The following is a 465,521-nucleotide window of genomic DNA, read 5'->3' on the forward strand; positions in this document are numbered from 1 at the left end:
TGTTTATTTGTTTTGCCGTTTTGGATTATTTCCTATAAATATAGTCAACTGGCTGTGTGGTTTTAAAGTCCAGCATTGTCTAAGAACCTTAGAAGTAATTTCAAATTTAAACAAACGAAGAAGGACTCGGATGGTAACTTTATTCAGGTCATCAGCTTGACATGCCCATCCTAGCAGGACTCCTTTGAGCTCGTACATACATACATACATATATGTAGGGGCAATCGTTCATAGGAACGAAAGCCAAACACAAGCCATCAATCCCTCAGCACATGCTTGTCACCCCTTTTTTATCATGCAGCAGAAACTGCTGCACCTCAAAGAGAGCTTCAATTAGCATAATCCATCCACAATGGATGACACCAAAAAGCTGACAAGAGTCGTACATGGAATGGGAGCTGTCATACTGAACAGCTGGCAAAAGGACTTCAAAGGCGCAGCAACCTTTTACCAGGGCCTCTTAAAGTCCTAAAAGAAATTATTATTAGCAAGATGAAAAGTTAATTATTCGATGGATTATGCTAATGTTAAACAAGGGGAGTTCCAAATAATAATTTAAAATTATTCCAAGCAATTTCTATTCCAAGAGCAGAACATTCATAATTCCCAAAGGATTTCCTTTAGGAATTCCACGCAGCTAAATGCTGTAAACAGAGCTGTTAATAGGCTGGTGTCAAAGAATTTCAGGACAGTACTATGCCCTACTATGCCATAATCAACTCAAAGCCAACTGCGGTACACACTCTAACAGAATTTGTTAGTATTATTCACGCCCTGGGCCTTTCCGCAGTCAGTGCTTTATACATGTCAAATCGCATTCGAAATTTTCCAACAGCACTAAAACAATTTTAGAATAGGAGGAGCCCCTAAACGGAGAGGACTTGGGCCAGCCAGCTGGACTGAGCTGGACTTTGGAGCTGGGACTGGGCACTGTGTGGAGTGAACATGTGGCCGAACAACCGAGCAAACGGGCAGAGGAACAGCGACAGGCACGACATGGAACTCGACGCACAAAACGAAAAAGTACTGGGGATGGGGAACGGGGAACGGAATGGGTAAAGGCGAAAAGCCTGCAACAAGCAACGGACCAAATGCTGTCCTGGTTATGGTTCTGGTTCTGGATCTGCCTACGTTGCGGCTGCTGTGGTTGCAGTTCATGGCAGCCAGCCCCACAGAAGGGCGGGAGGGGAGCTGCCATGGATCAGGCATAGGCCGAACAGACCCAAAAATGTTCTGCAATATGCGTCGAGTTGGAAAATTCATCATAAATTCCATGCGACAACATGGGAGCCAAACTTTTCATATGCTCCTCAAAATGCCGCAACGGTCTGTCCCCCAGTCCCAAGCATCCATCCAACCATCCATCCAGCCATCCAACCATCCATCCCGTCCAACAGCTGCTGGCGATTTTTATTTATACATACGCATGGGGCATGTACGTACGGACATACAGACTGTTGCAACATCTCGACACGCCCACCCGATGGCCCGCTGTCAGAGAGTGTGTGGCAGAGGATGGAAGTGTGTTAAATGCATATTTGTGGAGCTTAAATTCCATTTGCCAACTGATGACAATCGGTAACAGCTTGGCCAGTAAATTTCATACTTACCCTTTTTGCCATAGTTAACCCGAATTCGGATTTGCATAAATACGAGGGATAAGTTCCCTAAGCTGTCAACCCGATCCATCTCTGGTTTATCTTTTGTGGCCTGTCATTTTTTATCGACTTGAAGTTTAACAACTTCCACTCTGCAATTATAACTATGAGCATCACAACCCTTCCTCACCCTACCCCACCGAGTGGCATTCATTACCGAGATGGGGATGACACAGAGTTCGGGGTTTACGACTGCCAAGGATGCCAAAGCGTTTTTATGACAATTCCAGAAGCTCTAATGCTTTATCATTATGTAGGTCTTATCCTTACGTGCCTTTAAAGCTGGCAATTGCCATCGTTCGTGTCCTCGATTGAAATTGCTTGGCGTCAGCTGAAGTTCTCATTACGCGCTGACGTTTTCAATATACATCACACGGCAGCACACAACACACTGAAAAAATAGTTTTTAAAATATAAAAAATGTATTTATTCCCAGTCAAACATGTGTCTTGGCTCCCGCTTAACCTACAAAGAAGAAACGAGTTTCTTGATAGCTTTTATTCTCAGTGCAGGCATACTGATGAACGCACAAAAGTTTGTCAATCTGCCAGCAAATGACATGCATCGACGCCGGCGATGAGTGGGGCGCTTAAGAGCATGCAACACTTGGCGCCGCCATGCACGCTGCTGACGTGCCAATGTCACAATTATTTAGAGAACGAACCCCATGGCATCATCAAAGCGGAGCCCTCCAAAACGGCAGCAGCAAAGGCGATGATGGGGTGGGGTGTTGGGCGCCCAAAAACGATGTCGTATCCGTTGCAACTGCTGCCAACTTCCACCAAAGAGAGAGAGAGAGAGAGATATGGAGGTGAAAACTTGACGGAAATCACTAGAGCAACTTTTTTAATGGAATCAAATCAAATTGTTCGGAAGCTGTAAAAAGCGATTGCACGGAAGCATTTTGAGTTGTTGACATCGGGGCGGCGCCACACGGTTGACATCGACAGCAGCCAACAGTCATCGAGGTGTGAAAAAGGCGGCAGTAGCAGCCCCAAGCCAGCACAGAACTTTGCCAAAAGAAACACACACTGAAAATCTCTAAAAATAGGAGAAGGAATCATAAGTACACACTTGAGAGGGAGCTTGGCAGCATCGTCAATACGGCGTCAAGTGTGCGCTTGTCCACGCCCATTTGAGGCTCATCCGCCAGAAGAAACCCAGGAAACATCAGAAAGAAGCCAACGAAGCCACCATGTAATTGGCCAAATGACAATGTGCACAAGGTGCAAAAAGTTGCCAGCTGGTGGTGGAGCAAAAAAGAGTAGAGAGCCATGCTGCTATGGTATGCCGGGGCGAAAGTTCAAAGTGCAATCGTTTGCTTTTGGGTTATATGGCGCATAAGTTTGAGGCGCTGCATTTGCACTTGCAAAGTTGCAGAGGGCCATAAAAATCGACCATAAAGCGTCAAGCTGGCTTGCCACAAGCTGCTCGTAAATCAACTTAACACGCAGCAGGCCCACTGCGGATCCGACAGACACCCACCCGGACAGGCCACACTGTCACCATCATCCCAGTCCCTTCCACTCCCTCGCATTGGGCCAAACAGCTAATAATTCTTGTTGACACCAGCTAAGTTATGCACAATGAACTTGAGCGGGAGAGCTGGTGCAAATTAAGATAATCAATTCATTAGTTTGGTGGCCATCGTGCCACAGAGTCAACCTGCTCTCCCAGTGCCGGCCTAAAGTTTACTTCGAAATGCACGAACAGAATTGCAATGGCAGTCAGGCAGAGGGAACAAATGTTCGCTCCACATTACATTTGTCTCTGCTGGCTCCCAGATTAATTGCCAATGAGTGTGTACAAGTTCGAGATGAAAGTTTTTCAGAACTCTTCCCCTTGGCCTCCATTCTCCCACATCTGTCTCTGCTCCATTGCGTCTCCGTTTCGCTTCGTGTGGCATCCAAACTGGGGGCCACGTACATTTTATCTGCTGCTCCTGCCTCTCCCGCCTCTCTGCTGCTCCTACTGCTCCCCCTCCGCTCAACACAATTCGAGGTTTTTGAGGTGAAACAAATTTCCGGTGACATAAACTTAATTAGCTTTTGTTCGGGCTTTTGTTTTATGGTTTTGTGGGTGCAAGTGCCTGTGGGTTGGGCGGTGAGGCTGTTGGGTGGCGACTGGTGGGACACTCTGGGCGGATTGGCGCAGGCTGGGGGCTGTCTCTGCTTTGTCTGTTGGTTTTTATAAATGGCTTTGGCATGTTGAAAGGCGGCATTTAGTTTTGATTTAATTGCTCGCCCACTTAACAGATTTATCTCCAAGATACTTTTGCTTCTTTTTCCATATTTAATTAATGGCACGCACACGCACACACACAGCAAACCAAACCAAACCAACACTCAACAATGCAAAGCCAAACAAAAATAAAACCAAAAAGTAAACTTATCTCCTGTAGCCGACACATTGCATACCCTCGTTGCTGCTTCTTGAGGCAGACAAGACTGAGTCCCGTATTATCGCAAAAAATTTAAATATTTAATGTTCATTTGGCTCAAAGTCACGTGTCCCTAGAAAGGGTATTTGCAATTAAAGCCGATGCAAGACAAAGTGTATGAGTATTAGCCATCAGTGTCATCAGAGACGACAAAACTTTTTGCCCAACCACTTTTGGCAGTTCGGCTTACGACTTCGGTGGCCCCCTCTGGCCCCCGCTCAAGTTTAATAAAATGGGAAAATATTTACTGATAATATCACAAAATAATACATAACTGTTTACCGCAAACAAAGGCAGACCAGAGAACAACAAGACCAACAAGGAGCAGAACCAGCATGGGCAAAAATAATGAAATTGAAAACGGAGCTTATGCCGAACGTGGATGAATAGGTGAGGGAGAACACTCAAATGAAAGGCAAGCAAAAGTCTGGTCTGGTCCTGGTTCTGTTCCTGGGACTGCGATTGCCCCCTGAGATTGTAGGAGGTAAACTGCGTGCAAGTAAAATAGTTGTGGAATCACAAACGGCACGAACCCGTAGGATTTGAAAGGAGCCAACGCAATGAGTGCAGAGAGTCTATAAGGACTTTTCAAAATAACTAATACGAATGGATATGGATGTGTGTGTGTATGTGCATATTTGAGTGTGTGGAGGTGCATATTTACAGCATCAGGCGACCAAACTGGCAATGTTTTCCTATCTGAAACAGGCATTCGATGAAGGACTCTCTGCTCTAATATTTTCAGCATTACATTTTTCCATTCATTAGCTCCAATAATACCATTAGTGAATTAAAAAAATATATAATATAAAACTTAGCAATATTTGTATGGATTTTACACATTTATCTTATATCCAACTCTTGCAGAAGTTTTATTTTCCAAGGTTTTTAACATAATTTTCTCGTTAACTCAAAGCCACATTTATTAGTTCTTATAAAGCACAATGAAAAGTATAATTTACTATAGATTCTGATTAAATGGAATCACTATATTTTCTCAATTTTACTATCAATTTCAATTGCTTACCTTTTGTCGCCTGTACACTCCTGAGGCGGGAAGGTGTAGCCAGAAACACCATGTGTGTGGACTCATAAATACTTCATCAGGCGCAGAGGACTAAGAAGTCTAAAGGTAAGAAAACTTTTCACTGAGGCTAAACTGACGATATAATGATCTCCCCAGGGTGTCGAACAGCACACACACACGTGTGTACACACACCACACACTCTCTACCTCCCAGAGAAGGAGAGACACACCCACCCACAAACCGACACGCAGACAGAGCTGATTAGGTCCTGAATTGAGATTCCTACAGCATTGCCTGGCATCTCACCTTAATCGGCTGCCAAAGTTACTTATGCTTGCCATTGCCTGCTGCTTGTGGATGGATGCTGCCCCCCATTCCACATCTCTCTTGCCACAGATCCTCCTCCGGCTGCTTCATTCCGGACAATATTAACAGGAAGTGAAATCAAAAGGTTGGCTTTTACTTGATTTTCTCAATTCAGAGGCAGCTCGAAGAACCCTCTTGGCCAGCCTCCATTGTTCGTGTGGCTTGTAGTTTAACTTTATCATCTTCACTTGGCGGTCGGGGAAGTTCCTTAGCAGTGTTTCCCCCTCCCCACTCCCTGGGGGCCAAGTTGTCTGCCAGCTCTCATCTCATCTCCGTTTCCGTTCGCTTTATTCTCCTCTGCATTGGTTTGTCCGGGTCTGGAGTCCGGAGCGTGCTTCGTGGCAGTTGCCGTTGCCGATGCCGTTGCTGTTGCTGCTGTTATTGTATAAGCAGCTCATCTGCGGCTGAGCGCATTTTATTTGCTTCAAATTGAGTTATGCCTAATGAAAATCAAATAAGCCGCAATCGAGCCGGAAATGTTGCTAGAGTCGTGTCCTTGGCCGCACTCGCTCTCCGCTCCCCGCTCACCGCTCACCGCCTGCCACTTCTCGTTTGGCAGTTTGTGACTTTACATTAGCTTCATTGGAAGACTATTGACGCCCTTTGTTGGTGTGCCCTGCCCGCCCCGTGCACATCAAAATAACTCTGGCAAATTGGCAAATGGCAAACACATCGGAGGCGAATCAATTAAATGGATTCAAAAAGAGCCACAAAGCACAACACCGAAGGCGTTGGTCGTAAGCCTTCTCAGTCAGCCTTTTTGGCCCACTTAGCAGGCTGAGTGGATGCCAGAGTTGAGTGCGAATATACTTTGTATATTCATATCATCATATTTAGATGTCAGACTGCGGCAAGCTCTGAATGCAAAAGGGAAATGCAGGCAAAAGCTCACACAGAATTTTGTTTGTACATCAAATTGCCTTACCACTCATTACACCCACACATGAGTATCTGTTTGTGTGTGTTTGTGTTTGTGTTTGGGATAGTCTCAGCAGCGGGCAGACCTCGCTCCTCCTCCCCCAACTAGCCTTAAGTGCAAGTGTGGAAAATTATTTAATGACTTTTCTGAATTTGAAACGGAATTCGTGAGTGCGTTGCGGCAGAGTGCGAAGTGTCCCGGGGAGAAGGCCAAATATTTGCATACGCAGACAGGGGGACGGGCACAGTGCAGGAGTGAGCCAGGGGGGAGCCAGGGAGGTGCACAAAGACGGAGTCGAGCCATTAAAGCGGTCGAGGGCAAACCTTTGCAACTGCCAAGTGGCAAGTAATTTGACCCCAAGGCCCTTCACTAAGCAACTTTTTTTCACCTACAATCTTATTAATTATTAATGCGTCTTTGAAGTGCAACGCGTTGGCCACTTGGCCAGGCTTCACCGTCACCGGCATCATCATCATCATCATCAACATTCTCTTCATCAGCATCAACGCCTAACGAAGCCGCACTCGAGCAGTCTCCAGAAGCAACGACGGTGTCAACATTAATTTGTGTTCAGGCGACACTCGCAAGACAGCTGACAGCTCGGAAGGAACCATAGAAGCCGCCATAGCTGAAGAAGTAGATGGAGATGGAGATGGCGATGGAGATGGAGATGGAAATGAAGATGAGGCCGGAGGTGTAGCTGAAACAGTGGCAGCATATAATTTGTAATTAATGACCAGTTAAAGAGAGAGCAACCTTTGGACAGAAGAGGAGCTGAGCTGGCTGGGGCTTTGTCGGGCTGCGATTTACACTGGCAAAATGGGGTGACAGCCAAACGCTGATTTATTGCCAAAGACCGCAAAATTTATATGCCATCTCACTGACTCGGTGAGCCCCTGCCGCCGACTGTCCCTGCAGGTTCTGTGTCTGTGCCTCTGCCCGCCTGCTTGCCTCCGCATTCTTGCCACATTGCGCCTGCTTTTCTTTGCAATCCATATTCCGTTTTTGTTTCACTTTCCAAAAGAGTCCATTAGATAGTAAATGGCAGTTGACCAGCGAATGGCATGCAGTAGGGAGCTGAAAAGAAACCATTATAATTATTGTTATATTTACTCAAATTCGAACCACATGAAAACGAAACGAATGCATAAAAAATTCATAACAATTATGATTAAATTAAACATTGAACATTTTGTAAGAGTAAAAAAATGTCGATCCTTTCTATCCCTTTCGTTTCCAGCAACATTTGAATGTGAAACGTCAGCAGCATTTCGACACGGCTTGCCCTTATGCTCATCTCTGGTTCTCTTTCAAATTTGTCTTCTCTCTTCTGCTATTCCACCTTCCACGGACCCCTTTTTTTTGGCGTAGAAAAAACTGGTGCGCCTATTGTGAGGACAGGAGTTGGAGTAGCCTTAGACCCTGTTCCATTTTGAAGCCATAGATCCCCGGCAAAGTGCAATTTATCTTGTGTGCCAGGCAGATGATTCCGATAGTCAATGGCCTGAGCCCACTTACAATTCTGTTATTACTCCTGCAGACTGAGCTCCGGCTCCAGCTCCATCCAGATGGGAATCTGTGGACACATTCGTTTCATTCTTCCATCTTCTGCATGTTTTGACTTTGTCTGCGGCTGTTGTCACTCGTCTGACTGGGCCCCTTTCTGTGGATGCCAGGCGTAAGCCAGAGACAGAACCTGCCATTCAAAGTGTAATTCCTCAATTACACAAGTGTCTATATCTACAGCTGGCCCATGATTTCCGCACCTATCCACCCCCGCACCCACTCAATCTCGCTCAATCTATGCCCCAACTGACGACGTTTTCAAGCGCATCCGTAAGCCAGCGCCTGGCTTCCAGCTGCTTGATTAATGGATCCGCCCCCGATTCGATGTTTTGGCAACCCAGAAATGCATCTAAGTGAAACAACACGGGAGATAACAGTTTAAGCCGCTCTGCAACTGTATTTATTTGCTGGCCAACTTTTTAGCTAAGTGCAAAACAATTTACCCAAATTCGCACACGCACACACACACACGCACTAAGCCACACAAACACAAGCGTACATATGTTTGTATGTGTGTATATTGTTCATACATGTTTGCTTAATTGTTCCCCCGACTATTGCCTCTTTTTGAGGCGACTCCCCCGCCACACGTACACTTTTTTGTTTGTGGCTTTTGTTGCCGCTGCTGCTGCAATGTACTTTCCCCTCCCTGCAACGCAAAGCCTGCCACAGCAGCTCTGCACTTTTGCGGGTCTCGCTTTTGATGTTTGAAAATACCCTGGAGGAGACTTGTGGGGTACACCCTATAAACTGGTCTTGGAATTGGTGGAATAAATTTAATTCAGATTTGCTACAAACGAATAGAAGAAAAAAATGATAATTTAGCAGGATATTTCCACATTAAATGCTTTTATTTACATATATTTTATTTGTGCATTTATGGCTTAAAATGAATCAAATCAATTGATGCGAATTTCATAATTCCACATTAAACTTCAATATATTTTTTATATTTTTTATTACAATGTTTATTCATGAGTTTAAGAGTTTATTGTAATATTAATAAATTGTTTCAAAATTATACGATTTTTCTGTGTTTTCTGTTCTACAGGGTATTTCCGTTGTTGAATCAAAAAAGTGCAATCCTTGACTGAAACTTTCCCCTCGGTTGTTTTATTATGCTAATGCAGCGCAGAGCTGGGGCAACGGCAACACCCGCCGCGTAGTCAAGTGTGTTGATTGGCGCCCTCTCCTCTGCTCACACACACACCCAAACGCAGGGCGGGAGAAGGAAGTCCCAGCTTAGAGGGGGTTGTAGAACAATAACGACTTGCAACATGTGAAAACTGTGCCAGCGTCGAGGCGGGGTAAGGGAGTGAGCTTGCATTTGTGTAATGCCTTTTAAGCAGCATTAGACTAAGCCAAAAACTTTGATGGAGAAGCCAATACCAAACACCTCATAAAATATGAAAGAGCCACTCGATATGGGGGCGGCGTCGGCCCACCAACAAACAAAAGCAAAAAACGAGCACAAGAACAAGAACAAACAAATGGCGCAAATTTAAAGGGACGTCAAAGACACGCCGCGAACGGAGCGGGTGTCGGGCAGGTCGTTTGCCTGAGAACTTCAGCAGACTGTAAAATGAAATAATTATGAGCGATAAATTTGCCGTCGTCTTAGGCAAAAAAAATTGTCGCTAAAGATGGTGAGGATAGGCAGCTAGGGTAGGGGCTAGGAGCTGATCAGGGGAAGGGAGAAGCAGCGGCTACGACGGCTGCCTAGATAATGAGGCAGAGAAATAGACGCCGCTGATGCCGCCGTTGTTGAGGCAACCTTAGCGTCAGACAGCGACAAAACACAGGCAATTATGCAAAGCAAAAAATACCGATTTCGTAATTGGATCGATTCGAATTCCATGGCTCATGCCCAAGCGATTTTCAAAGGATGCGACCATTAAAAATTCATAGGACTCGTCGCTTTGCAGTTGCTAATTCAATTTAAAGGCCTCGGCCTCAGCCTCAGCCTCTGGCCCCAGCTGGAACAGGCAAATCCACTTGCATGGCCTCTCCTAGCCCCAAGCCCCGTGCCCCCCAAAACTTCTCTTCGAGCTCATATTTTATCGGTGCTGTCGTCTGGCTGCAGTTGCACGTGCCAATCTACCCGAAAGCTCCTTCTCTCCCCGCCCCAGTCCTCCTCTCGGTTGGACAGGACTTTTATCAGAGCGCGTAAATTTTCAACGGGGACGACAACGCCTCGCACAGATTTATTTTATTTACAGCAAACTCCTTTCCCCGGTGCTGCCAACGCCACTGCCACTGCCACTGCCGCCGCCTTTTATATAATTTCAATTATCGCCTGTTGGCTGTGGGCCATAAATTAAGTTAAAATCTGAGACGTTGCAGGTTGCGTTGATTGCATGTGAAAAATATTCCATTTTCCCAGTCATTTAATTAAGTGCAAATGCAAAAGTTATGAACTCCAGAAAGTAGCGGCGGGGAAGGGCATTTGGGGTCGCCTTTTTAAGTCGGGTATTTGGCAAAGGGGATTTTCGAGCAAGTTTATTGAACCCTTTGACAAAGATAAGAGCTCGCTCTCTCTCTCTCTCTCTCTTCGGGGGCCAATCCCCGGTTAAAACTTTTGCAGAGCCCAACAAAAAAACTGTCATATAGCTGTCGGGTCCCGGAGGGGCAGCAGTCGTGTACAACTTTCCTGCAGAAACAACATCAGCCCGTGAAGCGGGCTAACAAACGGAAACAAACAGCTGCATTAGCAGCCACAAATCAGCAACAATCACAGCAGCGGCAGCAGCGGCAACAGCAACAGACAAAGTTGAGCGCACTCACTTAAAAATTCCAAACACAGAACGGAAATATGCAAAATCTGGTGGAATGGACCAACAAACAAAACAACAAAAAACCCCAGAAAGGAAAGCAATTATTAAAGGGCGAATGTGGAATACTCTTCTGAGTCTTCGACAGTTTGGTTGAGGATTTGTATACCAAAATAACAATATTTCATTGTATTATTTTTCACGTTTAAGTTGAAATTTTGAATGTTTGAATTATGGTAAATGTAATTCCAACAAATTTAATTTTACATTTTTATTTTCGAATGTTTTATGTGAAGATAACATTTTTAATTGTGCTAAAAAGTAATTTGAATACATTTTAATATTTTTGGTAATTTTCCTTTGTGGTTCTTGTGTTGCCAACTTCTTGTGACAGTCGCGATACCCTCTGCGCGGCAATCTAAGGCGAGAGTGCGAGAGCAACGACAACGGAAATGACACAGCCGCCATGTTGGCCAAACTTGTTGTTGCCGTTGTCTCCGAATGTAGCTGCATGTAGTTGTAGTTGCTGTTTGTTTCTTGGTTTGTTTGTTTATTTGTTTGTTTGTCGCTTTGAAACGAGGTGTTAACGAGCGAAGCCGGTGGTGTATGCAGGTGAGATTTACGTAGACTAGCAGGCGAGATTCCAAGAGGAGGAGCAGAGTCTGGAGAGATTTGAGTAGCAGCAAAAGCAGAAGGAATTTGCAGGATGAGTGGAGTAGACTCTGCTAAAGACTCCGCTTTCAAACTGCACTTAGAGTGGCCCACACCATGTGATGTGTGAGTGGATGCGGCCCGTCCCGTCCCGTCCAAAGTTGCGGCAAATTAGTGATAATGAATAATTTCCCCCAGCGATAATTAAGAGCATCATTAAAAATGTTGCCGGGAATGAAATTGAGTTCGTCTGGGACTAAACGCTTTTCCAATTACCACGACACACACACTCACACCGGGTAAAAGTCATTTTCCGCTTGCATTTCCACAGCGCCATCCCACACCCACTCTCCCACACTCTTATCCTTTCGCAAAATGCTGCCCAAAAACGCCTGCCCAGTTCTTGCCACATGTCCGTGGCAAGTGCAGCCGATAGTGCTCGAAAATCCAGACCGAATACTCACGGAGATGAGCTCACTTTTCACTTGGCCATTCGGCCGTGACGCTCAACCCATGCCCGGCCAACAATGCCGGCGGTCGATTTCGATTCCCTGCTGGCACTCGGCTGTCATATTTTTGCCATTGGAACTGCTTCCACGGCGGCCCCTTCGCATGAGCCGGGATTTTGTGGCTTTTGCGTGCGATTTTGATGTTTGCTGTGACACGTGCTCATGGTCGTCGTTCAGGATGAAATGCGGCGCCCAGCAGGGCGGGGGGTGGACTAATGCAGACTAAGCTGAATTGCAGCAACGATCACATAAATGGGTAAATTATTTGATTTTCTTTAGCCCACAGATGGCAGTCTCCACCAACAGGGCGCTGAACGCAAAGGTGAAGCCAAAGGCCAGCACGAATAGAGCCCCAGAGATGTTGGAAACATTTAGGGGCTTGGGTGCACCTTTGGCCTTGTGCCCATTGACCATATCCAGCAGAATTTCCTGCACCTTCTTGTCCATATATTTGACCACAAACTGTGAATAAATGGGAGATTAGTCAGAGTGCAATAATCCCTCATTGGATGGTTACCTCCAGTTCCCAGTGAACATACAGACCCGTCTCCTGACAGATGAGAATATGCTTGTCCAGTTCCGGCATCAAAGTCCAGCCACGTATGGACACAGCTCGGGTCCAGTCAAAGTACAGATCATCATGCAGCACCTAAGACAACATTTTATGGATAAAATAAAACTATGACATGTGAGAAATTGCCTCATACAATGCGGTTTTCCAACGCTTCCGCGGGCACATAATTCCCAACCGAAAGAGAGCCCGAGGCCAGACGCTCGATGCCCAGTCCATAGTTGGGACTAAAGCTGGCATTGGCCAAGAAGCTGTAATCGCGCACCTCAAAGTTGCGGGCCAATATCTGCTCGGTGGCCAGATCGGAGCTCTCCACGGTGTGCACCCAAATAATGGAAGGTGCTGCCCATTTCCAGCCAGCCTGTGCCCACTTCTCGATGGTGTCCACCGGAGCACTGTAGAAGGGCACTGTCAACAGGGACTTGAGCTGTCCGCTGTAGATATTCTCTAGCGTGATGGTGGCACACAGGAGCGTGGCCAGAAAAAAGCGTGTGGCAAAGCGATCAAAGCTGCAAAGGATACATTGAGGTCAAAACCTACTCGAACCCACTCGAAAATACACACCTGAGCGGAGCCGACGGCTGTTGGATGAACAGCGCAAAGGTGTCCAGCAGGGAGTGCTCCAGTTTCCGCACATGATGAAATGTTGGCTCATATCTACCAAAGCCCAGCCGATAGCTGGCCAACTTCATCACGTACAGAAAGACTGCACAGATCAGAATAGTTGAGATGAGCAGCAGCCATGTGGGACCGTTGAAGGGCAGAATGTTGGTGCGCCAACTGGGCAAGGGTCTAAAAAGATGAAATCTTTAATTGCAAATACAAAACTCAAGTTTAAAGTTGTTCCTTTACGCTGGTGCTGGTCCTAGTATGGTTACAGAAGAGCGGGCAATGTGATGCGAGGTCTCCGTGATGCCATCGTACCAGTTGTAGATGCAGCCAATGGCCAGCTCCACCCGCTGGTCATAAATGTCCCCCAGCATGCCGTCGCTCGTCTCATTCTCATAAATGCTGCCCCAGTTGTCGGCGCCGTCTGGAACAGTCACAAAAACCCCTAAGATTTGAGCAGCAGTCAGTTGATTGCTAAACTTACACGCCTCCACACGCAGATGACAATTGTGCACCTGACAGAAGGTCTTCATCACATTGGCCTCGGCGCCATGGTAAGCAATCGAACGGCTAGCCCCATGCGGGTTAATGGGATCTTCATTGCCCTCACCAGCTGGCTGCATGAGGACACAATCGGGTAAGACGATCAAGGGGAACACTGCTTAACGGTTAACTATTGCTGGCCAATCAAGCGTCTGGGCTAATTTCGTTAATGGCCTTGTTATGGCCACGCCTCCACCCCACACACAGACACACAAACTGTTCTGGAAAGGGCATTCAAATGGACATCGACACTTGCCTCATCGGGTGGCAATTAAATGGAAACACGTAATTTAAATCAATGTTGAAGCCAGAGCCAAAGCTAAGCCCCAAACAAAACCACATGCACATGCTTGTGGCTCTTTTCTCTCTCCCTCTACCTCTGTCTGCCTTTCTCTCTCTTTCGTGTGTGTTTGAATGTGAGCTACTATTTGTGTAAGTGTTTGTATGGGCGTGACCGTGTTTGTGTGTGTCCGTGTGTGCTTACAAATGTGCAAATGTCCTTAAGGCAAACAATTGAGTGCGAACAAAACTTTTGCCAAATGACAACAAAAGAACTTTATTTTTTGCAACCATTTTGACTGGCACAGTGGGCAAATGTACAACAAAAAGTTTGTTTTGGAGAGGAAGGGAGAATAAGAATGGGTTTCCCATAGGATACTTTGATGCCTTTTGTAATCTGAGTGAATCGAGACACTGTGGCTGTGCCTGGGGCATGCATAACACATTTTGGCTAAACGTTGATGTTACTTTGATTGTCATGAATGATAAGAAAATATACCTATGACATGGATAGACTACAAACCTAACAACAGAAAGGCTGATTAAATAATAAAAATAAAACATGGAATAGATAATATAATTCTGTTGCAAAAAATATAAGAATATTCTTCCATATTTTGCAGATCAATATTTTACTTCCAGTCCCTAATTTGTAGCATAGTGTAACCAGACAAATCATACAGACACCTCCTGACAACTGCTCTGGCATCTGGGAACCTCCTAGGCAACCATAGACACAGGACCACAGAACAACATGTGCTTACATTTAAGTTCACCCAAAATCGTTGCCCACAACGACAACAAAGGCAAATAACTAAGCACCGCTCACACACACACACACCCACAAACAAACACACACCCACAAGCACCCACGCACACACAATGAGGCAACCACTGGACATTTATTCATGATGAGTCCACACACACTGAGCCCCCCGACTAATGCAAAGACAACGATGTGAATGGGAGAGCAGGCCAGAGATGAAGATGAGGGCCACAACGGACAGGATATGAGTGTGAGGAGCCAACCAATTGGCTTTGCTTAATGTTGGCGTGCAAATCTCTGGCATTTGTGGCTCAGTCTGCTCCCAGGGGCATGCCAGCAGAGGGAACACTGCCGCAGGGGGTGGCACTAGCAACAACAAACGATAAATATAAACTTAACCGGCAATTACTTACCACATAATTAGTAATTGTATATGGGACATAAGTAATGGAGCCCATGCGCAGGGTGCGACGCTGCAGATCGAGCAGCTTGTTGGGATAAAGTTCGACCCGGCTGGCAAAAGTTTCGTTCGGCAAGAATGCGTCCAGGCGCACGGCATCCAAATTACCAAAGGCTCCGACAAACTTTTGTGTCCACAGCTCGAAATTGATGTCGCGGTACGGTAAAGTGGCTGCTCCTCCTCCCACTCCTGCTCCCGCTCCTCCATCTCGCACATTCCCATTCACATCTCTGGGTATCCCCTCCCTCGAGCTTTCCGTGTTTACCGTTGTGCCTTGTCCCTCTTTATGCCTGGCGGCTGGCACTGGTCCCGTTACTGGTCCCGTTACGGCTCTTGTTCCTGGCCGCACCATCAGATGGTGTGGGTAGACTAAAGCGCATTACAACGATTTCCCGTTGTTGGACAAGCAGAAACAACAAACAAGCGGGAGACACAAAAACACACCGCACAAAAAAATAAAGATGACATTAATTTTGCGAAGATCGACCAGAGATATATCCTATGTTATGAGAACTTTTGAGGATTAAACAGATTAACTAATACTTTGCAAATAAGGAATAAACCCAAGAAACATTTTAATATTTTAGCTAAAGTGGTAAATAATACACAAATAATATTTAGGTACTTCTCTTAAATTTCTGGCGAATTATCTAGGGTATTATATGGAAGAAACAAAGTAAAGGCAAAAACAATACTTCACATCCAGCTCGTGGTCAAATTGACTACGAAATTCAGTTACGATTATCTATCTAAAAAGCTGCCCGACAATATTGCAAATTCTCTTTCACAGTCCATTCGCTTCCTACACCATTTGGTCTGCCTTGCGCCTCACTCTCACACATTGTCAAGTCAACTTCTACAGGGTATGTGAAAAGAAAAAAGAAGCAAAATTAAGTCGCAGCAAGCAAAACAGAGAGCAGGAACAGAGAAAACAAAGCCAACAAATAAAGAAAAAGTGGAAAAGGCCAAGCAGAAAAAAGAAGCCAAAGTTTACAATTGAACAAGACGCCGTCGAGCGTTGAAATTATTGGCAAGTGCTAAAGTTTGATCAACTGGCCACGAATGTCCTGCGGTGGTTTGCACCGTTCCCATTCCCTGTTTATGTTGCACGGTGTCAGAGCATGGAAAAGTATAGCAGTCTGACTTGTTCCGACATGTCCCCCCAGGCGGGGGTGGCAAGAAGTCACCGCTTTAGCTAATAAATTGATGTTTTTGGGCAATGGCAATGCGAAATGTGAGATCTCTCTGCTCATCATCATTGAACTCCACTTTACTTACACTGCAGTATGTCCATGGCCAGCAGCTCCTGGGGAAGTTCATCCTCACACAAGAACAGGTAGCGCTTGTCCTTGAGGCGCACATTGGCATTGCGTGTGGCATAATATCGGGCATGTAGAAACAGATTCGTTTGCGACAGAATGGTAATGAAACCCTTGAGGAGAAAAGTGTTATGTTAGTTGATAAAGAAAGGAATCCTTCGATTCTGTTGACCCACCTCTGTGCTGCTGCTATTGACGGCAGCCATCACCTGCCACTCAAGATCTTCCTCCACATCACTCAATTGTCCCACATTGATCCACTGCAGGAGCACCGATTGAGGTAACTCTTGAAGCACAAGCTCCAGAGATCGTAGGTACTCGAGTTGCAGCAGAGTTGTGCTGCTGGTGTGGTTATGCACGATCAGAATGGACGAAAAGGATGCAAAATATTGTCCAACTGCAACAAACAGGCGGGAGATTAGGCACGAAAAGCGATCAACAAACGAGTTTCTTACTTATAATGCGAAGCAATGGGCTCAGCTGCATCACGAGTGGCTGCAGCAACATCTTGTCGGAGCTCTATTGGTCTCAATTTCAGGAAAATTCAACCTTTATAAGAGAACTGTGACTTAATGACCCTGCAACGATTGAGGCACAAATTGATTTGAACTCGAACTGTAATTGAAAACCCCTTCGGTCTGGTCTGCTCTGTTCCGGCTATCATTACAAAACTTCCAATGGGCATTGTTTGCCCAGACATTATCCTAATGAAACGCACACAAGACATTACAATATTTGCATAATTCACTAAACAATTCTGGACAGGTCGGGGGGTAAGCATACTGAGCTGGGTGGGGACTTTGTCAAGTGGAACCACTCCACTGGCACTCAAGGAAGACCCATCGAAGTGAGGTGACTGCAACAGTCGATGCCTTAATCAACCCTGAAGCGACTTCCCTCTGGCTTTGGGCCAATTAGCGAGGCCACAAATTAGCGACAACAATGCAGCCAAAAGACTGGCTGACTTTCATTATGAATGCGAACAAAGCGCCGACTACCAACCGAGCCGACTACCAACAGTGCAGCCGGCGGATAGTGGACACAGAACTGAGCCCAGACCAGACCGGACCAGGCCAGGCCAAGTGTCAATTGAAACAATTCAATTGGTCTTGCCAGGAATTGGGGGGAAACAAACGCAGTCGTGGCCAATGTGAGAACATAAACCGACACACCAGAACAGACTCTTTCTCTTTTCCTCTCTCTCTATCTGTCTCTTTGTCTCTTTGGGAATGTGTGAGTGTTGAGAGTGCTTAACCATTGGGTTATTTGAAATTGAAAGACAGATTAAAGGATTTGCTCCTGGCAAGGCAGACCGGAAACCAGCTGGAGACACAGAAAGCGAACGACGGGAGTCAGAGACTCCGTCTCTGGTCATTCGAGGGCCCAGCAGGCGGCGATTTTATTGCCTCGACAACCTGCTCGGAAACATCCACCCAAAAAAGCCACAAAAAAAAATGCCAACACACCCTCACATGGCTGTAACTATGGCAACATCCACTCGGAGCCCCCAAGGGCAATTAAACACTCAATTGGAGGCGTGAGAGTTGGTCTGCGATCCCCCCGATTCCGGGGCTATGCGAAAGTCAATGGCATTACAAATCCATGAAACGGTTTTTATCTTCACCGAAATGATTCATTGGCTGACAGTCAGGGGCTTCAGATAAAGAGTTTACACAATGAAGAGCGGAATGACGCTGAGGTAAAATGTGAAATCGCTTTGAATAATATTAAATTAATTGTCTTTCAATCAACAATTCTGTGTGTAGTAAAGGATGAGTTTGACAGTGCCTTGAGTCTATGAAACACCACTAATCAAGATGCACAGGCACAGACCAGTTAGTAAGCATTTTGTTTGGTCTTTTTCTGGTTTCATGTCTGTCCGTCCGCAGCAATGGCATTTACTCACCTCGCACACGCAACTATCGGGGCAGCATTCCAGGAGCCAGGAGCCAGCAGCCAGTTGCCGTAGTCAGGCCTGGAGCCGCAACACCGCAGGCTGGCTGGCCAACAAACCGACCACAATGTGGCCCACAAGCACCAGTGGCCAACAGCAACATATGGCCAAAAGAGAGAGAGAGAGAGATTGAGTGTTGCTGTGCGTGGCGCATTTCTAGCTAAAGTTTTTTTAAATTCTTTGCCGTTGAGTGGCGAAGGGGGAATGCAATTTGCTAGCCCGAATTGCACTTGAATTGCTAATGAAAAGTAGTTGCCGCATAAGAAACTAGGCGCATTAAATAACTTTAAATTGCCATCACTTTTAAGGCCAAATTGCAATTCACATTGCCCCGCTCCCCCCGCTCTATTATGTATATGTGAATAATCACGGTCACGACAGCAAGTGTGCAGCAGGGCCCGTTGATTGCCGTCTGAGCTGCATTAATGAATACTAAACAAAGCCAAAGTCCTTGAAAGTCCCTGCCAACTAGGGCTAAACAATGGCAACATGAAGGACTCGGCGCAAATCATGCCACTTCATAATATGTGCCAGCAGCCAGCAGCGGGAACACGAACCATGGAAATGAGTTTTCCCTTTTCATCACTTTCACTTGCTCATTTTCAGCGGGGCTATGACAATCAGGCTGTTGGCTCATCAATGCGGAATAATAAGCACAATGCAGAATATGGAAGGGGTTTCGATGCAAAAGAGAATATTCCACAATAGATTTTACTTTCAGTTTCCAACACTTTCTCAGAGTGTAAGAGTGTAAGATCTTTAATCAAATTATGTGACCTGAATCGGTCACCTCACCTGTGCATGTTTGAGTGATTGCAAGCCAGAAACAATTACGCACAGCTCATCAAATGCCCAGCACAGCACACACACATCGCCCATCCACCCTCTTGAATCACTTGATGATGGGCGCTGTGACATCTGAATGCTGACAGGCTACGACAGGCGGCATGTGTTCGAGTGGAGAGCCTCGAGCGGAGAGAGATTCTTCCATCAATTCAGGAATATAATGTGTAAATATTTGCATGGTAATTAGCTGCGACATCCATGCCACTAAGAGTATGTATCCGTGAGGCAGCTCCTGTCACTGCTGCTGTCCTTGGAATTCTCATTTGCCAGCCAAGTGCGTGAGGTGGAAAATACATATTTCCTCCCAGCACAATTTTGTTGCTGCACAATTATGCAGATTGGCATTGCCGAGTGGGGTCTGGTTGAACGGGGGGTTGAGAACTTCGAGTATTGCAGCAAATATTTGCCATTTGGCCGAGCACTGGACTGCCTGGACTTCTGGCAGTTTCCTGATATTTGTACTTGCCATTTGAGTTTTCCTTTTTTTCGGAGTGTATTGAATATTGCAATTTTTGCACATGCTTTGTAAACAAACTTGAGTTGAAACTGTTGATTTTAATGCCCTTTCAGAGGGTATTGAAGTTAAGGAAAGAAAATAAATGTTCCTCGAACTGTGTAGGTGAAAATCCTTACCTTTGCTTTACGTTTAGAACTATTTGAGTAAGTGTAGAATCATTATATTTATTGACATTTTTCTGTGGTTAAATCTTTTTCATTTTGCACATAATCCAATGAGCTTTTAGTTATAATTGCATCATTATAGCATCCATTCTGTAAGGGCATCTAAAGTCCGATTCCCCCCTTGCATAACTTCCTCTTTCTCGCTCTTTTCTCTATTTTTTTGTTGTTTCTTGTGGGTTCTTTTCATTCAAGTTTGAGGCAAACACTCGAGCGTGTAAATGCACACACACAAAAAATAAAAGAAAATGGCGAAACTAAAATAGAAACACATTTCATTTCCGTAAGATCTGCCAGAGTGGAAACGGAAAATGTGCAGTACTCTAGATGTATGTATGGGAGTGAGGAGAGCCGTGTAGTGGTGCGGGGAGAGGGGCAGAACAACGAGGCAAACAACAAGAAAGTGGAAATAAACTTGGCGATAAACCAACGAAATCGATTGGAAATATTTTAACGAAATTGCAGCTTAAAGTGTCAAGGCAGCATGTTGCATGGTTGCTGCCAAACAGCGGAGTGGGTGGTGGGGATAGCAATCATTTGCACTGACGTTAAGATGAGTGCTCGTTCCGTTGATTCGGCTGTCGTTGATTATGAGGCAGCTGCAGATCCAGCTGCAACGAAATGTCTCTCTGTTGGGCATTTAGATAATGCCTGGGCTCTACCCTGCACTACACTCGGAGAAAGTTTTGGGCATGCCAAAACGAAACTGAAAGCTGAATACCAATGCTTATGGAACCCCAGGGAAACCGTTCTTGGAGTAAACAGTAAAAATGTATGATTTTGGAACCAACATTTCCAACTTATACTTTTTAGAGTCATTCCTGGTATCCTGTTGGGCTCGGTGCCATCGCTCACTCTTCTGGTGTGTATATCTGTGTCTCGAGTGTGCAATCCAAGTGAAGCGCAACGGCAAAGAAACAGTTTAAATGCTAACAATGCAACGGTTTCGGGTCAAGTATTTCCATTTCTTGCCCTGTTCCCCCCTCCTTTCTCTATATATTTGGGCATATCTCCGTCTCTTTCGACTGCGGAAGCGAAGTGTAATGAAAGCGTGTAAAGTGCAAATCGAAAAGGCAATACAAGTAACGAGTACAAAATACTTACAGCCCTCCGTTGCCTCCGTTGCCCCCTTTGCACCATGCACATTTTCTCTAAATTACCAATGTCGGACAGGGCCAGGACGATAAGGAGGTAGGAAAGTTGCTAAGGTGTTCCGAGCACATCCTGTACAGGTGAGAGAGAACAGGCTGAGGAAATGTATCGCAAAATGCAGTTTCTTTCACGCTCTAAATGGGTTTTCCTTGTGCGCTTTCTCTCTGTTTCGTTTCGCAGCTAAATTAGAACTTTAATTAAATGAATTTAATGTCGAGCATTTGCCTCCAAGGACCTGACTTATCCCCCGGACGACAGTGGAGTGTAGCAAATTGTTTCTGTGTGTGTTGGCCAGGCACTTAACTATTTATCTAAACAGATTTCCACATTTCATTAGCATTTGTCGACCACAAAAACCGCCAACGAATTAAATATTGATAATTGTTTTTCCAAATCGATGCCACAGGCAGCTGCAGTCGCCTTCTCAGCGTGCCATAACTTTATGTTACTTTATCTATACACAAATATATCCATCTATGTATCTGTCTATGCAATTACATAATCCACTTTGTTGTCGAGCCGCAGAGTAATATTGCTGTTGTTTTTGTTCGACAATTTATTGCATTCTGAATTCCGGCGGGAATTGGCCACGCTGGCCCCCAGGGCTTAGAGCCAAAACCATTCAAAATGAATTTAAAGCCGTCGCAGGCAAACGAGGCAAATGAAAAATTTCAATTAACCACAAAAACCGGACACAACAAAACGCAAAACGAACAAAACAAAAACCAAAACCCGACAAAAAGAAAAAAACAAAACCATTTTGGCTAAATCATTTTCCCATCTCCTCCCACTACGACTGTGACCAGTATTGCTCTCTATATTTTGGAGGAGTTTTTGCTGCTGGTGGGTGCAGTGACAGCAGTCGAGGACAAAGCTAAAATCCTTTTGTTGGAGTGCGCGGGTCCTGTGCCACAATTAAATGCACTCGATGATGCACCTGACGGACCCCAGAATACAGCACGGCACAGCCCACACACAGCCCACCCATCTGCAATGTTCATTTATTCATTGAAGATTGGCTTTGCCCAATCAATTGACCAACCATGCACCGTGTACCCCATTGACGCTGGTTTTTCCTGGTCCAAATCAATGCAGCATGCGGTCGGTATGGGCTCCGGCTCTACTACTGTCAGTGGACAGCAAAACCAGCTAAATCAATGCGAATTATTTGGTTTGCCAATTCGTTACACACATCCTCTAATGACAAAGCCCTACAGCTGCTTTTTTTGCTGTTGTTTATTGATGGGTTTTCATATCGTTTATAAGAATTATGCTATGAGCGATCTTGTGAATAATTATGTAGGCATTCTGTTCTGCTCTGGTAAGTGTCCATCATTACTATGTGCACTGAAACAGATTTATATTTGCTGATGAATGAATAGATATTTTCATCATATTTTGATGATTTTGCTTCACTTCTTGTTCCGCTGTGTAGCTTGAAGCCGCAGTGGAAATGTACTATATTTTATGCATGCCACCACAGCTCATTTGGAGCCACGAAAACCGCCAATTTGGCTGTGTGTGTGAGGCAGAAGCTGCCAGGCAGGCAGGGGGGCATCATTTCAAATCGCACTTTAATTCTGTTGCAGAGTGTGTGGGTGTGGCACACTCAATCGTTTTTGGAGCATTGTGTTGACAAAGACGTAAATAAAAATTTATGCGCCCAAAAGTAGCTATACAACATGCACATAAAATGATTATGACGATTATGCTGGGGCTGGGAATGGGTGTGGGGATGGATATTATGCGCAAAAAGAACATTGGGCACACACACACATGCAATACCCCCACACACACTGTCGCAACATTTATTGACACAAATTGCTTTTTCTGAACAGCATTTGGCAGCCGTCGCCAGAGAGCTTTGGGCTCCTTTTGGTTTTCTTTTTTATTAAAGCCATAATAAAATATTCATAAAGATTCCGTTTATGCTACGATAACAATGCATATTTTAGAATAAACGCCCATCAAAGATGTTTTTGGGGGTAGCCGACAACCCACACAATCAATGAAGATCTCTTCGATTTGCTTTATTAGGGACCGCTTGAGTTATTTGTGGTTTTCGGGTGGGGTCATGGCCCGGCATTTTCGATGCTTTTAAACTCTATGCGTTGGTGTGTGTGTGTGTGTGTGTGTGTGGGTCGCAATCAATTCGATAGCAAGCTGTGCGCTGTGCTGCTCCTCCACGCAATCATGTCAAGAATTCAATATCAGAGCGCGAGCACAGCTGTCGGTGATGACACCGAGGAATGTCCCTGCAAGGAATACTCGTCTTTTGTTTCAATGCCACTGATGAACAGGCTCTGCGGAGGATTAGATGAAGACGGGGCGGGTGTTGGCATCATTTTGATTACAAATATGAAACATGTTCACATAAATATGGCCCCAACCAATCCCCCCTCTGGCATCATCAAGTGCGTGTGTATGGAGTGCACTTAATGGCGTTCCACATTGGTTCGGGTTGGATTGTAGAGCAGAGAAGAGCAGACGAGAGACGAGAGCAAGTCAAGTCAAGCTAATATTGGGGGTAACTTGAGTCAATTTTGAGTGTATGTGGCAATGGAGGGGATACGGACAGACAGCCAAACACTCTGGAAAATTGCACATAGACAAGTTCTTGGGGCCATTAGCTTTAATTGCCCCAAGTTCTGGGGCAACTGCAACAAATTGCGAGGCCATCAATATTTCCGTTGCTGCATCTGATTTCCTGGTGTGCAGCTATGTACCTCCGGCATCCACCCTGCCAGCGATTAACAATATCTGTTTGCTGGTTTCTCTTCCCCCATTCCCCCCTTGGGCAGGAGGTTAGCCGCTGTACTGGTTCGGTGTCCTGGGTTTTAATTAGTGCAGCCCGTACGTATTTTCTATTGGCCAATTCACCGCAGAAGCTTCATTACCAGCAAACCGTACTACGACTCCTCGTATGAGTACGTTCTGCATGGCAGATCCCTCTCTCTCTCCTCTCTCCTCTCTCTGTGTGTTTATCTGTGGGACAGATTGTGAGTCATTAAGTTGGTGCAGCAGAGGATGCAGCTGCCCCACATAAACACACTGTTAGGATGCCACATCCAACGCCCACAACGGCGGTTGACGACGTTGGAGTGGGCGCGGCAGCGGTAACAGAATCAGCAGCAGGATCAGAGCCAGCAAAATGCTGCAAAACACAGAAACGGCAACAGCAACAGCAACACAACCATGTCCGAGATTTAACCTTTGTTGGCGGTTTCTGCTTTTTGTGCGCCGGAAACGGCAGAGCAACTCAATCAGTTTTTGCGGTTTTCGGTGGCACAGCTAAAAGGGACCTCGGCCATGGCCCTCCACAGCATCCCCCCTCAGCATCTACTACAGGCCAGCACAGCAAAGGCTAACGCTAATGGCTCACAAATGGCACTTGAATAATTGAAAGCCGGAAACGAGCAAGAACGAAATGAAATGAAACGCACGGGATTTACGTGCACAGCCATGATGATGGGCATTCCTTTGTCCGTTTATACATGTCCTGTTCCTATGCAATTTCCATAGAATTTGCACTGTAAACCAAAATTAACTAGTGCCCGCCGTACGCTCATCGTGGGAGGTTTTTGCTTCTGTTGTGCAGCCCAGAACTATTGCCAGTTACAGGAGGAAGGCCACAGCCATTGTTTGAATCACGCTTGAATCAGTCCCAGTAATTCCACGCTCGATGCACATTCCTTTGTCCGTTTATACATGTCTCATGTACACAAATTGCACTCTTAGCCAAACTTAACTATACATACATTTATTTATCTAAGCACTTCTTTAAACCCATCTACTAATGGGTGCTACTGGAGGCGGCGGCTGCCTTATCTTTCTTTGACGTCTTCTTCACAGCCGATTTCGGCTTGGCCAAAAGTTTCAGCTCAGTGGACATGAGCTCCTGCAGTTCCTCCTCCCAGCCCAGATTTTTGGCCAACTCCAGCACACCAGCGTCGCAGTCGCCTAGGTAGGCCACATCGCGCGTGTTGTTGGGTCTATTGTAGAGCAGAGAATCGTCATTTTTGTCATCCATCCAGGTGGTAAACTTGGAACGACCCACGGCATCGCGATTGATTAAGAGGCGCACACAGCGCGGTCCAGGGTACTGCGCAAGCGCTGCGAAAGGATGCACTTCCAGCGATGTGCCCATGATGATCAGCAAGTCGCAGTCCTTGAAGTCTCCATCCAAACTTTGGTGAAACTTTTCGGGCAAATCTTCCCCAAAGAAAACAATGTCAGGCTTCACTATTTTCGTGCATGCCGTGCACTTGGGCAGCCGATCAGCGAATATCTCCTCCTTCATCCAGGCCATGTCGTACTCCTTCTTGCACTGAATGCAATGGTTGGAGTGGAAGCTGCCATGAGCCTCGACCAACTTGTCTTCCGGCACGCCCGCCAGCCGATCCAGCGTGTCAATATTCTGCGTGTAGTGGCGCACCAGCAGACCCTTCTCATGGAGAAGGCGTATGAAATAGTGAGCCGCAGTGGGCTTAAACGAGCCGGGGTAGAGCTCCTTGGCCAGCGCGAAGAAGGGGGCTGGTTTCCTTTTGAAGTAGGACAACTCAAATATAGCCGCGGGGTACGGTAGCTTATATTTGGCCAGGTTGTCGTACAGTCCCGAGCCGGGAGATCGAAAGTCCGGTATGCCAGCGGCTGAAAAAGCGAAACCAAATGTCAAAGACCTGGACAGCGGTCCACTCAGTTGACTTACATGTGGATATGCCAGCACCAACCATGGTGATAATCTTCTTGAATCCATTCTTACTCCAGTGGTCAGCGAGGCCCTTAAGTGTCAGGTCGGGTATGACCTGGAATAAATCAAAAATGCATCAGCATTCAATCGGAAGTTCTGCGGCCCATCCATACCTTCTCCTTGGTCACTGAGGTACTGGGACCCATACTCAAAGTATTTGCGAGCAACATACTAATTCCATCAATTGTTAGACTGCCTGGAATTTTCAACACAAATTACAGAAACCAAATGACAGCAGGGCTGACACTGACAGACCTCCACTGCTTTCATTATCGGGGGAATCCGCCTCCTTCGATCTGATCTCCACAGCCGCAGGATCATTCTGCTCGTTGTCGCTCATAGTAAAGCAGGATTTAAGCCTTTGATAGTAAATATATCGAAGGCTTGGAAGTCTTTGCAGAATACCTGCCGTTGGTTTTTTTATTTTTTTAACAAGAAGCAAAATCAAAACACGCTATCAGTGTGACCGTGAATTTATCAATAAAATATACCTCAGAAATATACCAAAATATACCTTTTCATTTAAAAAATATACCGTCAATATACCGTGTATCCTAAAACATTTTTCTCGATTTTGATATTCTGCTTGATATTAGCAGCTAGTTAGAATTCTCAGCGCTAAAACTATAATTTTATCCTATTAATGAATCAATTAGGCATACGATTGGCTTGTTGCCATAGCTTCCTTTTATTGAATTGCTTGCAAAATAAGTGCTTATTGGTAAAATAATGTTACGTAATTTGACAATTTGTTGCTGGACAACCAGTAGTATGTGTCTGGGTATACCCTATTTCCATTAATTAATATAAAAGGTTAGATTCCAAGTTGTTCCTAAACATTAAAAATGACTGTCTAGACTGTTAAACGTTTAATCTTTGCAAGTGTTTTTTTACATCGATCTATATAAATTCTCGGTATCCATAACCTTGAGATGGATCTCTAGCACATATTGGCTTTTTTTCTGCAGAGCCTGAGATTTTTTCATTTTCCTCAATTCGAGGATATTCTTACCACTAATGGTACTAGAATGTTGCTCATCCAAGTTGCGGATCAGTGCTGATCACTTTACGAATATTCAATATTTTCTCTGCGATAGTTGCTATCGACAATGTGTCCGATATGTGCAGTGCAGTGCGTTTTTTTTTTTGCACATTTTGCTACGCAAGCCCTGGTACGACTATTCGATATGCACTATCGTTGGGCGAGCGACCACCACCGATGCAGCTCTGCTCGTGCCGAGGCCCTGGAAAACCACGCCAGTCATTTTTGTTTTGATAAGGATACGGATACAAAAAGAGCGTGGCCTGAAAATTTTGCATAAAGCATATAGAAAGCAACTTTACGATTCGCGAAAACTGTGCAAACTGTGTGGCATGTTGTGCAGGACAAAGTGCTTACCAAATTGCTTGCGATAACGCATACGTGGAAGCGACGTGCCAGGTGCCAGGGCAGGTCGCGGCAGCAGTAGCAGCAGCAGCAGCAGACAGCTAAAATAACAAACCCGACGACAGAGTGTGGTGGGGCTCTGGTGGCAAATGGCTGCGGGGTTTCCATTTAATTGTATAACGCGCCCACTCGCATCCTTCATGTGCAGACAATAAGCGACCGAAAGTCACTAGCTGGAGCTGAAGATTTTTCGAATACCTCAGGTCGGTGAGGCAAACCCCATAACTATGCATCTGAATCATGCAACTGCTGCGACAGCTGCCATGGCCAACTATCAGCACTATGCGCCCGCCCAGCTGGCAACGCACGGTGGTGGTGGCGGTGGCGGAGGGGGCGGTGGTGGAGGCGGTGGCGCTGGAAACGCCTTGCAACAGTCGACCACCCTGGCCAGCCTGCAACAGAGTCCGTTCGCGTTGCACCAACTGACCGCTGTGCAGGCCATTCAGCATCCCACCCACCAGACGATGCTCCATCCGCAACATCCACTGGTCCACCTGCTAGATATATCGACGACCACAACGAATAGCGGTGGCAATCACACGCCCATACCGCCCATGAAACAGGAGGTGGTGCAGACATTCATCAAGGAGGAGGAGACGGTGGTGGACGATCCGCGCAAAAAGAAGCAATGCCACGTGTGTAAGAACAAATTCCGGCAGCTGACGACGTTACGCAACCACATGAAAATACACACCGATGAACGGCCCTACAAGTGCAAGCACTGCGACAAGGCATTCCGCCAGATCTCCACGCTGACCAACCACGTGAAGATCCACACTGGCGAGAAGCCCTTCACCTGCAACATCTGCGCCAAGGACTTCCGGCAACAGAGCACACTGATCAATCACATCAAGACGCATAAGGGTAAGTGACACAGGGTTCGACCTAAACCTGTACAGAGAACACTCCTCTACAACTAAACGCATGTCCCATTTCGTACACTTGCTCCACACAGCGGCAGAGTCGAGCACGCCAACGTCACTACTCAACTATCAGCCACAGCCGCAGTCGAGTGGAAAGATGAGGAAGTCGCAGGCGAATCAGATGCACAACGCCTACCAGCAGCAGCAGCAGCAGCATATGCCGCGCGTACAAATCTCAAAGACTCTATACTCCGGCAGCTACAGCTCGCCGGCGGCCGAGGAGCTGGTGAAACCGTACCAGTGTAGCGTGTGCAAGCGGCGATTTCCGCAGCTGAGCACGCTGCACAATCACGAGCGGACGCACATCGATCCCAAGCCGTACAAGTGTGAGACGTGCGACAAGTCCTTCAGCCAGCTGGCCACGCTGGCCAATCACAAAAAGATCCATACGGGAGACAAACCATACACGTGTTCCTACTGCCACATGCAGTTCCGACAACAGAGCACCCTCACCAATCACATGAAGACGCACACGCATCTGGCGTCCCAGCAGCAGCAACAGCAGCCGGGAGGCGGCACAGTCACAGCCACAGGTGAGCCGCTTGTGTGTTCGCCCTACAACTGAGCCGCTTTCTGTTATCACTGTGTGCATTGACCATTAACGCTCTTCCCTAACGAAGCTTTTATTTAAATTTTGTACGCATGCCAACCGCTCCAATCCGTTACGACCATCAATCGAACATCTGCAAACGCAACAACCCCACAACCGAACCAACCCGCAACCCTCAACCCGAATTGCAGTGGATCACTCGATGCCGTTGCCTCTGGCGCCGGGAACGCAGCAACTGACGAGCGGACTGCTGCCCAACAATCTGCACGGTGCAACGCCCAACATCATCCAGCTGGAGCATCATCCGCTACTGCATTTCCTGGACAGCGGCACCACGGTCAGCTCTGTGGTAGCTAGTAATGTGGCTGCTGTGGCAGCCAAATCTGAGCACTTCCAGACCAACACCAAGTCTGAACACTTCCAGGCCGCGTCGCCGCCCGGTCGCATCACCATGGTGGGCAACATCAACATGCTGAAGGGCGAGAATCCGGATCGCCCGTTTGGATGCAGCGTCTGCCAGCGCTTCTTCTCACAGCAGAGCACCCTGGTCAATCACATCAAGACGCATACGGGTGAGAAGCCATACAAGTGCAAGATCTGTGAGGTTAACTTCCGACAGGTGGCCACGCTCAACAACCACATGAAGATCCATACTGGTGAAAAGCCCTACAACTGTTCCTACTGCCCCAAGCAGTTCCGGCAGAAGAGCACACTGCAGAATCATCTGAGGGTGCACACATGCTAGGCTACAGTCTCCAGCCATCCAGTCCGCAGCCAGCCAGCGAGCCAGTCAACCAGCCATTGAGGAATAGTGCAATATGCATGCCACACACATACATACATACAGTTATACCGCATACAGTTATGCAGTTATACATGAAAACTATATTTGAATGATATACTCAAAAGTGTTATTTACCTGCTGTGCAGAGCGCAATTGTATGTAACTATATAGTAGAAGAGCTGATCCACATGCGTGTCCAATTGTAAATTAAGGCTAGCCGTACATCGTGCATACACACACACATACAATACAGGGTGTTTAAGGCCGAAAACTCTATATCTACTATACCTACCCACTACTACTACAACTAATACTACTATTAGCCTCATAACTGTTGTCACCCAAGCCCCTGCCCGTTTCTCAGTTCAGCCGCAGGCTGCCTGCACCTGCCCCTGCCCCCGCCCCCGCCACCGAGTTAAGTCTAGCTTCTCTCCAGCTTTTCTCGTCGTGTTTAATGTTAAGCCCCGAAAAAGCAAAGTAAAGTAAATAAAATAATGATAAAACTAGTTATTGCTATACTGTGTGTAACCCCCCGCCCGCTCTAAACGTATACAAACATAAGTTGTCATCGCAAAAGGAAAAAACAAAAGAAAAGCCCGCAACTATTTATATAAGTGTACTCTTAGCGGATATTTAGCAGCATCTTTTACTCAAATGACTACAAGCGGAGCAGCATAAATAATCCAATAATAATAATACCAACTATTCATGAAGGAAAAGAAAAGAGAACCGGGTTGCTTATACGAGTACTAGAACAAAATACTTAGAAAACGGAGAGACGAGACGCCAGAGTCCCTATATTAAGCGATACGAGTGGAGAAACAAGTAAAACCAGCTTTTACTGCATAGACACACAGAGAATCGAGCGTAAATGTTGTAGAGAATATATATATAGTATATATATTAAAAAATATACATATAAACTATTTGTAAATGTAAGCGAAGCGTATAGCTAAAAACAACAACAATAAAACCATGGAAAAACAAGTAAAACAGATTTCATATTTAACATACACTAATTGTGCAATCGAACCTCTCAGAGCTTATCGAAAACCAGTCCCACAGATGTTTTCACACGCGAATCGAGTATAAAGTGATAGTGATCCATTATATTTTTCAATCTTTCAACGATTTAGTTAGATTTTTATTTAGATCTAGATTTAGCGAGCGATTATGGAGCGCATTCCAAGATTACAATTATTCTGTTGTTTTATTTTAAGCTGAATCGATTCAAGTTTAAACATTAATCATCCATTAGAATGTTTTACTATATAAATACTTGAACAGACCGTTTTGTTTCCTTATTCGAAATCTTCTGGTAATTGTCTTTCCAAGTTCAATGAGGAATGTTCCCAGTCATTGAAGGTGAAACCATTCCAATTCCAATAAGAAACGACTGAGAGATACAGCGGAAGTTTTCTTTGAGTTTCGTGAAAGTTTTAGAAGAATATTAAATATTCCAATATAAAAATATAGAAAAGAAAAAGTTATTAAAACGTAATCCATTTTAAATGTTAATTGCAGTGGATGTAGAAAGAATTCGATGAAGCCAATAAGCAAAGGATTTTCCATGCCATTTTTGGTATCATCTCAAACATCAGTTTCAAGAGAATGTGTACAACGCTGTACTATAAATTCCTGGTGGAGTCCCCAATTAATAGAATTGATTTGATTTAAAAAAAAGATAGTTTATTAAATATGCATTTCAAGTGAAATGCTTACAGGTCTTGTGGGTCGGGGCAGGAATACAGGGAAAAACAGGTCATGTATATAAGACATAAGACTAAAATTAGATACATATTATAAGCACTTTTCGCATTTAAATCTCTAGGGTGGTGCGGGTAGCGTCGAGCAGTTGGTAGCCTCTCGAGCATTGTTCGTTTCTCGTTACTCACTCTAAATGGTAGTCGTGGTGGGGGGCTATAAAGGTTACAATATATCCGTATACTTACTTAAAGAAGGAGACAACAACAACAACAAAAACGGAAAAAAGCGAACTAGCCAAAATAGTTGTATCGAAGATATTGGAATTTTTACGAATTCTGGTGCAACTATACTAGATATATTTATATATATGTGTGTGTAGATATATTCTATATAGATACTTATTTATTCGCTAGCCTAGCCTACCCAAAAGGGTTTCAGAGGAGGAGCTTCAGAAGGGATGGTACAGGGCAAACACTTATGACTTAGTTCGTGATTGGATTCTCGCGCAAATGTAGCTTCTAGCTGCACAACTCTGGCAGCGGGGCAAAGGCAATACAATACAATACAATACAATAGAGTTGCGTACAGTATGGATCAGTATTATAGTGGGGTGTATTATAAGTTATCTAAACTTTGACCAAAATCTTTTCTTAATTCTAAGCAAATTGCGTCCGCGACTACTGCTGCCCTACTTGAACAGCCAGCGCAAAATGAGGCTGAAAGTTAGCCCAATGAGAGCGTAGATCAGCGACTTGATCACCGTCGACAGGGCCACACCGCCGCCCAGCATGTTCTGTGAGCCCGGTCGCAGGTGCGGCGGGGGTGCGTACTGCATGCGCTCCAGTCGCTGGCTAATATCGTTCAGCTGCTTCGAGTGCACCTCCAGCACGCGGTTCACCTGATCGAGGGCCAAGTTGATTCTGAAAAGAGACAGGCAGAAATGTTTATACGTTCCATGAGAAGACTTCCACTTGACTTACTGCTTAATGGAGCTGGAGGAGCTGCGCTTGACCACACCCTGGGGCGACTGGCTGGAGTCCGAGTTGGTGTCTCGTGGCGCCAGCACCAGACTCTTGTTCTTGGCCTTGGGCGCCTTCGAGGAGGCTGCACCCGATTGCCTGTGCGAGCGGGCCACCGGCTCGAGGGAGCTCCGCAGGGGATGCATCAGCTCGGCCCCATGCACAATGGGCACCGACTTGTGGCGCGTCTGTGTCAGCACCTTGTACTGGCACTCATACTGCCGCACATCGTTCCGGACATCCCAGGGCCGGAGGTCTGCGTACTTGTATATCCACTGGCCGTAGCTGTCCAGCTCGAAGAGGTTGGGCACATAAGGTGCATCGATGGTGGCACGTTCCTTGGCCTCGCCCCGCTGCTTCTCCTCCAGTATGGTCTTCTCTTCGGTGGCGGCCACCTGATCCTCGCGTGCAATGGCCTCAGAGACACGCTCCCACAGGCGTTGCGACTCGTTCGGCTCCTGCGACTCGATGGGCACCAGGTAACGGGGCAGACGCTTGGCCCGCAGATCGCTATCCACCTTAAACAGAAGGGTTTCCTCGCCCGTTTTGCTGTCCTTGATGCGGCACTCCTTGTCCCAGTGCCCGTTGATGGTGGCCAGCGTCTCCTTGCCCAGCTTTATTTTGCCCACAACGACGTTGGTGGACTCGGAGCCGCCGAGGAATGGCTTCAGCTTGAACTCTAGCTCCGTCCTGTAACCGGTGTTCTCGCACTCGATGTTTATCTTGCCGCCCAGCTCCATGGACAGCGTACCCATCAGTATACCCTTGCAGTGGGCGTAGGGCGTGGACGCAATGTAGCATTCACCGCGCGGCAATAGCGTCATCGTGGCCGCCCCCTCAAGGACGGCGGAGGTGCTATTGCCGTAGAACTTCGATTTCGCCAAGATGGAGCAGGTGATGCTGAAGCCATCCTCGCGATTCGTGACATAAAATGCCGACACCGGCGGATGATGCGACACCTGTTCGGCAATGTAGAATGTTCGACTGCCGCCCGGGTGCTGCCAAAAGCAGCGGAAAGTCTCACCCAATATGGGATTGTAGGGCTTCTTCAGGCCCTTGGGCTTCTTGTAGAAGCTGGACAGGTACCATTGCACGATGATCTTCATGCGCGTGAATGCATCGTCCTCCTGCACGGCCCTGCGACACAAACAGAGAGAGTTAGAAAGGAAACCGAAACTAATCGAAGGGTTGACCTACTTGGAGAGCAAATCTGCATGGTAATACGAGTCCGAAAGTTTGTCCAGAAACGAGCGCGGCTCCAGGATGAACGTGGGCAGCACCACCTTGCTCAGATCCATGCCAGGTCGCACCTGCTTGACAATGCACCAAATGAGGCTCTTGTTCTCATCGGCCAACTCCTCCACCTGTTCCCCTTGCTGGAAAATAAATGGCAGAATGTCAGAGAGGTGGTGGGAAAGAGTCATGGTTTTAGTTACCTCTCCAAACTCCTCTTCGGTGAAGGGCGCATAGGTGGTCTCCACACAGGGGGCTTGCTCTAGAGTATCCTCCTGTTGTGGCTCGCCCGCATCCGACTCCGATTCTGACTCCGGGCCCGACATGGCCGCATTGGGCGCCTCATTCTGACTGTCCGCGTCCAGATCTGAAACGATTTGCAACACATTGAAGTAAGACCAAGCACCAGCTAGATACAATTTGATAGCATAATGCCAAAGACGTTTCGCTAGCTGTTGCTGCAGACTCTTAAGGACCAAGCTCTCGATTGCAAAGCACGTGGCAGATCTACAGCTAACCATAGATGGCAGGCAATAACTAATGATTGAGGAATGACAGACTCTGACAGTGTCAGAGAGAGGTTGCCCCTTGCCGGCACATACTCTATAATTTTGAACGATGATTGCGAAGTCTACGCTGGTCCTGATCCTAGCCAGATGAAGCAATGAAACTACAATGATGACAACATGTTCTCGGCATCACCCTTCACATTGAGGCGGAATCGGGGCGGCACCAGGCAGTCGGGCGGAGCGCTCACTGGCCGCGGGCCTGGTGGGGCCTGGCTAAGAACGCTTCTGGTGTCATAGTCATCCTCGTTCTCTTCGCTGGAGCTGCTGCCGCCCATTGGCCCTGATCCGCCCAGGGACAGGGACTTGCTGACGGGGCTCAGAAGGCGCCGCTTGCGCTGGGTGCCCAAAGCGTAATCGCAGCTGGACGAGGCATCGCTGCAGGAGCTCTTTCGCTGCTCCGAGTGCCGCCGAAAGTGTGGCAGCCGCTTGGTGCGCTCCCAATTGCTGACGGCGCTGCTGTACAGCTGCTGCAGCAGCGGAGTCTGTGCCCGCGAGGGCAGCTGGCTGCTGTCGGACCGCGAGGTGGATTCCGTGTCGGGCGGCAGCGTCAGAAACTGACCGAACTTACCATGGTCATTGAAGTGCTTCTCGTAGTCCGCCTCCGACCATTGCGTCTCGTGGGAGACGGGCAGCAGCGGCTCTCCCACGTAAGTGCTGGACGGCGCTGTGCTGCTGTTGGAGCGCAGCAACAGCGCGGAGCAGCGCAGGGACAGCTCCAGGGCATCCATCCAGCATTTACCAGCCGCCTGGCTGGGCGCTCGAAAGATCAGGTAGGCGGTTGGTAATGGCTGGACAACGGCACCTGCATAAATAATTCATTAGAAATCGCACGACAGATACTTCTTTGCGCGTCACTCACCGATTGTCTCCTTGTCGGGTCCGCGTGGCGCCCAAATGGACTGCTCCAGGGGATGGAAGAGCTTAAAGCAGAAGCCATCCTTCTTGCTGGGCCGCTCGATCACCTGGCATGAGGTGAGCATCACGGTGCCCACCCAATGACTGCTCTTGGTCTTCTGGCTCTTGTAGATCAGCAGCAGTCCCGGCTTGAGCACACACCACAGCTTTGTCCAGGACTTGAGTGTGCCTCGGACCTAAAATTATTGAAATTTCAATGTAGTATTCCTGCGGATGGAGTGTGTGGTCTCACCTTTAGCCAGTCGGCTAGCACAATGACGGCTGGATCCTGCAGGGAATTCATCAGCTCGCTGGCCACTCGTTTCTTCTCTTTTCTGTAGTTCTTCCGCTGGGCCTTGTACGACTCTTTTCGATTGAGTTTGGCGGCATCAGCAGCTGACTATAGAAATGATAAGAAAACAGATCCAATAAGATATAAACATATGGCAATTGTAAGTCTGAAAAAACCTTTCTTCTAAAGCAGCAATGGAATATTTTGTGGAATATTTTCATGGCCCTGACGGCTAGTGTCTAAAGCAAATTACTCGCGGCGGAGCGCAGGAAGCCCAAAACTGAATTGTTAATCTAATTAACATTTATAATTCCAATGAGAGTGGAAGAAAAACACAAATGTGTCGTATCCATTTCATGTTGCACGTGGCATGTTAACGTCCATCGATTATATTAAATATCAGACCACAGACCCGCTCTTATCGCAACTTCTTTGCCACATAGATAATGACTTCCCCCATTTTAGTTTTGTACATTTGTTGGTAACTAACTTTTGATAAACCTTTTGGAGCATTATACAATAATTATTTATTCGGGAATTACTTGCCTTATCTGCCACATTGCCGTCACGATTGTCGGAGGCCCAATTGGCGATTCCTGTAAAACGGAAAATTATGATTGTTTTTTTCTAAAAGCAACTCTGATGTGGATTTTTGTGTGAGTGTGTGAGAGTTTTGTTGATGATTTATCGATCCAAAAATTAACACAAGCTACAGATGTGGAGACTTTTTACGATCAACAAAAGAAAAAACTAACAAAATGCGGCCCAGAGGCCAGACCCGGTCAAAACAATATCTAAAGGTGTGCAAGTCGAGGAAATATAAAAAGAGGCTGCGACTGGGGGGCATGGGTCGCGGATGGGCAGACGTTTTATTTATTTTCCGAATATGTTTTAATTTATTTCGCAAGATACACAACACATCTACTATTTATGTACATCTCACACAGTGAGCAGAGAGTCTTAGGGGCCGGGGTCTCTTTGCTTTCGCTTTGGGGCGCGCATTGTCAAGTGTCGTCGTACTTGCACTTTACGGCACTGCCCTCGCGCTTATTCCACATTATTATTAATTTCGTTTATTGCTTGTCTAAAAATAAAATACCCAAAAAGAGGATACACACACACACACAAACACCACACATGACAGTTCTTGTTGATCATTTGTGTTGGATTAATAATTGTTGCCACTTGCTTTGTAGAAGATTCATGACCAATTAATGGGCATAACTCTGTCTTCGGGTATTGAGGCGCGCTCTCAACTGCGTTCCAATATGTTTGTACAATGTTTACGAGTCGAGTTGTATCTTTGCATATTTATTTTGATTATTTTTTTGCTCATTCACACGTTTTACAAGGCGGCACGGCACGGCACTACATGGCGTATGCTTGATGCGAGAGAACACCGTTTCGAAGACGCCGACGACTGCGTGCTGAATGTGTTTTTTTTTTAGTTCGGTTTCTTTCTAATTTCTTCTTCTTTTTTCTAGCTTTCTGTCGCTCCGCCTGCCCCCGGCCGCTCTTGCCGACTGATTGAGATATATGAACTGACTCTCTGCCCGAAGCGAAACGCTCGCCCAAAGCGCAAGCAGCGGCGGCGGCAGCACCAGCAAATGACAACAGAAAGCAGCGGCAGCAGCAGCGCAGAGACCAGAGCTGCGGCCCAGCGGCGATGACGACAACGTCGAAGGCCCCACAGTCCGTCGGTCGTCCCACAACAGCCACAACAATTGTCTGCTCTGCTCTGGCCGCTGGCCGCTAGCCGCTGGCTGCGGGCTAGTTCTGTTTATGCACTCGGAGCACGCTCGTCATCATTTTTGAGAGCGCAAATATATAAAAACCGAAGGCTTCAATACCTTTACACAGCGATCATTCCAATGTCCAATATTGGATATAAAATACATAAAGAAGTTGGCAAAAAATGAACCCATTTTAAACTGCAATTATCTAACTATATTTTGGATGATCTTTAATAAGTAAAGATATAGTTTCTATATACGAATAATAGTGCTGTGTTTTATGCAAAAATGTTCAATAATACTTGGAAAAATCTAGAGCCTAAACTACACAATAGTAAGTGATAATTTAATTTTAAGTGCATCAGAGTTGATAAGAGCAGAGTCGAGCAGGAGGAATTTTTTATTCACAGATAATCTCTTTTGTCGCATTCTCTTGTGCGTTTCGAGTCGAGCATCAATGTGCCGCATTATGTGAGATCTGTAGTAGAGATGTGAGCAGTTGGGTTCGAGAATCTAAAGCTATTTCCGAACTTAATGCAGACAGAAACTAATTTAAAGCTTGAATCAAGAATAATGATATCCCGTACTCCTATTAATCCTATTGCACTAGGGCACACATTCAGTCACCATCGTTGAATGATTTGAATTACGTTGTTTTCACTGTACAAAATATTCCATAAGCGAACGGGCACATACATATATTTCGAACCGACACGTGGGCACATATCTCCACGAGCGGGAGCTTGTAGAGTGTGCTGCTGGCATTATCAAAATACCCACAGAAAGTGTAAATTAGTTTGGCAATTTTGCTAGAGAGGATCGCCTCTGCCAAGTGCCGCTGCTGATGCCAGCGCCAGCAGACAGTTCGAATGCGTAAATAGTGTGCTCTTTTTTTTTGCTCAGATAACGATAACAGCGCTGACCTCGCTGCTGCTCTGCCGCGCTCTCCCTCACTCGGGGGGTCCCTGCCACAGACCTTTTGGGAGGCGTTATCGATGGGGCTATTAGCGGGCCGAACAGAGACGCTTCTATACCTCTGACCGAGCGGCGTGTGTGCTGAAATTATATATTGAATAACGGCAGCGCACACGCCCATTCTGTTGTGGGAGAATTATTGCTTTGGCGGGTTGTGACTCAGGTGGGATCTCCTTAGCCCTAACCTATCCCAAGTAGAAGATTAGAGACAGACTAGGGATCGTTATCTGTGCACACGTAAGGTTGCACTGGGCTTAGGTTTATTTTTAATAAATAATACAGCACTGAATCTTGCGGTAAAAGCTGTCTGGGACTATAAATTTGTTGGCTTAAATCTAAGCCATTTTAAACATGAGAAGAATAAACATGTAGAAATAGTTAAGCCTGTAGATTGAAGCTTCTTTCTTGGCACATTTATTGAATCATAGCCATAGCTTTCTGTTCTTCTATCAAATGTGTCATTCATCGTTTATCTGCCAGCCAAAGTCCATGATAAATGTGAAGGAACACCTGTGAAAACACAGATAAAATCCCCCCGTAATTAACCACTTGCCAAATATCCGATCTAAGACCATGCCCCTCCACTGATCATTTTTATGTGGGTCATGGGTAAAAGACCTGTCAACGAACAGGTGTGCTACGGCGATTACTCATCACATAAATCAGAACATGTTACCCTTATCAGCAATAGAGATAAAGGAAATGCTTTTACCATTCGTCAATGGATGATTCACCTGTTCAGTGGACCCTTTGGGGGGAAATCCTAGGCCATAGCATTACCAGCTAATCATAAAAGTCGTAGTCCATATATTTTACACATAGATTTGCCAACTAATTTGGGTTCTTATCGCAGTTTAGCAACTTTTTTAAGGTTGTACAATTCAAATCAAAACCATAACCACCACCACAAAGATAACGATAAGATATGAGCAAAGCAGACCCCGGGACATGCATTTATCCAGGTTTCTGCCCAAAAGGAACAACAGCACTCGAGCATTTATTAATAATTCTCGCTCAACACTCGACACAATCACAAAATCTTTTGATGATAAAGCCCCGACAGTCGATCCAAAAAGCTCGGCAAAAACTCTACACAGAAATGGCAAAATGGCAGAATGGCAATCGAAATGCGTCACAGAAAATGGAATGCTTGGCTGACTTCTGGATGGAGCAGCGGGGTTTTGGCAGGGGTTTGGGTTAGCGTTGGGTGGGGCGTAAATACTGGCAGATGGGAAATGCATACAAATGCGCTCCCAAGTAGCTTTTGGTCAGCAGAATCAGGTGATCCGATGATCATTATAATGAAAGATGTTGAACAAAACAAAACATAAGTTCGAATAACTAGAAAAGAGTCTTTAGAAACGTTTCTCTCTGTCAAGTATGATGATCCTCGATGATCCGTAAAGCCAAAAGCAAACAAAAAAAATACCAGAAATGAGGCTGTGCCTATCATAAAGTGCTAGGCATGATCGCTAATCGCTAATAAAATGTAATCTAATGTGATTTCATGGGTGATTGATTGATTGATTGATTGATTGATTCGAAATAGTGCTGAAATTTTGTTTGTGGTTTTTTGTTTGAGAAGGAACTTCACCTGGCGATGATGGCGCCGGACTGTTGCTCAAACTGTCTGTGGATGGCAGTTTCGTTAAGAGCACTTTTAGCGATGGTCGCCGTTTGAATTTGAAATCGAATACTGAGGTAGAGCAGCACACACATATACGGGGGGGAGAAAGAGAAAGCGAGCAATATGTATATAGATATAGATTTATTTATATATATAGAGATATATAGATAAAAAGAGTCACTGGTACAGACAGCTTTACGACACATAAACATCGACACATTTTACAAGTAGTTACAAAATAAAGTTCATACTAAGACGAGAACAAAAGGATAGGCACACACACAACACACACACACATCGATAAATCTATAAACACAACACACAAGTACAGTTATCTACAGTTTAGAGTGGTGGAAGGATGAGGAGAGAAGCTTGGAGATCCAATCGGGCCATAAGGAGCACCATCCTTAACCATCCATTACCATTACGGGCTTAATTATGTGAGCTCATCAATTGTCTCCGTATCGGACATGGCAGCTCAGCACGCAGTCCGACAGTGCCAGTGGCCCGCCCTCCCTTTTAAGATGGTCTCGTTGGGCGCCAAGGAGGCGCCTGCCTTCCTGGCTGCCAGTAATTAAGATATGCGATAGGATGGATAGTACCAGAAGATGGAATACAATGGCCTGATTGATTTTAAATAAAGAGCCCCAGCGCCTGCCGGGCAGGCAATCAATTTACGCAATTATAACACGCCCCAAAGACTATTCCACTGGCATAGTTCAAAGTTCAGACTAAATTCTCAGCTGGCATGCGGTCATGCAGCGAGAGTTATGGCCAAGCCACACACACTCTCCCTTTTGGCAATTACCCAACCAGATCCTCTCAAAGGGATACCAGGGCCAGGGATGATGCAAGCGACTCGAAAGTGCACTCTGCACTCTGCACTTCCCACCCCCAACGACCCTCGCCAGTGACGTCACATGGCGCCGCTTCAAAAGTGACCCTCACTTTCGACCCCCACTGGGTCCGCGTTTTGCTGCTTCTTTTTTTGATGTAATCCAATTACAATTTTAGTTTGGGGGCCAATCAAGAGTAACAAGAGTGAACGCCAGGTGGTGTTTGCATCAATGCGAGCATTACTGTTATTCCCTCTCTCTCCCCCACACACATTCTCTCCATGTTTTATATATTTTACGGTAATTTACCCAAAAGCATGCTATAAAATATTCATCGAAACGCACACACAGAGAGAGTGAGAGAGAGAGAGAGAGTGGAGAGAGGACAGGAAAGGAGGAAACTCGTTCAGTATGCAAATGCACATACAAATCGGTATTAGCCTAGAGACTGTAACAAAAGCAACGCCAGCCCCAACCCCATGCTCCTGTCCCACGCCCTCTCTCACTGTTGACCTTTTTGCGAAAGAGAGGCATCTTTTAGCCGAAAAAAAACTAAAAATAGAGCTCATCAGCATGAGAGCAGGGTGGGTGGTCCATAGTCCATAGTCTATCTGTGACCAGTTGACCCACTCTCCTCTCCACACACCACCGTCCCTCCTGCTGGCTGCCACTTTACGCGACAAGCTCCACTTAAAATGTTCGGGTTCGCTGAAAGCAGTACGAATAAAAATGAGTGCAGGCATATACGAGCTTTGCATGCTCTTCTTTTTAGGAGATAAAGATCATGGAAACCCTTTTCGATTCTCTTTTGCAGCATTCGCTTGTGCATGTCGAGCATTAATGCACCTCATCATATGGGAGGCTAGACATTATCAACCTTTAGAATACTTAAAAACATCCACAATTTACATCATTTTTCAAGAGCTTTCAATCAAATCGATTCTATATGCAAATATATATTTATTTTTTGTGTGTTTCCAACAACCCCAATTGGAAGAAATGCCACATGAGGCACTGCCGCAATACATCGATTTTTTTCGTATTTATTTTTTACGCATTTTGCACTACCCTTTTTGTCCGAAAAGGGTGTGTGGTGGGGGGAGGGTGTCTCTCTTTGACAGGTGTACAATTTTCCAACAATTTGTGACTTGCAGTTTGCACACAACATTCATGCAGGAGTGGGGCGAGGTCTATTCACGCCCACTGTGCCCAGCGGGGACAGCAAAAAGAAAAATGAAGCAAAGACAAGACGAAGCGAGGCAGGGCGGAGGCGACTACTACAATGCCAATTATAAAGTCGCATTTGCCCTGGAGTGTGAGTGCTTGTGTCAGCTAATTACGTATACATACATACTATATACATATACATATGTACGAGTATCATATATATGCCATGGAATGTCTATCTGAACAATAAAAAGAATACAACATGCGAAATAAAAAATTTAACGACAACAGCACACAATAAAGCAAACAATAATCAACAACAACAGAAACAACAGCAAGAGCAAACATTTTTTTGGACTTGGGGTCAAATGGTGCGCGTGCAAAATCCCTTTTTGTTCCACCGCCCCACCACGGCATTGATTGGTGTTGTTGTCCTGGTTACCCACCTGTCCCCCGGGTTTGGGTAGACAGCAGAAAGCAAAAGTCATATGCAAATCGATAAACAGCACAAAAGGAGCAAAATGGAATGGCAAAACAATCAGAAAAAAAAAGAATGGAATAAGGAATGTGAGCTGTGGCAAAGTGGGAACAAGGACATGTGTGTGTCGATGGTATGACATATTCGTAGACCCACGGAAATGACCAGCCTAAAACTTAAGCGGGCAAGGGTGCAAATCAAAAGTAAGGTGAGAAATGAGAATGAAAATGATTCCGATAATGGATAACATTGTGTGGATATTGGCTTGAGAAAATGTACTTCCTCACAAACAGATAAATGTTAACAAAGAGCTTGCTTCAACTTTTAAATGCGGGAAACAATCTGGGAAATCTTTTACTAGGGTTTTCTGAGCTATCTTGGCTGGGTGTAAAATGCTAAACAGACTTTGCTTACTTTGAGAATTTTGCACATGAAAAGCGCTGAATAATCTGATATGCACTGAACCATGAGAAGTACCCCTAACTACGTAATTCTTCCCATGAGGTTTTCCATAAGCTTTAATATTTTAACTAATCCATTTAGGCAGTAGATCTTTCCCAGGCTCAGTGTAATCGCATGATGCGGGGATAACTCACTTAAATACCGAGAAAACCTACATACAGAATCTGAGCATTGTATCCTAGTAACACTAAGCAGCAGCCACTGATGCCCATGGCAACGCTGTGTAAACACACCTTGGGCAGGCTGGGGCTGCTTTACACCCCGCCACACATGTCTAAATGTTATGATATGACAATCGAAACTTGTGGACTGCCGTGAGCATAGCAACTAGTTGGACTATCAGCCACGACTACTTAGTATGTAAATCAATTAACACCAGCGACTGACTCAAACTACAACGACAAAAATCAAAAGAAGGAACAACAGACATTGACATGGATGAATGGATCCGACAGAGCGGAAGTGTGCTAAATGCCGAACAAAGCAAAGTGTTAAGCGATAACGTGGCCACAGGGAGAACCTGCTGAGCGGGGGGGAGATGGAGTGTGTGTGTTTATGATGTGTATATACATATGTATGTATGTGCATGTATGTAAATATGTACATTCGTAGAGACCGGCATTCAACGGATGAATGGAATGAATGGTTGGGCTTTGGATGAATTTATTAAATGCGAGAAGCCACACAACAGCAAATCATAACTAAAACTGAAACTGATATCAAAAACTGAGTTTACGAAACAATCTAATTGTGTATGTGTGTGTGTCACCCGTACAATGTTGATCGTTTTTAGTACTTTCGATTGTGAATGATCGAATCGAATCAAAAGCAACAACAACAACACTGAGAGAACATAACGGAACGAAAGAGAACACAGGAGAGAGGAGAGAGTGTTGGGGAGTGCATATGTATGTACATATGTGTATGTGGTCTGCTGACATTGAACTTAATTGAAAAGGAAAACGTAAGAGGAGAAGGAGGAGGAGGCGAGGAGATAGAGAATACGAAATGAAAGGCAAACGCAAAACGACATCAAAAAGCAATTGGGGCCAGGCCAGGCCAGGCCATCTAGCAGGGACGGGGAGGTACTCACCTGTCGTCTGACGGAGGCCAGCACTGTTCGGTGGCGTAATGCTGATGCCACCAACACTGCTGGCAGCACCGACGCTCACGCCCAGCGATTGATTCGAGGCACCCATCGAGAGGCCGGATGGCGTCACGGCGCCACCAGTGACGCTCGGAGTCTGCAACTGCAAATGGCTGCCCGTTGGCACACTGCTGGACTGTTGCGGTGTGCCCGGCATCGAGTGGGAGGTTGACGCACCCGACCCACTGACGCCAGCAAGTCCCAGCGAGGGCAGCAGGGAATCTCCGCCACCAGAGTGCTTGGCGCTGTTGATCCTGATGGGGGTGCTGGTGCTGGCAGCTGCAGTGCCTGCGCCCGTGACGGAGGAGGAGCTGGACGTGGGATTGACGGGCGTATGAGCGCCGCTGCCACTAGGCTGTGCTGTCGGCGCTGACTGCATGGTTACTCTCGACTTGGATACACTCTTTTGGTTGCACTTAAAACGTTGTTTCTTGTTCGGGGCTGATCAATCAGCAGGGCATTGCTCCAGTTGTCCAGCAGCAGGCACAATCTCTCACCCAAATACACACTTACAGAGAGAGGGACACACTTACACACTGACACACACAAACACACGGGCACGGGGCCAATTATTGATTTTGTTGTTGCCGCGAGAGAGAGAGAGAGTTTACCTTCCTTTTTTTTGCACTTAGAATTTGTTCTGTTTTGTTTTGGAATTTTGATTCTTCTATCGATTGCTTACAAGCAAAGCGTTGCCGAAAAAAAACCGAAAACTAAAAGTGTGTGCGAACGAGCGAGATGCTACGTTTTCTCCAGCTCAGCTGTTGTCAGTGTGCCGCGGCCGATTGTTAATTAATCCAGATTAATGCCGCGTTATGGCCACGTAACATCAAAAACCACCAATTAGTAGCAACGGGCAAAAGAAAAACGCTGCTGCTGCTGCGGCTAGTAAAATTCTACGCACACACACACACACACACAGAGGCACACTTATGCGGGCTTTGTCACACGCTTTTCGTATCTGTATCGTTGGGGCCGTCGTGGGCGTCCGTTGTCGTTCATCCGGCGTCGTTCGCGATTCACGTTCGAATGAAGCTGCCCCACCGTCCAGCCATCATCATTCCAAAAAGCTAAACTTGTTTCTTTTCGTTTTCGTATATGAGCTCATCCACCACCGCCATTCCATTCCACGCCGCACCGCACCACAATTCCGACCAGGCATGGGCAGACGCAGACCTTCCCCCAAATCCCCCCTTCCATCGTTGAACATACGTCTGGTATTATTTTATGACGCGGCAAAGACGCTGGAAGTGCAAAGCAAAAGCGTCTCGCTGTAAAAGTTAAACAAGCTTTTTACTGTTGTTCGGGACGACTTACAAGCAGCTGATGCACTCGTTGTATGCAACCCTGCTCGGACAGGGTCGCAACACAGCTCAGCCAGGGCGGCACTAGCAGCGCACATTTTGAATGTATTTTTAACAGATTTTTTATTTTTACGCACGTCACTTGTTGGAAAAGATTGGATATACATATATACAGTTGTGTGGAGGTTAGAGCTTGATTTTGTCGCCGCCACTGAGCAAAACTAACTGCACGCGACCCGGCATCGACTCGTATAGTTGTTCGATCTTGTCCACCATCTCCTGGTCGCTGTGCCACGCATCGTAGAGCACGGCGCGGAACTCGTGGACATTCTTTGGAGCCTGCGCCTGTATTTTCGGCTGGATTATGGCCATCAGCTGCTCGCGGAGACTCAGGTCATTGCAATTGCTACCCTCTGGACCCACCAGGGTATCCACGAAAATCTGCTTAGGCGGCGATCCATCTACAAACTTCTGATCATCCATATTGAAGACATTGCGCCAGTCGCACACTGTCCAGTCCTGGTGTGCCAGGGCCCAGTCCACGCGGCGATTCCTGGCGTCCACACTCAGACCCACGTTCTTCGCTGGGACAGCCTTCGACTTGATATCGCTCACGCGACGCTGCAGGGTGCGACGGTTCATCTCGATGCCGTGCTGGGACACCAGCTCCCGCTGCACATCCAGCGAAGTGTACGACGGATGAGCTCTCAGAATCTGCTCCACCACATTATCCGCCACTTTGTGCGGACGACGCACTGTCGCTGGCTTCGTCGGTAGTTTAAATGTGGCGGTGTTTCCCTCGACCAGTTGGCACTCCTTGATGCAGCTGACGACACTCTCCACGTCGCACTCCATGATCTGGGCTATCTCCTCGAAGGTGTTTGAGCGCATCAGAGCCTGCACTATGCCGCGCGCAGCAGGTACGAGTACCATTTTGGGAGCGGTTGTTCTATTTTTTGCTGATGAATAAAATTTAAACGAAGGAATTATGCGGGGCAGACAATCTAAATAAAATTGTAAATTTGCGAATAGGCGTCCCTTTTTCACGTTTGACAGCTGCTTCCGTTATTCGCCAAGTCAATCGCATGCAGCCCTGAGCTGTGCGCGCCAAGTTCAAATAATCGAGTCGCTGCTTTTATTTCTTTGAGATTATGCAATTTAATAGTTTTCCTTTCTGATGCTTTATAGAATTACAAAAATAAATATAAAAAACTTGTACATATGTGTTAGTTACCACTACATTAGGAAATGCATTACATCTCTGTCAAATTGTTAAAAATATATATATGCCAGATGATTTTTGTTTGTCTTTTTTTGTGTGTTTGTTTGTGTTTTCTTTTCACCATTTAGGAGCGAGCTTTGAGTATATAGATTATATAATGCTCACCATCTGAAGTGGTTGAAAAGATTGTAAAAGAAAGTACTAAAGGATTTACATAATCGTGCGTGATTCGTGCAGGCTTTATAAACTTCATTTCATAGGGTGTAGAATTAAGATTAGGTTACTTTTAAGCTCGCTAGAGTGTGGGGCTGGGGGTAAAAGGCAACCGAATACTTCTAATGAATGTGCAGAGTGAGTGGAGAGGGGCAGGGTAGGGCAGGGCAGCAGACTGTTCGTAAACACGTAATATTAAATAAATAACTTCTAAAAAGTATGCCTAATTGGTTTAGATCCATGTGCTAGGTTTTGATTTGTGTTTCGTTTGCTTGTTTCTTTTCTTTCCGATTTGTTTCAGGCGCCAAGCAACTGCTAGGTTACTGTGGTGAGTACGTGTGGGTTTTTTCTGTGTGTGTGGGGCTGGGACTTTTGTTTGGGCTTAAGGTTACGGAATGGGTGGCTGCAGTTAGTCATCCAGCTCGATGTCAGAGTCATCGGAATCGTAGCCGCCACGTATTGTCTTTTGGGGGCGGTTCATGTACGGCTTGCGCTTCACATCTGGCGGCTGCATCAGATCGCCCTTGTAGTCAATCACGGCCGAGTGGGCGATGCGCCACTCGAGCATCTCCGTGGAGAAATCATCGCAGTTGCCCAGGTCGCTGAAGCCCACAATAAAGTCCTTCGTCTTGCTGTCCTTCACCAGGGCAATGGTGGGTATCACCTTGATGCGCAGGCGCTGCGTCAGGAATGGGCTCTTCTCGGCGTTCACCTTGCAGAACTTGGCCTCCACATGCTTGGCCGCCAGGGTCTTCAGGTGCATGTCCACGATGCGGCAGCGCTCGGTGCTGTCTCTGTAGAAGTGGCACACGATATTGGGTGACTTTTTCGACACCTCGAAGAACTCTTTCTCATCGGCCAGCTCCGTGTAGGTGCCATGCCCCTGCGAAAAGCGCAAGAGAGAAATCAGTTAGACTCTAGACGGTGGCAGGGGGTAGCATTACTCACATTTCTGAGCCACTCTTGCTTCTTGTTGTTCAGCTCTTTTAATTCGCGTAGGCGCTGCTCGCGCAACACCTTCAAGTCGTCAGAGTCCAGGTTGTCCAAGCGGTCGAGCTGCTGGTCCAGCTGCTGCTCGATCGTCTTCGCCGCATTGAACAATTGATTTTCCAATAGGTGTGCCATAATTGCTTTATGCTAACAAAGCTGCGATGCTGATTTTTCACTGTTTTAGCTCGGGTTTGGTCTCGGTGTCGTCGTCTCTGGCTGTACGCACTGCGTGTGGTACGGCAAGTTGAGGTTGGGTTCCGGCACAAATGAAAGGTGGAGCCGCAGATGCGTCATGTTTGGTGGAAAATTCAGTTAAGTAGGCCATGTTAGTGAAAGTTTGGAATGGGTTGCTCTATACCCAAAGACAAATGAACTATTTAGATGGTACTTACATGGGTGGTTCGACTATTTCATTGATTTTAATGATTTTAAATTTTATTTTAGCGTAGGGTTGTTGACTAAATACCAGTGTGACTGACTTTTCGAAATATACTGAAATATACCAAAAATGTATCATGGAAAATGACGAACTTAACCTGCTTAGCCCCCTACTTGTGAAACAGGTGAACAACTTTAGTTAACAAGGTGAAACTAATACATGTTTGTAAATTCTCCAGGGAGCCCTAGAAGAAACTCTTACCTTACAAAAACCACCATCATATTTACACTGAAGTGAATTTCAATTCGGAAAGTTTCATAACTTTATTGGGTCTACAATGTGTTTATCGGTTTCTGTTCAAAGTCGCAAATTCGTTTTAATATTTCTTTTTTGTTTTGCGCCCTATTTTTCAAACATTTTTAATGCCATCAGTTAACATACATGTGGTTCTACATGTTACATACATTTACATGCTGACGAAAAAGCTCCCTTGCTTCCAGAAGGGTTGAATTGAATGAAAAAACCCAATGGAGATTTGTAATATATAAGGTCATAAGGTATGCAATCCAATAAAATGAGTATTTATAATAAGCCAAATTGATTCTTCAAACGGATTAAATTATTGTTTCAGTGTTGAAAGTCTTTGCAAGCTAGTAATATTAAATAGAACTTCAAAATCGAGGAATCTGATTTAAGAATACTGTACATTTGCGGTATATTTTTAAAATAAAAAGTTACATTTTGGTATATTTTTGAGGGCCCTGTCGTTTTATTCCATCTATTCCTCCGTCACACTGCAAATCACCCAAAATTTTTCTACTGAGCGGTTGCTGCGCGCGTCGGTGGCTTAAGGCGAACAATTCAAAAGTAACTGAAAAGCATAAGAAAATCTAATTTGCGAATTGTGTAGAAGATAGAGAAGGCCAAACCAAACGTTAAGGTGTTTGTTCAAAGTTGAGTGTGCAAGCGTGTGCGTTATTAATCCGTTTTGACATTTTCTCAAAAGTGTGCAAAGAAGGGAAGAGAAGAAGGACGAGTGAAGAAGCAGCGAAAACGAAAGAAGCGAAAAATTGTTCGTGACTCGGCGGCTGTTCTGTGCTGTTCGCTTCTCCCTCCCTCCAGTTCGCCGCTCTCTCTGTGTGTGTGTTTGTGTGGTGCGGCGTGTATGTGAGAGGGCAAAAGGAGAATTTGCAAGAAGCAAAAAAAGCAAAGCAAGAAATAAACGTCTGAAAAAGAAGCGAGAAGAGAAATAAAACGCAGTGGCGTGTGAATCACGAGAGCAAGCTGAATCATTATTATAATTTTTTTTGGCAAGCCCAAGAGCCAAAAGAAATTGTTTATTGCTGAAAGAGCGAACACAGATATCCCCCAGAGAGAGAAATACAGAGATACAGCAAAATGGAACACGAGGACAACGCTCAGTTTGACTATTTGAACCGCTTTGCGGATAATATGCAGCAAATTGCTGGCGGTGCCGGCAATGCTGCCGATGTTGCCGGCGAGCTGGTGCCCAACATCGCTGCTGCCTCCGTCAAGTCGGGTGAGCACGAAGACGATGAGGAGTGGAAGTACAGACATGAAGTGCAGCAGAGCGAAAAGCAGCAGCAGCAGCATCTTGGCAGCTTCGGCGAGGAGGAGGATTTCGGCGCTAACGTGGCAGGAAATGGCAACGGCAATGGCTTTGGCCACCACGAGGCAGAGCTGCTGATCGGCAACGGGCTGGGCAATGGCGGTGGAGCTGCCGCTGGCTTTAGCCTGGCCTATGAAGACGAAGACGTGGAAGTGATCAAGAACGATGGTGACTTCTCGACAAACTCAAACACCACAACGTCGACCGGTGAGGTGGCCGGCTTGGAGCGGCAGGATCAGCAGCAGCTGCTGCTGGAGCCACAGCAAGATCTTCTGCAGCAGCAGCAGCAGCAGGAGCTACTCCATCAGCAGGAGGACGAGGATGAGGCCAGCTCGGTGGCCACCACATATGGCACCAGCAGCCTCAGCGAGAACAATCCCACGCCCCTCGATCATGAGGTTGTGGGTGGCCAGCAGCAGGAGGAGCAGACACACGACCTGCTCGAAGCCTTTGACAACAAGGAGAACAACGATCCTGTTGTCGACACCGAAGAATCTCACTCGCAGCTCAATCCCAATGCCGTTGCATTTGTGCCTAACTTTGGCTCCCAGCCATCATCACCATTGCCCAGGGAGGAGGGTGAGCCTATCCTTGGCCTGAATGCACGCCAGCTGATCGGTGGTCCCCTTGATGATATGGTAGCGGAGAGTCCCCGCAAGGGCTCGGCCAGAGACAACATGGACGCCATTGCCGTGCCCGACGAGATTGAGTTCGACATTGAAGCGGACAAGCGCCCACATGAGCTGGAGCAGGACAACGATGTCTTCTCTGAGGGCAACCTGGAGCAGCAGCTCTTGAATGGCGCCGGCTCTGGCATTATCTTGGGCGGTGCCCCGGTGCTCGAAGATGTTCTCGATCACGGCCCAGAGACCAGCGTCGACTTGGACCTGCCCATGGACCACATCAGCGCCAGCAATGACGACATCATGAAGCAGTCTATCTATGGCGAGCACAATGCATCCATCGAGGACATACTCAACTCGGTGCAGCCGCTGCCAACTCAGTCCAGCGAGGATTTCGCCGAGAAGGAGCTGCTCAATGTTGAGGAGAAGGAACATGTCTCGCAGTCACCCTCCACGGAGGAGCTGCAGTACCAGGCCAACGACGACCAGGACCAGATTCAGGCCCAGCATCAGCAGCAGTTGTTTGGTTCTGCTCCTGAGGACCCAATGCAGGCCTCATTCTATCTGGAGCACACTTCCAGCGATGCCCATCAGCAGCAGCAGCAGCACCAAGAGGAGGATGTTGAGCAGCTGCCCGCCGACTCTTCCGATCCCTTTGCCCAGAATGTCAACGACCAGAGCCTCTTGCTGGACACCAGTGCCCCATTGTTCAGCCCTGAGGAAATTGCACCCGAGTCCAAGCTGGACGCCAATGCCCCGATATTCAGCCCTGAGGAAAATGCGCCCGTGGCCAAGCTGGAGCTGGAGCCGCAGCAAGCCGATATTGTGGACATTACACCGTCGCCGCTCTCCTCCACCGAGGAGAAGCATCTCGTTGAGGACACCAAGGAGACATTCGAGCAGGAGACTCTATTGTTTGAGCCCGTTGTCGACGCCGGAGCTCCCCCACAGGTAAGCGTCCAAGCACCTGGCCATACAGGATGACTCATTAAAAGTGCCAAAAGTCATCGTTATGCACTCGCTCGTCATTTGTTTTCTCAACCCTGTGTGCGTGTGTGAGTGTGTGTGGAGCAGTATGTGTGTTAATTTTTCCTGTCTTGTTTCCGTTCCGTTTCTCTTGTCCTTGCGCCCTCACCTGGCCTGCCTAAAAGAGAAATCATTAAAATTGTTGGTATACTCCTTTGTCTCTCCACACAGTTCCTGGCAGTGCATGTGCCGTGACCCCTCCTTGCTCTCCTTTTGCACTCTCACTACCTCTGTTCGTTCTTTGTCTAGTTGTACAGTGAAACAGCCGCAGACTGGTGGGGGGACAAAGTAAGAATTGGAAAAGGGATTCTATCAAATGTTTGTTTAAAACTAAATTTATTTAGGCAAAGACACACCCCCACAATAACATGTAGGGAAGGTTCCATTTATTGTGCGTTTACTGTGTTATTGCACTTCTATGAGCCTGTGCCTGGGCAGGGCCTGGGGTGTGTTCCGTTAACTCGCTCACGCGTCGTACAACGTCTCCTTCTCTCTCTCACATGCAATACTTCCGGCGCTGCCTTTGCCTCGGTCATGTCCTCGCCCTCGTTCTGGTTCTCATTCTCCTTGACTCGCTCTCCTGCTCTCTCAGTAGTGTAGTGGTTGCAGTCGTGCCGCTGGGTCGGGTCCAGGTCTCGACTGCCACTCAATTTTTACACTCAACAGGACACGCAAGTGTTTTTTCCCCTCTCCCTCGCTGGCATGAGTACATATTTGGTGGTGTTAAGGTTAGAGCCGTGCTCTTGGGTGGGGTTTTCCCTTTGTCTTAGTGTGCGCACGAGTGTGTGTGTGAATGTGTGTTTTAATACTTTAAATTCGGATTTGAAATAATTAAAGGGTGGCCCCAAGGGGGTTGTTGGCCATTTGCCTTTTGGCATAATCCTCTCTTTATTGCCTTTGTTTTGTGTAGCACTTAAAGCTGTTGACCCGGCTCGAATAAGCACTTAAATATTGTTGTCACCATTTTTTGGGGCTGCTACCTTTTTGCTGTCTCTCTTTTGTTGTGATTTGCTGTCTCCGATTGGATTTCCGTTCCAATTGGAATATTTTGGTCAATGCATTCTTGTATGTACTCTACTGCACTCCACTGTGGCTCTCTCGCTCTCTCTCTTTCGGTGCTCTGCTTGCTCTCTCTGCTCTTTGCTCTCAGCTGGCTGAAATCTGCATGACCAGCAGCAGCAACAACAACAAACCGTAACAGTAAATGGCGTTGCCAACTGCTGCAAGAGTTGGCAACCTTTTCGCTTCGTTGCAAATTCCAGCTCCAATGCACACACAGACACATGCACGCTTTCATAATTACAACAACACTAAAAACAGCTGCACACAGACAATCGGACAGAGATAGAGCTAGACAGTGAGAGGGAGAGAGAGAGACAGAGAGAACTGGAGTGAGAAAGAGACGAGCTTTGGGTTCACTTAATTGGGTCATATACGGTTTTCGCTTGCATGTGTAGGTATACAATTTTTATGATTCTCTTTTTTTTTTGTTTTATGTGTGTTTTCTTCTTTGTCTTGCTTTGGGCATTGTTGTTGTTGTTGCTTTTGCTGTTGCTGCTATCGGCCACTTCCTGTGGGAGTTTTGCTTTGGGTGTAGCTTACGCCTGCAAACAAAACGATTGAAGAAAGCGGCGGCGTCCCTATGCATGGTTTTTCGCCCCCCTCCTTCTTCCATACTTCTTATGTTCCTTCTGCATGCTTTTCATTGTTTGCATATTACTATATTTATCAAACTGATTTGTGTCGTTTGTCTCTTTTGTTATTTATTATCATTCTGCTTTGCAGCACGCCAACTCTTCTGCTTCCCTGTCTCCCAGTCTTCCCTATAGGGTATTTCTGCACAACTTCGCACCCTTCGTCAGCCCTCTGCCAATTTTGTTTATTATAACTCTACTTTGGCGCACGCCACGTCTCATCTTTCTCCTTCCTTCGTTCCGTTTCGTGTCGCATGCCAATTATAACTGTTTATTTATCGACAATCACATATAACAACAACATTAGCGTAACAGACAGCTTGTCACCAAAATCTTGTAAACAAAGCAAAAACCAGCAGCCATTTAGCCGCTGGGGCATTTTTATCAACGAAAAATGAGACCCTACAAAGTTTTCAAGTGTCTTTCTATGTGTGTGTGGCCCATTGGTCATTAAGTTGTTTTGTGAATGGGTTCTTTGATTGATTTATTGCCAGATAACATGATGATTGTCTGTTAATTGGCAGCAAGAGGTGCTCTCTGTTGTTAACAGCCAAGGGGCATTCGTGTTAATCTAACATTAGATGGGTGTGGGCTTCTTTTAGATTTTGTGTTAACATTATGAAGAATATATTTACATAATTTTAAGCTAAGCCATACAAAATATTTTAATTATTTAATAAGAATAATGATTGGTACGATTACAGTGACAGAGAATCCAGAAAAATTCAAACCGCTTTCGGGCTGCTGTAAGAGACGTTTGTTAGATATTACTGGAACACCAGCCTACAAGCATCTGCGGCACATCTAAATCAACATTCATTGCACTTTGTTCTCCTGCTGTTCCTCCAATCACGCAAATCTATTTATAAAGCCAAAGCTTAAGTAAGGCGCCAGCCCATAATCAGATGACAAAACATATAGTACATATACGGAATACGAACACCTCTATAGAGAAAAAGAGCGAGCGGGAGAGAGGATGCACTTAAAAATAAGACAAACAAACTGATAAATGCGCAAAATTGTTCACGCGTCTGGCTTATGACTCAGCTTGAAAAAAGGTCTACCCACCCCGTTGTCTATCGTCCGTGTCTACGATTCCCACAATAGGAGAGAAAAAAAAACAATTACAGACGAATAGAATTACAATTACAAATTACAAAATACAATTTGTATTGTTTGAGGAGAAACTTTCCCCACAGCTTTGCTTCTGCTGCTGATCGTCGTCGTCGTCGTTGCAGTTCACACAATTCGCATGACATTTGGCTCTGGAACAGAAACTTTTTTCGGCTTTAGGTTCAATTAAAATTTATACAATTTACATATATTTGCATTTGCATTATCATTGTGTGTTAGACTGAAACTTTGAATGACAACTGGTCTGGTCAGGTCTGGTCAGCCCACCACACAGTGTTATTATTATTATTTCTGACTGTAATTGAGCGCACTCGTAATTTAAAACAGAGCAACAAAATATATTGTGTTTGTGTGCGGTGACCCTCCAAAAGTAAATTTATATAAAAATGTCTAAAAATGTAGCAAGGGGAGGGCTTTTTATATTGGAGGTACTCCTCGCGCTGCTTTTGGTTGGATTTTAAAACCATTCTTAATAAAAGAACACCCTCCACAAATGTACGCAGATCACATCGTATGCACATGCGGGAATACCACTAATATTTGAGTTGTGTGCAATTTGTATTTTTGCGCAGTTTAAAGCCTGACCCCAGCAGCACGTGGCTGGTTAAGGGGCTCTCCACTCTAAGAGGACTAACAGCAATTTATGGCCGAGAGAGGCTTACAAAACGCTTTTCGGCATGGCAGTCCAGGGCAGCCCCAGAGCTTGGGCTACAATTAAATTCGAAAAATCCATTAAGATTATTAACTCAATTAAAATTGCAGCTCTCGCTTCTTTCTACACTCTCTTTCGGTCTATAGTTTTTTTCGTTTGCAGTAATTTAGTTCACACAGACACGCTGAGACACACTCATGCATTGTGGCTAGTGCTGGGCGCCACTCCATGACTATGGGAATGCGATTTGCAATTGACTGACGCTTGACGGTGGTTGGTCTGATTTTTTTCTGTCTCTTAGTTTTGAAACCTACGCAAAGAAGGAGCGCGATGCCTCCTCTCTGGTGGAACGGAACGGGGAACCCAACCTTGTCTGCCCACACAGGACAAGTGCTTAGAGATACAGATAGATAGACGACTCCATTGCTGCCCACCACCTATGGGCCAGCATCGACAGACGCCCAAAAGAAAAACGACAAACGCTTAAGTGACAGCCAGTAAGAGCGAGAGAAAGAGTAAATAATGTACATACAGATGTACATATGTGTGTATGTATGTATGTACATATGTACAAACTCCACATGTCTGCGATGGTTGGTGTGGTATCTGTATCTGTGCGAAACTCGTTTCTTTTTTGCAAAGAGAAGGCCCCAAAAAGCCAAAAAGCAGAACAATTGCAAGACCAAGACAAGACAAGAAATCTCGTGCTGCAATATGATTGCTGCTGCTTGTGCTGCTGGTGCGACTGCCACTGCCACTGCTGTGTGGGTTGACTGTGTGGAGTTGATTGCCAAAAAGCAGGCACACAACACGGCTGAAGGAGCACTTGACGACGCTGCCAATCCTCAGACACAGACCGAGACCGAGTTGGCCCAGGCCAACTCAGGCAGACGGAGACGACTTGACGATTAATTGCAGCATTTTACATTTCGAGTTCAAAAGAAAATGCTTGAAGCAGCATCATCAGCATCAGACCCGAGCCAAAGCCTTTGCTTGTATCTGGCAGATACAGTATCGCATGCGGCCTTTTTGCCGCTATCTAAATTTACATTTTCCCCTTGCACATATATCTTTTATATGCACACACATATGTAACCGTTTGTACATGCATATATCTGTACTTTTGTCAGACTATGGAGAGAGGCGACACTTATGAGCGCCCTGCACTTTCGCTGGCTGCATCTTTTAAGATAGAACTGAGTGCCAGTGCTTCCTGCTGTTGCTGGTACTGCTGCTGCTGCCCCTTCCTCCTCTGGTCAGTGTATTTATAAAAATGCAAAAATCCTCTGCCAAGTGCCAAGTTCAATAGCTTTTCATACACCCCACCAGAGAGCTCATGGGTGAAGCGGGGAGGCAGGGGGAGCTGCGGAATACTTACACGAAAAAATCATTATTCAAAACGGGAGACAAAATGTCGCTGGGTGCATGTTTCTGTTCTGTTCTGTTCGGATCTTTTCCTGGTTTTTTTTTTTGGCCCCTGCAGCGATGGATGGATGGACGGATGGATGGATGGGATGCTGGCAAGGATGATACTGGTGCTGCTGCAGCTGCCCCAACTCCAGAGGTCTCCCCTCGGAACAAAAATAGAATTTAATCGCTTCGGGGCAGAAGCAGTGGGCTGGGATTGGGATCCAGTGGGGTGTGTCATCCATCCAGTTGCAAAAAGCAACAAAAAAGGAAAGAGTGTGTGTGCTGTTAATTGAAAGACATTCCAGAAGGAGGCCATCCAACGATCCACTCACTGCAGTCATCTATCTTCCTCCCCTGTATCTTTTCGGTGAGCCAAACTATCCACAAGATTGATGTTTTCATGCCGAAGCTGTGTTGCCCGCCTTAAACTGAACCTATTTGTCTTCTAAGTGCTGCCCATCCGCTCTCGAATGGTGATTTAATGCATGTCTAACAAGACATAACAGTTTCTCTCGGTGACAATAACAGCTTGATGGAGCGGACACGAAAAAAGAGAGAGGGAGCAAGGCGATAGTAAACCTGGGAACCGAGTCTGGACAGCAGCCATTAAACTGGTTAAATTTAGTTGGAAATTAAAATAATTTTGTCACATTTAGTGCTATAAAAAAAACCTGAAACCATGGAAAGGCAGCTAACAGAGAGATCTTAAAGATCAAATGTGGTTTTAAGACATTCATTTGCTTGATTTAGATATGGCTAGGATCTATCATAAGTTGTTTTTTATTTATGTTTTAGGAATGCTTAGAGGGGAAAGATCCCACCGCTGCTCTATTATTAGATCATGCATAAAAAACTAGAGGACACAATATCTGATATTATTATTTTTTTTTTCATTATTTTTAATGGGAATTGTTTTATTTAATACAAACTATTATTGTACCCATCTGCTTTAGCTGTGTCTCTCTCTTTAACAGAGTAGCTTAGCAGCGCTCTCTCTCTCCCTTTAACAGAGTAGCTTAACAGTAATGGTTTCCCCCTGCTGTTCCCGCTTTTTCAGAGAGTTTCTTAATATTTAACAATAAAATATTTGGTCATCTGCTAACTATGTTTAGATATCGCTTTGATTCCTTTCCCTTTGCCGCTGTGCAGGCACTCATTTTTATCGCTGAACACTTGGCCCGCAATTAATCACACTTCAAATCCCATAAACATTCCTTGATAATAACTTCTTATGATTATGGCCAACGCGTGAAGGAAAGGCAAACTTCTATTTATAGTTCGCGTTATCTGCCTGGATTCCATTTCTAATGCCACACAAGTCGTGCAGGGAGAGCGGGGAAATATGTGGATAAATGGATCATAAATAAAAGTAAATGTGAAGTTGTAGCCCTGGAGTCATGATCGTGTTTGTCATAAAAGAAAATTGTGCAAATAAATTCCAAGAATGGAGGAAAAGGTAGGACCGGTCCATGTACGTCTCAACCTGCAGGTCAATTTACTTTAATTAATCATAAAAAGAAAAAAACAAAAGCAGAGACAGAAAAAGCAGAGCCAAAGACACAAAACAAACGTCAAATTTAATAACAGAAAAGACTTCCATTTGCTTTGGGGGGCCATCGCCAACATCTATCTATAGAAATTGACAGAACAGAACGGAAAGGAACGGAACGGTCTGGAAATGGATGGGAGGGAGAGTCTCTGACTGCTTCTATGGATAGTTTAGTGGAGCTCCAACTTTCAAATTGTCCAGAGATGATTGCACTTCCCCCCTGTCTTGTTCGCCATGTGACTGGCCTGGGGAGAGTGTGAAGCCAAAGCCAAGGCATTGGCCATTAGCCACAAGGCTTTTTACTGCCTCGCCTTGCCTTTGTCTAGAGCTTCGGGGGCCCCCCAATGCTAAAGAACTCATAAAATAAAAAGTGGCAGAAGTACGACCAAGTATCTATGGCAGAAGAGCGCTTGGCTCTTAGCTGCTGCTGCTGCCAATTGCCAAACAACCAATGTTCGTGCTGGCCAGGCAAACTTGGCCAGGTGTTTTATTACCATTTGTGCTATTAACAATTTCTTTTGGCCCCATGTTTCATGCTCTTTTTTTTTGTTGTATCTCATATTTTGCACTATTATGAATTTGCCAGATTCCCGCACTCCCTCCACCTCTGCAGACCGTCTTGATTGGTTGGCTGGTTGGTTGGTTGGTTGGTGGTGGAGCGTTTTCGGTTTATGGAGGTCCAACTGTTGGCCAACAAAGCCAGTCAATTTCATGGCTGCTGCTGCGGCGGCGGCGGCTCCATTCTAATGTATCTATCGGATGAATGCAATGTGGTTTCTTTCTTTATTTCTTTTCTTTCCCATTTGTAATTGTATCTTTTCGGTTCATTCTTGGCCGAGTCTATCCGTTGAATACTTTCACAAAAGAACCAAAAATGAAAAAAAAAAAAGTAACAACAAGAAATAGCCGCAGTTAAATCTGTTTCATGTCCGGCGCTTTTCCACATTGCATTTTCTTGTCGTTTTTCTTTCCTCCTCTTTGTTTCGTACTGGCAAATGTAGCTGTATCTTTTGCTGTGCATCTTTATCACATTACCAGATGGATTTATAGAGGGGAGTGTGCACTGGCTCTGGGGCAAACCAATCTGACCAATCCCACAGCCTTTCACTTGGTCAAGAACCCATTACCAATACCATTCTCATTCCCATACCGAATCCCATTCCATTTGGAGGGAGAACCAGATTTATCATCGAACATCACAGAAAATTAATTGAAATAATAAAATGCACTTGGATATTTTCTGATGGATACAAAAGATACATCAAAACGTGGAGGGGATTGGCTTTATAAGTGTAGAAATGTTTCCCAGACGAGAAGCTTCGCTTTTGATCCACTGCGGAATTGTAAAGAAACCTCTAAATAATCTCTAGTTTCTGCCCTAAACTTTATGTTCTGTTTCTAGTGAATGAAACTTTTTGCTTCTTCAAAGTTTACATTATCTTGTGTCTGTGTACATATTTCTTCCACATTTTTTCCCCGTCTAATCCAATGTCTAGTCTCGAAACTTTCTGCATAAATCCAAAGGAGAAAAAAAGAAAAGTTCCATCTAATAAATTTCTGCATGAACATTTTTTTTAGTTTTGTGGTTTCCTAAACAAATTACAAACAAAATGGGGAAACAAAAATTGGAAGATTTTCTCATATTTATTTTGGACAAGCCTTTCACAAAATTTTCCTCCCATGTCAAAACCGAGCAAAAATGCCATCGGCAACAGAGCAGCGGCAGATCCCAAACAACCGCAGAGGAGGAGAACATGCCCCATGCCCCAACATCATCATCATCATCATAATCCTCCTCTTGGCGGCATCGCGTTGGGCTTTTCTTTTGGAACTTGGGAACTCTCCAAAGTACAGCAAAAATTATAAAACATAATTAACTTTCTATTCTTTTGGATATGATTCGTTTTTGTTTCTTTTTCGCTTGCCACAAGACACTTCAGACAGCTCCAGCTAGACCCGACCTCTTCATCATCATCATCACCATCAGCATGTTGGTTAAACCTCATTATTATGTGGCAACGTGGTTTCGCAAATTTTCGTTGGTTGCTGTCTTGCCGTTCCCCCTCTCTACGTATCCGTATCTGTGTCTGTGTCCAACTCTTGCCAGTTTGTGCCCTGCTTTATTTCTTTTCTTGAGATCTTTTGCCTCTTTTTTTTCGTCTGGCTTGCGAAAATGTTGCCATGGTCGTCGCTTGCCGGTTTTCCTACACAATTTGCGCTGTATCTAGTTCTCTTTTTTATGTTTTTTGCTTTATTGTAGTTTATTAATTTTTTTTATTATTATTTATGCCATAGCGCCATAATTCATTGAGTCCGAGCGGCTGGGGCTGGGCCCCCGAGGCTTGGATGAGTTGGCGTTGAGTCGGTGTATCGTTAATTGTCGAAATTATATTTAGAGAATGATGGACAGAAGCACTCCACCGGCGGGGGACCACGCCCTACAAGGCCGTCGACTCATTGACATTTTTCGAGCGAGTGGCTGACTAAGCCGAAACCGATTTGATTACGGGGTCCAGAATGAACCGTGAACTGAAACAGCAGAAGCAAAGCAGAACAGCAGAGAGTCACAACAGAGAGAAAAATACATAAAGAGAAACTGTCGCACTGCACTTTCCTGACCTAAGTCATTTCCGCTTCGATATGAATGCGATGCAGTAGGAGAGAAGAAGGAGGGGAAGCAAGAGTGGAATAAGAAATTGGAGACTCCAAATACCCTGTGACTTTCCATACACACAGCTCTTATCAGCAAATAAACACTTTCCTCTGCGTTGCAAACTTTAGTTGAGAATTACAATACCCTATGCCAGGGTACACAAATAATGGTAGAAAAAAAACTTAATTAAAATGCACAAAAGGTGGATTTGCTTCATGCCTCAGCGCAACTGCAGCGGCAGCGGTAACTCTGTGTGTAAGAATGATGAAAATATAACATTTTCCATTAATCACCATTGGGAGATTAATGATGTGCAGCAGCCGAGGCTGCATTTACCAAAAAAAAAATAGAAGAAAGAAAGATAAAAAAGAGGTAGAAACAATAGAATATATGCTCATGCGCCCAACCTGACTGCATGTTGCGTGTTCCTCTCCGGTTGCATGTGGCATACTGCATGTTGCCTGCCTGCCTGCCTGTTGTCGGCTTGCCTCACAGTTTCAACATTTATTGCTCATCATAATTGCCGCGGCACAGTTAACCATGCAGGATAGATAGAGAAAGAGAGGGAGGGCAAAATGAAGAGAGAAGAGCGAGAGAGTGAACGCAGTTTGCATACAAACTGCGGTACAGGGCATCGAGCGAGGCATATTGGGCATGTCCCTCTCTCTAGCAAAAGAGAAAAAAAACCAATTGAGAAGATTTGGCAATATGTGGATGCGTCACAGCTTACAGGTCATCGGTGAGTCGCTGCTGACCGAACTGTTGATGTTCTCCTCCTTTTCCTTTTGATTTGTCAACATTTTTTTTTCGCTTATTTAAAAATAGAAATTACATAGCCGCGCAGCCAGCCCCAACAGCAGCCACACTTCATTACGCACGTACACACAGCCATACACAAGGGAATACATGCACAGTCAAATAAAAATGCAAAGAGAAGGAGACTTTTTCGCTTTATTTGGCATTATATTTGGAAAGTTGTTCCTCTCTTTCTCTCCTACTGCGTTTATGAGAGTGCGTGTGTGCCTCTGTTCTACCCCGCATGCCCTGCTCAGATCATCAAAAGTCTCCATAAAACATCATGGATCATCAGACAGGCGGCGAATGCGAATTGTGCGTATAAATTGGGAACGGCGCAAGACAGTGGAACATTTAGCTATTTTATTGTTGTTGATTATTATAATTATTTTGTGCATATTTGTGGTTGTGGTTAGTGAATGAGTGTGTGTGCGTGTGTGCATGTCCAAAAACGGTTGACAGTTTGGACCGATAGAGACCCTGCGCAGCGACTGTCAATTGCATTCCATTTTTGTACAAACCTAATGGCCACTGTGGTCTATTGCGGCTCGACTCTTTCCACCTTAGAGAGTGTGTGTGTGTCTGTGTGTCTGTCTTTCCTCTCATTTTCACCTCCTCCCCCCCCTTCTGAGTGTGCCCACTTTTGGCTGTCTATCGAGCCATGTGTGGCAGCAAACGGCAAAGTTGGATCGGCCGTCGCATTGAATGTCGAATGTCGCATAGCAGCAGCGCAACAGTAGCAGGGGGAGTGAAGGGACGGGGAGGAAAATCGGCAAAGACATGGACGACTCAATACCAAGTGATTTGTTGTATTTGCGCACAAATTTGCGACTCTATAAATTGTCTTGTATTGTATGTTTGTGTGCGATTCTCTGTATAAAATTGTAGTCAGGCCATTTGCTCATATGTACAACAACAACCGTACAGTCAGCTCCTCTCCTGCTTATACGATCATTCTCCCCCTTCTCCTTCTGCTCTTTCAAATCTGCATACATACATATGTATGTACATACATACAATACAACGCCATCTGTTGAACTTGATTTTTGTGTTTAATTATTTTTCGTGCTCTCTTTTACCTGCCTCCCAGTCGCACTCTCACTCATCTGACCTATCCCCTTCTACTCTACTCCTTCCTTAAAACACTCTCTCTCTCTCTCTCTGAATCACACAAGTTGACGTCAACTTTCGTGCAATTTCTTCATTTGCTGCGCACTTTTTTAAATTATCCAAAGCCAAAATTCACATGAGAGCCGCCGCAGCAACTAGAAATTGTTGATGTCATCGTTGCGTTCATTGTTGGGTTTTGGCAAGCGGCAAAAGACACAAACAAACACACACCAACACAACCACCCACCCAACCAAGAGCGGCAGAGCCGGTGACGGCGACCGTTGACGCCTTGTTAAGCAAATCAATGAGTGTGTGAGAGGTCCATTGTTATACTCGTTCAGAGAGAGTATTCTGATTTTGACTGAATATATTTTGTACAGGGAAGAACTCTTAGAGCTTATATACAAACATATGTACATGTATTCTTGATAAGCATCAACCGTACATAGCTTAGCCAAATTTGTCTTTAATCGGATATCATACATATACGGGCATAGCTGTCAAAGAAAAGCAGGGTATCAAAAGATTCGCCCCCAAAGGTGTTTCTGTATATGTATGAATGTATTTTTGTTGCCGGCTTCTTCAAGTGCCAAACTGATTTGTAAATAGACAGAGAGAGAGCGAGAGGTAGAGAGAGTCAGTTAAATTTTTGCGGTACACTAACGCACAGTGAAATCTCATTCATGACCCGATTGTGTGGACCACAAATATAGTGTGCAAATTGTTATATATTGTGTGTGCCCACTGTACACATTTGTGTGCAAAAGTATATGTTGGCCAAATAGATTATTTGTGCAAAAATAAAAAGCAAAACACTCAATTAACACACTGGGTGGACGGGCCGGCCGGCAATCTCGACCAGAGAGCGCTGCCAACTTGTATCAACTTCCACACTGATAAAATACCAAGCAATTATCGCGGCGATTAAAATGCACACAGCACAGCAGCGAAAGAAAGTTGAAAGGGAGAGGGAAATGGCTTGCAAAGTTATTTTAAAATGCGTATTATTACATCATTTCTAGTCATGATTGATTAGCCAATGTTTGTTTGCCCTGCCCCAGCCGGCGATGAGTCATGGAGCAAGGAACTAAGTCTCGAGAGAGCTCTGACTAAGCTGGGGTTTGTCTTTCATGCTTCTTTTTTTGGACTTATTCGCTTCAGCTCACTTTTAACCCCATTACGCTTGAGCAACAGTCCAAGCAGAGTAAAGCAGTGGAGAGGAGAGTTGGGCTACAAAAGAAAGTCCAACCAGCCAGCAATTGCGCGAGTGGGCTAAAAGTGGGCAACCGAACTGGCGGCGGCAACGGAATACAGGCAGCGGAGAGGGCAACCGAACTGGGAACTGGGAAACCTGGCAGCCCGGGCACCTGGCAAAACGAACGGGGCCCTGGCTGGTGGCATTTACTGGTCAATGACATTTTAGAGTTTCAGATGGCTCTGCTCTCTGTGGTGCTATGTGCTGCGATGTGCCGCGGTGTGGGTCGATGTGGTGCGGTGTGGCTCGCTATTTGCGTGCCATAGAAGAAAAATGCCGGAAAAAATGTTAACGCTACATTTTCCCCTGCGCCAAAACTAACGCCGAGTCACACTACTAAGTCACTGACACGATTCCTGTCATCCGACTTTTTTTCTCCTTTTCTTTCTCTATCTTTAGTTTTCTTTTGTGTATGTACATATGCCCTGGCCATGTCATCGCTGGTTTTGCTCTGTGCCTTGGTAATGCTTATAGTGGGCCAGAATGCTGTCCAGCAACTGTCATGACATTGTCGCTATCTGTCTCCCCTTTCTCGCGGGGGCTGTTCCTGTTGCTTACTTGTGCTGCTGTTGCTGCTCTTGTGGCTGCTTTCTCACTTTCACAAGTTCTCTCTGGCTGATGTCATCATTATCATAATTTGTATGCATTAGTAATGTGTCTGCGTGTCAACCCTGTAACCCTGGACCCTGGCAGACATCTGAGTGCCAGGGGGAGGACAGGCAGCAGACACTCCCTATAGTTTACTCCGAAATTTACAGTTACGTTACTCTCGCGAGGGTGAGTGCATTGGCCGCTCTCCTTGGTCTGAAAGGGGACTGCCAACTTTCTGCGAATAGTTTCTAACACATTTCGAGATTACTTTTACAGTTACCCAGGATATGGATGGGTGCAAAATTCATGTCACGCAAGATTGTTCAATAAAACATGCACCCAGCATTAAAAGGCACTTTAGTTGATTTCTTTTCGTCAAAAAATGCCACCTAAAAAAACTACTAATATTCCTGCTTTGGGGTGCGGTCGCTTTAGGCTCTTGCGGTTATAAAAATATGTTCCATCCACTTACATTTATATATGTAGGGCAGGCATACATACACACAGATGATATTCATTCTTTTTCCCCTATTTATTTAGCTGGAAATTTGTCTGTCTGTCTTCGTGGTGTGATTTATTTTACTCTCCCCCATCCCCCGAACAGCCTCCAAAAACATGAAGCACAAAATACTTTGGCTGCTGCATCTGCCAGATATTTTTACGAGGCATGAGCAATAATACCATAAGTAACGCACAGAGGGAAAAGTGCTTGCCACCATTTTCTGTGTGCCCCCAACACCCAAACGGAGACGGCAACGAAGATGTCTTCCAATGGGCGATGGCTCATTGCATTTATCGATTTAACAGCAAAGTAAAGACGGGGGATTTCCAGTCTGCTCGGGGGATTGGAGAGACAGCCAGACACTTCCCAAATGCTGCTTCTTTTTGTTGTCTTTCGGCGATGATGATGATGTTGTTGATAATTGTATTTCGGTTTAGTCATCTTCAGGGTGTGGTGCTTGCATTTCCAATTCCCCCAATACCCGCGCTCGAATCTCTTCCACGTCACTTAATAATCTTTTCTACCCACTTGTATTTGTTTTCCTTTTCCTCGCAGGTGGAGGAGTACGCTGCCTTCAATGCAGCTTCCGGCTATGAGGCTCAAAGCGCTCAGGAGGAAGAGGAGGAGGACTTTGCCCCGTCACCGGGAATCAATCCATTTGCTGCGCCATTCACGCCCGCACACTTGGCCGAGGAAGTCATCGTGGCCCAAGAGCAGCAGCCGTCTATTGAGCAACCGGAAATACAGGAAAACTTCAACGAGTTGCAATTGCAGGAGGAACAAATCGAGGAGGAGTACAAGATTAGCCCTGAGCCAGAGGCTGAGGCTGCCACCCCGTCAGCGCGTTCACCGACTTTGCTGCTGCTGCTGCTGCTCCGGCTCCAGCTGAGGTTGAGGCTGCTGCACCCTTTTTCAATGGCTTCGAGAGCAATGCGAACCCAGAGCCAGCTACCCTGGAGGTGGAGATTAAGGAGCCATCGATGCTGCTCTACTCGGAACCAGCTGTGGAGACACCAGCCCTTCCAGAGCCCGAGCTGCCCGTCTCTGAAGTAGTTGCCGATGCAGTAAAAACCGTGTCTTATGCATTTGACCTGGACCTCGATAAGCCAGTGGCTGTGGAGGAGCCTATCCCTGTGGCTGCCAGCGAGCCCGTCGCAGAGGAGCCTCTTCCCACTGCCGAAACGCTGCCTGAGACTCAGCCCGAGCCCGTGGTCGCTGCTGTTGCTGTGGTTGCTGCCGCTGCAGCTGCTGTCGCCGGCACAGCTGTTGCCGCAGCCAAGGCCAAGGGGAAACCAAGTCCCACTGATGCCAAGAAGCCGGCTGCCAAATCTGGAACAACTGCGGCCGCTGCCAAGCCCAAGCCAGCAGCTCCAGCTGCTATCAAGAAGACCACAACGAGCAGCTCCACAACAGCAGCAGCAGCAGCACCCAAGACGGCTGCCGCACGCCCTCGCACGGCACCAGTGGCCGCCAGGCCCACAACAGCATCGACAGCTACCAAGCCGGCGACAACTGCCCGCAAGCCGCTGACCAGCTCGGTGGGAGCTGCTGCTGGTGCTGCTGCCAAGCCGGCACCCAGGACCACTACAGCCAGTGCACGTCCAGCGACAGCTCCGGCCACCCGCAAGCCCCTGAGCAGCACCCTGACCAAGACAACGACCAGCACAACGACAGCCGCACGCAGCGCTCCCGCCGCTGGTCTGGCGGCACGCAAGCCGGCCACGACCAATGGAACTGGTGCCAGCAGCGCTGGCCTGGCCAAGGCACGTGCGGCGCCTGCTACTACTGTGGCTGCACCCAAGCCGAAGGTGCCGTCGCCTCGCAGCGCCGCCCCAACAACTGTCGCCAGCACAGCCCGCAAGACGGCCGGTGCTACTTCCACAACGAGTGCATCCTCGCTGAGCGCTGCTCGTAGTCCCACAAAGCCGACGACCAATGGACTGGGCAGGAGCAGCGCTGCTACCACCACCACCACCACTCGCGTCAAGTCAGCCACAGCGGGCAATGGCAGCACGGGCGGCACCACAACTACTACCACATCGACCACCAAGACTTTCACAGCACGCCCGGCACCCAAGTTCACGCACTCGACTGCCAGCGGCACCACCAGCAGCAGCAGCACCACCACCACCACGCGACGCTCCCTGTTGGCCTCGAGCTCGACCACGACTGCAGCCCAGCGCAAGTCCTCGCCGTTGAAGCCCAGCAACAACACGCTCAGGGCATCGCCCCTGAAGTCAACCGGAAGCGCCACCACCACACCGCTGAAACCGAAAGCCAAAGAAACTGCAGCCGCTTCCAAAGCCTCTCCGGCCGCTATAAAGGCGCGCAAGGTGCCCACCCCGATGAAGGGTGTAAACCCTGGGGCCCCGATCAGGAAGCCAGTACCGGCTGAGCCGGCTCCAGCCACCAATGGAGAGGAGCAGCAGCAGCAGCCAATTACCCAGAATGGCAACGGATTGCACGAGCCAGAGGTCGTACCAGAGGCGTTCCCAGTGTCCCAGCATCAGGAGCAGGCACCGGTTGCAGCTGCAGCTCCGCCCGCTGAGGTCTCCCTGCTGGATTTCTAGGGGAGCAGTGGCAATGGGAGAGAAAACGAGAACTACTTTACTAATATTATAAACATATTAAGCGAAAGTATTTTGTGCGAGCGGAAAAGCAGAAACGAGAAGAAGAAACGGCAAAAACTTTGAGAGAGACAGAGAAAAATCGAGAAAACCGAAATTGGCCCGAGGCCGATGCTCCAATCGATCCGATCTATTTATGTGTATCGACTACGATTTCGATTTCTTTATAGATATTTATATATATTAAATGTATGTTATTAAAACGAAAAACCCAGAGCGAAAGTAAAGTTTTGTGCTATTTTGTGAAGGTTTTTTTATACTATTTACACTACTGTGGCAAATGATTATATGGTGTGCTCTGTTTTTTCTCGCTCATTTATTTAAGTTTTTTTAGTAATTGTTCCTCACACGCTCTGTTATTTTTATATTTTGCTCATGTGCTAAGCGAAATTTTTGTATTGCTCCGAACGGCACCCAAGCGCATCGCTAAAAACCACACAAATAATTGTCATCTTTTTCAACATTTTAAAAGCGAAAAGAAAACCCAATTACGGAAGAAACAAAAACCCACAAAAAAATGATTAAACATTGTCAAAAACGGGGAAAAAAATCACATAAAACTATGAAAAAATGTCGTGTAGGAAGAACAAGAAAAAAAGAATGAAAATCCAAGCATAACTGTAGCTATTAGTCGGCGTTCTAACAAGTTAATAGGAGAAAAAAACCATAAATAAAACAAAAATAAATACAATCCAAACTAATCGAACAAGAAAGAGAAGCAAACAAAATTTGCGCAGCTGAAATGTTAGACTGCTAACCATTAAAAAAAAAACGATAAGAGAAAATAACTTATAATATTACTAAAAGAATCCAATAATTTATGTGTTTTACGTGTCCTCCAAGCACATAAATTTAATTGATTTCAAAATGTTTTGTATACGTTCCTCCAAGTTTACTTAAACCACTCCCAAAAAAAACAAAAAAAAAAACAATTAGAGCATCAATTTGAATGTTCTTTCTGGATGTGCAAGAAACAAATCTTAACCCAGTGTATTTAAAGAAAAGAAAAAAATCTGCAAAAGTTTTCTGTTTTAACATATTTTAAAAGCAGTTTTTGTTTGCATTGCTACCAAGAAAGTGGCTGAGTTGTATTATTATTTTTTAATTTGTTAAATTGAAACATCAGCAAACAATTAGCAGAACGAACATTTAATGTAACTCTAAAGCACCAGTACTCCCCACTTTAAAAGCACATAAACACACACACACACAGACACTCTCTCTATACATATATACTATATGTTTAAAACGATATTACCAATTAAAAATTAAACAAAAACGAACAAAAAAAATACTTAAAAAGGAAAAATTACAACTTTTGATTTGTTTTATTTTTTTACATTTCTTTTTTAGTTTATTCTTTATATGATACATATATAGATGATGTATGTGGAATGAGAGATACCAAAGCGTCAACGACTCGAATTTATTGTATTGAGAAAACCAATTTTGCCTGCTTTTGTGAAAGTAAATACCCCTCGCCCCATGCCGAGTAACTCCCAAGGGAAATGGATCAGTTTCTTAGATATTAAGTTGCTAGAGTTGAATGTGTTTTGCCTCTATAATATATACATAAATCAAATATACAATTACATAAGCATTAGATAAACCCCATGTGTGCGTATCTATCGATCTAACCAAACTCGTATTCGTAGTTGTTTAGAGATAGATAAAGAGAGAGAGAGTTGGTTGATTTTGCGCTATTTGGTTTGCCCAGCCCCGCCCCCAGTGCCCTTCACTTTCATTTGCCTTATTACTAGTAATTTGCTAACTAAAGCATAAGCTAAATTATGATAATTATTATACGTATTGAAAGAGTTAAGAGTCGAAAGCAGCATTGAGACATAGGAGACTTTGCCCCCGTGCAGCCCTGATATCCAGCCCCAGTCAAAGACCTTCACGGCTGCAATTAGTTGTGCTTGAATTAGCCAGACGTGCCCAGCCCCCAAAAGACCACTCAGACCCAACAACCCAGCAACCATTATCGTCTAGTTCGAAGTGAGACTGATTAAGTGATTCATAACCAATACTGCCCGTGGGGCTCGGAACGGTGCGAATCTGGGGCCCCGCTGCTCATCTTGCTGGCTGGAATTTAATTTCCGTTGCATTTAGGCCTTGGCCCTCGGACCAGGGAACATTTCCTTTTTTTATAAACATATATTTACACATATATTATACATGCATGGAAGAACTCTAAACAAAATATAATTAAATACAAAAATATATTTAAAGCGAAAGGCAGCAGAGATACTAAAACTAAACAGCTAAACAAACTAAATGAGAACAGAAAACTAATACATATAATTTATCAAGTAACATATACAACAAAAGGAAGTATACAAGAAACCCAGAAAAACATAAATAAATACTCCATATACCGATATACATCTATCTATACCGTACATATATCAGTCAACAAGAACATATTTGTGTGTAGTGACAAAGCAGAACAAACCAAAACTGACATCAACAAAATATTACAGAAAATACAGAAAATTTATTACTAATAAATGTTAAATATACAAAAAAAAAAACAGCTAATATTTAATAATTATTTACCATTCATTCATAGTCCTTGAGTCACAGGACACACCCACCTCGGAATCCTCCAAAGATGCATCATTATGGCCAGTGACCGACCTAGCCAAGCCCTCACTTCAGTAATGCAACTGACCCCTGGGCCTGGGGGCCCCCACCGCCTCTGCTCATTTGCATTGTGGCCAAGAAGACATGAACAAAGACGAGACTTACGAGTGGACGGCCCGGCCATGGGGAGCGCCACTGCAGCAGGGCCATCAAAATGTTTGCGTGTTAAGTGCGCTGGCTGGCTGGCTGGCTTGCATGAATCACTCGACCGGCGACATCGTGTGCAAAGTGTAATGAATCATTTGTCGCGACGGGGGGCAAGGAGGAGACACCCCGTACACCCAAACGCGGAGTATATGTACGTGCTGGTAATTTGCAATTTGCTCTCGCACCAAGTTTTACAATTCTTCGGGAAATTGGCCCACAGCCTTTATGGGCAGACGACAAAAGACGTTTGCTTTGCATTTACTCGACACTCTTTTATTTAGCTTTTGGCTCGGTGGTGTGAATGGCAGCCCTTACATCGGGCAAAATACAAAAAATATTTTATGGTGGTGGTTGGGGGCTCTTGACTTAATGACTAAATTCAATGCTCTATTTCGCATTGGCTTATAAGAAGGAGGGGGATTTTGCCGTGTATATGGTTTAACCTAAGACTAAGTCTAAAATAAGTTTAGACCTCCTTCTTGATCTTCTTCCATGCTGGCTTTGCACCATTGTCCTGTGCTGGCCGCTTGTTGAAGGGCTTCTTGCCGAACTTGTTGAATTTTGGTGGCCCGTCAGCACGTGGAAATGGGGGGCGATTGCCGTTGCGATTTAGGGTCGACGACTTCTTCTTGAGCAGCTTGTGCTTCAGCATCGAGTTGGGTTCCAGGAATATGGGCTGGTTCTTCAAGACTCGCTCATTGCACAGGAAGGACTTGCAGAAGCCATCGTTGGTGGCGAACTTGACCAGGGCCTTGTGTGACAGCAAGGTGACGGTGTCAACCTTACCGCTCTCGCTGAACAATTCCTTCAGGTCGCTCTCAGTGACATCTGCGCAAGCAAAGACAAGGAATTAGCATGCTGCGAATATGCACAAAAATATAAAAGAAAACCCACCTGCTGTGAGATTTGTCACCAGCACGGTACGTGGCGAGGTATTGAATGTGTATTGCTCCAAGTTGAGCTCCAGATCGCTGACAGTCTTGCCATTGAGCTGTTGCAGCGCCTTTTCGGCCTGCTTGGCCTCCTTGAATGTGACAAAAGCCAGCACATAATTGGTGCACACAACATCAATGTCCTCGACTTCACCGAACTTCTTGAAGATCTTCTCGATGACATCGGACTTGAACGACTCGTGCTTGGCACCATTCTGAACGATCAGAGTGCGTTCGGGCGACTTCTTCGAGTTGAGCTTGTAGGAGGGCTCGCGAACGCTGATGAAGCGAGAGTTCAACTCACTGCCGTGCAGCTTGAGAGCCTCGGGCATTGGATCGGTGGTCTTAAAGCGCACGAAGGCCGTTGGGTTGCTGCGGTTGTTCGATAGGTTGACCGCCTCAACTTCACCGACCTTGGCAAAGTGTGCCGACAACTGTTCTTTGGTGGTCTTGGGGCCAATGAGTCCCACGGCGACAGTGCGATTGTTCAGGTCATCCCTATTGAATGGCCGCGCAACAGCCAAAACATTGCCATAGAAAGTCAAGGCTTTCTCCTTTGCCTCCAAAGCGGCCTTAGCCGCTGCGGATGTCTCGAAGGCAATGAACACGGTGTTGCCGTCAGTCTTTCCCTTGATGCGATTCACAGCAGAGAGGGGACCGAATTTGGTGAACAGAGCAACCAAATCAAGATGTTTGTATTCTGCAACAAAAGTATAAAAAGAAATTTTACATTTAAAATGAAACAACCAGAAAAAACTATGAACTGAGAAGCTTAAGTTGATAATTAACGTACCATTGGGTATGTTGGACACATGAATAATCTGATCCTTGGGAGTTTCCACAGGAATCTTGCCCACGGTGATGCTTGGAATGCCGCCCTTTTTGGGTGACGCCGCAGCTGCTGCTGGAGCAGCTACCTTGCCTTTCTTGGCTATGGGCGCCTCAGCAGGGGCCTCGTCTTCGGAATCGGTCAGTTGTTTTCCCGAATTTGACACCTGTCCAGGTTCATCATCATCCTCTTCCTCATCATCGTCACTCTCTTCCTCTTCATCGTCTTCCTCAGCTTCATCATCAATCAAATCTGAAACTTTTTCTTCCTACAAAGAAAAAAAAAACACAAAACACGCGGTTTTTCTTACGGCTCTTAGGGAAGCGGCGCGCTTTCTTTGGCACTTACCTCGGAATCGCTGCCATCCTCAAATTTGACGGCACTCTGCTCCTCCTCGGAATCGGACTCATCCTCGCTTTGCTCCACTTGCTGCTCTAGCTTCTTTTTGGACTGCCTTGTCTGCGTTTGGGTGGCCAAAACCTCCTCGTCGACCTGAGCAGCCTTTCCCTTTGGACCACGCTTGTTGCCGGCTGGCTTCTTTACACCATTCTCGGACTTCTTTACCGGAGCTGCAGCGCGTTTCTTTTGTGCCATTTTGCTAGTTAAAAGGTTTATTGTCAGTCAGGAGAATTAAAATTTATTACTTTCAGCAAATTTGTCGCCGAAAATGTGCACAACGCGTGGTTTTAATTTTAAGTGAAAAAAAACGCACGTGGTAATAGTCAGTGTGACCTGACCGCGTAGTTATCGATAAAATATACCGTGAGGGCCTCGAAAATATACCGAAATATACTTTTTCATTTTCAAAATATACCGCAAAATATACCGTGAATCTAAAATCATTTTCCTCGATTTTGATGTTCAGTTTAATATTACCAGCTAGTTGGGTTACTCAGCTTTAAAAATATAATTTTACTCAAATCATCATTTAATTCTCCGCAGAATTTGTTGATTTTATGACACACCTTTCCTGAATTGATTGCATAATAAAGTTAAAACTAAAAAGGACAACCAAAAATATATATTTGCCATAGTTAATATTATAAATCCATTTAATCAACTGCTTTTAATAATTAAACTTTTCATATGTTTTGTATGTACTATATACCGATATGGATACTTTCTCGGTCGGTGGATTGAGATTGTGACTGTTTCGAAGGATACCACTACTCCATCATCTTTCCTTTCCTACCGAATTTCTGTCTCTAAAACTTTTATTTATTTGCAACGCTCTTGATCTCGAATCGTAAGCAATTGCACTTGAGAAGAACATAATTCGCTTAGATAATTGCCATTAATATTCTGAGATTTATTTTCAAAGTCTCTATTAATAGTTTGAAATTCCTTTCCTTTCTTCTCCTTACATTATAAAACATTACTTTCCTTTGTAATCACACTTTAAATCTTTTGGATTCTTTTGGAAAAGCAATTCCTTTTCATGTTCACAATAGAGTCAACGAATTACAACGAATTTCATATTCAAATGTAAATTGATGTGGCAACGTCGCAACACGTTCCAGAATTTCCAACCCTAGATGCCGCCATAAATTAGAATCGATCGATAGTACTTACTTTGCGATGATTTCATCTGTACTTTATTTAGAGATAAGCTCCAAGGACAGGTCACCGCCTCTGGCTATTATTTATTGGTTAAATTGAAAGGGCATTGAAATAAAAAGTGCGTTGCGAGAGCTTATCAGCACAGAATTGCCAAATGCGAATGGTGATATTTTAGGAGTCTCGTGACCAGTAACAGATACGCACATATCGCACATCCCTATTAATTTCGTACACTGCTTATCGATAAGCGATAAAGTATACACATAAAAAATTAAATTGCAGCACCAGCACCAACGCACATATTTATTGTTCCAAGTGCGAGGAGTGCTAAAAACAAAGAGCGAAGAGCGTGTGTGCGAGTAAACATTTTGGGGCAGATACAGACAGAGCGACCGGAACCAGAGCCAGCCACGGGCCGCTACAACAAGGCACAGGGCAAGGAACTGAGAAGCAGCAGCAGGCAGAACAACGTCGACGACTACAACAATGAACACACTGAGCCCCAGCACAAACGGAGCAGCCAGCGGTGGCTCCACAACGGCCATATCCACGACAGGCAATGGTAACGGGAACGGTTCCAGCACAAACGTAGCAGCGGCCGGCACTGCGAACGATGGTGGCGGGGGCGGTGGCCTCGACGAGGCTGGCGGCGATGCCAGCTCACGGCGGCAGGCCACTCGTGTTTTCAAGAAGAGTTCGTCCAATGGCAAAATCACCGTGTATCTTGGCAAGCGGGACTTTGTAGACCATGTGTCGCACGTCGATCCCATTGATGGGGTGGTCTTCATTGATCCCGAATATGTCAAGGATCGCAAGGTGTTTGGCCAGGTGCTGGCCGCCTTTCGCTATGGTCGCGAGGACCTGGACGTCCTGGGGCTGACATTCCGCAAGGACCTGTATTTAGCGCATGAGCAAATCTACCCGCCCATGCAACTGGAACGCCCGATGACCCGTCTTCAGGAGCGGCTGATTAAAAAGCTGGGCCCCAATGCACATCCGTTCTACTTCGAAGTGCCACCCTACTGCCCCGCCTCGGTGTCCTTGCAGCCGGCCCCCGGAGATGTGGGCAAGTCTTGCGGTGTGGATTACGAGCTGAAAGCATTTGTGGGTGAGTCTTTGGCATATGGCTGACTGGCAGGCAGGCAGGCGAGGGCTTGTTGCGTTCATTATTAATGTACTATGTGCGTGTGTGCGTGTATGTTTGATTTTGTGTGTGTGTGTGTGGTGCTCCGGTCAGGCAAAGTCAAAATCATTGATGAGCAGCGACTGCAACAGCGGCAGAAGGCATTGTCAATACATGCATAAATATGTACATTTCCACATTCCACAGTGTGTTTGTATGTGTATATGTGGAGTAGTATACATGTATAATGTGGCGCATGTGTCACGCGGACACGCGGGGTTAATTAATCCAGCTACGTCTACATGGAGCGGCAGCGGGGACTGCGCAAAAATGTCATTGGAGGTTTGATGACGCAGCGTCCCACCTAATTGGAATTCGACGCTTCTAATTGGAATCCGACTCTACACAGTTAAGACCGTGTGGGGTTGTATCACAGTTGAGATATTGTTGTTGGCTTTAATTAGGCGCCGCTACTGCCACTGCCGCTCCCGTTGACTTTGCTGACGTTTTCCACAATGCTCCTCCCAACACACACACACAAAAATACTCAATTGATTCTTGGAAGAGTGGAACGGGCTGGCAGGGGGACGGTGGGTTTTTGTTTTCTACTTGCAAAAGCTTAAAACGTAGAGCGGTTCTCTCCCCCTTTCCTTATTTGTAATAATAAGTTAACAACAATATACGATTGCCGCTTGTTCAGCGAAAAAATTAGCTGCGATTTATGGAAGTTACGCGCGCATATTTGCGTTTCGCACGCGCACTGGGCAATCGCACCACATACACACACAAACACACCTCTCCGCCCAAGTGCCATCCTGGACGGGGCAGGCCATCTCGCTTGCACTTGGCACACATTGCTATCTGTTTTTGCCTTTTGTCCGTTAATTTTGGGCTGCCTGCTGGCGCTCATTCTTATCTGGTTGCGACGGCGCTGCCAATTTGTGTGCGGCCATAAAGAGATTAATGAAAGAGCGGGGCGTCGGCGATCCCAATTGGCATTTGGGTGGGCCTTGGCATAAGTATGTATGCACAAATGTACATATAGAATAGAATAGAATGGAATAGATACGGCTAGGCTAGGCCACCGTTGCAATGCACTAAATGTGAGATTTTCGTAAAAATTATTCACAGAAGCGTTCGAGAGAGCGTCACACCCACTGTGGATCTCTGTCAGCATTTATGCCCAAGTGTGAGCATTTCCTGCTCTATAATGTAAACAAATATATTGCTGATCGGCATTAATTATCAGATTGAATACTAGCTTTCGTCTCTAAGCTTTGCACCCAAACCCTTAGATTTGCTGGCAGCAGCACCCTAGCCGCTAGGGTATCCAATGTTTCGGCATCTCAAACGCCAGACAGCCGTTTCATTTTTCTTATTTACTTGGCGTTTGTTGATTTGTTTATTTAATGTGCTTTGCGTCCATGTTTTTGGCATAAACAATTAACTCTGCCCCTCTTGACGCGGCACGATTTACGATCTTCAATTTGGAAAGCATTTCGTTCAATTGGGGGGAACAGAAAAAAGCAAACCGAGCAGTCTTGGCATTGAGCTGTCTGTATCTGGGCTCTAAAGCATCTCTTGCCGCTATGCCCTTGTATGTACATTCCCGGAATTTGTGGGGATCTTTGTACAACTGATTCATCTGGCTACAATGCCCGTTGGCCTGCCTACCATTCATCGCATCTATGACGCACATAACTAAGCATATTCATTCAGTCCGACAAACACAAGCGCGCACACACGCATTAGGCATAGTAGATACAAGTGACACACCTCCAAGCCAAATATGCATACGTCACATGATATTATTCCAGTCAAGTGGATAGAGAGGCCTTTACTAATTATGTGTATCCTACATTAGGTGAGCACGTCGAGGACAAGCCCCACAAACGGAACTCGGTGCGCCTAACCATACGGAAGGTCATGTATGCCCCATCGAAGGCCGGCGAGCAGCCATCGATTGAGGTGAGCAAGGAGTTCATGATGAAGCCGAATAAAATCCACCTGGAGGCCAGCCTGGACAAGGAACTGTACCATCATGGCGAGAAGATATCGATCAATGTCCATGTGGCCAACAATTCCAATCGAACGGTCAAGAAGATCAAGGTCTGTGTGCGGCAATTCGCCGACATTTGCCTCTTCTCGACGGCTCAGTACAAGTCGGTGGTGGCCGAGATCGAATCGGAGGATGGATGCCAGGTGGCGCCGGGCTTCACTCTGTCCAAGGTCTTTGAGCTGTGCCCCATGCTGGCCAACAACAAGGACAAATGGGGCCTGGCCCTGGACGGACAGTTAAAGCACGAGGACACAAATTTGGCGTCCAGCACTCTGATCACCAACCCCGCCCAGCGCGAGAGTCTCGGCATAATGGTACACTACAAGGTGAAGGTTAAGCTGCTAATCAGCTCGCCGCTGCTGAATGGCGACTTGGTTGCCGAGCTGCCGTTCACGCTAATGCACCCCAAGCCCGAGGAGGAGGAGCCACCGCTGCTGGGCGAGCGATCGCCGCGGGCCAGCTTGGCGGCGCCCCTGCTCAGCTTGGGCGAAATGGAAGTAGACGGCGCATCAGGGTCCGGTGGCGACCAGGGACAACAGGATGTGCCCACCACCACCAATCTGATCCAGCTGGACGATGAGGAGGCGCAGGATGATGACATTATATTTGAGGACTTTGCCCGCTTGCGTCTGAAGGGCGCCGAAACGGAGGCCTAGATCGCTGCTGGCTGGTGCCCCGTCCCCCTAGAACTTTCGATTCCACTGTAGTCGAGCCTAGAGCTCGCTGCTGACGTGCTCGATCGGTTTTAGGACACGCGTGCACAACAGAACAAGAACAGAACTTTGAATGTCCAACTTATTGAATTCGTCATATTTCGGCATTTTGTATCATATATGAGAAATTCGCGCAGCCGCAGCCTAATGTAAAGTTTTATACAGTAGCCAATAGCCACGGTAAATAGTTTTTTGGTGTAAGCTATTTGATATGTGTAGGCCATACGTTCTAGTATCAATAGAGTTAAGCTGAAAGTGTACGAATTTTAAAAATGTGAAATTGTTTAACAAATACACAAACTATACACGAACACAAATACACACATACGCATACACATGCCCCCCACAACACTCACACAGATACGCCATGTAATTTACCACACACACACCCACGCCTGCAACAGTTGAAAGAATGCACAAAAATTATATTTATTTATCTACGAAACACAAAATCTGTTCATTTATGTTATGCCCATCCTTAGCGATTGAAATATGCGCACACAAACCCCCAAGTTTGACATTAAGCTGAGATTTATGGGGCTAGCACAGGGGACAATGTTTGATTTGTCGTTGTGGTGTGGCTTGCCCTATCGGAGCAGCCAATTCGGATTATGTATTATACAGCAGAAGCAGAGTGAAAAGCCTAAGCCTTATACCATCTTGTATGGAAAGAATAATTAATGTAATTGGAAAGGAATAAAATGCAAGGAAACTTAACGTTAAAAACTACCAAAAGATTCTGTATGATTGTGGAAATATGCGAAATATGTAATTCAAAATAACTCACATGATCCACATAGTCGATATCAGCACGCTTCCACGAATCATTTTGGGTTGCTTTAATGATTTCTAACCAATTCCTGTGGCTTTACTTCTGCTCCCAATTGGCCAAGTTCGGAATCGAAATTAAAGAAACGAAAACGAAACGCACATTACTTTAGAAACACACAAATGGGAATTGGTTCCACTATATCTATATATTTTTATGACAGCCTTTTCAATGAAAAGTAAAAAAAAGAGTATACATTTGATTCCTTTCATTTATGGGCGGCGCCTGCTACGAATGACTTATATGATATATAAAAATACTTGAAAAAATTCTAGATACGCTTAGGACAACTAAAATTGATAAAAACTATGAAAATAATCTAAAATAAGGCTTTTAATGCGAACATTAGCTCGAATTTGTTTTTAGTGCCCTCCCCCCACCAGCAGAAACAACAGAAATGATGTGTAAATATAATGTGAACATATTTTAAAGTGCATTTTTATAAGGCGTGTGCCAGTACGCTCACACCGAGCGTATGGGTTTGTTAGAATGTTTTTTAGAATGTGACGGAATGATTGATTGAAACTGGAACAAGCAAAAACCAATAAAGAAAACCCCGATGAAGGTAATTAACATGAATTGTGCATTGCAGAATGGTTAAAATGGATACAATATGACAAGAATTAAATGAATAAATATATATAGAGCAATTTAAATGTATGTGTAGACGGAATACTAAATAATATTGATACATATGTGAATATATAAAGTAAATGTACATCAGAGCGAGTGTAAAGCATTTAAGCCATAGCCTCAGCATGTGCCCATGAATAATATCCCTCAGAATTGCTTAAGAAATTAGTCTCGGACAAATATAAATCAAATTTTCAACATTATTTGTAAAGTTTTTATAATACCTTTTTATATATTTCGTACATACACATGTAAGTCGGAGGAGAACCTACGAAGAGGAATCCTTTTGTAGCCTGCACAAATGAAAGCAAAAACGATGAGAAAATTGAATTAATTTTATTTTTTAAAGTACATTTTTTATCTAGTACCAAAATGCATTCAATTTGATAAATGTTTAATGTGTAATAATTATTTACACAGATATAGGTGTATAAGATACAGATACAGATATATATATGTAGTTATTTATATATAATTACCGAGCATTATGTGCTGTTTGCCTAGCCCACGCACAGAGAAGGAACAACCCACGATAGTTGAAATGCTACAAGATATGAGATATGAAATGTATGTATTACAAGTACCTACCAGAACTAACATAGTATATGCTATACACCGATATAAAAATATATATATATGTACATATATATGTAGAATATGTGAAATCGAAATCGAACATTGATTGATAATCTTCTAACCACCCTAGCCCACGCGCAAAGCGAATCGAATGGAATACGATATCCATGACTACCTACCTACCTACAGAACCTACTCGTATGACTAATCGAACCCAGACAAAACGAACCCCTAAAACAGAAAGATTGAATGTTGTTTGTTTAAATGTTATAAAGTACCGATAAACGAAAGCATAAATATTAGACGAATTGTGGGAGTGGCACGTTGGAGTTGTGCGTGTGTGGATGTGGGAGAGATGTGTGTGTGTTTTGGGTGAATGTCCCTGAAAGACAATGTCCGAAAAGCTTTAAACAAATACATAGATATTTATATATATAATCCTTGGAAGGTGCAAGAAGATCCATTTACCATATTTGAGTTTGTTTTATCCCGTTCCCTGCTATGTCTCCATATCATCCAACGTGTCCAGCAAATAATTAATGTTCTATGTACTTCACGCAAACAAACGAAACAAAAAAATGTGCATTAAAAAAACACAATCTATTAAATAAAAAACTTGAAAGGCAAAAAAAAATACCACATTTTTTTTGCATACTTGATTTAAATTATTATTATTGTTGCACCATTTAGAGAATAATTAATTAATGAATTATGAAATATTTTTGATTGAAGCATGGATGATTGAGGAGCACACACAAAAAATGGGAAAATTATATGCTTTATGTTTGCATGAACAAACAACATTTTAATAATGTAAACTCCTGAATAAATTATGCAATAAAATGATAGAAATTCCATGGAACTCAGTGGAATAATACGGACTATGTCTGTAATCAGATTCAGAGCATGGCCAATCGATGAGGGTAATTAAAATGCACAAATGGAAACTGTTGTCATACATTTGCTAAAGGCTTTTCTTCATTTTTAAACCATTAGCCAGAAGTGTACTTACATTTTACATTAATGGATTGCAATCTCCGCATTAAGCTGCTCTCATTAAGCTGCTGAAACACTGAACTGACCTAAAATCGGTGGGCAAAATGGACTGCCGCTGGCTGGAGTCTGATGGTGGGATCATCAGAACTTCTTGGGATTAAAATTTATACATTTTGCACAAACTGAATAATTGATAATGGCACAATGGACTTGGTAGCGCCGCTGCGGCTTAGAGAGTCTGTGGAACGGATGTAGAGACAGATGTCGGGCGCTGGCTCTGGCTGCTGGCTCTGGCTGCTGGCCAACGAACCCGAGCAATGAGCGGAAAACCGCAATGTGAAAAAGCCATTTACTGTTTGGCCTTCCCATTGCCAAAATTTCCACACATACATACAAGCCACCCAACATTACGAGCGCACTTAAAACAGGCCAGGAGCCAGAAGTCAGGTCATAGAGCAGAAGGCTAAAACATTTTTGGGCAGGGGCTGGGCCATGGCCACTCAGTGCGGCTGTGTCTTGGGTATGTGTCAGTCAACCTGTGACGACCACCACCGAATCTGTCGCTGCGAGTCGAGCAGCAATTCTTCATTTCCGGTGCAGCTTAAGAGCCATGATTCCTTCCCGACTCCTTCCTTCCTGGTTACCCTCTCTCTCTCTTCCACCCTCTCCCTCTGTGTGTGTGTGTGTGTGTGTGTGTGAGGAAAGCCTTTCTTTTTGTGCGCTGCGGAAAAAGCGAGCAACGGCAGCGGAAGTTGCTTGCCTGACCCAGACCCCAGCTCCACACAAACCAAAACTCGTTCCGGGTTTCAGTCGCCTTCAGTCTTCTACGTGTTCCTTACCTTGTCCTGCCCTGCCTTTCCCTGCCCTGCCCTCCCCTCTCGCGCTTTGTACTGTATGGTTTTCATTTCCGGTTTCCGCTGCTGTTCGAGTTACTTAAGCGGATTACAAGAGCAACAGCGAATGACGAAGTCAGTTGGAGAAGGAGCTGCAAATGATGAAGTAGACGACCGATTCCAGTCCTGTTCCTGTTTTGATTTACCAAATGTGTTGAATATTAATTGAGATTTATGGCCACTGCAGCCATGCCCATGCCTCGCCACTGGCCCCTCCACTAACACATTGTTTGTGCAGGCCCAAACATGGCCAGCTGCAGTTCCATTTCGGTAATTATGCCAAAATGACATATAGAATTTCGGTTGAACCAACATAGATGGACCTCATTAAAACGTGAAATTCAGTTGAAATGCTTCTTTGCTATCATTTATATTTAATTAATTAAATGCACCTAAGCCTGGCACTGGGCATTCTCCCAGAGCTGTGCCTGCGACTGGTAGAAGTTGACCAGTTCCTCCATGCTGACGTTGGCGAGCAACTCATTGATCTTCGGCACGACATAGTTCTGGTACAAAAAGTCGGTGATCATGGGCTGGATCTCCTCAAGGCCAAGGGAAATGAAGATCCTGCTATAGCGGTTCCAGAAGTTGTTGGTGGAGATGTTCCACAGCGAGTTCCAGTTGTCCATGAGAACGTCGGCCAGATAGATGGATTGCTTGAAGTCGACGATGCGCAGACCCGAGGAATTGGTCAGACTGTTGGCAAAAGTGTAGCTGCCCACAAAGCGCAGATCCACCAAGGCCTCATTGATCACATCTCGCTGACGAATGGGCAAACGGAAGCCGCCAATATTGACGAAGCCCTCGACCTCGGCAGCTCCCAGAATCTGAATCTTGGGGAAGATCACGTCGTAGGCTGCCTGGCCGGTCTTGCCGTAGTCGCTGGCACTCAGGATCTTGAAGTTGTTCAGGCCCTCGATACGCATGTTGCTCACATTGCCCTTCAGGCTGTAGTCGTCGGTGGAGATGTCGTAGGCGTAGAAGGGAGTGACGATAGGAGCAAGCACGGGGATACCCTCTGGGGCGTAGCCGCAGGGCATAATGCTCCTGAAGGCCTGCAGGTAGCGAGTCATTGCCGAGGTGAAGTTGGCACTACCAGCCTGCTGGGGCACTGGAGTGGCGCTCACTAGAGCAATGCCCAAGAGGGCCACAAGGAAGAGTTGGGAAGCCATTTCGATTGCTGACTCTGTTGGTGGGTGAACTGTGAATGGTTTATGATCGGGTTGGGTTCCTTTTATAGCTAGAATTCTTATCTACTCTGTTGATGTTTCCATGTTTAATGGGAACTTTCAAGTCTTATGATGGATTGCATATCAATGGAATAGCTTATTGTGTGGCCTTATCGCCACTGAGGCCTATTAGTTTTCTGCAGCCCTCACACATGACTCACGGGCTCGTGTAGCTGTTTGGGGGTTTCTCTGACAGCTGGCCACTTGGCACGCGTTTTCCCCAAACGATCCATTGACTGCTTACTGTCTGCCAAATATCGAGAGCCGTGTATGTTTGGTTCACATTTCGGAATGAGTTCTTGGAATATTCTTATTGATGAGTTCTTTAATCCCCTACCATAGGCAATCGACTAGCAGCTTAAATACAAACTTTAAATTCAGTTGAATTCTCCCACCACTCTAAGGGAACTTCCTTTAGTGGCGGAATTGATACATATATTTTTAATACCCCGCTAAGAAAAGATTATGGATAGGTAAATATTAATTGCGATAAAACCGATAAAATAATGCTAAAATTATAAAAGCGAAATGGAGATAAACGGAGTGCCAGAATTAGCATGAGAAATTGTAATTGGTAATAGAACTGGCGTTAGTGGAGACGTTTCTCCCATTTTTCATGGCAGGTGCGAGAAAAATTGGTCATTTGTGGACCAACCCATGGAGTAGTCATTATGAGGTCCCAAACTGACATAAATAGAAATCAAACTGACTTTGGGCATTACCTTGACCCCAGGGTACTGCTTTATGGGCTCAAGTAGCCGCTATGGTGCAGACCACAGCTGCGTTGTTGTCAGGGAAAAGACGATAGCCTATCAAAATATAATTTAATTAAATAAAATTACTTATTCACAAAGTTTTGATCTTAATAATAGTTACGTTAGTTGCATGGATAGAGAAATTAGAGAAAAAGATTTGGAGATGAAGAACAAAGTAATGCCTTGTCGGGCGGGACGAGAAATGTATGCTAATAAGTCTAATGAGGGCAGTGAAAATCAACCTCACCAGAGAAGAGTGTGTGGAGAAAGAGAATCCCGTGAAGGGATTGGAGATTGGAGAACCAAAGGAGAAATCACTTATCCAAAAGAAGGCGATGATTAACTGAGTCAAAAACGTGACACTGTCTTACGGAGGTGGAGAACTCGAGGTTAGAAGAAATTGAGCGACGTTTCACAAATCTATGATGAGATACGGCAAACAGGGCACTACAAAAGTGTTGTAGCTGTAAAGCTATCATTTATTCAAAGAGCCTAGGAATGGCAGGTAAATTCCTATTGAGGCGAATTATGGAAGACTCTTTCTGCCACTTTGTATCGATTTCTGTGTTAGCCCATTAACGTTGCTGTATTCTCTGCTATGTAAAAAAATATCTGTTTAAGATTTAAGAATTTTCATGGGCAACTATCGTAGCACAAACTTTACTTCATTAAAAGGTGAAACACATTTAGATTGCTGCTTTGCTATTATTATTATTATTTAAAAATTGAAACAATGGGGCGTATCTAGGCCTGGCAGTGGGCATTCTCCCAGAGCTGGGCCTGCGACTGGTAGAAGTTGACCAGTTCCTCCATGCTGACGTTGGCGAGCAACTCATTGATCTTCGGCACGACATAGTTCTGGTACAAGAAGTCGGTGATCTTGGGCTGGATCTCCTCAAGGCCAAGGGAAATGAAGATCCTGCTATAGCGGTTCCAGAAGTTGTTGGTGGAGATGTTCCACAGCGAGTTCCAGTTGTCCATGAGAACATCAGCCAGATAGATGGATTGCTTGAAGTCGACGATGCGCAGACCCGAGGAATTGGTCAGACTGTTGGCAAAAGTGTAGCTGCCCACAAAGCGCAGATCCACCAAGGCCTCATTGATCACATCTCGCTGACGAATGGGCAAACGGAAGCCGCCAATATTGACGAAGCCCTCGACCTCGGCAGCTCCCAGAATCTGAATCTTGGGGAAGATCACGTCGTAGGCTGCCTGGCCGGTCTTGCCGTAGTCGCTGGCACTCAGGATCTTGAAGTTGTTCAGGCCCTCGATACGCATGTTGCTCACATTGCCCTTCAGGCTGTAGTCGTCGGTGGAGATGTCGTAGGCGTAGAAGGGAGTGACGATAGGAGCAAGCACGGGGATACCCTCTGGGGCGTAGCCGCAGGGCATAATGCTCCTGAAGGCCTGCAGGTAGCGAGTCATTGCCGAGGTGAAGTTGGAACTGCCAGCCTGCTGGGGCACTGGAGTGGCGCTCACTAGAGCAACGCCCAAGAGGGCCACAAGGAAGAGTTGGGAAGCCATTTCGATTGCTGACTCTGTTGGTGGGTGAACGGTGAATGGTTAATGATCGCGTTGGGTTCCTTTTATAGCTGGAATTGCTATCTACATATATATTAATTTCATATACGTTGAGAGCTTCTGGGCCTTATGATTGATTGCATATCGATGGAATCGCTTATTGCGTAGCCTTATCGCCACTAAGCCGCATGCAGCCCTTACGTGATTCACAGGTTCATGTGGCTGGCCTGGGGGGTTTCTCTGACAGCTGGGCACGCGTTTTTCCCCAACGATCCATCGTCTGCTTAGTGTCTGCTTAATGCCAATAGAATAGCAGCGTAAAGTTGCTTCCGATATCGGACAGAGTTCCCGGAATAAATGTTCTTATTGATGTTGCGCTTAGTTCCAGTGGCCTGATCTGAAAAATGTGACTTCTGAAGAATTCTTGCTTATGTCGGGGGAAACCCTTCACAAAACAAAGATGGTAGTGTGCTAAGTAAAGGGAACGTTAGCCAACAGCAACCACCTAAAATGCATCCTCACTTTTCAGCGCGCGATATTTGTGCATTTTGCATTTCTGGGAATTATGTTGTTATTTGCTGCAGGTCTGATGGCTCCATTAGGCTCTACTTTTGTGTGCTGTGAGTGCTTTTTGAATGCGTGCGCGCCATGCTCGTTGGGAGGGTATTAGCGGTTGCTGCGTGGCCATAGACTTAATCTGGCTTATGTATCTCCTCCTCTTCCAGCTCCTGCTGCTCGCTGCTGTCTTAAATATGAGCAAATGCGTTTGCCTTCTGTGAAGGTTGCTCCATTCATTCATTCGGTTTTGGTTTTACTAGATATTTCGGTTCTGCGATTATTTGCAGCATGCGAAGTAGACGGCGAATCATTGATCCCACCTCTGGCATTGTCAACAGATGAAGCAGCAGCAGCCGAAGTGCCACATGGAATTTTCCTGATATTTCGTGGTGTCACCCCATTAACAATATCATTGTAATTCCTCTCCAAGGCGCAAATGCGAATCTCTTGGGCCACGACGATCGTCTCGAGTCTGTGTATTTTGTCGCAAGTTTTGGCAGCAATCTGCTCCGGAGAAAGCGGTGTCCTCCGACGATTGGCTGCATCGTTAGGCTCGTAGCACATGCTATTCCGATTCGCAAGAGATGTACAAATTGTGGAGTCGCTGTTGCTGGCATCTGCTGAATAGTGGGCTTCTGTACTGGAGCTGCGACCCTCACGATAGCCTGCGAATGTGGTCCTCTTTGGTTGTCGACGAGTCATCTTGGGGCTGGCGCTCCTCGCTGAGGTGCAATCCGGACGAGGAGCGGGACTGGCACTGTTTCGTTTCTTCATGGGTGTTGGGACTAAAATTTGGAACGATGTTATGACAAACAAATAAGGGAAGAAACAAGCAAGGCTCACCAGATATAAAATAACCGAAGAGAGCAGACGAGACTCTTTTCAGAGTGATTTGACTCCAGCTATGGCAAACAAATGAAGCTTCAATTTGAAAAAGATTCCAACAAGTTCATTCCCTTGGTATTTTGGGTAGTTCGACTCCTAGTTTTTTCGTGCGTATTACATGGGAATGCCTTTGTTTCAACATTTTGATTTGGTTTGGCAGGGTTCAGCGCTCAGGGAGATGGAAATGGCTCTGACGCTGGTGCTGGCTCTAGCTGTTGTTTTGGGGATGATGCCTGGTGGGACCATTGAAGCTTTGTCGGAGCGATTTCACTTGAAATGCAAAAGTTCAATTTACTGCAGGCGCCAGTTTGCTTTCTTTTCTCGTGTTGTGTTGTGTTGCACTGCGTGCCGTGCCGGAAACAAGCTACGCTTGCCTCGGACCACTCCCATCCACCTATCCAACATCCGCTCCCACATGGACACGCCCACGTACGTATGTATGTACATACATATGTACGAGAGTGCTCCCTGCCTGAGCCTGGACAAACGGGATGGTGAAAACAAAGCAAATGCGAGCTGAGTAGCCTCTGCATTGGACAGTTGTTACCGCTGGGCAAAGATGTCCGCAGCAGCGACCCAGGGAAAGGGACTCGGGGGCTCGGTTTTAGGTTCTGCTACTCCGGCTTTGCTTCCACGTAGCATCTAGCATCCTTTGATTCTGCCACCCCGAGCGGCGATACGGAGAGGATGTGTGTGTGTGTGTGATTGAATGGACTTTGAGTGTAGTACAACACTCGGAGCTGACGATGACCATGGCCATGTTGCCGTTTTACCATGCAAATGCCGGTGAAAACATTTTTTGGACACAGATCCACCGTGGGCCATGCTTGGCCTGTGTCGGGCATGGGTCCAAAACTGGACCGAACAGCTGCCGTCTGCCGCTTGCCGCTGCTTCAGTCTGCCCTGCAGCCATTGATGATGAGCGCAATGTTCATAACCTGCCCCGCCTCCCACAGTTGCCGGGTGGATGGGCTGCTTGTATGCTAATTCCCTCCAGGTGCACATGTGCGGATAGCCAGGTCGAGCCCGAGACGGAGTGTGCCCGGCGGCTGAACAAGATCTGCATTCCATTTCTGTTATATATACACACAAGATTGGTACACATTATTTTTCCCTGTTTCGAACAGATCAAAGTGACAACTGACCGCATTACATTACGGCTCAAGGTATGCTGAATATCCGCCAAAATTCATCCGATGATGGGGCTCCACTTCATTTGTGGCACACGACAACGACGGCCAACACTGTCGGCCACAACAAAGCATGGCCCACAGCCAATTTGGTTGGACACACGGCGAATTGGACCAAAGTGCGTGTGCCATCCTCCGCCTACTACTATCCTCCTCCTTCGCTTCCTCCTGCTGTTGCTCGCTGATGGTGTGCCTTGGGTGGGGTGGTTGTGGCGTTGTACGTACGAGTGTGCCATGTCTGTGTTTCGGGGGGATGGAGTAAGAGTGTTCTTGATTATACTTCCGCTTGCTTAATAGGAATTGCGCCACAAAAACCACATTATGCCGGCGCGTTGTCGCCCTCAAGTTCTTCTAACCTACCTGAGGTGAGCCCCGGCCGACCCCAGAGCATCAGCCCGATCCGGAGCTCAGCTGCGCTGCCGTTGCCTTTGCTTTGGCCTCTTTTAGGTTTCGGGCGGTTGGGCAGCCACAAAACTTTTACCGTTTGTTTTGGTTTGGCCCCCGCCCGGTCTGTGTGCCCGGATCCCCCTGCACCCACATGTATTGACTAAATTAATATTCTCAATTGAAAACTTTTCAACAATAGTTGCTGCTGCAAAGTTTTTCAGAGCCATTACACGGCGAGAAATCCAATTCACTAAATAAAACACAATAAAATGTATACAATTGTTGTGATCTCTAAAAAACAAGTTGGCAGCTCTGCAGCCTGTCCGACTACATTTATCGATATTTGCCTAAATTGCAATTGTTTGTTTATGTTTTGGCAACATTTGCATAATTTGTGGAGAAGGCTAATAATATAAAAAATAAAGTTAGTGATCAGAGTTAGTTAGTTAACAGTGAAAGTGAAACCGAAGGGGATTACCTGCCCAAGCCAAAACTGCTTGCGTTCCCTGCGGCCACAAGTTTCTGGTACATGCAAGCATACACATGCATACGTACATATGTATGTATGTATATACATACACATGTTAGTAATGCATTTATCTGTGTATGCTTTCAGTGTTAATAAATACGAATAATTATTCTTCGCAATCAATCATTGGCCTCAATAACTGTCTCAACTTAAGATATCAGGTACACCGTACGTACACACATACACATACAAATGTTTGCTTGTTAAGTAATGTTTGTAATACACTTGAAATCATTTGCAATTTCATTCTTTCCTAGGTATTTTAATTGTGCAATGAGTCATTTCGAAGCCTTCGGACCCCCTCGAATGAGTCACTGGTAGCCATCGAGCATTGCCCTCTGAATCCGCTTGGCTATAAACCATTTTGCTCAGTGCAGCCTAGGCGGACACACCGCAAAACTTTTGCGTGTGGTTTTGTGTATTCCATTCTAATAAGTCGCTAGCTATCTAACAATTCAAATCTAAGAAAATTTCAAAATTCAATTTGCACTGCGGCGTTGTGTCGCTGCTGCTGGGGGAGTGAACAACAAAAGCCCACCTCATCTGGAAACTCCCTCGGTGGGGTCCCTTTGCATTTCTACAACCACACCACGCCACTCGATGCGACGGCAAAGTGAACAAACATTTCTGAAAACTTACTTGAATAGATTATTAGGAATTATCAAAACTTAATTTAGCTTAAGAGCGCTCAGCATAAGCGGGGGCCAGGCGGGACGTGGCATGCGGGCAGCTAATGAATGCGGCCCGGGTTCAGGAACAGGTGACAAACAATCAGTGAGTGCAGCACTTGAAAGGCGGCTTTTGAAGTGGTTGCCATTGAGAGAAACTTTTGATTTCAACTTGCAGGAAGGAGGAGACGACCTGGCCATTGATCTTGTCATGCCTTTGTTGTGGACGCTGGTAAATCCCCGACTAAGCGGCTTAGGGAGCGCCTCTGTGCTCGTGCAACTTAAAAGTTTAGCACATGCGATTTAAGCGCTAGAGGAAATTACATCAACTGCTGGGTTGTCATCACAGCGGGACTACGTTTATTAACTGGACTCGGAGATGGACGAGGCAACAGACACAGGACACAGACACAGCCACGGACACGAATCGATCTAATGAGGCTGCCAGCTGGCGGCAGTGTCTGGGATTGGCCGGGTCTGCCATATCCAGCTGTGTAATCGGCTTCAATTAAATCAAGCCAAACGACACCGGCAATTTGAACGTTCGCTTTTGTGCTCCCCACGAGCACGGACAAGGAGCTTGCAGCTAAATAGAATCCAGTCAATGTCGGAGTCGAAGTCGTAGTTGGAGTTGGAGTCATGGCGACCTTTTAGCAGCGCTTCCTGGCGAGGCCCGGCTTGGCCTCCTGCCCAGCCATTCACTCAATCTGGCGTTAATAACGTGGCACAAAATTTACAAGGGAAGTGCAGATGGAAAGAAATACTTGAGTTACCTTTACCTTGCCCTTGCCCTTATTCCGAGTCGATAATCGCAAAGGAAAACGGATGTCCAATTAGTTGTGTGCCAGCTTCCGGCTCCCAGCTCCCAGCTCTTCCTGTGCCCATCCAGCTCATCTTCGCCCGCTCTGAGCCTGTCAATTGCAGCCAGCATCCATTCCATTTCAGTCGAGTCGATTGCCAGTTGGAGGCCAAGCGACGCCGCCCGTCATTGTTGCCAGTTTGGACGCCAATGGCATAATTTTGATATTTGCTTGCCAGTCAATTGCCAACAATTTGCATAGGTTAATGTATGTTGGTATGTATGTATGTGTGTATGCTGTAGCTGATGTATATGTAATTCTCTCACTCTACTTTCAGATATGGCTTATGCTGGTCCCTAATCAATGCCTATTTACGTTTAAAATCCGTTTGGATTTGCCAGTGACGCGCTTATCGCGCTGCATGCTCGTCGGGCTAAAAATTGAATAAAGGATTTAAGGCCTTAAATTGGGAGGCACAGCAGCGTCGCCGACTTGCCACGTCAAATGCCTGCCAGTGTCTCAGAGTGTGCGTTGGCGTGTGCCCTTTCCTCCAAGAATCTGCGTGTGTGTGTGACAGGAAGCCAAACAAAAGCAACATGTGTAACTTGTATGGCATGGCAGCGTCAAAAGGCGAGAGGCTGGAAAAATCTATTAGAACGTGTCTTGCCTGCCAACCCGATACTTCTTTACCCATTCGCACAGCCGCTGCTCCATTTTTCCCGCTTATATTTCACCCGAGGGCATAATAAGCTTGCCTGCCGCCCCCTTTGCATCTCCTGCTTTCCTTTTTCTCTGTTTTTTTGTTGTATTTTTATTTATTTCCACGTGCGTGCGTGTGTGTGTGCCTGAGATATTTACTTATGATTGAGTTGCGTGGCGGCAGAAGAGGAAACATCGTGGGCACGGCACCCTCGAAACAATTTGGTAAGAGATTGCGGTTGCTTTACTGATTTTCTCACCCATTTTGTGTGCGCTTTCGCCCTCACCTCTCTACCATTTTCCACGACCGTTCGTTTCCTCCCTCTTCCGCCTGCCAGCCTGCCTGCCAGGAACTGTGGTGTGTGTGTGTGTGAGAGATGAAAATTTAAATTGATTTTGCATTGTTTGACTGTCATTGTTGTTGCCCTCATCGCCGGCCTGTTGGTTGTTGTTTCTGTTTATTTATCTTTTTGTATGTGGTGGTTCTCGATAAACCCGAAGCTCTGGTTATACATGGCTCGAACATTATTATAAATTTCAATTTGTGCTCGATAAACGTAGCCCCCGAATGGGTTTCGCTTTACTCTTACCCTTTTCTCTTTATAGGTGAGATGACTGGACTGGACTGTTCGCTTTTTGGGTTGATATTTCATACCGGGAGATGGTGTTATACATCAGCGCATACCAGGAGCTACTAATGCAGTTATAAGACTAAGCTTATATAAGGGATACATTTTTACAGATTTGGATATTCGTTGGGTATTGTCTGACATTCTACGAGCGTCTATGGATGGTGCTTTAACTATTAACAGTGCATTTTATGGATTTACAAATTCAAGGTAAAGGGATTTACAATATGATTACCTGCCACCTTTCAAGACTTTAATATGTTGTTCTTTTACTTCTCAGGCCTAGACACTAGGATATTACTGGACATTTCTAAGTATTAGCTGCTTTAGCTTGGCATATTCTTTTCTTACATTCTCGCAGCCTAACGAAGATCCCAAGTAAAGATATCACTATCCACGCAATTCCATGAAAGGATTAACGTATTATTTCTCCCTTTCAGGTTGTGCCAGACGTTCCCCAAAGCTTTGATCTGGCTCGGCATTGTTGTGCCCTCTTCCTACGATATGGCTTGGCATAACTCACCCCAGCATTGTGATGCGCTTTGTTTATGTGCGACCCAAGAATCATTTGTTTTTATATGAAATTGTTTTACGCTGCGGCAGCGATCAACCCTGGGCCTTCCGTCCGCCCCGCACTCTGAGTACAACTACAAAACTGATTCTTTGGTTTCCTTTGGGCCGGGCTGTTTGCTTTCTGCTTTCTTTGGCTGTTCATACAAATGTTTATCGACTTGTGCGTTGATTTTCCGCTTGCTTTGGTTTTACAGCAGCCCCAGTGCCAGTCCCATTTTCATCCTTCGAGGATTTTTCGGCATATCCATGTCAGAACGGAGCCTTAGCACGTGCACGGTAGGGTTAAGCGTTGCTGCCCCATTCCATCATTGACGTGTCTGCAGAGTGTGTATGTGTGTGTGTGGTACAGAGTGGGGTCCACATTTGGGGCTATGGATTGGTAATTGAATTTATTGTTTGACATTCAAAGTACCGTTGAGTCAATTACGCTGGAAAATTGGTATCAAAATATTTACGAGCTGTTTATTGCATTACGCAAACTTGATGCCATCATGCCAACCCTCCAGCCAAACCAATTCGATCCCCAACCCAACACACAAAAATGAGAAAAGGTAATGCAATTTACATGCTGATGCCAGCACCCCAGATACGACTGGGTGTCGGGGTTGTGTACGAGTACGAGTACCAGTATATTCTCAAGACAAATTACATGGAGGTGGAATCAAAAAAAAAAGGGGCAAACTTGTCGAGGTGTAAACTGGCCGTGTGCGTCAGTTAAATGAGTAAATGGGTTGGCCCATGTCCACTGCAAGAGATAAAGAATGAGCTGCTTGAAATCAGTGGAACATCCCATTCCAATACTTACTATTAATGGGTTTAATGGCCACCTTCCGATTGAGCTCCCGCAGGTCGGCCTCGACGGTGTCATAAGCGAGAGCATTTTTCTGGCAAAAGAAGCCATTGCGCAGCTGCATTGGCAAATGCAGCTGGATCATCTCGAGGCTGTGGGGATAGTCGGCCAGACGCGTGTAGATGCACAGCACATGCTTCAGGATACGAGGATCCGGCTCCAGTGTCTGCTGATGGACGATGCGACCCAGAGTGTGCACCAGATGGGTACGACGGGACAGACGACGGTTGAAAAACCTCAGACCCACCTCATTGTCCAGGATGCGGTACAAAATATACGAAGAGAGTATTTTGCACGTACGCGAGCCGTACTCCAGCTGGCTCAGCAGCTGAGGAATCAGCTCTGCTGCTATTGTGTAGCAGATGCTCTCCGTCGTGTTCAGTTGCAGCAGAACACAGACGATGGTCAGCAAGGAGAGGCGCAACTGTTCGATGGGACGCGTTTTCTGGGTGAGCTTCAGCAGCGGGGCCAGAAAGAACAGGAACTGGGTGCGCATCAGCTCCACTCCAGTGCTCGGATGCTTGGCGATGGACAAGAAGAGGCCAAGTGCTGCAAATATGCGCTGCGACTGCTCCTCATCCAGATTGTTGACTGACACCGCCGGAAAGATGTCAATCACCTCCTGCAACATCCCGGACACAGCACCACACGCTTGCCACAACATGGGGCCGAGCTTTCCGATTTTACTGCGACGCTCACAAAGCTCTAGCATGGCCTTAGGACGCGCCTCCTTGCTGCACAGATCCGAAATCCAACCACAGATGCGTTCGGCCTCGGCAAACTCTGCCATATTAATTTCCAAACCGCTCATTCTGTTTTCACGAATATCAATGCAAATGTCTGCTTGCTGTCAGCTTTTTATGCGCCGCAATGCAATTTGCCGACCACGTTGTTTGGGCTACAAGCCGATACCGGAATCTTTGCAACTATTAAGCCAAAAGTTTCTTGTAGCCGAGACAACAAGTCGAGCCTGAACTTGTTAACTTGAATATTGAGAATAAACGGATTACTTTAGCCAGATAAAATTGTGATAGCTTATAAAATGCGCTTTAAAAGATTTTTAATAATTTGACAATCTCACTTAAGTGTTGGAAAACGTAATTTATACTGACAATTAATTCGAATAGGGTAGCTATTTTATAAAGTTGTTTAACATCGCTAAAATCAGCTACATTAAATAATTAATTAGTAGATTTATACAGATTTATTTTGTAGTAATCATTTTGTTTGAGCGATAACCGCATTGACATGCATTCTCCCATCAATCTTAATATAGTCGCCCGTCCATAAAATTCTGCATTATTAACCAAACCAAAGTCTGTCCACACTGGCCAAGCATTTAGCTGAGAACTGAGACAGCAGCATAAACGGTACAAATACATATTCCATACATACATTCCATATGTATGTATGTATGTACATGCAGATATCTCGTTGGACGAACAGACAGGCCATTGGATAAATGAGCTGATGAGTTGCAGTTAATTAGAGCGAATTCATCACTCACTTGCAACACCCAACCCAAGCCAACCCGAGCCCACCCACATGCCCTGCTCCACACCCAAATGAATTATGCATAACAATGTGGGCAACAAGAACAACATGGAGCTAAACCATGCAATTAAATGCAAACAATTTTCCATAAATTATGTGCGGCAGCAACGTCACCCGAATACGTAGTTCCATGAAGCGACTAATGCAAAACGGAAGCGGAAATCTGTTTCGGTCTTCTGCATGCGTGGACGTTCCCGTGCCCCTTGTCACGTACTTCTGTGTGTGTCTATGTGTGTGTTGTGTGTGTTGGCGTGTTAATTGGCAACAACTCTATTATTAGAAGAAAAATTTGCTGACCCGTCAATGGCAGCAATTTGCCTTGCTAATTTTATGGCGGTCACACAAAAAAAAGACGACTGAAAGCCAGACAAATATAGTGGAGAGCGCGAAAATATTCAAACAGTGCAATCGGTGGGGGGACAGGGCAGCTGTGGCAATTCCCAAAAATATATTTGCATATGGCAGATCGATGTATATTAATGCAATTAAGTGATGCATTCCAAATTTTCAAATAAACAAATGCGCAAATAGCACTTTTGTCCTCCATCCCTATCGAGTTTGCATCTCATTTCCACGCTCGTTCCATTGTTACTTTTATATTTCGCGTGGGTGGCTGGGTCGAAAGGTATTAACTGCATTTTCTGGATAATTAGGCAGGTCAATTGCAGTCGGAATTTCCGGTTGCATTGCCCTTATTCAAATTATAAATTTCACGCTACACCAGACAAAACAACGACAAATAGTTATGCGGCCACACGACAAAAATATTACCCATTTTATCTGAATTAATGAGTGAATGGAATAAAGTTCATTTTTAATTTGAAGAGAAACCAATCCTCAGTGGAGTTGAAGCTCCCACAAGTCGCACAGAGTAGAGTGCACATCGTTATTAACTGCACTCCAAGCTAACCCATTCAGGCAAAATACCAAAATTGCATTGGGAGCCTGCTCAGCATGCCTTACCACACCACACCACACCACACCACGCCAGAAGGCACTGCAATGCGCACATCACCACATCAGAGGGCATACCTGGGGGCTATGGCATTTTGTCTAATTTAAATTAATATTATGCCAAGCAGCAGTAGCAGTGGCGGCAGTGCATGCCAGAGGCATTTTGGGCTTTATATCCTTTGGCCCTTTTTGGGGGCCCCAGACATAATGGCAGGACCATTCGAGCCCATTGGCCCATTGTTCGTTGTTGGCCACGGCAAATTGAAATTGAAACTGCAACCGGATGTAATTGGGCTTGCATACGTTCGTTTCGATTTGGTTTTGGCTCTGTTCCGCTTAGGTTTCTGCTCTACTCTTCCCAGTTCTGGATGTCTGTCTGTCTGTCTGTTGATAATATCATTGATAGCTTTTGCCACAATTTGTAACCGCAATAAGTTGTTGTTGGTCACAGTTGGAGCGGCAAAAAAGGACTGTCCATTACGTATGACTATGCACACGACTATTCCCCTCTACTCCCCCCATTGACTATGGGGCTGTACATCCATATGTCCACTCCCCCTTGACTCTGAGTGTGTGTGTTGTTGCTGTACTGAATAGCAACTGGAAATTGGAAATTTTAAGCTACCTTTATCTGTTGAATGGCTTGTTGATTATTACCCGAAGCTGGCGAATGGATTTGCAGTTGCTTCATTTGTGGAAATTAATGAACCAACACACACCCAACATAAGCTGCCTTCCCATTGTCTAAACCATTCTCTGTGGGTATCAAATACGTTTTGGAATTTGCCATTGTCTGTTTGACTCCGAGTTAGAGAGCGAGAGCTCCACAGGAAAGATATTTGGTTGCAGCTTTACTGCTTTGGATCTGCTTTCAATTTTTTAAATACTCTTTGAACTGCAGGAAGACACAGAGACAGTATGGATAAATCATTGGCATTGGCAAATTATTTTGAAACATTTAAATGGTACATTTTTTGCAGTGCTGGCACTTGCTCCCTGGGATAAAGTTTGTTTGATTAACTTTTTGCAACAGAATAAGCTACGGGGAAAACCCCAAAAAGGTAAGCCCCAAGCCCGCACAAAGTGTTCTTATTTATATTTGATAAGGTATTACAAGAACATGCCACACACAGACACAGACACAGCCACAGCAAACAGCACCACAGAAAACACGACACAGAGAAGCCCCAACCAGGGCCCCGGCGCCTGCGAGTTGGAAAACTAAAAAGTGTCGCAATTGTTGTGACTTGTAACTGTTTGCAATTGTTTAACTTTGGTCAATAATATCACCTGCGCCTGCCACAACCCACAACTACACTAAACTGCATTTAGCATCAGAAACAATGCGGCGTCTGCGGGTGGCAGGAGGGAAGAAGAGCTTAAAGGAGGAGCGGAGCTTGCCAGGCGCCAAGTGGCAAGTGGCAAGGGTACGTAATGCAACAAGTCCAAACACTGCACGTATTTACCATCTACTAAGTATTTTCTATGACTTTGTGCCATTGTTTTGCAGTAGCTTGCGTTTTATATTTTTATTTTTAATTTTGGGATACCCTTGCAGAGGGTTTTACGATTTTGAGCCAACAGTCCGTTAGTTTTCTTGCTAGTTCCTTAGCTCTTAGGATTTGTGATAGTCACCTTGCGCAAGTTCTGACTTGCATCTGCAAGTGTATCAAAAGCTTCGGCATGCCTGTTTGGTTTTCATTCTTTTAGAGGTTTACTCGAGCATTAAATAAGTCAAAACACTCACACAAATACGAAGAAGGAGGGCGATTGGGGAGAGGCCGGAGCCAGTGGCATGAGCAGCTGCTGGCCCGGTTAGATGGCTTGCTGGATGGCTCGCTGCCTGGGAACAATTGTCAACAGAGCGCATTGTTTTGTTTACAACATGGAAACTTTTGTGCTTAACTTTGGCATTTGCCAACAAGCATTAAAAATAATTTTCTTAGCCAGCTGAGCAATGTGAATGGTGGAGGGTATTTTGGCCAACAAGCCCAGCATTGTTTGTCCTTTCATTTCCATTAGATGAGGCGCCAAGCCAATGCCAGCTACCGTTACACTCGAGGACGAAAAAGATACCGCCATTGATTAGAGTAAATACAAAATGTAAGATGGATGGAGGGGGCTATGACGTTGAAAACTAAGCTACAGTGGGGGTACGCAAAGTGGAATATATTTGAGCTGTAGCATTTTTCTAGCTACATTTATTTAGTTCTACGACATTATCTAAGATACTTTTTACTATAGCTTTGATAGAGTTATATTTATAAAAGTATTTGCTAATATTTTCCGTTTATTTCACACAAAAACTTCATACAAATAAAATGATAAATAAAACAAACAAATAATGCTATGTGTTGATGGCAGTTTCCCCAAATAATTCCTTAACTGGTTGTGTGCGCTGCAAAAGTTGGACTGTATATTTTTGGGGGTGGGGGTGGGGCTGTGGTGACGGATCGGAAGTGAAGCCTTTCGTTACGCTTGGGAAAACTTTAATAAGTTTGTCATCAGCATAACTTTGCAATGTGCAGCAATCAAAATTAATGTAAAACGCGGCGAATCTGCAAACTTTAATTAAGTCATATACAGACATTATGCCTGCTAAACCTTGCGTAGCTTCACCCACCCACCACCCCAAAAAAAGAACAACAACAACGAAAAATGTTTATATACATATTCCGAAAACGATAACTGACAGCTGAGAGGGGGGTAGGGGTAATGTATGTTATTTTTGGCGGTGGGTGTGAGGGCGGCATGGGTTTGTCATTAAAATGCTTCCGCTGCCTGGCAGCAAAAACGGCATCCACGGCCATTGTCAGTCGCCGTTGCTAATCAGCGATGATGCCACAAGGTATTCATATGCAAAACAGAGCAACGCGCCACCGTTGACATTATTCATTGCAAATGGCAAACGGAAAGGATATTCAAACCTATACATATGCACATTGATGTGTGTCTGTGTGTGTGTGTGTCGGAGGAGAGCATATGGGGTGCATACCGAAACTTTAGCAGCGCTTAAGGTAAAATATAATCAAAAGCCGTGAAAACATTTTTACACGTCATTAAACTCAAATTCAACAAACCATGGCGGCAGCAGCAGCGCATGTTACGGCATCCATCGCACAGCACACACACACTCGGATCCACCCACCAAAGCCTGGGGCGGCACACAGCCAAAGAGGGATACTCCCAAAACGAAGGAGAAGGGTAGATGCTACTCACAAGCTTCCGCAAGATTGATGCCTCGCTGGCATAAATAAATTAAAGCTTCGTCTAAATACCAGAGAGAAGCCAGGCCAGGCCGTAGGTAGCCATGCTTCCATATCGGCATTCAACGGCTCAGACTCGGCTTTTGTTAGTTTCTGTTGAAAACTTCTAATTACCTTGTAATGATTGCAGTTAACATGTTTCGGGCTTGTTGATGATAGACACACGCCCTCGAATCAGAATCAGAATCAGAATTACAACCTGACTCAGCCGCTCCCCCCCCACACACTTCTCTGACACTTATGAATAATGACTTTGTCGTAAGTTTCGACAAAACGTCAAAGTTTTCAGGGCTGTTGGGCTGTTAGCCTGGATGCCTCCTCTACATCCGTGTGTGTGCTGGATCTTTGTACAAATTGAATTTAATTGAATGCAACAAACTAATTAAATTCATTTCCCAGAAATAGTCAGGAATTTCGACATTCAACTCAAGCACGAAAATCAATGAAATTTGATTTTCAGTTTAAAGGACAAAACCCCCAAGGGGCAAGCCGGTCAGCCCTTGGACCATAAACCTTTGAATTATTAATTTTTAAGCTTCCACCCACTCGGAGGAACAGAAAAAACGAGAGACCCCAGGGCCTTTGATTTGGCCTGTGGGTCAGTGAAGCACAAGTAATAGGGTGGACTGGGTGGACACACACAGTCTCCCACATATGTATATGCAGGCACGCCTGAGTGCGCATTATTAAATCTAAGTAGCTGGACGGACCGCTGGCTGTGCGTTTGGGCGTGGGGCCAGGCGTTATTAAAAAGTCCCGCATAAAATCCGGTGAGCAAAAAAAACCTCAGCAGAAGATAACAGAATATTGATTGCAAATCACATGCATTATGCATTAGCCTCCCTCCCACCACACGAACAATTTGCAACATGTCGGCCACAAGTCAGCGAGCTTTCAACGATTTCGATTACAAAATATCAAAAAATAACACTAAGCTGATTATATGCGTTACATGGACAGGCAATTTGTCCAGCTGCCAATAGCAGTAGTTGCCACAAAAACATAATGCAAAACACGAAAAGCCAACCAGAAAAATGAAAAGCCATGACAAAAAAATGTACATAGCAGATTTACAGCCTGAGGCTGACCGACAAACGGAATGAAATTGAGACTGCTAACTGACAGTTTGCCATTGCCATTGCCATGGACATTGGCATTGGCATTGCCATTGCATTGTTTTTGTTAACCATTTTCGGGTTAACCAATTTCCCTTTTGCAAGGGAATATTAGCGTTTCACCTGCACATGGGGAAGCGGAAAAGACTGCAGTCCATAAAGTTGTGATCTTAATTAACGACATTTCAATTTATTGCAGCTTAAGAACTGTGTCACCAACAGCTCTGCCAAGCCTGTTTGAATTTGTGCAAGAAACAAACCAAAATTCTGCATTGGTTATTCCATCGCTCAATGGAACTTTTAGAGCCACTGAAGGGTATCTGATTCGCTGTGACTTCCCCTCACGTTTTCTATTCACTCTTCGTGTAACACCAAATTACATTATCAGTTAAATTGAGTTTGGAAAGAGGCAGGACGGAAAGGCACGTCGTGCCGCCACTCGCCACTCGCCACTGTAAACATAATTGACTAAAATGTTTTCACAAATTAATTAGAGGCGGCGAAATTAATTTACATGCCAAAAATGTTTGATGCACAAGCCCCGGCCATACATTAGCTAATTGCAAATTGACTTTATCATTTTGGTTGCTGAATTGTTTGCGGCCGTGTCCACGTCCTTGGTAGCGGTTCCCTGCGGCTGTCCACATTGTATTTTTGTGTTCTTTTTTCTTTGTTTGTAGTACGAGTGTGTGCGTATGCTTTGGCGGTAACATTGCAACAAAGGCTCCAAAAATGTACCAACATTTGAATAGAAAATTAAATTATTTCGATGAGGGTGCTTCAAAAAGGCCACCGGGAAAAGCTATTCTTGTAGCGAAAATGGAATTCCCAATGAGCGTTGTAATATGCTAATGTTTTACCTTGGGCAGTTGCATTTATTTGATGAGTTCTAATAAGTACTACAAGTATAAGAATAAAAGACTTAGAAGCGAAGTTAATGGAGCTAAAATATATATCTTTGAAATATAACGAATATCAGCAGATAAACCCAACCTTTAACTCAAAATCTTTGGAACAAACAAACTCCTACAACTATATAAATCCTCTAATTGATCCAATCAAGCGCTTACACCAAAAATGATTTATCCATCCAAGCTAATTCAAATATTTACCAGCATTTATGACTATTTGCATGAATGCTAATTGAAAATCAAGTAACGTCATTCCCCCTTGGGTTTTCTTTCATTGTCTTCGACTGTAAATAAAACCCTAGCCAAGTCAATTTGATCCAGTCCAGCCACTGCACTGCACTGAGCTGAAGTGACCGCAAAACGATTTCAACAGCAATAGAAACCCAAAGATAAATACTTGGTCATTGCCAGGAAATTGCTGGACAGACTCCAGTGGGTCCGGTCCGTCCACTGGGCTTACAGCCACAGAAATTGTCTATGAAATTAATCACTTGACAAAGTTGTGCAATTTGCGTAGCCAAAAATTAACTTAAATGTTCGTTTTTTGCATGCACAATTGAGCATCCACACACTCGGACACACACACACGCACAAACTGGAACAATGCCGAGGAGTGGGTATTGAGAGTGCCATTGGTGATGGCTCGGTCTCCTCCTTCGTCTGCTCCTACTTCACTGCTGACCAGCAGTGGCCACAAAACAAGGCACAATTTGGATGGAGATGTGGGAAAGGTCCGGGCTCGGGTCCGTGTCCGGGTTGGGTACGTTTTGTCCCTGGCCTAAACCATTGAAAAACCGAAAATGTATGGCAATTAGAGTAGCTATTGTGTGTGTGCTGGATTGAATCACTGAGAAAAATTATCCATGGATTGAAAGCTGGATGTTTTGATTTCAAAACCAAATTCTGTAGCCAAATGGCTTGCTCTTCTCTTGTGTGCTCCTTGATTTTCGTGCAATTTTCTTCGAGTGCATCTGAATATGAAGTTACTGGTGGTAGAGGCATATGGCCGGGGCAAACTATTAGAGAGCAATCCCGTGCCGTGACTGTGTGCTGTTCATTTGGCCACATTTTGTGGCAGCCAGTGCAAATGGCTCTTTGCTGTTCTCACTGTGTGGAGTAATTTTTCAAAAAAACAAAAAAAAGAGCAACAGCAAAAACAGCACGAGAAGATGGGGACAAAAATGGGCTCCCTTCATTGTTATGCAGCCTTATTGTTATTGCATAAAAATGGCCCGGGCCCTATCGCACCATCAGGGGACACACCAACACACACCAACACATGCAACAGTTGCAACTGTGGCGCAATTAAGCGACGCAATTAACGTGGCGCAGTGTTTAACCTGTTACATTGTGGCCGGTTCGCTGCTGGACTTGGACGTGGCCCATTCACATGGTCGAACAGATGCCTGGAGAGGTCGGCAGGGGGATTTTCTAAATTTTAATGCCAGCCATTTGGCTCCCGGCACATGTCCGAGTGCAATTGGCCCCCATTTGTGTGCCCACAATTGTCCTCATGGCCATAGCCATAGCCATAGCATCACTGGTAATCCTTTTACCATTTAAGTATGAAGAGCCCTTCTGTACTCATACCACGTTGTACCCATTTAAGTATGACGATTTTTCACACACTCATTTGTTGTGCCACTTCATCTCCCCATCTCCGCAGCTCCCATCTCCAACACTCTGCTCTTCGTGGCATTTTGCAACGAGTTAAACGCATTATTTTTAACACCAATTGTGTAAATGGCCGAGAGCCGATAAATTGCCAACAAATGCGTGCAGTCTTGATTGCCTCAATTATATTAATTATCGTACGTGCTCGTCCAGCCCTTACTCCTTGGCGCACTCGGGCCATTTAATAATTTTCAAACGTAATGGCACAGAATAAAATCCAATAAAGTTGGAAAAAGCCTTGCATTAGAACTGTTTTTGCTGCCCATATGTTTCAGTTACTCTGGCTCCGGGTTTAGCATACTTTAGCTACCATTTTCTGGTTTGGAATGGGTGCAGCCAATGCTGACTTAACGAAGCCAATTTGTAGGATTTTGTGGAAATGCAATAGTCGGTCCCCTTCCCCAGGTGGCATTTGCAGAATTGTGTGCGGATATCAGATATCGTTTTTTGTTTAGTGTGGTTGGGGCCATGAGGGATGCTTCCATAATTATCCCAGGATTTCTAGTGCACTGCGCATGATTTAATTATAAATTTCGCGAAATACGAGCATAATCAAATATGCGTGAATTTTCTTTTTTTTTGTTTGGCAGTTGGAGCGGACACCGAACCCGCAGCTGGGGTACAGAGCGTACCATGGAATAGTTTTGCGGCAGCTCCTGCATAGTTTAATATAATGTTTGAGTGTGCTTAATTATGTGCAAATTACAAACAAAATAGATTAAATATTAATCGCATTATTGCTTGGCCCGTGGCCCGTGGCCCGTGGCCCGTGCTGTGCTCTCTGCAAACATTTGGGTTAGTAACTCTAATTTGGCATGCGAGATACCCGCACATAGTACATTTCCTTTTTTTTGTGTGTGTGCTTTTGGCCGTATAAAATATTCCATTATGGCGTTGTTCGTTGTTCCATCATAAAAATTCATAACCCACAAAGGTGCACGCTCCAGTGGAGCCTTCTCCCTTCCATAGAGATCACAATTGTATATATCAATTTCAATTACCTGGCACACTGGGGATAAAAAAAACACCAACAACAACAGCAACAAACAAAGAAAAAAAGACCAAGCCAATTCAATATCAATTGCAATTCATATAAAAATCAAATCGAGCGAAATCGTGCGTAAGAATTAATAATTTCCGTTTTATGTTGTAAATATGTATTTATGTACTGTATATATGTATGTACATATGTAAGTTGTTTATGTGCGGATAGTACGTATAGTTGGGCAGCAACAATCAAAGAATTTTGTGCCATATGAGCATACCGGAAATTAGAGAGAGACCAATTGATAAAACCCATGTCATATGCTTCAGTGAAATGGAATTTTAATGGCCCCAAAGCAAAATGAACCGTTGAGACTTGTCAGTTATTCACGAGCAGGACCCACAACGAAGTTATTATCTGTCCGCTAGTCACTTACTTACCATATGCTCATACAATGGTGGATGATTAACTTACGAGCGCAGGAGGTTCCTCGTTCCCCATTGGCCCAAGCAATTTGCAATTGCATGCCCGACTGATTCCGGCAGCCCCCTCCCCGCAGTGAGTGCTCCACCTGGCCTTCAGTTCATTTCTGCTCTGTCCCGCTGTGCCTTTGGCTTGCGATGGTGTAAAATAAATGGTATCCATGGACATATTGCATTTCCAGCGTGCGTCCAAGGTGACATTTCTTGCACCTCTGCCTCACCTCTTCGCGTGACTGTCAAGCAGATGCGTTTCTGGGGGTGCCTCGGATATTTTTTACAAGAGGCTCCAATGAGGACTGCGTTTCTGCTTTAAGACAGTCCTGTGTGACACCATCAAATATATATTTTCTTGCTTCTTGGTACACTAAGTAACATAACCATGATAGTTGCCATTTTGATTCATCTCATCTCTTATATCATCTTCTTTTAATCCGCAGAATACATTTTCTTTCATCAGCGTTATTGATGCTGTAGCACATATTTCGAGGAAAGTCAGTCTTTAGCGATGGATTCTTGGCACTCCTCCAAACATCACTTATTGTGTGTGTTCTTTTCCTGTCTCGCTTTTCTTTATTTTGTATTTCTTAGCGGGTATGCTGGAAAGTACCTATCCATTGGTTTATAATTTGTAGATTATCCTATTTTCTCCCCTCTTACCATTTACAAGGAACAAACAAAAAAACGCCAACAAAAACCGATTTCAAAATACATTTATGTCCTTAAAAAACGTTTATTCGTCACATTCATAACTTGTCAAAGGTATCCTTTATTTGTTACATCCGCTTGAAGCTCGCTTCCTCTTGGAATTCTGTGTGGTCTTTTGTGTGTGTGCAAATTGTTGGCTATTGGCTATTGACTCTTTGCGCCTTTTGTTGTTTTAAAATTGCTCATTTTATGCACATGAGTGACTGCACGTACCCCAATTACCCCCCTGCCACACACACATGAGGACCAGAAACCCTTTGAAGGCAAAGGACTCTTATATTTCTACCACTGGCATTTTTGTATTATTTTTTTATATTTTCTCCGAGTAAACGGCGGACAGTTGAGCGATTAGAAAATTGCTGCCATTGCTGGGCTACTTGGTTATGCAGGTGACGATACAATGGTGCCAAGTAAAGGCGAGGCGGGACAAGGCGAGTGGCAGTTACGTGCCATCGCAGGTGCATGAAATTGCACATCAAATTGAGTTATGACAGGGCTCTAATTTGACAGGCGTTGAGGCGTGCTGATTGCGTGAAAATGATCCCATCCAGTCAGCCGTCCAAACCTTCTCCAAAAATCTCAGCTGCAACAGGCTTTGATTAAGAACCTGAAAGTGCCAAAAAAGAAATGGAAAACTTTTATTTGAGCGTTTAATTAATGGCCACAATTTACTTTCTAATTAAGGGGTGAAGATGAAGGGCCAGCACCCGGGCGAAGGTTTCTCCTGCGATATTTGTGATTGATATGTCCGCCCAGGTTCAACGGGAAGTTTTTTCTTTTCTCCCCAAACCTTAAAACGGGCCACGAGCCACACCGCAACTCTTTTCGTGCTGAAAATTAATTCAAGTGCGTAAATTACTTCCACAGGCACCTCAGGTGATTGCCGCCTCGCCTTCCCTTTGCAGGCCACGGACAGGAAAAGGGACTGGGACTGGGACAGGGACCGACTTAATTGAAAGTTGGTGGCATAGGCTCGACCCCTCACACCCAGTGGTACTCGCATCACCCACAAACGAATCGGGATTGGTCCATCCTGATGGCCGAAAGTGCCTGGCGGTTGATTTGCGGCAATGGAAGAAAAGTGAAATGTTCTTCCCACGCCCTCGTGCCAAACGGCCTAGGCTGGTGGTTTTTACTCCATTTCGGAGCTGTTGCAGCTGTGTTTTTACAACCGAATTGCTGCCACTGAGCCGTGGGTGTTTTGCTTAGAAAACGAAGCGAGACAGAGAGGCAGGCAGGCACTGAAAAAGTGTGAAAGGCTGCCAATGAGCCGGGACTGAACGTAAGTCAGCCCAAAACAATTAAAATGCTTCGCACCAAGTGAAACAGAATGACAAATCAGTCCCAAGTAGACCGGCAATTAGACTTTGAAGGCGCCAAAGACATAACTAAAATATTCACGGAATACTGCATCAGAATTTGATACTTAAGTTCGGAAACACATCATGGAGGTTCCAGCCTTACTTTGGTTACAAATTCATATCCAAAAATTAAATAATTCACTTATAGTTATTAGCATTGGCAAATATTACGTATGATGTGTGGAATAGCGAACAATTTGCCAGACTAATCCATGACATTGCCAACGAAAAATCTCAATCAGGCCGCCAACCTCGGCCGACCTCCGGCAGCTGCATCCAATTAACTTCAACTTTACTCTGTGCAGCCTCCTCTGCTGTTGCTGGTGCTGGTCGTGCTCCGGGACCACGTCCTGGCGGTGGATTAAGTGAAGGCTTACACAAGTGAAGACAGCCAACATGTGTTGCAAGCTGATTTGGCTTTAAGGCGGACCAAAAGGTTATTTTATTTATAGCATTAGGTGGTGGCTGGGTTGCCAGTGACAGCAGCTGCGCATTGCCGGGACTGACTCGACTACTGCCATTGCACTTTTGGCCTTTGATCATAATGACGTTGACATGTTGGCCCTTTTCGACCCCCACTGGGCTGGCCTCTTGACCGAGGCGTGCTTTGAATCGACTGCATTGTCCACTTGAATGGACCCACATGTTGCGCACACACAGAGCAAAGTGGCAAGAACACAAGGCACAAACGAACAAAAAAAATGTCATTGTAGAAAATAAAGTCCCGACCGCACACACTGACAACACGGTTCGAGGATTCTGACAACAATTGAGCTCTTAACTACAGCCGGGATGCACTTTAATTAACAAAAGTTTGTCCGCAAATGATTGCGCTTTAAGGTACTGGTAACACTATTGAATTATTAATTGCATTGAAATGAAGGTAAATGACTATAAAATGTACTGCTCGAAATATAAAATTAAACAAAGGTGAAAATAAATATATTTGGCTGAAATTCCACCTCGATTATCTGAATTCTAGAAATCACAACGAATTGTACTTGTAGTTCGAATAGATGGTTAAATTTAGTATATGTACAATTTATTTGAACTCCATTTGCTACTGCTTTATTATTCCCATCCATTGCCATCCATATTCAAAATTCGAAACATATTTATTCGGTTTTTATTTCAATCCGCTTTCTCAGTAAACAATCGAACTTTTGTGTTGCTGCACTTTATTGAAATTTTGCTGTGCTCAAAAATTACCAATGCATGTACATACATACATATGTACATACATACATACATTTATGTAAATAAACATATGTTTGCATGAGCGGGCATACAAAATTGTATATGTTGGTTTTGGTTATTCTGTTATTACTTTCTATTGTTTGGCAATGTGTTTTTGCATATTTACAAATTCCGTTTGTGTGTTAAACGCAGCAATTAAAAATACAAGCATGAATTAAAGGGGCTTATAAAAAAGCCCTCTCGCAAAAGGCAACAGGGGTTGCTGAGGGGTGGGTGTTGAGGCGTTGGAGTTGGGTGCAAGGTCTCTGTTGTAAATACAAATACAAAGCGTTAGGCAGACACCAGCGCCAGCTACAGCCCCAGACCTAGTCCCTTTGCCTCAACCCTAAACCCATTCCCATTCCCAGCCGCAGTCCAAAAAACTCACTAGGGCGACGGCGTCGGACGAAGGAAGCGCAAATACAAACTGATTAAATATGCACTTTGCAGCTCGCAAAACGCGGAATAAATTAAAGTGTTAATTTAACATGACACATTAGTGCAGCCCCCACACTCACGCTGTCTCTCTCTCTCTCACTCACTCACTCTCTCGCTCACTTTTTCCACACGCACCCAAACACACAGCCAAACAGACACTACCTCAGTTACACTCAGCGCAAAATGTTAGAAGACAAGTGAGTTTCTGGTTCTTGAACTTGCACGCAAGGAGATTTGGCTTGATTTGATAGAAGAAATTTTGGAAAAGGGTTTCATTAATCAATTTAAAAGTAATTATAATTATGGAGCAATTTTTTTTTCAAGTGCATTATACACCTACAAAACATAGAAATGAGTTTGGCTTTGGCTTCTGGTCTGACTTTACTCTGTTGCCTGATTTTTGTGTGTGTGTGCCTGCGTGTCTGTTTTTTGGCTAACTCTTTCCAGCTCTGATGCTGCTCCTGCTCGTACTGTTGCTGGTACTGCTAATGAGTTGAAGGACTGGGCCCAAGCTGCAGGGATTAGGCGACCGACGCGTCGGTGTGCTGGCCCTGATGATGGTACAAACTCCCCCCCCGAAAACACCTGACATGCGGTAAGGTGTTTGAAGTAATTACGCTCACGCTGATGTATTAGCATTTTAAAGCGTAATTATTATTGCTGCTGCTGCCGCTGCCGCTGCTGGTTCTGTTCTCTTGCTGCATGTTAAGTGGAGGAATGCTGCCAGGCAGCAGCTGTACCACAAAAAGAAATCATGCCATACCCGCACATACATACATACATACATATAGCACCGAACTTTGCACAACTTTGAAGTGGCTTTAATTCAATTAGCGGTTTGTCTAGTGTGGATATGTGTGTGGTGGCTGATGGTATAATGCGTTCAGCTGAGTGCCACGAAGTGTTGGTCTAACTGAGTAATTGAAAAGGCTCTCATTCAAAAAATAAGGCCAGTTAATGAAGAGCCCAACGCTTCATTAGAGAGCAGGGCATGGCAGCTTATGGTACGTGTATCTGTATCCAAAAGGGAACGTAAAGTATTTACCTGACCATAAATCGCTGGCAAGTCCATGCCAGCTAGTTGTCCCCTAGTCAGGAATCAATCTACCGTAACTAACAGCTGCGATTAGAGTGTTGCTGGCTGCTCCCCCGTGCATAGGTGAGGGATTTACAAGCCCCAGAAACCCTGAACCAGAATCCATGGCCTGCAATTTATGCAGCTGTCAGCGATGGCAAACAAAAGCCAACCGGGGACTTACTTGCCTTGAGTTACTTCTCGTCTCTTTGCCATGTTTTTTGTGTTGTTCTTTTTTCTTTTGGAGCGATGTTTCGATGTGATTAAATGTTGGCGCTTACTTTTTACTGCAAAGGGGTGCGCATTCCCGTAAACATGGTCCCTGGGTCGCCATGGAGGGTAAGTAGCAGAGCCATTGGTCACGCTTAATCGCCTGCTCGATGGACAACAGTGGCCAGTGCCACTGGCAGTGACAGGAACAAAAGGAGGTGTAACAGGAGCAGAAAAAGCGACATCAAGCATACGCGTCGTGTACATAATTCTATGCTTCGGCAAGGACACTAAAATTGCTGGGCGTGCCAGGAGCTCAAAGGCGTGAAGGTAACCCAGACATACACAGGGATATATGTATGGGTATGGAGCATGGGCATGGGCATGTCCTGTGCGACAGTGCAATGAAAATAATGAAAAGCAAAAGCAAAAGCACCCTGGGAGTTTTATAACAATTGATCACCTGTTACATTCATTGGTAATTGCACCCAGAGCCATACTAAATACACACACACACACACACACTCGAACGAACACTCATGGGAACACAGTCACACACTCGGAGGAACACCCACAGGTAATACTCATCCAGGCCGCGTTGCTCGGTCGCATATCAGTGTGTGTGTGTGTGTTTGTGTGTATGCAAGGGAGCCCAACGTGCCGCATGATGTGTGCACTGCACTCTGCTGGCAATCTGGCACCCCCGAATACCACACCATGTGCACCAGCCCCAGTCTGGCACTGAATCCCAGCCATACCAGCGGCGGCGGTACCCGAATCCCCATCATAGTCGCAGCCGAACCTGAATCTCCCATATACCCCTGGCAGCACCAGAATTCACCAATAAACCCGCTGCAGGACCTCTATCCATGCCATCACAGCAGCATCAGCAGCAGCAGCAACCATGCCCAGTCCATTCCTCGTCGTGGTCTTTGCTTTCGATTGTCGTTGGCTTCGGATTTTGTGCATGAGGTCAGCTTTTGTGTGCTTGGCTACGGTCTCCCACCAACGAGCGGGGCATGGACTCTGCCCCAGTCCCAACCTACCAGCTACTCAATGCATTTGCCGTACCTCTTGCTCTCTCTCTCATTCTGCCTCTCACTACCTGCTGTAGAGTGAACTGGATGGCCCTGGGACATTTGTTACAGTTGAAATGCGCCCGTAAAATGTTTTTTGAATCGTTCTGCAGTAGCTTCTGCTTCAGTTCAAACTCTTGCAGCTTCTGATCCTGCTCCTGCTTCTGCTCCGGCTCCAGTTCCACTTGCAGGCGCCATCTCCCAGTTGAATGCCAACAAGTAAAACAAATTGTTGCATTTTAATGTGTTAGTCCCGTTGAATATTCCAGGTGCGTACTGCGTGTGTGTGTGTGTGTGTGTGTTTGGGTGGGCGAAAGCTGACCAGTATATACAGTCCAGTGCAGTACAGTCGCAGCGCTGGGGCCAAGCAGAAGGATTTATTGAATTTTAAATTTTAATTTGCAATTTTTCAGAGGGAAAAAAAGAAGCCGTAGAATGCGGCAAAGGTGAGGGGTGGAAAATTGCACCTGACGGAGCTGTTGTTGATTGAAAAATGTTGCTGTGGAATATGAACTCACTTCTCTTTAGGTGTTTATGAACAGAGCCCACTTCAGGAAAGAGATTAGCTCTTTTGCATGCCCTGATGATCTTGAGAAGTCCTTTAAAAATAACTTAGATCTGTGTTCTGTGTTAATTATTACCCATGGCTAAGACCTGATTGCATCTGCATTTTTCTCTAGCACAAATTGAGATATCGACAACAGATATTCCGGATATCAGTGAAGGCCACGCCCCATGGCACACACGCCCATGCCACATGGCCACAGCAACTGTCCGGCACAAGACAGCCTCCCTGCTGTGCTCTCCTGCTGTCACTTGTCAAACATGTTGCTCCGCTTTGTGGCCATCTGAAGCGTCAAAGGCTGTCATTGGGGCAACAATACAACAACAGTGGCCAGGGGGGAGAGATGACACAGGTAGAGAGAGCCAACAGAGAGGCGAGTGGATGTGTGTGTGTAGAAGAAGGGGGGAACTCGGGGCAGGCAGGCAGAGTGGCCAACAGGATTAGCATTTAGTTTAGTTGGCTTTGTTAGCCGCTGCTTGCCTTGGTTTCATTCGGTTTGATTTACCTTTGCATCTGCTTGCCTGACCTTTTGCTTGCCCCTCGGCACGCGTCCCGACACCTGCGGCAAATGTCAGTGCAGCTAAATGGCTTACGAATCAGCCCCTCTACCGGTGGCAGGCTCTGGCTCTGGCTCTGGCTACGGCTCCCAGCCTCACCCTCGCCCGGTTTCCGTTGCTAATTTCAGTTGCTGTCGCCTGAAAGCATTCTGCAGACGGTAAGAACTTTGATTGTTCGTGCAGCAGGGCAAACAATGCCGAGGCGAAACATAACTTTTAATGAAATTCAACGCATTTGCCTGTTAATATTAAAATGCGACGAGCAAGGACGAAAACGAGAACGACAACGACAAAGGCATGGAAATTATATTTATTATTTTATTATTATTGTTCTTTATTTTTTTTTTGTTTTTGCTGAGGAATTTTCCTTATTACACCTTTTGCCAGTTGCTGAATCTGGTTCAGGCTTGCCTGGGCAATTCCTTCAATTAAAATCCTTCGGGGCATCCAACTGCCTCTTGTCAGCTTTTGCAGCCCTTAGTTGGGCCACCCCCTGGTCCCGCATGCCCTGTATGACATCCAGCCCCCCCTTCGGCATCTTGTATTATTCTTTTATGCGTTTCTAATTTCATTTAGCGACATTCGACATCCAACCTTCCGTGCCTCACCTTGTCGTACTCCCTCTGGGAACTTTGATAAACATTTCTTTGGAGAGTCTCTTTGGCTCGTGGCTCGTGGCTCGTGCTTCGGCGTCGGCGTCGGCCTGCATTGTTGTGCTTTCTTCATTCTTTTGCTTATTTATGTATTAACATTTTTTTCCTCCATCTTTATACACTTCCCTTGGGGAGGGTATTAGGATTTTTCAGCAAATGCACGGCAAGAGAGGGAATTCTTAACTAAATAACAAAAAAATGTGAACAGAACATTGATACAAAACTCTTTCTGAAAAAATATGATTTCAATGTGCAAATAATCAACAGAAATGTCCCCTTTTGCTGTTTGTTTTAATACCAATTTACCTATCCAAATATTATAAACTGCGAATAATATTAATAAAGTGTACTTAAATCTTCGGCCCTAGAGGTTAGCTTTTATTTTTCGTTTCTCATTTTCTCTTCTTGCATTTGGCATGCTCTCTGGCTCAGAGTATTTTCTTTTAATTTTTTTGTGTTCCCCCTCAACTTTGAAATTAGATTAGAAATATTGCTACCAGCATTCTGCTGGCTTTTCTTTGCTTTCCCAGCTGCTCCGCCTACTCCCCGTACTCTTACTCCCACTCCATCACCCACTTCCACTCCTCCCCCTCTTGCTTTTCAATTCTTGGCTTTATTAATACGCATGTTCTTTATGTGTTTGTGTTCGTTTTCTGATTTGCATGGCACCAAACAAGACAAAATGGTCTTTATGTTTGTTTAATATTTTCAGATTTCCTTCCGTTCCACCACATTGGGGAGGCCTTGGCCGTGATGGCAGGAGCAGAGCTGTGCTGGCTTGCTGCGAATGTTTCAGTTTTCAAATTATATTTTAATTTAGTTGGCGTCGTTAACTTTTTATGTCGCTGCAGGCCAAATCCTTGACTCGAAAGAGCCGCCGCACAGCCGAACAAAAAAAGTTTCCCTTGTTCTGTTTAAGCTTCATGGATTGCAATTTGCTGGATATTATTATTTGATTAAATGTGTGCCCAATTAGCAGCCTGAATTTGGCATGACCTGCCATTAGTAATTTAAGCATTTTAATGGCTGTTATTTTGCCATGGAAATGCCACCGAAGTGAATATGGAAATGAGGCTTCCACCAAGAATCGGGACTAATGGTAGACAATAATCGTAGTGGCTTAAGTCGGTAATCCATAATCCATAAGTTCTCTTGATAGATGGAAGATGAATGGCGAAATCTTAATGAAATTAACATGGCCAAACAAATAATTCTGAATTGATTTTACATTAAGCTAATCTCATTCGAAACCCCATGACCTTTGAAGCTTCTCCACGCAAATTAGCAAATTGTTTTCTCCAGTCAGACATTGCCCCGTTATCTCCCGCCAATGCCATCGTTTGGCAACAATAGAAACCGCAGCAAATGTTTCAACTATTCTGCTCCCAATACCTGCTGCCACACCGACTTCTCCTCTGTTTGTCTCCAGTGACGTCTTCTCGATATTGGCAGCTACGGTGTGGCAACAGCGGTTGTGGCCATGTAATGAATATGCACTGCGGCCCTCAACATTTGCCATCAGTTTGAGCAGCTTCCCATTGATGTCATTATGTGTGTATTGTGGTAAAGGATCCCCACCCAATCCATTCCATTCCATCCGCTTTGTGGCTCTCTGGCTGCTATGCGAGTATTTACTCGGCGGATGTTAAGCTCTAATTAATCCGGATGGAGGGTGTTGTTGATTTGCTTTTGATTACATCTGAAACTTAAACTGATTGATGCGCTTCATTTTTCAGTTGCACAAAAGTATTTGAGTCGATTATCCGACGTGTGTGTGTGTGTATTTCTTCTGTATTTGTTACGCCTCGGGTTAGGCCATAATTTATTGTTAAAAGGGTTGAGCGGCCAGCCATTCTCCAAACAAATATCAGTTGTTTCTTTATTGATTATATTTATAGTCACAGCCCAGCAGCCATTAAAATGTATCTATTAATTTATTTAAATTAATTGCAAAACATACATCTAAAAAAAAAACAAAAGCAGGACCCATTCTCCCTCAAGTGTGAGATACAAGTTTATGCCTCAATTAATTTCCATCATAGAAATGGACGTAATTAATTTCGGTTCTACCTTCGGAACAATCCCCCGGAACACTCCCGGCTAACATGTGAAATTTTCAATTTCCAAAAGAAATCATTTTGCACACACACACACACGCACGCACATCCACATTCAGAGAAAAGGAAAAAAGGAACAAAGCTGAAAAGGAACGCAAATTGAATTTCGGGTCGGACCCCAGGATGTGAACCCTTTTTGTTGCGTTTATTTTTCTGTATTCTTTTTTGCCTCTCCTCAAGCTTTTTGCGTTACTGTTTCTGTTCCGTACGAATGAACAAAGTGCAGCTGAGGGGCGTGTGTCTTGAAAAGCTCCTCTCAGTCCTCTTACTCCTCCTACCACGCATCCCTCACCGAGATGGATGTGTATGTGTGAGCATTAATTAAAAATAAAATTATATAAGAATCCAGGCTTTTTTCATCATGCAAAGATCATAAATTATACAAAAAAAAAAAGATACCGAAAATGTAACCGGGCATTCCACACAATGTAACAGAATCAGCTTAAAGTCCCTCCCCCCTCCAACCCAATCCGCCGTTCCCGCTTTCTCCCGCACGACTCACCGTTTGGTTTGTGGCTGCCATTTGGCAAATTGAACTCATGTCCAAGTTTTAAGCAGATTACAGGCCATTAAGCATTTTTTCCATACATACAAGTGCGAGTGCGAGAGCGGTGGCTGGGAGGTGGCTCGGTTGGGTGGTTCGGTTGCTTCGGTGGCGGAGTGGAGTGGTCAGCCACTGATGGGTTCTGGGTGCTCTTTTCAAACAATTTCTGCGTTTAACATATGCGAAGTCATATAAATATTTTGATAAGGGTTTGTCGACCCAACCGACTGCGAACATATTTTGCTGCCGGCTCTCATGCGAGTGTGTGTATGGGAAGGGAAGGGAAGGGTTGGACGGCCGCTTAATACCCATCATGACTTTTAAGTTATCTCTCGCTCTCTCAGAGTCCCATCAGCTCAAATTAAAAATGCCCCAAATATATGTATGTACATATGCTGTGCTGTATATATGTATATGTATATGTATATGAATAAATATATTTATGTATGGCCTAGTAGGGGCTGGCTAAAAGATACAGCATCTGAAACTTCAAAGTAAATAGGTAGTTCTTGCTGTCCCCTTTTTGTATATATTTTTGTTGTTGTTGTCTTTTTTGTTAAATCCCAAAAGTGCCTGCTGAAACCTTGTCATTATTTTTGACAAATTAAATGGAGTAAATGGAAATGGGTGAGCCAGCCTGGAGCTGGGGATGAGGATGATGCAAAGTACCTGTCGTTCGCATTTTATGCTAATTCTGTTCATTAAAATACACAAAAATGGGACATGCATTTGTGCTCAGTCTTTGAGTTTCGCCTTTCAAGAGCTGACAAAAATTATTTCCATTTTGACATTTTAATTCATTTCATGTTATGAAAAAATAAAAGCTATGAATGTTTTAGCTGAGTTCTCGAGTTTCGGCCTTGAGATACCCGTTAAAGCAACTGAATGCATAATTTAAAGCTGAAGAGAACACTTAGAGGATGGCAAGAATGGCAGCAGAGTCGGACCGTACAGGATACGAATTCAAGCTAGTTCTATGAACCAATGCTAGAAGATATTTAATGTCGGTTGTTAGATGTATTTAAAAGTTAAGAATAATATTTTCATATCGTTTTCATGAGTTATCGCCAATATATCCGAGAAAAATCGGCAAGGCACAAAATTTAAAGAAGGAGTATAATTTGGACTTTGATTTTAGCCTTTCGATCCGTCTAGAATTTTTAAATAATTATACCAGGTATTCGAAGACTAAATAGGGTGTATTGCATTTGTGCACAAAGTGGATGTACATTTGTAACGCACAGAAGGAAACGTTACCGATCCCATAAAGTATATACATATGTACATACATATATTCTTGATCAGCATCAATAGCCGAGTCGATTGAGCCATGTCTGTCTGTCCGTCCGTCCGTCCGTCTTGTTGAGCGCCTGGATCTCAGAGACCATTCAAGCTAGAGCCACCAAATTTGGCATCCAGAGATCTGTATGCTCTCACTCCATCTTCCTCATCTCCCCCCTTTTTACTGACAATTAGTCAAATGTAATTGGAGCGAACAGTTTAGAATCTAAACTTTAGAATCTATAGATTTCAAAGCGCATGGAGAATGTACCAAAAATGTGAAATCACCCCACACTGATTTAGTCCGCTTGCACTGAATTACAGAGACGGATGGTAAAAGTGCTCGACACAATAAATGTGCATCCGATTTGCAAGTAGGAGAGCGAGTCATAAGCAACCAACACAAAGAATCCAATTGCCTTTCCTATTCACTCATACAAGGCAAGAAGAACGCCAGAGCCGAGTCTCGCATTGTTTCGCCGTTACTTTGCTCTCTCGCTCTCACACGAAAACCAGAGAGAACCATAAAGAAAGAGAAACCATAAAAAAAAAACGGCACATATTGATAGTTTATTTAAAATAAATCATAAATTTAACTCCCTTTTTATTATCCAATCGACTTTCCGATTACTTAGATTTTGATTCAAGCCTGCGCTCCACTCCACCTCTTCTCACCCCTTTTTACTGACAATTACACAGTCAAATGCAAAGAGAGTTCCAAAAATGTGAAATCACCCCACACTGATTTAGTCCGCTTTCACTGAATTACAGAGACGCATAGTAAAAGTGCTCGACACAATAAATGTGCATCCGATTTGCAAGTAGGAGAGCGAGTCATAATCCACCAACACCAATAATCCAATTGTCTTTCCTATTCACTCACACAAAAAAAGAAGAACGAGAGAGCCCAGTCTTCTGTTGTTTTTACAGTTACTTTGCTCTCTCACTCTCAAACGAAAGACAGAACCAAAAAAAGAAACGGCGCAATATGATGGAATCTTGATAATAAATATTAAATTTATTTTCCTTTACAATTTCAGAAATTTTCTAAGCATTTTCCGATCGAGATCACGTGAAAGAAATCTTTTCCGGGATTATTTATTTCATTTTGATTCAAGCCTGCACTCCAGCAGCGCATCTTCTTCTTCTCTCCCCTTTTTACTGACAATTAGTCAAAAGCAAAGAGAGTTTCGGCTTGTACCAAATTCCAGAGACGGAAGATCAAACTGCTCTATACAATAAATGTGCATTTGATTTTCAAGTAGGAGAGCGAGTCAAAAGCCACCAACAACAAGAATCCAATTGTCTTTCCTATTCACTCATACAAAGCAAAACGAACGGCAGAGCTCAGTCTCGCTTGTTTCGCCGTTACTTTGCTCTCTCGCTCTCACAAGAAAACCAGAGAGAACCATAAAGAAAAAAAAAAAAAAAAAAACGGCGCATATTGATAGTTTATTTAAAATAAATCATAATTTTAACTCCCTTTATATTTTGCAATCGATTTACTTATTACTTTGATTTGTATTCATGCCAGCACTCCAGCAGCTCAATATTTTCTTATTCTTTCTCCTCTTCACTTCCTCATTAGCTAAATGTAAAGAGAGCGCAACTCCCATGCAAAAACGTAGATTCACCCTACACTGATCTGGTCTGGTCGGCTAGCACAAAATCCCAGAGAGCAGTAGGCCCGAGTGCACGTCACAATGTATGTGCATTAGATTTTCGAGTAGGGGAGCGCGGCCTAAGCCACCAACACCTACGCAGTTTACTTCTTTTGCAGCTTCCTCATCCCCACTCAGTAGTTAAAAATTTGTCAGCGCGTTCGGTCCGGGACGGATTCGGTCCGCGAAAAATCGAAAAAATCGGGTAAAATCGGGAAAATAAGGGAAAATTCGGGAAACTAAACGGGAAAAAGTATCGTGCAGTATGTGCAGTGTACAACAACAAGTGTGTGTTAGTGAAATCAATAAAAAATCAAGATCATTTGCGGAGGAGCACAGCAGCGAGGCTAGAAGCAGATCGTCGATGGAAATATGCGGCAATATGTGAAAGTGAAGTGTGTGTTAGTGAAGTGAAATAAAATGTGGTGCAATGGTTGAACATTTTGTGGACAAAAAATGCGAGATCAAATGCGAAATATACGACAATATGTGAAAGTGAAGTCTGTGTTAGTGAAGTGCAGTGAAATATGGTGAAATGGTTGAACATTTTGTGGACAAAAAATGCGAGATCAATTGTGAAATATGTGAAAGTGAAGTGTGTGTTAGTGAAATATGGTGAAATGGTTGGGCATTTAATGGGCAAAAAATGCGAGATCAATATGGAAAATGGAAATATGCGGCAATATGTGAAAGTGAAGTGTTAAAAGTGTTTTTTTTTTCGTACAAATGTATGTATGTTCATACGTACATACGTAGCTAAAATGTTCTAAATTTGCACCAAGGGCTTGCAATGTGTGAGTGTGTAAATGTGCCAGAAAAGGCGCAAAGTTGTCCCCTCCCTTTACCCAATAATCATATAAAAGTGCAAGCAAAAAGAAGAGGCGCAAAAAGCAAAGAGAAGAGCGAGTGTCAGAGCTCTCATTTCAAGTGTCTGCTAATAGGGTGAGGCAACCCAAAACGTGCTCTCTCTCGTAGTCTGTGCGTGCGAACTTCCGTCCCAATGCCTCACCCTAAATTAATGTGCCCAATATCTGTGCTCTTATTAGAATCTCTCGCTCGATCCCGTTACATTTATTTCGTTTCGTTCGTTTCGTCGTATCGTCGCGCGGGTTACGTATGCATGTGTGTGAAGAGGACAATAAGTGCTTCACGGCACATGCGAAAAGAAGAAGCGCAATGACGGAAAGAAGAATGTAAAAGGCAAGTGAAAATTGATGTTTTATGTTTGCTTTACCGTTTATACTTTTTATTCGCAAATGATCGTATGTATATTTTTCTCAGTGACGATAATATTTTTCCTTTAGTTATTTTGTTTTTGTTTATTACCGTACCCTATGGCTTTACACTCTCGAAATTAACCAAAAACAATTCTCCTTACACTTGCACCTACTTGCACTCGATAAGTGAGTGTGGGTGCGCGCAAAGTCAGTTTTTAATTAACGTGATTAAATTGGCTTTCATCCTCCCATTCCCTTGCTCTGTTTGCATCATTTTTTTACACCGTACTCGAAGATTAAATACAGATGAATGTAAAATGTAAAATTTGACAAAAAAAACCGCTAAGGTACAGATGTAGTTCTGAGTACCGGGTAGCTGTTTACCTTATCGGATAGCCAATGAAAAATGCCATAGATATATAATTTTTGATCTCACGGTTTCAGTCACTCAATGGCCACTGCCACAATGACATTCCCTTAGCTCTTTGGGGTCACTGCCTTTTCTGCTGCACGAAAATCTCCATGAATACCAAATGCAGGCAGAGTGGCAATTGAAAGCGTTAAAAAGTGTGGTGTGCAGTAGATGCTACTCCTCCTCAGTTGTTGTATACAACTGACAGACAGATAGAGAGACAGACAAGGCTGGGTGGCAGTGGCAGCGGCAATGGCATTTCCCAGAACTGCCAAACAAATTGCATATGTCAATTACAAAACTGGCGGCCGCACAAATAAAGTTTTAAAACTTCATTTCTGTACATGCCATGGAAGAAAAGCGGAAAACTCGCTGGCAAATAAACAGAGGAAAGCATCTAGCTGGCAGCTCCCACTGCAAAGAGATCTCTCTGGGCGTTGGGGTCTCTCTGCGGTTGGCAAATCACTGTTGCAAAAACTGTTGAAAATTCCATTAAACTTCGCGTAAATAACCGAAGGCGTTCAATTCTAGTCGACGTCGTTTATATAATTTTGTTGTTTGCCCAAAACAAGAGTGGAACGCGGCAGGGGAGGGCGAGCATGGCCAAGGGCGGGGGCACAAAAAAGTTGTACGCAAAACTTAAAACAAGCTGGTGGAGGGTAAGGGATGGGCGAAAAAGGGGAAGAGCTGGCTAAAGTTTTGCATGCTTGATGTGTGGGAGAAAGGTCGCGAGTTGTTTTTATTTTTTTAAAGCCCGTGAAGCTATCTGTACATCCCTTCATCTGTAACGTAGCTAAAATCATAGCCATAATCAGTTATAAAGCCATCAAATCAGTACTGGCAATCGGCAGAATCGAAACATCTTATGATAAAGGAGCATTGCAATCAGCTAAGCATTTCTTTCTAGAGTTATTTTAGCACAATTTTGTGTGTATGAAATTAAAATAAACAATGCACCTGAAGAGTATCCAAAGCTTCGACCTTAAAGCTTGTCTATCCTCTCAGTTTTTTGTTGTCTTCTTTTTTCCGACATTTCTTTTGTACTTGAGCTGAGAGATGCAGCGAAATTAACTAAAGCATACTTAATATTAAGGATGGATGGAGAGCCAGGGATGAGGGCTTGCTGCTTATCTAGCCAGGACACGCACACGTGGCATTCGTATATGCATATGCAGCTGCTGCCTGCTGCCTGCCTTACATGTGTGGCTGCCTGCTGCTTCTTGTGTCTTGTGCTGCCCCAAGGCTTGCTGTGCGTGTGTGTGGCATGCATCAAATTATGTGCGGCGTATTGTTTCCAGCACACGCAACAAAAGCAAACAAGTAACAAAAAACTTGCAAAATTATTTTATATTATATTCTACTTAAATCTCAGAGGCGAGCCAGTTAACTTGGCCATCAACTTTAGTTCACTTTTGGCCAAAATAGTTGCTGGTCTCGATGGTTTTCCCTCCATCTCCATCTCTAGATCTGTTGCCTTTGTTTTCTTTCGTTTTTTTCTGCTCTGCTCTGCTGTGGCCAGGATTTATAATTCGATTTGAAGGCAAAAGTTTATGAATAGCTTATGGCCATAAGTAGGTCCGAGAGGCTTCTAATGCACATGGCTGCATTCCATTTGAATGAAAAACTTTTGTGCTTTCTGGCCATTATGCTGCATAAATGTTTTGTGCTTCGCAGAGAAGAAGCCTTTTCGACAGCGCTTAATTTAATGAAATGCAAAATGATAAAGACAAAGCAGAGAGCCAAGTGCTGAGAGCCGAAAGTTAAGAGCTGAGCACTAATTAGCTCACAAGTGTAGCTACACTTCGGGGATAAGCAACAAGGTTTGTTTCACTTAATTAAGTATTTCATAATTGTTGCTTTAACAGAAGAACATATTTCAGTTGAAGTTGAAGATGAAGATGTTGTTGAGGCGTGCAGTCAGTCGAGCAGCAAATCGATTCGGTGGATGGGTCAAAATCAGCTTAGAGCCTTTTGCATATTCCGACTGCAATATGCATAGATTAATTTCATTTCGGACCTCAAACCCCACCCCTGGAAAGATGATTTGTAAATCAGTGAGCAGTCTCTCTCTCTCTCTCTGTCTGTCTCTTCGTTTGCTGGCATCAAATCGATTCAATTTCGACTCCTAATTTAATTACAATTTATGCAGAATTCCGAGACTGAATCGAACAGCTGCTTAAGCCCAAAAGATTTTCTATTTGGAAACTCGATCTCGGGTCCTCTAGCTGATTGATGTACGAGTATGTACGAGTAGATGCTGATGGGGTAGATGATGATGATGCCTTTGCCCGTCTATGTCTGCGACTATTGCAGATTGTAATTTGCATCGAACATTAATTAATTGCATATTATGGACATGCATAATGGTTACTAATACGCCCAAAACCAATAATCAACACAACAATGGCCAAAAACACACAAAGGCCAGTCCTGTCCCTGTCCCTGTCCTGTCCTGTCGTTTTGAAGGGCAGAAATGTGTTTCAATTTACAAAAGCTGTCTCACATGTCCACTGTGTGTGTGTGTGCAGGACATTTGGTGAATCCAATCACAGCGCAACTTCAAAAACTAATGTAAATTAAGGAGAAGAAACAGCAGCTGCAACGGCAGCAGCCTCAGCAACTTTTTCAATTAACACAGACAATTATATTGGCATTGGAGTGTGCTTGAAACTTTTATCGCTCCATCCGCTCAAGATCCATCCTCTTGTGAAATTGTGGTAAATGATTGGGGCAATTTACCAAGTACAATCCACTCCACTCCACTCCGCTCCAAGCAGGTAGAGAGCCCTGATGAGTCCGCTCATTTAATTTAGTTTTTTTGTGCGCCATCTCTCTCTGAAGTATTTGTGATATTATTTCATCATTTCACGCTCGTCTGCGCTTCATCAAATGCTTAACTTTGTTCTCAGCCACGCTAATTGTCGTTATTCCCTTATTGTTTTTTCAGTGTGTCTCCTTCTTTAATTTTTAAACAGTTTCTTTGGGGGCTCTGCTCCATCTGCAACTCCATTTCCCCATCTCTCCATTACCATTTCCATCTTCAGCTTCAGCGAACCCGAGCAGCTGCTCCTGGCTCAGCCATGCCAGTTTCCAGTTTCCACTTTCTGCTCCGGTTGGACAATGAGCCCTGGGCCAGTGTACACTGCGTGTTTAGTTTCTGCTTCTCACTGCTCTGCCATTTGGGGTAATTGAAATAAAATGTTTTTAATCAAATATTATTCTAATTATGCACAAAGAAAATAATGGCAAAAACTTACTCGGTCTCCTTGCCAAGCGCCTTCGCATATGAAGAGCTTTCGAAAAAGCGACCAAAACCAAGCCCGAAACCAGACCAGAGTTAACTCCTTTCCCATGGCCACTCGACTGCTCTCCAAATGTGGTTTCCATCAGCATCATGCGAGTCAGCTCTGTGTAGTGGATGTTTGCCAAGAATGTTTCTGAGTCTACATCGTTTTGGTAGAGCTGCGGTCAATTGTGCAAGGAGAACTTGGCAGCAAGAATGCGAACTAAGAGAACAAAAGCCAGTTATTTATTTGAATATATTATGGGTTATATATTGGCTATAATCTCTCGCTCTTGATAAACTTGAATCAGTCTTCCATGGCTTCCATAACTTTAACTTTAGCAGCAACTGAGGACAAATCCCTGTGGATTTCATTGTAGGCTGAATTAGGCACCACAATACCCAAAATTTGCTGTCCCGCAGTAGTCTCTGCGCGTATCATCTGCATCTTGTGGCCGTTCTTCTCAATGATTTGCGTGATGCGGCTCCAAAAGTGCAGCACACGTCCCGAGAGCACATGGTAGGTGCGTAGCCGCTTGCCGTCCATGCAATCATTGGGAAAGTGACACGTGCGATTCCAGTAGATGTGGGAGCAGGTGTTCAGACACATTTCGTACTGCTCCTGCCAATATTTTTGGGCCGCGTTGGGCTTTGTGTAGACATAGCGTGAGGTAACGGACTCGAGGGTTTCGATGCGCACTTGAAGGCCGACATTGGGTCGGTAGATCTGCATGTAGATGTTCCGAGGATCTGTGGCATACCGGCCCGTTCTCGTCTTGTCCTCCACACATAAGATGACCATCTTTGTATCCCCTCGCTTCTCTTTCAGTTGGTAGAAGCCTTCGTGGAGCTTCTTTGTTTTGCTGTAGCTGCGAGGAATCGATCAGTTATCAGACTGGGACAAGGGATAAGAGAAAAACTTACATTGCATGAGCCTCCTCATAGGACATGCCACGTTCCACCTCCAACGTGTACAGCTGTGTGTACACCGCGATCTCTTCGACGGTTCTCTTGTATTTGATCTGCTTGCTGCACTTTACGCTGACTTGGTGGGTCTTTAGGTCGAGGATGCCCATGTTGTAGCGGCCCGAGCGCTTCATTTGCGCTATTCGCCCGTACATGTTGTCTATGAAGAACTGGAACATGGAACTCTGAATCTCCACGCTGCATCCACGCACTCTCTGTATGAATCTGTCCACATTGGAGGCGTTCTTGGGCACGCTATAGATCTCGACATCGTTCTTCCCGATCTCCACATTGAGCACGCCCACATGGCCCAGGGCCTCGGCGCAATCGGACCGAAAGTTGCCTATGTATGTGGCTGGGATCTCAGCAGGATCGATGGGTATTTTGCCAGCCAGATGTTGGATCACATGGTACAGGCTGCTGGATCCAGGAATATTGTTAATATTGACTTGAGCAAGATCTGGTTGATCGAGGAACGGGCGATTGTTCTTGATCTCAGCACCCAAACTCTTTAACCTTTCGGCCACGTTGTTGGCAGTGCGTCGTTCGCCTATTAGATCCGAAACAACAATTACGTATTCCGGCGGATGGAGCTGATTACAGCGATGGGTGCGGCCCAGTTGTTGGAGTGCTTGGTCCGCGTTCCACGGCAGCTCCAAGATGATGTGCACGCGCTGTCGCTGATTGGCCGCAGCCTTGTCGCTGTGCAGCGAGATGCCCGCGGAGCAGGCCTCCGAAATGATGGCCACCTGCTTGCGGTCCGCCATAAAACATTGCCGCTCCTGATCGTTGACCTCGCTGAGCAGTGCCTCGCCCTGGCAGCGTGGCATGTACTTGTAGACTCCATCGATGCACACGATTCCACCCCCTCGAGTCGTTATCTCCGCCACCTTTTTGTGGCCCCCGAGCTTTGCCTTAAGAATGTCCATCGTATTGACTGGCAGACGGCTATCAAAATGATCGATTTTCTTGAGCATCTGGTAGCGCATGTAGAGACAATGTGCCACATCGTGATCGGTGATGTCATCGGAAGTGTTTTCTTCCTTGTTTTGTTTGAGCAGTAGATATTCGTGCAAGTGCTTCAGGATGCTCTGCTGTATGTTTTTATCTACAACTTCCAACTTTACCATGTCTTTATTATCCCTCTCGTCGGAATGCCGCCGCGGCCTCCTGGCCTTATTAATGTCCGCCGTGTTGATCAGACTATGGAAATCATCCACATTGGGAGCCGGAAAGAATTTCTCCACAAACGTTCTTAAAATCACCTTCAAAGTGGACACTGGCTGCTGCAGCTGGCCCTTCTGGCTCTTCAAGTGTTCCAGCGTCCAAGACTCTTCGTTCGACTGAAGGCTAATCACGACCGCTTTGCCTTGCTCGATGGCATTCTGTGCCACATCCAGAGCATTCTCCACCTTGTGGGCGAGGCACAAGTACTGAAAGAATTGCTGATGCGCGGACCAGAACTCGTGCCAGATGATCTTCTGAAGGCATTGGGGCAGGCGCAGGAGGCGGCTGGCCGCTTGCCACTTCATATTGATCTCGGCCCACAGATTGGCGGCATAGTCGTACATGTCGAAGAATTTCCGTGTCATGACCACTTCATCGATGCGAACGCTGACACCCTTGAAGCTCAGCTGACGGGCCATGTAGCTGCCAGACAGCTTCATTTCCATGCACAACAGCCGCATGGGGACAGGGCTGTGGAGTTGCATCTCGGTGGCAAAGCTCTCGAATTTGGGGTGGACAGTGCCGACGCCCCACAGGCCCAGACGTGGCATAAAAGACAGACTGTTCGGATCGCTGAGCTCCGTGGCCGAGACGTAGACAACCCGAGCATTGGGCACTTGCTTCTGCAGCTTCAGCAGCAAGCTGACATTTTCGACACTGAGGCTCCTGGCGGCACTGTCGCACTCGTCGAAGACGATGACGCCGTCGAAGTTCTTGCCCAGCCAGTTGCACACCTGCTGGAAACGATTATCGTACTTGGCATCGGACGTCTGCGAGGATTCCAACAGCGAGGTGTACTTGCAGAAGACGATGCCCCTTTTGAATCTGTCGTTCTCCTCGGCGCTGATGCGCCAGTAGTTCAGCGTGTCCAGGACCACCACATTGATCTTCTCGCTGGCGCCAATGTCCTTCAGATCGCGCTCCACATCGCGCTTGAGAGTATTCGAGATGGAGACCCAAAGGGCACGCTTGCGACCCAGCATGAAATTGTTGTATATGATGGCGGCAAGGCTGCTGCCCTTTCCCATTCCGGGTCCGTCGCCCAGCAGGAAGCCAGCCCGCTCGCCACTGGCCCGCATCCGCTGATGGGTCTGGCAGGCATGGGCCACGGCCACCAGTTGCTGCTTAGACAGCCACTTCACCACGGGTTCGAGCAATTGCTGATTGTGTATAATGGCGGGCTGTGGGACAGCTGAAAGAATCGGATTCTCCAGAATTAATATGCCGGACTGTGACTCGCTAGGCTGCAGCTCCCTGGGCCGGCGGGCAATAAAAGCCGCGGCCACACGATTCTCCTCATAGTCAGCCTCCTCATCACGCAGGGCCTGCTCCGGCGCCAGAGCATCGTCGCTTTGGTGTTCCGAATGGATAGTGTGCATTGGAAAATAGGGCTTGTCACCTTCCCATATCGCTTGAATCTCCTCCAATGTGAAGTTCTTCCTCTCCTTTGCTCCTCTGGCAACCGCATCCACAGGGGCTGCTCTCTTATTGATTGCAAGAATTGTAAATTCCTTTATCAGGCCGTTTATGTCAGTGTTTACGGCGATTGGTGTCACCTTGCCATATCTATTCGGCACAGTGATAATCGTGGTCTCTGGTGAATTTCTGTGCTGCATTTCGTTATATCGTGAGTTGATTACATCCACAGGCAGCACGGAGATCTGTAAAAGGAAACAGTTTGAATCCGTTTTAGGTCCCACTTGATATTTGGTTGGGGTTTTACCTTTTGGTGATCGCGATTGAAAGAGTTCCAACCACCGCTCATTGGCGCACGTTTCTGCGGGTCTGCCCAGTTGCTCCCCATTGTTTTTGATGAATTTTCAGTTGAATTCTGAGCTCAATTAATTTATTTTTGACACGCCACTGCTTGCAATAAAAAACGCATCAATAATGCCCTAAAAATGCCAGCAAAAAGTGTTGGAAAATGCGTATAGTTTTTGGCAATTTCCAATACAACCAAAAGACAGTTCACTTATTTGAAAATTAATTCTGCTGTTAGCTACAGGGAAAGCAGCTACAACATTTGTGAGGCCAATAAAATGTTCCTTTTGCTAGCCAGTAATTCAAATTTGAATCGGTTTTTGCAGTTTCTTGGGTTTCCTTGCGTCTACTCTAATCGTTTCTCTGTCTGAAAGATTATGGGGCTTAACTTATAAGCCCTGAACTGGCTTCTCCTAGTGCTTCCATTTGATGCTCCCATTGAAACTTCGAAGAGTTTTGCTGGCTCACCGTCAACTGGTGGAAGCCAATGTGGCACAAAGAGAAATATGCGAATCTAAAATAAAATTGAATTTGCTCACACTTTACGGCACTTGCGACGACCTGCCACGCACTTCCAGCAAATTAACAAAACCAGACACACTCGTACGATTTTTTGTGTAAAAAAAACACGAACCAGAAGGAGGAGAAGACACACATGTGCGCCACGCCCACCGCAGAAGGCATTCGAAATATGCCATTAAATTTAATTCAATTACGAATTTCATATGGAGCGACAGCGGGCGGATGAAGGAGCGCGTCTCGAGGCGCTTTTCAATCGGGTTTCAATTTGCCATTAACCCATTATGGTTGAGCGGGCAATAAGAAGCGACGGCATCGCCAGTCGGCGGGGTTGTGCCTCTGGCAGTGTCTGCATTATAACGCAGAAATATGCAATAACACATAAAACCCGAATGTAGGTACAAGAGCAGTGCGAGTATGCCCCGTGCCAGGGCAAACTATTGAATGGAAAGCACTAATACACGGTCGCACGGCGCCGCACAAAGCGGTCCTTTGAGGTGGTGCCTCGATGAGCGGCGTTGTCAGGATGCCGCCGCTGGGGAAATTGCCAGAAAGGAGGAACACCAACAATGACAATCCTGAAAGGTGTGTGGCGTCCATTAAAAGCAACAAGGAAGGAGGTATGGCTGCTGGGCTGCAGAACGAAACGTGGAATACTCTTGGCAGCAGCACATGCTATGAATTTCGTAGAGTATTTGTTCCATTTTGAACTCGAATTCATATAGAAATCTAAAGAGCAAGCAAAACATATTGTAAAGCTATCCCAAAGCATAACAAACATCTAGTAAAATGCATAATACCCTGCTTCTAGGGCATCAAAAAGGAATGTTGAGGTGGGGAATACGCAATGAAAAGGGATGAGATGAGTGGGTTTTGTGGTGGGCCTGCTGGTCGTAAACACACGGGCATGTGGGGGAGTCGTTGGCTCTGCAGAATTTTTCAATTTTCCAGCTTTTGTGTGTCAATAAACGTTCAATTCACGAGCATCCGCAAAGTGCCTACAACTGCCAACACACACACAAGCACAAAAAACCAAAAGCATACACGAACCTGGATGCATGCATAGATGATGCCCTCCCTCCCCATTGATGTTGCTTTATAATCATTCCATCGTGCCACCACAGCCCCAGCAACAAGAGAGCAGCAACAGCAGCATCGTTAGTGGCCCATTCGCACATCCCACTTTCCACTTTCCATTTCCATGTTTTTCCATTTCTCTAGTGTGTGTGCAAAAGAGTTTTTCCTCTCTCTTCTCTTACTTTTTTTTGCAATAATCTTTCTTTGGCTGCTGCACTGCGTCATCCTTGCCCGGGTGCTGTCAACGGTGTCTTTGATGCTTGTAGGCGTTGCTGTTCATGCCAATAAGCCGATTTGAGCATCGAGCAACTAAAAACCTCAGCCACAATCCACCATTGTGACAACATTTTCCAGCGCTTTGCTGCGTCAGCACAACAGTCATAGTCAGCCTTCGACTCTGTTTCTGTTTCAATTTCCTCGTTGCTTTGTCAGAGACTTCAAAAGCGCGAGGAAAATTAATCAATTTCCACCTGGACACACGTCTGTGCTGGCTCGTTTTTTACGCCATCAACATTGAGTCTTCTACGGTGAAGAGCAGCGTTTTGGTGATAGATTTGACCACAGGTCCATTATTTTATTGAGAGTATTCAACTATTTTTATTTAGCTTAGCAATTATGTCAGCCAAAAGTTTTCTCAGATTTTTATTTTCAGCCAAAGGAAGTAAATTTCTTTTATAGTTTTAGGAAGACCAAACATTTAGCGAAGCGATAACCGATCCATTGAAGTAACAACTCTCTTGGCGAGAATTTCCCAACTAAAACTTGGTAGGCGAACTTCGATATGGTGTGGCCCCGCCCCCACACCGTGGAAGCGCCCCAAAGGACAACAAGTTCTGTGCAGTGCGGCACTCGACTTCCGCTTTGTGTAAAATATGATGGCAATATGTGGATAGTTCTTTTTTTTTGTCGTCCTCCTTTGCGCTCTCCATGTCCATATCCATTTCCATCTATTGCCGTTGAAAGGAACACTCAGCGGAACGGGAACGGGAGACAGGGACGACGACGAGGACGAGGACCAGGATGGCGTATCAATCAGGATTTAACAAGCAAATTTATGCACTTGAGATACACGAGCGGGCACTGGGCCCCCCGGCGGCATGGGCGGGGTGCTGTGCAGCTCTTCATTTTGCATTGTGTTTTGCATATTTGAATAGTTTTTATTTACTTGAACTCACAATTGCACTTTTGCCATTACTTTGGCTATTATACTGACGCTTTTAACATGTGAGCCGTCAACAGCAAACACTCCCAAGCACACAAACACACACACGTACTTATATGTACATCTGTATGTGTGCTTTCATTATTTATGCATAGGTGCTGTGTGTGCTGGCTCTCGACTGCTGCATGTTGGGTGTATCTCAGCTCCAGCTCAGAGACTCTCAGATGTGCTCTACTCCCGGCTCAACACTGTCTTATGGGTGCTCGCTCTCCCTTTGCTTTGCATATTTTAAGGGACAACACTGTGGCGCTGAGTGTGCTGCTGGGTGCTGGGTGCTGGGTGTGCTCTTACCTGTCTGAGTGGGTGTGTTAGTGCGTATTATCCTTGATGTCATTTATCCCTTTTTTTACATACTAAAACAAAGACAACTGCAGCCTCGAGAGCTTGAGAAATTTGAATATTTTGCATCCATTTTCGTTTTCTCATGTTTTAAATTGTGCAAAAAAGTATTGGAATGCAGCAACAAATATGAAATACTAAGCCTTTACTTCAGAGCAGAGAAGCTTAAGGTTGATCCACATCAGAAACAGTCGACTTGGATGGGTTTTGTTTTGTGGACTTCGACTTGGCTGTCGACTTCGTCCAGATCTCTGCCTTGCTGCCCATTTCCATCAGGTAGTCGCTCAGCTGCGCTGTCAACAAACCCACAGTAATGCCCATGGCCGATGGACCCGCTTCAGCGAGGCGAGCCGACAAATACTCCTTCTGTCGGGATGAAAGATAATGAATTGGTTCCACCGAAGAGCAGATCTTCACTTACGTCCTCGAACAGCGACTTCTCGTCGGGGGTGAGAGCCTGCCAGGCGGAGGAGGCTTCGCGGACTAATTCTTGAGCTGGAACGTCATCGCCTGCACAGGCCTTCCGGTACTCTCTTAGAAAGTTGAATTGGGCGCTTCGTGTGAACATGGTGTAGATCGAATTTCTTTGCTTATAGTCCACCCAATGCGTAGGTGTCGAAAATTAACGCCTTCAAAAATATTCTATACAAATCTGTTTATTTGTGCATTAATTTTTTAGGACTTGTGTTTTCTGTGTCTATTTGCTTTTGTTTATGAACATTCCATTTGATAGATGGCCCACTAGCTTGAGTAAACGAAGACAGATAATGCAAAGATGTCTCAAAATTTGTTAGTTACTTTAAAACCATTTCCAAAGACTGCGAAATATTTCGTAAATAATCCTGAAAAATCATGCAGTTATGCATTTAAGTATTATCCCCATCAGCGTACCTTTGTGGCTGTCAAATATTGTTAGAATTATAAATGTCCACACCGATGGGATCTATTAAAATTTAATATAAGCATTTACTTAAACCTCACACAGTGCTCATAACTCAGTAGAAGTCGCCGTGCGACGTCACCCGTGCCGTTCCCCCCGCTATTTGCATCCAGCTAGAACTTTTTTAATTAAAAGAAGCAGCAGTAGCTGCAACAACAGCAAGAGCCCCTGACAAACGCCTCGCTCAAGCGCCAACAAATCTTGGTTAATGTCGGCCAGCTCGGGCCCTGACTGCAGCCGAGAGACTGAGGCAGGAGCTGAGACTGAGGCTGAGGCCACAGACCGCCATGACAAATACACAAACCATTTTGCTTTACACTTTACATTTTCTAAGCAATTTATACGTACACGGATAGGGATGGGGATAGGGGATAGAGGATAGAGGATATATGTAAGGAAGGAAGGAAGGAGTGGGTGCTGCTGCACTTGACTGTTATCTTCCTTAATTGCGATTCTCGCCCGAGCCCAGGCGAAAAGGTGGAAAAAATTGTTTATTGTTGCAGCGAGCAATGGCAAAAAGTTAATTGAGTTTACTTTGGCCCCCAAGCAAAAACGTTGACAAAGTTGTAGAAAATACAGCCAGCCAGCCAGCCGGCCGACTGGTTGGAGCTGAAGCTGAGAGTTGGAGAGCAAAACTCGGTTCATTTATATGACAAAGCGATTAAGGCAAAAAAAAAATAAAAAAAATAAATAAAAGAGGAGGTCGTTCCTGTTCCGTACCGCTGCAATACAAATTGGTTGGGCACAGCCTAATGATATTGGAAATTACATTTGCCATCGATTGTTCGATACGGGTAAGGGCAGCTGCCAATTAATTCGATTGTTGCAATCCCAATCGGAGTCCCCTGCCCCGTTCCGCCGCTCTGCAAATTCGCGTAATACTTGACGTCTCGTTTGAGCAAACAAATTGCTTGCACTCTTTTCCCTTATCGCTCCCTAATTGGCAAATGTTCACTTTTATTCTGGGGTAATTTTGACTTTGACTGCATTTGTTGTTCCCCTTTTTGGGCAGGGCAATCAACAAGCGGAATGGGCCGAAACTATTCGTTTTGATTGAGGGTGGAAAGATAACTTTCGAGTGGGTAAAATGGGAACTAAAAGGTAAATTTAATGCCAATAACTCGATTTGATACGCAAAGTGCAATTCAGGCTTGCAGGTAAATTGGCAGAGGCTTTGATATAATTTTTCAAATATTTGTATGTAAATATTCCAGCTAATGGTAATGAAAATGTAATAAAAATAACCTGATAAACTCATTGCATTCCTATCCACCGGGTAGCCACATGAGGTGGGCAAACCACAACAAGTCAGAGCTGCCTTCGATAGGAGGCAATGTTGAAAAATGTATGGAAACGAAATTGATTGCAGTTTTCATCAGGTTATGGTATGCAGGCATCAGCATCAGTTAAAGGAATTTTGCCCAGAAAATATATGAAATATGCATTCTAATGAAGCTTCAGCCTGTACTGTCTGCCTGCAGGTGTCTACTGGCATAATGGAGTCAACTTGCTAAAAAGGCAGCACCCAGGATACCATTTTGTGGTGTCGGTGGATGGGGTTTCGGTTCTGAAACCCACGGGCGTTGATGTAGGCCAAGTGGGGGAGCCAGGGGAGCAATTGGGTGCATATGGTCAAATTGGTTTCGATTCAATCGATTCGGTCAATGAAACAGCTTGAGAAATTCAATTAGTTGTGCGCATCAATGGTCATGGCTATGACGTACGTTGGCGCCACCCCGCCGATTCTCTGCCCAGCCCCACCACGCTGAAGGGATCTACCATTATTTGTACAGCATGGAATAGTCCTTGGAGGAAGCTTATACAAATATATTACCCAGAGATACTTTATTTGGTTCTAGGATAGTTTACGGAAAGTGATCTCCCACACACAAGGAGAAACGGGATCATTATTGGGCTTCATTGTTGGCCGACGAGTGGTCTGTTGGCTTTTCTTTTGCTTCGCTGGCAACTGCCGCTTGACTGCATTGCGCTTTGGGCGCCTCGGCTTAGCCTTGGACTTGGCCTTCCCAAATATCTTCTCCCCTTGAGCTGTCAGCAAATCAACAGCAATACCCACGGACGATTTTCCAGTTTCAGCGAGACGCGCTGGCAAATAGTTATCCTGTGGGTATCAAAAATGATGAGTTGGAGCCAGTCAAAGGCAGCTCCTCCTGACTAACCTCCTCGAACACGGTCCTCTCCTCGGTACTGAGAGCCTGCCAGGCAGTGGAGGCCTCGTGGAATAACTGCTGAGCCTGGATGTCATGGCCGGCACAGGCCTTCCGGTACTCTCTCAGAAAATTGAAATGGGCGCTACAAGCCACGAACATGGGGCTATCGGGATCCAGTTTTTTAGGCATGGTTAACCGTATCAGAAAGGTGTCGGAAACAACCAAAATAATTATAAATAAAAGTGTTAAAATTACGTTAATTTTGCTTTATGCTGTGTAAGTTGTGTTTAATGTTTTAAGTAGTTTCAAGTGACTGAACGAATCGAATACAGCATTTGATGGCAGCCTACAGCCTACTTTTGTCGTTAAAGCAAGACAAGTAGAAACACTTTCACTGCTTTCCCAACTAAATGAAGTACATAAAAATATGGGTTAGTAGCGAAAGTTCATCAAAATCAGAGAGCGCAAACAAAAACCAGCAAACAACTTCGATGCCGATGTCTAGCAGAGCAACAGCTTTTGTCAAGTAAATCCGTAAAACCGCTAGCTATCTCTCTCTCTCTCTCTCTCTCTAGCCAAACTCCTGCAAGAGGTCCTTCTTCATCTTTACATTGTGTGTTTGTCTTGCTGCTAGTCCAACGCAACACCCACTCTATTTTCCAGCTAGATTGTTATTATTGTGGGTACTCGCACTTTTACTTTTTGGGGGCTTTGCCCGATGGGCGCTGCCCTGCAGCTTGTGCCGGCAAAAGGGAATTTCATTGTTTTTATATGCTCAATTTTATTGTTGTTGCCGTAACGGTATTGCTCAAGATGGCATGGAGTAATTTATGTAGCGAGAAGCACTACTGACACTTGGACGACACTCAGCTGAGATAAAGAGGATAACAAATTGCGCTCATGCAACAGATTTCCATGCAAAAAGGGGCCACCCACTGGCCCACACATACCACAGATGACAGCTGAGCACAAGGGAGAGAGCCTGAGGAGAATGAGATTGCGAAAGAGAGCGAGAGCTTGCGCAAGTTTTGGTCTTGAGTGAGTTAAGGCAGTGCCTACGTCAGCAGTGCCGGGATGAAAATATATCTAAGCAAATGCATATTGTGCGAAATCTTTACTGAGAAGATAATTATGCGCTTGAAACTACAATAATCATGGAATTTAGTCCATGTTTATTGGCATTTTTCCAACATTCACCGCTAACTATTTGAAATGCCGCCATTCCTTGAACAGCTGTGCGCAAGCTCTCCCCTAAAAAAGTGGACAAAACACACCACGCGCTGAGAGAGAGTGAAAGCAACGAGTGATTGTATCCTGGCCTGTTGGCCTGTTGGTGGCCCAGCGACTCTCTCTCTGCCGCTCTCGTGACAGCCAGCAGGCAGTGTGGTGAACTCTCAGCGTGTGTGTGTTGGGTTCAGTAGCGAATGGCCAAGGTGCGAACAAATCAACACGGTTTGCACACTCCATGCTCTGTGGCATCAAAATAAATCCTAAAAATTACCAAATCGCGCCTTAAATGTGTGAAATCTGGCCAAACAGCAGCCCCAGACTGTGGCCCAATCGTGGGAATTGAACAAAAGTCGAGAGTCCTTGAGAATACCGCGTGTTTGTGCATAGAAAATTACGGCATCAGGACATACGCCAAAATCGCGTCCTACGTTACGCTTTCACCTAGGTGTGTGTGCGTGTGCACATGAACGAACATCTGTGTCTGTGTGCCTGTGTGTGTGGTTGTGAGAGTTTTGAGTGAGAGCGAAGCGCGTGGCCGAGAGCTGTGTGAGCGAGATTTTTGTGTGGGTGCAATGTGCTCTGCTGGTGCTCCGGTGCTCTGTGGCGCGTAGCCAAATAAATTCAATTTTTATAGCCCACAAAAGAAAACAACCAAAGAAATCATAACAAATCGACTAGAACGTGAAGAGAAAGTAATCAGCGGAAATTCGTTGCATAAAAAGTAGATCAAAACTCACTCAAACTTAAACTCCAACTCAAAATCCGGCTCGGACTTTGGACTCGGACTGGAAATCGGAATCAACCGCCGCGGCCGCGCAGCTGTCAAAATGTTAGCATGTGGCGTCGACGCCGTCGTCGACGTTGACTAACGTCGTTTAGTAGCAGCTTCAACCACGTGACAGGCTTGTGCATGCATAATTTAGAGTCAACGTTTTAGTGGGACGCCCAGAAGCAGGCCATGAAATATGCCCAAGCAGGCCGACTTAATTACTCAACTTAATTTCGTGTAAACGTGGGCTAAAACTGTACCAACAACAAGCAAACCAAACAACAGAAACAACAACGAGGAGAGCGAAACTGGTCGAGTGGCTCCTCAATGGGTGGTCGTCATTCCCGCCGTTGTCGCTGTCTTGCATTGTTTCAAGGCTGTAACTGTGAACGCGTCGCGACCAGCAGGTTATCTCTTTCCCTTGCTGTGTGTGAAGCAAATGAATGCTAACAATCGTGGCAAGTGGCACTTGGCACTTGGCTGGCAGCGCGCACGTGCAACGCCACGTGGAAAGTGAAAACACTCGAAAGTGACTTTTCAGCACATCAAGCTTACTACTGAAGCGTTGGCAAAGGACTGTAACTACGACTGACTGCGATATCCATTGGCAGTGACTGCCCAAACGCACCCCCACCTGGCCACCCAACCACCCAACCCACCCACTCACTCACTCATCACCTACAAAGCACACAAGCCTCAAACAGAGCCAAGCCAACCAAACCACCAAACCAAACGTACGAGCACCCACCTGACCTAACCGCTAACTGGCACCTGCACACGTGCGGTGCGCCCCCGAACGCGCTACGAGTAGAATCTGTACCAAAAGTACCGAAGGAGCAGCAGCAGCAGGAGGAATGCGCACATAGCGGGACAAACAAAGAGGTGAGTCGAGACAATCAGCTGTTCACACAGAGACAGCCCGCCACCCAGCAAGCATATCAATACAGTTTGGCTGCAAAGTCTCCAGTTGCTTGTACAGCTAAAATCATGCTTAGCTTAAGAGCTACAGTGGGCTAGACAAGTTTATTGATACTCTAAATATTATAATGAACTAAGGAAGTGCTTGTCTGATCAAATTCCATTGAGTTCCTCAATAGACAAGAGTCTTGAATCGCTTTTAAATCATTAAATAATATCCTAAAAATTATGAAATATTGTCAGTTGGCAAATACATTAAATCCACATATGCTTCACCATAAAAAACACCCAGAGGAACAACAGAAATGCAAATGGTCCTTGCCTGGCCATGGTTTTAATGCAGCCACTGTGTTTACCCACAGACACACCGACAGAACAGAACAGAACAGACCGGACCGGAATTGCACGCTTTAAAATACCAAATATATGACATAGTCATATGGCACGATGGCATATTTTATGGCCAAGCCGCTGGGGAGTGGGACCGTGGGACCGTGTTACCGTGGGAATGGGAGCATGGGAACGAACCTCCCCAGTGCCATGCGGTCTGATGTGGGATGGCTGTGGCTTTGGGGTTGTGGCTTGTGGGTGTCCTGCTATTCATTTCCGTTTCCGAGTGCTACGTCCGCTTCCCATTGTTATGCTAGTCGTCGCCCAGACCCAGCGCCAGCGCCAGCTCCAGCGATAGCAACAGCATCAGCCACATTCTCTGTCCCTGTCCCAGTTGAGATCCATCTTCATTATATGAGCGGGCGCGGGCGCCATTTTTCCTCACTTTTTTTCTTTAGCGCCAACATCTGCAAGGATGGATGCTTGCGGTTGCCTGCACTTGCCAACGGCAGCAGAACGAGTCGAGTCGAGTCGGGTTGAGTTGAGCTGAGATGAGATGAGCTGAGACATCTGCGTCATCAGTTGGGGCATCCGTCGTGGATCCTGCCAGCACTCGTGGCATTTCTTCAGCTTCACTTCACTCGAGCTGCGTCTTGGGTGCTCTGACTGTTGGGCTAGCTAGGGATACCACACCGCACCGCACCGCACCACACAGCCAACCCGAAATGTCATGTCTTGCTGTCAAATCAAATCAACTGTCGTGGCTGTGGCTGTCTGCCTCGCTGGTTTGCCATTCAACGACCACTTGTTAGTCTGTAATTTTCGCTCATACCCAGACACACACACACACACACACAGCCATCTATACAATCCCCCACGCTACACACACACTGGTAGAGCCATATGTATGCGCGTCAAACACAGAATCAGCCACAGAGACAGAAAACGCTTACGCTTCTTGCTTGACTGGGCGGGCCCCTCCTCAGCATTTGAAGCTGTCCCTGAAGCAGCTTCTAACCTCGCTTGCCGCATTCCCTCTCCTCCCTTAGCAATGCTCCCCCCCACTGTACACCCCCTTCCTGCTGTCGAGGTTCTGTTGCTTGTCGTGGCTTTTGTCATTTGTTGAATCTTCGCGAACTTTGCCTTAGTCATTCAGGGCATTCGTTTTTGTACCCCGCAATCGTGTGGTCTTTAAGGGTATATTGTTTTTGTGCAGTTACATGTAACAGTTAAGAACTGTGACTTCAACGATCAACAGCCAAGGATCTCAGCTCGAATGGGACTCAAACTGGGAGCATTGATCTTCAGTCAACTTTCTTTTCCAGTTTGGGGTATCGTTTAGTCGGCATTTTACTCCATTTTTGAGCTATTTTTTTCTATGGTTCTATTTTTTGTCGAGTGCCGTATTCAGTCTCTTCTTTTTTCCCCGTGAATTTCTGTTTTTGGTTGGTTTTGTTTTCTCTGTGCTCTTTGCACGGTTTCAACGAGTTTTTCCCAAGCTCCAGCCGACTCATGGTTTCCTTTGTTTTGATGTGGATTCGCTCTCTTTCTCGTCCATGCTCAACATTTGCCTTTTACTTTCCCACCGTATCCGTATCCATGTCCTTGTGTGTGTGGGGGTGTGTGTGAGCCCTTTAGGAAACTCACCACAGTTCACAGCTGAAGCTCCGGCTCGACTCATCCTGTCTCTTGTCCTGTCAGTGTGCATGCATGGTAAATTGAATTCTGATTTCATGCTTAAGCATTTTGTGCTCTGTGCAATTTGATAATGTGACATGCAGCTGCTGACCCGGCTAATGTCCTTCCCCCTACCGATGCGAGATCCCTTTTTAGAGACGAGGCGAGTTGAGTGTGTCCTTTTTTTGCACTCGAACAGTGTGATTAGTGTGTCATTCGGTGCACGTGACTGGAATTCAATTTGCATTCTCTCCTCCCTCGACAGTTCTTACGTTTTTCTGCCAGCAGCAGAAGCAGCAGCAGCAGCAACTCATTTGCAAACAATTCCAATGACAGTTTTATGCATAAATTTTCATCATCATCTTCATCGTTGTTGTCGTCAGCAGCTCGGGAGAGCGACTCGAAATTTATGCCCCATGGCAGGCAGGGTTCAACAATTGATGACAGCGGCAAGAGCGAAGCAGAGCGGACGTATCGAATGAATGCATTCGTGCCTGCGGCGATACGAACGTGTGCGGGCGGGCTCCCAGTCGGCAGGCGGCAGTCGCCTGTCGCCAGTCAGCCGCCTTTTTGCGCCTACAAAAGGCTTACAAATATTGTCAGGCGCCTGGTATCTGCATTGTCTCTCGGCTATATCCACCCGACTGCCAACTGCCGCCCGCCACTGTGTGTGCGCCTCCTGTTGCGCGATGTTCCCCAGTATCCTTTGGGGTGCCTCCATCCAGAACTGCTGGCAGTTCAATGCAACAAGCGATGCATTGTTGTTCCCTCACCCACTCTCTCACAGTGCCTGCAGCGGGAGTTCGGTGTCGATTCGTTACGAATTGTATGTGGGTCACCTTCTGCTTCTTTCTTTTTCCTTTTTCCCTGCCATAGACCGAAAAAAGTTTTGCAGCGTTCGCCCAAAACCCACGCCGACATTTCAATTGCGGTTTCATATCAATTCGATTTTGATGGCACACACGCGAACAAACACACAGCCAAGACGATGTCTCCGCCACAATAGTGATGGTTCCATCCAGCCAGAAGCAGAACCCCAGCAATGACGCCAGCACCCGCACCCGCACCCACAGCAACAGCAACAGCAACAAAAAGAAAAGTAATAACAATATGCGGGTGTCGTTGGTAATATGGCTGCAATTTTCCCGGACTGCACTTGGTGGCAACAACGACGCCGCCGACATTGACGATGGCTTAACTATACCCTGGCAGAGGGTATAATGATTATTATCAAATGTTTGCGAAACTCCACAGAAGGAAGCGCTTTTCCTTTATCTTTGATCTCTTTTATGGCAGTTTGGCAGTACACACCCGACTCGCATATCTAAAGTTGATTTTTCAAGAGTATTTCAGACTTCGATCCCCAGAACTCTCTTTCGGTTCTTGCTTGTTGCAAATTGAGTTAAGTGCCAGGCCACATGCAATGGGGCTGGCAAATGGCCTGAGCCGAGCTTCATATTTGAGTTGCTGCCAGCCAGACTCCCCGTAAGTGGGTCATATTATTATTTTGCCGCTTTCTAGTTATTCTTTTTTTTTGGTTGCCGACGGCACTTGAGACTGGAGACTAGTAGGCCGACGGCGCAGACTGTCGCTCAAAATTGCCTGACAGCTGGGCCAATGGCACTTGATGGAAGCGATTTGCTCTGCAAATATTTTTACTCTGCCATGTACACATATCAATTGGAAACTTTTGCTGTAGACTAGACCCAATGCTGACGTCATTGCATGCTGTTAATTAACTCGAATTGAATGTGTGTGTGGCAAAAGTGTTGATAAATGGAACGAGCATACAGGCAACTACATACGTATGCATGCACATACACATAATCATTAATATACTTACCCGTATGTGCAAAGAGAACCATTTGCTGGGCGACATCACCTGCCAATGGGGGGGCGCCATTGGTAATGCAAACAGACAGCCACACAATGGGACACATAAATCTTTGATGGTTTAAAAAATGGACAAATGTGCAGCATTTCAACATTGATGAATGTCATGCAAACAGGAAATTGACTTTAATTAATAACGTATAATTTTTCGAGCACTGCTTGCGCTCGTATAAATTTATTGATCAAACAGAAGTGCTTAGGGAAAGGGGAACTCCAACTCTAAGTACGGTTAGCAACCCTAAGACGGTGACTTGTCTAAGATTGTTGGTTGTATTTCTTTAATAAAAGTATTTCCGCAATGTAACTAGCAATTTGTAGCGACTTTTTCGGTTTTAAAAATCTTCTTAAAGTCCTTTTTGAGCGACTAAAAGCTTTCCCATACATATTGATTGTGCAGTGCCTTAATCAACATACTCGTCATCTTTTGGACTATCTTATGCCGCTAGTTCATAAAGACTGTATAAATAAACTGCTCGAAAATTTACATTTTTATGCCATTCCTTTTGTGGCTCGCACCATTGTGCGGGGTCTCATAATGCGCTCCTCATGGCTACCCCCTTCTATCTCTGCCGCCGCCTCGCCTGCTGCCAATGACGAGGCGCCCGCTGCGTTTTAGCATTTTGGCGCAACTTTTTGTTGCCCAGCATCCATCCCATTCAGGCGCGTCCCAGTGGGGCAACAGCGACGGCGACGCCGTATCAGCCAACAACAGCCTTCGCAGCTCATTATACGGCGGCATGCTGCAGCTTCGTCTCGTTTGAGACTCCCTGAGAGGCAGAGGGAGAGAGGGAGGGAGGGAGAGAGTAGGGGAAAGCATTTCCCAGTTGCCAGTTGGGAGCTGGCAGCACAGCTTGCCGGCTCAGTGTGTTTTGTGAACCGATGCTGCAAAGTATGCAACAAATTTGGTTAACTTTTTACTAGTGTTAACTTTTTAAACGCTTCCGAGAGCCGCCTCCCTCACTGGGCTTGGCTTGGCTTCTCTCTTTCATCATCTGCCGAAAGTTGAACTTATGTTTTGCATAACAATTTGCCTTGGCGGTAAGTTTTCCATTGGCTGTGTGCGTTGCGTTTCGTGGCGTGGCGTGTCACTTGGATCAATCATCAGAAATGTTCAATTCCAAGCGCAACATCCACGATCAACTTGTGTGCGTGGCGTGGGACAGGCAGTGTGCTTGTTGTGGGACTTTGTGTAATGGACTCATCAAGCCCCGAGGCGCTACAAACAAACAAACAAGTCAAAGACTTCGTGGGTGGAGGGGACGCACGCAACGGCTCTTTCAACGCTAATCAGTTGCAGTGCGTGCGGCGGCGGTGGCTCATGACCCGTGACCCGGGACTACAGTTCCTGGACTAGACGCCTGTCAAAACATTCTAACCACGGGCTTGTCAATTTCGTTTTTCGGAAATTGTACGTGTTTCGAGGCACCGGCACCCGCGGGCATGGATTTCAAAAAGTTGCTCCTTTCGTCCGGCGCCTGCCCCTGCCCCACGATACACAGTCTGGGTGCCCGTCCCCGTTCCCCCTGTCCACGTCTCGGGTCCACGTTCGGGTCATTTCGCTTAACAATAGGATATTGCGAACAATTTCCGTTGCGCGGCCGGATGTAATGGTAATCAATTGATTGTTTTATTGTAAATTAATTGTGGGCATGCACATGAGCAACATTGTTCGGTGTTGTTGTTGTTGTTGTTGCTCTCTCCTCCCTCCCGTTGATATGGTTGCTATTATGGCTTCGTCCTTGTATTCATTGTTTATTGTTTTTACGCAATTGTTTGGCAGTTGGCCCGAACCATTGGCCTATGCCCTGTCCCCTTTCCACTTCCACTACGCCATCCCGTTCCCGTTTGGAGCTCCTGTTTTCTGCTGCTGTTGATTTAAAACAACCAAAATGCGAAATGAGTTTTGCGAACGGAAATTGTATTTTTGGTTAGCAGACGAAACGCTTTTGTTATTTGGTCTCGGTTTCGCTCGATTCAAGTTTTTTGTTTAGAGAGGTGGCCCCCAGCTAGATTACTTTTCTGTGAGTTTATCGGTGAATTGTACGGACACTGGGTGGGTGGGTGAACAGACCAACTGAAATCGCCGAGCGAGAGAGAGAGAAGCGCAAGCCGATGAATAGCTGAAGCAAAGTGAGTGAGGTAAAAGTTGCGAAAACAATTGAAAGTTACTCAAGGAAAAAGCATAAAGAAATGGCAAATAACTTCACTAAGATATGGCCATAATAGCCTGCTTTTAGCAAGAGGTTCCACTGTACATTTACGCTTGACTGGCCGGACAGAACTCGCCTCCTCCCATCACTCGCAGAAGTCTTGTCCATGCCACATTTATCATAATTATGAGCAAATCTTTGCCGGCCACTCCAGAAACCCTTTCTCCGCTCTACTCCCACTTCATGTGCGCTGATTAACCAGTGGCAAGGCCTTGGCCAAGTTAATGAGTGCACGAATTAGTGGGCTCATCTTTCAGGCAGTTAATAGGCCCAAATAAGAGAAAACTTATTGAAAAACTTTACGCTACTTGACTTAATTTTCGCCAGACACTCGTGCATGTGTGCGTGTGTTCGTTCATGACAAATGGCAGAGCCGTTGCCAAAAACTTTAGCCATAAAACAGACATTGAGCCGCTCTGCCCTGCCATGTCTGTCTGTTTGTCTGACTGCCACACGTTGCTGGTGACAATCTGCTTGGATTTTTTCTTGCTGCTGCTGTTGTTGTTATTTGTGCCACGGTTGGCGGCATCGCCTCATCATCATTAACTCATCAATGTCAAAGTTGATCAAAGAGGCTGCTGCGGCTGGGCTGAGACCAAACCAGATTTAGCGTAAAATTAACACAATCTAACGTGCGCTGATGGCAGCTCCTGCTGATTCTCCTTCCCGCTCTTCCTGCTCCTGCTTATTGGAAAATCAATTTTCTGCCTGCCAGTCATGGGTGTGCGCTGGCTGACTGACGACATTGATGCTGTGATATGAAGGCGTCGCTGTACCGTCCTGAGGGATTGTCCCAGACTGTGTCTGTGACTGTGTCTGAATCAATTATATGCCTGGTGGTTTCTCCCTCACCTCAACTCCAAACTCTGCCTATTTGCGGCCCCTGATTGTTAATTAAATGAAGCGATTTATTGCATTTTGTTTGCTTGCCTAATGCTGCATGCCATTGATAATTTTGCGATTACATTCGAAGCTTAGTGCCATTATTCGTTTAGCTACTTTTATGTGAGGCACTGTTTTGACAGCACACACAAACACACACCATGAACACACATCAGATATGTATGTTTATTCCAGAATTTGTTTTGTGTTTGCCGCAATTTTGCAGCTGCATTTACACGATTTATATACAGACACAATTCCAAACTAGCAACAGTGTGGCACAATAACAGCCATATCTATCTATATTTATAAATATTAACCAATTTATGTGCACAGTTCTACCCCTACAGTTTCTGTGCTCTCTGAGATTATCTTTGCATGCACCGACAACCCTTTTGTTTCCACTTACATTTTTGTCACGCACTGCCTATGGCCATATGGTATGTTTTTCCACGCATGCATAATATTTGCCATCGATTTTTAGCTTTATTGTTTTACTAGTCAGACAAAAAAGGCCACAGTAACAAATAGAACAAATGCTGCAACAACTCCACTTGCCATGCAGGCAGCGTTTTTGTGTGTTTGTGTTTTGTGTGGATCCCAGTATCGAGATCGGGTAATTCTGTGTGCATCTGGCTGTAACACGAAACACTTATTGCTCTTTGTCCTGAGTGTGTCCTCGCCTCGGATGTGTCAATATTTTGCCATTGTATTTAATTGGTATTGAAAATGGTCAATGGACAGGGGAATGGGAATTGCCTTAAGCCGAATTCAATATAAGCCAATTAACCAAAAGTGCCAATGCCAATGCCACTGCCATGTACAGCAAAAAAGGAACATTTTTAGCACCGATCTGCCTGTAAAATATATGAATATTTTTTATTATAATAATTAACTTGTCATTTGCTGCTGTTGAGCAAATAATTCGCATGTCTTTGAGGCATGAATAACATCGAAAGGGATTGCGGGAAGCCAGAATGCAAATGCAAATGCACAAAAGCAATCATTTTTGCATTCACATTTGCCCCAGTGACAAGTCAGTGGCTTTTTACATCAAGTGGGAATATTTAAAAAGAAAGTCATTCTAGCTTAAAACATGGCTTAAAGTATGAACAGTCTTACCACAGTTCAGAAACTGCAATCCTTTGAGATATTTGACATGCAGTAAATTATACAAATTTAAATGCAAGCAAAATAGTATTTCCTACAAAGGCTTTTTCTGTAATTATTGCTAAAAGTCCACCTCTTGGCAGTGTCTTCTTGGAGACAGGCTTTTTGTCGTCTTTCCCAATCGTAATTAATCCAAATGTTAAGCCGATCAAGTCTGGATTCGAATTGAATTACAAATGCAAATGCTACAATCAATTTTTAATTAAAAACTAAGCAGCCACACAAAATCTCCTTTAGCTAATTGCGGTTTGTATATACATTTTGTATGTGTGTGCGCTCTGTATTAGTTATGGATATCCGCTTAGCTGTTTCTATGTACAAAACGAACGTCATTAGCAGCTGCGGCCGAATATCATCCCCACATTGCCATCACGATGATGCTCAATAATATTCGTCATAATGAGTCCGAATATCGAGCTGCTTAAGAGCTATGGCTGCCGCAAATTGGTCGAGAGGACGCTGCCACAACAGCTGGCAACAAGTCTGCTGATTAGGGGACCCAGCAGTCCAGCAGTCATCAGCTGCCCCGGCAACGCTTCTGCTGGAGAAAATTGTTGGAGGCTGGTCGTTCCCCCCGTCCGCTTTTTGGCGCAATTGACGTCAGCTTTGTTTTAATGCTAATTAATTAAATTCATTCAAATTAACAGGGGGAATGGAATGGATGGGAACGCTCTCTCTCTCTCTCTCTCTCTCTCACTCTCTCTCATTAATTACCAATTTTTGTGCTTTGTTGTGTTTTGTGATTTGCGCTTTGGGCTCCCCGTTCTCTTATTCTACAGAAGAAGAAAAAAAAACGTGATTAACATTTGGCGTTCGAGTTGCTTAATGAGTGGCAACAGTTGGGGCAGAAGCGGCAACAGCGGAAGGGACTCATATTTCGCTGGTAATTCATTTAAATGAAATGCACTCAACCTGAAATGCAGCAGAAGTGAGTGCTGGTGGGGCAGTGGAAACCGATTAGCGGTTGAACTGAAATGCGTTCGTAATTGGTCAAAAAGGAGCTGCTGGTCGTGGAGGGCCCTGATGGGATTTTGTGGTCATTAAACTTTAGTTAAAGTTTAGCACTTTGGAGTGCTGCAGCAGCCCCTTGCCCCACCATTGAAGTTCACTCGGTTGTGTCCATCTGTTAGGTGGCAAAGTTAATGAGATTAGGATGCGCTGACTGCCTGGCCGACCGGCCGACTGGCTGGGTGGCTGACTGGCTGGAAGACCTGGCCGAGCGCCTCTCAACGGTTTTGATGTCTGTCTGGGACTGGCCACAGGCCCAAAGGAAGAGACGTTAGGGCAACCCCTTAATCATCATCAGTGCATAAATCAATTGTATTAATAAATTAACAGACGTTGCCTGTTTGGTTACAAGTAACGTGCAGTGAGGAGGCTCCTGCCACCATCCTCCTGCCTCAATGGCGCCGGCAACGTTTCGGTTGTAATATCTCAATTAATTATTTGTGTGCGGTCAATGTGTGTGTGTGTGTGTGTGTTCGCCAGTGTATTGGTATAGAAGCGGATGTGCGGCCATGCTGCCATAATGTTGCCTGCCACATTTTAATTACTCATTAATGTGTGCACACCGCTGCCAGCACTGCTCCAGCCCCAAAAAGTTGTACGAACTAACGTTTTGTTCTCTGCGGTTTTACAAATGTGATAACATCAACTGAAAACAAAAACAAACAACTAAAAATTAAAATACAACAAAATAACAAATTAAACGAATGCAAAAACCTGTGAAAAGTAGCCAAAATGCAGGGAAAACAAGTGAAACGAATTGCTGGCACCCTGCAAAAAATTGGAATATGGAATATAAATGCGGTTTATATTTTTACAGATTTTTTAAAAATGTTTTAAAGTATTTTTGGAAGTTTTTAAGAAACATTAAATAAATCAAATTAAATTAAGGAGTGAAGGAAGTAAAAGTCTATAACAAATCGAGACATTACCTATTAATATTTGTCATTAAAATTTAAACAATTTGAAACCTTTAGCAGGAAATACATTTGCTAAAACCAATGACCAAACATGGGCAAAGGCTAGTTCAAACCTTGCCGCAAATACCCGAGGGTATAATACTATTTAAATATGTTTTTAACTTTTACTGCCACTCTGGGGCCCCTAACAACAACAGGGGCAACAACAAGGTGGCGTTTTAACTGATGTTAAGCAAATGTACACCGAAAAGAAATTACAATAAATTAAATAATTAATGTAACTCGTTGTTGGAAATTGTAGGGGCTGAGCGGGGCCAGTGGCAGGTGCAGGGAGAGGTGTTATGCATGTGAACTGCATGTTAATTAATAGTGACGGTGGAACGCAACGACAACGACAACATCGACATGGAAACTAATTAAAATTAATACACCAATAAAGCAATTTTGATCAATAAAGACACCACAATGCCACACAGCACACAATGTGCACATATTTGTATCCTGTGGTTAGGACTATTCTCTCATGTTCTGCCACGCTCCACAATGGAATGTCGAATTCGCTAAGCTAATGCATAGAAAGCATTTCAAATATTTCAGCTCTGTGGCATTCAGAATTATGCAAGGCAAAACATTTTTGGGGCAGGAAATGGCAAGAGGAATTCCACATATCGTATACTCGATGTGAATGCATACGAGTACGAGCACACGTGCCAAGGATCTTCATTATTTTTTAACACAGTTTTTAATGATTTTTCATTCTCCGTTACGTGGGGCCAGACAAATAGTTTTGGGTCGGAGCAAAATGTATATTCCACTTTTTATAAATTTCCTCGTCTCTTTTTTTTTGTGTTAAGTTTCGAAGCCCGAACGCCCGAACCGCCACTGTTTGTTTGCATTGGTAATGAGTTTACTTTGGCTGTAAGTTGCGCAAACAGACCGCCGGCTCACCTCGGCCTGGCTCTGGGGCCGCACCCACATATGCAGAGGGAGAGGCATCGAGGGGGCAGGAGCCCCAAAAGCACCAAAAATGGCTATGGGCCACATGAACGGACTTTAGAGGAGCGGAAGCGGAACCAGGGGCCGGGTGGCACCACCACCAGAATGTGGAGGCATCCCAGAACATGTGCATTAAACTTTCGTTTTATTGTAAACTTCTGTCAACAAAAATCTTTTGCGCCCGCACAAATGCTCGTACTCGTACTTCACACACGCAAATGGGTGTACATATGTGTGTGTGTGAGTGTGTGTGAGAGTTTGCCTGCCACATGTGTTTTTAGTTATTTGGTTGTTCCTGCAAATTGCTTTGCGGTCTCGCTCACTCTCTAACTTTGATAAATATAAAAATTTTAATTAGTATTCAAAAATAAAAAGTCCAATGTACAAATATGAAGCACAACTCCTGCAGTGTCCTGTCCAGGAAAGTTCTCTGTAGGTTGTTACCCATCGATTGCAGGGGTATGCTGGACCAGACATTAGGCATCCAGAATGAAGACATAAAGTTCCTTTAAAGTTGTAAAACGAAAACAAAGTGTTTCTTCCATATCTTTGGAGCTTAATCGGTAGTGTTCTGGACTACTGAGTATCTTCCAGTCGAACTGTTTGCTTCTCCGGCTGAACACACGTACATTTCTCTTTCACATTTAATGACCGCTCGTGAGAGTCAGCGAAATTTTTGTTATGGCTCGCGGCCCTTTAAAGTGGGCTTTAAAAATGTAAAACAAAAGTGAAATGAAATGAAATAAATCAAGGCAGCAAGGCTGATGTTGTTTGGCTTATCAAAAAAGCAGAGCCGTACTCTCCTCGGTTGTGGTCTTTGGTTAAACATGGAACCCATAACACATCGTGATAAGCATGGTCAGGTGCAGGGACCCGGCTCCAGCCGTCGCGATAAGCATCAGGCGCCGGCACATAAATCACTTTACAAAGGAGCCGCGCCAATCTGCATCTATTTGATGCCTGAGACGGCCCTGATGCGGATATCAATTCATTAAATGATGTGAAACTCAATGAAATTAGCGAGTCAGAGTCGGTGTTGACAAGCCATCGTTAAGTAGACCATTACCAGGACACTCCAGCTCAAAAGGAACTTCAAACAGTGCTCGGCCATAATGCTGGCCCCATAGAGGAGGCACGGACATGGTGGCACGGGGGCAGGGGCGACTATGAAAACAAAATCCGCCACTAAGTAGCGGGTACTTATGACATAATAGCTTTCAGTCAAACAGTGGTTCAAAAGCAAAAGTTTCGTTTGAATGGCAACAATTCTCGTACTATAAATAACTTTGAATGGTTTTGTTCTTGGAAAAAGCAACTTTTTATTGAAAATTAAGTAGCATTAACAAGCGAAGGAACTGGCAAATTGGCAAGGGAAAATAATAATTATAGAAATAACATATGCTTTTCATGTGCATATTAAATTGTTTTTTAATTGGCCAGGCGGTCCATGGTAGAATAATAAAACTGTCAACAAAAGGTAACAAATAAACACATTATTTATTGCATCATTTAGAGCCAATAAATAATTATATTTTATTTAATTATTAAGTATTATGTATTATGTGGCAGTCAATAGATAGTCGGAATGGGCTTTAATATACATATATGTAAATGATTATCTACTAGGAGAAATCTATTAAATTGTAAAATAAAATATTTTTTGGTATTCCTAAAGTTTTTACTGTATATTAATTTCAAGAGATATCTGAAGAATTGACAGAGAGCCTAAGAAAATGTTAAAAGTAGCTTCCTTTGTGATCTATGGAATGTTGAAATATTCTATTAAATGGTGTTTGCCCACCACTGTGCCCATCAACACACGTTTCGCCTCTAAGTATGCCGGCCCCTGTCATTATTCACCTTACCTGTGCCGGCTTCCTGGTGTTGCTTTTCCTTTTAGACATATTAATGTAGAGCATGTGCTTCTGTGTATGAGTGTGTGTGTGTGTGTGGTTTTGGAACATTTTAGGTAAATTAAAAAATAACATTATTATTATTTTGATAGCAAAGTTTACGGGGGTCCGTCCACTTGTTTGTATATGTCAATCTCTGTCTGTTTACTTGGCCAAAACCCAGAATAATAACCTTAAACGATTCTTGTAAATTGTGCAATAATTTAGAGTCGCTAATTTGGATAAAAGCAAATGCGCTGCAAAGCAGGGAGATGGCAAAGTGTTTCATTTCAATAAGCCAAGAGGCCTCGCAGCCAACACTTGGACCCTGTTTGATCCGCATTAGCGTGTCCGAATGTGTCTGAATATTTCCAATCAGCGTCTGGTCATATATCATCATCAATTGTAGCCGCTTGAGAGGCTGGGCTGGGCAGGTTGGTGGTCTTGGTCATTGACTTTGATGCCCTTTAGCCGCCAGAATGCTGTTAACCCAGACTCAAACCCACAGCCAGACCCGAACCCCATCCGTAAATCCGGGGCGTTGAGCTGACAGTGACAAAGCAAATGTCAAATTAATTTGATGCCTTACTTAAGGCCCAGCACCACCTATCTCCACATCCGCCAGCTCTATCTATATCTATATCTTCATCTCCATCGGGGAATGCAGACAGGTGCCGCACTGGGGGGAAGCCTGCAACTTCAAAAGGCACAAAGTGTCAAGCTATTTAACACGAAGTCGGAGGAGAAGGAAACGTGGCTCACATCCGTCGTCAGAGGCAGTCGTCACACAGGCTGCTGGTCACCTGGAATGCTGACTGTCAATTTCATTTACGTTTTCAATCGATTTATTGTGCACGACCACAGTCCACCCAGCCCAGTGCACGCCCCCCACATACGCACACAGCCACACACAGACCCGACCCCGGCGCACAGACACTCAAAGGCAATATTGGTCAGATTTTTGACAGCTCAAATTGAATTTGCCTTTTGCTGCTGCCTTTTTGGCTGCGCCAGGACAACAAAAAAGAACCAAAGTGAAATGTTGTGTGCCTCCAACGCCTCCAACTGGCAGCGAGGGTGTGGCCCGGCTGTCAAGGTGTGAACACATTTGGCTTTTGTTTGCCGCCTGCCACACAACGCAGCAACGATTTGTCTCAATTTTTTGATCGATTGTTTATCTCCACCCTCGGGTCCTTGGGGTGGGCAGCAGTCCTGACAGTCAGCTGACCGCACACATATTTGTCATACTTTTATTGTGCCTCCTCGTTGGGGATTTGTTTGCTTCGCAGGAAATCTGAAAAATCAAGAAAAGCTTGACACGCACGAATGTCTTATGTGTCTTAGACGCTTTTCCTCTGGGACGGGTTTGATAGTTGTAGGGTGGAGCATTTTCCAGCGGGAAAAGTGAAGAATTTACCGCTGAAAATATCCCAATAGAAGTAATTTCCTCATTGCATTAATTGTATGCGGTTTTTCAATGTAAACAAAGCAAAACAGCTGCTTGAGCAGTGTAACCGTACGGCGTGCAGTGCACACCTTTGGTCACACTCTGACGCTAAAAACAATTGGAACTTTTTTTTGCTGCAAGTGCTGCTGGAGTTCTGTTTCTGCTGTGGCTCTCCCCTTGGTACCCCTGAGGGTAACCTGCTTCACCTCGACCGATGCTAAGGAGGTCACACCTGTTCACCACCCATATTATCGATAGTGCCAACAATGGCAACATTAACAACGAGAATTAAATCTTTATTTTAACACTACAACTGGCCATAGAAACCAACAACCATATTTGATATTTATGTATGGATTTAGCTCTGCTTAAATTCGATTATATTGTATGCCGCCGCTTACAGTTCATCTGATTCCGATGTCATCAGGCGCACTTGGGGAAAAATTCGACAGTGTGGCGCATGTAGGTGTCGGATAGCCAGGTGAACTCGGACCAGAAGTCGGGCTTGGTGTACGGCCGCTTGAAGCAGGAGACGAAGCGAGTCATTAGCTTGTTAGCCTGGCTCCTGATCACAATGGCGGCATTCGCATTCCCATTCCCGTTGTCAGTCTGCGGCTCCGGGGTCGGTGCAAAGCGGCAGAGCTGGCGTATGGAGTCGACGCCCTCAAAGTTGCGCACCAGCAGGAGCTGGCTAACGGGCATCTGGAGAAGCTGCTCGAAGGCGGCATGCGCCGCCTCGTAGTTCTTGTAGCCGATGGTCAGGCATCGGCGCAACGTGTTGATCTCGTTCACAAATTGGGTCTCCACACGCAAGGAGTTGCTCTGCTTGCGCACTTTATGCACGTAGGCCAAGTCGATTTGCTTCTGAGCGCAAACGGAAACGGGGACAGGGCTGATGTATGCTGGCTTTTTGGGCACATACACAGCGCCTGGATGCATCACCTGCCACACATAGTCGACAGCCTCATCGTCGCTGCATCCCTTTAAGCGCTCGCACATTAATATCGCCTCACAAAAATCCTCGTACTCCAGTGCCTCCTTGGTGACAATTAATTCCTTTTGCTTATGGTTGTAGGGCCACATCTTTTGGTAGCTAACTCTCATTTGATCATTTGTGCAAATATATTTAACCATTCCACCGTGTTCGAACTTCTCAAGCAGCGTGGCCGGCCATGGCATGTATCCGGGCTGCTCTGCAAACACGATATCGCCCACGTTGAATTTGTCTGCCAATATATCGAAATCTATCATTGTAAATGCCTCGTAAGTAAATGAACGAAAGCCAGCAAAAGGTTAAAAAATTGCTAAATCAAAGAGTGCAGCTTGTAGAAGGTACCAACAACTGTTAGAGCGAGATGACACTATTGCCTATTACTAGTGATGTGAAAGCATCGATGTTTACTTAACTCAATACTCATCGATGTTTGGAAAAAAGCCCAAATTTTATATATGCACATCTCTGACGGCGAATTGGACAAATTGAGCGGCAAACGTTGGTTTTTGAGACATTTAAAAAACCAAAAACAAACAATTCGGACTGCAGAAATACGGAAGTGTTGTCCGCCGCGAACGATTCAAACTCAGATATCAGTGAAAGTTGATAATATATAATAATGCGAATTTTGATTAGAACTTGTACAAATTTTTATATAAACTTCTGTCGCACGGGACAGTTCCTAGTTTCTTAACAGTGTAAAGTACACAGTTTAGCAAGAAGAGAACCATTTTTCTCGAATTTTTTAGATAGTTTAATATGTTAGAAAGACTTTGTAGAATTTTTTCATGAATTATCTTTCTTATAGGAAATAATAGTAATAGTAGAATAGTTTCAATTTCAAGAAAACATACCAAAAATATACCGAAAAGGTAAACTATTTCTTATAGAAATAGGTTTTCACAACAAAGTTAGCTAAATAATATGCCAGTAGGATAAATTAGGTAAATTTGGGTAAATTGTCATAGAAATCAGAAATCGCGTCAGGAAAGTCACAATAAGTAACGACACTGACTCGATAGTTTCCCATCACTGGTGACTCATGAATCTACAATGTAGATTCTACATTCATCCGGACATCGTCCAGCAAAAGAGCACAGCTATAGAAGCACAAGCTGTTCAGAGGGAGATGAAGCTAATGTCTAAAGGAATGTCAATTACAAATAAATATTCGCAAGCCTTTTCGCTTGTGCTTTTGCATTCAATGTAAAATAAGTAAATAGAAATATGCATTTATATGTACATATGTACATAAATATAAATGTTTTGGTTGCGATGGCTACGCCCCGGGGGATGCGTATCTTCTGAAGATACAGTTCGTGGCATCAGCCAGTCAACTAAATTTACTAATTGCACAAATAAGCCTTCATTTAGTGTGTGCTTGGAGATGGACATTGCAACTTGACCCGGCTCTCTGAGAGCAGAAGAGTTTTGGCATTAAGCAGAACTCTTTACCCATGAAGATTTGTTTCTTGTTTAATAGTTTTTTCAATTGGTTGCAGCTTGATAAAGTAAGCATCGATTTTTATAAATGAAGAATAAGAGAAAATAAAATGAGCAAGAAACGATTGCAATTTTACTTTCCTAAGCTTTTTAAGACAAAGTGGCAATAAAAAATACTTAAACAAAATGTGTTTTAAAAAGTTTACATAAACCAGAAGGTATACCAAAAATTGCCAACAAAAATAACCCATAATTCATTAAAAATGTAGTAAAAGTATTTTAGTGCTGATTTCCTCAAATTTCCCGCCACAAGACAAATCCATTAATACAAAAATTACTTTCTATTTGATTTCAGCTTAAAGACAACTTCCTTGAATGCTGATTTGGTAAGTTTCAACTCATTTGAATATCGTTTCAAGTTTTTTATGGCCTCAAGTACACACATTTCCCTCAAGATGATCACTTAATCTGGACTCGGTGTCCCCCCCGGAACATAAATCTGTACGTTTATGGAAAATTTTAAATGTCATTATTCCGTTGGAGGACAAGTGTTGGCGAGGGGGAAATGTCTTTTTAGTGGACTCTTTGTTTGGGCTATTAATGGCATCGTTTTAATGTGGTTGTCTGGCTCTGTCCTAGCTTCTGGCCACATAATGGGACACACACATTGGACAAATGGCCATGCAACATGTGGTGGCTGTGACTGCGTCTACTTGTGGCATCTTCTTGGGCCCGGTGCCCGCTTCTAATTTGATTTATATTTATAAAGTTGCAATCATTTACTTTCGATTGCCGGGGTAATAAGAAAGCGTCGTTACATTTAAATAATGACCAAGTTGGCGTCGGTTAATGGTTATGAAAATTCAATTATAACCCCAGACCGCACACAATGATGGTCGTCTCCTTAATTTGCCGCAGCTACTTGCCGCTCCCTGGCTCCCACTTTAGCCACTTGCCACTTGGCGACTCGACACTCGGCGACTGGCCGCCACTTGGCAGTCTTCCCCCGTGGCCTCACTCCACTCCAAGGAGGCACATAAAACACGTGGCAAGATTAATTGTAGCCGGCTGTCGTACATTACAATGCGTATACGCGGTGTTGTACATGTGTAAATAACGGACAAGAGGGACAACCACAATGCCACTGCCACTGCCTGTTGCCTCTCTCTCTCTCTCTCTCTGTGTGTCCTTGTGGCACTGGGCGACTGCTTTTTTGGTCATCATATTTAATTCAAGCATAAATTTTTGCACGCATATAAAAAAGGAGACCGGGACAGAAGGAAGTAAAAAAGAATTAATACGTTTCGGTTAATTTATGTGGCCAGGGGTGGGTGGCCGTGCACCGCGTAGTCGTTGCCTGCCAAGGGTAGGCATGAAAAATAACCCAAGCTGGACGCAAACCAATGAGCCACAAACGACCGTGACGGAACAGGCCAGTCCCGGGACTGTTGTTGCTCCTGCTGCCTGCACGACGAGGACGCTGGTTGGATGATGATGATGATGATGATGATGATAATGTTGATGATTTCCACGGCTTTTGTCTCGTCACCCTTTTTGGCCCTGGCACTCCCACTGGCACTGACGCTGGTCCTAGCCCTGTCTCCGGCTCGGACTCTGTCTCCACCTCTTGGTACTCGGACCGGGCCCTGTCTCTCCTGGCGCCATTTGGCTGCCTTTTGTTATGCTCCCCGTGCAGTGTTCGAGGTAATTACCAATGTATGCGCCTCGGAGGGGGGACAGGTGCAGCTTTGTTATGCGCGCAGCCTGGGTGCCGTTTTTAATTTGTCATAATTTTGCCATAGACTTCCCACCCTGCCCCAACTGCCCGCTAATTAGCTAGACCAGACCACGACAGCACCCACGAAAAACAGAGGCTATAAAACACTCACCAGCCCCAGCGACTTCCATGGCACAGCAGCGATCGAGACTTTGCGAGCAACTGAGTCGGACTTGGGGCTAGAGTTGCGACTGGAGCTGGGGCCTGGCGCTGCTGAATAACAATTCCTGCGAACAAATGCGTTTCTCAGTCTAAACAAACGCCAAGAGGAGGGGAGAATTTTGTTTATTTACGTTCGAATTTGCTACTTGGCTTCGGGTTTCTTTTGATTGAGTGCACAAGCTGCCGCTGGCCGCTCTGTCAGCACTCTCTTGTTTAATCATCACTACCGGAAGACCTAGACCATAATCTCGTGGATAAACTTCACACATAGCGAACAATCACTTGATTTTTTTAGCCAATAAACCCAAAAACCGACAGCCGACAACCGACAAACCAACAACTACAACACCAAAGGGAGTGCCGCTGAGCAACTCAGCAGAAATGGTGGAGCAGGGAGCTACTTACTTCCACATTCGCATCATCAACTGCAGCAAAACCCAACACCGAACACCCAACACCGAACTCTGAGCACCGAAACCACATAAATCAATGTCTGAGGGCAGAGTCCTGGCCAAAATATCTGTGTGCTGGCTGGCTGGCTGGAACCCAACTCTCTCTGGATTCCGACCCATTTCCTACTGCTGTGACAGAAATTGCAAAATATTTGATTTGTTCTTATTTAATTTGAAGCATTTTCGGGTGCCGCACGCACCGACGTTGCCAAAGGCGAGGCCCCAAAACCGCAGGCCACACAAAGCTAGATACATGGATACATGTGGAGACTCCTCCATTGATTGGCATAAGATTGCCAGCAGAGGACAGGCCAAAAGCAGAGACAGAGTCAGCGTCAGAGACTGAGCCAGAGCCAAAGTCCCCCCCTGAGTGCGTTTTCGAGAGATGTCAGCCTACCCTTTAGACGTCATCATTGATGCCTGATGAATTGAGTCAGCTCGGTGGGGGACAGGGGCACGTGCAGTGGGCAGGGCAGGGCAGGGCAGGGGCACTGCGGAGACGGTGATGAGAGTGAGGCTGAAGCTCTGGCCATGTTCATGTTCAATTAGTGCAACGGCACTGCACTTTGTCCATATAAAATGCCTGCGAGTCTAATTAATTACTACACGAGACAGATGCAGAAGCAGATATACAGATACAGATACAGCCACACATTGAGAAAGGGGGCAACTCGCATCTCTGTCGGTCGAAAACCGCAGCCTGCCATCCATCTGTCTATCCGTGTATCCTGTGACTGTGGAACCAGCAGCAGGGGCAGGAGCAGCAGCAGCTGCATTATTAGGCCATGTCCATGTCCGGCATTGGTTTCTCTCGCCCATCGGGGCCCCCAACTAATAGCGAAATAGCATCTAAAGGCGCCGCCCAAACCCAATCCCCCAACCACGAAAATGAAGCAGATCAAATTTGTATTTTGACTAGCGGCTAAATATTTGCCATTGAATTGCAGAGCATGTCGTTGGCTGCGATTATAATCAAGGGGCTGTTGCTCCATTGTTGGCTGCTGTTGAAAGGGAAATTCATACCCAACTATCACAGCAGCAGTGCTGCATCCATCATGTACCGCTCAGCAATCAATTTTAGTTGCAATTTTATATACGGAAAATGTGCGAAACTTTAGATACTCTCCCACAGATTGGCACTGGAATGTATGGCCAAAAGAGAGGCAGGGCTACCCTCTGGGAAGAAGGGTGGATAAAGTAGAAAATTGTTGCAGCCAATTTGCATATTGAATTACATTCATTGTTGATGCTTGCGTGCGTTTAATCCAGCAGTACCTCTGGCATCCCCAACAGCCCCACCCACTGCCCGCCTTTTATGTCAAACAAAAACCGCTGTCATATGTACCATGTGTGGCTGGAAGGCTGAAGCCGGGACTGCCGCTGGTACTGGGAGGCCTGCCAAAGAGTTGTCATTGTCCCACACGCAGCAGCTCCTTTAGTTATTTATTTTCACAACATATTCGCCCCTCTGCCCGCTGAGTCTTCTTTTTTTTTTGACGCTTTTGAGTGACGCTGACAATGCTGGCAATTGGCAGCCGCCACATGCCAAGTCAGCACAGGCTATAAAATATTCAGTTATGGCAACAAAGGGGCACAAAATGCGAGCATCACTCTCCAGCCCTCTGGTATATTCTTTTTTTTTTGGGCTGATGTCTGACTGATGTACTCTCCTTCCTATACAGAATGTTGCCTCTTCTACTTTTGGCCTCAATTTGGCATGCAAATAAATTGGCTGAAAATGCAAGTAACTATTGTCGAAGTAAGTTGAACGGGGGCGGGGAGTCTCCCCTGGGAATTTGCAATGTTTACTGCACTGAGTGGAATTAAATGAAAGTACAAGCAGAATGCACAATTAGGGGCCATACAAAACAAACCTTGAAAATATTGCCAAAAAATAGTCCATAGAAATTGGACGCCGAAATTGGGTCTTACAGCTGATGAGGATCATTATTTGTATTCTCGTTATTTGTGAAAAGTATTTTCGTTGGGAAAATACTCGTAGTTTGAGAATTGTTTGAGGAAGCTTAGGCTACATTTTGGCCTCAGGAAAAGCCATGACGAATTTTAGGTGCTTGCCTTGCATAACTTTACGGTTTAAAATAGTCAAGAAAAATTGTGAAAATGTTTGTAATGTGGAACAAAGAGCAACGCGTCGTTGTGTGTTTGCTATGCGAATAATTGATGGTGGTTCTCCATACGGTTTTCCGACAGAAACGGGAATTAAATAGCTTATTTATATTTATATTAGTATTTATTTATTTTGTATAATAAGTCAGGTTCCATTGTCGAGCATTTATCTAGAACATAAACATTTTCTTAGGGCCAATTTCTTCTGTTGAATTTATATTTTTAAAACCTTTTTTATAGAGCATAAACAAAGATGATAAAGCGCAAAAGTGGTGCATTAAAAAAATCTCTTGATTGCCTTTCCGGGATGTCTCTCGTATAGTTTACGCTCTCATTCTTTTCTTTTGACATCGCTGACTTCTTCATCGGTTTCTATTAAATTCTTTGGAAAGCGAAAGCTCTATAAATCTGGATAATTGCCTTAATTGCAGATAACCAAAGAAAACAACATTGACCATCAAATATTTGTATCCTTTTACTGAATTTATATATAATTTTATTATATATCAAATTGACTTTCCTTGAGGACCATTAAGACAGCCACATGAATCCTCCCAATCTCAGCCTTGCAGCCAGTTAACTGCATTACATAAAGTACTTAACTCATAAACATTTCTCCACACATCCATTAAAAATCGTAACTTTTGCAACACGAAGCGAAATCTTTCGACTGAAATGAAATTACTTCAAGTTGTTGCTGGGCCCGAACTTGGGTGCTTGGGTGATAATGAAGCCAATTTGCCAATGAGAGCAAAATGCTAAAACAATTAAGATTCAATTTGAAAGTTCTTCAAGCTGCACACTTCCTGGTGCTTCTCGGCCAGAGTGACAATTTGAGCTCGTGCCAAGAACGGGCCAGAGCTGGATCATCGGTGGCGTTCATGTTCATGTCCATGACCAGGCAGGGTCGGTTCTGTTCGGTTCGGGTTAAGACCATTTGGCCAAAAAGCATTACAAGGATTTAATTTAAAAGTTTGCAACACTTGGCTGACTGGCAACAGGGCTGGTGCTGGAGAGTGGGTGTTTTGTGTGGCAGATGGGGCAATTAAAGCACATGCAGCAAATGAAATTTTTTAACTTAATCTAGAAAACGATTCGGTGAATGAATTGCCTTTTTGGCCAGCCAACATATATAAATGGGGAATTTTTCTGTATTTTTGTAATTTGAGTTGCTCCAAAAAGGGTGAAAGCGAGAGGGAGAGGGAGAGGTGGAGAGAGAAGTGCAGCCTCTGTTGCTACTGCGAAAAGTTTCGGATATGAAGCACATTAATTAGAAGCTGCCACGCTCGGCAGACACGCGTCCAGGTGCCTAAAAAGTTATCCAACGTGCAACATGTTTCGGTGGAGGAGCCAAAAGTTTCTCGGTTCTCGGTTCTCGGTTTGTGTGTTGCATTTGAGTTTGACTTGAAGTTGAAAGTTGATTTTTCTCTCCATACTTATGCTACATATATGCACTTTTTGTTGCCGTGGAATTGCTTGAGAGAGTTGCTTTTAATTAAGACCGCCGTCATGCGCCATGCACTTAAGTCCTGTGCGAGGAGCTGCCTGCCTGCCAGCTGCAAGTAGCTGCCGCTGCACTCTGTCAGCCAGCATCATTAGCAGTCGCTGCCTGACTGCCTGAATGCCGACAAGGTGTTAACTTTTAAACGTAACATTTAATTTTCGCTAAAGGAGCAAAAATAAAACATATGCCCAGACAGCGCAGGGCAGTGGGGGAGTGGGCTGTGGGGAGTGAGAGCTATGCCGGGTTTTTGTCCTGTTATAAATAACGTAATCTTCACGCACGTAATTCAAATGTGGCGGATGGGCGTGTCTGGGCCGGGCGTTGCGTCTCATTTAGCGCACGTAACCAAATAATGACCCCAAATGATGCTCCTGCCTGATGACCCACGCCGCGTATACATAACGCCGCTCTAAAAGCGGCAGACAGAGAGGCACAAACTAGGTACGCAATGGCAGGCATTGCGACTAGCAGATACCCAGCAGACTATAGGTAATTTCTTCATTCTCTGACTGTGATAATGAGCAGAACGGAACTGTATTGTGCGATGTAAAAATCTAAAAGAAATTCACTAATTAGACTGCAGTTTTAAGTACTTAAAATTATAATTACTGGGGGGTTTCTTCTTGGTTTATGCTTCCACTCAGCTGTCCAGATTTCAGCTATTTTTTGTACGGCTGTCACATACCTTTCCGCGCACCCAACATACCCTTTTGAGCCGCTGCGCGTACCGTGTGGAAAAAGTAAACTGCGTGCGTATTGTAAATAAAATAAAATGTAACGAAACGAAGCGAAATGTTTTATCAACGTGCCGAAGCGCACTAAACAGGAGTGCCCCCCACCCTCCAGAGCTGTCCAACTGACAGATGGTGGCGCTGACCAAAGCGTGGGGGTTGCGGGCATCCCCCCCTCCGCTGTCACAGGCCTTTGTCTCCCTTTTGCTGATTATCGCTTCTCGTTCATGTGATATTTGTTGTTGTAATTGTTTTGGGAGGGGTGTGGAGTGGGGTGGGATGGGTGGGGAGAGAGAGGAACACAGCGCGTTAGATGCTCGGACAAGGGCGAAACAGGAAGATAGATTGCAATTGCCACAGGCCATTACCGAATGCGGTGTAGAGTGGGCTGTGGCCAGAGGAGCACACAAATTTCTTGTCATTAAATTAAAAATAAACGACAATATTTTATGCGCCTATAAATATGCAGCACACCGCACAGACACAGCACAGACACAGCGACAAAACGCCTGTCTCGTAACAGGGAAAGCGAGCAGCTGCTGGAATTTATTTATGCCATTTGTTGCTGTAGTAGTTACACTTTTAATGTCTTCCTTATGCAAGGATGAAGGAAGGGAAGGGCTCCAACTGCACACAGGTGTGGTTGTTCGAAGGAGTTTACAAGCTAGAAAGATGCCTAAGCCGTTTGTAAGAAGAATTTATATCTGCTAGATGCATGCTGGGGAGGCTGCTCTGCCCTGCTCTGCTGCTGCTGCTGGCGAGTCGTAAATTATGATTAGGCAATTGGCAGAAGGCTTAGCAAATTGACATTTTGCAATTGCATCGCAGAGAAACGCCTTCTAAATCGGTAATATGTTTTTTATGCACTTAAAACTGTTCGTTTTTGGCCCAGATACAGATTAAAATCTGCTATAAATATTTTTGTACTCGAAAGCAACTAATTTACATCTGAAATAAATTTCCTTAGACATTTTAAGCCTCACGCAGATACTTTCTAAATAGTATCTCTGCAAAACTGTAGATATATTTACAATTTCCATCGATAGATACTTTTACATCCAAGCAATTACATTCGTTTCTAACTGATTCATTTCTTTGTTTGAAATATTTTTCATGTCTTTGATTGCTGTAGAATATATTTACAGATTTTACACATTTTCTTGCAATTTTCCTCAACTCTTTTCGTATCTCACAGCTGCTCCTTTTCCGATAATCTCTCAAACATCTCCCAAACCCTTTCTCACATTTCAATTTGCAAAGACTTCTTGGCATTCGGCCCCTGAAATCCTACAGTTAACATGTCTCAGATGCTGCCATTTAGATTCGATTCTTCGACTCCCCCATTTTGATAGATATTTTTGCAAGACTTCTTTGCATCCGACAGATACGCAGATACATTCGTAGATACACACATTCGAGTGTGTCCATCTGAGCAGATACTTGTGCAGCTTCTGCAACGCCACCCATTGATACAAATTCAATAAATAAAGCTCAAAATGAAAATAAATCTTCTCATGGGTCTTTACAATGCAATCCTAATCCTACACCTTCGTCTGCTCCTGCTCCCGCTGCTGCTGCTCCTTGTATCTCCAGTCGGGCAGCCTTGAAGGGCTTCTGCTCCTCCTCCTCCTCGTCGTGCAGCTGCAGCTGCTGCTGCTCCGTCGGCTCGTTCCACGGCTGGGTCACGGCAGTGCCCCAAATCAAATAGATCACATTGCCAGCAAAGAGGACGACAGCCGCCAGGCTGAAGACCAGCTGCCACTCGCTGCGCTGTGTGGCATCCGTGACCAGCACGCCCACGACGAGGGGCGTGCAGAGGGCCACCAGGTTGGTGAAGGTGCTCAGGATGCCGGCGAGGATGCCGGCATGATTGGGCGACAGGTCAATCGTGTTGAGCTCGCTGCCAATTGTCGCCGCACTGCTCACGCCCACGCTCAGCGTGACCAGCAGCAGCGCCAGCGACTTTTGCTCCACGCCCACGAAGCCAACGGCCAGCATAATGGAGGCGGGCGCCCACAGGGCAATGCTGTTGTATGTCTTCCTCAGCGCCGTCAGACTGAGGCACTTGTACTGCAGCAGGGTGTCCGCCACGATCAAGTACACGTAGCACATGGCCCACATGAGCAGGAAGGGCAGTGCGGAGAACACCGCATTGCTGGTCATCTCCAGGCGCAGGACTCCGCTCAGATACGCCGGCAACTCCGCCTGCATGGTGGCCAGGCCCCAAGTGTCCGCACAGCGGGCACACAGCAGCGCATAGAACGGCGCCGAGGTGAAGATGCCACGCCAGGGTATGACCCGCCTGCGCTCTCGCTTCTTGGAGCTCAGCTGCATCTGCAGATCGCCCATGATGTACTCCTTCTCGGCGGCGCCAATGAAGCGAGCCTCGCTGGCCCGATTGGCGCCCAGCAGCAGCCACAGCAGGCACCAGCAGAGCGCCAGGCCCGAGGAGGCATAACTGATGCCCGGCCAGCCCAGCGGCGAACTGGCTATCGTCCCTGCCGCATACATGGCCAGCACATTGCCACAGTCGAAGCCCGTGTAGGCGAAGGCACCGAGACGCGTTCGCTCCGCCTCGGGCGCCCAGTTGGCCAAATGCTGGTGGATGCAGGGCCACGTCACCTGACACAGGCCCTGGAGCAGACGAATCAGGCAGAAGGCCTGCCAGCCCGCCGCATAGATGCTGTGCGGTGTCGCCGCACTGAGCAGCGCCGAGCCCAGGGTGCCCAAGAGCAGGACGGCCTTCGAGCCGAAGCGCTTGCACAGGTAGCCGGCGGGGAACTGGGCCAGTGTGGAGCCCCAATAGAAGCTGGACAGGATGTAGGACTTCTCAGACTCCGTCCAGTTGTAGTACTGCAATGGGGGGACAAGTGGTGGATGTGAGAGATGGTGTATACGGTGGCTGCTTCGCTTACCCACGGGCGTGTCCTCATTGATCGATGTGGCATTGGTCATGGCCACCACGGTCACGCCCACATTCAGCTGGAGAATTGTGTTGGCCGCCAGTCCAATAAACAGCAGCGCCGCCTGCAAGTGCCTCAGTCCAAGGCGTGGCACTGTCCGCGGGTTGGAAAGAGCGTTAATAAAGTGGATTCACATTCTGTGGACTCTCACTCACCCTTTTCGAGATCCTCCTCCATGTCAGTTGACTCGGGATTTAACGACTTAAATGTGATTCAGATTTTAGGATACTTTGGCAGTGCTTAAATTTGCATTTGGCTATCCCTTTGGCAGCTGGAAAAGGTATACAGTTTATGAGTTTGGGTTATTTATTTGAACTTTAGTTGGGTTCAAGAATTGTTGTGCATTTTATGGTACATTTTATATCCAACAAGATCTGGTTTTAGCTGGTGTTTGGCAACCTCAAAGGGGTGCAAACATTTCTTCAGTAAAAACTTCAATTCGAATCAACATTAAATGTCACAAGACACATCGAAGCGTCAATTGAAGTTGCCTTGATTGAAATCACGACCCATTTACAAAGTTTATCTGCAGATCACTTAAGAATCTTTGTCATCAATTTTGTTCAAAAAGTATACAACTTCTCCATTAAAAAAACTGCTGAAGTGGTGACAATTTTTACCCAGAATTCATGCCACATTCCGCGTGCAATAATAAACCCAAGATCTCGAGTCAAAAATGGGGTTTTATGTTTATAAAAAAGCTGCTACAATTTTTTGTTGATCTAATCATATTCTGTGGGAGAGGAGAGCATATTGTAGAGAGACACAAACACATGTGTGCTGAAGCGTAAAATTGTCGAAGGCTGCCGCATGCCAACGATAAAACTGAACTTTTGTTTTCAGTTTAGTCAAAGCGTTGAGGTCATTCCAAAAGGGCCTAAAAACTGAGACAAGCATAACTAATCAGATTGATGGAAGAGGTATCCATCCGTATTTGGGCACTGCAGCTCGAATATTTTTGCCTGTGCAGAATTGTTGGCCAAAAATTCAACTGCAGAACAGAGAGGGGATTTCGATGTTGCCTCTGTTGCACTTTGTCTGGACAAACAGAGCCAGCACACACACAAACACATAGCAAAAACACAGTGAGCCCTTCATCCGGATATTGCTGCCATGAAATTCTCTTGTTTGTTATTTTAGATATTTTTTGGGTTTGTTATTTCTCCCAATTTTTCATTGTGTTAGCTCCGATTCCCAGCAGGTTCTGGGCTCCGAATCTGAATCTGGATCTGACTCGGGCTTTGGGTTCCTCTTGTGCCAGCCAGAGTTCCAGACGCTCTCAGTTATAGTCGTGTGCAAATTTTCTCGATAATACGCAACGTAGTAGCAACAAAAACAACCAAGAAAACAAAAACAAAAAAAGATGTAAACTACAGATAGGGAAAAATAAACAAAACGGTGAGAGGAGAGAGAGAGGGTAAAAAAACTGAATTCAAATCTCAGCATTTACAATTGTATCTGTGCAGCTAACAAGATACTTTTCAGTGCCGTGCCACACACTCCCCCCTCACACACACGCGCACAGACACACTCTTTTTCAATTGTTCTAATAGTTGGCAACGTGTGGACGACTGCCAATCGGCACAGGCGCCCCAAAAAATGGGGGCGGTGGGAGGTGCGTTTGTCCACCTTTGATGCCGAATCCAACAAAAATAGTAACAGAAATGAGCGATGGCACTAGCAGATGCCCTGTAAACGAATTGATACTGTTACAACAACAAAATTAAGATACAACGGGAAGTAGCAGCACTTTCTTTTATTTCTAAGCCTAAATGGTTGCCAACTCATTTTATCGGCTTTTTTTCTAGCCAAAGACATAATCGTTTTTGCTTTAGTTTTGATGTGCTTTTTATCTTATCTCAGTGAAAATTGTTGAAAAGATAGACAGACTATACGTATATATGTATATATTTCTAAGTGTTTGAAATTTGTAGACTATAAATTGAATATTGTTGATGGTTTGGACTTGGAAAGAGACCTCTAAACGGAAGCCAATTTCTGTATAAAATCTGTGGTTGTAAAGAACTGACAACTCTTCTTCCTTAAAAATGGAATAAGACCCAGATTTTAAAAGAAGAAATGATGAAGAAACATTGGTTTGATATATGTATCTATAGCTACATTTAAAATCATTTGAAAGACCAAACATTTATGTGTTTACAGATAGTTTTCTTTACGAGTATTGTCGTTTTTCTGCATTAGATATTTTTTGTATTACTTAAATAATTAAATAAATATCATGCAATTTGGCAGACAAATGTTTGTACAAAATGTTTCTCTAAATATTCAAATTGGTGTTTTGATGGGTAAATGCGAATGACGAATACAGCACACCCTCCCACCTGTTGAATACCCTGTAGAGAAAACAATCAATGCAATGTGTTCTGTCTCTGTGTCCTTGGATTGTGAGTGTGTGGGAGGGTCTTTATGAGTAAAAGGCCTATCCTATTCTTTTTGGGACCATTGTGCACATATTTGCACAATCGAATGTTTTGTTTGCATTTTAGTTCACATTTTGCAAATTACTCTCAGCCCTCTTCCCCCCATACAAAAAGTCTTTCTTTGCCATAAAACTATTTGCTGCATTTGTCAGCAGTGGGAGGAGGTGTGGGTCCCCACCGATCTTTGAGGGCTCCTCGTTATTGTTGAACATTTTGTACGAATTTATTAAAAACAAATCGACAAAGCACGCACACGACGCACTCAGACACACAATGCCATTGAGATTGAGTTCGTTTTGTATTTTATATATTTTTGTTCCGTTTTAATTCAGAAAACAACCAAGCCAACGCATATATTCGTGGGAATTTCGGCACTCACAGACGCGCCTAAAACAGACACACATAGACCGACACTCCGACAACATTGTTGATTAGTTATAAATAAATTGGATTCAGATTCATTTTCACTTGTTTGCCATAGTTAACGACGAACCTTTCCTTCCTTCCTTCCTTGCATGCCACTACACGAGTATCCACTCTTTTATCAGTACACAATGTAGCTTTATTACAATGTTTTGGTGTGTTGTTCTTTTATTTTCTTTTTCTATTAATAACGATTTTTAATTTAGTTTTACTTTGCATGTGGCTCGCGCGCTGCTCGCGATCGTTCTGCTTGTGTGTGGCACGTTTCAGGCGAATGTGAATAGGCGAATGATTCAGCACTCAGTTCTACCATCCGTAATTTGCTACCGAATCAATTCGAGTCGAGTCGTGAGGCGCGTCACGCGTGAGGCCTTACAACAGCAAGATAGATAATAATGTTTGCTGTGGGCTTAAACGTTTTCTTTTTATCGCAATTACTGTCTTACGTTGGGTCGTTTTGGTTGTTTAACCTTTAAAGATGATAAACTTTTCACAGAGTGCGGTTTTTTCAATATTTCTCTTAGCTGTGTATGAAATTTAAATGGAAACAGCCCTACACAATGCAAACTGACACAAGCTCCTTGCTACAGCACAAACTAAACACATGATCACGAGCGCGTGAGAGTGTGATATTTAGCTCTTCCTCTCTCACTCCGGTAAAGCTCGTCAAATGCAACGAAAAACTGAGCTTAAACTCAAAGCACACTCAAATATATTAGTTTGTTTCTTATATGGAGAATACATATATGCATTTTATTATAATTTCATATCCAAGCAACGAAATTTATTAGTTCTCACTCCGTTCCTAACGTTTTAATTATTCAATTTATGTTTAAAGTCAATAATTGAAAGAGTAGGGTACACAATATTCTATATTCAATACCCTGCGGTCGGTTCCTAGCCAAAGAGAGCGAGAGCGAACAAAACTATCATATACTCAAACCTGACGCGCGATAATGAGCATCGATCGGGTAAAAAGAGAGCGTTTTGTGTCATGTGGCCAATCATGGTATGCCAAGAATTGGGGTGGATTTTAGCTGGCACGCGGGGAATTTTCTGATCTTCGTTGCCTGTTGTCCGTACCCTTTTTATCATTACTTTCTAGCCACAAGAGAAAATTTGCCTAACCGGCAAAACACAGGAGAGAATTTCCCTGACAATAAATTCCCCAACCACAAATTGCCGATTCACAATAAGACACACAATTCACAATGGGAGCCCAAGTCAGCGCGCGAAGCAAAATTTGAAAATAGTGATCGTGAAAAAAACAGCGGGCAATGGAACAACAAAGCAGTGTCGAATGTTATTCTGAATTCAGAAAAATCCGTTGAAATAAGCCACAAGTGATCGTGAACGAAACACTCGCGAAAAGTGTTCAATTGAAGTGAAACATCAGCCAAAGGGCAGAAATTACTTAGTATTTTAGAGAACGCGAAACGCAAAGCGCGTCAACAATTACAGTTAAACCAGAAGCGTCGTCGTCGATTCTCGCTGCCCCGCCGAAGACGCCAACAAAACGACGTCATTTTATCATACTCGTGTGAGTGCTTAAATTGTTTAAACAAATACACAAGCAACAAAAGCCGCTGGGCAATCATTTCGTGCGTGTTCAACTCTGAAATTGCAACAAATAGATATACACCACGGAAAAAGCAACAGCAACAAATTAAAAAAAGCTGTGCGTATGTGTGTGTGTAAGTGAAATAAGTGGAATAAGGAAACCATAGGAGGCAAGGATCGCAAAGAATAAGAAGGAAACGACAGAGAAAAGTGTACAAAAAACTAGTGCAAAGCAAGAGTGTAATGGGAAGCGTGATCGGTGAATTTTTAGCCTAAGGGTGTGCCAGAGAGGAAAGGAAGGAAGCCATAGAGCAGAGCGTAAAAGGAGGAAGTTAGAATGAACGGCACATAGGGAAGTAGAGAGAATAAAGCTGCGATCGATGAGCGTAAAAGGAGAGCATGGTGGGGAAAGATTCCCGAAAAATGTTTGAAGGGAACCAAAGAACGCAGTGAAAGAAAATAATTAAAAGTGCGTAGGACAGACAAATGTGTGCTTAAGGGAAGTGGAACAAGAAGAAGTGAGCGTCGAAAAAAGTTAAAGAATGCAGTGGCGCAGAAAACAAAGAACACCAACACTTTTTGCCGCCAAATGCAGGCCAGCAGCAGCCGAAAGTCATAAAAAATTCAATTTTAATTGGTTAACAGTTAAATTTACCTTACAGTCAGTGCAAAGAGTGTTCGCCCTACACAACGCCTCTGTGCTGTCTCTTGTTGGTCGATATTTTTGTTCTCCTAAATTCTCGGTATAGTCCGCTATTTTTCGAGGCGTATTGTCTCCGGTAAAAAGTTTTGTGCTGTGGAGTGACGTGCTGGTCACCTGTTCAGGATGTTCACCGTCCACCTTTTAGTGGAGCACGCGCTATCCATCCCATTGTCAAAAAAAAAAATGCAGGAAAATTGTCTGTCTGTGTGTCGCGTGTATGGGGGAGAAGTGGTTTTTTTTTTAGTTCTAATTGCAATACCCTCACATCGGAAGCATACCCTTAAATTAAATCATTCTCGATTCCCATCAAGCTTCCTACTCCGGCCGTATTTTAAGAAAAAACTGTGATATGTGAGAAATCCAAGGAAAGCCACTAGATGCATTACCTTTTGTGCCTTTCAATTATACAGAAATAAAATAATCTAAATAGCGGGGTATCAACAAGTGCCATGATCCCCCTGCGCATGTGTTTGTGTGTTCTAGTGTGTTCTAACAAAATCCATTTGTCCCATCTTTCAGTCCTCTTATTGTGAAGCGTCTTTTTATGAACGTGTCCCCGAAATACCAAAAGTGAATGAAATATCAAAGAAAACAAGGAAAAAACCCAAAAACCAATAAAACAACAGCTCTCGGATCTCTGTAACTGAACGGAGTACACGGATATAACCCACTCCCAATTACAATAATTTTGTAAGTTTTATATTTATGTTTTAATTTTATGTGCCTTTTTGTTTTTGAATACTCATTTTTATTTATCATAACTGCTCTTTTGCTTGCTTCCCTTTTTGGTTTCTGCTCGTTTACCTGTTGCCTGTACCCCCTCCCTTCCCATGACACACACACATCATCTTTCGCTCTCCCCGCTCTGTCACTGTCTCGCTCTCTATCTCTCTCTCTTTTGGTGAGCTCTGCAGCTCCTGCTCCCATTGTCGTACGGTTATTTCATGAATTTCGCTTTGTGTTGTTGTTTTAATATTTACTTTTTTCGGATACCTCAGCTACTCTTTTTCTTGTGTTTCGCTTCTGCTCTGTACACACACACACAATCATGGTATTTACATTATGTTGTTTTTGTTTCTTATTGTGCAATTCCACTTGGGATTTACCCTAGTCCCCTCCAGATCATCTTGAACCCAATGTGTATTTGTAGAGGGTGAGACATTTCCGCTCACTCGAGCTGTCCTATTATGTTTGCCAGGTAACCGGTGGAAGAGTGCACTCTAGGAGAGTCTCACCTTATAAAAATACACCGTGTTGTGGGCCTCTCCGACTCATGCTGCTCTCTTTCCTCCCTTTTACGCTGTTTTTCTTTTTCGTTTTCATTTGTTCCACTTTTATTGCCGTCGCTTCCTTTTTGCCTAATTTCGCTGACTCATTGGCATGCCCAGTGTAATTTTCATATTTTTTCGGTAACTGCGATCTCCTCTCCTATTCCCTTTCGCCCCCTCTCTGTCATTCAGTCAACTGCTTTGCTTTGGTTTTGTGGTTTCGACCACACACGCATTCACACACGTGCACACCAAACCACACACACCACACACACACACATACCTGACTTTGACTTTTTGTGGCTGTGCTTTTCCGTGTAGGTTTTTCATTTTGTTGACATTTTGCCTGTGGCTTTGGACCCCGGGGCTTGGGCTCCAGCACAGTCACGGCACTGCTCAGGCCTTTTCAGGGTCAACTGGGAGCTGGGCACGGAACACGGAGGAGACTCCGAGCCAAGCAAGAGAATTTTTTGTTTAATATTGTGTGTTGGTGGTTGCTAATGAGTGCACTGTGGGTGTTTGTGTGTAGTTCAATTAGGTAAATGTGGAGTGGAAATGTTGCAAGTGTTTTCCTCTCTTAAAGGGGATTGATTTACTTTGTAATATGTATACCTTAAATGTACCCTACTTTGTGCTGCAAGTCTTAACGGTTGCCAGCCAGTTTTTTCCCACTTATTTTTATTACCAAGCCCTGTTCCAGGAACCTTCCTCACCGTCTGCACATGCACACTGCCATACTCATTTGGAGGTCTCATTGTTCTGGTCTCGTGTTCAGTTTTCTTTATAATAAAAGTAACTAGATTTATGCACATGTGTGTATGTATCCCGTGTCGTACAACTAGCGCCGTTATTTAAGACTCCAAACGACTCATTTAGAGGGGTAAAGAGATGGCAGAGTTGAGAGAACAAAGCTATGGATGAGGTGGCGTTTTGCAGGGCGACTCGTTGTCGGGGCCAGACGTAATTTGCAAACAAAAGCCATTAAAATATCAAATTAGCGTCTGGCTTCAGGGGGCTCTCCGAATACGGATTTAGTTGAAGTCTCCAATTGTCGCTGCTCCGCGCCACGTTCCCATTCCCCCCACAGCCTCCCACAGGTCGGACTGCCGCCCCACCCCCCACCCGCCATTGTGCAAAATCGAAAGTAAATGAAATGTGGCACCCGCATGTGTGTGTCGATTCAGTCATCAATTTGTTGATTAACAGTTGTGAGTGTCCTATGTCTGGCCCTCTCGCTTCCACCAATCCATCAGCTGAGATTGTAATGAAAGTCGCGTGTGCGTGTGTATATCGTAGTTATCAGTGCGCTCTGCGTGGTTCCCGCTCCCATTCCCCGTTAGTTTCGCTTATCAGTCATTAAGTGAAATTGTTTCTGGTCGCGAGAAAAAGTTGCACACCCTGCAAAGTGAGGGAGTTATGGGTGTATTCTCTGATGTGTGATCGCCAGAAAACTGAAAACCATGAGGCATACACTAATATACAGAAATAAGTTTTTGCGTTGGTCTTCATCTGTCAATCACTGAAGAATAGAAAAATTTAATTTTTGCATATTTTTTAAGAATACATGTTGAAGAGATTCACTATTATAGGGCGTCTTCTAGTCGCTTCTATTGTTATCTTGTTTTTGATAACTGAATTTACATGCCACATATCATTCCATTTGTTTCACTGTCAAGGCTGTGTGCAATAAACTGAAATCTGAAACACGTTTTACCTGAAACAAACCAAAAACTGAGTCACTGGGTTGAAAGAACTTCGTCGTCGTTGATCTCTGCGGTTCCAGTTTGTTGGGGATGATGCGAGTACAAAATGGAAAAATGGTTACCCTGAATGCAAACGAGGCCCGGCAATCAAATCATTAAAAGCGAATTTATGACGGTCGTCGTAGCACACACAAAAAAACACACACGAAAACCCCTTGCAAACTGTTTTAAAAGCAGAGCTTGACTGCGGAATTATCGCGATCAATGGATCTTTTGGAGTAGCAGAACAGAACAGCGCGGCAGTCAGATAGAGACATAGAGAGAGATAGAAAGAGAGTGGAGACATCTGTTGCTCCATATTTGGATAGTCCCTCGGCTTTGTCTCTCTGTCTCTCTTTCTTATGCTAAAAGTTCTGGAGCCACGCTTGCGCATTTTGCTGTTGTTGCGTTGTTTGTCTGCTGTATTGTGTGGTGTACCCTTCCCTAGTTATACCCGCGAAACGCGTTTCATAAATTATCAAGTTGAATGCCCAGTTTCGAAATTTCAACCGGGGCCTGACCTTGAGCACACAATTTTTCGGTGCTTTTGTGGTGTGTATCTACAGATAAATATGTATGTACATATGAACATATGCATATACAGACATATGTACATAGTATACAGTCAAACGTCGCTAATTTGAATGAACAACTGTCACTAAACAAATTCGAAGAACTTTCAATAAATAATTTCACATTTACTTTTGTATGTTGAACTTTTTAGGAAGCTAGTTTTTGTATTTACTTGCTAAAAGGTAGAACAAAACACATCCAAAGTGCTCTCTATACGAATGAGAAAACTACAACTACTAGAAAATAATGAAAGTTGCGTTATTTTCAAAAGATTATATTAACACTAAAGAACATTTTTATTTCTAGTTCAAGTTTTGCGTTCCCATAAATGTTACAAAACATTTCCTTAACTTCTCCTTCAGTTCCGGCAATTTCCACTTCAATCGATCTTGAAATTAGTTCAATTCATCCCGTAACAGGTTTCACTGTACTTTGCCTGATGTTTGATTGCTTTAAGCTTCGTTTTGTTCTCTTGTGGTTTCTTCGTTTTTCCTTCCACTCTGTGCTTTGAGGCATGGCAACTATCAGCGGACAGACAGACGTCTCCCCTCTCTCTCCATGTCTCTCTCTTTGCACGCTGTTTCTCACATGGCCAATGCCAGTGGACGTAGGGGCTTCGCTTCCAAAAAAAGGCTTTTCGGACAAGTGCGCAAAGTCTTTTCGCTTTGGTTAATTAACGCAGCCACACAAATTAACTAACGCACATGCGTAACCCAACAACAGACAGCAATTTGGCTCTGGCGGAGATTGTACGCTTCCATAATGATTAATGATGATTCCCCGCAGCCCCCCTCGTGCTCCATTATGTCTTTACTCTTTGAACTTGGCTCTAACAAAAAGTGCGTGCCTGGTAAATGAAACCGGTTCGGGCCCTTGAATTTAGCAATCCAAAATAAATGGTGGAAAAATGTGCCTTCCTCTGCTGAAAAGAAAAAAAACCAAAAAGTTGGGAAGGGGAAGGTAAAGTTGATTAGGATTGATGGTTTACCTAACCAAAACTATCTGTAGCATGTGGGAAACGGTGTGGGAAAAATATCATATCTAGAAACTTGCTTTGGAATCCTCCTTTAACGAGCCCGAGAAGAAATTAATACACATTAAAATTGAAAGACAATTTCAGATAAATTTGTACATGCATATGTATGTACATAAGTACACATACAAACAAAAATATTCAAAATACATTTTCCCTTGCGTATTTCCCAGCAGCAACCTTTCAAATAAAAAAATTCCTTATTTCCAGCCAAAATATTTTCATTGATTTTTCGCTGCCGAAAATCGTAAAACATGAAAGCTAATCAATGTGCACGCACAGCTGGGAAAATGGAAAAAAATCATATCGAAACAGACCCATAGGGAGAAAGAGAAACCATCATCATCATAATCAGCCTCATTTGGTGGCTGGGGGTGGCTATGCCTGATTCACACAAATATTTATTGATATTCGGACATGATCGATCAGCTTTTGTTTGGGTTTAGTGTGTCTGCTCGCTTTTGTGGGAGAGTGTAAAATGAGGCAATTGGTTAAGGCGTTGATGTGCATGCAAATGAACTGCTGCCACATGACGATGATGATGATGATGCGGATGATGATTGGGCCCTGTCACATTATGAGGCATTGTCTGTGTGTGTGGCATGCCCCCACATGCCATAGAGAAGATTTGCCGCATAATAGACCGCTCAAATGGCCCACAAAATGATGGACACATCAATTGAGTCACAACCTCCCACCCCACCCTCGCTACGAGGCGATCGTTTTGTCGCCACTTCGCTGTCACCGAGGGGGTGGCGGGATTCACTCTTTAAATTGTATTTATTATTTTTATCAGACTGCACGTATATGTCAAACATAAGCTTTGACAACTTAAATACCACACGAGATACACACAAATACATTACGCGTGTGCGTATGTGCGTATGCGTGTGTGTGTGTTTGCCGTTTGATTGATAAGAAGTGAGGCAATGACAGCTGTGTGCCCCGGACATGCCTGCCTGCCGCACGGGAATGTTTCAACTTCTTCTCCTGGTCGCTAAACGAGTCAAGAAGAAGGGTTGAAATGTGTCGTCTGTTTGTGTGCGAAATTAGGGTTGCATTTGCCGGTTTAACCGGGCCATGGGACGGGTGTCAATGTCAAGGGGCGACTGCCATGGGTAGGAGAAGTGTCAAGAGAGCGTGTGAGATTGGGAGTACCTCTGGGAAATGGACTTTCATGTATTCAAACGCATCGAGGAATTTACTTAGTAAAAACTGTCTGGCTGGAGTTGCTTTTTTCTGCACATTAGTTGTTCTTTAGTTGTAGAAAATTTCCTATAAGCTAACGGATACATTTGTTTCAAATGAGTATACAACTTTAATCTCAATAATATATAGATTTTAATGTTTTATGTGACTATAGGTAGATAGACGGAGGCATATTATTCAGTGTAGACTTAACATCCAACATTTTGCCCTGTCATCAAGAAAAACCATAATGAAAGCTAATGGAAGTCGGAATTTGCAGTTATTGTTCGTTTTTTGATCGTAATTAAACTTCACGAGCCTAGCTCCTGAAATGTCTGAGCAGACTCTCGCTCTGATGACTCTCTCTTAGCTAATAAGGTCCAAGGAAAAACGGCCGGTGGGGGCTCTACCTTGCTGAGTATTTGATTTGCTCCTCAAATTAATATATTAACATATGTACATTTTGCCTTAACGACTACAGATGACGTTTACTCTATTTACATTTTTGCAATTACTTAAAATACAATCATAAAAGTGATGGCAAAGTATCTTTAAAGAATTTCATCTGAATATATGTAGAGCTCTGTGCAGCAATCAATTTTATTACACTCTCCCTGCCTCTAATCAACTCTTTTATGCACACAACAAACATATCCATCAATATAATAATAGTAAAAAAAACAAAAACAACTTTGGATAAACAAATGGAAATCATTCAATAAACAAACACTAAAATGCATTCTCTTACTCAAATACAATATTTCCCCACTATACATACAAATAATACATATCTACATATGTACATTTGTACATACAGACATACCATGTGTGTCTATGTTTTATAATATATTTATTCTATTTTATGCGCTTGCTGTTGTTGTGGCTGTGTGTGAACTATTTTGTTCTATATTTTTTGTTTCTCCTTTTTTTGGTTCGTTTATTATTTCATTTATTTAATTTCCTCACCCCCACGCACAAGCCATTCCCGCCATATAGTTTATATATTCGTTTCGTACTACTTTTGACTCTTATTGCCTTCTCTTTCTATTCCCCCCATACCTTGCTGTCTCTCTCTGTCTACTGCATATCTCTGTCTCTTTCTCTGTCTCCTCCTGTCTGTTGTTTTCGCAGCCTGTCTCTGGGCCGTCTGCCTGCCTGCGGCATTTCGAAATGTTTTCTAAACATTTATACAATAATTTTTAATGCCATTTTTCACAATCAAAAATATATTTTCTATAAATATATGCACTAAAACAACACACACCAGACTCTATAAATATCTTTGCTGCCGCTGCTGCTTGGATAAACTTTTATTTTATGGATTTTATTCCCACTTTCCATTTTGCCATTAAAGTGCATTTTCACCTAATTTTCCTGCGTCGGCATGGTGCCGCATGGCGTAAAGTTTTTTCCCTAAATCACGCACACACACAATTTCCCAAACAAAAAGTTTTCCATAACAAGTAAACGATTTTCTTTCCTCTCTTCCTGTGTCTGTCTATCTATTCCCTGTTTCTATCTCTCTCTTTATATCCGCTGTTTCTATCTCTATCTTCTGTCTCTCTGCAAGCTTTGCCACGCTCATGCCTGGCATTATCAATTTGTATATATATATTCTGTGTAAATGTATATATAACCCCAATCCATCCAGAAGATATATTGATATAAACAATAACCTGTTGTCTCATATCGGAATTGTTTTGTTCTCTTTCTCGACTCTTGCAGGCGCCCCAGCCCCACCAGCAGCCCAGCACAGCACCAACGCCGCTTACGTGGGTCGTGTGCAGTGTGAAAGAAAGTCTCTCTATTTAGTAGCCACTTCAACAGCGCGTAATATATATAGAAGATACATACATATATGCAGCTACATTTGTGTATATGTAGTCGTTATATTTGAGAAATAATCAAAAAGATATAAAGTCTTATTTGTTGACACCAGAAGTGACACCTGAGAGAAATCTTAATCCCTGAGCCTTTGGGCGAATGTCAAATGCAAATTTATTAGAGTGCAATCTCCTACTCGCACACTCTCACAATTAATATCTTTGTATGCTATAAATTTCCCGTAAATAACATCAAATCAAAAGGAAAACGGAAATCCACAATCCATCTATAAATAACCCATTGGACAAGAGCATTTTGCCATTTTAAGTTGTTTCTTAATTTCCATTTGTGTGTCTGTGTTTTTTTGTGCTTCGATTGTGCCGGTAGAGTAATAGTTTATCCCAATATTTAAAGTTGTGTTATCGAGCAAAAATCATTTATCGCGCTGCTCTCGTAATCGTTAAAGGCGCCAGCGGCAGCGCCAGCGCTGAAAGCGGCCCCACATGCGTGGGCTCCTCTAAATTGGGTGAGTAAATCATCAGCCTAAAGTTCCATCACATAAAATGCTATACAATAAATGTACGTTCATAGATACATATACATATCTGATTTTCCCTTTTATTTTAAGACCGTTCCAATGCGGCTGGGGGGCATAAATCGTCTTATGAATTCATTCATGCATTTCCTAGAGCTTCCTTCTGCCACTGCTTTGTGACAGTTATTACAAATATTTCCTGTGTGTGCATAGTACATACAGTGCGTTTCGACAGTGTAACACGGTAGATGGAGATGCATAAATTTTTAATTGAAAACTAGAAATTTTAAAGAATATTTATTATTTTTCAGTTTATTGTACAATTTTTGAAAATTCTTCTTAGTTAGCATTTTATATTTTGTATTATTTATATTTGATCGAGTTTTATTTTGGTTTCAAGTAATTTAATTTCATTTATAAATCATTGTCTACTAATTCCAGCCATGAAACGCACTGTATGACTAAAAAGTTTCGCCTTCTTCGGCCATGCAAAAGTGCGTTGACGTTCACTTGGCTTCCTATACTCTTCCCTTCTCTTTATATACTCGTATACGTTTTTTTCCATCTTATTTTACTTGATTCCTGTGCTGCATATCATTTATATGTACACACAGACGACAGACGGACCTCCCCTTCTTTGCATGCTAAGCAGAGTTGGTCCGTGGCTTCTTGCTGCTGCTGCTGCTGCTGCTGCTAGAATGCTAAGAGGTAGTTCAAGCTGCTTGCTTAGCGACACGCACATTGGGTATTACCACTCTCCAAGCCCTGTCCTTGTCTATGGCTCTGTCCCTGGCCCATGGAAGGGGGCAACAGCTGCTGCTGGCTGCACTTGAAGTTTGTCTTACAATTGCAATTTCAATTGCATTTCGGTGGTTGCGTGAGCTCTCTGTCAAAATGTGTTTGTAATTGACTTTGTGGGAAGGCAACTCTACGCTGCAACGAAAGGGAGTAAAAGTAAATGTAGATTCCTGTCCTAAAAAAGGGGGAGCATTTATTCCTAAGATTAAAGATAAAGTGCTGAAAAATCACCAAGGGAATCTAAACGGGAGAAACTTGTAAGAATTTTGAATAGGGAATATTTAGAGTGAATCTCAAGTAAACGGTAACTTTGCACTGAAGATTGCTTACTCGAAACAGTTCGCTTTTTTGCTTAGGATCGTGTTAAACTGTTTTCTGAGGAATATTCCCACTCATTTTCCTGTACGATTTCTTTGAATTCTTGAATCTCTTGAGACAGAAATGTATGGTTGAGTTTTCATCGTTGAGCTCCAAATAAAAGAAAAGCTGGTGCATAATTCTCTGACATAATCATAAATACAATCGTTCATAATATGTCATTAGCATTTCCAGATGCAGCCAACGTTTCGGATTACATTTCAGACGAAATTGAAACTGTAAACAGTTGTCCCATTAAACAACAAATTTGCATGTAGATCTGTGTGTGTATACTTTTATTTTTATTGTATATGCATGTATCTTGATTCCATTTTAATTTGTTGTATCACACTGCGACTGCAAATGCACTTCAAAACATTAAAACCAAAGCAAGCAAATACAAAAAATAAAATAACAAAAACCACAAGAATTTGTATCGCTCTGTCAACAGAGTTTTTGTTTTGCCACTGTGTTGATTTTTGTTTTGTTTTTGTTGCTACTTTTCTGGCTAAAAATCTGACGCGAAATTTATATATTTTTTTTGGAGCAGCAGAAAAACTCGAACAAATTTCCCGCTTTAGTCAAATAATTTGTAGCAGTTTTTGCAACAGCAGCATCTATGGGGGCTTTAAGGATCTTTGCTCCCACGCGGTTCCCATTTCGATAGCAATGAAAAAACTACTTGAAACTCCCCGAACGGCCCTCTCGGGCGGCCGGGGGACACTAGAACTATGAAATGTGACACACAAATATGCTGTGGAGCCGAGTCGAGAAGTTTTTGGGGGCTAAAACAATGAAATGTGAGACACAAATGGTGTGAGCGGAAGGGAGGGATAATTTTCAAGTATCTAAGGGCCCATTTTACATGGTGGCCAGCGGTTCTAAGTGCATTTAGGCATTAGCCCGAATCCGAGACTAAAATCTCTCTTTCCCTTTCTCTTTGTCGCTGCCTTTTGCTCTGCCTTTTCCTAGGCAATTCGCCTTAAAATTTATTTCAATTGCTCTTAAACGAAATAAAGTGTTGGACTCCACACATTGTGGGTGACAGCGTCGACAACGAGACGACATCATCACCTAGCAAAAGTCATTAGAAATGCTGCGGTTGCCCACGCACCAAGCCAGCAACCGAAAGCAATGAGGCAATTTGCCCCCAGAGTTTATATGAATATGAAATATTAACATGTGCATAATGTCAGAGGATCACAAAAGCGTGGCAGAGCCAACGCCATGTACCGAGTAAAACATTTACCTATTCATTTCAAATGGGATAAGGAAACATTTCAAGCATTTCAAGCACAAAATATAACATTGATTTATGATCTATGGAAAGGCAAAATGGTAACTAGTACCTAGTACCAACATCAACGTTGCATCCCACGTTCATTAGCAACAATAAAGAATTTATAGCACTACTTATGTAAGTGCCGCTCTGCCACTTGGCAGCTGCTGCTCCTAAAAACTATCCGCAATAAAATCAGTAAACTTTTATTCAACAAATTAGCAGAACAGCAGGCGTCCGTGTCCGTGTTCCTCTCCCTGTCCGTCCATGCAAAAAATTTGCCAAACTGTAGGGCCACAGCCACCTGTTGGGGGGCTCGTTGGCATCTCCTTGGTCCAACACTTGGCCTGTAAAGGATATCATTAAATTTCACTTAAGCCGTTCCTCAAGTAGGAGCCCCAAAGAGGGCACCAAAACTGCACAGACAACGACAACAGGGCGACGACAAGGAGCAGCAGCAGCAGGAGAAGCAGCATTATTTGGGGGCTGTGGGGCATCACAGGGAAGTGGCAACGAGGCAACGTCCAAGTTGCAAAATCTCCAGATAGAGCGTCGAGCAAGTGCCAAAAAAGTGGTTTGGTTTTCGTGTTTGTTTCGCTTTCGCCTGCACGCCGCCCCACCAAAACAATCTCCGGCAGAGGCAGAGGCAGAGGCAGAGGCGCGTGCAGCGTTGCATATTCCCGCACCCCAACTCCCTCCCCCATTCTCTCTCTTCATTTCCCGCTGTGTCTGAATTTGTCTGTGTCTGGTGCCTTCTTGCGCTGCGTGCGAGTTGTTGCACTTTGCGCTTTCGACCCACATTTGTCTTTGGTTTGCATTTTTGTCGAGGATTGGCATCCATCCGCCTGCCTCCGTCTGCTCGGTCTCTGTCTCCGTCACTGCCGCTGCCTTTGCCTCTTCCTCTTCCCCACCTTTATTTGCTTTTCTTTTTTTTACAGCTGTTTGTGTCTGTGTGTGTGTGTGTTTGGGCATTTCCTTGTACAATTTTTCTTGTTGTTATTGTTGTGGCATGGAATTTGGTTCTTTTATGCATTGCATTCAATCTTTGTGCTGCTGCTGCTGCTGCGGCTGCTGCGGGGCATAGTTCTAGCTGCTGCCTCTATATAGATTGTTGCATGTTGCTGTTGCTGTTGTTGCATCTCGAAGTTACTGCTGTTGCTGTTGTGCAGCTCCTTGAAGGGGTATATTACTGCTATTGCATGCTTGTGGAGGGATCTCCTTTCTGGCACAACTTTGAATATTTTTGTGGCTGCTCCTTTTTTTGCCCTTGCTGTTGCTCATGTGGCTGCTGCCTCATCTACTGCTCTGGCTGTTGCTCATGTGGCTGGCTGCCTGCCACAGCTATCCTGTGTGTGCCAGGACTCGACTCAGTGGCATTTTTAAATGAAGTTTAAGCTCTTCTTCTTTTGGGGCATAATATACTGCCTTTCGGTCAAGGAGTTCTGTGTGGGTGTGGGGGGAATAGTGTTGCCGGAAAATGCCAGACATTGCCACAAGCCAGGGGAGGTGTATTCCTGAGATGTCTATTCCAAAATCTTTTGGGTAAATTGCTGCATGCATTTTTCCCCTTCTCTAAGCCCTGGCTTCATGAACATTCCCTCGGCATTTGATATTTTCTACATTGATTTCACAAAAATGTGTTGCATTTCCTTGCATTTATTTGGTATTTAATTTCATTTTTTACATTTAATTAAATTTTCTTTTTTTTTTGTGTTGCAAATAAATGAAATTTCTTGCGCCGTGCAGGCATTTCTCTTCTTTTTATTTTTTTGAGAAGATCATTTCTTGGTCTGCTGACAAGATTTCAATTTGACTTATGGCCGACTGTCGCCCAACACGATGGAAACCACTCCCCTCCTCCCCGAATTTTCAGTGTTCGTCTGTCCGCCTGTCGTTTGGCTTCTGTCGTCGCATTTCTCTACATCTGCACAAGCGTACTTGGGCTCTGGCTTCCATATCTGACGGATTGCCTAGCATGCAGGCGGTGCCACAGCTAACACATGTTTTAGCTAAATAATTGAGATTGCTAGCATTGTACCCCAAGTATCTTGTGAGTAGTTGGCATTAGTCTCAGCCCCTTGATGTCATCCAAAAATTGGGCAGCATGCCAACCAGGCATAGGGCCCACTTGCTCAAGCAGGAAGACGGACTCCTGCTCTGTTGCTTCTCTTTGGAGTCTACAATTGTAGCCTAACTCTCTCTTGATTCTAGAGAGCTGTGGCAATACTTGGATATCAAATATGCAAAATTTGTTCAAATAGACAGCCAAATTCAGAGTATGATAAATATTTACCCACAGATGACTACTGTTGAAAGCGGCTTTCTGCTCGTTTATGTCTTAGGATACCCTTGCAGAGGGGAGACAGTGTTACTTAGAACCTAGGTTTGCAGTTCTTTCGACTAAAAGTGAGTTTCTAAATCCGAAATGTACTTAAAGAGAGCGGACCACCCCTCTATACCTGACTCTGATATAAATATAAAACTGCGAGGGAGGGTATATACCATTCTGCTTTCAAGAAGTATCTGGTACTTTGCTCTTCTGATGTTTCTAGTTGTGGGTTGAAGTTGTCCCTCTCTTTCTGACACTCTATCTATGCACTTAAGCAGCCAATGAACCTACTGCTAAGACCGATGATGATGACATCAACTGTCCGCTGGTCACCCACGTAACAAACATATGCTGCCTCTCTCTCTCTCTTTCCCTAGCTAGTGGCTTTCCCTGTCATACTCGTACTTTTTGCTCGCTTTTATCAATTTAATAAATTATGGTTCATGCAACTTTGTTGTCAAAATGGAAGTGTGCCCGAGCGCTGCTCATTAGGTCGTAAAAATCAATAAAATGTGAGACACACAGATTTTAAGTGTGCCATTGAGCAGTAAAAGATTGAAGGAGAGTGAAAAAGATAGAGCAAATGTTTTAGATAAAGATAGTTAAACTAGGTACACATGTATGCACATATGTACGTATTTATTTATGTGTGCCTGTGTTGCATGGTCTTTTTGTTTGCTGTTCGACCACAATAACCGGCTAGGCTAAGGTAAATAACAACAAATTAGATAAGCGATTTATTAGCCAAAGAGATACGAGATACACACACAGACACACGATTACAGAACCCACTGATACATTTGTGTGTGTGTTATGCAAATTACCTTTTCGCACACTATTAAACCGCTCGGTTTGCCGCCAGAGATTTTCTGTTTGCCAGAGTTTTGTAATTTACTGTAAAGAGTCGTGTGAATAAATTGTTGTTTGCTCGTTTGATTATGCTCTCGTGATTCATCTTATCGTACGGCGGACATGAATGGGGAATGTGAGTCTATTTTTGGTTGGAGATACTGCAGGTAAAGTAGATACTGACGAAAAAAAAGGGGGAGATTATAATTGGTGGGAATGGGTCACCACAAAATTTGACTGTCAAGGGCGAGGAATTTCCGTTGTGAAATAGAAACCTGAGGAATAAATTATATATTTAGTATAAATCAAATAATAACTTCAACACTTTCATCTAATCCCGAACATAATCTTAAATTGCTAATACAATTGTTCATAAAATCGAATTTAAATAAGTACCCAAAACAAATAAATTTGTATTTACTAATTTTCATTGTTAATCTTTCCAATGTACTCAAGTAAATAGACTTGCTATCCAATTTGCCTCCTTTCTTACGTACATATGTATTTACTTTGCGTTTATTTATTTAGCCTGCATTTTGTTGCTCAGTTTCTCTTTTATCACATTAATTTTTGTGTTTTTCTTTCGCTTAAAAAGAATCTTCCAGCCTCCCACTTTTTGTATATTTACACGTTTCGAATAACGAGAGCGAATCGAGTACAAAACCGAATGAATGACTGAACTGAACAAAGGAAAATAAACAGTACTTGTGTAAATAAGGTCAGAAATGTACAAAAAGTTTGCCAATTGCTGATGCTGCTGTTTCTGCTTGCTGCTGCTGCTGGAAGCGGAAGTATCTCGGATCTCTATCTGCCTCTATCTCTTGCCCAATGTCTGCCCCTTTCCCCTCTCTGCTTAACCCATAAATTAGTTTAATAAAATAGTTTAAGGATATCCTTAATTTGTGCCCGCATCCAACAAAAAAAACCCATCAAAAACATTGTTCTTTTTTGCTCTTCTTTCTTTTCGTTTTAGGCAAGTTTTGTTCTTGTTTTGAGGTTGCTCTAAGGCTAGGGCCACCGAGACACACTTGTTAGCATGAACATGAGTCAAGCTGTAAGTGCAAACAAATTCTCATATTTACTATAACTATTGTAGAACAAATACAAAATATTAAAAATACAAAATTTTTAAGATAAAGTCCAAAAATAAACGAACACAGTTTGGACCTGACACTAGCTGTGCGAAAATGCAGGCTTCCGTCTACTGTAGGTCTGCTTTTTATATTTTAGAATTTTTCAGTATTAGGGTAGAATAGTTGACAAATAAGATGGAAAGCAGTAAAGCAGACAGCTCGTGTTCACCGTGTCCTAAAGCCTCCTAAACAGTCTTGTCTTGTAATAATTGCTAATAGTCCCTACTGATACTCAGAATACCTACGTAAGTAATGATGTATGTATATTGAAGAGCCACCCATTCAGCCGTTTCAAATGCAACTCGAGTGTCAACGCAAACAATCCACAAACGCAGGAAAATGTACAAATAGTTTTGAAGCATTTGTTTGGCAGACAAAACACCAAAAAAAAGCGTGTATAAATGTTATTGGTTCCCGTCTGTGTCCGTCTGTTCGTTTTTCCCCAGAATGTCCGAATGATTTTCCTGGCAAAAGCCTCGTCAAATGCTGCTGCCTGGGAGAGAGAGATATGCTAGAGATATTTGTATTTTATTTCGTTTTTATTTCGATTCGATTTTGATTTTGCTTTCCCTGCTGTATAGTTTGATGCTGTCTGCTGATGCAGTTGTTGCTGCTGCTGCCTGCTGTTGCAATTGAATTGCAAATATTTGCGCTACAATTTCTCAGCGTGCCATAGATAAATAAATGAATTTTCGATTGTATTTTATTAAGAGTAAATAAAGTTTCAATTTCTCACACACTCGCACAGGAACCACACACACACACACACACACACCCATGCAATTGTGTGTTCATTAGATGAAATGCCCCATGCCTTCTCCCATCAATCCCAAGACATTCCTTGGATTCCCTGGCTATATCTTCTGTGCATTCCCCAAACTAAAGAAACCAAAGAATCTTGCCTTTGTCTTGGAAAGTTCTTTTGGCTAAAAATACTATTTACGATTTGATTTCATTTTCATGTTGCTCTTAGGACAACATTTTTGGGGCCCCAGTCTATGCGCTTTATGGTAGGGAACCCGAGCCCTAGCCCGGGCCCCTTGTCGGTCATAAGTCAATAGTTGGCGACGTTTTAATGGCTCGTTGGTCGTGTACATTTTCAGCGTTAATGAAAAATTATGAATGCTGCCTAGTTGCTGTACTGCTGTTTGTTCTCCCTCCCACTTTACATTCAAATAAAATAAAAATATATATAATTCATGTTGGGTTTACGACTTGGCCATATGCCTGCCTCCTACAAATAATTGCGGCAACGAACAGACATCAAATGCTGTTGCATTCGCACGTTTTATGACTTGGCAGCATTGCCTCCCTTTTTAATGTACAAACAACTTTTATGGTCGCGGGTCTGGGTAATGTTTTATTAATTGAATTTAGAAAGAGGGTGCCGGAATTCCGCATAGATTTATCACAAAATGTTGGAATGAAAGAAAGTTTTTCTCAAATGTGAATCATTCTATGAATGATGCCACCATATCGTGACATCAATCATGTGGCACGCGTCATGCCATCTCTGTTTCTGCTGTCTGTGTTTCTTTTTCCCCTCGTCTCCACTCCATGTGTTCTTCATCAAGTATGAAGCAAATAAATAGTGTGAGAAGAATGCAATTCCATTGAAAAGAGTAGAGTCATTCACTCGTGAGCTATACCACAGTTCAAGTAGCAGAACATAAATACATCATCTCCAATCTAACTTAAATATTTTCTTGTTTTAAGGGCAAATATGAAAGCAAATTCACACATCAATTTAATATGTATTAAACAATTAAATATTTTTAAATGCGACTCCATTTGGAGCCAATTTTGGCAAAGAAATAATAAAAATCTACTCAAAGAACCGGAAATAAAAGACGAATTCTGTAGATGTTGCTTTTTTGATGAAGATAAATGTTCGCCACTAAGATCTAAGATCACGAACGAAATAAATGTCATTTTGGGGCCATTATAAATTTGTCTGTTCATGAAAACTATTTTCCACCTACTTAAATAAATGTGAAGATGAACACGTGGTGCCTGAAAGGTGCCTGAAATTAGATTTTGATTTGGATTTTAATATGATTTTATTTTTGCAAATCACCGGAAACGGCACAGGAATTTATGGCTCTTCTTTTAGCTGTTGGTTGTGTTTTGTGTGGTGTGTGTAAACAATGCAACAACTTGTGTATTTTTAGTGGCATAATTATGGCCCAGATTTATGGCCAAGAGCCGAGCCGACAACCATAGACATGTATTTACACATACAATACTTGGAGGGGATGGAAAACCATAATATCTTGGCGAATCTGAACGGGATGGAAAGATTAATGCGGCTAACACAAAGTGGCTAATGTCTGGTTGCGTTTTTTCCGTTTTTTTTTTCGTTGAACAAATCAAAGAGGCGCCGCTTAAAATAAAAATAATTTGCCATATGATTTTTGAGAAGTTAAAAATTAGCATGCAGATGATGCAGTGCGGTTTATAATTTAAATCGTATGTGCAAAACGGTGCCTAATCGATCTATTTTAATTATAAGAAGTGAACGATAATGGAAGGGAATTATATCCATCGAGTGAGATAACAATTACTCTATAGAAAAGTAGTTTCTTAGCTAGTTTTTATCTCCCAAAGAAACTATGATATGACATTATTCACTCAAATGTCATAGTCTCTGTATAAATAAAAGAAAATAATCCATTCCTACCGCATAAAAGCTGTTGCCTGCGAAATTATCGCTTCGTACATGTGTAGCAGTATATTCGCATTTCTTCGAAACGCACTGTACAGATACAGATACAGAAACAGATACAAATACAGCTAGAGAAGATAGATTTACATAATTAAATATATTAAATATTTAATATTTTAGCTGTATGTTATATGTCCACTTGATCTCTCACACTTGTTGCTCATAAAAAATGCCTTTTTAAATGTCTCTCACGGATATCTAAACAATTCCATTCCCCATTCCCTATACCCCATTGGGGCAGGCTGGCTGGCTGGCAGCATTCTGTGTGTATTTTTTGTTTGTTCTTTTCTTGCGTGGGTTGAGTGTTGGGGCGGCGGGCGAACGGTTATGTTCTTCTGTTCGCTTCGGTTGGAGCGTGGCCAACTTATGCACTTCTTGACGCCAAAAAACCAAAAATAAGTCTCGCACCGTAAAAATGGACACAAAACAAACTACAAAAAATTAAGAATAGTCTGAAGATATCTCGGAGCAGCACACGTATAAGAAAAGGCTTAATTAATTTACGTTAAATTTTTGATGATGTATTAAATGGCGTGGAACCGTGTGGTTGGATGCATGTCTGGCTCATCAATTAGCCAATATTTCGCGAAGACCACAAGGCAGTTTCTGGCAGGGGGAGGAAGAGACTCTTTTGTGCAAGACTCTCTCTAGGTCTGGGGGCCTTTCAGTTAATGAACTTTTCGTTGGCACAAGCAGCGCATAATGAGCTATTTTGATGGCGAAGGCGGCTCTCTCTCTCTGCCCTCTCTATATGGAATTAAGCCATGTCCGTCTAGCATTTGAAAGGCTGACGTTTGACCCACTACAGTGGCAGAATTGTTGAAAGCCTCAACCACTCGCCTGCCCCCACGAGTCTGTGTGTGTGCGTGGCAATTGGTATGCAAGGCTTGTGTGTGCTTGCCTCCTTTTACTGCAGCACGTTGCAGCTTGCCAGGCTAAACGATTGCTGGCTCTCGGGTGCACTCTGTGGACCTGTTTAAAGAGAGGTTTGTAAATCTTGGAGAGGTCCACCCAGAGTGTGTCCTAGTTCTCCAGCTAATTGTGTTTGCAGCACCACCAATTAGCCCTCAACTGTATGCTACAGGCACACACACATACACACATATACAGAGAGGAAAAAATCGCCAAAAACTAATTTCCACGTCAATGCATTTTTAATCAAAAAAACTCTCAAGTTGCAAGTCCCACTCTCCACTCTGAGGAAGAGTTGCAAAATGAAAGTTTAATAATGCTCGCTCAACTCTCCGCTTCTCTCCCTCTCCGCCTCCCTTATGCCACAAGAATTACCAAGTTTTTGTGGGGCAAGAGAATCACGTGTAAATATTTTCGCACAACTGCAGCTGGAGCGTGTAATGTATTTAGCTGCTGTACGTGCCACAACTGCCACAAGTCGAGTTAGTTTTCGCCCCGCCACACAGCCAGCCAGCCAGCTAGCCAGCCCCCTACACAGCAATCGCAATTTGAAGTTATAATTTATTTAAGCATCCATTAAGGGGCCACATATTGATGATCCCCCACAGACGAGGATGGGGCGCGAGCACTCACTCCGTGAGTTGAAAGGTGAAAGCTGAGTGCAATTCGACAAAACGCCCGAGCAATTACTTTTGAGTTATTTGGCTTAATAGAAATTCAGCGAGCGTGCGGTGTTTGTCTTGTTCCAGCCATTACCGTTGGCCCCAGCCACATGCCCCACTCCTGCGACTGTATCTTCTCTTCAGGTATACGCCCTCACCCACTCCCAAGGCCTTCCATTCCCAGGACTCACTTTGATTTTCATAAGTAAATGTTGGACCCTGTGCCGCTTGCCTAGTCCTAAACTCTAACGAACTTGTCTCCAGAGCAATCTCTGAGATTTTGAGAGGGAAAGGGGCGGGCAAGAGACTCATAGAGACATGGAGGAAGCGTCAGGGGAATCGAAAGAATGAGCGACAGTCGCGGGGGGCTGTCACTGAGCGCCTTTGAGAATCGATTATGAATTATTTGAGTTGGCCAGAAACAGAAAATGACTTATGAGACACACGCACAAAAGGCAGCCTGGCCGGCCACAATGGCCAGGACACACGTTATCAATTGTTACACATGGGTTAAGGGTGCGGAGCATCCTGTGATAAATGCTCTCTCTCTCTCTCTCTCTGTCCTTCTCCCTTTGTTGGCCTTTTGACACTAATAAATTGAAGCCGCAGCACAAAGAGAGCGCCGCAAAAAATATCATGAAAATTAATATTGTTCACATTCCTTAGCCCTGATTTATTTGCACAATTTCTTGAACGTTTTCGTGATGTATTTTCAATTTAAAAAATCTCCATTCATAATTTATGTAAAAAAAATAAAACATATTTTAACCACTATTTTATATCTCTTTGCAGGTAAGTTTGCACTACGACGAAAAAGAAAACGTAAGTCCTTCATTTATTTATTAATTACCTCTCGGGTGGTTGAGTGGGATGGCTGGTAGCTTCCCGCCCCATTTCCTTGCGGAGGAAACCTTTTAAATAATTAATAAATTGGCAACGTAATCGATTTTCATATAAATTGAGATTTATTTACGAGAGCGAGCGAGTGAGCGAGAGAGGGAGGGAGATAAATTGCTAATTTATTTTATCCCCAGTTGCGCATTTTTATGCGAGTGCAATTATCACACGCCCCGACTCCAGCCCATACACGAGTAGAGTTTGGGGAGGGCACACACCATGCCACTCCACTTTCCCCTCTCAGAGGTCATGATGGGAATCTTATAAATTAGTTCAACACAAGAGCCGCACAGAGCTCCCTCTCTGCAGACCAAACTATTTAGACAGTTGATTAATCGACAAACGCCATTATGTTTCCTAATGTCTTTTCCTTAACAGGAGACCTTGCTCTTTGTTCATTGGAGTGTGTCTGAGTGTGTGTGTGGCTCCTTTTGTTGCGTTGTTTTTGTGCGAATGGGGAGGAGGGGCTAACCGATGCCCAATTAAGTCGTTGCTCAAAGTGTCATCAATAGGCCACACAAATTGGAAATTAATTGCCCCGCAAATTTCGAACCCGCCACAAAGGAGGAGATAAACGAAAGACGATCGATGGCCTATTGGATTTCAACTGCACTCCTTGAAGTCTCCTTCTTGAGCTATCTGCCACTAATTGTTTGCCTCTTTTTGGGCCAACTTCAAAGCGTTTTCCATTGTATGTGCCTGTCATAAATCTTTCTCTCTTGTGGCAAGAGACGGCAGCAGCGGAGGCAGCGGCAGCGGCTGGGTGTTGTGCTCAATCAACGCGTCACGGCGTCGCAACGATCATAGCAGGAGGAGACACTGTCTACCATATATATGATTGTTGATAATTTAAATGACACTTGCGAGGTTAGCTTGAAGAGTTCTTGCAAGTGCAGCAGTTGGCATAACACTAGGGATTTTCTTTAGATATCATTCGGGGATATTCATTCCTTTTAAAGTGAACTACGTTTAATCCCTTAAACCTTAGAAATGGAACAGTAAGGCAATCCACAGATATTTTCTTTCCTATTTTTGTTTGGATACTTCCCTGGCAACCCTCTTCAGCGGTGACACTCACCTCCCACCCTCTTCTTATCCCGCTATCCATTGCAGTGGCCTCGTCGCTTTTCCTTGTCACTTTTTTTCCGCTCTCTTATTCTGCGCTTCTCCTTCTTCTACTCAATTATGAAAAGAAATTATTAAGTGCGAGCTGCGCTAAATTAGCGCGCAATTGAGTGTGGCCAGGGTTGTCAGGGTGGTTGCAGTGAGGCAAGAGTGAGACGGGGGTAGGGTAGGGAAGGGTATACCCTAGGTAGTGGTGCACGGCTGATGCTGGTTTCTCGGTGGAAACGTGTGCATGGCAACGTCTTCTTTGTGGTCTGCCAGTGCTGCCAGCCTGTGGCCTGTTGCCTCATAATTTCTGCCACATTTCTAGGCAGCCTGCCTGCCACACGTACTACAAGCTATGACGTGGCATGCTTGGGGCTGGGGGGCATGTTATAAATGGCGCATATTTTGTGCATTTCATTTGCGTGATTTGCCAGCCCGAAATGTGTAGCATTTGTTGCATGCAAAAGAGCCCAGAGGGAGACATTCTACCTACACACAATGAAGGGCCTGACGTACCACTGCCAGACGGATGATGATGATAATTCCGGGTGGTGGCCACAACAGGTTGCATGGGAGGCCACATAGCTACTTAGATGGTGAATGCCGTATGCCATATGCCGTTTGCAGCCTGCTTGGACGAATGCCAAAATGCCTGCAACGTCATTGTTGCCTCTCTGCCTTTTGGGTTATCAGAGCGAGCCAAGATGGATGTTTAATTGACCGCAAATAGAAACTATAAATTATGGCAGCAGCACTCTCTCACTCACTCACTCACTGTTGCTGCCGCCGCCGCGTTGCTAATAAGAAAATTGCCTTAATGAGCTACGAGATTTTGAGGCTGCTCCGGCGAGTAGTTCGTGTGATCCGACAACGCCTTTGCGGGACTTATTAGTCACTCCTCCACGGCGTGGCACTCTCTGCATATATTTCTTTACGATTCTACCATTTGCCCTGAAAATCAACAGAACGAAACAATTTGTGTTCTTCTTTTTTGCGAAAGTCGCTGAGCAAATAAACAAAAGCCAGACGGAAATCCATCAGGCAGTCTGGGCCGGGCAGGGCAGGGCGGGGCGGACATCTATCCAGAGATCTCACGCGATGGCGATATGGTAAGGGGTCTGGTTCCGAGATCCTCTCTTGAATGCAAACATCAGCTAAATATTTATGCATGCAGCAAAAGATCAACGGCAGTGGCAACCACTGGCAAGATCATCCGATATTTAGATTCCTTAGAACTTGCACAGATCATCAGATTGTGTATATGGCATGTGTTTTTCTTTGCTTAAGATATTCTACTGTTGTTTTGGTGTGATTTGAATGTTGTTCTGTTCGGTGGAGACACCAAATTGAGATTGAGTTTTAATTTTTGGGGCCTCTCTCTTTCTCTTGTGCCGTTCCGTTGCTGAATTCATTAAGCGAATCAGCAGACCAAGTCATTAACAAATCTGAATGCGAGTACACATCATCATCCACACAGAACACAGAAAAAGTAAACTGGACTGTGGAACTGTGGAACTGTGGGGAGCAAATATAATTCGAAATCGATCAAATCAAAGAGAAGAGTGTCACGGGGACTTTTTTTCATCTTGCTAGCTAAGGGAATACAAATTTTGCTTTTGGCCTTAGTTCCATGAAAATTGCTCACTTTTCTTAGAAAGAGCAAAGATAAGTAGAATTTTCTGAGAATAAAAATGGTGCAATGCTAAGCTACTCTGGGAGAAAGAATAAGAGTAAAGAGTTGAGATGTTGAATTCAATTGGCAGACTTGCTAAATACTTTTAATTTAAACAAAAAACGTTCGAGTAGCACCGCGATCGTGGTGCAATTAGAATGGAACAATTAAAGCTAAACCTCTCCGATTTCTTTTCTTAAACGACATTGATCGTTATTATTTTATTTTTTGGTTTGCCACACACTTATTTTTGCGGTCTTCTTAGATGCGATGCCTCTACCCCCCGTGGATCGCGTGTTGCAAGCTCCACTAGTGCATGGAGTGTGTTGTCGCACTAACCCACAAAGGCAGTCACTCAGCCAGCAGTGACACGGATACGCGCTAAGTGCCTCCAATTGCTGTCGATCGTCGCCGCTCTGGAGTCCAATGATCTCAATTTATTGCCTTCGTCCGACAGTAGAATTTCCGCTGGATTTGCCCTTTTCGCGTGAATTGAATTATGACAAATTTTGTAGGATGTGTGTCCGTTCGTCCGTCCGGGGGGTGTGTGTAAGTTAATTACGTGCTGTGTCATATGCAGGCGGACAGGACAAGTTTAAAGCGTTTCAACCTGTGCTCCACAGATGCGGGATCTCTATCCTCAGCTTTCTGAACTTTCCTGCGTGGGGCTGGTACGTGTGTCGTGAGTTTTTCACATTGTTTGGCATTTTATGAGCGTGAAATTAAATTAATTAAAACTACACGACGTCTCGTCTGCACACACCATACACTCGTAGAGAGTGGCAGGATGAGCTGCTGATGCTGATGCTGCTGCTGCTGATGCTGTCGGAGGCGTGTCAGACGCTGCACACGCTGAGAGGTTGTTTGTGTTTGTGCCCCATGTCCTGATTTACCCCATTATTGTGTGTGTGTGAGTGCGTGAGAGGAATGGCAGGCGCCGCCATGATGATGGCCATGGCAGCATCGAGGCATTGCAGTATCCACTTACCTGGTGCTGCTGCCACTGCTGCTGCCGGACAGGTTAATAGCAGTTCATTTACTGCATTAGGCAAGTGCCTTTTGCTCTCTTTATTTCCCTCGAAAATGTGGATTTATATGGAATTCAATGGAATTGAATTTCGCAATCAATTCGCTCGCTGTTGCCATAAACTCATTTCCAACTAACCGAATCCCCACATTCACATTCACATTCTGTGAAGTGCAGCAGCAGCAGCAGCACCCACACCTTTAAATGCCAAAAAGCTGGCTTTATTCATGGATTCTCATATTTTCCCACATATATGTATGTATTCCACCATGCATCCCAGAACGCAGACAAGCGAAAGCGCTTTCAACTGCAAATGAACTGGATTAGATTTCGGCTTAAAAACAGAAAGAACAAAAATAAAATATACTGGTAAGAACTGTAGGGTCGGCTAGGTGATACCTATTACTAGGTGAGAGCAGGTGGAAACCCTTACTCCTCAGCTAAGTGAGAAATGTAGAACGAATTAATAAGGAGAATGGCAAGGAGCGCTCAAGTTTAGTAGATTCCATTAGTTGTACTTTTGTTGTTCCTATAATATCGGACTTTTTTGTGATAAGAATCCGTTCAATCCTCTAAACATTACGGATAAAAAAGGCGAAGTAATAATATAAACCATTTTTTTGTTTAATATCACAAACCCTGAAAGCTTGTGTTGATTCGCTTTCAGTTCGTGACATTATTTATATGCGAAAACGCGCGAATGTGGCAAGTGTGACAAGTAGATTTTTGAAGGTTAAATATACCCTGTTACCGAATGAAGTAACAGGGTATAAAAACATATATGGCCAGCCATTCAGCTAATTGCAGGCATCCCAAGTGCGAGTACGAGTGCGAATGATATCTGTGAGATCTGTGTGGATGTAAGGACTTAGCTGGTTGGCTTTTCGGGTCACAGCCAGACAGACCTTACACCTTACACCGCCCAAAACACACACTCACACACACACACATGGATGCATGCATGTCAAAGGTGCAACAGCTAAAACATTGACCATTCAACATGTCAGCAGCGGCTTAACTTGTTGCACGGAGCGAACATCAGACCGGAGAAGCAGCAGTAGCAGTAGCTAATCTCGTCTGTCTGTCTGCCTGTCTGTCTGTGGGATGCAACTGTTACGGGTAGCAAGCAGGCGGCACGGAACACACACCTGCATTTGACCATTTGACTTTGTGGCTTACGAGAGACCTTATGGCCAGGCGGCTGACACACAAAAAAAGGGCTGCTGGGCTGCTGTCTGATGTGACTGCTTAAAGCTTGCTCATAATTTATGTAGCACCTGAAAATGCAGCACGTTAAACACGTTTTCTGTCAATTTAATTTGTAATTAGTCACGGCTCTCATTTAAAAGCCCAGCAGCAGCAGTAGCGCCAGCAGAAGCAGCCTCACCTCTGGGGGGTTTTGCCCAAAAGAGAGTTTTGCTTCTTGGCCCCGTAATTGAAATTGGCAGCTGCTAAAACCCGCAAGACCCGACCCAGGAGAAGCTCCGGCGGCTACTTGCACGTGATTTCATTGCTAATTATTTTGTGTGCAAGTGTGTGTGTGTGACTGTGCGTGTGTGTGTAGCCCTGGAGGAGACCGACACCGACCGACCAACCGACCGAAAAGTGTCATCATCCATCTAGCCATGGCCCTGGTGGGACAACCCTACGTGCCACAAAATTCACTTAGTGCTGTCTCCGGGTCTTCGCCTTCTATTAATAGCCGCATGCTAATCAGACATTAAACATGATTCTCCCATCCAAACCCTGTGCCCATCCACATCCCCATCCTCCCTTCTACTAAAATTTGCATTTGACGCGACAGGTAAATGTACATTACCTTATTTGCTTACATCTTCTTCAGAAAGAGATTTACTATCGTCGATGAATCAAGTTTGAACCATGTCTACCACTCTCGCTCTCTGTATGGCAGGGCTTAAGCTTTGATTAATTATGGAAAAAATCCCGAGAAAAATAAAAGCGATAGAAGAGACATCATAATCACCATCAAGGTCGGCTTGTATGAGAACCTAAAATGAAAGTTATTCAGTTTATAGAATGGAGTTTCATTGAGAACTTCAAACTCAAACTATAGATATTTTTGGCTTTAATTATATTTAATCGTTTCTTTAGATAAAAGCGCAAGTAATATGCTCAGAGATCGATCATGGAAGCTGTCGTCGAATGTGATCTTGTGCCTCTTCTTGTCGGTTGTCTATATCTGTTCTGGTGTGTTGGAAGAGTGTTAAAAGGCAAATGTCTGCCCATAAATTGAGTTGTGTAAACAATTTGCCTTACGAAGAAGGCTAAACAGAAGCTTGGAACGGAAGTTCCAGCAAACGCTGGCTACCCTTCACATTTAATTTTTTACCAGGAAAACTTTTCATTTTGAGCTAAGTATCTCATGTTATATTAGTCATAGTTTGACCCTGCTAAAAGTCTCAAAGTTCCCATGATCCCAGAGCCCAGAGGGACATCAAATGAATGGGTTTCCCTCCAAAAGAAATGGGAACCATAAAAGCAAAAAACAGAACTGCTCAACAAAAGTACAAGTTTTGTTGGCGCTACAAAAAGCAGAAGCCCATAAACTTGCACATGTTTTTGAATGTGAACAAAATTCACATAAATCAAACAAAAGTCGACTGTAAACAACAAAGCAGCATCGTGCTGTTTGGATGTTATATAATTTCATTCAATCGTAGTGGTCCGTAGTGGCAGTAGTTTGAAGCAAGTTGCAAGTGTGTGTCTTTGTGTTGGGGTTTGCCGGCCGGCAGCCGACAGCCGGTTAAGTTGCCTGACAAGTTTTTCCACTCCGCCATTCAGGTATGAGCTCATCATTACCATCTGTAAGCCCTCCGATCAGCTGTGTGCCGTTGCCTTGGGTCTCCACTGAATCTCTACACAAACAGTTTTATGGCGGGAGACTCACGTTTCGTTTGTCGTTTGGGCTGGCCTGGTGGATGGGGTTTATGCGGTAAAAGGGGAACGAAAGCAACCAGTACTCAGTCAGTCAGTCCAACTGCCCAATGAGAGACGTTTTTGAAGTCATTAATTTGACGATGCTAAATGAGAATTTATGTGTCTACTGCAGGCTGCCAGGCCTGGCCTGGGCCAAGGCAATTTCTCATGCACAAACATTTTTCAGTGCCTGACAGACAGAGCCAAAACAGCAGACTGAAAGACGTAAAGAGTCTTTCCCCCCTCCTTGCACATGACCGAAACTCGTTCTTCTCTCTCTTTCTCCCTGGCACAGATGTCATTAACACTCGCTGCCCGGCATGACCAAAAAAACCACAAAAAATTAAACAAGAGAACCAAAAACAGAGGCAAATGCTGGGGGCCGAGCGACCCTCATTACGCAGGCTTAGCAAATTTATTAATAACCAAGTTTGTTGCTTGTCTACGTAAAAGGATTTGTGAAGCCCACCAAAAATGGTGTACTTTAAGAAAGACAGGCGAGTACAGTACGTTCTAGATTGATAGTTTAATAAGAAAAGTTATTGAAGAACATTTAATGGATGTGTGCAGGTATACAAATGATATTTAACGATCGATTTGCAAAGCAGAAACCGAAATGAAATCAAAGAATACATTCAGCAAATGCAATTTTGAGGAGAAATAACCAACTAAATAATATAACGAAAGATAACAAATATTCGCACAGCAGCCTTATAGTTTTGTTTCGCACTTTAGTTGCGTATTCCAGTGCGTACGATTTATGTGTGTGTCCCCATGCCTTAAACAGATTTCGTTATTAATTTCTAGAACAATTCGCTGCTGGATGCATCCCGATTTGGCAGCGTTTGAAGAACACTTGATCCGATCAGCCAACCAACCATCCCCTGCACCTCCCATCGAGTTGTGCTGTTGCCGAGGTTTTTGTGTTTTCCTTTGGCTGTTGTTCAATTTCACACCATAATGAAGCTCATTTATTGACAGTCAAGGCATGAACTAAAAGAACGAGAGAGAGATAGAGAGACAGAGAGAGGGAGAAAAACAACGACAACAAAAGTCTTCAGTTAAATTCTTTGGCTTTATTTGCGATTCTTGCTGGTGCGCCTTGGCTCTTGGATGCCTTTTGTTTTCTTTTTCTTTGGGACTTCGTCTTCGGCTGCGGCTTTTGCTTCGTCGTCGTCGCTGTCTTCGTTTTGTTTTTGCTTTTGCCTCTTGGGTTGACAGCTTCAATCTTCGGATTCGTCTTTAGTTTTGTTTTTTCTCTCTTTTTCTGTCTTTGTTTTTGTTGGTTTCTTTTGCCTTTTGGGTTGACAGCTCAATTGCTTTGCTCTGGTGCGCAATCGCAGCCGCAGTTCAAGGCCGCGCCGTACACTCTTCTCAGCATTTGAGGGGAGTGGGAGATGTGGGTCTCTTCTCTGAATAGGGAATGAAAATAGCATGGGAATGTGTACCAGAAGTGGAGGAACACGAGTCATCAGCAAACATGAGCAAAGAGTTGAATCTGAATGGAGAACGCGTGGTGGCCATTTGTTTCCCTTTTGTGCTTTTGTTTGCCATTTTTTTCTCGTTTCTTTTTTTTTGTAGTTGCACAATATTTATTCGTGTACCCTTGCAGTGAGGGCCGTACAATCAATTCGTGTTCCAATCTAGCTGCAAGGGTATTCAAAACTCTCGTTTCAGAAAGTCACTCCTCCTGTTTCGTGTTGTTTCACTCCGTCTGATAGAGGACATAAGGAAAAGGCAGCAAAGCACAGCTTTCCACACAAAAGTGGAGGAGGTTTGGAATCCATCAGGTGGGGCGGGGCGGTGCGGGGCAGGGCAGAGTCTTGTTGAAAGAAGAGTCGGAAGTTATTACTCCGAATATCATCAGGTGTTTTCATTTAATTTGCGAAAAATGTTTGTCTGCCAGTCAGTCGGTGAGATGAATGGCTGGGGCTGTGGGGCTGGACCCAGCAGCACCCAGCACGCAGAGTTTTTCTTGTGTGCCACATGTGGCAGATAAAAATGATTGAAAGTGCTGCACAGACTACAGCAGGAAGGAGAGCCAAAGTAGAGGCAGCTGTGGTGCAGAGGTGGAAACCATATCAAAAGGAAGAATAGTTTTTGCCCTTCGGTTATTACTCTGAGCCAAATTAAGAGACTTTTCCAGCTGGAAAACCTGCTCGTTGCGCATTCCAATTGAAGTTTTCCATTTGCAAGGTGCAACATGCAACATGCAAGGCTTCCATTGAATCTGCAACAATCTGATTGCATGGCCTAAGCGTCAAAATCGGCTGTACGTTGACATTTTTAATTACAAGTTCCCTTCCCCCTGATGGCTGTTCGCCTCCAAGCAGCTGCCACTCTGTCGGTAAATGATGAATGATGGCACCGCTGCTGCACCGCTTTTGCCTGACTTTGGTGACTGGCTGTCTGCATTGAATTTCGTATGCAGCATGCAGCAAGTTGCATGCAGCAGCCTCCTTTATGCCATTGCTTGGAGGAGGCTTATGCCCAAAGCTAGGCAAAAGTAGCAGCATTACACTCCCACTCCGCCTACTACACTCCACTCCACTCCTTCCATTCTGGCCAAATAAAGGGATGCGCTTGGATCAGAATGCAAAAAGGCGAAATCCGTCGAGAGGCAGCGCAGAGAGGGAGAGGGAGAACAGACAGCAACTGAGCCACAGAAAGGCAACACTGAGACACAGGCACAGAGAGAGAGGCTTTACTTCATCCACGGGTTCATCTTTTCCATACCCTACCCTGAGGGTAGCATGACTTAGGGAAGGACTTCCCATGGCCCATCCGAAAGAGCATTGTTAGATCCGTACTTTGCATGGGAATGGAAATCCTGTCTGGGCGGCTTTTGTGCTGCTTTCAACACTAATGCAATTTGATGCAGAACAAAACCGCACGCACACACACACACACACACACACAGAAGCAACAAAAAGCCGCTACCATGTTGGGGGGTGCGTCAACACCACATCCTCATGGGGTAAATCCTTAGCAGAAAAGGATTTTCCACACATTTACTCGGTGGTGCAGCATAGTTTTAGGCGTTGCAAGCAGGCGGGCAAACAGCAGGCAGGCAGCAGACACACAGGCAACGTGCAGTAAGCCGCACACGCCACTTGTGCCTCAGCTATTATTTTGTATCTGCCACTACGCCCCCCCACAAGCCCCACTGAGTGCTGCTGCCTTGGGTACACGGGGTCTGTTCTTATGATTCCTTATCATTCATCCGTTCAATAGAATCCCCCAAACGTTTGAGCAACGTCAACAAAAATTTATGCAAATGCCGCGCATTTTGCTTTCAATTTCGCTCGTCTTACAATTTCCATTTCTGTTGACACCTCCAGCATCGAGCAGCCAGCATCGAGCAACTATCCAAAGACACTCGTACTTCTGTGTGTTGCAACAAGTTCTGGCTGCCTGGCTGCCTGGCTGCCGGCCTGCCTCTGCAACTTCTTGGCGTGTTTTCCCAACGCATTAAGAGCCATTCGCTGGGAGTTTCTTTTTTGTGAGTGAAATATGGGCGTCATTCTTTGCATAAAGTACGCGACAGCCTCCTCCTGCTCCCACTCCTGCTCTATATTTACTTTCACTTGTCATGCACAAATCTGCACAATTTCTTGGCTAGATTTTGGTTTTGTTGCCACAGACATCCGCTGTGGGTGCCTCTGCCCCGCTTGCCATGCTTCTTAGTGTCACAAATCTAAACGATTTGAGCTTTTTAATGCGATTTGTGAGTGTGGTTGTGTGTGCGGGAGGGTCGTCTGATTGATGCAGTCTTCGTCCTCATTGGCGTCCTTTGAGTGCATACAAATACTTGATAAAAAAGCAGAAGGAAATGGCTGTTGGCTATCTGAAGTTTGTCTGTGGCAAATCGATTGATGGATGCCATGCTAAATCTGTTGACTGTGTGACTGTATAATGGGCTTACGAATTATGGCCATGCCATAGCTGCATTTGCGCAAATTTGAATTTTGATTGGGCAAATCAGTTGGAGAGAGAGCTGCAGTAACTGTAAGAGCTGGAGCAGCGCAGAAAAATCTGGGCAGACTTCTGTGATTTCACACTCAATTTAATGGGTTTGCAAATCTTTCACAGGCATTTTGCTTCAGTAAAATCTTAACAATCGAAATTCTGTGGCTCTTATGATATTGAAGAAACGAGAGAACAACAAATGCAGAATCATTATAAATACTTATGTACATATGTATGTTTATCTATTAGATGTGTGCAATCTGTGCAATGGATTCTGGGCTCTCCAAATTACAGTCAGTAAATGTCTCTGAATATTTAAACTGTTGCCAATCCCGAAAGCTTATCTCCTGTTGAAAAGTAAAATAAAACAAAAGTTTGCTTAATTAATCATTGAATTACAAAAGATTCAGAATGGATAAACGACTGAATGACTGATTTATTGTTTTGTGTCGTAACTGCCTTTTTGAAAATGCAAATTGATTGAATGATTGAATGATAATTGCACTCATGACCAGAGGTTCAATGCTCTGGGCCGCCAGCCGAATGCAAGCGAGTGAATCAGCAGCGGCAGCCACCTGCTCATTAACTTGCCACCTCATAGTATGTATCTCTGTGTTTGCTGTAGCTGTATCTGTAGCTGTAGCTGATGTATCTGTGATATCAGTGCCAGGGGCGCGTCAGTACACGGGAATATCGCCAGTGGATAAATGTTCGCTTGATTTGCAACACGATTGCCACAGCAGCTGTTGCAGTGGCAGCGGCAGTGGCAGTGCCTCCAGGTGTGTGCATGCCGCGCATGCCCAGTGAAGTGGAAAAAAGCGACGACAAATGCCATGAACTTGTTGCAGTTGTGGCACTGGCAGCAGCAACAGTGGAGCAACCCAACGGAACTTAACCGAATGATGCACGATGGCGGCTGCAACTACCTCATTAATCATTGCTTTTGTGTGTGTGTGAGTGGGAGGTGGGTGGTTGGTGTGGATGGGTCTACCCCTCAGGCCTAATTGTGCATGCAACAACAGCAGAGTGCGGCAGTGGCAGCAACAGTTTCGCTCTCTTTCGCTGCCCATCGTATTACATTTATTATCCTGCTCGGAATGCTGTGTGCTGCATGCCACAAAACTGGACAAATTAACGCGTGGGTGGGGGTGTGGGGCAGGAACAGAGGACAGAGAACAGGGGAGCTCAAGCGAGACGAGGTCATGCATCAATGTGGCAAGTGAAAGAGGGAGAGAGACGGGTCTGAGAGCTCGGACATTTATTACAAGTGTAGTTGCCAATGTTCATATGGCTGCCACATGTGTGTGTGGCACGGGTTTCGCCTTACTCTTTCTCCATTTCCAATCCGCGAGCCCCTCCCCGCCGCATTCGCCATTCCTTTTGGGCTGCGTGTCGCGTGTCAGCATAAAAACGCGGCAACATTGTTGAACGGTTGAAACGTCAGGGGGCAACGTCAATTTCCGTTTGTTGTCGTCATTAAAATGCAAGCCCCAGCGTCACGCTCCGCTGCTCTTTGCCGCTACTTTTGTGATAATGATGATGATGACGCCGAAGACGACGACGATGCTGGCGACAACTGGTTGCAGCAACGAGGAACGAGCGCAAGAATGAAAGAAATGAATAAGAAACTGCAGCTTATGGTTTACATACCCTTGAAAATCGATCGATGATAGGAAATATTTGAGATTTCATCACATTCATTTACATTTAAGGCGCTTTGATGAGACAAGTTTGTGCAGCAATCTGATTGCACAATTTGGTTTCTCTGGCTTTCAAAGTTCCTGACAACTAGGCGATCATCGGGTAGCACAGGCGGACAGACGGATGGACAGGGCCACATCGACTGGTAGCTGATCCTCTATGTGTTAAATACCTCGAACACAAAAATAAATAAATAAAATAAAAAGAAATATAATTAGAATCGTCCCCCAATCGAATGCCTGCACAAAGCGCCCTTTCTTTTGTCTTTTTGTTGTCTATTACTATTACAACAATTTTAATACCCTCTGTAAGTGTAAGACTGACATGACAACATCTAGAACATAACAAATGAGACGCACACAAAAACAACTGAAGAACGGAAAGGGAACATAATTCTTGAATGCGGTTTTCTATTAATTAGTTTGGCCGGTGCTTTGGCCCATGTAAATGACACTTTTGTAGCACTTAAAACAATTTTCATTTGCGTAAACAAACTGACAGATAGATATCTGACAGCAAGCAAGACAGAGGGAGCGAAAGAGCCTAGAGACAGAGAGAGAGAGAGGGAGTGAGAAAGGGAGGGCGCTGGGTCGACTGAAGTCGAACGAGAACGGACATAAATAGTTTAGTTATGATTTCGTTAAGAGGTGTTTGATGGTAATCGATGCCCGTCTGGGCATTGACAGGTGATTGGTGCCGCATGAGGCAGACCACCCAGTGAGACAGAGGGGGGTGTAGTTAGCATGTGGCAGGAGGCGTAATGCGATAGGAAATATTTTTGCTTTTTAAATGTTTTTAACAAATGGCAGAGAAAGAAAGACAGAGGGCGTGGAAGGGGTTTCCCTTGTGGGGCAAATCAAGGCCGGATATTGAAATATTGTTATGATGTGTGTGGCATGAAACTTGCTTTTATGACAGGCACTCGTCTCGTCTACCCCGCACCCTCTCCTTCAGTGCCACAATGTTGTGTGTAGTTTGTTGGGGTTCCTGTTTGGGTTCTCCACCCGCAATGCAATGCAAAAGTTTTGACAACATTTGCCACTTTGTCATGCTATTTTAATTTTCAACGTTTTCCGCTCTGTGTCTTCCTCTCTTTCCCTTTTTGTCTTTCTCTTTTTCTTCCCCTACTGCGCTTACTTTTCTATATGTCTTTCTTCTCTGATTTTCAGTTTCTACTTTGTATTTGTTGTTGCTCATCGAGCGCCTTCTCTTTATTCTCTTCATGTTTGAATTCGGTATTTGCAAAAGGAAGAGGGCATATTGTAATCATGGCATTGTAGGGTCAATATTTTATGAGCTAAATAAATCAGAAACAATTCTTATGATACACAGAAAAAATTAAGATTTGCCAATTTAATTAAAACTTTTTTAGTGTTCTCAAAAATGTTTGTTTCTAATTATATAAATATGTAATTAAATTAATAAAATAAATTATAGTTTGAAATAGATTTATCAACAACCAAAATATGAAAGTTCCTCTAGAAAATACAAAATTAGAAATAGGGTATCTTCCAGTCGGCGCCACATTGTCGCCTCACACCCTTTTGTGTTTTTTCTGTGTGCTGCTCGTATTATGACAAAGTCGAAAAGTTTTTATTGCTTGGGAGAAGCGCGAATGGCGAGGGAAATAGAAAGAGAAAGAGAGGATGTGCAGCGAGTGGACTGGGCGGAAGAGAGAGTCATAGTGAAGTGGTAGACAGAGTGTCGTCGGGAGGGGACTTGGGGCAGGGGCTGAGGGTATGGCTAGGCTATGATTTATTTGGCGTACCAAAACGAAACGAAACGAAATGCAGCGCGCAACGAAATGAAGCCATCAAAAACGTTGACATCGTTACGCAAAAGCGGAAATGACAATGATGATGGGCGCCAAATGAAACGATGGCCTTGCCACGCCTGGGCTCCATACCCAGCACTTCGACTCCTGCACTTCCTCTGCCTTCCTCTGCCTTCCCCATCCCTCGAACAGCACGAGCAAGGCATTTTGCTTCAATGAAATGCAATGCGGTCGTGATTTGTATGGAGGAAGGGTGCACGGGTCTGCCGCGAACCGGAGTGCACGGAGAGGAGCACGGATGTGCAGCCAAACGATTCCTGTGTTGGCTGCCATTAAAACGCGTGAAATTGAAAAGGCGAAAAATTGCAATGCCAACAGTAAAATGGACTGAGGGGAGGGTAGGAGAGTGAAAGCAGGGGGAAAATGTGGGCCAAATGTCAGTGCAGGTTGCATGGCAAATGGTGTGAAACCGTGGATAGGGTGGAGGATATCATCAGCTACAGCAACAGCAGCAGCAGCAGCAGCAGCAGCTGTTGCATTGATTTGGTTATCAGCAAGCGCGCCATCTTATTGTTGCAAGTCAGAAAAGAATGTTGCCCCAACGAAGGAGCGGAGCAAAGTGAAAAGTGAAAAGAATATAGAAAAGTCTCAAATGTGTGCGACGGCGCTTGCTTGAGCGGACATACATTGTTCACGGATTTATGTCCGATTAAAGGAGAATATTCCCTAAAGAGAACGTTAAAGTAGGCGACTGATGGATGGAATGCTCATTTCTGTCGCTCTTTCTATTGTTTTCTGCAGTGATCGTTCGGCCCAGTGAGAGATCTTCTCAGCTTGGCTTAATTGTTTTGTTTTGTTTGGGGTTGCGCTTATTCTTTTATCAGGTGTAAATGCTCTTTATTTATCTGGTTCGGATGTAATTCTCATGTTAAAATGTTAATTTGTGGCTTCTCTGCCTGTCTGTTTGTATAATTCTGCTTCCTTAATGCTTTTTCCTTTATAATCTTCTGCTCCTGTGCTCTCTTCTCCATGCTACTCTAATTCTTCTATTATAATCCATTTCCGTTATACACTATCCATTTGCCTAAACCAAACCCATCACATTCCTACGCTCTGTTCGATTAATTGAAATTACATTACATTTGTTCCACAAAGCACTTCTTTCTATCCAAATAAAACTAACTTCTATCTGCATTCTCTGTTTATCTATTCACACAGGTAGCGACCATGATGTCCTGCCCCCTTCCCATGCAATTACCGATACCGATTCCTTCACTACACAAAACAGAATTTGCATCGGTTCATATTGGAGTTAAGGTAAGTTTCTATCATTCCCACATGCTGCATGCCACATGCCACATGCCACATTACACCCCTTCCTCTATTCCATCTAATATTCCGCCTTTGATCCGTTATTTCAACTCGTTTTTCCTGTGACATTTCTGTTTGTCGTTGCTCGATTATTAAATAGTAAATTAAGCGAAAACAAATGCGAAAATCATGCAAATGGCAAAAAGTCAACAAGTGGGGTCGGGCGGGGTCACAAATGCCAAATGTAAATGTTGCCAGCAACAAACTGGGGCACAAACACACACATACACAATCCACAGATGGATGCTGTTGAGAAGGGGTTTTCGCCACATCCGTCCATTGTTGACATTATTGCAAAACATATACACACAGAGCAGACCCTTGCATAGACCCAGGGCAAGCCAGGGCAGATATTTACGTAAAATATTGTGTGCCACTAAATCAAATTGTTGCTGCTACAAGACGGTGGCACCGCCACTCCCCCTCATTTGACTACAACTTTAATGCGAAGTGATCACATTTTAATGATACCAAAATGCACTCTTCAGGAATAATGATGTCAAGATGGTCGTCGTCGGTTCGGAAAAGGGAAAAGGGAACAACGGAACACAAACATTTCCACATTGCCACGGATTGTGTCACGTTTTTTGATAAATGCTGCTGCATATATTTCATGATTTTCCTTCGTTTTTCTCCTCCCGTTTAAATGCCAGCACATAAATCTATTTTTGAATGAAAGCCACTCTCTCGCCGAAGGATGCGTGTTGTGGCGTGGCGTATGCGCAATATTTTCCGAGGGATATTTTTATACATTCATTCATTCGGGGACTGCTCTGTATTGTCCTGTTTGTTTGTTATCTGGGAAGGAAACTGTGCTTATTGTTTGCATAATGGACGCTCGTTAGCAGCGGTGTGTGTGTGTGTGTGTGCATCCTGAGAGGGTAGCTCCAATGCCGCGCAGGGAGGCAGCGCTTTTGCAATTGAATAAGGAAACAACCAACAAAAAAGAGAAAAGGGAGTACACAAGGCTTAACCAATATAAATGCGCTTTTAATTTGGGGCCTACTGTTTGTCCTGACTGCCGTTGTCTCCTGCTGCTCCTTTGTGTCACTTTGGCGCATTTAATAAATGATATCCTGCAGCCCTTTGGCTCTCGCTTTGTTCCAAGAATCCCCTGCAGAGGGGGGGCATCTGCTTTGATGGAAAATTAAATTTCTGGCGACTGCAACTTTGCTTTGTCTGACATGACGGGCGTAAACTTATTGCGTTCACTGTGTCACCACATTTCTGTGAAATGCCCTTCCCATCCCGCACCGAGAACAAAGAAAAGCTGTTGACATTTGTCGCACACAATTTGTGCAACATTTCAATAAAGCGTGCAAACAAATTCGCAAATAATTAAGGCCGGAATGCGGCCGCAAATTTTTCAACAAACAATTAATTACGCCTCATCGAACTGCAATTTATATGATTTGTGTGAGGGTTTTTTTTTTAAATTTTATTACCCATCAGTTGAAGGGTTAATGAGCAGCCAATAAATCGTGATTTATGTCGGGCAAAAATGACAGTGCCACTGTGAGAGCTGAGAGCTGAGAGCTTAAACGCTGACAGGCAGGCGCGTCTCACTCCTCCCCTGAACCCAACCCAAATCGGTTCTTGGGGGTTATTTCCGTGATCTGCCGACGCGACTAATTAAGGCAAATCACAGCACGCAAAGTAGTCCAGCGAGGGCGGGGGCGGCTCCTGCTGCTGCCGTGGAAAGTGAGAACCAGTTCATAAAAAGCAACAAAAAGGGGGAAAAAATAACTGTGAGCCAGAGAGAAAAGTATATTTAATAATGAAATGCCGGCGGACAACAAAAAATGGGCTGAAATTAAACGAGCTGCCAGGAAGGATCTCAGTCCCCCTCTGCCTGCTGTTAAACCCAATTTCCTGCCCCCAACTGTGGAACCCCTTACACTTGACCGCGCGGCATAAATCATGGAAGGCACTGGGCCCGGTCTGTGCGGAAAGGGATGCCAAGGGGGATGGGATGGGGCGTGTGTCCATCCGCCGGGACAGTGTCTTCTCAGGCCATAAAAAAACGGCGCTTAAAAATTGACCGTGTAAAGGTGAGCCGGCCAAATAATATTTAATAACAAAAGAAATGTAGAAGACAATGGACAACAACAGCAAACAACAAATCGACATTTTATGGCGGTAGTCAGGGGTTGTGGGTGGCTCCTGGAATTTTTAAGAATTTAATTTAGTTTAGACTTTGGTCGATAAATGTTTTACAGGTGTTTTAAACTGCGGAATAAACTGAAAATGGAGGAGAAAATATAGTAAGAGTCCCCGCAAATCTCATCAATTTGCTGGCAACAATTGTTTTGCCCACTCTTCAGTCTCCAATTTATCTGCTCAACCTACTTGTAAACAAATTGAAGATCTGTGGCACAAGTAAATAAGAATTTAGATTCCGATGGTAATCCGTCTCATTCCAAGGATTTTGCTATAGTTTACAGCGGTAAAAACAACGCTTGAGACGGACATGGACTTGGTTCAAAGGCCTTCGAGCTTAAGGACTTCCGCCATCCACCATCCAGCGCCGGTCCAGCAAGCCACTCAGCTGTGCTCTACTATTCCCTTTGCACGGATGGGAAGGGTGATGATGAGGTCACCTCCGTACCAATCCCCCTGGCAACGGCAGCAGCAGCAGCAGCAGCACTATCCCGTGCATTGCACCCCGCAGTCTGTGGCCAGGGACGGAGATGCTTCCGTTTCAGCCATCTTTGAGGACGATTCGTTGCCTTGGACTGTCCTTAGCCTGCTTGACTACCTTTTATCTTCTGGCTCTTCCTCAGCTCCTCCTGAGACTTTTTCCCATCTGAAGCTGCTCCGCATACACTCGCATTTGTTTTTCTTATGCTACTTATTAATAATTTAAGTTGCGCTGCTTCACTTCGGGGAAGACAGAGGACAGGACAACGCATTGTTTGCCCAGAAAGGTTTGTCTGTCTGAGGATGACTGGCTGCTGGCTGCTGGCTGCCTCACAAAGGATTGCGCTTCAGTTACATTCGGGCGTTTTTTCGGGCGTTGTGTTAAGCGTTCATTTCCACCTACCACCCACTGACCCCACACGCAGGTTGTTTTATTTTATATTTCCACTCAAATTGTTTTATTTGCAACACAAACACACACACAGACAGACACAGACACCCCCAGACGGCTTGGCTTTATTACGGTGATTTTTCTTGAACGCATTTCGTGCTCCGAAAAGAACTCGGGGTTTTTCCAGCTGCTCCTCATCCTGCTCCCCATCCTCCTCAGCTGCTACACCTTTTGTAATTTTTATGATTTTATTTCGCTGGCGCTCGTCGCCGTTACCTCAACTTTCGATATGCGTTCGTCTTTTCCTCCATTCTTTATTATTGTAATTCATATTAAAAGAGGGAAAAGCAAGCGAGAGGCAGGAACCAAGTAGTTCCACGTCTCGTGTTCGTCTCATTCCACTCAACATTTGTGTGCTTTGTGCAGAGAGAAACCTTTTCAAGGAATTAAAAGAAAAGCATAAGCAAGCCGAGCCGGATTGGATCCATGACCGAATATCCGTATATCCGTGGCGCCGCAATGCACATTAAGCACACAGCACCAGAGCGCACAGGAGTAAGCAAACGCCGCCAGCAAGGACATTCAGATACAGTGCCTGTGCCTTTTGTTGTGTGTGTGTCCCCTCTCGACTGATTTGATTCCTGGCTTTGTGCGTGGCGCCGTAACAAGCGTTAAAAATTATAGTTATTAAGTGGGATTGTGTGAGCACCAGTCGTGGCAATGTGAGACGTGCCAAAGGTGTATGGGTAATTTGCTCAAGGATACCAAAGGACTTTGGCCACACATTAGGCGCACGCATCTCCTCTTTTAAAATCAAAATTGCGTCGAGCCATTAGGAAGCAACAACAAAGGGCCAACAGAGGCTAATTATTCCCCCGTTTACGGCCGCCGGCGAGCACAAAACAATCGTTAAACGAGAAACATTATATGTATGTAGCACGCTTTTGTGCGTGTCCAAACTATTGTGGCACGCAACCCTCGCAAAGAAAGAAGAAACTTGCAATGAAACCAAATCCCAGACTGTGGCAGACCGATGCAACAGATACCCTCAGAATTATCCAAACTACAATGGAATGAACGGAATTATATGGTAATCCGCTCAGACTTGTATTCAGCGTGCATTAAAAGGGGGAAAGTTTGAAGGGGAAAAGCGAACCAAATTAGGGAATACTTTCACTCTCGACATTGCCCAAAATTAGCTCTCATTCAAAGTATCCACTTCAAGGGTACGAAGAGAAAGCAAACTGAAGGAGCGAAGCGGGCCAAGAGTGGGCCAAACACAAACAGTTAACAAGCTGCTTGTTGCTTCTTGGCATAAGTCAATTCTGGTTGGGGGGTTGGCGTGGAGAACATGGCAAGGACAACAACGGAAACTATCTACAACAGACAGACAGAGAGACAGACTTAACGGACAGACAGCGGAACAAGAGTCCTGTGTAGAAATCGAAAAGGGATACACATTAATTTCAATTAAGGCACTGCGGAACGCCCCAACGCTTCTTGAAGAAGCGCTGCGCTATCCCTTAGTATTTGTTGTCCTCCAGCGTCCTTGTTGCTTGTTTCTTGAATGCTTTTCATTTGGTTTACTATTTTTGTCATGAACGTGGGACGTACGATATGTGCGTTTGAGACACTGAGACGCAGAGACAGACCGGAGTGAAGTGGAGCGGCGCCGAGCATTATTTATTATAGTTGGGCACAAAAGGACAACAAGGATAACACAATGGGCTGGCTGGCTGTCGCTCTTCGTGTGTCGCCGACGCAAGAAATTACACGAAATGATGCAATTCCCAGGTGTCTCGTTAAAATTTCACAAGATGGAACATTTCACAAGATGAAAGAAAACGCAACGCAACGCACCGAAACCCCAGAGGAAACTGATTTGTGAGCAGCAAAAATAGCAACACCGTAGCGGGGGGGATGGAAACTACTTGGAAAATGTATCGCTTATGAAAGGAAAAGTCTTTCATTAATATTTGTGGGAACCTTTAGCGTATGTTTCTTCTAAAAATATCTGTGAAATCTCTTTGGGCTAGCCCTTGAGCAATCCCTTAAATTGCCTTTCCAATTAGATAGTTTTTCAAGCTGGCACAACTTCAGCAAAACTTTTATTGTGTATGACAATTTTTCTGCAACACAGAAATCTTAGAAGAAAAAAAAGAACAACTAAAGAAAAGTGGAAAACTTTTCGCTGATTAGTTGGGAACTTGGTTTGCTTTAGAAATTACAATTTAGATTTAAATATTTTCACCATTCAACTGTTGGGGAAATCCAACTTTAAGGAAGATTTCAGCTGCTTGAGAATTAACAAACAGGTACAAAAAATATATTCAAAACTAAATAAACATATTTTTTAAATATGTAATAAAGAAAATAATAAATTTAAAAAATATAAAATTAAAATGCGCTTTGGAAAAGGCAATACCGAACGATTATTATCCTGATTATTGATGCTAAAAGTAAACTTAAAGCCGCAGTGCAAACAAGCCAATTATTGTGGTCTTAAAAAGTAAGGAAAGTTGGAGTAAAATGGCGAGAGGGAGGAGCAGTCGGAGCGTCACAGCTGCGTGCAGAGGAGAGCAAATCGGCTTTAACCCTAACAACGGGGCCCCGAAGGTAGCGACCAAGATGGCAGCACACATCCTTTGGGGCAACAGAACATTTTGTTGTTGACTTTGGCTTTACAGTTCAATATTTATTCTCGCGATTTTCACGCCGTGTGCGGCAGAGAGATTGCTTTATGTTGCTCTCTTGGCCACCCTGGCAGCGACAAAGAAGGGAGAGAGCTTCCATGGTTTTGTCTACAGAGGACCCAGGACATGTGGACAGAGCAAACACAAACGGACACATGCATTAGTCGGACTTAAATGTTGTCAGTGGGGGGATACTCTCCAGATATCTGCCACTTTCTGTCTGTGTGCCTTCCTGCCTGCCTGCCTTTGCCATTGCCTTTTGTTGTCGCCAGGTGTGTGCGCGCACGCCAAAAAACGAAGGAAAACTTGTTGACCAAACTGGAAGATAAACACACAGACCTACAGACAGAAAGACAAACACACTGCGAGAGGGAGCTGAAACTTTTCGGCAAGCAAAAGTGTTGGGCCAGGACAACCACATTGGCCGTCTGTCCTTTGTCTGTCTGTCCGCCCGCTCCGACTGCCCAAATAAGCATTATGAAATTTGCAAAAACTTTCCAATTGAAAGCGAAACTAAAGGCAGGAAGGGAACGCCCCAGACAGACAGAGCGCTGAGTGGGAAAGTTTCTCAGTGAGTGGAGGAGGAGGAGGATGCACATGCCGGTGCTCCTCCCTGTCTCCCGGCCTTCCTGCCTCCACGAAGGTGTGTCCCACCTTGAGACAAAAAGCCCAATGCTGCTCAGGCTTTCTGCGCTGCGATTTATTTGCATGTGTGCCTATAAATTTGTAATAAAAACTGCAAACGACCGCAAGGGCTGCCATCCCTAATACAGTCATCAGCGCGAAGAAAGGGTGCCGCCAAAATCGACCCTTGTCCCTGGTCCCTGGCCCTCTTACCCTGTCCTGTCTTCGGCTGGCTTTTGTTGTAACTCATTTGACATTATTATGTGAACTTTTTATGGCCTCTAAGGCTCGACACGAGCTCGCCTTCAAGTGGTGTGTGGAGCCTTCCTAGGCATCAATAAATTTCCATGTGTTCCATGCTCTGCTCCCCCTGGCTGGAAGCGGGAGAATGAACAGACTGGCAGGGATGGAGGCAGGGCTGGGCGGCTGTTGGCTTTTCCTGTCAGGGAGCCGCACAAAGCTTTGGGTAATTATTATTTTGGTTTATGCTTTTCTCTGTATGGAGCGTCTTTAGAATTCTCTTTATTACGCATCAAAGGTGTCTGCCTGTCGGTCTGTCGCTCAGACATAAAATGTTTACTCGAGATACGTGCGCGCTGGCAGAGGATATCCCTCTGGTGGAGTGGCAGGCCTCGAAAGTAGGCCAAGGAATCATAATTTTTATGGCGCGTCGAATAGTTAATGCGCTTCTCATGTCTAAAGGCCTGCAGGACCACACTCTTGGTGTCTCTGCGGTTATGGCCATTGCCAGCCGCTGATTGGACTAGTTATCCTTACGACAGTCCCCTGCCGCTGGAGTAAGCCAGCCCGCAAACCTAATCTCGTGGCGAATAAAGGCTTAGAGAGCCAGCGAAGCAAGTCAGGCTGATGGGTAAATAACATCCAAGTGGTAGCCACCACAATAAAATGAATAGCGAAAGTAATAATGCAGCGGGAGCAAGGTGCAACAAGGAGGGTTTGACACAGTGGGTGTTTAAGATAAACTTCAATGTTGAGTTTCAGCAGGAAGAATATTTTAACTTATTTTTTCTTTGGCCAAAAAGGTAATTCCTCCAATGAGCATCATCCGCTTTGAAATTAAGAGCAAAATAACTGCACTAATTATGTCTCATCTTCCGGCATTTCATTCCACTGTGTTCTACCCAACCCCAAACCCTTTGGGCTTTTCACTCCGCGGTAATGGGAATACGAAACATAAAACTCAAAATCATAAAAAAGGAAATGCTCTAAAGCGAAAGCAACGACAATAAGAGTTGGCCCGTCCCAGGATTCGCATTCGCATAGAAAGCAAATACAAATATTGACATTGGATATGCGATTGGTTGCCCTTTGAGCTGCGCGTTTGGAGGGTGACAGGGTGGGGGCAGGTGCGCTCTCTCTGCGTGTGTGTGTGTTTGTGAATGCCGTAAATGTGTGTGTGTTTGTGCACTTAAGGAAGTTGGCGGCTGGCGGCAAAGGATTTTTGTACCTTTACGATGCCAATATAAATTTGTATTTACATTGCAATAATACTCGTAAAAACGAGGGGCACAAAGCAAAGCCTGCGTGGCGGCGGCGGCGGCTTCGGCTACTTGCAACAGCGGGTCACAATTTCTGATTTATGACACTAAAAGTGCACTCAAAGTAGCAGCAGCAGCAAAGGGAGGGGATAGGCAGCAGGCGGTAGCATCTCGTTCTGGCAGCAATATGTGCGACGTTTTTTAATTCCACAGATAACAAAGCACTTGTGGGGATAAAGCCTCCGCCTCCGCCTCCGCCCACGCCCTCCGGCCACGGCCACAGCCACAGCCAAGCCATCGAGAGCGACTAGCAAATGGAGCAATAAGCCAGGCACAGAGCCTCTCTAAGCACAAAGAGGCGCCACCCCCAGGGGCAGATAAAAATCAAAACTTAAGCGCCATGGATCGATGCAGCCACAGAGTGCAGCACGAGGCAGAAGGAGGAGCACCACGAGGAGGAGTGGGTGTTGGTGTGGCAGCAACAGGCGCTGCGATAACAATTTCTAATAAAACCGCATGACAGCCATTTGCTACGCTCCCACACACACACAAGCAAACAGACACACACACACACACACACACATCTGTACACACAGATGTGGCAAAGAGAGAGAGGGAGAGGATTATTGCAGCATTGAGAGTTTTGCCATTTGGCCATAAAGTGGCATTATGCATGGCTCTGGCGGCTTCTCGGCCTCCTTCTCCGTGGACCCCGAGTATAAATTGGTAATATTTACAGCCACACACCAGCCCACACACATGGCGCATACTTGATGTGGCGCAACGATTATTTAATTGCTTAATTACTCAAAACGCTTGTGAAAAAGTTTTGCCAGTGCGCGCCGCCACTCGAGTACTTCTGCAGCCGCAGAAAATTAACCATAATATTCAAAAGAAAATAACTTTGCCCTCGAGCAACTTTCGCCCGCTGTCTCTGACAGAAATTGGAACGGGCAAGGGAGAGGGTTTGGTGGTTTCTTTTTTTTCGCTTCTTAGTTGTGAAAAATCAGTGCCAGAAATCGGCGTGAAATACTTGACGGGCTCTCCAGAGGGCAAACGGCGGAAAAAAAATGGAGTTTTCTCCGGCAACCTTTCACGGCAGCCAGCAGACTGGCGAAGGAGGAGGGAGAGCGAAAATCTCTGTGGCATCATTCTTATTGCTTATTGTATATGAACTTTGTGAATGGCAATATGAAACGAGTGCAGGGGGAAAGGGTTTCCCCCTTGAGAGGCTCAAGTGAAGGGTGCACGTTTTTGCCTATTTCCAAGTCTTTGTCGCGGGCTCCCGTTTGCAATTTGTCTTAAGTGGCCACCCGCCACCAGCACCCGCCAAACCCAAACCCAAACATTGAAAAACCACCAAAACCACCCCCACTCTCCGGGCACCCAAGGCTCTGCTTAACCCACTCGCATTGCGTGTGCCTAAAAAAGTGTGAAAAAAGCGTAGGAAAATGCCATGAAGTATGCAAAGCATTTGCATTTAGCATTCAACAAGACAACACACAAAATGAAGTGCGAAGCGGCTGCGGCAGAGAGGCCCAAGCCGCGACAAATTTTCCAACTAACTGGGGGACAAAAAAAAAGTAGAAAGAAAGAAAAGAAAAGGAAAAACGAAGGGCAGAAAAAAAGAGGAAAAAAGGGTTGCTTTTTCGGGGCTGCGTTCCTCCGTTGGCTTTTGTGCTGACAAATTCAGGCGTGATAAGTTTTATGTGCGCTTATTTGACTGTTTTTAAATAGACCCAGGACGCGACAGGGAAGGAGGGACCAGGATCGGGGTGCCAAGGAGTTCGTGCTTAGGCCTCGACCAAAAGTTAAATAATTGATGTTGACAATCAACAAAGCAAATAAAGTAAAAAGTAGAAGGCGTCGGAGAGGCAGGCACAGGGACGCACCCTATTATCTTCGAGTGTCGCCACCGCCTCAATTCTTTGAGAATTAATAAAGGCATTTTCAAATTAAATTTAATTAAATTTATTTATGACAAGCATTTGCGAATCTCACTCAGAGTGCAGTGAGACGCAGAGAGCTAAATAAGTTTGATTCATTTATACAAAAATAATTGATTAAAATATTTAATATTTAAATTAAATATTGTCCGTGTTAGAAACATATTTTATAACTGAATTATTTTCCCATCAAAGTGATTTCCATTTAAATTTATTAAAGCTTCCATTTAAAAGCCAAATATCTGCTTTAAATATGGCTGTAGCTCTTTTTACTATGCGACTTTTTTTTTTCTCTGAGTGCACGGCCGCATAAATATTAAAATCTTATTAACCAGGCGGCCTTCCACGTAGCTGCAACAGGAGCAAAAGATACAAATACAAATCCAAAGTACGGGGGGAGAAAAATAAGATAAAAATGTGTCAATTGGGAAATCTATTTTGCGGATTTGGCCAGAGCCGCCGCACCACTCAATCAAAGGCTGGAGACACGGCCTGAAATCACACATGGTTGGTTTGGGGGGAGTGGGGGGAGAGGGTTGGTGGCGGAGGCACACCTGAGCAGATGCCAGAGCTGCCTGCCTGCTGCCTGCTCTCCACGCATATTTAAGTAAAAGTTTGCCGCCATCGTCGTCGTCGACGTCGTCGTTGTCCACATATAAATAAAACATTTGCGGCCTGCGGACCGAACCAAGAACCGAGGATGAAATGGGAGATGGATGACCCATTGGCGCAAGATGACAGGCGGCAGTCGGCAAAGAGTAAGCCAAGGGGCAGAAGCATCAGCAGAAGCATCAGCAGAAGCAGCAGGCCGGATGCAAGATACAGGAAAATCCCTTTACGAGCCTCCCGAACGGAAGTGCGTACAAAATGTTACAACGAACCATCCCATGCCAGCCCATCCCACCCCCAGAGACTCCTTGCAGACCTGAGGTGTGGGGTGGACTGGGCTATAGGTATTTTGGGGGGGGGGAAAGCGATGTCCTGCTCTCATCGCTGGCCTGCCTGCCTGCCTGTCTCAGCGTGTGCGCTTGGTCAAGCAGATATTCCACGGCATCGGCAGCGAACAGCAGCCACCGTTGAAATCTCCGCCTCAAACGCTTTTGAGACAACAGCCCAAGAAGCCAGTCGTCCAAGCCAGGCCAGGCCAGGCTAAAGCTAAAGCTATAGTTAAGGCTAAGACGGGAAGGGGCTGCCCTCCCCCCTCTTCGATGCTCCAAGGACATGGACTGGTTGGGCCGTGCAGCGGGCAAATTGAAATTGAAATTGGAAGAAGCGAAACGAAATGAATTCTGGTGGCGCTAACTGGCCATCCAGCTGATGGCTTCCTGCTGGGGCTCGAACCGAACCGAACTGAACCTGTGCGTCCTGTTCCCCTGGCGGGTGGACGGTGGACGGGGTGCTGGCTGGCTGCTGGACGGTGGAGTGTGTCCCGGACGAACGCATTTGCTGGTGGCATAATTGGCGCTTATTTCCTGGACAGATGACGACCTCGACGACGTTTCGTCAAATGTTCTCTTTTTTCTCCTCGTCTTTTTTGCTGTTGCGCCTGTCGTTTTTATTGGTCACTGGAGGATGAAAGACCTCCTCCCCCTCGCCCGCTCCAAAAGCCATAGATTGGAGGTGGGCTGGGCAGGGGTTTCGGTGCACTGTGATTGACAGCTGGCACAAAAGTTTGCTTTGCTCTGCGAACAGATTATGTATAAATCTCAATAAATTTCAATAAGCAACAAAAGTTGTACCGCTGCTGCCTTTGCCCGCTTTGGCTTTGAAAACTTTTTATTTTCGAAGAGAAATCTCCTTTGGCACCCCGGCCCTCTTGATATTTGTATACCCTTTCCAGTGTGGGGGCGAGCTTATGATTTTTAAAGGTGAATAATATGCTTTTGATTTAATAAAGTAGGAGACAGATTTATAGGTAAGGTGAGGTTATCTTCCGTTGCTTCTTGCGCGCGGAGCACAGGAAAACATGTAAAATGTATCTGTTTGATTGCAGAATCTATTGAAGATCGGATGATTACTATCGCTAGAATGAAAAAAACTGTCCTTTGGCTCTTCGAACACCTAGTTTTGTAATTGTTGTATTAATGCTGGAGAATTTTGTTCTTCAAGTGAATGTCGTTTGGCTCAAATCTCAGAGTGAATAATATCTTATTATGTTTTTACAATTTAGAATTAATAATAAACAGGGTATTGCAAGGCTCGTTTCTCAAAAGCTTTCAAAGGTTTTAGTTTATTTTATTTTTTTTTTATTCCACAAAGTTGTTCTTTCTCCTTTTAATTCCTCTATTGATGCACTCAGGTCCTAGCCCTGATTTCACTCTCTATGCTCTAGGGAGAGAGGTTTGGGTCTTTTTACTGCATCTCTCTTTCTCTCTCTCTCTCTCTCTCTCTCTCTCCGTCTCTGTGTGTGTGTAACTTTATCAAATGAAGCGTATTAGGGCTAAAACTTTTAATTGGTCAAATGGCTGACATATTGTGCGCTTAAGTGACTTACACACACACAGCCACACAAACTGCAGCTCCTTTTGAGTGTGTGTGTGTTTGGGGCCAAAGTTGACTTTTGACGAGTCAAACAAACTAGTTTTAAGCGGATTTTCGAGATGTTATGGCAGCAGCGCAGCAGCACCCTTCAGGCCAGGCCCCTAAAGTATGCAACGCCTTTTTAGGTAAAGGATTAAATTTTGCATTTCAAAGAAAACCTCAATCCACATAGATATCCATGTTTTACTTAAAGTTAAAGCAACAAATAATCACCATTTTCATGTCTTTTGGCCCCAAAGGACATTCCATTTAAAGTCAATCAAGCCGTCAAGTCAAGGGCCAAAAATTGGTGAAGGAATGTGACGACTTTTCCCATCCACAGAGCGTAAAATACATACAAATATGCGGGGACGAGTACGAGTGTTTCTTTTTATATTTTTTTTGATAAAATATGCTTAAAATTAGATAAGCAGCAGCAGCAGCATAAATCCCATTGGTGCCTACAGCACCAGCATCAGAGAGACAAATGCACGAACGCAGATGTATACGTACACACAGAGAGACACACACTCGCGTGGATAAACAAACATGAGGAGGATTGCCGGGATTCGTGTTGGTCCAGCATGCCAGGGATTCAATTTCTCAAAAGGAATTTTTAAGCAAGACAGCAGAGCCAGAGCCAGAGCTAGCGCCAGCGTCAGTGCCAGAGCACAATGTGGCAGACAACAGAACAGATTTGTCTGCAGGGGGACAACAAAAACAGACGCACAGATAGAGAGGCAGTGGCGAAGAGGCAAAAGCGAAAGCTCAAGTTGAAAGGCGGGGGGAGGAAAAGGTTGCTGGGAGCAAATGCAAGTAAATTACAATTTAAGTGAATTTTTCATGGTGTCGAAAGCAGAAGAGTTAGCCTCCCTTTTTCTCTGAGCCAAGTCGGAAAACCAAGAAGGAAAACAGAGTCAGTGGCAGAGTCAGATCCAGAGCCAGAACCAAAGGAAGATAAAGGCCAAAAACCAAGTTGAAACAGAGACGAGAAACCTCAATGAGAGCCAAAAGATTTGTTGGGTGCAAATTGAATGAAAGTGGCAGAAAAAATGTTGCTAAATTATGCAGCAGCAGCAGCATCAGCAGTGGCAGCATCGTGGCAGTGACAGTGGCACTGGCAGCAGCATCCTTGATGGATCAGATAAGTTAATTTGCTTACATAAAAGGCAAGGGATGGCGCAGGGCAACGCGTAGATGCGCTGTCAACTTTAAGCAGAAATGAGATAGTTTTCCACACAAACACCCACAAAGTTTTCCCTTACTTTTCGAGGATATGTGGCAGAGAATGTTCGTGTGTGCGTGGGTGTAGCATCAACGTTGTCTGTGCGCTTTAAAGCTAATAGCAGCCACTTCATTTGTGTCACTCGATGGCACTTCACACGTGACAACAACAGCAGCAGCCGAAGTACCAGCAGCGACAGACACTGCAGCAAAAAGACGCACGCACAAGCGCTGAAGTGGGATCGGATAACGTTCGGGAGAAGGATGTGTGTGTGTATGTGGATGAAGATGAGAGGTATGCCACATAGTGGGGTCGACAAGTTTACAAAAATCTCCGAAATAAATACACGACAGCGACAGGCAGGCAGGCAGCCAGTCAGCCACGTGGGATTTGCATTAGCAGCTCTTGTTGCTGCCGCTTCAGATGCTGCTGCTGTGGCGTCTCCTCCTAATGGCATCAACGTATGCAAAAAAGTAACAAATTATATGGCACATTTAACCTTCGTGCCGTTAGGGGACTGCCTGTACACCGACTGTAAATGCTTGGCTCTCTGGCTGGCTGGCAGTCACGCACACCATTCAGCCCTCTCTCTTGGCAGAGGCAGAGGCAGATGGAGCGGTTGTATGGCGAGCTGACAGTGTATTTGATCTAATCTCTGATGCACACGAGTAATTGAGCATGCTAAGCTCTCTGGGAGAGCAACTCTGTTAAGATTAAGGTAATTTTGATTGAAATTCTGACAAAGAAATGCTCTAAAGTGGGTGAAAATTGTTTGGAAAATAGAATAGAATCAATGGAGTGGATGAAGAAAACACATTTTGATGATTTTCTTAGGCCAAAAAGCTGCAAGCAAAGCCCACTTCCATGAGCAAAAATAGTTTAAAAATATATCAATAATTATTTGAAAATATTTGAGATGATTTTAAGGCTTAAAAATAATTTGAACAAGCCGAAATGCATAATTCGAAATATCCAAGTACCACAACTGACTCTTCAACCTTTCAATCTCAAGCCAACTCCTTCCCTCCCGAGTATTGATTCATGTTTATTTATTTAATTTGAATGCCATTCAACGCTTCGCTTTAGTTTGATTTATCCGGCAGTTATCTGCGCGTTAACCGTTAACCGATAATTGGCCAATCATTGTGCAAAACGTCTAGTCAAACGCCATTGAGCTGTCAATTACTCAAAGTATTTCGTTGGCAGGGCGATAATTTTGGATGACATTCGGAGCGAGGGATTTATGATGATGCCTGTGTGTGTGTGTGTCTCTGTGTGTGGTTGGGTGGCAAATGCAATTGTGTATTTTGCATATAAAAATCAATTGGTTGTTGCCATGCCACAGCGGGTGTCAGTCTGTAATTTGTTTTAACGAAATTCGCTTTAAATGCAACGCGCAAAAGTGTGACACAAAGGGGCAGGGCCCTGGGTGGGGTCGGCTTGGGGGCAGTGTCATGAAATTAACACTTCTCGACCTAATTTGATATTCATGCATTTCTCATGAGAGAGAAACCAAGAGAGAGATAGGGGGAGAGAGAGGGAGGGAGAGAGGGCGGGCGAGCGATGATGACGCTGTCGGATCGAGTCAAAAGAAAAACTTTATCCCTGGAAATGTGAAGGCAAGTTGTTGGCTTGCCTTCGCTGCTGTTGCTGCAACGAAAAGTGTGAAAATTCCCCAGTTCCCTTCGGTGTACCCGTCGCAACCCACTCCCACTCCGCCTCTCGGGTCCTGGGTCCTGGGCTGCTGCTGCTGTTAATTTTTTGTGTTCAAGTCTCTTTAATGATAAAAGCCAACAAAGGCCTGGCGCTACTGGGGCTTAGGGCTCGGTCCCTTTCGGGCCTGTAGCTGAGACGCAGTAGGCCTGCCTGCCTCGTATTCTGTTGTAAGCCTTTTCACGGCCTCGTTCAACATTTCCTTTGCATATAATTAAGAAGCCAGAAGTAAAAGTTGCTGCCAGCCGCCTGCCGCCTGCCAAAATTTGTTTCTTTTTTCTTTATTTTTGTATTTTGCGGCTCTCGGAAAAGTCTGTTGTAATTTCAGGCCACAACATATTACTGGGGAAGGGGGCCTTTAAGCTGTTTTAATGCCCATCATTGGCTCTTAGCCACCGCCGTAGAGCCAGAGTCAGATGCATTGCGTGTAAGCCCTTTAAGCTCGTTCTTTCTTGCCGTCTAAGCCTTTTCTCTCTCCCTCTCTTCCGCCATTGACCGTTTGAATTGTTTTTCAATAATTTATGCTCACAAATCTGCCGCTCTCCCACTCTCCGTTCTCCTTCAATTTTTATGGCATTTTCTCATGAGATTTTCCAATTTTATGGACAAATGAGTGGGGAGTATTTTCCACCCAAAACATCAGCCTTCAGGGCTATTAGTGGTAATTCTTTATGCATGTGTGTGTATGTGTGTGTATGTGTGTGCGTGTGTGTGTGTGTGTGTGTGTGTGTTGTGCTTTGTTCTACCCTCCTTTTGTGCTTCTTCATTTTAATTTGCATTCTCTGCAGTGAAAAAAGTGTGGGGTGGGGGCCAGGGATGAGAAGTTTGTCACGATTCAATCAGTGGGCTGTTTTTCCCCCGGTGTTGTTTCTTTTTCGTGCCTTTAATAAATAAATACAAGTACAAAATTACATTTGGTTCCCCCGAGGGGCCAGGGGCAGCGAGAAATCCACTCAATAAACCGACTCTCACCTTTCCAGCCCGACTCTGCCTCTGCCTCTGCCTCTCTCTCATCCGTAAATTGGCTTCACAGGGATGCAAGGATGCTCACACGAGTATGTGGCAAAGGGGGAACGGAACGGGACGGACACAAAAGAATGAGAGTCGAAAAATGTGATTTGAATTTTTGGTCCTGCAGTTCTCTCCGTTCCTGCTTGATCCTTCGAGGCTTCTGCTTTTCTCTTTATTTTTGGCCAATTTGCAAATTTGCACAAAGGGGTGGCAAAAGCCAGAGAGAGATGGCAAGAGAGTGGGAAAGCCTGACAAGCGGTAAAGCAAATAAACAGTTAATGCTTTTATGCAAATTTATGCCATTAACACAAATAAGCAGCAGCACCCAGCACCCGTCCCACTTCCACTGCCACTCCCAATTCGAAATTTGAAAACAATTTGTCACTCAAAAGTCACTTTTTGCGAGCCTCTCCCCCATCTTTTCCTCCGCACACACACGTGGCCATGTGTCCTGACAAACAAAAGAAGAAATCAAAGCCCAAAAAATTACAAGTGCAGAAGTAAAATAAAAAGTGAGACGGCGACACGAGAAGGAATATCACTAAAACCCCAATGATAATGAAGATGCCTAGTCAGAGAGGACAGAGACAGATGCCCTGAGGGGGTGGGATGGTGGCAGCAGCAACAGCAGCAGCACCAACAGCAACATTGCCAAAAATCAAAGTCACTGAAAATTAAAAGTAATTTGTTTGCTAAAACACCCAAGACATTAGGCTGCTGCAGGGGTGAGTGCGATGTTAGGAGATGGGCAGGAGGATGTGCTCTGCTTTGGGGTGGGGCGTGGGAGGATGTGAGTGCTGGGGTGGGGCAGTGAAAATTCAAATTGAAATGTGAAACTCATGCCAAGTGGCAAGTGGATAAGAGACAACGACGAATCAACTAAGTGTGGCAGTTATAAATAGAGACCGTTGCGTAGTGGCCTACAACAAAAATAAGTAAAAATAAAGTGAAATGAAATGAATGCTCAAACACAGTGTGAGTGCAGGTGGATAGATGCGATGGAGAGAATAGCCTCTTAAATATGAAAAATAAGAGACTGTTTTTCCTGTCTTTGAAAATAATCACAGAAATATTTTGGCAGCTTTGAGCTTTTTTTTAGATAAATATAGGATTATGAGAGTATTCTTAGCTGGAGTCCAGGAAGAAATAGTTTTGAAATTACTTATTTTTACCTACCAAAAGTTAATAATTGTTTTCCCAAAAATGTATACTTATTGGAGTCAAAAGATCGTCCATCTGTACAGACGTTTCTAAGAAAATGCCCATGACTGTGCCTACCGTAAATCACAGTGTCTTCTTCCCCTCTCTTTGCCTCTTTCTATCTTTTGTTTTTGCTTGTGTGCGTGCGTTCGTCTGTGTGTGTGTGTGTGTGTGTGAGAGTTGATTTCTTGCTGCCAGCCCGAAAGTATGCAATGAACAAAAACGCATTAATAATTGAGAAGCTTTGGGGTGCTGCCACTTGCCACTTGGCTGTTTGCTCTGCCACTTGCCCCCAACTTACTGGTTATGCCACAAATACATACACATACAAATATATATACGAAAATTACATTTAAATTGCATTTTGATCTTTTATTTAAATATGGTGATTAAATTTTGTTTGTTTTTCCATTTTATTTTCCAGGTGAGTTCTGCTTTTGGATATTTATACCTGTGTCCCCGATACTTGTAAGTACAATATAGATATATGTAGATATTTCTAGATGTTTGCTATAAATCAAAGCTGGAAATTATGATAAATTATTACTTACGATTATGAAGGCAGAAAAGAGAGAGTGAAATTCACAAAAATTGAAATGTGAAATCTATTTTCATTAGGTGGCGCCTGAGCGCGTCTTCCTGGCCAAAAATTTCACTTCCCTTTATTTATTTATTATGCTAAAAACTTTCCCTGATTTTCCACACAGCTTTCCTTTCGTGCAAAAGTTTTTTTGTTTTGTTTTTTGGTGGAGTATTTCGTGCAACTTTATTATTAGCATGTCAGAACATCAGAACCAAAGGCTGTGCTGATGATGATGACGATGATGATGGGTACGGTAAGGGTGCTCGGTTCCCGCACTCAATATTGCGATATGCGATGAAATTTGAATACTTCTGGAAAGATTCTTTGCTCAGCTCTTTTCTCCTTCGACTAAGAAGCATTTCAATTAAAATTCCCAAAATGGTAAATGCTGCAGAACCAGGAGGACGACATAAATTTCATATCGACCACAGAGAACGAACGAACAGAGTCCAAACAGAGTCCGAGACACAGACACCGGAGGACTTTTGCTTAAATGCTTTTGTGGCTGCCCCCAAAGAGTCAAGAGGCAAGAACTCAAAAATGCAGTCCCCAAACTGGTTTATATTGCAACCGCAATAGCAATAGCAGCAGCAGAAGCTTGTGGCAGGGGCAGCAGCATACCTTTCGGAATGGCAAAGACAGACCAGACCAGACCAGACCAAGCCAGGCCAGGCCTCCTCCGCCTCTCCTCCGCTGACTTGTTTCTGCCAGCGTCTCAGTCTGAACTTGGCCAAAAGCTGCCAACGTCTTGCGTCGGCGCAGCGCCTTAGACATTTGTTTTGTTGTTGTTGTTTTTTATTTATTTGCAAGGCCCTGCTGCATGGCTTATTGTTTGACTTTGAAATTTGAATGCGCCCCGCCGGAGCACACTGACCGTCGACTGTTTAGCCACACAGAATGTGCTGGCCTGGGAGAATGTGCTGAGTGCTGAGTACTGCTGGTGCTGCTGCTGCTGCTGCTTCTACTGCCGACTTCATTAGGGTCAATAAACCAACTGCAAATGCAGCTGCAAGAGCAGCAGCGGCAGCGCCGTCTATGTCTATGTCTACGACTCTGTGTGGCCATGATCGTGACGTTGATTTCCGCACAATGGCAGTCGTTTGCTGCATGCCCCAGCCCGGCGACGACTGCAAACGAGAATTTATTTATGATGATGAAAAGTTTCATGTGAGAGAATCAAATTACAATTTTACTGCCTCAACATGAAATATTAATTGAAAATTAAAGAGAGTCTCGAAACATTTTTCATGTTCTTTCGGTTCGAGGACGGATTTATTTTATTTCTGCTTCATTAAGTCGGGAACATTTCTGCGGTTAAATGTGTGCCACATCGTTGGTGCCACATTTCAATGAGAATCACTCCAAATCGCTCTTTTAAGTCTCTCTTTCTACAGTTGTGAATATGTTAAGAGCTTTCCAGATATTTTGTGGAATTTATTAAATATTTTTGCTCGGTTTCTAGAGGATTTTATAAGGATTTCCATTGCTGTTATTGCACTTCTATGTCTTAATATTGTCTGGAGCAGCATCTGAGAGAGTAAAATATGGCAAAAATTGTCCTGAAAATATTGAGAAATTAACTAAATCTCTTGGCCTTTGGCTTCCACAATAGAGAACATTTTTAAGGCTTATTTTCCATCCAAGCTCAATAAGTGAAAGCCGATGGCATTGGTAATTTTTTAAACTAGAAAACTCTATACTTTTTCCACGCAGTCACTTCCACTCCACCCAAAGAGCTGCGCCCAGCAGACACATCAGACGCCGTCGATGATGATGATGACGGCCGTCTAACCAGTAGTCCGTTCGTCCACTGCTCTGTGTGTCTTGCAGTGCTTTTTGTCTGACGATTTTTGTTACAAATTTAGTTGCAATTCATGAGAAATGTTACGCGACGTGCAAAGACAACGACGCGGACGACAAGTGTTGTAATTTCTTTCTCATGGCCAGCAGCAAAACGGATCAGTCATCAGACAGTGGCCAAAATGGTCAATGTACTCTCGCGCGAGTCTGGTTTGACTTGTCTAGCGACAAGAGGCACTCTCTTGGCCACATTTTCTTGGCTTGCCTCTTGCCTCTTGGCACCAGACGGAGCTGCGTTTTCCCAGCAGCGCCCGGTGTGTGCGTCTTGCATTAGAATCGGCATTCCTGTGAGGCCATTCAAATGCGGCAACCAGCCAGCAAGTCTGCGCATCAGTTGTTGGCTTCTTGTCTGCTGCGCTGATTTGCCGCCGGAAGTTCGTTGCGTTTTGCTGTGGCACCGCACCCCTCCACCCCAGTGGACACGACTCTTCTACGCCTCCTCCACTCTTCTACTGTTAACAGCAGTGGAGAAAAAGCTTTCCCGAGCTAACAGTGCCTGGCCAGCCTGCCCCTTCGATAGGGGACGGCATCCTTTTTCGAAGACTGTTGTGGCGGGAGCTTTTGTTCCCCCATGTTGTAGAACAGTTTTGTGGCCGTGTCTGTCGTGCTGCGTGTTTCCTAAAACCGGTTTCTTCTCGCACACACCAGTTGCGCATTTATTATGCATGGAGAGGAGCCGCCGCTCTGTGGCATGCCACCACTGGCTGCCTGCCTCTGTTGGCACGGCTCCTTCTTCCTGTTGCTTCTTTCGCAAGTCCCTCTCGCTCGCTCTCAGTCTCTCGGTGGCCGTGTGTGTTTGTGCCAAGTCGCTCTGCGGTCTCTTTCTGGCTTCGATTGCGATCAGTTTCTGTTTCTGTTTTTGTCTCTGGCTCTGGCTCTTGGCTCTGGCTGTTGTTGGCTCGTTAAACCTTGGCCTTGAGGCCCTTAAATGGTGCGCTATCATCGACAAAGCCAAGCAACAAACAAAAAAAGGAAGAGCAGATACACGAAACAACGAAGCAGGGAAAAATTATTGAAGTTGGCAGTGGCCAGAACAGGCTTTTGGCTTGGCTCTTTGGATGAGGCTCCTCATTATCTGTACTCTGCGCTTCTGGCATGAAATCAAAAATCTTGGCCTGGCCTTCGCTTTCATTGTCTGTGTCTGGCTTTTGCTTCTGTTGCTGCCACTTTTGGCTCGGCTCTCTTCTAGCTTCACTCGCTTTTGATTTCATTCAAATTCAGAAAAGTTTTGGGCTCTCCCCCCGAAACATTGCCGGCTCATTAGCCGTTAGTTTCGTTTTAAGCCAAACAAAAAGCAAAGCGTACAGCCCGTCGCTGTAAACTCAATCTGTGGTGATGGCGTTGGCGGTTTGGGGGGCATGTTGCAAGCACTATAAATCACAATTTAAGCAGTGCAACCGCAAGGAGGCCGCCAGCAGCCTCCGCCTCCGTCCGTCTGGGCCATATAATTCCTTCCAATCAGCCAGCAGGCAGTCGAGCAGAGGAGCAGCAGCAGCAGCAGCTACGCGAAGGTCGCCAAAGGTAAATCCCGGCTACAGAGCGTCTTATTATCTACTTCCATTGTTGCCGCGTTTTGCCTTTGTTGCATGCCCCTGCCCCAGCCCCCGACACCGCACTCCTGTTTGCAGTTACCAAAATTATATTCTACAACGACTTTGGAGTACATTTTTCGGGCTTCTTTTCTGGCTGGCTGGCGGGCTGGCGTGCTGGGATGTTGCTTCTTTTCAATTGAAATTAAAATTTGTAAAACCCCTTTTGGCCCCAAGGATTGTGTCCTCCTTTGTTCTAGGCAAGTAAGTCCGCCAGGAAGTTGCACTTTGCATTCGCCACAATTTGGGGCCAGCCACCACTAACCATTTGCTTTGATTATAAATGGTAATCGCGGGGGGCAGTTACACACAGAGAAAAAATACCTGAAATAATATTTACTTAATAGTTTTGAATTAACAATAAATACGAAAAGATTTGGAGGGTGGAACTTGAAAACAATTATATTTTTTACAGACATTTTGGCATTTATAAAGAAATATTTTATTTAAATAAGTTTTCTATTTAAATTCAATAATTTCGTATAGTTCCTACAAATATTATATATTTATTTTGTAACTGTTTTATATTTAGATTATCTGTGGACCGTATTTATTTCTAAATTCTATTTAATTTCCATATATTTATTTTTCAATTTAATTTGAAATTTGTGTGTCTTTCTTTGAGTGCAGTTTATATGAGAAAGTTCTTAGAAGATTCCCTGCCCAAACCCTAAACCACAAAAGAATTAAACGTAAGTTTTTGGGGACATTAAGCCCATATACTGGTGTCCCCGTATCAGTGACATCTGCTTGAAGGACATTACATCTCTTCAAAGGTTAATCCTCCTAAACGAAATGTGCTTAGGCATTCGACTCCATTCAAGCTGCGCTGGCACTCGCCTCTCTCCTGCTTTTCTGGCTCAAATTAGGCATATAACAAGTTTCCTTTTGATGGCCAGGCCTCTTGAAGAAGGACTTGCCCTCAAAAAAAGAAAAAAAGCCGCCCACGAAAATCCCTAAGAAGTGGAACGAACGAACGAACGGAGCCAAAAGAATGGAATGGCATGGAATACTTCTGTCAAGTGGCAAACATAATGCTTTCTGGCCAAATCACGCTAATGAAATGCTCAGGGCGACATCAATAGGTGGGTCAGAACATGGACTGGGACTGGGCCAGGAAGGACTCCTCGTAGCAGAAGAGTGGCGAGGTAAATAAACTTAAAAAGTGCCACTCGATAAGAGGGTTGGATGGGTCAGTCAGGGAGTCAGGGGAGTCATTCAGTCAGTCAGTCAGTCAGTGTGTCAGGCAGGCAGGCAGGCAGGATATGCCAAGTAGTTGTCGCCTGCCCGGAGTCGTCCTGCCTGCCGTCTTCCTGCTCCTTTTCAGGATTGCGTGCTGTGACCCAATCCGCTTAGCGAGCATTTCTGGTCATGGTTGTTGCTGCTGCTGCTGCTACTGTTGCTCCTTATTGGTTGTAAGTGGTTACAACGAGATTATGCTTCATTACGCGACAACGTCCAGGGTACGTCCTGTGACTCCTTGACTCGTTCTCTCTCTCTCCCTCCCTCTCGATACCCGTCTCGGCCTGGTGGCAATCATAACGAGCTTTATGCGCGCCATTAGCGTCGCGCTTGCCGGCGATAATAGCAAAAGCACTTCCACCTAATGGACGACGTGCCCTGCCCTGCCCAGCCGCGTCCGTCCTGTCGGCTGCCATTGCTTGATGCTTCGATTGATGCAATTGCAAAATATATTACCCTGCGTCCCCTACCCTCCCTCCACTCCTCACTGGCTGTATTTTTCTTTTATTCTGTTGCATATGGCCGCACCCACACACACACACACACACAGCTGCATGTACTCTTGGTGGCACGAAGCGAATTGATGGCGGAATCTCAAAAATGCAGCCCTCAGACTCTTGAAATTCTGAATCTCTGGCAGTGGCAGTGGCAGGCTGTGGCTCAGACGGTTGATGCTGTTGGCTGACTGGCTGCTGATGATGAAGCTGTTGTGGTCGCTGCAGTGCTTCATCTCCGGCTCCTGCTTCTGCTTCTGCTCCTGTCTGCCTCTGACTCTGCCTCTGACTCTGTCTTTCTCTCGCTCTCTTGATGCCACAAAATGCCTGTCGTTGGGCCAAAGTTGCCAAACTTGTTTCATTTGCGGTCCAAATATAATTGCGACGGCGTCGAGACTCCGATTCACGTTTTATTTTTTCCTGCCCCACCAGGCAGTCTCCCTGTCCCTCGCTCCCTTTTGCTCCCTTTTTGCGAGTGGATACTGAATGCTTGCTGGCTTGCTGCCCTTTTTGGTTGGAATTTCGTTATTGAAAATGTTTCATGAGAGGAGCGGAGCGAGCATTGCATTTGGCTTGCTGGGCTTGGTTTCGCTTCGCCTCGGTCCAGTTCGGTTCGGTTTCGGTTAGCAGGAAATGGAAATGGAAATCGAAATCTGAGCACCTGAAATGCAATGTACTGGGTCAAGGGTGGCATTGCTGGCGTTTGGTGGCAAGCAGCCAAATGAGGCAACAATGAGTGGCTGGAATTAATGCAGCCAACAAAAATGTCAAGTGTATGCCCCCAAGAAGACAAAAGGGCTGCCCACCGAAGAGAAGAATGTTCAGAGCCCGTGGGTTCACGGTCAACTGAATGTCGGCACTGAGCTGACTGTGGCTGTGTTGCATCTTCATGTTGCATGCTCCAGTGAACTGTAGCACAAGATTACAGCTCGACTCCTCTTTGCAATTATCTTGTTGAGGCTGCCATGACAAGATCGGAGATCGCAGAACGGGGCGCAGAATCTATGCAGATGGGAGGCAGATCGTTGCATGAACGATGTTCTCAAGGGAAAAGTGCATTTGCATTTGCATTTTTGCCTCCGCCCCATTCAGTGGGGCGGGGCAATAAATTCGAGTTAAAATAAACCAAAAGACAGGCCCCGGGACCCACTATAATTCTATTGCCATGTGTCTTGTGGGGTTGGGACTGGGACTGGGGGCCAAGGCGACACATTCCAGCGGCGACTTATGGCCAAGCAGCATCCGCCGCAGCAGCAGCAGGCGAAAGGAATGCCACAGAGAGCGGGAACGGAGGGGGGAGCCCAGTCAGCCAAGTTAAGCTCAAGACAAAGTCATGGCCCGAAGAAGAGCTGAAGATGGCAGAAGGCAACAACAGCACAGACCCTGGTCAGAGTCTTGCAACTTGCATCTATCTTTGTGTCTCTATTTGCTTGTGTGTGTGTGTCGGAGAGTTGTGTATCTGCAGCTGTGTGTGTGCGTGTGGAGTTGCATGCAATTTTGCCGTTTATGCCATTTGCAATAAGAACAGGCGACGCGGGAACCGACCAACAACCAAGAGAGGCAGATAAAAATAGCTCGAAAATAAGGCAAAAACTTCTACTACGAAGAAGGTTGCAGTGCAGATTATTTCGACTAAATGATACCCTTGGTGGATGCTGATCAATTGCTCTCTGTGTCTCTGTTCCAGTGTGGCTTAGCAGTAACCCTTTTTGTTATGTTTTCTGTTATAATTGCATTCATAATTATTATCCTTATTCCAGACACATTTTTGAAGGTTTTATAATTATTTATTTGAATATTTACTGATTTATTTGTGTGTCTATAAGTCCTTCAGTCTCTGCTTTCTATAATTTGTGGCAAACTTTACGTTCATTTGATACTACCCTCTACTTTCTGTTGCTGCTGCTGCTGCCGAAGAAATATTCGAGTGAATTAAAATGTGGCAAGTTGACTGTCTCGTGCTTTGTGTTGTTGGTTCGCTGGCTCCTCGCTCGCTCTCTCCCTCGTTTGGTTGGCTCCGCTCCCTGGTTCTTTCGTTCTTTCGTTGGTGGGTCGCCAGATTCGCTTGGCTTGGATTGGTTCTTGGCTCTGGACTTGGACTCGGACTCGCGACTAGTAAATGCTGTTACCGCATATTTCTCTCCTAAAAAACATTGCAAGTTGAAGTTGAATGTCGTCTGCGGCTCCATGGCGGGGTTTGCTTGTTGCACTTGAATTGCCAAAGTCAACGGCACTGAGGGAGCTGGAGGGAGGGCTTGGACAGGCACTGGCTCCGTGGCCTCCACTGTCTGAATGTTGTTGGGTTCCTCTTCTAGTGGGTCCAGGTCCAGAGCCAGCGACAACGTAGCCGAGATTGAGATTCATTGCCTGTTGCATGCCTGAGCCGTTCGACTAACTGCCGCTGTTGCTGCCCCACACTCTGCCTCACTTGGCCAGCAAAATTATGCGCACATGCACATAAAGATACACAAACTTATACAAAAACATACATCCAGATATATGTACTTATAGATACATACGTATGTACTATATTTATATACATAGGTACTACTCTCTGCCTGTGTCTGGAGTGGCATGAAAACTGCATTCTGTATGCCAGCCTTCCAGCCTGCCTGCTTGTGTGTGGGGCTGTACTTGGTCAACTTGTTGCTTGCAACATTGTTGCCATCCAGTATTTGAAACCCTTCCCCCCGTTCCCCTCTCTCGGTTTGGGAATTATCAGATTGTACAGCCAATTGAACCGAATTTTATATGTATGGCCATTTTTGGCCAACATTTTTTTTACAGCTTAATCAATATTTGTGCTTGAAATATCTCCTCTGCTTTGCCCTCCTCCCCTCCTGCGCTTTGTTTTTTATGCTCTCTGCAGGTAAGCTGCGTTTTACATTTCTTTTATGTTGCTGCTGTTGCTGTTGTTGTTTCAACTACCAAAAACAAAGCCATAGACAGCGCCAGAGAGCGAACAAACGGAAAATCATTTAACGAACCCGGCTTAGATTTTTGGCGGTGTGAGGGGGAGGGTGCCGCATATTGTTTTATATGCCCCACGAACCCTGCTGGGCCCCTCACGAGTACTGAACTGACTGAACCCCCCATGAAAAATGCCAACAAATTGCGCGTAAATCCCATAAACCGTTTACAACTACAACAGCTCGTCGCCGTCATCGATGACGATGCTATAGCTCTGAAGCTCTCCCGCTCTCCATGTCGATGCAACCATAACAAAGCGATTTTTATGCACAGACATTGGCTCGCTGTCTCTCTCGCTCCCACGATGGTTTTAATGCTACTAAAATAAGTGAATGGCGGAGCGAGGTGTGGGGGAGCCGACAAGGCTAAAACCATACCGTACCTTACGGTTTACGGACTAAACTTTGGGATAAAGGTTCTTAAAAACAAACACACAACAGCAGGAAAAACGGAAATTGCCGCTAAATGAAATTTATTTTTATTAGTGAAAACTCATAGCCCCTCGTATCCCCTCCCTCCGACTCCTTAACCGATTTGCATGGTGAAGTGCATTAAGGGATTTTCCTTTTTGTGAGTGAGTGGCTGTCATTCTTGATTGAGAGATTTAATTTTAAGTGGAGGATATCCTCAAACACAAATATTTATCAACTAACTTTGGGGCAAAACAATCTTAGATTTAGCTTATGAAGCAAAAGCTTTGGATTTTATCATAACAGATTATAGTAAAATGTAGTCGGATTCAAAGGCAAATTTCAACGAAAGCTGATGCAACATATTAATGACAATTTCTGATCATTTTGATCCATTGCTTTCCCTATGAAGTAGCTGTAATTTAACGACAATATGAGGAACTTTTCTCAAGAAAAATCTGTCTAATCGGAGATGATAAAACACAATAGTAAAACAGTATTACAAAACATTGAGAAAATAATAAAAGGTTAAGGAAATTATATGCCAATATAGTAAATTTACCTTTTACCTACTTCAATAAACGTTGTTCCTTTCCAAAAGAAAGCAAATAAGCGTACCATAAATCGGCAACCATTCATGTACCCCAGCTGTATGAAAATAAAAATCCAGCCTTGAGTAAGTCTCGGTATTAACTCAGCTAGCCGCAAGCAACCGTCAAAGTTTCATTAACATGTTTATTCCCATTTGATTAGTTCAATTAAAGCTTTGAGCGAACTTTGACGACACAAGTTCTGAGCACTCGATTCGTTCTGGGGGTCCTGAGAGTTTCTGGAGTTGATGATGGGGCTCATCAAGTTCTAGCGGAACAACAAGTTGATAATGTCTTAACTGTTGCTCGTTCCATGTCCTAGGGGGACTTAACAGAAAGCTCCCAGCGAAAGGAGCTTTCGCTTAACAGTCACAGTGTGCACTACCCCTCTTAGCATACGGAGAGAGAGAGAGAGAGAGAGGCCTATCCACCCCTTACAACAACAAATTCTGCTACAGCTGTTGAGTACAACCCCTCCGTGAGGGGTTAGTGGGTGGCCCACCCACTCGCTCGCACGCACACACACACAGACGATGGTCATTCGCATACCTACGCACAAATTTGCACCTTGGCGTCATGCGCGCTGCCCGCATTCGGAGTCTCGTGTGGTCGGCAACGACGACCATCGGCACTCGGCCCAGTGCCGTTCGTCAGCAGGCGGCCCGGCCCTCGTGCTCGCGGCTCGTGGCTCGTGCGTTTGCCGTGCTTCGGCATTTCGGTAGCGTGCTGCTGCCCTGCCTCTGCCGCTGCTGCGACCGCCTCTATATGGGGGTGGCGGTGGTGGTGGCATCAACGATGATGCTCACCTGAAAGCAGCCGACGAAGCTCGTTCCCTGTCGTGTGTTTCGTCTCTGGCTCTATGTGTGTGTGTGCCAGTACCACCCCATTTCCACCCTCCTGGCGGGCATTTCCGAAGCAGGTGTAACAATTATTATTTTCTCGTTGATTTTGCCATCGCTGCTGTCGCTGCCGCCTGCCGCCGTCGTCGTTTTGCCTTTTTTCGCTGTTCCACCACCCTGTGACCCCCACACCCCCCTTCCTTCTGCAGCCCCTTGCTACTTCCCCCCCATAGCTTTCGGTGTCGCTCTCTCTTTCACGCTCCCTCGCTCTCTCTCTTGCTCTTGTGCACCCTGAGCGGGCAGCGGACTCACTCGCACCTTTGCTGTTGTTTTGCGGCTGAGGGGAGCGCGCACGCATGGCGCATGCATTTGCTATCTCACATGGGGGGCGCCCTCACCTCAGTGTGTCCGAGTGAATCTCTATGTGTGTGTGTGCCAGTAATGTTACTGCAACAATAGCCATTACAACAGCAGTAACAGCGGCAGCAGCACAGGTTGTGTGTGTCCTCTCGTGTGATTTGGCACGAAGGTGAAAGCATCCACCCCACTCAGGCCACGATCCTCGATTGTCTTATACTCTTATACACATTTACTTATACTTAAACTTGTACTGGTGTGTGTGTGTGGTATAACAGCGCTTGAACACGAATCATCATCCATGAGAACATTATGAGAATAATGACCGAAAGGCAATTGATAATTGCGCGCACCTGAGGAAGAGCAAAGAGAGAGAGAGAGGGAGGGAGAGGGAGAGAGAGAGGAGCGGGCAAGCAAGATCAGGCCAGGCCTAAAACCAGAAAAGAATGTGCCCAAAGGGAAAGAGGCACTGAGACCGAGAGAAGAAGGAGAACCAAAGAAGAGGCAGCACAGAAATCAAAAACCGGCAGGTAACCAAACAACAGCTGAGAGCCATAGCGAGGAGTGAGTGAGAGAGGGAGAGGGAGTGAGCTGAGCTGAGCTGAGCGCTATAGGCAGGGGCAGTGTAATACGTGCTGCTGCTCCGAACAAAATTCCTCCGCTTTTCGGAGTCCGCTGCCCGCAGGAGAAATGCTGCCGATGCCGAAGTCGAAGCCGACGCCACTGCCGAGCATGCACCATCCACCGGGTGGGTTCGGGGCGTACGACGACGATGATGATTCGGTTTGGTCGGTTCTTCGGTCGGTGTCGATGTCGATGTCGGTCGGTCGTCCGGTTCTCTGGGCCTTTCCACTGTTGCTTTATTTTGGTTAACACGCGTCGCTGCCGCTGTTGCGCTGTTGCTGTCGCTGCCTCGGCTGACGTCGTCGTCGACGCAACAGATTCAATCTGACGGAGGCAGCGACGCCTGCTGCTGCTGCTGCTGTCGCTGTCGCGCCGTGGACGACTCCGAAACAAAAAGGTATATTACCTTAGAATGCCAGTCGTTCTTACTTCAGTCTTCGTACAGTCTTTGCTTTAACCCGTTCCAATTCTGTCCGCCGTTCGTTCGTTCGTACGTACGCTCTCGCTAGCATCAGGCCCGTTGTGCTCTCTCTCTATAGAAGTCACACACAAACACACACACACACACACAGACAATACTACAGTAGCAGCAGCAGCAGCGGTCGCTTCTTCGTCTGTGTTCCGCCACCACCGCCGCAGCACTCTACCATCATCATCATCATTATCATCATCAGCAGCAGGAGCAGCAGCAGCAGCCGGGAGTCGGAGTAGCCGTAACCGTGTCTCCTCCTCTGTCGCAGTCGCAGTCGTCGTAGTCGTCTCAGCCAGCGCATCACTACCACTACCACATTTACATTCATAACATCACAAACCAACCACCAACATCACCTTCTCCGCTACGCTACCGTTGCCGTTGCCATTGCCGTTTGCCGCCGCCGCCGCTGCCACCATCAACATCTCTACTACCACCGCCGACGACAAGAACAACAGTAACAGAAGCAGAGGCAGGAGCAGCAGCAGCAGAAGCAGAAGCAGCACCCACTCTCGCACACACACACAAACACACACTCGGGCCGCACACGGGAGTCTCCACTCACTCACGAAAATTTCAATATCCAAATCAAAGTCGAGTTCAAATCGAAAACAGCCGCAACACCAGCAACAACGTATATCGCAGAGCACACACAGCACACGCGGATAATGATAAAAAGAAAATAACCGAACGAACGACGACGCCGCCGCCACACGCCACACGCCAAATCCAAGTCCAAGTCCAAGACCCAGCAGCACCCAGTCGATATCCGGATCAGTCAGTAGTAGCATCCCCAACGAAATAGTCATCAAAGTTAACCCCCGGAAACGTAGCGCGTAACAAAAAGCAAAGAAAAATCAAACGCTAAATCACATGAATACAAATCCATCAATTTAAACAATTATTAAAACATAAAACAGTTCTCTTGCCGGTTCTTCAATCTCTCTTTATCGCTCTCTCCCGCTATCGCTGCGGAGTAGTTTTCACTTTTTTGCGCGTGTGATCCCAAATCCAAAATCAAAACTTTAAAACCAACAAAAACTCTGAAATCTTCAGTGTATATTCTCGCACCTTTCGCTCTACACTACACCACAACAACAACCAACAAATGTAAGCAAAATGAGTAAAAACAAAAAAAACATCAAAAAATATTAAATAAAGAAAAGAACAACAAGAAATATTTTGTGCTCATACTGAAATTAACAATAAAAGAAACACACACACACAGACGAAGAAGAAAAGTAAAAAGTAATAAACCAGAAAGAACAAAAAGCCAAAGCCAAAGCCAAAGAATTGCCAAGCAAAAGTTCGTTGCTCGAGACTCTCTCTCTCGATCCCCATTAATGATATTCTCATCATATTCTTATATGCCACAGCGCTCACTCTCCTCTCTCCTCTCACTCCCTCTTTTACTCTCTTTCGGTGTCGCACTGGCAATAGGCCCGAATGAGCATGTAGCCGGCAAAACACACACAGGCCCAGTGCCTGTGCCTGGCCGACAAAGAAACACGTTTTTGTGAACGAAAAGAACGTGAAGCAAAACACGAAACAGCGAAACAAGAACCCAAAAAAGAAACGAAAATATACAAAAAGCAGGCAAAAAAGAAACAACAACAAAAAAAGAGCAGACGTAGCCCGTCTCTTCCTTCAGAGCCCAGAGCCCAGTGCCCAGAGCCCGAACTCGACGCCATAAAACCTTATGGGCCCAACGTTCCAATAGGCCGCACATTCAGACAGAGTCGGAGTCAGAGCTGAGAGCCCAAAGCCACTGACTCTCTTGGCCACTTGTCGCTGGCTCTTTCGGCTTTGCCTCTTTCTAAGTACGCTTCCAAATAATTCCCGTAGTTTATTTTTATTGTTGTAATTACACGTTTCTCTCCACGGTCTTTGGTCGGTGGGGAAGGGCAAAGAGGAGAGTGCAAGAATTTTAGCCCACGCGGCATTTCTCGCACGGCGAAACTCTTCTTTCTGGCCGCTTGGCAACGCCTGCCATCCGGAGTTGCTTCTTTGTTGTTGTTTAATTTTTTTCGCCAACAAAAGTGTGACTCAAATACAACAGCCAACAGCAAGAGCAACAACAACAAAAATAGAAACCGGTAAAGGTAAAGAAATTTTGTGCGTGTGTTAATCAGAGAGAAAGAGGAGAGACAGAACGCTCTGCTGTCGGTCATTCAATTCTTACCCAAAAACAAAACGTGTTTTATTACTCAACAAAAAAAAATAATAATTATACAAAAAAAACACCCAAAAACACTTGAAGCACAGACACATGAAAACAAAAAACACGAAACCAAGAGCACAAAATATTCCAAAACGCGAAATATTCCAACTTTTTTTGTTTTGCTTTTGTTCCAGAGCCATAATTACAAGATCCGCCACAACAACAACAACAACAGCAAAACAATCTCCAATAACAGATAAACGAACAAAAAAAAAAAAAGTATACAAAAATTCGCAATACAAAAATCAACTAAATAAAATAAAACCTGCAACAAAAACTCTAAATCTCTGAACAGAAAAAAACCATCACTTCATCTCCTACTTGAACGACTCTCTGACTCGACACTCGATTGGTAATAAGAGCAAATTATTATTAAATATTCATGCCCATTGTGTCTCCCGTTTTGTGTTTTGTTTCTTATTTTGTGCATTTTATAATTGTTCGTTATTTAATTGTTTTGTTTTTTTCTGTCTTTTAATCGTGATTTGATAGTCATTTTTTTGCTTTCCAAGTTTGGGTTTTTTGAATTGGCAAAACTACAGGAAAGAACACTTGAAAATTCAGAGCATAAATGAAATGCATAAATACTCGGCATTTGTATCAAATTTATTTGGACAGCTTTTCATTTCGAAATGGAGTTTATTTGAATTATATTTTAAACATATTTCCTCGCATTAAATTTAATCACATTTTAACAATTTCTGTCATTTATTTGGCCAGAAACAGAAAAAGAAAACTGGTAAACAGCCAAATGAATTAAACCAGCAAATACAAACGAAAAGTAAAAGGCCCAAAAGCGAAAAGAATCCCTTGGTATTTTTCTAAAAACCTTAAGTCCCCTTCCCGACCCCACGACCCATCGCTACCCCACCATCAAAAGCATTACAGAACAGAACCGAAAAACGAAAGAAAAAATATAAAACAAATAAAGGCACAAAAAACAAGAAACAAAACGCAAGCAAAAAGTGGTAAATTGTTGCTAGTATCAGAAGAATTTCCCTTAAAAACAAGGCGCAGTATTTAAAAAGAAAATATATAAAAATTGAAGATTTGCAAAGAATATTTACAAGAAAGCCCAAACAAACAAAAATAATTGTGAATTTTATATAAATTTATATATCCATATATATATATATATATGTATACTTGTATGTTCGGTTGTTAATTTTGAGCGTAATTTGAAGGAGGAGAAGGGGGAAAATCAATTAGGAAAAGGTGATAAGCAGGTCAAAGGGTAAACAGAAGGAGAAGCCACCCCCCTGGAAAGGTTGTTGAATTGAAAATTAAGTATAGATGTATTTACAAGAAGCGAAATAGCGACATATCAGCATCAAAGAAAGGAAAAGAAAAGCAATCGGAAAGCAAAAGATGAGGAGAATCAAACAGAGGAATTAGGAATCAAAAGAAATAGCTAAATAAATATTGATATTACGAAAAAAACCAAAATAAATAGCACCCCACAACCCCAACACAGAATCCTTCCCAAAAATCAATCAAATATTTAATTGGTAAATAGGTGTCTATGGGATTAAGTGAATAAAGGATTCAAGACAGTCAATTTGTAAACGATAAGCAAGCAGCGTCAATCAGAGAGCTCCAACAGAGAGTAGCAACCAATCAATCAATCAAATCAAACGATTTTTGTCTCCTAGAACTCCTAGCATATTTAAGTGGGTTAAGAGGGGTTATTTTATAAGAAAGGAAGGGATCGCCGGGTCAAATCAAATGCCTCGATCGACAAGAGTACGCGTTTTGACAATCACACGAAATTAGCGTATTTCATATATACACATCAGATCAGATATATCGAATCAGATATATTATACATGATCTATATATATATACAAATATCTATATACATCTTCTACAACTGTATCTGTAGGATACCATATTTATAAAAAACTTTTATGCTAGCTTTAGCACAATCTAATCTAACGATCTAACCTCGTGCGAAACCTTTGAACTATTTACTACGACAATCTCTCTCCCTCAATCAATCAATCTGAACAATCAATCTAAACAATCTTCGAAAAACGGTTTTCAAAACTTTATAGATCTCTAAAAAATACTCTTAAAATAATCGAAACCTCCTCCAGTAGTGATATTATACGGATATAGGAAGACACACACTCAGACACAGACACACGCATTTTATAGATACAAAGATACAGATACTTACGCTTAAGATACGCTCAAAAATCCCAAAAACAATCAAAACAGTAGATGCATAGCAAAAGTTGTTAGGTGTATTTTTTTTTGTCCTGCGAGCCCTGTGTGGGATGCTTCTACTCTAATCATAGCAACAATTTGCGTAAGGCTTAAGGAAACCAATTGGCATACAAGAAAAATAAATATTATAAAGAATAAAACAACAAATATATATCTAATCATATCTAAACAGAAAACAAAGCAAAAAAAAAACAGAGCTCATATCCAATCCATACACACCAACCACCACACATCCTGTGCAAAGAGTCCTCCTGTCACACTACCCAAAAGCCTGCCCAAAAGCCTCAAGAAATTACCAAAAATCAAAAGAAACAAAACAATTACAAATAATCGACAAAACTTCAAACAACTAATCGCAACGGGCCAAGAAAATTATTGAAACAAACAACAACCAAAAAAGAAAAGTGCAAAAAAGGAACAAACCGTAAAACAAAAACAAAAACAAAAAACAGAAGCAGCAGCAGAAATATTTTAATCAACATTTGTTGCCAATAAAATCTGTCATCATTGCCGCGTTAACAGAAACCACGGCGTCAGCAGCGATTGCAGCGCTAAGTATCAGCAGCAGCTCTCAAGCATCGCTGGCCGTTAACGCCACCAATACCAATACCAACACACCTATAACCACCGGACCGCCGGTGGCACCTCCATCAGCGTCTGCGTCAGCGTCTCCAGCAGCAGTTGGAGTCGCCTCTGCATCTGCCACCATACCAGCAGCAGTAGCAGCAGTGTCGCCAGCAGCAGCAGCAGCAGTGTCGCCGCTAACGGTAAAGAGCGAAATCGCCACATCCGATTCAGCAGCCGAGTCCGAGTCCTCCCCTATACAAGATTTAATCATGGTAAGCGCCGTCCAAATCAAATCAATCAAAACAAATCCGAAAGACCACCGCAAAATTAATACAAAAACCAAAGAAAGAAAAATTGAAAGTGAAATTTTGATAACCGAATTCAAAAGCAGAATTCAATATAAAAACCGATTTGAAACTGCCTTCGAAAGCAATCTCTGAGAGACGCAAAACGTTTAAGTTTCTCCCTAAAGCCATATACCATGCCATACTGCCCCACCACCCTCAAACCTATTTACCACATGGAATTATTATTCAGTTTATGAATAACTAATATATAACCAACCATCCTCCATATTATAAAGATACTACTGCAAAATGCAAAAAGAATAATACCGAATTGTACAGTTTATGCAAAAAGCCAACTACTTACTACAATATATTCCTCTATACTTCAATTATTTGTTTTTTTTGGTTAAAAAACCTCTCTCTCGCTCTCGCTCTCTCTATCTCACTCTCTCTGCTGAAATCTTTACTATAATCTTTACTGCTACAAATAATGTCAATGGTGTGGACTTTAATTTTAAGTTGTAAATATTGTAAGATAATTTTAGCTTTGCTTTTGATTGGTTTTTGTGGTTCAAGAACTAGTTTTAGTTGCAACTTTTTTAATGATCTTTTTGCAAAACTTTCCATCTCTCCATTTCTAACCATTTTTTGCCATCTTTCCCTCTCTCTCTGTCTGTCTGTCTCTGTTTTGTGTAAATAGTTTACTTTTAAGTTTTGTTGCTAAGCCAAAGCCATTGACATTAAAATCTAATTAAACGATGCTGAAAGCTGGAAAGCCCATTCAACTTTCTCGACTTCTTTGACGCGTGTAAGAGGGCCACGAGGGTTCTCAGGAATTCCAACTCTATCTCTATCTGTCTCTCAATACTGTTCTACTACCGTTCCAATTGTAGAATTATCTATCCACTCGTAGCGCTCGCTAAACTCTTTATCCACTGCTCTATCTCCTCCAATGCCAAAACTCGAATCACTTCCTGTAGTCTCTCTCTCTCTCTCTCGCTCTACTCTCTCTCTCTCTCTCTCTCTCTCGTTACCCACCCAAAAAATACTTTATTATTTGAACAGAAATCTCAGGAAACCTTCAACCTCGTTCGCGCCACAAAAACCACAAAAAGAATACAGAGTAATATAAAATACTGACTGTAACATAAATATGAGGAACAAATATTTTTGGTTAATTTTTTGAGTTTTGTAGAAATGCAATTTTATTGTTTTCGAGTCCACAAATTATTGTGCTTTGCCAATTCAAAAACCCAACTGAAAAATCAGAGAAATGCCACAAACAAAACCAAACAAAAAATACCACAAATAATCTGAATAGAGCAAAAACCCTTCACACCACGCACAGCAAATGCAATTGTTGCACGCACCGCCGTCCACGCATCCGCATCCACATCCGCATCTGCAGCATCCGGCGGCAGCCGCGACTGCAGCCACCTATCAGGCCTACCCCTCGCCGGCCATGCAGACCAGCGTCGTTGCCGTCCACCAGCAGCATCAACAGCAGCAGCATCAGCAGCACCATCACCACCACCAACAGCAACAGCAGCAGCAGCAGCAGGCGGCCGTCTTCCATCAGCAGGTGGCAGTAGCCCAGGCACAGGCTCAGGCGCAGGCACAGGCACAGCATCAACAGCAGCTCCAGCAGCAGTTCCACTACCAAGCTCAGGCCCAAGCCCAAGCACAGGCTCAGGCCCAGGCGCAGGCCATGCTGCAGACGTATATGCAACTGCAGGTGAACAATGTGAGTGTGGCCGCTGCACCGGCCACGCCGACCAAGTACCACCAGGCGGGGGCCACGGCTGTGGGTCCGCCGGTTGCAGCGGCGGCGGCGGCAGCACCACAGTTCTTTGCCGCACCGAGCACACCGCTCACGATCATACCGGCTGGGGCGGCGGCGGTGGCCGCCTCGGCGATGTTTGCCACGGCCGCCACGCCCACATCCGCAGCAACCACACCGACCAACAATGTAAATAATACAGTTAATCTATCAGCCGTAACTAGAACTACTACCACTACTACTAAGCAGCCGTCTGCATCTGCGGCTGCTGGCATCTTGGGCGCCGGCCTTGGCCTTGGCCCCGGCTATGGCGGCGGCACACTGATGGTCCCCGGTGGTGCGCCCGTGCCCCTTCTCTCGTTGCTGGGGCCGGGACCACCACCGCCACTACTGCTGCAGAGAGCATCGCCATCGCCATCGCCATTGACATCGCCATCAGTGTCGCCGTCATCTGCGGGCGGGGCTGTGGGCCGTGCTGCCACGGGATGCAGCAGCGCCAGCAGCGGCTGCAGTTCTGCATCTTCTGATTGTTCTATGCCATCGCCAACTTCACTACACTTATCTTCTCCTAAAAAGGTTTGTGTGTTCACTAAAAAACGCTATTCCATACAAAAGAACTTACAAAAAAAAAAGAAAACAACTAAGAAAAAAAAGATCTCTTGCTCTCTCTTTGAGTTTTTCCCGCCAGTCATTTTCGTATCAAAAAAAGAAGTAGAATTACTCTCTCTCTCTTTACCTCACTCTCTCACTCTCTCTTTGTCTCTTTATCTTTCTATATCTTTTATCTTTCTGTCTCTGTAACTTAAGCTTTTGCCTGCCATTCATATATTTGTTGTAATTTATTTGCTGCTGCTGTAGAAACATTTCCTATAGAAATCTCTTCCATATCACGCCACCGTAGATACATGCTTCATTTGCTGTTGTAATTTGTGTTGTACATTGCTCTCTCTCGTAGTTTTATGTTGTTGTTATATTAAGTGATTAACGCCCCCCAAGCCTCCCCCATCTTTTGATTATTGGTAACTGAAAACTACACTTAAGTGAAGCGTCCTTTAAGCTAGTGTCTAAGTATGAGCATAGATATGCCATTTGCAAATAGATTTTATAATTATATATTGATCCCCCCATACACTCTTCACATTTAATTGCCACATACAGAGGAGCTAACTGTCGGTCTGTCTGTCTGTCTGCATACTTCGCTCTTCTTCCCTCGGAAAGGGAGGGCGGAGTCGATTAAATGCCAATTAAATGAAATTATATATGAATATTAGAATTCTTGGGTATCCATCCTTCTTCAAGTTGATTCCTTTCCTTCTGCCTCATTTTATAGAGCCCCACGTCCTGTGGGTTCAATTGCGCGTAATAAAATAATGTGCAACCTCCATGCCACTGGCATACCAATGAGAGGCTCTTCCTCTCTCGGAATCGGGTTTATATATTCCAAGGGAATTTATGGGTCTAAAAGTTGGAGTTTGTTGGGACGCCTGTATAAAATGTTGCACCAAAAAGAAGAAAAAAAGAAGGGAAAACGCTACTGGGTTGACTGGGTTTATTATTCTGTATTTTATCAGTCATAACTATCGGTGGCTCGTTCCAGGGGGGCGAGCATTAACCGCAATTGTTTGGCCAGCACTTGCGCTTTGTCCTGCCAGCCAGTCAGAGAAGTCTCCCACACTCCTGCTAATCCTCCCGCCGCTGCTGCTGCTGCCACCCCTTTTCTAGTTGGAGCCACATGTGTCGGACCATATTGATTAGTTGGCGTTGAAAATGTCACTGCAATTTGTTGGCCGTCGACCAGAGACCAGCGAGCAGCGACCAACGACCAGAGAGAAATGCAACGGCGCCACAAGGCGAGCAAAAAGTGTGGCAACTCCTGCGTTCGCGCTCCTTTAACGTGTTTTTTTCTGCCTGCCCCTTGTTTGCCAGGACACGGACTAGTTTTTAGTTGTATTTCCCCAGTTGTGTGGTCGCCAGTCAAACAAACAGCGGCGGCGGCACACCATGTGTGATGTATGCCCCTCCGTGTGTCCTGTGTTTTATGTGTCCTGCGTGTCTCTGTATGTGTGTGTGTTTCTGCTTTCTGTTTGTGGAACGGAATCGGACAGGCGGCCAGGTCAGTGTTCAGAGTCCTGCCACATTTATTATCGATTTATCCGCTGGCCCACCTTCTTGCCCCAGCAGCAGCAGCAAGCACCAAGAGTGTTAGACGCTGCAATTACCCCCACCACACACCCCAGCTGGTATTAATGTTTAAACTGTACTTAAATGACTCTATTATGGCCAATGGCCTGTGGCCCCTGGCCCCTGGCCCCTTGCTGCAACCTTTGGCACCCTTTGCCGTCCGTCCTTCCATTGACGTTAAATTATCTGTAATTGATTTTGTTTAACATACGCCCACAGCCCGGCACAGCCGCGCCCCCTCGCGCCATTTGGCAACCCTCCCATGACCATGGAACCGAGTGCTCCCTCCATTAGTCCGATTTACCGAGTAAAATGTTGATTTTTGCATTTATTTGTGTGCAATAATTTTGGCATCCATTAAATGCAGTCGGACATGAAAATACATTTCTGTGTGCGTGTAATTATAATTGTTATTGAGGTATTTGCTTGCACAAAATACCGCACCGCGCACACAAAAAGAATACATTGTAGTACAGAATCATATTTGAATTTATTTATAAATATTTAACACCAAACCAACATCAGAGGGGGGACTCGGTGCCTCCCTTTGCGGGCTCTTTCCGGAACATCATGTGCCTGGCAAATACACATATTTTTGTCAACAGGCAACTGCCTAAGCAAATACCGGATGAAATAGAGCCCCCGGATCTTGGGGGATGCAAACAACCGCCAAAGGTGCTAATAAAGCCCCATTCCTCCGCCCCACGAAGTAAAACCACAGATAAATAAGGATATTGACAGTGGCAGAGAGACATAAAAGATTCGTGCAGAGGGTAAATAGAAAATGTTTTCAAATTAGGAAAATCTGCGTGGAGGAAAAAGCAATTCAAATAAACATATTAGTGGGGCGGGGAGGCGAGGAAAAAACTTGGATGTGGGCAGCCTTTGAAGTGTCGTCTGTGGCAGCGAGTGGGAGTCGTCCGTCTCTGCACTTCTAATAAGCTGGGATTCTGCTCAGCTCTGCTCTGCTCTGTTCTGTTCTGGTCTCTCGGCCAACTTACAAACGCACAAATAAACTTTTTAAATTTAAAAAATTCATCAAACTTTCAAGCCAGCGTCCAAGTCAAACAAAAAAGCAAGTGGGCCCCGTCAGGGGTCAGAAAAACAAAAAAAAAATCAACAAAATAATAATATAAAAAATATTACATTAATCCGTAATCGAAAAACTTGAACACGGACATGGGAGAAACACGGCGGAAAAGTTTTCGCTTCGCGCCATGGAAATTTCTAACAATTTAATTTTTTATTTTTGTATATTGAGCGATTTACAAGCGGACACCGAAAAAAAGTGTTTTCTGTCTAGAAAATTTTCAATTATTTTCGGGGGGTCAGGCAATAAAACAATTTGAAATTTAAATGCAGCCGAGTCCTGCCAGAAACGAAAAGTATGTCAAGAAATAGGACAAGCAATATGTTGCCCCAAAAATAAGCAGGGCCGACGGCCATCAAATTGAGATGAGAAAATAAAATTCAATAAACTCTTGTTAAGCACGCAGCAGCAGAGCAGCAGCGGTACAGCCAGGGAGGTGGTTCCTGGCAGTGGAGAGCAGGAAAGCAGCAGCTGCTGCTGCCGCTTGTGGCACAGGACACAGCAAGGACAACGTTTTAAATATTGACAGCTCCCAAAAGGAGCTTCCACTCTGATGACGAGGCTGTCGAGTAAATAGATAAATCAACCCTAGAGACATGTACACCAAGCACACATTTTTGCATTGATCAAATGCTGCTGGGATGGGGGCAGAGCAGAGCAGAGTAGAGCAGGACCCGAGCCACAGCAGGAGCATTAGCAGAGTCGAGCAGATACAGAGAGCATTGTGTATTCTTGGCAGTGGGTATTGTTCATTTCTAGAGATGTTTTGTCTTATAAAAAATTGATTATGCCACACTAAGCACAGAACGCGTCTTTCGTTTCTGCATTCTCGGGCATTCTCTTTGACAAAAAATTTGACTGTTACAAAAATAAATCTCAAGGCAGTTGGCAGCATTGATGAACCTGCAAGTGTATCTAATGCTTCGTCTTTTGATGGTTTTCTAGGACTTCTTTTCCTTCCTTATTATGAGTTTCCTTCATCCTTTTCGCATCGATTTTGATAGCATACTTTTTGGGGCTACCAAAATCTGTCCCTTGGCCTGTGCTTGTGTCCGTCTGGGAGCTCTTACAATTGCGCTAATCAGACAGGAGTCCCCACTCTATGACTCACAGACTTGATATACATTTCTACCTTTTATGGGCATACTCTCTGCTGTGGCTTGGGCTTGGATTTGGATTTGGGGACTCTGCCGGTCGCTGCCTGTCGCTGACAAACAAATTAAAAAGTTATGACTAAAAACGTTTCTCGCGCGCTGCTCGGCAAATGAAATGAAATTTTGTGCACCCTCCGCTTGTGGACAGCCGTGGACACAGGGACACCACTCCGCCACTTCTCCGGCGCTTTTCCGCTCTCTGTTCTGTAGTCTGTGCTCGGGAAAATGCCTCTGGCTAAATTTAAATTGCTTTTGTTGCGCTTTTGTAGTTGGCTGCACTTGCGATGTTCCTTCAGATTCCTCCTACTGCTTCTCCTCCACCCCGCTTCCCGCTGATGATGATGATTTTCCTTTTTTTGCGCTCAAGTTTTCTTTGTTGTTTGCACAAATAGTTTTTGTCGCCCGCCCGCTGCTGCTGATGCTGCTGCTAGAACGGTTTTCCTTTTTGAATACCAGGCGGCGCGTGAAAAAAAGAGATTTTCCAAAACTAAATCACAGTCAAAAGAAGGAAAAGAAATGTACGGAGTACTCGTAAGTTTTTGCAGTTAAACGGGCCACGGCTAAGCGCATTAAATGTGAAAGTTCCGCAGTTTTTCCTGTTTTTTTTTTAATTCTGTTTTTCGCGGACAGAACTTTGGAAATCATTAAAAGCTTAAATGAGAGAGCGAGCGAGCCATAGGGCCCCGAGAGCGCCGAGAGCTCGGGTATATATGAATATGAATATTGAATGTGTGACTGACTGACGGACTGACGGACGAACGGACGGACTGGCAAGCCATTAAAACCAAACACGCTGGCTGTGTGGCGGTGGCCCCGTTCTTTCAACCCTAAGCCAACTTATGGGGTTGTAACTTTGGCTTTTACGGGCACACAAAATGTTTGCCCTCCAGTGCACTAATCCAGCATGAGCACATGAGCAGGAGTAGGGGGCAGGAGCACACGAGGAGCAGGAGGAATCCCAGACCAACTTGGGCCACTCACTCAAACTCAAACTAGAAGCGACAGAAACTAACTTATTAATATGCAATGCACACTTTGTTGCTGTATTAATTGCAATATTAAATTTCCACTAATACTCGCTTAGCAGAAGGCCAGGAGTCGAGTCGAGTCTCTGCTTCGTGCCACACACACAATCCACTGGCACTCCGCCACACTCTCACACTCCAACCCTAAAAAAAGTTGTGGCAAAAGTTTTGGCGGAGTAAAAGTGAGTTGAAAAACACCTAGAACCCAAGTAATTATTACATGTTTACGTGCGCCAGGGTCCGTGTCCTGTGTGCGGGTATGTGGGAGTGTGTGCCTGGACCTCCGGCTTCATTCGGCATGCGGCACGAGTGCGCTGAAAAGCGATACTAATGATAAGTTTTGCCTGCTGCCGCTGCTGCTGCCTGCCACGAAATGAACTCAATTTGCTACGTTTTGCATTACCATCTCCCTGCCACCATGACACTGCTGCCCCCTGCCCCCCACTGCCACAATCGTTGGCGCGCGGACATCATTTCCATATGCTACGCCAGATTCACGTGCAGCATTCGGTTGCCCGCAGCTTGATGTATGCGGCGTGGAGCAAAATGCTGCGTCTGGCAGCTGGAAATTGCACTGAACAAATGGAACGCCAGCCACCGCCAAAAAAACGAAATAAATAAATGTTTAAAAGGTGTGTGCATCAGAGCCACAGCAGCAAAGGAGAGTCAGAGTCAGGCAGAGTCAGTGCCTGCCATCGATGCCAGCCAGACATTATGCTGGCGCGAGTTTTGAAGTTAACCAAAAATTTGCACACACTCCCCACACACGCAGAGAAAAAAGGCTCAGAGTTTTGAATAGTTTCACTCTGATTTTTAAAGTTATAAGATTAGATTTATAGGAACATAATTGATTAAAAAATGCTTCACATTCCAAATGAATATATTTCCCATAAATTTAATATTTATTTAGAGGTGTTTTCTATTTAATTTATATTCAAATTAAAGTGAATCCCATTTAATTTAAATTTGTTTTCTTACATTAAATATTTGATTTAATTATGTGCGTATTTCAATGCCATTTTTCTCCGAGTGCACTCGCATTGGTGCACAGTGGAAAGCAATCTGGACGGAGTGGAGTGCAGGTGATTTCATTAACTAGAGTTTGAGCAAATTGGAAGCAGGAGGAGCAGGCATGCTTTTTTGCGCGGTTGGTAAAATTAATTTGTTGAAAATAAGTTTGTGGTGGGCGAAAAGTTTCCATCGCTCATGCGTTGGGCTGGCGGGAGGAAGGATGCTGTTGATGAGACTCCTTTGCCTTGAAGGCTGATTAATGTCGGCACAGACAGCAACGTCTGTCTATCCCTCGCTCTCTTGTCTAATTATTATTATAAGAGTCTGAAGGCTGAAGACTGAACACTGAAGACAGAATGTGTGTCGTGGTGCCTGAATTATGCAGAAAGTTTCATGCAGCAAGCACCTCGCTCCTCTCCTCCGAGAGGCATAGAATATTTTATGGCCAGCATAAACACATGCTAATCACTAATTTGTGGCAACTCTCTGATGAAGCAGGACTGCCTCTTGATTAAATGCAGTTAAGGCGCAGCAGGGCAGAACAATTGTCACCTTTTTGTCAACATCAACATGGAATTTAACGCTAAATGCAAATGCCAGCAGCCCCAGACTTTTGATGAGTTGTGCAATTTACAGCAAGAAAATAGAAAAGAAAAAAACTGTGACAAAAGCCATTGTCGCCTTTTTGCCTTTTAAGCGATTTTCCCCCCACATTTTCCTCTCCACAGAAAGCGGGAGAGAGGGAGAGGAAAAGCAAAGACTGCGCTTGATTGTCTGTGTAAATGCGGTGCCAATTTTTTATGCTCATAAATGCAGACATCAGGAGGCCGCAGAGGAGGACTTTCAAGTCAAGTTCATTGTATTTGCATGGACCTCGTGCCACACAGGACCTTGCAGGACCTGCCACTGCCCTGCCCCCGCCCCTGCCTTCTGGCATATTTTCTTGCTGTTTCATCATTTTCATCAGCAGACATTCGCCTCATACGTTCGTGCCACTTTCCGGTCGCTCCTTTATTCATTCGTTTCGTCAGTCAACAAAAAATAAAAAAAAGTCGAGTTCATATATATTTTTTGCTCTACTCCTGGCTCCACGCCACGGTGTGTCCTTTGTCCAAGTTCTCCAGCCTCAAAACGTTAACAGTATTTTCCAGCAGCATTTTTGAGACAGTTTGTCATAATTCCAGGGAATATCCTCCGAAGCTTTCCTCCTCTCCTTCTCCTTCGACTTTAGACCGTCGACGTTCTCTGACGTTTTATTGTGTCAACATGACAAATCGTCAAGTGTCAGCAGGGGGCCAGCCGAACGAAGGACTGGCCCAAGTACGGGACTTTCATTATTTAATTTCTTAGGACTTTAATGGGTTAAATGGCTATACCCTTGGCTCTCAATTTATGATGTGCACCTTTTTGGTTGTGTTTTTTTCTTCCTCCTTTAGCTGGAATTGTTTCAGTTTTGATCAGACTTGGCCATAAATTCTTTATTTATGCTTGGTTTTTTTTGTGCTGAGTCTATGGAAATTTATGAGCGTTTTCATTTGAATCAATTTACTTTGCTGCTGCCTACTACACGCACTTCCTTCCCACTGTCCATTTTCCATACATCAGATATGTGACTGGACTCTGAGGGACAAGGACTTGTATTTATGACCAGACAGAGAGCAAAAAGGAGAGCTTCGAAAAATTTATTCATTGAAGTTTTTACAGTCAACTAGACACACCTCCTCAATGCGGTTAGCCATCATCATCGTCATCATCCTCATCCCTCGGTGTCTCTCTGCTCCTTCCTTTTCCCTCTCTGTCTGTAATCATTCATACTTCATCAAGTTGAACCCTGGACCATGGTTTTCCATTCACCATTCACCATTCAGCTTTTCTCTCTGGCTCTGGCTTTGGCTCTGGTTTGCTCCCTGTGCCTTTGGCTTCATTGCTATGCAAACTGCTCCCAATGGCCACGTTTAATGGTCAAGTGTGTAAAATTGCATAGCAAATCGTTGCCCCTAGGAGGTGGGGGGGTCTGAGAGTCCTCGTACTCTTAGATAAACATCTTTGCCATCTGTGTGTGTTTTGTTTTTCTTTTTGCGTTACTTTCACTTTGCTCAGTTCCTCTGGATGATGCCGTTTCCGAGTGAGTTACATATTGATGTGATTTACCACTTATGAACGAGGGTACGGAGTTGTATCTTTTTCTGGGGGCTGCCCTATCCTCTCCTCTCCGGCTGTCGCACAGTTTACTGGCAAATTGTTTTTGGACTTCAGTCTTGAATTGGGCTGATGTACGATCTTTGGGCTGATTGAAATGTACTCACTCGCCTCTCGATCAAGGCCATAAATGATGAATATTGAGACCCTTGGACGTGACAGAAACAGAACGAGAACCAGAAACTGTGCCATCAATCAATTATACATGCCCCCCGGAAGGGAGTAGCAGGACGACTCTGCTCTCTGCCTCTCTGCTGTCTGCTCTTTGGCTCTGCTCGTCCTTATGGTTGATTTCATTATAATTTCGATTTGCATAACCGAATGTCTAAGCAACAATTTAACAATGCCCCCCGCAGCCCACCCCATCCCCAATGGGACCTAATGGTCGCTTGGGACTACTTGGCTCTGCCTCTGTCTCTGCATCTGGCTCTGCGGAGTGTATCAATTTTGGGAGCCCAAGACCAAAGACGCAACCTCCTCACATTTCATTAGCTTGTCAACATTTGTGTAGCTTCGAAGGATGGCCTGGCCATGTCTCTTTGACACTTCAGCCTGCGGCGTGTGCCCCCGAAATTGTAGTTGCCATAGATGCCATTCCTTACCATCCCGCCTCCCCCAAATCATCTCTCGTTGTTGGTTTTGTATGCCTTAAATAGTTAAACTGCTTAGCGAGGCAGCTTGACGCCCATGTCTTGCGATTTCGAACTCGGAATGGCTGAGTACGAGGGTAGTGCCGGGGAGTACGGGTGCGGATGCGAGTGGTTGCTATGCAAATCAATTCGCCTACTTTGTCAGTGTTCGTATTTGCTTTGTGCTCTCACTCTCTCTCTCACTCTCTCTCTCACTCTCTCTATGGGAAGCACAAGTTCATTAGGCGACTCATCAACAGCAAAACATCAGCGGCAGCAGCCAGGACACGACATCCACCCATCTATCCATTCAACCATCCATCCGTGGAAGGATATTTAGTTAACTTTATTTTAGGCCAAGCACAGAGGCTTTTTGAACTTTGAGACTGCCACTCTGCCACTCGCGCTGGAGAGATTTTCTAAAATGCTTTTGTTAATTTATTTTAATTGCCATAAACTGCTGCTGCTGCTGGCGCTGCTGCCTTCTGCCTTTGATTTTCATGTAAATTTTAAAGCGCTTAAAGCGCGCACACCCACAACAATCCCAGGTCGCAGGACGCAGGTCCCAGGTAACGGAGCGAGCTGCTCGAAATCCTTTTTTGTACAAAAGGAAAGAGAAAGGGAAATCATAAATTTTGTCCCCGGCAGCCATAAAAATGTAAAAACCCCAAAAGCAAATATGCAATACGTACGCTTTGCTATCGATATGGCCAAAATCTAAAGGCAAGGAGTCGCAGGAGCAGCAGCAGGAGCACGACAAGTCCTAGACAAAAGGAAAGTAAGCATAGAAGGCAGGCACGTAAGGAGCGAACACACACACACACAGACTGGGACATATATAGATTTATCAGCAAAATGTTATTAAGGGGACCCCGCCTGTAAGTATGCAACAGTTTTTTGTGTGTTCGTTCTTCTGGTTTCTTTTTCGTTGGTCTCCGCTGCCGCAGGGCAGACAGAAACACAACAGGCAGCCAATTAGGCAAACCAAAATCGGTGGACCCAAACCCACCACGTGCTCCCCTCCCCTTATCGGTTGTGGTGGGGAAACTGGTTAACTGTTGCTGCCACTTGGCTCCTTGGCAGCCAGCCAGACATGGCCTTTATTGCAGTTTAATAGGCAGCTGGCGCTGGCTGGCTGGTTGGTTGGCAGAAGGAGTGCTGCTCGCAGACAGGGGGGAGGCGGGTGTGCGGGGTGTGATAGATAGGCAAACGCATTAAGCAAATCGTAAATGTTCCAACTTTCTTCTTATTTTTTTCGGCGCATTGCCTTCTCGAACGCCACTTAACGCAAATGATGTTGATATAGCCAAGGATCGCTGCCTAGAGTGCAAGGAACTTTCTTTCTTTCTTTATTTCAAAACCCAAAAGGAAATGCTGGGGAACACCCACCCACACATAGACACACTTTTCCATAACTTGTTGTTTTTCTTTGGCCCCCGCTCCGTGCGCCAAAAAGTAGGCAACACAAAGTCGTTGAGCATTAAAAGCAAAACCCGAAAATGTTGTGCAACTTTTTGTGGCAGAGTGTGTACGTTCGTAACGCGTGTATGTGTGTGTTGTTAGAACAAGTTAATGTAAAAGTATTTTTATGCTTTGAAAAACATTTGCCAAGCCAAAAATTATAAAGAAAATAATGAAGGAGGAGGAAAAGCGAAGAGGAAAGGAAAACAAAAAGTAGAAAATAGGCAAAGAAAAAGCGAAGGAAAGGCATCGTGGAAATCTTGCGGTTGTTGTTATTGCATAAATAAAATCAAACAAAAAAAGCAACAGCAAAGAAAAAAAAACACAGAAAAATGAAGCAAGAACAAACCTCCATTGCTGTCTCTCTCCCCATCTATCTCTATCTTTCTTTGGCTCCCATGGTACACATCATCAATGTCAGCGAAATGCTGCGAGGGTTCGGGTTCTGGGTCGTCAGCGTCATCGTCATCATCGTCATGGATCAGGCCGCAGGTCTGCTGTAATTTTGTTATAGGCACCAACGGCACGTGTATATGTACATGTCGGTACATGTCTATGTGTGTGCTCTCTATGGGTGTGTGTGTGGGCCACAACCTGCGCTGTGTCGTTTCACAAGATAAATGTCTATTTAAATTGTCCCATGGCCGTGCCCTTTGTATCGTCGATGCCGATGCGGGGCCGGGTGGGAGAATGTCAATGGCAATGCTCTCCACTGCCACTTGACGGTCTATCCAGCCGAACCGCCCCCCAACCATGGGCCATGCCACAGACTCGGCTCTCTAGTTAAATCTTTATTGTTATCATAATTTGCTTTTATCCGTGCTCAAAGCTTGTCGCTTGGCAGGTTACCTAACCAAGGAACCCTCCTCCCTCCCACCCACAACACAGAACCAAACCGAACCACGAAAACGAAAACGGAGACCAGATCCCGACCCACACAGAGTTCACATTTTTATCGTAATTGTTTTCGTGAAATTTTTCTCTCTATCTCTGTCGCTGGAGCGAAGGAAAAGTGAAAAGCTGTGGAGAAAATGGAGCGTAAATAGCATCGAGAGCTGCTGAGGCTGAGGCTTGTTTACCATTTTTTCTTGCTTTGCTTTTCCCTGCTTTTCCGCTTGCTATGCAAATCAATAAAAGTTGATAATTGAGATTTCTTTAACAAGATTTCGGGTGTCACAATGACAGACAATAATGATGAAGGCGCTGGCTCCTGTTGCTGCGCCCTGTCCTTCCCATAGCTACTGGGGGGTGGATGGATGCTGTGGATACTGGGGCACTGGGGAATTATTATTAAAATTATAAGTATCGCGGCGCGTAGTCAGCAAGTGGGAGTCCCCGTGAAATCTAGTCCGCTGTGTGGCGGCGACATAAATTATAATTAGATTGGAAAGTGGAGTTCCAGACCTTGAAAAATGATACGCCACCCGCCATCCACGAGGGTGAAGGTAGGCAATTTCCTGCCCCCAAATAAATGCATCATTAAAAGATTGAAACGGGAAATCTATATCATAGAATAATTATATTGCTCATTAAATGATTTTCTGTTGTTGTTGTATTTTGTCTAGACTTTTGATTCTCTCTCTCTCTCTGTCTGTCGTTGTCTCCTTTGCATAATTTATTTTTATTTTTTTGGATCCCACTCTGTGTCTTTGTCTCACTCTCTAACTAGTAATTGTCGTATGAGATTTGATATTGTGTGCCTCTCTAGATAATCCCCCAGAGATTGTTGTACTTGTAATTCCATTGTCTATGTCCAAATGTCTAGAGATCTAAGCCTAAGTCTTCCCCCTACACCCCACCACGACTGCCGTGGCAGTGAAAACTCAATCAAATGACTAACCGACTTCTCCAATTTCTATTCTACTTGCAGGTAAGGATCGATGAACAATATATATATAAGCTGAACTATTTGGTAAGCGTTTTATGGCACAACAACAAAAATCCAATTCAATTTGTCACGAGAAGAACGTATCTCGCAGAACCTCTTTTTTTGCGAGTGGGTTCGGTTCGGTTCGGTTCATAAAAAATCTCACTTCATTTGGCATTTTGCGGCGGGCGGCAGTCGGGCAACAATTGTGTGCCATAATTGAATTTTAAATAAACCTTCTTGCCACACACTCACACAGAGGAGGGAGAGGAGAGGCACGCACACGTTCTCGTCGATGGCGGAGTCGTGTCTGGGTATCCTTTTCCTTTGCCACTTGTCTACGTTCGCTTTTTTTGTTGTATTTTTTAACTGTAAATAAATTTCATCGAATTTCAACGACAGCCGACAGCCGGCAGCCCCCAGACAGCAGGAGAGAGGAGTCCTTCTTGGCTATGCCACCTTCCGCCTCGACTGCCGCTTGTGTGTCCCGTAGTAGTGTTTGCCGCATCCTGCGCCATAAAGTATGCAATTTTATTTCAGTGCGACCGGCACTTACCTGGCTGACTGCTGCCTGACTGCTTGACTGCCATAAAATATTTAAGTTTACATTTCTTACACACACGAAACGGAGGAGTGGATGCTGTGGACGCTGCTCCCTGCACCTCCTAAGATGATCCTTTTGCCTGCAAATGGGAGTCTGCCGTTTTTATAACCGGATTTGAACAGTTCTCTCCTTGACCACACACAGAGCAGTCCTTGCAGTCCTTACATGTCTGGCTGGCTGTCTAATATTTGCTTTGCCATTGTCAGAGACCTCGGACTTGGTCCTGAACCTGGACTATTTGTCCAGCACTTGACTCTGCGAACCCACTCCAGGGCTCTGATTACCGGCAATTTCAATTTTTCCTTCCTCTCTATCAGCAAATATAATTAAGTCAACACACACACACACACACATCTATCTATCTATCTTTGTAGAAAGAAAGAGAGAAAGAGAGGGAGAGGGAGAGGGAGAGAGCGAGAGCCAGATGCATATGCATTTTATTTAAGAGTTCAATAAGCAAACCTGACAGCCATTAGGTAATTAATTTAACACTTGGCCACTAATTGGCTTCCAATTACCAATCGAATCAAATACAACAAAAAAGCACACACAGAGAGTGTCAGAGGAAGAGGGGCAGAGAGAGATAAAGATAAAGTGAGAGTCCGACAGATGGGAAAGGATAGCGAGAGTCAAAGAGTCATTAGAGCCATTTGTGGCACATTCAGTGGCAGCCATGGCAGTAGTTACAGGAGAGGAAACCTTCCATCAAAATCGCTTCAATGAACTGGTCAAATGTGGAAAAGGTTCCGACAGCAGGAGCAAGGAGAATGGCTCTGTGTGCTCTCAAAGCTCAGTGAAGCAGCTCGAAATTAATGTGCCACGTAAAAAGGGTAATTCCTGAGACCACGTCAAAGGTCCTGCCACCGAGAGCTTCAAGCTGACTTGTTGCGTGACTTCTTGACCCTTTCTTTACTCTGCTTTTGGCCCACTTTTCTACCACTTTTAGTCCTCCTTTACCACTTTGCCCCCTCCATAGTCAAAGTGAAGTCAAGTGCAAAGGAAAGTAAAATATTTTCATACAGAAAAAAGAAACTGACAAAAAAGTCTAGAAAACTAAGAAACTTGAAAGATGCCCTTGCCCCCTCATACATCTACGTATCTTGCGGGGTAGCCAATACCCTTCCCTGCGAAAGGGTATCCCAAAGAGACCTGAGAATAGACGGGAGAAACTTTTGTGATGTCGCCTCATTACGGGAGAGTATGGGAAGGCCGCGATGTCCTGGCCTCGGCTCGTCTATAAAGGATGGCTGGAGATGCGTTTGGCGCCCGCCTTTGGCATTAAACTCATTAACGGTAATTGCAACCTTTTCTTTTTCTTTTTTATAATTTTTTCCTCTACTTTTTCTTGCCCCCGCCGCATTGCCGCTCGCGATGCTTCTCGCGTCTCATTTTTAAAACGCAATTTTGTTAATTAATTTTCGCACATGCCGCCGTGCGCCGTTTGCCGTTCGCCGTACGGGGATGGCTGTCTGCCACCCAGAAAGGATGTCTCTTCTGAGGTGTGTGTCTCCCTCTCGTTAGCACTAGCATTAGTCGATGATTTGGCTTTTGAATATGTTGTCAATCAGCGTAGAGCAGCCAGCAACGAGCAACGCGCAACGAGCGAGTGTAAGAGAGCCTTGGCCTCATCTATCCCATCCATCTATCCGCCACTTGTAGCTGCGCGCCTTTCACTTTCGACTTTTCGGCGCTTTTCAATTACAGGAAAAGAAAAAAAAACGCCCCACAACGCCGAACATTAGATAGGGTAGGGTTGGGGGGATGGGAATGGGGTGCCGTTTTCTTTGGCTTTTTCAGAATCAAAAGGCAGCCCAGGAGCAGGCAGCAACCCGCCTCCTGTTGCTGACACTGATGATGATTGTCGCCGGGAGGGAACCACAGGGAGAGCGAAGCTCTAGCCGGAGCATAGCACTCTCTCTCCTCTCACATTACCCTCGACTGGCTGTGCGGGGGCGGGGGCTGAGGCACAATTTGTCTTGCGGCCAAATGTTCTATTATCAGTGGCAGCGAGAGTGCCCTGAAAAGCGAAAAATAATATCCTCACTTGCACGGGGAGCGCTCTCCAAAGATGTGCTTCCCCGATAGGGAGAAGTGAGCCAGCCCCTCGAGGCAGTTAACTGAATTTGAGTGAAAAACGAAAGGAAAAACTCTGTGTGTGTGTTTGGGTAAAGCTGTGCCAGCAGCTTAAGGAGCTTCTGTGATTTATAAGCATGTGCTCTCGGGCCAACCTTTCACGGCCACTGCCATGCGGCCACACCCCTTCGGCTTGGCTGGGCGCGGCCAGACCAGAGACCCAGCCAGACCCCTTTTCATGGGTCAGTGCAACAGAGGCAGCGGCACAAACAGAGAATGCTGTCACTGTTGTTGTAATCAAGTTAATTGCAGGGAAAAAAGAGAGCGAGAAAGGCGCGTAAAAAAAGAGAGAGAGAGCGAGTTATTATGAGTAATTGCTATTAATATAATAAAGCCAGGGCAAAAACCATGAGAGCTAGCCAGAGGACGACATATTCATAGAGCCCAAAGGCACGCAACGAAAATATTAAAAAAATACCCAAAAAAATAAGGAACAAGGGAAGTTGAAATTCGACTGAAAAATACCTCATTCCTAGGGAAATTATCTAAATCTAAATTATGTAAGGGGAAGCCAGAAATACCCTGTACCAAAAGTGCACTGAAAAGTTGGTTCCTCTATGATTGCCAGGTGTAAAGAGAGTTATTTTAGATTTCTGGCACCTTTAAGAATCTTATAGTTTCTGGCCAGAAGTTTGTTTTAGTTGTTAATTGCAACTACATTTTATTAGACACATTATACCCTTGTAGTTAAGCATTAACAGGTAAACAAAATACCAGAAAAAAATAGGGAAAAATTATTCACAGAACGGAACAGAATACATTTGATTATAATCTACGTCAACAGCAGCAGCAGCAGAAGCAACAACCGACAACAACGAGGGTTGTTAGCATAGACAAAGCTCGAAAATTGATATTAATTTTTCCGCTTCTCTCTCTGTTTTTGTTGTTGTTGTTTCGTGCCATGGAATGTCCATAAAAAAATGTACCTAGAACAAAAGAAAGGAAACGAAAAGAGGCACAAAATGTTATGAGCCATTTGAGCGCCTTCTTATCGGTGATACGCCTCCGCTCTCCCTAGTCCCTGCCACACAGAAACCGCAGCAGCAACATAGAGCCGCAGCCCACCTCATTTCGCGGAAAACGGGACGCAATGTGTTGCCTTGGCATTAATTTTTGCTATTTAACAGCAGCCCAAGAATAGAAGGAGAGGAGAAAAAATATCAAATTAATTAGTGAAGCTTTCTGTGGTGGGGCGCAGGCTCAGGCGCAGCCAATAGCTAGAGCCAACAATTTGGATAAATGAAAAACCTATTTTCGGACAGCTTAAAGCGACAGGCAAACAAGGGTCTAAAAAGGAATAAACGGAAAGGGAAGGGCATGGTAAGGGACTAAAACTAAATGGCCCATGACCAATTGGAGAGCAATTTGTTGGGTCTAAGCATGGAGAAAAGTGGTTTTGTGGGCTAACAAGGCAAGGGCAAGGGCAACTGCATTTCGATTTATGGTTTTTGGAGGATTTATACGAGTGGGTTTCCCCCTTTTCATTTATCCCAATCTCAGCCACATAATTATATGCAATAATTAAGCCGTATATCTACGGATATCTGCTCCATGTGTGTTTTTGTGGTGGCTAAACAGAAGCCATTTGTCAGTCTGACATTGATAAAGTCTTTTGGGCTAGATTTAGGGATACGTATGGCCCTGCTGCCTAGTCCTCGATGAAGCCATAATGAGTGAGAAATGCAAAATACAATAAATGTTGTGTCTTGTCTCTTTGCCAGCGGCAATTCTCTCAGACTCGATGCTTTGGATACCCTTTGGCAGAAGGTTGAGAGGGAAAATGGAGTTCCAAGTAGAATTGAATAGAATTTAGGCAATCAAACGACAGACAAAATTCCCTCAATAATTACCCACTCTTCCCTGCTCCTTTGTTGCAAACCACTGGCCAAATTCGCATTACCCTCTACGCAACAAAGGGCATAATGGCCCCGAGGACATGTTGCTTCGCACAAAACAAACTTCGTTTGTGGCCAGAACTCTGGCCAGGACTTTTGTCCTTGCTTGTGGCCCTTTCTCCGCTGCTACTGCTGCTGCTGTTGTTGCTTGACTTTTGCTTAAACGCTTCAATGACTTAATTATATTTTGCGTAATTGTCTCTAAATCACAATACAACAGTCGCTTGCTTGTCCTGCCACTTGCTGTGGCAGATATGCTCGTAATTAGATTGTGCCGCAGCGCACAAAAGTATGCAACACATTTATACGCTTTGTTACCGGGGGGGGGGGGCCTGTGCTTTTGTGTTGCCAGTGGACAAGGGGCCGGCCATGCTCTATAATATTTAACTGCTGCACGCGGCACGTTTATAAGCCAAAGGGAAAACTATTTCAGGGGGAAAACGCCGCAACAGGAACCCAAACCAAAACAAAACAAAAGGAAAAGGCAAAGACCAAAACGCAAACCAAAAACCGAAAAGAAAAGAAAACGAAAGAAATGAAGAGAAGAGAAAGTGCTGCAGTCAAAGTTTTAAGTGTTTATTTCAATTATTGTTTGGCTGTGTGCCTGCCTGCCCCATGCCCCGTGCCCCCTTGCCCCATGGCATGCTGCCTTGCACCCATGTTTTCTTTTTTGGCAGAGTCTCAGACAGACGGAGACATAGACAAAGAACGACAGAGAGCGAGAGGGAGAGAGAGAGAGTGCTCGCGGGGGCAATTTCGCATTTCGTGCTGAGCGCAGTAAGGGAAAACAATAACAAAAACTAGTTAAGAAAATGCAAAAGTTTTTAGCGTGAAAGTTCGCCAGTCTCGGTGCAACGCCCCTCAATCCGGATCCCTTGTTTCCCACCCCCTTGCTTGCCACTCGCACTGTTGCAGCGCTTGGCTTTGTTTTCATTTTCATTCACGTGCAGTTACTCAATTTTTGTGCTTAACGAGAAAGAGTAGCGGAAAAACAGTTGGAGAACAATGCGACTGGGAAAAGGCCAGGGAGGGTGGGACGTAGCTTGTCCTTTCTTCAATCTGGAGTCCTGGCAAGCCTCGCACTCCTCTCACTAGTTCAGGGGCACAGCTCCTAGAGGTGCTCTGCCATACCCTGTGCTGCTTTCGAGCACTCCTCTCACACATTGACGCCTTGCCATAATTTAATTTAACACCATTCCCTCCTGCACCTCCTGCCATTAAAGGGTGCCCGCGACTTGTGTTTGCAACTAAAAAAGTAAGCGAAGAGTTTATATAAAGACTAAAAGGTTCCCTCTACAGGAGGAGTATCTCAGGGAAATACTCTTTCAATGAGAGAAAGCTAAGATGATAACAAAAAGAAAACCTAGAGTACAGATAAAACCTGAGAAAAATCTCCTTAAAATGAATACTTACACTTGGACTTAAAATACACTTGAGATATAAATTTCCACAATAAATTGAAACCTCTAAGCTCCAGCTCCACCTCTTTTGTATCTCCTACAATTCCTATCTTCTAATATACCCCTGTTGGCCCCACAACTACAGGGTAACAAATACAACTAATGTTGAGGCGCGCTCGTGCGGGGCAGTTTCTGGCTCGTTGACATTTTTTGCTACTTTTGGCTGCTGCTGCCTCTGCTGTGGCAACATTGTTGCTGGCAACACGCTAAGAAAGCAGCAGCAAAAGTCTGTGCTCCACTTTGCCGCCTGCTGACTGGCGCCTGCCTCTGCCTCCGCCCCCTGCCGTATGTTTAGTGTTGCGTGTCGCCATATTGTTTGCTTTATGTCACACAGAAAATGCTCGTATACTCGGGATACTGTGGGACGAGGACACACACTCTGGTTTATTTGCCTCGTCCGTCCGTCCGACTGCCACATACACATGTACATATATATTTTACTCTCAGGTAATTGCGGTTTTTATTTCACAAAAATAATAATAGCTGCACCTTTGGGGGTGGCTCGGGGGAATGGCTGGCTGGCTCTCTGGCTAAGGGATGGATGCCTGCCTGGGTGGATGGACAGCCTGTCGGAAGTTGTCAGGCAAAGGCAAAGGCAGAAGCAGTGGCAGAGCGCGCACTAAAGTATGCTACAAGCAATTGTGCGGCCATCTTAAAGCCAAACACACACACTGACACATGTATCCCATAGCCACTTTAAAGCGCCACGTGAAGCATATGCTGCCTGAGTGGCAAGTGAACGCTAATAAGACACAGAGAGAGAGAGGTGGAGAGAGAGGCAAAAGCAAAGGCAGAGAGGAGTCAGACAGCAGCTACAGCCGCTTGCTGCTGATGTGTATCTGTGTTTCACTCTGTTCGTGGTTGTGTATGTGTGTGCAGCATAAACCCTGTTAACACACTTAACAACAAACAAAGCTACAAGCAACGCCTGAACGGACACACGCCCCAGACACGAGGCATGCGAGGCACTGGCATGAGGCACTGGCAGAGGCAGAGGCATGAGGGCATGCGAGTGCGAGGCATAACTTTAATGCTCATTGCTTGTCCCGACGACTGGCTTTTGCCGGGGAAAGACCTGGGCCTTCCTGGCTGCCTGCCCTGGCACTATGCCAAATTTAAATGAACTGGGTCGACGCCACCGCCAAGGACTTCACTCCCTCCCGACTCGGCAGAGTGCGGGGAGAGCCCCGCATGCGACTGGCTGCTGCCTGCTGCCTGCTGGCTGCTGGATGCTGTTGCCGTATCTGAGGCTTTGAGAATTTGCATGGATCCTTAATTACATAATATGCCCCGAAAATGAAGCAAGAAAATACAACAAATGCCCCCAGAGGAATGGCAGCCCTCCCCACTATCTGTTACCCGTTAGAGAAACAATAGTTCATTTGTGTCGGTAGTGTCTGTGTTTGTGCCCCAGGAGTAACCCGCATAATGTGCTTACGGGCAGGGGCACACGCCATCAATCGATTGACCGTTGTCTGTGGTCCTTGCACCATGAAGTCTGTGGCAAGAGCGTAGAGGACGTTGCACGAACGATCAACGTTTGGGCTGCGTCGTGCTGCTGCTAAAAATGTTAATACAAATACATTGGGGAAATCAAAAATGGCGGCACACCCCACTCCCACTCCCACACCCCCACTCCCTGCCCGACCAAGTGCAAGTGAAAATTGTGGCAAAGATTTTCATAGGCCAAAAGAAACCTTCCAGCTGCTGCCTGCTGCTGCTGCCGGGGCCGTGCAATTTGCAAGGGTTTCCCAAGTGGCATTCCCATCCTTTTCTCAACCTAGCAGCTCTCTCGCTCGCACTCTCTCCCTCTCTCTCTCTCTCTGTCGCTCTGTTTGTTGTCGAATTTGCAGAGCATCAGCTTCCAATTGCTGCAACAGAAACAGAAACAGAGGCAGCGGCAGCGGCAGCAAGAGCCAAGCCAAATCATTAGCATAAACGTGAAGCCGGCGAAAAGTAGCAAATCCATTAAGCACCCGAGACTCGGGACTCGGGGTTTCGGGGCCAAGGACCAGCAGGCCAACAGCAGCCCAACAGCAGCCCAGGACTCGGAGATGAGCCCCTCCTTTGCTTTTGGCAACTCTTTAAAGATTTATGAAGCGTCAAATATTTATTATGCTCGCTTTTGCAATATAAGGCGGACGAGCACGCAAGCCCTCAACATTTCTCTCACGGCACGAAAGAAAATAGTCCAAGGCAGGAGGAGGCATTCAACCCGGAGACGACTCCTGCCACTGCCCCTGCTCCTGCGAAGGATGCTCAGCTAAGCCTTTGCTCTTGTGGGCGAAGGGGGGAGGGCTCTGGCGAACACTTTTTGAAATTGCAAAGCGGCGCAAATAAATAAAAACACATAAAAAGTAGGCAAACGCAGAGCAGGCCCGGCCCCAAGAAACAGGGCCAAAAGCAGGCGCACACACAGACGCAGACAGCCAGGCAGCCAGCCAGCCAGAGACGAAGAGACACCCACACACACACACACACACACACGCACAGTCATAATAAAAATAAAATAAAAAGCGCAGGACCAGGAGATGTGAAATGAAATGAATGCTGGTGGGAGAGGCACAACAAATAGTCGACGGAAAAGCCGGGCCGGGATACAAAAAAAGGAGAGGAAAAAACAAAATCAATGCGAAAGCCAGCAGTAGCAGAGTCTTTCCCTCTCTCTCTCTCCATCACACCCTTACACATCTTGGCGCACTTTTACTTTCCTTGGCAGACCCCCATTTGGGGCAGGAGCGCACTTCAACCCTTTCAACAAGCAAGCGGTTGCAGCAGCGGCAGCGGCAGCCTCCTGTTGCCCCACTCTGAATGATATATGCGGCTTCAAATATGAAAAATCTTTGCCTCTGTTTATAGTAGAAGCCAGAAGGAGCACCTGTGTGTGCTTGTGTGTGTTTGCCTCGTCGTTTGTTAAAGTGTTGAAATATGTCAAACATCGGCGAAACCATTTAATTTGACTGGAGCGAACGGGCGAAGGCGACTGTCGCCGCGGTGGCCTTTGTGCGAATGCCAAATGCTTTGGAATATTTTTAGGCGCACACAACTCTGCTGACTAATGATGATGATCTGTGTGTGCGTGTGTGTGTGTGGGTGTGCTGCCATCCCTCGCTGTGGCAACTAATGAGGCGCATAAATTCTACACACAAAAATCTCTCCATTCCTCAGCTCGCTTCCAGCAACAAATGTTGCAAATTTTATGAGCTCCACAGCTAAAACAAGATGTCAGCAGAGTTACAGTCACAGTTACACCTAAAAGTAGACGCACACACATGGTAATGCCGCTCCCTTGGGGGGTGGTGGGACGGGGCCTTGTGTCTAAGCCATTCAAGCAGTTAGAGACAATTTAATTAACGCATTTTAGCTGCCTCTTGTGCGTCGCTCTTTGTGCTGTTTCTATGTCTCGTCACTGTCGTCTGTCGTCTGTTTGTCATTTGTCAACACAAACAGCTGAAGCTGAAGCTAAAGCTATAGCCAAAGCTCTCTACCACAGGACAAAGAACAAAGAACACATACAGATATTTAAAGATGGGATCCCGCGCAGAGATCTCTGCCAGACTTTAAGCTAGAAACAGGGACTAAAACCCCAAAAAGGAAGCCGAGATCAAGCGCATATCAAAGATGGATCTTTGGGGGGGAAAAAAAGGGAGTTACCAAAGGGAAACCACAGGAGTCCGGCGGAATCCAGGAAGCAGCAGCATCCAGTAAGAGAGAGAGGGAGAGATCTATCGCGCATCAAAGGTGGCCTGTCGAAATACAAGTCACGCTCCAATTTGCATGCAACGCCCCAGCCCCGACGCAGCAGGCAGAAGGCAGAAGGGAACCAGGAACCAGGCCACAGGAAAAGCAGAATGAATCAAAAAACAGAAAATAGAAAAACAGAAACTGGAAATTGTGCTGCTGCATGATGCCAGAGCCCGAGCCCGAGCCCGCGCCCGCACCTGCCTAACCGCAATTTGGTCATGTCCAACTCAATTTTCGTTACGAAAACTGCATCCATATGCCAGGAATGGAGCCAGCAGCAACCAGGAGCAGCAGGGCAGCAGCAGCAGCAGGCAGCACCTGCAGAGAGAGAGCCTCTTCCATTTGCTGTTAGACATAACTTTTTCGGTGGTGGGTGGCTTGGGTGGTCGCTTGGGTGCTCGCATGTACCCCAAAAAATGACCAGAAAATAATTCCCAGCCGAGCCTCGATGGCGGCTTCTCAGGCGCTTCAAATTTAATTAAACATGCACACGTGAGCAAATGCAAATAAATAAAAACTTTATGGCTTTTGGCCAGAGCCCGAAAGCAGAACGGAGGAGGCAGGAGGCAGCAGGAGTTGCTGCGGTGTGGCATGGGGCGTGGGGCATGTGGCATGCGTGTGTCTCAGCATTGAGCATTGAGCGTGGTGTTTTGGTGGTTGGGAATTGCATACAGATTGGTGGTGCAGGCGGAGGTGGAGGCCATGGCGTGCTTATAAGTTTTAAATTCTAGCAAAGGCCCAACGAGGGTGCCCCCGGCTCAGAGCCAAACAGAAATAAACACAGAGCCCACCCCAACCCCAGTCGGGCCGCTGGCCAAAAACAATTTTTGTGTTTTTTTCTTCCTGCGCTGATTTTTTGTTTTGTTTTGTCAGCGGCTTTTCGGTTAGTTTTGTGCTCCTGTCGGTGCAACACGTTTTAAATTGAACGGCTTTTCTCGCTTTCATTCCGCTATTTGTGTATGGTTTTTCCTGCTTTACTTTTTTTGTGTGCTCTGCGATGTGAAAGAATGATTTATGCAGTGGCAGATGTGCAGCAGCAGCATCGGTGGCGGCGGCAGTAACACATTTTAATTGAAATGCACTTAAGGACTTAGGACTGGATATGGGGACTCTCTCTCTCGCATTTGCTCTGTAAAACATTTTTAATTACTGGCACATCAAACGTAGCTTGGGTTGGGGACATTTTTGCACAAAAATTGCAACAGATTTGCATATGAAATGAAGTCGGGGAACATCATCAGCAGCAGCAGCAGCAGCAGCAGCAGCATCAGCAACATTTGTTTCTATTCCGATTATGCTGATCCCTAGGCTGATCCTTCCTGCTCCTGCCGCTGCTGCTGACAAATGTCGTTGCGAAATTTAACAAGTTCATCAAAATAAGAGCAGCAGAGAAGCAGCGAAATCATATGCAAGCCATGCAACATTCAAAATTTATGGCGAGCATAATAAAATAGAAACAAAAAACAATTTAACTTTTGGCTTGCACACACACAAAAGGGTCAACATGTCCTGACCAAGGGGCAGTCAGCCATGTAAATCCTGCTGCTGCCTGCTGCTGCTGCTGTGGGATTTTTGTTAAAAACTGCATAATTCATTTGCAGAATGGCTTTCCTCTGGAAGGAACGGAACGGAACAGGCGACAATCATATCCAAAGCCAGAGTCAGAGGCAGAGGCAGAGCCAGAGCCATCGCTCTTCTGTGGCTTTGGCTCCGGCTCTGACTCTCTGTCCTCTCGTATATTTCATTTAAAATTTACAAGTTAACAATATTAAATATTAACAGTTATTTATGCATTTTTCGGCACAAATCAGAAATTTACATATGCGACCAAAAGTTGTTGCAGCTTCAGCTTCGAGATGAATGCCATGATGGATGCCCCCACACATAAAATCCTCCATTCCGCTCCACATTTTTCCCCCATATGCACAGCCAGACATTGTGTTTGCACATACATAAATACATATGTAGTACATACATATTTGTGTGTATTTGCCACATTTTATTCGGGTTGCGAGCCACACAGCGAATGTTGATTTAAATAATTTGCTTTGGCTTTTGTGAGAGGGAAAACATTTTTGGCATATTATGTGTGTGCTTCGTCCGGATTTATGCCCCCTGCCTCTCCTATGTGCTGTGTGTTTTTGCATTGTTTAACTATGAATTTTTGTTTATTTGTTCCTTAAACAATATTCAAAGTGCCCCGTTCCCCCCTTGTGTGGTGGACGGGAGGCAAACAACAAATCAATTTAATTTATGCAAATTTATTGGCCACTGACTTGAGTTGACTTTTCTCCCAAGCGAAGCGGAAGCTGCTCTCGAGAATATTTTATAATTTTTCATACAAATATTTAAGATAATTTTTGGTTTTCTGGCCCTGACCTAAGACAACAATTTTGCTGCTTCGAGCAGAGGGCTGATTTGCCCCAGACTCCACTGACTGGCCCAGACGATGGGATGCCTCTAATAAGCCTTCAAATATTTTCTAATTTTTGGGCAGGGGGTTGGCGGGGTTGCTGCAAAAGTTTTAGACAAATTTTCAGTGTCTATAAAACAAAAACTTTTGCATTAGAGAAGGGAGCAGCCAGAGGAGCAGAAGCCACCGCTGCCACCGCTGCTGCCGCTGCTCAAATATGCAAATGAGTTGAGATCCACAAAACTTGCCCCTGCCTCTGCCCATGGCCCTGTAAAGTGCCTCCTGCCCGACTCTCAACCGACAAACAATGCCGACAACAAAAGCATTAGCCTAAAAAGTGCATGGAAGAGGCGCCACTCCGGGCACTGGCTCTGGCTCTGGCTCTGGTTGCGGCTGCGGCGGCAGAGAGTGCATTTTGAGGGGCACAAGCCCAAGCCTGAGCCTGAGCCTTGCGTGAAACATTTGTTTGCCCCGGCCCCCTCAATCCCAGTACCCTCCTCAGTCCAGCAGGAGTGAAGAATAAATGGAGTGTGTGACTGGCAAGTGGCTGGGCGCTGGGTCCTGGCCAAACATCAGGATTACATTTACACAGCGTCACAGAGGGGGGTGGTGCGGCGCTTGAGAGGGCTCTGGTCAGGGTCTAGATCTAGCTTTTGGTAATACGATGATGGTGCCTCTCCCAGTGGGTGTCCTTTCAGTCTGTTAGCCGCGAAAATGCCAACAAATCATTGCCAGGACAACCAGCAGCAGGCAGCAGGCAGCAGCCATGCCACAACGAGGCAACGTGGCCATCATACGGAGGCAAGTGGACCGACGGACCGACCGAACGACCGAACAACAACATCATCATTCAGTCCAGTCTGTGCCTAAGCCGCATTTTGTGGATTCAGATGTTGCACGGCCTCGGCCTCGGCCTCGGCCTGGGACCGGGGCAAACCTCAACACTAACACAAGCCAACGCGCCTGCAACGCCGGTGCGGCATGCAGCACGTCCACTCGTTCTCCCCAGCTACCTGCAACAAACGAGGCGGTTGCCTGCAAAGTGATTTCTGGTTTAATGTTTTTTAATGTTGCTCATGTTGCACCACCACCAGCCGCCATCCACCGAGAGGAGCTGCTGCCGCTCATCCAGGATGCACCTACTCCAGGGGCTACTCCAGCAGATGCTGCTGCTGCTGCGGCGACTGCTGTTGACGCTGATGATATTGTTGCTGTCGACAGCAGCGGTTACTTTGGTCAGAGGCGGAGGCTCCACTCTTCACCCGCTGTCCGTCCTGTCGTCAAGTCAAACAGGAGCCAGCAGACAGCCAGCTGTGGGTGGAGTGGGTTGGGTGGCGCTCGTGTCCGTTGCACCTCTGCAAAGACCATGGCTAATTTTTCGCTTTGTCTGTGTGTGTGGGTGTGGGTGGCCACTGGAGAGAGTCCATTAGCATTTGACAAAGTTGTCCAGTGGTTGCTGCTCCTCTCCTCCCCTCCCCTGCCCCATTTCCGCTCTGTGTGTTGCGGCTGTGTTGCCGAATTTGACACAACATTTGTCAAACCACAAAATGGCTGCCGCAATGTTACTTTCATTATGCACAAGGGGCCGTGGGGTCACAGGTCGCAACAGAGAGACAAAAACAATGGTCAGCCAGCAGTGTTCCGGCTGGAGGGATGCCTAACCTTTTAATGATATTTCGAGTGGGCTTAGAGATTGGTTGTGCAGGCCATGGGTCGCTCATTCATCAGCAGAGCGTGCAAAACATCATTCACATATTTCGCTGTTGGAAAATCATAAAATGTTTTCAGTCTCATTAGGAACATCTAGCATGCCGGAATGCATAGTTTCATGCACAAATGCTGATCTGATCCCATGGCGTAAACACGCGGCGTATGCGTAATGTCATTGCTTGCGGTTGACCAGCGACAAAAATTGTATTTGCCAAAAATGTTGGGTAAATGCAATTGTCACAGCAGTGATTTTCCACTGCGGCCCGCAGCCAGAAACCTAAACTGATGACAGCAAATGGGCAGAAGGGACAGACAGACAAACAGCAGGAAGACAGGCAGGACAGGGCAGACAGGTCGGACAGTCCGAACAGGAAGAGGAAATCAATTAGTGCGGCAACATATTTGGCAGGGCGCTAAAAGCCTTGACGGATGATGATCGATAAATTAGCGGGCGAGAACGAGCACGAGACAGGACGTAGCCCGTGGCCTACGGCTCTATGACCATTTATGAACTGAGGAAATTATTTATTTATAATGTTAACGCTTGACCGAACAGCGCCCAGCAGCTGCTGCCTCGCTCTCTGTCTGTGATAAATATTTAATGATTGTGTTGTTTTTTTGGCAACAATTAGCAGCTTACGTGTTTTTATTGATTTCCATATGCCATATGGATTAGTGAATGTTTTTACCCCTGCCCCCCTGCCACCCTTTTTTCTGCACTCTTTGTTTAAATATTTGCGCCATAAAGTAGGCAATATTTCTATGCAGATACGCGCTGTCTGGCAGTGTGTATGTGTGTGTGTGAGGTCATAATTAATAATTTAATTGCTTCTGTTTATCTCTTAATTAAAAGGGATTTATTTGACCATTACACAAACACAGAGAGAGGGAGAAGAGCGAGCGAGTTTTCATACAAATCGCAAGCACTTTGCTTTTTATCGCTTTTGCTAATTAAGTTCCATAATTAATGGCATTTAATGCGGTTTTGTCCATCAATATACAAACGATACAAACATATGTACTTGTCTCTCCCCGACTCTCCCTCTCCCCGCTCTCTCCTCTATCCATACATTGACAATCAATTGAGACATTGCCCTCTGCCCTCTGCCCTCCGCCCTCTCTGCCATCTGCTGCTGCATCTCTGGCTCTGTGGCTGACGACCACAGAAAGTGATTAGGGCATTGCTTAATTAGATTTGATTGCTCAAAAGATTGAGCGAGAACAAAACCAAAATTCCAATAAACCAAAACCCATGAAATTCCATGGAAATCCAAGATGCAACAATGCTAATCAAATTGTCTCTTTTGTTTTTCGATTTATTTACAGGTGAGTTATCCGCAAGATGATGATGATGTTGTTGTTGATGGCCAAATGCCGCTTCAATTAGTAAGTAGAAACTTCCACTTCAGAGACACACTCACACACACTTGGGCAATTGTGTCCTTAAGTTGGCAACACTAATTTAATTTCCATAGCATATTTCTGCAGTGCCTTGTCCTCGTTCCTCGGTCCTCCATCCTCCATCTTTTCTGCCTATTTGGCACAAAAACTTAATTAGCCGCGAAAACAATGGTCCCGGTCCGGGTCTGAGTCTGGGTCTCTGCACTCTCTCCGGGCTTCTTCTGCTCGGGCTAATTTTCATAATTGTTATTATAGAAATTCAGGCAGCCATAAACAAAAGGTTAGTTACTCGCCTAATGACTTGAAGTGCGCTCTGCCTACAGGACTACAGGACTGCCATCCATCCAGCCACTGCCGCTGATAAACATGTAAATGCGCTTATCATCCTTGGTGGAGCGTCGACTGGGGGAAGGGGCTAAAAGTTTTTCCCACCTCTCTATCAGTTGATTTCTCCAAGGCAGACGCAGAAACCGCGCGCCCCATTCATAACCCGAAAAACTCCACTCAAATGCGAAAATGATAGCCAAACGGAAAAGTTCACAACTTTTCAACTATTTGCTAGAGCAAAGGAGGGAGGGAGGGGGGTTAGGAAGTGGCGACCAACCCCCTAAATGGTGGGGCAAACAACCCAGCACTAATTATGCTGTGGCGTTGATTTTTATGTGCCAACCCCCCCGACTGCCCGACTGCCCCGACTGCCGACAACGAAAATTGAAACGGAAGAGCCAGAAACGCTAAACGCTTTTAAAGACACATCTTAAAGAGGCGGCGGCAACTTTTGCGATACAACAAGAGACCACCCCTGAATGTATATGTTTGGTGGATGGGCAGGGAGGTGGCATTTGTGGCAGTGGTGGCAACATCCTTCGGCCTACAAAGTTGCACGTTGAACTTTACAACTTTTGCAATACTTTGGCCGCGCGCCGTTTCAGTTGTTTGTTTGTTGGTCTGGTCTGGTCTGGTCTGGCCTGGTGGCACACAACTTTCTGGAGCCATGTCCTGTGTGTGATGACTCCAACCGGACGCCTTTCAATTATTAATGCCACTCTGCCGCTGCCACAAAGAGAGAGCACCTCTCTACTCCGCTCTGTCGCTGTCGCTGTCGCTGTCGCTGCTGCTGTAGTGTAGTTTAATTAATTAATTTGACAAAAGTTTTCAATTGAACTTGAGAGCAGGAGATCAGCACGGCCAGAAGTGCAGGCTTTAAGCAGAGCCTTTAAAGGCTTTAAATATCCAAACAGGAAATTTCCACGAGTCAAACAAAAGGCCACAAAAAACAAAAGGCAAATCATAAATTAATTGGTATTTAGGTGCTCGAAAATTCGAGTATTTTTGCTTCGCTTTCTAAGGCTTCTTTTTCTTTGGCCTTTTGTGGCATGTGGCAGGTGGCATGTAGCGTGTGTGCGTGTGTCTGGCATTTGTTTTGCTGCAGACTTATGAATATTTCAGCAATGAACATTTCATTAAGTGGTCTCTGCGGGCAGGTCTGCCGAGGATTCGCTTCGTTTTTGGTTCTTTGATCAAATCCACAAACTGCAAAACGTCAACTGCAGCACCCTGCACACACACAACACACACACACACACAACATGCGAGTGTAAATGAGAATTTGCTTGAATTTAAGGCCTCTCGTTGTAAACGCATTCCGGGTGGAAAAATTTCCTATGCTGATGTAAGATTAAAAATTTAATTAACAAACTGCCCAGAGACCTTTGGCTTTTCGCTTTCTTCTTATTGGGTTTTGGCTGCGGGTTCCCACCTTTTGCAAGTCCTCAGCCTAAATCGAAGTTGCAGGCAGCAAGAAAACAACAAAAGGGCCTGCCGCATGACCTCAAAAATGTGTTTATGCCACACTTCCGCTCGTTGATGTTGTTGCTGCCGCTGCTGTTGGTTGGTTGCTGCCTCTGTCCGCGCATGAGTTGGCTATAATTAAAAATGCTATTACTGCCAACTTCATATAAATTTTTAATTAGCAATTTTTGCTATTTTGCTACTTTGTTGTGCTTGCCGCCCCACACACCAAACCACACCCAACCAATGCCCATCCCTGCCATTGTTGTTGCTGCTGCTGCTGGGGAACTTTTTAAATTAGCACTTTGTTAAACACCCTGACGAGAAAGGTAGCAACATCCCACGTAAATTGTTTTTTAAAAGGATTTTGTCCATTGCCCCCAATCCCTTTGGTTGCTTTTTTGGTGGCAGAAACGCGTGCCACGGCAGCTGCTCTCACGCATTAGCCACAGCCACCAGCAGCAGCAGCATCTGTCATACAATTTGTAGATAACAACAACAAAGCAGCAGACAGGAGACTGAACATGCAACATGCGATTTTGTATATATAAAAAAAGAGAAGACTTTTATTCGCGCGATGAAGGAGCGACCAAAAGTTGATTAGCTGCGGCAACAGAGCCAGAGGGGTACGGATTGAGTGCTGCCTGCTGTAATTATTAGATTTTATGCATGGCCATCATCATCAGCAGCAGCAGCGGCGGGACTTGACTCCGTTGCACACACGCCACGTCCACTTGCGGCTGTTGTGTCAGAGAGCCATAAAGAAGGGCGCAAATATTGACAATTATGGCCTATAATTTTGACACCCAACGTGATGGTGGAGCAAGGACACACAGCAGCCAAAGGGTTAAACAATTAAAATTAAAATGTGTGCCACACACACACAACCACACACACACACGTGTGCCACACCGTATAGATACTTTTTGATTCAGCAGCTTTTGCTGTTTATTTGCACGCACTTTTCATGCATTTTAATTAAAATTAACTTCCACTTTTATTACGCATACGTTTACGAGGGGCAAGCGGCAAAGGGGGGAGCAGCCTAAGCAGGCGGGGGAGCTTTGGCTTTTTCCTACAATTTTTACAATTAAATAAAGATTTTATTATCATATGCCGTTGCTTGGCTTTTAATGTGGCCACATCTTTAGCATCTATGTGTGTGTGTGCGCTTCCTTGCCGGCATGTGTGTGTGTGTGTGCGTGTAAATATTTAAGCTGCAAGCAGATACAATTTACTGTAGGTGTCGCGTCGGCATATTTTAAAAGCTTTTTGTTACACGAACGCGTTTACTTAGCCACACAAGCAAAGCGGCAAAGGCAAAGAACAGAGACAAAGCGAGAGACAGAGACAGAGAGCGAGTTGTAGAGAGAGAGAGAGAGAGAGAGAGCATAGATAGACCCTTCATATACATATGCAAATTTATGTGACATTGCGGCAAGCACGCGCTCACACTGGCTCACTGGCTGTGCAGCTTAAGGCTCTCTCCTGCTCTCCCTTTCTCGCCCAAAGGAATTTCCGGTGGCTTTTGTTTTCTAGCTGACGCTGCAGCCCCTCAGCCTGTCGTCTCCCGGCTGTCGTCTGCCGTGGCCTGCCTCCAAAATGTATGCAAAGCTTTGTTTAAAGTGTCAGACATGTGTATATATACACACACTCACACCCACACACCCACTGTCACATGTGTGTGCGAGCTTGCTGGCAATTTAATGGCCCGCGACCTGCTCTGAGCTGTGGGCTGTGGGCTGTGCGCCTCCACCGTTTATGCATATTTAATAGTTGCTATTTTTGCTAAGTGCTTGAAATTATCATTGGGACAGCTGGCAGGAGCTGCCAGTAGCAAATCTGTTGCCTAAGCCTTATAAGAACACGGAGGAATTCCTAAGGATTCCGCCTGTCATTATTCCAAAAGATATCCATCCGAGAGTAGGGCGAACAGCCGAACTAATTAAATGTCTGCCATCCACACACACACACACCACACACACACAAGTTGCTCGACCTTTTGCTAGGTGTCAAGACAACCATCCTTTCCCCTGAAACGGAGGCCCTCTTTCTAGGCGTCAAAAGGATGTGGCGGCTGCTGACTGACTCCCTGACAAGTTACACAATTAGCAGGCAAAACCAGAAAGTTGCTCTCAAACATTTCAATGGTTGCTGCTGCTGCCCCCCAAAAATTGTGCCCACAAAAAGTTTTGTTGGCCAACAAAATGCTGCCGCTGCTGCTGCTGCTAATGCCTCTGCCACAATCCAGGAGCCTGGATCTCCTGGTGGATGGATGCTAATGAATTGCTGTAACTGACTGTTCGTTCGCCTAGATTTATGCCATGAAAATTCAAAGGTAAATAGCAATCCGCTCCCGCTGAAAAACCCCCTCACTGACAGCTCGTATAATAGAAGTCCTGACAGACGGCGGGGGAGTCAGGAAAACTTTAATCAAGCGATCCTTTTGTTTGCCGACTCCAGCAGGAGTCGCCTCCGTGCCATCCGCACCGAGAGTTTGAATCAAGTTTGCATCAATTTCAATATTCCCACTGTTTTCATTTAATTTCACCAACTTAAAACTTAATTGTGTGCTTCCTGGGCTGCCTGCCTGCCGCCTGCTGCCTTTTATCAGGTGGAGGCGGAGGAGCCCCGCCTCTGCGGCACTCTCTCTCTCTCTCTCTCTGGCTCCCCTCTTGCTCCGTTTAAATTTGCAAAAATTAAAGCAAGCAGCGCAACCCTCGCTCTGGCTCGCAACAGGTTGCCACACAATCTCATTTGGCGGAAGCGAGAGGCAGCGAGGGGTAAGCGAGAGGAGGAGCGAGGAGCGAGATTGGAATGCAGCTTGGCTGGATGCCACTGCCACGTCTGCCAGGGGTGCCGGGACCTTGTAATTTCCCGCACAGCGCAACGACAACGGCAATGATAGTTTCTACAGGCCCCAGACCCTGCCACAACTTCAGTTATGAATGGCCATTGGAGGAGGTGATGCTGCTGCTGCTGATGCTGCTGTTTGGAAAAACATGGCAGGCGGCGACCTACCCGCAGCTTCATCATTTAAAAGCGCATTAAAAACTTTTTAGATTAATTTCCACTGCTGCTGCTGCTGCGTTTTTATTTATTTTTCGCCTTCTACTTACTGTTCAGCTGTGTTTTCCCCTGTTGCAACTGCAGCAGCAACACCACAACTTCTGCTGCTGCTGCTGTGGCAAAAATTTAATCCAGCAATTGCAGAAATTTAAAACTAACCAGAAAAATCTCTCGAAAATATGCTTTGGCTCTCTCCTCGTTCATGCAACAATTGCCGCTCGGGTTACTAATACGTTTTTCGTGTACCCATTGTTGCTTCTAGCAGCAGCTGGCAGGATTGAGGTGGGTTAGGATTCGCCTCGGGCTGCTTCGTGCTCGCTTTCGGGCTGTGAGGAGGATTCCACATTTGGTTTATTTATGAGCTGACATGCAAAGTGTAGCCCCCAGATCCAGCACCAGCAACAGCTCCAGCTCCAGCTACAGCTGCTGCTGCACTGGCAATTCAATAGCTTTTACCTTTTCAATACACATTTTGACAAATCATCAATATTTTTTGCCAACCATTTCCATCGAAAATGCATGCATCTCCCAGGAGCAGGAGCAGGAGCAAAAGCAGCAGAATGAGAGATGATATACAAACAGCTCCCCCCAACGATGGACAGAATGGGTTTGAGGAGCACAATGTTTGCTCTGCTCCGTCTGCTCTGTCTGTCTGTCTGTCGCTTTCACAATCATTTTCAATAAATTTATCCGCAATTTTCAGAGCCTTTTGGCCTCTGGCTTGGCTTGGCAGGGCTCCACTCCGCTCCACGCCGCTCCTTGTTGTCGCTCAAATTCAATTCCGAGCAGATTTCTTCTTTATTCATAATTTTTCAAACCAGCGGCGGAAGCCCTTTACTTTTATGAATGCAGAGGGACGGCTGGTTGGTTGGTTGGTTGGTTGCCTGGTTCTAATCCCATCCACTGATATAATTCATTCACTGCCAATGCGTGTGTGCGTTCAAATGTGATTTGATTTAAGCTGCACCTCAATTGCTTTTCAAGGATTTCCCTCCCGAATCTCTCTCTTTGTAAAACGAAGAGGGAACTCTATTTGGTTGGGGTCTATTTATTCTTTATATTCATTTCCATGGTTATTTTTGGTCTATTTTCTTTGGTGCAACCTTCTCGATGGGCTTTTCCGACCTTTCTGGCCACAAATTATACGCAATTAAGCAAATTTGTCTAGCCCGAAAACAACAAAAATCAAAGCTTCATTTTCGGTTTCGGTCAATGATTAAGAACCGAACCGGTGGCCAGCAGCCGGCAGCCAGCGGAATCCTATGAAAACAAATTGCAAAGCAAAGGAAAAACATAAATAAAAATGAAAATCAAGAACAATAACAACAGGGGGAGGGAGGAGGGTCATGTAAATAAGTGCAAAGAAACGGAAAGACAACTAGGAAATGGCGCCGGAACGGACGCCTGCTTCTGGGGTTCTGCTTTTTGGGTTCTGCGGTTCTGCGGCCCAGACCCTGACTGTGGGTTCTTGTGGGTTCATTTAACTTACGGCGCGTTTCCGATTTACCGCAAATTTGGAAACCAACAAACAGCCAAAAATGCGCCCCAAAGGCAAAAGCCAAACAAGTAAATACGAATAAACGCAAAGAAACAACGAATAAACGTGGAAAAAACACTGTGAAAATGCGGGGAAATCCCAGGCACTGGATAAATTGTAAAATTCAATTTTCGACCCCTTTTTTTACGCTCCCGCTCTCTTGCCACTGGTTAACACTTTTAACTTTGATTTATGCATAAATTTCCACTTCACTTTGCACATGGCCAAAAGTTTTTGCCACCCTTTGGGTGCCTTGATTTGTTGATTTCTAACAAATATTTGTAAGCTTTTCCGATAAAAGCGAAGTGAAAATATGTAAGGGGTGGACAAGCGATGACTGTCATATCGACGGACGACCCATCTATCAATGAATCATTTGTTCAGTCTTGCTGCTGCTCTGCCACCTTTTCCTCTGTACAATATTTTGTTTTTGTTATTTTCCAACTGATTCTTTTATGCGCCACGCCAGATCCTTCGCTTGTGTCATCCGTCACTTTTTTCCCGCATATCCGTCACTCCCCTCCCTCTCTCCCCTCTCCCTCTCTCGGTGCAGCGTCCGACAAAAGTTATTGTCGAGTCGCACTCGTTAGTGTCCGCCCGGGAGCAGCAGCAGCACTTCCGGTGTTCCCCCACGAGGGGAAGCATCACATCAGCAACGGAGATGAAAGTTTTTTACACTTCGCCATTCGAAGGGCCATTCATCGCTTTAGTGAAGCGATTATCGCTCTCGATTTAATATCAATTTAATTTTTCATAAATTTCATCATCGAAATCAGGCACTGGGAATTATTCATGAAGCGTCTCTCAGCCTTTTATTAGCCACGTCAACAGGCATCATCGTCAATGGCAGTAGTGTTGCCGCTGCTCCTCGTATGTTTAATGCCCATTATAAATATTAAACAGTGCGAAAGGGGGTTGTGTTTTTCTAGCAAAATGATATGTGATATGTGACGAAAGAATCCTTCCCCCATTTCCTTTCAATAATTTAAATGCCAACGAAAAAAAGGAGCGCACGGATTTTCACTCTCTTTTTGCTTGGTTTTTGTGAGGGGACGCGCGGCTTAAAAACATTAATAAACCGGAAGCACACAGCACGAGCTCCAAAGCGGAAATGGGCCAACAAAAAAAAAGAAGAGAAGAGGAAAAAAATATCCACACACATCGTTCTCTGTGGCTGGGAGAGGATCCTGCTGCTGCCGGTGGTGCTGCTGCTGCCAGGTTGTCGGCAGTTGGGAGTCCCGTCCGGTGGTCCGGTCTGGCCCCATCATCAACAGCTTTCTGTATGTTTATCTGTGCGCGAAAATGCATTTTTGCATACAACATAACCGCAACAGATGCGGTCGCTTCAATATAAATGCAGTTACAAATGGCAGTACGGTACGGTGCATCTACTCCCTCTCTCCCTTTCCCCTTTCCCCTTTCTCTTTCTCTGTATGTGTGTGTGTGTGCGTGTGCTGCGGTCATTACAGCGAATTGCGTTCACAATTTCAGAGCTATCGCTCGCTCTCTCTCTCTCTTTCGGTAACCCCCACGTCTGTCTGTCTGTCTGTGTGTCTGGTTTGCAGTTTGGTTAGCTCTCGTTTTTTTTTTCGCCTCATCCCTTCCGCCTTTTTGGCCTGGTCATTTCCGTTTTTGTTTCTGTCGACCATTATGCGCCCTGTTGTCGCTCATCATCAGAGTGCGGGCCGGCAATTCTCTGCTGACTTTTGTTGCTCTTCTGGGGTTGACTAGCTGCATTTATAAATGCATATGACAGAAAGCCACCGCAAAGGGTTGAGGTGGGAGCACGCAGCAGGGAGCGTGGGGCGTGCACCGATGGGCAGCACACAAATAACGCTAATTATGGGACTTATGCTGGCGAGGCACCTTTAAAGCGGATTTCTTGTTAAATGCATTTCCCCCAACAACACACAAATTGAAAGCCTTTGCCCAAAAGCAGCTTTCCATCACACAGGGCACACACACACAGAGATAGAGAGGATCATGATGATGATGAGGAGCGGCAGGACAAACACAATCAAAGTGTTTCATCCAGGCTAATGAAGAGCAAATGCAAATGGTTCGCCCCTTTGCTGCAGCTGCTCTCTGTCGCTTCCTCTGTCTGTCTTTCTGTGGCTCATTAATGCGCATAATCAAAGCGGCAGTGCAGCAGCAGCAGCAGCCAGCCAGCAGCAGAAGGATGAAGGAGGACTTGCACAGAGGCTGTAGCATATTTGTCACATGATTACCGTATCAAATAACACACACACAGCCAGACTGGTCGCTGCCAGAATTACACGACACCGAGACATTTCTGGTTAAGCAGGGAACCAAACCCCGTCCTGCCATGGCGGAAAATCCGCGTTCCAGAACGGTAGTCTGTGGAAGCCACAAGAACCATAATTTGGCACTAGCCCACACACAGTCCGAGAGTCGGCAGAGGCACAGGCACAGGCATTGGCACTGCCCAAAAAGAAGCGTCCAACCATTCACTCATTCTATCCCTGCTGCATCCAGTCAGGGGCGGCACAGAGACAGAAGCAGAGGCAGGCAGGCAGTCCAGCAATCCGGCAGTGGCAGTGCCAGGACAAAGGCAGACCCGCAAGCGTGTGGCAATAGACAATGTCTATGCATATTTGTCATATGTGTACAGCACCGAGCTCGTTGCGGCTGCTCCTGCCTGCCTCATACTGTGCCAAAAACCGAAATTGAAACTGTTTAGTGCTGGATGTTGGATGCTGGATGCTGGATGCTCGATGCTGTCCTCGAATGGTCTTTGGCTCTGGCTCTCTGCCACTGGCAGATAATTTGCTAGAAAACCCATTTTCCGCTTGCTTTCCATAACGATACGAATGTCTCTCTCTCGATGTCTCTGTGTGTGTTTGCGTTTGTGTTATGGGGGCGGCACGAGTGTGTCTCAAAGAAAGTACGTGGCCCCTTCCAGCAGAGTATTGATAAGGCCAAGGCGTGTGCTGGGGTAGAGGCTCTTCTCCATTTGCTGTTTACAGTTATGACCGCCACAAAACTCACGTTTTAAGCTGTGCCGCACATGGTCTCTGTCTGTCTTTTCCTGGTGATTTCGCGCTTTCCAAAAACCTCTTAGGCCAAGTGCAGTTTTGTTGCTGCCACACATTTGTCGCAACAAGAACTGAGCCGGGAAACAGCTCAAGCAAGGCCCAAAATGTGGCCAGAAACAGAAGTGGCAGCCGAAAGTAGCAGCAGCAGTGGCTTCAATGGGAATACAGCACTTAACGGCATCGTTCCGACGGCTTAAGTAGTCGTAGTCGTAGTCCTAGTCAGAGAAAGAGACGGAGACGAAGAGAGAGAGAGAGGATTAGTGGCTATCCCAGAGGCACACACACAGAGATAGAGAGAGAGAGAGAGAACTCTAGTCACGGTCTACCGTCAGCCATTCCATATTCATAATTGCTAATGGAATATGCTGCGACAACCACGAGCCACGAGGAGCCAGGAGGAGCAGCAGCAGCAGCAGGAGAAGATGATGACTCTGAAGAAGAGTAGCTGTGAGAGAGAACGAGAGAGTCTTAGCATCATCATCATGATGATGGCGATTACGAGCTCTCACTACAAAGTGTTTTCTGCCCGAATCCAACGACTAACTGCACCCCTCCCGCCCCCCCTTTTCATCTCTAGCCTGGCAGGACTGTGGTCTGTGGACTGTGGGGCCATATTCCTGTGAGAAATTAATTTGCAACTTGCGAGACATTTGGCTCTGGCGTCTATTTACGTTGTATATATTACGTATACGTAGACGTCCGCCTTGGCGGTTGAGTTTTAGGCGGCCACACCTGCCACAGCAGCCCCAGCAGATGCCCCACTTCCAGTCCTGTACCTGGAGGAAAAAGTGGGCTAATTTCTAGTCACCCGTCACCTGCAGCAATTTTCACTTTACTTTTCTTTCTTTTTTGTGTTTGGTGTGTTTTTTGGTGGAGCTGCAAAGTTTTTGGTGTTGTCTGGCCAAGCGCGGGACAGGGAGAGGGACAGGGAGAGCGAGTGCTGGCTCTTTGTTAATTGGTTCAGTCACCTGTCTCTTGATCTGCCAGTCAAGCGCACACGACCCATAGGAAGAGTCACACCACACCACACCACACCATCAAACCGAAACGAACCGAACCCGAAGGTGCTCTCGCTCCTCCACCAAAACCACCATTCAGAGTGCCATCAGAACCGGACGGATGGCTGGTTGCCGGGCAGGAAGGAAGCCGAGCCGTGCCGTGCCATGCCATGCCATGCCGGGCCGTGCCCCTCGTGTCACCTGGGCTCTCCAAAAAATGCTCAATGAACGTTTTAGATTACAATAGGCCAGGCCGGGGAGACTCGGGGTGGTTCGGGGGAGACCTCACATTAGCCAGCACAGCCCGTCAATGGAGTGGGATGGGCACCGAGGGGAGGTTCGACCGCAAAGTTAGCGGGCGCACTGTTCAGCTCCGTCCGTCGTTAACTTAATTGGCCATCACCACCCACTTTGCGGGTTTTTATGACGACGCCGACGGCGCTGGCGACGGCTACGGCGACGCCGACGGTGACGGTGACCCGACCCCAACAGCACAAGAACGACTTTGCCTGTTGGCTGTTGCCTGTTGGCCCTGGCCCGTACTGTCCCGGTCCGTGCTGGCGGTGGTGGTGTTAGTGCTGGTCCTGTCGACGCGTTGGCTGTCACATTTTTTGACATTTTTATTCCATACTTTTTTTGTTGCTGTTGCTTTTTAGTTGGTTGTTTCGTGTGGTTGTTGTTGCTTCTTCTATTTTCTATTACGAGTTTTAGTTTTTTTTTGCTCCATGTTTTGTTTCGGTTGTCACCTGGCGGCCAGCCGCCACCTGTCCTCCCCCCTCAGTACCCCAGCCTATTGCCTACTTTTTAGCGCCGTCTCATCGTTTATGACCGCTCTGGGACTGGGACTTGGGCAGGGGCAGAGACTTGGTCTGTGACAGGGGAGAGGATTGTTGGAGAGGGGAAGTTGGCCTAGAGGAGCTGTCGTTTACGCTCGGTTTGGCTCGGCTTTCTATATTTTTTGTGTGATTAATAGGTGTGTTAATGGATGTCATTTTGATGTTTCCGCCAGACGCATATACCACAGAAAGCCTTAGCTCTAGCGCGCTCTTTCTCTCTCTCTTTCTCTCTCTCTCACTCTCTCTGTTTTGCTACTTTGTGGCAGCGTCTGTCTCTGTTGCTCTGGTGTACTTTTTATGTTTAATTTGAGCATTTCTTGCTAATTTTTAAGGCTCGTCATTAAATGTAGATAATTTTTTATGCTTCTCCTTTTTCGGGCGGGCAGTGTCCGTGTCCATTCCCATTCATTTACCATTTCTATGCCTAGGTTTATGGCGCTTCGTAGTCGTCCTTCGGCTCTTGTGGGGGTGGGCAGCAGCGGGTCGTAAAAGCGAGAATGTAACGAGCCAGCGTCACGGACGGACGGGGCAAGGGACGGCGGCACCATCGTGCTCTGGTCATCCGACAGCCAGCAGGCAGCGATAGCGACAGCGGCTGTTAAAGCCTTTTATTTGCTGTCGTAGACAAATCGTTTAGGTATTGCAGCGCGCTCCCCCGCTCTCCCTGCTCTCTTTCTTTACGCTTTTGTGTATTTCCTTTTTTAATTAGTCATTTTTAAAGTGCGCTTGAAGCGAGCAACAGCCAAAAGTGTGCACGAAATGGTTTAGAAATCAATGGAAAAAGAGTGGGAAGAGCAAAGAAATGATTACGACTCGAGGATACCCCGGAAATTGCTTGCTTTACTGCAGAATTCCCACACCTACAGCATGCCCCTTGTGGGAGTTCAAGGGTGCAAGGGGTGTACGAATAAAAGAAAGAGTTTTCCATCCTTAAACAAAAAATATGTTCGGCGTGTGTGTTTGAACATGGCATAAAATGCAACATGCTTCGCCATTGCCAGCTGCAACGCCCCCGAATGCTGTTTTTATTGCCACACAAGCCCAGGGAGGGAGGGTGTGGGCGGGGCATGTTGCAGCAGGCGCAGTAATCGATATGTAAACATGCGAGTTGGCGTTTCCCTCGCTGCCTCGATGAATGTTGAATGGAAAACGAAGTGCGGTAGGAGGGAGGTGCGGGGCGTGTATAAATTTAGAAGCAAACACGACGACAAACCAAAAAACAAAAACAGCAACAGCAACAACAACAGCAGCATCGAGAGGCAGCAACAAGCTGCAATCGTTGCGTTGTGGCATGCAACATGTTTTTATATATAAATCAATTACTTACCAAACATGACGCGCGCACCACGATGAATGGGGAGGAGGAGCATGGCATGCCATGGATTTATGGCCATGAAGAAGGCACACAACATATGTACATGTGTGTGTGTGTGTGTGTGTGTGAGTGTGTGCGGCAATGGCTTTCGGTATGTGCGTGGCGGGTCCATTAAAGTTATTCAAATTGTTTTGCAATTTGATTAAATCCCCAGATTGTGGCCGAGATAGAGCGAGAGTGCCGAGATTTCAGAGACATAACTAACTTCGTTATGGGATTGCGCCCTTGTGCTAGCCCTCCCCCCGCTACCCTTCGTCCTCGTAATCGAATTAAATATCTTTAAGCCCATATCCCAATCGATATACATGCAGCAGGAGGGGGGAGCGGCACAAATTTAACAACCAAAATCGAATTATCCCCGACGCAAATATTAATTGAGCTTTGCGCCAGAAATTAGAATCAACGAAACAGCAAACAAAAAATTGTGAAATTGATGCGTTGCGATGCGATTTAGGGAATCCCAGGGAAAATCCCCTGGAAAAACCCTCCGCCAGCCAGCGGCTTTCATGGCGTCAAATTTGTCAACGGAAAAATGGTTTTGGGCCTTGAATTGATATAAATGCCCAGCCCGGAGGGCCAGGGACCGGGACCCAGGCACAAATAATGCGCTAAATAAATTGCGAAAAATTACATAAAATATTTAAGCGCATTCAAGTGTAGCGCTATAAAAAATGGCGGGGCATTAAAATATTTTTTGTTGTTTGGCACAGAGAGAAAGCAAAGCGAGTGGAAAGTGGCTAGGGGAAGGGCCACACACACACACACAGCCAGAGGGGGCACGAACCGAGGTGGAGTGACGGCGTGTCAGACACGGCAATAGACAGCCTCCCCCCACGCGAGAATAGAACAAGGAGCAACAAATTATGTGTGTGTGTGTATAAGCAAATAGCTGCTGAATATTAGACATTTGAGAATTGGCATAGCAAATGCTGCTGTTGCTGCTGCTCTCTCATTGACTTGCAACCCCAACAACAGCGGCAACAATGCTGCTGCCCCACCTGCCTGCCAGGCTGCCTGCCACCTGCCATGCAAATGTGAGCCGCGTGTCTTGGGGAAAGTCAAAACGAAGTGGAACTGAAAGCATCTACTCCATTCGCCCCTTTTTAAAGTCCAATGGCAGACGAACAAAAAATAAACCGAAAATGTTTGTTTCGCCGCCTCTCAGACGCTTTTAATGCATTTTTTATTGGACTGCCGCACAAAACGACAAGCAAATAGAGAAGGCCATAAAAATAAATAAGGCACAACATGTAGCAAGTGGCGTGGGAGGTACTCGGGTTCCAGGTTCAGCCTGTGGATGGGGCTGGGGCTGGGGCTGGTCATATTAACACCAGCAAACGTATCCTCCGGCAAAGTCCCTGGCAAAGCGCGAGCGCAGCATATTTTTGCTATTGCCTGGGTGTCCAGCCGCCATAAATTTCAATGCTATTGAATTTTGTATGAACCCAAGACCAGAGGCAGTAGCCGGACCCCGGGTCACGCTGGTCCAAAGATCTATGCGGTCCGGCCTGGCCCTCACCCTCACACGTGCTGCTGTTGCTACTGCTGCTACTGCTTTAAAAAGGTATAATTTATTTTAAAAGACCCCCTCAACACCCTACAGCTCTGCCTTCAGCCTCTCCGGCTACCGGAATCAATATCCCGGCAAGATTTATGCCACCCGGTAATCGTTGCTAAGGTCAGGACCAGAATCTGACTTGGCTCATTAGAAATGCCAAACGGCAAATGCCTGTCATTTGCATATACACAGGCTCCTCCAGGATCGTCTACACTGCTGCCTCCACTCTCAGCCAGCAGTCGGGCAGGATGTGGAGTGGGGCGGCACGCACATGGCAGGGCCCCAACTCTTTTATATATTGCATATATATGATGTCGCATTACAGGCGAGTGAATATCTTAATAGAGAGACTCTTGACTCTGACTCCAGCTACGGCAAAGACTCCTGTTACGCCGCAAAGTCGCGTGGCACACACAGGCAGGCAGCAAATAAAAAATTGCCAAAACTTTCGGCCGTGCGGAAAGTGAGACGCACACACACACAGGGATGAGGTACTAGGGGAGGGTAGAAAGAATATCAATGAAATTGTCATACACAAGTAAATGCCTCGAGATAAAGAACGTAGCAAAAAGCAAGCGGTGGCAGACACTGACACTCCACACACCGGGCAAAAGTCAGAGAAGAAAAAGCCGTAGGATAAGGTACCCTTTCAGAACGGAATTTTGAATTTGGTATAGAAACTTGTAAGGAAAAATACTAAACAGAAATAATAAATCAATAGATCGTTTAAAAAAAAATGATTTCAATTTAAACGCAATTTATTAAAATCTTTCCTGGCGCACTAGGAAAAACGAATCAGTAAATTCAGTTCAGCGGCGACATATCTCATATTTCAATGAACATATTCAACGTGTGTATTTATCTATTTATAAAACTAAATATGTGCAGACTTGACAATGGATTTATGTTTAAATCAAAGTGGATTCTATTTTATTCCAGCATTTTTGCATATTTATTTAGATATCGATTCGATTAGATTCATATTAGTAAGATATCCAATCTAAAATGCTTTTGAGGTATGCTAATTGCTAGCAGAGCAACGCAAAAACTATTTCTGCTTCTGGTATCGAAAATGCTTATTGCAATTATTGTGTTGGTGCCCCAAGTGTATCAGCATACCCCATGGCAGGGTATGCATGCTGTGTGAAAACGTTTGCCTACCTTTGAGCTTGTGGCACTTTTTCTACTGCATTTGCTGCTCGAGAACGTGGCGGGAGCGAGCAGTCAGAGACAGACACAGATACAGATACTCGGGGAACACATGTTTTGAATAATTTATGCGGGCGGGCGAGCGAAATGTGCCCGCCAGGAGTTCTACTGCTGCTGCTGCTGCTCCACTCCCCCCCTCCACTCCTCATGCTACTAGGCCAGGCAAAGTTTTTTGCACTCAGAGGGTGAGGGTGAGGGTGTGTGTGTGAGTGGGGGAGAAAGAAGATGGAATAAAAAAAGAAAGAAAGGTGATAAATGCATAAGCAGGAAAAGTTTTGCGCCTCTTTGCGCCTTTGCCTTTGCCTTTCGATTTCGCTTTTGCACTGAGTGCCGTGCCGTGCCGTCTGTGCAGACAAGTGGTGAAGGGGCCGAGAGAGGAGAGGGAGGAGTACTAATAGCGAAATTGCTACAAATCGTTTTGGCCAAACTTGTGCAAGTTTGTCTTCCCCTGCCACACACACACACAGACACACAGGAGGAGTTGCACACACGCGCTGCAAAGAGGATGCCATTTTTTCTCGCCTTTCGACATTCTAATTTCGCCTCGCTTCAAATATTTATGCAAACAAATTGAAATAAAAAGAGTTTCTGACTCTCCCCCACTCCGTCTCTGTCTGTTCTTGGAAGCAATAAAAGCCAGAGCGTAAATATTTAGTGGTATATGAAATAAACTCTACCCTATGCACCCCTTCCATCCCCTCGAGAAGTGCTAGGAGGGAGTTCGCCTTTAGATACATTTCATATTAAACTTGAGCTGCTCCACCACTGGTTGACTCTTTCTTGTTGCTGTGGTTTCTCTGCCTGTTCCTAGATTGTGTGGCAGGAACCGCAGCTGTTACACTTTGGCGGCATTTTCATATAATTTATTGCCCTCAGCCAGGAGGCAGCAGCTAGCAGCCAGCAACCCGCACAGGTGGGTTAGCTTTGAGTAGGGTTTGAGTGGTTGCCTCTAACTCATGGCCATGTCTATGGCTGGTTGGTAACGCGGCCACAGCTACAAGTTGCGTTTATCAACTGACAACTAGCTAACAAATAGGAGTGGGGTCTCGGGCTGTTCCTGGGAAGGGCTCTAATTTGAGCTTTCTAATTAGAATTTATTGGATTTTCTAGGACTGTTCGCAACGCTTTAAAGAGCGTCGCACCTAAAGTAACCAACTTAAAGCCTTCATTGGTGGAAATATTCAGCTGCAGCTGCTGAAATAATTGTTATTTCAAAAGGGGTTGTGGATGGGGCAACCGGAGATTGCCGCTTTGTTATGGCTGCTGCAGTTTTCCGCTGTTGTTATTTTTACCTACATATGCAATTTTTTGCACCAAGGATGCCATCATGCCACAGAAGCGCCCCCATCGTCAGCAGCAGTCAGGCAGACAGGGAGGCAGGCTGGCAGGAGCATCGCATCATCATCAATGCTGGTGGAGAGGGGGTATTGATGCAAGTGGAACGAGAGAGGACTCATCGACAGTCGATAGTCGTCGTCGACATCAATGAACCGATCCGATCCGGTGCACCAGCGGAAATATTGAGGCTCGTATCTGTGTCGCGTGCTGTACACACACACACACACGCAGTGCAATGGGGAATCCGCACACACACACACACACACACACAGACAGAAAGAGACAAAACGAAAAGCCTTTAATCGACAGCAACATATTCGATTTTAATATTCATATGGCATCGTCATAAATTTCATGACAACGGCAAAGGCAAAGCGAGCAGAACAGAAAACAGAACAGAAAACAGAACAGAAAACAGAACAGAGAGCTGAACCGTGCAATATATGAGGGCATTGATACCGACTGCTCCTCCCTCTGGCTACCCCTTTCGGTAGAGTTATTATCAGCGTAGTTCGTGGCTGAATTAAAGCTGGAAAATCACAAGTCACGTGGCTAGCGAAGGGCTGTGGTCTCATTAGATGAGCGCTCGAATATGTGGCGTCTAATTTGGGTGTTTTTCCCAGCGAATTGTCCTTTTTTTAACCCCCACATATGGTGTGGCCTTGTGTCCAGGCAACTCTGAGCGCTCGCTGCTAAGCCTGTTCTGTGCTCTGTCCTTCTTTTTTTAATAATACCCAAAGCAAAGCCCTTTTTGACTTGATAATCACATGGGTGTGCATATCATTTGCCATGGCCACTGCTCCGCTCTGCTCTCTGCTCTGCTCTGCTCTGCTCTGTTTTCTCAATTACGCACATCTCTGTGGGTCTGCGCTGGGTGTCCTTTTAAAGCGTCTTCGAGGAGAAAATCGCATGTGCCACATGCGAGGAATTAAACAACAAACAACCCCAAAAGGGAGTACACGAAGAGTAGGACATTTGCCCAGGGATGGCTGGGCAGCAGCGACTACGCATTGCTCATTACAGCAGCAGCAACAACAATAAAGAACAAGCAGCAGTAGATGGAAGGGCCAGAACCGAACCAAATGGTAAAGGTTCTCCTGTGCTCTGCTCTCTCCATCTCTCTGTGTAGCTCGGATGACGCTGACACCCCTTTGCTTCCGTCTCCGGACTCTGTGTCCGGGGTCCGTCCCGTCTCCGTGGCGCACTTCAAAAACTTAACCGTTAGGCATATGCGTGATTATCTTTCCCACTGCCAGCAACAACAGCAGCGGCAGCAACCAGTGAATAAGAGGTAGAGTCAGTGGAAGCAGCAGCAGCAACCCCTAGAGTGGGCAGAGGCAGTGAGGGGGGCCCTTCAACAATTGCGCGCTGACCCAGTTACCCGGCAACAAAGGCGGAAGCAAAAGGAAACGTGCTGAAAGAGAGGCAAAGCGAGAGACAAGGCGACGGAGAGCAGGGTATGAAAAGGCACATGTCATCATAGAAATCAGTGAGTGCTGGCCAACAGCTCTCCCCTGCCCTGTCTCCTCCTCCGCTGTCTCCGCTGCGTGGCACTGGGCAAGCCCTCGGCTATGGAACGTTGCTTATGACAAACAAAAAAGAAGGAGAAGAGGGAAGGGGCAAGGCAGCAAAAATGGGCATATAGAGAACGGTACAGGCGGTGGGCAGTGAGCAGTGGGCAGTGGGCACAAGTACGCAAAGGGAGAGCAGTGGGAAAATTCATTAAAATGGCACACAGAGGCGAGACAACAATGAAACGGTCCACTTGGGTCCACAAACCGGCGGACAGCGGACAGCGGACAGTTGCCGTAGCCAGTGGCCCAGTGGCTTATCGGCCAGGCCATATGTGCCGCACACAGACACACTTTAAGAGGGAAACGGAAAGGGAGAGAGAGAGAGGGGGGAGAGATGGGTGCAGAATGGACCCCCAGAGTTAGTAATCAAATATTTAGCATACTTTTTAGAAAGCATATTAAAATAACATTTCCGGTCAGCTTGGCAAAAAAGGAAAGCAAAATCGTCGCAAAGTCCCACCAGCCTCACAGCCAACAGGCAGCTGGCAGGCAGTAGCGGAGGGCATTAGCCGGAGTCCATGAACCGTGTAATGCACACTCTCTCACACCCACACCCACACCCAAACACACATGAGTGTAGCGTGTCCCTGAGAGAGGCAGAGAGAGAGAGAGAGAGACGAAATCCCAGTAGCATGTGGAGCGCACGGCACTTGGGGAGCGTTAATGTGCCATAACGAATGCATTAGAGACTCGCACTAAGTAAGCGCAGTTAGTTAGTTCCACTGAAAGGGTTGCTCGAGCCTCATCGAGCATGAGACACGTTAAAGGGGGGTGTGGGCGCGGGGTATTTAAAATTTAATTACCCACTACAGTAATCCAGCCTCACTCCTCCTCCCACCTCCCACCACTCTGCGGCGTAAAACGAAATCCAATATGTTGTCCAGAAGAAGGCACAAAAAATTGCACCAAGCTCTGCGGAGGAAAACATATGTTGGCTTGGCTTGGCTTGGCGGCGGCTGTTGAACAACAATGAACAGCAGGCAGCTTCCCCTCCCCTCACCTGATATCATTACTCAGCGCCACCCACCACCAAACACACGCGAACAGACAGCAGGAGAGGCTTCCGCTTTTTGTGCTCTCTTACTGTTTGGCCTCTCTCTGGCTTCGTTGTTGTTGCTGGAATATTATCAAGTGAAGTGCTCTTGCGGTTGCCATGCATACGCTCGCTCTCTCTCTCACTCTTGGAGGGTATTATACATTTGCAAGGGAGGCAGAAAGACCTTGCCGAAACTTCAGACTCAATTTTATAGGTATTTGGGCAAGGAAATGTATGCAGTTGCATATAATTTTACATATTCAACTCTGAAGAATCGGAGTTATGTGAATCAAAATAACTTTAAGCAAAAACCAGCACTACTGGCAAATAAACCTCAACACATTCCAAGCACTTTTGCTTACTGGGAGGAGCAGAACGAAGTTTAAGAACGGCCAACGATCCTCTCTCAATCATAAACCAAAAACTTTCTTGTTCCCTTTTCCTTTCTGAAAATAAAAGCACAGCAGAAAGTGTCGAACAATAAGAAGAGCGGTTTGATAATTTGATAAATTAAATGTTGTCTTTATTTATTTAGCATTTATTTGTAATTTATTAGCTGAGGATTTATGTAAGCCACAAGATCGGTGGATCTACAAAGCCAAAGCTTCTGCCATGTCACTGCTGCTGCTGCTGCTTTTGCTGCCTTTGCCTATTGCACACCCACGCCTGCTGCTCATCTTTATCGCCCACTCTTTCAATCTCTCTGCCTCTCTCTCCCTTTGTACATTATATTTACGTGTGTGTGTGTGTGTGTGTGCGTTTTGGCTTTTCTTATTATTCCTATTACCACCACCACACCATGCCCTGCAATGCCCCGCAATGCCATCCCACATGTTGTTTTTGTATTTAAGCTAATTCTTTTATGTGTATGGATATGTGTGTCTGTCTGTGGTTGTGTGGCTCTGTGTGTTTGTACAGGGGAGCATATAAAACGTGCAGCCACATAAAAATAAAACCCAAACAACAAATAACAAAAGCAAAAAACAAAACAACAAAACAACAAAAAGCAGCAGCATAAAGCAGAAAAAGCTGAAAGCGCGCAACGGATGATAAGCCAAGTGGCAAGAATTCAAGCGTAGTCAGCATTGATACCTGATGGAGTGGAGGCTGTGGAACGGAGGGGGGGAGCTGGCATAAAGGTGCCTACTTCACACAAAATTACCCTTTTCAATTTGTGTGTGCGGTGTGCAGGAACAGGAGCAGGAGCAGGAGCAGGAATAGGAGGGGGAGCATTCCCCCTAGCCACATCTCGTTTATTGACTTTTTGTCATTGCCGCTAATGCATAGCAGAAGCAGCAGCAGCAGCAGGAACTGAACAAACAGACATATGTACGACCCACTCCCACGCACATACTGGCATATCCTGCTTAGTCCTGACAGAGGATAATACAGTCAGCATCAGCAGCAGCAGCAGCAGAAGTAGCTATGGATGGGAGCCATAGCTCGAGGGGGCTGTGCTGTGTAGCAGCTTTATTTTTATGGGGCGCATTACGTTTAATGTTTGGCTTAACTCGGTTACTCTCGATGCTCCTTCGCCCTCTCTCGCTTTCCCTCTCTGTGGCACTCTGATTGCGGCTGCCTCTGATTCCCAGACATTTCTATAGCTGCTGCTGCTGCTGCTGCTCCTGGCTGCTGGCTGCTTTCGGTGAGTGACGTAATTAAGTGTCACATGTAATTACAATACACTCATGTGCTTTGTAATTAGAGTTTAGCGCAGCAGCAAAAAAAAAACACGGAATAAGAGCCAACCAGAAGGACCACATTGCGCAACTTTCGAAGAGCTAATTCAAATGAATATAACCCTCCATTCCGTGGAGCTGTGCAATTATTTGCATTGTTTTTTTTTTGTGGTGGTTTCAAATTTGGGGACAAGCAGATTTAAGTTTGATGAATCCTGGGCCATGCCGAATGAGTGGATGGTCTGTAAATAGCAATGAAAATATTTGAACAGCCAAAACCAAAGCAAAAACCATGAAGCGGAACGATGCTGATGCTGATGATGGGTAGGGATAATAACTATAATTTACTCTGCCACTGTCTGTTGACTCTTGACCGAAGCCAGCCCCAAACCACAAGCCACAAGTCCCCCCTCGAAACGCTGAAGCAATGCAAATGCTACCCCGTGGACCCAGCCACTCCCCAGTCTAGATGGATGCGCTCTCTGTAATTTATTTAACTTGCGTAAATATTAAATATTTATATTGTTCTCTCTCTCTTATTTTTCTCTTTTTATGTACGTATATAATGTATACCTTCATCTACTACAACTACAACTACACAACCACTACCAAAATATATAAATAAAAACCATCTGTAACCAATCTTCAAATCTGTGCCTCTGCCTGTGCCTTTGCCTCTGACTTGTGCCTCTGCCTGTGCCACCTCGCTCTTGCCACACTGCATCTGCATCTGCATCTGCATCTGTATCTCTACTCTGTAAAACTGTATTTACCGAATGCGCAGCGCGGAAGCGACGAACTTTTGAGTCAAGCAGCAGTCATGGCGCCCGCTTCCGACAATAATAATCAGGACCTGGCCACAAAGAAGGCCAAGCTGGAACCGAGCACCGTGCTGGCCGGCGGAATTGGTAAGTCTCCTCTCTCTATCTTTCTCTCACACTATTTTTCTTTTCCTTCTACTCTATATTTTCCCTTTATCCTATCTATCATCTGTGCTGTGTATTGCTCTTTCTTCTTCTGGCTTAACCTGAGCAGCCATAGTTTGTTTTTTCTTAAGCACTGTGTCCGCCAATTAGCGGCCTTGCCTTGGCCTTAAACTTGGCCACAGAAGTCGCCCGCTCTGCTCTGCTCCACCAACTGGAGGCACTTTGTGGCCTATGGCCAATTAACCTACTAATTAGCATGGAAAACAAGTCAACACACGGACCAAAAACAAAACAAAAATGAACAACGTATAACCGCCCTTTTGTTAGCCAGCAAATTATTAAGGGAGCGAAAAAAAAGTGTATGGCTGCGTTTCACAGGACACCGACTGACCACGCACTGTGTCGGCACATTAATTAGCCGCACACACACACAAACACACACACATACGCAGTGGTGTAACAACCCCACTCTATGCATATTGCCATTTTGCCACCGCAAAGTAATAAAGCTAATCAAAAACCGCACACCAAAACCCAGCCAAAACCCAGCCAAAACCAAACCAAACCAAAACGCGAGCCAAAGCGAAAGCAAAACCAGTAGAATGAACCACACATTAGGCAAATATTTGACAGGTTCGCTCGCTGGCTGGCTGGTTGGATGGCTCTCTGGTTGCCTGTTTGGATGGCAGAACGGCAACGGGTAAAAATCCACTGAACCACAAAATGATTGCCAGTTCAAACAAATCAATGGGCAACAGTTTCCGGCTGAAATTCAAAAGTAATCGACTGCTCGTCGACCCACCCAATGCCCAGCACTGCCCTGCCCTGCCCTGCCATGCCTACCGCCTATCGATTCTTGTCTGTTGTTTTTTGTTGTTTGTTGCAGGCGAATTTAATTAACGCCATATGCAGTGCAGGAGCCCCTTTGGGCGGGGGATTTTGAAAATGCTTTTGTAAATTTCACTGTAATTAACGTTGGGGGCATGCCGCTGCCGCCAGTCATCGATGAGTGTTGAAACCACAAAGGGATCGGATCTACAAAAGGTTCATAGGGCGCGTAGAGCCTGAGAATTAGCCATTAGCTCTATGGCACTTCTGGTACTCCAACAGTCAAAGGTCACCCACAGGCACACACCCACACACACACACACACATGCAAAAGAGAAAAGTGAGTGAACGGAATGGAAAGGAAAGGAGTGAAAATGGCATTCGACACTCGGCGAGAGAGGATGGAAAATAAACGCAGAAAGCAGAAGCATAATATTTATTTATTACTTTACAAAGGACTTTTCTATTAATTAAAAAGCAACAAGCAGACAGTCCTTGTCCTCTCCCTCTCTCACGCACTCTCGCACACCCACAAACACACACATATACACAGAGCAAAGGAGAACAGTTTGTGTGTGTGGTTCACCTTTCACCCTTCTTCGCTTGTCCATTGTTCGATGTCCACAGACGAGGCGGCTGGCTGGCTGGCGCTGACCCAGCGGCATTTTGGTGGCCAGTTCATGCATACGCGACCGTCCAGACCGACCCAGCTGCCAGCTGCCCCCACCCGCCCCTCCTGCCTCCTGCCTGACACCTGCCACCTGCGGCCATTTTAATTTTCCACGCAAAGTTCTTGTGCAAACACACACCCACACAGAGAGCCACAGCAGTGAGCGATTTTCGTCCTGCTCCATTAAAGTCGCGGCCAGCTTAAAGAGTGTGCGGCAAGTGAGGGTGGAGAATGGGGCATAAAGGAGGTGGGAGAGTGTGGAGCGAGGACCTGAAATCCCAATGAATTCATTTATGTGGTCGCTGCCTGTATGGAAACCACTTAAAGCTCTCTCCGTGTCTGCCTCTCTCTTCGGTCTTCTTTCTTTCTCGCTTGTGCTGTGAAAGCGTTGCCCGATGCCCAAAAATAATAACAAAAGGAATTGCTAAATAAATGTGTAAGGACACTTTTATTGCACTGCAAGCGCGCCAATACATGTGGCAGGGGGAGGAGCAGGATTCAAAGGAAGCGGACAACAGTGGGACAAGAGGGATAACAACAAAAGCCAGACAAGTAAATAGCAAAAATCCAAAAAGCAACAATGAGCATTGTGTGTGCCCTCCTCTCCTTCTGTGGGCTTCGTCCTGTGCCTGCCTGGCCGAGGCCTTAGAAAAACACACGCACAAGGCGCACACGAGTTGGCCCAAAACTGTCATGCCCATCGACTCCTGTGCCTGTGTCCTGCCCTGCCCTGCTCGCCGCATATGGGCAGTGTCCTTTGGCATTGTCAATTGTATTTGTGTGTGCCACTAAAACCAATACATCGAGACACCACCAATGCCAGCGACGGGGCTAACTCTGGCTGCCAGGACATGCAACAAATTTTTCACGTAAATGTAATAAAAACACTTTGGCATGTGCAGCACAGGGCCAGCAGCCACGCCCAACCACTTCAAGTGTGGGCCGGGGCTCAAGCACACTTGTAGTAAGTGCGGGAAGGGGGGAGGGAGCAGGCCCAAATGCAAAAGTGTGCCCATTTGGTGCCGTGGGATTATCGCTGGGGGTTGGGAGGAGTTTGCTAATAAATAGTTTCGTTTGATTTATTTGATTTTTTATTATTTGGAATATTTTATGCAAGTTGTACGAGGCCCCAGGGAGTCGCAGCAGTAGCAGCAGCTAATTTGTGGAGCCCAAAGTCTAGACCGGAGCCCTAGACCCTAGGAATGAATGGCATGACCGGGTCGCGTGTCTGGTTTCTCGTGTCGTAGGTGAAAGCGTGGCCAGAGTCCGTCTATTTTGCCTTTGTTGTCGCCTCTCTCTCTCTCTCTCTCTCTGTGTGTGTGTGGTTTCAGTTGGTTGTTTATTGTTACAGCTCTCACACATGCATCGCCCCTCCCCCCACAACCCTCAGCCCACAGCCCAAACTCAAACATCACCTGCTGAAACACCGCGAGATCCGCTCGCTCATTCTGTTTGTATAGTCCACCAACATTTGTTTGTTTATTGACCGATTTTGGGGGCTTAACGGTCAACACACACACACACAGTAACACACACAGTTGAAGGTGTGGAAATCGGGTAGACAAAGGGATAGACGGGGGGTTGAGAAGTGAGAGTACAGCTGCAGCTGTTGCCTGTTCGTGCGTATGGAATGTATTTTTTCGGTTGATTTTAGCATTGCTAATTCCTGCGCTAGGCAGACAGACCCACAGACAGACAGGCAGACGGATAAACGGGAGGGCAAATATGTTGGAAAAATAACTAAAATTTACGCTTAGCCAGTTATCACTGGCTGCTACTCCCTTGAGCCCTTCAATCTGTAGCTTCAATCAATTTAAAGCTCCAAGCACTTCGGGCTCTCTGGCTGTCATCGAGGAAGTGGCGTGCAGTAGTAGCCAATCCCTTTGGACTGGTCAAACACTTAAACGCTTTTATTGCCATAACCAATAAGGCGACAGTTTGGCAGACATCGAAAGCGGTGTCCTGCGTGCCGTGCCGTGCCGTTCCATGCCGCCTTGTCTCGGATATCATTCGCACGTCTCTTCTCTGCTGCTATGCGTTGCGTGTAAATATTTTCCCAGTCAATAAAATAATATTGTCATAATTTTTTCTCCTTTTTTTGCTCTGCTGTTCGTGGAACGACGCGGTCTGTATCAATATTGAGACAGCATTGAAAGAAGGATAAAATCCGTACCAGACCCAAGCCCAGACCGGAGGCAAACAGCAATTGTCAACTGGTTTGGCCCCGGCACTCCGTTGCCCCACCCCCAATTGTGGCTAGCCGCTGTCCGTGCGCAGCTATTTATGGCTGGCACTGTACGTGTGTGCGGTTAGTTGAACAGCGTTGAGCGTTTCATCATCGATATATGTATGGCCCAGGCTTGACTTTCGACTTGACTCTGCGACCCATCTGTGTGTGTGCCGGGTACAGTGAATATTTGTGTGCAATTTAATTAAGCATACGCATCGTTGACGGCTCAGCAGCCTCTCTCTCTCTCTGTCCCTCTAGCTGAGTAATTATAATGCACAAATGGAGTGGAAAAGTTCTGCAAAGGCTAACAAACTGAAGCACTTGGCTCTGAGTCTCAACTCTCTCTCTGTGTGTGTGTGTGCTCATAATTTATACAATTGATGGAACATTTCACGGAGTTGCCAAGCAGAGAGTCTGAGTGAGTTCTAGTTACAACAGATTCCTGCCCCAGTTACTGCCACAGACTCCCAGACTGCCTCGCCGTCTGATGGCTGCTGCAGTCTGCAATCCGCTAAAAGGCAATGCAGCTGCCGAGTGTAGCCTGTGCAGAGTTTTTTTTGCTCTCCTATTTTTCGTAATTGAAATGCAATTAAAATTTGTAAGCGTCCCAGACTGCGTGCATTGACTCTTGGCAAGGTCTCCTCCGCTCAGCAGACCGCACCCACTCCCCAGCCCCAATTTTTCAGCCTAGAAACATTTTTAATGAATTACATTTCTTGCGGGTCTTAGGCTCGAGCTGCTAAAAGAAAATCGTTATTTTCAATTATGCCACAGGACCTGTCTGGGTCCAAGAAGCCAGAAAATAAAAAATAAAATTGCTAAAATGCAAAACGCAAACAAGGCCGCTGGCATTGAGTTTCATTTGCTGCCAAGGAGCAAAAAACCAAAAAGCGAGGAAGAAAATTTGTGCCATGATTGATTATGCGTGGATGGCAAATGTTGAAATTAAAGACAAGAAAGGCCCAGCCAAAAGCAAATATCATTAAGTCCTTATGCACACACAGACAGGGCGACAGCGAGGAGAACAGCTGGCAAATGGAGAGACACATGAGGTGGGAGAGTGACAGGATTGAGAGAACTTTGTTCAACAATTTAAAATTTATGATGTGTGAGGCCTGTAAAAATCTAATTTACTGTCGCATAATTAAAGACGCAGGGGGGTTTCCTTTTGTGTATTTATTCAAATTATATTTTCGACTGTTGACACACCCAAAAGGCAAAAGTTTTCTGTCGGGTAGGCGGGCGGTTGGGCACACGAGACAAGCATTCGCCCACTGCCTCTCACTCCCTCTCTCATTAAATCATTAAATGCCGCCGTGTAAGCATAAATTTAATTGTTATTAACAATCAGCACTTATTTTGACTCAACCACACAGGATGGGAGTGTGTCGGGCGGGGTGTGTGTGTGTGTGTGTGTGTGGGCATCCCCCGTTCGTTCTTTTTGGCCTGGCCTTTTGTTCAACTTTTGCTCTCTCCTGCCTCGCACTTTGCCAGCCGTTTTCCATTCATTTTCATTTACAAATTTTACGTTTCGGTGTTCTGTTTGCTTTATGAATTTAAATTGTCATTAATTAACTTTTGTGCGCATCGAATGTGGGGTCGGGGGTGGAATTATTACACATACGTCATGGTGGTCCGTGCCACTGACCATTCATTACGGGCCCAAGCATCGTCCTGCGAACTCAATTACAGTTTGCAAACTTTTCAATTAGCTATAAATAGTTTATTTATGTATATATTTTTTCCTGCAACTCATGCCACACTCATGGGTGTGTCCGCGTGTGTGTTTAATTGAAAAGTGCTGCCTCGAACGCTTTTCACGCTTTCACTCTCTCTCCCTTCATGTCAGTGCGTGCGAGTGCCTGTGTGTGCCTGTGTGTGCCTGTGTGTGTGTGCGTGGCTCATTAATACTGTTGAGCTTTGGCCTCCATGTCCTTGCAGCTCATTTCAACGCGCAGCAGAGCGAATGATTGCTATTCATATTCCGAACATACGATATCCAGGGGGGAGTACAGAACAGGATTGGCAGGACAGCCAAGCATCATTATCGCATGCAAATTTTTATCGCGCTGCACTCATTTTTTGTGTTCTTGCCCCTTTACCAGTTAATGTATCGCTCTTTTCGTGTTGATTTAGCATCACATGATAATTACTTTGATGTAAATTCATTGCCCAAGAAGCCCTTGCCCTTGTCCTTCATGCATTCCTCTCTCTGTCTCGCTCCTTCTGGCAGTTTCAGCAATTTTTAACTGCTGGTTTTATCCATTGTTTGCTGCACAAATATTTGTTGGAAAACAATATTTCAATAGTTAGCTTTTTTTCCCCTTTGTTTTGTTTGTTTTTTGTGTGTTTTTTTGTCTTTGGGTTATTTAACTCGATGTTAATTAAAAAGCGGCAAATTCGCCTGCAGGGCAATGCCGAAACAGAACCAGAATCCCGGACCGACCACCAAACCAAAAACAGAACCAGAAACAGAATGATTCAAATTGCAATTCTTTTTTTTTTTGCTTTTTTCCTTTTTTTTCTGTGTTAGACTGCAGCTTGCCACGGGTGGCAGGCAGTAGCTGTGCTCCGAGGGCTTGTTGGCTGTGTTTCCGGCCGTCGTCAACTCGTCGCCATCTTCCTTTTCAATTATGCCCCTGCCCCTGCCCCCGTCCGCTGTCCTCGTGTCTGCCTTTGTGGCAGTGCCCCGAAGGCAGCCACTGCGCTTTCTGTTCAGCAAACGGGTTCACTGCAGTTTGTTCGCAGTTCTCGGAGTTCTGTTCTCTGTTCTCAGTTCGCTTGTCGATTTGTGCTCATTGCACAGACCTTTTTCGTTTTCACACCATCAAGCAGCGTTTGTTGCGATTTGAAACAAATCTACCAATGCCGCAGCGGCAGCAGCAGCAGCAGAAAATCATAAAAAATATAAGAGCGAAAAAAGCTGCCAGAGCTGCAGAGTACTACCCAAAAACCAAATTGAGTTGTTGATGGGCGAACGTCAAAAAATCCACAAATTCTGGCAGTTTGTTATTTCTTTTTCTTTTTTTAGTCCTGGATTTCATGTCGTTCCAGTCGCTTCTGTCCCTTCTGTCGCTCTGTTCCGTTGCCGGCGACAACGTCATCATGCATGATAGATACTTTTACATATTTTCGCTGTCGATGGTTTTTCCGGCAACTGCCCCACGGCACTTGATTTGTTGTTTGTCTTCTGCAGAACATTTCCTGCCTGTCCCCCTGCCTGCCTGCCTGCCAGCCAGCCTCCGGGCTGTACACTGAACAGGTTTTATTTAGTTTCGATTTTCGCCACTCTTTTTTAGGAGGTCTGTTATTTATGGTGAGGCTTTCATCGTTTTTGCCCATTGATTTTTAATAAATTTTTGAGCTGCCGAAACGAGAGCTCAAACGAGACCAGACCGCACGGGGGACGCTGTCTGCGGAGCGGGACGGGCGGGTGGCCAGGGGGCCAGTTGCATAATTTCGTTTCAACTTCATTTCCGTTTCGAACTAATCAAAAAGTGTAATTTCCGATTAGTTGTATTCAGAGGCGCAAAGAGAGAGAGAGAGAGGGAGAGAGAGAGAGTGACCCGACCTGACCAGACCCGAGTCAGAGTGCAGCAGCAGCAGCGGCAGTGGCAGTTCCAGCCAGGTCGAGCCTCTCAAAGTTGGCACGACTTTTCCTTTAACCTGCCACAAGCAACAAAAAAAAACAGTAATGCCTGCAGGATGGTCCTTTTCAGTGGCTAACAGGCTTCTGCCTGTTGGCCCTGTTTTTCTTTCATTGTATAATAAATCGGAACATTGACCTGGCCACCGCCGACTCTGCCTCTGCCTCTGCGTCTGCCTCTGCCTCTGCGTCTGTGATTGAAAGTGGAAGGGAATTGGCCGGATAATGACCCTTTTACATTATGAGTTATGTTCGGGGTGCTCCGAGGGCAATAGGTCCCAGTGGAGGAGAAGCAGAGAGACCCTCAATTTATTTCAATCTTTGGCATTCCTAGCATACTTATGCGGGCAAACGAATCTCGTTCCACCACTCTCCGATTGTCGTGCCATTAAATTGGGGAATTACTTTCGGGGCCAGCCACCGCTTTCTGCTGCACGGACTATCTCCGGCCATCTCTCCATGTGTTTGGCTTGTTTAGCAAATATCCCGCAGAGAGAGAGAGAAGGAGAGAGGTGAGGTGAGGTGACTGCAGTTAATTTGCATATGAACACCGAAAAACGAGTCTCTCGTGTGTGTGCTGCAGGTGCAAGTGCAGGTGCCACACAACACAAACACACACATGCACACAAAATAAAAAGCGAATGAAACCAACACATTAACAGGTGTTGACTAAGCGCCGCACGAAACGAGACCCCGCCAGACAGCAGATTCCAGTCCGGTTTTGGTTCTGGTTCCGGTTCCTGTTGGGCGGTAGAGCGCGGGGTTGGGGGAGTGGTTTGCAGGTGGCTTATAAAGAGTGCCAAAATTTGTTTGCTTTTGTTTATAAAAATTTAAGGCACTTTTGGACAGGTGCTGCCGGGGAATGGATGCAGGGAAATCCCAGAAATGTTGCAGGGCCAAAGGTAGCTGCAGGAGCAGCAGCAGCAGCAGCAGCCTAAAATCCCATTTGTGCCCCCAGTCGGTGGCGCTTTATTTATGCAAAAATAACAAACAAGCAGCAAAAGAGAGCAGCAGGAGAGAGAGACAGAGAGACAGAGAGACAGACAGCCGACAGAATGGCCCAAATGGCGGGCGAGTGGCTAAAAGCCTCAAACGTTGTCTGTTGTCTGTTGTCTGTTGGCTGATGCTGTTGCTGTTGCTGCTGCCGGACATTGTCGCCGTGTTGCCTGCTGGATTATTCACAGCCGTTGAAAGTGTGCAATGAATGAATTTATGGGTTCGTTCTCCGCCCATTCCCCTCCCTCTGCAAGGGATTTAACAGTGCAAAATGTATACAAATGTGGCAGCGTTTGGGCATGTTATCAACATTTTTATTTTCGTCTGCTGTCTCTTTGTTGCCACTGCGATTTGGTTGCAAGTTGCAACAAACAAAAGCAGGAAATAAAACACCGAAAAAAGAGCAGACCCAACAACAAAAAATAAACAAATTAAGTGAAGCGCGGAAGCGGAAGTGCAGACAGCCATTAAGTGAAAGAGGGGAAGGAAGGGAAAGAGGTGCAGAGGCAGCTTTTGGCAGGGATTGTCAACTGTTTAATATTGCAATTGGTTAAACAATTTTCCCTTACCCCATGTTTCTCTTGTTCTCTTGTGTATTTGCAGCCAAGGCCTCGAAAGTCATCCACTTGCGGAACATTCCAAACGAGTCCGGTGAATCGGATGTGATTGCCCTGGGCGTACCATTTGGTCGCGTGACAAACGTCCTCGTGCTGAAGGGCAAGAACCAGGCGTTCATCGAAATGGCCGACGAGATGGCCGCCACATCGATGGTGTCCTGCTACACAGTGAATCCGCCACAAATGCGTGGACGCATGGTCTACGTACAGTTCTCCAATCATCGCGAACTCAAAACGGATCAGAGTCACAATGTGAGTACACAAAAAGTCTTTATATATATGTATGTATGCAGATATCTATGATTCTGTTTAAGTTTCGGTTCGCCCCAAGTGTTATTAATGTGGCAATTAAGTTTTGGGACTGAAGAATCTGCGATTTATATGCAAATGTTGGGACGGGCACGAGAACGCTGCCGGAATGTGATATGGTCGACCGAAACTCTCTGATTAATTACACTTTCTGGGCAACTTAATTCCCATTGAAAGAGGGAGCGAGAGGACAGAGAGAGAGTGAGAGGAATCCCATCATAAATGGCACACAGAAGTATCATTTCTGTGTCCCATTGTGTGTTTGTGTTTGTGGGGACATGGAGAAGGATTCTAAACCAATTTCTAATTTTAATTTCGTAAGCCACAAAGTCACTGACTGAAGTTTAAAAAGCTTTCAAATAAATACACATGGCCGCACACACACACACACACACACACCCATACACATGCCTGACAAAAGCAGTAAAATGCATAGTTTTTGGGGTTTTGTGGACACCCACACATGGAAGAGACACGCACACACACACACAGAGACACTGAGATATAGGATGCCGAATGGCAACCGCACGCATACCAAGAAGACTCAAACGAATGCAGAGAAGTCCAGGACTCATACGGAAGGACAGAGGGAGCGACGGACAGTTGTGGGATGCCAGCTGCTTAGTGCTCAAAGTCAAAAGCATATTTTGATTACTTAAATGAAAGTGGGGAGGGAAGAGGGTTCGGGCAATGGCAAGGAAAACCCCAAAGCGGCGTTGTCACCTCTTGGGTCGGGGGGTTTGGCTGTACAGCAGGTGGTGAACCCCCCTTGGTGGTGAGCCCCAAAGCAAACTACTTAAAAAGAGATCGTCAGGCGACAGCAGCCGAAAAAAAAGGTTAAGAGGCTGCAGCAGCAGCCTCGAGAGTGCCAGAGCCCTGTAGAGCCTTAGGAGTAGGTGACACAGCAGCAGCAGCAACGGCAGCAGCAACAATGGGGCAGCCACAAACAACAGCTAGACCAACACAATACAGTTACATTTCACTGATTACCTTTTGGCTGTGGCACGGCACCCCTCCTGTGTGTGTGTGTGTGTGCGTGTGTGCGTGGACAGATTTCTCTTGTTAACTACTAATCCAAGTAAAAGGCCTTGTTGCCCTGCCCAACCCCGCAGCCAGTCCAACTCCTCCCCGCCAGCACAGACAACGCCAGACAAGTCAGACGAGTGGGAAAAGTCAACGCCGCTTGCCATAGTTGTTGCTGTTGTTGCTGTTGCTGCTGGCTCTAGTGGAAAATCTCTTAAAATGCATGAGAGAGTGTAAGGAGCAGCTAGGACTAGGACTAGGACACACACACACACACACACACACAGAGGTTTAATCTTGTGTGGAAAGCCTGTCGCTGCCTGCCAACATATTTATACAATTTCTCATTTCATTCAGTTTTCCCTCTCCACACATTGTTGGAACATGTCCTAGGTCTTCTTCTGTCTTCTGTCTTGTGTCTTGTGTCTTGTGTGTGTTTTTTTCTCTCGTGTAACAGATTCTTCTTTTTGCTGTTTGGCCCTCGCATCTTAACAACTGTCTTCATTGGCTTTTGTGCTGCCACCTCCGCCGCACCGCCTGCCCGTCTTCTGGCTGTTGTGTGTGCCACCACCTGGTGGCAGGCAGCATTCGCCTGATTGTTTGGCGACTCTTGACTGTTCCTTTATTTTGCCGCTTGCGTCATATTTCGCTGCTTGTCATTCGCTTGCTGCTGCTGTGTGTCTCTCTGTCTGTCTTTCCGTTGCCGGTTGCAATGTGCAAGGCTTCAGATAAGATGCTTACCGAAAATGAGGAAAAACTTGCGACACAGAGTATTGGGAAAACATGGAAAAATCTTAGCAGAAGAGGCAACAAGAGTTTTCCCTGCCTGAGGGGCCAAGGCAACACTTTTTTTAATTCCCTCGTTAGTTGTAGATTCCCCGAAAAAAAAGAACTCAGTCAATTTCCTGATACCGCCCATGGCCACAAGGATTTTCTGCATTAAATTTATGTAGAAGAATAGCAGCAGCAGCACCAGCAGCAGAAGCAGCAAAAATGTTGTACATCACAGAGAAAGAGGGAAAGAGAGACAGAGAGTGGGAGAGAGAGAGAGACAAATCCATTGCATGGCCTTAAGGGATTTTAACCCCAGCACACAACAGCACACGGAGGGAACGAAACACGCACCTGAAGGCAAAGCTGCGACGACAGCAGCAACAGCAGCAGCAGCAGCAGCTACAGCAAATCAGCAATACAGGATTTCCAAATCATCTCCTTGCTTGCCACACGCACGCACATAAACATAGATACAGAGCTACACACACACACGGGAAAGGGCGGGGGGGAGAGGCACACACACATGTGAGATTTCAACGGCTGAGTGATTGCACGGCATAGAAAATAAAACAAATGGGGGGAATGGAATGGAATGGAAAACCAAGAAGCAACAGGAATGAAAAATCCTGTAGCATACTTTGCAGCGCCTTCGCCTCTGTCCTGCCCCCTCCTTACAGGCACACACAGCACACACACACACTGACATTTATGTTGGCAATTTGGCAGTCAACCGGCAATGCTACTGCCACTGTGGCAGCCACTTCTGCTGCTGCTACAGTTGCTGCTGCGTAACAGGATTCTAATATGTCATGTCGTTGGGATGTCCTTTCACCTTTTGCCACGACAGCCAGCTACATCTATGTAGCTCGGGCTCTTGCCTGTGACTATTTTCCTTGATGTCTTACTCTATCGCTCTCTCTCGCTCCCTCGCTCCCTCGCTAGCATCTTAGCCCGCCCTCGCTGCTGCTGCTGCTGCGGTGAACCTTGACTAAGATTCGTAGAAGCATGGCAGTGTGGCAGCTAGTCTGGGCACCCGAAATGAAGATAAATGCACTAAGAACGTTCACGCGGCTACGACCACAACGAGCTGCCCGCAAAAACCAGCAAGAGCTGCTCCAGCGCCCAACCCAATTCTCCACCCAAATCTCCAGTTCCGACCCCAAAGGTCCGCCCCAGCACAGCGTTTCCCTCTGTGTATTGTTTAGTGGGTTTCAAATTTGACATGTGATTGTTTTGTCCCTGTGTCTTCCTGTGCCACATGCCGCATCTGTTGCCGCTCTTCCACTGTCAAGGGGAGTTGCCTGTTGGGTAATTTTGATAAATTAATTTTTGAGCTGCTGGCCTCTCCCTTCAAGGGGGAAAAAAGGGTTGACAGGCACTTGGGAAATGGGTACAAAAAAAGAAACCAGAATTAGATTGATATATAATTTGGGGAAACAAAGCGACGGGCGCCCTGGAATGAATCTCCTGTGCAACATTTGGCATGCGCCTAAAAGGATTCATTAGGTTTACACACAATTGATTAATCGTCCGTCGGTTGTCCGTCCGCCCCTCCCCGGGCATCTCCGCTGAATGCATAACCAAGCGCTGAATGCCGAGAGGCGGCACAGAGAGCGCAGAGGCTCAGATAGCGGGGCGCGCGTTCAAGTGCGAGCAGTAAATGCAGGTAATCATCCTAATTGGCACTTGCTACAGTCCGGCCTTATGCCCCGCCACCAAACACAGTCCGGCGGGAGCCATCAGCAGCCTCCAAGTGCAGCAGCAGCAGAAGCAGCAACAGCAGCAGCCGCAGCTGATTGTAGCCGCAGCCGAGTCAAACGCACAATCTCCCAGAGAAGTGCATTTCCCCAAAGGTGTGTCCGTGTGTCTGTGTCTGTGTGTGTGTGTGCTGCGGCAGGTGCTCGTTTTCCCTTTGCTGATAGATAGGGTTACCTTGTAATTAAATTAAATTGCCAGTTACAGAGCCAGCAGCAAGGAGTCAGTGCAGCATTTTACTGAAATTCTAGTGTCCTGCCACACACATAAACAGACAGAAACAAACAGAAACAAACAGACAGCAAAACAAATGACAAATGAAAGGTGCAAAAAAATATCCATGGGAATAACGTGACGGACGGATGCGACAGCAATTGTCAATTAATGGACAGAATACAGGAAGGAGTACGCAAAATTAGGATGAAACACGAAGTGGGATTAATTTTCAGCACATTTGACAAGGCGAGGGCAGGGGCAGGGGCAGGGGCAGGTCGAAGCCCAACTAATACAAATGTCAACCGATTAAGCCACAAAAGGGATCAAACTGATTAGCAAAGGCTTATCACAGCCAAAGCGACAGCCACAGGGAGACCAAAATTAATGCTGTCTGCCGGCAGCACGGGAGATGGGACACATATTATTTAGTTGCAGGCGCCATTTGATTTGGTGTTAATAATATGAGCCCCAGTCCCTCCTTGGCTTAGGGCTCAGCGCAGACAGAGATCTCAATGTTTTATTTAATTTGCTGCCTGCCTGTCGACATGTCGTCCTGACAGCCTGTCGTCGATGCTGCAAGGAATGGCTGAAGCTGAAGCTGAAGCTAAAGCTGGAACCGGCTTATGAGGCCGTTTCCTTTTGGCACGCTATTTGTCTAACTCTCAGGCCTGTGCAGTTAAAGGATTTCGACGGTGCAAATAACTTCACATATGCCTCTCCCCCCTGTCTGTGTCTGTGTGTGCGCGTTGTTTATTTTTCTATGCGTGGCTGTTGTGTTTTTCTTTGCTGTTTTCCCATTTTATTTTCACGTTTACTTTTGCGCCTCCTTCCTGCCGCCGTCGCCGCCGCCACATTGCCAAAGGAGAAGTAAGCTAATCTTATTGTTTTGCCAACAACAGAAGGAGCGCAACACCATCGGCAACAGCATCAGCAGCATCGGCGACAGAGCAACCCGCGTATGTGCTCTGATCCTTTGAGTTATGCGGCTGCAGGATGGCGCGACGGCAAGGGAGAACTCCGTTCTGTTTGCTTATAGCTCGTAGCTGGCGAAAGCTTTTTGCCATTTTGATTGGTGACGTGTTGAAAATGGATTTAAATTACATTGTTTCACACACTCGCGTGTCGTGCCGTAGAGTGTCGTTGAGAGTACGTGGGCGGAGAGAGAGAGCAACAGGAGGATGACAACTGAATGTGTGGGAACAGACAGACAGCTGACATCTCTCTCTCTGTCTCCCTCTCTGTGTGTCTCTGCAGTGACTTTTGCTACAGCTACAATGTCAATGTTTTCATTGTATTGATTAGTTTTCTATTACGGTTTGCCCGAAAATACATGTTTGCCTTTTGCCTTTTGCCTTTTGCACAGACTTTTCCCTTTTTTGTTTTCCTATGACCGTGCAGTATATTTACTTTGTTTTTAGGCAAACGGCAGCGGATTTGCCTGCTTTGCGTATTTATTTATGGCCCTGGCCCTGGCTCTGGCTTTGGCTCTGACTCTCTCTCTTCAGCCAAAAGGCTTTTAACACATTTTACGTGGTTTTCTATTTTCGTTTGCCTTTTGCATAAATAAGACAAATATTGTTTTGTTTTCACTGTAACCGCTTCATGCACTTTGCACAAGTTCCATTCAAGCTGCTTCTGGCTTTGGCATTCTTCTCTTCTGACCATAAAAACCACGCAGCATCAGCAGCAGAACGGTTGAGCCGGAATGGCCTGGGGATAGGGGACAGGGGAGCTCCTCCCGGCAGCAGATAAACGAGTCGTCCTCTCTGTCGTCGGTGGGCAACCACAGCAAAGTAATACATAATCCAGGGCTCAGCTTTAAAACTTAACTGCAGGACAGAACCACCTCATAACTTGTTGTACGCGAAGTGAAGCTGTTGCCAAAAAAGTTTACACTTTTGCAGCTTTGCGCTCGTGGTTCAGCCACTCCATCAGCAGGAAAAGGCCAGCAGCCAGCAGCCAGCTCCTTGGCGAACTTGCCACGCATGCAGTGGCAGTGGCAGTGGTTGCAGTTCACAGTGGAAGCTGTGGCCAAGCAGCAGTAGCTGCTTTACTTCTTAACCTGGCCCACAGCACTTAAGCCCGGCCAAGTGCTCGCCTTGACTGTGGAGGGGCGACAGCGACGACACTTGTGCCCGTGTGCCTTGTGCCCTCGCCCCCAGAAAGCGCTTGCCGTGCAGTTTAAAGTGTGCCTCAGCCTTCTTCTCGGGAAGAGGCCAAGACGGTGCGGCGGCACTCAGTGTGACATTGCAATGAAAATAAACTTTCCGCCCAAAAAAAAGGTGTGGAAAAGGGAAAAGTAAAACGGTAAAATGGCAGGAAGAAATGGCAGCCTCACGGGAAAGAGCTGCGCGAAACAAAAATATTTATGCAAAACTTTAAGTGAAAGGCAGCGTCAATATTCTTTGGCGCCCCAGCTCCCTGCTCCCCTCCTCTAGCTTTATTTCTTATGCAAAAACAGCAAAAATAAAAGGGAGAAAATACGACAAAGTGTCACATCAGAATCATAGAACAATTGCTCGGATCCTCCCTTTCCTGTAGTGTTTTCACTTGCCTGTGAATATTTCAGCGAGTAGTTTTCGAAGCAGAAAATCTCAGCAGAGATTTCTAGATTTTTGTTTGCTTGCCACTCGGCGGATATTTCTGTGTAGTTTTTGGGGCCAGACATGTGTCTCCTTTGTGTAGATTTTCCCATCCAAAAAGCGTTTCGTTTCGTTTCGTTGCGATTCGCATCGATCGATAAATATGCTTATCAGCTTGGCCGTCACTAGCTGTTCCCTGATACTTTTAGCTTATCAAAGCATTTTGGTTTATCAAATGCCGCATTATCGCACGGAAGGATGGCGCGGCCACTCGGTCATATTAAATTATAACAATGTGGCGGTGTGTCTGTGTGTGTGCCGGGTTACTTGTGCACGAGTATTAGTTGGTGTTTGTACACATATCTAATCAATGCCACATTCCACACACACACACCACACACACACTACGACTACCGACAATGCGAAGCGGAAACACACAATTGACTCATTAACAGGCAAAACCGCGACAAGCAAAGGCCGATGCAAACACACAGATACATAATCATATTACACACACACACAGACACTCACACACTGATACTAGCATAATCATATTCCATACACCCACACACACTGGCAACGATTTGCTTTGTTTAATGATGTTGCTGGTTGTGGTTGCATGGCCACAGCCCCCAGTCCTCAGTCCCCTATCGCTGTCGCTGTCCCTGTTTTGGACTCCAGCCCCAAAGCTGTCAGATAATTAGAATGCCTTCGACCAATACTTCGTACACGCAGAGAAAAACAAAGGCCACGCAGTTACATAATTGAAAATTAATGCTACGCGCATGGAATTATTTATAGAAATTTAAAAATAAATAAATATTTGCCGCAAATTGAAGATATTATTTAATTGTATACCCAAAATATACTTTTAATTGTTGAAATTTAATATTTGTAACTGACCTTTCCCTATTTTTATTTGTACTAAATTTAAATCTCGCTGTGCTTCATTTTTCGCTGCCCTTTTTGTCTCTGAGTGTACCGAGTGGGCATGCAAGTTGGCCGCCCGAATATTTCAGTGTTGTTGGGTGTCTGGCTTGGACGGCGGTTATTATAAAGCCATAAATAGCTACAAACTGTCTGGAAGTTTGACCATTCTCCCACACACTCGATTCTGCCCATGCTCCATTGGTTGGGGTGCTGTGTGTGTCGCCAGTGGAAGGTTATGCACAATTATCAAAGTACTTAAACGCCTGGCAATTGCCCACTTGACAGCTAGTTAATGTTAACCAAGTTTAAACAGGGTCCAAAAGCAGAGCACACACAGAAACACACACGTAGAAGTGGGAGGCGAAAAGCAAAACAGTGGAGGCAGCAGAAAGCAGGAAATAGATGGGCAAAGCGCTTCTCAACAATTACATTACAATTTTTACACAATCAACGTCATCGTCATCATAATAATCAGGCAAAGTGAAGTATCAAATTACAGCAGCAGGGCCCCAGAACCCAGACCCCAGACCCCAGGACTGGCTGGCTGGTCTCCCACAGGCATCTCGAGGAGGCAAGGCAATCGAAGATGAAGAAGCCGCATCATCGTTGCCTCGTAGCTGTGGTGGCGTGGGGGGAGAGTGTGCTGCGGCAGTGCTATACGTTCCACATACGACGATACGGCGTGTCTAGCCACGCAGCAGCACTCTGGCAATTCTAATCAATTTTTATTATTTTTACAAACTTTGGCAGGCCCAAACACAGAACACAGCCAGAGGAGCTAGCTATAGCTAGCGCTCACGTCGTCCTTGTCTTTGTTTCGGTCGTTCAGAGGAATTTATCTAGGAGGCAGAAACAAATAGCACGCCTGGGGAGGATTGACGATGGCAATGGCGACTAGAGAGGTTTTCCCTTGCTTTCCTTCCGCTTTTTCTCCTGTTGCTGCTGCTGACAAACGCACAAAAAAAAAACGGAAACAGAAACGCGTCGCAAAGGAGGAGGGAAAATGGCTGTGTGTGGAGGGGGAGGGGATAGAAGGTGGGCAGGTGGGCAGGTGGGCGGTCGAATGTGTTTACGTTATGATTTTCGAAATCAAAATTCAGCACGAATAGGAATAAATTTACTTCCGAATGTCATTAAATTGTTTTCCGATAGAACGTGTATATTTCCACGCAAGAAGTTTTCGCTCTGCTTTTATTTCATTTTTTGTTGCTCACTAAGAGCCTCCTCCCTGGCATCCTCGTCAGTGGCAGACTCCCATCTCCAACCCCCCCTGTAAGAGTTTCCTTTTATTATTACGATACTTGATATTATTGATTTTGATTGAGATTTATGTTGCTGCTCCATGGGAGCTCCTTGCCTTGCCTTTCCGTGTGTTTCGCTCACTTCCTGCAAGCCCTCGTTTAGCATATTCCTGGCCGTGTCCTGTCTGTGTCCCTTCTGCAAGAAGTACAAGCAAGAAAAAATAACTTGTCGGCTGCTGCATAAATTTTGTGCATTGCCAGTTCGTTCGTTCTCGCTCTCCACCACTCGCCGTCCTTTGATTAATGCGCAAAAGTTTTGGCGCCTTTAACTAATAAAAGTTTCCGGTAGTAAATTGACTCGAACATCTTTATCAACTTTCTTTCCGCCTCTCTCTGTCTCTTGCAGAACTCTGTGGGGCAGAGCGACTACCGCATTCAGTCGCCGGCCGGCGGCTCTCCGCTGCCTCTGTGCGCGGCCAATGCCACCAGCAACAATGCCAACAACTCCGGCGACAGCAACAGCAGCGCCGTTGGCATCTTGCAGAACAACACCAGTGCGGTGAACAGTGCCGGCAACAACAGCAATGCCGCCGGCGGACCCAACACGGTGCTCCGGGTGATTGTCGAGTCGCTGATGTACCCGGTATCGCTGGACATATTGCATCAGATATTCCAGCGGTACGGCAAGGTGCTGAAGATTGTCACCTTCACCAAAAACAACTCATTCCAGGTAAGCAGACCCTACCCAAAGGAGTTGCCATATAACCTAAGGGATTTCCCTACCTCTTCCTTAGGCCCTCATCCAATATCCGGATGCCAATTCCGCCCAGCATGCCAAGTCCCTGCTGGACGGGCAGAACATCTACAATGGGTGCTGCACGCTGCGCATTGACAACAGCAAGCTGACGGCCCTGAATGTGAAGTACAACAACGACAAGTCGCGCGACTTTACGAATCCCGCGCTGCCACCGGGCGAGCCCGGCGTCGATCTGATGCCCACCGCCGGCGGACTGATGAACACCAACGATCTGCTATTGATTGCCGCCCGCCAGCGGCCCTCCCTAACAGGTGATAAAATAGGTAACACAAACGGAACATTTTCCCGATTTTTTCTATCATTTATGTTTTCCTAAGCTTCACACACACATCTACATATGTACACACACACACACACACACACCAAGATAAATATCTATGCTTTGTTTTAGTCTTTTTTCTGGCTTTACACTTGCTATCGATTCGTCTAGACACCTAGAGCTTAAGTTGCATGCAACACACATAGAAGCATACAGAACCCGGATATAGAACTCACATTGCTCGATCTTGATCTCTCTTTTAGTCAACGGATTGGGTGCTCCTGGTGTCCTGCCACCGTTCGCCCTGGGGCTGGGCACACAGCTCACCGGCGGCTACAGCAACGCCCTGCCCAATCTGGCGGCCTTCTCGCTGGCCAACAGCGGGGCCCTGCAGTCCACGGCACCGGCCATGCGCGGCTACTCGAATGTATTGCTCGTCTCGAATTTAAATGAGGAGGTAAGTTCAATCAGTCTTGGCTTATTTCCTAAAGATAGATCCACCCTTAAGTAGTCCCGATGCCAGGGTTTCTCGGGTTATCCCCCATTCGACCCGCCCCAGCCCTCACTCTCTCTTTCACACTAAATTATGATATAGTAAAATATTCGTAAAGTCTTTCAATTAGTTTGCCTTTCATGTTTGCGTATCAAGTATTCCTTTTATTTTTTAAATACATTTTTTCCGAATTTTGTTGCATATTTCATTTGTATTTAATTTTAAAATCCTTTGGCATTTTTTTCCACATCTTTTCTCGGTTAAGCAAATACCAAAGCAAATAGTGCGCGGCAGCGTGCGTTTATTTGTTTTATTGCATTTCAAACAGTTTTAATATTAACTATTAAAAAATACATAAGCAAAATATGTGTATATAAAAAATATATTAAAATGTATGGAAGCCTGCTCTGGGCTGGAGAGACTTTTTTCGCCTACAGTTTTTCGATCTCTTTGTCTCTCTCTGTCTGTCTGTCTGTCTGTCTGTCTGGTTTCTCTCTCTCTGGTCCAAGGCCAGTTCTTCATTCATCCTGTAATTGTCATTGATTTTTCTACTGTTTATTGTTTACTCTTGTGTTTATTTGTTTGTTTATTATTTAATTTGTAATACACCTAAAACGAATCTCTCGCTAACTGACGACAATACTCTATTTTCTCTTTTTTCTCTGTAGATGGTCACGCCTGATGCTCTCTTTACCCTCTTTGGTACGTCTGCACAAAAAAACAAAAACCAAAACAAAAAGAAAACCAAAACAAATACTTTATTAATTTTTATGTTTCCGTTTGTCTTGTGGCGCAAACCGCTGGCGCTGGGGGGCAGAGTACGGCGGTGAGAGATGGATACACTCGTAGAACTTGTTCCCAAAGTATCTCTTAGCTCTCTCTCTCACTCTCTCTCTCTCTCTCTTTTGTTCTCTGTAACTTCTCTGAGTCTGAATCTATCTCTAACCGTACGAATGCTTGCCCCGGCCAACACACACACATATATTTACACCTCTTGAACAATTTATAAGTAGTTTACTTGATTATTCATTGAATTTACACTGTACGTACCGAGTCGAGTGAAATGTCTGCCCAAAGGCCAAAAGAGAATCCACAGTAGCTGCTGCGCTCTCTCTCTCTCTCTCTCTCTCATCCCGTTCCCATTCCCCTTCTCTTTCTCTCTGTCTCTGTTTCCGCTTCCGTTTGGCATTTACGCCATTTACGTGCAATCAGCAAAAGTGCCATGAATTATTTATGTATGTGGAGGAGGAGGAGGGACAGGCGGACAGGGGTAACAAAGCAAAAGCTGACAAAAAAAAAACCGAAAAACTGAAAAGCGGCACAAAATGTTTAAAATATTGAAAAAGCCTTAAAAAACGTATCGGGTGCATGCAACGGTGGCACATAAAATGCATCCGCCATGTGGGAAATATAAAGCCGGAGCCAGTCCCTCAGCAGAACTACCGGTGGAGCTCAGCACAGAGAGCGATCGAAGCAATTTAGTAAAGGAAAACCCAAAAGCCAATAATCTACACACAGCAGTTGGGGGATTGTGCACCTCGATCAGGTCATAAAACCCATTCAAGTGGTGGGGAAGCATAAAAAGTGTATGCATTGGCAGTGGCACACTTGTGCCAGTATTTATTGTATTGCCAAATGGAAAGAGACCCGGCTAAAGCCAGCAACAAATGGCTTTCTAATAGCTTTTTGCCAGCTGCATGAATAGGAACTCGGAACCGGACCAGAGCCAGAGCCAGAGTCCCCGTTGGGTCCGGCAAATCCATCAGGCAGCTTGAAATTGAAATAGTTGTGGGAGACCAGTGTCCGTGTTCCTGCTGCCATTTATCCAGTCATAAGTTCTGCTTACAAATTGTAAAACAATGAAAATGAAAATGAAAATGCACTCCAACGTCGTGTACATATATTAAAAACGGAACAGGGCAGGGCATCATCCTCTTCCTGGCTCAAAAGGCAACAAGTGAAACCGCACTCGGGCGAGGACTAGGAGCGTTCCTTCTGCAGCACTTGGGCATCCGCTTGTTGCTTCAGCGTTGTCTTCTCTTCGCCCCTAAAAGAGAGTGTGTGTGTGCCTGTGTCTGTGTGAAATTACATGAATTAAGTGTGTGCTCTCGTCGTGGCTTGGGTACTCCGCTCCACGTTCGCCCCATTGTTGAGCTGCCGCCCAGGGGCATCCGGGGGCCAGAGTGTGTGGGGCTAAAATGCATGCACAAAACACATGCTTTAACATGTGCTCATCCTGCCCCACACACACACAGTGAGACACACACACACTTTCGCATTCTGGCAGCACAAAAGATTGAGTGCGGAAGTGCATAGCTATAAAAATGTCCATTTATTTAGTTATCATTGCGCTTGTTGCTGTCGCCATTGTAGCTCTGCCTCTGTCTCTCAGTGTCTCTCTCTCAGTGTGTGTGTGGTCTCCATTCTCCCTTTTACCACATACATATGTATGCATGTGTGTGTGTACTCCTTTTATTCCACTCACACACGAACACACAATCGTATTGTAGTTTTTGCTGGCTTTTACAATTGAAATAAAATTTACTTGTGACTTTTCGTAGTCGGTTTGGCTTGGGCTTGCGTTTGGTTTTGCCTCCTTGGATGGTACTGCGAGTGGGGAATATTCTGGTTGGGTTCTCCTGTCTCTTTGCTGCTTTTTGTCGTCGTCTGTTGTCTGTCGTCTGTTTGCCAAATGAATTTAACTAACTTTGTAAAGTTAATGGGGTTTGCTGTTTGAATTGCTCTGTGTCTCCCTCCTCTGTGGGTGGGTGGATGGGTGTGTCAGTGTGGCTTGTTATATTATTTTATGGGATTTCCACTTGACTTTTCACTTGCGCTGCACACAGAGACAGGTCTTGGCCAGCATTCGTCCATTATGTACTTGATTTAATTACCAAAATACATCGATTGTGCAAGTTTTTGTTGCATTTTGTTCTCGGGGTCTGCGGGGCTATCTCTCTGCTGCCGAGTGTGGCGCATAATTGCAGCATAATGGATTTTGTTGCCGCAACAGCAACAAGAATAACCCCCACCACAGTTCTCTCTGGTGTATTTTTCGAGTGTGTGTGTGTGTGTGTTGCAACAACAGCACTATGCCACAATGACTCTGAGGGGAGGGGAGAGACACTCGCATACGCAGCAGCAACAATGTTAAGGCTCTCACTGACTCCCTTTGTCTCTGGTGACACAAAACGGTTTGTTTGTGGCAACACACACACACACATGTAAGGGGGAGCACTGCATGTGTGTGTGTGTGCGCCCTTTGTTTGCATGCAAATGCATTTAATTTGAGTTTAAATACCCAAATATAACCTTTTGCCAAACAAACGCAACCACAACGAACAGGGTCCCAGGCAGGCAGGTCAGTGGGGAGCCGAACGGTCCGTTGGTTGGCCAGAGAACGGTCTGCAAGAGCGGACTGGGGTGCTGTAATCGGTCGTTGGTTTAAGCCGCTTGCTTTTGCCTTAACCTGGGACCCTCGTTGCTGCCTTTGATTTATATTTACGACGCACAAATTGCACTGCATTCTGTCAGCAGTTTGTGGGGCTTATCGCTCGGAGTAAGCAAAAATTTGCCAAACGTATTAATTGCTTAAAAATTGTCCGTTGTGTGTTGACACGGGAGGGGGGACTCAGGGATTTGGGGTCTGCCACAGACAGAGTGGACTAGCCAAACAGCCAACAGTCCTTGGGGTAGACTTAGGGCAACTGAGCCACAGGAAAGCCGATCAGCAGACTGCTTAGTCGAGTGCAGCAGCACGAGGAGCAGCAGGACGAGCTCTGGCATCCTCTGGCAGCTGCCAGGGCACTGCTAATAAAGCTTAGATTGCTGATTAAACGCTTCAAAGGAGAAGCTGCTGCACAGCAGCAACAGGAAAAAGAAGCAGCAAAAAAGTTAGATACATCATACGCACCGTTGCACAGCCAGAACGGGAACGACACCGAGCCCGATGGAGAGCCAGCAGGAGATGTCGATAAGTTGAACGTTAAGCGTATTATTATTGACCTTCTCTGAAGCTGCCAGGCTCCAGAGCCAGCGAAGTGCCAATAGATTGAGATAAACTTGGTCGCCAGCCAGCGTGTAATTGACGGCAGCAGCCAGGAGTCGGCCAGGAGTCGGCTAGGAGTCGGGCAATCAGCCAAATGGCAAGCTAACATTTTATGTAATAACCTTTGAATTTCCAAGTAGCTAAGCAGACACGGGACAGACAGTGGGACAGACACTTAAGAGGCGGGTTGTACGACAAACAAGGAACTGGCAAGTGGCAAGCGGCAGGCAGCAGGCAGCAAGTGGCTTAGCGGCAAATGGCAACTGGCAAACGGTTGCTTTTGTTATGTTAATGGCAACACGCAGGAGGGACACGTAACAACAATTTCTCCACACATGTGAGGCACGAGAGGTGGCAAATTTTGCACTTCAAACATCTGCCCCAAGCTCAAAGGGCGCTAAGCATTCTTGCAGGGGGCAGAGACCGGGTCCGGGGCCATTGTGCGGTTCGCTGCTTGTTCACCTGAAAGCTGTTTGCATGCCAAATAATAAGAGTGGCAAGCGGAGAGGCAGGGAGGCAGAGACAGCACCACGCACCGCCACATACAAACAACGGAACTTCAAACGGCAGCGCGTTTAGATTGATCTAGCCATCAGTGGCACACACACACAGAAAAAAACACAAAAAAATGGCACACTCCGGCAGGGAGGCAAAAGTTTTGGGCCCCAGCAAACCCTTTTCGGTGCCCAGGCGGCAGTCAGACATTTTATTAGTTTTGACAGCGCTTTGTTGCGCCTGAGTCGGAGAGCCAACAGAGCCTGAGCCTACACGAGGACGACTCAATCGAAAGGACCCAGGACCCATGGGCTCTCTGGGGCATGCTCTTTAGACACTTGACACATGCCGCTTATGCTGTCAAGCATTCAATAAAGTCCTTGCCTCACTCAAGCACCAAAGAAACCCAAACGCAAACGCAAACACTCACATGGATTGGCCACATCCAGCCAGGGGAGAGACTCTGCCCTCCGCTCGCTCGCTTTTGCATAACAATAAAAGAAAACTTAATCAGTCTGGCAAATCGTCTGGGAAACAAACAGGGGGAAATACAGATACAGAAACAGATATCGACATATGCTCCGCTTGTAATCCGCTTACGTAATTGTAATGGCGTGATAAAAATTGATATGATTGCCCCCGAAAATATTATTGAAACGTGTTTAATTGAATTTTTATGCGTTTAGCTTTTGCTCTCCTGCTCGCTGGCTCTCCTGCTCTCCTGCTCCTTGCTGCATGGTTTCCTGTGCACGCGAAATAATTTCATAAAATTTTATATGCGCTACATGTTGTGGCAGCAATGCAATTCGATAGAGTGTTGCACCCGGCATTCCCCTCCCTGCCACCAGCTTATGCACGGCACAAACTAAATGTCAATCCGGTAAATCGTTTTAGCTGCAAAATAATTTGAAAGGTGACAAACAGTTTGCATGATTAAATGGCGGAAACTGCATGGAATTTAAATGTTATCTCTGCCATTAGATGGCACACAACAGCTGGAGCTGTGAGGGTTAAAGTGGATCCACATCGATCTGGTGAGGGGCCAAAGAAAACTTTATAGACTCTCGGGCTAATGTGGCAGCGCCAGCCGCATATTTCTTCATCTAGAACATGCTCAAACAGACGACTAATGGGCCATCTGGGAATCGGCGTCGCTGTCTGCATACGTTAGTGTCGCGCAGCCCACAAAAAATATAAAAAAGGAAGGAATAAAGAACGGCACACAGAAGCGGCAGCTAAAACCTCGAGCAACATTTCTCCTCCATGCCTGCTCCTCCTGCAGTGTGGCGGTGGCAGTGCAAATATAGCCGATAATAAATTATTATCAAGTCTGTCGGTTGTCGGATGCCGTTGCTGCCGCCTTCCGCTGGGTGGTTTCGGTTCGAGGCACTTTGCATGGCCAAGCCGGCAAGCCGGCAACCGGCAGCTTCTCATACGCCCCGTTGGACGTCAAGTTATGCTGGTGACTGGTGCAGCAGCAGAACAGCCGAACAGCAGTGAGATGCAGAGAAGAACTGGCATTCAATACGCTCCACTGCCAATACCTGCATATACTTCCATCCGAGTCTGGCCCTCCCACTTTTTTCTTCCTTTTCTGCCTGCAATTGTTGCTATGAAATTTTCTGGCAAAACGAAATTTTTCGGTGTTTGGCATAAGTCAAGTTAGCAGTTTACGCTGCAGAGGATGCCAGGACTAGCGTGCCACAGCCGCAGGGAGCAGAAGCTCTAGCAGAAGCTGTAGCCAGTCAGTCAGTCAGGTAGCCAGTCATCTGTATAAAATGGATTTACTGCCAACTGTTGAACTGTGTGTCCTGCTCCCAGCTCCCTGCTACTCTGCTCTATTTACGAGTACTACTACCTGCCTGCATTTCCATTGCTACTTTTGTAACTTGTTAGCGCTCCGCTCGCTTCGCTACGCTTCGACTGACTGCCTGCCCCTCACTTTTATGGCCACATTGCTTGCCAAGTTTTAACTTCTTTTCTTACTCCGATTCTGCTGGTTTTTTTGTATTTTTCTGTGTGGATCGGACTACTGCGAGTAGTTGAAAATTTACTTTGCGCATTATTCGATTTGTTGTCTTGGGCGAACAGCAGCAGCAGCAGCAGATGGAGCGGTGTGGCACGGGCACGGGGCAGGGGCAGGGGCCAGTCCTGCACTTTACATTGTTTGCATTGGGGTTGCCCTTGCCTCGCGACCCCTGGCAACTATTTTTTTGTATGCTTGATGGCAATTTGCGCCCTGCTTCAAATTTGCCGCTGATTGGCTCCACATGGTTGAGGGGACTCCAGAGGGTTCCAGGCAGAGTCCAGTCCAGTCAGTCGCCCAAGCGTCCAAGGGCCAATGGACCGACCTTCGGGCAGCTGTCAAAGCAAAAGTCCAATGACCAATCCCAGCAATAACAAGGTGCAGTGTAGCTCCTGCTCGTGCTGCTGCTGCTGCTGCTACATCCCCAAATACTTAAATTCTTAAAGTACGTGTCCGACTCTTAATGGAGAGCACCGACTCGGTGCTCCGAGGGCCCCGCATATTGCACAGTTTTGTGGCGTAAGTAAGCTCGTAAAATACAATTCAATAACGCGTTGGACTGCGCCGAAAAGTTGCACCTTCTTCTTCTTCTCCTTTTTTGCCTGGCAGCGCTGTAAAATCTGTGGCATGCTGAGGCCTTAAAAAGGGATAAGGGCAGGGGCAGGGGCACGGACACGGACACGGTAGAAGATGAAGCCCAAGACGTTGAAACTGAAACTGAAACTGCAGCAGCTCGCTGGCTGGTATTGAGGCTCGTAAAAAAGAGCGGAGAGAACTTATTGAGCTAGTTATGAGTTTCTCGTACATGATACTAACGGCGTCGCCCACGGCAATAATGCGAGTGCTCCTCCTGCCAGCCGCAGGAACACAGAAACACAGACACCCGACACGGGTGGAGCTGAAGCCGGGGGATAGTGCTGCCAGTGGATATCTTCGCGTGTGTGTTATGGCTTTGTGGTGGCGTGTAAAACTTTACGAAAAATCCACTAGCAGCGATCTCCATGGACACTTGAATAATGTGCAGCCACAAAGACTTTGTCATTAGTTGTGGGCAGCAGCTACACTCTTCCATCTCTCCGCCTCTAGACTCTGTCTTGACATTCAAATACTTGCGACACTCGTTTAGTTTTAGTGGCAATGCAATGAAATTAGATTCGAGATACTTTTATTTGTGTTTGCATCCAACCAAAGCTAATAATAATCATCATTCCCCACCCATCTGCCCATTCACAGGTGTATACGGCGATGTGCAACGTGTAAAGATTTTGTACAACAAAAAGGACTCGGCACTCATACAGATGGCGGAGCCCCAGCAAGCATACTTAGGTAAGTCAAACAAATATACACACACACAGGCTATACACCCCCACAAAATACACACAACAAAACGAAACGAAATGAAAGTAATGAAAAATCTGAATCTGAATCTGAACCATCCTCGACCTGGGCAGCAGGCGAAGAGCATCCGACTGCGGAAAAAGAGCAACTGCAATTTGCAGCTTGTTTAAAATGAAAATTCCAGCAACATGAAATTCCAAACTGGGAGGGTGCATTCCTTTGGCAACCGTAACCTGCTGCTGCTGCTCCTGATGATGCTGCCACTGCAGACTGCAGCCTGCCACTGCAAATGCAGCAAACAAAATGTATTAATAATAAAAATTGTTAAAGCGGAAAAGAGCTGGCACAAGAGGATGCGATGCCCACAAAGAGCCGCAGCCAGAGCTGGAGATGGAGACTGGAGCTGAGGACGAGAGCGATGGCTGGCTGGGCGCATAAATGAAATTTTATAAGCGCTTTATTACCAGCGTGCGCCTGTACAGCAGCAGGCAACACCTGGTCCAGATCCAGACCCAGGACATCCACGGACCTCCACCTAGACCCCGAGACCGACGCCAACGCCAACACCGAACCCATGGCCAGACCCCAAGGCAACAAAGGATCTTCGCCTGTTCCGGGCTGCTCAGCGGGACATGCCAATCATTTTATTGCATTTATTTGTGTGCACTTTGCCATTGTGAGGCTGCTGCCAGGCTGGGCGAGCCACCCAGCTGGGCTATTTCTGTACGCATTAAGCGAAATGAAAGTCCTCTCGCATCGTATCGCATCGCGATGCGTTAAGAGCAACCAACCGACGTGCCAAATTCCACTTTATTACAAAAACAGGAGCAGCAGGAGCAATGCCTAGGGGCGGTGGCACTGGCACTGGCAGTGGCAGTGGCAAGGCGATTGAAAGAGCCGGTCGCCGGGACACCCGATGACAGCGACACCTTTCATTTTCAATTTCGATTTGGTTTTATTCCATTTAACACGCCAACTATATCCAGCGGCGCCCCAGTGCGCGCCCGCTCTGGTCTGCGTCTTTCCCGTTGTTCTTCTGTCAGTCTTTCGTTTGTTTGTTCATTTGTTTTCTTTATTCATTGGAAAAAATAACTCAAAAGCCGTCAAAGTGCCCGCTGCGGCCGCCCCATTGCGCTTTTCTCTCTCTCTTTTAATTGAAAAGAACCGAACCGAAGCCCAGAACCAGTTGGCCGGGACAACCATTGTACTTTATCCTGAGCGGCTTTACTGCCATTTCTGTTAAGCGTCAAAAATGCGCTAATTATGAACATTTAATAAGTTGGAACTGGGTCTGGGCTGGCCTGCAGTTATTAGCTGCTTATGCTCGAAGCTGATTTTGGGCCCACAAAAGTATGCTATGACAACCGACAGAAGGACGGAGAGGACAAGCTCCACGCACTGCCATTAATCGCTTGCACACGTGTAATTTATCAATGATATTTTCTGTCACGACTGCTGTGGCCGACAGTCGGCAGTCGGCAGCCGGCAGCGTCCTGCTGCTGTTAATAAAGTTTAAATAAATTTAATCTTCTCAATAAATGCAATGCGCCGCGCTGCCCGATCGCAGCAGCGGAAATTGCCAGCAAATTGCACGGCGAGAAAAACGTAAGCTACTGCATAATGAATGCCAACTGTTTATTGATTTAAATGGAAATAAAATAAGTGAGTGGTGGGCTGGAGTGGAAGGGCTGTCGTGGGATCGAAAAATCCCAGCAGCAGCATATGGACACCACCACACGGAGGCCCTTGGGGCGACATTCCACGACCCACGAGAACCGCAAACTATTTCGCCAGCTTGTCGCCAAACTGCTATGCCATTGCCCCGTCCCTTTGGGCATACGCAATGTTGCATTAAAAATATGCTTTGTGCTGTACTCAATTAAATTTTTAATTATCATTATGCAAACATGCATATCCGCCGCATTCTGTGTCCCCGTGTGCATCCTGTGTGTCGCATTCCTTGGCTCACAGCTCACAGCTATCAAACGCATTCCATTTCCCCCTTTGAGCTTTTCTTTCTTAATTATTTGTGCATGAATTTTCACTGCTATAAGAGGGGTCGCTGGCTAATCAGTTTTCGGCAGCACTCTTGCAAAATGCATTGCAAAATGCTGTCTATTTTTGCCTTTGCGTAATGTTAATTAAATTTGTGCCAAAAATTGACGGAATGCAGACCACAAAATGCCAGCGGCTGCAGCTGATAAAACTACGAGAACAGCCGCCAATACTAGTGCCACCGAAAATATTTATAGCACCCAAAACCAGACCAGAGCCAGTCAAATGTTTGGACCAAACAAGCAAATTATTGTACTAAACATGGAGGCAGTCCTAGACCAGCCACACCTCCCCAGGCTGAAGCACAAACACACACACTATAGAGAGAGACAGAGAGAAATGGAAGCCTCGGGGCATGGGAAAATATTAATGGGAGTGCGGCAGCATATAGACTACTAATGTGCCGCCAGGTCTGCCAAATGGCAAACACTTCCGCTGGCTCCTGGCTCCTGGCTCCTGGTGTCCAGGTAGCAGTCTGAAAGGCAATGAAGTAGCAAGAGAGAATGGCAGTAGGGGAGTGGGGATGGAGAGTGCGCACTTATGCACTCATAAAATATTAACAAATTCATTCGTTACTTTGCCCAAAACTCTCGCCAACTCCAACAAACAAAGACGATTACCGACAGCCCGGCAAAAGCGGAGCAGAGGGCAGGGAACTCGAGCCACGGACCATGAAGCAGGGGGGAACAGCAGCTGTCCAGGGTCACCCACACCCACACCCGCACCCACTCACGCCCACTCATGCATAGGAAAGTGTCTCGTAAGGTGCTGTGCGTTATGCCATTGAAGGTGTGGGCCCTGTCCTTGTCCCGAGTACGGGTCGTGTCCTGGTGTGGGTGTCGCAGTCAGTCCCCACAAAATACGGCTACAATTGCACACTCAGCATACGAATTACAGCGTAAAGGCGCAAACAACTTTTTGTAAGTGAAGTCAACAGCAAAATGGGAGACAACAGACAGGCTGGACAGGGGAGGACACGGCTACGGACACGGACACGGACACGGAGACAAAACTCGGCCGAAACAAAGTGCGACAGCAATCAGAAGGCAAAAGACAGAGGCAAAAATAGACTAAAACACACAATGAAAAAACAATAAGCATGGGGAAGGACCCCAGGACATCCCCCAACGTCCAGTCTGAGGTGTGTGTGTGTGTGTGTGCGAGTATTGTAATGGAGGAAAGCAGGAAATCGGAGCTGAAATGCGAGCAGCGTAGGCGGAGGCTGGGAATGGGGAGGACTCTGCTCTGGTGGAATTGGTTGCTGGGCGGGATTAAGTTTTTGCGCAACTTATTACAAAACTATGTACAGGAATAGACACAGAGTCGCCCACAAATTTATTGGCACACTCCCAGCAGCTGTCGTCCGCTGTATGCCTGCGTGATTCCACTGCCTGACTGCCTCCTGCCTGCATGCCTCCTGCCTGCTCTCTCTTTCTGCCACTCGTATTGGGGAATTTTGCGTAAATAAATTTGCAGCTTCTGTTATTCTGTACAAATTACTACCAAATATTTTGCATAAGCGTACGCATAAAGGCATTTACAATAAAAGCAAACAAACACGCGCACACACACACGCACACACACACACGTACAGACATATGTATGTTGGCAACATTCTATGGCAACATATATATTATGGTCCATTACGCATACGCCATGTGGAATCTCGTGTGTCTGGGTGTCTGGCTGCTGCCCTGGAAATACGAGTAGAGTTTTGTGAAAGTTTTCGGCACAACTCTGGGGCTGTGGGACGGCTCTACCCTCCCTGAACCCCACCCCCCTGCCTGTTTGACAATGCTAAGTGACTGTTTGAATGACTTGGCGCCTGGCACTCGGTCGGTCGTTTGGTCGGTGCTCACAATTAATTACGGTGAGGGGAAACGACTCCGAGAGGATGTTTTGCATAGTTTACGAGCCAGAGATAATAAAGTGTCGAGCTAGTGCAAGTGCAGAGCTATAGATCATAGTCAAGGCATTGCCGGACATTAATCGTTCAAATCATGAAACTTACAATTGAGTTCTCTCTCACAGAAACCTGGAACACACACAGTCACACAGCCCATTCCCCTGCCCACCGTAAAATCCTGCCTCACCTGAGCCGCGCCGCATTTTCCTCTGCTTCCGGAGCAGCAGCTCCGACTCCTCGGGGTTGTCCCAAGTGTATGGGCTGCTTAAAAGTCTTAAACCAAGAACTTCATGCATAAAACAGAGCCAGAGACAGAGCGAGAGATGGAGACAGAGACCCGTGCTCAGAGCACTCCATCCACGAGTCATTTCACTTACTTTTTGGGACCTGTGGCTCAGCTGTGCGTGTGCACTCCTTTTGCCTCCTTTTTGCTCCTTTTGTTTTTGCAAGTTAATAATGATTTGTTGTTGTTGCTGTTGCTGTTTCTGCTGCTGCTGGTCAGCCCAGTAATTAAAAGTTTAAGATACTTTTTGAGTTGGGGAACAGTTCCGGAACCAGAAACCCATCCAAAGCCAAAGCCAAAGCCAGGAGCAGCTGCAACACTTTGTGGCTCGTAGGCAAAGTTTCGGCGGCTCGTCTTTCCCCCTTCTTTCCCCCTTCTTTTGGGGCAAGTGTCTCGCCTGCACATTAATCTTTATTACAAGTGTTTGTCATACAACGACAACGACAAAAAACGACAACCAAAAGCAAAAAAAGTGTTTAGGCCGCATATGAGCACCGGGAGAGGCACAGCCCACAGCCTTTGTCACTGCTGCTGCTGCTGCTTCCTTCTCTTATTTTACAATTTATTATATTCCTGTGCCTTTTTTTTGCTTTTTTGTAAAATCATTTAATCCATTAGGCGAACAATAAACGGCTGAGTAAGCATATTACTTGACAATAAAACAGAGGAGACCCAGTCCCAGTCCCCACTCTGATTCCCTTTGCCATTTCCATTCCGAAACCAAATCGTGACAACTGCTCCTACAATGATAAAATGCCATATAATTTATTAATATAATGCACGGAAAATGAAATTGAGAAAAGGATATCGCCTTGGACAGTTGCGTGGACTAAGCCTTTGCATGATGCGGCACAAAGGGCACAGGGCACGGAAGTGGGGCAGGGTGCAGACTCAGGCAGAATGAACCGAAATTAAATAAAAAGAAAGTAATCGAAATTGAAATCGAAAACGAATACGAAAAAGGAATGGAAATGGAAATGGAACTGGAAATTGAACTGTATTTAAGTACGACTGCCTCTGGCGATGGCAAAGGCACTCCCAATGCACATGCAGTGTGCCGCAGGTGTTATGAGGAATAAGGCAACATCCAATTGGAGCTGCATGTGGGAAGAGCAGATAGGAGGCCAGGACTGCCAGTGGCGCTGCTCAAGCGAAGTTTTTGTTTGGTAATACTTTTACGGCCAAGCAAGCACATTACATTTCTGCTTGTATAAATCACCAAAGGCAGACGACATCGACATTGATAAAGTTGCAGTTACATTTCAGTTTTCACTACCAGCACGAGTACGGGTGGGGGACGAGCACAAGTATGTAAATATTTGCCAGCACTTATTGCTGACTTTGTTCAACTTCGACGAGTGGCGGCGTCTCCGTCGACTATCGGTGGGTGGCGCCAGAAAACAATTTTATGGCTTGTGGCACAGCATATAAATTGCATTTGCAGTTACAGATACACAGATACCAGCACACACATACGGGTACACCACCAATTTGAGCGGCATATGGCCAACAAACAAACAAAAAAGAATACACAAGAAAACAGAGTAAACTTTGCCCCTAAACTTGTGTGCCGTCATTTTAACGTGTTTGTTTTGTTTGTCTTGTTACAGCCATGTCTCACCTTGATAAATTACGTTTATGGGGCAAGCCGATACGTGTCATGGCCAGCAAACATCAGGCCGTGCAGCTGCCGAAGGAGGGACAGCCGGACGCGGGCCTGACACGTGACTACTCACAGAATCCGTTGCATCGCTTCAAGAAGCCCGGCAGCAAGAACTACCAGAACATCTATCCGCCATCGGCGACACTGCATTTAAGTAACATTCCGTAAGTATCCCAAACCGTTTAAAGATGCCCTGCCCCACAGCTGGAGGCTGCCCGTTCGTGCTTTTTTTGTTGGTGCTCTGCCCTGCGGCATCGTCAATGAGGCGTTTGCAGGCGCTCTATGGCGCGGCACGACACTGCCTGATAGGATAACGTGCAAACGCAGAGCACGGGGCACGACAAGGCAATTACAATTACCGCTAGGAGCAACAGCCTGGGATCCGTCTAGGGTTCGGGCTCGGGCTCGGGATGGCGCCCCGCAACGCCTTGTCTGCCAAATATGACAAAGCGCCCTGCCAGGCCATTGTGTGTGCCCCTCTGTTTGGGTTGGGGCAGCCTCCCTGCTCACCGCTCTCTGCTGCCTAAATTTATGAGGCAGCTGCAATGGGGGAAGCGCCTGCCGAGACGCTATCAATGAACGAGCCGGCACAGCAGGCACGGCGGGTGGTCATGGGTGGCGAAACGCTCGCACATAAATCGATATCAGTTAATTTTAAACCGAATCTAAGCAATGTATCATTTTTGCATTCCCCACACAGCTCATCCTGCTCCGAGGATGACATCAAAGAAGCCTTCACCTCAAACACTTTCGAAGTCAAAGCATTCAAATTTTTCCCGTAAGTAATTGGCATTCGCGCTCCTGGCGGACAGAGGCTAACCAAAGATTCTTCTCTTAACTTTGTGGTAGCAGCAAGGACCGGAAGATGGCGCTGCTGCAGCTGTCGTCGGTGGAGGAGGCCGTCCTGGCACTAATCAAAATGCACAACCACCAGCTGTCCGAGTCCAACCATTTGCGCGTGAGCTTCTCCAAGTCGAACATCTAGAATCCGATTCGAGGTCAGGTTTACTGAACCTGACTGGGTGCCGGCAGCAGCTATGTGCACCACCACCACCAGCTACAAGTCTATTGGCAGCAACAGATACAATCTATTATTCGTAGTACAAGAAGGAAGCACGCACACTTCAACTGAGGATTAAGCTCTCAGCACAGAACATAAAAACCAATCCAGAACCCATTCGAATAGCATCGCAATCCAATCCAATCCAATCCAACCCAACCGATCACCCAACCAGCGGCAACAATCGATGTATGAGCTATAACCACACAACAGGAAAACCAGATGAAACTCTAAGCTAGGATCTGTCCACGCTGTGTTCCGCAATCGTTACAATCGAAGGGAACAGAGGGGAGGACAAACACCGAGAGTAATCGTAACTAAAATCGAAATCAAAAGAAGAACCAGCAGCAGCAAGATGGCAAAATGCTAAGCGTTAAATAACTAAAGTATAAACTGAAATTATATATGAGGATTTAGCATTTCAAATTACGGCGCACGCAGACAAAGCAAACAACAAACAAACAACCCACTAAACAATCAGCAACATCGTATCTTAAGCTTAACTTTAAACTATAGTTATTAAGTAAATTGCATTGCATAACAAAAGGATATATAACAAAACAAAACAACAAACAAAACAAAACACAAAAAAAAGAGGTTTAACGAGAGAGTAGAGGAAAAGTAAATTTAAATGAATGAGACAGTTGATCGTAAATTAGAGATATTTTTAGTGCACTGTACTGTGTTTTGGTTTTAAAAAACGGCAGAAAGTCAGAACGAAAAGAAAGAACAAAACGAAGGAAAGAAAACAAAACAAAAGAGAGAGCAGAGAAGAGAAATTATGTTAAAAATGAATTAAGGCAAAACGTTTTATTATGTATATGATGCTGTTATTATATTTTAAATGAATGCAACTTAACATTAATTTTTTATAAATATGCAAGAAATCAATTGCAAGAATCGCATAGACGTAGCTCTTAAATGTTTTTCATTTTGTTAGACTTAGAGATGGATATGGAGATGGTCCCGAATTGCACACCGAGTCCTAGGCATTGAAGCAGTGAAGCGAACAGATGTGAAGAATATAGTGGAGTTTATGGTAAAACTGATAAAAATGTATTAAATTTGAATAAGTTGAAATAAATCGGCCACTTGGACAAAAGCGAAGAACCCCCAGATGTGTGTATATCCAAGAAGGCGCACTTAGCTCTCGTCTGTTTGTTTAGCATTAACTGATTACTGATTAGTGAATACTGATTACTGATTACGTGAGAATAATAATTTTAAACGGCAGTTAAATCAACGCGTACGTAAACCCTATGTGTGTGTATGTATATGTAAATGTTGTTAAGCTAGCGCAAATTATACACAAATCGATCAAACAAGTATATATACACATCTGTATAAGTATGTATTGAACTACAACAAAACCATGAAACAGGAAATTAAACAAATTTTAAGCTACGAAAAAAGTATAATCTCAAAATGAAACAACAACAAAACAAAAACAAGAAAGAAAAACAAAGCAAAAAACAAAAGAATGGAATGGAATGGTAATTATATTTAATCATAGGCATACTGGTAACGAAAGACATATACGTGTTTTAGCAAAAACAAAACTGAATGATTTTTTGATAATTTTACAAGAACCCCACAACATACACAACCAACACACACATGCAACACACACACACAACAAGCAGACACACCCACACAATACACACAAATCAGACAGATACACTCATATATGAAAGTTTATATATATTTAGGAAGTGAAATTATTTATACGTTGGCGCAAAAGAACAAAACAAAACAAAACAACAACAAAAAACAAATAAAAAGTATAAAAAAACAAAAACACAAAAAGGTTAAAGAATCAACTAATTGTAACTTAATTGATATGGATTTAGTTAGTAAGAATGAGTAGCAGTGATCGTAATTTAAAATTAACAAAAGCAAAAATAAAAGAAACAAAAATAAAACCGAGACAGAAACAGAAACAGAAACACGGGAGAAGCATACAAATCACAAAACAAATTAAAACAAAACAAAAAGGTAACAATTAAATGAATGAATAAATATATATATGTATATGAGTATATATGAAACGTGTACGAAAAGCAACAGTAAAATATTGTAAAATGTAAATCGTATGGGAATACTATATTTACAGTTGTCAGACAAGTCGCAAGCGGTGCAGAATGTGGTTGAAAGTGGCACAGAAAAAGAGAGCAATCAGAACGTGTGGGGGGAATGTCTCAAAGGAGCTCACGATAAGTAAGAATACAAATAGTTGAACAAGCCTCTACCTACATTTTCCACGCAGAACACAGAACAAGCTTACAGAAAAGAACAAGAAAAAGATAAAGAACGTTTTGAGCCACCAAACACTAGCGTTTCATATACAACATAATGCAACTTACTATCTAACTTAACTTTAACCTTATACCTATTTATCATACTACCTAAATACATATGCTCTATGTCTATGTCTACTACTTATATACCATATACACACTATATACATGTTTTGTTAGGCGCATCGATGCAAGGTAACACGATATGATATGCTATATTATACTATACATACCATACTCGTACTCGTACGTTTATATCAAAACCCACGACTGCTAGAATTTCAACTGAGAACTCTTGACAAATCAAAAATTTCATACAAGTATTTAACGAACTTAATCTACAACTTCATACCCCAGAAGCAACATCAATACAATACATACAACAAGTATATGGAAAACGAATGCACACACACACACACACACAGGAACACCTACATACACACACACTCATACAATCCAGAATGGATCTAGGGAGCAGGGGATCATGAGCAGCAGCAGCAGCAGCATAGCATCCTGGGGCTGTCCTTTGGTATGCATTCAAAGCGTTCAAAGCGTAATCAAATATTTAGCCCAACGATAATATAGAATCAATTTGCGCTTCAGCGTGTAAATGTTGATAGTGAACACTAAACACCGAGAAAGCAGCATGCGAATTAATAGAACTAATACAGAATCTAAACTACAGTTTAACGATCGGAATACGAATTATACACAGTAATGCAGAAATTAAACAACATTAAAAGTACATTAAAAGAAAAAATGCAAGTGAACGAAGGACGTGCAGAAGAGTGCAGCCAATTGAGAAAACAGTACACTAAAAAGTATTACTTTACCAAGTAGAGAAAACCACAACTAATAATTAATTTACAATTAAATTGAAGAGCCTAAAATTGCGAGCCTGCTATGGAGAGGAGTGAATATTAATCAACGTACATCCCATACAATTGTTGCATTTGTCAAAGTCAAAGTGATCTCGTTCGACTGACATTGCTGGCGACGATCAAGGGGGGGATCCGCGGGGGTCCCACAATTGCATTAGCCTAAAAGATCTAAACTAAAACGTTAAAACATAAAACAGAAGCCAACAGTTTTAAGTTGTACAGTACGACGAGCTGCAAGATGAGATTTTACCAAAATGCAAAGTGAAGCATAACAAATTGAAGACTAATCGTGGATTACATATTATACATATATACATATACATAACAGTATATGCGGCACAGGTTCATATGTTGTGAGGCATCTATCGGTGGACGAGTGCGACATACTGCATGCATACTTACACACGTGCTACTTTTACAGTTAGAGAAACCAGATATATATGTGTATGTACTATATGTAATTGTAGCTATAACTATATATATATATAAATGTATCGAGGAGGAGAGCAGCAAATGATTAGAAAGATTGCGATCAGTCAAATCGGAGTGCAGTCAGAGGGTGGAAACTATACACGAACCAAAAGGAAATCAAAGTAGGGGATGGGGGAAAACAGGAACCGTTTTTGTTTTACTGAAATCACATGCGCAACATATACAACATGAACAGAAACATATCAGCATTGTTTGACATATGAGTAGTTCATTTAAAACAATCTCCTTTTTTCTACCGCCACAATCCGCAGACAGCACCCGAAACCACAATTTCAGTTTAGCTTAAACCAGTTCAGTTTTGGTCCACGTCCACGCACACACGAGACACCACATCGACACCGACATTGAGCTCCTGGAAAGGACCGACACATTATTGCGTATATGAATACATTTACAAATCGTTAGTTTGGCAAAAGTCAGAAAAAGTAATACTTAAGGATTAGCGGAGTCGTAGAGGGTGGTCGTAGGGAATATGTTTGAAGTTTTGGCAGAGGACAAAACCAAGTGAAAATGCATATACTAAATTGTACAGTTATTCAATTTGTGTTGAATGTTTTTAGGAACGGAGATTCATGCGTTTTTTGTGCTCGGTGTCCAGTATCTTTAGTAGCTCAAATTTTTGTGGGTTTTTTTAGTGGATGATGAGAGGCGCCAATCAAAAAGTGTTGTTACGTTTATGGTTTTGTTCATTTTGGTTTGTACAATTAGACAAACGTATACAACTAATATACATACAATATATACAGACAAACGAATGAATATGTTTATAGTTAGCGAAATCTGGATGCGTTTTACGTGCTACTTTTACACAGAACTTGTTTTCGTTGCATTTGAATTGCGTTCCCGAGACACTCACAGGCACATACCAAACATAAATAGTACAGCAAACAGTTGACAACAGGCAGAAGTTCCTACTTTTAGTAAAACTGATAAAAGATTAAACATAACTAACCGAGATAAATTGCAGCAGTGAATTTAATATGTACACATAAAGTCAAATTTTAATTCGATTCGATTGCCGCTTTCCTTTAACACTCTACACTTTTCTGTTGAAGTTGGATTTCCTTGGTCTGTCTATCACTTGTGAATATCTGGTGCGGCTTTAACATTAGTCAGGCATTATTGCAAAATTTAAATAGGGTCCAAGTTTTAAATATTAAAAATACAACTCAGAAGGAGGGATAAACAAAGGATGAGATACATGTGAAGTGGCGAATGAACAGCCGTCTAATTGGTTCTAGTATTTGGTACCCAGTCTTCAGGAAGTCTTTTATGGAGTAAAATAATGTCAGTCACTTTCTCACCACAGCAACACCCACAGCCACAGCCACACCCACAGCCACACCCACACAGCCATCGGCTAACTATCGTTGTAACTGAGAAAGCTTAGCAATCTGCCCTAGATCTCGACTCTTAACTGCTTAACTAGCCCAACTGCGAATAGACACACGCGAAACAATCAAAGTTGAAAACATCTCTTGAATCAAATTTTTAATTATACACCAAGCAAACCACTTTGAAACTTTTGTGCTCTCTAATTGTACAACTTAAAGGTAATACGACAAGAATAATCATTTTACGCTCTAAACGAAAGAAAAGTAAACAAAACGAAACAAAACAAAACGGCGATGTTTATGTAATGCAAGATTTTTCTCACCAAATTTTACTACAAATCTCTTATGTGTATTGTATATAAAAGAAAAACAAAAACAAATACTAATGTGTATTGATATATTTAAATGTATTGCGATTGCAAGGAAGAAGCTGCAACTGCAACAGCAACTGCAAGAGCAGAATCAAACAAAACCAGCGCATGAAACGTCAAACAAAAACAAAATGAATTAACATCCAACAAACAGCAGCTACGCGACTCTTAATTAATTTTTAAACAAACGTAAGAAACATTTTCATAATGCGATTGAATTTGACGGCACAAAGCGAAATGTACGAACGAATTGAGCATTTTGCCGAGCTGAAGATACTTAGAACTAATGAGTAAACTGAAGACAGGAGGCAGGACGTAACTAAGGGATGTGTGAGCAGATCTGCAGGCTGCGGCGCTGGTATTGAGACATTCAACTGGGCGCAGCGTTGAGATTGCAATGATATGAAATGAATATTTGTTATGTTACAAGCATTAATTAATTAATTATTATAATATTAATTATTATTGAAAATATTTGAGAAATAAATATAAAATAAAAATGATTCAAATCATTAAAGAAACAGACTTTCCCTTCAATTTGGCTGCAGACAACAATCGGCTATTTTAGCTGCCGGATGGTATGGATTCAGACTGCCTATCGGCATCAAATTCTCGGCTATAAAAGGAACTATGACTTTTGGCATGAAACAAAATCACCCTGCGAATGGCGAAAACGAAACAAATTCGAGATCGTGGTAGCAGGCGAGCAGAATTGACGGGGAGCTTCGCTTTTTTCAATCCCAAAAGTATGCTATGATTTTCGTATCTTCTGAATTGTTTGTTGTTGTTACGATTTCTCTTTTTATACCCGGTACTCGAAGAGTAAATAGGGTATATTGTATTTGTGCGGATAAAGGTTGTATGTAACGCACAGAAGGAAACGTTTCCGACCCCATAAAGTATATATATTCTTGATCAGCATCAATAGCCGAGTCGATTGAGCCATGTCTGTCTGTCCGTCTGTCCGTCCGTCCGTCCGTCTGTCCGTCTTGTTTGTCGGCTAGTTCTCAGAGACTATAAGAGCTAGAGCCACCAAATTTTGGCACCAGACTGCTGGATGCTCACACTGAAACCAGTGTATTTCAAAAATGAGCCCCGCCCCCTTCCGCCCCCGCAAAAGGGCGAAAACCTCCCAAATCTACAATTTTGAAGATAACAGAAAACTAAAAACTCCATTCCGTAGGGAATGACCATATCTATCAGATCAAATTGGGAGCCGATTGGATCATTATTATAGCCACAATGATTACTGGTGATCTATGCGCGCTATTTTTCAAATTTTTCCATGTTATCACTTAATAAACATGTCTCTCTTAATAATTTACATACATTTACATACTGTAGACAAAGTCTCGCACTCGCTGTGCTCAAGGATAATGATCGCTACATTTACTATCTGGTGACGAAGCCACAAAGCTGGGGAAAACCAACATACGAGTCGCTGCAGTCATTTCTGGAGCAGATGCGCGAACACATGGTGAGTGGCTTGCGCTAACTTTTAGATCAATTCTTTGCTTAAGCATTTCGAACCTTTTCGCAGCGCAAGAACATCGTTAAGCAGCTGGCCATACCGCGCATCGGTTGGTGGCTTGGAATGGGACAAAGTCAGCGGCGTTCTGGAGTACGTGTTCGGGCAGGAGCAGCTGGAGATTGTCGTCTACAACTTTGTGCCTCCACCAAGCAATTAAGAATCAATAGTAGGCGAAGATATCAAATAAATGAAGTATACATATACATACATATACCTAACATCAATTGTATTTATTATGGGAATGGGAAATATTAATCCTTGATGTCCTTGAAGCGAGAGAGATTGAAAAGGATCGGGGAAGTTGTCCTGATTACGAAAAGGTGTGGCATATTCTGATCGGCCCACAAATACAGGAGAAAAGAAGAAAACAAAACTGTTCTGTCGTTGTTCTCAAAATTTGTTGTAAAAAAAAAAACTTGTACATCAAAAGATGTTTTTGTTATTGTTGTACAACAAACACTTTCTTGTGGTGAACCAACCACGTAGTTAGCACAGAGGCGCTTCCGCGATCACGACGGCCATTCTTAAACTAAAAATGCGTTCGCACAGTGGCGCCACCGTGATTATTACGGCCATTTATGGAACTAAAATATCGTAGTTCGAGAGTTGGCCGCTCTGTGTTGGGGCGCCACTGTGAAATTTTGAAATTGGTCCACTGAAATGGCCACAAACAGGAAAATTTTCAGACAAAGTACCAGGCGAACAGAAGTCAGCAGAAGGTAACTGGTTTCCATGTTTTTTCACTGTGTCAAAATCTGTATGCTATGAAACCGCAATTCATTTTTCAGTCGCCAAGTAACTAAAATTAATTGCGGTTTAATAGCATCCAGCTTTTGACACAGTGAAAAACATGGAAACCAGTTACCTTCTGCTGACTTCTGTTCGCCTGGTACTTGGTCTGAAAATTTTCCATTTTTCGGCCATTTCAGTGAAGCAATTTCAAAAGTTCACAGTGGCGTCCCAACACAGATCGGCCAATTCTGGAACTACGTTATTTTATTTCCAGAAATGACCGTCTACATCGCGTGGGCGCCACTGTGCAAAGAGGTGACTGTCAAAATTTGACAAAAATAACAGGAGAGATTTGTTTTGTTGTTTTCTCCTTTATTTGTAGTCCGTCCAGGATGTGCCACGCCCCCTCGTGATCGGCACAATGTCCTGGATCCTTTGCGACCAGTTCGGGTGCAAGGACATTAAGGATAATGCCATTTTCACGTTGTTTTTTCGTTTTAATCTCTACAAGGCTATAGCTCAGCTGTTTCCTGTCGAAAAAGGACATGTCACGCCTCCTCGGGATCGGGAAAATGTCCCGGATCACTTCGGGTGCTAGGACATTAAGGATAATGCCATTTGAATATTGTTTTTCTATAAAATCCCCTTCAACGCTATAACTCGGCTGTTTCCTGTCGGATCAGGACATGGCATGCCTCCTGGCGAAGGTACGAGTCTCCTGTATCGCTTGAGTCCATCAAGGACCACAAGGACTGCAGGATATGGCTGTCCTACGCTATTTTGTAATTGGGAACTTTTCAGCCTGAAAGTATGCTATACTTTTGAGAACAAAAGCAGCCCCCAAAAGATACTTCAGTTTATTGGCCTCTGCCCCTGACACGACTCTGCCGCTGCCTCTGCCGCGACTCTGCCCTGACTCTGCAGTGTGTGTTTCTAGGGGAGGGTGGCGAGGTAAAGGAGCGTGTTGGCGTGAGTAGTGTTGTTGATGTAGATGACAGATGAAGAAAAAATGTAAAATTTGACAAATAACCGCTAAGTTGCAGATGTAGTACTGAGTGCCGGGTATAAAAGTTGTGACGCGTAAGAAGCGTCTCACACGTCCCTTCTCGTTTTATTTGTGAGTGGGGATAAATAGTCCATAACGATCGGGATCACCGTGCCTTTGCCAGGCCCAATAAAACAAAAATAAGTGAAGAACAATCCAAGTTGGTTTTAATTTTATTGAAAGTCACACAAAGTACATTGAAAGAAATGGGGAAAAGGAAATTTAAATGTGTGGGAACGCCACATGATCCGGTGCGACGAAATCATCCCCCAGAAGATACCAGCACCTATGTACCCTACATACGTACTCTTGTCCAGCCATCAGGAGCCTACGTCTCTCGTGAACGTATTCGCGCGCAGGGACTGCCGACCACGACACACATACTCGTAGCCACATGCGAATAATCTAGTAAATATAACAGCACAAGCCCGCTCTTCACCAGCAGCTGGTGGGCGAGCCTGTCTCCATAGTCAGCAGGGACCAGCGATTCGCATTGCCAATCTTCTTTCAGGTCGATTCGCGGCAATCCTTGGCCCATTGCAGAAACTCCTCCAAAGCGCTAACGGCTAGATTGCGAGTCAGGGCCTTCACGCGCAAGTTGCGATCGGTGGTGATAAGCACCAACTCCGTTTGAATGAAGCACTTGCCATCTGCAGTAAGAAATCTGGTAAGAGTGGTACTGGGAACAATGCTAATCAAAACTTACCTTTACATTGTTCCGACTTGGTAGTCTTGGAAACAGCTACAGCCGTTGCCAGAATTTTGTCGTCATTGGACAAATATTCCTCCTCAACCAATCCAAATACCGAGGCATTTACAAAGGATCCCTTTGTAGTTGCACACCTGAAACGGAGTCCATCACAGTAGAGAAACTATCTTTAAATTAATTAAAATCAAATGGATATCTTACTTCACATTGCTTTTAGCTGACTTGATGAACTCCAGTGACTTTTTGGCGCGCGTCGACACCTCGTCAAAGTGATGGATCCGTTTTGTCTGTCGCGAGCTACGATAGGCGTCCAACTTGACGCCCTTGGAAAGTCCGTCCAGCTCCTTGACAACTGTCAGGGGTATTATGAGCGTGTAGCGTTTGTACTCCATGGACAACTTCTCAATGTCCTCCAGGCAATCAATGAAGCAGTTGGTGTCCGGCAACAGATAGCGCGGACGCACCTCTATGTATATTTTTGTGTCCACCAATTTGAGAATTTCCTCCAACTTGCTATTGCAAAACTTCTTCACTCTGGCCTTCTCCTCCAGCTCCTTCTTTAGCTTGCACAGCTGCGAGACATCAAAGTCAGTCGAAGGGCAGATGACTCCTTCCTTTTCCGATTTGGTCTGTTCCTCGGTTTTACCCGTTGAAGACGAATCCTCAGAAAGTCCACAACTTTCTGCCTCAAAGCTATTAAGAGCAACCTTCATATCATCATTGAGATCCTCAATGGTAAAGCTGGAGTCTTGTGGATGCTGCAGGACATCCTGATGCTGCAGAAAGCATTCCTGGAACTGTGCTATCTTCTGCATGCGCACAAGGAACTGGATGCGCTCAGACCCACGCTGGCCGTTGACTCTGCTTGTTGTATCCTTACCCAACGGACTAAATCCGCTCAGGGCAATGTCTTCGTCCAAAATGGTCTTGGAACATTTTTCAATGTCCTCCTTGTCGAGCTTGTGCTTGCCGAGCAACCATTCAATGTTTATGAAAAGGGTTGACAGCTCAGCCCAGCAATCGATGAATGAGTGTCTGTGGGGAGATCAAAAGATGATAAGTAAGGGTTATTGGATCAAACGGGCTGCAGTTGTACTTACTCCTCCGAGCGCACTGGCTCCCACACATCCACATTGATGCTCAACCAGTGGACGTGGACTTTCACAAACTGCAGATACGTGTTTACGGTTGTGTATCTAGAAAATGATAAAACCAAAGTTAACAAAAACAAGTTCTAAGGCCTCTGTTGCATTTGCATACTTGTCATCGGGAAGAGCCTGAACACTCGCAGATTCCTCAACAAAGTTGGCCAGCGTTTCGTTTGTTATTTTCAGCATAAGGCCAAACAATGAATTTGCAAAATTGAAGCTGTGATAACGCATCTCACGACGCGACACTACAAAAAGTACAGCGCATTAGTTTCAATTATGATTGAGCTTATCAGCCGCAATATACTCGTACCTTTACGCTTGTTGTGCTCCATGACGAACAGGTTAAGTGCCACCATTTTTAGCAGCTTGGAACGTGACAAGAGGTTCGTCTGCTTCAGAGCAACACTCAGCTGAATTTGAAGTTTTCGTAGCAGCTGGTACAATGAGTCCACACTAAGAACAAGGCACATAAGAGGGTAAATCTAGATGATTAACTATACTATAATATAACTTACTCAGTTCCATTGTAGAGTTTGCCAATCAAGTACAAGTAAAGGGAGACAACGCGTGGCAACAGATCCACTGGTGACATTTCGTCGTAGCGGTTAACCTCGGCCAGGGTCACCTTGTTCTTGCCCTTTTTCTTTAGATCAGATCGATGCAAGCAGCGTATACCATCCGGATAGATCCAAACTTCCTTTCGCATGTGCTTGGACTTCTCGTTGTCCTTCGTGATTGGCCCACAATTGAAGGGAGATTTTTTCATTTCTGTGTCCTCGTACTTTCGGCGAATCTCGTCAAACAGATCCAGCAAGCTCTCCTGGGCTGTTTGAATCGAGTTTGAAGTCAACAAGCTGCGCACATAATAGTAGACTGCATCGAAGCGCTTATGCTGCATAAATAGAGTAGAATATTTAGTAGTTACTCGAGGGAAGAATGCGCCTTTTTGCTTACATGAAAGATGGAAACGATAGCCAGCTGATTGTATGGCGTACCGTTTCCGGGCACCAGCTCCTGGGCTCGGTGGTAGTAGCGTGCAGCCTCCAGGTAGTCCGTGCCTTGTACGTAATTAACGCGGTAGCGAGACAGGTCACCCAGGCAGATTAGTAGTCGCTGGGCAACCACCTTGACGGCACTCTCGCAGCGCGAGGACGAGACATACTTTGTCATGAGTTGATCAAAGACAGTGTGGTAGAATTTGAGTGCTTGTTCGATCAGCAGCAAGGTGTGGGAGCGTGCCTGGTCGGTCTGCTGCCGCTTCAGATACTCGCGCACGTTGTAGAAGAGAAGCTTCCAGAAGAAGGCATCCACCTTGTGCTCGCAGACAAAACGCAGCTGCTCCAGCATCAGGGTTTTGAAGGCCTCCTGCAGCTGGTTCAGGATATAGCAAAAGTTCTTCCAGTTCTGCAATGAGAAATGCAAAATTTGTTGTCAAGCATTCGGCGGCAATCTGGATTAGTCGCAACTTACGACTAGGATAAGGTTTCTGTGCTGCAGCACCATTAGTTGGTCGTACAGCTGTACAATATCCTTTGCATTGGGCATATTCAGCAAGGGCTCGAACCACTCGGGATGCTCAGTCGTCAGGCGAGTGCGCTCCTGTGGCGAATGCGGTGTGTGAGCCTTATTCTTCTTGCCCTGAGTGCGCCCACGTCGGCGTCCATAATGACAAGTAGCACTAGCGTTATCAGACACGTTTGCCGTGACCCGCAGTATGCCTGGTATACATACATCCCTCAGTTGCTTGTTGCTCGACCCGCTGGTATCCAAAACGGGCATTTTATCATTACATTTTCCCTTTACTGATGAATTGCTCAAAATCGTGACTGTGAATATGTCAAAGTGAAAAAACATGATAATAAAAAAATACCCGTGACGTATCTGTTTAAACATACTTGGCCTTGGGCAAATCGTCTTGGTTGTTGTTGCTGTTGTCGTCGTAGCCATCGGGGGCTCCGCATTTTCAGCATCTTCCACTGCTGTTGCTGTTGCGTGGCTACAGCTTGCAGCAATCTTGTTTTGCAGTCGCTTCGGCAGCGTCCCAATGATCAACGATACCTCATTTTGTTCTTTCGTTACCTTTCGACTCATATTTCAAGCGATTCTTTTGCTGGTGCATTGATTTCACTTTCGTTCGAAATGCGCCTTTGTTGCTAAAAGTTTACAAAATTTACCTTTTTCGCGAGTTACTTCTAGAAACAGTGTGACCGCGGAATTGTCGATAACACACACCAACTGAACCTCAGAAATATACCATCTCTTTTTCAAAATATACCGCTAACATACCGAGGAAAATACCGATACGTGTCGCAGTGTGGCCAACCGTTCGACACATCATTACAATATCTAAAATTGCATTTTCTGGCTCAATTGTGTTTTGATAAAGTTGCTGTTTCAAAACTTGAGTGTTGAATTTCAGTGCAAACATACATACATATATAGATGAACACATTAAGCTTAATAAAACCAACAGACGGATAGACATGACAATGTTGACTCGCATACTTGTTATAAAAATGGTTATATAGACAAAATTACAGGTTAGTTTCAGCCTCTTCATCTGTATTTCCCAGCCAACACTCACGCTCAGGTTTCTCTCGTTCCTCCAAGGAGTCTGCTTCCCGCTACCAAATGTCAGGAACCGAGCAATTATTCATTGTACCCATAATTTTCACAAAAAACACCATGGCGCTGGTTTTGATTTTGATGGCAGATGCGCGCCAGTGCCTCCGTTTTCGATTTTATACAAAAATACTAGAATCAGTGCTGCCAAGTTTTTAGAAGATAAAATGTAGCATGTATAATTACTATAAAATATCTAATCTGGCAACTCTGCTTTGTAATCTGGAATCTGGTCACTCTAATTCATGAAAACAATTCCGTGGTTGCCAAATAACTTTGCCAATTGTTTTTACTTTACATCCACGGAAGTCTACTGTTAAATGGCGCAGGTGGCATTCCTCGATAACTTGCTGAGAGAATATCTCGTGTTTCGAGGCTTCTCCAGCACTTTAAAGGCGCTGGACCTGGAGCAGCGCACCGAGAAGGACCAACACTTTCGGGCCGAGCGCATCTTGGAGCAGTTTACCTATGCCGTGCAGACTTACGACCTGCACGGGCTACGTACCCTTTGGCTACACCTGGACAATAATCTGTTTACCAAGCTGGACCACACCTACGCCGTGGGTAAGCAATCCATTGCGACCCTCTATATGCATTTTTGTGTGATTCATTGTCTGCCCTCAGCCGTAAAGAAACTGGAGAACAGTCTGCTCAAATTCTATCTGGTGACGGCCTACAGCAACAACAAGTCGGACAAGATATCAGAGTTCTTCAACAAGATGGCAGGCGAGCTGCAGCAGCAGAGCGAGTGGAAGGATTGGTTCTGTGGGTTGATATGAATTTCATTTTATGACTCGATGTTTCATTGGTATTTGCTTGCAGATTTCCCGTTCTGCAAGAACGCAGAGGAGTCGCCCAGCTTTGCTCTTTACTTTACCAAGCAGTGGCAGGACACGTCGCTGTTGTCGCTTCGCAACTTCCTCACAACCGTCTATCAGTGCTTGCCACAGCCCACGTTTGTGCGCGCCGAGCAGGAAGCCGCCCATATGCAACGTCTCAACGAGGACAACACAGGTCTGCGCTCTCGCCTTCTACATGCCCAGCAAGAGCTGCAGCAGCAGGCGCAGCAGCAGCCAGTCAGCGGTAGCTCGCACAACCTGAGCGGTGACAGCAGCACGAGGCGTCGCAGCGTTTATCGGCATCAGCAGAGCCTAAACGACATCTTGCCCTTCGACATTAGTCCGCCAGGGCACATAGTCGACGACTTCTGCATCATTGCTTCCGAGGCGAACAGTGTGGGCCAGGCGAGTGACGCGCAGGCTCGCGGACTCAAGCTACTAATACGCAATATTGGATCTGGGAGCTCGCCAGTACTGGGACGCAAGGATCAGGCCTCCAGCTCGGTCGGCGACAAGTCGACCAAGCGCAGATCCGGCAGCGTGGGCCGCAGTTGGATATAGTGATAGTGATAGACGCATTCAAGCATACAGACCAGTGTGTATGTGTGTACTGCCTGTTCTCTGGGTGTTATTCAATGTATTTATTGATTAGCAATTCTCCTTAGCTCGTAGTAGACGTACAAAAGAAAGAGCAATGCGTGTAGCGTAATACATAATTGCAATAAATAATGTAAAATTACAAATAAATATAATATAATTGTATAGACGATTCGTATTCGTATTTGTATTTCGTATTCATAATCGTAATTCGTATTTCGTATTCGTGTATAAAATATCCGTTTATACAAGCAGCACAATTTTAAAAATACATTTTATTGTATAAAGGTGTTGTGTATATAGTTAATTGATATATGTATAAGTTGTTGCATAAAGTAGCATCGCTTTTGACTCGTTCCATTCCGTCAATAAATGCAGGTTCAGCGTGTGGCTAGTGGGTAAGTGTCGGTGAAGCCTAAGTGTTAGGATTGCTTGTCTCGATTATCCAATTGTTTCTTATGGAATATATTTATATGTATGTTATCTATCCCTATCTGCTAGTGCATCATACTTCTCCCTGCCTCCTGCGGCGACTGCAAACGCGGGTTAGACCCGCTTGCATCGCAAAAGTCTCTTAGAGCGCCGTCTCGAATGACGGCAGTGCAGCGGCCACTAGTGGAGCGTTCGCACATTTGTTACTCTCTACGCTGGCTCCAGCCGCTGCTCCTGCGGTACTGCCTCCTCTGCCCGCGAAGGTGTGCTTCAGCTCGCCGCGCATGAAGTTGTTCTGCTCGGTTTGCAAGAAGAAATTGCGCTTCAGATCGTAGCTGGAGGTGACCACGGGAGGGCTGGTTGGCGTCTCCGCTGCTGCTGTTTCGCCCGCCTCAGAGCTGGCTCGCGATCCTCCGCTCGTGTTGGAGTGATCCTCCTCGCTGTTGGCCTCTGGTATGGTGGTGGACATGATGTCCGTTCGTGGTGAGGCAGATGCAGCGGTCACCACATTAACAGGACCGCGGACTTTTGGCACGAAGGTCTTGGATGGCGACCCAAACTGGCCCTGACGCAGCATCCTGCGGTTGGCAAACGTCTTTGGCGAGCCGCTCAGATCGAGCAGCTTGAGACTGGAGTTAATTGTGGCTTTGGCTGCCCCAGGCGCCGCAGTGCCCGCTTTGGGAGCAGGTCCACTAGCCTTTGTCGCTGGCGCTGGGCCAGCAGCTTGGCCGGAGGACTTCTTCAGCAGTTCCACGGCTGACATTTTCCTCTGTACCGGACTCGTCTTGGCTGACTTGGCCAGCAGCAGCTTCTTGAAGTCCATCAGCGTCGTCTTGCTCTGACCGATGCGATCGGCGCAAGTGTTCAGCCGCTCCGGCGCATCATCGGTCCAGTTGCGCGAGGGCTGCTTCATGGGTGGCACTTGGACATTCTCTCCTGCCTTCTCTGCCTCACCGCGAGTGGGCGTGGAAGTGAGGAAGGCTCCGCCGCGAGTCCTTGGCACAATTGGCGATATATTGCTCTTGCCATCTGTACTGTCCGCGGCTGGGATAGCTCCTCCATTGGCAGCCGCTGCGCGTGCCAGTCGATCCGCTCGCCGTATGGGCGTGGCGTACAGATCGTCCCGGCAGGTAATGTTGCCACTGGGCTGCGGTTTCTGCTGGCTGCGTCGACTCTGCAGTGTCCAGTAGATGGGCGCGCTTCGCTGGAAGGGCGTGGTAGTGTCAGCTGTGGGCTGTGTGTTGGTGGTGGTAGTCTGTGCTGGCTGCACTTGCTCATAGATGTTAGAGAAACGTTGATACCCTGTGGAGAAAAGACAAGTTCGATGCGAATTAGTCACTGGAGACACCCGACTGCAGATTCCCTCATGGGTTTAGTAGGCAATTTCAAGTGCGGATGGTTAGGGTAATCGACTAAAGAGAGAGAAGCATTCAAAGCAAGCGGTTCCATACATACCTGAGCGTATTTCCCTCAGACTTTAATGCACGATTATTGTATATACATGGATCTGGTGGATCGGGTGTGCTTGGGTGCTATGATGTGGGGATGCTTTGGGTGCGTGAGTTGGGTTGGATGGATGGTGGTTTACCTTTACCTCAATCAGCCATGATAATGTCAATGATTTCAATGCCAAATTTTCGTTTCGTTTTGTTTTCTTTTCGATTTATTTTGTTGCAAAAACATTACTTACGATCGGTGGGTGGAGTTAGATGTGTTCTTTTTATGTGGAATGTGGTTTGGACTTAGGCAAGAACTTAAGGTTAAGGCCATGTGCTAATTTTTCAAACTACTACAGGCTCCTTAGGGGAGTATTGGATCGTTAGTTATTGGGGAAAAGCGTGCAAAAAACTACTACTACTACGGTAACATAGCCAAACACACAGTCATGCTGGAATAAATGATGCTATAGAAGTCTTTTGCACGCTTTCCATAATACATCAAACAACAAATCATAAACAATACAAGTAGTTGTACAAAAATTAGCATCATAGTCGTGGTGGAACATAAAAAATCTTAGATGTAAAACGTGAACGGTGCAAAAAACTTTACAAAATTTACAATAAACATGTGTTTGGTTTATGTTAAATTACAATTAGTTACACACAAATATATTTATATTATTGTTTAGGGATAAACGAACACAAATAACATTTATCTTAATAGTAAGGGTTAAAAAACACACACATAAAATTGGTTAAACGTGCGCAAAAATTGTGGAAATAATTTACAAAACATAATATCAGGTTGAAGGCTGCCCCGCTTGGAATAGTAGTATATCAAGTGTAGAAGGAGCACAGTACAGCAGCAGTGGCAGGGACATTGAACCCCAAGATTCAGGACTTGAGACTCGAGACTCCCACAGGCAATTGAACACGCACACGGGCCTAGTGCCTGGCAACTTTAATGAGTGACGCCACAATGTGAAGAAGCTTGCTGTGTGGTGTTTGCCGAGATTGTCAATTATTTTGCAGTGTTTGCTCAAGACGCTTACTTGAAGGAGGCCTGTGCCTGCCTGGCACATGAGTGAAAAGGGTTAGGCATTGACAAAAGGTCAAACTACAGGCATGCAGAGTCCCGTCCCTCTACCAGATCTCAGTCACCTCGAACTTTTGCAAAATGCGCTGACGACGCGCCCCGTTGTCGTCGTGTGGCAGAATAATTTTGAAAGGACGCAGCAGCACGCTATCCACAAAGGACTTGTGGTACTTGGGTACGGGCAAGGGCGTAGTCAGTGCCTCCACTTCGTCCTCCGACTCAGAGTCGGAGTCAGAGTTGGGAGCTGTGGCAGTGTCTGGCTTTTGTTCGCTTTCTTGGGACTCATTGGCCAGAGCCAAAAGGGCGGGTGAGTCATCGAAATTCTCCAGCGATTTGTTCTTCAAATATGAGGAATCATTGCCGGGCGTGAGGGACAGGGAGAACTCATCGACCAGACGCTCAAAGGATTTGGCTATCTTGCGCTCCCCGCTGGCAGGTGTGGCTGGCAGATTGCTGAGGTTGCGCAGCCTAAGCGAACTTGTTGCATGCTGCATGGGGGGCAATGTACCCGAATTCGGGCCTACTCTCTCGGCACCGAACGAGAGCTGAAGCTCCTGGTTGTTCTCCTTGTTCATTTCCAGCTTCAGCTCATCGTTGGCCAGCCTGTAGCTGTTGTTGCGCTTGAGAGCGGCGCGCGGCTTACCGGGATTTGCATTCGGATTCACATTCGGATTCGGATTCGGATTTGGTAGGGAGAAGTGCACTGCAATTGGGTCAATCGATATGGCAGGGACTGAAGTTGGAGTTGGAGTTGGGGCGGTTGCTGTTGTCGTGTTGTCATTTACTTTCGCCCTCGGCGGCAGTTGGGGTGGCAGCTGCTGCCGCTGCCGCTGCTGCTCCCCATCAACCCCATTTGCAGCCCCACGGGGGTTAGTTTCCATTTCAGCAACCCTCACTTTCGACTCGCAATCTTTGGGGTTCTGCTGCGGATGCTGCTGCTGCTCTACACTTGATATGTTCGTGCCCATTGATGCGGATTTCGACTTGCTTTTGACTCCGTAATTGTAGTGTTTGTTAATGTTTGTTGCTTTTGCTATTGCTGCTGTTGTTGTTGCTGTGGCAGTGTTGCAAAGTGGCGTGTTATTTACATTGGCAGAGGAGGAACAGGGCTTGGATTCAGTTTGGGTATTAGACTTAGGTGTAAGTGTGGGTGTAGTAGGTGTAGGTGTGGGTGGGCAAGCGTAATGGCAACTGGCTGCCGGCGGCTGGAACACTAGCTTACCTTCTTCGCCGGAGTGGGCCGACGCCGTGGAGGAGGACGAATTGGTGGCCGTGGAGCCAGTCGATGAATTGGATTTGCCCGAAGGCGAGGGCATCATGCTGCCGCCCGTTGCCGGGGTACCGGCGGTGGCAGCTGCTGCAATTGTCTCGTAGAAGGGATTCGTGTGATTGGCCAGCAGTTGCTTCTGCTCCTGGTAGCTGCTGCCGCCGCCTCCGACTGTCACGGACTGATACGCAGCCATGCTGCTGCTCTGTGGGATCTTGCTGAGTGGCGACTTGGCTACTATGGGACGCACATTGGCCACCTTGCGGTGGTTGCCAGCGTTACCGCCGCCGTTCAATAGCAATAGCTTGACGCTCTTTGTGGATGCTGCTTCCCCGGCTGCTGCTGCTGTTCCTGCTGCTGCTGATGTTGCACTTTCGCCCGTTGTGGCGTCTCGCGTTGCACTGAGCAGGGCACTTTCGGTTTCCTTCACGTAGGGCCCAGGTGCAAAGGTGGTGTGTGCACCCTTGCGTCGCTTCAAGCTATCGGAATCGTAAATGACTCTGCCCTCGGCCGTCGTGCGCACCCGACGCTGCTGCTGCTGTTGCTGCTGCTGCTGCTGAGCGGCGGCGAGCGATTTCTCCTCTCGCAGTTCGCTGATTTCCGCATACATCGGCACCCCGCAACCCTCACTCCGGGCGGGTTGCTGCTGCCTCTGCCGCTGCACATGGGGTGGCGGTGTGGCCTTGCCAGCTGCCGCCGTCTCACCGGGCAGCAGCAGCTGTGCGCAGGCCCCGCTCTCGCTCAGCGGCAGCGGCAGGGCAGAGCCAGAGGGAGAGCCATGGCTTGCATGCCGACGCAAATGCTGAGGCAGCTCGTTCAGCGACACGTACTCTGACGTAGCAGCAGCCGAACCCGAAGCTGAGGCTCCGCGACGAACTATGTCATTGGAATAGTAGATGCCGAGGCTGGAGCCAGCGCCCGAGGGCGCAATCTTTGCCCTCTGATTGTTGTTGTTGTTGCTGATGTCCGCTATGGTGACGTACTCGCCCGCCAGGTCGTAAAGCTCATCGTCATTGACGGCACTGGCGGAGGCGGGCTTGAGCTTTGGCTTAACCGGAGAGCTTTTGCCCGGCACAAGCTTCACCTTGAGCTTCTCGAACATTCCGCTCAAAGCTTTCGTGGGCGTCTGCTTAAGCTCGTTGAGGTTGTGGTCCTTGCTGCTGCCCCCACTCGCATTCGCATTGGTTGGCGTCCGCTGCTCCGCCTCTAAGGCATCCACATCCTGGTCCACATCCACTGAGAGATTCGTGAGCGTGCGATCCGCCTGCGACTGGTGCTCGTCATCGTCGCTCGTCGTGGGCGTGATGATGCACATGGAGGGTATCCGCTTCGAGGTGATGGCCGTCTTCTGCTTGATCCGCTCAATCCGCTCCACGCCCTCCAGATCGGAGCTCTCTGAGAACTCCAGCTCCGTCGCCCCACCCGGAAGGGGCATGGCCGAGCGCTGCAGCTGCTGCTGCTGCTGTTCCTCCTGCTGGCCAGCATCCTCCGCATTGGGAGCCATCTTCACGTTCCTCTTGATGGTGCCCGTCCGCTCCAGGGTGCTGCCGATGGTGCTGCTGCTGTAGCTGCGCTCCAGGGTGCTGCTGCTGGCGCTGTTACTGTTGCTCTGACTGTGGCTCTGGCTCTGGGAGGAGCTGTGCTTGCCCAGCGAGCTGGTCCGCTCCGGCACATCAGGCCCGGAGATGGCTCCGTTCAGCAGCGTGGTGCAGACGGTGCCCGCCGAGCTGGTGGTGGTGGAGGTGGAGCCCCGCCCGTACAGCTCGTACTCGTTCTCCGCATTGAGCACCGTCTGGTTGGACTGGCTGCCGAAGGAGTAGGAGCTGGTGTGCAGGCTCTGCTGCAGCGGGGTCATCGGGGGCTCCTCCTCCTTGAGCGTGCGCAGGCCGCTGTCCATGTGGAAGGAGGTGTAGTAGCCCTCGGTGTCGCAGCTGTACGCGGAGCTCGTCTCGTCGTCCAGGTGATTCGGGTAGGCGCCCGCCTCCGTCTGCAGCTCCGGCGTGGCCGTGCCCTCGCTGGTGACGCTGCTCGAGGCGGAGGTGTTCAGGAATCGCCGCCGACTCATCATGGAGGAGGGCGGTCCGCTGCTGTTGCACGGCTGGAAGCTGGACACGTTCAGCGAGGTGTTGGAGGCGCTCGACTTTGGCTGCATGGTGATCTCGCTGCCGATGGAGGCGCGTCCGGACTCTGAGCTGGCGCTCCAGTTGCCGCTGGAGGAGTGCGGCTGCTCATCCTTGCCGGCCAGGCCGTGCAGTCCGTTCCGCCGCTGCCTGTTCAGCGTGGCCGTCTCGCGCATCTTCACGTTGGCCGCCGCCGCCAGTGTGGAGGAGAGCTGCAGCTTGCCCCTCAGCTGGCCGCTGCTCGAGACGCTCATGCTCTTCTCCGAGGAGGAATACGAGGGTTTTCGTTCGTGCGAAAACCGAGATTCGCTCTTCTGGGCAATCAGATCGTGCACCACACACTCTTCGTCAATGTCGCGCTTTGGCTTCGACTTGCCACCACGCTCCACGCTGGAGGAGCCCAGACCCAGGCCCAGTCCGAGGCCCGGCGGTGATCCATGGCCGCTGCTGTCCGGCTTCTCGGCGGAACTGTTTTGGGAGCTGCATCCGCTGGTGTCCAGCTGGCTGCTCTCCCCAAGGCCATTCAGCTCGCCCGCCCGGTGCATGAACTTGAACCGGTTGCGGCCCCACTGCTTCAGGGAGTTGAGGCGGGTCAGGGTGCTCTTCCCCTTGTCGTAGGGCAAGGCAACAGATTCCTTTTTTAAGATGTCGCTGGACTTGCTGCGTCCGAACTTCTTCGATTTCTTGACGCCCTCCGGCGTGTCCGCACTGGCCGCAGCCGGTGCCGGCGATGTGGCATTCGATGAGGAGGCATGCTTCGACGAGGACTCTCCATTTCTGCTTGAGTGTTGAGGGAATTGTTTGTCGGGTTTTGCATAAATTGTGCAACAAAAAACACACATTTTGTTGTTTGGGTTAGGAGGGAACATAAAAGAGAAAATATATTTGTGGTATTTGGTTAGCATAATTGTAATGATTGATGGAAGATGTCGTATGGAAGATGGAAGATGGGAAATAGCCACAGAGAAATGGTATAGAGAGACAGTTTATAGCAGAGAGACAGAGAGAGAGAGAGATATTCCTATGTGATGTGATTATTGTGTGAAGTTTTTCAAGTCAAGATTTGCTGTTCTATTCGATTGCTGTTTCTAGTTAATGAGAGACACACAGAGACACAGATGCACACTCACAACAGAGGCATGGGAATAGCTTGGCTGGGAATCTATTGTTGAGTCTAGAATCTAAATTAATTAATGGCACAGTTCAGAGGTTAATTTTCCCGAATACATTTGTATTCTTTCGTTTTCTCATTTTTCATTTTCCATTTTCTCTCGTTGCTTTCTCGAGGCCTCATCTGTTGATTATTAGAGACGATTACAACATCTAAATTTTAGTTTCGAGTGGAGCAGATCATTCAAACCCCACCCCACTCTATGAGGCAGCTGTGTGGCATGCAAAGTGCTGGCAGAAGAGAGCGAGGGCGACAGAGAGGGGCAGAGGCAGGGCGATAAGCATTCGACTCATTCAGATTCTGGGGCAGAAACGGCTCGAATTAGGGGGCCCCAAAGTGCAGTCATTGCTAAAAGATTTCCATTGAATTTCAATGTATACTCGAATGAGCACAAACAAAATCAAATACGAACAAATACGAAAAATGTGCCAGCTTTTCGGCTGGTCGAAGTTTTAGATACTCTTTGCAGAAACGTATTAAGAGCAAAAACGCTTAGCGAAATTCAAGTATCAATGTAATGCAACATTTTTGTCAATTTTTGGGGATTCTCTTTACTATTCGCTTGTGCGTGTCGAGCATTAATGTGTCGTTTCTTGTGTAAGAAATTGGAAATTCTCTCATATTCTTATAAAGTTTAGTGTCTTCTGAAGGCATATTCTCTCAATTGAAAACGTTTCTGTTAAATAAATAACACTTATTTGTGTGTAAGGGTACTAAAAATGCACGAAATGAGTGCACTTACAGTTTGGCAAGCTCTGGCCATGGGGCGTTAACTTTTGCGCTTATTTCAGCATTTTTCGACTGCTGTTGCTGCCGTTGCTGATCGCACAGCATACAAATATTGAACAGCATTGACATAATGTGGCACACACACTTGCAGTGGAAGTCTATCTGTGTGTAGGGTCTCTGTCTCATGTTGCATATATGTAGAACGCAGTCAAATGGAATGACGCCGTCTCTGGGCTGTCGCTGGGACTTGGAGCCAGGCTCCATGGCTTTTGTGGGCAGACGCCCAACGAAACAAAATAAGATTTATGAAACTTTTAGCAAAAGGCGTCGCGTCGTGTCGTGTCGTTTCGTGTGTGCCGTGGCATTTGAAAAGCACAGGAAAGGCTGAAAGTCTGAAAGCCAAAAGTGGAAAGAAAAAACTAAAAACCACACACAAATTTCTGCTGGTACTCGTGGTACTTGTGCAAATCCTACAGAGGAGTTTTGTCTCTCGCATGATTTATGCTGATGATGCGGCGTACTGAGGAGAGCGAGGCTCGAAAGAGTGGGTCGACTGACTGACGACTGACTAGATCCCAGCTATGACTGCAGCTCTATGAAGGTCCAGAGAGGAGTGCAAATGTTGCGTGTGTGGGTGTTGGGGTTCCTGGCCTGCCGAAGAATGACGGGGGCGGAAAAAGGGCGAATGTCTGGTATGGATCATGAAATGTTCGTGTGATGTATGAATGTGTGTGACTGTTCGTATTTATGTGGGTATTTTCGGTGTCTGTATTCATGATATTTACTTTTCATTGAATTTGTTAGGCTGTTTTTATTTTTCATTGAATCAAAAAATGTATCCAAAATTGCATTGCATGTCGATAATATTTCCATTGTCGAATTTGGAAAAGATATGCGGCTGAAACTTAATTGAATTTGGAATGCAACAACAAGTATCTAATTACGTACATTAAGCTATAAAAAAACATAATTTATTTACAATTTTAATTTGTATTTTTCTTTGTACAACATTCAAATTTTAGTCAACAATTTTCGTAGTAATTTCATGCAGTTTGTGCGGCTAATTCGGCAAACAATATATATGGTATATGATAAGTAGTTATTGGCACTGTTTCTGTACAGTAATTAAAAAGAAAAATCAAGAGAAAACAAGAAGGAAAACTAAACAGCATAACAAATTGTTCAGCTAAAAATTTGTCTGTTCACAATAATCTCATAGGAAAATGCATTTGAGAATAAATGGGGGGAGAGCGAGGGCATACGATGTACGAGTATAGGATGTACGATCTGCTGAGACCTGCTCAGATATGTACACATTAACGATACGATGTTTAGTATGGGATGTATGTACAGTTCTGATAGGCAGTTTGAGAGTTCTAGGAACTGCTCAGCATTTGAAAGTGGGACATAAACAGAAGTAGTGGATGGATATCCAAGGATATCCATAGATAGATAGATGGCTAGGGATACATACCCATTGGCTGCATCCTGGATCTCCTTCTGGTCGATGCCGGCTATCGTGTTCCTCCGCTTGCCACGCACCTTGCGGGATCGCGATCTCCGGCTAACCGTCTGCACATTGTCGTCCAGATTGTTGGCCGCCTCCGTCTGCCCGTTCTCCGGACTGGCACTGCTCGAGGAGGCCGCGGGGGTGGTGCCACCGGCAAAGCATCCTGTCGTGGACTTGCGGGCCGCACACATCCGCTGGAAATTCTTTCCAGAAATGTTTACCGAAATCACTTCGGCGGGGTATCTGCAGGGAGAGAGAAGGAGAGTGGGGTCATGGCTTGTTCTTCGTTGGAGTTCGATTCCCTGCTGCTCGGGCACAGTTTTAAGTGCACTTTTTTGTGGTTGCCCAAACTGTAATTCGCTTAAGCGAACCACAGCAATTTAGTGGCCCCAATCAGCGGAGCATGAACATGGCTGCGTCTGGTGGCAGCGGCCGCGGCCGCGGCTGCTGCTCCACTTCGGAGCCTAACAAATGAGCCATGGCCGGAACGGGGCGTGGCCCAAAGGGAGGGGCAGGCGAGGGCGACACTTGCATAATTGTGCGGCCACCGCACTGTAAATATTCATACGTAATTCAATTAATTTATTTAAGCACATTTTTTTCCCCAGCCGATACGCGCGATGCGCTCTCTGAACAAATATTCGAATGTACACAGTCCAGGCGGGAAAAAACGCTGTGTAAAATGTTGAAAATGTGGTGGAAAAACAACAGTTTCTTTTTTGTGCCTGGCTGCCACAGGAAAAACAACATCAAACAATAGTGGCTGTGAAATTTGCATGAAAAACACATTAAAATTGTGTTTAAAATTTAAATAAATGAACAGTAGACACAGTAGATGCTCAACTGTAGCCATCTAACTGTGGATGTCAAACTGTTAGCTTAGCCCAATGGCTGACAAACTGTCATGAATTTATGTTTCGTTTTGAATGATATTCTTAATCGGTAGTTTATTTCCACCAGATACTCACTTTAAGGCAATCTGTTTGGTCTGCTCCTCGGGTGAAGGCAATCGATGATTCAAAGGCACATCTTTATTGATATCGTTCGGCAGCATTGCCTGATGATGATGGGATGGATGATGATTGGCGCTGCTGTCCGCCGCCTGGCTCAGGTTCTGGGCGTACAGGGAATCGACGGCATCGGCGGAGAGCACGGACGGAGAGAGGGCGGGCGTGTGGACGCCACTATCGCCGATGACCATGGAGGTGCTTATCGAGGTGTCCACATGGTGCATGCAATCGGGCGTGACGGTGACATCACCCAGCGCCTCGCTTGATGTCCACTTCCGCAGATCCTCGATGGCAGCGGGCTGAAAGGAAAAGCAAAAAGGAAAGGGTTGAAACATTTGGCCATTTTGCATGCAAATTATATTGTTTTATGTCCTGCCGGACAGCTCCCTAATTAGTTTCCGTAGGAGTCACGAATAGGCCCTGAAAAATGTGTCTGCCTCCTGGCATTTATGTTTGCGCAAACATTCTCTATGCTTTCCGCAAATTGGGGCGAGTCACGCTATTTTCAAATCCCCTCACACATCAAAAAAACAAAAAAAAGAGCAGCTAACACGCGTTCTATGCTTTCAAAGTGAAACTCAATCAGTCTAATTAAAAACCATAAAGGAACACGTGGGTCAGGGTTACCCTTCCAAGCTCTTCTCTTCGTTTTTCCCATGCTATCTACACACTCAGAGATAAAATTGAATATTAAAACAAAACACAGTCAGTAATCTTTTCTACATTCAGACATTAAGAAAAATAAATTGAATAAACTTTCATTTTAATAGAAAATTCTTTGAAAAGGGATTTCGAAAATGGCTCATATTTAATCTAAACATAAAACACTTGCAAATAATTATAAATTGTGTAGGAAATAAATTTTATTAGAGAAAATATGAAATATTTGCATGGTAATATCAAAATGTAAGTGAAAACATATCTACTCATAATTTCTACTCTCAAAACAATTCTCATATTTTAATTCAAGTGTAATTGTTGAAATTTGTCAGCTCTTTTCTCTGTGTGCATAGAAAACATTCCCCAGATTGGAATAGTTTTCAATTCCTAAGTGAATTACTCTCTTAAAGAAAAAGAAACGCAATCGTTTCATTTGATTTTCTGTTCGACTGCTCTCGGAATCAATTGTACGAGTAACAATTGAATAACATGTGCGGAGTGCGGAGTGCGTAGCGGGGACTGCTGTTTCGGGGAGAAGGGGAGACCCACACCCCCCAGAAAAAAATCTACATAAAAAGGCACTTGAGCTAGATTTCCAAATGGCCAAAGACAGCTCGGCGGCTCGGCTCTCTGACCATAAAGAAAAAGCCTTCTCTCCACGGCTGTATGCCACAGCGAAATCTCACATTTGGAGTCGAGTCTGCCAAAAACTCTTTTCGAGGTTAGAGGGGCTCCGTCTTCCATCTTTCTTGTCAATGGCTGGGCAACTTTTAACGATGAAATATTCGCACATAACTGTCGAGTGCCGTATATAATAATGCAATTTAAGTGCCGTCAAGTAAACAACAATAACAGCAACCTCCCCAGCCCATCCCATCCCATCCCATTCCAGATGCCTTTCCATGCCTTTGGTTGCCATCTTGAAGATAGTTGCTGCCGTAACCAATAAACCGCAGAGCGCTAATGGGTCTCTCCGAGTCTGGGCTCGGAGTTCTCTTTCTCTTTGGGTTATCTGCGGAGTAACCGGTGCCAGGCCAAGCGGAACGTTGCGGCCAACTAACGTCAAACGCAATGCGAAAAGGATTAAAAGTCATTTTATTAAGCAGCAGACGACAGAAACAGAATGAAGCTGCAGCTTCAGGGACGGGAAGACTGGTAGATGGGGGACTGGTAGACTGGGCGACCTGGGAGACTGGCGACAGTCGACTGGGATTGACAGCCGGCGCTGTTTTTGCCAAAAACAAGTTTGGCAACCTATCGAACAGCGATCCAAATTGTCGTCGTCGTCGTCGTCGTGGCTGAGTCTGAGTCTGTGGATGTCTTTGCCAATGGCATCGTCTATTGGCCATTGGCTGTTTGTCTTTTGGAGCTTATCTAATGGCTCTGGCCAACAGAAGATAAACAGGAGACGACACAAAGACGACGAAGACGACATCGAAGTGGGACAACTGCAAAAGCGCGTTAGCTCAAATTAACTGCAATTTTCTGATATGTTCTCAAAGAATTTGCGACAGCGAACAAAGGCGAAATAAATTGGTAAGGAAAAATGCACTTGAACATGAGACTTTGGATTTCCTTTTTGTATATCAATAAAGTGCTATCATGAAAAATCTCCAAATAGAAACAATTTCATAAGCAAAACAAAAGAGTTTCGCCAGATATTTCATGAACGGTGAATGAACAAAGGAACAATCAAATTGATGTGTAATAATATGTACATCTATTTTCTGGGGGTATAAATATTCTGTATTTAAAAGAAAAGATTTTTGGATTCAATTTAAGTTGAGAATTTCCAGTAGATACTTGGGATGCACATATGGAAATTGTCAAAAATCAATAATTAAGTTGAGAATCAAAAAGAATTTGCTAAATATTTGAACGATCTTTGAACAAAGCAATAGGAAAATACTTTTGGGATCAATAAAATTAAGATTTTCTGAGGAAAATACTCAAAGACAAAATAGAAATTATTAAAATAAGTCATCTTTATGGACTCTTTTTTTGCAATTGTTCATAAACAGCATCTGGTGGATATTTATTCAAGAATTATTGACAGCTACCATATCTGCTCAATCTAGAACTTCTCTTCCATAAAATTGACCATCAGAAACCTCCTCAAATCAAGTCCAATCATTCTATCAAACATCACGAAACTTAAACCACAAACAAAAGGAGGGAAATCCCTGTCTATATGTGTATCTGGTGACTCTTCTGCCCCACAGCACGGAAAAGCCATAATGGCGTGGGACGACACTTGAGCAATTAAAAGCGAGTCAACTAACTCGAATGATTTGATGGAGTCGAGTCTTGGCCTTCCTCCAACCCACCGCTGGAGCTGCAGCTCCTCCTCGTTAGACGTTTGACGTTGGCCATTAGGCGGAGCTGCAGCTGCAGCTGGAGCTGTGGCAAGTTGTGTGGTCTGTCTCCTCGTTCGATGTTTGCTGTACGACAAAGACTGCAATCTGCACGGGCTCTTCTCCGAGTGTGTGTGTGGGGGCTTTGGCTATGTGGAGCACATGGCTGGACGAGTCACAGAGAGAGAGGAGAGTATGGTCTATGGCTTTTAGAGGCGACACAGCTGGCAGAAAAGCAGGAAGCCACAGCCACAACATCAGCCACAGGGACCACACACATGAGGTCGTTATGAGGTTCGCTTTGCTTCGTTTTGGTTTTGGTTTTAGTTTGGTTTGGGGCTCCTGGACCTGGACATGGACATGGTCTCTGGTCTGTGCGTGCTCTCCGGCCACTGCTAAACATATTATTTATGCATGTGGCATTAAGTTTTGCAAGTTCCTGTACCTGTACATGAAAAACGGGCCATCACCTAACGGACTGGCCTGGGAAAACCCGTTAAAACTCACCAAACGTATCTCGATCTCGGCATCGATGCGCGTGCGCAGCTTGCGATTGGCATTGCCAAAGTCGGACACGCAGAGCAAGTAATCCTCGGACGACGCCTCCGCGGTGCCATTCATTAGGACATCGTGACCACTGTGGGCTCCCGTCGTTACGTCCCCATTGAAGGAAATGGAGCGCGGCGGTGAGGCTGTGGTGCCCGTGGCCGTGGCATTCGACTGGGCCAGAGCTGCGAGGGCACCTGCCGTGGCCGCGCCCACGGGCCGATCCTTGCCAGCCTCCGTGTACAGCTGGCGAACGCTAAGCGGCCGCGAGTCGCCGGTGAAGAGCTCCTGCTGGAATGACTTGTCCGTCTCGTAGTGCTCCTTGCGCTGTGCAAATGTGAGCAGGTCGCTTTCAGCTGTAAAAGAAAGGGAAAGGGTTGATATGAGATGCGTGGATCAAGGGAAAAACTTAGGGAAAAATGAACAAACAAAGAGATCCAGCATCAGATAAAAGCAAGCACTGCCCCGTCTATAAATAGTCTCTCTATGTATCATTATTATCGTGAGCAAATATTCAAAGTGCTTTATGTGTAATCTAATTGAAAGCGGCCTCCAGCACCGCCCAGCTGCGTGTCAGAGTGCCCCTCCCCCTGGCCTTCCTGTCTCACATTAATTGGCAGCTCCCATCGATCGCTTCTCCAGAGAGAGAGAGAGAGAGAGAGAGAGAGAGAGAGAGAGATCCGTAAACAATGGCAGACCGGCCGCAGAGGATGCCCGCAAATAAATCAATGCGAAAATTAATAGAGTGGAAAAATCGCCAGAGACCAAGGACACAGCATAAAGAAAAAAAATAATCAAAATAAACGAATGCCATGAAAAATTGTAATTAACTTTAATAACCCTGCCACATGCCACCGGGGGGGCTCCCCCAGCAGTTGCATATTTAATTCTCATAACAGTCTCGTGGAGGGACAGAAGGAAGGAGTGGAGTGGAGCAGTGGACAGGGGCTTTGGACTACGGCCGTTTGTCTTTCTGGCTGTCTGCACATTTTGCATTTAATAGGCCGGCCATGTGGACTTGGTCGGTAATGAAAACAAAGCCCGAGGAGTCCCAGCAACTACCAGGAAGCGGCACCAAGCACCAAGCAGCACAGCAGCTACAAACAAGATGGAGCAGAAGCAGCCACTCGTAGATTAACAAGCCCAGAGCAAAGACACTTGACACAGCAGCAGCTACAGCAGCAGCAGCCAGAGATGGAGACGCAGTCGCAGAGCTGGACCGCTGCCAGGCACTGCAACTGCAACAGAAGCAGCTCCCCAGACCAAATGAGGAGTGGCAGGCAGGCAGAGAACGAACCTAGCGCTAAATTCAGGCAATTTTATGGCACTCGGGCCACATTTTGACATTCAGTTGCGCCACTGGAAGATGCATGAGTCTGTGCCAGCAGCCACCAGATCCATTCCCACTTCCCCTCTACAGAAATTTCAAGTGCGCAGACATTGGCACACGCACTCCGGCTCCGGCACTGGCACCGGGACTGACCCCCAGAGCAAGACAAAAATACATTTCCATACCATTTTTCTGTCTTTTGGTTTTGGCCAAATGTGAAATTCAATTAGGCATCGCTCCCAGGTGCAAGGCTGCTCTTGCTGCTGCTGCTGCTGCTGCTGCTCAGTGGCAAACGGAAGCTGACTGCAGCAGGAAATGGCAAATTATCAAGGCAGAAATTCCCTAAATTTTCCCTAAAAATATTTATGGGGCGGGAAGAAGGTTGAAAGACCCTGCCAGGGGCAGGAGGGGCAGTGGAGGCGTCGTCACGTCTGGGTGACGGCCATGGGCACATAATTTATGACTCATGTCGCACAAGAATGTCCCCTTATAGTATATAATGTACTCTTTATGTACACACACAGAACTGCCGATGCCACATATTCAAATATACGACGAGTAAAGTCACAAATTGAGTTCGTTCTTGGTCTGCATTATTCGCTGAGATTGCTACAAATCGTGTCTGTCCTTGTGCCTGTCTGTAGCCGTTTGATTACGAGTGCGCTTCAGCATTGTCACAGACACAGGCGGCACCATATCCATAACAATATCCATATATATATATCCACATTCATGGCAACATTATGGGTGAAAACCTAATAAGGCTGTAATCCACTTTTATGGCTATTTAGCCGTTATCCAACGACAATTGTTCAGCCAGTAAAGGAGTGATATATTTATGTGTGCAAGGGGAAGGAAAAATATAGATAGAAATATTGGAAAATACTCTTTCTTTTGATGATTCAAATGATAGAAAAATAGTAAAGCGATGGCCACAGGCGATGCAAAGAATAACTTCAACTTTTACTGGATTTATTCTTTGGAAACGGGCTGGCCGAAGAGCCGAAATTATACACTTCTTCTATACAAATGACAGCCATCGATTTTGTGCAAATATTACAACTCTTTATGGCTTTAGTTGGGTTTCCTTTCTTGCAAAATATCTCATTTTCAGCACCGCAATCCGCCTAAACAAATTTGCATGCTAACAGATGGGAAAAGGCGATCTGCATTTGAGAGTTAGTATCCCAGTGGCCATAGGGTGAGGATGGGATGTAAGTTGGCGCCTGGCTTCTGTTGACATTTCTCGATTGTCATGTCAAAGGCGATGAAATTTATAGTGGGGAGCATCGCCTACAGCTACGAGACTGATGGCACGACAGATGGAAAACCATGGAAAACCAATAACCCCGGAGCCAATATATCAAAAGTGCATTTGGCACGCCAGTCAGTGGCACATTGACACGTATGTGGCAGCTACAAATACGAATACGAATGTGTGTGTGTGTGTGTGTCTGCAAAAGCCGCAAATAAATGAGATTTGCACAAGATGTTGGCCAACCGAGCGGACCGGCTCAAACACCGAATCCAAAACCGATTCCCCAGTTCGATGCAGACACTTTTTAGAATTTACTCGGGCCATAAATTGACACCACAATGCTAGGGGAAGGGAAGGGAAGGGAGCCGGTACGTACGTGCAACACGAAAGCTGTGCTGGCAGCAGCAGCATCGGCTGGGCTATGCTGTATCTAGCAGATACAATCTGTCATAGACTAACGCGTTCTGTAGCATAATTTGCAGGCAACCGAAACGAGTTTCCAGTGTGGTGGGAGGAGGCGGGCATAAAAGGTGTACAAGAAGACAGAGTAGATAGCCGTAGCATGCTACGTGCTACGTGCCACTCCATGGCGATAATGTCTTGGCAATAAATGATTTATAAGCAATCCATGGCGATGGCAGTTGCTGCCTTAATTACGCTGATTGCACCAGGTTAGGGGGCAATGCTCGCAAAACTCTCCAAAAAAAGAAGGAAACAAAAACATAATTGCAACGAGTGGCGGTGGCTTGGAGGAGGCTTCCCTTCAATCAGTAGAATGCCCACTTTAATTTAATTATTTAAAGCGAAAAACAATTGCAGGCCAAGCCAAAGTTAAAGACTGAAGAGAGACAGACAGGCAGACGGAGCGAGAGAGACACTGCCCTTGGCCCTCGGCCAGACTGTGGACATTTGCTGGGGTTTACTCCATCTAGTATCTGTATCTGTAACTGTGTCTGCTCGAGCCCTGCTGTGCGTAAGTGTCGTAATAGCATTTAAAGCAATTACGGGTCTCGTTTGGGTCTGGCTCGAGTTCTGCCTCCTCGCACTGGCCACGGGAAATGAAGGTCCTCTGACATCCGATGCGATAAAAATGAAAGCCAAGTGATAAATTAATTATGAAAAAAAGTAAATGCACAAGAAGTCAAACGGCAAACATTACTGAGTTAAAGTCGAAGTTGAAATACTCTTTCAGGGATTTTTCTAATATTTTTAAGCAATATTTGAAGTGAAAATATATTCCATAAAATGAGAAGCAACTAGAAACACATCGAAAACTTCAACCAAAAATCAAGGAAACAGTCGGATTTTCATCATCCCAAAATGAATTTATAACTTACTTTGAGCTTTCAGCATTAGCATTAAATCTTAAAAGTTTCTTTCTGCATTCTAAGCTACTGCCATAAATCTCAGAAGCATCTCCAACATTGTCCAGAGCCAACCATCAATCCAGGCTTTATCTTTTGGCACTGCTGAAACTGTGCACCTCTTCCTCTTCCGGCTTAGGCCACCTAAGACTGACAAACTTCTTGGCCAAGTTTACATGGCTCTCGGCTGTATGTACGTAGCATGGCTGTGATTACCATGCAAGAAGCACTTGTTATAAATGATGAGAGCCCAGAACCTGTCTCTGGTCGTGTAGCAGCTCTTATCACCGAACAATGTCTGCATTCAGCTCTCGGATGATTTATGGGCTGGGATTATGTAGGGGCACTCAGGGAGCGAGGTGTAAGCTTTAAGTGTCAAATGGTTGCACAAAAACTGCAAAATATAATCAAATACATGAGAATGCACACACAAATACACACTCTTCTGTACATGGAAATGGCAGCGTGGTAGTCACATGTGCTTTATGGGCAAAAGTTTTTGCTTTTTGTCTGGGTTTCGGGTTTGGGTTTGGGTTTGGTCGGGTCTGGTCTGGTCTGGTCCTGTGGGGCGGTTGCTATTTTAGCAAATTTTCGCCAAGCCAACAAAAGCGCCGCACCACATTTGGGGCGCCACAAGCGCATAAATTGTACAGCCAACAACAGCAGCAGCAAAACAGCAACAACAACAGCTAGACAAATTTATGCAATGCCATGGGGAGGCATGAAGCATGAACTCAGGGTTGGGGCAGCAGCAGCAGAGGCAGCAGCAGCCGCTGTCCCCCCAAACAATCAACGAGCAAATGTTGCACGTAATGCGACAGTAAAAATGTAGCCAAAACAAAAGCGCAAAAGAAATGTTGACAGCGGCTACCAAAACACAACAAAAAAACACACACAGAGAGGAGAGAGCGAGCTACAGAAATGGCAAATAAAATTGGTTTCGCTTTCTGCCCTTTAGGAGGCGAAAAATCTCATTAAAGAGCAGATCCCATATGCGTAGCCCCTGCATCCGGAGTCTCAGGAGTCACACAGTCCGTCAGGAGACAATCGAATCAACTGCTTTCCAGCTGCACTATTAAAACTGATTTATGCCTGCCTTCAGGGTACTGCTGCTGCTGCTCCTCCCTGTCCAAGACACACCCACGCGTTGGCAAGCGGCAAACGCATTGCCAATTCTCGTATAAATGGGCAAGTCACGTGATGGTCGGTAGTGATTCTGATTTGCCAAGCCCACAGGCCCATAAAAGGTCAATGTGATTGACGATTCCAGGGGTTTATAGGGGGTTCATAAAGGCAGAGGGAGGGGAAAGAGAGAGAGTGAGTAAGCCCATGGCAGCAGGCCTGGCCAGGACCTAATGAACTGAATTATGTGTTTTTCTTTTTTCTCAGAGCTCTTTTCATTAGGTCTCACGATGACAGATAATGCACGATTCATTGATTTGAAAAGAGGATTATAGTGAACAGAAATTAAGTTGAGGCATGCATCGAGTGTGCCCGAAAGACTATTTTACTTTCTACTTAAATTTCATTCGCTGAAAACCGTTCACTAATCTAATGAATAAAGAATGAACTAAAATATAATAGAGTAGAGTAATGTATGTCCATGTCTTTATGTACTTTATCTACTAATTAGTAAGAGCTTTAGGAATTTAATCAATCATTTCTGTTCATTACTAAACCCATTTCCAAGAAGGCAGTGGAAAACATATGTCAAAGCATATATCCCCCGATACGATACAATAAACAATTATTTGCCCTATAGATGCAGGATTTGCATATATAATTTGAATCTGTATGTACGATCTTCTGTTGGCTGTTTATACTCTTTTTCTACTTTGCCCTTTCTCCGTTACTTTGAGCACCGTTATAAGTGTCATTTGAACTTTACATTGCTGTATTCCTGTCTGTGAAGGGAGAGAGAGAGAGCGAGAGAGTACTTGCTGAGTGAGCGGAGCGCCGCTTAGAGAGCATCTTGTGAGCGAGGCAATTAAAGCTTTCGTTGAACTTATTACTGAGTGCAAGTGAGAGGCAAATGTCATTTGCCTATTCCTTTGCTGTTAGAAGAGTGATGCGAGAGTGCGTAAAGAGATAATCATAGGAGCGAGACGATAAGAGCTGTCATCGAACGTGGTACGGAGTGGAAGGAAGATGGAAGTCTCTGTAAACAATTGGCAAACAAAACGCTTTTACTCTTCGTTTACTTTTCATGGAAACCCCATCGATGACAAGCACTGCCAAGCCGCCCACAATTTTAATGAAGTTCGTTTTCTCTTAATTTTCTTTGGCTTGTGTTCCAATGATAGCCGTACGACAAGTTGGCTTTTATTTAAATTAATTGACCCCCAGGCACTTGTCGTGATAGCAATTAGCAACGTATTTTCCTTCCATCTCCAGCTCGGGTTTTTGCTTTAGCGCTCCAATTAATGGAACATTGAGTGGGGCTTTGGCTTTTTCGTTGATTAAGTAAGACTTCGACTTCCGCCATGTCTGAGTAATGGGATGGATGGATCATGGATCATGGCACGGATGACGGGTTTGAGCGCAGAGGGAGGGCCTTTTCATGACTCAACTGCCACATGTAAGCTAATTAAAAGAAAAACGTAAAATTTGCTGCTAAACATTTTAGTATCTATCCCTCTGAAAGACGCCCCCGCAGTCGTGCTTCTGTCTTTGGTTCTCGCTTCGCCGTTAAATTTCAATCATGAATCGATGCCGCTCCGTCTCTTTCAATCGATTTTACAGCCCCCAGACGTACATATCGTAAAATCAACTGAAAATTGAATGAAAAATTCATCTCACAAGAAGAACAGCAGCGGCAGGCAGCAGCAGGGCCCAGTGGCATGCAGCGGCAACTGCTGTTCGGCTGTTGGGTTTTCCATCGTGCAGTTGGGTTTTCCACTCCACTGTTGCTGCTGCTGTTGCGGCCAATAAATTTAAGTGACATGCATTTTTCAGCGAGTACCCGCGGGATAACTTTACTCTCAGCATTCCACCAGCAAGGCAGAGCTCTACGGGTTCTACGGAGAGCGAGAGACGAGGAGAGGCCCGGAGCTGGAAGATCACGCGAGACTGATATCATTAAAAGCGACATCCTCATCCTCACTTCCAGGGGTTTCCTTTCCACCCTCTGCGGAAGTGTTTTCTGTGTACTCTGCGGGGTAAAAATAACTCCAGCTTGCCAGCCAGCCAGCAGCAACAACAATTTTATTGAGTTTTGTGTCTAAAATTAAATTGAATGCCCCCGAAAAATTGTTTCGAGGTTCGACAATTTTTCACGTCCCTCTTGCCAGATGTGTGGCTGTGTGTGAGTTTGTTTGGTGAAGATTTACTCCAACCAGCAACCACTTTAGTCGATCCCCCTCATGCCCATTCCCTTCCTTTCCATTCTCTGCGACATTTTCCGGCTTTCCACCCGCTATTTCGGCATTAGGCTGCCTTTATTTTTAACAGCTCATTTGCCCCGGCACCTTTTGTGTGTGTGTTTTCCGATCAGAGTGGAGTGGTGTGTGGAGTTTTGCCCTTTGTGGTTTATTCAAATATGTATTATGGATGGACGCATAAAAAGTGAGGCAGCCGCAGCAGCAGCAGCACGAACAGCTGAGGCGTTGAGATTATGGCAAATGTTTGACTTGAACTTGAAAAGACTGGGAAAACAGACAGGAAAACTAAACGACAGTGGAGTGAGAGACGGAGAGATGCAGAGATGCAGAGGAAGTGAAAGCAGTTCGAGATATGTGCCATATCCGGCTCAGGGTATCCTGGACCTATCCCATTCCCATGAACCGTCGTCCGACCGTAAAGACTTTAAGTAAGTCGTTTTCTTTTTTTGTCTCTCGTTTTTTTTGTCTTTCCTTTTTTGGAGTCACTCGAATGCTGCCTGGGCTGTCTGCCTGCCACTCGGAGATCTACAAATTGCCCACCCACCCCAGAGCCATGAGCCATGAGAAGAGTCTCTTCAATTGGCCCTGCCTGGAAATGCTTGGGTTTGCCCTGGGCCCAAAGCGACCAATTGAGTTAGCATTGAATACAATTGAAAGACACTCTGGGTGTACTCGAAGTACTGGCTCTGAGACCCAAAACGGGTTTTGCACATTTCGTGGAAGAAACTCTCAAGACGCGAGTTGAGTGCCGACTCTTCTGCCCCATAAGTGCCCCCCCGTTGTGGCATATGTTGATGTTGATGTTGGGTTCGCATCGATCAGTGCTAGTGCTAGTCGATGGATGGATGGTTTGGTTTCTTATTTACTATTCATTGGAATTCATTCGAAGCGAAAGGGAGACACGAATGGGTATTGGTAAATGGCTGGCAACCTTGAACTATGGCTCTGAAGCCTGAGAAAATGGTTGTCATTCACTGTGGAAATTTACCTCCAAAGTTATGGCTCCAATCAGTGTTGGTTTATGTGCGTTTTGCACACTGTTTCCGCTGCAAAAGAGTGTTGCGAGCCACGTACTTGAGCGCTTTCATGGCTTCCATTTAATGTTTATTATCCATAAAGTCATGGCTAAGGGGAACCGCAGCTTCCTGGCTGCAAAAACCCACTCCAAAGAGTGCCTCAAGTGTCGCTAATTGGCAGCCAGGAATGGGCAGCAGTCGGGGACCGGGACCGAGACCGAGACCTGTCTGTCAAATCAAAGTCAAAGCAGGGCTTAGACTTGCAATTGAAACATAATTCGCATTTGCATTTGCATTTCTATTTGCATTTAAAGTTATGCAGGCTGCAGCTCTATAAATACTAATTAAATGCTTAGCCATCCACGACACGATGTTCTGCGTTTGTCTGGCACTGCAACGAGCACTTGGCCAGGAGTCTAGTGTGGAGCCAGGAGTGTCTGCCCCTTGTCTGGCACTGGGTACAGGGTTCAAGCAGCAGCCGTAATGCATTTTGCATTAACATTTTTTTATATTTTTTTCAGGCCAGGCGACAGGCCAGGCCGTGAAACAATGCCGCGAGTGGGCCTACAGGGACACTTTACACTCCACGCTCCACTCCACCCGTATGCAGGGAGTGCCAGCCAGTCTCGTCGACTTTAAAGGAAGGAGGCGGAGGGGCAGAGGTTTGAGTAGGGGCTGGGTATTAAATGTACTCGGGGGCTTCTTTTTCACAGTTTATTTTGTTCCAAAAAAGTTCACATTTTCTTGCCTTTGACACGTGCTAAAAGTTCAGAAAAGGAAGAAAACTTTTGCCGTGAAGTGGCGTAGACAACAGGAAATGCTGCAGCAACATTTGGCAACACTTTTGCCTGATGAGCTGGAGAAAGAGAGGAGAGAGGAGCAGGAACAGGAACAACATCACCGAAAGGGGATGTTTCTTGAGGGGCAAACAAACAAACAAAGAAGCAGCAGGGCAAGGAATTCCCCTAAAAAACAAAGCAGCCAAAAGACGGGAAATATTTCCCAGGCAGGTACACAGAAGAGGGAACAGGAACAGGCAGGGCAGGGCAGGGAAGCGGCACGAAGTCCTTTGGCTACCCCTAAACACAGTCGCAGTCCTCCCTCCCTGTCCCTGGGAACCGTGCATTCCTGTGAATGAAACTCAAGGCATTTGCACTTATCATTCATTTCTCATGTATGAGGCCGGCCTCCGCCACTCTGTCACTCTGCTACTCACTCATCGCCTGCCGATTTCTATGGTTTCCTGTGCCACAGGATCACAGGACCCCTTCAAGACGTTGCATTACGTTTAAGGAGCAGAGAAGCCCTTCGCCGGACCGATTGAATTACATTTTGCCCCTCAAAGTAGAGGCGCATCCTTACAGAGTCTTGCGTCAATGTCAACCCTTGAATGGAATTGATTAAATATTTGCATGCCTACTGCTTACCCGAGGCAGATACATGCCAGAGAAAAGATATCTTTCTGTATCTTTAGGTGATAATCATGGCCACTGTTGTGGCTAATTGGTAAGACAATCGACGTTGCTGTTGCCGCTGCACAAACACTTTTAGAAAGTCTCCATCTCGTTCCGTTTCTCCGTTGAACTTATGAACTCCGCTCTCTGCGGCTGGGCTAGATATGATTCGATTGCCTCCACCCCTCACCGTCCATATCCGATAACTGGCGGCCACTCAGGTGACAATTGGCAAGCGCTAAAACGCAGCTCCAATCTAAGCGAATGAGGTTGGTGCATCTAACGGGGAAACCGCAGAGGATCTAGTTACCATCTCCACCCCTTTAACCCCCTTCCCACCAACGTGTGCCACTTTATTTTCGTTCGGACTGGAGACGCCTGCAGCTGCTGCTCTTTCTGCCGCTGTTGCTGTTGCGGTTAATTAAAGCCAGAGACAATCAAACGAAACGAAACGAAACCAAATGAAACCAAAGCGCGACAACATCGACAACAATTTGTATGTTGGAAAGTTGCACATCCGCAGAGGTTGGGTTGGGGCAGGGGAAGAGTCTCGTGACTCCAAAGCAAAGGACACCAAAGTGCTGCGCTGCAATCGGATATAAAAAACTTGCTCAAGTCGAACACAACTTTGATCTGGGTTTATGGGTTCTTGATGCTAGTTTTATCGGTTGGATTCAATCGGAAAATTAACGACTAGCTCGTAGGAAACGAAGCTGGAGATGCTCTATACTCAATCTCTATAGATTAAGCTTTGATTTGCTTAATTTTGCTTTTCAATTAATATAAAATAAATAATTAAATTATACAAAATATTTTGAGCGAACTGGGAAATATATTTATTTTCAATAGGAAAATTATTCTTATTTTAATGTCCAATTTAATAGTTTTTATTAATATTATATTTGTATGGCTATTTTCTCTGACAGCTCAGCTCCTTATTTCTCTTACGGAAGTGATGCTACCTTCTCTTTCTTCCTTTTTAATCTTCTGTTCAAAATCTAGGCTATACGCTAAAAATCAATCAAGACTAATAAGAGTAATCCGTGCTATTAGCTACTTCTATCCGCAGTTTATACATTAAAACTTAATGAAGAGTATCAACATTTGCCAGCGCTTGTCCACAGTTTAATCTTTCGCTGAAATCACTATTTGACTTGCCTGTTAAATAATGGCAGCCAATTTTTAACATCAGTTGTTTGGGTAATCTAAACGCCAACATTCGAGGAGGAGGAAGAATTTCCGAAAGTTGTTTTTCCACAACTGCAGCGCAAAGGCTTTCCCATTTAGAATAATGTCAAGACTCCTCCGCCGATGTCCAGGCGACGATTAGCCATGCTGCATGCAGCAGCATGTGGCAAGGTGTTGGCTGCCTCTGGGTCTGGGGTCTGGGGGCCTGTGCCTCTGGCAGAGTGAAAGGCAAAAATGCTGCTGCACGGTTTTAGCCTCAAGAGCAAGTTGTGTTTTATTTTGTGGGGGTGAGGAGGGTTCAAATTGTGTCAACTTTCCCAAAAATGTTGTCGAGAATGCGGCATTTGATTTGCATGAAAGGCAAAGCCAGTCTACTGCCAGGGCCCTGCCACAAATGAAGTCTATCTTTAGCCATTAAACGCAGACGAAAATATTAAGATAATCAGCAGACAGCAGACACTGAAGAGATGCAGCAGCAGCCAGGAAGTCTTCGAAGTCTGCTCTCCCACAGACTGAGACGGAGACTGAGACGAAGACTCTTATCAAGTGCTAAGAAATCAGCAATTTCGAGGTGTCTGCTTAGGTGCGTTGACAGCCGAGAGATGCGAAAGATGGGGCCCTCCGTTTAGCGCTAATCTCTCCTTCTATCCAGCCGCCTGACTGCAGCACAAGTGCCGGGTCCTTGAGACAGCATCATCAACACTCTCGGAAACTGAAGATGCAAGACACAGAGGGACAGAGGCACAGAGACACAGAGTCTCTGGATGTGGCTGTGGCTCTGGCTGGTGTTGTGTGGCTCTGTGGCTTTGTCTTTGACGGAGCGCTATCTCAAACATAATTATTGCCTCATTATGCGACAATGATGGGGTGTTGTTAATGTCTTTGACAAACATCCCATCGAATGGGAAGGCAAACATTAAACAGCAAACAAACAGCGCACAAACCTTAATAATGAAATGGTAAATAAATTGTAAACGTTTTCTCGACGCTGCTGCTGCGCCCAAAAGTAAATATTTGTACGCCCCATTACACTGTATCTGTATCTCTCTCTCTCTGGCTGTATCTGTATCTGTGTGCATTTAATCTTTGGCTTTCCACAAAATATATTTTCAATTTTACGAGCATTTGTCAGTGTTTTTTGTCCCTTTGGCTGTCAACACTTTGACAATTTTTCCTTTTTTTCACAGCGCACTCAAGAGGACAGGAAACAAACAACCATCAACAGAGCCAGAGCCAGAGCCAGCAACTGATAAAAAACAACGCAAAACACTCACAGAAACCCGAATATTGGAAAAGTTTATGAAATTAAACCGAAAACACCATAATGGCTTTTCAAATACTAAAAAGAAATCAAATGATAAGACGAGTTTTTGATGACTGCATTAGACACGGTCTTGATGTTTATTGGATGATTTTGGTGGGGGGAGGGGATCGTAAAAACAGAGTGGCCGAGCGCCAAAACCCGATACCCGTTTAACACCCAAAACGAAACCGAAAACCAGTTAGTGGTTTCATCATTTTATTATCACCTGTTATCAGCAACAGACCACACACACACACGGACACATTCATTCATGTGCTGTCTGTAGGAGAGTTTACATATTTCGTAATCTAGAAAATATATTGCAGATTTCCCAAGCAAATACAAATCTCTCTCGCTCTCACCTCCTGCTTCAAATTGTACAAATTCCCCAAATGAAATGTTCTTTCAATAAAGAAATTCATTTTGATTTATTGTCTACCAGCATGGGTTATTATATGCGGAGGTAAATGAATAGTTTCCTCAATTTTCTTTGCCATACAAAGAACAGAAACGAAACGAAACAGTTGCATTTCCAGGGCCAACAATGCACCATGGGCAAAGATTCGTTTTAATGCTCAGGTTTTTAATTTGCTTTTCTTTTAATTCAGAATACTTAAGATAATCTTAGAAGTGATTACAAATTCATTAAAATTGCTGGTAAAAAAACTTTTAAAACTTTTAAAGACTACTTGTTTTAATTGTTATTTGTTAATAATTATAAATTCTTTAACATACAATTTTTTCGAAAAATATCATTAAAATTTAACTCTTTTGCTTATTAATAGTTGTGCATACTTTTCAATTATTATCTAAAAATAAAATGTTCCACGAAATCTAATTTGTGGCCCATAGTGCACTGCTTATGCTCACCACCCTTATGGGTTGTTCATTTCAATTAATTATTTGTTGCATTGCCTTTTCATTGGATATTATGACGTTTTTATGTCCCCACACAGAGGAGGAGTGGGAGGAGGCGTACGACTTATTGAAACATAAATTAGGGAACACATGTCCATAAAACATTTCGTAGTCACTTGTCATATCAGCGAAATGTTTCTGATTTACAATTTACGACTTCTATGGAAGAGACACTCTCTCTCCTTCCTTCTCACTCTCGACACTCTCTGTCACACATGGACAGGATGCGGATTGAAATGTGAGAGTGCGTCTGGACCATTCGAATGATAAGGATACTTCAGACTCCAGACTCTAGACTGTGTGGCCCTTAATGGCTTTTCGGCCCATGCCAAATCAATTTACCAGAGCATAAATCAGCCGAGATTGAGAAACCCCAGTGGAGTGGAGAGAGAAAAGCCACAATGAAAAGCGGCAGATAAAATTAACAATCTATTACGGGGAATCAATAAAAGAAACATTAGCAGAGTGGACCATAAATTGTTTGGGGACTGGAAACCCGAAAATAGAAAATGAAAATTAATACGATACGATAATTGAGAGAAATGAAAAGACTTTGGAGCCAATAACTGTCCAGCAGATCATAAGATATTTTATGTAGAGGTTAAAGAAAATCATTAGAAAGATCAATTAATGGTTGAGATTTTTTTACCATTAAAATTAAACAAACTTAACCATAAACCATACAGAACAGCTCAAAATATCATCAGTAAGTCAATAAAAATTATACTAAAGATGCATTTTTTGTTATTAAATGATTTAAACTAAGTTTGTAAATTTATGGAGTAAATATTTCTTATGTAGAACACATCACAAGGCACCTGCAGACAGACAGTTCTGCCACCCCATTATAGGCCCTAAAACTATTTAGAAAATCCCCAAAAATATCTTCCAGAGGTCACTGTGAAACACTATTTGGGTCAATTGCCAGCAATTATGTGCTTAAAAACTAAATCTGACCATTCGTTAAGTGTGGAAATTGCCCAAGTAATTCCCTCGACGGAGCGCAATCATAAGAAAAAGTCTCAAGTTTCTTGTCTTGTTCACACGTTGCTCGGTTGGAAATCTACCAAAATCCATCATTTACCATTGCGCGGCGGATGGATGGACGGGACGGGATGACGGACCATCAAAGCAAAGCAAAACACAACACACATTTTCCCAGGGCGTTAGATAACTCGAGAAACTAATTTTCAACATGTTTTTTGTGTGTGTTTCTCCACTCATTCTCCCATTTTTTCTTCACAATTTTTGCCGCCACATAAAAGCAAATCATGCAGCTCCAAGACGCTCGAGAGAGAGAGAGGGAGAACGAAAAGCCTTTGGCTCCCCTTTTGAAAATTTCGACTGTAAATCAATGGCAACGTATCTTGCAGATACTTGGCTGGCGGCTGGCTGCTGCTGCTGCTGCTGCTCCCCAAAAGTCCCCATAATAATTAAGAACAAATTCATTTACACTTTCAAATGCCGTCAATGGAGGATCGCCTCCAGATCGGTTGGACCCCCTTTCGTTGTTGCTTTGGACCTGACAATGTTTTGAGCGTTGGAATAATTTATTTATTCATTTGTTGTGAATGTGAAATGTGAAATGCATTTTGTATAAAAAACAAGCGACAAACAAGCAGGCGGAACCAGATTGCCGCGCTGTGAGGCGCAGCAACAGCTGCCTGGATGGGAGTATTTCAGATGAGTGGCAAGTTTATTGAACTCTGCTCCGTCCCAGCTGGAGCTGTCCCTCTTGGACTTTGGTCTGTCGCCCTGCTTAGCTCTGGCAATTGCAAAACAATGCAATACCCCCGTACGAATTGGGTCACTGTGCTCATTAAAATCTGAAGCCGTGAACTTTTTTGTTGCTGATCTTTGGGGCCCCCGCCCCTGCTGAACGTTTTATGATTTCATTAATGCAACGCACGCACAAAATGTGTGTGTGCCCCGCCCCACCACGCCTCGCCTTTGAGTTGCATATTTTCTCTTTTTCTCTAGCCCCTAAATGGAGGCTAAACTGCCTCATTAAAATGGCATTGTCCACGGTATGAATTGGAATTCAAACGCCAGGTTGCATTTCCGGTTGTATGACAGTTGCCCCAGCCGAAGCGCCACTCGTCATTCGCCGGATGTTTGAAAAGAAATCGTTGGGAGGGGAACAATATTCAATATTCAATACAGAACAACAGAATTAGAGCCCAAGCACTTGAGCCAGCGAGGGTTGTACTACATTCTAGGCTGATTATTTTGTGTGTGTTTTGTTGCATTGTTGAACAATTATGCGGCATTTCCTCCCGATGCGAATCCATTTGATGACACTTTAAGTACCGGTTGCAGCAGCAACCCACCCTTCCTGCCACCACCCAGAAAATAAAGGGCATAAACCACACAGCTACACAGCCGCACAGCTGTTCCCGTGACCCAGTGTTCGCTCGCAGCCAGAGGGAGAGGAAAGGAGAGCAATTGCAATGCTTTTTCGGTTTGTTTCCGCATTCGCATCCGCAGCCGCGTCACGTCTCATTGACTACTCCAGAAATTAAACAAAAGGCGAATCAGCATTTGACCCAATTGATGGATGGCAGGGGTTCCGGTTTGGGTTCCCCTTTAGGTTTCGATTTGGAGGTAAACAAAAAGAGAGCAACAGCTTCACATAGCCAGGCCAGCAGCCAGTCGTGGAGTACTTTGTTGTGCTTTGTTGTGGAGTAGAACTCTTTTTTTTTATTATTTCTAGATTTTATGGAATAAGCTACAAAGGAAGAGAGGGATTTGTGAATTATTTTAGGGAATTTTTCTGCCTGCGTTCTGCCTTCCAGCAAGCAAAAAGTGTGGCAAAGAAACCTTGGGAATTCAACAGAACAAAATACATTTCCTGGGCATGACTTGATGCTTAGTTTAAAGTGTTTGCTACGAATATCAATAGAAAGACAGAGATGTAAGCTTGAATATTTTCAGCTAACTATTAGCAGATAGCAAGATACATTCGATGTGCAAATTGTCTGTAATTATCCTGATAGCAGGGTATCTAAATGGTTGTAATATACCCCCAAAAAATATCCTTTCTTTTGTCTACACACTCGTACAGCCAAAATCTTTGACATGAACAATCTTTCACATTCCGAATGGTACTTTCTCCGCCTCTGAGGCCTCTGCCACCCCAGAGACTATCTCTCTGCGCCATATCCGTCGCCGGTTTGGGTTATAACATAATTTACGTCTCTTCCGCTTGGGCGGCATTGTAATCATGGCTTCCCCTACACTCCCCCAGCTACTCCTATTCCCAATGCTATCCGGAGTCTGGGCTTGGCTAAGCGTCACAAAAATGCGGCTAACCAACTCCTATCTGGCTCTGCGACTGTGTCTCTCTCCCTCTGTCGAACTCGAACTTGCCTCTGCCTCTGCCTCTGCTGTTGCCTGCCCCGTTTTCGATTTGCCCTAATGTCAGGGCATTGTAATTGCATTTCGTGCTGAACTTCTGGTCCTACACCGCAGACACAGAGTCAAGGCAGAGGCAGCGACAAAGGCAGAGGCAATGGCAGAGAGCATCCCAAAAAAACACGATTTCAACTCTGGAACTTTTTTTTTGCTGCGTGCTGGGATTGTATCTGTGGGCTCCACAATGTAGCCAATATCTGAGAGTCGGCATCTTTGGTGGCCCGACGCCATCATCGTTTTAGAGTCAGAGAGGGAGAGACAGAGACAGAGCGACAGAGCGACAGAGAGCCAGATCTCGTTTGGTTTGCTTTTTGCCATTTGCCTATAGATTTGAATCTGGCCGAGCTTTTGGGTTTTTAATCGCTTTGGGATTGGCTTCTCCTGAACTCTGTGGAACCTTGGAATTAGCCGGAATTGTGGCAGAAACCGCAACATTACACAAAACTCTATATCAAAAGAGATCTCTCAAAGTCTCGTTGCTCTCTCGCTTCGGGCACATCTGTCAGGCCTACATGCGAGCTGTGCCACGTGTGGAATGGTGTGGTACTCGGACAAAGTAACTCTGCCTGTTTTTATATCCGCATCTCTATCTGGTTTTCGGCTTAAGCGTATTAAAGCGACTCTAAAAACACATTCAGTTTCTACCCTTAATGGGCCGCACGCCCCTCAGCCCTAAAGTGAACCTCCAGCTGCTGCTGCTGCTCCTGCAACTGTTCTGTTTCTGTTTCTGTTTCCTTTTTCCATCTCAAGTGGCCGACTGGATTTTCGGGGCACAGACAATCTAATTACCGCTTTCAGTGTGCATTTAGCGTAAATGATAGCCCACATGGCCCTGCGGCATGCCCCGCACACATGTGCGTAATAAAATTGCTGCATTTGGGGTGGGGCACGGCACGGCTGAGCGCGTTCCACCAGCTTCCGTGGCCGAGCCCACACCTACACCCACATCCCGCGGCCACACATTCACCTGCAACGCGTCATTCCCGAGGCAAAAAGAAAACTCTTTCTCTTTTGGGGGCCCTTTTCCAGGTTTAAGTTTTATTTGGGGCCGAGCTTACTGCGTGGCCTCCCACTCCTGTCTGCGAATGGGGGGGGGGGGCAGCCATGACTTGGCAGCCCACGCACTCTGCCACGCATATGACTGGCTCCAGTTCCATGCAACGCTTAAGCCGATCAAATCCAACATCCATGGACTGTACTGAATGACTGAATGACTCTCTGGGTTGACTGACTGGTTGACGGCATGACGCGGCTTAATTGGCCATTACGAGTCGGTGGCGGTGGCTGCATAAGAGGCTCTTGTCTTGCGCAAGTTTCAGGCTTCCAACCGCGAGAGACTGGCAGAGAGATTCATTCTCTCTCCTCCACGGTTGTGTTTCAGGTTTTTCTTGGATAATGGAAAATGATTTTGGTACCGTTGCAGCTTTGTCTATATGCTAATCAAGTGAAAGCAGCCATTCACTGCCCTGGAGAGGCTTTAGAAGCAACAAGTTATCCACAAAAATATTCTATACCCAAAAATGGGTCAACAGGGGGCTCGAAATTCAATCTACACTCTCCTGGAATAAGTTTCTGGTAACTAAATTAGGGAAGTCCCCAAGTCTTGACCCCAAATCCAAAGATTTACGAAAGGATTTAGATTGCTTTTGTGCCTCATGTGTCGCATGTGCTACAGAGTTGTTCAACATCAAGAGATAAACATCCGAAATGATGTCAGTCAAGCTGCCTCTGCCTCTGTCTCGGTATCTCCTCTCCACGCAGTTTCTCTCCCCACTAAAAACAAAAACATGCTCATGTAACAACAACTGAAAACACTGAAAAGCCCAGGCAAAAGCAGAACAAAAAGAGTATCTGAAAAGAGCACAGACAAGGAGGGTAGGGAGGGGAGGGAGTGGCAATCAGAGCAACGTGTTTTGTATCTAATGAATTGCGGGGCGGGAACTGCTGCTGGAACTTCTGCTGAAACTGCTGCTTCTGTTGCATCGTTTAGTCGGGGTAAATGCCGCAAACTTCAGTTATAATTACAACCAACAATGAATAAAAGATACGAGTAATCGTGAGGAGATCACGCGATTGTTGGGCGCGTTTCGTCGCTCTGCTAAGGGACAGGAGAACCCGAAACGCTAGATGGATGCCAGGTGGTGCTGAAGGGTGGAGGGAAGGGTTTATGGATTGAGCAAAGGTGACAACATACAAGGAGTCAACCCCTAAGGGTTGGGTGTGTTTTAATAATGAAAGCAAATAGAACCGATTGCTGGTTATTATTTATTAATAACAATATTGATTTTGCCTTGATACAAGCTTCTTCATTGCTCACATTTCTTCGAGTTTTATTTTTCGTTGCACAAGCGAAGAGTGTCAAAGAGAATGCCGGAGAATGCTAGAGAGCATTAGAGAGTCACCCTGGGAGTGCTTCCCTATACGGAAAGCGTGCCCACAGCTGATTGTTAACATCTCCTTAAGTTGGAGGAATATATTATAAATCAAATCAAACTTTGAATTCATTCACAGCTCACCCCCAATACATACTAGTACCAGGTATTACCACACACTGTCAACACACCTTGGCCCACCATATCAGGAGGCCGGTGTAAACATGTGATAGGTGCTGCTCGTTCGATAAGATATCCAAGAACGAAAGCCTAGACCATTATATCATAAATAGTAGAGACGATAGAATCTAATGTTGGACTAGCTATTGACAAGGTTGCGCCTGTCGCTAAAGGCAGCTGCTGCTCCCGGTCTTTGAATCAATTCCCGGGATTAATTCCCATGCAATTACGGCGCTGCCACACCCCCTGGGACCGTAGGGTACAGTACCTGGCCCTTGTGATTAATTTGCATATGACATGAGCCACGATATGATCAGAGCGCATCAGCTGTGCCTCTGTGCCGCTACCCCTCCCTGACTCGCAGGGGGATAGCAATTTTTTGGTGAGGGAAAAACTTGTTTTTGAGCCACAAACAAAGCAATTTTCGCACTGACGCGTCCTCCATCCAGGTGAGAGCCGCAACCCGACAGAGAAGAATTATGAATGCAGCGCGCTAAGGGTGGTTGAACGGGTTGCATGGTTGCATGCAACATAGAGCGTACATTTTGGCAGCACCATTTACGGTGTCTCTCTTTTGCTGTCTCTCTGCGGTTTACAATGGACGGAACGAATGTTTTACCTGGCAGACGAGGCAGGAACAGGAACGGCGACAGGACTAGGGATAAGGGACAGGGTCAGAAGCGAGTCGAGTCGAGTTGAGTCTCTTGGCTCATCTGTCGCCCGGCATTGCGTGATGTTTGCCTGATGAATGAGAGTGAAAAATGAAACACAAGTTGCTGCTGTTGCAATCAGTCGTCCGGAAATCAGCACAGACGGGCAGCGAGACAGAGAGGAAAGGCAGGAAGGTACATAGGAAGAGCACTTCCAGGTGAGACAGTCAGACAGACAGAGAGACAGTCAGACAGTCAGACAGGAGGGACATTAAGACTGCATTATGAAACGCCGCAATGGGCGACAAAGTGTTTCCAATTTTGCCCTTCCCTGTGCCGTGCCTCGCCCCATGTGTGCCATGCGTTTATGTAATGCCTCTCCCTGTCCCTGGGCCCGGACTGGAGACCCTTAAAGCTTCCCCCAAAAACGAAGAACGAACGAGGAAAAAGCACTTGAAGTTCTGTCTCTCTGGGCAGCAGAGAGAATTCCCAGAAACAAGTTCGAGACGAAGATCTCGAGGCAGGAGGCTGAAAATTCTGTGAGAAATTCCAATGGTAATGCAAGGTAATGGTCGCTGGATTCCCAGGCTGCTGCCTCGATGCTGCTGCTGCTGCTGCTGCTGCTCCGCCCTGCCCCTGGGTTCACGTTGATTAGTGACGCTGTTTACCTGTGGCATGATGCTCGAATGCTCGGATGCTCTGAGGCTGTTTGTGTGTGTCTTTGTGTACGTGTGGTACAGGTTTGTGGAACGAATCTATAAACTGAAATCGCATGCTGCCACGGCCCGAGAGACAGATACGAGCGAGACCCTGCGTCTGTGTGTGTGTGTCCGTCTGTGTTTTATTATAGTTTTACCAATGGAAATTCCAACGCACAATTTTCGCAGCACTTTCCCCCTGTGCTCTGGCCGCGTGCTGTGTCCTAAACGCCCACGTTTATCCTGTCCTCTGCCCGTCGCCCTGCTATCGCCTGCCGTCCAGCTTTTCGGGTTATTCACAAAAACACGTTGCTTCGGCATTTAATTGAAATGCCATTAAATTTCCACTGATACTCGCATGGGGAATGGCGGCCCTGGGGGCACAGCACATTCTCTTTCTAGCTGCCACATTTCACATGCAAATAGAAGCGCTCGAAACAGATTAGAAAGTCCAGCGGGATGCCACAAGTGGCTGGCTGGGCTCTTAAATGCTTAATGCGGGTGCAGCAGTCGCCAAGAGGTGTTTACGACAGGCTTTTAGGCAGACTCGAGAGACCCTTCAATGGCCCCAAAGTGCCATTAATCAAGGCAGCACGAATCGGATCCCATGCGACACTATCAACTGCGGTTCTCCCCTCCCCAACTTATAAATGTTGCCTAACCAGAGAGTCAGCTTGAAAGGTAAACAGACAAAGCCAACGACAGACAGACAGATAGATGGACAGACAGACAGACACATCAATTTTAAAGTTCTTTCATTCTTGTATTCTTTGGTTTACAGAATGGAAAAGCGCAGCGCTTCAAATCCAAACGAAACAGCAGCTATCCGAATCGTTCGTCTTCGATCTTTCCAACCTATCGAGTGGGGCTGACGCTCTGTGAGTGGGGCTGTGGCTGGGTCTGGGGCTGGGGCTGTGGCAATGGGGAGTCGGGGAACACATAGCTTAAAGTTCATTGACTGAAAAGGTGCGTTCTTCTTCTGACTGCGGTTGTCGTTCTGTTCCTCTTGCTGCTGCTGCTGCAGCCGCTTTTGCGGTTGCCTAGAAATTCATCAAAGCTCCGGCAACAACTTGGACTCCATTTATATTGGCCATTTGGTTTTGGTTCTCTGCGCCCGGCTAGCGAAAACGTGCAAAAATGCAGCCTGTGCTGTGCAGCCCCGATCCCCGGCCACGATCGGCAATCAATCTGCAGATTCCAGTCAGTCGCGAGGAGAGGCACGCAACAAGTAATCTTTGCCTTTGCCTCTCTCCTGCTGCTGCCTCAGTGTGTTGGTTGCCGTTGAACTTGTGGCCTTAAGTGGATGCTGCTACACTTGCACCGAGTTGGGTAAACAGCCACACAGCAGAGGAACGAACAAAAAGCTGCCTCAAAAGTATTATCTAAAAGGCAAGAGATACACAGAGCAGAGAGCAGCAGAGAGTAAATATTATACAAGCCAGAGCCAAGTTTGACTGGGGAACTGAGGTTATGCAAGTATGTTCCCTAAGAACTAATATGCAGAGACTAGGAATTGGTCTCGGAACTAGTGCGTATAATACCCCGAAACCCAGAAAGGTTCAACGTTTTTAGATATTTAAGTAAAATTGTGTATCCGTTCGCTTATGGAAAATGTATACAATCATACCATCAACACTCGAGGATCGCCACATAGGAATATATCCTATTGGAAGTGGATTTTTTATTATATGTATATCAAAAAGTTAGTCTCATTCCCTTATTGCAAAATAAGAAACATCCTTATAGAGTTTCTTTAAGCCCTTCCTTCCTCTGCAGAAAACTCTCAGATTCAAAGCCGGCACTGGGACCTGGTCTCCGTGCTTCATCTTGTTTACGTGCAGACGATGACAGACGCGTCTATTTATCTGCATCTCTGTATCTGGCGGGTCTTTTGCTTGGTTGGTTTACATTTCGGTTTTGCGCTTCAAGTGAGAGAAAAATGTTGGGAAAATAAACAAAACAAACAAAAAAGAGCCAGCCACAATTCCAGCCAGAGGATGGAGCGCACCGATCCCATCCGAACGGAGATGAACTGAAGTGGATTGGCCCCAAAAAGAAAAACAAAACCTAAGAAAAAGGGGGGCCCCTGGGCAAACTTTGGGCTGCAACAATCAAATGCTCATCAGCGCACTTGAAAATAAATGCGTTTAAGACAAAAAGAGAGAGATACAGATACAGATACGAGCGGGCAGAAAGCAAACGCGCTACGAGTATCTGTATCTGTATTTTTTCCTTGTTTCTGTTTCGTTTTTTCGTATGTATCTTTCCTTTTTTTTTTGGCTGAGCATTTTCATTGCTGGTTTTATTTTTCGTTGGCTTGTTTGTTTAGTTTTGTGGCAGCACACACACACACACACACACACACACACAGAGATACTCGCAGCAGACAGAGACACGCAATGGCAGCTAAATGTTGCAGGTGGGAACAGGTTTTGCTGTGTTGTTCGGTGTTCGGTGTTCGCTGTTCGGTGCTCAGATGCGGGCCATATCTCTCTTCTGGTCTTTCGGTTTTGGGCTCTGTTGCCGCGCGCGCGTTATTTATGCCCCACTGTGGCTGTAATTACAAATTTTTGTTTCCTGCAAAGCCTTTTGGGCATGTGTGTTTTGCTGGATGATGCCCACGCTCGCTCGCATGTGGCAGATACAGACATGTAGTACTTCTGTGCTACTAAGTATTATTCTAAGTACTGAAAGAGAGAGGCGGCGAGAGTACAAAAAGCGCCCGCTGTGCATAAACATTTCTTTGCTGCTTGATCAGTCCGGTCACGTAGCATATAGTAGCATATAGCTGACACTGCAACATGTTGGCAGATCGATTGATGGCTAGTTAGGTAGAGTTTGAGGGCCAGAGCCAGGCAGGGGCAGAGGCAGAGGCAGCCAACGGTAACCGTTTTCTGCGGAAAGAATTGCAGGAGCCAGCGAGCGACCGGCTGTATCTCACGCATGGCTGCTCTTTGGCCACAGCTACAACCACTTCCAGCCCCCTTTTTCGGAACGGAACGGAGTGGCATGGTGGAGTGGAATGGTAGTTAACATTTGCCACAAATGGCGCGATGTAATGGCATTTCTAATATGGGCACATTAATGACTAGAGCAGACACACAGGTGAGATGAGGGGTTGCTGAAATTCCATTGCCATTTGCAAAATTAACAACCATTATTGCTCTTTGTGCTCTTGTTCTTTATCGAGCTTCAATACCTGAGCAATTAGTGCGACATTTTGTGGCACAAGCAGACGCTAAGGCAGAGTCAAACCCAGAAGCAGCTGTCCCTGTGCCTTGAGCAGCTGACAAGCTGCACGGCACGGCACCCAGAGAGCTATGTGGAGAGGGGGGAAGCAGTAAGTGAGTTCTTGCAAAATGACAGCTGACAATGGATGGGCCAACGCCACGTACTCCGCCTTCTGCTACTCCTCATGTAATCAAAAAACAAAACAAAAAACACAAAGGAAAAATGCTGCAGTCAGCGTCGAGCCAGTCAGGCGTCGAGATTTTCATGAAATTATTGAACGTTTTCAAGTGAAAAAATTTATTTGGATATGCTAGCGAAAAACGATAAAGTGCTGTGCACGCTGGAAAAATGCACACAATAATGGAGAACCGAAATTTGGGTTCAAATAGTTTTACAGTCACTGCATAACCTGTTGCCGTTGTGCCACACAAATCATTATGGCGGGGTGGGTGGGAGAGAGAGTGGGGCACATAAATGGCCATTCGTGTTAGCCACAATTTAACACAAGGTCGCGAAAAACAATAAGCCAAACGACTCGAGACTGCTTATCTCTGTACTGCTTTACTCGGTACTGCTTTGCTTCGTACTGCTTTGCTCTTTGTGTGCTCCGCTGTAATTGTAGTTGTTGGAGGTGCTCGAAGGAACTAATTGTGTGAACAGAGGCCATGGCGTGGGGCTCTGCCATCTCTAGCTACACCCACAAATGGGGAACAAAGCGGAGGAGGCGACAAAATAAACAAGGTGTTAATTTCTACATTTTCTCTGTGTTCCCGAGAGGCCTCTATTAAAAGATACCCTTTAAGTGTAAGGGGGTATATTCATATACGGTATGCCTGCGTAGAGAAGTGCTACCTTCAAATATACACTAAATTTAGGTTATTGAATTTGATATTGAAGAATGCAATTTAGCTATTGGAATTGTAGTTAAAGATTTAATTATTTTCATTGCTGTACTCCATGTCCCCATTACATTGTTTATCCTGTAGGGTAAATGTAGGGTATGTAAAGCTTCGCCCTAGTCTCATCTCAGGTTTTGGCTGTTTGTTTTTTCTGTTTTTCTTGCGTCCTCTTTGTGCCTGTGTGCAAATTGAATTTCCGACTGAGTTTTTGCGAAAGCAGATAAGATTTCAGCACGTTTCATGCTACCGCCGCCTGTCCGCGCCACCCACACACAGAAGCAGCAGCCCCGCCGCGCATACAGAGCAGTGCAAGAGGTGGGAGACGGACAGAGAAGAGAGAAGATGACAAAAGATAAGCACGCCTTTGATAACGCACTTGACTTTGCCATTCCCCCACTCATTCGCCTTTGCAATGAATGGTGAATGGGCATGTGGACAGTATTCATATTCATAATTGTATTCATTTAATTAAAGGGAACACTTTGAGGCTGGTGTAGAGCCTATTCAGAGATACTTACGAACTGTGACCATTTTCGGATCGTAGGCACACACGCGCCGCTCCACGGCTGCTATCTTGCGCTGGACTCGCCCGGCCCGCTCGCCTACCGACTGCAGGTCCCGCTGCAGGTCGTCGAAGATGTCGCTGGCGATGAGCACCAGGCTGGCCAGCTGCCGCAGGGCATTGCTCAGGGTGATGTTGCTGATGGAGTCAAACTCGTGGCCGGAGACGACCTTCGAGGAGCCGGCGGTGGGCGAATGGGGGGCGCTGGCATTCCGCGCCATTGCCGGACGCTGCTGGCTGGGGTGCCGCGAATTGGGCAGCGACTGGGAGGCACGCCCAGTCCCGTGCGTCGGCGAGGTTGAGAGGAATTCCACGTGCTGCTTCAGCTTCTTCATGGGCAGGGCCGCCGGTGGGTGGGGCTGGCCGGCTCCGTCCTCGCCATCCCCGTTCACGTGCACCAGCACTCGGGTGAGCGAGGGCGAGGTGGGGGAGGTGGCCCGGCAGTCGACGGCATCCGATCCCGCCTCTGGCGACTGCTTGTTGATGCAGTTGTTGTTTTTGCACTTGCCGGGCGCACAGTGGAAGCGTGTGGAGGCATGCCCAAGGCTGGCGGCAGTGGCCTGGGCCACATTCACGGGTTGCACCACGCGCTGTACGAATGGCATCTCTTGGCTGCGCTGCTGCTTCACTAGCTGGTGCTCCTTCTCCTCATTGACTTGGGGCACTGGTCACGTACGGATCGGGCACTAGATTCATACCACAAACACACACACACACTAGCGCTGCGTCTGCCTTTCAGCCAAAAAAACAAAAAGAGAGGCGCACTAACACACACACAGGCAGCGAGCACGGAAACTGGTCAAACAACTTCTGGGCTTGAATCCTCCGCAGCTTCTCCAGTGGTCTGCTCCTATACCTATTGTTGTCTGTTTTCGGCTCTCGGCCGCCGCATAAATTCCTTTGCTTTTGGCCGTTTTCTGTGTTTTGCTGCACACGCACACAAACTAGTTGGTCGCTTGGGGCGACGCTGCCGCTGACTGGCACTGGTTTAATTGAAAGCAAGCCGGGACCGGCGTTTGAGGCAACACTGTGAACTGGTTTATGCTCTGCACTTTACACCGCATTATGCATTAACGTGGTCTAAACTCAACTGAACTGAACCGACACGACCCGACAACAAAACCAACAACCAACCAATTTACACGCCGTACACGATTTTGTAATAATTACGCTTTAATGACTCTACTCTTTTTATTGCCGGTACGTACGCGTGTTCGCCCGCTCATTCGCAACTTTCAAAAGGTGTGGACGAAATCAAGACCGATAACAATCCGCGCGCACGTCTTGCTCGTTCGCCGGTCAAAATTTAGTGATGATGCCGGCTGGCGATAGAGCTGCACGATTCTCGATACTGCCAATTATCGACTGCCGATTTTATGCTCACTATCGAAACTGTCACTATCGATATAACTATTGTTATATCGATAACAAAATTTGACAGCCCTGACCAAATACGGGCACACTTGAAAAAATTACAAATAAATAAAGCGAAAATATAGAATTTTTGTATAAAATAGAATAAATTAAAGAAAAAGTTAGTTTTTAGATAAATCAGCAGCATGCCCAAGTACTATTGCGACTATTGTGACACCTACCTGACGCACGACTCGCCCTCGGTGAGAAAAACACACTGCACGGGCCGCAAGCATCGCGACAATGTGAAGTTTTACTACCAGAAGTGGATGGAGGAGCAGGCGCAGCATCTCATTGATGCCACCACGGCGGCATTTAAGGCAGGTAAAATAACGAACAATCCGTTTGCTGGCGGACCCTCATCGGCGCCGCCCAAGCCATCTGGTGTGTCCATACCACCGCCCAATATGGGTGCGCCGCCGCGTCCGGGCATGCCCGGCATGCCGTTTATGCCGCCCATGATGAATCCCATGATGACGGGCATGCGTCCACCGCCGATCATGAATCCGATGGCAATGATGGGGCCACCACCGCCGCTTGGCACCATCCCGGGTGTCCGTCCGCCCATCATGAATGGACCAAAGTGACAAAAACGCGACCCGCCAGAGAACAATCAAGATCATCGGCACTAATTAAGAGCTGTAGCATAAGTAAACTCAAATTCAATACATATTTAAATGTACTTTTATATACAAAGCAAACATAAATCGTGAAATTTAGCAACCAACCCAATTCGAAGAGTTTTCAATTAGACATTAATACGCAGACATTTACGTTTTTATTACAATTTTTGGACTTAGTTGCTACATTAAGAGGATTAGAATATAATGTGATTATAATTGTTAAAGTATCTACACCATAGGATTGAAGTGTTCCAGTAGCATAAGCTGATACATTTGCACTGCCTCCGATTGTGTGTGGCCCAGCGGGAATGAGAGCGCAACAACCTCGTCAATTACTACATCAAATTAGGTACTAGTGCTACAATTGTTTGCCGGAACAAATGTTATTAGTTATCTGGACATTCTTTGGCGTTTGCTGGGCGAGACCAGCACCTGCGACGGCTGATGCGTGCCTGAGATGGCATCGAATATGCTCGTCTCCGAGCGCTGGTACTCGCTGCCAATGTTGTCCAGATTCAAGTCGGCGTCCAGCACCAACACCTGAAACAAAACACCAAAAAAATTGTAAATTTAGGCATCTCTTGAAACGATCGAGCGACTCACCTTGCATGCCTGCGTTCTGCGGTGATGTATGAGCCAATCCTCGTGCAGTTCGTGCAGCTCCTGGAGATACTTCAGGGGCACACAGCTCTCCTCGGAGCGAGCGCGTTGCCTGATGCGTTCGTGCGCCACTTCCGGGGATGTTCGCAAGTAGATGATGAGATCCGCCTGCACGTGGATGGACTCTTCGATGAACTTGTACCACTCCTGCAGCGTGTTGTACATGCCCGCCTCCAGCGACCCATTGCGATGCATATTCTCCACAAAGCAGTACCTAAGCGAGAAGGTTCAAACCGGATCTGCAGCGTGGGGAGCGCGGGTGCGGGTGTGAAGACTTACCGGGAGCTAAAAATGGAGCGCTCCATTATTTTTAGCTTCTTGTCGGTGGGCGCTGTGTGCGCTTGAAGCATGGTCAGCGTGACATAAGACTGAAAGGGCATTGCCCACTTCTTGGGCTCCTTGTACATCAACTCCAGCAGATTGACGCCGTTAACGTTGCGCCACTTCTCCACGGGCTCCGTGAGCAGGCAGATATCGTCCTTGTACTTCTCAAAGTGGTTCAGATAAGTGGTCTTGCCGCTGCCGATGTTGCCCTCGATGAGGACCGTGAAGGGCTGCGTTCCCTCGGCGAACTTCTTGCCCAGCCTGGCGCTGGCTGCTGCTGTGGACATCATGGCAGATAGGCTGCGATCTACGCCAGAAAAACAGGAGGGGAGTGAGTTATCTATTGTGCTGCTGGTAATTTCTGTTGCGGTGGCAGTGGCCAGATCACGTTTCGCGTCAAGAAAGAGCACTGTACTGTATGGCTGCTCGGAAAAAACTAACCACCAACGATTGTCTTTTGCCGCCGAAATGCCAAAAGGGCGGGAAAATGGACATTTGATAATTTGTTTACCAAATTATGAACAGCTGGTGGCTTGGAGTGGAGTGAAGGTAAGAGTTGCTTCGGATCAAAGTCAAACTAAAGTGGAAACTAATTAAATGCACATTTTTAATGAATTACCAATAAATCGTATTATTCCCATTTATTTAAATGCGCACTTAAGAGGGAATCCCAATGAAGTACAGATGATCTCCCACATCCGATCAATGGATATAGAAGTATCTATATAATGCAGATACTTAAATGCAAACACTTTGAAGCCAGACTCGCGTTTTTCTTGAAGGAACACGGTTTTAATTTCACAATAAATGCATTTGTTCGCATTTTATAAGCAAACAGCTGATTGGTCGATAGACGCGTGCTAAGAACTATTGCATTCAAATACCGACTACTTACAGCTGTTGCCGGCAAGCCTATCGACGGCAATTGTCATCTCCAAGACGCATTTTTATCAATACTTTCAGAAAATTGTAAATAAAAGAAGCAAACCGATTTTAAACGGACTCCTTTCGTCTGACACTTCCCCAGCATGTCTATTGAAATCGAATCAGCCGAGTGAGTACATAAACATTGCCCCAGTATGTCCTGCATGTGTAATTTGCCTTCCCACCCACTCCACACAGCGTGATTCGGCTCATCCAGCAGTACCTGAAGGAGTCCAATCTTATGAAGACGCTGCAGACCCTGCAGGTGAGTCCAACTACCCACCTCAACCAATATTTTTGCTACAAAGTTTTGGTATGACAGGAGGAAACCGGGGTCTCCCTTAACACAGTGGACAGCGTGGATGGCTTCGTCCAGGACATATCCAACGGTCACTGGGACACGGTGCTGAAGGTGACGCAATCGCTGAAACTGCCCGACAAGAAACTGCTCAATCTATATGAGCAAATCGTGCTGGAGTTGATAGAACTGCGGGAGCTGGGCGCCGCCCGCTCCTTGTTGCGGCAAACGGATCCCATGAGCATGTTGAAGCAGCAAGAGCCCGAGCGGTACATTCATTTGGGTATTGTATTAAATTTTGTGTTGCTCGGAGAAACGTCTAAGTGCGGATCTTTTTCAGAAAACATGTTGCAGCGTGCATACTTCGATCCCCGTGAGGCGTATGCGGAAGGCAGCAGCAAGGAGAAGCGCCGCACGGCCATCTCCCAGGAGCTGAGCGGTGAGGTGCATGTGGTGCCATCGTCCAGGCTCCTGGCCTTGCTGGGCCAAGCCCTGAAATGGCAACAGCACCAGGGGCTCCTTCCACCCGGCACCACAATCGATTTGTTCCGCGGCAAGGCGGCCATGAAAGATCAGGAGGAGGAAATGTATCCCACACAGCTGTTCCGGCAGATCAAGTTCGGGCAAAAGTCGCACGTGGAGTGTGCGCAGTTCTCGCCCGATGGCCAGTACCTGATAACTGGCAGTGTGGACGGTTTCCTGGAGGTATGGAACTTTACCACCGGCAAAGTGCGAAAGGATTTGAAGTACCAGGCGCAGGATCAGTTCATGATGATGGAGCAGGCTGTTCTGGCTCTGAACTTCTCGCGCGACTCTGAAATGGTGGCCTCGGGTGCCCAGGATGGCCAGATCAAGGTGTGGCGCATCATCACCGGCCAATGTCTGCGGAAGTTCGAGAAGGCCCACACCAAGGGAATCACCTGCCTGCAGTTCTCTCGCGATAACAGCCAGGTGCTGAGTGCCTCCTTCGACTACACGGTGCGACTGCACGGCCTGAAGTCGGGCAAGATGCTCAAGGAGTTCAAGGGCCACTCATCCTTTGTGAACGAGGCCACGTTCACGCCCGACGGCCACAGCGTACTCAGCGCTTCCTCCGATGGCACCGTCAAGGTTTGGTCCCTCAAAACCACAGAGTGCGTCGCCACCTACAAGCCGCTGGGCAATGAGCTGGCTGTCAACACTGTCCTCATCCTGCCCAAGAACCCCGAGCACTTTATCGTCTGCAACAGATCCAACACGGTGGTCATCATGAACATGCAGGGCCAAATTGTGCGATCGTTCTCGTCAGGTAAGCGCGAGGGTGGCGCATTCATCTCGGCCACGCTTTCGCCGCGCGGCGAGTTCATCTACTGTGCTGGCGAGGATCAGGTGCTCTACTGTTTCTCCGTCTCATCCGGCAAACTGGAGCGTACGCTGAATGTGAGTTTTTGCTGCCATGACACTCGTTTCTGGTCTCTGGTAAATACTTTCTTTATTCTCTTCCAGGTTCACGAAAAAGATGTCATTGGCCTGTCGCATCATCCGCATCAGAATCTACTGGCCAGCTACAGCGAGGATGGACTGCTGAAGCTGTGGAAGCCATAGATCATCTAAGCCTTTGCCCTTCTTGACTTTCTTTCGTATCTAGTTTTAGTTCCAAAATACACCTACTGCCCCCGATTACGATTACTTGAATTTTCGAGGTGTTTTCTTGGATTTACTCTTGCCCCCACATCAATATCTTCAATCATGTCTCTATATGCAACAAATTGACTTTAATTAAGCATTATGCAAAGCGACAACGACCAGGGCCCTAATCCGCAGAGCACAGAGTTTGCCTCAATTGCTGGCTCAGCGCTTAAATTAGTCGAGCAGCCACACTCAAGGGGTTCACTTGCAGTCAGCATGAAGAGCGACCAGATCATTGATAAAATACGCAACAAGCTAAAGGAATCGGACCCTGGACGGCGTACTGTAGTGAACACATTTCAGTTTAATTTTACCGACGCCGACGGCAAGCTCATCAAGAGCATGGGTGAGTGAGTGCCGGGCCATTGGTCAGACCAACGTTGACCGTCTCACTGTAGTCTTTGATTTCAAAGCCCTGAACATCTATGAGGGCAGTGCGGACAGTGCCGATGGACAGGTGACCATATCCGATGAGGATTTCTATCTGGTTGGCACCAAACAGAAGACTTTCCAGGAGATTTTACAGCAGGACAAGGCCACAATCGAGGGCGATGAACAGGCGATCAACAAAATGTTGGAGAAATTTCGCATAAATTCGCAGAATTGATCGGCCCAGATGCCATCTAAAATCATGTATTTAATCGTATTTCTATTTACCAAAATAAACTTTTTCTAATGTGAATAATTAAGTGGATTTATTGCCATTCGGTGGAAAGCATTCTGGGAGCATTCGTCCCACGCTAAAATACTCATGAGAAATGATTGAAAAATTGCTTGAGCATTTTGAAATTCAATTGGTTTTATTATTCATTTATTTAATTACCTTTATTTATATTTAATGTTAACATGGAATTGTTTTTGTAGGTGTTTCCCTTTTAATTTGAAATTTTTGGTTTCTTTGGCGTATTATTATTATTTTCAACTATTTGTTTGTCATTTGGCAAGACGCAACATTTGGTGCCAATGGGTGCGCCTGAGATTCTGAATTTGATTTCTGACTGCTGTTTGTGGTCTCGTCTCGGATTCGGATTTGAATATTTGTTTTGGACTCGTCTGTGTGTTGCCTGCCTGTGGCTTACTTTTAGGTTTAATTGTAAATTTAACATTTGCTCTTTTTGGGGTGTTTTAATTTAACTTTTTGTGTTACTTTACTTTAGTAAACGTTTTTTTTTTAATTTTAAAACATCTTTTTCTTGGGGGTAGGGGTTTCTCTTGGGGCTTGCTTGCTCGAACATTTTATTTGGCATTTCATTAGTTTTCTGCTTTAGTACTATTTCCTTTTTAATTTATTTTTAATTTGTTAATTTTTATTGCTAAAACACAAATTCCGATTTTGTTTATTAACTAATTGAATTGTTGGTTTCCGGGGTTCATCCTCCTTTTTTCTTATATTTGGTTTTATGCAATACAACAACAAAATTTGTACACTTAAACTAAAGTTTTTTTTATATGAATTATTTCTTAGGATTTACTTGATCATTATGCTTTTTTTATGCAACAATTTAACAACGTTTTACTTCATCAAGGTAATTGTATTTACTTTCTGTTTTACTCATTAATTATTTATTTTTCATTTTTGTTTTATTTTATTAATTTAGCATTTGTAACACCTACATACGTTTTTTATAAATGGTTTTTACGTTAAACGGTTTTAAGTTTCCTTCGCTGATTTAAGCCATTTTCATTAATTTCGAAAGTTTTCTGTTTTCTGTTGCAAAACGTACGTGCGCTATGAAACCAATACTTATTCTTTTTACTTTACGAAACATTAGGGAATTTACTATCGATTGAGAGAGCTCCAAAACGGAGGAAACTGACTGAACAAAACCGTTAAAAATTTACATACACTGAAATAATTACAATACAATAAAATATAACATTACCATAGAATAATAATAATAGTTGATGTAAACGTTTGCCGAATCTTGATTTGGCACAAAAGGAAATTAAATTTGAAATTGATTCCTCGAGTTTGGATTTGTGTTTAGTTCATTTTTGTTTAGCTTCTTGTATAATTTATTTTATTATTATCGTTCCCTTTAGCGTATACATTTTTATAAATATTTTGTTCGCCTTAAATGTTTATAAAAATGTGCTTAAATAGACAAAAATCTTTTCCCGAATTTATCCCGTTTCTCCAACCCATTTCCATTCCGCTTCTCCGTTCGTTTCTCGCATCAATTTACCATTTTTTTGGGGCCGCTAATTAATGTTTTTATTTAATTTGCTTCGCTTATAAACTCCTCGATCTAGCTTTATTTAACTCTGCGCTTTTATTCTTTGCTGGAAGATACAGTTTTGATAGTCACTAATTCTTTTTTTATTTATGCATTTTTCGCTCGCCTCTCGCCACTGCGGTTTTTGTTTCTTTGTCTCATTGTTTTGTATGTTTGTTTGATTTGTGTGTAGCCTTCAAGTGTCGAAGCTTTGTTGTACGTACAAAATGTGTAAATAAGGAGTCATGTCATGCGCATATGTTTAGGTAGTTAATTATTATTGTTTTATGCCCTTTAGTGTGTGTTTTGCTGCTGCCTCTATTCTGTATTGGTTTATCTATCGGTTCGCGAGAATGTGTATTCATTTATTTTGCGCCTACGCTCCATCGTCTCGCATTTGTTGTATAATTAATTCAATTTATGCTTTACCTAAATATTACTCGTATCAAATATAAAAATCAACAACTTTATTTTTATTTATTTTTTGGTTTTTGTTTTGGTTTCCCCTTGTCTGCGGTCTCTTGTGGCTATGAAAATGATCGTACTTCCGGCACTTCCTCTGCTTCTCGCTTTTTACACTCCTGCTGTCCGTCTCCTCCGCTCTTTCACATTCTCCTGCCATACGTATTTCGCTATGTGTATGTATAATATAGTATATTTAAATGTAGCTATTATTTGTTTGTTACTTCCTGCCTTCGCATCCTTCGTTTTACTTTCTGCTATTGAAACGCGCCTGGCTAATCTCGTGTTAATCGCAACTACAACATGTTCGCCCTACTGTACTTATATAGCGTCCATCGTTTGTTTCTCTTCATCATCCTCTAATTCCTACTACTCCTTCGCGCTTGGCTTGTTCATTAAATTTATGTCTTAATCAATTCGCATTTTTGCATAATTTCTTGTCTTTTAGGTATTGTTAACTTTTGAATTACTGTTTCTGTTTCCGTTTATGTTTATGTTTTCTGTTCTCTGTTCTGTCCAGTTATCGTTTATCTTGTCCACGTGTCCGTGTGTACGTATGTTTCTCTGTGTATCTGTGTACCAGTGTATGCACTACATGTATGTAAAACTACTTCACTTGCTCTGCAAAGTTGCTCTTCTGTTCGCCATTTACCTAGTTAGCCTTAGTCTAAATGCGTCTTAAAACCGAAACTGAAAGTCACGATAAAAATGCCTAAAAATGCTCTAAACCATCGTTAAACGTTCGCCATTTGGTTGACATGATCAATGTTGTCCTCATCGAAATGCACATCGTTGATGAATATGTCCGCAACCAGATCGTCCTCGTCCAAGTCCATATCATCATCGTCGTCATCCTCCCCGTTGGACATCAGGCCGTGTCCCATGTCCACACCGGCAATGCATATGTGTGGCGGCGGTGGCACACTCGTCGGCGGCAATGGCGCTGGTGGTATGATCAGATTACCGCTATTGATGCCATGCAAACTTCCCGCTATGCTAGCCCCGCCACTCTGCAAATGCCTCCGACTGGAGCTGAGACCCGCTGGAAAGCAAAAACTGGAGAGTTTTAGTCGAGGAAATTAATGGTAAGGTGTTTTAAAATGAAAGAAATTACCTGTAAACTAAAAATACTATAAAGAAAAACCAAAATCAAAGAAAACCTTAGAAGAGCATAATAATCAATCAAAATATAAGGGTTAGTCCCTGCGAAAGGGATTCTCGCACCACTCCCACTCAGCTTACCCGTTGCACTGGTCTGTGAGTCGTAGTGCGCATTCCGATGTAGTCCCAATTGGCGCACATGGTTCCTACGGTTTCTTCTGGAGTGACAGAGTGTGCATAGGAGACAGATTAGGGACAAGACGACGATTAGTGTTATTATAATTAGAACGTCGTGATCCGCCTCGGCCGCTTCCGTGGTACCTGTTAAGGTGGGGTTGGGATAGAGCAAGAGCATAGAGAAGATCATTTGTTAGTCCATATAAGGGAATACTTTAAAATTTAGTATTAAGACTAATATTAGTTATGTGTGTGTGTTTGTGTGGATTTCTAGTTAGAGGAGAAGTTTTGTGTGTGTGTTTCATGTGGTTTGTGACTCTGAACTTGATGTTCTTGTTCTGTTGTGGATGTGTCTGTGTGTCTGTGCAGTGGATTCGGATTCCTTTAGGCATTCCTTTAGTTTTAGGATTAGGTTAGACAGTTCAGTTTATCATAATTGGGCACCAGGAAGATATATTTATATACACATACTTCTGTGTTATGCAGTGCGATATTGAGCGGAAAGGTGCAGAACATAAAGAAGCCAGAACGAAAGAGGGAAAACCACATGCGGTGAACAAAACAAAAACTCGGAGCAACTCAAACACTCTCACAATGCGATCGAAATGGTAACTGAAAGATGCAACAAAAGAGGAAACTTCGGATGATCTCGGCTGTAGACAATCTACCAGGGTTGGGGCTGGCGTCTTTGGTAGTAGTTCTAAGGGTAGTTCTAGTGAAACTTTACTTGGATTGAATATTGTGCATGTCATGAGCGTGGGCTTTGTGGGCGTGTCGTGGGCGTGGATTTGAACGTGGACGTGTTTAAAACGATTGATTTGTTTGGTAGACAAGCTTATGCAGAACTCACGTGTTAAATGTGACCAGAGATAGAGACAGAGTATTTCTTTTTTTATAGCTTATGTATTAGTTTAGAGTTAATATTTGGTTTTTTTTTTTGGTTCGCCTCGTTTCTTGTTGGAAAAAATGAGTAAAAATTCTTGCTAGCAGAATGTTTCTTCTTTTTTTTGTATAATAATTTTTTGATTCTCGTGGCACTTGCAATTCCGAATTGAAAATTTTGATTTTCTTACTGATTCTCAGGTTTTATTTTGTTTAGTTGTACGTATTAAACACTAATGCCATAATTGCTAAAACAAGTGTCTGTAGAAATGTGGGCAGATGCGTGGAATTGGCGTCACCTGTGTCACCAAAGGGTTAGGTTGTGGGGGTTTCGATTTCAAATTTAAGTACAGATGTTTTTATATTTGTTGTTATTGGTAGACAAAAGAAAGAACAGAGAGAAATATAGGTAGAATTAGACAAGTAGAGGAGAGAGAGATAGAGAGAGAGAGAAAGAGAGTGAGAGTTTTAGTGTGGGCGTGGCTGTAGAAATTTGCAGCGACTGAAAGTGTTGGATGCCATACGAGTGGGTTTTTTGCGGTGTGTGTTCGAGTGTGTGAATACTGCTACCAAGTGGAAGAGATATTGAAATATATATTGAGTTCAGTATAGAGAGAGAGAGTGTGAGATGTATGCATGGCTTGATGGCTGGGTCAGAGGATCGTGGAGCACCCTAAGCTAACCAGGAACTATGTACAAAAGTCTGGCCATTGAAATGAATAAAACATAAAAACAGCTAGTAAAAATTTACGAGTACATATGTAAGTGCAATTATTTATACTTAGAGAGAGTTAGAGAGAGAGAGAAGTCTGATTTGGCCTCGATATAGTATGTATTTTTAGTCGTTACATTTAGGTTAGTATATGGATTATCAAGTAGTTTTTTAGTGATTAACGTTTTTGCAAGTGTTTCGTCGGGTTCAAGTTTTCATTGCTTATCAAAACGAAAACATAAACTTTAATGGAAAATATATTATACACAAGAATGTTGCTCAAGGACCCACTCCAGTCCAACAGTCCATGAGCGGGCAAAAATCAAACCAAAAACCAAAAACGAAATGAAACAAGTTACAAGTAATTGTCCCCATGGACACACTGGAAACACAAACACGAAATAAAATCGAGAACGGAAACGTAAACGTAAACCTAGTCAAAGGAGGCAAATAAAAATTGAACTGAACCGTTCGACTCACTCACGACTCACAGTGCAATTCGTCACTATCGTCGCCGGGACCGCAGTTCTTGACACCGTCGCACCGCAGCTTGTCCGAGATGCAGTAGCCGGCGCCGCACTGGAAGTGGTACGTGGACTCGCAGTGCAGGCCCACAGATGGCGGACCCGGACCCGAGTCCTGTATCTCAGTCCACACAATGCGAAAGCCCTAAGCAGACAGAGAAGATTGTCAGTTTGGATTCTTATTTGTGCTAAAATCTCCATGGCTCACCTGTGCACCTACGGTCTTGTCGCTGGTGGTGAAGCTGATGCGCGCCGTCTGGCCCGTGGAGGTGTAGTGCCAGTACTCGATGGGCGGCTTCTCGCCGCACAACTCCATCGGCGGTTGATCAGAGTCCACATTCATCCACAGTCTCAGCACAGCCGCAGGACAGCCGCGATCTGAAAGGCAAACGATTGAAGAAACAAACGAAAATTGAATAGATTTGTAAACTCACTTGCTGGATCTCCTTCGAGACCGAACTGCTCAAAGTGAATGGATAACTTGTAGCCTGGTCGAGCGGTCATCACCCAATTGCAGGCATTGGAGGCCAGGCCACGGCCAGGAGCCTTGTAGCCCGCTGGCCAGTTGGGGGATGTGATGATGCCAGAGTCCTCGTTGCTGAAGTTGCCGCCGCAGTCGCCGGCATCCGATTTGGCCGACTCGAAGAAGTAGCGCGCCTTGAAGCCGCTGGCCACGCTCTCCTGGTCCGTGTGCAGCGTAATGCGCAGCCCCACAGCGCCGCGGGGGCTCTCGACGGGTCCGGGTGCTGTCAGGCCACAGTAGCGGCCCAGCAGGCGATCGTTGTTGTCCCGATAGACGACATACATCTCCAGCCAATCCTCAAAGCAGGCGCCCGAACTGCAAGGCAATCACTCTTAGATTCAATCCCAGAAAGGATAATGCGGAGGTTTCTTACCCATACGCTCCAGCCGTGGCATTCGCATTGTTGTCTGCCTTGATCTTGAAGTGATCGAATACAATGGTCACCTGCTCATTGGCCTCGGCCAGGAACAGATACGAGCAGTTCGTGTCCGAGGGATAGTTGGAGGGATACCGTGGACTGTTCAGCTCTCCGCGCTTCTTCGAGCTGCTCACGTACGTGAAGCTGCAGGTGCCATCCGGGGCCGCGGTGCCGGGTATCTTGTACTCCGTCTCGAAGGTGTACTTGCCCTTGAAGCCACGACCCTGCAGCTCACCGGAGCTGAAGACCATGGCCAAGCGCGGTCCCTCGCTGATCACGCGCTGCGTCTCATTGCCACAGAGTTCATAGTCGAATTTGTCGTAGGCATCGGCAGTCTCCTGTCCCTTCAGATAGATCTTCAGATAGCCATCAGTGCAGTTGGATCTGTTTGAAAGACAATTAAAGGATTACTTATGCTTGAGGGAATGTTTTTGCTTAGCTAAATGCTCTTACTCGCTCTTGTCTTTGTGGCTAACTTGTGGTATGTTGAAAGTGCTGGTAAACTCGAGGCGCACACGCTCCAGATGCTGTGCATCCTGCATGCCATAGATGAAATATCTAAACGATAATGAACACCATTACAAATAGTACTTTCCTTTTCCCCCCATTCTGTTGATTACTCACCTACACACAGTTTTTGGTATATAGGGATAGGGATAGTTGGGGGAGAGCACAAAGCCGGTCGACTCCTTTTTCGATAAAATCTTTTGATCACATTCTGAGCCACGTATGTGAATGCCATCATTTTCACCTGATGTACAGTAGTAATTTGTTGTTGCATTTTACATTTTGGTAATTGTTTAGCAGTGTTTTTGAAAGAGCAGTCAGATCAGTTCAGATTATAGTAGAGCAGAGAGCAGAGTACATCAGATAGCGTAGAGGAGGGAGACAGAGATTCGTTTTGAAGTAGAGAGAGAAAGTTGTTGTGGAAGGTTAAAAATTTGTTCAGAGTTTTGTTGTTTCAATTGGTTTGGGAAATCAAAAGCAAACAAAAAATGCACCAAAAAGGAACAAAGCCAGGGTGGAAAGGGTGGTAACAAGCACATACAAATAGCTGTTAAATGCTCAGCTTTCTGGTAACCATTTTGTGGCGTGTGCGCCTAAAAGTATGCAGCGCATCCCCGGCTGACCGCACAAAATGGTTGCCAGTGGGGATTGTTTACAACTGAAATGATTGATAAAACAATTGCAGTTAGATGGGTAGCATGTAGTGGGTACTTACGTATAAAATCTAATTTAACAAAACCCTCGCTAAATTCATAAAATCCTTTAAAGCCACGATTCTGGGTATTTGCGGTGCGCGGTAACGTATAAAAATGAACAAAAAGGCTCGACTCGCTCGAATACAAAACTAAGTTTCTTTGCTGTCCGCAATATGTACCGATTAATGCTGACGAATTATCTGGGCCATCGTACACTTTCACATAGTCAAATGGGCAGCTGTTTTCATGTTGTTCAGGTTTTATTTTTCAGGTAATTTTAGAGTTGGAAAGCAAATTGGATAGATAGAAAATTGGTTTTTGTTTAGAGATATTTCATAGTCGAATGAGAGTAAATTTGTGGATACAGATTACAGATTAAGAATGTTGTATGTGTGTGTGTGGTGTGTGTGGTGTGTGCGGCTGCCAATCAAAGCAAACTCTTCAAAGAACTTGCTTTGATCTTGACTTGTTAGCGGGTGGTGGTGGGATGGTGTCTGTCATTAGAGGTACTCACTGTGGTCCACCAAAAAATAGATCAAAATCACGAAACTCTAATCTAACTCTCTGATTCGATTCACCAAGAAACTGATATGTGCACGACATATCCTTCGGATAGGCACCTGGATAGGTTGGCGATATGAGCGTACCGGTCTTATTCACACTCATGCTCGGCGTTATCGTGTAGGAACATGGCGATCCCGCAATGGGTATGCCAATTTCATATTCCGCTTTTATCAAGGAATAATCACAATAAGTTTAGTTATTTATTTGCCTTTAGTTGAGCCTTGTTTGTGGGACTACTTACATGCATTTATAAACCTAAACGTGCCCTCGAACAGGTCGGTGGACACGTTCTTGTTGCTAAAAAATGAAATGACGACGGCTCGGTACATGGAAATGCGACGACGCGGCGGTATGGAGCCACAATACCGACCACCGAATGGTGAATTGATAAGCTCCGCAGGCTCTGACGACTGCACCTCCGAGTAAATATCCATGTACTCATGAACACAGCTGAAAGTAGAGAAAAACCAAAGGTTATTTTTTGTTTTAATGATTGATTGTCTAGGGCTTACCTTGGTAATTCACCGACGGCCGAACCGCTGCATAAATTGAATTGAATATTAAATATTTAATGAGAATTGATTTAGATTTCAACAATTATTGTTGTTCACTTACTCTGGTGGACTTCCTCTTAAACTAAACGATTTAAAAACTACTTCGACACGCTGGCCAGGTCCTGCTAGGAAAGTGTAGAGGCATTGGCGCGAATGATTGCGGTGATTGTGCAGCAGCGGGGCCGAGAAGGTGCCATTCTGTGGCCCACCAATCCGCGACACAAATGTCTGATCACACTCTGCAGAAAGAGAGAGTGAAAGAGAGAGAGAGAGAGAACAAACGGCAAAGTTTGCAGGCGGTTGGGCCATTGATAAGTGGTTTTATTTTAAGGATTCTGTTGCTAAGTGGTTAGACATTGACACTCACGCACACAGATCAATGCAAAACACATACACATGTACAGAACGAAGCGGCAGAACAACATAAGAGCATCTCAGTGTGTAACTTTGTGAGTGTGTGTGTCCGTATCTGTGTGTGTTATTGCAATTTACAACTAGCAAGCGATTGGGTTGGGTTTGGTTGGGAGGTTAGTTTTGTCAACTAAGATAACTTTCAACTACTGGGATAGACACTAAAATGTAACTGCTAACTACTGGCACAGACACACACGCACAACCCAACATACACACACGTACAGGAACGCACACAAAGATACACATCGAGAGCGAGAGAGTGTGTGACAGACAGAGAGAGAGTGAGAGAGAGAGACAGTGAGAGATGAGACGCCACCTACTTGGCGATTTCGTGGGTCGCGACGACACCTCCAAATATGCCACCACGGGCTGCATCCAAGGCTCGCCATCACCGCCAGACGATGGCTCTAAGTGAGCAATGCCTGCCCCTGCAGGGGAGTGGTTGGGTAGTCAAGTGGTGGGTGTATTGTGGGTGGTGTGGCAGGTGGGAGACAAATATACATACACAATGTTAATGGTTTCGATTTGCATGACAATTGCGCTGAATTATGATTTACTGGGGCACTGTGTCGCGGTCCTGATGCTTAACATGGAAATGCGCTTCTCGACTCTATGACAAGCTGTCTTAATGCTCGTTTATTTTGTCTCTAACTAATGTAGCTCCCATCACCTAAGTTTGGTTGTGGCTGTGGGTTGGTACTCGTAGCTAACATGTTATTAGCAACTTTGATAATGCAACTTAAAAAGGAAATTCATGTACTCTCCACAGGCGCAAGCCAGAGAGAAAGAGAGAGCGGGTGGGTGTGTACCTCAGCCAGCGGAAATTATTCAGAGCTTTTGCTGCATACACACTATGAAATCCCCTGCCAAAACTTTCCGCCTTTAAGCCTTGGCCTCCCGTCAGATTTCAGCGTTCTTTATGGACTACATTTTGATGGACATCAAATGTAATTGCTATGAAATGTTCTACGCTTCTGGCAGAACATTAACCAATGCCTTGCGGGCACTCCCTTCCAATTAAATTAAATTCAGTTTGGAGCACATAATAAATGAGCGCATCGAGCTGGGGGCAGGCAGCGCGGGTTTTATTCTGGCTTTTGTGGCTGCCCGGATGGTGCCCCTGCTGCGCCACGTTGCAGTTGCGGTTGTCTAACATTTGTAGTTTCTTTTTGGGGTGAAAATCAAATTTGGCAGAGTGATAAATGGAAGCGAAATGTAGCTAAATGTTGGCAGCTAAACCATCGACACACAATTCCCACATAATTCTCGTATTTATGCTGCCAAATGGCAATCCGTTTAGGCTAGCGAGCTCCGATGGTATTTGTTTTGTGGCTGGATCGTAAATATAGACAGAATGCTCCGATAAATCTGCAGTTGCTAACATCATGCCAACAGCTGTTCGGTTGTCACGGTGCCAGCGATCTAGTTGATAATCCCTCTAGCCATAACTCTTTAATTTAATTATGTGAGAGGACATTTTGTGTGGAATGCAGTTTGAAAAACAGCAAAATAAATGGCGTTCCGTGTAAAAGTTTGCTCATTAAAATGAGAGCGGATTTGTGTGGCAAACACAAACACACATGCACAGATACTACACGCAAACACACACACACGCACACACATGGAAGGAGGGGAGTGTGGGGGGAGGTCTCGCGTTGCGTGCAGCGTCCCAAGGCCTGGCTACAGCAGCAAAAAGCACTCTGGGGCGGACCCGGGGCGGTAACAATGACAACCGCAGCAGCCCAGAATGCTGGTAACCGGAAACTGGCAGAGCCAAATCCAAAGCCCGCCCCCACCGCCCCTCCGTCGAATGACAATGCGCAGTAAAGTGTCAATAAATTTTATGCAGACGCCATTTGCATTCAGCCATAAATATTTTTGTTGTGTTCCGCCACGCTCGGCCGTGTTGTCCCTCGGTGTGGCATTTGTTTTCTTGTTCAACTGCCACCCCGCAACATCCCACCCGGTCCCCTGTCATTATGTTAATTTACACCTTTTGTGTGTGCCACTGGCCAGAACTCGGTTTCCATGCCGAGCAGCAGAACAATGCATAAAAACTGCAACCAGCTTTTAATTGCGTATTGTAAAAACAAACTGAGAAGCTGCCAAATGGCGGCAGCACTTTCCTCGTTTCAATTGTGTTCTGCTAAATGTATTTACCGCCAGACTAAGCAGCTGTAATCGCCACGGGAGTGGAGGGGAGATCCTTCTGAATCGAGCTGAGGTTTGGGTGCAGCCGCAACTTTGGTGTGTGGCACAAATTGCGCCCAAAGGATGCGTGCCACAAAGCGTCGGGAGACCGAGACACAAGCCCATAATGATGGCCATGACGAAGATGTTACACAGCCCAGAGGGTTTGTGTGTCTCCAAGGGAGCTCTTAATAGCCCAAAACTTTCCCACACATGTGCTGTCAGGCGACAAAGCTACAGAGAAGAGATTTCTCAATAATTCTCTGGAATTTCAACATTACTTTAATCATTTAGATGAAGAGTTGGCTTCCAAGCAGCAGAATTATTTAGCGATGGGCATAAACTTTAACTGGAATTCATAATTAGCATTCTGATGATTCCCCTAGCCATAATTAATGGCAATTTCTGTTTTCACTTTGTCGGAATATCAGCTAAACTTTGCTCCAACAAAACTTGAACTCTTTTGCGAGTAAATCAACTTTTTCGTTGCTGTTGGAGGAAACTCTTGCAAACAATGGAGCGCAGCTTTAAGCCAGCTAAAATCAAGAGTTTGCTCTGATTTAAAGTTTTGCCCATTGCGAATTTTGTTGAACAGAGTTTGGGGGCTGCTGAAATCACTTTCTTTTCTTTTGCTGCTGCTTTGCATTCAGAGGTGACACTTTTGTCGCCTTTTGCACATATAATCTTTAGTGGGTCTGTCTGTCTGTCTACGACAGGCTCTTCTTAGGCCTCCATTCTCCACTGCTGTCTCAGTCTCCCCCTGAAAGTGTCTGCCTGCGTTTCCTGCTCGAGAACACACTTCTTGAAAATTTAATGGCTGCCACTGCTGTTGGCACTTACACGGTTGCCCGCTGAGCCTGTCTGCCAGTGCTCTCCCTCATGCTCAAACCGCAGGCCCCCCAATTTCCACATTTCCATTCTCATTCCGCAGCCTCGGCATGCCTCCACCCCCGTCTGACACCACAGTCGAAGGGGCTCATGTTACAGACAATTTGCGTTAAATTTACAAGCACAAGTACAGAATTCGCCAAATGCCAGGCCAGAACCAAGAAAACCCGCCCGAGATGATGGCACCAGCACCTTATGTTGTTTTATTTTGCGATGGCGTGCCGCTCCCAGGACGATGGCAACGGCAACGGCAACGGCAATAGCAATTAAAGTGGATTTTCATGAAAATTAGTTTTCCTAATAGTTTATTTTGGCCCAGGAATAAAATCATGGCGATAAAGTGCGTTGATTAAGCCAGAGGAGCTGAAGAGCAGACGAGCACAGGTGAGAGGCCAGGACGATGATGGGCTCTTACAACTAGGATAAGCATCTTCGACACAGCTGCCTGTCATGGCTTTGGCTTTGGTTTTGGGGCATAATTATGCATATTATGTTGCACGGGGCTTGAGTGCATATTTGTGTTAGCTATCAGGTAAATTGTGTCTAATTTATTGCCAATTAAATGGGTGATTAAATTCGAGTGATTATGGCAAGGCGCCGCACGTTAATGGGGGGGCCTTGGCGAATGGGTTAAATAATTAATTAAAATCACTCATAAGCTCGAGTTGCTCGCGATTTTTAAGTGGATTTGAGTAGAGGGTAACATGGTAAAGGATAAGTAGCCATATCTTAGGAGTTATTTTTGATATTCTTAGTTTTCTATTCACTCTTTATTTTATGTCACGCATAGGAACCAATTCTAGGGTCCAACATTTGGCCAGCACTCGACGACCCGTAACTTTATATTTAATTTGAAATCTTTTTGGCCTGCACTTGCCACTTGCACTATTTGTGAGTCTCTTTTGGGTATAAAATTTGATAAGTGCCATTGGGTGGGGGGAGGAGCACTTCAACTAGGTCGAAGCAAACTTTTGTCGATAAGTGGAAATACTCGTAATAATAATAATAAAATTGGCTCTGGAAACTACTCACGCCTTTGATTGGATCTTGCGTACGTACCTGCAACGAGAGAATGAACGGGGAAAGGCGTAAGTCAATATGAATTAATATGTAGTTAATATGTAGTATACATGTATATGTAGCTCATTTCAATGAGAGTTAATGAAAGTACTTTCTGCTGCGTTGCAACACAAAGAGAGAGACGACAGGGGTCAATAAGGCGATGCAATTAAAAACAGAATGAAGAGAGAGCGAAATTGACATAATGGACATGGAGGCAATCAAAGGGATTGAGGGAAGGGACTGCCTGCCACTCGTGCAGCAGCCTTCAGTGTCCTGTGTACAGCAGCAGCAGCAGCAGCGATTCCAAAGATACAATGCAGACACTGCTCCTGTGGCTGTGGCCATGGCATGGAAAACGTAAGGCAAAAGGCGAAAGGAAACCGAAAGGACTCGATTCAATAAGCGTCATATTATGCTGTCTAGTCGGGTTTCAGCTGAAGCACCTCGTGTTGCATGCTGCTAATCAATCATGGCATGCAGTGCCACTGCCAGTACAGACGGAAGGAGCAGGGGGCCAGAGCAGGGGGGCGGCTGCACATCCAACAGGCCAAAGCGAATGCTCTTCCAGCAGCTGCCTTCAATGGGCAATTATTGATTGATGCCAAGTGCACATCGCCGGATGGCAAGAGCCGCACAACGGGTTGCCACCATCTCTCTCTCTCTGAAGTGGCCTGCAACCCTGATCTAGTGCCCCTTGGTCTTACCCCTCTCTGTAGCAACTTGTGTTACTGCCGCAGCATGAGCAACTGCTGCATCTGCTGTCAATGTTAAGATTTTAGACATTGAAATTATTCTTTTGAAGCCTCCCTGCCTCGCACAGCTTTAAGTTTTTGGTATAATTTGTTGCTTGTTTTCCAGCGGGGTGGGGCAGCAACAAATCTCCGTGCAACATTCCATGGGTTTCCGTTTTCCGTCTCCTTGAGAGTGTGTGGCCTTGCGGCTTGCTGTCGTCCTGTCAACAGTTTCCCACTCGTCGGTACATATTATTTTTGAAAAGTTTTCTTCACTGGACTTCTGCACTCATTTAGCAGACATTTCTCTCATAATTGTATGGGAGCAACAAAATATATTCTCTCTGTGATTATTTTGCTGTTTTGGCTGTGACGTAGGATAAACGTGTTCGGCATGCTCAAAGAGCAGAAACCAAAACGAATTTATTTAAATGACTCTGGAAAATTAAGTGGAAATGTGTGTGTCGGGAGCGTGGGGCTGGAAATACGCGAGATGTAGATAAGTCGAAGCGGAGCAAATTTTAATGCCGCTCCAGCAAACCTTAGACAAATAAAACTATAAATAATGCGAAAACCACCCGAAGTTCCCCTGCAGCGGCATGTGGTTGCGGCTGCGGGTCTGGGCCTAGCTGGGGGAGAACCTATTTACATAAGTGCCACAACAGCCCCCACCCACACCTTGTGGCAGGGGCGCACGTGTTTGATATTTCTTTTAGTTTTATGTCAGACAATATCATGCCACACAGAACCACGGACAAGCGGCACATCCGCCCGTTGATAATTCAATAAACTAAACCAGATTCTGTGGGAGATTTATGCGTTTGACATTCAGCAGTTTCGACTGCCTCAGAGGCGGTTTATAAATCTCCATTTCAACGCACAGATACACACGAAATTCCGACAGCTCTTAGCTACTTATTAAAATGCCATTTTAGAGTGGGCAGACAGCAGCTGGAGGAGCGGCAGTAACGGCTGCTTCATAAATTGCCCACACTTATGCTCAATAAATGGCCATAAATCTGTGAGCCGACTCGTTGGCGGCATTAAAATGCGCAACGACACGGCCACAGGCTCCACAACAGCAGCCACAAAACACCCGAAAAGTAGGCAACAGACAAATGCCACAACAAAGCTGCGAAAAGGGACGGTGAGGACAGAGTCGAGGCGTTTGATACCCTAGCAAATGTGCTGTTTCAAAGTCCAGCTATGAAACATCAAAGAAAATGCAATTAAAATTGAAAATCAAAGCATTTACAATTCTAACTAAATTTAAAGGTTTTCCGTTGTCAAAAAAGTTCTGGTTGAAATATTGTCATAAACCAAGCGACAGATTTAGTAGTAGAAGGAAGTACTTAACTGATGCTGATAAAAAATGTATATACTCTTAAGGTTCTTAAATGTTTCCTTCCCTGCGCTGCTAGCAACTGTCCAGAGTCGAGGCACCCACTGACAAATGCCACAAACAAATAATAATAAAATATGTGCCACGGACTGTGTGTGTGTGTTTCTGTGGGTGACTGGAACAAATCTCTGTTTGTTGTCGAATCATTCTCCACGGCTTAGCAGCAAAGCACAAATGTAATTTGGTTTTAAAAATGCCAGCATTTGTGATGCCAACTGGCCCGAGGTGCTGCTCCTAACGGGCGGACATTAAACTGCTGTCCCAGCCAGCACCCAGACACTGCCGCTGGAAGGCAGTCCCAATTGATTAATTGACAGTTGACTCGTCATCGTTTTCGAGGGCCATTCTGGCTTTTTTTGGTCAATAATGGGGACATGACGTGCCGTAATAAATCCATGGGTCAGCCAATTTTGCTTTTGCTACATTACACAAAAGTGCATTAAATTTCGAGCCATTAGGCAGCGAATCTCTCGCCCTCTCTCTCTCTCTTTTCTATCTTTCTATTGGCAACACTGCCGCCTGGACATCCACTATCTACAGTTTACACATCGCTGAATGCTATTCTCGACGCCATCTCTTTGCCATTGTAAAATGTTCATCATGCAAATGAAAGAAGAACGAACAAAACTTGCTCTGCTCTACTTATGTACAAGCCATCAACGAGGAGAAGGAGAATTAGAATCAGACTTAGTGTATATACGAATATCCTCCCTAGCTGAGCATTGCTCCATGTTCTAGCCTGTGTCTGTGTTTGAGTTTGTTTTCGATTTCGCTTCTCTAATTGAGCAATTTCCTTTTGGTTAATTGCTTTGCGCGCTGTGGGATGCGGATGCAGGATTCAGGATTCCGATTCACTTGCAGGCAGACGACAATCTCCTCTTTCGCGCCCACTAATAATTAAGCGACAATCTGCACTGTGTCTTGGTCAATTAATTTGCCAGAAGCAATTCATAAACAAACGAATTTAAATGTCATGTTTTCTGGTTAAGTGTCAATGGAGACATTTCGAGGAGCGGATGCAGCATTCCAGTCATAAAACGTGACATGTGCCATCAAGCCATTGACTACTGTGGCCATAAATACGTGTTTCGGATTCCCCCAGCACAAAAAGGTAGCAAAAATTCAAAATGAAGCGTAATTTGCATATGGCTTTGGGTGTGGGTGTGGGCTTGGGTCTGTTGAGGATGTGCACACACACACAACGATGTATATGTGTACCCCAGAATCAAGTAGGTAAAGGTAAAGGCAAAGCCGCAGCAAACTTGGCCTAATCTGCATAATAATAAACCACACAAACATAACAACTGGAGCACCTACTCGTACCCCGACATGAGAGTGAAAAACATTTCTACCCACTCGTGTGTGGGGGCCCCGTTTTGCCTCGCTTAATATTGTGTAAATTGAATTTCCATCACTTTATGATTACTTGATGCGAACTCGGATGGAAATACATTTCATCAAGTTGACTTTTGCTGGAAAGCATAAAATTACCCAGGCAAAGGCCCCCGGGCAGGGTTCTCGGGTGGCCTTCCGCCTGCACCCAAAGTAGTCGGGCAGCAGCATATCAATTCTAATCAAATTGACAGCCGTCTGCACCAATAAAACTTTATTAGTAGTGGGAAATGTGCAGCTGTCGATACGGGGGAACATAGTCTTAGCCTGTCCCAGGATTCAGCTATGTGGGATGCAAGTGTGACAGAGGACTTGTAGCTGCTTTAAGCTCCCTGTCCTCGAGAGATACACACAAGTGCAAACTTGAGTACTCAAATTGAACTTGATTTTTCATCGCACGCACTCATGTGTGTTCTTTTTTCTCCTCCACTTTTCAATGCATTTTTAAAGATTTAAATATTTATTTGCTTACCTTACTGCTGCACAGCTGTTTTGGGGATTGACAATTGGTAAATGCTGTTGACACTCGTATTTAATTGATAAGTTAATTAATGCAGCTCGCTCGTGTGTTGGTTTGTTTTTGTGTGTTTTCTGATTTTGGCATTTCAATTGAGTGGAATTCCAGTTAAATTCGTATTGTTTACAGCGCGCGCGTACGTTTTGCATTAACTCCGTTTAATTGGCTTTCGAAATTTACATGATTGATTCAACAGCGGTTTCCATTAGGGTTTATCGTATAGTTATAGTTGATAATATGTGCAGATGCATAGATCTGCATGTAGCTTGTTGTACATCAAAGAGTTGGCTACTTCTAGGTACACATATAATACACGTAAAACTTATCCAAAAGTTGTTTGATATATAAAATGCATATCTTCTCTATATAATTCATAACTTCCTTAGAGCCAGGCCTTTTCCTTCCATTTGCTGAGCCATTAACAAGTGCAATTGCTGACATTCTTCCATCCTTGATATGATCTTACATACAATTGAGCTCTTTGGTTGCTTCCCCTATTGTCGCTGCTCCACCTTTCTCCTTCATCAATTTTTTCGACATCGCTGGACAATAATCATCGAATGTAAACTTATTTCACTTTCGTGTATGTAGGTATGTATATGGGTATGTATATACGTTGTATTCAACATCAATAAAACATCAATAAAAATCGGTATTTGTTAACAACACTTTTATAAAAAACGAACGCAACGTTACGACGGTTGGGTTACACACATAATAATAATTATATATATTTATATATATATTATCTGTATATATAGTATGTACGTATTTGTGTTTATACATATATCTATGGTATATATTTATATCGTTTAGTTATCTTTATATATTTTGTGTGTTTATGTGTATAGTTATAGCTCTTGCTCGTATATACATTTATTTTACACACAGAAAGATTTACTATAACATGAGTCGGGGATTAGAGTATTTAACGATGCGTGATCTTTTTTTTGTATTTTGGTTGATTTCTCGATTGATTTTTGCTTCACATATTCTAAAAATTTCACATCACAGCCAATGGATACTGACGATGGGACGCATTTCCTTCTCCTTCTCTTGCTCCTCCTTTTGATCTCCTCCTGTTGCCATTTCCTGTTGCTCTGTTTTATCCGGATGATGATACTGATGACGATGCTAAATGGCGATGCTGATTGACTAACAATTGGGGGGCCTCTGTTATCCATCTGGGAAGTTGCCAGGTCCCAGCTGGAGCATGTCTCATTTGGGCTCCTCGATGGTCTGCCCCACCACAATGATGATCACAATGAACACCGCCAGCAGCACGAGAATGCAGCAGATGGCCACCGCCACCATTGCGCTGTTACTCATTCGAGAGCTCTTTAGTACACCCTGCTCAACTTCGAAATGGAATCGAGTGGAGCTAACTCACTCACTCGATGATGTCTGCACTGATTCGGTATGCAGTCACTGCGCTGTTTCGGAGAGAGAAAGATATTTGCATATTTCCAACGACTGTCAGTGCAACTGGGAATGGAATGCCTTGTCTGTGCACACAGTTGAGATTATCGGTCCATCCACTGGGCAATCACTTGTCATAAGTTGTTTCCCCGCCCGTTCTATGGCTCCTGGCACTGACAAATACCCATCCATCCGTCCAGCCATATCCCACAACCCAAGAGAAACAAATTGCCTGCCATAAATTGAGAGGGCGGGCCATCAGACGCTTGACTGGGCATGAAATGCCTGGCTACCCAGAATGAGTGCGGGAGAGCGTCCTGACAGCCTGTGGACAGCCAAAAACTTGTCGCCTTTTTGTCCTTTTGTGCGTGTGTGAGTGGCCCACAAGTGGGAATTTGCCAAGCAAACAAACACACAAAAAATCACAACCAATATAAGCCCGACCCAAGCTGTTTGAGGGTCGCTTCCTTTGTCTCTAATCTCGAGCACTGTGTGCCACTGACAGATGATTAATGTTGCCCCGTCCCGTGCTGCACTTCCTGCCAGCCAAAGCCAAATGCAATTCCCAGTATCGATGGCCAGACTGTATCCTGTCTAATGGCTTTAATGCCAATGCATTACACGGAACGACAGGGAGAGCCTGGCCTACAGCACGTATACTTAATTATAAGCTGAGCCGGCTCGGCCGGAGGGGACAGAAATTCAATTACATCGAAACAAAACCTGACACAAGCCCTCGAAGTGATTTAATGAAAAAACAAAAAACTACAAAGTATAAAAATGAATTGAAAAGCAATAAAAGAGGCTTCCCGTTTGCAGGTCGAATTGCTGAATATATTTTGAAATCATTGAATTTATTTACATTGGCATTTCATTGGCTTTTGAAAGTAATTTGGAATACTTCGAATATGAAAATTACATCCAAAAATGTATTGTTAAAAATTCAAAGCCCGCAATTTGTGTAGTCCACGCACTGCCATAATTTTCACAACGTTAAGGTTTCCACCGCTTTAAATATTTCTTTAACTTTGCCACATTTTTAAAAATTATTTCTTACATGGTATGGCAATATTTTTAGCGCTCAGTTCTTTTGTGGCATTATTTTTCTGTGGAATAAGCTCAAACTTCGCTGCATTCCAAATTCCAATTTCCAGTGAATTTAATTTAAATTTTGAGATCCTCTCAGCTCTCCCGCTTCGGCCTCAAGCATCAATAATTGTAGAGACCCGTTCGAAAGGATGATTTTTCAATCATCAATGTACGAGTAATATTTATTTTTTCTTTCATTTTTTTCCGTGTTCTTTTAGTACAAGCGAAAATGGCTCTGGGCGCTGACATTTCGCCAAAGCAGGAACCCAGCCCGACAAGCAATAACAACACTAACAGCTTTTGCTACAGAAGTTTTGATAAGTTTTCGCAATGCCAAATGGAAGGTGAACGGAATTGAATGAATGTATGTATGTACTCGTTAAAACTAATGCAGCCGCTACTGGGACCGATAGCAGAACAAATTCAATTCAATTCAGTGGGAAAAAGCCCCGACTAGACCTTTAATATAAAGTTAAGGCGAAAGTTCGGCCTTAAGCCTGGCGGGGGCTTATTATTTATGTACTCGGCGACCACTTGCGGTGCGTGTGATGTCCAGAGGTTGGGACCCGCCTATTAGCAGACTTTTAATTATGCCGCTCACGCAAAATAATTTGCCTTCTTTGGGCCCGGGTCGTGGACTCGTCATTTGCAGGCCCGTCAATGTTTGTGGCAGTTTCTAGGTTTTCCCTTTGTACGTTTGATTTCCCTGCTCGGACTTTGGTGACTTTTAAGGGCTGGGCTATTCAAATGTATATATTTTCGTATTTATTTGGGCTCATTTGTCGTCTGGTCTGCCCCAGGAAGTAACTGCTATAAATAAGGCTGCCGCTGCTAAATGACTTTCGTACCTTTCGTGCCCTGTCATGGCCCAATTGACCATTTCTTGGTGCTGCTGCGCTGTCCCTTTGAATTGGTCAATTAATATTAATGAAATGCCTTCCTTCCGCCAAGCCATAAAAGCCCAGCCACCACCACCACAGTGCATACATCTCCTGCCTTCCTGTCTGGTTTTTATCCGTGTGTGCATAATTTCCACAAATTTACTTAAAAATTCACCTCCGGTGAGGTCAGGACTTGCCTTTTTTGCCGAATTAAGTTGTAATAAGTCAATTTATCAGCTTATTTTTAGCTTACACTTGTAAGCCCCGAGCCATATCAATCAATCAAATTATGTTTGCACAGTAGCAGGCGTAAAATGAAATGAAAATGCAGCTGCTGCCACAGCAAGCTCAACCGGCAGCACCACGTGTCGTATGGGCAATGTGTGGTCAAAATGTTTGTGGTTTATGGCTGGCGATAAAAGGCCGCAAAGATATTTTATATTTGTTTATTGTCTGTGTGTCGGTTAGACTGTCAGGCAGGCTGGCAGTACACTTGAAAAGATTTACAACACATTGCACACTGTCAGTCCTGCGAGTCTTTGAGTCTTAATTAAATTAGCAGGCGCCGAGCCACAAAACACAGACACACAGACAGCCGCAGATAGAGACAGAGACAAAGGCATGATGACAGACGGGATACCAGAACTCCCACCCAAAATGCCAGCACAAAGGAAACATCATGTCATATAAGAGCAAGAGCAGGAGTGTGTGAGCCTATTGGTGGTCGCTGCCTCTGCCTCTGCCCCTGTCTATTGTGGAATAAAATAAATTTTTGCAATTTCGTAAGTTTTATGCGCACATTTGCGAAATTTGTTTATGCTGTCGAAAAAAGAATACTTGGGCGTGGATAAGCGTTGGAATAGAACAAGAACAAATGGGCCATGACGCAAGGAGCGAGAAGCAGGGCATGCCCCGGGCCTCCCCAGGGGCAGATGGGTACATGGACCACATGGGATACATGGCAAAAGGGTTTGGTTTGAGGCTGTCTATGGCTGGGTATAGGTTAGAGGTTAGTCAAATGGCACCCCAGAGTGCGTGGGCCAGTGACGCTGGCAACATTTCTGTGCCTGTTCCCCCTCCCACTCGCCCGCTCGGTTCACGTGTGCGCTGAAACATAAATTTCAATTTGTTACAATCGCTCCCCCACAAAGGGCCGTTGAAGGGTTAACAGAGAACCTTTGGCAAAGTGAAAATTATGGAAAATTGCATTGGCCTGAAGTAAAAGCGTTCTTGCGAAATAAAAATTGCATGCAAAATTAAAGCAGAGGCAAAAAATCCTTTGTCAAGTTCAACTGCAGGGATGGATGACCTTGGCAGAAGCCACTGAAGGAGTCCTCTCCGCCCAAGTGCCGTGCAACGTTTGTAGTTGTGTGTATTCTGTGTGTTTGTGTGTTAAAACAATGACTAAAACGCTTGAACATTGCTTTAAGGTCTTGTCTGGCAATGTCAAAAGTCAAAAGTGCATTAAAATAATTGCACTTGTTTAAGCCAAAAACTGCCAGCGAGCTGCCTGGCGAATGGTTCTGATTTATAAAATACACACACACACACACATATACGCCTCTCTTTTGGCTCTCTGTGTGTGTGTGTATCTATGTGAGGCCCCACATTTCCGCCTTCAACTACACTTAAACTTGATTTCTGTAGTAGGTACAGCTTTTGTCTTAGTTCTTTCTTGGGACAAGCGTCTCAGGCTCATTGTGGCCCCACATGAATGAAAAGATTTATGTGTGCGTGTGCATGTGCGTGTCTGTGTGTAAGTCAACCTCGAGACGTTAGTCCCTTAGCCTTGTCGTGGCCCACTTCCTCGAGCGACCCCCAGCTTGTTGCATGTTCCACGTTTCGCTTTTATGTGGAAGATTTTTTTAAAGACATTTTCGCTCAACAAAAGACATTTTTTAACATGCCCATGGAACGTGCAACAAAGATTAATGAAATTCCTTTCCGGGGAAAATGAAATCATCTCGCAAACAGCTGACAAAACAAGTCAAAATTTAAGTTAAAAACAAAACAAAAATCAGAGAGAAAAACAAAAATATTCCCAGAATTATGAATGGGAAATTCCAATTGAGTTTTGTTTGCCATTTGCATTTGCCATTTGCTGGGCACACCTGACGCCTCTCCCCGTTTCAGCCTTGTTTATTTATAAATTCGATTGGCAATGTGTATTTGGACGCAAAGAGTTCATTAGGATGCCAGCCGCCTCATCGTTCTTTATGGGTTATCTGCGGTTTGTTTATCTGTCTGGCCTAATTATCATTCACAGCTAATGGCTCGGAATGTTTTCCCTCCCCCACCTCATTAACAGTTCGGTTTGTGATTTTTTTTGAAATCGGCATAGTTTCCGCTCTCTTGGCGCATGAAATCATAATCAAGTATGGGAAAGTTTTGCCCCTGTCTCGATTGATTAGCCGTTTGATGGACCGGGCGACAGCTGAGTGGAAATGAGTTCAAGCTTGGGCGCTAATTGATTGACTGAACAGAGTTCCTTGGGGGTGAAAGTTGAGACAAGTTTTCCATAACAATTTCCCTGGCCGGCACCTTGTAGAATTTTGATATTAAAGCCACTTAATGCAGGTGGCACATCAAATCTTTATTTTTAATCAGCAAACTCATTAGCAGCATCTTAACTAAATATAAATTAAAGAAGAGGCCATCCGCAGCTTACATCCTTCCGAAGCCCGTTCCCTGGTACCGTCACTGCCACTGCTGCTTCGTGAAAAGTTTTCACTTGGCAGCCGTCAAGTTGATGTAATGAAAAAGTTGCAGCATTTTTCTAACAATATTTCTCATATCACATGACATGGACACGCGGCGACTGCGGAAAGCCTTCGAAAACAACAAGGACCGTGTGCACCGGGCGCTGCTAATTAGCTTCGAGTTTTAGATTTAAAAATCCCCCACACAAACGCTGCTCATACGCAACGATGGGCTTCATCCACCAGCAATTTGAATAGAGTACAATGAAAACTAGCAAAACGGAAAGAAATCTTTGTGCAAATGCCAGAAAAATAACACAAAGAGAAATAAATAAATATTTTCAACGGATCCCACACATCACACCATGCCGCCCCCCACTTGGGTGTTCATTGGAGGATGGATTCGGAAAAGGAAACCCGCTCAAAGCCGACGGGAAAACCATGTGAGTAGCGCGGAAGGTCGCCTCGAGATGAAGGCTCATTATAAAATACTAAAAAAATAGTGAAAAAAAAGGGAAAACCATTGAGATGCGATGGCGGGGCAGGAGTACCGAGACCTGGTGCTGGTCCGCTTTGAGGTAGCCCAAAAGGAAATTTTAATGATGCATATAAAAAACCCGGCGACGGCAAATGAATAAATAATTTATGCGTAAGGTCCTAAACAGACGAGTGAGTGGCTGCCACATTATTTGGCAGGGTTTACTCCTCGCTTTCTGAGCACACTTTCCACACGTATCAAATTGTATCTCTCTATTACCTGATGGCAGTGCTGGGGCTTGATTTAGTGTCCCTCAAAAAGCAAGGGTTGGGATCCCTTCCCCCAGTGACTGGTTGTGTGTGTGTTTACTCATGGACTCCCCCATCTGTTCAGTTCTGTTTGCTTATCACCTGGTGGCAAGCTGGCAACCGATTGCTGCTGCTGTTCCACTATTTGCCCAGAACGGGGCACGTTTCAATATTTTAGAGATTTGCCGCAGGCCACGTTAACTGCATGCAAATTGCAGGAGTCGAAGCGACTCTTGTATCCTTTTGCTACACTGTGTCCCTGTGGGGCTTAAGCCTTCTTTGCACAGCTCTCACACGCATTCGATTAGTCTTGAGCTGGGAGTCTTAGCATGAACTACCATGAATCGATGGGTGAGGCGGAATGTCCTTGAGGCCAAAAGGCGACCGTTGTCAAAGTTGTCAGCCATCAGGGACAGGCGTTACCATCTAGTCTCGGTCCCAACGGACGGTAATTGAAAGTCTCCAAAGACATTGACTCCAATTAGGACGCAGATACATCATAACTTCCATCACAATTCTCGCTTTTCTTTCAAGTATTTTTTGCATTCAGGTTTTATCGTTTGCGTGGATGTATCTATCGTTTATTGCATCCCTCCCAACAATGGCTGAGTTGTACATAAATCCCTTAACAATTGCCTTCATCGAAATCGTTTTGTGGCCTTTCAATGCACAGATTGCCATTCTCTGTTGTCCCGTGAAAGGACGCCGCCAAGGAAATCAGTAAACTCAGTCCAGGGTTAACAATGTGTGTGTACAGATGCATGTGTAGGAGTACTTTTATCTGTCATACTTTTATTCAATGTAACTCGTAAGCCGAGACTGCTTTAGTCTGGGATTAACCTACTGGGGAGTGACTGCCCAGAACCTCTGATGGCTTATGGAATTCGTAATTTAAGTACATTTATCTGACAATCGGTGATTCAACTATTTTCTGACATTTCTTCTTTGGGTTTAGTGCAGTTAGGTAGCTAGCATTATTCTGATATTTTGTAACAATTTGTAAGAGCAAAAAAACCATCAAAAACCGATCCACAGACCCCACAACTCAAGTGTGCACCACACAGACAAGGCAATCCAAAAACGAATTCATAACTAAATGCATTCTCAAGTTCCATTTTGAATATTTACGTTTGCGAGCTAAAAGCTTTCCAAAAATTGACTTGAAATTCACTTTTGTCTTTTGAGTTTTTGGCAGCTGCAGCACACGTCGCTGATCCCCGCTGGATCCTGCACACCGAAACGGATGGGGTTTAAATCAACAGAAATATGCAAACGAAAAGCACCAAAGTGGGCAAGCGATAAAGCGCGAAACGGATAACTGTAATCAGTGTGTGGCAGAAGAAGAAACGAGCGGAGAAGTGCGCGCGCGATTCCTGGACTCTGGGGTCTGTCACACGATGCGATTAATGTCGTCGTCGAGCTGCTGGCTGGCTGCTGCTGGTCTCCTGTAACTATAACTGCAGCTGAACAGTGTTTGTGGCACGGCCGACAGAAATCGACTGAGCCGTTTCGGCTGCTGCCACGGCATTTAAAAGCACTCGACGAACGAACGAGAGCCGACGAGAGCGGAGGCGGAGGACACTCCTCCTCAGTGATGACAAGAAAAGCTTTTTCTTTTGGCCACATTTGAATCTGTGGACGGCTGGTCGCGGCAGTCAGTCCCCGACCAATGGAACTTGAATAAATCAAATTGAATTTATGATTTCATTTCGTGCTTAGCTGTCCCCACCCTCCACACATTCACATTCACATCTATATCCAAATCCTGCAGAGCTGTCGTCTCGGTCTGTGTCTGAGGCCTGGCGAGGGTGCTTAAAGTTTGTTTGCCTCGAGATTTCATTTTCGTTTGAGGCGCTGCGGCTCAATGAGTCGTTGATTTTGTTTGTTCGAGTGGCCAGAGAGGGGTTCGGCACTCTGCTTTAATGGCTCCACTTGACACCTTCGTGGCATGTGGCAGGTGGCAGCTGCCAGCTGCCAGCTGCTGCTGCCCCAAAATCCGACAGGTGAGACTCTTGTTTGACTTTGACTTCCGCTCATTATGCCGTTGAACATTTCTTTGGCTCCTTTTTTGTGTGTGGATAATTGCTGAGTCAAGGGGTCGCCAAGGCCGATGCACCCCTCTGCCTGCCCCTCCCAGCTCCAGTCTGGTTCTGCGGGCTAATTTAAATTGGCTGCAAAGTTGCGTCGCTTCATTTTCGATCTCATTTAATTTGCCAAAATCTCATTAGAGCAAAGCAGACAAGGACAACGACGACAACATCGACGTCTTGTAAGATAAATGTGAATGTTCTTCGTTGCTTTTTTTGTTGTTTCCTTTGCTTTAGCCTGGCTGCTGCTGGTTTGACCTGTGCCCGGGGCCGCCTGGCCTGGTCTTTGACTTCCTTTTTTTTTGTTCATTCTTTGCCCCCGCGCCATTATTGGCGGTTCTGGGCGCCAAGTCAGCGATTTATTTGAGCCAAACAAAAGGCCGTGTAACCCAGCAAACATTTGCTAAAACACTTTAGCAGTGATAAGCGCAGGAGAGCGGCTTCCGCTTAGCCAAAATGATAACAAGGAACATGGCCGCCCAATGCGCAGACGTGAGCTTTCAGAGAGAGCGAGAGAGCAGAGAGAGCGAGAGAGAGCCAGAGCTTACTTGACTAAAACTGATAAGAAGGAAAGCAGAAGCTAAGGAAGTCCTGGTGCCTGCATCTGTGGCACGGCAGCGGCTGCTTCAATTGTCTTTAATCGTTGCTCAAATGTCGAAGATGATGAGGGGGAGAATGATGGGACGTTGGGTACGTTCGTATTGGGTGTGGGATTGGAGGTTACATTTAACGAATTGTCATTGATTTCTTTTGAAATGTCGCCGCTTTTGTTTGCCTTTGCTTCTGCCACATTAGGCAGGGACGAGTCTCCCCGTGCCAATATGCTGCCTGCCACCCCGCTGATTGCTGCAGCTTTGGTTATCGCGTGGAATGATCACAAATTTAATCTTGCCACTGCCACTGGCACAGCTTCTCTTTAATAATTGTGTTACTTCACATTTAATTAATAAGTTTGTAGCATTAACCAAAGCCAGCCGCCAAAAGGGTCCTCCGCGGGTCTGTGGCAAGCAATTAAGGCAGGGCTTCTGCCTGCTGCCTGCCACATTGTCTCCAAGCCAAACCCCAAAACGCAGCTTGACCCAAACTTTTTGTAATAATTTTGCTGTTGTTCGTTTGGCCTTTGAGGAATGAGCGGCAAAAAACCAAACGATGAAAAAAATGTCACACAAAAAGATTGAAAAGGAGTCAGCCCCCGGCGGGGCAGGGCAGGGCAGGATCCTTTACTTCCTGCCGGCAACGCACACACATTTGTAGGTCATTAAATTTTTTGTGTACGCCTTTAGCCTTTGGCAGTCGATGGATTTATATTCCATGCCATTCCGTTCGGTACATAAATAATGAGCTCTGTTGTTGGGTCAGAGATTCCGTTCAAAATCATTTATTTACCATGAAAAAAAACTCTCTACAGTGGACACGCTCTCTCTCTCTCTCTGGTGAGTCTCGGCAAGTGCGGAGAGAGTGAGTTGACAGTGACATTGTCTCAATTAGTGGGCAAAGGATAGAGTGGATAAAGCACTTACCTGCATAGAACAAGGGCAGCAGATTGAAGATGATAACAAGCGGAAATATAGAGCGTGCAAACTTCTGCACATCCATGAAGATGCTGACTGGACTGGCGGACGGAGGAGCGTGAGTGTCCGCCGTGCCAGTGCTGCTGTTCCCGGGCCCATCTTGTGGGGGCTTTCGTTGTGGTTTCGTAGAGTCTTGGCTGGCATTGGAAGATAAGCGTGATAGGCGAGGGCTTGTCGTGTTGCTGCTGAGGCCAGTCTGCTTAGAGGTCCCTGTAGAGGCGGCCACAGCAGCCAGAGCCAGGCATGGCATGGCAGCAGGAGCGGCAGCAGCAGCAGGTGCAGTGGCAGTGGCAGTGCAGCCTGCCAGAGGATATGGCTGTCCTTGGCAGCTTCCAGCTGTGGACAGCATTCCGTGATTGTGGCTGGCAGCGATCTCAGGTGTGGTCCATTGCCAGGCTGTTGCACCTTTATGACTTTTCCACGTTCGTGCATCATCTGTTGCAGCTCCCCCGGCCTCCTCTGCTCCTCTCCCTGCTGATGTTGCCCCGAGTGTTGGCTGGCATAATGTTGCTGTTTCTGTTGCCGTTGCCGATGCTGCCTCCGGTTCTCTTTGTGTTTGTGTGTGGCATAAAAAGGATTCGCTTTGAAATTGCTTCCGTTTGCTGTTGCAGTTGTTTGTGTGCTGCTGCTGCTGCTGCTGCTGCTGTTGTTGCTGCTGTTGCTGTTGTCGCTGCTGCAGTGTTTGTTGTAAGAGTTGTCGTGTCGTTGTTGTTGTTGTTGTTGTTGAAGAAATTGTTGTTGGTGTGTTATAGAAATGTCGTATCTGTGCTGAGGCCATGTTGTGCCCTGAAATGGAATTAAAAGCGAGAAATAAACCATTAGAGATGCTCGCAGGACTGAGGACAGTTGCCCGTTGTTCACTTTTGATAATCCCAAACGCTTTGATTATCGATTCCTTGTGCAAATGGACAGGCTTAAAGAGACAGACAGAGAGGGCGGGCCTGATGGATAGCAGCAACAACAAAGAACTTTTTGGGTTTCTTGTTTTTTTAATCAATTTCCACTGGCACGCCCCAAAACCGGGCACTCCTTTTGCGCCATTCCGCCCGAAGGGTTCTCCAATGAGGGTCCTTACTTCCTATTTGCTTGCCATCCCTATGCGAGTTTTATTTACTTTTAAACTGGGCTTACGCCGCTGTGCTGCGAAATTGAAAAATCAACTGGACAGACATCAGCAGCATCATAATCATCATCATCAGCGGCAGCTATACCATTAAAGGTTCTCGAACTACGGAAGTTGTGGGAGCTTTTGTGCTATTTTTGCATGACTTTTTTATGGTCAATATTAAATAAATGAATATTATGGCAGAGCTCCTGCTTTATGGCACATTCCCAAGAGCTTTCCCTTGTGGAAAGTCAAAGCTGTAAAGCAGTTCAAAGCTTGGGTCGTATGTAATGTTACACGAGCTTTTTGGTGGCAATGTAATTGCAAAGCTTTGGATGTAATTTTACACCAAACGAAGAGCTTTTGTGGACTCCATGTAAATACACAAAAGGAGCCACTCTTGCCACAGGGAAGTGTGTAAGGAAAGCGTGAAAGAAATCTGGCAAAATGTCGTAATAAAAATATGAAAACTCTGCTGTGGAAATTCTTAAGTAGAATTAGAACTACCCCACCTGACTACGCTTCTGTTTAGGCCAGAACATTCCTCATTTGCAAGCCATAAATAAATGCGAAATAATCATAAATAATGTGAACCAGAACACTAGTTAAACCCTCGACAAATGCCACGCCCAGTGGGTCAGGCTGGGCATTTATCAACATTTTCTTGCCCCCACCCACTCGAGATGTTTTTTGGCAAGTCCAACTCGTGCCTCTGATGTGTGTGTGTGTGTGTCAGGAGGATGTTCTAGTGATTACAGACGTTGATAATAAAGTAAAAATTGCAACAATGAGCGCATAGACATCATGTCCAAGGCAGTCACCAGAGCAAGCAACAACGCCCACACGTAGCACAGGGCCATAAAAGGCTCGTAATCAACGTGAAACTGCGAAACGCACACACGCACCCACTACACATCCTTCCCTGCCTTCTCCTTGATGGCATGAGAGTGTCCTGTGCCGGACACTGCTCTTGTTAGCTGCTAGCTGCTGTGGCCTGGCCATTTTGGCAAACGAAAATTGTCTGCAATGCTGCACTAATGTCATCAGGGCGTATGCGTAACTATGTAGGTGAGTCGAGTGTCGAGTGGGTTCAAGGCAGTCGAGGCAGTCCAGCAGTCGAGCAGTCGAGCAGTTGGGGTTTTGGTTTTTGGCTTGGGGCTTGGGGCTGAGCTGAGTGGTGTTTTCTGTTACGTTTCAGCTGTATCCATTAATTCCGGGCAGCTGGCAAAAAGGATGTGTGCGGCTCATGTGTGTGTTTGTGTGTGTATCCTGCTGAATAATTAAAGGAGCTGCCATGGCATGCCATGCTAAAACTTCGCCGTGTCCTGCCCGAGTAGTGGCCCCTGCAGTGTCCCTGTTCTGTCCTGCTTTTGATGTGGCCGCCACATAATTGGAAAATATTTGCTGCACTTCTGCACAGCAACGAAAGAGACACACACACATCCGCACACATGCAATTATGAAATTCCAACTGCAGTAACAGACAGCGAGAAAAAATAGAGGAAAGGTGGAACAAATGCGGGGAGAGGCGAATGGAAAGGCGGTCCATGAATTGCAATTTGTTGCTGGCTAATGTTTATTCAAATGTTTGCTCGTTTTTATTACACCTGCAATTGTTGTTGTTATTTTTGTTGCTGTTGTTGTTGCTGTTCTTGCTGTGGTTGACCTGTTTTGCCATTTCATTTGCTGTGTGCGGCCGTGGCAATTAGTTTGCTTCTGGTGGTAATACTTTGACCCCAGCTAATTGTGCGTTTGCCCCAGCATTTTAATGAGTGCAACTTGAAAAGTCCGCCCCTTGCACTGCGGCTGCTGCAGCTGCCTGCTGCTGCCTCCTGTTGGGGCAGACAAACGCGGATAATGAGAAAATAATAAAGACGGGTGGCTGGGTACAACAAAAATATTAAAAGCCAGCGAGAGAGCCAATTAGAAGACACTAAAGACAGGCAACCGCGTCAAAGGGTGCACAAAGTGGGGCTGCCCTTTCAGTTTTGATGGATGGTTTCCGAGGATGTTTTTGCTGTCACTCTGGCAGCATCGAAATTGTAGTTTAATGCAGTCTCTGCACACACTTCAAAATACTTATTAAACTCTCAGCATAGGGTACAGGAGAGAACCAGCAAAAATCAAAGCAAAAAATGGCTGCCTGCAACAAATGGGTCGGGCTTGTTGCCAACCGCAGTGGCGCCGCCATCATCATCAGTTGCACCAAAAAAAGAGCGAAAAAGAAAGGAGGGAAAATAGATAGCGCACTCCGCATTCACACTTTACTTCCACGCCGAGAGTTGTGGCATAAATTTAGCCAGCCAAAGGGCAGAGCTTGGTGTCTCTTCCCCTGCTGCAGCTGCTGCAAGTTTTATCTGCATCTGTGCTGTGTGCTTCCACACTGCCATTTGATGTGCCACAAAATGGCAGCAAAATACTTTTCAAACTGTCTGATTAACATTCTGTTTAAGCAGTGTTATTAAGGTTCTTTAGTTATGACAACAAACAACCAACGGCTGGCATAAATTTCTAACTCTCTCTCTCTCGCTCTGTGTCAGCTCGTTATGGAATGCGTTTGCCTGGGTCGCCAGTTTGCGGCATGCAACGATGCCAGACCAAAGAACCTCATCATCATCATCATCGTGTTGCAGCAGCAGCTGTGGACCCATGGAAATTAGCGACAGAACCAGCCAGAAAAGCCCAGCCTTGTGCAACGACAGGGACGTTGCCACAGTGCCACACAGTGACAAATTGCAATTTAAATTTGGCTTTTGTTGACGCACCGAGCTTCAAGTGTTGCTTGCGTGTGTGTGGTGTACTCATTATGAGTCACAATTATTTGTAGTTTTTAATTAGAAAACTTGGCATGTCTGTCTGCCTGCTCTCTCTCCTCTCTGTGGCTTCTCTGTTGTGTCCTGCACTTCAGTGCACTTCAAAAACATCAAAATACTTTCATGAATATGCAATGCGTTCTGTTAACAGGCGACGCATGAGCAATACACAATTTATGTACATGTTTATGATGTGTCTCGGTCGCGGTCTCGGTCTCGCCCCCAAGTTGCATTTCAAATTAATCAACAGAAAACGCAACCCAATGTGGATGTGCCTTTTGGTTGGTTGCAAAATCACTCACCATATCGTCTGCATTTAGAGCGTTAGGGTACAACACGTCCTAATCACGGAATCCTTTCAGTTTCTGCAAGTAAAAAAAACGAGTGTAAAGATCTTGTTAGAGTTGAGTTTTTGGTGATGTTGCATTTTGGCTTTTGTCTCTGATTTGCATGGCAGCAGCTCACAGCTCGCAGCTCGTAGCTCGCAGCTGGAAGCACTTAAGTCAAAGTTGCGAACAAAAACATTTGCAAACTGCAACGTTAATGCGACTTTTGTGGAAAGTTCGAAAGTTTCTGGCAGGGCGCGGGCGTGTCAGGGCGGGAGGGGGCACAACTTTCAGAGCAAATCAATTCCAGAGCAAACTAAATGAAAGAACGACAAGCGAAAGCAAGCTGCCAAATACTCGTAGATAAAAGTGCCAGCCACACGTGGCACAAGAGCGTGGAGGAGACAAGACACGGACACGGACACGACACGACAGGGGGCCGACTGGGAAGCCGCAAACAAATTGTAAAAATGTTTCTTTGCCAGCGAAATAGCGGAAAAGCGGGAAAGCATTGCCGCCATTGGCAGCGTCTTGTGTCTCGAGCAAAGCGGGTCCCAGAGCAATTTATCATCTCTATGTTTAAAATTTATTACATTTATTTTATGTTGTTGTGCGGCTCCTTTTTTTGTCTGCTGCTGCCACTGTTTACTTTTAACTGTTTTTCCTTTGCCTTTCCTATCTGTGCCCCATGTCTGGTGGGTGATGGGTGGCGGCCCTCCAACAATTCCCAGGCAACACTTTAAGGGCCCAGTCGAGTGGATAAAGTGGTGAAGGCGGAGGCGGACAGGCGGCAAAGAGTTCTCAGCCGCTGCTGCTGTCAGTTGAGTTATAGCGCTCGACTTGCCTTGACTCGACTCAGTGCCGGGCTCTTGTAATTGAATTTATCGCTGTAGCAATATTCATCAACGTCAGGAGCTGAAGGCACTAGCTCTGGCCTGCCTCAGCTGCTGTCGAACAAATGCCGAGCGATCAAATTGAAGTGTCAAAGATTATGAATCCCCACTTTGCCGTTGCGCATACGCAGTGTGGCCATCTATTGGTTAAACAAAAGGCAAGTCCAATTCAATGCCAGAGCTCTAGCCACCCACCCGCACCGCACTGACAGCGTTGCCAAATTGCTTTCGATATCAATTTCCTGGCAGCAGCAGCAGCAGCAGCAGCTTTCCGTTGCCCCGTTGCCAGCAGCTCTGGCCGCAGCTGCAACGAAATCCGATTAGAATGCATTGCCCCAGCCAGTGCCCCTGCATTCCCCCCTGTGTGCACGTCAAAATCAAATTGTTTACGATGCTGCCTGTTGTTCTGGGGCAAGGCAAACGCAAACACAAACAGAACAAGAAACACGAGCAGCAGGCACAGAGCACACCCAAAAAAAAGGGCTTTGGATTGCCAAAATCAATGGTGCGGCAGCAGCCGTCGGAAGTGCAGGGGGAGAGCTAACGGAGCTGCAATTGCCATGGAATAGTCATGTTGGAGTTGACTGTACATGAAATATGCAGATGCTGCAGCAGACCATCCGATCGGAGTCAAGTTCGATGCAACCGCAGGGCCATGAGATTACTCCCAACGTAGCCATGGAAGCTAATGAAATCCATGCCAAGTCAGCAAATTGAATCAGCCTGCTGCAGACAGCAGCCCGGAGGGAAGGACTTGGCAAACATTTAACAAATCGCATTCAATGCAGTTGAAAAACTTTGACCACACACACACACACGTGGCATGTGGCAGCTGGGGGGAAAGTGTGGAGAGAGCCGTTCTGCAGCACAAAGCGAAGTCCTTTCAATGCGAACTTTAATTAATCGGAATTAAATCTGATGGCTGCATAATGGTTTCTATGGTTTAAGCTGAATGCTGACTTAATTGTCTGCCCACTGCAAGTGGCGAAGGATGAAACCGAATTCAATTTCTGGCCACTGACTGCAAATTGTAAATCAAATTTCAAAGCCAAAATGCATGAAAGGATGTATGGCATATGGATTGCAGCTGTCAGTGGCAGTTTGCCATGACACACACGGAGATAGGACATATGGCATGTGGCATGTGGCAACTGGCCGATGATGAATGAATCCTTAATGAGCGATATTAAGCTGCGTCACTTGCATTAAGCTTCAATTTGTGATGCTCTGTCGATGCTGCGAGGGGCAACGCCTCTGTCCAGCCTCCTCGGTCAGCTGTCGGAGCATGTGACAGGCAGACAGATAAGCAATTGAAAAGGAAGCGGAAGCCCCGCGAAGTCGAGTGCGTGTGCCTGTGTGCGTGTGTCCTTGACAGACGGCATAATCAATCCCCATTTCGCCTGACACCACTCGACTGTCGCCCTTGTGTTGCGCATTCGTGGAAATTGATAAAAAAAAAAGGAGAAATTCACTCTGCACTCTGCAGGCGTCGGCTGACAAAGGACAGTGTGACGGGGGTGGGGGCTGCGAGGAGCCACGGCCCGAGTGTGATGTGATATATGTTTATGGCTACCGGCGCCGGGCTGCATGCAACATAAATTATCAAAGTGCAAGTTGCAAATTGCTTGGCCTTCAGCCTTCAGCCTGCGGCACGAAATGTGCACATAATTTCAAAATTTATTGCGAACCTACGTGCCCGGGCGATATGAAAGGGAGCCAAGCGCCGTGCGACAACGCCCACGATGCACTCTCCGAAAAGGAAGAGTTGACTTTTGAATGCAACACCAAACCCCGAACACGAACACTCCCAACGAACATCAAGTTAGTTGCAAGTACACTGAGAGAATGTTCGTAGGTGTGAGAATTGATGAAGCTTAAGGCAATTAATTACAATCCAAAAAGTCTCCTAAATCATCTTATTATTCACTCTGCATACAGTTCTGCTCTGTCCTAGCACATCCTTTGCAAGTCTATTCACTGTCCATTTATCTGGAATTCCTTTCAGACAATGTATTGCCAATAATCTCCTTGAAGCCTTCCTTCCTCTTCTTGTTTTCTGCCAAAAATCCTGCCATTTAAGGTTAAGAATTTTGCCAATCTCCGCTTTGGCTCTGATTACTCTGCAGATATGTCCTGGATGTCATGGAGGCCTTGGTTTTGCCAGTGTAGCTGCTGCACCTTGGCTGCCTCTCTGTCGGATATCAGGTATCCCCGGCACGTTGGGGCCGTGTGTGTCACATGCAAATAAGGTAACACAAACACACAGACACACGGGGACAGGCACAGGCACGGGCACACTCGTTAGCCAGCTTAAGACAGCCCAACGCCTGCTCTGTGGCCATTGGTTTTGTGTCAACTTTTGAACTTGCCACGCCCTGCCGCCAGTGGGTGGACGCCCCCTCGTTTGCCGCCGCTTAGTTCCCGTTCCTGTGCCTCGTTTCGATTTAATGCATCATTTCCCCGCATTTCAGATGCAGAATGCCACACAACCGCAGCCCCCCAGAGCTCCCGGCCACGGCCAGCTGGATGGAACATATCTGAAAGGATCCACAGGAGCCGAGAGCAACCGCAGTCGCCCATGTCCCTGTGTCCCATGCCGCATGGCCAACACGATGCCCAGCGGGCATCGCCCTCCATCCGCCCTCGAAAGAATGTTGTGCATTTGTGTTTGCCTTTGTGCCACTGCTCGGCATCGTCCTGGATCCCGCTGTGTCCTGCGCCATGCTAACAATCTTGTACTTTGGCGTCCCGCTTGAGTTTAACTATGGATGGTGTTGGATGTTCCTCCAGCTACTGCCAACTGCTGCTGCTGTCGTTGCTGTCAGAGCCATTTTGCCGTTGTCCTCGGTAATGTTACACGGCTTTTTATACTCCTTGGAGGCAACGGCAACGGCAACGACAACGAAGGCAACGACAACAATAAAGCAGGTGAAGGATTCACATAAAAGTTGTAAAACTGATTTAGCCCCGGCCAGGACACACACACACACACAGGGGCATGGGATAGAGGGACTAGAGGAATGATATTAAAAATCAAATCAAATTTCAGCTCAACGTGATAAGAGGAGATGGCGGACCAGACCTGACCTGACCTGACCTGGATCATCTATCCTAACTGGCTGAAACTTACTTGAAGCCAGGGCCAGCCCTTCCCGCTCGTATTCCGTTGATGATTAGAGGCAGTTTACACAAGTTTCCCAATCAGACTCGAGCGCGCCTCTGTAAATCAATCTGCTGCTGGCACTTGGATCGATGCACTGCCATCAAATTACTATTTTTTGGGGCCGGGCAAACATTGGATTCGCTCTGCTCTTGCGCCAACGAACAAAATCTATGTGCTGGCAATTCAATAAGCTGGAGACAGGCCCGGGCCCTCCGGCTGTTTGGCAGGCTGAGCAGAGCTGAGCTGCATTTCATATCAGTTGATTAGTGTTTGGATGGAACGAGTGGGTTGTGGACTGCTCCAACAATGGGACTAGGGCCTGGTGCTGCTGCTGCTTGTGCCAAGGATAAGTTTTAATAATGGCTGCCACTCCGACAGGGCGAGAATGAAATGCGAGACGCCAAATTAGTGCCAAGCAATTAGATGGCAGCCAAATTGAAAGCAAATGAAATGCTCCGGCACTCACAAAAGCAGCTGAAGCACTGGCTGTGGCTCCGAGTCTCAGATTCAGTTGCAGGCAATTAGCAGCAACACCCGTTGCCCCGCTGCCCCCCACTTCCTCCCTCAAGCATTCGTTCTATACTCACATTTATGCTAGTTGCATCGCATGGCATTTGCTGTTCCAGTTGGGCCATGTTCTTGCCACTGCTACATTTTCAGTTAATTGCTTCAGTTGGGTGAAGAAAGGAAATTCCTCGCTCTGGGCTGCAATGGGAAATAGAAGAGAGAGAGAAAAGTGAGAGATTGTCATGGCAGAAGGAGGAAAATGCAAAATGCAAATGCAAATTCTGCCTTCAGCTGCAGCAGCTGCTTAAACCGTCAGTTTCTTATCTATTGTTCATGTAAATGGGTTAAGGAATATTTTAAGCACCTTAAATACCAAAAAGATTCAATCTTGGCAGGCAAAGAAAAGGTTTTCCCTGCAGCAAGTGGATTTCTAATGAATTTAAACAATGTCTTAAATGTTAAATGTAATCGGGAGGTTGTGCCCTCAAGCAGCTGGCTTTCATTTGTGTAAATATCATCGTGTGCTCCTCCACATATTTTATCTCCATTTGGCATGGCAGACACACGCTGCAGCTGGCAGTGCAGTAAGCCCCATAAAACATTATGCCACTCACGTATGTCTGGTAGGAACATGTCTGCTGTGCATAGAGATTATTATGCGATGGATTGTTGTGCCCCTGGTCCATAATTGGCCATGACTATGCAAATTGCCAGCAGCCGCAAAGTGTGCCACACAAATAGTTCAGGCCACAAATGGCATTAAAATGAAACACGCATCAACGAAAGTTAATTGGAAATCTAGAGAGGAAACGAAACCAGAACCCAACGGCAAAGGCAAAGGCAAAGAAAGGCAAACAAAGCTCTGCCCACAATCAAAACAAAGCATACACACACACACACAGAGAGACACACACTTGGAGTGTGAGTGCGAGTGTGGGAGAATGGATGGCGGATAGGCATAGCCAGGCGGCAACTAAATTACAGCCAATTTTTATTGCTGTGAAAACAAAAGGCGCAGCATATTATCACAAAATGGCGCTAGCAGAAGGAGGAGCAGGAGCAGGAGCATGCCGTTTGCCGCTGACTTTGGGGCGTGGCTGTGGCTACAGTATTAGTACGAGTATCTGTGCCTGCCAAGCGCACGTTTTCACACAAAAAGGACACACAATAAATGATAACACATAAATTCCGCACATAAGTTTGTCCTGTTAGTGAGCGCTTCTCTTTCTCTTGCTCGCTCTCGCTCTCTCTGTGTGCCTGTGTGTGTCTGTGTGTGATATCGTTAAAAGTCAATTGTAAACTTTCGCGCCCAAAGGCAGCAAAAAGCTGGAACTTCACACACACACAATGTGTCTAAGGCAGATCGAATTATAATGCAAAAGGCAACTGGCACTCCCCCTGCAGCAGGGCGTAATGCCGCCTTATCAGTGGCAGTCAAATCAGAGCATAAACACACGAGCAACCGCCAGCGCATAGACGCTCCAATCGGATCGAATCGGGTCTCGGTTCGGGCCTCGGGTCGGGTCTCGGTAGCAGAGGGGCGGGCGGGCGCATAGAGGGAATAGAAAGAAAGAAACGCATTGGAGCGGCAGCTGGATAACAGTTACATTGACATTGCCCATCCACAGAGAACCATCCTTTGTGTCTCTCTGTTTGTGTGTTCGTTTGTCGCTGTGTGTGTGTGTGAGAGAGAGCACGCCTGCGCTGCCCAGCTTACACCAACGAATAAGAGTCACATGGATAGACATGCAGAGAGCCACACAGCAGCCACACAGCAGTCACTGCTGCCGTCGCCCTTTTTATTTTGCTTCTGACTGAGGCCGAGGCAGCAGCCGCGGCAAAGGCAAAAAGGAAAAATGTTTCTGCTTTGTTTTTGCTTTGGGTTTTTGGCCTGGGTTTTGCCTTAGCTTCTTCCATTCCCCATGTGCACTGCCAACCCCCACCCCGTTCGTGGGGCTTGTTTACGCTTTGCCGCATATGTCGCTGCCAATGTATTTAATTGTGAGATGCGCACAAAAGTAGGCAACGATTATTTCAGCCTCCTTCAGCATTTGTGGATCTCTTCTTGCGTGTGCCTGTGTGTGTCTGCATGTGCTTGTGTGTTTGCCTGTGTGATTGTCTTTTATTTATTTATTTATTTTGTTTGCCTTGCCTTTTACTGGCAGTCACTTAATGACGTAACAATTATCTTTGGACGCATGCTTATGGCACTCACGGGGGCGCTTACTGCAGCCAGCCTGAGGTTGCGAATTGAAATTGCCACGACACACACCCACACACAGGATGGTGGCTGGTGGGTGAGTGTGCCCGTATTGGGATTGAAAACTTTTTCAATTATGCAAAATGCCCCTTCATTTCATTAGGCACAAAACGGACTTAGCAGGAGCTGAAGCTGGAGCTGCTGCTGCTCTAATTTACCGCCCAGTGGGCAGGCATGTGTAGGTCCTGGTCCTGGCCTGGGTAAACGTTTTGCAAATAAACTATTTCTTATTCATAAACAGGACTTGGCGCACTCTAAACGACCACTTAAGTGTCTGCTCCCCCAAACAACAATAACGTTGCCAGCAACAACGATGTGGCAAATATGCAAGCAAGTCCTTTGCTCCCCTTCAGAGCATTACCCAGCATCATCCACCCGTCCACCCATCCATCCAGCCATATCCGGCAACGTTGTCGTCCTCGTCCAGTGCTGCACAAGCAGAGCGGAGCGCATGAATGGATGAGTGAATGGATGGCTGAATCGCCAGTGGCAACCAGACAAGCGAGCATGTGTGGGGCGTGGCCAGCATTCCCTCAGCATTGTTGATGCCACTGCCCCTACGTTCTACTGTCCCCTATCCCCGGCACATCTGTGGACTGTCGCTGCTGCTGCCGTCGTTTTCCTCTAAGTGCACGGCAAGAGCGCTCCAAAAAGTTCCTTCTCTCCATCTGTGCATGATTATTTTTGCATGCCACTGTGCCACGGCGAGTGGAGAGCCTCGAATATAAATGCCGCATCTTAGGGCCAGCCACCATTGTTGGTTGCCAGCAGCAGGACTCATGCTCATGACTAAGAGATGTCAGCGTGGCCCATTGTCTATATGCACATGTCTCTGCCTCTGCCTCTGTGTCTCTGTCTCTGTGTATTTGTTCTGCCATTTGTCAGGCCATTTGTATGGAGGACTCAAAATTGTTTCTGAATACTTTTATTTGGGTTTACCTTGGAAAACCCTTCGCCGCTGATTGGGTACCCGAAAAAGCGCACATTTGACACTCATCGATTGATGGAACCTCAGGGATGGAATGATGGGGGGCGACTGTGGCTCAGCACATTTGTAATTAAGAAAGTTTTTAGCTGAAAGGCACTTAAATGAAATTTTAATTTATTTCTAAAATGCTGTGCCATACCCAGGGACACGAAAAACAATAGTCAAGGGGCACAAACAACAAAAACAACAACAACAATGGCAAAAGAAAAGGCAAAACTTTTCCCGAAGCCAAGTGTTGTCGCAGCATTGACAGAGACAAACAGACAGAAGCTCTGACTCTGACTGACAGACAGACAGCAAGACAGTTGTCGCTAGGGACAAAGAGAGAGGGAATGCTGGAGGAGCAGTGGGAGCCCTATTAAATATTTAACCTTATCGCAGCCATTGCTTTGGCCATTGCAGGAAGTCTCAATGTGGCTGGGAGACAGCACAACAATGGAAACATTTTAAAAAGCGCCTCAAGGACACACCGCTGTTGCCACATTATGGCGCCTCATGAAACGCTTAAGCTATCAACACGATATTCGGTAATTAACCCGGCTAAATACGATACGACAAGAGGCGAGAGCCAGAGCAAAGCCAGGCCAGAGCCAGAAACCAGTCCACAAGAAGCCAGAACGTGTACTCCCTTAATGTCGTCCTGTCTTAGCAGGGTGTGGGGCGGGGGGCAAAGCCACCACCAACCTTTCTCCCATCTGTGTTGTGTGTGTTTGTGTTTGTGTTCGTGTGCTTCCTGTTTGTATTTCGTATCTGTGTCCCGCATTATCCTGATTAAAATGCTGCAATTTTTAGGCGAGTCAGGACTCGCACCATCAGCGCCAACATTAACGGTCGTGCAGCCGTTGTTGTTATCAGAGGCAGGATGCATGAAGCAGCACCCCACCCACACCCACACACAGTCCTCCCTCCCCAACCCCAACAAAGAGAGCAAAAGCAGGCCAAAGAGAGACCGACATCGCGTTAAAAGAGACAAAAGAGAAAGCAACCACGACTCGTGGTCGCCTGTGTGTGTGTGTGTGTGTGGGAGAGAGTGTGGTTAGCATTGCGAGTGTGTGTGTGTGTGTGTTGTGCTGTTGGTGAATTACCACAAAAATGAGAGACGGTAAACAACTTTGGCCTGACTCTTGGCCGAGGCGAAGAGCGGCTGCCAAAAATCGCCCATTATCCATTTTTATTTTATCATCAATTTTATTACACACCGAAGTGAGCGGAGAGCGGAGTGTGGAGAGGCGCAGCCATCGACATCAATGAAAAATGCCAACAACAAGAGTAACCAGAGTGGAAGCGGCACCACACCACCCACTCATACACCCCTACACACGAACACACACACACACACACACACACACGAAATACTTTCAAAGAGAGAGAGGATAAAACACACGCCCTTTTGAAAAACCTGTAATATGCGCCACAGTCTTAGTCCTAGCCTTTACACCCCTTAGTTAAGTTCTGTTTGGGTTTTTGGTTAATTGTAGTCCGACTTATACGCACCTACAGTGGGGACTGCATTGGAGTGCAGTCTGGCGGCTCCTTGGGCCCAATTCCTGTTGTTGTGGGGTTGGCAATGTATGTTGCTGAACACTTTTCGTTTCGTTTTGTTTGCACTTTGGCTTTGGCTTTGCCTTTGGCTTGATTCGCTTTTGTTTCTTAAAATATCATTTCGCACTCGAGTCACTTTCACGTTAAGTCCTTTTGGGTTTGGGAGAGAGACACAAAGACACAGATTGAAAGGATTAGAGTCTGTTCTGGGTAATTGTTTGCGGGTTTATGCTGTTTAAACACTGTTCGTTAACGTCCTCACGCACTGGTTGCTGTTTGGCAACTGAAACTAGATCTGACAAGTGCCAAATCACCTCATCCACAACGGCAAAGTCAACATCCAAGCCCCAGCAGCTACACATGTGCCATAATACATCATCTTTCGAGCACATAATCTTTCGAGCCAATCACCTAAGCAAATCTTATTCAATTGAGCGAACAATAAACCCAATTTGCATTGAGAATATCCAAAGTGCGAGAGTGAATGCAGCTGTGTGTTTGTGTTGATTGAATCAACAGCAGCAGACAAGTAAACAGATTAAGATTCGGACACTTTAACTAGGCACAATGGCACTAGGCAGCCACCCCATTCGGACTAACTATCTCTATCCCACAACTCGTATTTCGCACTTATTCAATTGAGACATTTTGCTGAACATTTCTAAGTGAACCCAGAGCAGGGCAGTGGCAGTGGCTGCTGGTAATTAGCTCACAATTCTTGGAGAACACCCCAGCTAATGACAAAGACCTTCAGAACCAAGACAAAGTAGGTCGGGGCACGCCCACTAACTGTCCATATAGAATATTAAAAGGGAAAACTGAATACTTTTGAAAAACTTCATTAATTTCCGATTTCCTTCTTTTTTTTTGCTCAATTCTTCTTCTTCTTCTACTACTCTTTCTTGTAATTTCTTTGTCTGTTGTTGTGGCTGCTCCGGCCCCTGCTCTGCCTCTTCCTGCTCTGCTTTGCTCTGCTCTGCTTGTTGTGGATAAATTCGGGATTTTTTGGGAGCGGCCATTTGCTTTTCTCTTAACATTTTCTGTCTGTCAGTCTTTTTGGTGTGTGTGTGTGGTGTGCGGTGTGTGGGGCTGCTGGCTAAAGGCTTTTTTGTCTGCTAAATATTCTCAAGCAAAAATACTGTGCAATGGCATAAAAAGTAAAATTTCTGCTCAGCTTGGAGGTTGACTTTTGCCGTCTTTCTTTTCCCGAAAAGAGCAGAAAACAAAAAAAAAGTAACATAAAACACTCCCACGTCTGTGGTGTGGCGCTGTCTGCGCTGTGCGACGGGGGGATTGATTTTTCTGCTGGGGGCTGTATATATGGCGGCGGCAGGCCCAAAGCGGGGCAGGCATACCCTGCCCTGCCCTGGCATACACTCAGCTCTGGGGGTTGGGTTGCGGTGCGGCTGTTGCCACTGATGACGCTGCCTTAACGAACATGGACCGACAGCACCATCAGTAACAAAAGAAGCACACGCAGACGGTTTTCCAAATGCACACACGTTTCCAATTTCCCGATTTTCCGCTTCTCCGCCGTAGTCTGGTCTACCGCACTGGGAAAATGACACACACTGACCGAGCACAACCACACACACACACACAGATAAACACACACACACGCACAGACACTGTGTGGGGATTACATGGTAGCAGAAGCAGCGACAGGCATGACCATTCCCATTTCCATTTCCACTTCCACTCTGCTTTGCCTATCCATCCTCTTGTCTGTGTTGCTGTTGCCACTGGCAGTGTTGTGGATGCCGTGCCGCCGCCGCCTCTGTGTGGTGTGTCGCCTGGACTATTTACCGAGCCTTGTTCCGTTAGCCGCCGTCGTGCCGTCACTCTCGAGTTGCAAATTCACTCTGAACAGAGTTCCGAATGCGAATATCCACCGTTGCTGCTGTGAATGCTTCGTGGACCCAAGGACTCGGCGGCGCAGAATGTCGCACGGCGCACCAGCTTGCGCCACCCCAAATCTCTTTTGATGGCCGTAAAGAGCGAAAGAGCGGAAGCGAGTGGTGGATTAAACACTTGAAGCTGCGAATCAAAGCGAAACAGGGACCGGAACCGTTAACCAAAATAAACCGATTCAAATTTATCCGAAGTTTGCAATTTTAGACCGAACCGAGAACGTGCAATAACATTGCAATTTTGTGAAACTATCAAAGTTGTCTGCTAAACAACTCTTTGGAGTCTGCTATTACACTCGATAAATTCCGGCTGATATGAAATTATTAACACTGAAACTATTTATTAGCTTCTGTGGAACTATTTCACGCTGACATCCTGGAACTAGCGGTGGACATGCTTGGTTTCTTCGTGTCACGTCGGGGGCCAGCATGCTCGTGTTTAAAAATTGCGGTCCAGCTCTCTCTGCAATTATAAGGTGGTTGCCATGAAACTATAATCTTTATTGTGCAAATCAAATAAATATTTAGCTTTCTTAAGCTGGCTGCTCTTTAAAAAGCTAATTTTAGCTATTTTCTTTTAATTTAATATTTTTAAATATTCTTTTCGCGCATTATGACAGCCGTGGTTCACCCCTAAGTGTGCCCGGATCTGCCGATATATTTATCGATCTCATTGGACGCAAAACTTAAAAGCAGCTGGTACTTTTAATGCTATTTTTGTTTTTGTTGACATTTTTGTTGATAGGTCATGAAAATCAGCATATCTTGTGTAGAATTGAATGATGTTTCGAGTAAAATTGTAGTTGTAAAGCTGAGAGTCCTAACTACCTGATAATATTAAACAGAAGATCAAAGTCGAGGAAAACGATTTTAGATTACGGTATATTTGCAGTATATTTAAAAAATGAAATGGCATATATTGATATATTACCAAAAGCCTATCGGTATATTTTATCGATTGTTCCAACAGAGAAATTTTTGTGTTGCGCATATTTCGTTTCGAAATTTATATAACTTAAAACAGTGTCAGGCCCAGACACATAAACAAACCGAATTTTCGACTTCCAAACATTAAATTTCAGTTATCCGGAAAACACTGCCCACCAGCGATAGAGCAAAATTTCTGGCTTTTTGGATCAAGGCCTGCCAGCGAGAACATCAACAACAACAAACAACCTGTAAGACCTTGAGCAGCAATTGTATATTTTCGAGGCGACAGACAATCTAATCTGGATTTTACCACCCAGGTGCTGTACTTGGACCATCAAATCCCAGACTAAATCATCATGTCGATCCGACGAGGAATGTCCACAACGGCCAGCAAGGAATGGAGGGACTACTTTATGAGGTGCGTTTGAAGGTCCCCTTGGGTACTCAGAGTTTCTAATTGATTTCTGCTTTCCCTGACCATCGATAGCACCCACTTCTGGGGACCCGTGGCAAATTGGGGAATTCCGCTGGCCGCCCTCGCCGATACACAGAAGAGCCCCAAGTTCATCTCGGGTAAAATGACACTAGGTGAGAGTTCTGAGCTCTGAGCAGCAAACCAGTTTTGAGGCGGCGACACGCGTGCTCAGCATCGAAAGTTTCCGTCGCAGATTTCGTAATCAAAAGTGGGCACTAGCCAGTGTGATATGGCCATGTGCAAATCACTACTGGCTGTCTGATAAGCGAGATACGGTCGAGTCTGTCGAAGGGGCTGCTGATAACGCTGGCATTAATTGAATCCCACATATGCTCATAGATTACTGATCACAAAATGTTTCGCCTCCAGCTCTGACGCTATACTCGTGTATCTTCATGCGCTTCGCCTACAAGGTGCAGCCCCGCAACTGGCTTCTATTCGCCTGCCATGCCACCAACGCCACGGCCCAGACTGTGCAGGGTCTGCGCTTCCTCCACTATCACCATGGCGAGAAGGATCAGTCGGCGTAAACGATGCTCTGCCTACCACCAGCACCGACCCTTCACCAGCCAACAATCACGGACGCGCGATGCCTCTTCAAATGTTTACCCAACAGCAGCTACAGCAATTTCCTGCCGACACGCAACGCACAATGCAAATTACTCAGTCCACCAGTCACCAGTGGGGTAATTGCAATATTCAACACCCGCACCGCACAGCTGGCTGAATCTCATCACTGGACAAACTGAAGTTGTCATGCCACTGCGGCTGACCTTTGACTGTAGCGTTTAATGGCGTTCGGAGAGCCTCATCGCGCGACGCACCCAGCACAAACCCCGAAACCAATTCCAGATGAGTCTAACCCAAAACGAAGCTACTGCACTTTTTGTTTGTAAATTATTGACTATGCCATAACACCATTATCGCTAGGCGGTTGAGTGCAATTTAGTCAAGTTTAGAGAAAATATAGAATATAATTTTTATACGATTGGCCTTCCTGTATCAATATATTTGGTTTAAAACTGAATAAACCTCAACTGAAATTATAATTCAAGTGACTTGAATCTGTAAAAAGACTATGATTTTGTGATTTTGTCATGCTTTTTTGCATGCACTTTATTCAAACGATTACGCATATATGTATATTGTATATAATATAAGTGAATTGTTCAATTGTTCTTAACAATAGTACATACATATATATTTTTTTTGTTGGTGTTTTTTAACATTTTTTGTGTTTGTTCATCAATGAGGCTAAAACAATACATTTTGTAATCTCTACCCATTTGAAGGTTTTAATTTTTTTTGTGTGATTTTCTGTTTTTTGAGATTACGCTTAGGATCGAAAACATTATACGTGGGATACAAAAAACATGGTGGTAGAATTTTAAAGTTCTTGCAAACATAATAAAAAGTACTTTTTAAAAATAATCACACCTCGCGCCCGCGATGGGGTGGGGCGCCTCTATTCATAATATGTTGGTAATTATGGTTTAGGTTTTACATCGGGTCAGATCAGATTCCCTGACGCACGATGTTCTCCCCAGCTTCTGGCGGGGATGCGTAATGGATATTGGATTCTTCTTCTCAACTTCAACGACAACTTATATAACTAGGCAAATGGATGACAGGGGGATCTCTCTCGACTTAGGCTATGCACCGCAATATGCGACATCAGTAGGTAACGACAGTTCTATTTATGGCTACAAGAATCTAAGGCTAGCTGGCTGCTCAGTGCTCCTTCTTGACGAAGGTGCTGTTGTTCCGCTGGCGGACCATAAGGTAGTTCTTGAACAGTGTCTCCTTGTGGTCCACCCGCTGCGACTGGGCCAGCAGGCTCTCGTGCTCGGCCACCAGCTCTTCCTCCATCTTCTTCTCGACCTCGTCGCGGTTCTTCGTCTTCCGGCGCGATACGCGGCTGGCCTCGTTGTTCTTGATGCGATCGATGTACGCTTTGCGCTCCTCCTCGTCCATGCGGGACATCACCTCGGGGTCTGGTCCGTCCGCGTGCTCCTTGGCGGGACGGCCGCGCTTCCGCTTGGAGCTGGCGTTGCCGTTCGTCGAGGCGGTGACGCTGAACTGGGAGGTACTGGCGACTGAGTAGGCGGGGGAGGCTGGAGCGGTGAGGAAGCCGCCGAACCCTGACTGGCAGGTTGGGGCTACGCTGGAGGAACACGCGGAGTAGTAGCTGTGCGGCGTGTTCGGAGCTGAGAAATCGGTGGTGGTTTCCTCCTCGGCGCTGCGCAGATCCTCGATGATTCCGGCATGTGATGTGATGATGGTGGTGGTGGCGGCCTCGGGCTGTGTGTGGGAGAGAGTGGATCGGTTAGGAATCTGCCACAGGACGGAGACGTTTTTGCTGCAGACACTTACCCTCTCAAAATTCAAGACATGCTCAATGATGTCGGGTGTGCTAATGTCTTCTGATTGGCTGAATGCAGGCGGTGACTGGCTGTTGATCTTGACCATCAGCTTGCTCCGCTTCTGCGCTTGTGTCTCGCCTACAGGGGCGAGCACTGCCGCCGAGGCCGTGCGCTTGAGTCCAACCAAGGGAGAGTTGGACAGGGTGTGTCGGATGGCCATGGAGACGCTGCTGCTGCCAACATCCGAATTGGAAACTGGCTTGACATCGTCCACCTGGCCGAAGCCCAAGGACTCCTGGCTGCAGACGTACAGGCTGTCGCCGTAGCTGTTCTCGTCGGCCAGCAGAGGCTCTTCGGTGAAGCATTTGGTGTTGGTGGATGTCTGAGAAAATGTTGATAGCATGGGGTCTTGGGATCCGGTGAGAATGTCGTTGAGGTCGATGCAGTGATTGGGTTGATTGAAGTTGATGCCGCACATGGGGGCCATGTCGAGGGTTTCCTCTTCTCCAGACAGTTGCTGGAAACCGTAGTCATCCATATGAAGTTTAAAGTCGTCGAGGTTGTCGTTGTTGATGTCATCCATAACCAGATTGCACTGATCCATTTTCTTGGGCTCAAGCTCAATCAGATCCTCGGCAATCAGGTTTATGTCAAAGTCAAAGTCAAGAATATCCGTTTCAGTAAAAATCTCCTTTCCGTTTTCGCTGCTACACGATGACGTTGCTTCTATGTCTTGCAGGTATTCTAAGATAAAAAATTAAATTTTATTAGTATGATTTATCACAACAATTAATTTTATTGAACCTTTACAATGTGTGCGAGTGTGTGAAAGCTTTTTTATTTCAGAACCCATATTGAATTTAATTCAGATCCACTGAAGAAGAATATATAATATTCATATCATTCTAAAAGGTAAAATTAATATTTATACAAAATAAATTCCAAGTTCAGTTCAAATGTAGATGTAAAAGTAAAAATACACGACATAAACATCGTGCGGACACGGCTCAATGGAGATTCTACATCAATTTTACACAGATAATTTACTTTCAATACACAATATCGAGGGGGCGCCACCACATTTAATGTTGTTTGTTTTCGGAACTATTTGACGAAGAGGAGTAGCGCAAGAGTCTCGCACAATATTTGTCTCACTTGCACTTTGTTGTGAAATTAAAAAGGAACAAATAACGAGTAGAATTGGCGAAAAGGGATAAACAAATATCAAAATTGTTCAAATTCAAACAAAAGGGAAATTATATGCAACAAATTAAACAAATATAAAACACTGTTCCATATTTATAGATTTCAAACTGTTCAAAATATGCAAATGTAAAAAACTACTAATTCTAATTGCAATTGTTATTAACTATCCTCTAAATCTGCAAAATAAAACATTAAATTCCTTTGTTTCCCCCCGCAAAAAGAACAAAAACTGCATACTAAAACTACAAAGAGGGGAAATGTAGAGAGAGAGAGAGAGAGAGAGCCAGCCAGAGCGAGAGCGCACTCACACATTGAAAATGTGCGGCATGACGCAGAGCAACAATTGCCGGCACAACAACCACACGAAAAGTGAACACGATCGATCTTGTCGAATATTTCGTACGACCTGCGCAACTGTTTGGCCTCTGGTTGGGGGTTGATAGATAATGCGACAAAAATGCCTAAACTGATTCGGTAGTCTTACTGGGACATTTACACTGCTCTATTTGCAAAAGCAGACGAACCAAATAATTGTTATTATTAATTCAGACACAAAATATTTGCAAATAAACATCTAGAAATTGGAGAGCAAACAAATAAACGGTTAATAACTTTGGAGACTGACTTCTGTGACGACTTCTTTCTGCCCAATATCATAAAATAAAAGACAAAAATCCCAATATCTCGAGGGAAATATTTCGAAGGGGTCGCAATATTAAAACTCCAATAGATATTCACCTTAGCTGGTATATTTTGAATCGTCGGGTCGGTGAATCCCGCGCTGAATGCTGTTTTATCCGCTTACGAACTTAACGGTTGCAACGACTTTTTACGAATGGGGAGCCTGGTCGCCACCGGTGGCAATATCAGCGCGAGACGAGCCAAGACTCGAAGCCCGTGCAAGTAACACTCGTGTGCAAGTGTATCTGTGTGTCGCTCGTGAGAGGGAAAAAAGAGAGCGGATACCAACACCAACAGCTGACGACGCGACGTCGCTCAAGAAGTACGACTCCTATTGTTATCCCGCTCTGACCCTGGCCGAACATATGTATGCATGTGTGGAAGGTAGGGGAAAAAGATAGACAGAGAGAGAGGCTGGCCGGCCGACAGGCCTCTCAGCCGACGTTTGGTTTGTGTTTGCTCGGATTTATTCTTCTGCCAATTACATAGATACTTGACAGCCATAGGCTGCCGAAAAGTAAGTTAACCGTTTTGGAATGCACTAATACATTTGCCACTTGAATTTCACCAGAGGCATGCGGGGTTTCTAATTGCCATTTAAGGGCAGTACTTGAAAGGGAGTTTCAGTTGCTAAAACAAAGGGATAAAAAGTCGTTCAATTGACAATGAATTTGTCGTAATTTTCAAAGATCGAACTATGGAAGAATCGAAATAATTTAATTACAAAAATTAAATAAGCAAAAACCGGCAACGGCTCGTATACGCGTTGCATTTTGGCAAAATATTTTCTATGTGTGTGTGTTTGGATACATTTACCTGTTGCCGGCCATGCATATACATACTACATGTGTATTGATGTAGCGCTATCTCTTTCGCTCACAGAAAGGGATGCATGTATTGACAAATAAGAGAGCGAGTGAGTGGCACACGCACACAAGCCCCACTACTGAGCCTCACTCAATGGTTCGCTCAGCGCTCTCGCAAAACTATGTTTGGCTCGTTCTCTGTCCCTCTCTCAATGTTTTTGCAGATCATTCTTTTTGAATTTCACAACAAAATAAGTGACCCTGAAAAGGGTTGCGGTGTAAGTTAGACAAGGACTCGAAAATATGATTGTTTAATTAAACATTTAATAAAATATTTTACGTATTTAAATCTGTTCAAATCTGATGAACACGAAAATATACTAAATACTGGCATTTACCGGCTAGAAAAACGTGCTCGCAAAAATTTGGGTCATGAATCAGCTGTCTGCTATGCACCTGAATTTGTTCACATGTGACATCACAGAATACATAATTTCGCGAAAGTACCTCAACCTCAAATCTATAAAATCGACCGATAAATTAAAGAAACGAGCCGTGACCATTTATGGACAAACACGTGAATAATATAAGGAAGTTGTAGCCGAAACAAAGAGATAGATCAGGTGATAACGATTGGATGAAAAAATAAATAAAGTGCAATAAATACGGTTACTAATTGCCATAGAGGGGCAGTAAAAGGGAGTAAAGGGACACCCAATGGAATTGGAACAGCTCATCGATGTGGCGACTTTAGACGTATTTACCAAACAGAAGGTTATAAGTACTATGTACATATGTATATTGAGATCTATGGTCTCTGCGCCTACGTGTCGCCTGGAATGCAACCACTTCAAACCAATACTTTTATACATACACACATGAAAAATTACCAGGAAATGGTCCAATAGTTAAAATTGAATCTGCTTTTTTTGCTTGTTAAACTCTGTGATATATGTATGTATATTTAGATTTACATAGAGCTGATGTCATTACTGAAAGTTTCTTATAAATTTCCCAGATTCTTTTCTATAGACATTTTCAAATATTTTCCTCTTTTGTTCCCCATTAAAGCAAACAGAATTACTTTTGCATGTACAGATTACATGTAATTGAGATATTAAAAACTTCAGTACGAAAATTGAGCAACGCAAATTAATTTTTCGCTAGATGGAATTAAATCGATCAAGTGATTCACTCCAGACAGCCAGAGTGTCGCCAAACAGCAGATAAGAAAAATGTGTAAGACAAATGGAAAGAACAAAGGGCAACAGCACTCTCTTCTCCTCCGTTCAATAAACAAATTCTTTGGGAATCGCATCATTTGTTGTTATGCAGATCGAATTGCACACTTACAAAAGTGATGAGAAGGAGCTTTATCTTCAAATGTATTCTTCTACCACACATTATTTCCAAGCAAATGGAAGTTCATTGTACTGTATTAAGTTTGAAAAACTATTTAACGCAACAACCCTTTGTTTTTAGTGAAATTTTGGGAATTCAAATAATGAAGTTGAACAAATGTACACAGTCAGTACAGACAATTGGATTTTTCTCAAGAAGTTTTTACTGTTTATATAACTTTCGTTATAGGAAAAAGGGAGCCGAATCAGATGACAAAAATTATCACCTGTGAAGTATTTCACATGGCTTAAAACTTGTTTAACTACGCAACATGTAGTAGCAGACAAGCAGATCTAAAATGTTAAAGACAGACGGACTTTTGGCTATATCGAACGGAATTGTAATGCAGATAAAGAAATTGCCATGACATAGTCTCCTTTGCTTTCAAGAGTGTATAAGAAACACATATTTTGAGTACATATTTGAAGTTTTCCGGTTAAAGAAAGTACTGTGAAAGTTTGACCACCCAAAAGAACAGGGAATGAATTAGCAGCCCACGCCAAAGGCTCGACGAACAGAAAATGAAGAAAAATAGATGCACAAAATTGAAAGGAAATGGAAAATAAATATGTACATGCTGAAAAACTTCGAAATACAAAATATGGAATATTGAATTCCATTTACCGACAGATCAGGCTACGGACAAGGCGAGCTGGGACCTGGCCCGCCTTGTCTCCGTTGCCGTATTCCATCTGGAGCTGGGCCATGGCCTTCAAGCTCGTTTCTTCAATGGGTCATTGCACTGTGATCTTCTTCAACGCCATCTAAGTGGTGAAAGTACCTTGATGTCCTTGGCAGAGAAGCCCCAGCAACCCCACACCAACTAGGCGGGGGAGCTGGGCAAGGCTCGTGCCTGCTATCTGACTCTTTCTCTAACTGATTGTTGTATTTTTGATCGATTTCTTTTTTTGGCAAGGTATCGCAACAGTAATGAGAGAGTTCTGGGTACATATTTAACACACACAAAACACAGTACTCACCATCAATGAACACCGGAACATCTATCTCTTCAACTGTAGCAACTGTAGTAGGCATTGCTCCACTCATTTCCTGGCGGGACGGCTGCAAGTCTGCACCTGTTAGCTGGATACCAGCCAGTGAGGTCAGGGTCTGTGACTGGGGCGTGCTCGAAACCGGGACCGTTTGCGTCACCATCTCCATAGTCCGTGTACCGACTACTGTCGTCTGATCGTGGTGCGTTGTTTTCGGGGCCGAGTTGTGTTCTAGTTGGTATGTTGCAGTCCCAGTCGCTGGATACGTTGCGATAGGGGTTACCGTCGCCGAATTCTTCAAGTTTACTATAGGCAGCGCCGAAGGCTGGGCCTGTTTCACTGGCGGACGCGTTGGTACCGACCCTGGTAAAAAAGGGTATTCTGATAATGCGTGTTCGAGGCGGACTGCACTCTGTCCCGCTTGTTCTGGTCTTGCTGCTGTTGCTGCTGCTGCTGCTGTTGCTTGTTGGCACCCTGATCAGTATGATTCTTGGGTTTGGTTTCGTATTTATCACGATCGGTATGGTTGTGCTGCTCATCGACGTGCACGTAGCCGAAGCCTTCATAGGCACTGTTTGCGTCGTTCTCCTGTGAGAGCAGCAGCAGTTGGGCGATGAGTTTCTCTCGCCAGACAATGTTCTTACTGGTACGCTCCGAGGATCCTGGGACCGTGCGGGTGCGTGATCGTGAGCGTGTTCGTGTGCCTGTTCCGGTGCCTGGTTGGTTGCCCTGCCCGCCTCGTATGTTGTTGCCTGTACTCGTGCTGGCTCCTGGATCATCAATATTATATCTCTGAGATTTTCGGGATTCTCTCTCGTTGCTGTTTGAGGAGTTGGTCTCGGTGACAATACAATCGGACTTGTGGTTCGGGGAGCTCTGGCTGGTGCTGCTGTTGAAGAAGGTCTTGGTCTGCTCGTGGTTGGTTGTGTTGTTTGTTTCGCTCTTGGGCCTGGCTTGGCTGGTTTGGGATTCGACGGAGAATGCCATTTTGAACGGGGCTGTTTTTCGTATCAACAAATGTCAGCATATTTCGTTTTCGTTTCGATTTATATGGTTTTTTTTATTGGTGCACGGTTCGTTTCGGTTCGGCAGAATTGTTGCAAAAATTAATATAAATTTGTTCAGAAATTTATATAATTTCAGACAGGATTTGTTGATGAGTGGAGCAAGCGCAGTTGAGAGTTTTCGGTTTATTTGTTTTTGTTTTTATGTGAAAGAAAATAGACAAAAGAAAAAGATTTCGTTATTACACAGATCGACGACGTGGGGGAAGCACGATCCTTGGCAGGGCTCGCGCCTCAAAATCTTGTGGTTTTGGGTGGGTGGGTTAGCAATGTACAATGCCTGCCGCCTCCCGACCATGGCTCCTGCTGTGAGGTCACCATGGACACGGTCGGTCAACGTCACAGAGATATCGGTTGCGGGATATCCCTGATCATTGATTTGTCAGGCGTTGATTTTTTGGCGATTTCGAGCAGCTGGGATGCGTGATGCGTTGGTTTTAGATGCTGGGTGGGTGTGGGTGTCAGTTTTGTTGGGTGTGTGTGTGGGTGTTCTTTTGTTGGCCATGTTTTGTTGGTTGCTTTTCCTTTTTTCTTCATCTGGCGTGCTTTTTTTCCTTCCCACACATTTCCCATATTTTTTCTATTTGTTTCTTAGAATAATTTTCCTTTTTTTTCCTTTATTTTTCTTTTTTGTTTTGTTTTTTTATGGATTATATCCTTTTTTGTATGGAATTGCTCCTTTTTTGTTTGGAATTACTCCTTTTTTGAATGGAATTGCTCCTTTTTTGAATGGAATTACTCCTTTTTTGAATGGATTTAATCCTTTTTTCTTTTTCTTTTCTTTTCTTTTTGTCTTTTTTCTTTTTTCATAAAACATTCTTACAAACTAAAGGTGCAAGGGCGAGCTCAACCAAGCATCAACCAGGCAAACATGAGAGGCAGTCTTAAATGTATGATATGATTTGATTCGATCAGGACTTGGATACTCACTTTTAGTTGACCGTTAGAAAGGAACAATGAAATTGTTAGGATCCCTCTAAACAAGCTCTAAAAAGAGTCGTCGACACAAGTTCCCCGTTAGGCTGCAAATTAAAGAATGGAAGAGAAGGCACATTACTTATAGGGCCCACAACGTCATGGAGATCTCAAGTGATAAGTTTCGTATAAGATTTGCTTTGGAGCCCTCTTCAATTGTAATTACAGATAGTCGAGTTGTTTTCGCCAAATATTGTAGTTCCTTGTTCGATAGGGCGGCCTGCGCGCCTTTCAAACATCTGATAAGTAGCCCCCCTCAAAAGCTTTTGCCACGCAAAAAATACACAAAAATGTATTTCACCAGAGGCATGGACATGGGCATGGCCAACAGGTCTTTGCAGCCAGAGGCGGGCCAGAGGGGGGGTGGGTGGCTAAGCTAATCAGCAGTTGGCAACGCACGACCCCCCGCCCTGGCACCCTTCCCCAATTGTCATTTAGATAATTGTGCTACAGAACTTAGCCATGTACATATGTACATGTGTATGTACATATGTATTGTATGTACATATGTACATACATAGCTAGCCACATTATCGCACTTAAATATCAGATCAGAAATTGTCGTGTGGCCGCCGGTGCAAAACAACACCAAAAGGCAATTATCAAGCGATGGAAAATTTCCCCCCACAAAAAAAGCACACGCGAGCTTTGTCTAATGGCACACTAATACCGGCACGTCGCGGCACGGCACGGCACACGTATTGCTTTATAATTACTATTGGCTCGCATATCAAAAGAAAAATCCCCCCAAAGCCCTGTGTAAATTTGATCAGAATTGTTGCTTGCATGCCGTCCGCCTCTGCCTCTCTGACGTCACTCGCTTACTTAAGCAATTCAATATGGCGGTCTTTTCACTCATTATACACTTATATACCTACTATATACATATGTACATATGTACATAACTTAGTATCTAAACTAACACACACTTGTACACATCATATACGGTACATATCTTATTATTTTAATATGAAATTTTACTTACATTTAATTTGTAAAAATGTGTCTTCAAGCGCGGTTGTCCGGTTTTCGAAAACCCGACCGAAAAATGCACTTGGGATTTGTGATGCGCAATTTATTGGGTGGTTCCTGGCACCACCACTTGGATATTTGTTCGCCTCTGGCCGTTTCTACGATTTCTACGGAATACTTTGTTCCGAAAATTGTCTGGTTGTTGCTCCACGGAGAACAACAACGAATGCTATTTGTTCACACTTTGCTTCCTTTCTGCAGGAACTTTCTATTCTGCTCTGTTGGCTTGTATAAATTTCACTCAATTTGTGTTGAAGAACTTTTCTGTTCACTTTATTGCTGCGCTGGACTATAGTTGAACGCGGGACTGGTAATGTGTGAGTCAACTGACTGCTTGAACAATTCACTACGAATTGATTCGACCGTACGTTGGTCGTTCGCTACAAGTCGGAGAAAACGGAGACTCTGTTGGGCCTCCACCAGTTGTGTGAATTTAGATTTGTTGTGAAATTCAAAAAGCTCAGCGCAAACCAGTTTGCCATGCACAGATACTTTTCGTGTGCCTGTGTGCTGTGTGTGCGACAGCTTTCACACCAACAGGCGCACACAAGAGATACACGTGTGCGAGCGAGACAGCGCTAAAAATTCCCCCAGAGGCCAGCTGGCGTTTTGTCGAATGAATTTCCCTTCTTCCACTTTGCATGTGGTACAATAAGAACTGAGGCCGGCCGGCAAAAAAAGACAATTAAATAACAATAATAACTACAAGTACATTGCTTGTGTCAAGGCAGAAGCATGTCTAGAAATTGCTATACATTTTCGAATATGTACATTAATTTTATTACTGAGGCAAAGCCTGCACCGCATATGGTTCATTAGTCATTTTTAATTATATGTATAAGTAGTACATATGTATGTTTGTATGAGTCAGAAATGCCGGTCAACTGACCTAGCGTAAGGTACATATCTGAATTGAACGGTGGAACAGATTTCTAGGTACGAATATTTTTGTTAAACTTTAGGCATGCAATGGAATCAAGAACAAAGCATGAAAATGGTTCATACTTGTACTTACTTGTTCATACACTTGAATTTAACACGTATTTGCTATTATACCCTGCAGTTCTTTTGGATACGAGAATAAGGAATAATTTATCTGTGCATCGAAGGTACATTGTGTGTATCTTGATCCTTTTTTCTATGGCATACATTATTTCTATATTCCACACACGCATAACTCATTTCGTAGCAAATTCAATGTCAAAACACCTTGCAAGGTTTCGAACTTTGAGGCCCAAGACAATGCAAGAAACGTTGACATTCAAATATGGGAAGTTTCTGTGCATATGCTGTCTCGCTTCTATAAAGCTGCATTCCCATACACACTCAAACGAAGAGCTTTCGTGCGGCAGTGTTTGTAAGCGCTCGCTTTATGGTGTGCGTAGATAAAAGCTGGCTGAATTCTCAGAATTAAAGAGCTTTCATCTGGCGACTACCCACAATCATACACGCTTCGAGATACGTACATATGTGGGAAGCTTTAGCCGATAATTAAAGAAACTCATGAGTCATGCTGAAAAACAGAAATCACCAAAGCGAAGAAAGCTCCAACAAACAGAGGTATGAGTACATTCGTTGGGTTGGCAAAAAAGAGTGTCATCATGTGATATTTGTAATACGACTGACTGCGAGCACTAATCGCGTGGGGTTTAGGTCTGGGCCACGTAGTTACAATACAAACATACAGCTTAATTATAGGTCTGTTTGCTTCCATAGGTGTGCAGAATTCGTGGAAATTTTTGCCGAAAACGTCCACTCCACAGATGCCCACAAGGCGAATTCCGAATGCTAATCTGGCACCGCGCACCGACAGGCACGAGATCTCCCTCGGAATCGAAAACAAGCAACAACAATGGCCACACTTTGCTGGCAAACTGCCAAATTAGGAATAGAAATCCGTGCTAAGGCCGCCTCACGATGATTCGGCTAATTTCTATCACAAGGGATTTTTTTCATATGCCCAAAACTCGTACTAGATTGTAGAGCATGAAGGCACTTCATTTGCTTCCCTGTTTGGCGCCCATATCTTATCACGTATTCCTAATCAATGCCTTTTATCTGATCGGCGAACTTAAATTGTAGAAGCGTGGTGGCTCGAATATACTCGTATTTATGCGCCTGTGACTAAGACTGAATATATGACTTTGTCATCATGAAATCTGAGGTATTTCCTAAACACAAGGCAAAGTTTTAAACGTGTTTTACTTTAGTTTGGTCTTGGGATTGGGGCAGAGTCACTGCACATCATTTAATATGCCTGAATTGTAGGAGACATTCACATTTGTTGGTGAAGGGCTCAAGGGCTGAGTGATTAATAGCACATACATATAGCATCGGATTGTGAATACCCTTACAAAGCTCATTGGTATTATGCAAGTTAAATAAACAAAACTATTTGTGTAGTCTAGCTTTGTACAGCCTTTCTGCCTGTCATATTTTCACAAACTTATAAAACTTAAGTGCCTAACCCCATAAGGGTATATCCGTATCTCATGTAAGTTTACAATAGGCCTAAGTTGGAGGGCTCGTCAGTGTAAGTAGTTTGTTCAGTGGCCGATGTCAATGACATTGCCGGCAACAAATGTGTCTGGAGAATGTTGTCTAGAGTCTAGGAACTTACCGTCCATCATGTTGCTGCCGGGGGGCGAGCAAGTTCCGATGACGACACAAAAGGGTGCTCCTTGGGTTGCAGGATCTGTGTATGTATGGTGGTCTGTGCTGGAGTGTGAGTTTATTATTGCTCAATGAGTGGCTCAAAAGCGACTAAAAGAACTGCGGCGAATGTTGCCCCGAATGGTTAGGTTCCGCTTCTTTCGTAGCAACTTCTTTAGAGTGTTCTTAGTGCCGGTGGTGCCACACTTGGTGGTATAGTTACAGTGATTATTGTTATTATGATGCCAGCCACGCATACGCATACACATGAAATTGTTTAGCATGGGAACTTGCTGCTGAGAATGTTGCACGCACATGAGGAGGACAACGACAGGCGAATCTTGCATGACGTTGAAGCTCAGCTTGGGGTTCGACTTGTTCTGGTTGCTCACTATCGATGTTCTTGTTGTTGTTGATGGGGCAGCGAACATAATATTGGGGCGATAAGCCAATCTATAGATAACGACTATAGGCAGATCAGATCTGTGTGGCTGTAGTTGAACCGATTCAGATAAGGGTTTGGCTCTTTCGAAGTTTTTATATCGCACACACGGGTTATCTTATAAGCATCTAGATACAACTCTTATCTCAGATACTACAAGTATGTAAAGTATATAAATAAATGGTTGCTTTCTGCACTGGACTTTGCACCAAAGATTGAGTGTTTGTTGTAATAATATTCACACAAAGGAAATTACTGTGATATGAATAAGAAATCTTTAAAACGATGTGCAGCGCTTGATGCCATTAAGAATCACAATTTGATAAACGGTTTCGTATCGCAATTGAATCGACGATTTCACAAATTCCGCACTTATTTGCTCACAAAAGGCTGTTTCTGCTGTTGACTCTCTCAAAAGGTTGTTCTGTTCACGACGGCTGAAGTATTGTTACTAACCCGACTCTGCTTCGTCGGCGCTGGACGATTGCTGTCCGGGGTTGATAAAAGTATTTTTGCTGACGTATTTGCCATACGCTCTCTGTCTGCTGTATTTTCCACTAGATGTGGTAGCGCTCTCAGCTGCTGCCGTGCCCCCAAATGTGTCTGTGTATGCTGTGATCTCTGTTTGATGCCACAAGCTATAGGGGAACATTTTCTATTAGGGCATCTAGGTTCGTGCAATGCATAGGTTTACTTCAATAGATTTTACTGCCAAAAAGTAGTTCGATCTGGATATGTTGGGTGTAGAAATTTATAATGAATCATTTGCTTGAACAACATCTGTAAATGTGTGAAAAATATATAATTTGTAATAACTTATCGTGCAATAACTTCATTATAGTGCGAAAATCGCAATCTGGCGCGTGTATGTTCGTACAAAAATCGTAAAGATAATGTTTTGGCCGTACCTATTGCGGCTTATCAAGTGCCGCCCAAATGCCCGTAGATAAGAAATGGATCTAATAATTTCTGTTTGCACCAGACTGTAATTTCTCATGTTTTCCCATAAGGTTATCAAACTGAAATGTTAATTATGCAGAGTATCCACGCGATAGATATGGAAGCCTGCCTTTGTTGTGTGTAGGGGAACCTGTTTCGGCGAGGCAGCAACAACAGCATGCAGCATGCGTAGCGTAGCTCTTTCTCTCTCAGAGCAACAGAAACTGGTAGGTCAGATTGGCTGATGCAACACTTGCTACGCATTTCAACAGATGGTTGGGCCCACAGCTGATTTGCTTGCTGTTTTGGACTTTTGGCTTGCTGCCAAACTGCGAGTGGGGGGGCGCCAGCAGCATGTTGCCAGGCTGCAAAGCACGTGCAGCGGAAAATGTTGACAAACGTTTTGCAACGAAAGTTCTGGCAAATGTAAAACTACTACGTCACACGAGGGTCGGCTGAAAAGGGGGTTGTTGGCTCAACTGTCTAAAATTAACTCAACGGCAAATGATTCATTTCATGTAGTGGGTCGGGGGGTAGGGGTGCCCACTTATGTAACGCTGAAGAGCGCTGCAAACGCTGTTGACATTTGCGTCTTTATTCCCCATGCTGATATAATGTAAAAGGAATCATCATGTGTGAGGGGGTTTGGCTGTGGAAAAACTAATAACTGACGTGGTTCCAATTGGACATTTTGTAGCTAGTCTGTGCGACATGATAAAACGTATTCTAATACGTGGTGATTCCCAAATGGACAGGGTTAGAACTGATAATTATTACACACATACAATGTTTATCGTGATTATAATGTATGGATGGAATCTATTTTGAATGCCAATCAGGAAAAGTTTAGCGAAACTGTTTTTGTATGTACAGAAATTCTTCCTTTAGATATTTCTACCAGCCCAGAGTTGGTTTTAAAATAAAAACAATTCAAATTGAACATGGTTAAAATGAGTTTTAAACTTGTTTTGTTATTACTAAATTCAGATTCTGTTTTTAAATCGAAACTCAATGTTGATTAGTTGCTTAAATGCAGGTAGGTATAAACACCAATGGCTGTCATTCGTAACGAGTGTGCACTGTAGTCAAACCGCTGCGAAAGAAAGTCGAACAAAGTGAATGTCTGTACCTGCAGAGTCTAGAGTCTTTGAAGCTGTATTAGTAAGCCGCGCTCCCGCTGAGCCCGTGAGCTGTGAGAGGGAAGCAGATTAAAACTGGAATTGAATGCGATTGTGACTGGAAGTGGAGGTGGCCGTGAGCGAGCCGGAGAAATGTGAGAGCAAAGGTTTTTGCTGAGAATGCTTAAAAAGTATTGGAATCATTTGGGCCTGGCCTCAGTGCGGTGACGACGTTCATAAGATTGGCTTGTGGTCTTTAATTTGCTGCGATTCGAACTGGAAGTTGGAATATTTTGTGATGCGGCTGTTCCTCACAGTGCTGGTGATCCTAGCGATCGGTGGGAGCTACTCCAGGGCAGCAGAACCGAAGAATGTGCTCCTTCTGCTGGCCGATGACGCTGGCTTTGAGATGGGAGCGTACCTGAACAAGTTCTGCCAGACGCCGAATCTGGATGCCCTGGCCCGACGCGGTCTGCTGTTCAACAACGCCTTCACCTCGGTGAGCAGCTGCAGTCCCAGCCGCGCCCAGCTGCTGACCGGGCAGGCCAGCCACGCGAGCGGCATGTACGGACTCCACCAGGGAGTGCACAACTTCAACGTGCTGCCGGAGGTGGGGTCGCTGCCCAATGTGCTGCGGGAGCAGAGCAAGGGGCGCATCCTCAGCGGCATCATTGGCAAGAAGCATGTGGGAGCTGCCGCCAACTTCCGCTTCGACTTTGAGCAGACGGAGGAGCAGCACTCGATCAACCAGATCGGGCGGAACATCACCAGGATCAAGGGCTACGCCCGGGAGTTCCTCAAGCAGGCCAAGGACCAGCAGAGGCCCTTCTTCCTGATGGTCGGATTCCACGATCCACACCGCTGTGGCCACATAACCCCACAGTTCGGGGAGTTCTGCGAGCGCTGGGGCAGCGGGGAGCAGGGCATGGGCAGCATTCCCGACTGGAAGCCCATCTACTACGACTGGCGCAATCTGGAGGTGCCCGCCTGGCTGCCGGACTCGGACGTTGTGCGCCAGGAGCTGGCCGCCCAGTACATGACCATCTCGCGACTGGACCAAGGCGTGGGCCTGCTGCTGCGCGAACTTGAGGCTTCGGGGATGGCCGACCAGACGCTGGTCATCTACACCTCCGACAATGGGCCACCCTTCCCCGGAGGACGCACCAATCTCTACGAACACGGCATCCGGTCGCCGTTGATCCTCAGCTCGCCACAGAAGGAAGATCGCCATCACGAGACAACGGCTGCCATGGCAAGCCTCTTGGACATTTATCCCAGCGTGCTGGAGGCCCTGCAGCTGCCGGCACCCAATGGAACCAAGTTCAGTGGCAAGTCCCTGCTGCCGGTGCTCAGGGAGGAGCCGCCAGCCAAGGAGAGCGATGCGATCTTCGGCAGCCAGAGCTACCACGAGGTGACCATGGCCTACCCCATGAGAATGGTGCGCAACAGGCGCTACAAGCTGATCCACAACCTCAACTACTGGGCGGACTTTCCCATCGATCAGGACTTTTACACCTCGCCCACCTTCCAGCAGATCCTGAACGCCACCATCCACAGACAGCCCCTGCCCTGGTATCGCACCCTCCAGCAGTATTACCAGCGCCCCGAGTGGGAGCTCTACGACATCAAGATGGACGCCTTGGAGCGGAACAACCTGGCGGACAAGCCCAAGTACAGCGGCACCCTCAAGCAGCTGCGCCAGCAGCTCTACCAGTGGCAGGTGGACACCAAGGATCCCTGGCGCTGTGCCCCACACGCTGTGCTGCAGGAGCAGGGCGTCTTCAAGGAGGCGCCCGTCTGCCTCACCCTCGGCCACGAGGCATTGCAGCGGCCCAGGCGTAGGCTCCTGACTCAATACGAGGAGTATGTTGTGGTCTAGCCACTCCTGAAGTGTTTTACAATATGCACCAAATCTTATCGCAAGAGCAAGCCAAAGTGCCGACAACAATGAGAACTGAAATTTTGTTGGTGCTACTCACTCCGCTGCTACACTGCTCAACAAAAGTACGAGCACAGTAGCAGTCCATCCATTAAACACTGTGAAGAAGGTACTCTTAATATTAATATATTATATTCTAAATGTCAGCTAGAACTTAATAAAAAGACTCAAATTGAACAGAAGTAAACGGAAGTCGCTTGGCGGTGTAAATCAAGAAGGGTGAAAAAATCCAAAGTGCAGATGGCAAGAACGAATTTCCTTTGTTATTCATTTCCCGAGTGGTGCTACATTGTCCCACAAAAATGTGTCAAATGGCTTGCGAAATGAAAAAGATCCCATGGCAGCGCTTGAAAGGTTGCGTTGCAGCATCCCACCAGCAGACAAATGTATTCCTGGCCGCATGACCTCAGCCACTTTGGGGGTGTCAAGATGGAATGACTCTCGGGGTGGTGTGCGTCACGTTTCAATGTCATGCCCATTGTGGAGCTGGCCGACTGCGGGGTTGGGTTCGCCTCGCTGTCTGTGTGTGGAAAATCGAAAATTTCAATGCTTGTATCTGGTTTATTGGTGGCGCCGCTGCCAGAGTCCTTCCTCCCCATCTGCCGTGCAGCTTCCGATCCGAGGGAGTGTTACACAACATGCACAGACCTCATGGCTGTTGGCCAAGGCTGTCACTGGGGGGATTCAGGTTGGGGCAGGGTATGGGTGGGAAACGGAAGCGCCATCCGGCTTAAGGTCAACAGGGAAATAGCAAAGAGTAAACTGGGTTGTGCGCTTTTTGTTTGTTTTCTCATTTATGACTTTGAACGAAAGACACATTAAAAATTAGACTTTATTAATTTGGTTTTGCATAAATTAGGTTCTTCAGTTTAGCGTAATTATTATGTGTGTATATTTTTTATATTGTATATTATTTAGGTTACCGCCCACACAAATGCACAATTACAATTATTATTGTTGCTCTTCTGCCATCGATAAAATATTTACTCCGATACTGGGACACCGCAGACGGAGCCGCCCTCTGGAAATGATCGGGGCTGGGCCTGCATCTGCGGCTGCCGTGTTTCCATATAATAATTATCATTTTTGTTAAATCTTTTTTGTTTGCCTTTTAACTAATTTATTATCAACACAAGTTGCATGGATTCTTTAATTCAATTTCGCTTTATACGTAAATATATTATTGTATACGTACACATACTATATCTTTGCATTCACATATACAATAAATATGTATGTACATTCGTGTGTGTGTGTGTGTATAGATCGCATACGTATCGCATATGCCAACATGAGACTATTTTAATAATTTTATTTAAATTTGTTTTGTGGTTTGTTTATTCGTTCTGGGTTCCATCTTTCAATCCTCAATTCTCGATTCTCAATTCTCAATTTCAATACATATATTGCTTTTGTATGTATATAATTTGATCTATATCTGCGGTTAGTAAACGCTTTTAGTTAGTAGGTTTTGTTTTTGTTTTGTAAGTGTTGGTTGCTATGCTTCGATTGACTTGACTGGTTTCGCTTACGTTTACAGAGTTTTATTATTATCAACATCAACATCCTTGTGGAAATCGTTCAACTATATGTATATATATATCTATGTATATATGTATCCGTATATGTATGTATGCTGGTTGGTATTGTTTAGGAGGATTCTGTTACATTTACTTTGCGTCTAGTTTAGTTATCATCTCGTTAATTGTTTTATATTGTATTACGTTGCTGCTCAGTATAATTTATAATAAATACATAATAATAAATATACATGTAGATAATACGCTTAATAAATATATTTATATATATATATTTGATTTCATTTATATATATAATAGTTATGTATATAAATAACAAAAAAACAACACACATAAAAAGGAGCAAAAGGTAGGATACGATACAAATTTGCTTTGATTTTGTTATCCTTGAATCTTGAATTATTCTTACAATTTTACAACGAACATCGAGAACGGATTGGTATTGGTATTGGTATTCCGTTTGCCATTTGGAATTTAATTGAATAGAATAGAGTGTGGAGCGGGGAGTATTGTTTTCGCACAAATATGTATGGTAAGGATAGGTATATGTAGGTATTTGGGTATCCAATAAATAAGCTTTGGGTATATGTATGATGTGGATAGGTAGCGCTATAAAGGGATTCCCCCGCATAGAGAGCTCTTGCTTAGAGTTAGAGATAGTTAAAATTACAACAAACGATGGGCTTGGTTAAGAGTTGTAGGAAGAAAGAGGGGAAGAAACAATATCATTTGGGGCCTGCCTCTGAAAACACTATGAGTATGGGTAATTAATTAGTTAATTCATTAACAAGAGTGCCTACTGTTGTCCGTAATGTTCCGGTACTTGCTCTTGTGCGCAGTACAAACAGAACATCGCAGATACATTGTACATGTGGATCCTCGAATTGAGTTGGAGCAACATTTGCTGACATCGAAGTAGAATACAAAAGGGAAAACGCAAGGAAATCGCCTTTCGCTTGTAACACTTGTAAATTTAGTTAGTTATACGTACAATATTAATTTAACTTGTAATTCATTAGAGTGTTTGTTTGTTTGTTTTTTGCTTGTAATTATTGTGTTGCCAACTGGTAAGATTTTCGCAATTTGAATTTTGGTTTCCTTTATGTGGTAATCGTATGTGTGTAATGGGCATGTGTGTATGGGCATGGGTATGGTCAGTATGCCTGCATGCAAGTGTCGTTTATGGCCACGTGAATGTGCTGAATGCTAGCTAGCTAAGCCGTAAACATATTTCATCCGTATTATCGTATCGTAACCGTAGTAACCCGCATCTAATCAACTATATGTATGTGTGCTGCCAAACTTTGCGCCTCTAATGGCGAAACCAACATTAAGGTTATTGTTCTCCACCATGATCTACGACTTCAGCCAATTTGATAGGGTTGATGGGGTTGAGGGAGGAAGCTGATAGCTAGCTGATAGCTGCAGCTGCTTAGTTGCCATTGGGCAGGGGTACCTGCACCTGGACATACGATTGCGGGAAGTAACCGGTGCGGCCATTGACGGCACCCTCATACCAATTGTCGTCGACGCGATTGAGCAGCGTGATTATGTCGTTCTCCTTGAAGCCGAGCTCACCGGGATTCTCCGGGTCGAAGTCGTAGAGGGCTTGGCAGCAGGGCTGCTGCTGGCGCGATGGTGTTACGGCCATCGACTTTGCGGGCGAGCGCATCGGCGAGGGCAACGGCGAGGCGCTCGAGCTAATGTGGGACGGCGTGCCGTCATCAATGAGGCCGCCGCCACCGCCGTCCAAGTTCAGATCGAGCAGCGTCTTGGGGACAAACTCATTGCGTGGCCGGCTCTCAGCCTCGGATCGTTTCTCCTGCAGCGTCTCCTGCAGGCCACGTAGCACGTCGGCACACTGAGAGTGAAAATCGTATAGTGCCTCGGCAAAAGTCACCAATTGTGAGACATGTTCGGTGTCGTTCTCCAACAGATTGAACATGCCTACCTGTGCCAATTGCAATGATTCGGCGAACTTATCCTCGGCACCACGAATTTCATCATCTTTGGCCTGACGGCGACGCTTGCAGTCGAAGTCGAGGCGCCGGCCCTGCAGCTTCTTGCGATGGTGCATAACCTCCTTGAGGTCTTTCATCTGCATATGATGCAGGGGCTCCAAAAAGTTCTGCTTGATATTGTCGTCCAGCGAGTACTTGACGTCGGCCATCTGTTTCAGCGACTCGCCAAACTCGACGAGCGCCTGCGCGAACACGCTGTTGTCCTCGCCGAGCTTCTTACCATAAGTCAGCATACATTCGGCCAGCAGCCCTTCGGGCTGTGGATACGTGTTCGATTTCGCCTGCCCCGACAGCTTCGAGATGCCCTTGACGGCGGCCATCTTCGCACGCGCCGTCGGATTCGGCTGCAGGAACTCCTTCGTCTTCAGCTGCAACTCCTCCACCAGCTCCACGGTCACGTCCGTCTTTCGCTCCATCTCCATGAAGTCCATGTCCAGCTTGGTGCCCTCGGCGCCACCCATCTTCTCCGTCATGTACTGGTTCGCCTTGTTGATCTGCTTCTTTAGTCCAGCGAAAGCCATGCTGATGCTTTTCTCTCTCTCTCTCTCTGGTCACTAACGTGGAAATGTGGATGTAGATGGCACCTGGTTGTCCGCCTGCTACTGCTGCTGCTGCTACAGCTGCTGCCTGTGCCTCTGCGACGCGGTTGCTGTGAACGGGTTGGTTGAGTTAGTTGACTTGCCTGCTTTTACCGAGAGAGACTCAATTTCAATGTCGATATCAATAGATGATTTGAGGCGTCTGCTGTGTTAGCTGCGCGTTTCTATTTTTAACGTTTGGAAGACTTACGCGGCGTGCACTTTTCGTCACTTTATGCTCTGGGCGGCGTTGCTGCTGTCGCTGCTGCTGCTGCTGGTCTCCGCAGTCACCTACTGCTGTGGGGGTGCTTCCGTGGGGGTGCTTCTTCGGCCGCGCGCGCGTGTGTGTGAGAGTATGTGCGGGTGTGTGTGTGGAGGCTGTGTCACAAACGTCAAAGAGAATATTAATTCGAGTTCTACTTTTTTTTCTCCAGCACTTTCACTCGCTTAGCCTGCACTGCACGTTCTGGCTTCTCTGCTTCGCTCTGCGCTGCGTCTGAATGCGATTCACCTAGCTTCGATTTTTTCGCAGAACCTTGGGCTGCGTAATTTTTGAAGGACTGTCGTTACTACTATTTCTCCCTCTGGCTTCTTGGGGGGCTGGGGGTTCGCGTTTTCCAAAAGCAAAAATCAATATCTCAACCGTGTACAACAATTTCCGAATAGGGATGGGGAACTAACACGATAGCCCAACATATCGATACGTATTTTCATCGCATTTAACATTTTGTCAAACTACCATTTCTAGTGTACTGTAAAACAAATACAGGGTTGCATATCTGAACTATTCGATAACTGGCGGTCTTTTTAAATTGTTGCACCGTGATGATTGGTTGACAGGGAGTGGCTGAAAATGACCATGAAAATATGTTTGCTGAAAGGTTAACACTGAGTTACAAAAGTTGTCAAATTCAATAAATATTTACTGTATTAATGTTACTTTCAAATCTTGTCGGCACCTAGAACCCTCTGTTAATGCTCCCGCTGTTAACTCGTTAACAGAGTCTGTAACATTTCACATTTCCCGCTCAAATCGCTAACAGAGGCCATTTCAAAAATTAAATTAATTTATTGAAAGATATTTATCCGCGTGAATACAAACAACAGCAATGACGTCATCGCATGAGGTTACACTTTTTGCCCACATTCTTGTTTCCCACTTCGTATCTACTATCTATGAAGATAACCCACCCGGTACGGGGCTCAGCCAAAGCAAACAATGAACATGTAAATCAGTTCAATCGCGGTAGCACGGCAGATATGGTGCAGATAAGCCTGTTGTCCTATCATCTTGTTGTTAATTGCGTATAAAAGCCCCCTCCGCGGTCCACCAGAGCATTAGTCTATCCGAAAACCAAACGACTGAGCCCCAAACTCAGAAATAAAATGAAATTCGCAATTGTTCTACTCGTGGCCAGCATTGCCTGTGTCCACAGTCAGGTAAGGGAGCGGCAGATAGTTCCACTTCGGATTCCAATAATAATTATAATTATTTCCTCTATCCGCAGGCTGTACCATCTCCTGGCGGCGGCATTGCCAACAATCCCTTTGCGGCTGCCAATCCCTATGCGGCTGCCTTCAATCCCTTCCTGAACGGACTCTTCGGTGGTGCTGGTGCAGGCGCAGGAGCAGGCGCGCCAGTGGCTGCCACCCCGCCCTTCGGTGGCGCTTCCATCTCATCGTTCTTCCAGTCTGTGGTGCTGCAGCGCGAGGCCGAGCGGCTGCTCAGCCAGCCCAACTTCCCCACCGATCTGGCCGAGCGTGTGCAGGATGTGGTGGCCAACTCCCAGGAGACGATTGCCGGCTGCAGCACACCCGCCACCCTGCCCTGGCTGCAGATCCGTTGCGTCAAGCCCCTGCTGACCAACGCCAAGAACGAGCTCAAGCTGATCGATGACGAGTGGCAGGCGCGCCAGGCAGCAGCCGCCAGCCCAGCCCCAGCTTAGGGCAATCGACCAAAGTAGTTGCAATAACAATCAAATAAGCTCAATGCTGGAATTCGTTCTCTTAGTTTCACTTGGGGGAGATGGGAGGAACTTGACCTAGACCGGGGATGCTTTGATGTGGCTGCTTTGGCTTTGCATTCTTCGCTTTATTACATTTTCCAGTTAGGAATTACAAAATTTGACGCTGCTTTCCGCTTGCCTTCGACTCGAATCGTCTCGATTTTGGTTGGGTCTGGCAGAAGTTGGAAAATACTTTGCCTGTTCGCGTCACAATAACTTGAAGGCGACCTCGAACCCGTTGCTCCTTGCCCCTCCTTGCTGCTAATGCTGTGCCGCATAGTTGAGTCGCCAAGTTTTGGGCCTTTGGGTTTTGGAACTTGACGCATTTTGGTCAAATATTTGAATTCCGTTGCGTTTTGATGCTCCGTCTTGGTGGCCCTTTTCTGCATTTATCAATTTGCTGTAGACCTTTGGCCTGCCAAATTGTTTCCAGTGCATGATTTGGCTATGAATTGGCCCATGGAGAGGCCCGTGGCCCATGATTTATGCGCTGCAGTCCAGCCTCAATTATCATTGCCCAATTGTTGTTCCTGCCTCAACCGAAACGCCTTCGCCTTCCACTGCCCCCCGCACTGCCAAGTGTCCGTGTCCCTTGCTCGATTCGATTCGATTCGATTTGTTATGGCATTTGCATACGAATTCCAGGATGACCCTCGGCTCTGGCTCCCAAATGGCTCGGCTTAACGAGCCAAAGACTCGCCGCAAATGACCAACTGGCAGGATGCAGGAGGATCGATAAGCCGAAAGAGAAACGGACAAAGCCCTGGCAAGGGACAGAGGTTGTAGGGATTTAATTTCAAATTCAAATTTGTAATTAAATGTAAATTTGAAACACAAACCCCGCCAGTCGCTACCCGCCACACACACAACAGGATTGACAGCGCGCATTAGGAAGGGAAGGGGGGATAGGGAGGGGCGGGAGGGTTCTGGGGCGAGTGCAAAGTTTGAGCCACTTAATTGAAATATTTTGAAGATTGAAACTTGAGTGTTCTCTGGCTGTTGTCATTACAGCAACAGAAACAGCATCAAAAACAGCCACCGAACTCTGCAAAGTTTCGTGTAGTGTTGGCCGCGAGTCCCCCCCAAACTCTGCCCCACAGTCTGCCCCAACTTCTCCTCCCAACTTTCCTAAAACTGAAACTCAAAACTGTACCATCCCCGTGCCCTGTGTTTTGGTAATGCAAAAGTTGTGCCAGAGCAGCAGCAGCAAAAAATGGAAATGCAAAGAGACCAAAATGAAATCCAGCCGCATTCGGGGCAGCCCCGAACTAAATATATATGCCAAAATCGGTTACCAAAAACAGATACAGGACGTGGCAAGGGGCAAGGGGGAAGAACACTCTAAAAGTGCATACACTCGTCCTCGTACTGGTACTGGTGCTGGTGCTGGGAATGTATGAATGTAAATTTGTTATGGGCTTGTGGCTTTTGTTTTGATGCAAAAGTTGAACCATTTTTTGCGGCTGTGGCTTCTGTTCAGAGTTCGTTAGTTTTTGGGATAGAAAATTAGGAAATACTTTTGACTAGCACAAAATCGAATGATGAATCATGCTGGGTCGAGTGTTTGCTTGCTGTTCACACTTGCTACTGTTCTTTGATCGCCGAGTGCCACTTCCGCTGCCCCGCGGCAGATAAGCAAACGCTTGGTTGATCCTCTGCCAAGATATATGGCCTGGCATGTAGCATAATTAGGTTGAGGCTATCAGTGGTGGCGAGATAATGGAGTGGAAGCTGTAAACACTATCAGAGCAAACAGACACACAATTAACCAAGATATCAACGGCGACGCGGAGATTGTTGGCCGCTCAGTTGGCCAGCGAAGGTTGTCGGAAAATGTCGCTTGCATCGTGGATCGTATTCTGTGTCTGTGCAGCGCTTCTGGTGGGTTTTCTTTACAATTACATTTGACTTTCCTTAACCCATTTGTGTATTGCAGCTGGGACCTACCTCTGCCCAAGATCCAGCTGTTAACTTAGCGATTCAATGGGCCAAGGACACGAGCATCACCATACGAATGGTCATTGAGGAGAAGCTGCCAAATACGGCCAGAGCTCAGGCTGAGGGCATGGAGATTGCGGACACCTTCGACCTGGGCTTGGGTCACTGCAATGCCGAGCTGATCAGCAGTCGGAATATTACCCAGCACAAGGTGTGTGTCAATGCACTGGCAGCGGGTGCCTACGCCTCGCTGGATCGTGTGGCTGGCCAGCAATGGGCCATCTATGGCGCCAGCTCTGGGGCATCGCGTATCGGTTTGTTCTGGTGATCCACGAAGAGAACTTCATGATTTAATGTTCAATAAAGCCGAGAGGGTATCCTTGAATGGTTTCCGATAATTTCACCCTTCAATTTGGATGGGGGAAATGGTTCTGCCTCTGACAAAGAAAATGAACTTTGGCCATATTGCCATCTGACTCTGCCTCTTGTTGGCCTTATTGTGTGTTGAGCTTCGCTGGGTTAAGTGTAGAGTGCAGTCTCTGCCCTGGCTGCCTCTGTCTCTGTTTCTAGTGCTCATTAGTCTGCCAGGGGGAGGGGCTAATGTGTGTGTGGGTGTGGGAGGGGCTATTGGGAATGGGAATGGGAGCGGGAGCTGTTTCGTAATTATAATCATTAGATGCGAGACAAAGCCCGCACATTGCAAAGGCGACATTTGGCTTCTATTTCATGGCAATGTGTGTCAATGAAGATGAATCTGCAGGAGGGGCCCTGGGAGGGGCAAAGGGTATTCCTTGATGGATGCAGACACCGTAATGCTGTCCTTGACATGAGCGTAATGAGCGACTGGGACATTCAGTGACTCGTAAAGTTCAATATTCCGTCAGGTTTAATGACATTTCCTTTCTGCCTTTTTTTGTACATTTTTTGCATCATTTTTATGATGGTTGCATTTCACGTTCGTCGACATTTTTGTGCCTTTTGCAGGCAATTGCGTAGATGCGAGTTCTCCTCGTAGGAATTATATGTACGAGTATTTTCCCCAGGTTAAGCCTTTGACTCTGCATCGGATGTGGTTTCCGTATCGGATGGAGGCGCATCCGGCTTGGGTTCATCCGTGCTGCCGCACACGCACATGGGACACTGCCAGGGAGAAAGATGAACTCAGCAAAATATGAAATACACCACACGAATGGAGGGTCTTACCTTCTCCTTGAGCACCAGGCGGTACTTGGGATGACTGCGGAGGGTTTAAAGAATTAAAGACTCAGCCACTGGCACCCTCTACGGACACTCACCTGATGCCGTATACGATGGGATTGTACACGGCGCTTGTCTTGGCAAAGGTCGCACCCCAGATGGTGGTCAGTGGGGTGAGACCTTCGATTTTGAAGAGTCCAAAGTAGCAGATAACGAGGTAGGGAGTCCAGGCCATAAACCACAGCGAGATGGTGGTCAGAGCCACCTTGGCCAGCTTGCTCTCGGCGCTCTTGTCGCAGTCCTCGGAGCTGCGCAGCGACTTGACATTCATCTTCTTCGCCTGCTCCCGCATGGCCTTCTCGTGGGCAGCCACGGCGGCGATGATGAACCAGTAGGAGTAGCAGATCATGAAGAGCGGCGTGTAGTACACGAACAGGGAGTAGGTGATGAGGTAGGAGCGCGGATTCCACTTGCGCGTCATGTAATCGATGCTGCAGGCGGTCAGATTGCCCTCCGGCACGTAGCTGCTCCAGCCGATGAGCGGCATGATGGTCCAGAACACAGCCATCATCCAGATGAACAGAATCTTCATGATCGAAGTCTTTATGGTCATGGGTGAGCCATTGATGCCCTTGACAATCACATTGTAACGGTCGAAGGCGATCATGCACATGGACCAGATGGACACGCAGCCGAAGAGGGAGCCGCAGGCGGCGTAAATGTCACACCACAGCGGCCCCAGCACCCACGTCTCGTAGTAGAAGTTGATGATCATCACCGGCGACTGCGAGGCCATCATGCAAAAGTCCGAGAAGGCCAGATTCAGGACGAGCAGATTGGCGGGCGTGCGCAGCGACTTGGTGCCGCCAAATATGTAGACCACAACGCCATTGCCACAGCACGAGATGATCAGAATGATGAGTGTGAACAGGCCGAGAATCTTGCTCATCGTGGGATCCATGGGAGCGAAGCGACTCCAGTATGGATTGACCAGAGGCGCCATATCGGGCAGTACCTAAGAGACAAGAACCCAAGAAACGATTTGCAAATGCAGCCAGCAAGCCGCGCAACTTACATTATCCAAGACGGAACCATTGGCGCCTGTTTGCGCCTCGAATCTGGGCCCCAGCAGGGCCATTGCACTGCGCTCCATGCTATCCGCTATCCGCTACCCGATTCCGATGCGCATCGAACTGTGGCTATGGCCCGACCCTGGCTGTGGGCACCATTTATAGAGGAATTGCTAAGCCAATTAGCTGGCCATCAGGTGGCTGCTTAATGCCAACTGCCAGATAAGAGTCATTTTTATTCTCAAGGTCTACACCTGCCACGGGCAACAATCAATGTTTCGATTACATTTTCAGAGCGAGTCTAAAAATTTCTTGCCACACACGAGGCACAGTTTCCTTTGGCGGCAGTTGGATGAGGTTTCGTGGTACTTCGACATGGGCTTGGGCGAGGACAAGATCTTTGTGCAGACTCCAGTGAGGAAGGCGTTTGTGGCCAGGTCCAGGGTATCCGCCATCGAGTGCATCTGTTTCTGCGACGGACCCAGTTGAGAGATCTGTTGCAGCGACATCTTCTTTTCGGGGCTGTACGTCTCCATGGACTTCACGGGTTCGGCTTGGTGCTCCGGGTAGGTGTAGTCCTCCTCCGAGCTGGGCAGCGCGTACTGCACGATGCAAATCTTCTGGCCGAGTATGAAATACTTGCAGCAATCCTTGATCTGGTAGTAGGCATTCCGAAAGCTCTTCAACTTGTAGGTCTACAACATGGAGAGAGGATTGTGATTCAGTTGGAGTTGGAGAGTGCCGAGACTCACCGGTGAAAGTTCTGTGATGGTCGTGGGCTTGCCGTTTTCGCCGAACGAGCTCAGCAGCACCACCAGACACTGCGTCGACGAGCGATAGAGGTTGGACCAGAGCAGCAGCTCCTTGTACACCGACTCGTCCATGGCCACAATGTAGTCGAAGTAACGAAAGTCCTGGACAGTGAACTAAAGATGGCAGACAGATGGATCATTAGCACTTCCATTGGTTTACCTTCCACCCACCTGACGACAAAAGTGATCAGATCGCAGTCCATGGTCTCGCAGGGTTCTCAGGCAGTGCTTGTGGGGACGGCGGCCAATGTTCCAGGAGCGCAGCCCCGCACTGTCCACCTCCCAGTAGATGCTCGTCTTCACCATGAGGCTCTGCATGATGGCCTCCGCCATGGGTGAGCTGCAGATGTTGCCTGCAAACAGGGATTAATGATCAATCCCCCAAAAGGTGTATGGCATATGCTCACCCATGCACACGAATAGGATTTTCTTGTGTACCATTTTCTCCTCTCAATTAAAATAATTCACGCTAAAATTTATATTTTTTTCTCTTGCCAGACTTGAATTTGTGCCAACTGAAATTTGATTGAACATATCCAAAAACATGTAGCCGAATGCCATAGACGTATTCCTGTATACTCATGCAAGCGCCGTCTACTAGGTTAGTATGGATTTTTCGACGTGCCAGCATGCTCAGGTTAGCCCTCGACGAGCAACCCAACCACTTCCTTGGACTTTGCACTTTTGCTCGCTGGTTTTTGTCCTGCACGCCCACAAAGGCACTATTACGAGTGTTGCAACTGCATGTGCCACGGGGCAGAAGGGGTTCATTTGTTCAACTAGATAGTGTCAAGTGGCTGTCAAGTGGCTGGCCACGTCCACGTCCACGTCCACGTTGCGAATTGCATTCGAAATTAGTTAACAAGGTCAGCGAACTCCAAGTGGAAGTGGAATATGTACACATTCCCCACATAATCTGATGTCGTGTCATGAAGGTGCAAAATGCTTTTGGAATTCATTTTATTTCAGTGTCAATTATGCGAAAGTTTGTCTCTGCCTCTCTGTCTGCCTGACACTTTTTATTTTCATTTCCATTAAACGGATTCCCTGACCACTGTCCACCCCCCTGTCTCTTCTGTGGAGTTGGCTTGTTACTTGGCCATTGGCAATATCCAATTGGAATTGCATTGAACGACTAAATTGAAAATTCAGCTGAAAAAGCATATTTCACTTATCACTTTTCACACAAAGCGCACACACACACATAGACACACACATAGGAACACACTCAGGCAAATTTCGAAAACAAAGCTTGCCGACCAGAGGCCAGAGGGCAGATGGCAGATGGCAGCAGGCAGGAATGGCAGAGAGCAAGAGAGAAAGCAAGTTGGAGGTGAGTAAGAGAGAGGGAGGAAGGGGCAGCAAAATGAAATTGTAAGCGCCAAAGCAACAGCAAAAACAACAGCAGAAACAACAGGAGAAACAACAGCAACAAGTCAGTCAGTCAGGGAAAATAATATGTGTACGTATGTGGCCGACTAGTGTGGCTGTGGGTGTGAGGAGAGGGGGCGTAGCGGGGCAGGTTAGAGTGGACGGCAGGACGGACGGAAGTGTGGCACTGGCATTGCATTGTTGTTTTAATTAAAAACAAACCTCCGTCGAGTTGTTGTTTTGCTGTTGCAGCAACAAAAAACATGGAAATAAAACCAAAGTGAGCAACCTGAGAGGAAGAACTAAGCGAGAAAGGGAGAGAGTGAAAGAGAGATAGACAGAGAACGGTGTGTGTGAGAGCGGATAGAAGGAAGTGTTGAATATTTAGCCCAAAAAACATATAAAACAAACGGAATAAGCAGACAAGAACTCAAGAGTCGACTAAACGTTACCCACTACTGGGGAAAAGTACTGCAAAAAAAGTAAAGTGAAGATGCCAGAAATGAAACGGCGCAAACGAAAGCCAAAGTAGGTACCCGCATTACCCGTGCCCTTTGCAGAACTTCTTAGCAGCGAGCGAGGGAGAGCGCAATAAAGAGAGCGTTGGAGCAGGTAGCGGGTGCTGCTAAGTTGAGAACGAAGCTTAGCGAGAGCGCGACAAAGTGCAAGAGCAAAGAAGGTGGGATGGAGAGACGAAAGAACAGCCGCTGCAGCGCGTAAGCATAATCCAGCGCTATGTACAGTTACAACTGTGCACAGAAAACAGCGGACAATAATGATCATTTACGTTAGGCTGAAATTTACATTCGAAAGCACAAACCACATTCGAATGCAATACACCCTCCTAGTCCACGATTACCGCGTACAATAGAATGACAAAAATTGCTGAAAAATGTTAGCACAAGAAGATGACTCAAACGGACATGAGAGACTATCTGTTCCTACATATGTAAGTGTTGCTGCCAGTGCACTGTGTTTGTTTCTGCTTCAGCTAATGGCAGCCGTAATGCTGTGGCAATCCCTAAATTAAAGGATGAGCCGGCATGCACACAGCACGCTACGCCACGACAGCAAAGGAAAAACCACACCTAATGGCAATTTAAATGAACAGAAACACAGAAAAACACAGAATGGAAATCAAAGTGGAAAAAATGTAAACCTGGAGCTGTAAAAAAAAGCCAAAACAAATAAATCCGAGGCGAGGCCTGACTCCACCCATTGTTGGGCGAATGGCAAATGCTTTTTGTTGACCACAAATGCAATTTACAGCACAACAATCAGCGGTGGGAATGGAACGGTACGCAGAATGCACCAGCAAAAGCATCCAGCACCAGAAGAAACTAATAAAACAGAAACTTTGTTGCTTTGTGTTGCAGTCGGGCGGGCACGGCACTGCATTAACTGACCAGCGGACAGGCAGCCAGCAAACCAGCCAGGTTGAATGGGTACCAAAGAGACGAAGAGAGAGAGAGAGAGAGAGAGATGGCAGCAGCAATATGCACAATGCGCTAGGAGGGCAAGGCTTCGGTAGTCGCTGCTTTAAATACCCTTGGAAATTCATCGATCCTTTGACAGCCAACGCAGGAGGTGCGATTTGTATTACAACTATATTTATTACGTTATTTATATTTTTTAAAAGAATAAAAATATTAATAAGGGTATCTCATCAGCACACTTACCATCGGCATACCATAGTTTTGGCCACACATGGCACATACAATTAGATATACAGCTCGTTGAGGTTAAAGTACCAGAGGGGCAGGCACACCGGAGGGGCAGGTGCGGTGCGGTGTGTTGTAGGGCTATAGACTGGGTTTACTGGTGCAGCATTTTCCCGCCGTGTTTGCGGCCATTTCCCGCTGATTGAGGTTCAGAGCATGTATTTTTGGGTTTGCTTTTTAAAATTAAATTTGCCGTAAGCACACGTACACACCACACCCCGTATATAGTACTTTAGTATGCATCTGTGTGTGTGCAGGTCCTCTTTACATTGCTAAATAAACGCCCCAACAACTACTTTGTGTGAGGTTTTTGTGTTCGTTCAGGTGTGATAAATAAATTAAAATTACACACGAGTGTGAGCGGGGATTCTTTGGTGGCTAATTTCCTAGTTGGGGGGCACTCGTAATTGTTGGCTAGAATATTATGATTTAATTAGCCAGAAAATGTTAAATGCAGGCACAACAGTGCTCTATGATCTAGATTAAATGTTATCTCTGCATCGTGTGTAATCTTATCTGCTTTTAATTTCGAATCATTTTTTAGACATGAAATTTCATCAGATTTCGGTGCCTGCTTTTGGGGCCTCAGCCGCTTTTGAGTAATTTCTTGTGCCACATTAAAAAATGATGAAGGAAAACAGCAAACAGCAAGGAAAACCCAAACAAACTGAGGCTCATTAGAAAGCCAAAGGCAAAAATGGCCGAGTCGTCTTGGCCGTTTCCCCAGGCCCTAAACTTCGACCTCATCAATGGCAGACAGCAGGCTGGAAAGTCTGTCTGGCCGAGATTTTTTGCGGCCGATAATGCGGCACGTAACGGCAATTTCCAAAAATGATGCAGTAGATGGGACCAGAGGCGGGACGGGGCACGTTCCGCATGCCACACGCCACACGCCATGGTCCAGGGGCAAGTCAATCGTGTCTGCAGCGGCGGCATCTTCATCTTTCTGCTGGCGCTCGTAAGTCATTTAACATTTTGAGGTATTTAATGAGCCAAAAACTTTTGGCCGCACATAAATTAAAAGTCGACCAGAACTGGGAGGCCCGGCATCGGCCTGAGCGATGTATCCCAACGGCAGCTGCCCGTCTGGGCTGGGCTCCGGGGTCAGGGTCAGGTGTGCCGGCTGACCAGGCAATGGCTCTATTAGCATGCCCATTAAAATTAGACAAATGGTTGCCATTGCCGTTTGCCGTTTCCCATATCCGCAACTCTGCCCCAGTCCGCAGATTTATGGGCATCTAGGACGGGTGGCAGAGGAGCAGAGGGGCAGAGTGGCTGAGGGTCTTCGGGCTTCGTTCAGAAGTCGAAGTCCGAGTCGACTTTTGGCGCAATCACATACGCCACTTGAGAGAAATGTGCTGCGGCCATTTGATATGATAAATGATTTTGTTTCCCCATCCAAACACCAATTGCAAGTGCGAGTGAGGAAGTGAATCACAGCGGCATTGGTTTGTGTTCGTGTGTGTGTGAAGGTCAGTCAAAGTCATCGTCTTCGTCCTACTTCAAGCATTCAGCTTTAAGCCGTTGAAGTGGGATGAAGGGGAAGATGAACCTTCCTCCTCGGAGCAGCAATCGACACTTTCTTCAATTGCGTTTTCCGTTCTTCACCATTGAATGAGATTTTCCGTGTTGCTGGCACTCTTTTGTGCGTATGGCTAAGCGGCTTCTATGCGGCATTGCTTCTCAAGTCCCCAGCAAATTTAACCCTTCACTTCATTAAACGTACTTTCCCATACCCCCACGGGGCGCACACACAAATCACTCTGGCCGCAAATACAAAAAGATACAAAGGCAGTGGCTGGGGCTGACGAGGGAGTGGATTGGGTGTGGCCATAGAAATTCGACATGTACTCCCCCACCACCAGCCCAAAAGCCTAATCGTGCAGCTGCCTTGCAGCTCCCGCTCACCTTGGCCACGCCTCACAATGGCTTCTGGAACGGGTGCTGCCGCCTTTTGGTTGTAATCCATCAAGCGGCTTCGGTTTTGATTCGGGTTGGGTAGAGAGGCGGAACGGAGGGGCCACTGTCACAACAAATACAGCAAGAAGCAAGCAGCAAAAGCAAGACAAAGAAGGCGAAGAATTGGTTTGGGTTTGGGTTAGGAATTTCGGCATTGGAATTGTGGATGCCACAAAGAGCACCCAAACCGTAGGCACCAGCAAATTGTTTTCCATTCTCTGGGACCAGGCATCTCTGCTTCTTGTTGTTGCGTGTCCTCGTTCTGTTCCTGCTGCTGGTGCTTGTGGCTGGTCCTTGTTTCCGTTTGTTGTTTTAGGCATTTAAGCATTTAGTCAGTCGACTGAGCTCCTTTCACCGAAGCAGTCCATCAGTCATTTCAGTTGTCATTCCATCTACCAGGAGTAGTATTTTCTGTGCCCCAACTGCGTGCAATATTTCACATAAAATTCCACATTGAATGTGGCAAGCAACACATACTCCTCGCTCATATGACAAATTAAGCCTCAAAGCTCCGAGCTGCCGAATATTGTTTCAGTTGTTGCTGCTGCTGACAGCTTTTGGTGCAGGAATTTTCCTAATTGATATGCTTTCAATTTCGGGCCGCACCATTCTGTGGGTTTTACTTTCACATGGACAGTCGAAGCTTTTGCTCAAGTTTTCGGCCCTGAGCACTGATGATGAGATGCATCTTCCCTTTGGCTGTTGCAGCTGTGCCAGCAGTCTTTCCCAATGCCTCACGCACATGACTTGACCGCAAACTTTGTTGTTTGCGTATGACTGTCAGTGGCAGCCACTGCGACAGCTGAAGCAGCTGGGGCAAAAGTTTTCCACCACTTTTCGGAACTTGCAACTTTTCTCATTTGTGCGTGTGCATTGGTAAGTTCCCATCCCCTAATCTCTCCCTGTCTCTCTCTCTCTCTGTTGCAGCTTGCAGTGTTTGGCCCCTGCAAAATGATGTCCAACTGTGCTCGGGTCTCCTTCTAATAGGACAAACACGAAACTAATCCGCAACATGACGACAAGAAAATTGAATTCTAGCAACTGTCAAATTGAATCTTCCTGGCCTTAGCACCTCCCCCCTGACCCTCTCTTCTGCTCTTTCTGAGTCGACAATCGTGGAATCAAAGCATCAAGTTTTTTTTAGGGTAAATGGCAGGAGGAACCCCACTGGCTGCCGCTTTTTGTTTTCGGGGCAGTGCACGTGACAGGGCCAAAGCGTCGAGGCGTCAAAAACTAAACGGACAACCCGGCTAAGACTCATCGGGCAAACGTCATACCATCCGCCAGTAACCCCCTGCACCCATCCCCCAAACTCATAAGCTCTTTTTTCCGTTCTTTTGCTGACTTTTTGGCATTGTAAATTTCATTTATTGACTCTCCCTGACACCAGAGACGACGGACAGACGGGCAGACGGGCGGAATGGCTGCCTCTCGTGATAATGACAGACTTCATCGATTACGCGATTATCGCAATGTCACTTTAGAAATTTTTCACCCAAAAATCTTCCTCATTTCGGGCGGGGAAAAGCTTTTAGCTTCCGCCCACCGCTTTTCACTCGCCCCCCACTCAACCATCATTTGGCGGATGAAATTGCTGCGCTTCAAGTGTAATATCACTTAAGCTCTTAAGCAGTCAACACAGAACACAAAAAAGAGAACCCAAACCAGGCGAACGAACGCTTCAATTGCCGCACTTTTAGCCGCTTGCCCTGGCCCCTTGAACCGCCTTCTTTTTGGCTTGGCATGGCAGGGGCCAACACATACACGAGTACTCATACTCGCACTCGCACTCGCACTCCTCTCTCAACTGTCTCATCCAGATCGAGTACGAAAATAAAACGTCTCTAATGTGCTGAACTGTTTAGCGCTAAAAGGATTTTGCAGTTTGAAATGCAGCCAGAGGCGGCTGGCAGGCAGCAGGCAGGCAGCAGGGCGACAATAATTGAACAATGGCAGCACACAAAACATTTTGTTTGCCATTAAATTTGCATTGCCACAGAGCGCGAACCATGAGCCAGAATGGGAAAGCACTTGAGCGGACAGGTGAACACTTATTCGAACAATTTGTATTTCAACGGAGGTTTTTACGGTAATTGCAATGAGGCAATCAGCACACGAGCAGCAAAAACATCGAATTAGTCACCTGCGCACAGGGGGAAGTGCCGGAAATGTGTGCCAACAGCACAGTGTAGGAGGAGAGGGGAGCTGTAGCGGAAATTTATACTGCAAAATGCAGGCAAACAATAAAATAACGAGTTGTCTGTGCAAGCAAATTGCATCACAAGAAGGGACATGGGTGCAGAGGGCAGGGCGTCGTTTGTTGCACGTGCCAAAGTCGAGGAGGCAAATGTCTTACGCTTCCATAGTTCGCCTAACAAACGTGGCAGCGACAACACTTCAAGCCAGAAGCCAGAGTGGGAGCCAGACCCCACACACCCGGAGTTCCAGTTTCAGTTCCAGTTCCAGACAACAAGGCTAACAAGGGACAAATGGCACCCAAGTGGCAGCAGCCGTAGCAGCAGCAGCAGCAACTTTGAGGCATGCTAAATTTGGTGCATGTTTGCATATTTGTGCTCCTGTTTTTCAGCACAAAGCAAAGGTTTGGGTGCGAAGTGGCAGGTGTAAAAAGACCCTGGCAAATAATGCAAATATAAAATGTTGTTTGACGTTCTCAAAGGTGCCAGCAATCAAAAGGTGGAAGAAAGGCACCAATGCATGGCTGAAGAGTTGCCTGAACTCCAAGATACTCGCAGTTAAATAAATGCACAGAATTTGCCAGGAATTAAAACCAAACATCGAACTGATCAAAAATTCAATTACTGCCTCTGTCGACAGTTGTTTTGCAGCTGTCTCTGAGTGTTTGTTTTTCCAAAAGTCATGCCCAAAGCCACATATCCAGCGTCGGGCAATGTCCAACTCAATGTCGGAGCTCATTAGGCAAAATCCTCATTCCCGGGACAATTTTAATTTAAAGCTGAAATCGAAATGCTGCGTGACTTAATTAAATTGCAATGTTATCGGGGGGGAAGCGAAACCATCACTTTCCGGGCATTGCCAGAGGGCAATAGCAATTTAGATAAACAATGGCTGCGGCATGTGGCGCGTGATATGCAAACGTGCGTAATTAACCTTTTGAAACAGATACACCCAGGTGTCGCAGTTGGCCACAGCCCAACGACCCCCTCATACATGTACATGTACAATGTACAGACGTACATTTCCCCTGGCTAATCACGAATTGCAGCTGATAGGTTCGGGCCCAAATGTTGCACGTTCGCACACAAATTGCCGCCGCTGATGGGGCTAATCTAAGGGCAACGCCCACAAGCAATGGATGCTCCGATGAGGCATCCGCAAATGGAACGGGGCATAATTATCAGTTA

The 465,521-nt window shown here is 45.3% G+C and overlaps 34 protein-coding genes and 3 long non-coding RNA genes across 70 annotated transcripts; 15 read left to right on the forward strand and 22 right to left on the reverse strand.

Annotated features, from left to right (window-relative positions):
* Positions 1-12,169: 12,169 nt before the first annotated feature.
* LOC117899058 lies at positions 12,170-16,962 on the reverse strand. Its single transcript, XM_034808825.1, has 10 exons — positions 16,911-16,962; positions 16,632-16,852; positions 16,415-16,568; positions 15,090-15,505; positions 13,573-13,705; positions 13,332-13,512; positions 13,044-13,271; positions 12,616-12,988; positions 12,426-12,557; positions 12,170-12,370 (listed from the first exon to the last, which is right to left on the reverse strand). Exons 1-10 carry the CDS (start codon positions 16,960-16,962, stop codon positions 12,170-12,172), a joined length of 2,091 nt encoding a protein of 696 aa, XP_034664716.1.
* A 7,806-nt stretch (positions 16,963-24,768) lies between these two features.
* LOC117899160 (NAD-dependent protein deacetylase Sirt2) lies at positions 24,769-26,298 on the reverse strand. Its single transcript, XM_034809019.1, has 4 exons — positions 26,091-26,298; positions 25,949-26,031; positions 25,794-25,890; positions 24,769-25,735 (listed from the first exon to the last, which is right to left on the reverse strand). The coding sequence occupies exons 1-4, from the start codon at positions 26,173-26,175 to the stop codon at positions 24,879-24,881; spliced, it is 1,122 nt and encodes a 373-aa protein (XP_034664910.1). The 5' UTR covers positions 26,176-26,298; the 3' UTR covers positions 24,769-24,878.
* A 729-nt stretch (positions 26,299-27,027) lies between these two features.
* LOC117899159 (gastrula zinc finger protein XlCGF26.1) lies at positions 27,028-30,298 on the forward strand. 4 transcript variants are annotated; one of them, XM_034809017.1, is made up of 4 exons: positions 27,028-28,146; positions 28,238-28,738; positions 28,947-29,104; positions 29,180-30,298. In XM_034809017.1, exons 1-4 carry the CDS (start codon positions 27,510-27,512, stop codon positions 29,498-29,500), a joined length of 1,617 nt encoding a protein of 538 aa, XP_034664908.1. In that variant the 5' UTR covers positions 27,028-27,509; the 3' UTR covers positions 29,501-30,298. The 4 variants fall into 4 exon arrangements, 3 of the variants coding, with proteins under 3 accessions (XP_034664908.1, XP_034664909.1, XP_034664907.1); XR_004649171.1 differs by having other exon boundaries at positions 27,029-28,146; positions 28,947-30,100; positions 30,135-30,298; XM_034809018.1 differs by lacking the exon at positions 29,180-30,298 and having other exon boundaries at positions 28,826-28,963.
* A 904-nt stretch (positions 30,299-31,202) lies between these two features.
* LOC117899157 (oxysterol-binding protein-related protein 8) lies at positions 31,203-44,821 on the reverse strand. 9 transcript variants are annotated; one of them, XM_034809007.1, is made up of 11 exons: positions 43,798-44,821; positions 43,625-43,728; positions 39,556-39,657; positions 35,800-35,849; positions 35,215-35,361; positions 34,927-35,158; positions 34,201-34,869; positions 33,702-33,865; positions 33,463-33,641; positions 32,227-33,402; positions 31,203-32,166 (listed from the first exon to the last, which is right to left on the reverse strand). In XM_034809007.1, exons 1-11 carry the CDS (start codon positions 44,055-44,057, stop codon positions 31,935-31,937), a joined length of 3,315 nt encoding a protein of 1,104 aa, XP_034664898.1. In that variant the 5' UTR covers positions 44,058-44,821; the 3' UTR covers positions 31,203-31,934. The 9 variants fall into 9 exon arrangements, with proteins under 9 accessions (XP_034664898.1, XP_034664897.1, XP_034664900.1 ...); XM_034809006.1 differs by having other exon boundaries at positions 43,625-44,821; XM_034809009.1 differs by lacking the exon at positions 39,556-39,657 and having other exon boundaries at positions 43,798-44,820.
* Positions 44,822-44,946: 125 nt separating this feature from the next.
* On the reverse strand, positions 44,947-46,041 carry LOC117899161. Its single transcript, XM_034809020.1, has one exon. The coding sequence runs from the start codon at positions 45,913-45,915 to the stop codon at positions 45,169-45,171; it is 747 nt and encodes a 248-aa protein (XP_034664911.1). The 5' UTR covers positions 45,916-46,041; the 3' UTR covers positions 44,947-45,168.
* Positions 46,042-46,413: 372 nt separating this feature from the next.
* Positions 46,414-47,895, reverse strand: LOC117899162 (thioredoxin domain-containing protein 9). Its single transcript, XM_034809021.1, has 3 exons — positions 47,800-47,895; positions 47,366-47,632; positions 46,414-47,300 (listed from the first exon to the last, which is right to left on the reverse strand). Exons 2-3 carry the CDS (start codon positions 47,540-47,542, stop codon positions 46,827-46,829), a joined length of 651 nt encoding a protein of 216 aa, XP_034664912.1. The 5' UTR covers positions 47,543-47,632; positions 47,800-47,895; the 3' UTR covers positions 46,414-46,826.
* A 687-nt stretch (positions 47,896-48,582) lies between these two features.
* On the forward strand, positions 48,583-65,607 carry LOC117899327 (205 kDa microtubule-associated protein-like). 2 transcript variants are annotated; one of them, XM_034809262.1, is made up of 3 exons: positions 48,583-50,786; positions 50,835-50,990; positions 64,967-65,607. In XM_034809262.1, the coding sequence occupies exons 1-3, from the start codon at positions 49,185-49,187 to the stop codon at positions 65,462-65,464; spliced, it is 2,256 nt and encodes a 751-aa protein (XP_034665153.1). In that variant the 5' UTR covers positions 48,583-49,184; the 3' UTR covers positions 65,465-65,607. The 2 variants fall into 2 exon arrangements, with proteins under 2 accessions (XP_034665153.1, XP_034665152.1); XM_034809261.1 differs by having other exon boundaries at positions 48,583-50,990.
* Positions 65,471-66,981, forward strand: LOC117899060 (205 kDa microtubule-associated protein-like). Its single transcript, XM_034808826.1, has 2 exons — positions 65,471-65,475; positions 65,886-66,981. The coding sequence occupies exons 1-2, from the start codon at positions 65,471-65,473 to the stop codon at positions 66,979-66,981; spliced, it is 1,101 nt and encodes a 366-aa protein (XP_034664717.1).
* A 3,101-nt stretch (positions 66,982-70,082) lies between these two features.
* Positions 70,083-72,311, reverse strand: LOC117897581 (DNA-binding protein modulo). The gene is made up of 4 exons (XM_034806535.1): positions 71,941-72,311; positions 71,557-71,860; positions 70,726-71,463; positions 70,083-70,659 (listed from the first exon to the last, which is right to left on the reverse strand). Exons 1-4 carry the CDS (start codon positions 72,184-72,186, stop codon positions 70,298-70,300), a joined length of 1,650 nt encoding a protein of 549 aa, XP_034662426.1. The 5' UTR covers positions 72,187-72,311; the 3' UTR covers positions 70,083-70,297.
* A 1,074-nt stretch (positions 72,312-73,385) lies between these two features.
* LOC117896180 (beta-arrestin-1) lies at positions 73,386-78,811 on the forward strand. Its single transcript, XM_034804264.1, has 2 exons — positions 73,386-74,260; positions 76,140-78,811. Exons 1-2 carry the CDS (start codon positions 73,639-73,641, stop codon positions 76,988-76,990), a joined length of 1,473 nt encoding a protein of 490 aa, XP_034660155.1. The 5' UTR covers positions 73,386-73,638; the 3' UTR covers positions 76,991-78,811.
* Positions 78,812-81,366: 2,555 nt separating this feature from the next.
* LOC117899061 lies at positions 81,367-82,146 on the reverse strand. The gene has a single exon (XM_034808827.1). It carries the CDS (start codon positions 82,144-82,146, stop codon positions 81,367-81,369), a length of 780 nt encoding a protein of 259 aa, XP_034664718.1.
* Positions 82,147-83,702: 1,556 nt separating this feature from the next.
* Positions 83,703-84,482, reverse strand: LOC117899062. The gene has a single exon (XM_034808828.1). The coding sequence runs from the start codon at positions 84,480-84,482 to the stop codon at positions 83,703-83,705; it is 780 nt and encodes a 259-aa protein (XP_034664719.1).
* Positions 84,483-87,851: 3,369 nt separating this feature from the next.
* Positions 87,852-91,470, forward strand: LOC117896181. 2 transcript variants are annotated; one of them, XR_004649005.1, is made up of 7 exons: positions 87,852-88,024; positions 88,116-88,244; positions 88,286-88,802; positions 88,875-89,771; positions 89,834-91,034; positions 91,105-91,202; positions 91,265-91,470. It is a non-coding gene; the product is annotated as an uncharacterized LOC117896181 (long non-coding RNA). The 2 variants fall into 2 exon arrangements; XR_004649006.1 differs by having other exon boundaries at positions 88,116-88,196.
* Positions 91,471-91,957: 487 nt separating this feature from the next.
* LOC117896701 (CCR4-NOT transcription complex subunit 9) lies at positions 91,958-93,095 on the reverse strand. Its single transcript, XM_034805153.1, has 2 exons — positions 92,203-93,095; positions 91,958-92,142 (listed from the first exon to the last, which is right to left on the reverse strand). The coding sequence occupies exons 1-2, from the start codon at positions 93,056-93,058 to the stop codon at positions 92,108-92,110; spliced, it is 891 nt and encodes a 296-aa protein (XP_034661044.1). The 5' UTR covers positions 93,059-93,095; the 3' UTR covers positions 91,958-92,107.
* Positions 93,096-121,886: 28,791 nt separating this feature from the next.
* Positions 121,887-125,537, reverse strand: LOC117899063 (protein strawberry notch-like). Its single transcript, XM_034808829.1, has 3 exons — positions 125,496-125,537; positions 122,504-125,433; positions 121,887-122,448 (listed from the first exon to the last, which is right to left on the reverse strand). The coding sequence occupies exons 1-3, from the start codon at positions 125,535-125,537 to the stop codon at positions 121,887-121,889; spliced, it is 3,534 nt and encodes a 1,177-aa protein (XP_034664720.1).
* Positions 125,538-128,793: 3,256 nt separating this feature from the next.
* Positions 128,794-132,124, reverse strand: LOC117898209. 3 transcript variants are annotated; one of them, XM_034807433.1, is made up of 2 exons: positions 129,112-129,390; positions 128,794-129,056 (listed from the first exon to the last, which is right to left on the reverse strand). In XM_034807433.1, exons 1-2 carry the CDS (start codon positions 129,256-129,258, stop codon positions 128,856-128,858), a joined length of 348 nt encoding a protein of 115 aa, XP_034663324.1. In that variant the 5' UTR covers positions 129,259-129,390; the 3' UTR covers positions 128,794-128,855. The 3 variants fall into 3 exon arrangements, with proteins under 3 accessions (XP_034663324.1, XP_034663323.1, XP_034663322.1); XM_034807432.1 differs by lacking the exon at positions 129,112-129,390 and adding an exon at positions 131,811-132,124 and having other exon boundaries at positions 128,795-129,056; XM_034807431.1 differs by lacking the exons at positions 128,794-129,056; positions 129,112-129,390 and adding exons at positions 131,470-131,752; positions 131,811-132,118.
* A 27,691-nt stretch (positions 132,125-159,815) lies between these two features.
* Positions 159,816-164,433, reverse strand: LOC117898441 (putative inorganic phosphate cotransporter). 2 transcript variants are annotated; one of them, XM_034807847.1, is made up of 4 exons: positions 164,370-164,433; positions 161,449-161,564; positions 161,250-161,386; positions 159,816-161,183 (listed from the first exon to the last, which is right to left on the reverse strand). In XM_034807847.1, the coding sequence occupies exons 2-4, from the start codon at positions 161,468-161,470 to the stop codon at positions 159,843-159,845; spliced, it is 1,500 nt and encodes a 499-aa protein (XP_034663738.1). In that variant the 5' UTR covers positions 161,471-161,564; positions 164,370-164,433; the 3' UTR covers positions 159,816-159,842. The 2 variants fall into 2 exon arrangements, with proteins under 2 accessions (XP_034663738.1, XP_034663737.1); XM_034807846.1 differs by having other exon boundaries at positions 164,228-164,432.
* Positions 164,434-174,434: 10,001 nt separating this feature from the next.
* LOC117898438 (polypyrimidine tract-binding protein 1) lies at positions 174,435-324,662 on the forward strand. Of its 5 annotated transcripts, XM_034807841.1 has the most exons (12): positions 174,435-174,574; positions 201,933-202,031; positions 288,479-288,602; positions 297,594-297,859; positions 306,844-307,167; positions 307,232-307,517; positions 307,777-307,970; positions 308,675-308,708; positions 315,809-315,901; positions 321,768-321,984; positions 322,521-322,598; positions 322,673-324,662. In XM_034807841.1, the coding sequence occupies exons 2-12, from the start codon at positions 201,942-201,944 to the stop codon at positions 322,803-322,805; spliced, it is 1,839 nt and encodes a 612-aa protein (XP_034663732.1). In that variant the 5' UTR covers positions 174,435-174,574; positions 201,933-201,941; the 3' UTR covers positions 322,806-324,662. The 5 variants fall into 5 exon arrangements, 4 of the variants coding, with proteins under 4 accessions (XP_034663732.1, XP_034663731.1, XP_034663733.1 ...); XM_034807840.1 differs by lacking the exon at positions 174,435-174,574 and having other exon boundaries at positions 307,232-307,505; XM_034807842.1 differs by lacking the exons at positions 174,435-174,574; positions 201,933-202,031 and adding an exon at positions 236,697-236,866.
* LOC117898450 lies at positions 224,315-239,408 on the reverse strand. The gene is made up of 3 exons (XR_004649149.1): positions 239,398-239,408; positions 229,755-229,759; positions 224,315-224,414 (listed from the first exon to the last, which is right to left on the reverse strand). It is a non-coding gene; the product is annotated as an uncharacterized LOC117898450 (long non-coding RNA).
* Positions 232,538-234,855, forward strand: LOC117898449. The gene is made up of 3 exons (XR_004649148.1): positions 232,538-232,687; positions 233,933-234,150; positions 234,519-234,855. It is a non-coding gene; the product is annotated as an uncharacterized LOC117898449 (long non-coding RNA).
* Positions 324,663-331,708: 7,046 nt separating the features above from the next.
* LOC117898437 (telomerase-binding protein EST1A) lies at positions 331,709-335,514 on the reverse strand. The gene is made up of 10 exons (XM_034807838.1): positions 335,319-335,514; positions 334,894-335,249; positions 334,378-334,827; positions 333,939-334,315; positions 333,734-333,876; positions 333,533-333,668; positions 333,373-333,468; positions 332,474-333,307; positions 332,270-332,406; positions 331,709-332,213 (listed from the first exon to the last, which is right to left on the reverse strand). The coding sequence occupies exons 1-10, from the start codon at positions 335,512-335,514 to the stop codon at positions 332,071-332,073; spliced, it is 2,868 nt and encodes a 955-aa protein (XP_034663729.1). The 3' UTR covers positions 331,709-332,070.
* Positions 335,515-336,287: 773 nt separating this feature from the next.
* On the forward strand, positions 336,288-337,653 carry LOC117898443 (WD repeat-containing protein 91). Its single transcript, XM_034807848.1, has 3 exons — positions 336,288-336,609; positions 336,670-336,810; positions 336,868-337,653. The coding sequence occupies exons 1-3, from the start codon at positions 336,366-336,368 to the stop codon at positions 337,443-337,445; spliced, it is 963 nt and encodes a 320-aa protein (XP_034663739.1). The 5' UTR covers positions 336,288-336,365; the 3' UTR covers positions 337,446-337,653.
* Positions 337,510-378,346, reverse strand: LOC117898435. 4 transcript variants are annotated; one of them, XM_034807826.1, is made up of 6 exons: positions 376,989-378,345; positions 351,777-352,171; positions 348,214-348,554; positions 347,210-347,488; positions 341,671-344,612; positions 337,510-339,215 (listed from the first exon to the last, which is right to left on the reverse strand). In XM_034807826.1, the coding sequence occupies exons 1-6, from the start codon at positions 377,635-377,637 to the stop codon at positions 338,056-338,058; spliced, it is 5,766 nt and encodes a 1,921-aa protein (XP_034663717.1). In that variant the 5' UTR covers positions 377,638-378,345; the 3' UTR covers positions 337,510-338,055. The 4 variants fall into 4 exon arrangements, with proteins under 4 accessions (XP_034663717.1, XP_034663720.1, XP_034663718.1 ...); XM_034807827.1 differs by lacking the exon at positions 337,510-339,215 and having other exon boundaries at positions 339,554-344,612; positions 376,989-377,657; positions 377,959-378,084; XM_034807828.1 differs by lacking the exon at positions 337,510-339,215 and adding an exon at positions 341,370-341,506 and having other exon boundaries at positions 341,911-344,612; positions 376,989-378,346.
* A 137-nt stretch (positions 378,347-378,483) lies between these two features.
* On the forward strand, positions 378,484-379,177 carry LOC117898446 (U1 small nuclear ribonucleoprotein C). The gene has a single exon (XM_034807853.1). It carries the CDS (start codon positions 378,592-378,594, stop codon positions 379,030-379,032), a length of 441 nt encoding a protein of 146 aa, XP_034663744.1. The 5' UTR covers positions 378,484-378,591; the 3' UTR covers positions 379,033-379,177.
* A 13-nt stretch (positions 379,178-379,190) lies between these two features.
* Positions 379,191-380,868, reverse strand: LOC117898444 (deoxynucleoside kinase). Its single transcript, XM_034807849.1, has 4 exons — positions 380,672-380,868; positions 380,008-380,359; positions 379,672-379,942; positions 379,191-379,608 (listed from the first exon to the last, which is right to left on the reverse strand). Exons 1-4 carry the CDS (start codon positions 380,691-380,693, stop codon positions 379,459-379,461), a joined length of 795 nt encoding a protein of 264 aa, XP_034663740.1. The 5' UTR covers positions 380,694-380,868; the 3' UTR covers positions 379,191-379,458.
* An 84-nt stretch (positions 380,869-380,952) lies between these two features.
* LOC117898440 (WD40 repeat-containing protein SMU1) lies at positions 380,953-382,933 on the forward strand. The gene is made up of 5 exons (XM_034807845.1): positions 380,953-381,106; positions 381,175-381,241; positions 381,299-381,557; positions 381,615-382,693; positions 382,760-382,933. Exons 1-5 carry the CDS (start codon positions 381,081-381,083, stop codon positions 382,856-382,858), a joined length of 1,530 nt encoding a protein of 509 aa, XP_034663736.1. The 5' UTR covers positions 380,953-381,080; the 3' UTR covers positions 382,859-382,933.
* On the forward strand, positions 382,907-383,624 carry LOC117898445. Of its 2 annotated transcripts, none has more exons than XM_034807850.1 (2): positions 382,907-383,288; positions 383,341-383,624. In XM_034807850.1, the coding sequence occupies exons 1-2, from the start codon at positions 383,042-383,044 to the stop codon at positions 383,547-383,549; spliced, it is 456 nt and encodes a 151-aa protein (XP_034663741.1). In that variant the 5' UTR covers positions 382,907-383,041; the 3' UTR covers positions 383,550-383,624. The 2 variants fall into 2 exon arrangements, with proteins under 2 accessions (XP_034663741.1, XP_034663743.1); XM_034807852.1 differs by having other exon boundaries at positions 383,356-383,624.
* A 1,499-nt stretch (positions 383,625-385,123) lies between these two features.
* On the reverse strand, positions 385,124-426,887 carry LOC117898436 (cubilin). 10 transcript variants are annotated; one of them, XM_034807832.1, is made up of 19 exons: positions 426,809-426,887; positions 424,955-425,152; positions 420,293-420,410; positions 415,626-415,688; positions 411,355-412,191; positions 393,012-393,119; positions 392,339-392,516; positions 392,236-392,262; positions 391,965-392,173; positions 391,674-391,887; positions 391,180-391,397; positions 390,582-390,708; positions 390,411-390,515; positions 389,913-390,341; positions 389,451-389,854; positions 389,225-389,394; positions 388,984-389,161; positions 386,863-387,042; positions 385,124-386,662 (listed from the first exon to the last, which is right to left on the reverse strand). In XM_034807832.1, exons 5-19 carry the CDS (start codon positions 412,181-412,183, stop codon positions 386,355-386,357), a joined length of 3,684 nt encoding a protein of 1,227 aa, XP_034663723.1. In that variant the 5' UTR covers positions 412,184-412,191; positions 415,626-415,688; positions 420,293-420,410; positions 424,955-425,152; positions 426,809-426,887; the 3' UTR covers positions 385,124-386,354. The 10 variants fall into 10 exon arrangements, 7 of the variants coding, with proteins under 7 accessions (XP_034663723.1, XP_034663722.1, XP_034663724.1 ...); XM_034807835.1 differs by lacking the exon at positions 426,809-426,887 and adding an exon at positions 386,735-386,750 and having other exon boundaries at positions 386,482-386,662; positions 424,955-425,267; XR_004649145.1 differs by lacking the exon at positions 426,809-426,887 and adding an exon at positions 386,735-386,750 and having other exon boundaries at positions 386,560-386,662; positions 388,977-389,161; positions 424,955-425,266.
* Positions 401,275-409,195, reverse strand: LOC117898448. The gene is made up of 2 exons (XM_034807855.1): positions 408,876-409,195; positions 401,275-402,306 (listed from the first exon to the last, which is right to left on the reverse strand). Exon 2 carries the CDS (start codon positions 402,200-402,202, stop codon positions 402,092-402,094), a length of 111 nt encoding a protein of 36 aa, XP_034663746.1. The 5' UTR covers positions 402,203-402,306; positions 408,876-409,195; the 3' UTR covers positions 401,275-402,091.
* Positions 426,888-427,878: 991 nt separating the features above from the next.
* Positions 427,879-429,300, forward strand: LOC117898447 (mitochondrial pyruvate carrier 1). The gene is made up of 4 exons (XM_034807854.1): positions 427,879-428,090; positions 428,160-428,260; positions 428,330-428,430; positions 428,687-429,300. The coding sequence occupies exons 2-4, from the start codon at positions 428,199-428,201 to the stop codon at positions 428,845-428,847; spliced, it is 324 nt and encodes a 107-aa protein (XP_034663745.1). The 5' UTR covers positions 427,879-428,090; positions 428,160-428,198; the 3' UTR covers positions 428,848-429,300.
* A 107-nt stretch (positions 429,301-429,407) lies between these two features.
* LOC117898439 lies at positions 429,408-436,682 on the reverse strand. Its single transcript, XM_034807844.1, is given in 4 exon segments — positions 429,408-430,618; positions 430,691-431,424; positions 435,755-436,142; positions 436,144-436,682. Coding segments are annotated over 4 exon segments (2,094 nt in total). The 5' UTR covers positions 436,546-436,682; the 3' UTR covers positions 429,408-430,048.
* Positions 436,683-444,191: 7,509 nt separating this feature from the next.
* LOC117897811 (N-sulphoglucosamine sulphohydrolase) lies at positions 444,192-446,101 on the forward strand. The gene has a single exon (XM_034806860.1). The coding sequence runs from the start codon at positions 444,287-444,289 to the stop codon at positions 445,865-445,867; it is 1,581 nt and encodes a 526-aa protein (XP_034662751.1). The 5' UTR covers positions 444,192-444,286; the 3' UTR covers positions 445,868-446,101.
* A 2,314-nt stretch (positions 446,102-448,415) lies between these two features.
* LOC117899744 (endophilin-A) lies at positions 448,416-450,739 on the reverse strand. The gene is made up of 3 exons (XM_034809988.1): positions 450,576-450,739; positions 450,276-450,442; positions 448,416-450,135 (listed from the first exon to the last, which is right to left on the reverse strand). The coding sequence occupies exon 3, from the start codon at positions 450,005-450,007 to the stop codon at positions 448,898-448,900; it is 1,110 nt and encodes a 369-aa protein (XP_034665879.1). The 5' UTR covers positions 450,008-450,135; positions 450,276-450,442; positions 450,576-450,739; the 3' UTR covers positions 448,416-448,897.
* A 647-nt stretch (positions 450,740-451,386) lies between these two features.
* Positions 451,387-452,015, forward strand: LOC117899746. The gene is made up of 2 exons (XM_034809991.1): positions 451,387-451,504; positions 451,573-452,015. Exons 1-2 carry the CDS (start codon positions 451,451-451,453, stop codon positions 452,008-452,010), a joined length of 492 nt encoding a protein of 163 aa, XP_034665882.1. The 5' UTR covers positions 451,387-451,450; the 3' UTR covers positions 452,011-452,015.
* Positions 452,016-453,861: 1,846 nt separating this feature from the next.
* On the forward strand, positions 453,862-454,406 carry LOC117899747. Its single transcript, XM_034809992.1, has 2 exons — positions 453,862-453,951; positions 454,007-454,406. Exons 1-2 carry the CDS (start codon positions 453,904-453,906, stop codon positions 454,334-454,336), a joined length of 378 nt encoding a protein of 125 aa, XP_034665883.1. The 5' UTR covers positions 453,862-453,903; the 3' UTR covers positions 454,337-454,406.
* A 465-nt stretch (positions 454,407-454,871) lies between these two features.
* On the reverse strand, positions 454,872-456,424 carry LOC117899743 (opsin Rh2). The gene is made up of 4 exons (XM_034809987.1): positions 456,281-456,424; positions 455,304-456,220; positions 455,212-455,245; positions 454,872-455,148 (listed from the first exon to the last, which is right to left on the reverse strand). Exons 1-4 carry the CDS (start codon positions 456,356-456,358, stop codon positions 455,053-455,055), a joined length of 1,125 nt encoding a protein of 374 aa, XP_034665878.1. The 5' UTR covers positions 456,359-456,424; the 3' UTR covers positions 454,872-455,052.
* A 53-nt stretch (positions 456,425-456,477) lies between these two features.
* LOC117899745 (low molecular weight phosphotyrosine protein phosphatase) lies at positions 456,478-457,649 on the reverse strand. Its single transcript, XM_034809990.1, has 4 exons — positions 457,495-457,649; positions 457,259-457,440; positions 457,028-457,201; positions 456,478-456,970 (listed from the first exon to the last, which is right to left on the reverse strand). Exons 1-4 carry the CDS (start codon positions 457,526-457,528, stop codon positions 456,566-456,568), a joined length of 795 nt encoding a protein of 264 aa, XP_034665881.1. The 5' UTR covers positions 457,529-457,649; the 3' UTR covers positions 456,478-456,565.
* Positions 457,650-465,521: the final 7,872 nt, after the last annotated feature.

The sequence above is a fragment of the Drosophila subobscura genome, chromosome O (genome assembly GCF_008121235.1).
Source record: "Drosophila subobscura isolate 14011-0131.10 chromosome O, UCBerk_Dsub_1.0, whole genome shotgun sequence".
In the NCBI taxonomy this organism is placed as follows: Eukaryota; Metazoa; Arthropoda; class Insecta; order Diptera; family Drosophilidae; genus Drosophila; species Drosophila subobscura.

What these genes read in the sequence shown, in the direction of transcription:
- LOC117898436 (XM_034807832.1), bottom strand. Translation starts at nt 412,183, where the DNA reads ATGGCCTCAGCACAGATACGACATTTCTATAACACACCAACAACAATT. An exon ending in ATACCAAAAACTGTGTGTAG is followed by an intron (nt 390,516 to 390,581) that starts GTGAGTAATCAA and finishes ATTATCGTTTAG; the next exon opens with ATATTTCATCTATGGCATGC. An exon ending in CGATAGTGACGAATTGCACT is followed by an intron (nt 387,043 to 388,983) that starts GTGAGTCGTGAG and finishes CCACCTTAACAG; the next exon opens with GTACCACGGAAGCGGCCGAG.
- LOC117898209 (XM_034807431.1), bottom strand. Translation starts at nt 131,990, where the DNA reads ATGCCTAAAAAACTGGATCCCGATAGCCCCATGTTCGTGGCTTGTAGC. An exon ending in AGAGGACCGTGTTCGAGGAG is followed by an intron (nt 131,753 to 131,810) that starts GTTAGTCAGGAG and finishes TGATACCCACAG; the next exon opens with GATAACTATTTGCCAGCGCG.
- LOC117898438 (XM_034807841.1), top strand. Translation starts at nt 201,942, where the DNA reads ATGATGTCCTGCCCCCTTCCCATGCAATTACCGATACCGATTCCTTCA. An exon ending in CGGTTCATATTGGAGTTAAG is followed by an intron (nt 202,032 to 288,478) that starts GTAAGTTTCTAT and finishes CCGAATGCGCAG; the next exon opens with CGCGGAAGCGACGAACTTTT. An exon ending in CGTGCTGGCCGGCGGAATTG is followed by an intron (nt 288,603 to 297,593) that starts GTAAGTCTCCTC and finishes GTGTATTTGCAG; the next exon opens with CCAAGGCCTCGAAAGTCATC.
- LOC117899058 (XM_034808825.1), bottom strand. Translation starts at nt 16,962, where the DNA reads ATGTTGCTGCAGCCACTCGTGATGCAGCTGAGCCCATTGCTTCGCATT. An exon ending in ATACAATTACTAATTATGTG is followed by an intron (nt 13,706 to 15,089) that starts GTAAGTAATTGC and finishes GTCCTCATGCAG; the next exon opens with CCAGCTGGTGAGGGCAATGA. An exon ending in ATACTAGGACCAGCACCAGC is followed by an intron (nt 13,272 to 13,331) that starts GTAAAGGAACAA and finishes TCATCTTTTTAG; the next exon opens with ACCCTTGCCCAGTTGGCGCA.
- LOC117899162 (XM_034809021.1), bottom strand. Translation starts at nt 47,542, where the DNA reads ATGGCACACCTATTGGAAAATCAATTGTTCAATGCGGCGAAGACGATC. An exon ending in AGCAAGAGTGGCTCAGAAAT is followed by an intron (nt 47,301 to 47,365) that starts GTGAGTAATGCT and finishes CGCTTTTCGCAG; the next exon opens with GGGCATGGCACCTACACGGA.
- LOC117899744 (XM_034809988.1), bottom strand. Translation starts at nt 450,007, where the DNA reads ATGGCTTTCGCTGGACTAAAGAAGCAGATCAACAAGGCGAACCAGTAC.
- LOC117899745 (XM_034809990.1), bottom strand. Translation starts at nt 457,528, where the DNA reads ATGGTACACAAGAAAATCCTATTCGTGTGCATGG. An exon ending in AATCCTATTCGTGTGCATGG is followed by an intron (nt 457,441 to 457,494) that starts GTGAGCATATGC and finishes CCCTGTTTGCAG; the next exon opens with GCAACATCTGCAGCTCACCC. An exon ending in CCATCACAGAACTTTCACCG is followed by an intron (nt 456,971 to 457,027) that starts GTGAGTCTCGGC and finishes TCCATGTTGTAG; the next exon opens with ACCTACAAGTTGAAGAGCTT.
- LOC117898446 (XM_034807853.1), top strand. Translation starts at nt 378,592, where the DNA reads ATGCCCAAGTACTATTGCGACTATTGTGACACCTACCTGACGCACGAC.
- LOC117897811 (XM_034806860.1), top strand. Translation starts at nt 444,287, where the DNA reads ATGCGGCTGTTCCTCACAGTGCTGGTGATCCTAGCGATCGGTGGGAGC.
- LOC117898447 (XM_034807854.1), top strand. Translation starts at nt 428,199, where the DNA reads ATGTCGATCCGACGAGGAATGTCCACAACGGCCAGCAAGGAATGGAGG. An exon ending in TGGAGGGACTACTTTATGAG is followed by an intron (nt 428,261 to 428,329) that starts GTGCGTTTGAAG and finishes GACCATCGATAG; the next exon opens with CACCCACTTCTGGGGACCCG. An exon ending in CTCGGGTAAAATGACACTAG is followed by an intron (nt 428,431 to 428,686) that starts GTGAGAGTTCTG and finishes TTTCGCCTCCAG; the next exon opens with CTCTGACGCTATACTCGTGT.
- LOC117898440 (XM_034807845.1), top strand. Translation starts at nt 381,081, where the DNA reads ATGTCTATTGAAATCGAATCAGCCGA. An exon ending in ATTGAAATCGAATCAGCCGA is followed by an intron (nt 381,107 to 381,174) that starts GTGAGTACATAA and finishes CACTCCACACAG; the next exon opens with CGTGATTCGGCTCATCCAGC. An exon ending in CGAGCGGTACATTCATTTGG is followed by an intron (nt 381,558 to 381,614) that starts GTATTGTATTAA and finishes GATCTTTTTCAG; the next exon opens with AAAACATGTTGCAGCGTGCA.
- LOC117899062 (XM_034808828.1), bottom strand. Translation starts at nt 84,482, where the DNA reads ATGGCTTCCCAACTCTTCCTTGTGGCCCTCTTGGGCGTTGCTCTAGTG.
- LOC117899160 (XM_034809019.1), bottom strand. Translation starts at nt 26,175, where the DNA reads ATGAGCGACAACGAGCAGAATGATCCTGCGGCTGTGGAGATCAGATCG. An exon ending in CGATAATGAAAGCAGTGGAG is followed by an intron (nt 26,032 to 26,090) that starts GTCTGTCAGTGT and finishes TGAAAATTCCAG; the next exon opens with GCAGTCTAACAATTGATGGA. An exon ending in CCTCAGTGACCAAGGAGAAG is followed by an intron (nt 25,891 to 25,948) that starts GTATGGATGGGC and finishes GATTTATTCCAG; the next exon opens with GTCATACCCGACCTGACACT.
- LOC117898448 (XM_034807855.1), bottom strand. Translation starts at nt 402,202, where the DNA reads ATGAGTAACAGCGCAATGGTGGCGGTGGCCATCTGCTGCATTCTCGTG.
- LOC117898437 (XM_034807838.1), bottom strand. Translation starts at nt 335,514, where the DNA reads ATGAGTCGAAAGGTAACGAAAGAACAAAATGAGGTATCGTTGATCATT. An exon ending in AAACTCTACAATGGAACTGA is followed by an intron (nt 333,877 to 333,938) that starts GTAAGTTATATT and finishes CCTTGTTCTTAG; the next exon opens with TGTGGACTCATTGTACCAGC. An exon ending in TCAGCTAAAAGCAATGTGAA is followed by an intron (nt 332,407 to 332,473) that starts GTAAGATATCCA and finishes ACTCCGTTTCAG; the next exon opens with GTGTGCAACTACAAAGGGAT.
- LOC117899063 (XM_034808829.1), bottom strand. Translation starts at nt 125,537, where the DNA reads ATGAGCGGTGGTTGGAACTCTTTCAATCGCGATCACCAAAAG. An exon ending in TCAATCGCGATCACCAAAAG is followed by an intron (nt 125,434 to 125,495) that starts GTAAAACCCCAA and finishes TTCCTTTTACAG; the next exon opens with ATCTCCGTGCTGCCTGTGGA. An exon ending in TATGAGGAGGCTCATGCAAT is followed by an intron (nt 122,449 to 122,503) that starts GTAAGTTTTTCT and finishes GATTCCTCGCAG; the next exon opens with CTACAGCAAAACAAAGAAGC.
- LOC117898444 (XM_034807849.1), bottom strand. Translation starts at nt 380,693, where the DNA reads ATGGGAATAATACGATTTATTG. An exon ending in GGGAATAATACGATTTATTG is followed by an intron (nt 380,360 to 380,671) that starts GTAATTCATTAA and finishes TTTCTGGCGTAG; the next exon opens with ATCGCAGCCTATCTGCCATG. An exon ending in CGCTCCATTTTTAGCTCCCG is followed by an intron (nt 379,943 to 380,007) that starts GTAAGTCTTCAC and finishes CTTCTCGCTTAG; the next exon opens with GTACTGCTTTGTGGAGAATA.
- LOC117898441 (XM_034807847.1), bottom strand. Translation starts at nt 161,470, where the DNA reads ATGGAGGAGGATCTCGAAAAGG. An exon ending in GGAGGAGGATCTCGAAAAGG is followed by an intron (nt 161,387 to 161,448) that starts GTGAGTGAGAGT and finishes ACCCGCGGACAG; the next exon opens with TGCCACGCCTTGGACTGAGG. An exon ending in CGATCAATGAGGACACGCCC is followed by an intron (nt 161,184 to 161,249) that starts GTGGGTAAGCGA and finishes CCCCCATTGCAG; the next exon opens with TACTACAACTGGACGGAGTC.
- LOC117899161 (XM_034809020.1), bottom strand. Translation starts at nt 45,915, where the DNA reads ATGGTACTCGTACCTGCTGCGCGCGGCATAGTGCAGGCTCTGATGCGC.
- LOC117899747 (XM_034809992.1), top strand. Translation starts at nt 453,904, where the DNA reads ATGTCGCTTGCATCGTGGATCGTATTCTGTGTCTGTGCAGCGCTTCTG. An exon ending in GTGTCTGTGCAGCGCTTCTG is followed by an intron (nt 453,952 to 454,006) that starts GTGGGTTTTCTT and finishes TGTGTATTGCAG; the next exon opens with CTGGGACCTACCTCTGCCCA.
- LOC117898445 (XM_034807850.1), top strand. Translation starts at nt 383,042, where the DNA reads ATGCAAAGCGACAACGACCAGGGCCCTAATCCGCAGAGCACAGAGTTT. An exon ending in CAAGCTCATCAAGAGCATGG is followed by an intron (nt 383,289 to 383,340) that starts GTGAGTGAGTGC and finishes GTCTCACTGTAG; the next exon opens with TCTTTGATTTCAAAGCCCTG.
- LOC117896180 (XM_034804264.1), top strand. Translation starts at nt 73,639, where the DNA reads ATGAACACACTGAGCCCCAGCACAAACGGAGCAGCCAGCGGTGGCTCC. An exon ending in CGAGCTGAAAGCATTTGTGG is followed by an intron (nt 74,261 to 76,139) that starts GTGAGTCTTTGG and finishes ATCCTACATTAG; the next exon opens with GTGAGCACGTCGAGGACAAG.
- LOC117899061 (XM_034808827.1), bottom strand. Translation starts at nt 82,146, where the DNA reads ATGGCTTCCCAACTCTTCCTTGTGGCCCTCTTGGGCATTGCTCTAGTG.
- LOC117898443 (XM_034807848.1), top strand. Translation starts at nt 336,366, where the DNA reads ATGGCGCAGGTGGCATTCCTCGATAACTTGCTGAGAGAATATCTCGTG. An exon ending in GGACCACACCTACGCCGTGG is followed by an intron (nt 336,610 to 336,669) that starts GTAAGCAATCCA and finishes GTCTGCCCTCAG; the next exon opens with CCGTAAAGAAACTGGAGAAC. An exon ending in CGAGTGGAAGGATTGGTTCT is followed by an intron (nt 336,811 to 336,867) that starts GTGGGTTGATAT and finishes ATTTGCTTGCAG; the next exon opens with ATTTCCCGTTCTGCAAGAAC.
- LOC117899746 (XM_034809991.1), top strand. Translation starts at nt 451,451, where the DNA reads ATGAAATTCGCAATTGTTCTACTCGTGGCCAGCATTGCCTGTGTCCAC. An exon ending in TTGCCTGTGTCCACAGTCAG is followed by an intron (nt 451,505 to 451,572) that starts GTAAGGGAGCGG and finishes CTCTATCCGCAG; the next exon opens with GCTGTACCATCTCCTGGCGG.
- LOC117897581 (XM_034806535.1), bottom strand. Translation starts at nt 72,186, where the DNA reads ATGGCACAAAAGAAACGCGCTGCAGCTCCGGTAAAGAAGTCCGAGAAT. An exon ending in TGTGTCCAACATACCCAATG is followed by an intron (nt 71,464 to 71,556) that starts GTACGTTAATTA and finishes CTTTTGTTGCAG; the next exon opens with AATACAAACATCTTGATTTG. An exon ending in GGTGACAAATCTCACAGCAG is followed by an intron (nt 70,660 to 70,725) that starts GTGGGTTTTCTT and finishes TTGCTTGCGCAG; the next exon opens with ATGTCACTGAGAGCGACCTG.
- LOC117896701 (XM_034805153.1), bottom strand. Translation starts at nt 93,058, where the DNA reads ATGAGCGGTTTGGAAATTAATATGGCAGAGTTTGCCGAGGCCGAACGC. An exon ending in GGCCATTAAACCCATTAATA is followed by an intron (nt 92,143 to 92,202) that starts GTAAGTATTGGA and finishes TATCTCTTGCAG; the next exon opens with TGGACATGGGCCAACCCATT.
- LOC117899157 (XM_034809006.1), bottom strand. Translation starts at nt 44,057, where the DNA reads ATGCAGTCAGCGCCGACAGCACAGCCTAGTGGCAGCGGCGCTCATACG. An exon ending in ACGGCAATGTGGCAGATAAG is followed by an intron (nt 35,362 to 35,799) that starts GCAAGTAATTCC and finishes TCATTTCTATAG; the next exon opens with TCAGCTGCTGATGCCGCCAA. An exon ending in TGCTAGCCGACTGGCTAAAG is followed by an intron (nt 35,159 to 35,214) that starts GTGAGACCACAC and finishes CAATAATTTTAG; the next exon opens with GTCCGAGGCACACTCAAGTC.
- LOC117899327 (XM_034809261.1), top strand. Translation starts at nt 49,185, where the DNA reads ATGGAACACGAGGACAACGCTCAGTTTGACTATTTGAACCGCTTTGCG. An exon ending in ACGCCGGAGCTCCCCCACAG is followed by an intron (nt 50,991 to 64,966) that starts GTAAGCGTCCAA and finishes TTTTCCTCGCAG; the next exon opens with GTGGAGGAGTACGCTGCCTT.
- LOC117899743 (XM_034809987.1), bottom strand. Translation starts at nt 456,358, where the DNA reads ATGGAGCGCAGTGCAATGGCCCTGCTGGGGCCCAGATTCGAGGCGCAA. An exon ending in ATGGTTCCGTCTTGGATAAT is followed by an intron (nt 456,221 to 456,280) that starts GTAAGTTGCGCG and finishes CTTGTCTCTTAG; the next exon opens with GTACTGCCCGATATGGCGCC. An exon ending in GCCTGGTGCTCAAGGAGAAG is followed by an intron (nt 455,149 to 455,211) that starts GTAAGACCCTCC and finishes TCTCCCTGGCAG; the next exon opens with TGTCCCATGTGCGTGTGCGG.
- LOC117899159 (XM_034809016.1), top strand. Translation starts at nt 27,510, where the DNA reads ATGCATCTGAATCATGCAACTGCTGCGACAGCTGCCATGGCCAACTAT. An exon ending in TCACATCAAGACGCATAAGG is followed by an intron (nt 28,147 to 28,237) that starts GTAAGTGACACA and finishes TGCTCCACACAG; the next exon opens with CGGCAGAGTCGAGCACGCCA. An exon ending in CGGCACAGTCACAGCCACAG is followed by an intron (nt 28,739 to 28,946) that starts GTGAGCCGCTTG and finishes CCCGAATTGCAG; the next exon opens with TGGATCACTCGATGCCGTTG.
- LOC117898435 (XM_034807827.1), bottom strand. Translation starts at nt 377,637, where the DNA reads ATGCCATTCGTACAGCGCGTGGTGCAACCCGTGAATGTGGCCCAGGCC. An exon ending in CCGAGATCGAGATACGTTTG is followed by an intron (nt 348,555 to 351,776) that starts GTGAGTTTTAAC and finishes TTTTCCTTTCAG; the next exon opens with CCCGCTGCCATCGAGGATCT. An exon ending in ATCCAGGATGCAGCCAATGG is followed by an intron (nt 344,613 to 347,209) that starts GTATGTATCCCT and finishes ACACTCAAGCAG; the next exon opens with AAATGGAGAGTCCTCGTCGA.